General features: G+C 46.7%; 12 protein-coding genes, 1 long non-coding RNA gene, 1 other non-coding gene and 4 pseudogenes across 92 annotated transcripts; 11 read left to right on the forward strand and 7 right to left on the reverse strand.

Moving 5' to 3' along the window:
* Window positions 1-5,218: 5,218 nt before the first annotated feature.
* On the reverse strand, window positions 5,219-25,773 carry LOC135966394 (uncharacterized). Its single transcript, XM_065525216.2, has 4 exons — window positions 25,594-25,773; window positions 15,261-15,554; window positions 9,777-10,225; window positions 5,219-5,514 (listed from the first exon to the last, which is right to left on the reverse strand). Exons 1-4 carry the CDS (start codon window positions 25,771-25,773, stop codon window positions 5,460-5,462), a joined length of 978 nt encoding a protein of 325 aa, XP_065381288.1. The 3' UTR covers window positions 5,219-5,459.
* SPATS2 (spermatogenesis associated serine rich 2) lies at window positions 9,986-179,487 on the forward strand. Of its 6 annotated transcripts, none has more exons than XR_012420217.1 (15): window positions 9,986-10,303; window positions 14,296-14,358; window positions 100,463-100,730; window positions 134,230-134,309; window positions 141,521-141,629; window positions 142,731-142,780; window positions 147,316-147,577; window positions 149,346-149,522; window positions 152,512-152,647; window positions 165,039-165,082; window positions 166,408-166,466; window positions 171,163-171,272; window positions 175,304-175,406; window positions 177,228-177,442; window positions 178,493-179,487. XR_012420217.1 is itself a non-coding variant. In XM_015430882.4 (15 exons), exons 4-15 carry the CDS (start codon window positions 100,706-100,708, stop codon window positions 178,799-178,801), a joined length of 1,635 nt encoding a protein of 544 aa, XP_015286368.2. In that variant the 5' UTR covers window positions 9,986-10,303; window positions 14,296-14,358; window positions 23,197-23,281; window positions 100,463-100,705; the 3' UTR covers window positions 178,802-179,487. The 6 variants fall into 6 exon arrangements, 4 of the variants coding, with proteins under 4 accessions (XP_015286368.2, XP_005570823.2, XP_015286367.2 ...); XM_015430882.4 differs by lacking the exon at window positions 165,039-165,082 and adding an exon at window positions 23,197-23,281; XM_005570766.5 differs by lacking the exon at window positions 165,039-165,082 and adding an exon at window positions 121,840-121,934.
* On the forward strand, window positions 25,923-26,962 carry LOC107126697 (FGFR1 oncogene partner 2 homolog; annotated as a pseudogene).
* Window positions 179,488-192,242: 12,755 nt separating the features above from the next.
* Window positions 192,243-212,080, forward strand: KCNH3 (potassium voltage-gated channel subfamily H member 3). 4 transcript variants are annotated; one of them, XM_005570772.4, is made up of 15 exons: window positions 192,243-192,688; window positions 194,087-194,320; window positions 194,819-194,953; window positions 196,219-196,352; window positions 196,786-197,029; window positions 197,429-197,586; window positions 197,686-197,893; window positions 202,948-203,226; window positions 203,520-203,719; window positions 204,162-204,411; window positions 208,420-208,637; window positions 209,394-209,725; window positions 210,143-210,249; window positions 210,922-211,031; window positions 211,125-212,080. In XM_005570772.4, exons 1-15 carry the CDS (start codon window positions 192,613-192,615, stop codon window positions 211,722-211,724), a joined length of 3,285 nt encoding a protein of 1,094 aa, XP_005570829.1. In that variant the 5' UTR covers window positions 192,243-192,612; the 3' UTR covers window positions 211,725-212,080. The 4 variants fall into 4 exon arrangements, with proteins under 4 accessions (XP_005570829.1, XP_005570830.1, XP_065380237.1 ...); XM_005570773.4 differs by having other exon boundaries at window positions 210,955-211,031; XM_065524165.1 differs by having other exon boundaries at window positions 194,091-194,320; window positions 210,955-211,031.
* On the reverse strand, window positions 212,074-222,045 carry MCRS1 (microspherule protein 1). 14 transcript variants are annotated; one of them, XR_012420222.1, is made up of 15 exons: window positions 221,961-222,045; window positions 220,641-220,760; window positions 219,997-220,135; window positions 219,449-219,587; window positions 218,646-218,804; window positions 218,423-218,499; window positions 217,418-217,526; window positions 216,983-217,121; window positions 213,960-214,030; window positions 213,604-213,632; window positions 213,394-213,486; window positions 213,214-213,296; window positions 212,974-213,061; window positions 212,602-212,729; window positions 212,074-212,510 (listed from the first exon to the last, which is right to left on the reverse strand). XR_012420222.1 is itself a non-coding variant. In XM_074006791.1 (15 exons), the coding sequence occupies exons 2-15, from the start codon at window positions 220,648-220,650 to the stop codon at window positions 212,424-212,426; spliced, it is 1,356 nt and encodes a 451-aa protein (XP_073862892.1). In that variant the 5' UTR covers window positions 220,651-220,760; window positions 221,961-222,045; the 3' UTR covers window positions 212,074-212,423. The 14 variants fall into 14 exon arrangements, 7 of the variants coding, with proteins under 7 accessions (XP_073862892.1, XP_005570825.1, XP_045221116.1 ...); XR_012420221.1 differs by having other exon boundaries at window positions 218,390-218,499; XR_012420220.1 differs by having other exon boundaries at window positions 220,311-220,760.
* Window positions 222,046-240,227: 18,182 nt separating this feature from the next.
* LOC123567510 (uncharacterized) lies at window positions 240,228-262,283 on the forward strand. Its single transcript, XR_006690477.2, has 3 exons — window positions 240,228-240,405; window positions 248,022-248,155; window positions 261,752-262,283. It is a non-coding gene; the product is annotated as an uncharacterized lncRNA (long non-coding RNA).
* Window positions 243,705-263,167, reverse strand: FAM186B (family with sequence similarity 186 member B). The gene is made up of 7 exons (XM_015430886.3): window positions 262,931-263,167; window positions 261,871-262,096; window positions 260,752-260,934; window positions 257,036-258,704; window positions 256,324-256,516; window positions 244,638-244,807; window positions 243,705-243,938 (listed from the first exon to the last, which is right to left on the reverse strand). The coding sequence occupies exons 1-7, from the start codon at window positions 263,024-263,026 to the stop codon at window positions 243,791-243,793; spliced, it is 2,685 nt and encodes an 894-aa protein (XP_015286372.1). The 5' UTR covers window positions 263,027-263,167; the 3' UTR covers window positions 243,705-243,790.
* Window positions 249,719-249,828, forward strand: LOC123567738 (U6 spliceosomal RNA). The gene has a single exon (XR_006690845.1). It is a non-coding gene; the product is annotated as a U6 spliceosomal RNA (small nuclear RNA).
* LOC135966287 (Parkinson disease protein 7 homolog) lies at window positions 249,777-253,380 on the forward strand (annotated as a pseudogene).
* An 11,535-nt stretch (window positions 263,168-274,702) lies between the features above and the next one.
* LOC141408057 (HIG1 domain family member 1A, mitochondrial pseudogene) lies at window positions 274,703-275,358 on the forward strand (annotated as a pseudogene).
* A 4,120-nt stretch (window positions 275,359-279,478) lies between these two features.
* On the forward strand, window positions 279,479-301,014 carry PRPF40B (pre-mRNA processing factor 40 homolog B). Of its 30 annotated transcripts, none has more exons than XR_012420233.1 (27): window positions 279,479-279,649; window positions 286,899-286,979; window positions 287,200-287,217; window positions 287,758-287,901; window positions 288,217-288,282; window positions 288,953-288,980; window positions 289,218-289,243; window positions 289,376-289,486; window positions 289,796-289,916; window positions 290,006-290,030; window positions 290,255-290,461; window positions 290,701-290,824; window positions 290,906-290,970; window positions 291,468-291,632; window positions 291,735-291,843; window positions 292,210-292,360; window positions 293,083-293,216; window positions 293,676-293,951; window positions 294,113-294,204; window positions 298,253-298,369; window positions 298,581-298,718; window positions 298,926-299,021; window positions 299,274-299,363; window positions 299,570-299,744; window positions 300,041-300,102; window positions 300,211-300,354; window positions 300,450-301,014. XR_012420233.1 is itself a non-coding variant. In XM_045365191.3 (27 exons), the coding sequence occupies exons 1-27, from the start codon at window positions 279,647-279,649 to the stop codon at window positions 300,540-300,542; spliced, it is 2,700 nt and encodes an 899-aa protein (XP_045221126.2). In that variant the 5' UTR covers window positions 279,479-279,646; the 3' UTR covers window positions 300,543-301,014. The 30 variants fall into 30 exon arrangements, 23 of the variants coding, with proteins under 23 accessions (XP_045221126.2, XP_045221127.2, XP_045221130.2 ...); XM_045365191.3 differs by having other exon boundaries at window positions 293,837-293,951; XM_045365192.3 differs by having other exon boundaries at window positions 293,837-293,951; window positions 299,277-299,363.
* Window positions 301,015-301,278: 264 nt separating this feature from the next.
* Window positions 301,279-363,801, reverse strand: FMNL3 (formin like 3). Of its 16 annotated transcripts, none has more exons than XR_012420227.1 (28): window positions 363,401-363,801; window positions 324,622-324,705; window positions 322,273-322,353; window positions 321,977-322,053; window positions 318,154-318,237; window positions 314,609-314,761; window positions 313,246-313,354; window positions 312,987-313,063; window positions 312,566-312,659; window positions 311,081-311,155; window positions 310,375-310,485; window positions 309,909-310,055; window positions 309,450-309,551; window positions 308,159-308,438; window positions 307,616-307,684; window positions 307,402-307,526; window positions 306,907-307,109; window positions 305,944-306,178; window positions 305,723-305,791; window positions 305,512-305,592; window positions 305,291-305,420; window positions 304,454-304,614; window positions 304,020-304,121; window positions 303,590-303,682; window positions 303,207-303,330; window positions 302,959-303,073; window positions 301,648-302,246; window positions 301,279-301,446 (listed from the first exon to the last, which is right to left on the reverse strand). XR_012420227.1 is itself a non-coding variant. In XM_045365185.3 (27 exons), the coding sequence occupies exons 1-26, from the start codon at window positions 363,524-363,526 to the stop codon at window positions 302,982-302,984; spliced, it is 3,084 nt and encodes a 1,027-aa protein (XP_045221120.1). In that variant the 5' UTR covers window positions 363,527-363,801; the 3' UTR covers window positions 301,279-302,246; window positions 302,959-302,981. The 16 variants fall into 16 exon arrangements, 11 of the variants coding, with proteins under 11 accessions (XP_045221120.1, XP_015286375.2, XP_045221121.1 ...); XR_010579395.2 differs by having other exon boundaries at window positions 309,909-310,058; XR_012420228.1 differs by lacking the exon at window positions 314,609-314,761 and having other exon boundaries at window positions 309,909-310,058.
* Window positions 363,802-374,995: 11,194 nt separating this feature from the next.
* Window positions 374,996-375,519, forward strand: LOC123567511 (large ribosomal subunit protein uL15-like). The gene has a single exon (XM_045365201.2). It carries the CDS (start codon window positions 375,019-375,021, stop codon window positions 375,463-375,465), a length of 447 nt encoding a protein of 148 aa, XP_045221136.1. The 5' UTR covers window positions 374,996-375,018; the 3' UTR covers window positions 375,466-375,519.
* Window positions 375,520-390,524: 15,005 nt separating this feature from the next.
* TMBIM6 (transmembrane BAX inhibitor motif containing 6) lies at window positions 390,525-414,847 on the forward strand. Of its 12 annotated transcripts, XM_065524177.1 has the most exons (12): window positions 390,525-390,579; window positions 391,425-391,575; window positions 392,380-392,528; window positions 402,741-402,826; window positions 403,245-403,353; window positions 405,824-405,944; window positions 408,142-408,190; window positions 408,302-408,399; window positions 408,605-408,684; window positions 409,155-409,255; window positions 411,648-411,723; window positions 412,818-414,847. In XM_065524177.1, the coding sequence occupies exons 4-12, from the start codon at window positions 402,771-402,773 to the stop codon at window positions 412,839-412,841; spliced, it is 714 nt and encodes a 237-aa protein (XP_065380249.1). In that variant the 5' UTR covers window positions 390,525-390,579; window positions 391,425-391,575; window positions 392,380-392,528; window positions 402,741-402,770; the 3' UTR covers window positions 412,842-414,847. The 12 variants fall into 12 exon arrangements, with proteins under 12 accessions (XP_065380249.1, XP_065380247.1, XP_073862907.1 ...); XM_065524175.1 differs by lacking the exon at window positions 392,380-392,528 and having other exon boundaries at window positions 390,525-391,252; window positions 391,406-391,586; XM_074006806.1 differs by lacking the exon at window positions 392,380-392,528 and having other exon boundaries at window positions 390,525-391,252; window positions 391,406-391,575.
* Window positions 414,848-443,284: 28,437 nt separating this feature from the next.
* NCKAP5L (NCK associated protein 5 like) lies at window positions 443,285-482,002 on the reverse strand. 3 transcript variants are annotated; one of them, XM_005570788.5, is made up of 13 exons: window positions 481,912-482,002; window positions 458,535-458,596; window positions 456,474-456,602; window positions 455,659-455,727; window positions 455,520-455,558; window positions 454,378-454,497; window positions 450,512-450,625; window positions 446,861-449,490; window positions 445,839-446,001; window positions 445,459-445,540; window positions 444,789-445,097; window positions 444,569-444,711; window positions 443,285-444,171 (listed from the first exon to the last, which is right to left on the reverse strand). In XM_005570788.5, exons 3-13 carry the CDS (start codon window positions 456,594-456,596, stop codon window positions 443,959-443,961), a joined length of 4,005 nt encoding a protein of 1,334 aa, XP_005570845.1. In that variant the 5' UTR covers window positions 456,597-456,602; window positions 458,535-458,596; window positions 481,912-482,002; the 3' UTR covers window positions 443,285-443,958. The 3 variants fall into 3 exon arrangements, with proteins under 3 accessions (XP_005570845.1, XP_005570844.1, XP_015286378.1); XM_005570787.5 differs by having other exon boundaries at window positions 456,474-456,632; XM_015430892.4 differs by lacking the exon at window positions 450,512-450,625 and having other exon boundaries at window positions 456,474-456,632.
* Window positions 482,003-489,746: 7,744 nt separating this feature from the next.
* Window positions 489,747-497,384, reverse strand: BCDIN3D (BCDIN3 domain containing RNA methyltransferase). The gene is made up of 2 exons (XM_045365206.2): window positions 497,132-497,384; window positions 489,747-493,008 (listed from the first exon to the last, which is right to left on the reverse strand). Exons 1-2 carry the CDS (start codon window positions 497,372-497,374, stop codon window positions 492,379-492,381), a joined length of 873 nt encoding a protein of 290 aa, XP_045221141.1. The 5' UTR covers window positions 497,375-497,384; the 3' UTR covers window positions 489,747-492,378.
* An 11,209-nt stretch (window positions 497,385-508,593) lies between these two features.
* Window positions 508,594-508,996, forward strand: LOC102139868 (large ribosomal subunit protein eL33 pseudogene; annotated as a pseudogene).
* Window positions 508,997-512,375: 3,379 nt separating this feature from the next.
* Window positions 512,376-546,743, reverse strand: FAIM2 (Fas apoptotic inhibitory molecule 2). The gene is made up of 12 exons (XM_005570790.5): window positions 546,621-546,743; window positions 543,996-544,188; window positions 540,881-540,984; window positions 540,415-540,479; window positions 539,927-539,980; window positions 533,981-534,031; window positions 533,613-533,652; window positions 533,047-533,084; window positions 532,404-532,491; window positions 531,991-532,086; window positions 530,303-530,356; window positions 512,376-516,092 (listed from the first exon to the last, which is right to left on the reverse strand). Exons 1-12 carry the CDS (start codon window positions 546,633-546,635, stop codon window positions 515,943-515,945), a joined length of 948 nt encoding a protein of 315 aa, XP_005570847.1. The 5' UTR covers window positions 546,636-546,743; the 3' UTR covers window positions 512,376-515,942.
* Window positions 546,744-570,185: the final 23,442 nt, after the last annotated feature.

Consider the following 570,185-nt stretch of genomic DNA (forward strand, 5'->3'; position numbering starts at 1 on the left):
AGATCTTTTCCTAGGCACTGTGTCTTAGAGCTATGTTTGCATCTACTCTAGGACCCAGGAGGCTTTTGAGGACTCACTGGCTTTAGTACTCTATGTCTTAGTTTTCTTTTCTCTTGAACAATGGGGTGGTCCTAACAAGCTTGGAGAGGTGTGGTTTGTTGTAGTCTTAGCTAGGAACTGCAGATGGCGCTACAAGGCTGTCACAGGGTGAAATATGTCCCTCGCCTGCTCCCTTCACTTAAAAAAAATGTGGTAGTGACACCTCCATAGCAGGTTCATTACCTGAGTTCAGTCCTCTCCTTTTGCTGAGAAGGAGCAAGCAACTGTGAAGTTGGATTTGGGGTGTTATTCAAGGCAAGCTCCAACTGAAGCATACTCTTCAGCTGTCATTTAATCTCCTAGGGGAATCTAGAGCTGTCTATTTCATGTTAGAACTTTGAACACACATCTCATGCCACTGCTTTGGCTTTTGAAGTTCATACCCTGAGAAGGTGATTTAAATTTTTTTTTCTTTTGCTTCATGTTCCCTGCAGTCTTTCTGTTAGTCACCTCAAGGGATTGAAAGTTGTTCAACTGTTTTGTTTTGTTTTTGCTAAGATGAGTTTTGAGCAGTAAGAGTAAAAAATTTATGTAGGGTTCTAGCAAAAGATACTTCATTTCGGCCGGGTGCGGTGGCTCAAGCCTGTAATCCCAGCACTTTGGGAGGCCGAGACGGGCGGATCACGAGGTCAGGAGATCGAGATCAGCCTGGCTAACACGGCGAAACCCCGTCTCTACTAAAAAAATACAAAAAACTAGCTGGGCGAGGTGGTGGGCACTTGTAGTCCCAGCTACTTGGGAGGCTGAGGCAGGAGAATGTCGTAAACCCGGTAGGCGGAGCCTGCAGTGAGCTGAGATCCGGCCACTGTACTCCAGCCTGGGCAACAGAGCGAGACTCCGTCTCAAAAAAAAAAAAAAAAAAAAAGATACTTCATTTAAATAATTTGTTCTCTCTTTTCTTTCTCATTCTTCTTTTTCCCCACCTCTCATTCACCCTTTCCATAGTCCATCTGGTTATTTGCAAACTATTAGGACTCTAAGCAAGGATCTTGGACTTTCTGGGTTTAACCCTTACTGACAAGTTTCAACAGAATAAAGCAGTGCCCTGTATGGGAAACTTGGAAGGAATCTTTTTTTTTTTTTTTTTTGAGACGGAGTTTCACTCTTGTTGCCCAGGCTGGAATGCAGTGGCGCCATCTCGGCTCACTGAAACCTCTGCCTCCCAGGTTCAAGCGATTCTCCTGCCTCAGCCTCCTGAGTAGCTGGGATTACAGGCATGCACCACCACACCCAGCTAATTTTGTATTTTTAGTAGAGACGGGGTTTCTCCACGTTGGTCAGGCTGGTCTCAAACTATCGACCTCAGGTGATCTGCCTGCCTTAGCCTCCCAAAGTGTTGGGATTACAGGCATGAGCCACCACTCCCAGCCCAGAAGGGAATTTTTTAACCCATTCTGTGCCAGACCTCAGTCCCAATTCTGGGTTGAGAAAGGTTGTGGGGAACATCTTCTGCTGGGCAGTGACTGAGTCAGCATGTGAATCTGGCTTTGCAAGCAACACCTAAAAGGGCATTTTTCCTAGCATCAATAGCTCAGGCATCTTTCAGGTGAATTAGTACCAGAAAAGGAATGGGAGCTGGGCATGATGACGGGCAGAGGCAGGGGGATCACTTGAGCCCGGGAGTTTGAGACTATAGTGAGTTATGATTCTGCCACTGTACTCCAACCTAGGCAACAGAGCAAGGCCCTGCCTCTAATAAATAAATAAGAAACTTATTAATCCGTCTCAAGAGTAGGAAAAAAAAGCCCAGGCATAGTGGCTGATGCCTATAATCCTAGCACTTTGGGAGGTTGAGGCAGGAGGATCACTTGAACCCAGCGGTGAGGACTGCTTGAGTTTGAGACCAGCCTGGGCAACATAGGGAGACCCCATCTCCACGAAAAAAAAAAAAAATTAGGTAGGTCTGGTGGCTTACACCTGTAGTCCAAGTTACTGGGAAGGCTGCAGTGGGAGGACCAGTTGAGCCTTGGAGCTGGAGGCTGCAGTAATGATCCCACCACTGCACTCCAACCTGGTCAGTGGAGAACCCTGGTCTCTTAAAAAAAAAAAAAAAAAAGAGATGGGGCTTGGTGCCAGTGGCTCACGCCTGTAATCCCAGCACTTTGGGAGGCTGAGGCAGGTGGATCACAAGGTCAAGAGATCGAGACCATCCTGGCCAACATGTGAAACCCCATCTCTACTAAAGCTTCAAAAAAATTACCTGGGCATTGTGGCGCACCTGTAGTCCCAGCTACTCAGGAGGCTGAGGCAAGAGAATCACTTGAACCCGAGAGGCAGAGGTTGCTGTGAGCTGAGATCGCGCCACTGTACTCCAGCCTGGGCAACAGTGAGAGACTCTGTCTCAAAAAAAAAAAAAAAGGGTCGGGCGCGGTGGCTCAAGCCTGTAATCCCAGCACTTTGGGAGGCCGAGACGGGCGGATCACGAGGTCAGGAGATCGAGACCATCCTGGCTAACATGGTGAAACCCCATCTCTACTAAAAAATACAAAAAACTAGCCGGGCGAGGTGGCGGGCGCCTGTAGTCCCAGCTACTCGGGAGGCTGAGGCAGGAGAATGGTCTAAACCCGGGAGGCGGAGCTTGCAGTGAGCTGAGATCCGGCCACTGCACCCCAGCCTGGGCGACAGAGCAAGACTCTGTCTCAAAAAAAAAAAAAAAAAAAGGAATGAGAAGGGTTTGTGGGACATACAAACATCTTCGGTTCAGGTGTTTCCCAGTCACATATCTGAGGGCCATTGAGGCTTGTTTTACTCCCCCACCCCTCCTTCCATATCCTTACTCACTTAAAATGTGGTTTCTCTTGCTTTTTTCTCCCTTTCCCTCCCATAACCCACAGGAGAGAGTGTACGTTTGATATTCAGTAAATTTGATATTCAGTGCCTGCAAACTCACTTCATCTTAGCAGTTGATTTTCTTGCACAGCCAAGACAACCGATCATTTCAGACCCATCTCCCTTCAGGCTCTAATTCTTCTCATCAATGTGTTTCTTGTTTTGATATTTTTGCCTTTGGCTGATGTTGTTCTTCTTTTCTATAATATTTTTCCTCTCTGCTAAATCCTTTTTTTTTTTGAGATGGAGTTTTGCTCTTGACCAGGCTGGAGTGCAGTAGTATGATCTTGGCTCACTGCAACCTCTGCCTCCCAGGTTCAAATGATTCTCATGCCTCAGCCTCCTGAGTGGCTGGGATTATAGGCACCTGCCACCACGCAAGGCTAGTATATTTGTATTTTTAGTAGAGACAGGATTTCATCATGTTGGCCAGGCTGGTCTCGAACTTCTGACCTCAGGTGACCCACTGGCCTTGGCCTCCCAAAGTGCTGGGATTACAGGCATTAACCACCACGCCCAGCCTTGCTAATACAAATCTTTACACTTCTTTTACGACCTAGCTTAAGGTTTATCCCTAAATGATGGCTTCACTGATTAATTCCATCTCCAGTAATCTTCGCCTTTTGAATTCCTTCTGTATTCCCATCTAGTTTGTACTGTTCTATCAATAAGTTTCTTGCATGTTGCCATATAAATTGTTCTCTGTCTCATGTTTGCAAGTCTTCTCTTCTTAATTATACCAAAGTTGCTTGAGGGCAAAGGACTGTGTCTTCTCCTAATGTAAATAGCAGGACATTTATTAAATGTGCAACCTAGGTAAATTATTGAACAATTTTGAGCTTCAGTTTCCTCATTTGTTACATGAGGCAATGATGCCTGCACCACACAATGTTGAGACAATCAAATAAAACAATATGTAGAGAGTACTTTATGAAGTATAAAACATTTGACAGAAGTGAAGCATATTAATTTTTTAAAATGATGACAGAATCTACAAATGAAAGATAATTTAAAAACTTAATAAAAGAACTTAGAGTATAGCAATATCAGTTACATATCTTACACATAGGACAAATTCACTAAATATCAAATTCAAGTCTTAATGAACCTGCAAGGCTTACATTGAACTGAATGTTTCAGATCTGAGCTTTGGTTCCAGCATTGCCAATAATTTTGTGATGTAACACTTCAACCTTTGATAGTTTAAGGCCTTTCCTAGCTTTAAATATCTGATACACAAGTGAAAATTTGCATATGTTAGCCTTGTCTTTGGGCCTCAGTTTTGTTAACTGTAAAATGGGAAATGCTGACCTAATCAAACCATTTTAATTGAACTTTATACAATGGATGTTCAAAGACACATTAATTCTGCAAAAAAGTCTTAGGGGTGGGGATGGGAGTGGGAAGAACTTCCTTGGGGAAAGCTGCACACTATATAGCCTGCTCACTTCAATATGAACAAAGCATGGTACCATATTAAATATTCTGGGAAGTAAATAAGCCAGTTTAACTTGATTTTAACCTGTGCTTCCCAAACTTATTTGGACATGGAATAGTTTTCTCAGATAACATGATTTTGGTATCCCATGAAACGAATTTTCTGAGACACACTGTGGACTGCTAACATGAATATTCTTAGGTACTAGGGTTAGTATAGGCAAAAGGAAAAGTACAGTCCTATGAGCTGTTCTCTACTGGTTTTTGTGCCTGTTGTCACTTGCAGCTTCAGTCAACGGAGACTTTAAAACATTATGTTTCTTAATTACAGTCATTGGTTGTCAAGTCTCCAAGATAATAAGTTAAATTTCTCTGCCTCTCAGGTTACAGTTGGCCTCTTTTTCTTCCTAATAAAAACATGGAATCTGGCAATCAATCACTTAAGATACAAAATATCAATTCAAACCAAGCAAAAGCATTAAAGTTCTGAAGTCAAGGATCTATTTGAAAACATATCAAATTAGGTCAGGTTAATACCTGCAGAATATATCTGCCAAGGTGAAGCTTATGTCATGATTTCTCTCTAATTCTAGTTCTGGCACTTGATCATTAAGTAACCTGGGATAAATTAATTTTGTAAGGCTGAACAGAGACTAATGGATCTTATTTCAAAATGATCTTTTTCTTTTTTAACCCTTAACATCTATGCTAAACATTTAAGAAATTTGGTTATTTTTGTGTTTTCTTTAGAGTAGGTCACAAATATTATATTTTGCATTTATTGCAGCATTTATTTTCCTCCAAAATAATTTATACATGCACTTTGAACAATTTGCAATTATTTCAAGGCAGGTGACAATAACTTTGTTTTATTGTGAAGTAAAACACACACAGTAGGCCGAGCACAGTGGCTCATGCCTGTAATCCCAGCACTGAGGGAGGCCGAGGCAAATGGATCACCTGAGGTCGGGAGTTCGGGATCAGCCTGACCAACATGGAGAAACCCTGTCTCTACTGAAAATACAAACTTAGCCGGGCGGGTGGTGCATGCCTGTAATCTCAGCTACTCGGGAGGCTGAAGCAGGGGAATCTCTTCAACATGGGAGGCGGAGGTTGCGGTGAGCCGACATCGCGCCACTGCACTCCAGCCTGGACAACAAGAGTGAAACTCTGTCTCAAAAAAAATACATAAATAAACATGCACAGTAGAAAATATATGTGTATTATAAAGAACAAAAATAGGCCGGGCCTGGTCACGCCTGTAATCCCAGCACTTTGGGAGGCTGAGGCAGGTGGATCATCTAAGGTCAGGAGTTCGAGACCAGCCTTGTCAACATGGTATAAACCTCATCTCTACTAAAAATACAAAAATTAGCTGGGCATGGTGGCAGGCACCTGTAATCCCAGCTACTCAGTATGTTGAGAGAGGACGATTGCTTGAACCTGGGAGGCGGATGTTGCAGTGAGCTGAGACTGGGTCATTGCACTCCAGCGTGGGCGGTGAGAACAAAACTCCATCTTAAAAACAACAACAACAAAATTAATATTTGTAACCCAGGTCAAAAAATATTTTTTGAAACATTTGTTCAATGTCCCTTTAGAGAGGTTGAGTGCTGCATGGAGAAAGGGCAAAGGTGGGCCATGAGTTGCAAGACCCCTTTTGTAAATCCCACTCAGCAAGACATATGCTAAAGCAACCTGATCTTCTTGGAGGATATTTTTTTTTTTTTTTTTTTTTTTTTTTGAGACGGAGTCTCGCTCTGCCGCCCAGGCTGGAGTGCAGTGGCCGGATCTCAGCTCACTGCAAGCTCCGCCTCCCAGGTTCACGCCATTCTCCTGCCTCAGCCTCCCAAGTAGCTGGGACTACAGGCGCCCGCCACCTCGTCCGGCTAGTTTTTTGTATTTTTTAGTAGAGACGGGGTTTCACTGTGTTAGCCAGGATGGTCTCGATCTCCTGACCTCGTGATCCGCCCGTCTCGGCCTCCCAAAGTGCTGGGATTACAGGCTTGAGCCACCGCGCCCGGCTGGAGGATATTTTTTGAGTAAAATCCTTGTGAGGGGGCCGGGCGCGGTGGCTCAAGCCTGTAATCCAGCACTTTGGGAGGCCGAGACGGGCGGATCACGAGGTCAGGAGATCGAGACCATCCTGGTGAACACGGTGAAACCCAGTCTCTTCTAAAAAAGTACAAAAAAACTACCCGGGCCAAGTGGCAGGCGCCTGTAGTCCCAGCTACTCGGGAGGCTGAGGCAGGAGAATGGCATAAACCCGGGAGGCGGAGCTTGCAGTGAGCTAAGATTCGGCCACTGCACTCCCGCCTGGGCGACAGAGCGAGACTCCGTCTCAAAAAAAAAAAAAAAAAAAATTCCTTGTGAGGAGGTCATGTGTACTACCACACCCAGAACTTTCCCTTGAACGAGACTTGTTAAATACAATATTCTCCATCTTGCTAGATTTCCAGTGATGTTTTAACAGCTCTCATACCCTAGGTTGCTCTTCAATCTACCTTCCTTCTCTTGGAGAAGGCTGTCCACATACACAAAGTCTCTCCTAGCCGAGTGTGGTGGCTCACACCTGTAATCCCAGTGCTTTGGGAAGCCCAGGAGGGAGGATCATTTGAGGCCAGGAGTTCAAGACCAGCCTGGGCAATGTGGTGAGACACCCATCTCTACAACAAATTAAAAAATTAGCTGGGCATGGTGGCCAGAGCCTTAGTCCTAGCTACTCAGGAGGCTGACAGGGGAGGATCCCTTGAGCCCAGGGATTCAAGGTTACAGTGAGCTATGATTGTACCACCATACTCAAGCCTGGGCAACAGAGTGAGACCCTGTCTCCAAAACAAACAAAAAAGTCTCTCCTATTAGATCAGGGAATTTCTCAGCATCATGAGGCATCATGTCTTCCCCACAACATACTATAATATTACTAAGAATGGGAACTTTTTTTATTTGATAAGGTCTCACTCTGTTGTCCAGGCTGGAGTGCAGTGGTGTGATCACAACTCACTGCAGCCTTGACTTCCTGGGCTCAAGGAATCCTCCTACCTCAGCTTCCTGGGCAGCTGGGACAACATGCACAAGCCACCTCAGCTAGCTAATTTATTTTTATTTTTTGTAGAGACAGGGTCTCCCTGTGTTGCCCAGGGTAATCTCAAACCCCTGGGCTCAAGTGATCCACCTCAGCCTCTCAAAGTTTTGGGATTACAGACATGAGCCACCGAACCTGGCCAACAATGGGGACTTCATTTTCCATCCAAAAAACTTGTATTGGCTTTGCAGCAGCAAGAGGCCCTATAATGAAGGCCTTTCCTGAACTGAGTGACTTTTGGTGAGTGAAACCAGTCTTTGTGGAATAGGATGCAAGGCTTGCATCCCATACCTCATGATGAAGTTCTCCATTTACCAGGGTCATATCATCCCGTTCCCACTCTGTATGGGAAGGAAGGGGAATTGTGGAAGAATTAGTCACTTGTTCTTTTCTTTTCCTAAACCACTTTGTACTTTTCTGCTTCAACACTATGTTATTATAGTCATTTAATAACTTAAATTTGCTTGTAGAGATGGGGGATCTTGTTATGTTGCCCAGGCTGGTCTCAAACTCCTGGGCTCACGCAGTCCTCCCACCCTGGCCTCTCAAAATGTTGGGATTACAGGCATGAGCCGCTGCAACTGGCCTATTTAATAACTTTATCCTCTTTTGTAACTGGATACTCTCCTTGGGGTAATGATATTGTTTTATTCTTCTTTGTAAATGACTGAATACCTAGAACAATACCCACTATCAAGTAAGTGCCAGTTTAGTGAATGAAAAGAAAGCAGACATTTGGATAATTTGCTTCTATTTGAACTTTTGAATGAAGACGCAATAGTAAGGAACATACAGTCCAGTGCCCTACCTAGCTGGATTACTTAAGTCTTCTGCTTATCCAGATCAGTAAATTATATGGTTGGAGTAGATGAGACACTATTAACCAGAGGTCATTGGACTCCAGGGGATTTTTGAGCCCTTACCTCAAGCAAAGTTAAAAACCACAAGGATCAGATGGCTTGGCAAACCTCTACTATACTACTCAGTCACTAGAGTAGGATACCCTGTCATTGCAATAACATACGTGGAAACCAAAATGACATGTGCCTGTGGTGTCTAGCTACACACTAACACACACTCTCCAGCTTGTTGGTGCCTTTTCAGAGCCCCTTTGCTTGGCCCCAAAAGGTAAGATGGGAACAGATTCTAATAAATCTTTTTTTTTTTTTTTTTTTTTTTGAGATGGAGGGTGGAGTGCAATGGCGCAATCCTGGCTCACTGCAACCTCCGCCTCCTGAGTTCAGGTGATTCTCCTGCCTCAGCCTCCCGACTAGCTGAGATTACAGGCGTGTGCCACCACATCCGGCTAATTTTTGTATTTTTAGTAGAGACGGGTTTCACTATGTTAGCCAGGCTGGTCTCGAACTCCTGACCTCAAGTGATCCGCCCGCCTCGGCCTCCCAAAGTGCTGGGATTACAGACTTGAGCCACCTCGCCCAGCCCCAGATTCTAATGAATCTTTTCAATGCTGATTGTCTAAATCCCTCTGGCCCCTCTTAATAGACCCTGACCAGTCGACAGTGAGGTGAGTGCTTCATGCACGCAGAATGGTGCACAAATACTAGTTAGTTCCAGCACCAGGGAGGTTGGGAGTCTGGCGTCGAAGACAGAGTATTTAACAGAAAAGAGTCCAAGGGCGGCGAGACAGACCAACGTTGCGTAGAGGGGCTATGCTGACAGCTGAGTAGATTAGAAACCCGACTGACGAGGAACTGACTTGGGGAGCGTGCCAGGCGAACATCGCCAGGGCAGAGAACCCCCATCAGCTCCCGAGGTCATTCTTCCCGCGCCCCCACCGGCCTCCGCGCACTCTCCGGAGGCAGAGCGACCGCTCTGCCCGGAGGCTCCAGCGTTTCCCGCCGTTGGAGACTCTGAAATTGCCTTTTGGAACAAAACTTGGGTCGGAAAGGAGGCGAAGGGAAAGCGGTGTGAAGTCCTCGGTGCGGAAGAGTGAGCGGTGCCGTAGGGGGTAGCCCGAGGGGAAGCTTCCCGACCCGGACATTGAGCCGAAGCCGAGCGCTCGACTCCCCTCGCTGCGCCTGCGTTCGGCCACCTCCGGGAGAGTTTCGGCTCTTTCCGTCAGTTCAGCTCGGGCCCTCTATTCCCGGCGCTCGTCGGGCCCCTACCAGTTGCCGCCGGGTACGAGCTGTTCTGCACGCGGACGCGAGCTCGAGTCCCACCCGTTTTCCCCTTGCATCTAGTTTGTCCCCGACCCCCTCCCAGAGTCTCTTCCCTTCCGCGGTAATTTCCAGTCTCCGGTGGCGCGCGAGCCTGCGGACGGTGCGAGACGCGAGGGACCGGGTCCCGAGAAGAGCGGTAACCCTACCGGTCGGAGCCCGCCTCTCGTCGCCCGGCGCCTCTCCTCGATCCCCTCGGTCTCCGGTGCGAGGGCCGTCTCGCCGCTCCAGCCGCGCTCGCGCACCCGTTGGCTGCCACAGCCTCGAGCTTGGCGCGCCGGGTTCGCGCCGGCGCGAGTACGCGCCCTGAGCTCTGGCTGGCTGGCTGGCGCGCACGCGCCCGAGAGGGCTCCGGGGCGGGGCGAGCCGCTGCCCCGGCTAGGATCGGGGTGATCTGCTGGAGCTCCGGCCGCAGCCTTGATTCCCGGCCTGCAGAACGGCCCTGGAGAGAAGCGGGGAGGCGGCGGTGGGGGCGGGGCGGCGTCCGGCTCTGAGAGAACTGGGGGAGGAGCGCGGCGGCGACGGCGGCGACGGCGGCGGCGGCGGCGGCGGCGGCGGCTCTAGAGGGAGAGGTGAAGGAGGCGGAGGATCTCTTTTCCTGTTCTCAGACCCGGGAGCGTCTGGGACGCGGAGCCCGGAGCTGGGGCGACAAGGCGATTGTGTGGGCCCCGGCTAGGTGAGACTGGGGGTGCTGGGTGGCGGGGTTGGCGGGGGCTCAGAGGGGCACCGAGGTGCGGGGAGCGGGTTGAAGGAGGAAAAGGGGGGAGGGGGTAGTTGTTGGGGCCGGGGGACGGGAAGGAGGGGAATGTGAGCCCTTAGAGATTCGAAGTGCCCAGAAGGTGGAAGATTCCTGGGGTATGTGGGGGCGGGCGAGACACCCGTGTCCGAGTTGGGGAGTTTCCAGAGGGATAGGCCGGGGAAACAATGGAGTGGGGGGGGGGGGACTCTGGCGTGAGCGTGTGTGGGGTATTGGATTTTAAGAAACAACGAGCGAGATAGAAAAGAATGAAAGAATAGGATCATTTGGGATGAGAAGTACAATGAATTGGGAATGCATTGGGGATGCGTAAGGTCACCTCCGTGGGTGTCCGAGGTCCTTAGGATTCGGGGGCAATAATGAGATTTGAAAATAAGGGATAGAAGGGCGTTCTTGGAATTGAAGGGGGAGACGGAATGGAAAATAAGGCGGAGAGGCAGAGACATAAAATAGATGGGGTTAGGACTTGGATTAAAACAGAAAGGTAGATTCAGTCAGTTTTGGACTAGAGTGATATTTTTCTCATAATTCATCCAGAATGATTGGGTTCTTTTAGAAAGTGGATCTTTCTCAAGCTTGTCCTCTGCTAAGAAGTACAAACCATTCTTTAAATAATTTGATTATCACTTGTCCATTTTATTGATAAAACATGCCTGTGATAGTTACTTCCCCTCTGTTTAGCAGGCTACTACTGTACGTAATGTACCTATGGTTGATGAAGCAGGAGAGGACAGATCACCAAAAATATCTTGCTTTGAGTTAGGTCAGTGATAATGCAGAGTTCAGTGTTTTGCAGAGAACCAAAAGCTTGCTTGTTTTCAGTTTGACCAAAAGGTGATGGATAAAATTAAGTTATCTGTACTTTGTTAGAATTGCAATTTCTCCCTGAGAAATGTTCATGTACCATCTGCTACTGGTTTTATGTTTGTGGGAGAGAGTTGGGGTTCTGCCTTAAATTATTTCTTGATGTTAACTTCAGATAATCAGGCTGCCTCATACCTTCCAGTTTCAATTAAGGTGATTTGGGAATATTGTGGAAAAGTATCTCTGGGATTATGATCTTTGCATTTCCTTAATACTTGGATTTCCAGACCAAATTTGTGATGGTACTAGATAGAAAATTGCTGATTTTGAAATTGTAATGACTGTTGTGTGCTCATAAATAGTCCATGTTAAGCCTTTTATTTGTTGGGCATTACATTTTGCTGACTCATCTAAGATTTTTGGACATTCATCAGTTTATATTTCTCAGCTAGGTCTTGGATGGTAGCATTTAGGTTACTTTATAAAGGTCCAAAATATGATTTAAATTGTCACTTTTCTTAGATGTTATGAAAATTGAACAAAGCAAGAAGTGAGTGCAGTGTTCTCATTAGTGACAATGTGCCTCTTTTTTTTTTTTTGAGATGGAGTCTTGCTCTGTTGCCCAGGCTAGAGTGCAGTGGCGTGATCTTGGCTCACTGCAACCTCTTTCTCCTGGGTTCAAGCGACCCCAGCCTCCTGAGTAGCTGGGATTACAGGTGCCCACCCCCGCGCCTGGCTAATTTTTGTATTCTTAGTAGAGACAGGGTTTCACCATCTTGGCCAGGCTGGTCTCGAACTTCTGACCTTGTGATCCATCTGCCTTGGCCTCACAAAGTGTTGGGATTACAGGCGTGAGCCGCTGCGCCCGGCCTCTTTTTTAACTGACCTCTTTCAGTGGGCTAGTCAAGGTGCTAAGATTTTTTTGTATGTATTATCTCATTTAATCCTCACAATTATTTCATATTTTGTAAATTAAGAGGTTAAATAATTTACTGAGGTCACAGAGCTAGTAAATAACAAAGCTTGATTCAGACCTAGGTGTATCGGATGCCTTTTTTAAAATCTTCACTGCCTGCTTGCTCTTTCTGCTTCACCCCCATCTTGGTTATAGTAAAGCAGCATGAACTGGTTGAAACTTGGGTCTGATAACTGTGATTTAGATGAAGATTGTTAGTAGGCTGTAGCCTACTCTGTAGAGTTCATTGAAAGTTTACTGCTCCTGTGATTTAACAAAGCTCTGAGATTCTGATAAATAGGGCTAAAAACATCTTTTTGCTAAGGATTTGTCTTGCGACCACACTTAGTTTTCTGTTTAGTCTTGTACTGCTGAGGTACTGTGCATACGTGGCACTCTTACTTGTAGAAGTCAAGACAGCCAGTTGTGGAGCCAAAACCAATTAACTCTGAAAAGCAATTGAAAACTGCTCAGTACTCAGGTGCCCTCCAAACACCTGTTGAGCCCACAATTGGTACTAGCATTACCTCTAAATATAGATATGATCCTCTTAGAAACCAGGAGTGAAACAGCTAGAACTGAGCGAAACAGCTGGGGGCTGAGGGAGGAGCCACAGGTTATAGCCAAAACATGAGCATAGCTCCTGGAGGCTAATCAGGCTAAGACAGGAGGGAATTTTCATTTGTTGAGCATTTATGTATTCAGGCACTGAACTCAGCGCACATTTTTACCTTATCAGTTAGTTGTAAGTATTATCCTCATTTTTCAGATGAGGCTCAGAAGGACTAAAAGTAACTTACACAAAGTCACTTTATAATGGCAGTGAAGAAAGTTTGTGTATACTATTCTAAAAATTGCTGCTTTCAGTTTTCCATTTTAGGGTCACCATATTAAAGCTGGGAACTAAAAGTCAGTCTTTCAGATCTACCTGGCTTCTCTTATGTGTGTAACTGATTATTTCAGTCTTGCTGCTTTCATTGGAAACTGGAAGGAAAAGCTTGTATTTTTTGGATGTAATTGTTAGGAAGTACAGTCCATTCATTATATTACCAAATGAGCTGTAGAATATAATTCAGCTTCCTCAGTTGCTTAGTGTATATCTGCAGCAACATGAAAATAGCATGTCCATCCCTTCTCTTCTGGGATCTTCACTTTTTTTTTTTTTTTTTTTTTTTTGAGACGGAGTCTCGCTCTGTCGCCCAGGCTGGAGTGCATGCAGTGGCGCAATCTCGGCTCACTGCAAGCTCTGCCTCCTGGGTTCATGCCATTCTCCGGCCTCAGCCTCCCGAGTAGCTGGGACTACAGGCGCCCGCCGCGCGCCCGGCTAATTTTTTCTATTTTTTTTAGTAGAGACGGGGTTTCACCATGGTCTCGATCTCCTGACCTTGTGATCCGCCCGCCTCGGCCTCCCAAAGTGCTGGGATTACAGGCGTGAGCCACCGCGCCCGGCCGGGGGGATCTTCACTTTCAACAAAGTCATCTAGACTCTGGAGGATGATAGTGAAGCTTGCCTGTTACAGATTCTTCCACTTTTCTCAATATGTTTTTGCCACAAATGTTTGATGGTTGTTCTTGGTTATTTATTTATTTTTTAGGGACAGGATCTCGCTATGTTGCCCAGTTTTGCCTCAAACTCCTGGGCTTAAACGATCTTCCCGCCTCAGATTCTGGAGTAGCTGGTATTTGCTAGTTTGTTTACTCCCCCAATCCCCCTCCCACCTGCCCAGAAAGGATCTCACTCTGTCACCCAGGCTAGAGTGCAGTGGTACAATCATGGCTCACTGTTTGACCACGCCCAGCTAACTTTTGTATTTTTTTGTAGAGTCAGGGTTTCGCTGTGTTGCCCAGGCTGGTCCCCAACTCCTGGGCTCAAGCAAATCCACCCTCCTTGGCCTCCCAAAGTGTTGGGATTATAGCATGAGCCACCTCACCTCGCCTTTTTGTTTACTTAAAAAAAATTGTTGTGGTAAACTATACATAGCAGAACATTTATCATTTTAACCATTTTTAAGTGTATGGATCAGTAGCATTAAGTACATTCACATTGCTGTGCAACCATCACCACCATCCATCTTGGGAACTTTTTTATTTTCCCAGACTGAAGCTCTGCACCTATTAGGCAATAACTCCTTGTTTCTCTTTCTCTACCCAGCTGCTGGCCACCGATATTCTACTTTCTGTCTCTATGAATGTGACTACCCTGGGTACCTCATATGTAAGTGGAATCATACAATATTTACTTTTTTGTGTCTGGTGTGTACCACTTAGAATTCAGAATTCATCCATGTTGTAGCATATGTCAGAATCTCATTCCTTTTTAAGGCTGAATAATATTCCATCATATGTACATACCACATTTTGTTTATCCATTCATTCTCAATGGACATTTGGGTTGCTTCTACCTTTTGGCTGTTGTGAATAATGGTGCTGTGAATTTTGGTGTACGAATCCACTTGTTCGAGTCCCTCTGTATTGGTCCATTCTCACATTGCTGTAAAAAAATACCTGAGACTGGGTAATTTATAAAGAAAAGAGGTTGAATTGGCTTATGGTTCTGCGGGCTGTAAGGGAAACATAGCAGGTTCTGGGGAGGCCTCAGGAAACTTATGATCATGGCAGGAGGCAAAGGGAAAGCAGGCATGTCTAGGTGGCTGGAGCAGGAGGAAGAGAGAGAGGTGGGGGAAGTGCTACACACATTTAAACAACTAGATCTTGTGAAAACAACCCTAGGGGGCTGGCACTAACCCATTCATGAGAAACCATCCCAATGTTCCAGTCACCTCCCACTAGGCCCCACCTTCAACACTGGGGTTACAGTTTGACATGAGATTTGGTGGGGACACAGATCCAAACTATATCACCCTCCTTTCATTTTTTTTTTCTTCGATTTACACAGAAGTAGAATTGCTGGATCCTATGGTAATTCTATGTTTAGTATTTTGAGTAGGCTTGGTTACTTTTATTTTTTATTTTTATTTATTTTATTTTATTTTTCCTTATTTGCTTTATAACATGTTTGGGTAAATTTATTTCAAAAATATCATTTTCTGGAGATACTTTCTCAGGTCCGTATTTTGACTCCAAATCTGAATACCATCTGCTTGTTTCTTTCCTTACAACAATCCAGGGCTCTTTCTCTTGCTCTAGTAACGTAATCACATCTGGCTTAGAAATGGAACTTCCCAGTGAGATCAGGTGGCTGTAGTTCTCCAACATCACATTCCTGTACAAGGTCCTCTGATCAGGCTGCAGGCACTCCCACTCCTCCTGAGAGAAGTCAATGGCCACATCCCTGAATGTCACTGATCCATGGACCATGTTTCTAGAATTACAAAATTTGGTCAATCTTCCTCGGGCTTCTTCTCCTTGACTTAAGTGTGCAGCAATAACGCTCTCATCCTCCTGGTCCTTCTTTTGGATAATGGTACGACCAACTATGTCGTCAACCCCCGGAGGCCGGAAGTGGAACCGTTGTATTTTTTATTTATTTTTTTGGAGACAGTCTTGTTCTGTCACCCAGGCTGGAGTGCAGTGGCACGATCTCAGTTCACTGCAGCCTCCACCTCCTGGGTTTAAGCGATTTTCCTGCCTCAGCCTCCAATTAGCTGAGACTACAGGCATGCACCACCACACCTGGCTAATTTTTGTAGTTTCAGTAGAGATGAAGTTTCGCCATTTTGACCAGGCTGATTTCGAACTTTCATTCTGATTACTTGTTACCTGAAATCTTAACATTTAAGCAAGACTAAGTAGAATTATATTCAATTTTTATATGATTACATTTTTCATTGGGCAGTGAAAATGAGAACACATCATCCTTTCACACTGTACTGGCTAATTATTTCCATTGTGAAATAGCCCCAAGTATATTATTAACCTTCTTGGCAGCTGAAGTTTCTGATGCCTGAAATGTGTATCTACTGAATGGTGTTAGTTACGATCAGGCCAGTATTGATAGCATAGTTATAATATTTCTATGTATAATATGATCAGGCCAATATTGATAGTATAGTTATTTCTATGTATATTTCCAATATTATTCTTTTAACTTATTAAAATAGGGAAGCTGTATGAGATGTTAGTTAAAAGCACAAGCCATTGAGTACACAAATCTGGATTTGAGTCTACTCCCCTACCTACTCCCTTGGACAAGTCATTTAATTTCTCTGAGTTTATGTTTCTGTATCAGTAAAATGGATGCAGTAGTAATCCCTACTATAGGGTTGTCATGGTTATTGGATTTTGTTTATTTATTTTTTGAGACAGAGTCTTGCTCTTGACACCCAGGCTGGAGCGCAATGGCACGATCTCAGCTCACTGCCACCTCCAGCTCCAGAGTTCAAGCGATTCCCCTGCCTCAGCCTCCCGAGTAGCTGGGATTATAGGTGCTCGCCACCACGCCTGGCTAATTTTTGTATTTTTAGTAGAGATGGGGTTTCACCATGTTGGCCAGGCTGGTCTCAAACTCCTGACTTTGTGATCCACCCGCCTCGGCCTCCCTAAGTGCTGGGATATTTATTTTGAATTAATCTTTATTTTATTTTATTTTTGTTTATTCTTCTTTTGAGACGGAGTCTCACTCTGTCACCCAGGCTGGAGTGCAGTGGCTCGATCTCGCAACCTCCACCTCCCAGTTGCAAGCGATTCTCCTGCCTCAGCCTTCTGAGTAGCTGAGACTACAGGCACGTGCCTCCATGACCGGCTAATTTTTTGTATTTTTTAGTAGAGACGGGTTTCACCGTTTTAGCCAGTATGATCTCTATCTCCTGACCTCATGATCTGCCTGCCATTGCCTCCCCAAGTGCTGGGATTACAGGCGTGAGCCACCGCGCCTGGCCAGTTTTATTTTTTTTTGAGACAGGGTCTAGCCCTGTCACCTAGGCTAGAGTGCAGTGGCATGATCATGGCTTAATGCAGCCTCGACCTTCTGGGGTCAAGCAATCCTCTTGCCTCTGTCTCCCAAGTAGCTGGGACTACAAGTAGATGCCATCATGCCTGGCTAATTTTAAAATTTTTTGTAGAGACAGGATCTTGCTGTGTTGCACAGGCTGGTCTTGAACTCCTGGGCTCAGCTATCCTCCGGCTTCAGCCTCCCAAAGTGCTGGGATTACAGGCATGAGCCTCTCTGCCCATCAGATTTTATTTTATTTTATTTTATTTTTTTTGAGATGGAGTCTCCCTCTGTCAACCAGGCTGGCGTGCAGTGGCAGGATCTCGGCTCACTTCAACCTCCGCCTCCCGGGTTCAAGCGATTCTCCTGCCTCAGATTCCTGAGTAGCTGGGGTTACAGGCATGCGCTACCAGGCCTGGCTAATTTTTTAAAATGTTCTTAGTAGAGACAGGGTTTCACCATGTTGGTCAGGCTGGTCTTGAACTCCTGACCTCATGATCTGCACACCTCGGCCTCCTAAAGTGCTGGGATTACAGGCGTGAGCCCCTGCGCCTGGCTCCAGATTTTATGTTTGAGTTGAAATTCATATAACATAAAATTAACCGGCCAGGCATTGGTGACTCACGCCTGTAATCCCAGCACTTTGGGAGGCCAAGGCAGGTGGATTACGAGGTCAGGAGATTGAGACCATCCTGGCTAACACGGTGAAACCCTGTTTCTCCTAAAAATACAAAAAAAAATTAGCCGGGTCTGGTGGTGGGCGCCTATAGTCCCAGTTACTCAGGAGGTTGAGGCAGGAGAATGGCATGAACCCGGGAGGCGGAGGTTGCAATGAGCCTAGATCGTACCACTGCACTCCAGCCTGGGCGACAGAGCGAGACTCCATCTCAAAACAAAACAAAACAAAAATTAACTGTTTTGTGCCTACAACCATCACCTCTATCTAGTTCAAAAAAATTTTTTTTTTTTTTTTTTTTTTTTTTGAGACAGAGTCTCACTCTATTGCCCAGGCTGGACTGCAGTGGCACGATCTCTGCTCACTGCAATCTCCACCTCCCGGGCTCAAGTGATTCTCCTGTCTGAGCCTCCCAAGTAGCTGGGACTACAGGCATACGCCACCACACCTGGCTAATTTTTGTATTTTTAGTAGAGATGGGGTTTCAGCATATAGGTCAGGCTGGTCTTGAACTCCTGACCTCAGGTGATCTGCCGTCCTTGGCCTCCCAAAGTGCTGGGATTTATAGGCATGATCTACCACGCCTGGCCGGTTTCAGAACTTTTTCATCGCCCCCAAAGGAGACCCTATATTCGTTAAATATTTACTCTTTATTTCCTCCTCTCATTTCTGGCAACCACCGATTTGCTTTCTGTCTATGTGGATGTACCTATTCTGTATATTTCATATAAATGGAATCACACAATGTATGACCTTTTATTTCTGGCTTTTCTGACATAGCATAATATTGAGGTTTAACCACTGGTCTCATGTATCAGAACCTCATTCCTCTCTCTCTCTTTTTTTTGAGACAAAATCTCACTCTGTTGACCAGGCTGGAGTGTAGTGGTGTGATTACAGCTATCTGCAGCCTCAAACTCAAGTGAACCTCCCACCTCAGCCTCCCAAAGTGCTGGGATTACACGCGTAAAACACCATGCCTGACCGAGAACCACATTCCTCTTTATGGCTAAATACTACTCCGTTGTTTGGATATACTACTCTGCCCGCAATGCCTTCCAAGTCATTTAAAAAAATCTGTTTATCGGCCGAGCACAGTGGCTTACACCTGTAATCTCAGCACTTTGGGAGGCCGAGGCGGGTGGATCACCTGAGGTCAGGAGTTTGAGATCAGCCTGGCCAACATGGTAAAACCCTACCTCTATTAAAAATACAAAAATTAGCCAGGCATGGTGGCATGCGCCTGTAATCCCAGCTATTCGGGAAGCTGAGACAGGAGAATCACTTGAACCTGGGAGGCAGAGGTTGCAGTGAGCCAAGATGGCACCAACCTGGGAGACAGAGCAAGACTCTGCCTCAAAAAAAAAAAAAAATTTGTTTGTCTATTGATGGTTAGTTGTATCTTTTCCACCTTTGCCTATTGTGAATAAGGTTACTCTGAATATTCATGTATAGTATTTGTTTGAATACCTGTTTTGAGTTCTTTTGTGTCTATACCTAAAAGTGGAATTGCTGGGTCATATAGTAATTCTTTTTTTTTTTCCCTCAAAAGCTGGTGTCATAGTGTACATATAGTAATTCTATATTTAACTTTTTGACAAACCACCATACAGTTTTCCATAACGGCTGTACCATTTTAAATTCCTACCAGCAACGTATGAGGATTCTGATTTCTCCACATCCTTGTCAATATTTGTTGTTGTTGTTGTTTTTAATTTTAGCCATCCTGGTAGATGTGAAGTGGTATCTCATGCTTTTTATTTGCATTTCTCTAATGACTAGTGATGTTGAACATCTTTTCATGTGCTTGTTGGCCATTTGTATATCTTCTTGGAGAAATGTCTATTAAGTCCTTTGCCCATTTTCAAATTAGATTGTCTTTTTGTTGAGTTATGACTATTGAATTTTAATTGCTGTAAAACACTCCATGAGTACATGTAGCATGCACTCAATAACTATTAGCTAATACTATAGTTGTAATTATTTTTGCCACATGTGGCTTGAATTGGAAGGAAATTTTGCCTAGTTTTTCCAAGTAGGAGTGGAGAGGCAACAAAACCTATGTTTATGGTCAATAAAGATTTGACTCTGTCAGTGTTGATACTTTGCTTTTAATTGATGCTCTCAAATCAATAAATTAGAAACATGTATACATAAAATCAGTTTATCTTTGGCAGAAATCAGTATATTATCAATGTTTAATTAATTCCTAAGAATTAATGGCAATAGTGACTCTAGTTTTAGCTGAGATTTAGATCATCTTTCTTCATTCTGGCCTGTTATGAGACATTTGCTATAATTGCCACAATGAGAATTTTTTGAAAACTGGGTCACAGAAGCCTACTTTTTACAATTAATAGTATGCGATTTATGTATTATCATTGTTTTATGCTTATTGCATCTTGGTTTTATGGGGTGTTCAAAAGAAGATAGATGAGAATAGGCGATCCAAAGTAATTATTTAGAATTTTATCCTCCAGTCAGGATTGAACCATCTTGAACTGATGAATATATTCTTCCAGGTTTATAGGTAGACATGCCATTTCATTATATCATGATTTGGAGTCAGACAGTAGCTTTTAAGCAGAACAAACAGCCATATGTAAGTCTAAATTTGGTTATTTTCTTTGAATAAGCAGTGGAAACTGTATGCATTCAGAAACTGGTGATTATTCAGATATCTTCTGAAGGTCCTCTCTCCCTGTGCTCCGCAGCTTTGTCCTGAACTCTCCTGTCTCTCGCGGTGCCTCTGTGCCTTTACCTATTCTGTGAACTCTGCCTGCAGTGCCTTCCAAGTCAGTTGGTGACTCCTCAAACATCACTGAAGTCTTTCGGGTGGATGCAAATGCTGCTTTTAGCCATTAAAATGTGTTACATACTTTCACAATAGTTCTTGTCCTAGTGTAGTTTTAAAAATGCACTTAAAAATTTTTAAAGCAGTGCATGCATGCAGTAAACAAAATTGGACAGTACAGAAATAAATGGTGAAGACAGTCTCCCAGTTTTCTTCCCCATGGATAGCACTTTCCCTTTTGTATCCTTCGAAAAATATTTTGTGCTGATACAAGAATTTTTGTACTGTATGAAGTGCTTATTCATCTTATCTTTCACTTCAGGGTAATTTATGAATAATGAAAAAATTCAAGCAATATAGAAATGTAGAGTGTGTGAAGCAAAAGTTCCCCTTTACCTTGATCCCTAACACTAGCCCTTTCCAAATAACACTGTCCTAATTAACATTACTCTCTCCAGAAGTAACCTCTGTTATAAGCCTTGTGTGTGCCTTCAGATTGTTCTGCTTACACTTATGCCTATTTAAAAGTGTATGTTTTCGTATTTTTTTTGTTTGTTTGAGACAGTTTCGCTCTTGTTGCCCAGCTGGAGTGCAATGGCGCGATCTCAGCTCACCGCAACCTCCACTTCCCAGGTTCAAGCAATTCTCCTGCCTCACCCTCCCAAGTAGCTGGGATTACAGGCATGTGCCACCATGCTCAGCTAATTTTGTATTTTTAGTAGAGTCAGGGTTTCTCCATGTTGGTCAGGCTGGTCTGGAACTCCCGACCTCAGGTGATTTGCCTGCCTCAGCCTCTCAAAGTGCTAGGATTACAGGTGTGACCCACCACGCCAAGCCCATTCATTTCTTTAATAAAGTTTTACTGAGTGCCTACTATGAGCCAGGTACATAAGAGTAAGCATGAAAATTCTTGCCTGAATGCAGCTTATATTCTAGTGGAGAGGGCAGATATTAAGTGAAGGAGTGAACTGTTTAGTGTTTCACGGGGTAATAAATGGTATTTCCAAGAAAAAAAAAAAAAACCACCCCACCAAAGGAGGGGGAGACTGTGTGAGCATGTAAGTATATAAATGTGTGTGTTTGTGTGTGTGATAGAGACGGAGAGAGATACAGATTCAGATGTAGTGAGGGGAGGCCTTGTTGAGAAACTAATATTTGAGGAAAGATCTAAAAGTTGTCTTTGATTCCCTTTTCTTCCTCATACCTCACATCAAATATATCTCCAATTCCTGTTGATTTAATCTTCAAAATATATCTGCAACCCACCCATCAAGTAGGTGGATTGAATTGGCAGTGGGAGTTTGTGAAGATTTTCTTCTGATTGTTTTAATATTCTCAGTGAATTAGGAAATAAAGTGCTCAGCCCAGAGTGAGGATGAGGAGGGTGATGGAGGTTTGTGTAAAGAGGAAAAGGTGTGAAATTGTTTAGGAGAATGGGAGAATGGCTGCAGCAGGGAAATATTGTATGATTGCCAGGGAACATTGAGAGCCTCTTGAGGTTCGCAGTTACAATTTTGTTTTTGTTTTTTTTTTTTGAGACAGAGTCTTGCTCTGTCTCCCAGGCTGGAGTGCAGTGGTGCGATCTCACTGCAACCTCTGCCTCCCAGGTTCAAGTGATTCTTGTGCCTCAGCCTCCCAAGTAACTGGAATTGCAGGTGCATGCCATCATGCCTGGCTAATTTTTGTATTTTTTTTTTTTTAGTAGAGTTGGGGTTTCACCATGTTGGCCAGGCTGGTCTCAAACTCCTGACCGCAAGTGATCCGCCTGCCTCGGTCCCCCAAAGTGCTGGGATTACAGGTGTGAGCCACCATGCCCAGCCTGTGGTTATTTATTTATTCCGCTCTGTCTCCCAGACTGGAGTGCAGTGGCGCAATCTTGGCTCACTGCAACCTCCACCTCCTTGGTTCAAGCCATTCTCCTGCCTCAGCCTCCCAGTAGCTTGGATTACAGGCACGCACCATCATGCCCAACTAATTTTTGTATTTTTAGTAGAGATGGGGTTTCACTGGGCCAGGCTGGTCTCAAACTCCTGACCTCAGGTGTTCTGCCTGCCTTGGCCTCCCAAAGTGCTGGGATTATAGGTGTGAGCTACCATGCCTGGCCTTTGTGGTTATAAATTTAAAGTGAAATCAGTCAGTATGGTTTATTTCCTCCAGCTGTATTCAGCTGCAGGGGTGTAAATTTGGAGTGGATTTAACCAGGGAGGGGTTTTGCCAATATAGCCGAACAAAGCAGGAGAAGGGCAAGGGATAGAGGGTACCTGTGTATGCAAGGTAGTGGTATAACATACTGTGGAATTCAAACCAGTTAAGGAGGGGAGGACATGAAGTGGCTAAGAGATGGTGAAAAGATGGGAGAAGCAGTGGATGGAAGGTCCTGGTGGGATCAGAAGCTGCTGGAGTTTGGGTATGTGAGAGACTGAACCATGAAGATAGTGGGTCATTGTTGGACAGTGGGAGATAATTGATATTGTGAAAGCATGATCATGGGCTGAGGGGGTGAAGGACAAGATCAGTGGAGGTGAGAAATGTAAAGAACTGAGACAAGGAATTCAGAGAGATAGGGTATGGAAAGATTATCTTTGTGAAATCACTGAGAGTTAAGATAGTAGTATAGAAAGTCACAGTAAGCCAGGTAATGCGTAATAGGATTTTCATAGGATATTCAATGTAATGTTTTGTGTTTTTTTAGGGAATAAGGAGGGAGACAGATTTGGAAACATCTGTGAGGAGCAAGGAGGACATTTACCTCACCCCCAGGTCCAGTGGTATGAGAGGTATGGGGAAGGTAACTTATACCACTTTAGGGCCTCAGAGGCCAGTGTGGCCCCAGAGGAAAACCAGCTTTTAATTAGAGCAAGAAGTTGAAGGGAATATTCAGAGAAGTTGCTGAAAATGTAGGGAACAGTAGAAGCGTTTCAAAATTTGGAGAGGTGGGTGACACATGGAGACAGAGCTAGAGATATGCAGAACAGTGTGGGGATTAGAATGTGGGAGATGAGGCTGGGCGTGGTGGCTCATGCCTGTAATCCCAGCACTTTGGGAGGCTGAGGTGGGTGGATCGCCTGAGGTCAGGAGTTTGGGACCAGCCTGATCAACTTGGTGAAAACCCATCTCTACTAAAAATACAAAAATTGGCTAGGCGCGGTGATGTGCTCCTGTAATCCCAGCTACTCAGGAGGCTGAAGCAGGAGAATCGCTTCAACCTGGGAGGTTGAGGTTGCAGTGAGCTGAGACTGCGCCACTGCACACTCTAGCCTGGGCAACAGAACTAGACTGTGTCTCAAAATAATAATAATAATAATAATAATGTGGGAGATGAGAGATGTGGGAGTCTGGGGCTTCTTTGATGGACAGCATAAGCAGAGATAAAGAACCTGAAGAGATTAGGCCTGGTGGAGAGCAGGCAGGCACTGGAGGTGAGGGTGGGAGTGTTGGGAGGGAGCAGGGGAGTTCTTACCTAGATCCCCTGCTGACACACCTGTTCATGATGGAGAGGAGTATCTCACTCCAGGTGTAAGTGGTTCTCTTTTGATAAATCCTGTGGGCTCTCTCTTTATGATCACATATTAATGCCTTTTGCTTTTAAGTATTTATTTTTTTTGAGGTAGGGTCTTGCTATGTTATAACCCAGCCTGGCTTCAAACTTATGGGCTCAAGCAATCATCCTGCCTCAGCCTACTGGGTAGCTGGAACTACAGTCGTGCACCACTGTGCCTGGCTTTTTCACTTTAAGTCTTTTTGTCTGTGTTACTAATATTAATGAATGAATACCAATAAGATTTTTTGTTTTTTTGTGGTTTTTTTTGAGATGGAGTCTTGCTCATCGCCCAGGCTGGAGTGCAGTGGCGCGATCTCGGCTCACTGCAAGCTCCGCCTCCTGGGTTCATGCCATTCTCCTGTCTCAGCCTCCCGAGTAGCTGGGACTACAGGCGCCCGCCACCGCGCCCAGCTAATTTTTTGTATTTTTAGCAGAGACGGGGTTTCACGGTGTTAGCCAAGATGGTCTCCATCTCCTGACCTTGTGATCTGCCCGCCTCGGCCTCCCAAACTGTTGGGATTACAGGCGTGAGCCACCGCGCCCGGCCAGATTTTTTGATTAATGTTTGTGTAGCACATTTTTTTAAAACCATCTTTTAAATTGTCAGCCCTCTGACTTGGTAAGCTGTACATAGTTGTATTTCAAAAATCTGATTGTCTTGATGAATATAATCTTTTCATATTTAATGTGATTACTGATAGTTTAGACTTATTTCTGCTGTTTTCATTTATACATGTTTTTTGAACCACACTTTTTTTTTTTTTTTAATATATATTTTTTCCCCTGACAGGGTCTCTCTCTGTTGCCCTGGCTGGAGTGCAGTGGTGCAATCATGGCTTACTGCAGCCTCAAACTCCTGGGCTCAATCTATCCTCCTGCCTCAGCCTTCTGAGCAATTGGGACTACAGGCATGTGCCACCATGCTGGACTAATTTTTGTATTCTTTGTAGATACGGGGTTTTGCCATGTTACTCAGGCTGGTCTTGAACTTCTGGCCTCAAGTGATCCACCTGCCTCAGCCTCCCAAAGTGCCAGGATTACAGGCATGAGCCACTGTGCCTAGCCTTGAACCACACTTTTTTTTTTCTTTTTCCTTTTTTTTTTTTTAGAGACTCTTTTTTTTTTTAGGTCACACTCTCTTGCCCAGGCTGGAGTGCAGTGGTATAATCCTAGCTCACTTCAGCCTCAACCTCCCAGGCTCAAGTGATCCTCCCTCTTCAGCTGTACCACTAGGCCCAACTAATTTAAATTTTTTTTTGTAGAGATGGAGTCTCACTATGTTGGCCAGGCTGGTCTTGAACTCCTGGTCTCAAGCAGTCTTCTCACATTGGCCTCCGAAAGTGTTGGGCTTACAGGTGTGAGCCACGGTGACCACACTTCTTATTTGCATTCTGTTGTATATATGGAGTTCTTTTTTCTTCTGATTTTTAAGTTGAACATTCTATTTCTCTGTTTAGTAGTTAACTGTTAAATTTTTAACATGCATGCTTACTGAAGTCCAAGATTAATATCTTTGCCTTCCTGAATAATTCAGGAACCTCAGAATACTTTTAAGTTGGAAGGGCCCTGCTTCGCCGTCTTGCGCAAAGCTGCTAGTGGTCGGCTCTGCCCACCATAACGGGAGGAAGGAATTCTCGCAAGGCTGGAGTCCTCCGGGCACGCCAGTCGGAGGCGGTTGGCAGAGTGTCTCCCCAATCCGGTGATGGGGCTGAACGCTACTGGCTTCATGGCCACCCCTCCGCTGCCTCCATCTGGTTCAGCGTCTGTTTGCTGAGGAGGCGGACTAGGGGCGCGGAGTCTGTTCCCTTGGGTGCATAGGTCCGGGTTGATAGAGGCTTTGAGTCCTCATCACCACAGCTGACGGCTCCGAGGGACTAAGCAGGATATATCTTTAGAAATGAGTTGCACAATTGATAAGGCACTTGCTGATGCTAAAACTCTTGTTGAAAGATTAAGAGATCACAACGATGCAGCAGAGTCTCTGATTGAGCAAACCACAGCTCTCAACAAGCGAGTAGAAGCCATGAAGCAGTATCAGGAAGAAATTCAAGAACTTAATGAAGTCAGAAGACATCTGCCATGGTCCACATTAGTTATGGGAATCCAGCAATAAAGCAGACATATCAGAGAATTGCAACAAGAAACAAAAGAATTGCGTACATCCCTGGAAGAACATCAGGCAGCCTTGGAACTTATAATGAGCAAGTATAGACAACAATTTTTTTTTTTTTGAGGCGGAGTCTCGCTCTGTTGCTCAGGCTGGAGTGCAGAGGCGCAGTCTCGGCTCACTGCAAGCTCTGCCTCTCGGGTTCACCGAGTAGCTGGGACTACAGGCCCCTGCCACCACACCCAGCTAATTTTTGTATTTTTTAGTAGAGACGGGGTTTCACCTTGTTAGCCAGGATGGTCTCGATCTCCTGACCTCGTGAGCCACCGCGCCTGGCCGATAACAAATGTTTAGATTGCTACTGGCTAGCAAAAAAGATGATCCAGGAATAATAATGAAGTTAACAAGAGCAGCACTTCAAGGAACTACAAGCACATGTTGACCAGATAACTGAAGTGGCAGCAGTAATGAAGAAAGCCATTGAAATTGACCAGCAACAGGGTTGCAAGGAACAAGAACTAATATTTCAACTTGAACAAGAAAACAAAGGCTTGAGAGAGATCCTTCAAATAACTCGAGAATCATTTTTGAGCCTAAGGAAAGATGATGTGTCGGAAAGTACTTTGTCAGCATTAGTGACCAACAGTGACTTGAGTCTGAGGAAGAGCTGAAGAGCTTCTGAGTCTGTGAGCTTCTTACATGGCTCCAAATGGTCAAATAAGTGAATGCATGAATGAATGAACAGAAAATTCAATCCTTTATTTTTTTCTCTTTAAATATGTACAGTGCACTGGCTATGAGATAGCAACAAAGATGCATAGTTAATGGTCATAGACTTTATTCCAAAACATAATTGGAAAATAGAAACTGAGCCATTGCCAATTGGTAAAGAAATGAAAGGTTTTCACAGTGACTACTGAATACACCAAGACTACTGAATACACCAACTTTTGGCCATGCTGCTGGCTTTCTGGGTGATTAATTAGGTAAACTTGAATATTCCCAATAAATGTTTGAGATTCATAAAATTATACCAATTTAAAAATACAAAGTTTTGCCACTGTTTTGTGAACGGAAGATTTGCATGCTATCTTTCATCCTTATTTGGTGTCAAAGTTAATACGAAGTTTATGTACCATGAGACTTCAGCTTTAGTGATTGCCTACTTTTACATTTAAATTTTTGTGAAAGAAAACTCAGTTTTAAAGCCTATAAGAATGTGTTATATGTACCATAAACAAAAGTGATAATTTAATTTTAGCAATTTACCATAACTGATACATAGCTAACAATTCTCCATAACTTAGTTTAAGTATAAGAAATTCCATTTCAGGAATGAAAAAGAATACTACTTTTTTTTTTTTTTTTTCTGAGGCAGAGTCTCGCTCCGTCGCCCAGGCTGGAGTGCAGTGGCCAGATCTCAGCTCACTGCAAGCTCCGCCTCCCGAGTTTATGCCATTCTCCTGCCTCAGCCTCCCGAGTAGCTGGGACTATAGGCGCCCGCCACCTCACCCGGCTAGTTTTTTGTGTTTTTTTGGTAGAGACAGGGTTTCACCATGTTAGTCAGGATGTTCTCGATCTCCTGACCTCGTGATCCGCCCATCTCAGCCTCCCAAAGTGCTGGGATTACAGGCTTGAGCCACCGCGCCCGGCCAGGAATACTACTTTCTAAGAAAACTTATAGTAGACATATTTAGTAGGTTGAACTACTTTGAAAGAGTAAGTTTTGGTTTGAAGTCAATAATGAAGATGAGATTTGTTTTTCTCCTCTCTGGCTGATTTTTAAGGATATTATGTAGTTCATTTAATTAACAGTTGAAATGTGTGATATGGCAAAATAGGTATGGTAATTTCAAAGTGAATTGGGAATTCCTCTGGCTCATAGAACCCTTTTAAATTAAACTTAAAAAACAAAAGAATTCTGGATCTGTTTTTAAGCTCCATCTGGTCCTCATAGCCTGTAAGATTTTTCTTAAAACCTTTCAGCTGAAAGTGGGGATAGAGGTGGGGTAATCTGTGGATTTAGAAGTATTTGTTTTCTGTTGTCTTTTAAAATGTCAAATATGCTGGGCGCGGTGGCTCACTCCTGTAATCCCAGCACTTTGGGAGGCTGAGGTGGGTGGATCATGAGGTCAGGAGTTTGAGACCAGCCTGGCCAACGTGGTGAAACCCCGTCTCTACTAAAAATACAAAAATTAGTGGGGTGTGGAGGCGCGTGCCTGTAATCCCAGCTACTCAGGAGGATGCGGCAGGAGCATCACTTGAACCCGGGAGGCGGAGGTTGCAGTGAGCCGAGATTGTGCCATTGCACTTCAGCCTGGGCAACAGGGCTAGACTCTGTCTCAAAAAATATATACATTAAAAAAAAAAAAAAGTCAAATATATAGTATGTAAATTTTTAAAAAGCCACCAGTTATAGAAATGTGCTTTAACGGCCGGGCGCGGTGGCTCACGCCTGTAATCCCAGCACTTTGGGAGGCCGAGATGGGCGGATCACGAGGTCAGGAGATCGAGACCATCCTGGCTAACACAGTGAAACCCCGTCTCTACTAAAAAATACAAAAAACTAGCTGGGCGAGGTGGCAGGCGCCTGTAGTCCCAGCTACTCGGGAGGCTGAGGCAGGAGAATGGCGTGAACCCGGGAGGCGGAGCTTGCAGTGAGCTGAGATCCGGCCACTGCACTCCAGCCTGGGCGACAGAGCGAGACTCCGTCTCAAAAAAAAAAAAAAAAAAAAAAAGAAATGTGCTTTAACATCAGTTGAAACGTAAATTTTCTTATGTCATGGTCATTGTAGTAAAAAGGGATAAAAGAAGAGTGTCAAACATGATGAAATATATCATATGCATTTATATTGAATACATATTAAAGACAGAAAATTCTACTTTGAGTATATAATTTGTTAAATATTACTTTATATAGTAATTTTTATGTATAATTTCATATACTGGTAAAATTCAAAACCACTTTACACTTCAGAATTTTTCTTTTTATTTATTTATTTATTTATTTTATTTATTTTTTTAAGAGACGGAGTCTCGCTCTGTCGCCCAGGCTGGAATGCAGTGGCGGGATCTCGGCTCACTGCAAGCTCCGCCTCCCTGGTTCGCATCATTCATTCTCCTGACTCAGCCTCCTGAGCAACTGGGACTACAGGAGCCCGCCATCACATCCGGCTAATTTTTTTGTATTTTTTTTAGTAGAGACAAGGTTTCACCGTGTTAGCCAGGATGGTCTTGATCTCCTGACCTTGTGATCCACCCACCTCGGCCTCCCAAAGTGCTGAGATTACATGTGTGAGCCACCCTGCCCGGCCAGAATTTTTCTATCTTAAGTTTGGGCTGAGTGAGTTGGATGAGACTGATTGAATAGAAAAGGGCTAATGGCCCAAACATTACATAGATTTCTTTTCTCAGTCAGAGGCCTTATTTGGTATTTTATAAATGACAGTTTTATTTTTAAACTTTTTTATTGTTTTTGGGAAAATATCCCTTATTTAATGACACATTCATTCAGATACTTTATCCCTGGTAAGAAAGAAAGGAAATAAACTACACAATTGAGATTAAGTCTGAGGCAGTTAATTGAGGCAGCTCTACTATAAAAGATTACTTGATAAATAACTATTTTTGTAAACAAGTTGGTTTAACTTATTCTTGGTCTTTTTGCTTGGATATGAATATAAGATCATGATATTTAAGGTCTTGATGTTATTTAGTGACACTTTTCCATACTGTTATTATTATTATTATTATTTTTGGTTGTTGTTAAACAGAACCTTAAGTTTATGTCTGAGGTAGGTACTGCATAGGAACCTATTTTATTATTAAAGATGAGTGATTAAAAAAACGAATGCTTTAAGTTATATTCCTTCTGTATGCTTCAATCTTACTTAATTTTTTGGTAGTTTAGTTCCACCTTAAACCGTGCTTACTGTGAAATATTTAAGGCTGGGGTTGGTGGCTCACACCTGTAATCCCAGCACTTTGGGAGGTGGAGGCAGGTGGATCACCTGAGGTTAGGAGTTTGAGACCAGCCTGGCCAACATGGCGAAACCCCGTCTCTACTAAAAATACAAAAATTAGCTGGGCGTGGTGGTGGGGGCCTGTACTCCCAGCTACTCAGGAGGCTGAGGCAGGAGAATTACTTGAACCCAGGAGGTGGAGGTTGCGGTGAGCCGAGATCATGCCACTGCACTCCAGCCTGGGCAATAGAGTGAGACTCTGTCTCAAAAAAAAAAAAAAAAATGTGTATATATATTTCAAATCCACAGATAAAAATAGAGAGTAGGGCGGGCATGGTGGCTCACGCCTGTAATCCCAGCACTTTCGGAGGCTGAGGTGGGTGGATCACCTGAGGTCAGGAGTTTGAGACCAGCCTGGCCAACATGGTGAAACCCCGTCTTTACTAAAAATACAAAAATGAGCCAGGTGTGGTGGCAGGCGCCTGAAATCCCAGCTACTTGGGAGGCTGAGGCAGGAGAATTGCTTGAACCTAGGGGGCGGAGGTTGTGGTGAGCAGAGATCACGCCACTTCACTACTCCAGCCTGCGCAAAACTGTGAAACTCTGTCCAAAAAAAAAAAAAAAAAGAGAGTAATATAGTAACATCTGTGTACTCACAGTGCTTTTTTTTTTTTTTTTTTTTTTTTTTTTTTGAGACGGAGTCTCGCTCTGTCGCCCAGGCTGGAGTGCAGTGGCCGGATCTCAGCTCACTGCAAGCTCCGCCTCCCGGGTTCGGGCCATTCTCCTGTCTCAGCCTCCTGAGTAGCTGGGACTACAGGCGCCCGCCACCTCGCCCGGCTAGTTTTTTGTATTTTTTAGTAGAGACGGGGTTTCACCGTGTTAGCCAGGATGGTCTCGATCTCCTGACCTAGTGATCCGCCCGTCTCGGCCTCCCAAAGTGCTGGGATTACAGGCTTGAGCCACCGTGCCCGGCCACTCACAGTGCTTTGTCTCATCTTAATTATGCCAATTGGCTTCATATCTTTTTTTTGTTTGTTTGTTTTTGTTTGTTTGTTTTTTTGAGACGGAGTCTCGCTCTGTCGCCCAGGCTGGAGTGCAATGGCGCGATCTCGGCTCACTGCAAGCTCCGCCTCCTGGGTTTACGCCATTCTCCTGCCTCAGCCTCCTGAGTAGCTGGGACTACAGGCGCCCGCCACCGCGCCCGGCTAACTTTTGTATTTTTAGTAGAGACGGGGTTTCACCGTGGTCTCGATCTCCTGACCTTGTGATCCGCCCGCCTCGGCCTCCCAAAGTGCTGGGATTACAGGCGTGAGCCACCGCGCCCGGCCCATATCTTTTTTTTTAATTGTGGACATTTTCAACAATAAAAATGGAAAAAATAATATAATTGACTCTCATGTAGACTCGTCTAGCTTCAGTGATTATTAACATTTTTTCCATTCTTAGTTTCCTCTATTCTTCCCACTCACTACTTTTGATGAGTATTGTCAACATTATCCATCCTTTTCTAAAATTCTCCATCAGCCTTTTATCCAGTGATTTTAGCAGCTATTGATGATTGTTGACTAGATCCATTCTTATTTTAAGGCATACAAAATAGGGATTTTTTTTCCAATTATTTTATTCTGTATTTATTAGGTAGAATTTTTCTATAAAGACTTTTTCCTTCATTAACTTTTTGATTACTTTGAAATATGGTTTGTACAGGAAAGGCAGAATTATTTATCTTTGTATTTAGAATAATGAAATGACTTAGTGCCCCACTAACCTCCAAAAGTGACTAATGTGTTTTGTTTGTTTTAGAGTGTGATTATAAATTAATGGATATTTATGTATTTAATATATTTCAGGCACCATAGACATTATTCTTATTGATGTTCATATTGTCTCATCGTAGGTCAGTGAAAACCCATTTAATTTGGCTCCTTTGTCTTTTTGATGTGACCCCAGTAGTCTTTGATAGCTTTCCTGTTTTATGCGACAAGAAAACTGAGGCTCATCTGTTTATTTCCTTTCAATAGCAGGCCACTGTTCCCCGCTATTTTTATGTTTATTTTTGTAGAGACAGGGTCTCCCTATGTTGCCCAGGCTGGTGGTGTTGAAATCCTGCACTCAAGTGATCTTCCTGCCTCAAGTGATGTTACTGTCTCAGATTACAGGCATGAGCCACTGCTCTGGCCAGCCCTCCAACTTGTTTTTCAAAGTCTTTTTTGCTATTCCAAGACTTTTGCATTTTCATATGGATTTTAGAACTAGTTTGCTGGACTGGGCATAGTGGCCCACCCCTGTAATCCCAGCACTTTGGGAGGCTGTAGTGGGCAGATTGCTTGAGCCCATGTTGCCTGGGCAACATGGCGAAACCCTGTCTTTACCAAAAATACAAAAATTAGCCCGGCTTCATGATGTGCACCTGCAGTCGCGGCTACTCGGGAGGCTGAGGTGGGATGGATCACTTGAGTTTAGGAGGCAGAGGTTGCATTGAGCTGAGATCAAGCCACTACACTCCTGTCTGGGGGACAGAGCAAGACTTTGTCTCCAAAAAAAAAAAAAAATAGAGAACTAGTTTGCTGGATTCTGCAAAAAGTCTTCTGGGATTTTGATTGAGATTGCATTAAATCTATTGAATCAGTTTGGGGAGAATTGGCATGCTGACAATATTGAGTCTTCTAACCTGTGAACAGGTAGATATATAACTCCTTTTATTTAGGTCTTTAATCTCTCTCCATGATGTGTAGTCTTCAGTGTTTAGATCTTTCACATCTTTTTTTTTTTCAGATTTATCTTTACAGATTTTATATTTGGTGCTTTGTATTTGTAGTTTTCATTGGTGATTGTTTGTTGCTAGTATATAAAAATACAGGCCGGGCGCGGTGGCTTACGCCTATAATCCCAGCACTTTGGGAGGCCGAGGCGGGTGGATCACGAGGTCAGGAGATCGAGACCATGGTGAAACCCCGTCTCTACTAAAAATACAAAAAAATTAGCTGGGCGCAGTGGTGGGTGCCTGTAGTCCCAGCTACTCGGGAGGCTGAGGCAGGAGAATGGTGTGAACCCGGGAGGCGGAGCTTGCAGTGAGCCGAGATCGCACCACTGCACTGCAGCCTGGGCTAGAGAGCAAGACTCCGTCTCAAAAAAAAAAAAAAAAAAAAATAGATTTTTCTATATTAACATTATATTCTGCAACCTTGCTAAACTCATTTACTATTATTTTTTAGATTTCATCAGATAGTTTTTTCACAGATGATCATGTCATCTATGAATAAAGACAACTTTAAGGCCGGGTGCGGTGCCTGACACCTGTAATCCCAGCAGTTTGGGAGGCTGAGGCGGGCGGATCACCTGAGGTCAGGAGTTCGAAACCAGCCTGGCCAACATGGTGAAACCCTGTCTCTACTAAAAATACAAAAAAAAAAAAATTAGCTGGGTTTGGTGGCAGAGGCCTGTAATCCCAGCTACTCAGGAGGCTGAGGCAGGAGAATCCCTTGAACTTGGGAGGTGGAGGTTGCAGTGAGCCAAGATCGCACCACCGTACTCCAGCCCAGGTGATAGAGCGAGACTCTGTCTCGGGCCAAAAAAAAAAAAAAAAGGGACAGTTTTACTTCTTTTTCTTTTTAATCTGGATTCCTTTTACTTCTTAATTTAAAAATTTTTAAATTTAAAATATTTTTTATTTACAGAGATGGAGTCTTACTGTGTTCCTCAGGCTAGTCTCAACACTCCTGTCTTGGCCTCCCAAAGTGCTGGGATTATAGGTGTGAGCTACTGTGCCCAGCCTTCTTTTCTTTTTTTTGCCTGATTGCTCTGGCTGGAACCTCCAATACAATGTTGAAGAGAAGCAGTGAAAGTAAATATCCTTGTGTTGTTCCTATCTTAGAGACACTACAACCTTGTTTTTCAGATTTTTTTTTTTTTTTGAGATAGAGTGGATGGAATGCAATGTCATGATCTTGGCTCACTGCAACCTCCTCCTCCCTGGTTCAAGCAATTCTCCTGCCTCAGCCTCCCAAGTAGCTGGGATTAAGGCGCCTGTCACCATGCCCAGCTAATTTTTTTGTATTTTTATTAGAGACGGGGTTTCATCATGTTGATCAGGCTGGTCTTGAACTCCTGACTTCAGGTGATACACCCGCCTCAGCCTCCCAAAGTGCTGGGATTACAGGTATGAGCCACCATGCCTGACCCAGATTGTTATTTTACTTTTTTTTGGTGGTAAGAATACTTCACGTGAAATCTACCCTTCTAACAAATCTTTTGTTGTACATACTGTAATATTAACTATAAGGACAATCTTTTACAGCAGACCTGTAGAACTTAATCAGCTTGCTGAATAGCAACTCTTCGTTTCCCCCTCTCCCCAGCCCCTGGCAACTACCATGCTACTTTCTGCATCTGTGTGTTTGAGTATTTTATATACCTCTGTAAGTGGTATCATGTATTATTTGTCCTGTGACTGGCTTCTTTCACTTAGCATAATGCTTCACGGTTCATCCATGTTGTCACATGTGGCAAGATTTCCTTTTTAAAGGCTTAATAATGTTCCATTGTATGTGTATACTACATTTTATTGTTAATTCATCCGTTGATGTACATTTAGGTTGTTTCTACATCTTGGCCATTGTGAATAATGCTACAGTAAACATGTGTCCCTCAAGATCCTGATTTCAGTTCTTTTGGATAAATATCCAGAAGTGAGATTAGCGGATCATGTCATACATTTTCCATAGCAACTACACCGTTTTACGTTCCCATCAACACTGTACAAGGGTTTTAGCATCTCCTTGTCTTCATCGTATTCTTTTTCTTGGGGTGCTGTCTTTCATTGCTGATTTCCTCATGGGAGGTTTGTTTGTCTGTCTGTGTATGTGTGTGTATTTTCTTTAACTCTGAACTTGAGTCCTATGTACTTCAGATTGTGGAAGCTTCCCTACTGCATAGTTTCTCCTTTGCTTCTACTGTGGTACTATTTCATTCTTTAGTTCTGAATCTTATTTATGATAAAGTGTCAGCTTGGGTCCCTCTACCACATGTGTAGTATGAATTTAGATCTCACATCTGTGAATGGTACAGGACTAGGATCCAGTTTCTTCCAGGTAACTTTTTCCATTCCTAGTCCCAAATGCAAGACTTTCTCTTCTCCTAGCTAGTGAGCTGTTTCTACTTCTCATTTCATGGATGGAGCAGTCCTTTTTGTTTCTTAATTTATGCTCAGTTCCATTTTGTTTTGGGCTGAGTACATGGCCTGTGGCCTAAACTCTTCTGTAACTCCTAGCCCTTTAGGCATCTGTCTGATTCAGGTATTCGTGTGTATCATTTGGCTTCCACTCTGGACTTCAGCTCTGTAATAGCCTTTTAAATGAGCTTCTCTGATTCCACTCTTGTACCCCTAATAATCCATTCCCAACACAGTGATCATTTATTTTATTTACATTTTAGTGCCTATGTTGTTAGCTTCATCTGGCACCATTCCTACCCTCTGGTTACTCTGGCCATTTATTTCCCTAATGTCTGGTGTTCCCACTCACTTCAGGGCCTTTGTACTTGCTATTCCCTCTGTCTGGAATGTTCTTCACTGCCACCACCCCTTCCCTTGTCATTACCTTCTCATTTTTAGGCTCTGACCTCAGTTATCACTTCCTGAGAGAAGTCTTTGCTGACTCCTCACTTCGTTTCAGGTTTCTCTCTCCCTGTGGATATCACCGCATCCTAAACTTTATTTTCATGGCATGTATCATAGTTTTTTATTAGAATGTAAACTGTCTGAGGGTAGGAACTTTGTCTTGCTTGTCACTGTATTTCCTGTCCTGAGAAGAGTGCTTATACAAGTAGGTATTAAAATGATGTTGAGTGGGTGCATGTATTTGAGCAGTTTCCTCCATTAGACTGTAAGCTAGGAGAGTGCAAGACATTTCCGTTTTGCTCACTAATATATTCCCCAGTGCCTAGTATAGAACCTGGCATATTATAAGCGCTCAATAAATATTTACTGGCCGGCTGGATGCTTTGGCTCACTCCTGTAATGCCACAGCTTTGGGAGGCTAAGATGGGAGGATCCCTTAAGGCCAGGAGTTTGAGACCAACCTGGGTAACATAACAAGACCCTATCTCTACAAAAAATAAAAAAAGCTAGCTGGGTATGGTAGTGTGTGCCTGTTGTCTTAACTACTTGGAAGGCTGGCGTGGGAAGACCACTTGAGCCCAGGAGTTTGAGGCTTCAGTGAGCTATGATGATGTCATTGCATTCCAGCTTGAGCGGCAGAGTGAGACTCCTAGCTCTTAAAAAAAAAAAAAAAAAAAAAAAAAAAAAAGGGGCCAGGCGTGGTGGCTCAAGCCTGTAATCCCAGCACTTTGGGAGGCCGAGATGGGCGGATCATGAAGTCAGGAGATCGAGATCGAGACCATCCTGGCTAACCTGGTGAAACCCCGTCTCTACTAAAAAATACAAAAAACTAGCCGGGCGAGGTGGTGGGCGCCTGTATTCCCAGCTACTCGGGAGGCTGAGGCAGGAGAATGGCATAAACCCGGCAGGCGGAGCTTGCAGTGAGCTGAGATCTGGCCACTGCACTCCAGCCTGGGCGACAGAGCAAGGCTCTGTCTCAAAAAAATAAATAAATAAATAAATTGGCCGAGCATGATGGCCCACATCTGGAGTCCCAGCACTTTGGGAGGCCGAGGTGGGCAGATCATTTGAGCTCAGGAATTTGAGACCAGCCTGGGCAACATGGCAAAACCCCATCTCTACAAAAAATACAAATATTAGTGGTGTGAGCCTGTGGTCCCAGCTACTCAGGAGGCTGAGGTATGAGGATTGTTTGGGCCAGGGAGGTGCAGATTGCAGTGAGATCAAGCCACTGCACTCCAGCCTGGGAGACAGAGGGAGACTCTGTCTCATAAAAAAAAAAAAATTTGATGGCCGACTGAATGAATGAATGAATAAGCAATTTTAAATGAGGATGGGGGCCAGACTAGGGCCAGTTCATAAAGAATTTTATTTGTAATGCTAAGAAGCTTGAATTTGAACTTTAGATAAGGGGGTTTTAAGCAGGAGAATGCCATGAACAGGCTTACATTCAATGTAGAAGGATCCCCTCAGCAGCTATGTGGAGACTGGTTGGAACGTTACAGAATATTGGTGTACTCCAGGGAAGATTGAAGTCCTAATAGAAGGAAGGTGGAATGGAAAAGATAAATTCAAGAGAATTTAGAAATAGGCAGGATTGGATTGGATGAAGATGGGAGAATAAGGGGAAGAACGTGTGTCACTTCCTGGGTTTCTTGTCTGGGAGACTAAGTAGTGCCACCCACATGGGCACTGTAGGAAGAAGGACAGGCTTGGGAGTGGATGAACTTAGTTGAGATGTGTTAAATTTTTAAACATGAGAAATATGGAAAATTTAATTGATGGTATATTTACTTGGATTATGGATATTCTTTTTTTTCCCCTCACACACTTAATCCTTTATATGTAAATATAGAAATCCCGCCCACCCCCATGTTTTCCAGAAAATGATTTGAGTTAAATAGCTCTTTTACTAGGAACATGTTCAGTTTGAGTCTCCTGTGGGATATCCAGGTGGAGATGTACATTAGGTAATAGGGAGCTCGGTTGAAAAGGTCTGTTTCTGTATTATTTCCTACAATTTCAATGAAAACAGCCTGACAATTTTGACTTTTTCTATCTTAGGCTGTTTTAGCATGCCTTGTCTCCAGTACTTGCAAAGCTGCCCTAGATTTTTCTTCCTTTTGTTTTTGTCCTTCCTCTTTATTTTGCCTTTGCCAGACTCAAGGGCTTCTCACCTTCTGACCCCTGCATTTCCCCCATGTCCACATACGTCTTAGTGTCTTTTTTTCTAATTTTTTTCTCAAAGAGCATATAATTCTTTTTTTTCCTTTGGTTTTCAGGGTTCATTTTCATCAAAGTTATATGTGAATATGGTTTATAGAATCAAATAGTTTTGTAAAGCTTGTTTTAAAAAAGCAGCACCCCCCTTTATTTCCCTTTTCTCAGAAGCACTTTTAGCTTTTTTAGTTTGTATTTTTGTTACCTCCATTTCTGTAATAACATGCTTATATTGCTATTTCTAATTTCATCAGTTATAAGACACACCATTACTTGATGTACTACTAGAAAAGGGAAATAAGCCCAAGATGGACAGTCTATTAAGGGCCATGCATAAAGCTGGGAAACTACATGAGAATGGAAATGAGATGTAAACCCACCTTACAGAAAGGCATAGCAAGGCAGCTTGTGTCTCAACTTTGATGGTATGTAGGAGGGCTAAAAACTTTCATGGGAATTTAAACTGGTTCTAGGTCTGAATTCACACTCCCTATGTGGTACAACAAAATTTAAGCAGAGATTCTAATTAAAAGTTGTTTCAGATTGGTAGTGCCTCAGGTGCTTGAAAGAAACAAATAGCAATTATACGATGTCATTAATTGTGCTTGGTTTTCAGAGATGTTAAAATATGAAAAAAATATGGTACCATGTACCAGGCACTGTTCTTACTGCTTGAGATAAACTGTGAACAAAACAGATCTTCTCTGTCTTCTTTGAGTTTATATTCTGGAGAGGGGAATGTTTAGACAAAATAAGAATATACATGGTATACTAGATGTTGCAGATATCTAAGTAAGATGACTAAAAATTGACCATCAGATTTAGTAATTTGGAAGTTGTTTGCTGATCTTGACAGGAGAGGCTTTGGTAGGTTAGTCAGGAAGCAAAAGCCTCTTGGGGTGATTTTGAGAGAGAATGGGAAGACGGGAATTGGAGACAGTTACAGCTTCTTGGAGTGTTGCTGTCAAGGAGAGCAGAGAAACGGGTAAGTAGCTGGAGAGGAAACTGGGGTTATGGCTTATCTTTTTCAATGAGATAATTAAGAGTGTGTTTCTACAGTGCTGATGAGAATGCACCAGTAGAGAGGGAAATATTGCTGATGCAGGAGGGAGAAGGGGGAATGACTTGGCAATAGGGTTTGGAGTCTAGCGTTCAAGTGGAGGAGTTGGCTGTAGGTAAGAGCAGTCAGTTCATCTACAGTGAATAACAGGAGAGAGGACAGGGCAAATGGTGGGCCGCCTTCTTTCACTGAGCAACTGGAAGGAAGGACAGCAGCTAGGAGTGAGCATGGGCGAGAAAGTGTTCATTGATAGCTTGAGGAAAGAGAAAATGGCATAAAATGTACCAAATAGAGGAGTGGGAGAATGAATGGATAAGGCAAAAGTTTTGATTGTCATGCTGAGCTAAGAGATTTGAAGTTAGCTGTTGTGAATTTTATGTGAGAACTGTTTAGTATGAATGTATTTATTTTTATTATTTCATTTTAATTTTGAGGTAGGATCTTGCTTTGTCAGCCAGGCTTGAGTACTGTGGTGCATAGCTCACTGCATCCTTCAACCTCCCAGGCTGAAGCGATTCTCCCACCTCAGCCTCCCAAGTAGCTGGGACCACAGGCATGTGCCACTAATTTTTTGATTTTTTTTTTTTTTTTTTGTAGAGACAAGGTCTTACTATGTTGCCCAGGCTGGTCTCAAACTCCTGGGATAAAGCTATCCTCCTGTCTGACCCTCCCAAGTAGCTGGAACTACAGCCAAGTACCGCCATGCCTGGCTAATTTTAAAATTTTTTGTAGAGACAAGGTCTCCCTACGTTGACCAGGCTAGTCTCAAACTACTGGGCTCACGTAATCCTCCTGCCTCTGCCTCCCACAGTGCTGGGATTACAGGCACGAGCCACTGCATCTGGCTCTTTTTTTCCTTTTTAAAGCCACATTTACCTACATGGTGTAGGCATAGAGTAGATGGACAGCTTTTTGTTTTTAACATATTATTCAGGAAGATTTTAAACATACAAAAGTAAATAGAGCCCTCATGTACTCATCACCCAGTTTCAACAAACATTTACTCACTCCTAATCTTGTTTTATTTGTACCCTCAACCATTTCTACCTTCCCATATTATTTTGAAGCAATCCCAAACATCATATTTTGTGCTTAAATATTTCATGTTTCTCTAAAAGAGATGGACTCTTACCAAAAAGTACCATTACCATACTAAAAGATTTAACAATTCCTTGATATCAAATATCCTGTTAGTTTCTTTTTCTTTTCTTTTTTAGTTTTTATTTTAAAATTTAATTTATTTTTCAGACAGGGTCTTACTCTGTCACCCAGACTGGAGTGCAGTGGTGCGATGTCAGCTCACTGCAACCTCTGCCTCCCAGACTCAAGCGATTCTTCTGCCTCAGCCTCCTGAGTAGCTGGGATTACAGCCATGTACCACACTGCCCGGCTAATTTTTTTGTATTTTTAGTAGAGACGGGGTTTCGCCATGTTGGCCAAGCTAGTCTTAAACTCCTGACCTCAAATGATCCACCTGCTTGGCCTCGTTTTTGTTTTATTGATTGATTGATTGATTGATTGACTGACAGGGTCTCACTCTGTTGCCCAGGCTGGAGTGCAGTGGTGCAAACATGGCTCACCACAGCCTTGACCTCTTGGGCTCAGTTGATCCTTCTTCCTCAGTCTCCCAAGTAGCTGGGAGTATAGGCATGCACCACCATGCCCAGCTATTAGTTTTCTAATTTCCAGTTGCCTCCTGAATGTCCTAAATGGTTTCGTTTTTCTTGACAGGGGTTGTATTTAATCAGGGTTGGTGTTTCGCCAGGCAGGTATGATGAAATGAGAGTAGGGGTCATGAGACTTGAGGTGTATACAAGGGAATGATAATAGTGATGGACTTTGAACTTGACGCTTAGGAGGAAAATGAGGATGTAAGAGGGGAATGGGATCAACGGCTTGTAAATCCTGGTGGAGTCAAAGGATTGTTGGAGTTAGGGTGCTAGAGGGAGCAATCTGAAAAGATACAGAATGGTGATTGGAGAGTAGAGCAGCTGAAGTGGAGATTGTGGGGGGCTCTAATTATTGTAATGACAAGGTCTAGGATATTGACTGTGGGAGTGAGTGGAAAGTAGGGTAAAGGACAAGATTGTCGCAGGAGAGATGGTAAAGGAACTGAGAGGTCTGAGCATCAGAACAGTCACCTACGTGAACATTGAAATCTCCTGGAATAATGATAGCCCAGTGAGCCAGGAACTGAAGTCTTCAAGGCTTAAGGCTTGAGAAGTGACCTAGGCATATCCAGATGAATGTAAAGAAGAAGGGGGTAGTGGTGATATGGTTTGACAGGAGGCTTTTTTCAGGAAGGAAGGGGGAATAATCTGGAAACAGAACCTAGGTACAAGGTAAATAACCTTACCTCTTCTAACCCCTAGGCCCTCTGGTATTAGGGTGTGAGAGAGAAAACACTACGGATAGGACTGTAGAGAGAACAGTGGCTTTAGAGCAATTAGATTTCATTTAGAGCAAAATGGTGAAGGGATCATTTAGACAAGAGGTTTAAGATACAGGGGATTTAGTTGATGTGTTCCAGGGGATATGGTGCAAAGATTTTGGGAATTGAGGAGGAGTGGAGAAAGGGGAGGCCCGTCGTTAGAGGGGGTGAAAGTTTGAGGATTCAGAATGACCTTAGAGTCCTGGGAGTTTTGTGGTGAGTGATGTAAAGAGGGACACATCATGATGACATTAGTCCTGATGTCTCAAGGCAAATTGTAGTGTAAGCACATGAAGGACAGAGGTAGTGAAGAAGCTGCAGAGTGGAAGTTCCCTTTACTTCTGGCAGTGCAGGTGTAGGGAAAAGCGGAGGAGCTGGAGCTCTGTTACTTCTTATTTACTCCTGGGGCCAAAGTGGTCAAAAGTAAAAAGCTGTTATTTCAGTGATTCAAAAACTGGAATTCTTGCTGGGCATGGTGGCTCACGCCTGTAATCCCAGCATTTTGGGAGGCCGAGGTGGGCGGATCACCCGAGGTCAGGAGTTCGAGACCAGCCTGGACAACATGGTGAAATCTCGCCTCTACTAAAAATACAAGAGTTAGCCGGGCGTGGTGGCGGGTGCTTGTAGTCCCAATTGCTCGGGAGGCTGAGGTATGAGAATCCCTTGAATCAGGGAGGCGGAGGTTGCAGTGAGCCAAGATCATGCCACTGTCTACACATACACACACACACACACACACACACACACACACACACACACACACACACACAAAACTGGAATTCTCTGTTATGGCTTATTGATTTTCTATTCCCTGTTGTTTCCTGCCCGTAGTACCCTATTCTTAAATATCCTGGAAACTGGGTGCTGGGGAAACGACAGCAAGATTACAGTAAGGAATTGGGGGCCTCAGCTCAAGGGTTGGAAAGGGAAGGGAGGGAAGAAGTTTCAAAGAGAATTAGCTTTAGATTCCTTAAATCTGGCCAAAGAAAAAGAGAGAGTTAGAAGAGGGAAGTTTGACCTGTGTTCTGGAAGGGGAGAGTAAAGTACTGTTTGGAAATAGGGAACCTGCCTAAGGATCTGTGTCCTGACAGGTTCCAGAAAGAGCTGTTGCTGGATGTGAGACTTGACTTCTGCTAGATTCATTCGTTCCAGTGGATATTTACTAGTGCCTGCTGTGTGCCAGGCACTGGGCTAGATGCTAGGGGTATAATGTTGAGCAAGAGACAAGTTCCTGCTTACATGGATTTACAATCTTGCAGGGAAGACAATTAAACCAGAAATTACAATTTAATGTGGTGAATGCTATGATAGAAATTGTCAGCGTCCTTTGGAAGCCTCTAGTGAAAGCATCAGATTAGTCTTAAATGGGGTAGGGAGGGGAAGAGTGCAGGTTCTGGAGTTAGTGACTTTAAAAAAATTTTTTTTGTTTTTTTAAGAAATAAGATCTTGCTCTGTTGCCTAGACTGGGGTGTAGTTGTGTGATCTTAGCTCACTGCAGCCTTGAACTCCTGGGCTGAAGTGATCCTCCCGCCTCAGTCTCCCAAGTAGCTGGGACCACAGGTGCATGCCACCATGTCCAGCTAATTTTTTGTAGAGACAGGGTCTTGCTATGTTGCCTAATCTGATCTCCAGCTCCTGGCCTCAGGTGATCCTCCTTCCTTGGTTTCCCAAAGTGCTGGGATTATAAGCGTGAGCCACTGTGCCCTGCTTAGAGTAGTCACGTTTATATAGAGACTTGAAAGATGAGCAGAAATTAGCCCGTCAAAGAGAATGGGGAGAATAGTTACGTGTCAAGCAGCCAAATGTATGCTGTCTTTGCCCCTCCAACTGCCAAACCTTATTTTCGCAGGGGAACAGAGAACAGAGTCATCTGTTCTGATCACTGTCTTCATCCCCAGCATTCCTATATACCAGGGGTTGGTAAACTACTGTTCACGGACAGGTCAGATCTGGCCTGCTGCCTGTCATTGTATGGCCTGCAAGCTAAGAATGGTTCTTATACTTTTAAGTGGTTGAAAGAATAAAAAGAAGAATATTTTGTGACACATGAAAATTATATTAAATTCAAGTATCAGTGTCCCTGAAAAATACTTGTGTTGGAACACAGCCATGCTCATTTTTTTTCTTTTTCTTTTTTTTTTTTGTATTGTCTATGGCTGCTTTCACACTGCAGCAGCAGGTTTGAGTGGTTGCAATACAGATTGTATGGCTTGCAAAGCCTAAAATATTTGGTATCTTGCTCTTTACAGAAAAAGTGTGATGGCACCTGGTTTAACCCATCATTATTATTTCATTGTATCGTATCTGTATGAGGATTATCATTAGCTATCATTCATTTCCTATGTGCTAGATGCTTTACATGTTTATATATAATCTTTTTAATAATTGTCCAGAGATGTTGGTAACATGCCTAAAATTACGTACTTAAATTTTGACACAGTTTCAAAATTTAAACCCAGATGTCTGAATTCAACATCTGTATTCATTTTACTGATGACATTGTGTTATAATTGTTCATATGTCCATCTCTCAAGAAGAGACTTGAGCTTGGGCTGGGCGCGGTGGCTCACGCTTGAATTCCCAGCACTTTGGGAGGCTGAGCCGGGTGGATCGCCTGAGTTCAGGAGTTCCAGACCAGCCTGGCCGATGTGGCAAAACCCCGTCTCTACTAAAAATACAAAAATTAGCTGGGCATGGTGACCCATGCCTGTAATCCCAGCTACTTGGGAGGCTGAGGCAGGAGAATCACTTGAACTCGGGAGATAGAGGTTGCAGTGAGCTGAGGTTGCAGTGAGCTGAGATTGCACCACTGCACCCCAGCCTGGATGAGAGAGTGAGACTGTCTCAAAAAAAGGAGAGACTTGAGCTTGAATGATAGCTTGCTTTTTCTTAAACAGCTACCATTTTTAGTACAGGATGAGTCCAAGTAAATGTTTATTAGACAACTTTCATGTATATAATTTCATCTACCTTCTAACAAACCTGTGAGGATAACACATATATAAATTTTTCAGGTAATTGACATTTACTCTTTTGCATACAATTTCTTCCATTTTAAATAACAATACTTTAAAATATGACATTTGCAAATTACATTAAATGTAACTAAAGATATTTGGAAAAATTTTGTGCTGTCAGAACAATGCCTTTGGTTTGGGAGGCCAAGGCGGGTGGACCACTTGAGGTCAGGAGTTCAAGACCAGCCTGGCCAACATGGTGAAACCCTGTCTATACTAAAAATACAAAAATTAGCTGGTCATGGTGGTGCATGCTGGTAATCCCAGCTACTTGGGAGGCTGAGGCAGGAGGATTGCTTGAATTCGGGAGGATACTGACATATATGTACAGTTGTTTGTGTAATACCTATAGTAAATAATAATCTTGGAATGCTAGATCTTTCTAGTTTTTGTCAACTTTTTTTTTTTTTTTTTTAAGACAGGGTCTCTTGCTCTGTCATCTAGGCTGGAGTGCAGCAGTGCAATCACAGCTCACTGTAGCCTTGACCTCCCAAGCTCAAGTAAACCTCCCACTTCAGCCTCCCAAGTAGCTGGGACTGTAGGTGTGCACCACCACACCTGACTAATTTTTTTTTAGTCTTTGTAGAGATGGAGTCTCACTATGGTGCCTACTCTGATGTTGAATTCCTGGCTTCAAGCTATCCTCCCACCTTGGCCTTCCAAAGTGCTGAGATTACAGGTGTGAGCCACCGCACCAGCCTAGTTTTTGTCAGCTTTTTATGCTTGCTTTTCTGTGTATTCCTTTGTCAGCTGTCAGTGATAGCTGCTTCCCCCCCCCCCCCCCATTTTAAATTTGCTACTTCTATCTTTTGGTGGATTCAGGAACTAGAATTATAACTCTATCAAAATTGTGTATAAAGTAAGAGTTCCAAGATCAAGGCAGATTTGGTTAAAAAAAAAAAAGTAAGAATTAGTCTTGATACTATCACCTGTGAATAAAGTGAAAGTGAGGTGTTCTTGTTCTTAAGGATTTTATAACACAGTTGGAGAGAGCAAACATATACTGGGAACAATCATAATGTAAAATAATATTAACACCAAACTTGTATATCCCACTGGCCACTTAGCATCTCTATGTGCATGTCTAATCGTGGATATAATAGGCATCTCAAACTTCATGTGAATCCCCATGCCTCTTTCATGGTCATCTCTATTTCAGTAAATAGACTATCCTTCCAGTTACTTGGGACAAAAACCTTGGAATCATCCTTGATGCCTCTCTCCCTGTACATATCACATTTCATCTTGTTTTACTTTGAGAATACATACTGAACCTTACCACCCTCTCTGCTACTACCACTCAGATTCAAACTGCTGTCCTCTCTTTCCTGGATTGTTGCATTAGTCTTCTGATTGAGTTCTTTCTCTTTCTGTCCTTGTCTTTGTGCAGTCTTTTCTCAACAGACCTCCAGAATGATCCCCTTAAAATGAAGTCAAATGAGGTTGTCACTTCTTTGCTCAAGATCTTCCAGTGGTTTTCCATTTTAGAGTAAAAGCCAAAGTTGTGACAGTGGACTGAAAGGTTGTACAAAGTCTGACTTCAGTTTACTCCTCTGGCCTGATTTCCTGTGACTCTCCACTGCTCATGTTCTTTTAGCCACAGTGACATCCTTGCTGTTTTTCTAAGATGCCAGGTTGTTTCTTCTTCAGAACATTTGTGCTTGCTGTTGCCTCTCCTAGAATGCTTTTCCCATGCAGGTAGTATGGCTTTTCCTCTTCCTTACTTCAGCGGTTGGGCTCAAATGTCACCATATTGGTGAGGCCCTGGCTCTATATCACCTTTACCCTGCTTCATTTTCTCTGTAGCACTTATCTAGATCTGATAGGCTCTGTGTGTATTTTATTTATTCAAATTTTAATTAAAAAATGTTTTATTGCTGTCTCCCCATAGGCTAAGACAGGGGTTGCCAAGCCAAAAATGGCCTGCTGCCTCTTTTTGTAAATAAAGTTTAATTAGGACACAGCCATGCTCATTCATTAACATATTGTCAGTACAGCTTTTGCATTGCAACAGCAGAGTTGAGTACTGTGACAGACTGTATGGCCAGCAAAGCCTAAAATATTTGTTGTGTGGCCCTTGACAGAGTTTGTGGGCTCCTTGGCTAGCAGCATGTTTGACACATAGCAGACGATTGATTGAATGAAAACAAAGTCAGTGTTAAATGGTAGGTTACAGACTGTAAAATGCTATATGAGTTAATATCTAAAAAGTTACTTGTTATTAGACTTTAAAATCAAGGATAATTTGGGAATACGTCAGCCGTAATACTTTGTGCAAGCTGAGGTTCTTGAATGTATTAGTCATTACTACCTGATAGCAGAGATATGCCAGCTTTTCTAAGGCCACACCTAATTTGGAGATGATAGTATTCCTTTTTTTTTTTTTTTTTTGAGACAGAGTCTCACTCTTGTCACCCAGACTGGAGTGCAGTGTCGCAATCTCGGCTCGCTGCAGCCTCCACCTCCTGGGCTCCAGTGATTCTCCTCCCGCAGCCTCCCAAGTAGCTGGGATTACAGGCACCTACCACCATGCCTAGCTAATTTTTGTATTTTTAGTAGAGACAGGGTTTTGCCATGTTGGCCAGGCTAGTCTCGAAATCCTGAGCTCAAGTGATTTGCCTGTCTTGGCCTCCCAAAGTGCTGAGATTACAGGTGTGAGCCACTGCGCCTGGCCTTTTTTTTTTTTTTTTTTTTTTTTTTTTTTTTTTTTTTGAGATGGAGTCTTGCTCTGTCGCTCAAGCTGGAGTGCAGTGGTGCAATCTTGGCTCACTGCAACCTCCGCCTCCTGGCTTCAAGTGATTCTCCTGCCTCAGCCTCCTGAGTAGCCAAGACTATAGGCACGCAACACCAGGCCCAGCTAATTTTTGTATTTTTAGTAGAGATGGGGTATCGCCATGTTGGCCAGGCTGGTCTCGAACTACTGACCTCAGGTGATCCACCCGCTTCAGCTTTCCAAAGTCCTGGGATTACAGGTGTGAGCCACCGCGCCCGGCCAAGAGATGATAGTATTCTAAAGGCACAAGATTCCTTTACATGTTATTTTCTGTAATAATGCTACAGAAGGTATCCTAAATAATTAATAAATGGTATTTGCTGGTTGCATCCTGTGAAAATCATGAACCTAAATAATTGCATACAGGTTTCAATCAACTATGCTAAAGGTTGGACAGATGGAATAATAATATTAATAGTACATTTGACCTTGGAATACATTTTTGGATTACAGATGAATTAACCTGGTATTTCAGGTACTTCTAATAGTGTTTCAGGCAGGCTCATAGAATCAAACGGCAGAAAACCAGCTGTGAAGAATCTGGGAAATGGTGCTGCTTCTGGCATCCTGTCTCTATCCAAATCTTATCTTTTTAAAAGCTGCATTTAGAGGATAAATAGTATCACCATCATGCAAAGTGGAAAGGTGGAGAATATGTTGGAAGTATTTTAGTTATTTTTTATTTTTTATTTTTTTGAGATGGAGTCTTGCTCTGTTACCCAGGCTGGAGTACAGTGGCGCGATCTCAGCACACTGCAAACTCTGCCTCCCGGGTTCATGCCATTCTCCTGCCTCAGCCTCCTAGTAGCTGGGACTACAGGTGCCCGCCACCATGCCTGGCTAATTTTTTGTATTTTTAGTAGAGATGGGGTTTCACTGTGTTAGCCAGGATGTTCTCAATCTCCTGACCGCCTCGGCCTCCCAAAGTGCTGGAATTACAGGTGTGAGCCACTGTGCCCGGACTTTTTTTTTTTTTTTGAGATGGAGTCTTCTCCATGTTGCCCAGGCTGGAGTGCAGTGGCGCAGTGTTGGCTAACTGCAACTTCTGCCTCCTAGGTTCAAGTGATTCTCCTGCCTCAACTTCCCTAGTAGTTGGGATTACAGGCATGCTCCATGACACCTGGCTAATTTTTGTATTTTTAGTAGACATGGGGTTTGACCCTGTTGGCCAAGCTGCTCTTGAACTCCTGACATCAAGTGATCCACCTTCCTTGGCCTCCCTAAGTGGTAGGATTACAGGCGTGAGCCACCAGGCCCGGCCGTATCTTAATTTTAAAAGACCTTTACTGATAGCTGAGTTGAATGTAGAGAAGAAATCTTAAATCTTCTTGTTGAAGTATATACTGTGTGTATAGAAAACGAATACAATTTAAGCAAATGGTGAAGAATTGTAGAATCAGGGCTGGAATAAGTTTTGTTCAATACATTTTTTTTTTTTTATTGATTTTGTCGTTGTTGTTGTTGCTGTTTTTGAGATGGAGTCCCACTCTGTAGCCCAGGCTGGAGTGCAATGGCGCAGTCTTGGCTCACTGCAGCTTCTGCCTCCCGGGCTCAAGCAATTCTCCTGCCTCAGCCTCCCGAGTAGCTGGGATTACAGGCGTGTGCCAGCACACCTGGCTAATTTTTGTATTTTTAGTAGAGATGGGGTTTCACCATGTTGGCCATGCTGGTCTTGAACTCCTGACCTCAAGTGATCTGCCCACCTCGGCCTCCCAAAGTTCTGGGATTACAGGTGTGAGCCACTGCGCCCAGCCTGTTCAATACATGTTTGATGGCTGCACACCATGTATCTGAAAAAAAGTTGAATATACCCTAGCCACTTTGTTAGGCACTGGGATGCAGAATGAGTAAGAGAGAGAGGATCCTCGCCCTCAGCATACTTACCATCTAATCTTTTTCCCTGACTCCTACCTGACCTCATTTTGTGTTGTATAATGGAAAATAAAGCTTGAGAAATCAAGAAACTTGTCCAAAGTTACATAGCTAGTTACTGATAGACTCTAACTAAGTGCAAGTTTCTTACATAAGAGATAAAAGCAGACCATCTATTCATTTATGCAAAGTTTTGAGTGCTCACTGATATATTTATTCCTCTATTAGATGCTGGGGAATATAGTGGTAAGCAAAACACCCATATCTCTTTGATGTAGAGCTTAAAAGGAATTTTTTTTTTTTTTAAACCAGCATTTTCTCCACTATGTTATATGTAGTTTCTAATCTTTTCTCTCATGGGAGGGTTAGGTGCTGTCAAATATCCATTCTTTAATGTGACTGAGTTCAGTGAGTTTTAGTGTGTTCCTGACACTTTTAGTTTTATCAAAGGACTTTTGAATGAGGAAGGAGGAATTAGGTAGTTGTGGGTTCTCTGTGGGAGGTGACATTTACTTATTTCAAAATTTGTATAGGGACTAAACTTTTGCCCTACGAGCAAGCGAGAACATTTTCTCTCCCCTTAGATGGGATGACTCTGCTATCAGGACCCAGAGCCCATACTGATATTTAAAATCAGCCACATTATGGGTTAAATAGATGTTTGCATGCTGACCTTCTCTTTCCTGTTAGCTACCAATCTAATGTAGTAATAGAGAAGTTTATTGATGTTAGCATACTCAGTCCTCTTGCCATGTAATGCCCTTGGTCATCTCAGGAAACATCAAAGAGAACACACCAGCAAGAAGGCTCCTACCAGATGTGCCGCTCAACTTGGACTTCCAAGCCTCCATAACTCAAATACTAGCTTATCTTGATGAATATGCATGTTTTACTGAGACTATGAGAAGAGACTTTACTGAAATGTGAAATGAAGCATGTGCCATATCTACCATGAGTAAATAAATATTTTTGGTCCCTAAAAAAAAAAAAAAAAAGAAAAGCTTATTAAAATAGTTTTCTTCATAGAGTAGACTTGGGTATCTGCATGATTCAGTATTCAAAGAATCATATCTAAAGCAGAATACATACTTTATTCTTTAAAATTTCTTCTCAAACTAATTATGATTATGTTTTTTTTTCCTCTTGGTACTTGCTTAAAAAAATCAAACATTTGACAGTCTAGGAAAAAGTGAAAAAAGGTTAATTAAACCACTGCTAAATAATTTAGGATGTGTCTAGTTGAAAGTGCTCACACAATGGAGAAAGTAATTATTATTTCAGAGGTAAGTTACCTTGACCTCAGGCCTCCTTGCTATTCTTTCACCGTACCTTCTGCCATTCTGCTGGGGCCAATTAGTTCTTGGCTCAGCTGTTTTAGTTTCTCTACAGAAGTTGGGCTTAACCATGTTTATAATATGTGAAAATCAAATTCCATTTTTTTCTTCTAAGAGAGCTAGAACATTAAATTCCCTGCCAGTGATCTAAAACACTTTGAATTGTACATCTTCACATGCAAAAGGTTTATTTTCTCCAAACTTACAGCATTTAAAGATGATGAGGCCTTAGAAATAGTGGTTATTATATGTTAGTGATGATTATTTTAGTTCTGCAGATACAACTGCATTTTAAAACACTATAAATTAGTGTTATATTGCAGAGGAGGTAGCATGACCATCAGTCTCAAATTACCTAATAATTTTTATTTTATTTTTGAGATGGAGTCCCTCTCTGTTGCCCCGATTGGAGTGCAGTAGTGCCATCTTGACTCGCTGCAACCTCTGCCTCCTGGGTTCAAGCGATTCTCCTGCCTCAGGCTCCCGAGTAGCTGGGATTATAGGTATGCACCACCACGCCCAGCTAATTTTTGTGTTTTTAGTAGAGATGGGTTTCACCATGTTGGCCAGGCTGGTCTTGAACTCCTGATTCTTGACCTTAGTTGATTGGCCTGCCTTGGCCTCCTAAAGTGCTGAGATTACAGGCGTGAGCTACTGTGCCAGGTCAAATTATCTAATAATGTAAAAAATAATCATAAAATAAATGTTAGAAGGCAGTAAACCATTGATTGTGTGTGTGTGTAAATAATTAGAAGTTGTTTCAGGCTGGGCATGGTGGCTCATGGCTGTAATCCCAGCACTTTGGGAGGCTGAGGTAGAAGAATCGCTTGAAGCCAGGAGTTTGAGACTTCAGTGAGCCATGATCACAACACACTGTACTAAGTCTGGGCAACAGAGTGAGACCCTCATTCTAAAAAAAAAAAAAATTCAAATAATATTTGAAGTTAGATAATAATATTTAAAGTTAGATTCAAATAACATTTAGATTGGCATAAATCTTGAAATTTCTAATAATTTTGTTACATCGTAATTGAATAAATGTTAAACCAATTATAAAAATATCTTTTGCCATGGTCAAATCAAACATTTCATCTGGGGAAAGAAGAAGGAACTGAGTAAGCATAAAGCTAGTATTTGATGTTAATTGATTGGTAATATAGAAAGGCAGGCTAAGTTTGAACTTCCAGAGTCTCAGGCTGGCATCTCCAGGCATGTTGTTACAGTTATCTAATACTAAGGAACAAAATAACTCCAAACTTAGTGCACAAAACCCTCATGGTTTTGGAGGTTGACTGGGCTCAGCTAAGTGGTTCTTGTTCAAATTCTGTCATGCAGTTGTAATCAGATGGTGATTGAGCCTAGAGATACCTTGATGGCTTCCTTCTGTACTTACATATCTGACAGGAGCAGGGAAGTTCAAATAGGCAGGGGATGGAACAACTAGGGCCCGTTGGACATCTCTCTGTATTTTCATGTAGTCACTCCAGCATAGGGATTTTATGGTAGCCAGACTACTGTAACTTTTTAATTTTAATTTTATTTATTTGTTTGTTTATTTATTTTTCATAGAGACAGGGTCTTGCTGTGTAGCTCAGGCTGGCCTGGAACTCCTGGGCTCAAGTGATCCTCCTGCCTCAGCCTCTGAAAGTGCTGGGATTATAGGTGTGAGCCACCCTATCTTGCCAACATGTCATATTCCAAGGATACCTCAGTGTGCTCTTTGGTCACAAATTATTTTCATTCTTCCCACTTGCAGAATACACTCACCCCTTCTCAAGGCCCCCAGAATCTCACCTAATATACTTCAGCATTAGTCTCAGGTTTGAGGTCCAGGATCTTGCTATCTAAATCAGATCCAGGTGTAAATAAGGCTACTCAGATATGGTTCCTTGGGTGTAGTTCCTTGAGTACCATTGCTTTCACTCTGAAGACCTGTGAACTAAACAGACAGGGAATCTCCCCTGCATTCCCAGCCTACCCAATATGCAACACTGGACAAGCAGAAGATAACCACTATATTCACTCCTGTTTAAAAACACAGGAAAATGGGAGGAACACAGTCATGGGTCCACAGCAATTCCGAAATCCAACCAGGTATGTATTACCAGTTCCGTAACATTATTGGAGGGATCAGCCCTACTGCCTAGAAATGATCCTCCATAGCTCTTGGTCTGCCTTTTGAATTCTTCCTTTTCCATAAAATGTACTGTGTTGAAATAGAGTACTTTTCTTGGCTTCTTTCCTGCACATAGAAGTTTGGGTGTCCAGAAGCCTCTTTTCATTTTGTATGGTCTCTGTCCCTTTTAGTCCAAGGTGACAGTGTTTCTGAACATAAAATTCTCTTTAAAACTTAGTAGATTTTCTGTGACTCTTATGGGAAGGGAGTTTTAATGTATTAGATAAAAGCCACACTTACACATTGATAGAACATGTAGAACTTAGGTTTCCTCTATGGCTTTTGTGGGACAACACCTTTAGAATTCTTAGAAGGCCTTTGGTTTGAAACACTATGAGGTACCACCTTAAATGTCTTTGACTTCTGAACTAGAAGTAGGCAAACAAAGGCCATTGAACTAAGACTTGTTTTTACATTTTCAAAGGGTTTAAAAAAAAAAAGTTCAATAGAGACTGTCTGTATATGGCCCTAAGCCTAAAATATTTATCTGGCCCTTTGCAGAAAATGTTTGCTGACTCTTGGTCTAAATAAAGTTTTAATCTTAATGCCAATTTTCCCTGGTCTGCTTTGGATTTGATCTTTGCCCAGAAGGCTTTTTTTTTTTTTCTTTTTTTTTTTTTGAGATGGGGTCTTCCTCTGTCTCAAAGGCTGGAGTGCGGTGGTGTGATCATAGCTCACTGCAACCTTGAACTTCTTAGCTCAAGTGACCCTCCCACCTCAGCCTCCTGAGTAGTTAGGACTGTAGGCACATGCCTGGCTAATTTTTAAATTTTTGGTAGAGACAGAGTCTCACTATGTTGCCCAGGCTGGTCTTGAACTCCTGGCCTCAAGTGATCCTCCTACCTTGGCCCTGCAAAGTGCTGGGATTTTAGACATGAGTCACTGTTCCTAGCCCAGGGAGCATTTCTTTCTTTTTCTTTTTCTTTTTTTTTTTTGAGGCAGAATTTCACTCATGTTACCCAGGCTGGAGTGCAGTGATGCGATCTCGGCTCACTACAACTTCCATCTCCTGGATTCAAGTGATTCTCCTGCCTCAGCCTCCTGAGTAGAGGCACGTGCCACACTGCCCAACTAATTTTTGTATTTTTTTAGTGGAGATGGCGTTTCACCATCTTGGCCAGGCTGGTCTTGAACTCCTGACCTCCTGATCTGCCCACCTCAGCCTCCCAAAGTGCTGGGATTACAGGCTAATTTTGTATTTTTAGTAGAGATGGGGTTTCACCATATTGGTCAGGCTGGTCTCAAACTCCTGACCTCAGGTGATCCACCAGCCTCAGCCTCCCAAATTGCTGGGATTACAGGCGTGAGCCACGATGCCTGGTATGGGGCATTTCTTAATTTGAGAAATGTTTGCTATATGGGAAGGCTGCGAATAAGAAACAGTTTAATTTTTGGACCTAGCAACTCTTGGCTCCTTATATTTCTTCTATATTCTGCTTGGAAATTGTGTAATTTCTTCTTGAGCTTCTCTCTCTCTATCTGCACTTTCTGATACACAGCTAAAAGAAACCAGTTGATACTTGATTTTTTTTTTTTTTTGAGATGGAGTCTTGCTCTGTCGCCCAGGCTGGAGTGCAGTGGCCGGATCTCAGCTCACTGCAAGCTCCGCCTCCCGGGTTTACGCCATTCTCCTGCCTCAGCCTCCCGGGTAGCTGGGACTACAGGCGCCCGCAACCTCGCCTGGCTAGTTTTTTGTATTTTTTAGTAGACAGGGTTTCACTGTGTTAGCCAAGATGGTCTCGATCTGACCTCATGATCCACCCGTCTTGGCCTCCCAAAGTGCTGGGATTACAGGCTTGAGCCACCGCGCCCAGCTCCAATACTTGATATTTTACCTGGAAATCTCCTTATCCAGTTTATTAGTCATTAATTATATTTTTCGTTTTCCACATTACTGCAGATGACAGCTTTGCTAAACTTTTTCTGTGGTTACCCAATAAAATTCTTCAGCTTCCGATAACACTTTTTGCATTACTTTTAAGCCAAGGGCCTGCAACCTTTTTCTGTAAAGGGCCAGATAGTAAATATTTTAGGCTTTTTGGGCCATACGATCTTTGGCATACTTAGACAATATGTAAACTAATAGCTATGGCTGTGTTCCAATAAAACTTTATTTACAAAAACAGGCGGCAGGTTGAATTTCACCTACAGACTGTAATTTGCTGATCTCTGTTTTAAGTCTTTAGGACAGCCTCCTTGAGGCCTTTGTTAACATTTTTCTCAAGACCCTGCAGGCCTTGGCTTACACTCTCAAGGCCCTTTTTGCTTTCCTTTGCTGCTCAGTGTTAAGACCAAACATTTTACTTTTTTTTTTTTTTTAATGGCAGAACAAAAAAATCTACTCCCTGTACCAAAATCTGTTTTGGTTATCTATTGATGTGTAACACATCCCGAATTTAACAGTGTAAAACAAAATTCCATTTTATTTTTTATGGTTCTGATGTTTGGGCTTGACTAGGCAGATCTTTCTTTTTTTTTTTTTTTTTTTTTTTTTTTTGAGACGGAGTCTCGCTCTGTCACCCAGGCTGGAGTGCAGTGGCCGGATCTCAGCTCACTGCAAGCTCCGCCTCCCGGGTTCACGCCATTCTCCTGCCTCAGCCTCCCGAGTAGCTGGGACTACAGGCGCCTGCCACCTCGCCCGGCTAAGTTTTTGTATTTTTAGTAGAGACGGGGTTTCACCGTGTTAGCCAGGATGGTCTCGATCTCCCGACCTCATGATCCGCCCATCTCGGCCTCCCAAAGTGCTGGGATTACAGGCTTGAGCCACCGCGCCCGGCCGACTAGGCAGATCTTTCTTAGGGTTTCTCTTGAAGCAGTCAGGTCATAGCTGGGATTGAAATCATTTAGAAGCCTTCCTCACCAGTGTCTCTTTACGCGGTTGTAGATGGATGGTAGCTGGGCCTGGAGTCATTATCTCAGAGGGTTCCTCATTCATATATCTGGTGGCTGGGCTGGGAAGCCTTAACAGCTGGTGTTCCCAGACATCTAACTCTGTGAGGCTTACTAGATATCTTATATGGTGATTTAGGACTTCGAAGTTGCCTGAGAGAGCACCTGGCAGAAGTTTTATCACCTTTCATTTTATTTTATTTTATTTTGAGATGGAGTCTTGCTCAGTTGCTCAGGCTGGAGTGCAGTGGTGTGATCTCAGCTCACTGCAGCCTCCACCTCCCGAGTTCAAGCAGTTCTCCTGCCTCAGCCTCCCAGTAGCTGGGATTACAGGCGCCCATGACCACGCCCAACTAATTTTTTTGAATTTTTAGTAGAAGCAGGGTTTCACTATATTGGCCAGGCTGGTCATGAACCCCTGACCTCAAATGATTTGCCTGCCTCAGCCTCCCAAAGTATTGGGATTACAGGCATGAGCCTTTGTGCCTGGCGTTTATCACCTTTATGACCTAGGTTGCTTCTGAAGTTGCTCAGTGCCCCTTCTGTTGCATTCCCTTCATGAGAAGAATGAGACTCTACCTTCTGATGGGAGAAGGATGAAAGAATTTGCAAACGTATTTTAAAACACCAAACACCCCACACATACACCTATCAACAAGTTTTGGAAGCTAGAAATACAGCGGGTCAGGCTTTTCTCTTCCCTTTTTCACTAGGCAGGGAGATGAAAGATGGCCTCTCTTCTTTTAAACGTTCAAGAACTGGTTTGTCAAGAGCTGTGGAAGAAGACTTCCCAGTAATAAAAACCTCTTTTCTTCAGTAGGGACAGGACTTGGGAGCTTTGGACTGACATTCAATTTCCTGTCTTTCGTTTGTATCAGAGTAGACTTAATGACGCTTCTCTCTCCAAAGAGGAAACAAAAAGAAATTAAAATCTCTGTATTAAAATTTTTACCATTTAGGGATTAGCTGAATCCATAAGTAATATCTTTGCAAGGGTTAAAGAATATGTGTGCCTGTTTGTCATTCACACTTTCAGTTGAGTTAGTTTAGCTAACTTTCTTAATTCTTGTAGGGATACTCCTAAGGGAAATTTTGAAAAGGGGTTAGGTGATGGAAATAATTTAGAATGTAGAGACTGTAAAGCAGGTTAGAAGAGTCTTTGAACAGCATTAAGGCACTGTCTCTAGAACTACTGTACTGCCTGACCCCATCTGAAAAGGCTTTGCTCACCTTGTGTAGTGATCTGGCTCTGGAGGTAAAATATTCAGAAAAGGTGATTTATGATATGTGTTTGTAGAGGCTGTTGTGTTTTGTGTTGTTTCCATTTTGTTTTTTTCCTCCCGTTTTGCTGTTTCTTTCTCTTTCTGGGTTTGTACATCCTGAGAGATTCAACCCATCTTCTCTGATGACCTAAAAGAAGACAGTAGCCTAGCAAATAGAAAGTTGTTGCAGAAATAGCTGTCTGCTATATTACAACACTTCTGGGAAGAAGAAATGCCTGAACGTAATCATTAACCTGTTTTATTTTTCTTGGTATCCAGATCTATACATTGTTGAATTGGGATAGAGGGAAAAAGTGTATTCGCATGTATGTATTTATGTATTTAGAGACCGTATTTGTGTATTCAGAGACCCTGTCTTGTTCTGTTGCCCAGGCAGTAGTGCAGTGGCATGATTTTGGCTCACTGCAACCTCCGCCTTCCGGGCTTTTGCCATTCTCCCACTTCAGCCTCCTGAGTAACTGAGACTACAGACACATGCCACCATGCCGGGCTAATTTTTGTGTTTTTCTGTAGAGATGGGGTTTCACCGTGTAGCTTTCATTTGAAATGACTCAGTTTTTTGTTTTTTTTTTGAGGCAGGGTCTTACTCTGTTTCTTAGGCCAGAGTGCAGTGGTGCAATGCCTCAACCTCCTGTGCTCAAGGGATCCTCCTGCCTTAGCCTCCTAAGTAGCTAGGACAGCCTCCTAAGTAGCTAGGACTACAGGTGTGTGCCACCATGCCTGGCTAATTTTTAATTTAATTTTAATTTAATTTAATTTTTTTTAGACAGAGTTCCGCTCTTGTCACCCAGGCTGGAGTGCAATGGTGTGATCTCAGCTCACCACTGTCTCTGCCTCCCAGGTTCAAGGGATTCTCTGGCCTTAGCCTCCCGAGTAGCTGGGATTACAGGTGCCTGCCACCACGCCCAACTAAGTTTTGTATTTTTAGTGGAGACGGGGTTTTGCCATGTTGGCCATTCTGGTCTCAAACTACTGACCTCAGGTTGTCTGCCTGCCTCAGCCTCCCAAAGTGCTGGGATTACAGGCATGAGCCACTGCACCTGGCCTAATTTTTTATTTTTATTTTTTTGTAGAGGCAAGTCTCACTATGTTGCCCAGGCTGGTCTTAAACTTCTGGCCTCAAGTGAGCCATCTACCTCAGCCACCCAAAGTGTTGGGATTACAGGTGTGAGCTACTGTGGCCAGCTGACTAAATTACTTTTACTTGGTATTTGAAAAATACTTTTACAAAGCTTTGGTAGAATTCCTGCAAACACATGCTAATTTGTGGTGCTATAAGAACCACAAGAAGAATCAGAAAACCAAGTCTTGAAATGAGTTACATTATAGGAAAACAGACAGTAGGTACTTACAGATCTTGAACTACTGTAAATCAGAAGACTTCACTGCAATACGTTAACTTCAGTTGCAATTTGGCAGAAGTTTTGAGATTAACATTTATACCTTTTCAGTTGTCTTATTTGTTTTATCTGCATTCTTTTTCCCTCCACCTGACACATACTCCTGTTCCCCTCCCAAGGTTCCCAAGTGGTTTGGAGGGAGTAGGGGTGGGGAGAAAAAAGAGTTAACTTTTTATGCTTTTAAGTCTCCTAGTATTACTTAACTAATTTCAGCTAGATGAAAGCTTATCTTTTAGAATATTTAATGCATGATATGTTACATGCATTACACATTCATTTTAAGACTTATAGTAGCATGGATTTATGAATGACAGGGATAGCAAATTATTTCCAATCTAAATTGCTCTATTCATTTTTGGGCAAAATAATTACTTGCTAGAGCAATATTTTTCTGACATGTTACAAGCCTGGGAGTGGTTTGGAAGGCTTTGAATGAATGCTGAGTATAAAGATTTTTGGTACAACTTGATTTTACTGCTTCATTCCAGAGACTGCCAGTGGATTAGTTTGATCCTGTGTGAGGAAAAAAGCTGTTTGTGAAACCAGTAATTCCATAGAGACTAGTGGTATTAGAGATAATTTTAAATTTGGGGCTCAGCCAGAATGTCTGAGCATTGATATGCCCTTTCCTTTCTGTATTAATGAATTTAAAATACATTGTTGATTTAATGTTTAGTTTGTACATGGATTTCTGGTTTGGGCTTCTTTAAACTCTGTGTGAATATTAGAATCCAGTGAATTTGTTAAAAAATACTTGCTCATTCTATCCTTTCATATGACATATACTAGTAGAAGACAGCTATTATTTTGAAAGCAGCAGATGTATTTAACATTCTTAATGATTGCACAGATGTGTACCAGCACAAGTATTTTGAATCAGAAAAAGCATTTGTCAAATGTAGATTTTTAGTTCATTATGAAAACATATCGTCTGTTTTATTGGTGCAATTAACAAAAGTAGTTTAGACAAAAGATTGAAAGCATTTCTGAAATGATGAAGCTTCTGTTCTTGAGACAGTCCTTTACTTACACTATGCATCAAGGAAAAGCAGCTGGAAGTACCATTTCAAACAATTCTTTTGTGAGTTATGGGCCCTTAATGAATGACCAGCTTCAACAATGACTATGCTTCTTAGAGTCCTAAAATTTTGGAACTGAGAAGAGACAAGGCACAAGTTTTGTTTGGTCTTCATTAAGCATGTAGATGGGTAGAAAAGGATGTTTCTTTCCCTTGAGCTTTGAGCTTTTGCATTAAAATTTTTTTTATTTTCCAGGTCATCTACCACATGTTATATTTATTAAGGGATTAAAAAAAAAAAAAAAAAGTCAGGGCTGGGCGCAGTGGCTCAAGCCTGTAATCCCAGCACTTTGGGAGGCCGAGATGGGCGGATCACGAGGTCAGGAGATTGAGACCATCCTGGCTAACACGGCGAAACCCCGTCTCTACTAAAGAAAATACAAAAAAACTAGCCGGGCGAGGTGGCAGGCGCTTGTAGTCCCAGCTACTCGGGAGGCTGAGGCAGGAGAATGGCGTGAACCCGGGAGGCGGAGCTTGCAGTGAGCTGAGATCCGGCCACTGCACTCCAGCCTGGGCGACAGAGCGAGACTCCGTCTCAAAAAAAAAAACCAAAAAACAGTCAAAAATCCTGATTTTCATACAGGTATAAAATGAGGGCCGGGTACAGTAGTTCATGCCTGTAATCCCAGCACTTTGGGAGGCTGAGGTGGGCAGATCATGAGGTCAGGAGTTCGAGACCAGCCTGGCCAAGATGGTGAAACCCTGTCTCTACTAAAAATACAAAAGTTAGCTGGGCATGGTGGCATGTGCCTGTAATCCCAGCTACACGGGAGGCTGAGGCAGGAGAATCGCTTGAACCCAGGAGGCGGAGGTTGTGGTGAGCAGAGATCACACCACTCACTCCAGCCTGGGCAACAGAGCAAGACTTTGTCTCAAAAACAAACCAAAAAACAAAAAACAACCTTTGCACTGCTACCACTTATCTACAATTTACAGTTATAAAATAGCTCAAAGACCATGAGGGATACAAATCCTATAGAATGAGATAACCAGGAAGGGTACACATTACACAGTGCCTCGTTTCCATTGAAGATGCGTAATTCTGGTCCATTTTAAAGTCTGAAAGGTTTTCTCCTACATCATAAAAAGGTGAAGTAAACAGATCTGTATTATGATTTTTGGCAATCATCCAATGTCTGTTAGTTTTAGGGCCTATTCATTTAAATAAAGTCAGTTTTGAAAACAAAAGAAAAGTTATTCTTAGGTGGATATTTTCTGATATTTAGATTGACAATAGATACTTCCTCAGATTAGTGTTGAATTTGGACTATGTACAGCTACCTAAACTGTAGCTTCAAATAGTTGGGTAGCAAGTCCTGTAAGCCTACCCAGTGCCGAATATTTTGTAAAGAACAATAATGATAATTTAAAGGGAGGTAAAACTTGTCTGCCCTATATTAGTCCTTAAATGTACATATAAATTCGTTGCAATTCAAGCAACTTCCTAATGTTAAATGCTTTTTACCTGGGTGATTGAACTCAGGGAGCAGAGGGCACAGAGTTGGCATTATCTACTCTAATTTCATGCTGTGTGATTTTAACTGGGCCTTTGCTGCTTTATGATCTTTTTATTCCTCTCATATTTATTCTCTAGCACATTCCTGATGTTGATATAGCAGAAGGAAATATAATTTGTAGTTTCATGGAGCTAGGTTTGAATCATCACCTCACCACTTACCAGCTCTTTGGTCTTGGGAAACTCTCAGACCTCAAGTTCTTCAGTTAAATGAATGATAAGTACTTCACAGAATTACATGACATGTATGTAGTGGATGTTACAGTGGCTGGCACTTAGTAAGCAGTAAATGTTAGTTTCCTATCTGTTCCTCTCAAGCCCTCAAGCTTTCCTGCTTTCTTTCCTCCTGTTTCCATAACTAAAAAGTTGGAGTCATTTCGTATGACCTCCTTAATCTTCCCTCTAGTTCTTTTTGTCTTTTTGTTTGTTTCAGAAGTATGTTTCCTTTACCTAACAGAGTTTTTGTGAAGATTTTTGATAATGCATGTGAAATTGCATTATTAGCATAGTTCCTGGCCTATAGTAGGCATTAAATAAAGATTAGGGTTGGGCGTGGTGGTTCATGCCTGTAATCCCAGCACTTTGGGAGGCCAAGGTGGGCAAACCACTTGAACTTGAGCTCAGGAGTTTGAGATCAGCCTGGGCAACATTGTGAAACCCCATCGCTACAAAAGATACAAAAACTAGCTGCATGTGGTGGCGTGTGCCTGTAGTCCCAGCTACTCAGGAGGCTTAGGTAGGAGGATCGTTTGAGCCCAGGAGACGGAGGTTACAGTGAGCCAAGACTGTGCCATGACACTCCAGCCTGGGAAACAGAACCAGACCCTGTTGAAAAAAAAAAAAAAAAAAAATTGGCCGGGCGCGGTGGCTCAAGCCTGTAATCCCAGCACTTTGGGAGGCCGAGACGGGCGGATCACGAGGTCGGGAGATCGAGACCATCCTGGCTAACACGGTGAAACCCCGTCTGTACTAAAAAAAAATACAAAAAACTAGCCGGGCGAGGTGGTGGGCGCCTGTAGTCCCAGCTACCCGGGAGGCTGAGGCAGGAGAATGGCGTAAACCCGGCAGGCGGAGCTTGCAGTGAGCTGAGATCCGGCCACTGCACTCCAGCCTGGGTGACAGAGAGAGACTCTGTCTCAAAAAAAAAAAAAAAATTATTTAATTGACTGTGAATGTAAGATTATTTTGGTCTTTGATTACCTTTCTGTGTTGTTCGTCCCTTATTTTCCACTTCGATAGGTATTACCTTTCTCTGTAGTATGTTTGTTTCCTCATCCCTTTTCAAAGAAAAAAGTCTTCCCTATTTGGGGGAAACCCCTTTTGCTTTGCCTTGCTAGCACTCTGGTTAATACTCTTTTTTTTTTAATTTTTTTTATTTTTTAAGATGAAGTCTCACTCTGTTGCCCAGGCTGGAATGCAGTGGCACGATCTTGGCTCACTGCAACGTCTGCCTCCTGGGTTCAAGCGATTCTCCTGCCTCAGCCTCCCGAGTAGCCAGGACTACAGGCACGCATCACCACACCGGCTAATTTTTGTAGTTTTTAGTAGCGACAGGGTTTCCCCATGTTGGCCAAGCTGGTCTCAAACTCCTGACCTCAGGTGATCCTCCTGCCTTGACCTCCCACAGTGCTAGGATTACAGGCGTGAGCCACCACGCCTAGCCTAATACTCTATTTTTAAAAATCTCTTTATTGTCAAACAGTTGAATAGTTAAGTGGCTTGGTCCCCACTTTTCCACCACCTGCTGTCATATTAAAGCCTCCTTACATTCTGATATACCATAATTCTTCTGTGAAACTGAAAGAGCATCCTCCTCCCACCCAAGCTCTCACAAAGCTTAGAAAGTTGTAAGCATTCAATGAATATTAGTTGAATAATGAATGAAATGAGAAGCTTCAAAGTTCTATCACTGAGAGTCCTCTAATGCTTTCAATCAGTTGATTTAAAGAAACCCTGTAAGAAACTGTTGTACCCAAATTCCACCTAAATGGATGTTCTTGTGTAACATGAATTTTATTGTTTTTTTCTGAGAATTATATCAGAGTCAGGGAAGGCATTTTAAATATTACGTTACAGAGAAAAGTTTGAGGGCAAATTTATTAGTAAAAATCTCTTGTCTTTTCTATTAAGAGAACTCAGGCCAGGTGCAGTGGCTCACTCCTGTAATCTCAGCACTTTGGGAGGCCAAGATGGGCAGATCACTTGAGGTTAGGAGTTCGAGACCAGCCTGGCCAACATGGCAAAACCCCATCTCTACTAAAAATACAAAAATTAGCCAGGCATGGTGGTACGCGCCTGTAATCCCAGCTGCTTGGGAGGCTGAGGCAGGAGAGTCACTTGAACCTGAGAGGTGGAGGTTGCTGTGAGCTGAGATCCTGCCACTGCACGCCAGCCTGGGCAACAGAGCGAGACTCTGTCTCAAAAAAAAAAAAAGAGAGAGAGAAACTCAGACCATTGTTTTTCTAATTCACTGATACTCAGAACCTTTGTTCTTGAGCCCCATGTAGTCCGTTCAGCAGCCATCTTCTTCTGAGACATCTGTGATATTAACCAGAACATACCTGAATAGGGAACCATGCTGCCCTTTTGATTAATGAGAATAGTTAACGTGGCCCCAGAGGCATATGCTTTTAAGCACAACAGTCTCAACTTTGGTCAGTTTGATTTATCTTTTGTCATTATAATAGGTAGACTTATTGACAGTTAATATTTTTGTTTTATCTGTCTAGTAGATTGTATTAGTTTGCCAGAAGTTATTAGGGCAAACTTTCTTTGATTATAGTTCTCTTATCTGTTATTATTAGATCTTATATGGTGTTTACTGTTAATTGGAAAAGTTGATTAAAGCAGGAAATAAAAAATGATATATACATACATACCATAGCATTTTTTGTTTGTTTTATTCGTTTGAGATGGAGTTTCGCTCTTTTGCCCAGGCTGGAGTGAAGTGGCGAGATCTCAGGTCACTGCAACCTCTGCCCCTCTAGGTTCAAACGATTCTCCTGCCTCAGCCTCCCAAGTAGCTGGGAATACAGGCACCTACCACCACGCCCGGCTAATTTTTGTACTTTTAGTAGAGACGGTTTCACCATGTTGGCCAGGATGGTCTGGAACTCCTGACCTCAGGTGATCCACCCCACTTGGCCTCCCAAAGTGCTGGGATTACAGGTGTGAGCCACCGTGCCCGGCCCATAGTGTTTTATTTTAGCTTAAAACAAATGTACATTTATTCACCAGTCTTTGATGTATTTAGTATGAGTTTGCTGATTAGAATTCTTCATATTTTTGGCATTAATTACACCCTGTAGTACATGCTTGCAACTTCTATTTACGGTTTTTTAAAGCAGAGTGAGAACTCTTAGGGACTTGAAGCAATGAGTACAAACCCTTTTTTTAGATTTTTAATTTCCCTCCCAACTTGTATATGTGTCTCACCCACATTTAAATTGAGGACAGTTTTAAAAATAATTTGTATTGGTTTAGTCTTCTAGAGCCTTCAATTTAGTTTTCAAAGAAATAATTTTTCTTATAGTTTACTGATATATTTACTTTTTTTCTCTTTTCTTTTTTGTAGACAGGGTCTCAGTCTGTCACAGAGGCTGAAGTGCAGTGGTGCTATCACTGCTCAGGTGATCCTCCCACCTTAGCCTCCCGAGTAGCTGGGACTACAGGCGTGTGCCATCATGCCTGGCTAATTTTTAAATTTTTTATAGAGACGGGGTATTGCTATGTTGCCCAGGCTCGTCTCGAACTCCTGGGATCAAGCGATCCACCTACCTTGCCCTCCGGAAGTGCTGGGATTACAGGCATGAGCCACCATGTCCGGCCATGTGTTAACATTTCTGTCTTTTTTGAGACAGAGTCTTGCTCTGTTGCCCAGGCTGGAGTGCGGTGGCACAATCTCAGCTCACTACAACCTCTGCCTCCCAGGTTCAAGCAATTCTCCTGCCTCAGTCTCCCGAGTAGTTGGGATTACGGGCACATGCCACCATATCCAGCTAATTTTTTTGTATTTTTAGTAGAGATGGGGGTTTCACCACATTGGCCAGGCTGGTCTTGAACTCCTGACCTCAAGCGATCTGCCTGCCTTGGCCTCCCAAAGTGTTGGGATTACAGGTGTCAGCCACCGTGCCTAGCCAGTATTAATATTTCATGACAATTATGTAATTGTAATTATGGGCACAACTGGTGTTAAATAGGTTTGAGAACAACAAATAGATTAGACTCTTAGTAAGTATCACATAATGGGAAGAGAAAAGCCTGAGTGTATGCCAGTGTTGCCTGTTAGCCTACCAGTGTTCAGTTAGGGGTGTCAGTCAGTGCATGCTAAGGGTAATGGACAGCATCGATTAAACCATGAAGGTAAGAGGTAAAAGGACATCTTTAGTTTTTTTCTTTGTTTTTGGTAAACCTTTTTTTTTTTTTTTTTGGGGGGGATGTGTAATACACATAAAATGCAAAATCCTTAAGGGTACAATGTAATGAATTTTTACATTGAACACAGCCATGTAACCACTATTCAGATCATGATAATAGAACATTACCGGGATCCTAGAAGCCTCCCTGTGCTCTGACCCAGATTCTCTCCCTGACCAGTATTCTGATTTATATCACAAGACCAGTATTCTGACTTATGTGACAATAGATGAGATTTGTTCGATTATGAGGTTCATATAAATGGAAACATGCAGCATGCACTCTTTTGCACCTGACATTCTTTGCTTAGCATTGCTTTTGAAATTCATCCTTGTTGTATCATCAGTAGCTCCTTTTTCATTGCTGTATCATATTCTTTTCTGTGAATGTGTTATAATTTATCCATTCTGTAGTTGATTGATGTTTACGTTTGTTTCTAGTTTTTGGACTTGTAGATAATGCTGCTATAAACATTCTTGTACATGTCTTTTGGTACACATTATAAATGCATTTTTGTTGGGTATTAGGATTGGACTGCTGGGTCATAGGGTTTGCTTATGTTTAGCTTTAGTAGATTTTGCTAAACAGATTTTTATACTCCCACTAGCGATATGTAAGAATCAATTACTTCACATCCTCCTATGGCAAACAATAAAGGTTGTTTTTTTTTTTTTTGAGACGGAGTCTCACTCTGTCACCCAGGCTAGAGTGCAGTGGCGCGATCTCCGCTCATTGCAAGCTCTGCCACCTCCCGGGTTCATGCCATTCTCCTACCTCAGCCTCCTGAGAAGCTGGGACTACAGGCGCCCGCCACCACGCCCGGCTAATTTTCTTGTATTTTTTTAGTAGAGACGGGGTTTCACCGTGTTTGCCAGGGTGGTCTCAATCTCCTGACCTCGTGTAATCCCAAAGGCTGGGTTTACAGGCGTGAGCCACTGCGCCTGGCCGATAAAGTTTTTTAAAAGGTAAGGCTGGTCTCATTCCTGGGCTCAAGCAATCTGCCTGCCTCAGCCTCCCAAAGTAAACTTTTCAAAAACTAGTTATCAAATATATGTGTGTCTAAATAATATATTGTTTTAGCATTAGTTGTATTTTTTATGAAAATAAAAGGGTCTTATGCTGTATGTAATCTGGAATTTTCTTTTCTACTTCACATTATTGCTAAGATTCATCTATATCATTGCATATAGTTGACACATTTTTGCAGCAGTACAGTCATTTAGTGAATACATCACAGTTTATTCTCTTGTTGATGACATTTGGGTTGTTTCCATTTTCTTACTGTTACAAATACTACATGTTTTCTAATGTACCATGAGCAAGAGTTTCTCTAGTACTTGAATTTCTGGATCATAGGATTGACAGGTGTGCTACTTTACAAAATAATGCTGTATTCTAAAGAAGTTGTACCAGTTTACATTCCTACCAGAAATAAATAAGAAATGAAACCCTTTCTGTTATGAGAGAATTTTAAATTTTGACCTCAGTTTCTTTTAGAGATACAGGACTATGTCAGTTTTTCTTTTTTGTGAGTCTGTTTGGTAACTTGTTTTTCATGAAATTTATTACCTGAATTTTCAAATGTATTGGCATAAGGTCATTTGTATTTTTGACTTGTAATTTTAATGTCTGTGAGATCTATACTAGCTCTTTAAAAAAACATTCCTGATATTGCTATTCTTTGCTTTTTTTACCCCTTGATCAGTATTTCTAGAGTCTTCTTGCTGGGTCAAGAAATGAACTTTTTCTTTCATATTTTTTTTTCTTATTGCATTAATTAAAAAAAATTTCAGTAGAATGCATATAACATGAAGTTTACAGTTTTAACCATTTTGAAGTGGTGTTAATATACTCACATTCTTGTGCATCCATCTCCACAACTTTTCTCATTTTCCCAAACCAAAACTGTACCCATTCATCAATAACTCTCATTCCCTCTTCCCCCTAGCCTCTGGCTGCTACCAATCTACTTTTGGTAAAATCTGACTAGTCTAGGTACCTCATATAAATGGAATGATACAGTATTTGTTTGGTTGTGACTGGCCTAGTTCACTTAGCATAATATCCTCAAGGTTCATCCATGTTATAGCACCTGTCAGAATTTTCTTACTATTAAAGGCTGAATAATATTCCATCTTTCATAATTTTTTATCATCAGTATTGGCACATAATTTATGTTAAATAACAGTTGATTAGTTAATAATTTTGTAAGTTAACAAGGTTTTTAGAAATTGCTTTTTCTGTATGCTTGGAATCTCCCTTTATGGGTTAGAATCAGTGAATATAGTTATTCTTAATTGCCTTGTTTTGTTTTTGCTTAATAGCTGCCCCCAATCCCTTGAGCTGCTTGCTGAGGACCGGAGTTTTATGTGTGTGTGTAAAGAAGGGGGTGGGAATAAAATGATCAGCATTGTTTAAATCCGTTATGAAGAGTCATACAGCTGAGGATAATTTGGCTCAGTTGGGTTTGGGTTAGAGCCACCTGTGTGAGGAGGAAGGCGCAGACAGCTCTAACTACCGAACTAGCAGTGAAATAGGAGGAGACAAACATGTGTTCCAGCTCTGCTCCTTTTGAGCTCCCTCTACTCCCACATCTACAGCTGCTGCTGATGACTAATGTTAAGCAATTTGGAGGGCCTTGTGTCTTTTAATAGTAGTAAAGAGGAGTTGTGGTATCATATGGCTTCTGATTTTCTACTTAGAATGTCTTTTAAATTTCCAGAAATTCTATGTTGTTCTAATTTGAAGTTTCTATTTTTTATAAAAAGAATTAATTGGTTTTTCAAAATGAAAACTTCATTTTTTCAAAATAAAATGTATGGTGATCAAGTCTTATAATTATGGGAGAGTTTTTAGATTAAAGTAGAAAATTGGTGCCAGTGAGTAAAGACACTTGAGAAAGCAGACTTAGGGAAAGGCCTCATATTCACCATTTTGACCTGAGGAAATGCCCTTTTTTGTTCCTTTTTTTGAGTCTTACTCTGTTACTCAGACTGGAATGCAGTGGTGTGATCTTGGCTCACTGCAACCTCCGCCTCCCGGGTTCAAGCGATTCTCTTGCCTCAGCCTCCCTAGCAGCTAGGGTTACAGGCATGTGCCACCATACCCAGCTAATTTTTTTTTTTTTTTAGTAGAGACGGGGTTTTACCACGTTGGCCAGGCTGGTCTCGAACTCCTGACCTCAAGTGATCCACCAGCCTTCACCTCCCAAAGTGCTGGGATTTCAAGTGTGAGACACTGTGCCTGGCGTAGAATTTAGGTCTTTCTCCTCTTCTTCTTCTTCTTCTTCTTCTTCTTTTTCTTCTTTCTTCTTTCTTCTTTCTTTTCTTCTTTCTTCTTTCTTCTTCTTTTTTTTTTTTTTTTTGAGACAGAGTCTTGCTCTGTCGCCCAGGCTGGAGTGCAGTGGCGTGATCTCAGCTCACTGCAACCTCCGCCTCCTGGGTTCAAGTGATTCTCCTGCCTCAGCCTCCTGAGTGTCTCTTCGAGACCAGCCTGGCCCACATGGTGAAACCTGTCTCTACTAAAAATACAAAAATTAGCTAGGCCTTTGGGAGGCCAAGGCAGGAGGATCACTTGAGCTCAGCAGTTTGATACCAGCCTGGGCAACATATGAAACCCTGTGTCTACAAAAAATACAAGAATTAGCTAGGTGTGGTGGTATGCACCTGTAGTACCAGCTATTCGTTTGAGGATCGTTTGAACCTGGGTGGTTGAAGGTACAGTGAGCCTGGGCAACAAAACAAGACCTTGTCAAAAAAAAACCAAAGAAATTGTCTTCCTGGGTCAAATAATATATACATTTTAAATTTTGACAACTACTGCTTAGTTGTCTTCCAAAGATATTATCTAAATTTACATTCTCACTTAGATAAGAGGGGCCTGTTTGTCCATACCTCAGTACCTGTGTGTTTTGTCATCGTTTTGGATTTTTGCAAAAATGATGATAAAACACACAGGTGGCTGGGCGTGGTGGCTCATGCCTGTACTCCCAGCACTTGGGGAGGGTGAGGCAGGCAGATCACGGGTTCAGGAGTTTGAGACCAGCCTGGCTAACATAGTGAAACCCTGTCTCTACTAAAAATACAAAAACTAGCTGGGTGTGGTGGCAGGTGCCTGTAGTCCCAGCTAAGCGGGATGCTGAGGCAGAAGAATTGCTTGAACCCGGGAGGCAGAGATTGCAGTGAGCTGAGATGGCACCACTGCACTCCAGCCTGGGCGACAGAGTGAGACTCCATTTAAAATTAAAAAAAAGAAAAAAAAATACACACACACACACACACACACATATAAAAGTTCAGGAGTGTTAAGTATATTCACGTTGTGTAACAGATCTCCCAAAGTTTTTTTATCTTTGCAAAACTGAAATTCCATACCCATTAAACAACCACCCAGCCCGTGGCCCACCATTCTACTTTCTGTTTCTGTGAGTTTGACTACTTTACTTCATGTAAGTGGAATCATACAGTTTTTGTCTTTTGCAACTGGCCAATTTCACTTAGTGTATTGTCCTCAAGGTTCATCCATATTGTAGCATGTGACAGGATTTCCTTTTTTTAAAGGCTGAATAATATTCTCTTGTATGTATATACCACATTTTGTTTATCTATTCATCCTTTGATAGACACAGGTTGCTTTCACCTCTTTTCTGAGTAGTGCTACCATGAACATGAGTACACAAATATCTCTTTGATATTCGACTTTGAGATCTTTTGAATATGTATCCAGAGTTGGGAGTCCTGGATCGTGTGGTAGTTCTAATTTTAATTTTTTGAGAAGCTTTATACTGTTTTCCATAGTGGCCATACCATTTTACATTCTTGCCATCAGTACACAAAGGTTCCAATTTTTCCACATCTTTACTAATACTTATTTTGTTTTCTGTTTTTGCTTTGTTTTATTTTGGGTAGCAGCCATCCTAGTGGGTACAAGGTGTTAACTCATTGTATTTTGTTTTGTTTGAGACGGAGTCTCTCTGTCACACAGGCTGGAGTGCAGTTGCGTGATCTCAGCTCACTGCAACCTGCGCCTCCCAGGTTCAAGCGATTCTCCTGCCTCAGGCTCCCGAGTAGCTGGGATTACAGGCATGCGCCACCACGCCTGGTTAATTTTTGTATTTTTAGTAGAGACAGGGTTTCACCATGTTGGCCAGGCTGGTCTCGAACTCCTGACCTCAAGTGATCTGCTGGCCTCAGCCTCCCAAAGTGCTGGGATTACAGGTGTAAGCCATTTAAACCTGACCCTGGTTTTATTTTGCTTTTTTGAAGAGCACATGAGCTCCTGGTCATTGTGGTTTTGATTTGCATTTCTCTAATTATGAGCATCTTTTCACATGTTTGGTGACCATTTATTTATCTTCTCTGGAGAAATGCCTGTTTAACTCCTTTGCCTATTGTAAAGTTGGGTTTTTGTTTTTGTTGTTGTGGATTTGCAGGAGTTCTTCATAAATTCTGGATATTAATCCTTTGTAAGATATATGACTTGCAAGTATTTTCTGCCATTTCATTGGTTGCCTTTTTACTCGGTTGATTGCGTAGAAGTTTTAAGTTTAATGTAATCTCATTTGTCTATTATTGCTTTTTTGCATGCACTTTTGCTGTCATATCCAATAAATTGCCAAATCCTGCCTAATGAAGCTTTTCCCATTTTCTTCTAGGAGTTTTATAGTTTTAGGTCTTACATTTGGTTCCTTATTTGTTTTTGAGTTAATTTTTGTATATGGTGTAAGGTAAGGGTCCAGCTTCATTCTTTTGCATGTAGATATCCAGTTTTCCCAGTGTCATTTGTTGAAGAGACTGTCCTTTTCTCATCTAATGGTCTTGGCCCCTTCGTTGAAGATCTTTTGACCCTATATGTGAAGGTTTATTTCTGGGTTCTCTATTCTATTCCATTAGTCTAGATAGTCTTTATGACAGTACTACACTGTTTTGATCACTATAGCTTTGTAATATGTTTTGAAATCAAGAAGTGTGAGGTCTCCAACTCCTTGTTTTTCTTTTTCAAGATTGTTTTGGCTATTTGGGATCTATTACTGAAGTTTAAAGATATACGTAACATAATATTTATCGTTTTAACCATTTGTATGTTGATGCCAAATTACTGGTATTAAATACATTCACAGTGTTGTGTAACCATCACCACTGTCTAACCCAAAACTTTTCATCACCCCAACAAAAACTTTTTACCCATTAAACAATAACTCCTTCCCCCGCCCAGCCCTTGGTAACCCTATTCTGCTTTTTGTCTCCCTTGCTCATCTCCTTTTAATACATGTTCCCATTCCAATAAATATAAAACTTTAGGCCCTCTTTTGTTGTGATTTGAAATGAAAAATAAGTATAAAGAACAATGAGAGTAATAAGTTGAGAACTACACGTGTCTGTTCTCTCATTTCTCTACATTGAGAGTCATTGAGCTGTACCCTCTGGTTCAGGGGTCATAGTTAATACTAGGGATGTGGTCTGTGACCATATACTTTTTTAGAGCAAGGCTAACTTGAATATGGAATCGGGTTCATTGGTTTTATTAGCTTTAAGCCCTAGCTCAGTGGGTACTAATCCCAGACTAACAGTTTCAAATCTTGTTTTATCATTTGGTAAGCATCAACAAATTCGTATAAAAACACGGATTTAATAATTTTTATTTTCTTTTAATACATCCAGCCATTATTATTTACTAGTATCCCCACATTTCAGATTTTAATTTAATACAGTATGGTATTTAATTAATACAATATAGTATTACATACATTTGTTCCCATTTGGGAAAATGGTTAACTGAATGTTTTTTGTTTGTTTGTTTTTGTTTTTTTTGAGATGGAATCTTATTCTGTCACCCAGGCTGGAGTGCAGTGGTGTGATCTTGGCTCACTGCCAGCTCCTCCCAGGTTCACGCCATTCTCCTGCCTCAGCTTCCCGAGTAGCTGGGACTACAGGCGCCTGCCACCACACCTGGCTAATTTTTTGTATTTTCAGTAGAGACGGGCTTTCACTGTGTTAGCCAGGATGGTCTTAAACTCCTGACCTCATGATCTGCCTGCCTCAGCCTTCCAAAGTGCTGGGATTACAGGCGTGAGCCACTGTGCCCAGCCTTTTTTTTTTTTTTTTTTTTTTTTTTTTTAAGATAAGGTCTTGCTCTTGTCACCCGGGCCAGAGCACCATGGTATAATCCCAGCTCATTGCAGTTTCTGTCTCCTGGCCTCAAGCAGTCTTCCTGCCTCAGCCTCCTCCTGAGTAGCTGGGACTACATGCACATGCCAGCGCGCCTGGCTAATTTTTGTATTTTTAGTAGGGATGGGGTTTTGCCTTATTGGCCAGGCTGGTCTAGAACTCCTGAGCTCAAGTGATCCACCTGCCTCAGCCTCCAAAAGTGCTAGGATAACAGGTGTGAGCCACTGTGCCTGGCTACTGAATGGTTTCTTATGTACAAATGACTAGTCAAGAATATACTTTGAAGTTTTCCCCGTTTTTACATAAAAAAATTAAAAAGCTTTCAAGTTGTTTTTGTACAGTAAAATGTACAAATCTTAAGGGTATACCTCAATGAATTTTTACATATGTTGCATCCATGTAATTACCACCCAGATCAAGATGTAGAACATTTCCCCACCAAGACAGTTCCCTGATGTCTTTTCTCAGAGGAACACTGTCCCTCCAGAGGTAATCAATATTCTAACTTCTATCACTGATATTATTTTTGCCTGTTCTTGTACTTGATATAAACAGAATCATATAATATGTACTCTTTGGGTCTGACTTCTTCGCTTAACAATGCCTATGAGATATATCTATGTTGTATGTAGCAGTGTTTCTTTTTTCGGTGTTTCGTTTTTATTAGTAGTTTTCCATTATATCAATATACCACAATTAGTCTTAGGTTTCCAGATTGGGCTACTATGAATAAAGCTTCTGTTAATATTCTTATTTGTAGCCATATGTACTTACTTCTTTTGGATGTATGCCTAGGAGTGAAGTTGCCATGTCATAAGATGGGCATATATTTAAATTTATTAGCACATTCCCGATAGTTTTCCAAAGTTATTTTTCCATTTTACATTCCCATGAGCAATATTTGAGAATTCTAGTTGGTCCACGTCCTGACCAAACTTGGGATTGTCTATTTTTAAAAAATTTTAGCCATTCCTGTGTTTTTAATTTTTATTTTGCATCTTGCCGATGAGCAATAATGTTAAGTCTCTTCTTAAAATAAATTTTAAGTATAACATATACAGCAAAATGCACACATTTAAGTGAATGGCTTAATGAATTATTTATTACCTTGTCATATAACCCTCATGATCAGGAGTACTCTTCATTCATTCAATCAGTCAGCTAATTTACTGCCTATCTGCTATGTGCCAGGTATAGTTCTAGGCCCAGGGATACAAGAATTATCAAGAAAATCAAAGGCTCTGTCCTCATGGAGTCCAAGTTCTTATCCTCAAGTTTATATCCTATTGAGGGAGATGGACAATAAATAAATACGGAATATAATGCTAGATGGTAACAGTTGTAGAAAAAATATTGTTGTAGAAAAACACAGGGTAAAGGAATAAGAGTGGCAGGGACTGCTGTATGTAGGATGGTTAGAGAAGGAATCTCTGAGGAGATGACATTTGAACAAAGAGAGACAATGATTCATGTGAATCTAGGAAAAGAGCATTCCAGGCAGACAGAATGGCAGGTTCAAAGGCCTTGAAGTGGTAGGTGCTTGGCTTGCTGGAGGCATGGCAGGGATTAGCTGAAGTGCATTGAGCAAGGGGTGATGATGGGGGAGGAAGTTGTCAGTTCCAGGGGCCAGGTCAGGTAGCTTGTTGGTCATGGGGAGCACTGAAGGGTTTTGAGTAGAGGAGTGTCATGATCTGAATTGTTTTTTCTTAAACAGCTGGCTTCTGTGTGGAAAATAGACTACATTAACAGGAGAAGCAGGGAACTCAGGAAGCTATTATAATAGTACAAGCTGTAAAAATCACGATGGCTTGGACTAGAGTGGTAACAGTGGAATGGCGAAAAGCAGTTGGATTTGGAGAATAGTTAGAACTTGCTGATCATTTGGTTGTGGTATCTGAGGAAAATAGAGGAGTCAAGGATAATTATAGGGCTTTTGGCTTGAGCAATTGGGTGAGTGGTTGGTACCATATACTGAGAAGGCAAAGACTTGGGAAAGTGTATGCTTTGGGGGTGATGAATAAAATCAAGAGTTCAGGTTTGGAGACATTCAGCTGAAACTCCTTCCCACCTTAGCAGTCATCCCTCCTGTTCAGGTATCCACTGATGCTGGGAATGTGCATTATTTGTTTCTTTTTCTTACTACTGCCAGGAACACCTGGCCTCTTTGCCCTTCCCTGTGTCTTTATGCTGACATCATTTTCCTGAGATTCCATTTTCATTTCTTTGCTACAAAAGCAGAGAGGAGTTTCCACTTACGTTTTAGAAGTTTCATCAGGTTAAGTTCCTAATACCCCAAGTTAAATTTAGAGTATGTTTATGCAGCAATAGGTTTCTAACTTTTGGACATAATTTCAAACTTACTGAAAAGTTACAAAAATAATACAAAGAACTCTCTGATATGCTTTCTTTAGCACCAAATGTTAACATCTTGCCACGTTTGCTTTATCGTTCTTTCTCTCTATATTCATATTATTGTTGTTTCCTGAGCCATTTGAGAGAGTAAGCTGTAGACTTCGTGTTCCTCTATCCCTAAATATTGCAGCATATATTTCCTAATCACAAAGTCATTCTCTAACATAAACCCGAAGAGTCAAAGTCCAGAAACTGAAATAAATGTTGATGTAATAGTGTATTTCCTGATGTACAGCCCCTTATTTCCATCTGGCCAGTTGTCCCATTCATGTCCCTTACAGCAGCCTTTTTTCTCCCACTCTTAAGATCTAATCCAGGACCATGCATTATATTTAGTTATCATGTCTTCAGTCTCTAATCTGGAGCAGTTCTTCAATTTTTCTTTGAATTTCATGGCATTAATATTTTTCTTTTCTTTTCTTTTCTCTTTCTCTCTTTCTTTCTTTCTGTCTGTCTTTTTTTTTTTTTTTTTTTTTTTTTTTTGAGATGGAGTCTCACTCTGTCACCAGGCTGGAGTGCAGTAAGTGGTACGATCTTGGCTCACTGCAACCTCCACCTCCTGAGTTCAAGCGATTCTCCTGCCTCAGCCTCCCGAGTAGCTGGGACTACAGGTGCGTGCCACCACAGCCAGCTAATTTTTGTATTTTTAGTAGAGACGGGGTTTCACCATGTTGGCCAGGATGGTCTTGATCTCTTGACCTTCTGATTCACCTGCCTTGGACTCCCAAAGTGCTGGGATTACAGGTGTGAGCCACTGTGCCTGGCCGATATTTTTTAATAAATATAGGCCAGTTATTTTGCAGATTGTCCTTCAATTTGTTTGGTGTTTCCTTATGATTAGATTCATATTATGCAGTTTTGGCAGGAATACTATTGTAAATGATGTTGTGTCTTTCTCAGTTAAGTATTTCAGGAGCCACGTGATGTTCATTTGCCTTATTAATAGTGCTGATAACTTTGGTCACTTGGTTAAGGTGGTTTTTGCTAGTTTTCTCCGCTATAAAGTTTCCCCCTTCTCAAATACATTTTGTTTTTCAAAAAATTTATTTCACCACTGCTTAGATGGTGTTTACTATGTACCAAGCACTATTCTAAGTGCATTATAGATATTAATTTCTTTAAATAGTGTAATAAATGATCATTGTTTTCTAATTGGGCTACAGTGTATCTTATACCTTTCTATTTCCTCCTTACTGCCACATTCCTGGCTCAAACCCTCTTCAACTCTGGCTTGGATTAGTACTTATTTCTAAGTAATAGTACCTCTTTCCTGAGTTAATTGTTCTAATTTTTTTTTTTTTTTTTTTTTGAGACGGAGTCTCGCTCTGTCGCCCAGGCTGGAGTGCAGTGGCCGGATCTCAGCTCACTGCAAGCTCCACCTCCTGGGTTTACGCCATTCTCCTGCCTCAGCCTCCTGGGTAGCTGGGACTACAGGCGCCCGCCACCTCGCCCGGCTAGTTTTTTGTATTTTTTAGTAGAGACGGGGTTTCACCGTGTTGGCCAGGATGGTCTCAATCTCCTGACCTCGTGATCCGCCCGTCTCGGCTTCCCAAAGTGCTGGGATTATAGGCTTGAGCCACCGTGCCCGGCCCAGTTGTTCTAATTTTTTAAATCTGCTATTCATCAAATTGCACTTGTATTCTCAAGTACTGTAGTCCATCAATATCTCTTCTCGTTCAGACCTTCAATCTTTATTTCTCCTTGTTGGTTTCTGCCCTCTTTCCTAAAAACATGTTCCTTCAATCCTAAAAATAGCTTCTTATTTTCTCCTTAAGTAGACTATCTTCCCCCTCTTTTAGAAAGAGAAGTAGATATGTTCTTTTCTTCTGCTTCTTTATTAGTCCACTTAACAGCAATCTGACTTTCTTTCACAACTCTACTGAATCTCTTTGCCAATTTCCTTTCAAAATCCAGTTACCTTTTTTCTTTCATAGTTGAGATTTTATTGGTTGTACTGAAGATCACATTCAGTTGTCCACAATCTTAACGTATGTACAGAAAATCTAAAAAGCCATGTGTTACAATTCTGTTTCAAACAGTTATTTGCAGTCACTTAAAATTTGGAGGCAAATTTTCCTTAAGAGGATATCAAGTTCCAGTATCTTCAGATTTTGATAAGCCTTTGATTACAGGCGTCAGCCACTGCACCCAGCCATATACCATTACTTTTTGTATATTGGTTTAATTATTAGAACTTGCTGAACTAACGTTCTAGTCCTTAGCGGTATTTTTGGTGTGTGTGTATATGTGTTTGGATTCCTTAGGATTTTCTGTATATGGGTCATGTTATCTTTGAATAAAGACATTTTACTTCTTCCTTTCCAATTGTGATGCCTTAACTTCTTTTCTTTCTTCCATATTGCACTGACAAGATCTTTCAGTATGTTGTTGAAAACAAGTGGTGAGGGCGTGCATTCTCGTTTTTTCTGATCTAAGGAAGAAAATATTTTGTCTTTTACTATAAAGTATGATATTAGTTGTAGGTTTTTCATAGATGGCCTTTATAAAGGTAAGAACATTTTCCCTTTTTTAAAAACCATGAATGGGTATGGGTGTGTGAAAATGCTTTTTCTGTATCTATTGAGATGATCATGTGACTTTTATCATTTATTTGATTTATACTGTGTGTTACATTAATTGATTTTTGCATGTTAAGCCAATCTTCCATTCCTGGATAAGTCTCACTTGGTCATGATATTACAATTGTTTTCTATGTTGCTGAATTTGACTTGCATATTTATATATATTTTTTCTTTCATTTTTTCTTTTTTTGATACAGCATCTCACTTTGTCACCCAGGCTGGAGTGCAATGGCATGATCTCGGGTCACTGCAGCCTCAACCCCCCCAGGTTCAAGTGATCCTACTCCCTCAGACTCCCAAGTAGCTGGGACTACAGGCGTGTGCTGCCACGCCTGGCTAATTTTTTAAAATGTTTTTTGTAGAAACGAAGTTTCACTGTGTTGCCCAGGCTGGTCAAGACTCCTGAGCTCAAGTGATCCGCCTGCCTCGGCCTCCCAAAGTGCTAGGATTATAGACAGGCGTGAGCCATTGTGCCTGGCCTGGCTTGCTAATATTTTGTTAATGATGTATTTCTCCTATATTTATGAGGAATATTGAACTGTGGTTGTGTTTTTTGGTTTTTTTTTTTTGTTTTTTTGTTTTTTTCGAGACAGAGTCACACTCTGTAGCCCAAGCTGGAGTGCATTGATGCAGTCTCAGCCCACTGCAACCTCTGCCTCCCGGACTCAAGTGGTTCTTATGCCTCAGCCCCCTGAGTAGCTGGGACTGCAGGCACATGCCACCACACCCCGCTAATTTTTGTATTTTTAGTAGAAATGGGGTTTCACCATGTTGCCCAAGGTGGTCTCGAACTCCTGAGCTCAGGTGATCTGCTCGCCTTGGCCTCCCAAAGTGCTGGGATTACAGGCATAAGCCACCACACTCAGCCTGATCTGTAGTTTTCTAGTGATGTCTTTGTGTGGTTGCAGTATCAGACAAACATGGGTTGTTTTAGTTTTCTGTTGCTGCTGTAACAAATTACCACAAACAATGATTTAAAGCAACGTGCATGTCTCATCTCAGTTTCTGTAGGAATGATGTTGGGCACAATGTGGCTCAGATGGTTCTCTACACGGTCGAAACCAAGGCAAGGTTTTGTTCCTTTCAGGAAGCTCTAGTGAAGAATTCATTTTCAGGCCCAGTCAGGTTGTTGGCAGGATGCAGTTCCATGTGACTGTAGGACTGAGGTTCCGTTCCTTCCTGGCTGTTGACCTGGGATTCTTCTCAGCTTCTAGAGGCTGTCTGCATTTCCTAGCCTCCTGGCCCCCTTCAAAGCCAGTTACAGCAAATTAGGTTCCTCTTGCTTCAAATCTCTCTTTCCCCTTTGCCACACCTCCGTGATGCATCTTTCTTAGCTCTAACCAGAGAAATTTCTCCCCTCTTAAGGGCTCATGCGATTAGATTGGGCCCATCCAGATAATCCAGACTAATCTCCTTATTTTAAGGTCTGTGATATTAATTATATCTGCAAAGTCCCTTCATAGCAGTACATAGATTATGTTTGATTGAATAATGAGGGGACAGGAATCTTGGGGAGATATCTTTAGAATTCTGCCTACTACATAGGCCTCATAGAATTAATTAGGGAATGTTCTTCTATTTTCTTTTTTTTGTGTGAGACATAGTCTCACTCTGTCACCCAGGCTGGAGTGCAATGACACGATGTTGGCTCACTGCAACCTCCACCTCCCAATTTCAAGCAATTCTCCTGCTTCAGCCTCCCAAGTAGCTAGGATTACAAGTGCCTGCCACCATGCCCAGCTAAGTTTTTGTATTTTTAGTAGAGACGGGGTTTTGCCATGTTGGCTAGGCTGGTCTCGAACTCCTGATTCAGGTGATCCACCTGCCTGGGCCTCCCAAAGTGCTGGGATTACAGGCATGAACCACTGCACCCGGACTGTTCTTCTATTTTCTTTTCCTTTGTTTTTGAGACAGAGTCTTGCTCTGTCCCCAGGTTGGAGTGCAGTAGCGCAATCTCAGCTCACGGCAACCTCCGCCTCCTGGGTTCAAGCGATTCTCTTCCCTCAGCCTCCTGAGTAGCTGGGACTACAGGTGTACACCACCATGCCTGGCTAATTTTTGCATTTTTAGTAGAGACGGAGTTTCACCATGTTGGCCAGCATGGTCTCAATCTCTTGACCTCGTGATCCCCCCACCTCGGCTTCCCAAAGTGCTGGGATTACAGGTGTGAGCCACTGCACCCAGCTTGTTCTTCTATTTTCTAAAAGAGTTTGTGGAGAATTCTTTTATTTCTTCTTTAAATATTTGATAAGACACTATCTGGCCTTGTGCTTTTTTTATGTGTGTAGGGGAAGGATTTTAGATTATTAATTCAATTTCTTGATATCCTACCTTTTTTAAGTCAGTCTTGGTAAGGGATGTTTTTCTAGGAATTTGTTCATTTCATCAGAATTGTCAAATTTGTGGACATAAAGTTGTTCATAGCATTTCTTCATAATCCCTTGGAATTTTTGTAGGGTCTGTAATGATGTCCTTTCTTTTATTCCTGATTTTGGTAAATTGTGTCTTTTTTATTCTGGTCATCCTATCTATAGATAAAAAGAACCAACTTTTGGTTTTATTGCTTTTCTCTAGTGTTTTTCTGTATACTCTTCAATTGATTGTGGTCTAATCTGTAGTATTTCCTACCTTCTGATTGCTTGGGATTTAGTTGGCTTGTCTTTTTCTAATTTCTGAAATTGGAAACTGAAGCTATAGATTGAAGACCTTTCTTCTTTTCTGCTATAGATGTTTTAAGTACCAATTTAGCTATATCCCATAAATTTTGATGTGTTATGTTTTTATTTTCTTTCAGTTCAAAATATTTTCCTTTTGAATTTTTTTTTTCTTTGATTCATGGGTTGTTTAGAACTGTTGTTTATTTGTGACCAGCCCGGGCAACATGGCAAAACCCCATCTTTGCAAAAAATACAAAACTTTTCTGGGTGTGGTAGTGCCCACCTGTAGTCCCAACTACTTGGGAGGCTTAGGTGAGAGGATCAGTGAATCATGATCGTGCTGCTGCTGCACTCCACCCTGGGCAACAGTGAGACCCTGTCTCAAAAAAAAAAAAAAAGAAAAGAAAAAGAAAAAAAAAGTATGTTCGTTATTTTGAAATGTTTAGAGATTTCCCATACTTCTCTCTGCTCTTCATTTTTATTTAATTCTGTTGTTGTTGTTGAACCTACTTTGTATGATTTCAATCATTTTAAAATTGAGAATTTCTTATGCTCTATCATATAATTTAACAAGCTTTCTCTATAAAGGGCCATATAATAAATATTTTGGCTTTATGTGCCATATGGTCTGTGTTGCGGCTATTCATTTCTGCTGTTGTAGTGCTGAAGCCTCCATATACAATACATAAACCAATGGAAATGCCTGTGTTAGCATAAAACTTTATTTATAAAAACAGACAGTAGAGCTGACTTTGGCCCTTGGGGATATAGTCTGTCCTTGAGGATGTTCTGGTTGTGCTTGAAGAGAATATATATTATTTTCTTGTTGGATGGAAGAGTATTACTGATTTTCTGTCTGTGGTTTTTTTTTTTTTTTTTTTTCTGAGACGGAGTCTCGCTCTGCTGCCCAAGCTGGAGTGCAGTGGCACCATCTCAGCTCAGTGCAATCTCTGCCTCACAGGTTCAAGCGATTCTCCTGCCTCAGCCTCCTGAGTAGCTGGGGTTACAGGCACGTGCCACTACACCTGGCTAATTTCTGTATTTTTAGTAGAGATGGGGTTTCACCGTGTTGGTTAGGCTGGTCTCGAACTCCTGACCTCATGATCCGCCTGCCTCAGCCTCCCAAAGTGCTGGGATTACAGGCGTGAGCCACCGCACCCGGCCCAGTCTGGGTTTTTAATCAGTGTATTAGTTTGTTCCCACACTGCAAATAAAGACATATCCGAGACTGGGTAATTTATAAAGGAAAGAGGTTTGACTCACAGTTCCACATGGCTGGGGAGGCCTCACATTCATGACGGAAGGTGAATGAGGAGCAAAGTCATATCTTACATGAAAGGAGGCAAGAAAGCTTGTGCAGGGGAACTCCCATGTATAAAACCATCAGATCTCTTGAGACTTATTCACTACGGTGAGAACAGTATGGGGGAAACTGCCCCATGATTCAGTTATCTCCACCTGGCCCCACCCTTGACACATGGGGATTATTACAATTCAAGGTGAGATTTGGGTGGGGACACAGCCAAACCATATCAGTTTCTGAGAGTGGGATACTTAAGTCTTTATCATTGTTGAACTCTTTATTCTTTCTGCCAATTTTTGCTGCATGTATTTTAGGTCTTATTGTTTGGTGGATATATATTTATAATTGTTCTATGTTTCTGATGTCATGACTCTCTTATAATGATTTCTCTCTGTCTCTAATAATACTATTTTATCTGATACTAAGCCCTTTTATTATTGGTTTGCATGATATATCTTTTTTCATTCTTTAACTCTCAGTCTCTCTGTGTTTGAATCTATAGTGTTTTTGGTAGATGGCATACAGTTGGATCTTGTTTTTCCAGCCACTCTAACAATTTCTGTCTTTTGAGTTTAGTCTTTTTTTGATATGGAGTTTCACTCTTGTTGCCCAGGCTGGAGTGTAATAGTGTGATCTCGGCTCTCCGCAACCTCTGCCTCCTGGGTTCAAGCGATTCTCCTGCCTCAGCCTCCTGAGTAACTGGGATTACAGGCATGCATCGCCATGCCTGGCTAATTTTTGTATTTTTAGTAGAGACAGGGTTTCTCCATGTTGGTCAGGCTGGTCTCGAACTCCTGACCTCAGGTGATCCACCTGCCTTGGCCTCCCAAAGTGCTGAAATTACAGGTGCAACCTACTGTGTTGGCCTGTTTTTTTTTTTTTTTTTTTTTTTTTTTTTTTGAGACGGAGTCTTGCTCTGTCGCCCAGGCTGGAGTGCAATGGCCGCATCTCAGCTCACTGCAAGCTCCGCCTCCCGGGTTCACGCCATTCTCCTGCCTCAGCCTCCCGAGTAGCTGGGACTACAGGCGCCCGCCACCTCGCCCGGCTAGTTTTTTGTATTTTTTTAAGTAGAGACGAGGTTTCACCGGGTTAGCCAGGATGGTCTCGATCTCCTGACCTCGTGATCCACCCGTCTCGGCCTCCCAAAGTGCTGGGATTACAGGCTTGAGCCACCGCGCCCGGCCCTTTTTTTTTTTTTTTTTTTGAGATGGAGTCTCACTCTGTTGCTCAGGCTAGAGTGCAGTTACACCATCTCGGCTCACTGGAACCTCCGCCTCCTGGACTCAAGTGATTCTCCTGCCTCTGCCTCCCGAGTAACTGGGATTACAGGCACCTGCCTCTGTGCCCAGCTAATATTTTTTATATTTTTAGTAGAGATGGGATTCTACCATGTTGGCTAGGCTTGTCTCTAACTCCTGACCTCAGGTGATCCACCTGCCTCAGCCTCCCAAAGTGCTGGGGTTACAGGCGTGAGCCACTGTGCCCGGCCAGGTATTTGTTTATTTGTATATCTCTTGGCTTTTTCTGTTTGCTTGTACCTCTTTTATTGCCTTATTTTATGTTTAATAGTTTTTTTTAAGTGTATGGTTATTTTGTTGCTTTTGTCTTTTGTTTTTACTATTTTTGAGTTGTTTTCTTAGTACTTGCTCTGGTCCTTATAATAAGCATCTTAACTTATAGGCCAATTTAACTAAGTTAATGCTAATTTAATTCTGTAATTTCTTTCCCCTTTTATGCAATTGTTTTCATGTTTATTATATCTATATTTGCTATAAACCCAATAATTCAGTATTGTTATTAATCTTGTATTACATAAAACAGTAATAATTACTTAAATTCTTTTAAAAATTTAAGAGAAGGAAGTTAAAAATATATATACTTTAGTTAAATTATTTTCAGTAGAAACAGACTCGTGCTATGTTGCCCAGGCTGGCCTTGGCCTCCTAAACTGTTGGGATTATAGGTGTGAGCCATTGCACCTGTCCAAAAATACATATTTTATATTTACCTACGTATTTGCTTTTCCTAGTGCTCTTTGTTTCTTTGGGTACAGTCAGGTTACCATCTGTTTCTTTGGGTACAGTCAGGTTACCTTTCAACTTGAGAGACTTCCTTTGGAATTTCTTGTAAGTCAGGTTTGCAAGCAATGGATTCTCTGTAAGTCTTTGAAATGTCTTTATTTCACCTTCATTTTTGAAAGATAGCTTTGCTGGATATGAAATTCTTGGTTGCTAGTTTTTTTCTTTTAGCACTTTGAATGTCATTTCCTGCCTTCTGGCTTCTTTTGCTTCTGATGAGAAGTCAGCTGTTAATGTTGTTGCCTCCCTGTACATGATGAAGTATTATTTTCATTTTTGTTCTTGCTGCTTTCAAGATTTTCTGGTTTTGGCTTTAATCAGTTTCACTATGATATGTCTAGATGTGGATCTCTTTGTGTGTATTGCAGCTACAGTTCATGGAGCTTCCTGACTCTGTAAATACATTTTTTAAAAATCAAGTTGTAAATTGTTTTTGGTCACTATTTTTGTCCTCTTTCACATCACTTCTTCTGGGGCTTCTAATTTGTGTATGGTGGTATATTTGAATTGCTCCACACACTTCTGAGACTGTTTTACTTTTTAAAAAATTTTTACTTTTTGTTTGTTTGTTTAAGAGATAGGATCTTGCTTTGTTTCCCAGACTCATGGCTGATTGCAACCTTGACCTTCTGAGCTCAAGCCCTCCTCCTACCTTAGCCTCCCAAGTAGCTGGGGCTACAGGCTTGCACCACCACACCTGGCCAATTTTTAATTTCTTACAGAGACAGTGTCTCGCTGTGTTGCCTAGGCTAGTCTTATACTCCTGGCCTCAAGTGATACTCTAGCCTGGCCTCCCAAAATGCTGGAGTTACAGGCATGAGCCACTGCACCCGGCTTGTATTTCTTCATTGTTTTTTCTCTCGTTTCTTCAAGTTAGATAATTTCTATTGTCCTTTCTTCAAGTTTTCTGATTTTTTTCTTCTACTCCAGTATTCATTTTCAGAATTTTGATTTGGTTGTCTTTTTTTATTTTCCAAATTTATTTGTGCCCTGTTTATATCATGGTTCTCTTTATTTTTTACTTTTTTACTATGGTTCTCTTTAAAAATAATTTCTATCTCTTCATTAAGATTTTCTTTTTGTTTGAGGCATTGTTCTCATATTTTTTTAGTCCTTTAAAGAAATTTGGAGTCTGTCTGCAAAGTGTCGCATTTGGGCCTCCTCAGGGGCATTTCCAACTCCATGTTGTTTTTTCTCATGTGTTTGGGTCACATTTTCCTGCATTTTTGAATGTCTCATAACTTTTTGTTGAAACTGGACATTTTACCTACTATATTGTAGCAACTTTGATTTCTGGTTTTTTCCTCCTGAGGGTTGTCATTGCTTTATTGTTTTTATTTTTTAAGTAACTTTCCTGGACTAAATCTGTGGAATCTTTTTCTCACTGTGGTATGTGGCTGCAGGTTGCTAATGTCTCTGCTCAGTTTTTATATATTTTTTAAAAATTATTTTTAAAAATCAGTTTGGGCTGGGCACAGTGCCTCAGGCCTGTAATCCTAATACTTTGGGAGGTCAGGGCGGGAGGATTGCTTGAGGCCAAGGGTTTAAGACCAGCCTGGGCAACATAGTAAGACCCTGTCTCTGCAAAAAATAAAAGAAGTTAGCTGGGTATGGTGGTATGTGCCTGTAGTTGCAGCCACCTAGCAGGCTGAGACAGAAGAATTGCTTGAGCCCAGAAGTTTGAGGTTGCAGTGAGTTATGACTGTGCCACTGCCTGGGCAACAGAGCAAGACCCTGGCTCTAAAAAAGACAAAATCCAAGCACAGGACACAGAATTGCAGCAAATGGCATTCTTTTTTTTTTGAGATGGAGTCTTGCTCTGTCACCCAGGCTGGAGTACAGTGGCACGATCTCGGCTCAGTGCAAGCAAGCCGGGTTCACACCATTCTTCTGCCTCAGCCTCCTGAGTAGCTGGGAATACAGGCACCCACCACCACGCCTGACTATTTTTTTTTGTATTTTTAGTGGAGATGGGCTTTCACCGTGTTAGCCAGGATGGTCTCGATCTACTGACCTCGTGATCCACCCACTTCGGCCTCCCAAAGTACGGGGATTACAGGCGTAAGCCACTGCACCCAGCCACTAAGTAGCTAACCAGATATTAGAACGTCCACCCTTCTTTGTGACACCTGAGCTCACAAGTGAACTCTGCTTCCAAGTACTCCTGCAGAGTATACCACAAGCCTGTCTGTATTCTCAAGCCATCCACTTCAGTTCATGTGACCACACTTACATGTCAGCAACAGAAGACAGCACACATCATATAGCATTTATAGTAGTTGTCAGAGATGTAGGGGAAATACAAGTATTGGTTCACTTAATACATTCAACTAATGTGGGCTATCTAAGAACAAAACTCACTTAAAGTTTTCCAACAGATGTAGATGTTCTTTGAATACAAAAAACATTCATAAATCATTTGCTATTATTGCTCTCTGCATACCCTCTCACCAAAGCCTCAGAATTGAGAGACACATAACACCAAGTTAAAAAATATCCATTATGGGTCAGGCATGGTGACTCAAGCATATAATCCTAGCACTTTGGGAGGCTGAGGCAGGAGGATTGCTTGAGCCTAGGAGTTGGAGACTAGACTGTGCAACATGAAGTGAATCCCTGTCTCTACAAAAGATAAAAAAAATTAGCCAGGCGTGGTGGTGCAACTCAGGAGGCTGAGGTGGGAGGATCATCTGAGCCTAGGAGGTAGAGTTTGCAGTGAGCCAAGATCACACCGCTGCACTCCAGCTTGGGTGACAGAGTGAGGCTCTGTCTTAAAAAAAAAAGAAAAAGTCTGTTCCGCACCACCAAATTTTGTCATGTGCTCTTACCTCTCCTCGTTCATGCTAGCCTTTCATGTCTCAGCACCACCATCAATCACACATGAAGTTTCAAAAGTACACACAGCCTTTACCCTTGCCTTCGTAGCATTGATGAGATTTCATAAACTAAAGGATCTGCTCAGTTTTTACTGTTTTTGTTTTTTTTAATTAAAAAAAAAACTTTAAAGTCTGGCTTGCTGAAATTACATCTGTATCTATTATCCTACTGGTCAGTTAGCGATTGGTTAAAGGTTGTACTAAAACACCATGAGCCAGTAAAGCTTGCACCCTCTGCCTATAGATCTTTGTGTGTTGGTGACTGCCTTCAAAGCTCATAATTTTTACTTTCCACTGGGCCTTTCTGAGTCTTTGCTGCTGCTATGTGTACGCTTATGGTCAGCCAGAGGTGTGTGGTTAGTTTGGACTTTCTCCAATATCTGCATCATGAATGTGTGGAACATTTACCAAGGTCCCCTGTAGTCTTTGTTTTCTGACACAGGGTCTCGCTCTGTTGCTTAGGCTAGAGTTCAGTGGCACAGTCATGGCTCACTGCAGCCTCAACTTCCCAAGCTCAAGCAGTGCTCCCACTTTAGACTTCTGAGTAGCTGGGACCACAGGTGTGTGCTACCATCCCTGGCTAATTTTTTAATTTTATTTTTTGTTGAGGTGGGATCTTACTCTGTTGCCAGGCTATGTTTGTTTGTTTGTTTGTGACTGGGTCTTGTTCTGTTGCCTAGGCTGATGTGCAGTGGCACAGTCATGGCTCACTGCAGCCTCGACCTCCTGGGCTCAAGCCATCCTCCCACCTCACCCTCCTGAGTAGCTGGGAGTACAGGCACACATCCCCATGCCCAGCTAATTTTTTTTACTTTTTGTAGAGACACAGTCTTGCTATGATGCCCCGGCTGGTCTTGATCTCCTGGGCTAAAGCAGTCCCCCCACCTTGGCCTCCCAAAGTGCTGGGACTACAGGCATGAGCCATAGTGCCCAGGTCCCTTAGTCTTGTTTCTGGATTTCCCTTTTAAATTTCTATCCAATCTCCTGTTCTGTTGCTTGCACCAGCCATGACAGCAACCTCAGGCTAGCTGAGCCCTTGGTCTTGCTTGTTTGCCACCAAGAAAGCGAACTGTTACTGCCTGTGGGCATGGGGTTTTTCTGTGCTTTGCTTCACAAGTCAGCCCCCTCTGTCAGTGAAGCTGCTGGTTTTCATGGCTTTCCCTACCTTGGTAGAACTACCTTTCCCACTCACTTAGGGGTATGTCATGGGAGCAGCCGTAGACTGCCGCTGTTCTTACCGCAGGTTCAGTAGGTTTCTTGTGAATAACCACAGAGAAGATAACATTTGATAAAAGACCTGAAGGAGATTGAGGAAGTATTCCATGTAGATAACTGTGGGAAATAACATTCCTGGCAGAGGGAACACCTTCAGGGCCCTAAGGTGAGAGCGTATCTAGAGTGTAAAAGGGATGATAAAGAGGCTCCAGTGTGGCTCCAGTGGAGTAAAGGTAAAGGAAGGACATCAGAACAGACAAGACCGCTTAGGCCACTGTAAGGACTGGCTTTTATTTTAAATGAAATGGGGAGCTTCCCGAGAGCTTTCAGCAGCAGAATTGGGACATATGCTGTCTTATAATTTTAATAGCAGCCATAGTGAAATAGAAGTGAGAATGGCAGAATAGAAGACTCAGGATGAGAGATTCTCATGATTTCGACAAGGGTAGTAGCAGTGGAGGTGGTGAGAAGTGGTTCAACTCTGGATGTATTTTAAAGGTGGAACAGATGGGATTCTTCTGATGGATTGGAGGTGGTAGGGAATGAACAGATTCAGGTCTTTATTGAAAGGGAAATTTCCTGTTTATTATCTGTAAATGATTTTTCTGTTCCCTTTATTGAGTCCTATAATTTTTTTTTTTTTTTTTTTTTTTTTTTTTTTTGAGATGAAGTCTTGCTCTGTCACCTGGCTGGAGTGCAGTAGTGTAATCTCAGCTCACTGCAACCTCCACCTCCCGGGTTCAAGCGATTCTCCTGCCTCAGCTTCCCGAGTAACTGGGACTGCAGGCACGTGCCACCACGCCCGGATAATTTTTTGTATTTTTAGTAGAGACGGGTTTCACCATGTTAGCCAGGATGATCTCAATCTCCTGACCTCGTGATCCGCCAACCCTGGCCTCCCAAAGTGCTAGGATTACAGGCGTGAGCCACTGCGCCTGGCCAAGTCCTATAATATCTAAGTCCTTGTATTGATTCCAGTTATTCTTAGATTGGATCATTTTTTGTTCCCTAATGTTCTATTATAATTGCTTTTCTCTGTTTTTTTCTTCTGAAGGGTTTGTTTCATTCCATTCATTCTATTTTCATCTGTGTCTATTCTGTTTCTTGCTATTTCTGACTTATTGGATCCATAATTTTTTCCAGTTTTTCTTTAACTTTGCAATCAGATTTATTTTTCTTCTATTTTTATCGTTTATTTTATAGTTTTTTTTATTTTTATACTTTAAGTTCTAGGGCACATGTGCACAACGTGCAGGTTTGTTACATATGTATACTTGTGCCATGTTGGTGTGCTGCACCCATCAACTCGTCAGCACCCATCAACTCATCATTTACATCAGGTATAACTCCCGATGCCATCCCTCCCCCGACCCCCCTCCCCATAATAGGCCCCGGTGTGTGATGCTCCCCTTCCAGAGTCCAGGTGATCTCATTGTTCAGTTCCCACCTATGAGTGAGAACATGTGGTGTTTGGTTTTCTGTTCTTGTGATAGTTTGCTGAGAATGATGGTTTCCAGCTGCATCCGTGTCCCTACAAAGGACATGAATTCATCCTTTTTTATGGCTGCATAGTATTCCATGGTGTATATATGCCACATTTTCTTCCCCCTTTCTTTTTTTTTTTTTTTTTTTTTTTTTGAGACGGAGTCTCGCTCTGTCGCCCAGGCTGGAGTGCAGTGGCTGGATCTCAGGATCTCAGCTCACTGCAAGCTCCGCCTCCCGGGTTCACGCCATTCTCCTGCCTCAGCCTCCCGAGTGGCTGGGACTACAGGCGCCTGCCACCTCGCCCGGCTAGTTTTTTTTTTTTTTTTTTGGTATTTTTAAGTAGAGACAGGGTTTCACCGGGTTAGCCAGGATGGTCTCGATCTCCTGACCTCGTGATCCGCCCATCTCGGCCTCCCAAAGTGCTGGGATTACAGGCTTGAGCCACCGCGCCCAGCTGTGCCACATTTTCTTAATCCAGTCTGTCACTGATGGACATTTGGGTTGATTCCAAGTCTTTGCTATTGTGAATAGTGCTGCAATAAACATACATGTGCATGTGTCTTTATAACAGCATGATTTATAATCCTTTGGGTATATACCCAGTAATGGGATGGCTGGGTCATATGGTATTTCTAGTTCTAGATCCTTGAGGAATCGCCATATTGTTTTCCACAATGGTTGAACCAGTTTACAATCCCACCAACAGTGTAAAAGTGTTCCTATTTCTTTTTTTTTTTTTGAGACGGAGCCTCGCTCTGTCGCCCAGGCTGGAGTGCAGTGGCGGGATCTCGGCTCACTGCAAGCTCCGCCTCCCGGGTTCACACCATTCTCCTGCCTCAGCCTCCCGAGTAGCTGGGACTACAGGAGCCCGCCACCGTGCCCGGCTAATTTTTTGTATTTTTAGTAGAGACGGGGTTTCACCGTGTTAGCCAGGATGGTCTCGATCTCCTGACCTCGTGATCCGCCCGCCTCGGCCTCCCAAAGTGCTGGGATTACAGGCGTGAGCCACCGAGTCCGGCCAAGTGTTCCTATTTCTCCACATCCTCACCAGCACCTGTTGTTTCCTGACTTTTTAATGATTGCCATTCTAACTGGTGTGAGGTGGTATCTCATTGTGGTTTTGATTTGCATTTCTCTGATGACCAGTGATGACGAGCATTTTTTCACATGTCTGTGGGCTGTATGCATATCTTCTTTTGAGAAATGTCTGTTCATATCCTTTGCCCACTTTTTGATGGGGTTGTTTGTTTTTTTCTCGTAAATTTGTTTGAGTTCTTTGTAGGTTGTGGATATTAGCCCTTTGTCAGATGAGTAGATTGCAAAAATTTTCTCCCATTCTGTAGGTTGCCTGTTCACTCTGATGGTAGTTTCTTTTGCTGTGCAGAAGCTCTTTAGTTTAATTAGATCCCATTTGTCAATTTTGGCTTTTGTTGCCATTGCTTTTGATGTTTTAGACGTGAAGTCCTTGCCCATGCCTATGTCCTGAATGGTATTCCCTAGGTTTTCTTCTAGGGTTTTTATGGTTTTAGGTCTAACATTTAAGTCTCTCATCCATCTTGAATTAATTTTCATATAAGGAGTAAGGAAAGGATCCAGTTTCAGCTTTCTACTCACGGCTAGCCAATTTTCCCAGCACCATTTATTAAATAGGGAATCCTTTCCCCATTTCTTGTTTTTCTCAGGTTTGTCAAAGATCAGATGGCTGTAGATGTGTGGTATTGTTTCTGAGGGCTCTGTTCTGTTCCATTGGTCTATATCTCTGTTTTGGTACCAGTTCCATGCTGTTTTGGTTACTGTAGCCTTGTAGTATAGTTTGAAGTCAGGTAGCGTGATGCCTCCAGCTTTGTTCTTTTGACTTAGGATTGTCTTGGCAATGTGGGCTGTTTTGTAGTTCCATATGAACTTTAAAGCAGTTTTTTCCAATTCTGTGAAGAAAGTCATTGGTAGCTTGATGGGGATGGCATTGAATCTATAAATTACCTTGGGCAGTATGGCCATTTTCACAATATTGATTCTTCCTATCCATGAACATGGTATGTTCTTCAATTTGTTTGTGTCCTCTTTTATTTCACTGAGCAGTGGTTTGTAGTTCTCCTTGAAGAGGTCCTTTACATCCCTTGTAAGTTGGATTCCTAGGTATTTTATTCTCTTTGAAGCAATTGTGAATGGGAGTTCATTCATGATTTGGCTCTCTGTTTGTTACTGGTGTATAAGAATGCTTGTGATTTTTGCACATTAATTTTGTATCCTGAGACTTTGCTGAAGTTGCTTATCAGCTTAAGGAGATTTTGGGCTGAGACAATGGGGTTTTCTAAATATACAATCATGTCATCTGCAAACAGGGACAATTTGACTTCTTTTCCTAACTGAATACCCTTTATTTCTTTCTCTTGCCTGATTGCCCTAGCCAGAACTTCCAACACTATGTTGAATAGGAGTGGTGAGAGAGGGCATCCCTGTCTTGTGCCAGTTTTCAAAGGGAATGCTTCCAGTTTTTGCCCATTCAGTATGATATTGGCTGTGGGTTTGTCATAAATAGCGCTTATTATTTTGAGATACATTCCATCAATACCAAATTTATTGAGAGTTTTTAGCATGAAAGGTTGAATTTTATCAAAGGCCTTTTCTGCATCTATTGAGATAATCATGTGGTTTTTGTCTTTGGTTCTGCTTATATGCTGGATTACGTTTATTGATTTGCGTATGTTGAACCAGCCTTGCATCCCAGGGATGAAGCCCATTTGATCATGGTGGATAAGCTTTTTGATGTGCTGCTGGATTCGGCTTGCCAGTATTTTACTGAGGATTTTTGCATCGATGTTCATCAGGGATATTGGTCTAAAATTCTCTTTTTTTGTTGTGTCTCTGCCAGGCTTTGGTATCAGGATGATGTTGGCCTCATGAAATGAGTTAGGGAGGATTCCCTCTTTTTCTATTGATTGGAATAGTTTCAGAAGGAATGGTACCAGCTCCTCCTTGTACTTGTGGTAGAATTCAGCTGTGAATCCGTCTGGTCCTGGACTTTTTTTGGTTGGTAGGCTATTAATGATTGCCTCAATTTCAGAGCCTGCTATTGGTCTATTCAGGGATTCCACTTCTTCCTGGTTTATTCTTGGGAGAGTGTAAGTGTCCAGGAAATTATCCATTTCTTCTAGGTTTTCTAGTTTATTTGCGTAGAGGTGTTTATAGTATTCTCTGATGGTAGTTTGTATTTCTGTGGGGTCGGTGGTAATATCCCCTTCATCATTTTTTATTGTGTCTATTTGATTCTTCTCTCTTTTCTTCTTTATTAGTCTTGCTAGTGGTCTATCAATTTTGTTGATCTTTTCAAAAAACCAGCTCCTGGATTCATTGATTTTTTGGAGGGTTTTTTGTGTCTCTATCTCCTTCAGTTCTGCTCTGATCTTAGTTATTTTTTGCCTTCTGCTAGCTTTTGAATGTGTTTGCTCTTGCTTCTCTAGTTCTTTTAATTGTGATGTTAGAGTGTCAATTTTAGATCTTTCCTGCTTTCTCTTGTGGGCATTTAGTGCTATAAATTTCCCTCTACACACTGCTTTAAATGTGTCCCAGAGATTCTGGTAAGTTGTATCTTTGTTCTCATTGGTTTCAAAGAACATCTTTATTTCTGCCTTCATTTCGTTATGTACCTAGTAGTCATTCAGGATCAGGTTGTTCAGTTTCCATGTAGTTGAGCGGTTTTGATTGAGTTTCTTAGTCCTGAGTTCTAGTTTGATTGCACTGTGGTCTGAGAGACAGTTTGTTATACCTTCTGTTCTTTTTTTTTTTTTTTTTTTTTTTTTGAGACGGAGTCTCGCTGTGTCTCCCAGGCTGGAGTGCAGTGGCGTGATCTCGGCTCACTGCAAGCTCCGCCTCCCGGGTTCACGCCATTCTCCTGCCTCAGCCTCCCAAGTAGCTGAGACTACAGGCGCCCGCCACCACGCCCGGCTAGTTTTTTTTTTTTTTTTTTGTATTTTTAGTAGAGACGGGGTTTCACCATGTTAGCCAGGATAGTCTCGATCTCCTGACCTCGTGATCCACCCGCCTCGGCCTCCCAAAGTGCTGGGATTACAGGCTTGAGCCACCGCGCCCGGCCATACCTTCTGTTCTTTTACATTTGCTGAGGAGTGCTTTACTTCCAACTATGTGGTCAATTTTGGAATAAGTGCAATGTGGTGCTGAGAAGAATGTATATTCTGTTGATTTGGGATGGAGACTTCTGTAGATGTCTATTAGGTCCGCTTGGTGCAGAGTTGAGTTCAATTCCTGGATATCCTTGTTAACGTTCTGTCTCGTTGATCTGTCTAATGTTGACAGTGGGGTGTTGAAGTCTCCCATTATTATTGTATGGGAGTCTAAGTCTCTTTGTAAGTCTCTAAGGACTTGCTTTATGAATCTGGGTGCTCCTGTATTAGGCACATACACATTTAGGATAGTTAGCTCTTCCTGTTGAATTGATTCCTTTACCATTATGTAATGGCCTTCTTTGTCTCTTTTGATCTTTGATGGTTTAAAGTCTGTTTTATCAGAGACTAGGATTGCAACCCCTGCTTATTTTTGTTCTCCATTTGCTTGGTAGATCTTCCTCCATCCCTGTATTTCGAGCCTATGTGTGTCTCTGCATGTGAGATGGGTCTCCTGAATACAGCAAACTGATGGGTCTTGACTCTTTATCCAGTTTGCCAGTCTGTGTCTTTTAATTGGACCATTTAGTCCATTTACATTTAAGGTTAATATTGTTATGTGTGAACTTGATCCTGTCATTGTGATATTAGCTGGTTATTTTGCTCGTTAGTTGATGCAGTTTCTTCCTAGCATCGATGGTCTTTACATTTTGGCATGTTTTTGCAATGGCTGGTACCGGTTGTTCCTTTCCATGTTTAGTGCTTCCTTCAGGATCTCTTGTAGGGCAGGCCTGGTGGTGACAAAATCTCTAAGCATTTGCTTGTCTGTAAAGGATTTTGTTTCTCCTTCATTGATGAAACTTAGTTTGGCTGGATATGAAATTCTGGGTTGAAAATTCTTTTGTTTAAGAATGTTGAATATTGGCCCCCACTCTCTTCTGGCTTGTAGAGTTTCTGCCAAGAGATCTGCTGTTAGTCTGATGGGCTTCCCTTTGTGGGTAACCCGACCTTTCTCTCTGGCTGCCCTTAACATTTTTTCCTTCATTTCAACTTTAGTGAATCTGACAATTATGTGTCTTGGAGTTGCTCTTCTCAAGGAGTATCTTTGTGGCGTTCTTTGTATTTCCTGAATTTGAATGTTGGCCTGCCTTACTAGGTTGGGGAAGTTCTCCTGGATGATATCCTGAAGAGTGTTTTCCAACTTGGTTCCATTTTCCTCCTCACTCTCAGGCACACCAATCAGATGTAGATTTGGTCTTTTCACATAATCCCATATTTCTTGGAGGCTTTGTTCATGTCTCTTTTTTTTTGAGACGGAGTCTCGCTCTGTCGCCCAGGTTGGAGTGCAGTGGCGCGATCTCGGCTCACTGCAAGCTCCGCCTCCCAGGTTTACGCCATTCTCCTGCCTCAGCCTCCCGAGTAGCTGGGACTACAGGCGCCTGCCACCTCGCCCGGCTAGTTTTTTTTTTGTATTTTTGTAGAGACGGGGTTTCACTGTGTTAGCCAGGATGGTCTCGATCTCCTGACCTCGTGATCTGCCCGTCTCGGCTTCCCAAAGTGCTGGGATTACAGGCTTGAGCCACCGCGCCCGGCCTGTTCATTTCTTTTTCCTTTTTTTTCTCTAGACTTCTCGCTTCATTTCATTCATTTGATCTTCAATCAGTGATACTCTTTCTTCCAGTTGATTGAGTCGGAAGCTTGTGCATTTGTCACATATTTCTTGTGTCATGGTTTTTATCTCTGTCAGTTCGTTTATGGCCTTCTCTGCATTGATTATTCTAGTTATCCATTCTTCCATTCTTTTTTCAAGATTTTTAGTTTCTTTGCGTTGGGTATGTAGTTCCTCCTTTAGCTCTGAGAAGTTTGATCGACTGAAGCCTTCTCCTCTCAACTCGTCAAAGTCATTCTCCATCCAGATTTGATCCGTTGCTGGTGATGAGCTGCGTTCCTTTGGAGGGGGAGGTGCGCTCTGATTTTTTGAATTTCCAGCTTTTCTGCCCTGCTTTTTCCCCATCTTTGTGGTTTTATCTGCCTTTGGTCTTTGATACTGGTGACGTACTGATGGGATTTTGGTGTGGGTGTCCTTTCTGTTTGTTAGTTTTCCTTCTAACAGTCAGGACACTCAGCTGTAGGTCTGTTGGAGATTGCTTGAGGTCCACTCCAGACCCTGTTTGCCTGGGTATCAGCAGCAGAGGCTGCAGAAGATAAAATATTGCTAAACAGCGAGTGCTGCTGTCTGATTCTTGCTCTGGAAGCTTCGTCTCAGGGGTGTACCCCGCCATGTGAGGTGTGAGGTGTCAGTCTGCACCTAGTGGAGGATGTCTCCCAGTTAAGCTACTCAGGGGTCAGGGACCCACTTGAGCAGGCAGTCTGTCCGTTCTCAGATCTCAACCTCCATGCTGGGAGATCCACTGCTCTCTTCAAAGCTGTCAGGCAGAGTCATTAACATCTGCAGAGGTTTCTGCTGCTTTTTGTTAACTATGCCCTGTCCCCAGAGGTAGAGTCTACAGAGACAGGCAGGCCTCCCTGAGCTGTGGTGGGCTCCACCCAGTTCGAGCTTCTGCGCGGCTTTGTTTACCTACTGAAGCCTCAGCAATGGTGGGCACCCCTCCCCCAGCCTCGCTGCCGCCTTGCAGTTAGATCTCAGACTGCTGTGCTAGCAATGAGGGAGGCTCCGTGGGCATGGAACCCTCCGGGCCAGGTGTGGGATATAATCTCCTGGTGTGCCGTTTGCTAAGACTCTTGGTAAAGCACAGTATTAGGGTGGGAGTTACCCGATTTTCCAGGTGTTGTGTGTCTCAGTTTCCCTTGGCTAGGAAAAGGGATTCCCTTCCCCTTTGTACTTCCCAGGTGAGGCGATGCCTCGCCCTGCTTCAGCTCTCGCTGGTCGGGCTGCACAAGCTGACCAGCACCAATTGTCCAGCACTTCCCAGTGAGATGAACCCGGTACCTCAGTTGAAAATGCAGAAATCACCCATCTTCTGTGTCGCTCACTCTGGGAGCTGGAGGCTGGAGCTGTTCCTATTTGGCCATCTTGCTCCCGACCTATAGTTTTTTTTTAAATTCAACTTGAATTCACATTCTCATTTGAAATATTCAAGTAAGTATTCAAGGAGGAACCTACTTTTGGTTTGAGGGCTTATATTGTTTTCCAGATTGGGTTCTTCATCTGTTGCATGGAAATTTCTTCTCTCATTGTATTTCTCTTTTTTTATAGTAGGTTTGATAGTTGCTATGTCATTTTTGTTTATCTTCTTCATGTTACATGTGGATAGCTCTGTTTACACCTTTTTGTTTGTAGCTACAGAGTATAGATGAAATATCCTTGATATGTTTCTAGTCTTCTTTGGGACCTATCTCACGCACCCCTGCTCATCCACTATGGTTAGTTGTCGATTGTTGCTTTCATCCTCTTTTCATTTTTCTTTTTCTTTTTCTTTTCTTTTTTTGACATGGAGTTTTGCTCTTGTTGCCCAGGCTGGAATGCAGTGGTGTGATCTTGGCTCACTGCAACCTCCACCTCCCAGGTCCAAGCAATTCTCCTTCTTCAGCCTCCCGAGTAGCTGGGATTACAGGCATGCACCACCATGCCCAGCTAATTTTGTGTTTTTAGTAGAGGTGGGGTTTCACCATGTTGGTCAGACTGGTCTACCTCAGGTGATCCACCTGCTTCGGCCTCCCAAAGTGCTGGGATTACAGGCGTGGGCCACCATGCCTGGCCTCATCCTCTTTAACCTGAGGACATGTGCTGTTGAGAAGCTTGCCACTGAAGGGTTCAGTTATTTTTGGCAGATCTGAGTTCTGTTCTTTTTTCTAAAATCTTTTTAAGTGTGCTATATCCAGGGGTATATTCCATGTATTTCCGTAGGCTTTGGCTGGTTCTCTCAACTTGGCTCAGTGTTCTGGAAGATGGTAAGTTTCAAATACTCACACTGCTTTTCCTGAGGTCCCACTGTGGTTTGTAGAAGTTCTTAATCTTGATGAAATATTTTTAAAACTTTCACAGAATTGCCTCTTGACTCTTCAGTCTCCTCTTTTCAAATTGGAAAATATTTCTTATAAGCGTACTCTCCTTTCCTTCTTGCATTTCATTTTGTAAACGTTTTTCCAGTCAGGTGTCCAGGTATAAGAGTTCTATCATCCTATGCTTTAAAAAATTATTATTTTTCGTCCGGGCTCAGTGGCTTATGCCTGTAATCCCAGCACTTTGGGAGGCCGAGGCAGGTGGATCACGAGGTCAGGAGATCGAAACCATCCTGGCTAACACGGTGAAACCCCATCTCTACTAAAAATACAAAAAATTAGCCGGGCGCAGTGGCGGGCACCTGTAGTCCCAGCTACTCAGGAGGCTGAGGCAGGAGGATGGCGTGAACCCTTAGGTGAAGCTTGCAGTGAGCCGAGATCGCGCCACTGCAGTCTAGCCTGGGCCAAAGAGCGAGACTCCGTCTCAAAAAAAAAAAAAAAATTTCAGCTAGACATGATGGCTCATGCCTGTAGTCTCACACTTTAGGAGGCCGAGGCAGATGGATTACTGGAGGTCAGGACTTCAGGACCAGCCTGGCCAACATGGCGAAACCCTGTCTCTACTAAAAATACAAAAAGTAGTCGGGTATGGTGGCAGGTGCCTGTAGTCCCAGCTCGTTGGGAGGCTGAGACAGGATTCGCTTGAACCCAGGAGGCGAAGGTTGCAGTGAGCCAAGATGGCACCATTGCACTCTAGCCTGGGCAACAAGAGCATGACTCTGTCTCTAGAGAAAAAAAAAAAAAAAAATTGGCCATGCGCAGTGGCTCACGCCTGTAATCCTAGCACTTTGGGAGGCTGAGGCGGGCAGATCACTTGAGGTCAGGAGTTCAAGGCCAGCCTGGCCAACATGGTGAGCCCCCATCTCTACTAAAAATACAAAAATTAGCTGGGCGTGGTGGCGGATGCCTATAATCCCACCTACTCAGGAGGCTGAGGCAGGAGAATCACTTGAACCCGAGAGGTGGAGGTTGCAGGTTCCATCTCTTTATTTATTTATTTATTTATTTATTTTAATTGTTAGCTCATCTCTGCTGGCAGGAACTTATGGTTTTTTTTTACCCAGGAATCTTGGGCATGTATATTTAAAATGTTTACTAATATAGAAAAACAACATTTGTATATTTGTAATTTAAAGGAGCTTCCTGCAGTATGGACTAATCTCATTTTGATGTTTCAGTTTTCCATGTTAAAATTCCTTTGCACTTCCCTCCTTTCATGTGAAAAAACATTTTAAATGGTTTGTTTTCAAGGCATGATAAATCTAAGTACTGGCAGCTGGCCTGCAAATGTAACAAACCACACAGCTCATGCGCCTAGGAGGTCACACTAAGTGAAGCGAATGTTGAGGAGGGATCTGCCCATAAAAGGGAAGAAAGTTTCGTTATTGAGAAATCAAAACTTAAGAGGGGAAGGGAATGGGGTATAACCTTATAAGGGGGATAATAAACTTTGGCAACGTCTGGGAAGATTGTCACCCCACAGTACTTAACCACTGAGGAACTGGCGGAGGGACTTGTACGCTAAGAGATAAATTACCTGTTGTGACTGTCCCAGTGTGCTTGCCCACCTAACACCTGATCTTGCAAGACCATTATTATTATTATTTACTTATTTATTTTTTTGAGATGGAGTTTCGCTCTTGTCGCCCAGGCTGGAGTGCAATGGCGCGATCTTGGCTCACCACAACCTCCGCCTCCTGGGTTCAAGAGATTCTCCTGCCTCAGCCTCCTGAGTAGCTGGGATTATAGGCATGTACCACTACGCCCAGCTAATTTTGTATTTTTGGTAGACACGGGGTTTCTCCATGTTGGTCAGGCTGGTCTTGCACTCCCAACCTCAGGTGATCTGCCTGCCTCAGCCTCCCAAAGTGCTGGGCTTACAGGCATGAGCCACTGTACCTGGCTAGACCATTATTAAAAAGTCTCACATTTGCTGTTTTTCGAGCCTCTAAGTCCATTCTTTGGGTTTGTACGGTGAGTGTGTTTCTCAACATTTCACATCCCACCCCCATATATTTTTTACAGCTGTATTTGAGCTGGGAAACCTGAGAAGAGGTTAGATATAAGAAATTCTAGGCCGGGCGGGGTGGCTCAAGCCTGTAATCCCAGCACTTTGGGAGGCCGAGACGGGCAGATCATGAGGTCAGGAGATCGAGACCATCCTGGCTAACACGGTGAAACCCCGTGTCTACTAAAAAAATACAAAAAACTAGCTGGGCGAGCTGGTGGGCACCTATAGTCCCAGCTACTCGGGAGGCTGAGGCAGGAGAATGGCGTAAACCTGGGAGGCGGAGCTTACAGTGAGCTGAGATCCGGCCACTGCATTCCAGCCTGGGTGACAGAGCGAGACTCCGTCTCAAAAAAAAAAAAAAAAAAAAGAAAAGAAATTCTAGGGTCACACCTGTAATCCCAGCACTTTCAGAGGCCAAGGCAGGCAGATCACGAGGTCAGGAGCTTGAGACCAGCCTGGTCAAGAGACCAGCCTAGCTAATATGGTGAAACATCATCTCTACTAAAAAAAAAAAAAAAAAAAAATACAAAAAATTAGCCAGGTGTGGTGGTGGGTGCCTGTAATCCCAGCTACTCAGGACGCTGAGGCAGGAGAATCGCTTGAACCCGGGAGGCGGAGGTTGCAGTGAGCCGAGATCACACCATTGCACTCCAGCCTGGGCAACAAGAGCGAAACTCCGTCTCAAACAAAAAACAAAACAAAAAGAAATTCTAGAGGAAGAGAATAGACCCTTGATTTGGATGGGAAGATCAGATGGCTCGTGCCTATAATCCCAGAACTCTGGGAGGCCAAAGCAGATGGATCACGAGGTGAAGAGATAAGAGACCATCCTGATCAATATGGTGAAACCCCATCTCTACTAAAAATACAAAAATTAGCTGGGCGTGGTGTCGCACGCCTGTAGTCCCAGCTACTCGGGAGGCTGAGGCAGGAGAATCACTTGAACCTGGGAGGCAGAGGTTGCAGTGAGACAAGATCACGCCACTGTACTCCAGCCTGGCGACAGAGCAAGACTTCATCTCAAAAAAAAAAAAAAGAAAGATCTTGGGGAGTGGTAAGAGGTAACATTTTAGTTTGCGAAGCAGAGATGGGGATATTTCAGATGGATACAAAAGATAAGAAGACTAAGAGAACATACTTTCTCAACTAAGGGGATAATCTGATTCTAAGATTAAGTTTTCTTAAGAAAAATTCTGCTTTTCAGCAGCTACATTGTTTCTATATTACTTAAAACTAGTTTTGTACAGAGAAATACAAAAGAAACCTTGTGGATATCTCAGAAATTTTGTACAGATAGTCATTACTGTAATAGTATATGTGTGTGTTTTTCCCTCCAGAATCTCCCTGGAAAAGAAGACATGAATATCTGCAATGATACTTCCTGATAAGAAGTCGATACAAGAAAAGGAAAGGAAATTGACAGCTAGTGAGCAGAATTTCCAACAGCAGGATTTCGTATTTTTTGCTTCCAACTATACACTTCCATTGCCCACTTTTAAATCAGAGATACCTACACTCAAAATTCAGACAAGGCAAAAGGATACTTTTCTTGTATATTTTTTGAGATTGAAGAAACAGCAATGTCCAGGAAACAGAGCCAGAAGGGTAAGATACATGTGGGCATAAATTGTTAAAAGCATAGTTGTAATGATCCCCATTTATAGCTGTATATTTAAAAACTGTCCTAATGTGTTTTGAATGGTTTTACAAGTATATATGGATATTAGATTACAGCTTTGTGTATTACCAGTCTGAGAATTAATTCATATAACAATAGCTTTTCTACTCACACAAACTTATCAAATTGTGATATACTTACTATCTTGAAGATGCATTTTTGAATACTGAACATATATTACGGAGATGTGGTAAGAGGGCTAGCTTGTTGCAGGATGTTCTATGTTGTTTGAGTTGACATTTTTCTAGAGAAAGGCAGTGGAGCAAGAGTAAATGCTTCTGGTTTTTGTTTCCTTCTTTAGCTTTCCTTCCAGGATTGTTCCTCTAGCTTCTTATCTAAAGTGAAATACAGGGTGCAAAGAGTCAGGAAATAGAAGGGTAGTTATAATGGAGGGAAGGACAACAAAGATTCTGCAAAACCTTTTTCTACTTTTCTAGAAAGCTGCAAAAATTTAAAGGGACAAAGTGAACAATAGCACTAGAACTATTGTACGTAACTGGTATGTATTGATTAAAAGAATGATCATAGATATCCTGGCATTTTCCCCTCATTCAATTTAATTTCCAGTTCAAAGTTAATGTTCTTTAATTCAAAACAAAGCTTCATAGATCCAGGTCTCACATGTTAAATATGAAGAAAATGCTTTTAAAGCTGATTTTGACTTGGTAATTCAAAAACCTCATAAGAAAGTAAATAAACCAGATTTGTGGTTTCGAAAGTTGTAGTTTCATTGTGTAGTAAATCTATAGGAAGAATCTGAGCTCTAGGGAATGCTTAGATTACTAAAGCTGAACTGTTCTGTGGAATGAAATTTACCAACGGAAAAGTTTTTTTTTTATAACCCAAGTTTGTTTTTTCTTAGTTGTTATAATTCAGTTTGTTTTTTTCCCAGTTATGCTTGAAACATTGAGCATCTGTTTTTGCCCTGCAAATGAGAAATAGTATAGTAAAAATAGGTTCTGGAAAAGTTGAGCATTTAATTTTTCCTAAAAAAAGTTAACTTCAGCAAATTGCTTTGACCTTTTTAAAATGAGAGAGTCTTTATTTCATGTCTGTGTTTTGCCAGAGCTGTAAAAAAAGTATCATCGTGAAGCAGGATATTTCCCTGACCCCTTTGCAGGAGTCTCTCCTTTGCTCAGCCTGCCTCTCTCAACTCCTCATGGGAAGGAGAGTGTGGGTGAACAAGGCAGGAACTGGAGGGCTTAAGTGCTGCAACCAGCTGGCTGCTGTGGCAGCGTCCAGGCTGTGGGGTGCCTGTGACTCCCAAGGCTCCAGAGGGCATGTTATAGTGTTCTTTTCGCTCTGCCATCTGTGGACGGCTTAAGTGTTAACAGCTCAGTGGGCCCTTTGCCCCGTTGTGTGGGGTGGGTGCCCTCTGCCAGCAAGGGCAAAGGGCCAGTGTGACAGCCTTTTGTATCAGCACTTGTGGCTCCTGAGCTCTTGTCTGGCATCCAGGAAAAATGAGGTCACACGAATGAATTGAAGGATGGTAAATGCAGGAGATTTTATTGCTGATGAAAGTGGCTTTTAGCAGGAAGGGGAGCTGAAAAGGGGCTGGTGGGGTGGGGGTAGGTAATCTTTCCCTGAAGTCCAGCTGTCTCCAGCTAAATTTTTCTCCAAAGTTACACCATCAAGCTGTCCCTCTAAAGTCAACCCGCTTCTCTCCAACATCCTGACGTCCAGCTGGTTCTCTCTGCTGGCTGAGTCTGGGGTCTTTATAGGCACAGAATGGGGCAAGGCAGGGCCATGGGTGGTTTAGGAGAACATTCAAACAGGAAAACAGGGATATAAGTTCTCACTTTGGGCCGAGGTTTCAGGCATTTTGGCTTGAGGGTGGGGTTTTCACCAGTGACCCACCCTTTTCTGCCTAGAATTTCTTTGCCTCCTGTCCCCATCAGTTGCTTTTTGTAACTGGTATCTAATTACTATAAAATGAATTTAAATATTACTATAAAATGAATTTAAATTTTAGACTATAACATAGACACTAAGTGCTTACCAGTTTTGGTTGAACTTAGCCTAGATTTACACTTAATTGGAAACAAAGTAAAGCTTACATGTTGTTGGGACTTTCTCTGAAACAAATCTATTCATGTAATTCATTTGCATGTCTGATATTTGGTCCCATGAAATATATAATATTACAATATTCCATTTATTCATTTATATGTTTAAAGTTTCATTGCTTTGGGTTTTAGTAGTCTAATCTGTAAATATACTGACTTTATCTACTTGATTATACTACATTAAAAAGAAGGGTCGGCCAGGTGCGGTGGCTCACGTCTGTAATTCCAGCACTTTGGGAGGCCAAGGTAGGTGGATCACAAGGTCAGGAGTTCAAGACCAGCCTGGCCAAGATGGTGAAACCCCATCTCTACTAAAAATAAAAAAATTAGCTGGGCGTGGTGGCACACGCCTGTAGTCCCAGCTACTCGGGAGGCTAAGGCAGGAGAATCCCCTGAACCCAGGAGGCGGAGGTTGCAGTGAGCTGAGATCACACCACTGCACTCTAGCCTGGGTGACAGAGCGAGACTCTATCTCAAAAAAAAAAAAAGGGTCTATGGTAGTCATTGTTCTTGGTGGTATTTCATTTGTAGACTCTTATTTTATAATGAGTTATGCTTTTATTCAGCAATAGACCATGTTTTCATATTTTCCTTTTGTCAGTAATACTTGTAAATTCCTTATTTAATGAAATACTTAGTGGAGTTAAACTTTAACAGCTTAAATTAAATTAAGTCAGTTTCAGTTAAAACTATTGATTACTCCAAGCCTATTAGCCAATATCTAGCAGAAGTCAGAGCTGTGCTTCTTAAGAGTGTGGTCTGTAGACCCTATTCCTGTCTGTGAACTGGAGAAGTATATAGAAATGAAGTGTGTTTAAGAACTCTTTGATAGTGATTTGACAGTGTGGCAACATCTCAGCCCTTTTAAAAACAGTTTTATTGAGGTATAATTTAAATACCTTAAAATGTGCCCAAGTGTATAATTTGATTATTTTTAGTAAATTTATGGAGTTGTGCACCATCACCAAAATCTTGTTTTAAAACACTTTCTGACTGGGTATGGTAGCTAAAGCCTATAATCTCAGCACTTAGGGAGGCTGAGGCAGGAGAATGACTTGAAGCCAGAAGTTCGAGATCAGCCTGGACAACATAGTAAGACTCTGTCTTAACCGGGCATGGTGGCTCACGCCTGTAATCCCAGCACTTTGGGAGGCCAAGGCGGACGGATCACCTGAGTTTGGGAGTTCCAGTCTAGCCTGACCAACATGGAGAAACCCCATCTCTGCTTAAAAAAAAAAAAAAAATTAGTTGGGTATAGTGGCACATGCCTGTAATCCCAGCTACTCAGGAGGCTAAGGCAGGGGAATCGCTTGAACCAGGAGGTGGAGGTTGCGGTGAGCCGAGATCACCCTCCAGCCTGGGCAACAAGAGCAAAACTCCATCTCAAAAAAAAAAAAAAGACTCTGTTTCTACAAAAAATAAAAAAAATAACCAATTATAGCAGCACATGCCTGTTATAGTCCCAGCTATTTGGGAGGCTGAGGTGGGAAGATGACTTGAGCCCAGGAATTTGAGGCTGCAGTGAGCTGTGATCACTACACTCTAGCTTGGGTGACAGAGCGGGACCATGTCTCTTAAGAAAACAAAAACAAAACCTTCTTTTCCTTATCCCCCAGTATTCTCTTGTTTGTGATCAATTCCTGCTCCCTACCCCAGCCACAAGCAAACATTGATCTTCTGTCACTTTATTTTTGCGTTTTCTAGAAATTTCATATACACATATTAGTGCAATATAGTTTTTATGTCTGGCTTCTTTTCACTTAGTGTAATGTTTTTAAGATTCTTCCATATTGTTGAATGTGTCAGTAGTTTGCCCCTTTTTACTACTGAGTAGTATTGTTATAACACATTTATCCATTTACCAGTTGCTATTCATTTTGGATTGTAGTTTGTGCTGTTATAAATGATTGTCAGTTATGTACATTTGCTTACAAGTCTTTATGTGGACATATGTTTGCATTTCTCTTGTGGAGATACTTAGGAGTGGACTTCTTTAACTTTGTAAGAAACTTCAAGACTGTTTTCCAAGGTGGCGATATACAGTTTTACAATCCCACCAGCAATGTATCAGGATTTCATATTTTCCATATCCTCACCAACACTCGGTATGGTCAGTCTTTTTTTTTTATTATAGCTATCTTAATAGATGTATAATGGTATCTCATTGTGGTTTTGATTTGTACTTCCCTAATGAAATGATGTTGACCATCTTTTCATGTGATTTTTAGCCATTTATGTATTTTTTTGGTGAAATGTCTGTTCAATCTTGATCCGTTTGAAAATTTTGGAGTCTTATTATTGAATTCTAAGAGTTCTTTGTATATTCTGAATACAAGTTCTGTATCAGGTACATGCTTTGCAAGTATATTCTCCCATTCCATGGCTTGTCTTTTAATTTTCTTAATGGGCTGGGCACGGTTTCTCATGCCTGTAATCCCAGCACTTCGGGAGGCCGAGGCAGGTGGATCACTTGAGGTCAGGAGTTCAAGACCAGCTGGCCAACCTGGTGAAACCCCATCTCTACTAAAAATACAAAAATTAGCTGGGTATGGTGGCAGGCGTCTGTAATCCCAGCTACTCAGGAGGCTGAGGCAGGAAAATCACTTGAACGCGGGAGGTGGAGGTTGCAGTGAACCGAGATCCTGCTGTTGCACGCCAGCCTGGGCGACAGAGTGAGACTCCGTCTCAAAAAAAAAATTCTTAATGATGTCTTTTAAAGAGTGGAAGTTTTAAATTTTGATGAAACCCGATTTATCTTTTTTTTTTTTTCCTGTCATAGATTGGGTTTTGGTATCATGTCTGAGAATTCTCTGCCTAACTCAAAGTCAGAAAGACTTTTTCCCAGTTTTATAGTTTTATCTCGTATATTTTAAAGTCTGTGATCCTGTTTGAGTTAGGTTTTTTTGTTTGTTTGTTTTGCTTTTAAATGGAGTCTCCCTCTGTTACCCAGGCTGGAGTTCAGTGACGCAATCTCAGCTCACTGCAACCTCTGCCTCCCAGGTTCAAGCAGTTCTCTGCTTCAGCCGCCTGAGTAGCTGGGATTACAGGCACCCGCCACCAAGCCTGGCTAATTTTTGTATTTTTAGTAGAGACAGGGTTTCACCATCTTGGCCAGGCTGGTCTCGAACTTCTGACCTCGTGATCCGCCTGCCTCAGCCTCCCAAAGTGCTGGGATTACAGGCGTGAGCCACCACGCCCGGCTGAGTTAGTTTTTATATGAGGTGTAAGAGTCTTTGCATATGGATATCCAGTTGTTAGAACATGTTTTGTTGGCGAGGCTGTCCTTTCCTCCATTGAATTGCCCTGACGCCTTTGTTGAAAATCAGTAGACCATGTGAAGATTTATTTCTGGACTCTCTTCTGTTACATTGATACATATATCTGTCTTTATGCTAGTACACTGTATTGATTAGTATGGCTTTATAGTAAATATAGTTTAATAAGTAAGGAAGATACATCCTCCAGTGATTTTTCCCTCCAGAATTTTTTGGGCTATTTTGGTTTCTTTACATTTACATATAAAATTTAGAATCAGATTATCAGTTCTTACAAGAATATCTGCTTGGAATCTGATAGAGAGTGCACTGAATCAGTAGGCCAGTTTGTGTAGAACTGTCAGCTTAACACTATGGAGGCTTTCAGTCCATGAACTTACTACTATATCTCTGCATTTATTTAGATCTTAATTTCTCTCAGCAGTGGTTTACAGATTTAAATGTGCAACTCTTGCATTTTTTTCTTAAGTTTATTGCTAAATAATTTATTCTTTTTTTTTTTTTTTTAATGGAGTCTCACTCTATCATCCAGGCTGGAGTGCAGCGGCACAATCTTGGCTGACTGCAGCCTCTGCCTCCCAGGTTCAGAAGATTCTCCTGCCTCAACCTCCTGAAAGCTGGGACTACAGGCCCACACCACCATGCCCAGCTAATTTTTTTTTTTTTTTTTTTTTTTTTTTTTTTTTTTTTTTAGTAGAGACAGGGTTTCACCATGTTGGTCAGGCTGGTCTCAAACTCCTGACTTCAAGTGATCTGCCCACCTCAGCCTTCCAAAGTGCTAAGATTATAGGCGTGAGCCACCATGCCCAGCTGTATTTCCAAAGGGTAGTTTTGCTGCATATAAAAATCATCAGCTAGGTGTGGCAGCACCTGCTGAAGGTGGGCGGATTGCTTGAACCTGGGAGGCAAAGGTTGCAGTTAGCCAAGATCGCACCACTGCACTCCAGCCTGGGCGACAGAGCGAAACTCCATTTCAAAAAAAAAAAAAAAAAAAAAATTTTTTTCATTGATAAATTTTTGTTTCAGTACGTAGAATATGCCATTCCACACGATATGTCATATTGTTCCCCTGTTGTAATGAGTCATTCTTCTCCTGTTGCTGTCAATATTTTCCTTTGTTTTAGCAGTTTGGCTATGATACATCTTAGTATGGATCTCTTGGGAATTTCCTCAAATGTTGGCCATTATTTCTCCAAAAAAATATTTCTCTTTCCTCTCCTTGGGATTCTATTACACATATATAAGTAAGCTTGATGTTTCCCTACCAGGTGACTGAGGCTCTGTTCCTTTTTTCCCAGTGTTTTTTTTTTTTTCCCTGCTCTTTAGATTGTTTAATTTCTGTTGATCTCTTTTCAAGTTTACTGTTCCTTCTCCTGTTTCGGATCTGCTGTTAAGTCTGTCTAGTGAATTTTTCTTCTGGTATTGTATTTTCAATTAGAATTTCCCTTCATTTCTTGCCAGGCACAGTGGCTTATGCCTGTAATCCCAGCACTTTGGGAGGCCGAGGTGGGCGGATCACTTGAGATCAGGAGTTCAAGACCAGCCTGGCCAACATGGTGAAACCGTCTCTACTAAAAATACAAAAATTAGCCAGTTGTGATGGCACAAACCTGTAGTCCCTGCTACTTGGGAGGCTGAGGCAAGAGAATCACTTGAACCTGGGAGGCAGGGGTTGCAGTGAGCCAAGATTCACATCACTGCACTCCAACCTAGGCAATACTCCATCTCAAAAAAAAAAAAAAAGGAATTTTCCTTCTTTTTTTTTTTTTTTACAGTTTCCTTTTTGAGGTTCCCAATTTGTTGAGTCATTGCAATTATATTTTCCTTTAATTATTTGAAATAATTTGATATACTTTTCTGTACTTCTTTGAACATATTTATATTAGTTGTTTTGAAGTCTTAGTAAGTCCATCAACTGGACCCTCTCAAGAATCAGTTTTCTAAGGCCGGGCACTGTGGCTCACTCCTATAATCCCAGCACTTTGGGAGGCCAAGACAGGCAGATCATGAGGTCAGGAGTTCGAGACCAGCCTGAACAACATGGTGAAACTCCGTCTCTACTAAAAATACAAAAATTAACCGGGCATGGTGGTGTGCACCTGTCATCCCAGCTACTCAGGAGGCTGAGACAGGAGAATGTCTTGAATCCAGGAGGCACAGGTTACAGTGAGCCGACATCATGCCACTGCACTCCAGCCTGGGTAACAGAGTGAGACTCCGTCTCAAAAAAAAAAAAAAAAAATCAATTTATATTTATTGATATTTGGGGTTTTTAATATGTATGAGTCACTCTTTCCTTCTTCCTTCATTCCCTCCCTCCCTTACTTTTTCTTTCATTTAGGTAATGTATTGTGCTAACTCTGGATTCTCATTTTATTTTCTGAGAGTATTTGAAAAAAAAATAATTTTCTGGACTTAAGAATCTTCCTCCTCCAAGTGTACAGCCAGTAATACATCTGTGCTTAAAAAAAAAAAAATCTAGTTTTTACTTTTTAGCCTGGCTTCTTGGGGTTGCCTCTGTGTCTGCAGTGCTAGTGATCAGCAAGTTATTTGGACAGAGGTTTTGCTCTGACACCTCAAGCCGGTAAGGCTTTCATCCTCTGCTGATTGATCTATGTAGGCTGAGGAGTACATTCAAAGTTCAGACCATTCTCAAGTCTGCTTTGACTTTTACTTTCCTATAGCTTCTCTTGGGTCTCCTTTATGCATTTATCTAGTTTTCTGTTTAGCTAGGGATGGTAGAGAGCTTATCTAGCTTTTCTGTGGCCTGTTCATTTATAGGATTTCCCTTTTAAATTTCCTACTTGTTTATCACTCACCCAACCAAGACCCCAACTTCAGGCTAGTAAAACTGCAAGTTTTCTGTTTATTTCCTGCTGAGTTCTTGCTTTAGCTGACAGAGCTGTGGGGTTTCAAGTCCTTTTCAATCAAGTTAGCCCTGTTGTCAGTAAAGCTGCTGATTGTCATGGCTGGCCCAGCCCTGGTAAAGTTAACTGTTCTCGAGGAAGCTGGAGATGGGGAATGGGAGCAGCCCTACTCTAGGCAAAGAAAGACACGGACTTCACTGTTCTTACTTAAAGCTTTAGCAGTTTCCCAATAATTTGTTTTCTGCCTTTGGTTGATTTCCAGAGCCCTGAAATGGTTGCTTTACACATTTTTTTGTTTGTTTGTTTTTGAGACAGGGTCTCTGTCACCCAGGCTGGAGTGCAGTGGCGGCACGATCATGGTTCACTGCAACCTCTGCCTCCCAGGCTCAGATGATCCTCCCACCTCAGCCTCCCGAGTAGCGGGGACCACAGGTGTGAGCCGCCATCCCCAGCTAATTTTTAAAAAATTTTTTGTAGAGACTGGGGTGTTGCCATATTGCCCATTTTGGTCCTGAACTCCTAGGCTTAAGTAATCCACCAGCCTTGGCCTCCCAAAATGTTGGGATTATAGACTTGAGCCACTGTGCCTGCCCTTGTTTTATGCTTGTGTTTTAAGGAGAGGACTTGGCTACCTCTTTACACGACCATAATCCTCAAGCTTCATTTTATTGTAGATTACAAAATCATTGGTTTTCAAAGCATTAGAAATTAAAACAACAAAATAACAGCTAGTTCTTTACCCTAGATAGTTTGAATAACACTGAGTTAAATAATGGCAATAGTGGACAGGTCTTTAGACTGTAAATGGCCTGCTTGTTCATATGGCTTACTAGTTAATTAAGTAAAAAATATTTTGCCAAAAATCTCCTGTGGGCCTTATCCTTGGGTTATATATACTGTTTGTCAAGCAACCAGATGTCAAAAATCATGAGATAAATACAAGAAACTTTGAAAAGAACCCACGGCAAATACTTGAGAACCTGTTATATTTATGATATTAATTTATAGGAGGATAGATACGCATAACTTTTTTGTTGTCTTGCACTGTCGCCCAGGCTGGAGTGCAGTGGCGCGATCTCAACTCACTGCAAGCCCCGCCTCCCAGGTTCACACCATTCTCCTGCCTCAGCCTCCCGAGTAGCTGGGACTACAGGTACCCACCACCACGCCCAGCTAATTTTTTGTATTTTTAGTAGAGACAGGGTTTCACCATGTTAGCCAGGATGGTCTCGATCTCCTGACCTCGTGATCCATCCACCTCGGCCTCCCAAAGTGCTGGGATTACAGGCGTGAGCCACCGCGCCCATCCCAGATATGTATAACTTTTTATATTTTCCTTACTGATCTCTGAGTCTAGCACTGATTAGAAGAAAGCAGACTTGGGGGGTAATCCAAGGTTGGAAGTGGGCTTGTTTGTGATTCCCACAGATTGCTGATGCACTTTACATTGTTCCTAATTTCCTCTGAAGACAGCCTCTAGAGATTAGAGAAGGATGAGATCAAGCCATTATAACTTTTTTTATATTTTTGGGAGTCCTGATTTTGTCAGATGATATTTTTCTCCCATATCTGACTATGTATCAGAATCATCCTGAACATTTAAAACATCTTTTTGCGTCTCTTTCTCTGGGGATGGTATACTAGACTCTTTTTAACAGTCAAGATTGCTAGTATTGTTCTAGACACAAAATCGTATTTGCCCATCAATGTCTAATTATATTTATCAAGTTACAGTGCAAGTAGTTTACTTTGTCAACTTCATCTGGCATTTTTAGTTACCTCTCCTCTTTTGTCCCTTGCCAGACTATTCAGCTACAAAACACTTCCACACTTGATATTTAAACCTCTGAAATAATGAAATAGCTGATTTGAGTTTCATAGTTGATCATGTAACAATGTCCTGTATTACTGTGCTATTGCTTAATTCTTTCTCTACTTTTTGTCGATTATAGAGCTACTTAAATATTTCCCTCCTTTCCCCCCCGCTTCCTCTTCCTATTTAAAAATCTTTGGGGGTAAAAAGAAATGTCCATTTGGTTTTCCCCCTTTTTAATCATCATTAGGGTGAATCCTTATGTGTTGCATGATATCTTTCCTTCATTCACTTCATAATGGCATAGATGCTATTGAGATCTCACCTTGAAAGTAAATGACTTCCGGCTGGGCGCGGTGGCTCACGCCTGTAATCTCAGCACTTTGGGAGGCCGAGGCGGGAAGATCACCTGAGGTCAGGAGTTTGAGACCAGCCTGGCTAACATGGTGAAACTCTGTCTCTACTAAAAATACAAAAAAAATTAGCCGGGTGTGGTGGTGTGTGCCTGTAATCCCAGCTACTTGGGAGGCTGAGCAGGAGAATCTCTTGAACCTGGGAGGCAGAGGTTGCAGTGAGCCGAGATGGCGCCACTGTACTCTAGCCTGGGCAACAACAGTGAAAACTCCGTGTCAAAAAAACAAAAAAAAAAAGTAAATGACTTACGATTAGAATTTTCTTTTTTCTTTTCTTTTTTTTTTTTTTTTGAGACGGAGTCTCACTCTGTCACCCAGGCTGGAGTGCAGTGGCGCCATCTTGGCTCACTGCAAGCTCCGCCTCCCAGGTTCACACCATTCTCCTGCCTCAGCCTCTCGAGTAGCTGGGACTACAGGCACCCGCTACCATGCCCGGCTAATTTTTTAATATTTTTTTAGTAGAGACGGGAGTTCACCGTGTTAGCCAGAATGGTCTCGATCTCCTGACCTCGTGATCTGCTCACCTCAGCCCCCAAAGTGCTGGGATTGCAGGCGTGAGCCTCCATATCCAGCCTCTTCCTCTCCCCTCCCCTCCCTTCCCCTCCCCTCCCCTCTCCTCTCTTCTTTTTCTCTCTCCTGTCTTCTCCTCCTTTTTCTTCTCTTCTCTCTTTTTTCTTTCTTTTTTCTCTTTCATTCTTTTCTCTTTCTTTCCTTTTCTTTTTCTTTTTTTCTTTTCTTTTTTTTTTTTTTTCCAAAATGGAGTCTTGCTCTGTTGCCCAGGCTGGAGTGCAGTGGCACGATCTTGGCTCACTGCAACCTCCACCTCCCAGGTTCAAGCAATTCTCCTGCCTAAACCTCCTGAGTAGCTAGGATTACAGGTGCCCACCACCATGCCTGGCTAATTTTTGTATTTTTAGTAGAGACAGGGTTTCACCATGTTGGCCAGACTGGTCTCGAACTCCTGACCTCAGGCAATCTACCTGCCTCGACCTCCCAAAGTGCTGGGGTTACCGGCGTGAACCACCACGCTGGCCTTTTTTTTTTTTTTTTTTTTGAGAGAGTCTCCCTCTGTCACCAAGGCTGGAGTGCAGTGGTGTGATCTGTGCATACTGCAACCTCTGCCTCTGGGGCTCAGGCCATTCTCCCACCTCACCCCCTCAAGTAGCTGGGACTACAGACACGCGTCATCGTGCCTGGCTAATTTTTCTATTTTTTGTGGAGACGGGGTTTCACCATGTTGCCCAGGCTGGCCTCGAACTCCTTGGCTTACGTGATCCACCTGCCTCGGCCTCCCAACGTGCTGGGATTACAGGTGTGAACCACCACACCATGTCTAGAATTTTTTTTCTTGCTGTGTAATTTTGCTGAGCTATAGAACTTTTGAGAACTTTAGTAATGTGGTATAATTATTTTTAATAGATGTGTTTGAAAGTAACCATAAGTCCACTTCTTTCTTCTTTTGTAAGTTCTATAAACATTTGATTTACCTGAAGGGGTACTTAATAATAAAAATCTTTACAAAGTAAAATAAGGCTGGTTACAGTGGCTTACACCTGTAATCTGAGCACCTCTGGGAGGCTGAGGCCGGAGTATGTATCACTTGAGATTAGGAGTTTGAGACTAGCCTGAGCAACATAGTGAGACCCCATCTCTACAAATAAATAAAATAAATTAGCAGCCAGGCATGGTGGTTCACGCCTGTCATGCCAGCACTTTGGAAGACCGAGGCAGGCAGATCACTTGAGGTCAGGAGTTTGAGACCAGCCTGGCCAACGTGGTGAAACCCTGTCTCTACCAAAAATTACAAAAATTAGCTGGGTGTGGTGGCAGGCACCTATAATCCCAGCTCCTTGAGAGGCTGAGGCAGGAGAATCACTTGAACCCGGGAGGTGGAGGTTGCAGTGAGCCGAAATTGCACCACTGCGTTCTATCCTGGGCAACAGAGTGAGACTCTGTCTCAAAAAAGAAAAAAAGAAAAAAAATAGCCAGGCATGGTGGTGTGTGCCTGTACTCCCAGATATTTGGGAGGTTGAGGCAGGAGAATCACTCAGGCCTGGGAGTTTGAGGCCACAGTGAGCTGTGATCCTGCCACTGCACTACGGGCTGGGTGACAGAGCAAGACCCTGTCTCTAACAAAAAAAAAAAAAAAAAAAGGCAGAAAAAACAAAGTAAAATAAAACTTTTCATAGCTAAGAAATACGGGCCAGGTACAGTGGCTCACATCTGTAATTCCAGCACTTTAGGAAGCTGAGGCGGGCGGATCACTTGAGGTCAGGAGTTCAAGACCAGTCCAGCCAACATGGTGAAACCCCATCTCTACTAAAAACACAAATTAGCTGAGCGTGGTGCTGTATGCCCGTAATCCCAGCTACTTGGGAGACTGAGGCAGGAGAATTGCTTGAACCCAGGAAGGAGAGGTTGCAGTGAGCTAAGGTCATGCCACTGCACTCCAGCTTGGGCAAGAGTGAGATTCTGTCTCCAAAAAAAAAAAAAAGAAAAGACAAAAGGAAAAAACATGGCAATGCAACTTTCTCTCCCTGAAAAATGTTTGATTTTTCATTCATCTCATTCAAAAAGGTTGAACTGTACTTTTTTGACAACTCAAAGACAAGATTTTATTCTGGCTACTCAAGTTGTTTCTCTTTTTTTTTTTTTTTTTGGAGATGGAGTTTCACTTTTGTTGCCCATGTTGGAGTGTAATGGCGCAGTCTTGGCTCACTGCAACCTCCACCTCCCAGGTTCAAGCGATTCTCCTGTCTCAGCCTCCCAAGTAGCTGGGATTACAGGCATCTACCACCATGCCCGGCTAATTTTTGTATTTTTAGTAGAGACGGGGTTTCATCATGTTGGCCAGGCTGGTCTTGAACTCCTGACCTCAGGAGATCCTCCCGCCTCAGCCTCCCAAAGTGCTGGAATTACAGGCATGAGCCACCACGCCTGACCCCGTTTCTCATTTTTAGGAGTAATTTTTTTTTTTTTTTTTTTTGAGACGGAGTCTCGCTCTGTCCCCCAGGCTGGAGTGCAGTGGCCGGATCTCAGCTCACTGCAAGCTCCACCTCCCGGGTTCACGCCATTCTCCTGCCTCAGTCTCCCGAGTAGCTGGGACTACAGGCGCCCGCCACCGCTCCCGGCTAATTTTTGTATTTTTTTAGTAGAGACGGAGTTTCACGTGTTAGCCAGGATGGTCTCAATCTCCTGACCTCGTGATCCACCCACCTCGGCCTCCCAAAGTGCTGGGATTACAGGCTTGAGCCACCGCGCCCGGCCGAGTAATTTTTTTCTATGTGAAATAGACTGGTTTTATTGATAGTGCTAGAGATGTTTTTGAGCCTTTTATTCACTTCCACCTGAAGTATTTACATTATTTATATACCATTTTAAGTCTATTATTTTCTCTAAAAGTTAAATTCCAAACTAAGTTGTAAATTTTATTTGTGGTTTTGGTACAAATTAAAACAATAATAGAGATCAGGGAAAGAAAAATATAACTTAGGAGCAGCTCACCAGCTGGTAAATCAACTGCATTTGCTTTTCGTGTACCTTCTAGTTCTTATCTGTTAGCAAGACTTCTTAAATTCTGCTTAGTGATAATCATGCCATAAGATCATCTCCTTCAGTTACCTTTTTTTGAGTGTGTCCCACCTAGTACAGTTAGTTGTATATAATCTTGAGGAGCAATCGGAAGAGACTTGCGACATACCATCATTAGCCTGTTAGCCTTGTTCCAGTGTTTTGTTGCTTACCCATCAAAACTTTAAACTTACATTCAGCATATTTGTTTCTGCCTTAATTTAAGCTCATACTTCTTTTGTAGCTTCAGGGGAATAAAGAACAATTGTTTGACATCCTCTTTTTAAAAAACTTTGAGGGTAAATAAGAAAGGCAATGTGAACATGAGTAGTGGTATAAAACACTGTTAGAACCAGACAAACTCAATTTTTAAATTCCATCTCTGTCACTAGCTATGTAGGCTGTCCTAGCAAGCTAGGAAATCTCTTTACTGCTCTAGGTCTCCTCTTCCTTTCCTGTAAAATGGCAAGATCACAGAAGACTTGTGTGTAGGAATATCAAGAGCATTAACTGAGATAATTCATGTAGAGCTGCTTCACAGTGTCTAGCAGAATGAAGCACTCATTAATGCCAGCTGCTGTTATGGTGGTCTGTTTAGCCTTTTTCAACTTGAGACCATTTATAATTCCTGTAACTCAGTAGTTCTCACCTGTTAGCCCCAATGTTCCCTTTTTATTTTTATTTTTTTTTATTATTATCTTTTGAGACAGAGCCTTGCTCTATCAACCAGGCTGGAGGGCAGTGGCACAGTCAGCTCACTGCAGCCTCAAACATTTGAGCTCAAGCGATCATCCTACCCTTAACCTCTTGAGTAGCTGAGACCATAGGATAGCACCTGGCTACTTTTTTTAAAAATTGTGTTGTAGAGACAGGATCTCACTGTGTTGCCTAAGCGGGTCTCAAGTTTTAGGTTTCAAGTGCTCTTCCTGGCTTGGCCTCCCAGAGTGCTTGGATTACAGGTGCGAGCCACTGTGCCTGGCCAAAATTTGTATTTTAAACATTTTTAAGTGTATGGCTCAGTGGCATTAGTACATTCCCATTGTTGTACAACCATTACTGCCATTCATGTCCAGAACTCTTTTCATATTATAAAACTGAAACTCTATACCCATTAAACAGTAACTTACCATTCCCTCCCAGTTGTTGGCAACCACCATTCTACCTACTGTCTTTGTGAATTTGACTACTCTAGGTAACACATATTTAAGTGAGATTAGACTGGGTGCAGTGGCTCACACCTGTAATCCCAGTACTTTGGGAGGGTAATTTGAGCCCAGGAGTTTGAAACCAGCCTGGGCAACACAGTGAGATCCCATCTCTACAAAAAAAATTTTAAAATTACCCAGGGCATGGTGGGGTGTGCCTTTAGTCCACGCTTCTTGGGAGGTGGGAGGATCACTTAAACCCAGGAGGTTGAGTCTGTAGTGAGCCAAGTTTGCGCCAATGCACTCCAGCCTGGGCGACAGAGCAAGACTCTCTGTCTCAAAACCGCCCCCCCCCCCAAACAAAAATTTATTATTGAAAAGTTTAAAATTATAAAAAGTAGAAGAGTATGAGGAACTCCTATATACCTGTAACTCAGGTTCAATAATTAGCTACATATGACCTTTTTTTTTTTTGTCTGTGTTTCCACCCACCTCTGATGGTTTATTTCGAAGCAACTTTCTCCCACTATCTTAAGGAAAGACTTTTAAAATAAAACATAAAATGTACTAACCAGAATTGAAAAGAATTAATGTCAGTACATTATTACATATAGAATTAAGAACACCTGTTCATCAAAAGGCACAATTAAGAGAATGAAAAGGCAAGTTACAGAATGGGAGAAGAAACTTGGATTATATTTAACAGATAGAGAAATACAACAAATCAATAAGAAACAGACAACTCCCCTTTCCAGAAACTGGGCAAGAATAGGCATGTCAGGAAAGAGAATATCCAAATGGCTAATAATATATATAGGCACTCAGTCTCTTTAGAAGTAAGTGAAATGCAAATTGAAACCCTAATGAGATAACTATAATACTGATCTCATACCAGAATCACTAAAATTGAAAAGAATAACAGCGCCAGGCGTGGTGTCTCACGGCTTTAATCCCAGCACTTTGGGAGGCTGAGGTGGTCAGATCCTTTGAGCTCAGGAGTTTGAGACCAGCCTGAGCAACACGGCGAAACCCCGTCTCTACGAAAAGTAAAAAATTAGCCAGGCATGGTGGCGTATGCCTGTAATCCCACTGTAATCTCAGCTACTGAGGAGGCTTAGGCTGGAGGATTGCTTGAGCCCGGGTAGTTGAGGCAGTGAGCCGTGACACTGCACACAGCCTGGGCGACAGAGTGAGACCCTGTCTCAAAAAAAAATAATAATAATAATAATAATAATGAAAGCAAAGAGTTTATGGGGAACAATAGAAACTTGGTGGGGCATGGTGGCTTACGCATATAATCCCAGCACTTTGGAAGGCCGAGACAGGCAAATCACCTGAGTTCAGGAGTTTGAAACCAGTCTAGCCATCATGGCAAAAAACTCGTCTCTACTGAAAATACAAAAATTATCTGGGCGTAGTAACACACGCTTGTAATCCCAGCTTCTCAGGAGGCTGAGACAGTAGAATCACTTGAGCCCAGGAGGTGGAGGTTGCAGTGAACCGAGATCACACCACTGTACTCCATCCAGCCTGAGCAACAGAGCAAGACTGTCTCACACACACATACAAACACACAAAAAATCTCAAATACTGCTAGGGAGAATCTAAATTGGTACAGCGTCTTTGAAAAACTGTTTGACAGTATATACTGAAGTTGAAGCTACACATATCATATTTAGTTCTATTTTTGTATATATTCAACAGAAGTGCATTCCTAGGTACACCATAACACTTGTACAAGAATATTGAAAACAGCATTGTTTGTATTGTCCCAAAACTGGAAGCAACCCGGTTGCCCATCACTAGCAGAATAGATAAGTAAATAATGGCATAGTCATACTGTGAAATATTATTCAGAGATGAAAATGAATAAACTGTGTTTACTTGTAAGAACCTAATATGAGTCTTATAACATGACGTTGAGCAAAAATCCAAATGCACACCAAAAATAAAATGCATACAGGGTTATTCCTTTTATAGATAATGGTAAGACTAAACCATAATATTTAGGGATGTATGCTTAAGTGGTATGAATTATAAAGAAAGGAAGTGGAAGTCCAGAGAGCGATTACCTTTCGTGAGTGGGAGATGGAGAGGGGGCATGATGAAGACTTCTAAGTACTAGCAGTGTTTTATTTCTTCACCTGGGTAGTAGTACTTGGGTATTTGCTTTGTGATAAATTATCAGACCATAATCCTTTATGTATTTGCACCATACATGTGTTGTATATCAGCATAACTTTTAAGAGGACATTTCATTTGCCCAGAACAGGCTTAAACAAGCGTGTTACTTAAGTAGAGTGTCTCTTATCTTCACAGGTTTAACACTTAAAGCTGCCTTGTGATAATTTTAACAATTATTTGGAGACAGGAATATTTATGATTGAAGTTGATTATTGACTTCTAAGTCAGTTTAAGAAAAAAGAATCTGACAGGTTTAATTATCATTCACATGAAGGTTAATGAGTGAAGAGTGACAGATTTTGCAGTGCTGTAGTGTTATGAGAAAGGTCGTGGTTTAGTTGGAGACAGAAGCATGCGATTAGGATTGACCTATTCATTTCTGTACTTTGAAGCAAGGTAGATGGGTGGAGAGGGAAAGCATTCACTATTTTACAGTTCCAGAAGGAACATCCAAAGCAAAGTCTTTTATAACAACAAACAACTTCTCTCAGATCTAAACTGGAATTAGTACTATTACGTATGAAATGAAACACAGAGTTAAAATAAGAAATCATTTCCCATTCCTCACTGTCCAGATTCTTACTAGCTATTCTGTACTGATCTTAGTTAACTGGAAGTTTGAGTTTTAATACCTGGTTGTCCATCACTGGCAGAATAGATAAATAAATAATGTCATAATCATACAATGAAATATTATTCAGTGATTGTGTTAGTCCGTTTGTTTTCCTGCTGCTGATAAAGACATAACCGAAACTGGGCAATTTACAAAAGAAAGAGGTTTATTGGATTTACAGTGCCACGTGATTGGGGAGGCCTCGCAATCATGGCGGAAGGCAAGGAGGAGCAAGTCACATCTTATGTGTATCTCTTTTTGCAGCAGGCAATGAGAGAGTTTTTGCAGAGAAACTCCCGTTTTTGAAATCATCAGATCTCATGAGACCCATTCACTATCACAAGAGCAGCATGGGAAAGACCCGCCCCCGTGATCCAGTCATCTCCCACTGGCTGTCTCCCACAGCACGTGGGAATTATGGGAGCTACAAGATGAGATTTGGGTGGGGATGCAGTATGAAAATGAATAAACTGCCTTTACTTCAAGAACATAACATGAGTCTTACAACATGATGTTGAGCAAAAATCCGAATGCATGCCAAAAATAAAATGCAGGGTTATTCCTTTATAGATAAAGGTAAAACTAAACTATAATATTTAGGGATATATGCTTAAGTTGTATGAATTATAACGAAAGGAAGCATTAAAGATACTTTAATTTTTTGACTTACATAATTGAATTTCTTTGAGTATTCTTGTTGCTACAAAAAAAAATTACAACTGAATTTCTTTACTGGTATACTGGTAGAATTCTTGTTGTTGTTGTTGTTGTTCTTGCTCTGTAGCCCAGGCTGGAGTGCCGTGGCGCAATCTCGGCTCACTGCAACCTCCACCTCCCTGGTTCAAGCAATTCCTCTGCCTCAGCCTCCCAAGTAGCTGGGATTACAGGTGCATGTCACCAAACCTGGCTAGTTTTTTTTGTATTTTTAGTAGAGACGGGGTTTCACCATTTTGGCTACACGAGTCTCGAGCTGCTGACCTCAGGCAATCCACCCGCCTTGGCCTCCCAAAGTGCTGGGATTACAGATGTGAGCCACCACGCCCGGCCTGGTAGACTTCTTAAGAATCTGAAAGAGAGGAAGAGGAAGGAATTTTTTAAAAATTGCATTTCATTTCATATGTAGGAAAACGAATTCCAGACTAATGAGAGATGTCCTGGAGACCGAAGAGTGGGCATTAAAGTCAATATCATTGCCTCCTGGCTGTTCTCTAGAGTATAGTACTAATGATACGGAAGTCAGGGAGGGAAGTTCTGGGAAGGGAAGGGCCGTGGTCCCATTAAATGATATTGAAGGGCGGAAGGGCGTGGTCCATGGCTAGGGCTCCATCCCAGGCCTAGGACCTAGGTGAGGATAGGCATTTTTGTTTTCCTGGCCAAATGTTGCATTTCCCAAGACCACCCTGGCCTGCCACGCCCCCATCCTGTGCCTATAAAAAATCAGAGACCCTAGCAGGAAGACACACAGGTGGCTGGACCTGGAGAGGAGCATATCAGGGGAGGAACACATAGGCTGCTGTAGGTAGAGAGGAATGCATCGACAGCCACCAGCACGCCAGCAGGTCACCAACTGGCAGAATGACGTGGAATTTGGCTGGGGCAGTAGGAGGAGAGCCTGGGCCACCTAGTGGCCTAACTCCAGGGAAAAACCATCTCCCTTCTGGCTCCCCCATCTGCTGAGAGCTACTTCCACTGAATAAAACCTTGCACTTATTCTCCAAGCCCATGTGTAATCTGATTCTTCTGGTACAACAAGGCAAGAAACCCCAGGATACAGAAATCCCTCTGTCCTTGTGATAAGACGGGTCTAATTGACACAACATGGGCCACCAGGTCGCTAAACCAAAAGAGCATCCTGTAACACACACCCACTGGGGCTTCAGCTGTAAACTTTCACCCCTAGACACTGCCCGTCCGTATGCTTCCCTAGAGGTTTGAGCAGCAGGGCACTAAAGAAGTGAGCCACACCCCCATTGCACGCCCTGCAATGGGGGGCAAGGGAACTTTTCCTGTTGCACTAAGGTTTGTGAAAGGTGGACTGACTTGGAGGAATTGACAGGAATCAGAACAAACCTTTTAAACAGTGAGACCCTCAATAGTTCTTGGAACTTAGCTGGGTCCAGTGGCTCATGCCTGTAATCCCAGCACTTTGGGAGGTCGAGGCAGGCAGATCGCCTGAGGTCAAGAGTTCAAAACCAGCTTGCCCAACATGATGAAACCTCGTTTCTACTAAAAACACAAAATTAGCCAGGCATGATGGCACATGCCTGTCATCCCAGCTACTTGGGAGGGTGAAGCAGGAGAATCATTTGAACGTGGGAGGCGGAGGTTGCAGTGAGCCAAGATCACCATTGCACTCCAGCCTGGGCAACAAGAGTGAAACTCCTCAAAAAAATAAAATAAAAGGCCGGGCGCGGTGGCTCAAGCCTGTAATCCCAGCACTTTGGGAGGCCGAGACGGGCGGATCACGAGGTCAGGAGTTCGAGACCATCCTGGCTAACACGGTGAAACCCCGTCTCTACTAAAAAATACAAAAAACTAGCCGGGCGAGGTGGCGGGCACCTGTAGTCCCGGCTACTCGGGAGGCTGAGGCAGGAGAATGGCGTAAAAACCCGGGAGGCAGAGCTTGCAGTGAGCTGAGATCCGGCCACTGCACTCCAGCCTGGGCGACACAGCGAGACTCCGTCTCAAAAAAAAAAAAAAAATAATAAAATAAAATAAAATAAATAATAATAATAATAATAATAATTCTTGGAATTTAACAATTAAAAGCTTATTCTGTTGCCCTGAAAACTCAGGAAATCTGTGAGGGAGAGTAAGGTAGGATTTAATTGCTTGTCTACCTCCTTCCCATAAAAACCCTGATGTTTCCATCAAGCTCTACCTGGAAAAGTCAGAACTCATTCTAGAAGTTTGTAAACTTCCTGGTTTAAGTGCTTTGTCTCATAAGAAGAGGCACAGCATCCTTCAGAATATAGTTGAAATGGCACCCAAAGGAGCAAAGTAAGGAAAAAATTTCATCAGCTGTTGAGACTATAGACAAATGAAAGCAGAAATAACAGGAAGATAAAAGGCTGCTTTCTTGCATTGCAGCAGATTGACTGGTAATTGGACAAGCGTGGATTTCTTCTGAACCTGTGAGTTGCAGTAGTCACCTGATAGAAGAATGATTGATGAACCGTCAGTTGGTATGCTTACAACCTACTGAGAGGATATGTGTAGTCTGGCCATTGGCAACAAAGATGGCGTTATTCTTAAATAAGTTATAAAGAATAAGATATGTATAAAAGTGTTAGCATTTCAAAAGGCTACAATAACACACTATGGTAGTATTAATTAAAGCAGACTAGAAGTCCTACAAAATGGCATTTTAACATATTTTTCTAAATTTCCCTGATTTGCTCTGATTTGGTTCCCTTCCAAACTTGATTCCCTATTATTTACTCATTCTCTTTTTCATAAATATTTTATTTCCTACCAAAACTGCCAAGACCAACTCGGTCGGGGAGACCCTAACCCAGCAGTGCTAGAGGAATTAAAGACACACACACAGAAATATAGAGGTGTGAAATGGGAAATCAGGGGTATCACAGTCTTCAGAGCTGAGAGCCTGAACAGAGGTTTACCCACGTATTTATTAACAGCAAGCCAGTCATTAGCATTGTTTCTGTAGATATTAGATTAACTAGAAGTATCCCTTATGGGAAACGAAGGGATGGGCCGAAATCAAGGGATGGGTTGGGCTAGTTATCTGCAGCAGGAGCATGTCCTTAAGGCACAGATTTCCCATGCTATTGTTTGTGGTTTAAGAACGCCTTTAAACGGTTTTCCTTGCCCTCATTCCCGTAACCCACAACCTTCCAGCGTGGGCGTTATGGCCATCGTGAACATGTCACAGTGCTGCAGAGATTTTGTTTATGGCCAGATATTTTTTGGGGGGAGGGGCCTGTTCCCAACGTGTCCCCCTTTGATTTTTAAAGGGATAAAAAGCAAAGGCAGCTTTGTCATGGTGAGCTACTTCTCGCAGGAGTCAGGATCTGCATCTGCAGACTATACAAAGACAACACACATTAAAAGCACAATCATCATTGAAATGAGAGCTTACAAGTGTTTTTATCTATTTTAATGGGTTACTAGCTACTAATCTGTCTGCAGCTCCTTTAAGCACTCCAGTTCCTGGCATTAAGGTCAGGTGTGCCTGGGATGTTTTAAATATTTGTTTTTTTAATTTTGCAATATCCAAAAACAAAGTTTGCAGAGTGTCCTTCTAGATGCTTTTTTATTCTTTCCCAAATTTTGATATTATTAAGAGCTATTAATAGTTTCCACAAATCCTTATGTTTAGCTCCTACAATGGGCCATATCATTTGAGGTTGAAGTGCCACTATACCACCATGGTTCCAGATAATAGGAACTTTTGCCATACTTCTTATCATTTCTACCATCTTATCGTTTTGTTCAGACCATCTGAACACAGTGTGGCCATGGCATGCAGACTGAGAGGTGCAATCAAGCTAAATATCCCCTTAGAGGACCAATTAATAATGATTCCATAGGAATCGTGCAGCATGATTTTTTGGGCCTGTTCTGCAATGCAATCTTCCTAAACAAGTATGTTCATTTTTTCTAACTGCGTCCAATCCTGTTTACAAATAGGTTTTTGAGGGTGGTATGCCTCAATTATTGGAGCAGATTTATTATGGTAAATACTGAGATCAGAAAGCATGTGTAACTGTGTCGTAGAGTGATTACATCCAGGCATTATTGCCAGCCAAGATTGATAAATATGCCCAATAGGTATAATTGTTCTCTGTGTCAGCCCTTGTTGAAGGAATACTCACGGCAATGGTGATCACCGCTATCGTAGCTACCATTAAATTACTCATTGTGACTGGTTGTGCCGCTTTCCTCAGGTTTTCTTCCACCATCTGTGACAGCTTCTTGATCTGTCCTCAGGTGGGTGGCTGTGTTCAACAGGTGTTGCTTGTGACAGCTGGGGGGGTCCTCAGCATCAGTCTTGACATGGCTGCAACTGGGGGGTCCTTGGGATCCTCCTGGAATCTCTTTCTCAGCATCTGGCTCATGATAAGGTTTCAAATATCTTGATGGTATCCAAATCAGCTGTTCATTTTGACCTGGAGAAACACAAGCATAACCTCTACCCCAAGTTGTTATTTTACCGATTTCCCAACTTTTTGTTATCCGATCTCTCCATCAAACCAGTTGTTCTGTGTCTGTCTTTGTAGCTGGTATCTGTAGATGCTCTTCAGCTGCTGATAACATCTGGCCTTTGGGCAGGCTCAAAAAATTTAAAGTTAATAATGCTAGATTCAACTGTTTATGGGCTGTCCCATAATCCCTGTTTCTCCCCCTTTTTTGTTTTTGTTATCAGTTGTTCATCTGTGTGAAATCGTAACTGAGCATTTTCAATTAACTGTGTGGAATGAACCATGTATGAAGAATCAGAAATCACATTAATAGGCATATCAAAAACAGTCAGTACTTCAATTACAGCTACAGTCTTCGCTTTTTGTAGGGCGTCTGGAAAACTTTACTTTTCAATCCAGAATAAGAAGCTTTTTATAAAAGCTTGCTGTATTTGTGCTTTCGTGAGAGGGATAATAATTTTTCCAGGATCATATCTATGTAATTTGACGATCCGAGTTCTCCCAGTTCCTATCACAGTAGAAATTTGATCTAAATAAGGAGTTAGAGGCCGGGCGCAGTGGCTCAAGCCTGTAATCCCAGCACTTTGGGAGGCCGAGACGGGCGGATCACGAGGTCAGGAGATCGAGACCATCCTGGCTAACACGGTGAAACCCCGTCTCTACTAAAAAATACGAAAAAACTAGCCGGGCAAGGTGGCGGGCGCCTGTAGTCCCAGCTACTCGGGAGGCTGAGGCAGGAGAATGGCGTAAACCCGAGAGGCAGAGCTTGCAGTGAGCTGAGATCCGGCCACTGCACTCCAGCTTGGGCGACAGAGTCAGACTCTGTCTCAAAAAAAAAAAAAAAAAAGGAGTTAGAGTCCATGAATTAGTATATGGAAGAAAAAGCCACTCTACTAAGTCCTGTTCTTGGACAATAACACCAGTAGGTGAATGCTGAGTTGAAAAAATTAGCAAATCTAGAGTCTTCTCTCGATCTAGTCTATTTATTTGAGCTTTATGGACTTGATTGTCACAGTTAAAACAAACTCCAGGAAATGGAGTATTTCCTTTATCCACTCTCAGTCCTGCCATTGCCTGTGCTAGCAGAGTAGCCTTATGCAGATTACCTCCGATACCATCACAGGCCTTGATATAATCAACTAAATGTGCTTTCCCTCCGATAGGTCACAGAACAGCCTGGCAATTGGGATTAGCATTGTTGAAAGCTAATAACTGCAGCACTATATCCTGCAATCACTTTTTAAAGAGACTCCTGTAACCGAGCTATAAAATCCACATATGGTTCTTTTGGTCCCTGTTTTATAGCACTAAAGGAAGGGTATTGTTCTCCACATGAAGTGATTTTTTTCCCAAACTCTAATGCACACTCCTCTAAGCTATTCTATGGCATCATCCTGCATGACTACTTGTGCATCTAAACCAGCCCAGCCGCCAACCCTCAAAAGTTGGTCTGCAGTTTTATTTGAGGTTGGGCCTGGGCATTGCGAGCAGCCTGAATGGAAGCTTCATCTGCCCACCAAGTTTTAAATGGTAAGAACTGAGCAGGAGTTAGACAAGCTCGAGTAAGAGCATCCCGGTCAGTAGGAATCATCTGACTGGAAACAGCAACATTCTTTAACAGTCCCATTACAAAAGGAGAACCTGGTCCATACTGATTTATAGCTTGTTTAAATTATTTGAGTAATTTAAAAGGAAATGACTCAAATGTAGCTATATTTCCCTGTTGATCTGGGGGGTGTATTCTAACAGGGAATTACCGTTTCTAAATTACCCTCTCGTCTAGCTTGCTGAATTCCTGCCTGAATAGAACTAAGAGGAATCGCTTGAGGGGCTGCTCAAACAGTCACTGGGGCAACTACTTTTCGCCCAGTGTCCTCTGGAAAAGAAAGATCTGGAGGGTCTTTTTCTTCAAAATAATAATGAGGGGGTGCAGAAGGGTAAGGATGAAACTCTCCCTCCTTTGCCGCTTTAGCTTTAGCTGGCAAACAAACCTGCTCTGTAACCTCTTCTGTTACTTCATTATGCTCTCCTTCCTCCTCATCGTCAGTGTGAAAAAGTTCCAAGGTGGAACGAACCATACCCCACACTTGTCCCATTGTTACCCTGATGCTTCCGAGCTCCCCTTCTTACTCATCACGGGGTTTGCTTTAAGAGTACTCGGGTGTCCTCCAGCTAGTTCCACGTTCTTTAACCATCACTCTGGCGACTCTTTGACCTGGATTCAAGCCCACACGATGGACACCACTTGCTGAGACCAGCTCGGTCGGGGAGACCCTAACCCAGTGGTGCTAGAGGAATTAAAGACACACACACAGAAATATAGAAGTGTGAAGTGGGAAATCAGGGGTCTCACAGCCTTCAGAGCTGAGAGCCCCGAACAGATTTACCCACGTATTTATTAACAGCAAGCCAGTCATTAGCATTGTTTCTATAGATATTAGATTAACTAAAAGTATCCCTTATGGGAAACGAAGGGATGGGCTGAAATAAAGGGATGGGTTGGGCTAGTTATCTGTAGCAGGAGCATGTCCTTAAGGCACAGATCACTTATGCTCTTGTTTGTGGTTTAAGAACGCCTTTAAGTGGTTTTCCGCCCTGGGCAGGCCAGTTGTTCCTTGCCCTCATTCCCGTAAACCCACAACCTTCCAGCGTGGGCGTTATGGCCATCATGAACATGTCACAGTGCTGCAGAGATTTTATTTATGGCCAGTTTTTGGGGCCAGTTTATGGCCAGATTTTGGGGGACCTGTCCCCCCAAAAAAAGTCATATTTCCTCCAATAAGTGGTAAGTTCACAGATTTACCACCCAGGAAATTAAAGTTAGTGGTATCTTTAGTTTTTGGTTTTTGTGGTTTTGTCTTTTTTATTTTTTTTATTTTTTTTTTATTTTTGAGACAGGGTCTTGCTCTGTTGCCCAGGCTGGAGTGCAGTGGCATACTCATAGCTCCCTGCAACCTCAGACTCCTGGGTTCAAGCAATGCTCTTGCCTCAGCCTCCCAAGTATGCATGCCACCATGCCTAGCTACTTTTAAAATTTTGTATAGAAATGGGGTCTAGCTGTGTTGCCCAGGCAGGTCTCAAGCTCCTGGCCTCAGGTGATACTCCTATCTTGGCGTCCGAAGGTGCTGGGATTACAGGTGTGAGCCACCACACTCAGCCAACATCTTTAGTCGTGAAGTTCTCAATAGGCCTTAACTACTAATTCTTGTGACAATAATTTCCTTTTCTTTGCACTTATATTTGTACAATATAACCCCGGTCCCCACATTTGCCATTAGTGCACATGAAGAAACTGAACTCCACTTGTAATTTTATTGGTGACTTACATGTGGATTATTCTCAAACTTGGCTTGAGACAAAGCAGTTCCAGGCAATTGGTCACTTTGCTTTATGGTCCAGTATTGGCTGTCTTCAGTCTGAAGGAGAACTTCAGGTTATTTAATTGTTCATGAGATACCATTTCTGTAAGAGTTGGCACTTACATAGGCTCTGCTCTTGAGTTTACTTTTTACTTTTTAGGAGAAAGTTGATACCATTAGAGAAAATATGTCAAATAATAATCATACTTGTCGGGTTATCTAGACTTCTGGGCTTTACCTGTATTTCACTGGATCTTACCTCTTCTGGTCTTTCTTTGGCCATGGTGAAATTGTTACGGGATCTTTGGGGTGTCACTTTTCTGGCCAGAAACCTCTGTGGCCAGTGATGCCTTTGCCTGAGTTCTTGTCCTGCATCCAGGAAGAATGACGTATGCAAAGAAGTGGAAGGTGAACAAGATGAAGAGGAGCTTTATTGAGTGTTACAACAGCTCAGCGGAGACCCACAGTGGGTACCTCCTCTCTGTAGGCAGGTCGTCTCCTACAGAGTGTTCAGCTCTCAGCAGAGAGGAGGCCCTGTAGAGGATGGTTCCTCTCTGTCAGCAGGTCGTCCCATTGTCTCTGCAGCTCTCAGCGGAGAATGTGGCTCTTCTCTGCAGCAGGTTGTCCCCGTCCTCTCTCCATCCCTGCCCCGCTCTGGCTGAGCCAGGGACTTTTGTCGACCTCAGAGAGGAGAAAGTGTGTGCCAGTTGGTCCGTGGGTGGCCATGGGTGGGCCTGGAAAGGCACCACAAGTCCCTACCCGAGTATGCTGGACTAGCAGCCTGGCCCCGAGCCTTCAGAAGGCCCTCCCTGACCTGAAGGTGGGGCCTAACCAGGGACCCGTTCCCTTCTGCCCAGGAACCTGCTTGTCTCCTGCTGCCATTCATAGCACCCTGGCTCAGCCAACTTGGCTGAGACTGGAGCAGGCGCAGACAGCAGAGAGAAGCCAGACAGCAGGAGCAGGCACTTCCTAGCCTGTGAGGGCAGGGAGGCCTTCCGATGGCCTCAAGAGTACAGGGATGCCTGAGTGTGCAGCTATGGTTTGGGCAGCTGCAGCTGGGAGATGGGGTCTCTTGCCTGCTTCATGGAGCGGGAGGTCTGAGTCTACAGCCAGTTTTGGCAGTGGCACCTGGGGAGTTCCTGCCCCAACTCAGAAGAGGTAGGGCTCCTGCTCCCCCACCCCCACCCCCGTCCCTGCCCACTTTCAGGCTCCACTGAGTGTGTATCCCTGGTGGCCTAGTGGCGCCTCCTTGCTGAAGCCAGTGTGATGGCAGCAGCAGGCCATCTGGAGTGGCTGCTGCCATCAAAATGTGAATAATATTGTTACTCAACTTGCTTTATGTATGTGTAAGGCATATCAGTAGATTATAGCAAGAATCTGAAATCCTTAGAAGAAAGACTATATCTCAAGATACTGTTAAAATAATGGCAATTTGAGAACTAGTATATTTGATGAGTTACACAGCACTAGTGTAAAGCCTAAAACCTGGACTCACTTTGATTCTACAGTAGGATTTACTGTGTGACTTTGGACAAGGAGTAGTACCATGACTGATTTTCTCATCAATATAAGATTAAGAGAAGATATTCTGAGAGGGATTATAATTCCATTTTTCTCCTCGCTTGTCAGAGGGAATAATTTGCCATTATGTTAACAAAAGAAAGATACAAGCAATCCAAAACTCTTAAGTTTTTGGTTATTGAATTCGGATACAAATTCAGTAGCCCCCATGAGAATCCTTAGACTTGGGTTCCACCACCTCAGGCTCAGCTATTTCTATGTCATTCTCAGTGCCTAAAAACAAGTTTTGCCTAATTTTTGAAGCCAGCAAAAACAATAACAAAACCCATAGTATTTACAAATACGTCATTTGTACTGTAAATAACATACTTTTTCTAAAATATACCTACACTTGTCTCTGTAGTGAGCAGCCTAGAATTTGAGCACAAGCACAGGGTTTTCTATGATAGAAATAATCTGCTCATGAATAATTGTATCAAATTCACTTCAGTGCGTCTAAGAGCCTTACTGTGTGTTCATGTTAGCTCTGCCAAACCTCTTTAGATAGGACCCGAGGTGGTGAGCTTTTAATAATTTTCACTCCACAATAGTGTTATTGTGAAGGTCTAACGTATGTGTTTAGTATCACAGTTTGATAAATCAACGCATTGTTGTTATATTGAGATGGTTATTCATTTTTTTACCAGTCTCTTGCACTAGACTGTAAAACTCTAAGAGGGCATGTGTCTTGTTCACTGTTGCATCCTAGTGTATCTCAATGCCTGCAGCAGTACGTGGATATACAAAACACCTCTTAGAGACCTTGGTGACGTTTCTTTTGTATGTATACCAAGAAGCAGAATTGCTGGATCATATGGTAGTTCTATGTTTTATCTTTTAAGGAACCAACATGTGGTTTTTATTGGGGCTGTACCATTTTGCATTTCCACTAGCAGTGCTCCTGAATTCCAATTTTTCCACATTCTTGCCACATGTGTTGTTTTCTGTTTTTTTTTTTTTTTTTTTAATAAATAAATATGTACCTTGGGTATAAATATAATCAGAACTTTAAACCAAATTCTAAAACATTTAGTACAGTATGATCTACAGGTTAAAATATAAACTAACAGCAGAATGACACTGTGTTTTAAAGCTTGTCAAGACACCTGTTCAAGTTTGATTTAATACATGGAATAATCAGGCTCAGCTATTTCTATGTCATTCTCAGTGCCTAGAAACAACTTTTGCCTAATTTTTGAAGCCAGCAAAAACAATAAGAAAACCCGTAGTATTTACAAATATGTCATTTGTACTGTAAATAACATACTTTTTCTAAAATATACCTGAATGTGTGCTATTTGAAATAATTCCAACCAGCCTGACCAACATGGTGAAACCCTGACTCTACTAAAAATACAAAAATTAGCTGAGCATGGTAGTGCATGCCTGTAATCCCAGCTACTCAGCAGGCTGAGGCAGGAGAATGGCTTGAACCTGGGAGGTGGAGGTTGTAGTGAGCCGAGATCACACCATTGTACTCCCAGCCTGGGCAACAGAGCGAGACTCAGTCTCCAAAAAAAAAAAAAAAAAAAAAAAGTAATTCCAAAAAAAAATTCTGAAATGGTTCCTGATGTGAGTGAAATAAATAACAAAGCTCAAGCTCAAGGCTTCCTCTTTTTTTTTTTTTTTTTTTTTTTGAGGTGGAGTCTTGCTCTGTCGCCCAGGTTGGGGTGCAGTGGCGCATTCTCGGCTCACTGCAACCTCTGCCTCCTGGGTTGAAGCAGTTCTCTTGCTTCAGCCTCCCTGGTAGCTGGAATTACAGGTGTGTGCCACCATGCCCGGCTAATTTTTGTATTTTTAGTAGAGATGGGGTTTCACCTTGTTCACTGGTCTCGAACTCCTGACCTCCAGTTATCTACCTGCCTCAGCCTCCCAAAGTGCTGGGATTACAGGTATGAGCCACTGCACCCAGCCTAGACTTCCTCATATTCTTTATGAATCTTGCCTGAGAATTTTTTTTTTTTTACCTGAATACCCAGGATGAGAGAATTTTTTTTTTTTTTTTTTTTTTTTTTTTTTTTTTTGAGACGGAGTCTCACTCAGTTGCCCAGGCTGGAGTGCAGTGGCGTGATCTCGGCTCACTGCAAGCCCCGCCTCCCAGGTTCACACCATTCTCCTGCCTCAGCCTCCTGAGTAGTTGGGACTGCAGGCACCCGCCACCATGCCCAGCTAACTTTTTTGTATTTTCAGTAGAGATGGGGTTTCACCGTGTTAGCCAGGATGGTCTTGATCTCCTGACCTCATGATCTGCCCGTTTCGGCCTCCCATAGTGCTGGGATTACAGGCGTGAGCCACCGCGCCTGGCCAGATTAGAGAATATTTAACAGCACTTTTTCCTTAAAAATGTATTTCTGATAGAATACATGCTCTTGTATCACAGCTAGGTATTAATAAAAAGATGAAATCCTGCCTTATTTCCTACCAATAGAATCAGGTAAATCTTAAGCTTTCTTTTCATGAAAAAATAAGAGTTTAAAAATCACTATTGCTGATAGGAATTAAAAATTACTTTCTATATAATACTAAGAGACATTTAGGCTCCAGTTGATTAAAGTAAGGTTTTGAATCTACTTGAGGTGTTGGTTTAAGTTTAAAAAGGCAATATCAGCTAGTGAGTAGACAAATTAAGATGTTAGATTATTGCTTTCTCTTTTTGGTGACCTCGTGTCATAGAATATAAATGCAAAATTGTCATTTGTGCCCTCCTGACCTGTATAGACCATCTCAGTGCCTCCTATGCCCCTGGTTTAAGTAAGTAATGGCCAGTGCTGGCCATTGGGCAACACTGGCAGGAAATTCAGAGGAAGGGAGGAGAGTGAGGTAGGAACATTTATTCCTCTAATCTTTCTCTGACAGGTAGCTGTGGGCTTGAGTGTGTCCTTTGGCCCTCTGTATACCAGATGAAACAAAAATAAAAGGGCCCTTTCTGTCTTTGGCTCCTGTAACTGCTCCCTCCTCACACTCAAGTCTCAATTAGCAATGCACATTGCTTAAAAGCCAGCAAAACGAGGCCGGGTGCGGTGGCTCAAGCCTGTAATCCCAGCACTTTGGGAGGCCGAGACGGGCGGATCACAAGGTCAGGAGATCGAGACCATCCTGGCTAACACGGTGAAACCCCGTCTCTACTAAAAATACAAAAAAACTAGCCGGGCGAGGTGGCGGGCGCCTGTAGTCCCAGCTACTCGGGAGGCTGAGGCAGGAGAATGGCGTAAACCCGGGAGGCGGAGCTTGCAGTGAGCTGAGATCCGGCCACTGCACTCCAGCCTGGGCGACAGAGCGAGACTTCGTCTCAAAAAAAAAAAAAAAAAGCCAGCAAAACGATAACAAGAGGTACAGCCCTATCTTGGGTGGTTTCCCTACTCTCTGCTAGCACATTTGAAAATAGTCCTGTATTAATAGTACTCTATTAAGATTGCCCAGTTTGAGTATGCCATTTGCTTCCTGTTTGGGATCCTGACTGAAATAGCCGCTTTATGTATTTTTAATCATTATCCTAACAGTATTCCAGATAAATCCTAATTATACTAATTTGTTTCGGCCAGTAATTGAGTGTTTGCAGAACTACCCTTTGGTTTTTGTTTGTTTGTTTCTTGAGGCAGGATCTCTCTCTGTCACCCAGGCTGGAGTACAGTGGTGCATTCACGACTCATTGCAGCCTCAACCTCCCAGGCTACAGCTGTCTTCCCACCTCAGCCTCCGAATTAGCTGGGACTATAGGAACGTGCCACCATGTCTGGCTAATTTTTTTCCTTTTTGTAGAGGCAGGGTTTCACCATATTACCCAGGCTGCTCTCAAACTTCTGGGCTCAAGCGATCCACTTGCCTTGGCCTCCCAAAATGTTGGGATTAGAGGTGTGAACCACCATACCCAGCCTACCCTTTGTCTTCCTTGCAGTTTGTGTCATCTAGTATGTTGTTAAAGGAAAACAAAACAAAACAAAACAAAAAACAGAGCTAGATGAGCATAAGAGGCTAGTAATAGAACGCAAAATGCTGTTTTATGTTCCCTCTTTTCCCTAAAAGAGATTGGTGGTTTGATTGACTAATAAGTGGATTATTGATGTCCTCTGTATCATCCCACTGCTCATTACTCTTTGAGGGAGGATACATTAAAACATTCGAGTTATGTCATTTAGCTGATCTATAGGAATTCTGAGAAGGTTCTAAATAGTGCTTTGGTTTTATAAGATCTTTGTTTTTGTAGACTGTATCTCTTTTCAATTAATAAAGATAATTGGGAGTTAACCATATTTATAGTCATCCAGAAAACTCAAGCTTAAATACTGAGTTTGTATAAGTGTTACCTGATTTTTTCATTTGAGTAACAGTCTAGAAATGGCCAGTATTAACAAAAGTTCAATCTAAATTAATTCAAGGTTTAAGATTAAGCCGTGAAAGAATCTTTAATTGAAACATATCTGTAATAACAGCAAAATAATTTGGAAAGTGTACTAGAGTATTACCGTGGTTTTTTTGTACCCCTTTTCTCAACATTTTTCCTTTTACTTGCCTTGTTGAAATTCTAACTCCTAAGCTACTTCCAAGTACAGTGCAGAGATCAGTAATATTGTTATCACCTGGGAGTAAAAATCTCCTGCCACAGGCCAGGCTGCTGAATCACAACCTACATTTTAGCATAAGATTCCCTAGGTGGTAATTATGCACATCAGAATTTGAAAAGCACTCTAACCATCTCCTGAGATTGTATCTTACTGGGTTAAAACAAAGCTGTTGAGTATTAAAGCTGAAGTAATTTATTGATCACATAGTCAGAGGTAAAGAAACTGATTAAATTTGCACATAGCCTTTTTCTTTGTAAGTACAGAGAAACCAGAATCTTTTTTTGTAATCAATCATATTGAACTGAGTTTTTCTATGATCTACAACTTGGATACCTTGCTTCATCAAGCTTTATATTAGGGACACACACATGAATGTATTCATGGGTTTATAGTCTACAAACATAACACGTATGGTTCCATCTAGAAGAGGAAATTACTTTGTGTTATTAATGCTACAGAAGCTTCCATCCCACTCACATTTTCCGATTCTTTAGGGTTAAATTTTACCATGGGGAGCTATTTACTTGCAACATTTTTAGAGGACCTTAAGGTGGGATAATTAACAACAATATCAAGGATTACAGGACAGTCTAATATAGTTGATGTATTTAGTGTTTACCTCAAACTGTGACAGTTTTTATTAAAATTAAAATTTTGTATTATAAGTTTAATTCAGAAGGCAGTTAAAGTTATCTATGTAACAGAATTTGCCAAATAGCAACTAAGCTGTTAATTGTTTTATGGGACAAAAGCAGCCAGTCTTGGCCCTTCTGTCTTAGGGATGGATTACATTTGAATCATGTTGAATATATTTTTCCTTTCTTATTCTTTCAGATTCATCAGGATTCATTTTTGATTTGCAGTCCAATACTGTACTGGCCCAGGGAGGGGCTTTTGAGAACATGAAAGAGAAGGTAAGACTAGTCACTATGGATAGTAAACTTGACTGTCATAGGAAAAGTTAGGTACTAATATGACTAGTGGCTACCACAAACTCATTATGAGAGTGAAATATTTTTTTTCTTTTTTTGAGAAGGAGTCTCGCTCTGTCACCCAGGCTGGAGGGCAGTGGTGCGATCTCGGCTCACTGCAAGCTCCCCCTCCCGGGTTCACGCCATTCTCCTGCCTCAGCCTCCGGAGTAGCTGGGACTACAGGTGCCCGCCACCACGCCCGGCTGATTTTTTTTTGTATTTTTAGTAGAGACGGGGTTTCACCGTGTTAGCCAGGATGGTCTCGATCTCCTGACCTTGTGTTCCGCCCACCTTGGCCTCCCAAAGTGCTGGGACTACAGGCGTGAGCCACCGTGCCTGGCCAAGAGTGAAATTTTAAGAATAAAACAATGCCACTATATATCAGAGAGTGATGGCCATAAATAGGTTCTGATTGCACAGAACCTATTAACAGAACCTATTAAATGCAAACATTTTCTTTGCCTATCTCCATGTATATTAACTCTAAATTCTCTTGAAGATATTCAGTATTAATTAGTTTATTAATATTTATATGCCTGAGTGTATCTCATTTGGCAACACTTCTTAAGGAACAATCTGAATAGGATCTTCCCAAGTACTTGAAGAGCATTCTTAAGTCCAGGAGGCTTCAGAGCCAAGACAAGAAATAGGTCTTTTGTGGGTTTTTTTGAGACAGAGTCCAACCCAGGTTGGAGTGCAGTGGCATGATCTCAGCTCACTGCAATCTCCGCCTCCTGGGTTCAAGTGATTCTTGTGCCTCAGCCTCCTGAGTAGCTGGGATTACAGGGGTGCACCACCATGCCCAGCTAATTTTTGTATTTGTAGTGGAGACAAGGTTCTCCATGTTGGCCAGGGTGGTCGCGAACTCCTGGCCTCAAGTAATCCACCCACCTCAGCCTCCTAGAGTGCTGGGATAGCCACCACACCCGGCCAGAAGTAGATCTTCTAAGGAGCATTCTTTTGGAAAGAAAACGAAGTGGTTTTAGTAATGTAACCCTCAACAAGCTATATTGAGAAAAACATAAAACAAAAGCTTTATGTGCTTTCTGTCTTTTTTTTTTTTTTTTGAGACAGAGTCTTGCTTTGTTGCTACAGTGACGCAATCTCAGCTCCCTTTAGCCTCTGCCTCCTGGGTTCAAGTGATTCTCATGTCCCAGCCTCCTGAGTAGCTGGAACTACAGGCATGTGCCACCATGCCTGGCTAATTTTTTTATTTTTAGTAGAGACGGGGTTTTGCCATGTTGGCCAGGCTGGTCTCAAACTCCTGACCTCAAGCAATCTGCCCGCCTTGGCCTCCCAAAGTGCTGGGATTATAGGCATGAGCAACCACACCCGGCCTCTCTGTCTTATTTTTTTAAAAATTTGTTGACTATGGAGTCCTGTACAGTGGTTGAGTACTATACATAATCGTATTTTTAAATTATCAGAACCTTACCTTTATCGTAGAGTCTGTAAGTTTGATGGGGTTTTTTTTGTTTCGTTTTGTTTTGTTTTTTATGAGACGGAGTTTCACTCTGTCACCCAGGCTGGAGTGCAGTGGCATGATCTCAGCTCACTGCAACCTCTGCCTCCCAGGTTCAAGTGATTCTCCTGCCTCAGCCTCCCATGTAGCTGGGGCTACAGGCACGTGCCACCACGCCTGGCTAAGTTTTTATATTTTTAATAGAGGGGGCGTCTCACCATGTTAGCCAGGATGGTCTCAATCTCCTGACCTCGTGATCCACCTGCCTCGGCCTCCCAAAGTGCTGGGATTACAGGCCTGAGCCACCACTCCCGGCAGAGTCTGTTAAGTTTTGCCTACACTTCCATTTTTTAGGGATCATTACTATGATTGATACATATGAAGTTGCTCATCTCAAAAATGTATTAGCCTTCGTTGAATTACAGATTGTATACCTTCTCACTTGTATGGTTTTTTTATTTTTGTTTTTATTTTTATTTCTTGAAACAGAGTCTCCCTCTGTCGCCCAGGCTTGAGTGCAATGGCGCAATCTCGGCTCACTGCAACCTCCGCCTCCCAGGTTCAAACAATTCTCCTGCCTCAGCGCCCCCGACCTGAAGACATTTTAAAATATAAAATACCTAGAAATAGCCGGGTGCAGTGGCTCACGCCTGTAGTCCCACCACTTTGGGAGGCCGAGGTGGGCAGATTACCTGAGGTCGGGAGTTTGAGACCAACCTGACCAACATGGAGAAGCCCCGTCTCTACTAAAAATACAAAAAAAGAAATTAGCTGAGCATGGTGGCGCATGCCTGTAATCCCAGCTACTTACGAGGCTGAGGCAGGAGAATTGCTTGAATCCAGGAAGTGGAGGTTGCCGTGAGCCGAGATCATGCCATTGCACTGCAGCCTGGGCAGCAAGAGTAAAACTCCGTCTCAAAAAAAAAAAAAACCTAGAAATATGGGATGAAAGATAATATACATCATTTTGAATGTATAGCTGAATATAAGAAGTAAGGGAAATCCCTAGAGGGTACTAAAAACCAGAATAGTGAGCTTGAACTGTTAATAGGTAACTGTGGCATGTTTTGCCAGTCTCAGTAACACAAGGGTTTTACCACATAGTGCCATTAAGCCCAGTAATGCCAGCACTTTTGGGAGGCTAAGGTGGGAGGATCCCTTGATCTCAGGAGTTTGAAATCAGCCTAGGCAACATAGTGAGACCTCATCTTTACAAAAAATAAAAATAGCCACATGTGGTGGCACATGCCTGTGGTCCCAGCTACTCAGGAGGCTGAGGCGGGAGGATTGCTTGAGCCTGGGAGGTCGAGGCTGTAGTGAGCCGAGATCACAACACTGCACTCCAGCCTGGGTGACAGCAAGACTGTCTCAAACAAAACCAAAAAACCCAAACAAAAAGATTGGAACTGAGGTCTTATGTAAGCTTGCCATTTTAAAAATATTTCACCTTCAGGGAAAGGGTAAACTAGAATAAATCTGCCCACTGACTTTTTTTTTTAATGGAGGCAGAGGTTGGAGGCGGAGGTCTGTCGGGGTTGGAGTATAGTGGTGAGATCTTGGCTCACTGCAACCTCTGCCTCCCAGGTTCAAGCAATTCTGTCGCAGCCTCCCAGGTAGCCGGGATTAGAGATGTGCACCACCACGCCTGGCTAATTTTTGTATTTTTAGTAGAGACAGGGTTTCACCATGTTGGACAGGCTGATCTTGAACTCCTGACCTCACTCGAGTGATCTGCTTGCCTCAGCCTCCCAGAGTGCTGGGATTACAAGCATGAGCCACCGCGCCTGGCCCCACTGACTTTTGAACACAATGTTCTTACTATGTGGGTTTAGAGAGATACATTTAAAGGGTAAAAAGAATTGTAAATCTTAAATTTTATCCAATGGTTTTTTTTTGTTTTTTGTTTTTTTTTTGTTTTTTGGTTTTTTTTTTTGAGACGGAGTCTCGCTCTGTCGCCCAGGCTGGAGTGCAGTGGCCGGATCTCAGCTCACTGCAAGCTCTGCCTCCTGGGTTTGCGCCATTCTCCTGCCTCAGCCTCCTGAGTAGCTGGGACTACAGGCGCCCGCCACCTCGCCCGGCTATTCCAATGGTTTTATCATTAGTAATATAATGGTAATATTATATTGTAGGGTTGTTATTATTTTGAGTATTATAAAATAAAGCAAATTATAAAATAATGTTTTTAGGAACTAGAACTTTTGGTTAAGAGAGAAGAGATACATGTTTAAAATAAGATGAGAAAAGATCTTTTAATAGTACATTTGAATTGAAGATGTCAATGTGAGCTCATTATTTGACAAAAAAAAATCTCCTAGATTGATCCACGAAAGTGTCTAAAAACAATGACTCCACAATAGTGATAAGCACACCTAGCTCCTAGATACTGATTTGTCTTTTTTTTTTTTTTTTTTTGAGACGGAATCAGAGTCTCACTCTGTCACCTAAGCTGGAGTTCAGTGGCATGATCTCGACTCAGTGCAAGCTCCGCCTCCCAGGTTCACACCACTCTCCTCCCTCAGCCTCCCGAGTAGCTGAGACTACAGGTGTCCGCCACCACACCTGGCTAATTTGTTTGTATTTTTAGGAGAGACGGGGTTTCACAGTGTTAGCCAGGATGGTCTTGATCTTCTGACCTTGTGATCCACCCACCTCGGCATCTGCCCACCTCTGCTGCCCAAATTGTTGGGATTACAGGTGTGAGCCACTGCTCCTGGCCGCTCCTAGATACTGGTTTCTAACTACCATTCCTCATTAAAAGGAACCAGAGCTTCTTTGAGAAATAATTAATTTTGCATTCTGCAGTAAGACAAGAAATAAAAATTGTAAGAATTGGAAAGGCATGGCCGGGCACGGTGGCTCAAGGCTGTAACCCCAGCACTTTGGGAGGCCGAGACGGGTGGATCACAAGGTCAGGAGATCGAGACCATCCTGGCTAACATGCTGAAACCCCATCTCTACTAAAAAAAAATACAAAAAACTAGCCGGGCGAGGTGACGGGCGTCTGTAGTCCCAGCTACTCGGGAGGCTGAGGCAGGAGAATGGCGTGAACCCGGGAGGCGGAGCTTGCAGTGAGCTGAGATCCGGCCACTGCACTCCAGCCTGGGCGACACAGCAAGACTCCGTCTCAAAAAAAAAAAAGAATTGGAAAGGCAGAAAAAAACTGCTGTTATTTGGCTGGGGCAGTGACTCATGCCTGTGATCCCAGCACTTTGGGAGGCTGAGGCAGGACGATCACTTGAGGCCAGGAGTTCAAGACCAGCCTGGGCAACATAAGGGGACCCCCATCTCTACAAAAAATATTTATAGCCAGGCCTGGTGGCACCTGCCTGTAGTCCCAGCTATTCAGGAGGCTGAGGTGGGAGCATCGCTTGAGCCCAGAAGTTAAGTATTGCAGTGAGCTATGAATGCACTACTGCACTGCAGCCTGAGTGACACAGTGAGACCCTGTCTCAAAAAACAAATGAAACCCCTTCTGTTATCTATAGGCAATACAGTTATCTACATAGAAAATCCAAGAAAGCAACAAATTAATAGGACTAATAAGAGTTCATCAAGGTTGCTGGATATAAAATGGATATATAAACATGAAAACAAAATATACAATTATTGTAAATTTTGTATGCGTGTGTATGTGTGTGTGTGTATTTTTTTCTTTCTTTTTTTTTTTGAGACTGAGTTTTGCTCTTTCGCCCAGGTAGGAGTGCAGTGGCACAATCTTGGCTCATGGCAACCTCTGCCTTCTGGTTTCAAGCAGTTCTCCTGCCTCAGCCTCCAGAATAGCTGGGATTACAGGTGTGCGCCACCACACCCAGCTAACTTTTGTATTTTTAGTAGAGACGGGGTTTCACCATGTTTACCAGGCTGATCTCGAACTCCTGACCTCATGGTCCACCCGCCTGGGTCTCCCAAAGTGCTGGGATTACAGGCATGAGCCACTGCACCTGGACCTTTTTTTATTTTTATTTTTTTTTATTTTTATTTTTATTTTTTGAGATGGAATCTCGCTGTGTGGCCCAGGCTGGAGTGCAGTGGCCCGATCTCGGCTCACTGCAAGCTCCACCTCTCGGGTTCATGCCATTCTCCTGCCTCAGCCTCCGAGTAGCTGGGACTACAGGCGCCCGCCACCACGCACAGCTAGTTTTTTGTATTTTTAGTAGAGACGGGGTTTCACCGTGTTAGCCAGGATGGTCTCGATCTCCTGACCTCGTGATCCACCCACCTCAGCCTCCCAAAGTGCTGGGATTACAGGCTTGAGCCACCGCGCCGGGCCTTTTTTTTTTTTTAAATTGAGATGGAGTCTTTCTCTGTTGCCTAGGCTGGAGTGCAATGGCGCGATCTCGGCTCACTGCAACCTCCACCTCCCAGGTTCAAGCGATTCTCCTGCCTCAACCTCCTGAGTATCTGGGATTACAGGCGTGCGCCGCCATGCCCAGCTAATTTTTGTAGAGACAGGGTTTTTCCGTGTTGGTCAGGCTGGTCTTGAACTCCTGATCTTGTGATCTGCTCACCTCAGCCTCCCCAAAGTGCTGGGATTACAGACATTAGCCACCGTGCCCAGCCATATATTTTTAGTCTCAAAAAATATGAAATACAGGCCAGGTATGGTGGCTCAAGGCCTGTAATCCCAGCACTTTAGGAGGCAGAGGCAGGTAGATCACTTGAGGCCAAGAGTTTGAGACCAGCCTGGCCAACAGCAAAACCCCATCTCTACTAAAAATACAAAAATTAACTGGGCATGATGGTGCATGCCTGTAATCCTGGCTACTCAGGAGGCTGGGGCGCAAGAATCGCTTGAACCTGGGAGCTGGAGGTTGCAGATAGCTGAGATCATGCCACTGCACTCCAGCCTGGGTGACAGAGTGAGACTGTCTCAAAATAAATAAATAAGAGATGCATTTATCAACATGGAAAAAATCTAAAAAAATAATGCTATGTGCAAAATATAAATTGAAGATAAATACATACGATATATGATATAATATTTTTATGTATTTATGTAATGCAAAATAATAGTGTATATTACCTATGGATATATGCACATATCATAAAAATGCCAAAGCACTTATGGAAATAATACCAAGTTCAGGGTAGAAATCTCTAGTGAGACGAAGAAGGGAAATAGGACTTACTAGGTGTTCATGGGGGCTTCAATTATATTTATTTTGTTTTAGTAAACTCAGTGTCATGGAGTGCGTGTTAATTATGTTTTATATGCCTGAAATAGTTTATAATTTAAATTGTTTGTATAAATTATCTTTATTTTACAATTAAACGATACAAGGTAAAATATATTTCAAAAAATCTTACACAAAAATATAAGTTGTTTTTGTTGCTAGTTCATTTAACTTTCCACCTTTCTCTACAGTATGCTAAAAATGAGGAAATGTTGATGCTACATTAATACCTGATACCGAAATTAAACCACCTTTTCTTTATATGAAATCTAGCATATAACTTCTATTTCTAGCAATGTTCTGCATTTCTAAGTTTTGAAATTAATTTTTCACATGCTGGTATCAGTCATCTATTAATAATTCCCAGTGAGATGGTTGTATGTACTGTCGCTGATGCTAAAGAGTGATACATATTGTTTAAAATGAAATATCACTCTTTTCGTTATTCTCTGTATAGGCCTCAGCTGCCTAGTGACCTACTAATGTTAGAATTAAACGACCCCGCCATCTTTTCCAGATAAATGCGGTACGTGCAATAGTTCCCAATAAGAGCAACAATGAAATCATCCTGGTTTTGCAGCACTTTGATAACTGTGTGGACAAAACAGTACAAGCATTCATGGAAGGTAATCCTGACTTAGTTTTAAAAATAAATTTATATTTGTTCAAATAGAATTTGCTTCAGACTTTTATAACACTCAGCAATCCAGTAATTCATAGATGATATAGCAGACCCCATGAAAACATAACATACCATGACATTTGACAATACCTCTTTCAGCCCTAGAAGCTGAAATAAGCTATGTGGTGTCTATAGTAAGAGGCAAGCTGAGAAAATTCCATTGTTTTGCGCTAAATGTTCTCTAATGGCATTTAAGAGGAAATCATGTGGCCGGTGGTATAAGGGACTTGATTGGAGTTGGGTTAAATAAGAATTTAAGAGACTCTTAAAAACAAAGTAGTGATTCAGTGGCTCACCAACAGATGGCAAATTCAAGGACTCAGTATTGTCTTGAGGATTCTAATATTATTAGTTTGGCTGTGGCAAGTGACTCAAATGTGTGGGTTTGAATTTCCTTATCTAATATGTAGAAGAATGGCAGGCTTAGTCAACCCTTCAGATTTATAGCATTGAGAAGTGTTTTATAAAATTCCTTCCATGTAACCTGTTGGAGAAAAACTATCTAAAGCTATGTGTCTTTGAATAACAATATCAGGTCAGGTCTCCCTGTTTTTATTTTCCTGAGTCTGCCAGCATAGGATACACAGGTTTGAATACTATAAGGTTTTTCTTTATTTTCATCTTCTTAAAAAATAATGTTAGTGTTTGGGTAATGTGCAGCTGTCTCCAAAACTATATAGCCAAGGTGGTGTGTAACTGGAGGGGAAAGGATGGCACACTTGGCTAAAACCAGTGTGCCATCCCCTTTGTATTTGGTCTAAGATGTATAGATAAGAAAATCTTCAAAATGGCGCAGCTACATTAGTCTCTTCTTAGAAGAACTTACTGAGGAAATTACTTGGAGAGGAGGTTCTAAGTAGGCAGGTATTCCAAAAGGGAAGCATGGCATGATTATCTCATTATATTACTCTAGACCCGATCCTTAATTTTTCCTGTTAGGAGCTTTGTAAATTCTCCAGCAATTACAAAATGGGAGGACACTGACTCCTGCTTGACTACTGTGTGTGTGGTAGGAGACAAAATCTGTAACTGGTTTCTCTTACAGGTAGTGCCAGTGAAGTACTCAAAGAATGGACAGTAACAGGCAAGAAAAAGGTAAAATGAATTACATTTAAAAACATGATGTTTATATTATTTTTTTAAATTTAGGCTCTGCAAAAATATTTGAAAGAAAAGGTTTACATACATATCTTCAGTTTACCTGGTTAAAAAACATCTTTGGCCAGGTGCAGTGGCTCACACCTGTAATCCCAGCACTTTGGGAGGCCAAAGCAGGTGGATCACTTGAGGTCAGGGGTTCAAGACCAGCCTGGCCAACATGATGAAGCCCCATCTCTACTAAAAACTAGAAAAAATTAGGTGTGGTGGCACGTGCCTGTAATCCCAGTTACTCAGGAGGGCGAGGCAGGAGAATAACTTGAACCCAGGAGGCATGTAACCTGTTGGAGAAAAGCTATCTAAAGCTATTGCGTCTTTGAATAACAACATCATGTTAGGTCTCCCTGTTTTTATTTTCCTGAGTCTGCCAGCATAGGATACACAGGTTTGAATACTGTAAGGTTTTTCTTTATCTTCATCTTTTAAAAAAATAATGTTAGTGTTTGGGTAATGTGCAGCTGTCTCCAAAACAATATAACCAAGTTGCAGTGAGCTGAGATCGGGCCACTGCACTCCAGCCTGGGTGACAGTGAGACTCCATCTCAAAAAAAAAAAAAAAAAAAATATATATATATATATATATATATATATAATTTGACATTGAAACATAGCTGTGTCTCACAGAGTACCACACAGTCCTCTCCATGTGATTTAAGGCAGGAAACAGAATGACTTTGCTGTGGTGCAGTTACTAGTCAGGGGTGAAAAAGAGAGCAAATCAAGGAAAGCAAGAGAAAGCAATCTAATTGAGTGGTTTTCAACCATATTCATATCATAAATCAGTTAAAACAGTTCAGATTTTTGGTCAGAAAACTGGGTTGTAGTCCTGATATTAATGAACTTTGACATAAAGCTATTAGGTGCTGGCCAAGCACAGTGGCTCATGCCTGTAATCCCAGCACTTTGGGAGGCTGAGGTGGGAGGATAACTTGAGCCCAGGAGTTCAAGACCAGCCTGGGCAACATGATGAGACCCGATCTCAAAAAAAAAAAAGAAAAAAAAACTATTAGGTGCCTTGCAGAGGGGTCCAATGTTCCACTTTGGGAGGTAGAAGGCACTCAGGCTATGGGGTCAGTCAGAACTGGATTCCTACCCTGTTCCACTGTCTACTGGCATTGTGACTGATACTGCTTAACATTTATGTGCCTTAGTTTGCTCATCTCTAAAATAGGAAGATAGCTCTAATAAATACAAGTACATAATACAATGCCTAACATATTAGTTCTCGTTCCTTTCTCCTTATTTACTTAAAATCAGATGCTTTTCCCAAAGGATACCAGCTGGTCTCAAAATTCTTCCCACAGCTGTGCACCATAAAGGTAACCCCTTTAGGAAATGCTTGAAGTATGGATTTTAATCAAGTATCTCTGTGAAATCTGTTTGGGGTGTTCTTTTCTTTATTAAGTCAGTGCTGGAGTTCTGAAATGCTTTCTTGATGACTCTTATATCACTTTTTAGGAGTCCTGTCAGGTCTTGAACAAAAACCAGGCTTGGCCTCAGTGACCCTTGAGAATTTTTTCCAAGGGTTACCTAATACTGCACAGATTCTCCTGAAGCTCATCATACCTGTAGTTTTGAATATTTGTTTAGCTTCTTTGCGCTGCTTTCAACCTACATAGATAACTGTGAGTGTCCTGGAAAACACCAGTTTCGTTTTTTTTTTTGTTTTGTTGAGATGGAGTTTTGCTCTGTCGCCCAGGCTGGAGTGCAGTGGTGCGATCTCGGCTCGCGGCAGCCTCCGCCTCCTGGGTTCAAGCAATTCTCATGCCTCAGCCTCCTACGTAGGTCAGGACTATAGGTGTGTGCCACCACGCCTGGCTAATATTTGTATTTTTTTAGTAGAGACAGGGTTTCACCATTTTGTCTGGGCAGGTGTCGAAGCCTGACCCCAAGTGATCTGCCCACCTCAGCCTCCCAAAGTGCTGGAATTACAGGCATGAGTCACCGCACCCAGCCAACACCAGTTTCTTAATTTATTAGCCCAGGATTATAAGTTATTAGTGATATAAGATGTGCATGGAGCTGGAAGAGGATGTGTGTTAAGAGACACAGACATTCCTTAAAATTTGGAGAAAGAAATATGGCTTCAGTTTAGCAGTCCCAAATGCATAAATCCAGTCCAGTCCACTTAACTGTTGGGATTAGTCCAATAGGATGTGACTCTGAGTGGGATAGTTATGATATACATGACCCAATGATATGAAAACTTAGCCAGTTCACATGGGGGAAAGTAAGAAGAAAGATGAGACCGAGCAGGGTGGCTCACACCTGTAATCCCAACATTTTGGGAAGTCGAGGCGGGTGGATCACTGGAGGTCAGGAGTTTGAAACCAGCCTGGCCAACATGGTGAAACCCCATCTCTACTAAAAATACAAAAAAATTAGCTGGGCGTGGTGGCACATGCCTGTAATCCCAGCTACTCAGGAGGCCGAGGCAGGAGAACCACTCGAACCTGGGAGGCAGAGGTTGCAGTAAGCCGAGATTGCGCCATTGCACTCCAGCCTGGGTGACAAGAGTGAAACTCCGTCTCAAAAAAAAAAAGGAAAGAAAAAGAAAGATGAGAGCTGTTAAGGAGAAAAGTTTTATCTAGAGTTCAGTCATGTTTCTGCTAGAGAGGGCCACAGAAAAGACTTGGGGAATATTGATTCAATTATTATCAGCCTAACCTTAGGAATAGAATTAGGTGTTGCCAGTGGAGCTACAAGTTTGACAAAACAAAAGGTAAAGGACTTTTGTTTATTTTAACTTTACTATTTGCCTATGTAATATACTCACGTGGCTCAAAATTCAAAACTACAAGAGTTAATACGCTGAAACATATATATGTATATATTTTTTTGAGATGGAGTGTCGCTCTGTTGCCCAGGCTGGAGTGCAGTGGTATGAGCTCAGCTCACTGCACCCTCCACCTCCCAGGTTTAAGCAATTCTCCTGCCTCAGCCTCCCGAATAGATGGGATTACAGGCATGTGCCACCACATCTGACTGATTTTTGCATATTTTATTAGAGATGGGGTTTCATCATGTTGGCCAGGCTAGTCTCGAACTCCTGACCTCAGGTGATTCGCCTGTCTTGGCCTCCCAAAGTGTTGGGATTACAGGCGTGAGCCACTGCACCCAGCCAAGACACTGAAACACTTTATCCCTTCCCTGTTCCCTAGCCATTTGGTTCTCCACCCCCAAGGCAAACAGTATTTTCAATTTCTTATAAATCTTTCAAGATATTTTATGCATATATAAGTAAATAAGACTATTCTCCTCTTTGCCTGCTTCCTTTTTTCTTTTTTCTTTTTTTTTTTTTTTTTTTGGTTGAGATGGAGTCTTGCTCTGTCGCCCAGGCTGGAGTGCTGTGGCTGGATCTCAGCTCACTGCAAGCTCCGCCTCCCAGATTCACGCCATTCTCCTACCTCAGCCTCCGGAGTAGCTGGGACTACAGGCGCCCGCCACCTCGCCCGGCTAGTTTTTTGTATTTTTTTTTTTAGTAGAGACGGGGTTTCACTGTGTTCGCCAGGATGGTCTCGATCTCCTGACCTCGTGATCCGCCCGTCTCGGCCTCCCAAAGTGCTGGGATTACAGGCTTGAGCCACCGCGCCCGGCCCCTTTTTTCATGTAATATATCTCGGAGCTTATTCCATGGCTCAATATATAAAGAGCTTTCTTGTTTTTATGGATACATAGTCATCCTACTGCTTGGATGTGCCACAATTTATTTAAGCAGTCCCCTATTGACCAACATTTGGGTTGTTTCTAATCCTGTGTGTTAATAGTGATGTTGCAATGAATAACCTTGTGTATATATAGAAATCACTTTGCATATGTGTTATTCTCATCTTGAATAAATTCCTAGAAGTAGAATTGCTAGTCAAAGAGTATGTGCATTTGTAATTTTGATAAGCATTACTAAATTGTCTTGGAGAGTATCACCTTACACTCCATACATGAAAATGGCTGTTTCTCTATACCATCAACCTTATCAGTTCTACAGTGTTAACATACTTTTTGACCTTTACTAAACTAATAGATGAAAAATGATCATTGCAGTGCAGTTTTAATTTGTATATCTCTTATTAGACTGAGGTTGCATATCATTCCATATGCTTACAGCTTATACTATTTTTTTCTATGGGATTATTTTGCTTTTTCTGAGAACTCTATATATTTAGCTTTTTGAATATAAGCTGCACATTTTTTTTTTGCATTTTGTAATTTATCTTCTGATTTTGTTTAAGGTGGGTTTCGTCGTGAATAAATGTTTTATATTTATGTGTTTGAGTTTATCTAAAGTATAGGATTTTACATAGTAAAATTTTATTTTAGGCAATAGTTCAGCATATGTGAAAATGTTAAATTTCTGAAAGAACATACAAGAAATTGGTAACATTGGTTACCTTTGGGTAGCTAGAGTTACCTCTCTAGGTTGTGGGGGAATCTGTTTTTTTTTCTTCTCTTTTTCAAATTCTTAATAACTTCAGAACAAAAAGAAGAAAAACAAACCGAAACCTGCCGCACAGCCAAGTAACAGCATCCCAGATTCCAGCAAATCAGTTTCCATTCAAGAGGAACAGTCTGCACCTTCCTCAGAGAAAGGTGGTATGAATGGCTACCATGTCAATGGTGCCATCAATGACAGTGAGTCTATGGACTCACTCAGTGAAGGTTTGGAGACACTTTCAGTAGATGCCAGAGAATTGGAGGATCCCGAGTCTGCCATGCTAGATACGCCGGATAGAATGGGTGAGTTTATTAACAGAGTTTGAAAAAGTTGTGTTCAGTTGAAAAACAGGGGTCTCCTCGTTGAGAAAATGATCAATTAAATCTAGTCTTTTTTTTTAATCCAGTGCTGGCTGATTAGTCTTTTTACTTTTTAGTTTTTGTTACTTTTAGTGTGAGTCACATTTTATAATTATCAAAGGCCTAGAAAAAATACCATTATTTTTTTTTTTTTTTTTTTGAGACAGAATCTCGCTCTGTCGCCCAGGCTGAAGTGCAGTGGCGTGATTTTAGCTCACTGCAAGCTCCGCCTCCCAGGTTCACGCCATTCTCCTGCCTCAGCCTCCCGAGTAGCTGGGACTACAGGCGCCCGCCACTTCGCCTGGCTAATCTTTTGTATTTTTTTAGTAGAGATGGGGTTTCACTATGTTAGCCAGGATGGTCTTGATCTCCTGACCGCGTGATCCGCCCACCTCAGCCTTCCAAAGTGCTGGGATTACAGGTGTGAGCCACCACGCCCAGCTGAAAAAATACAATTCTTGTTCCATTATATTTTAACTCTTGAACCTTAGTGTTCCATTATTGGAACACTAAGCATGTGGGAATTATTCATATCCTGCTGCTCAAAGTCATCATCAAGATCTGATTTTTCCACTCATGCAAAAATTCAAAAAATTGCAGCTTCTGGCATAAGTGAGTTAATAGCAGAGAAATACCTCAGTATTTAGAGACTACGGAAGGTGACTTTGTTTTTAAAAAATTGTGGACTTATTAAGAAAGATGATGATGTTGATATTATTCTAAGACCCAACACAATGAAAAATATATAATAATGATAATTCCAGCTTTTGTGAGAGCTAGGCTGTTGGTTTTTATAGTCTCACATTTGTTTTCTAGTGAAGAATTAAGATTAGTGTTAGTTGTAAATTCACATATCTTGTACCTTTCTTTGTTAACCATTTTTTTGAGGGTTAGTAAGATACTGGAAATTTCTCTTTTTAAAAATTACTTGTTAATCCAGTTCCCCTGCCCTGCTGCTCCTGGCTTTAGTAGTGTAATGCCAATGTAAGATTTATGCTGTGCTGTTTAGGTGTTCTTTTATTGATTAGTATACACACATACACAAGAGTTAGAGAAAAACATTGCACTGACTCAAACCAACAATAGCCAGTGGTTTCCATTTTTTTCTGAACTAGCTTCCCTCTCATTTCCTAACTCTTCCTAACTTATTACACTTCTATCCCCTAGAACGTTATTTTTTGTTTGTTTGTTTTGAGATACCCAGTCTCTCTATGTTGCCCAAGCTGGTCTTAAACTCCTGGGCTCAAGTGATCCTCCTGCGTCAGCTTCCTGAATAACTGGGATTACTGGTGTGAGCCACCATGCCTGGCCCATAAAGCTTTTAAAATTCTTCTTTCCTTGAGAGAGTGTAAAACTTTTTTTCTTAACATGGAGTCTTGCAGAATTTGGTGATACTGACCTTCTTTGATTCCTTGTGCCAGAGTTACAGAGAAACTACCAAGCTACAAAGAAGCCGGAGAGCCACAGGGATTGAGCTCCCTATCTAAAGATGTGTTGCCACAGACTCTTCTCTTCATTTCGAACTTAAGGCTAAGCCAGAAGCTGCCAGCTGATTCTGATCTTTATTCTAGCGTATCAGTTGATATTGTTTACAGTCTTTTAAGAGGCATGGTTTTGCCTCAAACATTTTTACCTGTTTTCTTTGTGTACTTAAGAATGATTGGTTTACTCCTAAATTGTGCTCTAAATTACTGTGCTCTTTCTTGGACAGGATCCATGCTGCAGAATGGTGTCTCTGATTTTGAGACCAAGTCTTTGACTACGCACTGTATTCAGAATTCTCAACAACCCAGGAATGCTGCCAAATCTCTCTCAAGACCTACCACAGAAATTCAGTTTTCAACTATGGGGATGGAAGATGTTCCCCTCTCCACCAATAAAAAGCTAAGTAAGTCAGAGACCCACCTGTGAGAGAAAATCTGTGTTTTTGGCTAAAGAGGGCAAATTATCTCTGTTCCCATAAATAAGGTTTCAGAAGGGCATCAGTTAATACTTTTTCCATTTTGCTGACAGTGACTGACTACTCAGCCCTTCCCCTACCTTTGTGTACACAGTTGGAATCTGAATAGTAGTTTAAATGCCATACAATCTAATTATGACGACCCGTTTTGTAAATTAAAGTCAAACTCTACTGCCAGGATGACTTATCTGCTAATGTTAACCTGTTTCTTTATTTGCTTTATTGCAACATTTTTGTGCTATTTCTGTCATTTTTATCTCCTGGTTGACGCAACAAGTAAAAGCTCTACATTCTCTGACATTGACTTTTTTTAAATCCCCCTGAGACTGAGTCTTGCTCCATAGCCCAGGCTGGAGTGCAGTGGTCCGATCTCACTGCAGTTCTGCCGGGTTCATGTCATTCTCCTCCCTCAGCCTCCCGAGTAGTTGGGACTACAGGCCAGTGCCACCATGCCTGGCTAATTTGTTTGTATTTTTAGTAGAGACGGGGTTTCACCGTGTTAGCCAGGATGGTTTCAATCTCCTGACCTCATGATCTGCCTGCCTCGGCCTCCCAAAGTGCTGGGATTATAGGCATGAGCCACTGCACCCAGCCGACAGTGACATTTTAAAGAAATATTTTCACTCCTCTTCATAACTTCGTGCTCTTACTGAGCTAGAGTCCTCTGACAGACTCTAGCTTTAAGTAAGATCATTTTCTCTTAAGTACGTGGCATTGACTGGTGGTAGCTCTTTGCTAAAAAAAAAACTACAATAATCACTTAAATAAACAGCCAATAATTCAGCAAACAGAGATAATAGATTGTGTTTCCTATATCTGAGTTTCATACATCTAATCATGGTGGTCCACTCCACTAAACAGATGAAACAGAAATGTAAAGGACACTTGTAATCAGTAGCTCTTTATGGAATTATTTATTGCACATGAGCCAAATTTTAATTAGGTAAACTCCCCTTTTTCATTGTTCTAGTAGCCCTCAGCCTGCTGCAGATGAGCAAGTTTGAGACTATCCAATCAAGCAAAAATGAAAAAGTATATATATATATATATATATATATATGCATAAGGCTTGAAAGCTTTTAGGTAGATTCTTTAAAAAAAGTCAAGTTGAGATGAGGAAGAATTTAAATTAAAAAATTGAAAATACATATCCTGGCATAGTTACAAACTTTTTAGATCCATGTTTCCAGCAATCAATTATATATGTAATTTGGGGTTTGGTGAATATAGAAAGGTAAATAGAACTTTTGGAAATTGGTTAAAATGTGTTGAGTAGGTAAATGCAGTCCATCCTTTTCTACAAAGCTGGCTTCCTCATATATACAGTGCTTCGAAGTGTACTATATCGAGAGAACATTTTAATTTTGTAATGTCCACATGGTGAATTATATTCTATTAAATCCTGTAACTTAGGGAGTTTTGAAAATTTGGTGCCTTTTTTAAAGTCTCTTTTCTCTGTGTGTTTCATTTCATTTTGGATAGTTGGTAAAATTGCTGTCTTCGACTGTATTCGTCTTTTGTTAACAGTGTCTATTCTGCTGTTAATTTTATGCAGCATATTTCTCATCTTGGACATTGTTTTATTTGTCTCTAGAAGTTCAGTTGGAGTCTTTTAAGATATCTTCCATGTCTCTCCTTACCATGCTTATGCTTTCCTTTACCTTCTTGAACATATAGTATCTAATTATAATAGCTGTTTGATGTCCTTTTCTACTCAATTCTATCATCTGTGTCATTTCTGCATCTGCCTCTGTGATTGATTTTTCTCTTCCTTATAGGTAATATTTTTCTGTTTCTTTTAAGTTTTTTTAGGTGGGACTAGAGCAGCCTTTAGTCTAGAGCGAATTTTTTTTTTTTTTTTTTTTTTTTTTTTTTTTTTTTTTTTTTGAGACGGAGTCTCACGCTGTTGCCCAGGCTGGAGTGCAGTGGCGCGATCTCGGCTCACTGCAAGCTCCGCCTCCCGGGTTCACGCCATTCTCCTGCCTCAGCCTCCCGAGTAGCTGGGACTACAGGCGCCCACAACCGCACCCGGCTAATTTTTTGTATTTTTAGTAGAGACGGGGTTTCACCGTGGTCTGGATCTCCTGACCTTGTGATCCGCCCGCCTCGGCCTCCCAAAGTGCTGGGATTACAGGCTTGAGCCACCGCGCCCGGCCAGTCTAGAGCTAATTTTGCCCTGTTGCTGAGGCAGTATCCTTCCAACTACTCTGCCTGCCATGTATTGTGAGGTTTTTCCACTCTGGCTGGTGTGAGCACAAACTGTCCCTGGCCTGGTGAGCTCTGGGGATTGTTCTGCCTAGTCTTTTTTTTTTTTTTTTTTTTTTTTGCCTGTTCTCTTTCCAGTCTTGGGTGGTTTCTTTATCCTCATAGACTGATCCACACTCAGAATCCTCTGTGCATCTCTGTGCAGCTCTCTCATGTGTGTAGCTCTTTCCTCACCAGTACTCTGCCCTAGAATTTCAGCCATCTTGGCCTCTCCAAATTCCCAACTTCGTCCCTTCAATTCAGGGAGTCCACCAGGCTCAGTTTAGGATTTCTCCTCCCTGCATTGTAGCCTAGAAACTATTGAGGCAGTAAGTTGGAGCAATCACAGGCCTTACTTCATTTGTTTCTGTTGTCTCAGGGGAAAAGTACTAGCTGTTACACATTGTCTGAAAACCATTGTTTCATATATTTTGTCTTTGTATGTTTTTAGTTGTTTAAGATAGAAGGACAAATCCAATTCTTATTATTCCATCTTGACCAGGATCCTTTTTTCCCCAAAAATCTATAAAAACATGTTTTTCTCATTGGGGAGGGTGGTTATTTAGGAAAGATTCTTAGTCTACATGACATTTGGCTTAGGTGTTCAGATACAACTTTCAAGTTACCTATATTATTATTCTTTTTTTAAAATCTTTGGGTTTTTTTCCCCAAGGTTCCAATATTGAAAAATCTGTAAAAGACCTCCAGCGCTGCACAGTGTCTCTTGCACGGTATCGAGTTGTAGTTAAAGAAGAGATGGATGCTTCCATTAAGAAAATGAAACAAGCCTTTGCTGAATTGGAGAGCTGGTAAGTTAAGCTGCATTTGATATCAGTAGCATAAAAGCGATCATATATAAATATAAAGATGGTCAGCCATTCCCCAAGTTCTTCCATTCATGACTAACTACATAGTGGGAGACACTTATAAATCCTATGGTATATTTAGCTTTCTGCATTGTTCTGTTTCTCTTGGTCACAGTGTAAGAATAGTACAGATAACTCACAATGCTCTAGAAATGAGCCAGAGTTTAATATTGTTTGGAAAGGGACACATAATTATAGAGTAGATCATGTACTCTAAAGTCTCCTTTTAAACCAAGATCCTATAACAAATGACATGATGTTTTTGAACAAAATTATAAAGTAGAAAAAAATCTGTCTTTGCTTTCCTACCTTCCTCCATCCTTTTTAATGTATGCCACTCCAATAAAGTGCCTTTTTATTAATTATTATTATTTTTTGAGACAGGGTCTTGCTCTGTCTGTCACCCAGGCTGGAATGCTATGGCACAATCACATCTCACTGTAGCCTCAGCTTTCTGGGCTCCAGCAATCCTCTCATCTCAGCCTCCCAAGTAGCTGGTACTACAGGCATGTGCTACCACACCTGGCTCTTTTTTTAATTTTAAAATATTTTGTAGAGATGTGGTCTTACTGTATTGCCCAGGCCAATCTTCAACTCCTGGGCTCAAGTGATCTGCCTGCCTTGGCCTCCCAAAGTGCTGGGATTACAGGTGTGAGCCACTGCACCCGGCCTTCCTTTTATTAATTATTGATTTGTTTTTTATTTCATGTTTTTCAAACTGTGTTCTATAGAATACTCACCTTTTTTTAATTTTGTTTTTGAAGTAGAGTCTCAGTCTGTTGGCCAGGCTCTAGTGCAGTGGTATAGTCTCGGCTCACTGCAACCTCTGTCTCCCAGGTTCAAGTGATTCTCATGTGTCAGCCTCCCGAGTAGCTGGGATTACAGCTGTGCGCCACCATGCCCGGCTAAATTTCGTATTTTTAATAGAGATGGGGTTTTGTCACATTGGCCAGGCTGGTCTCGAACTCCTGACCTCAGGTGATCCACTGGCTTTGGCCTCCCAAAGTGTTGGGATTATAAGCATGAGCCACCATGCCTGGCCTAGAATATTCATTTCTTAAAATATATTAATAAGTGTTTTCAAATGAAATAATGCCTCCAAAAAGTTAAATCATCTACTTAAATAAAATAAGTATTTACTTACATTAAATAAAACTTACTTTGGGGCTATATAACTCATCTAGTAGTCTACCCACGCCTTGTCCTGAACTCTAAGTTTCACTTTTCAGGTTTTATGGCTAGGAATTTAATGTCATGTCTTCTGTTTTTCTTTGTTTGAGACAGGGTCTGACTCTGTCACCCAGGCTGGAGTGCAGTGGCACAATCATGGCTCACTGCAACCTCCACCTCCTGGGCTCAAGCCATCCTCCCACCCTCAGCCTCCCAAGTAGCTGGGACTACAAGCATGTACCATCACACTTGGCTAATTTTTGAATTTTTTGTAGAGATGGGGTTTCGCCATATTGCCCAGGCTGGTCTCCAATTCCTGGGCTCAAGCAATCCTCTCGTCTCAGCCTCCCAAAGTGCTGGGATTACAGCCATGAGCCACTGTGCCTGGCTGTCTTCTTTTTTGACACATATTTTTGCTCCTGCCAGATTACTCATTGTCTCAAAACTTAACATTCACATTTCCTTTTCCATCTACTAGTTAATGCCACTTTCCCAGCCTGATAATGCTCTTCTATTCCTCTGTATTTATCTAAATCCCACCATTTCTCCAAACTCTCCTTAAATTAAGGTCAAACTTCTGGAAATTCTTCTAGGTAACTGATTTTTCCCCTTTCTGAACTTCTAGGAGGAAGCACCATGCCCTTTGCACTGCATTCTTGTCATGTAAGATAATTGTTGGCTTATTTAGAAAATAAAGAGCTGGCTGGGCATGGTGGCTCACACCTGAATCCCAGCACTTTAGGAGGCCAAGGCAGGCGGATCACAAGGTCAGGAGTTCAAGACCAACCTGGCCAACATGGTGAAACCCTATCTCTACTAAACATTCAAAAATTAGCCAGGCGTGGTGGCATGCACCTGTAATCCCAGCTACTCAGGAGGCTGAAGCAGGAGAATTACTTGAACCCAGGAGGTGGAGGTTGCAGTGAGCTGAGATCGCACCATTGCACTCCAGCCTGGGCGATATGGCGAGACTATCTCAAAAAGAAAAGAAGAAAGAACGAGCTGAGTGTAGTAGGTCATCACAACTTTGCTTTGATAAGCCTCTGGTCTCCACGATTGTTCAGCTTACTGATTCCTTAGTCACAGGATCTGATTCCATTCAGAACAAGCTTGAACCAGGAAACACAGTTCCAGGAGAGAGATTTGTGAGTTCCTGCTGACTTGGAACCCAGCCAGGAGGAGCCTCCTTCAATAAATGACAAATGAAATGGTTTCCTACCTGGGAACTGTGTATTTAGGATTGATTAGCTGACGTAACAACCGGGTCAATTTAACTTGAGGAAAGACATTACCTGCCCTTTCCTGCTAGTATAAAGCCCTTTGCTCTGGTTGATTGAGTTTATAAACCACCTTATTTCAATGTTCCTTGTAGCCACTACTTCAAGACATAATTGGCAAGTGACTAACTCCATTTGGCACCAAAGCAGAGCTTGGAGTTAGTGTCACTTAGAAAGCCATTTCTGTGTTGGTTATAGCATAAAAGAAAAGCAAAGAGTTCTAACAGATTTGCAGCAGTAAAAGTACATTACCCCTGACAGGGCACTAGGGAAATTATACAGATAACTCCTCTCACTTTGATGCCGAATAAAAACTGATACACCTATAGAAAGGTAAACTCAGAAGCTTTCTAATGTATAAAACTTAAAATTTCTTCTTATTGGTGACTTAGCAAGAATCATCTCTAGACCCAAGTTTACTTTTCTTGTTAATTAATAATATTTGTCTGCTTTTCATTGTTGGAGCTGTTAGTTGACTTAAGTTTAAGGATCTTAAGGAGGTAAGATACGGAGTGGAACATGAAGCTAGAATGTATAAACTCCTTTGGAAGATTGTTATATAATGTGTTGATGAAAAATGCCAACAGGATACACACTCAGCTTCTCTTTTAAATAAAAAGTTTCAGTTTGGCCGGGCGCGGTGGCTCAAGCCTGTAATCCCAGCACTTAGGGAGGCCGAGACGGGCGGATCACGAGGTCAGGAGATCGAGACCATCCTGGCTAACACGGTGAAACACCGTCTCTACTAAAAAAATACAAAAAACTAGCTGGGCGTGGTGGCGGGCGCCTGTAGTCCCAGCTACTCGGAAGGCTGAGGCAGGAGAATGGTGTGAACCCGGGAGGCAGGGCTTGCAATGAGTGGAGATCGCACCACTGCACTCCAGCCTGGGCAACAGAGCGATACTCCGTCTCAAAAAAAAAAAAAAAAAAGAAGTTTCAATTTTATGAAAGTCAAAAGATATTTTTTAAAAGGAGAACTAGGTAAGAGAAAAAGATTGTCAAGAAATTTGAGATTATACATCACATAAAGTCATATAGGTTTATGGTTAAGATTTTGAAATTGTTCCTGATTCCTCATTGATCTTAGAAAAGTTATGTCCTTTTATTGGCGTTTCTTGTCTTTCTTTTCTTTTCTTTTTTTTTTTTTTTTAAGACAGCGTCTCTGGCGCCTATACTGGAGTGTAGTAGCACCATCACGTCTCACTACAGCCTCGACCTCCCCAGGCTCAAGGGATCCTCCCACCTCAGCCTCTTGAGTAGCTGGACTACAAGGCGGGTACAAACATGCCCAGCTAATTTTTGTATCTTCTGTAGAGATGGAGTTTTGCCACATTGCCCAGGCTGGTTTTGAGCTCCTGGGCTCAAGCATCCTCCTGCTTCAGCCTCCCAAAGTGCTGGGATTACAGGTGTGAGCCACCTTGCCCAGCCTAGAGCTTTTTTTTTTTTTTTTTTTTTTTTAATGTTAAGCTTAGTCTTACCAAAGGCTTTTAAGTCCTTACATTTAAAGGCCACATATAGATGCTGAAAACTTAGGAATCATTTTATGAACCAAACTACCTCCAAAATGTTATCTCCAAAAATATCTAAAATGCTTAGAAATAAAGGAATGTGCTAATGCAATATGTATTATCAAAGATGTACATAGCACTGTAGTTCTAAATCATTCTTTGGTTTTTGAAGCTTAGTACATTGATGTCTTGTTTCTGCTAGTGCTTGATGCCATGGTTCTTGATTTTTTTAATTTAAAATTTAACTCTAACCATCTGTGAAAATAATTACAGGTTGAGTATCCCTTATCTGAAATGCTTAGGACCAGAAATGTTTTAGGTTATTTTTATTTTTTTTCAGATTTTGGAATGTCTGTAGAAACTAGTTGAGCATCCCTAATTTAAAAATTCAAAATCCAAACTGCTCCAGTGAGTATTTTCTTATAGTGTCATGTCGGTGCTCAAAAAAGTACAGATTTTGAAGCATTTTGGATTTTTGGATTAGAAATGCTCAACCTGTAATAACATATGAAGAATATTTTACTGAACATGTTCAGTTATATTATTGGATTTTTTTAATCCTGATTTCTTTTCCACAAAGTGGGTATTGTTAATTCTGTTTTACTGAAAATAAATGTATGTCTTAGGTTAAGCAATTTGCCTAACATAAGTTTCAGATCCAATATTTGAATGTATATATTCAGACTCATTAACCTATGATTTTCATTTCATACCTCATTGATGGCTCACTTCTCCCACTAAAACTTGGCAAGGCTAGAGACTGTTGGTACATATCATATTACAGACAGTCCCCTACTTATGATGGTTCAACTTAACAATTTTCTGACTTTATGATGGTATGAAAGTGATACACATTCAGTAGAAAGCGTACTTTAGGGGCCGGGCGCGGTGGTTCACGCCTGTAATCCCAGCACTTTGGGAGGCCGAGGCGGGCGGATCACAAGGTCAGGAGATCGAGACCACGGTGAAACCCCGTCTCTACTAAAAATACAAAAAATTAGCCGGGCGCGGTTGTGGGCGCCTGTAGTCCCAGCTACTCGGGAGGCTGAGGCAGGAGAATGGCGTGAACCCAGGAGGCGGAGCTTGCAGTGAGCCGAGATCGCGCCACTGCACTCCAGCCTGGGCGACAGAGCGAGACTCCGTCTCAAAAAAAAAAAAAAAAAAAGAAAGCGTACTTTATATACCCATACAACCATTTTGTTTTTCACTTTCAGTGTAGTGTTTAATAAATTACATCAGATATTCAACACTTCATTATAAAATAGGTGTTGTGTTAGATGACTTTGCCCAACTGCAGGCTAATATAAATGTTCTGAGCATGTTTGAGGGAGGCTAGGCTAAGCTTTGATGTTAAATAGGTTCGGTATATTAAATGCATTATCAACTGAAGATATTTTCAATTTGCACATGCCTATAATCCCAGCACTTTAGGAGGCTGTATTCGTCTGTTCTCATGCTGCTAATAAAGACACACTCGATACTGGATAATTTATCAAGGAAGGAGGTTTAATTGACTCACAGTTACAGCTGGCTGGGAAGGCCTCACAATCTTGGCTGAAGGCAGAGGAAGAGCAAAGTCACGTCTTACATGGCGGCAGCCAAGAGAGCTTGTGCAGGGGAACTCTCATTTATAAAACCATCAGATCTTTTGAGACTTACTACCACAAGAACAGAATAGGGGAAACCACCCCTGTAATTCAGTTATCTTCACTTGGCCCCACCCTTGACATTTGGGGATTATTACAATTGAAGGTGAGATTTGGGTGGGGACACAGCCAAACCATATCAGAGGCCAAGGCAGGAGGATTACTTGAATCCAGGAGTTCAAGACCAGCCTCGGCAACATAATGAGATCCTGTCTCTACATAAAGTAACAAAATTAGCTGGGCACAATGACATGTGCCCATAGTCCAGCTACTCAAGAGGATCGCTTGAGCCCAGGAAGTGGAGGCTGCAGTGGGCCATGATCATGCCACTGTACTCCCACCCTGGGTGACAGAGCAAGACCCTGTCTCTTAAAAAAAAAAAAAAAAAAAATTTCAATTTACAGTGGGTTTATTGGGACATAACCCCATTGTAAGCCGAGGAGCATCTGTATTATTTCCTCTTCAGCTTAAAGGCTGTGTAACAGAGAAACCCCAATGTAGGAGAATTTAGGGACTAAGGAACTTAGTCATTATGAAACAGGTTAGAATGAGAAGGACCAGGATTTAGGCTGAGCCTATGAAAGTATTTTTTAAGTTCAATAAAGTCAAACTATATGAATACTCCATCTGAATATCCAATATTCTTTTGATTTTGTGATTCAGAAGGTCCAAATCACTATTATTCCTAAGTCACAACTTGTAGTGCCTTGTGATTCTAGTTATTCTTCAGGTCAGATCATAGTAGTGGGAAAGGTTTTAAGATTGAAGGTGCAGTTAATTAGAAAATATTTCTTGGGGGAAATGAATCATTATCAAGCCATATAAAAAGTATTTACACTGGCAGAAAGGTTGGGGTGGAACACTGCATTTCGGAGATACGAGCAGAGACATAGAAGGGACACGTAGGGACCACATGCAGTCTAGCTGTTGCTATGGGGCAATAGTGAAATTAGCAAGGGATGAAGTCAGAGGCTGAGGTATAATGAGAGCATTTGATGGAAGGATCTGAATTTTGTTTTTCCTTTTTTTAAAGATTTCATTATTCCCTCTTATTTTTACTATTGCCCATAATTATAATTGTTTTATTAAAGATAAGTAAAACTGAAAATTCTACCACCTTAACACATAAGTAATTTTTATTTTCTGCATTCCCTTGTGTTCTTTATGTATATTCATACATATTCTTGAATAGTTGTAATCGTAGTGAGAGTGTAATTTCAATGTGTACTTTTCACTTAAAATTAGTTTGATTCACTTCATGACTTACACTGTGTTAGTGTATGTACATGTTTATTTAATAATTTCTGTACAATGAATCTGGAAGGTATAATGATTTACCGGTTAATACAAGTGCATTTTACTAAAGAGATGTTCTGCCAAAACTGAGAAATAAAGATGAATACAGGAATTAACATAATAATTGCCGCCGCTATTTACTGAACTCACTTACTGAGCTTTTATTGTATGTCAGAAGCTTTTATGTACAGTGCTTCTAATCTGCATAACATTATCAGTTGTGGTATTACGCTCATGTTATAAGTGAGAAAGATGGGCACAAAAATATTTTACCCAAAGATACTTTTCTACTACACCATTCTTTTGTTTTCTGTGTCTTTTTTTTTTTTTTTTTTTTTTTTGAGACGGAGTCTCGCTCTGTCGCCCAGGCTGGAGTGCAGTGGCCGGATCTCAGCTCACTGCAAGCTCCACCTCCCGAGTTTACGCCATTCTCCTGCCTCAGCCTCCCGAGTAGCTGGGACTACAGGCGCCCACCACCTCGCCCGGCTAGTTTTTTGTATTTTTTTTAGTAGAGACTGGGTTTCACCGTGTTAGCCAGGATGGTCTCGATCTCCTGACCTCGTGATCCGCCCGTCTCGGCCTCCCAAAGTGCTGGGATTACAGGCTTGAGCCACCGCGCCTGGCCTGTTTTCTGTGTCTTAACAGGTATTCCTGTTTGCTTTATTCTGCAGTGTTTACCTTCCTACTCCACACGTTTTCACCTTTTTCTGGTTTCTGGAACTTTTAGACATTGGTGTCATAATTCCAGTTTCTTTCCTTTTTTTTTTTTTTTTTTTTTTGGGAGACTGAGTCTCATTCTGTCTCCCAGGCCGGAATGTAGTGGTCCAGTGTCTGTTCACTGCTACCTCTGCCTCCTGGGATCAAGCGATTCTCCTGCCGCAGCCTCCCGAGTAGCTGGGATTACAGGCATGTGCCACTACACCTGGCTAATTTTTGTATTTTTAGTAGAGACGGGGTTTCCCCATGTTGGCCAGGCTGGTCTCGAACTCCTGACCTCAGGTGATTCGCCTGCCTGGCCTCTCAAAGTACTGGAATTACAGACATGAGCCACCGTGCCCAGCCAAAATCAGTTTCAAATGAGGATCTGGTCAGCCACTCACTAAGGGGGCTTAACACTCGAGCCATTTTTATCTCGTTTTGTTTTAATTTTTATGTTTTTGGAGAGACAAGATCCCACTGTGTTACCCAATCTGGTCTCGACCTCCTGGGCTCAAGTGATCCTCCCACCTCGACCTCCCCAAGTGCTGGGATAGCAGGCATGAGCCACTGTGCCTAGCCCTGGCTCAGCCATTTTTTTTTTTTTAAACCAACTGAAAACGAGGCCAGGCACGGTGGCTCACACCTGTAATCTCAGCACTTTGGGAGGCCAAGGCTGGTGGATCACCTAAGGTCAGGAGTTTGAGACCAGCCTGACCAGCAAGGTGAAACCCCATCTCTACTAAAAATACAAAAATTAGCTGGGTGTGGTGGCATGCGCCTGTAGTCCCAGCTACTTAGAAGGCTGAGATAGGAGAATTGCTTGAACCCGGGACACAGAGGTTGCAGTGAGCCGAGATCATGCCACTGCACTCTGGCCTGGGCAACAGAGTGAGACTTTATCTAAAAATTAAAAACAACAACAACAACAACTTGAACAACATACTCCTTAGCAATACAGGTTGTTACTGGTTCTTTTTCCTTACACAGATTGTAAAATATCATCATTGAGTCACATGAGCTCCTGGATTAGCTTATAACTAAGGTGCTTTTGACCATTGGAAAAGAACAGAAAGAAAGATTATTCCATTGAAAGCTTGTCATATGAGAACTGTGGCTTATGTTCACATTCTAACTTTTTTTTTTTTTTTTTTTTTGAGACAGAGTCTTGCTCTGTCACCGAGGTTGGAGTGCAGTGGCATGATCTCAGCTCACTGCAACCCCTGCCTCCTGGGTTCAAGTGATTTTCCTGCCTCAGTCTCCCAAGCAGCTGAGATTACAGGCATGTGCCACATTTTTGTACTTTTAATAAAGAGACAGTTTCATCATATTGGCCAGGCTATTCTCGAACTCCCAGCCTCAAGTGATCTGCCAGCCTCAGCCTCCCAAAGTGCTGTGATTATAGATGTGAGCCACCGCTCCTGGCCTCTTGGGGAGGCTGAGGTGGGTGGATTGCTTGAGGTCAGGAGTTCGAGACCAGCCTGGGCAACATGATGAAACCTATCTCTACTAAAAATACAAAAATTAGCCAGGCATGAGTGGTGCACACTTGTAATCCCAGCTTCTCGGGAGACTGAGGCACCAGAATCGCTTGAACCCTGGAGGTGGAGGTTGCAGTGAGCTGAGATCACATCACTGCACTCCAGCCTGGGAGACAGAGCGAGACTCAAAAAAACAAAAAAAAAAAAAAAAGAAAGGAAGGAAAAATAAATACTACTGGCAATTCTCTTTTTTGGTTATTTTATATGGAAAGAGGAAAACGTCTTCAAAGAAAAAAAAGGTGTCTGCATTGGCTTTGCTTGAATTTTTGCTTGGTTGGTTAGTAGAATTAGAATGAACAGGTTTTAAGGCCACGCATAGTGACTTATACCTATAATCTCAGCACTTTGGGAGGCCAAGGCGAGAGAATCACTTGAAATCAGGAGTTCAAGACCAGCCTGGACAACATAGTAAGACCCCTATCTCTACAATTTTTTTTTTTTTTAATTAGCCAGGTGTGGTAGCACACACCTTTAATCCCAGCTACTCGGGCTGAGCACGAGGATTGCTTGAGCCCAGGAGGTCAAGGATGCAGTGAGCTATGATTACGCCACTGCATTCCAACCTGAGTGACAGAGCAAGACCCTGTCTTAAAAAAAAAAAAAAAAAAAAAGTCCAGGTACAGCGGCTCACGCCTGTAATCCTAGCACTTTGGGAGGCTGATGTGGATGGATCACTTGAGGTCAGGAGTTCGAGACCAGCCTGGGCAACCCATCTCTACAAAAAATACAAAAATTAGCTGGGCATGGTAGCTCGTGCCTGTAGTCCCAACTACTTAGAGGGCTAAGGCGGGAGGATTGCTTCAGCAAGGAGGCGGAGGTTGGCAGTGAGTCTTGATGGTGCCACTGTACTCCAGTCTGGGCGACAGTGAGACCCTGTCTCAAAAAAAAAAAAAAAAAAAAAAAATTCTAGATTTTGAGCAAATAAAATTGAGTACAAATGTTTTCTGACAATATTATTGAATGGTTTCGAGTAATATCCCTTGAAATAATTGACCTGTGGAATTGTCAGAGTTGCGTTTCCACTTTAATATTGTTTTTCCAATGCAACAGTCATAAACAAATAATGATCAGTTTTTTGGTACTAGTGAATTATTGAAGGCAAGAGCTAGAATCTCTAACTGCATGTTAGGTATCTGTATATTAATTAGAAGACTTGCTTCAAATGATGCACACAATATGTGTTAGCGATGTGAATGGTGATACTTCAGTAACAACTATTCTGAGCAACTAAATTATGCAAAAACTTTAGAATAAATTGACTGGGTGCCGTGGCTCATGCCTGTAATCCCAGGCCAGCAGATCACTTGAAGCCAGGAGTTTGAGACCAACCTGGCAACATGCCAAAAACCCATGTCTACTAAAAATATAAAAATTAGCTGGGCGTAGTGCCATGTGCCCATAGTCCCAGCTACTCAGGAGGCTGAGGCAGGAGAATCGCTTGAACCCAGGAAGCGGAGGTTGCCATGAGCCGAGATCATGCCATTGCACTCCAGAGCGAGACTCCATCTCAAAACAAAAAACAAAAAAAAAACAAAACAAAAAAACCCCACAGCTTTAGAATAAGTCGAGCAAATGTGAACATGGTAAGGAAGTCCCAAAAAGGAAGGAAGGAAATATAGAACATTTAGTTACCAGTCTTTTTCTTTACTAGCAGGGAGCAGTCATCCAAATCTGTCTTTCATAATTGAAGAAAGGATATGGAAATTCTCAACACTGAATAAGGTCCAGGCTTAATAAAAACTAGTATTTTTCCAAATAGGGTCCCAGCAATATTTAGCTGAATTTCATTTGCAATTTTAGAATCCAGTCTACCAGATGCTTGGTGCTTATTATGGCATATTTCCATTCAAGAAAGCCTTGAGAGAGGCTTAGTACCCTGAGGTATTGGAGTGAGCAAGGTAATAGAGAGTCTGAATGAGCCTTTCATCACTCTCTGGGAGGACTCATTGCTTGCCGTTCTGGCATCTAAAAACCATTACCTCACACCACAGGTACTTTTGAACCTCTTGGCCACAGATACATACTGGGACCATTGTTTAGCTCAGAAACAGATGGAAAACTTTAGCTTAAGTTTCTGTGTTAAAAGTTGTGTTACAATAGATTAATTGTTTTTAATTGTAAAAAATGCCTATGTTGTTATCCTTATACCTAACCTACTTTTCACTTTGAACTCTTCCCACCTTCTCCATTTACTTTGTGATGCCAACATTTCACTAACTTTTCATTATGAGAACTTTCAGATATATAGAAAAGTTGAAAGGATGGTACAATGGCAGTGTATTTGCTGTGTGTGTATATAATATTTTGGTGGAACCACTTGGAAGTTGCAGATGTAGATGATATGTCACCCCTAAATGCTTTAGCATAAATAACCTAAAACTAGGTCATTCTTCTATACAACCATAATCCCATTATATAATTTACTTTTTTGATGTGCTTTTAATAAGAAATTTACTATTAAATTTTGACATTTATTCGTTTTTGTATTTTAAAGGTGTGAAAATTTTAATGTAAAATTATAAACGCTGATCATCCTTTTCTCTGAGAAACATATCAGCATCAGTTAACTAGTAGATTATTTTGTTTAACGCTGGGCTGACATCACAGTACCTTTCACTAGGTGTTATCAATAGATGGCAGCATGACAAAAAGAAACAAGTTCTTACTGCTTTTCATTGTTTTTTGGCAATATATGTGTTTTAAGCTAATATATGTGTTTTAATTTTAATTTTTGTGGGTACGTGGTAGATGGATATATTATAAGCTAGTATTTTTTTAATGGAGAGGTTATATGGTTGTCCATGCACTGTCCTATGAATTTCTTGTGATCACCACTGAGTTAATCAAAAAACAAAGTTTATTTAAATGAACACCAGTAATTCTCACAGGGAAAAAAAAAATGCCGTCACAACGTACTAGCACAAATTGCCATAAAAAAGTCTGATTGTAGGATGCAGAGCTTGCTAAAAGTGTCATCTGACATTCTACTTCTCATAATAAAGATTGTAAGCTACAAAAGGCTTACTTGTTTGCTGTAGTCTTTTAATAAATATTTTACAAGCTTTGTCAGAGACAAAGGATTTGTCATCTGATGGACACAGTGTCTGCATCTTAAGGTGATTTGGCAACAGAAGAGAGGTAATGTCAAACTGTAGGCCTGGCAGCTCCTGTCTCAGTTGTGCTTTTGTTTTGTCTTTTAGGTATTCCAATGCTGCTAGAGTTCTTGGAGCAAAATATTGCCAAGGTTTGGGAAATGCTTTCTTAGCAAAGTATTGCTACCCCACATTAATTGTATCTTCTCTCCAGTTTGATGCTTTTGGATTAATATGCCAACCAAATTTGTTTAGTTACAAGTCTGTTTATTAACATCATGCATAACGATTATCAAATCTATGTTTTCTGGCACTTCCCTATAAAAGATTTGCTCCTTGAGGAAATGACCCTGCCTTAGACATTTTTGTACATCTCACACCATAGTCTCCACATTAACTACTTTGTGCTAACATAACTATGTATTGAGCTAAATTGAATTAGAGAGTGACAGAGAAAGAGAGTATGTGTGTATATGATTAACAACCAGAAACAAGAGTGGAACTTTTATTTACCCTGTAGTTATATTTTCCTTCAAAAGGAGAAAGCAGAATGAACTCCAAATTTGAAGAAAGTTGGAATCTTCCATGTTTGTGCAGGCATTAAAATTCTAGATTTTTTTTCTTTTTGCCACCACAAAGCAAAACCGATATGGTAAGGAAAATTATTTGCATCCAGAGGTTGAATACTAGGGTAACCTGCTGTCTCCTTATACATTGAAGGCTGTGGGCTCTTTTATAACGACATGGAAAAGCTTTATGTGCCTATAAACCATTTACATTTGCAGTGGAAAAAATTCTAATTGATTATTTAATGTTCTTTTTCTGTAAAAAGCCTACCAGAAATCTGTAATTCTATTCCTTCCTCATTACTGTTTTATGTTTCTCAGAAACTAGCACACTATATGTCTTATCTTTTGACTACTTTGCATTCTAAGTACTAAAATGTAAGTGGACTTGGTGCAACCATGGTCAGCTGTTGAAGATATACAAGTCCTAATCATGGATAAATTTACTATGCCCTAATGGGGATATTGCTTGGTAAAAATTAATTACATGCAAAGCCATCAAATTTTATAGACCAAAATATAAATATAAAAAGTATGTGAGTACATACATGGTTAAGTAAGTAATTTCCACATGGACTTTTGCTTTAGCACAGCTTACTAAAAAATGTGTTTTGTAGCTTGCTACTGCCATCTGCTGGTTCTCAACTCTTAGACTTCTAGCGATTGGTGTACTGCAAAGTACCAATTTTGCAATATAAAAGGGAATTGGGTCTATTTATTTTATTTTTGGGAAAATCTTAAAATATTCTTTGAGAGTAAGACATCAGGATTTTTATGTGGTCCATACAGTATTATTTTTTAGTATGCTTTTAGCAAACAAACTTACCAGTCTTTCTCTACTATTAATAATATGCTAATTTTGTATTTGAGTTTCTCATCAAACCTTTTATTCCTTTGTCATCTTTTCCTAGTTTAATGGATCGAGAAGTGGCGTTGCTTGCTGAAATGGACAAAGTGAAAGCTGAAGCAAGTAAGATGATTGATCTTTAATTATAACTATTACCTTCATAAATAGTAGGTTCCTACTTCCCCACCCTCATAACAAAAGCTCCATATAAATATCATAATAAGAGTTTGTATATTTAAATAATCTTAAGCAGTTGCATTGTACTGGCATATGAATCCTTTCAGGTGAAAAAACTTTAAAGAGCCTGTTTTAAAAATATTTCCAAATCTTAATATTTTGAATGCAGAGTTCAATGTATAAAAGACTACATCATGGTATCTGCCACCAGGTTTTTATTTTGTTTCTTCCTCCAGTGTTTAAGCAATTCCACTGGGATTTTTTCTACTCAGAAAAAAACCTTTAGCATAATCAGAGAAGACTTTATTAGGTTGCCTACGATTGAATGTATATGCTCCTATCATTACCTATCTCAGAACTTTCTTTGTTTTTTCAGTTTATAGAACAGTCTTCACTCAGTATCTGTTATCAATGGTAGGGGAAAAGTTAGTGAATTGAGGGTTCAAGAGACTGGGTTTCTTGAAAGCTTACTAAAATAGATTCTGGAGGAATGAAGTCTAACTTTGGTGATTTGTGGGATTTTGTACAGAAAAAACAGATATCTATTTTTTGATCATTTCTGTTAAGTGTTAGGTTAAACATACACAGCTACACGAAGAAAAGGGAGTACCAACTGCAACTTGTACAATGGCATTGATTTGGGGCATTTCGGTGGCAGGTTTTATCTTCCTGCATTAAATGCCAGATTTATTATTAGGAAAGTTGTTGATTTTAACCCACCCTCAAACTGATAAGAATAGAAATGTTGGGCTAGGTTGAGATCATGACTCACAGTTAAATCACTTGTGTGTGTGGTCACGGGCCAGAGGATGCAGCTTTGAAGCACTGAAATGACTTCAGTTTGGGTCCATTTTAACTTGAAAATTTGAGAATGTAGCAGAGATGCCTTCCACTGTTTTTCAGAGGTGAGATTTCGTTTACATTGAGCAATATATTTTGAGTTTCTAATTTGACATTTCAGTCCATTATTTTATCTGTACATTCTCTTTTTGAAAATGGAAATTCAGATAAACTAAAACCATTAAGAAGACATATTTCTTACTTTTGAGAAGAAGGTCCTTTAAGGCCAGGCATGATGGCTCACACATATAATCCCAGCACTTTGAGCGGATCACCTGAGCCCAGGAGTTTGAGACCAGCCTAGGCAACATAGTGAGATCTTGTCTCTATGAAAAATAAGAAATTAGACTGGGCGCAGTGGCTCACGCCTGTAATTCTAGCACTTTCGGAGGCCGAGGTGGGCAGATCATGAGGTCAGGAGATCGAGGCCATCCTGGCTGACATGATGAAACCCTGTCTCTACTAAAAATACAAAAATTAGCTGGGCATGGTGGGGCATGCCTGTAGTCCCAGCTACTCGGGAGGCTGAGGCAGGAGAATCGCTTGAACCCAGGAGGCAGAGGTTGCATTGAGCTGAGATCGCACCACTGCACTTCAGCCTGGCAACAGAACGAGATTCCATCTCAAAAAAAAAAAAATTAACCAGGCATGGTGGCATGTGTTATATGGCTATATGTAGTCCCATTTACTTGAGAGGCTGAGGTGGGAGGATCGCTTGAGCCCAGGAGGTCGAGGCTGCAGTGAGCTGTGATTGCACCACTGTACTCCAGCCTGGGCAATAGAGCAAGACCCTGTCTTGATATAAAGAAAAAGAAGGTGCTTTTAAAAATATTAATACATCTTTTATATTATAGAAAATTTTGGCTGGGCGCAGTGGCTCACTCCTGTAATCCCAGCACTTTGGGAGGCCGAGGCGGGCTGCTCATGAGGTCAAGAGATCGAGACCATCCTGGCCAACATGATGAAACTCCATCTCTACTAAAAATACAAAAATTAGCTGGGCGTGGTGGCATGGCCTGTAATCCCAGCTACTCGGGAGGCTGAGGCAGGAAAATCACTTGAACTCAGGGGGCGGAGGTTGTAGTGAGCCGAGATCGTGCCACTGCACTCCAGCGTGGTGACAGAGCAAGACTCCATCTCAAAACAAAACAAAACAAAAAATTTCAAATAGGCTAATGTAACAAACTCCCATCACTCAGCTTCAACCAATTATCAAGTTGTACCCAATCTTATTTTATCAAATTCAGAGCTCAGAGTTTTACTTAACTTCATCAGTTTTATATCTTTAGCTCTTTTCTCCCTGAAAATCCTGGTTCTTAATGACATGATTTAATTACTCATTTACCAATGCTATTAAGAGTTGCTTTTAGTTTTTTACATATTATAATTTTATTAAGTAATTGATGGGTTTGTAGTATTTCAGTCTTTTCCAATGTTGTATAATTAGGTCCTGTGAGTTATCTGTTATGTGTAGAAAGCTTTTTATTTACCTCATTTTCGCCATTTTGAGAGCTATAATTTTGTCATAGAATCACTGAATGCTAGAGCTGAGAGAAACTGAAGTTGATACAAATGGCAAATAGGTTTTATCTTGGGAGCTAAACCAATAGATCATTTGTAACTGTTGGGCTTTGGTGTTAAGAAACTTTTGTAGGCATGCTCCTGACTCCTGAGAAAGTGGGCCCTGACTGATTAGTGTAACTTGGGTCTAGGCAGCCCATGTGTGCATCTTTGTGGCAGGCAGTTGGGCTGAGTAAACTTGCTAAATACATCCAGGTCTCTGTAATACCTGGTGTAACTCTTTAAAATTTCTGTTTTTTTCTGACATGAATTTGGCTAATTCCTCAGTATGTTACAGGATTCTGTGTATATCAGTTAGGGATTCAGTTTGACTACATGGAACAGAGTGGCCTAAATAAATGTGAGTGTCCTTTTTTCTCAGGAAATGAAAAGTACAGAGGTAAGCAACCCAGAGCTGGCAGGACATTTCCAATATGACATTAGGGACCCAGGTTCTTCTATCCTTCTGCGCAACCATTCTGAGAGTATGCTTATGGTCAAAAGACAACTCCCTAGGCTCCAGTCAAGAAGGAGTAAAATGTTACATGCTAAGACTCCTTTAAAACACTCTCCTGTAAACCCTGCCCTTTGAGTTCTGCTTATATCTCAATGGTGAAACTGTATCACATGACCATTTCATCTGTAGCAAAGCCAGAAAATACAGATTTTTTTTACCTAATTTTGTTGGTACCCAACAACATTGGATTTCTGATAGCCCTGAATGTTCTTGAATATAGTTGGAAAGACTGTGTTCTATCAACTAACGGTCTTTGCTACAGTCCTCCCCTACCCAGTATCCCTCTTTTTTCCAAAATGAGAATATGTTCACGACCTCCTCAGTAGCAATACCTCCAAAGTCTCGTCTAGTTAGTTAATATTCAGCTGAAAGGCTAGGTCTTCAGAGTAATTTCAGATCTTCCAAGGATGGGATCTCATAAATTAAAAGAAAGGCTAAATGCCCCCTTCTCCAATATTACACAGTTGGAGAAAGAAAAGGATGATTATAGTAAAAATTCCCACTTGGAAGAGCAATGATCAAATCTTGCTGGTGGGAAGGAATAGCAGAGTCCCTTCCCTGGTAGTAGAGAACGTTCCTTGGGTGGTTTATCTGCTTCCAGGGAGGATTTCTTTGGTTCAGTTTCCACTGTAGCCCCTGTCTCTCTGGGAGATTTTTATTGTCTGTTCTCTGCCATGACCAAGTTGTATCCAAGTTGTATATCAGAAAGCATGCCATAGAAGGTGGTTCTTAAAAGGGTGTAACAATTAAATACCCATCACTAGGGAACTCGGTAAATAATTGTGGTATATCCCCATACTCATTGGCTGTTAAACAGAATGAAGGTGATCCAGATGTAGTAATAGGGAATAAACTTAAAAATATATTAAGTAAAAATAGCTAAGGTAAAGGAAAGACCATGTGTATGATATACTTCCATTTGTGAGAAGGGAAAAAGGAGAGATACATATGTATACATGTTGTGTGCACATAGACAATATTTGGAAGTGTACGTAAGAAATGGTGAACAGTGACGGCCGGGCGCAGTGGCTCAAGCCTGTAATCCCAGCACTTTGGGAGGCCGAGATGGGCGGATCACAAGGTCAGGAGATCGAGACCATCCTGGCTAACATGGTGAAACCCCGTCTCTACTAAAAATACAAAAAAAAACTAGCCGGGCGAGGTGGCGGGCGCCTGTAGTCCCAGCTACTCGGGAGGCTGAGGCAGGAGAATGGCGTAAACCCGGGAAGGGGAGCTTGCAGTGAGCTGAGATCCAGCCACTGCACTCCAGCCTGGGCGACAGAGCGAGACTCCGTCTCAAAAAAAAAAAAAAAGAAATGGTGAACAGTGGTTTCCTCTGGAGAGGAGACCACAAAATCAGAAATAAGAGAGATGCTCTTTTCATTTTATACTCAACTTACTCTAGATGAATATTTTTTATTATGTGTGCATATTTCCTTTTTAATTTATATGCATCTTGATAAAATTTTTTTGACTGGAAGGAGAAATAACAAATGATTTATGAGTGTTTGTGATTTATAAAAAAATGTTTACTACTTAACTGCCTTCAGAGACCCAATGGAAGGTAGAGACCGGACTTCTGATATTTTCATTATTTTCATTTTCTGGATGGATGGGCAACTAAGCCTTTGGCTGACCAAATACCTACTGCAAGGCTTATATTTCTAGTTCTTCTTTATCCTATTTAGCAGTAACATAAGGTTCACACTCACTTTTTCTCTACAGTGGAAATTTTGCTCAGCCGACAAAAGAAGGCTGAACTTCTAAAGAAGATGACTCATGTGGCTGTTCAAATGTCAGAGCAGCAATTGGTTGAGCTCAGAGCCGATATCAAGGTAAAACTTTCTGCTTTCTGCCTTTCTTCTTATCCTCAGGGGCTAAAGTAAGAACTTTTCATAATTCATGGCCATATCTAATATATTAAACTCATGATCTTCCTTTCCCAAACCTGGCCCTCTTCCAGGTCCCTTTCTCTGTAAGTGGTATTGTCATCTACCTAGTTATCCCAGCTGGAAACCTTAGAAAATTTATCCATTTCCCACCTTAAATCTATCAGCACACCCCATCCATTTGACTAAATCTCAGATCTGACCTTATTTCTTCATCTCCACCACCACCATTATGATCAAATTACCACCATCTCTTGCCTGGACTTCTGTAAGAGCCTTTTAACTGATTGTGTTCATCCATTCTGTCTCTGCCCCACCTGCCCCACCCTCCATGTAGGTTCCCCACACTACAGCATTCTGCTTCAAACTTTCTGTTGCTTTTAGGATAAATACTATAATCCTTAATCCGGTATGAAGGACTGTGTAGTCTTGCTCTGCCATTACCCTCAGTTCATACCATCCCCCCCGGTCCTCTGCCCTCAAGCAGAGAGCAGAGGCTGGAGGCTTCTACACTCCACAGACACACACGCTTTTCCATCTGTCCAAACGCTCTTCTCCCGGCCGCCAACCATAGTTACCACTCTTTTTTTTTTTCTTTTTGGGAGACAAAGTCTCGCTCTGTCACCCAGGCTGGAGTGCAATGGTGTGATCTCGGCTCACCGTAACCTCTGCCTCCCGGATTCAAGTGATTCTCCTGCCTCAGCCTCCCGAGTAGCTGGGATTACAGGCATGCACCAACATGTCTAGCTAATTTTTGTATTTTTAGTAGAGATGGGGTTTCTCCATGTTGGTCAGGCTGGTCTCAAACTCCCAACCTCAGGTGGTCTGCCTGCCTCAGCCTCCCAAAGTGCTAGGATTACAGGCATGAGCCACCACACCCGGCGGCTAATTTTTATATTTTTAGTAGAGATGGGGTTTCATGATGTTGGCCAGGCTGGTCTCAAACTCCTGACCTCAGGTGATCCACCTGCCTCGGCCTCTCAAAATGCTGAGATTACAGGCGTGAGCCACTGTGAACAGCCCAGTTACCACTCTTGACCTCCTCATCCTTCCTGACTTCCCCATCATATCTCCCCATTCTATGCTTTCAGAGCACAGTTAGGATTTTATGTGCATTTGCTTAATTTGTCTTCCCCACTAGATAGTGAACTTCACAGTGAGCTCCTGTCTCTCCAAGTGCCTAGCACAGCACCTTGGTATGTAGTTGGTCTTCTGTAAATAGTTGGTTGGCCAATTCTGATTGTATAGAGAAAAATTATCTTTGAGATATTTGTTGTAATCTTTTTACAAAAATCACTCAGGTTCAATATGTATACCTTTTAATTCTTTTTTGTTTTTTTTGAGACAGAGTCTCGCTCTGTCATCCAGGCTGGAGTGAAGTGGCGCTGTCCCCGCTCACTGCAACCTTTACCTCCCAGGTTCAAGTGATTCTTGTGCCTCAGCCTCCCAAGTAGCTGGAATTACAGGCATGTGCCACCACGCCCTGCTAATTTTTGTATTTTAGTAGAGACAGGGTCTCACCATGTTGGCCAGGTTGGTCTCGAACCCCTGACCCCAAGTGATCCACTCGCCTTGGCCCCCCAGAGTGCTGGGATTACCGCACTTGGCCAAATTCTTATGTAAAGAACAGTATTTCTGAGACTAAGCATGTGAACCTGAGGGAAATTGGGATATTCATGGATAGTTGTGGTCATTGGCATTCTAAATAATTGTTTATAAACTGGAAACTGCAAGCTGTGACAAAGGGAGTTGGCCTTCTCCACACCTGTGCCCTTTACCTCTTCTCTTTCTGAACACATAAGATTTATTGTCACACTGAGAGAACACTTGCTGTACAACAGTCTCTATAAAATAAAAACAGAGGTGGAATATCATCCAGGACCTTATAGGGATCCTTGCTATCATCTGACCCAGTGTTAGACCTGTGAAGTATTGTTCTCTCGCTGCCTCCCCTTCAACTCTATTGGGGTGAACTATCCAAATCATGCAAATGTTCAGTTACCATTTTCTATTTAACTAAAACTATATGATTAAATTTTATAGAAAGGCCTCCTCACATTGATGCCAGTCAGTCTCATTCAACTCTTGGGGAGAAGCCGGAAACCCCTTTGGAATTAGATGAGAATTCTGGCTCTCACAAGCTTCATCTGTTCCTCTTCCCACATGGCTGAAAAGCTGCTGGAAATATTTCTGCAGGCTGACTAAGGATCTGTTTCTCTCCACTTTTTCAGTGTACTGAAGTGGGTGCTGTGCAATTTAAATGTCTTATTTCCAGATCATTTTATTTCCGTCATTCCTATTATGTCTTTGACTCAACAAACCCTAGAATTTGTTTCAGAATTAATCTCAGACTGATATTACATGTCTGAAGGCTTTGTAACAAGAGGTTCGTGTGCTTTCCTAAGCCGCAACATACTCTGAAGTTTGAGGAATTCAAGGCTGGAAGGTCATTTTTCTCTCTCCTTTCCCTTTCAGTGCTGCTGGTTGCTTCCCGAGAATTCTGATGCAGAGCAGTATTAGGCCACCCCCAGTTAAGAGGAGTGTCCTGAAGGGTTCAGTTCTTCCAAATTATATGTAGGCCTTTCACTTTTCTTTTTTATCTCCTTTTCATCGGAAAAAAAAAAATGATTGCAGGCTACTTTAGACATTGTTTAATGAAATAGACCCCCAGAAGCACTTTATTCCTGACATGTTTCTAGTCCCACGATTTTTATAGCATGGTTAGTTTTTGACTCAAGGGGTTGGTTACTTCTCAGCTCAGTCTGCTTAAAAGGATTAAATTACTTGCAGCATAAACTTCTCATTTGCAAAGTTCACTTTTCACACGAATGATTTTCCATCTCAAGAAATTGTTCCTATTTCAAGGACTAAGAAATCCTACTTTATTATAAAGAGATTAAGTGGGTTTCCTAAGGAAGTTCCTATTAACACCAAACCATCTATCTAAATGGTATCATTGTAGCACCTTGTAAACATTTTTGCTGCCTCTGTTTCTGTATAAAATGGAAAGAAGTGGAGAATAGCCAAAAGTAGAAAGATGGCCCTCTACTATAAAATCTTCCTCCTCTTTTCTTTCTTTCTTTTTTTTTTTTTGTTTTTTTTGTTTTTTGAGACGGAGTCTCGCTCTGTAGCCCAGACTGGAGTGCAGTGGCCGGATCTCGACTCACTGCAAACTCCGCCTCCCAGGTTCACGCCTTTCTCCTGCCTCAGCCTCCCGAGTAGCTGGGACTACAGGCACCCGCCACCTCGCCCAGCTAGTTTTTTTGTGTTGTTTTGGTAGAGATGGGGTTTCACCGTGTTAGCCAGGATGGTCTCGATCTCCTGACCTCATGATCCGCCCATCTCAGCCTCCCAAAGTGCTGGGATTACAGGCTTGAGCCACCGCGCCCGGCCCTTTTTTCTTTCTTTACATTTTCTCTTGATTATATCGAATGGGCTTTGGCCATCACGTAGCATTTCATAAACTTACAGACTTGCCTTTGGGCTCTTGAGAAATTGAATAGATTTATTCGATCACCCAGCGTTGGTCATGTGATGGCCATTTAATAAACTTTGAAGCAGTAAAAAGACAATTAAAAATGATTGTTTTGGCCGGGCGCGGTGGCTCAAGCCTGTAATCCCAGCACTTTGGGAGGCCGAGACGGGTGGATCACGAGGTCAGGAGATCGAGACCATCCTGGTGAACACAGTGAAACCCCGTCTCTACTAAAACTACAAAAAACTAGCCGGGCGAGGTGGCGGGCGCCTGTAGTCCCAGCTACTCGGGAGGCTGAGGCAGGAGAATGGCGTGAACCCGGGAGGCAGAGCTTGCAGTGAGCTGAGATCAGGCCACTGCACTCCAGCCTGGGCGACAGAGCGAGACTCCGTCTCAAAAAAAAAAAAAAAAAAAAAAAAGATTGTTTTATCTGTATAGTAAGTTATGGGTTCCATGGATGATGTTTGTCTAACCTGGAGGCCTTTCTTTGCCCTTTCTCCAGCACTTTGTTAGTGAACGTAAATATGATGAGGATCTGGGACGAGTAGCCCGGTTCACCTGTGATGTAGAGACCCTAAAGAAGAGCATTGATTCATTTGGACAAGGTGAGATGGTGAGAGGGTCTGGGCACTACAGTTGGTGATTATTAATAAGAGACTGACATGCTGATTGTCTTCGTCCCGATTCCTCATTAGTGCCTCTTGTTTGCTTGCTTTTGTGAAAAGTAACTCTGGGATGCTTATGAAGTCCATGGGTCCAGATACTTTGAACTCTGAGGACAAGTATTTGCCAGCTCCTTAAATGTGAAAGACTGTTTTTTCATGCTGAATTGAGAGGTGCATGATATGTGGTATAAAGAGCATGGGCCCTTCCGTCAGACCAAGTTTGGATCCCTGCCTCTATAGTAACCTCATTTTACTCCTCTCCAAAATGCAGATAACAGGCCAGGCGCGGAGGCTTACATGTGTAATCTCAACAAATTGGAAGGCTGAGGCCAGAGAATCGCTTTAGCCCAGGAGTTCAAGACCACCCTGGGCAACATAGCGAGGTTCCCATCTCTTCAAAAAATTAAAAAGAAAAAATTAGCCAGGTGTGGTGGCACATGCTTGTAGTCCTAGCTACTCAGGAGGTGGGGTGGGGGTGGGTAAGAGGGAGAAGATAGTTTGAGCCAGGAGTTTGAGGTTCCAATGAGCTATGATTGCCACTGCACTCCAGCCTGGGCACCGGAGGAAGACTGTGTCTCTAAATAGGAGAAAACAATACTTGTCTTGCCTAGAACATAATAGACCCTTAAATAATAGCATTAAAGGGTAAGGGAGTACCTGTGAGGTGAGAGTTTCTAGTGACCTGTTTGTCAAACCCTGAACTTTAGCTTCTTTGTTCTTTCTGTCTAGTATAAAAGTGAAATATTGCCAGGCGCGGTGGCTCACGCCTGTAATCCCAGCACTTTGGGAGGCTGAGGTGGGCACATCACGAGGTCAGGAGATCGAGACCATCCTGGCTAACACGGTGAAACCCCATCTCTACTAAAAAATACAAAAAATTAGCCAGGCGAGGTGGTGGGTGCCTGTAGTCCCAGCTAATCAAGAGGCTGAGGCAGTAGAATGGCATGAACTCGGGAGGCGGAGCTTGCAGTGAGCCGAGATCGCACCACTGCACTCCAGCCTGGGCGAGAGAGCGAGACTCCATCTCCAAAAAAAAAAAAAAAGTGAAATATTTAACCTGTGGCAACAATTATAAACTCATTGTTAGTCCAGGCTTAAAGCCAAGAAAAAAAATCTAGAGAGTGGTTTTAAACCATTGGAATTCTAACACAATTTGAACTGAAAATATTAATATTTGTTCAGTTAAATAGGTACTTTGAATTTGGGATTAATTTTGCAGAAAGAAATTTGGCAATATACGTGTTTGTTGTAAAGATTAGTGCTATTCATATTTAACTGATCTTGATTATTTATACCTTGTATCATTCAAAATTCTTTAAAAAATTTAGTAAAGATTGTATGTATGTACCTTTTTCTTTCTTTGCCAAGACTGTACTTTAGAATGTTTCTTGCATAGGAAACTGAACATATGGTCTATACTATTGTTCCCAGGTTTAGTCAGCTGCTAGAGCCATAGCCAGGAGTTTAGGTAGTACCAGATCCAATCCCAAGAAGTCATTAGTTGGTGGGGAATGGGTAACTTTGATGTTAAACTCTTCTCTTGTTTAAGAATTCCTTTACAAAGCAGTGGGGCTTTGGAGGAAGTGGAGGAAGAGGGCAGAAGGGAGATTTTTCTTCCTGTTACCAGTTTTAGAGGTTTTTCTTTACTTGAATAGACAGTTCTTTATCTTAAATTGCTCATTGTGAAATTGAGAAAGTAGAAACCTTACCCATTGTGCTGTTCCATCATATGATCATATATTCCTCATATTTCTGTTCCAGTGTCTCATCCAAAGAACAGCTATTCAACCAGATCCCGATGTAGCTCAGTTACATCTGTGTCCTTGAGTAGCCCAAGTGATGCCTCTGCTGCTTCCTCTTCCACCTGTGCCTCTCCTCCCAGCCTTACAAGTGCTAACAAGAAAAACTTTGCACCGCGAGAGACTCCTGCAGCCATAGCAAACTCCAGTGGCCAGCCCTACCAGCCACTTCGAGAGGTAACCTAGCTTCTACGCTGAGCGTGTTAGGAAGAAAACCCTCCAGACTGTCAAAGCTTAAAAGCTGAGAGCTCAGTATATTATCTTCCTTTCTTTATTCCCATTCCACGCCTGTTTTGAAACCCTCCAACCCGAGTTAGTTCCTGAGAAAGCATTAGATACGTATGTTCCAAACTGCCAGCCAGTTTAGATTTCCTGTTGCCAAGAACTGCTGACTTTCTTGTGTTGGCAGCGATCCCTGCTGTTGTAGATAGTATTGCCTGGTAATTAGTCACACTGGGAGTCGTGCACCCGTCTCAAGGTAGACAGGCACCACAAGTGGCAGTTTCACCAGTGTGCATCTGAAAGCAGCAACTCCCTAGAAGGACAATGTGGAATTTACAGGGAAAGAGAGAGTGACCTGGTGGGGATGGGGGGAAAACACTAGAAAGCTGAGGAGTAATCCCATAGGTTCTTCTCCTGTTTGAAGAATAAACACAAGAGCAATCCAAGGCAGTACCATCAGTAATTCTTCAGAACTGGTATGACGTTTGGAATTGGAGGACAAAAATAAAATCCCATACCATAAGCTTTCCGGATTATATTTTGAAAGATGTGCTGAATGCCACAGCAGCAAGCTTTAATCTATAGTCATGACATTTAGTAAAGCAGGCCATAGTGATGTTTACTTTATTATTCCAAATGTTTATTATCTTTACCAATGGCCTTTTATCTGAAGAGTTCAGACATAATATAATATACTTGTCCAGTTGAGGACTTGTAACAACCCACAGAATGTTCTTTCTTCCTTATCTTTCTTCTTGCATCCAGCTAAAGAAAAGTAAATTCTTCAGTGGAGAAGAGCCTAGGCATGAAGAGCAGGGAAAGATGGATTAGTTCTGAAGTAGTGGCTAGGTTGGATCGGCTGACAGAATTCTTTGAGTCTTGAGAGATAAACTGAGTCCCAAGCATGGAATACCACAATTCTGCTTTCAGAATACTCTTGTAAAGTGAACGAATGGGGTACCATAATGCTAGAGCACCTTGAACATTGTATTCTTTTATCTTTAGGTATTGCCAGGGAACAGACGAGGACAAGGCTACAGGCCACAAGGCCAAAAGTCCAATGACCCCATGAACCAAGGGCGGCATGACAGTATGGGTCGTTACAGAAACAGCTCGTGGTCTTCATCTGGTTCCAGGTATCAGAGTGCTCCATCTCAGGCACCAGGAAACACCAGTGAAAGAGGCCAAACTCACTCTGCAGGGACCAAAGGAACTGGAGTCAGCATGGAGCCAAGCCCTCCCATGCCTTCATTCAAAAAGGGGCTCCCCCAGCGCAAACCCAGGACCTCTCAGACTGAAGCCGTGAACTCTTGAGAGAAATTCCAGTTGGCCTCTCTCCTCTCTCCACACAATTCAACTTGATAACTGGACTTTAGGAAACTTAGATTTAATAACAAAAAGAAGTTTATGCGTATTGCTTTTTGTGCCATTCTAAATATTGTTGGTTTCTTGTCTCCTTATTTCCTCTTTACCATTTTTGGAGGGGAAGCTATTTTTTTTCCTTGATCTTTCCCAGTGATATGGATTAAATCTGGTTGGTCATTTCCACCAGGAATCAGAGGCAGCTGTTACCAGGTTTCGGCCTTCCAGTTGACCCCTCCACTGTCCAGGCTGTCTCAGGAGGAGGTGAATCAGAGCTAGTCTGTCACCTTTCCAATCTAAGCAGAAGCCACAGGTGCCTGACAGGTTCCCTTCAACCATTTGACCAAGAGAGGCAATGAGGGGATCATATGCTGCACTGGATTTGCCAGAGAAGGGAAAGTTTAATTAGTGAAAAGGAAAGAACACTAGGAAACATTTGAGAACCTGCCTCTATCCCAGAACGTGCCTGAGATTTGACACTCAAATCAGTGTTTAGTCTTCTGCTTGGCACCATAGCTTAACCTGCAGTTTCTTCAAAATGCCTAATGCCTTGTTTCCTATTACCTTAGATTGCAAACCAGTCTAGGGAAGTCTATGGGAAAATAGCATTTAATTAAAGTTAAAAAAAAAAAAAAAAAGATTGGGTGCGGTGGCTCACGCCTGTAATCCCAGCACTTTGGGAGGCCAAGGCGAGTGGATCACTAGGTCAGGAGTTCAAGACCAGCCTGGCCAACATGGTGAAACCCCGTCTCTAATAAAAATACAAAAATTACCTGGGCATGGTGGCGTGCGCCTGTAATCCCAGCTACTCAGGAGGCTGAGGCAGGAGAATCGCTTGAACCCAGGAGGCGGAGGTTGCAGTGAGCCAAGATTGTGCCACTGCACTCCAGCTTGGGTAACAGAGCGAGACTCAGTCCCCCCCAAAAAAACAAACTTTTTTTCTGTTTGAATGTTTGGAGACTTTTTTTGTTCTCTCCCTTTCCTGAACCCTATTCTGATCCTGAACCAAATTTATAGCAATATAATTAGTGTTAATCTAAGGCATTACTCATCAAAAAATTGCTGCAATCAATCTTTATAGTTGAATAAATAAAAACAGCTGCATAAATATTCCCACATTTGTTTCATAGGAGCAAGTGGTTTCATTTCATTATGTTTTTCTTTGGGCCTCATGGGGGTAGAAGTCACTCAGCTTGTTCCAGGATTAGATGAGGGTATCTGATTCCCAAGTCATTTGTCTGCCACCGCTGTGTAGCTTCAGAACCAGATTAAAATGTGAAAGCCTGGATGAGCAAATGCAGTTGTTCCTAGTGAGAAAGGATCATAGGATAGGGAATGGTGACTTTCCAAAGGAGAACTTAACCACTTTAGGAAAACCACAGCTCTCCAGGCTCTCCCAGGTAACCAAAGGTTATAATGGCACTGCTCTTCCCAACTCCCTGTCCCTTGACTGAGTACTGAACGTAATTGAGCTCTTGCATGTAGCAGGTGGCATGGGTGCCAGACCCTTCCACCCCGCACTCACCCCCAGCATCTGTGATTTAATCACAGCAGATCTTTTCTTTCTCTGGCATGTGTTCTCCCAAGTCTGAAGCCCAGACTGTAAGTGGCAGTCGTGCAGAACGTAGCTGCCTCAGGGCTTCCCTTGCCTCCTTGGCTGAAGCTGAGCTGCCAGGGTTCAGGTTGGTTGAACACATTCAGAGAGAGAGAGAGAGTGTGTGTGTATCTGTCTGTCTTTCGGTAAAGAAAACAGTAGTCAAGGAGTTCTGGGAAAGCCATTTTCCAAGAACACCTCATTTTGGGGAATTTGTCCAACAACACCAACAGCCTGCTGGGTGTCAGGAAAAAACCCTGCATTTCTGATTAATTGCTTACCTATACTTTATCAGAAATCCAGAGATTGAAGTGACCTTGAAGGATTATGAGGTCTGTCCCTGTATCCAGGCAAGACTATACTTAACTGCCCAGACAGATGGGACAAGGCATGTTTATCAAAAATGCCTTGAAGTTAAAATCTCCTCATAGAAAAATATTTGAAAATTTTTCATGACCACAAAAAGTTTGAAAATTATGAATTAAAAAAGTTTTTATTACAAAAGTAGTATTTAAAATATCAACACAGAAATATAAAAGAAAAAAGTTTTCCATCTTTCCACTTCTCAGGGGTAATGATTGTTAATTTGGCATATATCCTTCTACGCCTTTTTTGTTTTTAGAAATGGGGTCTTACTGTGTTGCCTAGGCTGGAGTGCAGTAGCTATTCACGGACATGATTAGAGGGGACTGCAGCCTCAAACTCTTGGGCTTAAGCAATCCTCCTGCCTCAGCCTCCTGAGTAGCTGGACTGCAGGTGTGCTCCATCACTCCTCGTTAGACTGTTTTTTTGTTTTTTGTCTTTTGTTTTGAGACGGAGTCTCGCTCTGTCGCCCAGGCTGGAGTGCAGTGGCCAGATCTCAGCTCACTGCAAGCTCCGCCTCCTGGGTTTACGCCATTCTCCTGCCTCAGCCTCCCAAGTAGCTGGGACTACAGGCGCCCGCCACCTCGCCCAGCTAGTTTTTTTGTATTTTTTAGTAGAGACGGGGTTTCACCGTGTTAGCCAGGATGGTCTCGATCTCCTGACCTCGTGATCTGCCCGTCTCAGCCTCCCAAAGTGCTGGGATTACAGGCTTGAGCCACCGCGCCCAGCCGGTTAGACTGTTTTTTTGTTTGTTTGTTTGTTTGTTTTGAGACGGAGTCTTGCTCTGTGGCCCAGGCTGGAGTGCAGTGGCCGGATCTCAGCTCACTGCAAGCTCCGCCTCCTGGGTTCACGCCATTCTCCTGCCTCAGCCTCCCGAGTAGCTGGGACTACAGGCGCCCGCCATCTCGCCCGGCTAGTTTTTTGTATTTTTTTAGTAGAGACGGGGTTTCACCGGGTTAGCCAGGATGGTCTCGATCTCCTGACCTCGTGATCCGCCCATCTCAGCCTCCCAAAGTGCTGGGATTACAGGCTTGAGCCACCGTGCCCGGCCTAGACTGTTTTTAAGGCGTGTATGTGCATATACACATGGGTATATGGGTTTTTTATTATTTTTATAAAAAGATTATACTGAGCTGGGTGCGGTGGCTCATGCCTGTAATCCCAGCACTTTCGGAGGCAGAGGTGGGCGGATCACCTGAGGTCAGGAGTTCAAGACTAGTCTGACCAACATGGAGAAACCCCATCTCTACTAACAATACAAAATTAGCTGGGTGTGGTAGTGCATGCCTATAATCCCAACTACTCAGGAGGCTGAGGCAGGAGAATCACGTGAACCTGGGAGGCGGAGGTTGTGGTGAGCCGAGATCATGCCATTGCATAGCAGCCTGGGCAACAAGAGCAAAATTCTGGCTTGGCCAGACGCAGTGGCTCATTCCTGTAATCCCAGCACTTTGGGAGGCCGAGGCAGGTAAATCGTGAGGTCAGGAGATCAAGATCATCCTGGCTAACATGGTGAAACCCCATCTCTACTAAAAATACAGAAATTAGCCAGGCGTGGTGCGTGCCTGTAACCCCAGCTACTCAAGAGGCTGAGGCAGGAGAATCACTTGAACCAGGGAGTCGGAGGTTCCAGTGAGTCGAGATTGTGCTACTGCACTCTAGCCTGGCGACAGAATGAGACTCCGTCTCAAAAACAAAACAAAACAAAAAAAAAACTCTGTCTCGAAAAAAAGATTATACTGTGTATATTCTGTATTTTTTTAATAATATGTGTAAACTATAATTCACTTAGGATCTCATGCTGTAGATCCTTTCCTAAATTTGCCAGTTTGACTCTTCTTCAAAGAGAAGTTAGGCTTATCCTAAATTTGAATTGTATAACCCATTCCTCATTGCCCATAGGGGTTCTAGACTTCCCAAAAGAAGGAAGATTCATGCCCTGGGCAGTTACCACTGGTGCTCCAAGAGGCCTTACCTAACCATTGTTTGTCCTTGTCTTTCCATTTCCCCTTACAGACAAATGTCTCACCCTCCCCAACTTAGAGACAGGACTGCGATTTTAAGTTGTTTAGCTCTGTCAGTTATGTGACACTTGAGAGGCAAAATGCAAATTAGCATGGCTTCATTATGAACGTCATATATTTCCTATGCCCCTAATTTATGGCCATTTAAAAAATGTACTTTTAGGCCGGGCGCGGTGGCTCAAGCCTGTAATCCCAGCACTTTGGGAGGCCGAGACGGGCGGATCACGAGGTCAGGCGATCGAGACCATCCTGGCTAACACGGTGAAACCCCGTCTCTACTAAAAAATACAAAAAAATTAGCCGGGCGTGGTAGCGGGCGCCTGTAGTCCCAGCTACTCGGGAGGCTGAGGCAGGAGAATGGCGTGAACCCAGGAGGCGGAGCTTGTAGTGAGCCGAGATCGCGCCACTGCACTCCAGCCTGGGTGACAGAGCAAGACTCTGTCTCAAAAAAAAAAAAAACAAGCAAAAAAAGGGGGTACATAATAGAAATTTAGAAGTCTTCTCTACCTTGTCTCACTCCCCAGAAGAAATCATTAGTAAGTTTCTTACATGTCTTTCCAGAAATTTTCTTTTTTTTTTTTTTGAGACGGAGTCTCGCTCTGTCGCCCAGGCTGGAGTGCAGTGGCCTGATCTCAGCTCACTGCAAGCTCCGCCTCCCGGGTTCACGCCATTCTCCTGCCTCAGCCTCCCGAGTAGCTGGGACTACAGGCGCCCGCCACCTCGCCCGGCTAGTTTTTTTTTGTAGTTTTAGTAGAGACGGGGTTTCACTGTGTTCACCAGGATGGTCTCGATCTCCTGACCTCGTGATCCACCTGTCTCGGCCTCCCAAAGTGCTGGGATTACAGGCTTGAGCCACCGCGACCGGCCCCCAGAAATTTTCTAAACCCAAACATGGAAGTACCTTTTCTTCTTTCTTTTGCATAAATGGGATTCATACTGTGCATACCCTTATACAAGCTGCTTTTTTCGCTTGTCCTCACTTTTTGTAACTCATTTTTTTGTTTTGTTTTAAGAAAAATCAAGTATATTTCTATATACTGACATGGACGGAGATCTACGAGGTATAGACCTCTGTTCTGTGACTTTATAGTATTCCATTGTATAAGTTTGTTATTATTAACCAGTCCCTAATGATGGTTTTCAGTTTTTTGCTGTTACAAGTACTGCTACAGTGAGCAATCCATAATGCATATATCATTCCTCACTTGTGAGAATATCCCTGTAGGATAAATTCCTAGGAGTGGAATTACTGGGTCGTATAGTTGTTGATAAAGTATTATTTTGATAAAGTTGCACAGATTCACACATGCAACTTATTTATTTAGAGATATGGATTCTCTCTGTCACCCAGGCTGGACTGCAGTGGTGGGATCATAGCTCTCTGTAGCCTCAAACTCCTGGGCTCAAGGGATCCTCCTGCCTCAGCCTTCCAAGTAGCTGTGTCTACAGGTGCATGCCACCACACCTAATTTTTTAATTTTTTTGTGGCGATATGGTCTTGCTTTGTTGTCCCGGCTAGTCTCAAACTTTTAGCTTCAAGCAGTCCTCCCACCTTGGCCTGCCAAAGTGCTGGGACTACAGGTGTGAGCCACTACACCCAGCCATCAGGTTTACATTTTCTGCCAGTGTTTGGCAATGCTTTGTACAGTTGCTGAGCCAGAAGCTAAGGAGAGAAACAATCCCTGACTTCACATAGCTGATAGACCAGTTGATGCAACTGAGAATACCAATAAATAATACAAGGAAATAGTGTTGCTTGAAAGTGCCATACTGTCTTCGAGGTGGAGGGAGCACAGCCAAAGGTCTGGGTCCCATGCTTGAGCCAGAACTATACCAGCATATAATCAGGCAGTTGTGCAGTGGTGTATGGAGATAGTGACCTTCTGTTATATTTCAGAATCCCAAACCAGGGTACAGTCTTGTGAGTATGAATGTATGTATGGGAGGGAATAGGATAAACTAGTTGAAGTCAAGAATGACCTGGAAAATTCGGGATGCATGTCACTCATCTTTATACTAACCTGTTCTCTTGGAGAAGGTCAGTAGAATAATGACTTGTTGACCCTGAAAATTCCACCATCTGACCTAAGAAAATGAAGTTTTGTCTTGCCTGATTTATAGGTTTCATCCCACCTTCTGGTCCCATTTGGTAAGGATTGTATCCTTATGGCAGCACATTTCTTGGAAGAAACAGGTGTACATGCTGGGAGGCTACCAACTGATACAAGGAACTATTTTATCACTAGTTTAACCAATGAGTTCAAAGTACTGGCCCACAATGCTGGTAGCCAGAACAACATACTAAATATACTATAAAATCAAGTTTTTCTGGTTGTTGTAGCCACTTGGGCACATTTTCTCACCTTCAAACATTGAGGTGCCTACTGTGTGCTAGGCACTCTGCTGAGTTCTGAGCCAGAAACTATTCTAGCTCATTCTTTTTTTTTTTTTTTCTTTATCTATATTTTTTGAGACAGGGTCTCACTCTGTCACCCAGGCTGGAGTACAGTGGGGCCATCTCAGTTCACTGCAACCTCTGCCTTCCTGGTTGAAGCACTTCTCTTGCCTCAGCCTCCCGAGGAGCTGGGATTACAGGTGTGGGCCACCACACCCAGCTAATTTTTATATTTTTAGTAGAGACGGGGTTTCACCATGTTGGCCAGGCTAATCTCAAACTCCTGGCCTCAAGTGATTTGCCCACCTCAGCCTCCCAAAGTGCTAGGATTACAGGCATGGGCCACCAGGCCCAGCCCTAGCTCATTCTTCAACCACTTTGCAGGTAAAGGGAGTAGAGCTCGTCCTTAAACCCTTGGGAGCCCTGCCTGTTGACCAGGCAGTGTGGTAGAGTATAAAGACTCAACCTGGATTTTAATTCTGGCTTCACAGCTTGGTAACTGTGTGACCGACTGCCCTTGGACAGATAACAGCTTTGAATCTCTTTCTGAACTGTGAAGTGGGACAATGGCAATGACTTTAGAAGACATCTAGCCAGGTGCTACAGAACAGTACCCTGGGCGTCTAGGCTAACCCATGACAAGTTGAATGTTTAGCCCCTTTCCTTTTCTGTCTCTCCTGCTTTGTTAAAAAGTAGACTTTGTTAAAAAGAAGACCTCCCCTATCTCCAGCCAGACAGACCTTATTAACTACAAAAATACTAAAAATCCAGCTATCCTATTCCTTCTGTAAAATTTTTTCCTGAGTGCATGCCCCTCCAGCATGGTGAGCCCTGTGCCCCTCTTGTCTGTCTGCCACACTGGTCAGAAAATACACCCCTACCCCAGTTTCAGAGCTATGTGGATGGGGCAGGCAGATGCTGATGGAGCTGACCTCAGCTAACACAGTAACCATTGCAGCAGCACACAGGTGGAGCTGGGGTCAGGGTTTCCCTGGGGAAAGTCAAGGAACATTATTTCCATACGTGTGATGAGGCAGTTTTATTACCTGCCTTGATACTCAGTTCCAAGGAGGAAACTCTATCCAAAAAAGATGTTTCTGGGTGAAGAAACTCACCCACCAGCACAACTATTCTCCTGCCTGCCCCTTCACTGCTGTCAAAACAGCAGGAACAAATACCACGCACTCCAATTCCTTAGGGAAAAGTCAGGTCTCCTTTTTATGTCTCTTCAACTTAACCGAGTTAGGCTTTCTCTGTAACTTGATTTCAAACACACCTGTTTTCTGGTGCTGCTAGAACACATGAATTGAGAGGATGAGATTTCTCAGGAGGCCAGGCATACACTCCCTTGCCAGCTCCAGCAGGGCTGTGTCGGCCACCTTCCTATGGGGCCTGCAGTTAACTGCAGTGTCTCACCTGGCGTGGAGTCCAGGTATTATTCACAGTGGGCACTCACAACAGGTCACTGACCAACTGTCAGAAATAACCATGCAGTTTCCCTTTTCATAGGCTGTTTACCAAAAGAGAAGACGAAGTGGCCCCACAGCATGGCATAGTCCTGAATTGCTGTCAAGTCTTGGTTCAGATCGGATTCTTTTTCTTACTAGCCAAGCAATATGGGCCTGTATCTTTATCTGTGGATAAACACAACAATGTGCCTCCCCGGATTCCCTTTTTTGAAAGTTGATTGTGGGCCGGGCGCGGTGGCTCATGCCTGTAATCCCAGCACTTTGGGAGGCCGAGGCAGGCGGATCAGCTGAGGTCGGGAGTTCGAGGCCAGCCTGGCCAACATGGTGAAACCCCGTCTCTACTAAAAATAAAAAAATTAGCTGGGTGTGGTGGCACCCGCCTGTAATCCCACCTACTCGGGAGGCTGAGGCAGGAGATGGAGGTTGCAATGAGCCGAGATCGTGCCATTCAACTCCAACTTGGGTCACAAGAGCAAGACTCCATCTCAAAAAAAAAAAAAAAAAAAAAAAAAGGTTGATTGTGGTCTGTTCGCACTCTAGCCAGAGTCTTCCACTAAAAGAAAAGGAATCGCCTAGAATGAGACAGACAAGGTGCGGCCAAGTGCTAGAGGCCTCAAAGAATTCCAAAATGTTTTATTTTGGTGGGGATGGGGAACCCTCAGGCTTCATCCTGAGCTCATTTCCCTGGTCCTAGCACCGAGGGCCAGGGATTTGTTGTTGTTCTGTCGCCCAGGCTGGAGTGCAGTAGCATGATCTCAGTTTCCTGCAACCTCCGCCTCCTGGGTTCAAGCGACTCTCCTGCCTCAGCCTCCCGAGTAGCTGGGATTACAGGCGTGTGCCACCATGCCCTGTTAATTTTTGTATTTTTAGTAGAGATGGGGTTTCATCACATTGGCCAGGTTGGTCTTGAACACCTGACCTCAAGTGATCCACCCGCCTCGGCCTCCCAAAGTGTTGGGATTACAGACATGAGCCACTGCACCCGGCCAGGCCAGGGCTTTTCAAAAATAACAGCTGGCTCAGGTTCATTTCACAAATCAAAAGACCTGATACTCTGCAAGATAAAGTACCCTCTGCCCACCCTGGGTCTCCCAGCTGGCCAGTGGCAGAGCTAGATTGGAACCCCAACTAGTCTGACTTGAAAGCCCAAGATTTTCCCACCATACAACACAACCTTAGAAGCGGAGCCTGGCCATGCTGGCTGAGAGCCAGGCTCAGAGAACAGGCCTGGGGACCTCCAGAGAAGAAGGTGGAGAGAGTGGGAAGAGGCAGGGAAGGGGAGGGGCCCCTGGGCTCTGTTCCTCGACAGCCGCCTGTTCCCACTCCCTGAACACAGTGTCTGACTCCACCTGCGCTTTGTGGTTGCGGAGTGGGGGGACTTTTTCCATCCTTTGTGTCTTGAGCGGTTTTTTCCTTGCTTTGAGCTTCCCTACTCTCTCTCCGTGTTCCTTTTTGTAGCTAATACTCCCACAGGCCTCCCACGGCCAGCTCCAAAATGCAGCCTCCTGAGTTTCTTCTTGTTGACAGAGGCTTTAAGCATCTCTGAACAGGGATCCTCCTCAACGTTCCCCTCCCTATGACTCCCCACCACGGTCAAATGAGTCAAGAGCTGGCGGAAGGGGAGAGGAAAAGGAGTTACAGTGAGGAGGACTATGGTGCTCATCTCCCAGGGCCCTGCTCAATTTTCAACTCCCCAATCCCTGTCTTACTCTCTCCTAAATGTGGGTCTCTGCCCTTTGTGCATATGGGTTGGGGGCTGGAGGAAAGATGGAAGGAAAAGATAGGGAATTAAAAGAATAAAAGAGGACCGGGCAAGGTGGCTCACGCCTGTAATCCTAGCACTTTGGGAGGCCGAGGCAGGTGGATCACCTGAGGTCAGGAGTTCGAGACCAGCCTGGCCACCCTGGTGAAACCTCGTCTCTACTAAAAATACAAAAACTAGCTGGGCATCCTGGCGAGCACCTATAGTCACAGCTACTCGGGAGGCTGAGGCAGGAGAATCACTTGAACCCAGGACGCAGAGGTTGCAGTGAGCGAGATCATGCCATTGCACTCCAGCCCGGGCAACAGAGTGAGACTGCGTTCAAAAAAAAAAAAAAAAAAAAAAACAAGGAATAAAAGAAAAAACAATTTTTTAAAAAAAAGAATAGAAAGAAAAAAAGAGGGAATTAGTGACTAACAGCTGGGGGAATTCATACAAACAAAAGACTGGTCTGGCAGGAAGATCTGAGGGACTGGGTAAACGTGAAGAGAGAGGACAGTGGGCTAAGATCCTGTGCCTGATCACACTCATTCAAAACAGGCCAGATAAAGGAAAGGGTCGGTAGCGGCACCCCCGCTCAGTACGCATTCACATGAGTTCTTTGAGGGGCAATGGGGGAAGGAGTTTAAAGGCCCAAACAGGCCTTTGACTTTTCTCTCTGCAATAAGAATGATAATAACATTCCATAAATATTACTGTATTTTCTTCTCCTGGAAGTGGGAACCAGGGCAGCAAAGGGTGACATGGGCATTATGCCTGGAGCTGCTGGAGGAGGCAGTGCACCTCAGACTAGGGATTTGACCTCTTTGCCTCAAGTTTTTCGTCTGTGAATTGGCAGTTATAGCCAATAACTAGCTCATAACGTTATTATGAAGATTAACTGGATAATCCAAGTAAAGCACTTTGCACAGTGCCTGGCACAAAGTTAATGCTCAATAAGTGTAAGCTGCTGTAATCCTCAGGGGCACCCCACACATTCCATCTTGCCCTGCTCACCCCAACCCAAGGTGTCTGGTTTGGCTTAATGCCCAAAACCAGCCCTGGCAGGTGAGCTGGAAGCCTGAAAGTCTAAACACTTAGGCCTTACAGGGATAAGTGTAAGGCCACCCAGACATGCTACACAAGCCCAGATGACCAGTCCTCTGAGTGCCCATACAGTTAGGCAGAGAGGCAGACCCAACGACCTAGGACTGGGATACTGTCAGGGTTCTAACCCTGGCTGTGTCATTTACCAACTCTGTTACCTTGAGCAAGTCTCTCTCTTCCTCCTCCTCCTCCTCCTCCCCCTCCTTCTCCTCCTCCACTTCTCCTCCTCCTACTACTACTACAACTCCTCTCCCCTTCCCCCTCCCCCTCCCTCCCTCCTCCTCCTCCTCCTCTTCTCCTCTTCCTCCTCCTCCTCCTGCTCCTCCTCCTTCTTCTTCTTCTTCTTCTTCCTTTTCCTCTTCCTCTTCCTCTTCTTCTTCTTCCTCTTCTTCTTCTTCCTCTTCTCTTCCTCCTCTCTCTCTCTCTTTCTCTGTCTCTCTCTCAGCTCTGGTTCCTCCTTTGTGAAATGGAGCATAAGGAGCACCCACCCCGGCTGTTTCACACAGCTCCCAGGAGACTCAAAATCAGATAACAAACATTTACACGTTGCAGGTGTCACACACTGTTCTAGGTCCCCTACACATACTCACTCATTGAATCCTCATTAGGACCCTCTGATGTTATTATTAGCATCCTCATTTTACAGATGAGAAAACTGAGTCAGAGAAGGGTTAATAACTTGCCTTTAAAAATCACACAGACAGGCCAGGAGTGGTGGCTCACGCCTGTAATCCCAGCACTTTGGGAGGCCGAGGCGGGCGGATCACCTGAAGTCAGGAGTTCAAGACCAGCCTGGCCAACATGATGAAACCCGATCCCTACTAAAAATACAAAAATTAGCCAGGCATGGTGGTGCACGCCTGTAGTCCCAACTACTCAGGAGGCTGAGGCAGGAGAATTGCTTGAACTTGGGAGGCATAGGTTGCAGTGAGCAAAGATAGCTCCAATGCACTCCAGCCTGGGCAAAGGCTCCGTCTCAAAAAAAAAATAAACAAATAAAAAATCATACAGACCAAAATTTAAAAAAAAAATTTTTTTTTAAATCACAGGGACAGCAAGTGGCAGACCTGGTTCCCAAGTGGGTGGGTGATTTCAACTGTGGCCTTATCCTGTCTCAAAGTGAACTGACTCCTAAAATGTCTTTCTTTTTAGTAGACGGCTGGGCCGCTGCCTGGAGAGGAAGCCTTGAGCGGCTGGGGGAGGGGATTACTTTACAGCCAGGATCCATCCAAGGCTGGGGATGGGATGGGAGCAGGATCTGCTAAGACCCTAAGTGACCCTTAGTGACCCTAAGGAGGATTCCTTAAGGTCACTCCTCCTCCTGGGGACCAGATTCCAGGCTTCTCAGGACTGGAGAAGGGGGAACGCGTCTTCCCTTCCCAAAGCGCCAGCTCGTTTAGATACAGGTGCCTGGGGCTTTGGCCCTTGTCGCTGACGAGGGGTAGGTGGAACGGGGAACACTCCTTTCTTTCCGATACTGGTGACTGTGAGTGCGTCTCGAAGGATGGGGGTGCTGAGCCTACCGCTTCGCTCGTTAGGGAACAAATTGCTGTTTTGGCCCCGGCGGCTCCTCTGGGCGCGGGCGGCAGCCGCGCTCTCTGGCAAATCGTGGGAGGGAGGAGGAGCGGTGCTGGCAGGCAAGTCCGGGGGACCGTCGCAGCGCGGGAGGCCAAGAAGCGACGGCCGCCCCGGGCCCGGCTCCGCCCCGCCGGGAAGGGGCTCCCTGCAGCCGCCCCCGGGCAGCTCCCCGCACGGCGCCGCGAGGAGCTCTCCAGGACTGAGCTGGGTGAGGCGCGGGGCTCGGCCTTCCTCGCTCCCCCGGTGCCAGGACCCGCATGCACAAGTTTCGGAAGTTTTATGCAGTGTCTGACCCCTGTCGGTCCCCTGTATTTACCACCCAATCCTCTAGCGCGCTTAGGAGAGGCAAGAGGTGACAAAAGCCAGAGGGAAATGGAGGGGCAGGACAAAGGGTCTGGCGTTCCCCTCCCCACCACACACCCTTTCCACCCACGGGGTCACACGGAGGACGTCTGACCCTTACTCCTAGGGCTACCCACCCTCTGGTTTCCCGGCAGCTCCTGCTTGCGGGGGCACTTCATAAGAGCAGCTGGATCCATTTTCCAGAGAGTCAAGTTGAGGATGAGAAAGTCTCGAGGGCCGGACAGCTGTGCGCGCAGAACCCCCGCCCCATCTGCTTTTAGATTTCCCGGGTGTGGCTGGAGCCCCTCTAGAGCGCCGGCCTTCGCTGGCCGCCGGGCCTTCACCTGCGCCTGTCGCCCTGTCCCCTTGCCCACTGCATTTTCCTCGGGAAGAGCATCTTCCACAGCATGCGCCCCCCACCCCACACGCCCCGAGCCCTTCTCCCATTCCGCCGGGGGAGAAGCGGCTGCTAGGAGGCTCTCGGAGAGCCCCCGGACTGCGGAGAAAGACGCCTCCCCTCTGCAGCTGAGGCCGAGTCAGCGGGAGGGGGCCGGCCGTTCGCCAGTGGTTCTCCGAGGGACTGGCGGGGAGGCCCGCAGGGTAGGATCAGGGCGGTCGCCGCCTCCCCGCCCCCACCGAGGTCCCGAAGGGAGGGGAGCCCTCGGCGGGAGGCCTGTCCCTTTAAGGAGGCGGCCCTGGCTGGGTGTGCCCCGTCTCCATGGTTACCCCGGTGCAGGCGGCGGGCGCGGGAGGGAGGGAGGGAAGCTGCAGCTTCTCCCCGACAGACGGAGGGAGCTGCCGAGAGCCGGCGCCGAGCGAAGCCCGAGCGGAAGCCCACCCGCAGCCGACACGCGAGCCGCTGTCGCGGAGGGAGGTGCTGAGATCGCCGCGGCTGCGGGGCCTGGAGCCCGGGATTCGTGGGCGGCGAGGGTGCGAGGGGTCGCGCGCCATGCTCCGGGTCCCGACGGCGCGGACGCCCCCTCGCGCGCCCGCGGCCGGCGCGACCCGAGATCCCGGTCTGGGCATTGCCCCCCGACGGCTGCGCTAGGGAGCGCGGGGCCCGGCGGGGGGCGGCCGAGCTGGGCGCCCTCCCCCGGCGCGGAGTCCCCGCACCCCGGAGGGATGGGGCCGGCAGCCGCGGGCGCCTAAGATGCCGGCCATGCGGGGCCTCCTGGCGCCGCAGAACACCTTCCTGGACACCATCGCTACGCGCTTCGACGGCACGCGTGAGTCCGACCCTCGCCCACTAGCACCCGGGCCGCCGGACCCTCGCCAGGGCTCCCGCCTGCCCTGAACCCCCAGCAGCCCAGCTTGGCGCCCGCCAGTTCTCACCCTCTACTCCCTACCCGCCCCTCTTGAGGCTGGGGCCATCGTCTCCTGCTAGGAGCCGTTTCCCCGAAGGTTCGGGGTCAACACTGCTTCAGGCGAGGCAACAGGACCAGAAGTCCCTGGGTGTGGGTCCTGGGATGCTCTCTGTTAGCTGGGTCTCGAACCCGAACCTGGTCAGTCTGACCCGTCCCACCCCTGCGTCTGGCGCTGTCGCAGCAACTACCCTCAGACTGGCGGGGTAAGGCGAGGCGGGTGAGCAGTGCTCGGGGACAGCTGAGAGGGCTCAAAAAACAGATTTAGAAAAGAGATTTGCAAACGGAGATAGAGTAGGCGGGACTCGGGAGAGCATGGTGTGTCCAAGCCCCGTGTCTCATAGCCTGAACCCCCTAGACTTGGGAAGGCCATCTAGCCCCAAGAAGATGGTCTGGGGACTCCCATCAGGACTGGCGAAGTTTGGAGAAGGCGCCCCAAGCTCTGGATCCCCGGTTCCGGGGGCTCTGAGCACAGGGGAAGTGGTGAAAGCCCCTCCCCCCTCCTCTCCCTTACATCCCCCGTGGGGCTTCCCAGCTCTCTGCCTAGGTCCTCCTTGGTCTCCGGTTCCTGATAGGGGGTGGGAGCCCAGCACTGAGCTCTCCCCCCTCTGGGCTCCTCCATCTGCTTTGCCAGTTTGCTTGGCTCCTGCAGCCTGCTGATTCAGTGCCCCCTACTCCCCAATACATTCCTGGCTCCTGGCTCCCGAGCTCAGTCACCATTCTTACACCCCCATTCTTGATCACATTCACTAATTCCTGAGCCAGGTCAGGCAGCTAGGGCTAAAACACAGACAGCAGGATGTATGGTGGTCTGGGGTTGCCTCCCAGTCTAGGTGTGTCCCAGTGGGAGAAGCCAGACAGCCAACCTGGGTACCTGGCTTGTGGGTGAGCCTGGCAGAAGTAGAGGTGGGGCTGAGGCTGGCGCAGAGCTGGCAGTGCAGTCCTTGTTAGGGAATCCCCAATCCCAGCCCTTACCCCACATTGCTCAGGACACCCTCCAGAGGGCACAGTGCCCGTACAGCGTTTCATTCACTGACCTCAGTTCACACGTACTGATCCTTGAATGTACTCACACCTGCTGCAGGGCACTGACAAACAGGTGACACACACTAATTGCCATTCATAAACAGCCCGGCCCTAACACACACAGGATTCCTGGGGTTTGAAAAACCCACTATTTGGTTGCAGGTATTTGGGAAAGGAGGGGTGGTAGGCCTCCTGCCCCTTCACCCCACGCCTCCTCTGAGAGGTGCTCTCTTGCAGACAGTAACTTCGTGCTGGGCAACGCCCAGGTGGCGGGGCTCTTCCCCGTGGTCTACTGCTCTGATGGCTTCTGTGACCTCACGGGCTTCTCCCGGGCTGAGGTCATGCAGCGGGGCTGTGCCTGCTCCTTCCTTTATGGGCCAGACACCAGTGAGCTCGTCCGCCAACAGATCCGAAAGGCCCTGGACGAGCACAAGGAGTTCAAGGCTGAGCTGATCCTGTACCGGAAGAGCGGTGAGGGGCCACCTGGCCAGCCTGCCTCACCTTTGCAGTCTTACCCAGCCTGGCACCAGCCCCATCCACTGTCCCTCCTCCTTTCTGTTGCCATCTTCTCCATCTCCCCATCTCATCCCATCTTTCCATCCCCGCATCCAACCCCTCTTGCTCCATCTGACCTCTTGCCCGTGGCTCCCCATCTCTACCTGCCTCACCCTAGACTCAGCCTGCATTCAGTTCCAACCTTGGGTTTCCCGCATCCAACAGAAAAACATCCGCATTTCGGCAGGGCAGATCTACCGCGGGACAGGTCTGGCTGTCATGTTTGCTCTCCTTTGCCTCCGCCCCCCAATTCCATCAAGCCCTGCCCTCAGTGAAACTGGACTGCCAGCCCCTCCCCCAGGAAACCACTGGATCCTGCCTGTGTCTTGCCCAGGATGTCAGTGGAGCCAGGGCCTCTGTCACCTCAGGCAGTGCCAAGAATGGGAGGTGGGCTGAGTTTGTTTTTGTGCCCAGGGCTCCCGTTCTGGTGTCTCCTGGATGTGATACCCATAAAGAATGAGAAAGGGGAGGTGGCTCTCTTCCTAGTCTCTCACAAGGACATCAGTGAAACCAAGAACCGAGGGGGCCCTGACAGATGGAAGGAGACAGGTAGGTGCATATAGGTGCTGTGGTTGGGGTGTTGGGTGCTGCAGGCCTGGGCGGGGCCTTGGCACCCAGTCTGAGTATGGGGGTCCCCCATGCCTCCTGTATTCATTTCACTCCCACTCGGGCTGCCTGAGAGGCCTGTGCTGCTCTCATCTCCACGTGATTCCTCGGTATGGGAATATTTTTTCCAAATAGACAGATTGAGACAAAGTTAGAGTTTTTTGTTTTGTTTTGTTTTGTTTTTTTGAGACGAAGTCTCACCCTGTTGCCCAGGCTGGAATGCAGTGGTGCGATCTGGGCTCACTGCAACCTCCGCCTCCTGGGTTCAAGCAATTCTCCTGCCCCAGCCTCCCAAGTAGCTGGGATTACAGGCACGCGCCACTACGCCCAGCTAATTTTTGTATTTTTAGTAGAGACAGGGTTTCACTATATTGGTCAGGCTGGTCTCAAACTCTTGACCTCGTGATCCACCTGCCTTGGCCACCCAAAGTGCTGGGATTACAGACGTGAGCCACCCCGCCCAGCCGACAAAGTTAGAGTTTTTAAATCAACTTTATTAAGAAACTGAAAGCAAACAAACCCCACTGTACCCGTGAAACATTACTTTCTGACCAGTTAATAAGGTTGAGCACAGACCCACTAGGTTCCTCTTCCCTACAGCAAACCTGACTAGGGGTGGAGCTCTGGGCAAAGCCTGCTTTTAAGTTCTTTGAGTCTTCCCCCTCTCGTGTCCTCCAAGGCTGGGGCAGGCCTTTGGGCAGGTTACAAAACTGTCAAGGCCTCTTTGCCATTTGGGGATGCTGGGGGTGCTCTCCATTCCCACTCCCATACTGCCAGTGCTGGGTCTGCCTCTCCATGATGTCAGCCTTCATTGTCACCCTCTGGTCCCTGCACTAGCTCCTGGCTCCTGCTGTAAGTTCCCACACCTCTGCTGATGGCCTCCTGCTAGTTCTCCACCCTGACCCTGTGAGGTACCTCCTCGCTTCCTGTCCCAGGCCTTTCCCCATAGAGATCCTCTGGTCCAAACCTCCTCTTCCTGGAAGCAGACCCCAGAGGTAGTGTCTGTAAGCACTCCTAGGACTGCCCATTGCTGGGCTGGGCAAGCGAACCCAGGAAGTGAGGAATACCTGAGCCCTCAACTCTAAACAGTCTAAGTGGTCAATGAGCCAGACCAGTCTATGGGCCAGCAACTGTGTCCTACACCTGACCCGGAGCTAGGGCATGTGGGCACACACCCATCATATTCATGGGCCCCTCTGCTTTTGCAGGTAGTGGCCGGCGCCGATATGGCCGGGCACGATCCAAAGGCTTCAATGCCAACCGGCGGCGGAGCCGGGCTGTGCTCTACCACCTGTCCGGGCACCTGCAGAAGCAGCCCAAGGGCAAGCACAAGCTCAATAAGGTGGGCTGAGCCCTGGGAGGTGTGGGAGAGGGGAGCGGCAGACACAGGAGATGGGGAAGGGGACTTGATCTACCTCAGAGAGAATGTCCTAGGGGCCACCTAGGCCTTGCCAGCACTTTGGGGGTTGGGACTGAAGGATCACATGCCTGATCCATCAAAGGTACAGAAGAAAGTCCTGGCCTGGGAGGCAGGTGGGCCTTGGTTCAATCCTGGCTCCTCCCCTAAGCAGCTGTGTGGCTGCAGCTAAGTCACTTAACTTGCCTGATCTTTAGTTTTCTGATCTATAAAATGGAGACGCTAATGTCATCTCGAAGCAGACGTTGCTTCGAGAACGCAGGGAGAGAAAGGAGGTGGATGTGGGTCCCAGACTCTATCCAAACTCAGCTTGTGCCAATATTCTTTTCTCTGCCTGGACCTGCCATGCTTCACTCAGGGGGTGTTTGGGGAGAAGCCAAACTTGCCTGAGTACAAAGTAGCTGCCATCCGGAAGTCGCCTTTCATCCTGTTGCACTGTGGGGCGCTGAGGGCCACCTGGGATGGCTTCATCCTGCTCGCCACGCTCTATGTGGCTGTCACCGTGCCCTACAGCGTGTGTGTGAGCACAGCACGGGAGCCCAGTGCCGCCCGCGGCCCACCCAGCGTCTGTGACCTGGCTGTGGAGGTCCTCTTCATCCTTGGTGCGTGCACTCTGCCCCTTCCACCCCACCCTCTGCTGGCACCCTGGGGCTTTGCTGGGGATAGTCCACGTGGCTTCTAGGGCCCTACAGTGCGCCCCTCGCCCTCTCTCATTTGTAACCTGTGAGCTTTGAAATCAGACCTAGGTTCCAAACATCTGCCACTTACAAGTTATATGACCCTGAGCTGGTCAAAGCCTCTCTGAGCCTCCATAAAATAGATTCCCCCTTTGTAAAATAGGCAAAATGATGTCTACCTGTTACAGTTACTGTGAGAACTAAGTCAGATGATATATGGAAAGGGCCGGGGACAGTGTCAGCTACTGAGAAGGTAAGCAGGTGTCCAGGCAAGAGTGGCTGCCCCCCAGCCCCAGTGCTGACTCCCACCTGGATTCCCCACAGACATTGTGCTGAATTTCCGTACCACATTCGTGTCCAAGTCGGGCCAGGTGGTGTTTGCCCCAAAGTCCATTTGCCTCCACTACGTCACCACCTGGTTCCTGCTGGATGTCATCGCAGCGCTGCCCTTTGACCTGCTGCATGCCTTCAAGGTCAACGTGGTCAGTGTGGCTGGGCTGGCTGGGTGGGTGGACTTGGCCAGGGGACAGGCAGGGCCAGCCTGGCTGACCTCCCTCCCTCCCTCCCTCCCCGCATCTTAGTACTTCGGGGCCCACCTGCTGAAGACGGTGCGCCTGCTGCGCCTGCTGCGCCTGCTTCCGCGGCTGGACCGGTACTCGCAGTACAGCGCCGTGGTGCTGACACTGCTCATGGCCGTGTTTGCCCTGCTTGCGCACTGGGTTGCCTGCGTCTGGTTTTACATTGGTCAGCGGGAGATCGAGAGCAGCGAATCCGAGCTGCCTGAGATTGGTACTGGAGGCTCCCTCTGCATGTGGTGGGGAGGGAGTTGTGCAAACGTGTCAGAGGAGTGTGAGCACAAGTGTGGGTGCTGTGTCAGGGACCTGTGCAAGTCTGCATGTGTGCAAATCAGAGAAGAGGGTGTGCAGGTGTGAGTATGACAACCACCACCATGTGACAGGCCTGTTCTCCAGCAGCTGGGCCTTGTGGAGAAAGCCCAAGGAATCTCAGTCGCCCATCCAAGGCCTCCTGGGACCACATTCCTTAAACCCCTGCCCCGTTGGGAAGGCCAAGCAGGGAGCCACTGCCCTCCAGGGTTTCTCTGATACCCAGCACTCTCCACCCCTTCCCCTGCATCCTCTTTGAAGCTTGATCCCAATACCTTGGCTTCCAAAGCCCCTGCCTTCTCTTGTCACCTCCAGTCCACATTGCTCCTGTCATCTCCAGTCCACATTTCTCCCTGCTGCATCTCTGCTCTCCCCCAGCCTAAAAAGCAGCCTTTCTGCGTCCCCAGCATCTTCACTCTCCTTCATGTCACCTCTCTTCCTTCCACAGCTCCTCCCTCTGCTCACCACCCACTCACATCTTAACTCCTGCTGGGAGGGCTTCCACCCCCACCTCTGCACCCAAAATGTCACCCGGAAGGTCACAGTGACCTTCTGGGGCCAAACCCTCATCCTCCTCGAAGTTCCTGTATCTGCCAACCACAGTTCCTCTCAGCTGTGGGTGATGCAGCTCTTGGCTGGCCTCCTCCCAGCTCCTCCAAGTTCCAGGGTCTCCAGACCTTTCCTCACAGCTCTCCCGCTTCACCTTGCTTTCCCTCGGCCATTCCACTGACACCACTGAGTGAACATCTCAACTTCCCCCTTTAGCCAAACCATTCCATTCTAGCTGTTTTTAACTCTCACTGTGCCTCAGGTCCAAAATCAAGCCTGACTTCTTCCTCCCCAGCCTTCCAGCCCTCTCTCATCTTCCAGGTAACTGACATTTAGCCGGGTTTCCAGGTGCAGGTGGCCTCTTATGACTGTCTGCTCCTTGTTGGAGTCACCAGGTGTCCAGGTCAGCCTTAGAAACCAGGTCTGACCAGTTCTCTGGGAACTACAAGGCTCCTGTGAATCCTCTCTCCCTCTCAAGCTCACGGGAGGCCTGTGTGTGTCACAGAGGGCCCACTTGAAATTTCCCCCGAGTGCTCTCACTGCTGAGCTGGTGGAAACCAGGACACTCCAGGCAGTGACAGCTCCTTGGTGCCTGCCATTCCCAGAGGAAGCCTGTGGTAGCAGCTGCTCTGGGGTCAGATGACCACACGGCAAACACAGTCAGAGGGCCGGGAGACAGACAATGGTGAAACAAAGCCTGTCTCCACCACCCAGCCCCGAAGTGAGCTGAGACACCAAATCCCCAGGTCCACTCCCGCCCCCTGAAATGGGACCCAGATACCCTTGGTCTTCTGTCCATGAGGCTCCTCTCTTCCAACCACCTCACAGGGGTTGCTGATCTGACACTAAGAACACCTCTAGCTCCCAAGAGTCTCTGGGCCCCACAGGGTGGGCAAGGGTGGGTCGACCCTTGCAGATACACATGGTATTCTTTCACCCTTGACCCCTGAGTTCCAGGGTGGTTTCGTTCCATTTGGAGCCAGTACTAGTCTACATTTAGATACTTTACAAGTTCTTCACATCATCATCTCCTCTTTCTCCAGGGATTCTGCCCCCTAACGGGGTTGGCACCAAACCCAGACCTCTCCAAGTCCAGCCCAGGCAGGAGAGCTTCTTGTAGGGGGAGGTGAGGCTGAGGTGGGTGGGTGGGTGGCTCCTTCTCCGTGCTTCCTTGACTGGGTTTCCTTTTCCACTGTCCATGATGTGGACAGAGTTCTTTCCCCAGATTCCCACTAGCCCAGTGGAGGTGGGCTGGATTTTCACAAGACTGTGCCGAGTATTGAGGGAGAGAACTCAGGGCACTCCTCAGTGTGTGAGCCCCCAGCCTCCGGGACAGCTCCTGCTGGCCTGACCCCGCCCTGCTGGAGGCACCATCCTGGCCCCAGCTTCAGGGGCTGCTGATGTCCCATGGCCAACACTTAGAGATCAGAGGCCTCCCTGCTACCCTGTCCTGTGTCCTGCTGCTTCTCCCCACCTTCCCTATTCTGGGCATCTGGCTTTGGGTGACTTCACCCTCAGAGGCCAACTAAACAGTGATTGTGAAGAGTTTTGTGTACTCCATTGCTTTTTTTTTTTTTTTTTTTTTGAGACAGAGTCTCACTTTGTCACCCAGGCTGGAGTGCAACAGCGCAATCTCGGCTCACTACTACCTCCGCCTCCTGTGTTCAAGCAATTCTTCTGCCTCAGCCTCCCGAGTAGCTGGGATTACAGTCATGCGCCACCATGCCCGGCTAATTTTTGTATTTTTAGTAGAGACGGGGTTTCACCACGCTGGTCAGGCTGGTGTCGAACTCCTGAGCTTGTGATCCGCCCACCTCAGCCTCCCAAAGTACTGGCATTACAGGCATGAGCCACTGCGCCCAACCACGTACTCCATTGCATTATTATAGCACACCTCAGATAACGGGAAGGTGAACCCCCACCTTGGTGCAGGTCTTAGTACATCCCCCTAAATTCCTTAGCCTGGAATGTAATGCCCTCACTGTTAACCCCACATTCTAGCCAAACTGAGCTATTTGCCTGTACTTGTCTTAAAATATCAATCTCCAGGTTTGGCTCGTGCCTGTCCCTCCACCAGGAATGACCCCCTCGGTTTCTTTGTATCAAAACCCTAACTACCCTTTGGAACCAGGAACAAATGTCCCTTCTTCCAGAAGCCTTCTAGCCCTAGCCCATGGCACTTGGTTCGAGCCCCCCTTCCTTCCTGCTGTGTGGCACCTCTGAGATGTAGCTCTGGCCCTATGTCATCTGCCCTTCTGAACTGGAGCCCTCAGGGAGCTCCTGTGGGGCCCCTAGCTCCTGGCACACTGTGCGAGGTTGCTGAATGAATGAGTGGGTGGATGACAAATGTGTCGGGGCCACAGGGACCCATATGCCTAAAGTGTTAGGGAGAGTCTGGAGTAGGGGGTCTGTGCTGAGGTGGGAGGAGCAGAGCACAGGTGGAGAGGTGGGGTCCCACTGCAGCCTGTGACCCCAAGCCACAGCCACACATTTCTAGATCAGCCAATCTGCCCTGTCTCTCTTGCACCCCATGGCCCTCAGCTCTGCCAGGACCTCTGTGGACCTTGGGACCCCCCACCCAACACCCTAGAGCTCCTGCAACCCTCCAGCTAGGCTCAAGAGTGACTCCCAGCGCACAGGCTTGGGAGAGACCTCAGTGCACAGCCCTACTCCGTGCCAAGGCCAGGTGGAGAATGTTGGGCTAAGGAGAAATCCAGCCTCTACTCTGTGGCCCAGTCTGGCCTGTGCCTGTGTGTGTGTGACTGTGTGTGTGTGTGACTGTGTGTGTGTGTGTGTGACTGTGTGTGTGACTGTGTGTGTGTGCGTGTGTGACTGTGTGTGTGTGTGACTGTGTGTGTGACTGTGTGTGTGCGTGTGTGACTGTGTGTGCGTGTGTGACTGTGTGTGTGTGACTGTGTGTGTGTGTGACTGTGTGTGTGTGACTGTGTGTGTGACTGTGTGTGTGCGTGTGTGACTGTGTGTGTGACTGTGTGTGTGACTGTGTGTGTGTGACTGTGTGTGACTGTGTGCGTGTGTGACTGTGTGTGTGTGTGACTGTGTGTGACTGTGTGTGTGTGCGTGTGTGACTGTGTGTGTGTGTGACTGTGTGTGTGACTGTGTGTGTGTGCGTGTGTGACTGTGTGTGTGTGACTGTGTGTGTGACTGTGTGTGCGTGTGTGACTGTGTGTGTGTGACTGTGTGTGACTGTGTGTGTGCGTGTGTGACTGTGTGTGTGTGTGTGTGTGACTGTGTGTGCGTGTGACTGTGTGTGCGACTGTGTGTGCGACTGTGTGTGTGACTGTGTGTGTGCGTGTGTGACTGTGCGTGTGTGACTGTGCGCGTGTGTGTGACTGTGTGCGTGCGCGTGTGACTGTGTGTGTGATTGTGTGTGTGAGACTGTGTGTGACTGTGTGTGACTGTGTGTGTGTGTGACTGTGTGTGTGACTGTGTGTGTGACTGTGTGTGTGTGACTGTGTGTGTGACTGTGTGTGCGTGTGACTGTGTGTGTGCGTGTGTGACTGTGCGCGTGTGACTGTGTGTGTGTGACTGTGTGTGTGACTGTGTGTGTGTGACTGTGTGTGTGTGTGTGACTGTGTGTGTGTGTGTGACTGTGTGTGTGTGTGTGCATGTGCACGCACCTGTGTGAATGTATTCACCTGTGTGCTCTTGTCCACGAAAGTGTGTCTCCACCCCCCGCCTAAGTGACAGCGTGTAGGCACCAGTGTACCTTTGTCCCTCTTCCAAGTGTGCACAGGCCTTTTCAGTGTGAGTGGCTATGGCGAGGTGCCTGTAAGGGGCACACATGTGTCCTTTGTCTTCTTGACTGTGTGGGACACACACATAGCCTTAACCGTGTGTGTGCATGTCCATGCAGGCGTACTTGGGACCTGTGTGTGAGGCTGAGTGGTTTGTGTGGCTGTGTGGCTGTGGGGAGGGATGAGGCTGAATGGGGAGGGGAGGGAGGGCCTTCTGGAGCAGATGGGCTCAGAGAAATGCAGGAAGAGGAGTCCTGGTGGGCAGGTGGAGGTGAGGGTGGAGGTGGCCTCACCATCCATCTTTGGGGTTGAGGCTGTGGTTGAATGCAGTGAGCACCCCAGACCTTTTGCCCACGCCAGCCAGGCCCTCCGACTGGGCCCGTTACCTGGGATGGGTGCCAGGCATGGGGGAAGGGGTGTGATTTCCCTTGTGTCATCCCCAGTGCCAACAGGAGCTGGCGGGGGAAATGGCAGACTCTTCTGAGGGTTGAGGGGGTGGAGAGGGGCGTGCTAGGCTGGCAGTGAAGGGGCAAAGTGGCGGGAAGCCATGGGGCTCGGTCTGTGTCTGAGTGTCCCCACCCCCAGGGTCCCGCATCCTCGCCCACAGTGTAGCCGAGTCTTCCTGCCGGCTCAGTCCCTTCTGTTCCCTCCTCAGGCTGGCTGCAGGAGCTGGCCCGCCGACTGGAGACCCCCTACTACCTGGTGGGCCGGAGACCAGCCGGAGGGAACAGCTCTGGCCAGAGTGACAACTGCAGCAGCAGCAGCGAGGCCAACGGGACCGGGCTGGAGCTGCTAGGCGGCCCGTCGCTGCGCAGCGCCTACATCACCTCCCTCTACTTCGCACTCAGCAGCCTCACCAGCGTGGGCTTCGGCAACGTGTCCGCCAACACGGACACTGAGAAGATCTTCTCCATCTGCACCATGCTCATCGGCGGTGAGCCCGGTCGCGCGCGTCTTCCCGGGTTCACTCCCAGACTTCTGCCCGCAGGCGGCGCCGTCCCACTCCCCGGAGGGCCTGAGGCCGGGGGCTCTTCCGCTTTAGGTGGCCGTGGAACTCCGGGCCGGGGATGGGGAAGACTCGGGGGCCGGGGGTGGGGGAGACCCCGCCCCGCACAGCGGCCCTCGGGCCTTGCCTAGGAGCGTGCGGGGCCGGAGACAGATGAGCCTAGCGTGGTGTCAGGCCGGGCCAGGTCCCCAAGGTGACCCCCTCTCACCACCTTCCCCCAGCCCTGATGCACGCGGTGGTGTTCGGGAACGTGACGGCCATCATCCAGCGCATGTACGCCCGCCGCTTTCTGTACCACAGCCGCACGCGCGACCTGCGCGACTACATCCGCATCCACCGTATCCCCAAGCCCCTCAAGCAGCGCATGCTGGAGTACTTCCAGGCCACCTGGGCGGTGAACAATGGCATCGACACCACCGAGGTGCGGCCTCCAGGGCTGGGCCTGCTAGCCTTTGCTCCCTCAAGGGGTTTGCAATGGCCTAGAATTATCAGGAGTGAGGGAGGATGAAGAATGCAGAATTTTGGCCTCTGTGCCTCCCTTCTCTCTTGGGGGGGACAGCGGCATGGGACAGAGGGCAGCTAAGAAGGCTTGGAAGGCCCTCTGAACCCCAGTTAGGTCTGGGGGCTTGTACTCACTGAGATGGGAAGCTGGGCTGCTCGGGGGGCTAAAGTGATTGAGAGGGAGGTGGAGGAAGCCCCTCGCTGCCCACCCTGTGTGGAGCTTGGAGTTGTGAGAGACGCCTCAGGTCCCTCCCATGCCTCCCCTGTTCCTGAGGCCTGCTAGGGTGGAAAGGGGCTGACTGGAGGCCACCTCCTCTTCTGCCACTCCCAACCCCCCCACCCCTGCACCTGCTTGCCCGCAGCTGCTGCAGAGCCTCCCTGACGAGCTGCGCGCAGACATCGCCATGCACCTGCACAAGGAGGTCCTGCAGCTGCCGCTGTTTGAGGCAGCCAGCCGCGGCTGCCTGCGGGCACTGTCTCTGGCCCTGCGGCCCGCCTTCTGCACGCCGGGCGAGTACCTCATCCACCAAGGCGATGCCCTGCAGGCCCTCTACTTTGTCTGCTCTGGCTCCATGGAGGTGCTCAAGGGTGGCACCGTGCTCGCCATCCTAGGTTTGTGAGGGTGGCAGAGAGGGCATGGGGGCACGTGTGTGTGAGACCATGGCCCTGATCTGTGGAAAACCTGGAGAGGGGACCTCCACAAGGCCACTGAGAGAGAAACAGCCAGGGTGGAGTCAGGAGTAGTTATGGAGTCCTGGTCAAAGCTCAGAGAAGCCCCACTGACTGCAAGGTGGCAGCATAAGGAGGTGGATATGATATCGCAGGTGTGCCTGGGGCCGAGCGAGTGGAGAGCCAGCCTTTGAAAGGAGCCAGTCTATGGGGAACAGAGGGGAGCTGCCCCTCCTTCAAGAGGAAAATCAGAAGCTGGGGATGGAAGTGCTGGGGAGAGTGTCAGGCAGGGCCAAAAATGGGAGGAACAGAAGCTGTCCTTGTGGTCCCCCAGGAACGGTGAGATGTGACTTTCCTGGGGCAGATCACAGAGCAGGCCCAGAGCCCAGATGGGTGACAGAGCTCAGTCTCCAAATAGTCAGGGAGACTTGTTCTGGTGAAATGGTACCTACAGTGTATATACTTCACTTCTTGGCAAAAGAAGGAGGTGAAAAAGAAAATCAGTTCCCTAGATGCAGACAAAGAAATTGCAGGTGTGGAATGGACACAATAGTAGTGCTGATCACAGGGGCTCACAGTGTGACTAGCCCTGTCCCAGTTCCTCACATGCTTTGTCTCACTCCAACCTCACAAAACCCATTATTCCTATTTTGCATAGCAGGAGACCAAGGTCAGAGAAGTTAATGAACAGCTAGGAATTGGCCAGCCAGGGTTAGAGCCCCATCCACCTGGCGCCAAGTCTCATGCTTCTTCCACGGGGCTCCCAGGTGCTCTGGGGGGAATTGGGACTGGCAGGGAGGAAGCCATCATTAGGAGGGTTGGACCTGCACCCTAGGATTTGGGAAAGCACATTCCATCTCTCAGGGAAACATAGGGCTGTGTCTGTGAAAAGCCACTAAAGGACCGGGCGCAGTGGCTCACGCCTGTAATTCCAGCACTTTGGGAGGCCGAGGCAGGCAGATCACTTGAGGTCAGGAGTTCAAGACCAGCCTGGCCAACATGGTGAAATCCTGTGTCTACTAAAAATACAAAAATTAGCTGGGCGTGGTGGTGGACACCTGTAATCCAAGCTACTTGGGAGGCTGAGGCAGGAGAATCACCTAAACTCAGGAGGCAGAGATTGCACTCCAGCCTGGGCAACAAGCACAACTCCGTCTCCAAAAAAAAAAAAAAAAAGAAAAGAAAAAGAAAAGAAAAAGAAAAGCCACTAAAGGGGAGCAGAGCTCTGTGGCTGCAAGAGACTACCATGGTGACCCTAGAGGGTGAGGAACATGAGACCGGTGTGGGTAGTCAAAGGACTTGTACATGTGGGGAGGTGGTGACCTGACCACTGCTAACCACATCGAATCCTCAGGCAGCCAAGGCACGTGTAGATTCACTGTCGGGACTGCTGAAGCCCTGGGGCTGAGGTCTGTCATTCATCTGGCAATCCACAATCAAGATGAGAAGAAGGAAAGGGCCAAGAAGGTGGGGCAGTGTCACCAGACGCAGCTACTGTGTGTCCATCCTTGCTCCCTTGAGGACGATGACCTTCCAGCTGGAAACAAGAGGAAAAAAATGCCATCGGGGTCTTAGACCCCGAGAGTGGGGACAGGTTGTTCATACCCTTTGTTTTACGTCTTTCGTGAGTCCAGCTTTTGGGCCTACATGCGATTTATGCCAACATGAGAAAATGGAGTTATGCCAGTCAAGTGTAGCTGGCAATCCTTGGAGAGATTCCGAAGGGCACAAGGACAGATTTTCACCACTGTAGACTGGTGAATCCAAAGCAGGATTGATGAGTGGATTACAAAACAGATGGTTTTCAGCCTGGAGCCAAGGGAGTTGTGTGGCTGGGAGCTGGCACAGGTCCTCTCAGAGCATGCCTTTGCTGGTGCCAGGCACCACGTCTCAGAATAGCCACGTTCAGTGTGCAGTATTCAGTGCCACAAGAATGGCCACAGCCTGTGCCCTGGGCCTTTGCCTCCACAATGTCCCTAGCACCAGGACTTATGCCACCGTTGATCTATCCTGTCACTGCTTATATGTTTTGGGTGAACTACTTCCCTGTTGACTTGGAGGCTCTGGATGCCCTGGTGAATGAATGCCTGATTCCCCGACCCCAATCATGGTCGGGTTCTCTGCTTTGCCTTCATACCCTCTCCTCACCTACCTTTTTACTCGAACGTCCAAGTGCATCCTGCCTGCTCCTGGCAGCTCTGTGTTCTGGCGCCTGCTTCTGTTGATGAACTGATGGAAGCTAAGCATATGCAAAGTCCATTGTGAGGAAGGAAGTAGTTTGATGAGCTGCACCTGGCGGGTAGTCTATGGTCCTGAGACTCTGCCCTCGGTCCTGTCCTGTTTCTCATTTTCTCTCACCTCTTGGATGAAGACAAGAAGCACGTGCTTATCCTATTTCAGACGACACAAATGAAAAGAGAGCACATTCCCCAGATGATCACCATTGAGATCCAAACAGCTCTCAAAATGACCCAGAAGGATGGCCTGAAACCAAGAAAATCAAGTGTTAAACTATACTTAAGTTGGGGTGCATTCTATACTTAAGTTGCAGCAAAAGTCCAGAAACATGTAGAGGAGACGTAAGCTCAGTGTGTGCTGCTGGCGGTGTGAGATAGTCCATAGCGGGGCCATCCTTTTTGAAACACTTTCTAACAGTCTGAACTGCCTGGCGGTGGTTGAGCTGCCTTGAGGGTAGTGAGTGCTCTGCCCAAGCCCGGACTGCGTGCCTATCCCTGTTGGAAATGATTTTTTTTTTTTTTTTTTTTTTTGAGACTAGGTCTCACTGTCGCCCAGGCTGGAGTGCAGTGGTGCGATCTCGGCTCACTGCAGCCTCGACCTCCTGGGCTCAAGTGATCCTTCCACCTCAGTCTCCAGAATAGCTGGGATTGCAGGTGCACATCACCACACCAAGCTAAATTTTTGTTGTTGTTGTTGTTGTTGTAGAGATGGGGTTTTGCCATGTTGCCCAGGCTGGTCTCAAACTCCTGAGCTCAAGAGATCCTCCTGCCTTGGCCTCCCAAAGTGCTTGGAGCCATTGTGCCTGGCAGGAATGATTTATAGGGGGTTCTATCTGGGAGGGAAAGGAAGAAAATGATTTCTTTTTGGTTGTCTTTGTGTGAGGCACTTTATCTACATTAACTCTAATTTAGCCTCAACATGTCCCTGAACAGACACACCCTATTTCATTGATTCTAAGACACATCTCACCCACCGAACCCCATGTGACATCTCTGAGATTACATCGCAGACTCTCATTGATGCCATTTAATAATTGCTGTCAGCCAGGTGGCAGTCTTAACCTGGCTGTGGGAAAACCTCCATTGACCCCTTCTGGTGAGATCAAGAATATTCCCTAGACTCAGTTAAATGCAGCATCTCTTGTGGAGCAGAGACAGCTGGGGCTCAGGAAGGTGAGCCTGGCTGCCTGACATTTTTCCCTGTGCCACACAGGGCTCTAATTTGCTGGTTCCAAACACTGATTCCTGGACAAGCTGCAGCTGAATCACCTGTGGGACTTAAAAACAATCAGACTGTGGGGTCTCCCGTAGATACTGTGATGCTGTAGGTAGAGATGGGGCCTGGGTGTTTGTTCTGACTTTTCCACGGGATTCTAATCAACAGAGCCAGCTGTGAACCACTAGAACTGAAGACAGTTCAGTCTGTCTCAGGGCTAAAATTCAGGTTTTCCGGCACAGTGGTTTTGATCCTGAATGTGTTTGAGGGCCTGGGTCACAGAGCTCTTTACCCCAAGCCCTTGTGGGAGCCAGTGAAACAGGCCGCAGGCGTTAGGCCGTGTCCCAGGCCTCTTTGCCCCTCTCTGTGCTGGCTTCAAGGCTTCAGCTGCCGAGGCCTAGCCCAGCCCTGAAGGGAATTTCAGCAACCTGCAGCCCCATCTTCTCACCTCATGGCTGAAGCTCTCAGGGCTTACTGACCTCTGCTTCCTCTCCCCAGGGAAGGGTGACCTGATCGGCTGTGAGCTGCCCCGGAGGGAGCAGGTGGTAAAGGCCAACGCCGATGTGAAGGGGCTGACGTACTGCGTCCTGCAGTGTCTGCAGCTGGCTGGCCTGCACGACAGCCTTGCGCTCTACCCCGAGTTTGCCCCGCGCTTCAGCCGTGGCCTCCGAGGGGAGCTCAGCTACAACCTGGGTGCTGGGGGAGGCTCTGCAGAGGTGAGTGTGCTGAGTACGTGCTTGGAGGGGCTGGGGGGTGCCAGGGAGCCTGGTGAGGTGGGCAGAGGCTGCGGATGGTGGAGAGCTGTGTGTAAAGTGTGGCCTGGTATGAAAGCCCCCACCTCGGGCAGGGGTCTACACCCTGTCTGCCCTTCCACACCCATGCGCCCAGCCCAGCATGCGCAGCCACCCCTGCCAGCTCTCCTTGGCCTGTCTGAGGCAGCCTTATCCCGTCCAGAGGAATCTTAGTAAAGGAAGATGAATGCACTGGTGCTGGCACAGGAAGGGGTGGCTCCTGGGGGTCAGGGGCTGAGCAGGGCAGGGACAGGCACCAGCCCTCCAGGTTGCTTCTGAAGAGAGCCTGGTGGCCCCCTCTGCTTTTTCATGGTGAAACAGGACTGTTCTGAGCGGCTTTTGAATTGTCCTGGATTGTCACTAATTCCAAACCAGTTTTTAGTGCTGCATTATCTTGGATAGTTTAATTAGGCTGAGGGACCTGGTAAAGGGGTGGTGGTTTCCGTATTTGGCTAGAATTTCGAGAGGTAGTTAACACCTCCAGGGCTTGGTGGCTTTAGATAGATTTTAGATTAGGATAGTATCATCTATAGGACCTTCAGTGAGAATAGACGTTGGCTATTCTAACAAAGATGGCTCATCCCTTCCAGGGAGATGAAGCCTTGGTAGAGGAGGTGAGTGGCCATATGGTCACACAATAGTGACCATCCATGCCGATTCTCTGTCCCCCACTATCCCTAGGTGGACACCAGCTCCCTGAGCGGCGACAATACCCTTATGTCCACGCTGGAGGAGAAGGAGACAGATGGGGAGCAGGGCCCCACAGTCTCCCCAGCCCCAGCTGATGAGCCCTCCAGCCCCCTGCTGTCCCCTGGTTGCACCTCCTCATCCTCGGCTGCCAAGCTGCTATCCCCACGTCGAACAGCACCCCGGCCTCGTCTAGGTGGCAGAGGGAGACCAGGCAGGGCAGGGGCTTTGAAGGCTGAGGCTGGCCCCTCTGCTCCCCCACGGGCCCTAGAGGGGCTACGGCTGCCCCCCATGCCATGGAATGTGCCCCCAGATCTGAGCCCCAGGTAAGCAGACCCTAGGCCCCCATGGCAGAGATGGTGGTGATGAGGCTGAGGCCCTGGGCAGGTGCACCCTACCCTAGGTGCCCATCTAACCATCTTAATTCCCGCTAGCCTATGTGGGCCAAGCCTGCCTCCTCCAGGAAGCCTCTGTGCTCCTCCTTTCTCCTGCTGTCCCACTCCACTGTGTGGCGTGTGGCACACGCTGCTCTGAACTCTCGCATCTCATGCTGCTCAAGCTTGGCCTCCCAGCTAAACCTCAAGCTCCTAGGGGAAGGGACCCCATGTTAGCTTTCTCCTGGGCTCCTGGTCAGTTCCACGCTCCTGTGGCCTGTGTGTGTGGACGCTGGGGCATCCCATCCCATACGACCCCACAGTGGCTGCCTGTCCATTGATTTGTTGTCGTGGTGCCTGGGTTCACAGGGTAGTAGATGGCATTGAAGACGGCTGTGGCTCGGACCAGCCCAAGTTCTCTTTCCGCATGGGCCAGTCTGGCCCGGAATGTAGCAGCAGCCCCTCCCCTGGACCAGGTACCAGGGCCCCGGGATGGTCTAGGTTGGTGGGCGGCCCCTTTGCCTTGTGAACCTCAAGCACTGCTGGCCTCTGTGCCACCAGTGTTAAAGTAACTGGCAGACTGCCTGGAGGCCATCTCACCCCACTACCCCTCTGTGCCGTGCGGGCAGGGGAGTTTGGTGGTGAAGACCAGCACTTTGATTTTGATGTAGCCAGGAACTGGGTTTATGTCCTTGCTCTGTCAGTTTTCTAGCAGTGTGAATTTGGCTTCTCTGGCCCCAGCTTCCTGTCTGCAAAAAAATGGGTTGATGTTTATATTATATAATGTAACTTAAAGCCTTAGCACAATGTCTGGCTAACTGCGGGGATAGAGGGCTGGGGAACCAGGGGTGAAAGTGGCTCCAGGCCAGGGAAGTGAACAAGGTAACGAGCTCCTAGAAATGTCCATTTGCCTGGAGGACAGAGCAAGTGACAGGCACAAAGAACAACTTTTTGAGGGGAAGGAGAGCGCTAGGCAGTGTGGCTGAGGGCTGCTGGGCGGTGTTTTCCCTGCCCATGGAAGTTTGGGCAAAATTCAGCACCTTGGGCAAGGCCAGAAGAGATGATCCTAGGAGTCAGGTCCTGCCAGGTCAATGTGGTCTAACTGCGGCAAGGCCTAGACCCTCCCACTGCCTGTCTCCTCTTACCAGCCCCAGCTGATAACCCCATCCTACTACCCACAGAGAGTGGCCTGCTCACTGTCCCCCATGGGCCCAGCGAGGCAAGGAACACAGACACACTGGACAAGCTTCGGCAGGCGGTAGGTGAGGGGGAAGGTGGAGGTGAGGGGGGTGCCGGGGCAGGCACTCCATGGCTGACTCCATTCTGACCTCACCTCCTCCCTCCCCCGAAGGTGATGGAGCTGTCAGAACAGGTGCTGCAGATGCGGGAAGGACTACAGTCACTTCGCCAGGCTGTGCAGCTTGTCCTGGCACCCCATAGGGAGGGTCCATGCCCTCGGGCCTCAGGAGAGGGGCCATGCCCAGCCAGCACCTCCGGGCTTCTGCAGCCTCTGTGTGTGGACACTGGGGCATCCTCCTACTGCCTGCAGCCCCCAGCTGGCTCTGTCTTGAGTGGGACTTGGCCCCACCCTCGTCCGGGGCCTCCTCCCCTCATGGCACCCTGGCCCTGGGGTCCCCCAGCATCTCAGAGCTCCCCCTGGCCTCGAGCCACAGCTTTCTGGACCTCCACCTCAGACTCGGAGCCCCCTGCCTCAGGAGACCTCTGCTCTGAGCCCAGCACCCCTGCCTCACCTCCTCCTTCTGAGGAAGGGGCTAGGACTGGGCCCCCAGAGCCTGTGAGCCAGGCTGAGGCGACCAGCACTGGAGAGCCCCCGCCAGTGTCAGGGGGCCTGGCCTTGCCCTGGGACCCCCACAGCCTGGAGATGGTGCTTATTGGCTGCCACGGCTCTGGCACAGTCCAGTGGACCCAGGAAGAAGGCACAGGGGTCTGAGTACCAGCCCTAGAACTCAGTGTTGCCAGGCGTGCTGCCATCTGCTGTTCAGCCCAACCTCAGAGTGAAGACAGGGTGGCGGCCACCCCATGGACTCCATGTGGCCCGCTGGCTCAGGGCAGGGAGCCTGGAAGCAAAGGAGGGCCTGGCTCCTGACTCTCAGAGAGGGTGGGCTGGGGCCCTGGGGCAGGCCCCTCCTCAGCCTGCTCCTCCGACCTCCCGGTCTCCCTCTGCAGGCTGGGGGCAGAGACCTGAGGACAAGGAAGGGCTTTGCCATCCCCTGCATGTGCCCCTGCCTCTACCTGTCCCAAATTTTTATATTAAAAAAAGTAATAATAAAAGAAACTACTTTGGAACCTGTTGCTTTTTATTTACAAAAGAAAAACAATAAAGGAAGAGTCTGAGGCTAATCTGCTGGAGACACGGGAGTGAAGGTGGCAATGTGGGGTAGGGTTGTTTTTAAAGAGAGGAAGAGCGGGAGGGGCTCTGGCTCTAGGGAAGCCCGAGGTTCTCAGCCTCTGCTGGCTTCACAACGGCCAGACCTATCCTCCCTCAAAGGCTCAAATTAATGGCCCGCAGCTGAGCCTCCCACTGCCCAATCTGGGCAGGTTTTTCCAGGAGCTTGAGTTCCCAGCTCAAGGGGGCTGGAGTGGCAGGCGAAACAGGCCGGAGAGGGCCCACGAGTCCTGCCACCACTCCTCACTGTGGTGTGATCTTGGCAGCCTCGGCCCGGATGAGGGCAATGAGGTCCTGGTTGATGAGGAAGACGAATCGCAGGCTGGCGATCTGGGTGGGAGACAGAGGTGGGGTCAGGCTTGTGTACTGGCTCACCATGCCTAGGTCTCATCCTGGCCTTCCTGCCTCCTCCCCAGCTCACCTCCACCACAGAGTTGTTGCTGAGGCGCCATTTGGAGCCACACAGCACTGGCCGTCCATCGATGTAGATGGGCCGTCGACCCTCATTGGCAATGAAGAAATCACCGTTGTTCTTCAGCTTGATGACACCTGTGGAAGCAGAAAGGAAAAAGGGATGATGGGATTGGGAGGGATTGATGGGATGAGGAAAGGCCAGAGAGCACCAGGAACCTCCATGGACCAGCTCTGCTTCCTGCAGACACCAAGGAACCCCTGCCTCAGGTAGTTCACGAGGGTCCCCATGGACATCAAGCCCCAGGGCTAGAAAGGACAGCGAGAGGCTGGGAGGGACATCCTCACACTGCTTCCTGCTGGGGCAGCAGGTGGGGGATACCTTGTTTCCGGGAGATCTTCCAGGCTGGACCCTCCAGAGACAGGTCCACATCAATCTGGTTATCCTTGGTTGCTCTGCCCAGGGTGATCTGGGGAAATGGGGCAGGTGAGGGCTGGGACCTGAAGAATTGGGGGAGTAGGTCTATGCAGGCCAGAGAAAGATGAGAAACCAAGGACTACACAGAGAAAGGCACTGACAGAGGAAGCACGTGTAGGAAGGGTAGGGATGGGCCTGCCTCACCTCGCGTGAGCGCATCAGGTACCGCACCATGCGGCCCCGCAGCACTGCCAGTGTCTGGTTGTCGAAGTCCGGAGAGCTCATGCCTAGGGGAAGAGGGGGTTTGGAAGAGCCTACCCGAGGGCCAGAATGGAAGACAGGGAACCAGGGCAAGGTTGCCTTCTGGTGCCCGGGCCTCCTCACCTGTGATGCTGTCCACTAGCACCTGCCACTTATGCAGTTCCTGTTCCAGCTGCCGAATCTCTCGCTTCTGGCGCCGGTCAGCCACCATCAGCTCTGGGGTGAGGTGAGGTGGTAAGGAGGGACGCTCTGAGGCCACCAGCACCTTGTACTGCTCCTCTTGATACTGGCAGGAGCTTCCATCCCCTCACTGCCCCATCAGGCCACACTTACCATGTTCCAGGACCTCATCTCGCATGTCCCTGAGGGACAAGAAGAGAAGAAAAATTTAGGTCCACTTTCAGCTCGCCTGCTACTTGGCTCATTAGGGCATTCCAGAGCCCCTTTAGCCAAGTGGCCTGGAAGGCGGTATTATTAGGCCTTGGCCCAGCCTCCTTCTCTGGGGTTGGGCTGGGGATAAGGGTAAAGCAGCGGAGCCTAAGAAGGCCCCAGTGGGAGGGGAGGGGGCTCAGCCAGAGGGGCCAAGCACCAACAGGAGCCCAAGGGCTGGGGTTGGGCAGCCTGGGGCGCTCTACCTGACAGGAGGGACTCGGCTCTCTCAACCCCTTCCTGTGTCTCCAACCACTCACTTGAGCTTACTGTCATCAATCAGGTCCTCCGCATCAGAGAAGTTCAGCACTTGGTCCCCTTTGGGCAGCGGCTGCACTGAACAAAGGACAGAGGAAGCGTGAGCACCAAGGGTCCTGCTGAACCCCATGATGCTGAGCGGACCACTAAGCCAAGTACAGCTGCAGACTGCACCGGGTGGAGAGCCCAGCACCAGCAAGGGCGCCCATACCAGATTAGGCTGGGCTCTAATTTGGCACAAAGCATCTTTAGGCTTAGCTGAGCGTAGAGGTGGTTCTAGAAAGGGAAAGAAATTAAAATTGACCTTTTGTATGGGCTTCTCGGTGTGCAAAGGGCTTTGATTACACAGCCTTGAACTAAGCAGGGGAGGCACTATCATTAGCTATTAGCTACATTTTACAGATGAGGAAACAGACACAGGAGCGGGGTTAAACTATGTGACCCTAGTTTGGGATGGAGCCAGGATTTAAATCCTGCTCTCTCGATTCGAAATCTCAACCTCTCCTTCCATCACACCATATGATCTCCAGCATTTCTTGCCACGCTGTGAGGGGCTGGGAGGCACCTGCCAGCCAAGTTCCACTGAGAAAGTATGTGCTGGTGGGTGCCGCCCCACCTTAAGCCAATGTCTCTTGATCTGGGGTCATGACCTGCTAATGGGTCATGAAGTTAGTTTCATTTTTTTCAAAAAATGAAATGGAATAGGATAGTGAGCATCAGAGCCCATCAGATATGCTCAGGATAAATACTATTTCATGAAACTCTTTGGTTTTTTTTTCTGGCCAAAATGTGAAAGGAAGTGTGTGCCCACAGACCTAGCTACTCGGAGCATGAGGCAAGATCTCTTGAGCTGAGAATTCAAGTCCAGCTGAGCAACATGGCAAGACCCTGTCTCTTAAAAAAAAAAAAAAAAAAAAAAATTGGCCGGGCGCGGTGGCTCAAGCCTGTAATCCCAGCACTTTGGGAGGCCGAGACAGGCGGATCACGAGGTCAGGAGATCGAGACCATCCTGGCTAACACGGTGAAACCCCGTCTCTACTAAAAAATACAAAAAACTAGCTGGGCGAGGTGGCGGGCACCCGTAGTCCCAGCTACTAGTGAGGCTGAGGCAGGAGAATGGCGTAAACTCAGGAGGTGGAGCTTGCAGTGAGCTGAGATCCGGCCACTGCATTCCAGCCTGGGCAGCAGAGCGAGACTCCGTCTCAAAAAAAAAAAAAAAAAATTAAAGGGATTAAGGCTCCCCAAATCTGAAAACCTCTGCCTTTAGGCCAGCTGTTCCCAGGACTGAAGGGTGTGCTCTGTAGCAGCTAGTGGCCATGCAACTGTCAACTGAATAAGTGAGGGGGGAGTGTGTGGGGGGCCACAGATGCTCCTCTTCCTCCCGCCGAGGTGAGACCGTACGAGGGGAACTGAGGCAGTCACTCCATCAAGTCCCTCCCCACCAGAGTTGCCTCAAGTTCCACGAATCTCATGTTCAGCTGACTTGACAGCTAAGCAATGTGTCCCGCCTGTTCCTAGGGTCTCCTAGCTCTCAATGGCAAAGGATAAATCAAATCCCCATATACAAAACTCTTGAAGGAAGGAATAAAACTTTCACGATAAGCCTTTTAGTTAACAAATAAATTCGCACAAAATAACTTTCTTTTCTTTTTTTTTTTGAGACAGAGTCTCACTCTGTCATCCAAGCTGGAGTGCAGTGGCGTGATCTTGGCTCACTGCAACCTCTGCCTCCCGGGTTCAGCAATTCTCCTGCCTCAGCTTCCTGAGTAGCTGGAATTACAGGTGTGCGCCACCAGGCCTGGCTAATTTTTGTATTTTTAGTAGAGGTGGGGTTGCACCATGTTGGTCAGGCTGGTCTGGATCTCCTGACCTCGTGATCCACTCACCTCGGCCTCCCAAAGTGCTGGGATTACAGGCATGAGTCACCGCGCCCGGCAAAACTTTCAAAATAGTGACAAAGGAACTAGCTTTAGCAGTAAAAAGAAAAGTTATCCAGTCAGTATCTGTTCTCTCTGTGGGCATTCTGTGATATCTGAGTCTGAGGAAGAGGCAGAATTTTGGAAGCCGCAGGAATAAAGAGGGCTGCCCCCTGGCCCACTAAAATCAGAAGTCCTTAGGAATGGAAGATACGGCCTCCCTCTGATGAGATTTCCTAAAATGCTCCTGCAGGAATACTTTTTCCTAAGCAGAAGCTGCAGGACCCTGGTAGTAAGGTGATGGGTACCAAAGAAGTTTCATGTTTGAACTGTGTGAAAAACTATGTAGAGGGCAACTGGCAGTACTTTTAGAAAGTGAGAATGTACTTGTACTATGGAAATCAGAACCTGAATTACAGACCTCATTGGGGAGTTCCTCCAGTTTAATCACACTGTTTTCTTACCCCCTGTCACTGGGAGAGGGAGTGCTGTGCTGCTGGGGCAAGAGGAAGCAGGGAGCAGTGTGGCCCTTGGGGAAAGGGAGACAGATGGACTGGGTGTGAAGTCCCAGCGGGGATTTATGAATGGCCTGAGGGCAGCTTGACAGCACTGACAGCCTAGTGGGAAGAGAAGAGGAAGAAGGAAGACAGAATGAAGAACGGAGAGAGGCAAAGAGCAGAAAAGCTCAGAAAAAGTGGTTATTACCTCTAGGGTGGAAAACAAAGTGAAGGGTGGGCAGGGAAGAGGACTTTCTCATTTTGCTCATGTTTGAATGTTATCCATAACAATTAATGTGTTATTTATGTGAGGATAAAGTGTGTCATGAACAAACAAAAGACAAGAAGTGGTAGATAACTCTGCTATTTGGACCTTTTGCCCAAGATTCCAGGCAATGTTGGCTACTCTTATGATGATGCTGAAGACCATCCCAGCCACTTTCTCTGGAAAAGAGTAGGTTTTGTTGCAATGTGAGGTGAACAAGACACTGGGGGTCACTGAGGAATCTGTTACAGGGCACTTGAAGGCAGCTGTGTCGAGTACTTCAGACACACACACACACACACATGCACGTGCACACACCCCCATTCTGCCAGCTCCTGGGGCGTTACCTGTCTGGTCCTCCAGCAGGTAATACTGCTTCATGAGCTGCCAGTGGGCCTGCAGGGCCTTCGCGGTACGGGCCAGGTAGAAGGCATCGGGGTGTCTATGCAGCAGGTCCTGGAAGGTCTCTAAGGTGGGCTGGCTGGTCTGGAGGGCAGGAAACATTCTCTAGCCATCTGGGCTTTTTCACACATGCCTCTGCCTTACCATCTCTACCTCCCACCTCAGCACCCCCCAGGAGCTGGAAGAAGCAAACTAGTCACCCAGGGAGTCAGGCTTGGCTCTTCCTAAGGCCCCTGTCACAAAGGCCCCTGCCGACGTGCATGCGTGTGCATGTGCACACATCCAGACAGTGGGTGGGGAGCTCTCCACATCAGTGGTTTTCTAGGTGGTCCAGCTCTCCCTGCGCCCTGATCCTCCACTTTCCCAGCCCTCAGCCTTACCGATCCCACTTTGCTCAACAGCTGCTCCTCAGCCTTGCTAAACAGGGCCTTGCTCTGGATGGCTGCAATAGCCTCTGGGTGCAGCTGCCTCATGGCCTGACAGGCCAACCTGGACACAGAAAGATACAGAGGGGAGGGCTGAAGGAAAGGTGTTTAGCAATCTGTGGTTCCTACTATTTCCCCCAAAGCTACAGGCTTTTGAGATCCAGAACCTAGAGGCCAGGCCCTCAGTAGAAAGGGCCTAAGGCTTAGCAGATAACCTGTGGCTTCACAGGTTTGTCAAGTGAATGAATAGCCAACTCACAAAACGGAGGCCCCTATGTCCCCTTCACACCCAGTCCTTCCTGACGCTGAGCCTCGGACCAGCTGCTGCTCCCTCCAAGTTCTTCCTCCTTACTTGGCCAAAGTTGTCACCCCCTAGCCACTGCCTACCACCACCTCTTTCCAAGCTGAGCCCAGTCCATTTCCTATCAGAACTGCAGCTACAACTTAAGTGGTGCCAGGGTCTGTGGAGATGATGGGTGTTAAGCATCCAACCAAGCCCTGAAGACATTAAGTGACTGAGGAGGAGGAAATGTGTGCTGCATGTGTACATGAGTTTATTTGGAAGCCTGTGGCTACTGGAGCTAGAAGGGGGCTTGGTGTTCTTCTATTAGGAGGATGAAACTGTAGGAGGTCAATGTGGGAAGGTTGGAAGTGACCTGCCCAAAGCCACAACACACACAGTGCACTCCGGGCACTCATTTTAGTCTTCTCCCCCATGCTATTCCCTCTGCCTTCAGACTCCCTTGCCTGGAGGCAGGAAGAAACTTCTCTTTGAAACCTCTCAGGCCTCAGTATCACCCGCAAGGAGCCTCCAGGAGTCCTGACTCCCAGACCCCTCCTGGGGCCCTGGTACAACTCCCTCTGCTCCAGGACCCAAATTCTGGTGTCCCCAGTACCTCCCCACTGCTGGAACCAGCTCCCACTCACTTGGAGATGACAGGATCATAGAGCAGGGCGTACCAGCGCTCCTGGACTTCCCGAAGGGTGAAGCGGCAGCTGAACTTCACGCCCAGGTGGACGGAGGTCAGGTCGTTGGTCTGCAAGGCCCCAGAGGGATTTGCTCCAGCCTTGGAGCTGGGAAGAACCCTTCTTTGCCACCCACAGGGCCCTGCTGGGCTAATTTTGGGGTGCGAACTGGAGGCTGGGGGGAAGGGAGACACTAAGCCTATGGTAGGGGCACTACCTGCAACACAGCATTTATGAGCAGGAGGTCATCTGCAGGCTTCCAGCGGCCCAGATCCTTGGTCACCTGAAGTGGCTGTTTACTCTTCTTCACACGCTTGGTGAGTCCAGGGGCTGGGGCTGGGCTGGGTGGCACAGGAGTGCTGGGGGCTTTGGATACCTGGGCAGAGAACAGGAATAAACCGAGCTCAAAACCAGCATCCAGTCAGCTGGCGCTTCATGACTAGAGTTTCACATACTCCGTGGCAGCGGCAGCGGCAGCGGCAGCCCCAGCCCCAGCCTCAGCACCAACTCCAGCCCACAAAAGGAAGTACAGGAAAGGAGCTCAGCTTTCAAATACCCACCCCCTCCCACCAAGTTACTTCTATATAGTCCTTGACCATATGGGGTCTTCTCTTTGCTGGCGGTACCCCCGACCCCAGAGTGAAAGGTGGGTGGGGAGGATACCGGGAAATCACTCTTGCTGGTGCAGTGTCTAGGGCCAGAGCAATGCCACCTGGGGGTTATTTTTACACTCTGCAGTGCTGGGAACAGGCTGTCTGCTCCCAGAATAGATGCATGCTCCATGCCTCCCACACGGAATGTGATACAGGATGCAATAGCAGGGTTGGGGGTGGGGGCTGCAACAAAAAATGGGGAGTAGAGAGAGGTGGGTTCCCAGGAGAGAGGCATCTGAGATGAGGGCTAGGGCAGCTTGGTCCTCTCACCAGCCTGCTCTGCAGGGCTCCTGGCAGCTGGCAAAGGTTCTGGGGAAACATGAAATCTGGCACTACCTCCCATCCCCTAAGTCTCCCAATTCCTCACCTTCTTCTTCTCACTGGAGGAGGGTTCACTCCCTGAACAGCGCCCTGGTTCCACCCCACTGGCCCCCTTCGCCCGGGTAGAAGACTTTGCCAGGCTGCTCTCTACCAGCTCATCATCAAACTTCTTCCTCTTGATGAACCTGTAAAGGGCCTGCCCAGTGAACACTCCTTACCCCACCCTGGTACCCATTCACACACACCCAGCCCATAAAAAAGAGCAGGTGCCCAGTAAGGTGCTAACTGCTCCAGCCTGCTTTCACTTTACGCCACAGTCCAGCTCAGCGGCCATGGAACTGCTACACTTCAGCCCTCTGAGATGACAGGGGATCACACCACAAAGACTTCACGTCAGAGACCTAAGATCTCCCTCCCCTGCCCTCAGTCCCACAGGGAAGGGTTTAGCAGGGACAGGAAAAGCATAAGGCTCTGCCAATATAAGGCCCCAGGGGGGCTCACGCAGCCATTCCCAACAGAGGTGGAGGCATGTGGCACTTAACGCCATAGACCTTCTACCCTTTCCCAGTTCCTGGCCCTCCGAACCTTTACTACCTGGAAGAGCTTCTCCGTTTAGGGATGGTGCCCAAGGCCTGGGAGGAGGCTCGCTTCTGCCCTGCCAGTGACTCCTCATCCTCTGAGCGGCTGGCAGTACCTGATGCCATCAGGGATGAATCTAGCAGCCCCTGAGAATCTACAAAGAGAGAAATGGTGGATTCAGGCCTCCTCAGATCCTAGAGCCTCTGCAAATGGGACCCCTCCCCAGCCCCCTTGCCCTGCCAGCCCTCTTGGCCCCTCCCCTGCCTCCTTGACACTTGAGGTTTTAAGGTAGAGTTCCTTGGCCATCCAGATCCCATCTGGGCTCAGACCTGGCCCAGACCTTCCACGCTGGGCAGTTCCCCCGGTGCCACGTGTCATGTCGTGCAGCACATGGTGCTCAGGTCAGACTGGTGATGCCGACACGCTGGGCTCTGGGCATAACTGCTCCCTCTGCCATCAAAATGCAGCCATGCTAAAGAGCAGCAGCTCAACAGCAAGTCAGTCAATTGTGGCTCTGCCGACAGGTACATGGGTGGTGCTGGCCCAGGGGGAGGTGGCAAGGCCTAGCCAGGACCGAAAGACACACGTGCCAGGCACAGGGTGGAATCAGCAGACCTTGGCGCCCGAGCATTTGGGGAGCTGTCCCGGCCTCATACTACCTTTGTCCATCCTCTTACAGTCCCAAAGCCACTGGTTCCAAACCACAGGGCTAGGAGGAAGGATCCCACAGGCTCATCCAAGGATTCTGACCAGGTGAGCTTAAAGGCTGAGAGGAGATTCTGCAAAGGAGAAATGAGGCTCCCTGAGGCTCAGATTTCCAACTGGCCAGCCTCACTTCCTTATACTGGCTCAAGTCCCCCAGGGTCCCTTAAGCTAGGGAAGATACAAGGAGAGGAAAGAGGTATAAGGCCCCACTCTGCCAATAATAATCTTAGACATTAATCTTGTGAAGGTCACTGGCACCTTTCAGAGTATGATAACAGCTATGGACTCCAGAAAAGTGTGCAAACACATATTATTTTAGAGGGTTCATGGACCCTCTAATTCTACTGATATCTCCTAGGTTAAGCGCCTTGACTATAAACTAGCAAGAGACAGGGGATTCCTCGTCCACTTTTTCTTTACTTCAGCTGTCCACTCAGCTCAGCAGCACCAGCCTTCCCCTCCCAGGCCAAAGCAGGAAAAAAAGAAAGGGAGACAAAACTCCAAACAGTCCATCTCGTTGGTTTTTTTTTTTTTTCACTTGGGGTTTTTACTGAAGATTTAAAAGTGGTATTTGCATGAGATACCATCTCGTTAAAACCAAAAATCACTGTTTGGGAAGTGCGTGATTATCAACCTCCCTGCGCCCCAACAACCCCTGGAGAACCCAGGTACTGGACTTTCTCGGGGCGTTCCTCTCGTGAGTTCCCACTTCTTCTAACCAGGGTGGCTCTTAGCTCAGTGTTCTAGCTCTGCCCCCAGGTGAGCCTGTCGCTCTCCGCTCCATAGGCTACGACTGAGAATCTTGACATCTGAGGAGAGGGCGAAGGGGCCCCAGCTTGCCGGCAAACTGAGGTAGGGTCTGTGCCCGCTTCCCTGGCCTTCCGCCCCTCGTTCTCCCACGAGTGCACACCCAAGGTGGGGGATTGGTCCAGGTCTGTCTCAAGAACTCGGGGTAAGAGCACTGATAAAGTCACCTCTGCAACTCAAAGCAGAGCACCAAGTAGCCTTGGTTTTGAGACCCACAGGCTGGTGGCTGGAGAGGTGGGGGTAAACTCGCAAGCCCAGTCTCACCCCGCGAGCTCCATGACTTTGCGCATGCGTAACACCTCGAGCCAGATTCTAACCCGGTCCGGCCCACGCATGCGCAGCTTTTCGGGGCGCCACCGGGGCGTGGCCCCAAACTTTGGGGGGGTCGTCCCCGTCGGCACTCTGGAAAACTCCATTTCACCCCCAACTCCTCTAAGAACCCTCAGAGGCGAACCGCGAGGTCTCACCATTCCTAGACTGCCAGATCCAACAATTTCTCCGCGGCGACGGTAGCAGCCGCAGGGCCAAAGCCGGCTTCCGTGAGGTACGTCTACTTCCGGTTTACGAACCAGAGGCTGGCAACCTCTTCCGGTTCGTCTTGGCAACGTGTATGAAGGGGGCGTGACCAGGGGCGTGGCCATTTTACCGAAGGTTTAAATATTTTACTAACAGCGGAAAGTAAAGGCTTTCCTAGTTGGGACAGCGTGTGGGGAAACGTTAGGGATTATAGGCACCGAGGAGGTAGCCTGGCTTGAGGGGCCAGTTAAAGGGAAAGGCGAGACTTAGGGCGAGACCCAGCGGGGCTAATTGAGGCGACGCGGGAAGAGCGGGACCGCGGCCTGGATTTCGACTTCCAAATTCACGCGAGGTATAGGAGTCTGAGGGTTGCACAGGACGTTATGCATTGTTTGACTCCTCCAGCGCCTTTAGAGAAACTTCTATCAGGCTCGCCTGCTAGCACTAGTCGGGGAGATAATGTAACCAGGGAGATGTGGCGGACAGAAAGTGCAGGGAGTCTCTGAGGAGCGGATGGAGGATCGTGGGTCGCTTTACTAAGCAGAAAAAGACTCTGCGAGAAGGAGTGGTGTCCGCTTGGTCCCGTCAGCCGGACCCACCTGGACGGCTGGGGCCACTTGTGGTCGCCGGGAGGTAAGAGAGAAAACCAATGGAAGCACCTTCAGAGGAGAGTGCCTTGGAAGGAATCTTGGGATGGGAGAACGAGCCTGTCGGAAAAATTGGGAATTTGGGGCTGTCAGAGATGCCCTGGAAAACTAGAAAGACTGTTCTCTAAAAGAGGAGTTCTTTTTGTTTTATGCTCCCTTTGCGACGTACTCAAGTGTAGCAGTTATAAAGAGACATACTTCAGCTCGGAATAAGAAAGATTCAGTTCCAAAACTGCCCATCAGAAGTGTCAAGCACACATCACATGGACATTGCCAGAGAATTCAAGTGTCCCAAATGAGAGACTGGCCCTTTTGGCCCTGACAGTATACGATGGTCCTCTGCTTCAAGAGTACCCACCTCATTTACTGTTCTGTGGGCTTGCTTAATGAGTACGTGCTTATTTTAACTCTCATGAAAGATTGTGAGTTTTATTTTTTAACAGGCACTTGATTAAATATGTTATGTAAACATGTGAAAATATCAGAAAACCAGTGAATTTTTTTTTTTTTTTTTTTTTTGAGACAGAATGTCGCTTCATAGCCCAGGCTGGAGTGCAGTGGCACAATCTCGGCTCGCTGCAAGCTCTGCCTCCCGAGTCTCGGTTCAAGCAGTTCTCCTGCCTCAGCCTCCCAAGTAGCTAGGATTACAGGCACGCGCTACCATGCTCAGCTAATTTTTGGGTTTTTTTGTAGAGACAGGTTTTTACCCTGTTGGCCAGCCTGGTCTTGAACTCCTGACCTCGTGATCAGCCTGCCTCAGCCTCCCAAAGTGCTGGTATTACAGGCGTGAGCCACAGCACCCGGCCTGAAATAATTTTTTTTTTTTTTTTTTTTTTGAGACGGAGTCTCGCTCTGTCGCCCAGGCTGGAGTGCAGTGGCGCGATCTCGGCTCACTGCAAGCTCCGCCTCCCGGGTTCACGCCATTCTCCTGCTTCAGCCTCCCGAGTAGCTGGGACTACAGGCGCCCACAACCGCGCCCGGCTAATTTTTTGTATTTTTAGTAGAGACGGGGTTTCACCGTGGTCTCGATCTCCTGACCTTGTGATCCGCCCGCCTCGGCCTCCCAAAGTGCTGGGATTACAGGCGTGAGCCACCGCGCCCGGCCTGAAATAATTTTTATAAAAAGTGATTACATCGAACATTAATAATATTAATATTATTAAATATAAAGGCCGGGCGCGGTGGCTCAAGCCTGTAATCCCAGCACTTTGGGAGGCCGAGACGGGCGGATCACGAGGTCAGGAGATCGAGACCATCCTGGCTAACACGGTGAAACCCCGTCTCTACTAAAAAATACAAAAAACTAGCTGGGCGAGGTGGCGGGCACCGATAGTCCCAGCTACTCGGGAGGCTGAGGTAGGAGAATGGCGTGAACCCGGGAGGCGGAGCTTGCAGTGAGCTGAGATCCGGCCACTGCACTCCAGCCTGGGCAACAGAGCAAGACTCCGTCTCAAAAAAAAAAAAAATTATTAAATATATATTAAATGATAACTATTAAAAACATACAGAGGAAAAGACAGTTGAAGGAAATGCACCAGAATGTTCACATATGTCCAAGTGTTAGTAGTAGTAATTTTTTAAAAAATTATTTTCCGGCCGGGCGCAGTGGCTCACGCCTGTAATCCCAGCACTTTGGGAGGCCGAGGCGGGAGGATCACGAGGTCAGGAGATCGAGACCACCCTGGCTAACACGGTGAAACCCCGTCTCTACTAAAAATACAAAAAATTAGCCGGGTGTGCTGGCGGGCGCCAGTAGTCCCAGCTACTCGGGAGGCTGTGGCAGGAGAATGGCGTGAACCCAGGAGGTGGAGCTTGCAGTGAGCCGAGATTGCGCCTCTGCACTCCAGTCTGGGTGACAGAGCGAGACTCCGCCCCCCTCCCAAAAAAAAAAACAAACAAAAAAAATTATTTTCCAACTTTTTTTTTTTTTTTTTTTTTTTTTGAGACGGAGTCTCGCTCTGCCGCCCAGGCTGGAGTGCAGTGGCCGGATCTCAGCTCACTGCAGGCTCCGCCTCCCGGGTTCACGCAATTCTCCTGCCTCAGCCTCCCGAGTAGCTGGGACTACAGGCACCCGCCACCTCGCCCGGCTAGTTTTTTGTATTTTTTAGTAGAGACGGGGTTTCACCGTGTCAGCCAGGATGGTCTCGATCTCCTGACCTCGTGATCCGCCCGTCTCGGCCTCCCAAAGTGCTGGGATTACAGGCTTGAGCCACCGCGCCCAGCCTCCAACTTTTTTATACATGGTTTTTAAATTTTATTTTTTTGAGACAGAGCCTTCCTCTGTCGCCCAGGCTGGAGTGCAGTGGCACGATCTCGGCTCGCTGCAACTTACACCTCCCGGGTTCAAGCGATTCTCCTGATTCAGCCTCCCGAGTAGCTGGATTGCAGGCATGTGCCACCATGCCTGGATACTTTTTGTGTTTTTAGAGAGGGGGTTTCACTATGTTGGCCAGGGTGGTCTCAAACTCCTGACCTCAAATGTTCCACCCACCTCAGCCTCCAAAAGTGTTGGGATTACAGGCGTGAGCCACTGCGCCCGGCCATATTTTACAATGAAAAAAAAAAAAAAAAAGGTTCTACACAACTTCTTTTTATTGGTTGATTAATTTTGAGGCAGTCTCGCTCTGTCACTCAGGCTGGAGTACAGTGGTACAGTCTTGGCTCACTGCAACCTCCACCTCCTGGGTTCAATTGATTCTCCTGCCTCAGCCTTACAAGTAGCTGGGATTACAGGTGCCCACCATCACGCCTGGCTAAATTTTGTATTTTTAGTAGAGACAGGATTTCGCCATGTTGACCAGGCTCATCTTGAACTCCTGGCCTCAAATGATCCACCCGCCTCAGCCTCTCAAAGTGCTGGATTACAGGCGTGAGCCACTGCGCTGAGCCACAACTTCTTGAGTGAGAAAGGAGAAAGGAAAACTCTTGGCTTCCAGCTGCCTGAGGTAATTCCTTCCCCCAAGGTGTCACGAGGGAAAGGTGGTGGTCACCATCATCTCCTTTTTGGTGCCTGGAAACTCAAACTTCCCCTCTGGTCCTCAGTCCTCCCTACTACTGGAGAAAAAGAAACCTGGGCACCCTTGTGGTGTGGATGCAGCGATTTCTAAAGGGCAGCTTTCTGCTCAAGATTGTGAGTTTTCTGTTTACACAGTGTGGTAGACTATACTAGCTATAGTTAGTTATATATAGTATAGTATCTATACTAGATGAAAAGTCTCAGGATGGTCTTCTATGAAGAGGTGATGACTGAGCTGAGATTTGATAGTCAATAGGTGACCAGTCATGCAATGAGGTGGGGTACACTGACCCCATCAGAGGGGGTAGCTGTGGTTCCAAAACTGGAAGGAGTTTGGTGAGTCTGAGGAACAGGAAGGAGCCTGGTGTGGCTGGAGCAGGGCGATCAATAAAAAGAGGGAAAGAGTTGAGAACAGAGAAGTCATCAGAGGGCAGCCCATGCCAGCCCATGTAGTTCTCAGTATGGATTTTGGTCTTTATTCTTAGTTCATTGCAAAGCTCTTAAAGGATCACAAGCAAGGGCATCCTATGATACGATTTAAGTTTGAAAATGATCCCTCTGGCTGCTTGTGAAGAATAGATTGCAGGGGGCAAAAGAGGAAGCAGAGAGATCAGGTAAAAGGGTATTGCAGTGATCTAGGTGAGAGGTAAACCCAGGTGGTAAACCCAGGTGGGCATGTGGGGGTGGTGAAGATGGACAGGAACTGTGACTGTGTTACATTTTGGAAATAAAACTCCAAGGAGTTGCTGATGGATTGGATATGGGATATGAGAGAAAAGGAAGAATCAAGGATGGAACTGAGATTTTTGACCTAAGAACCTGGGTGGATGGTAGAACCCCCTGCTTCAGAATATATCCAGAATGTGACCCTACCTTAGCAGTTTTCCATGGTCTGCTGGTCCAACTCCCCATTATCCATTATCTGTTACCTGGAATGCAGCAAGAGTTCCCTAACTGGTCTCCCAGCTTTCATCCTTACTGCCCTTCTTTAGTTTATTCACAGCAGCTGGGGTATTCCTATTACACTGGCAATCTACTCACATCCTGCTTCTGTTCAAAGTCCTCCATCTGCCTCAGGATAAAAGCTCATGGCCCAGCCCCTGTTGCTTCTCTGACTTCACCTCCTGCTCTTCTCACTTGCTCTTTCAAAAATTTCAGTCCTTATCCCCTGTGCACTGTACCTCTTCTTGGCTTTCTCCTTAGCCCTTCTCCTTAGCCCTTATTATCTTCTAATGTATGATGTAGTTTACTTATTTTTTTCTGTTTACTGTAAGTTTTCCAGTAGTGGAATGTAAGCTTTAGGAAGGCAGGGTTTTTGTCTCTTTTGTTCACTGCTATAGCAGGTGCTTAATAAATATTTATTCAGGAAGTATCTTACGTAAATTGACTGCAGAGGAGAAGTCTGTGGGAGGAGCAGGTTTGTACAGGGGCAGAAACAAAAAGTTCTGTTTTAGACATGTTAAGTTTGAGGTGCCTGTAAGGCATCTTGGTGGTGCTGTAGAGAGGTGGGCACATTAGTTGGGTCAGGGAAGAGGCCTGGAGTGGAGATATCCACTGGGGAATCATCATCAGGAAGATCTAGATGTGGATGCGTAGAGAGAGAGTGTGCATAAGAGAATGAGGAGGGCCCAAGACCATTTCTTGGGGCATGCCAACATTTAGGGCAAGGCAGAGGAGGAGGGGCAAAAAAATTAACCAAAAGAAGAATGTGGATAAAGAGAAAAGCTAGCAATGGCACCCATCATCCAGCTTCCAGTTAACTCTCCCTGGCTCTAGAACAGTGGTCCCCAAGCATTTTAGCACAGGGACTGGTTTTGTGGAAGACAGTTTTTCCACAGATGGGGGGTTGGGGAACATGGTTTCAGGATGAAACTATTCCATCTCAGATCATCAGGCATTAGATTCTCATAAGGAGCGTGTGACCTAGATCACTCGCGTGTGTAGTTCACAACAGGGTTCTCCCTCCTATGAGAATCTAATGCCACCGCTGATCTGACAGGCAGAGGAGCACAGAGCTGAGGTGGTAATGCTCACTTGTCTGCTGCTCACCTCTTGCTGTGCAGCCCAGTTCCTAACAGGCCACAGACTAGTACATGTTGGGGACCCCTGCTCTAGAGTAGTCTTTCATAGGCACTCTTTCCCCGGGGTTGATGTGGTTTACAATGGAGGCCACATTCAGGTTCCTTCTGGATCTTTGCTCAGGGCCCCAGGCTCCATCTTCTGGGGGATTAGAACACAGTGGTTAAGAACATAGGCTCTGGCCGGGCGCGGTGGCTCACGCCTGTAATCCCAGCACTTTGGGAGGCCGAGACGGGCGGATCACGAGGTCAGGAGATCGAGACCATCCTGGCTAACACGGTGAAACCCCATCTCTACTAAAAAAATACAAAAAATTAGCCGGTCGTGGTGGTGGGTGCCTGTAGTCCCAGCTACTTGGGAGGCTGAGGCGGGAGAATGGCATGAACCCGGGAGGCAGAGCTTGCAGTGAGCCGAGATCGTGCCACTGCACTCCACCCTGGGCAACAAAGCAAGACTCCATCTCAAAAAAAAAAAAAAAAAAAAAAAGAACATAGGCTCTGGCCAGGCCTGGGAGCTCACGCCTGTAATCCCAGCACTGTGGGAGGCCGAGGCAGGCAGATCACTTGACCTCAGGAGTTCGAGACCAGGCTGGGCAACATGGCAAAACTCCTTCTCTACTAAAAATACAAAAATTAGCCGGGTATGGTGACACACATCTGTGGTTCCAGCTATTTGGGAGGCTGAGGTAGGAGGACCGCTTGAGCCTGTAGAGGTCAAGGCTACAGTGAGCCATGATCGCACCACTGCACTCCAGCCTGGGGGACAAAGTGAGACCCTGTCTCAAAAAAAAAAAAAAAAAAAAACCTCCAAAAATATGGGCTCTGCGAGTACGTAGAACTAAACAGTCAAAAACAACATAGGCTCTGGAGTCATAGTACGTGGTTTGAAACTGCCTCTATCACCTATCAGCTTATGACTTTGAGCAAGTTACATTATTGTGCCTCAGTTTCATCATCCGTGGGGAAATAATAGTCCCCACTTCATTAGGATGGTTGTGAGGAGTAAATCACTTACTACTGAAACAAACAGGTGGTGTATAGCAAGTGTTCAAAAAATGTTAGCTGTTGTTACTGCTCTTAGGGCTTAGGTCTGAGTGCCTCCTGCCAGGTGGTCTGACTCTAGGACCCAGACTTTGATAGCACAGCCCCTCCCCACTCTTGTCCACTAGAGCAGGACTAGTTGCTCTCTTACCTAGGGCTGCTACCTCCTGGGACCCAGCCAGAGGACACAGGATCTTGCTGCTGTTGGCTCAAGTACTTTATCTTCCTAGGGAGTCAAATCAAATAAAGCTGTTGATCAATACTAAGTTACCTTGGGATTCGCAATGCAATTTAAGTCAGCATACACTGTACTTGAGATCTGTATACTGTGTTTTTTGTTTGTTTGTTTGTTTGTTTGTTTCTGTAAGGGAAGAGAAACTATCTGCAAAGGAAGATTCTCAAACACAGATTGAAACCCTCTGATATATCGACCCCCTAGGTTAGAAAATCACAGATAAAACTGTATGAAACCTCCAGCTTCTGTAACATGATAAAATAAACACATTTTACTCCAAAAGCCAGAATCATGCTTACTGAAGAAATCTGGATTATTCTCATTAATTAGGTGTGTTACAAGGATGGCCCCTATGATTCTTTTTATTTAATTTTCCTTTGGAAGTACTGGCCTACGTAATTAAAGAAGAGAAAAGAAATGAGATATAAAAACTAGAAGAGTTAAAATATTTATGATATGATAGCCTACATGAAAAATCCAAGGATATCAACTGAAAAATTAATACAAATAAGATATTTTAGGCAAATGGGTAGAAATAAGTATTTTTTAAAAACTGCCTGTTTGACAATATAAGAGAATAGATTGTATTGTTTGCAACAGCAACAACACAGTAAACCAAGCGCAACAAATGTGCTAGATCTAGGTACCTGCATTAATCTGTTTTCACACTGCTATAAAGATAATACCAGAGACTGGTAATTTATAAAGAAAAGAGGTTTAATTGACTCACAGCTCCTCATGGCTGGGGAGGCCTCAGGAAACTTACATTCATGGCAGAAGGGGAGGGGAAGCAAGCAACTTCTTCACAAGGTGAAGAGAGAATGAGTGTGAAGGAGGAACATTTACATAACCATCAGACCTCGTGAAAAGTCACTATTACGAGAACAGCATGGGGGAAACTGCCCCCATGATCCAATCACCTCCCACCAGGTCCCTCCCTGGACATGTGGGGATTATGGGGATTACCATTCAAGATGAGATTTGGGTGGGGACACAGAGCCACACCATATCAGTACCCAAAACTAAAATGCCACCAAAGGAAGTCTGAATAAATGGGAAGGCATATTCTATTTTTGGGTGGAAAGACTCACTATTATAAAGATGTCAGCTCTCCATAAATTAATCCATAAATTTAACACAGATCTAATAAAAATACCAACAGAGTACACAACCTGAATATAAATTCATATGGAAATTTTTGCATCAGGGATAACCATGTTGCTTCAGTAGCATCCCCAGAATGAAAAACAACCAACCAAAACAAAACAAAAAGAATAGCCACGAGAACATTTTGAAAAGTAAGGTTAATGAGAGGAGAAGCGCTATACCACATATTAAAACAATAGTTAAAATAGTAAAATCCAGAGAATACTAGCACACACATAAGCATTTTGATCAAGAGAACATAATAGGCCGGGGGTGGTGGTTCATGCCTATAATCCCAGCACCATGGGAGGCCGAGTTGGGCAGATAACCTGAGGCCAGGAGTTCAAGACCAGCCTGGACAACATGGTGAAACCCTGTCCCTACTAAAAATACAAAAATTAGCCTGGCATGGTGGTGTGCACCTGTAATCCCAGCTACTCAGAAGGCTGAGGCAGGATAATCACTTGAACCTGGGAGGTGGAGGTTACAGTGAACTGAGATCACACCACTGCCCCTCCACCCTGCGTGATAGACTGAGACTCCATTTCAAAAATAAATAAATAAAAAATAACATAATAGTCCAGAAATAGACTTCAGGCATTAAAAAGTTTAGTAAATGATAAAGATGGCGTTGTCTGTCAGTAGGGAAAAATGGATGATACAGTAAGTAGCAATGAGACAATTGTGTAGTCACTTGGAGAAAAATAATGTGGTATCTCGGCCGGGCGCAGTGGCTCAAGCCTGTAATCCCAGCACTTTGGGAGGCCGAGACGGGCGGATCACGAGGTCAAGAGATCGAGACCATCCTGGCTAACACGGTGAAACCCCGTCTCTACTAAAAAATACAAAAAACTAGCCGGGCGAGGTGGCGGCGCCTGTAGTCCCAGCTACTCGGGAGGCTGAGGCAGGAGAATGGCGTGAACCCGGGAGGCGGAGCTTGCAGTGAGCCGAGATCGCGCCACTGCACTCCAGCCTGGGCGACAGAGCGAGACTCCGCCAAAAAAATAAAAAATAAAATAATAATAATAATAATAATGTGGTATCTCTTTTCAGTTCTTTTTTTGTTTTTTGAGACAGAGTCTCGCTCTGTCACCCAGGCTGGAGTGTAGTGGTGTGATCTCCACTCACTGCAAGCTCCGCCTCCCAGGTTCATGCCATTCTCCTGCCTCAGCCTCCCGTGTAGCTGGGACTACAGGTGCCTGCCACCGCGCCTAGCTAATTTTTGTGTTTTTAGTACAGACGGGATTTCACCGTGTTAGCCAGGGTGGTCTTGATCTCCTGACCTCGTGATCTGCCCATCTCAGCCTCCCAAAGTGCTGAGATTACAGGCGTGAGCCACCGCACCCGGCCCTCTTTTCAGTTCTTACACTAAAATAAATCCATATGAAACAATTATGTTTAAGTAAATGTAAAAGGCCAGGCTTGGTGGCTCATGCCTGTAACCCCAGCACTTTGGGAGGCCGAGGCAGGCAGATCACTCAAGGTCAGGAGTTTGAGACCAGCCTGGCCAACATAGTGAAACCCCGTCTCTACTAAACATACAAAAAATTAACCAGGTGGGTACCTGTAATCCCAGCTACTCGGGAGGCTGAGGCAGGAGGATGGCTTGAACTTGGGAGACAGAGGTTTCAGTGAGCTGAGATTGTACAACTGCACTCCAGCCTGGATGACAGAGTGAGGCTCCATTTCCAAATAAATAAATATAAAAGAGTAAAACCACAAATTTATAATATCGCTGTAGAGAAAGTATTTTCCAGAATGGCACACATTTTCTCTTAGCTTAAAAAAAAGACAAATTATGTCAACATAAAAATCTATAACTTCTACAGAGCAAAAAACATAAACAAAGACAAATGGCAAAGTAGGGAAAATATTTGCAACCCATATCATAGTCAGAGGGGCTAATTTGCTTAATATGTAAAAAATCTCTACAAATCAATATGAAAAATAACAAATTCAATAAGAAAATGGGATGGTTAATGGAAAGATAAATGTCTCTTAAACATGAAAAAATACTCAGCCTCACTCACAAGACAATTGAAACCACATTTAGTATAATTTTTCACCCACAGATTGGCAAAAAATCTAGATGTTGGACACTTAGCCTTGGCATGGTTGTAGGGTAATACGCACTCTTGTGTTGTGGTTAGAACTGTAATTCATTAAGACTTGTCAGAATTACAAATGCGTAGAGTTTCTGATCCAGTGTACTTTCACATATGCAAAATAAATTACATATAAAATTATCAGCCATGTGTGGTGGCTCACATCTGTAATCCTAGCACTTAGGGAGGCCAAGGTGGTAGGATTGCTTGAGCCCAGGAGTTCAAGACCAGCCTGAGCAAAGTGGCGAGACCTCGCCTCTACAAAAAAAAAAAAATGAAAATTAAAAAATTAGCTGGGTGCTGTAGTCCCAGCCACTTGGGAGGCTGAGGTGGGAGGATCTCTTGAGCCCAGGAGTTCAAGGCAGCAGTGAGCTATGATCACGCCACTGCACTCCAGCATGGGACAAAGGGAGACCACCTCTCTTAAAAAGAAAAAAAAAAAAAGAAAACAGTTATCAACTGGAGCATTGTTCATACTAGCAAGTTTAGCAAAAACCAGCTCACACATCTGTCACTAGAGGACTAATTAAATAAATCATTGCACATGCGTACAATAGAATATCATATAACCAGGCTGAAGAGCTGTCACAAAAATCTTTATAGGCCATGATTGAACTTTATCCTAAAAAGAATGAAGAGCCATTAATGAATTTTTAAGCAGAAGTGTGGAATCAGACCTGCATCTTAGATGTCTCTGGCTTAGTATGGAGCATAGATTGAAAGAGTAAAACAGAAGCCAGGGAGATTAGTTGGTGGCCCGATTTAGGGTAGTCACTGAGGGGAAGACACAAAAGATGTAGACGATGACAGGGCTTCGTGAGAGATTGCATGAATGGGTGCAGGAGCTCAGGCACCTGTGATGCCCGTTTCAGGCTTTGGCAGTGGATGAGGCTGGCAGATACACAATGAGACCAGAGGCACAAGTGGAGCCACAGGGGTTGGGGGTGAGAAGGAAATGTGATGAGTTTCATTTGCATTGATCAAGTTGGAAGGGCCAGTGGGCAGCCAGTTGGAATGTGCAGTTGAGCGTTTGCGTATACAGCTCTATGACTCAGAGGAGAGATTGGAACTGGGGATGGATTTGGGAATCTTCATTGTACAGCTGATATTTGAGTCAACAGGGCAATCTGAAGTCATCTTGGGATGTCCTATGGCATGAGAGGAGAGTCCAGGCACTGGAGCAGCCCCTAGGGAACACAGGCAGAAGAGAATGAAAATCTGCAGGAGCTGGAGGAGTGTGGGGAACGTGGGTGGGAAACCAAGAATAGCATCATATCACAGACCTTAAGGAAGAGTGTGCTTGGGTTTTACTGGTGTCTGTCTCTCCCTTGATTTAAAATCCTCCACGTAAACTGGGTTTTATTTTTCTTTGTTTTCTCCCCATCTGTCTTACCCACCTTCAATGGAGCACGAAGTTTTGTGTATAATAACTATGTCTGTGGACAAGCAAGGGCATGAGTGAGTGACTACAGTTGTAACTGGTTCTTTACATGACTGTCGCGCACACCTCCACAACTGCTGCTCTCCTTGTTCTCCCTGTCTCCATTCTCTAAATTCTCCACGCTGCCATCAGTGACTCTCCACTGCCTACAGAGGAGCATCCTCTGGTTGGCCTTCAAGCCCATCCACATCCAGTCCCAGCTGGTCTTATCTCGTACAATACATGGTGTGGAACTACAGCCACACTGGCCGCCTGCTGCCACATGAACATGCTCTGTGCTTACAGTGTCGTCTTCCCTTGGATTTGCTGCCCCCCTGCCCCCTGCCATAGTTCCACCCATCCTTCCACATTTCATGGAGATCCCACTCAGCCCCAAAGGCCTCCCCAGACCTTCACTGCCGTGGATGTCTTCCCCGTTCTCCGTTGCACTTTGTCTTGCGTTCCCACACTAGCTCCCTACCGATTACTACTCTTTCTCCACACTGGAGTGTGAGGGGAGTCTGTCCCAATGTCGCCATTCCCCCATGGCTTGCCTCTCCACCTTTTAAGTCTCTACTCAAGCATCACCCCGCGAGGCTTGCCATGACCCCTCTTTTCAGCGCCAACTCCAGCACTTGGCACAGTACAATTGCTGAAGGAGTGGTGGGTGGATTGTGAGTCCTTGAGAGTTCAGGACAATACTTGAATGTATTTCTTTTTTTTTTTTTTTTGAGACGGAGTCTTGCTGTGTGGCCCAGGCTGGAGTGCAGTGGCACGATCTCGGCTCACTGCAAGCTCCGCCTCCCGGGTTCACGCTATTCTCCCGCCTCAGCCTCCGAGTAGCTGGGACTACAGGCGCCAGCCACCTCGCCCGGCTAGTTTTTTTATATTTTTAGTAGAGACGGGGTTTCACCATGTTAGCCAGGATGGTCTCGATCTCCTGACCTTGTGATCCACCCGCCTCAGCCTCCCAAAGTGCTGGGATTACAGGCTTGAGCCACCGCGCCCGGCCGCTTGAATGTATTTCTGTAACTGTGCCAGTGCTTTGCATCCAGTCAGCACCCTGTGTTTGCAGTAGGCTCCTGGGAAATGAGTTTTACTCACTTCCGTGCCCCTGCTGCCTAATACAGATCATGGCAGCACAGTAGGTGCTCAATAAATGTTTAAGGAATCAATAAATGAAAACTTACTCATTTAATTGCCCCCAGGAGCCTCCAGAGAGGCCACTGGCTGTGCAAACTCACTGGTTTGTGTGTGCTTCCTGCCAGCGCTGACAGGCTGCCTTATGGACCGGTGACAAGCTGTGTCCTGTAAACCTGGCTGTGCTGAGGGATGGTGACATGCAGCTCACAGAAGGCACTAGGGCTGTCATGGTAGCTAAGCATTTAATACAACGCTTGTGGCGCTCCAGGCAGAAACACAGCCCGGAAGAAGCCTCAGAAGCAGGCAAGGAGGAGTGGGAGCACTTACTCCTTAGGGAAAGCTTGACTTGGTTTCTACTGTGTTCATGGCCCTTCGAGGATCCGGGTAGAGGGGAAGCTACACCTGTGAGAGCAACTGGGCATCCTTCTTAAAGAGTTTCAGGTCTAGTGGGGTTGAGGACAGGCTCACCAATAATCCCAGAACAAAGGCAAGATGGACCAATGCTGGAAGAGATAGCCGGGCGAGGTGGCGGGCGCCTGTAGTCCCAGCTACTCGGGAGGCTGAGGCAGGAGAATGGCGTGAACCCGGAGGTGGAGCTTGCAGTGAGCCAAGATCGTACTGCTGCACTCCTGCCTGGGTTATAGCGAGACTCTGTCTCAAAAAAAAAAAAAAAAAAGATGGACCAATGCTGGAAGAGATCCACACACAAAGGCAGGAGAGCCCCCAGGAGAAGGGGAGGCTTAGGGAGGATTAGTGGAAGCTTCATGGTGGAAGGGCCATCTGAGCTCATTAACTAAGCATTTTTTTTTTTTTTCTTTTGAGACGGAGTCTCACTCTTGTCTCTCTGGCTGGAGTGCAATGATGTGATCTCAGCTCACTTGAATCTCTGCTTCCCAAGTTCAAGCGATTCTCCTGCCTCAGCCTCCCGAGCATCTGGGATTACAGGTGCCTGCCACTATGCCCGACTAATTTTTGTGTTTTTTTAGTAGAGACAGAGTTTCACCATGTTGACCAAGCTGGTCTCAAACTCGACCTCAGGTGATCCACCCACTGCGGCCTCCCAAAGTGCTAGGATTATAGCCACCACGTCTGGCCTTCATGACTAGGCTTTCTGAATAGGATAGAGATTGAAACAGCTTCCAGCTGGTCTCCCTGCTCCCTGCTCCCAGTCTGTGCTCATGGTTGCAGCCAGAGGATGCTCTTGAATTGAAGGACAGATGATGTCACTTCTCTGCTCAGAATTCTGCAATGGCTCCCATTGCATTCCAGGTGAACAGAGGTCTTTACGGTGGCCTACAAGGCCTTGTGTGATCTGCCTCCCAGTGGCCTCTGCAGTGTGACTCCTCCCACCCTCCCACTCACCCACATCAGCTACCCCGGGCACCTTGCTGTCCCCTGAGTGTGCCAGGCAGGCTCTCACCTCAGCCTCCTCTCCCTGCCCAGCACCCCCTTCCCCCAGCTCACCTCCTCACTAGCTTCAGGTCTTCACTCTAACATCCTGCCGTGCCCTCTCTACTTTAAATGGTAACACCCACTCCCCTGCATTCTGCTGCCTTATCCCTCTTGAAATTTGTGTTTCTCCGTGGCACCTTTTATGCTCTGACATAACTGTGCATTTTACTAATTTATTTTTGTTTCTTGTCTTTTCCCCCCATAGAATACAAGCTTTGTGAAAGCACGTTTTTTTTTTGTTTGTTTGTTTGTTTGTTTGTTTTTGAGATGGAGTCTCGCTCAGTCGCCCAGGCTGGAGTGCAGTGGCATGATCTTGGCTCACGCAACCTCCGCTGCCCGGGTTCATGTCATTCTCCTGCCTCAGCCTGCTGATTAGCTGGGACTACAGGCGCCTGCCATCATGCCTGGCTAATTTTTTGCATTTTTAGTGGAGATGGGGTTTCACCATGTTAGCCAGGATGGTCTCGATTTCCTGATCTCATGATCCGCCCACCTCGGCCTCCCAAAGTGCTGGGATTACAGACGAGCCACCGCACCCGGCCATGAAAGCACTTTTTAAAAATTTGTTTTACTCACTACAGTATCCCTAACACCTAGAACATTGCCTCATGTTAGGTGTCCAATAGGTACTTGTTGAATGAATGAATGAAAGTAAATGAATCAATGGGGCCATGCTAAATGCTTGAGGAAGTCCATGGGAAGGGCCTCCTGGCAGAGCTCCTAAAAACGACTGCCCAAAGGGTCATTTGCAGGGATAGATCTCTGCCATACAGAGCAGAGGACCTGCTGGGGGTAGGCGGTCAAGTATGGAGGAAGGGGCCCCAGGCCAAGGGAGAGCAGACTCCACCACCATGAGTCCTCCGCAGGATCCCCGTGTCCACAGCATGGGTGAGGAATGCCTCAAGTCTTGTCCTCCCTCTGCCGCACTTGCTGTCCACGTTCCACCTGCACCTTCTCAGGAACCCCACCAGCTTCCCTCGTGTCCCTCTTTATGCAGTTCCCTCCCTTCTAATTCCCATCCCCTCTCCAGGCCAGCTGAGGCCCTTAGACAAGCACTTTGCTGCCTCCTTGTGGCTTCTGCAGGAAAGGTTCCTCCTCTCTTCCAGAGAATGAGGACACGGTGCACCTAACAGACAGCCTGGGGGTGATGAGAGAGGAAACCTGAATCTTCTTGACCAGTGGCGGCCTGAATCATTGGCAGCTGCCCGCTCACAGCACTGCTGCCTGTGGCAGTGAACATCTCTGTGGCAGCACCCTGACTGGTGCACCAGCTGGACTCAGGCTTTGGTCGCTCCAGGCTGCTCAGCTCCCGGGAAAGAATGTGCGGCAGCAGTCAGACCCCAGGGCCTGCCTCAAGGGTCACTGAGGTCGGTGACTAGTGTATCCAGCCTCCACCTGCTCAGCTTCCTCCCAGCTCAGAGACAATAAATAGTGTTTGAGGGGCTGATGAAGTCACTAACCAGCGGAGGGCCTCCCCAGGGTGTGCAGAGAGCAGGGCCGGAGTGTGACAAAAGAGCCAGGGCCAGGGTATGGAGGACTGGGATATTACATCCCAGCCAATTGTTTTTTGCAGATAACAGATACCTGCCTAAGCTAATTGCCCCCAAATGGAGGAATATTTTAGAAGGCTCCTGGGTTATCTTGTGGACCCATAACTCACAAGACTGCCTGAGAAGACTACTTTATTTCTTACTCTACTGGGTAACTTTTACTTTCTGGCTGCTTTCAAGTTCTTCTCTCATCTTTGGTTTCAGGTTTGACTATGATATGCTGAAGTATGTTTTTCTTTGTATTTATCCTGCTTCGGTTCTCTGAGCTCCTTGGATCTGTGGCTTCTTGTCTTTAATTTTGGAAATTCTCGGTGATTATCTCTTCAAATAGCTCTTTAAATATTTCTTCTCCCTTTTCCTTCTGGGACTTTGATCACATGTGTGTGAAACCATTGGTATTATCCCACACATCTTGTATGTTTGGTTTGGGGTTTGCTGGTTTGTTTTTACTCTGTCTGTGTTATAGTTGGCTAATTTCTATTGATCTTGCCTCAAATTCACAAATTTGTTTTTGCCTTTCTTTTGTCTAGTTGGCTGATAAACCTGCCAAAGGATTTCTATATCTCTGACGTTAAGAATTTCTTTTTTTTTTTGAGATGGAGTCTCACTGTGTCACCAGGCTGGAGTGCAGTGGCACAATCTCGGCTTACTGCAACCTCCACCTCCCAGGTTCAAGCAATTTTCCTACCTCAGCCTCCCAAGTAGCTGGGACTACAGGCATGCACCACCATACCCAGCTAAATTTTGTGTTTTTAGTAGAGACGGGGTTTCACCATGTTGGCCAGGATGGTCTCGATCTCTTGACCTCGTGATCCGCCCCCCTCAGCCTCCCAAAAGTGTTGGGATTACAGGCATGAGCCACTGCACCCAGCGGTTTAATTTCTGGTATCTTCAAGTTTCCATTTCTTTTGTACAATTTTCTACTCTCTACTCAAATTCCGCATCTGTTCCTGCATGTTGCCCACCTGTTAGACAAAGTCCTCACTTGATAGTTACAGCATCCCAGCCATGCACATCTTCTTTTCTTGAGAAGATGACTCCTCTGATCACAGAGTCATATTCATCTGTTTTCTGACTTTTCAGACCATGCATGGCTTTCCCCTCCCTGGCTCTATGGCTGGGTTGTTTTTGAAGGGTTTTTCTCCCTTCCACTGTATGCCTCTTTGCAGTTAGTCAAGGCTAGAGTAGACCCTTCTCCCATGTCCCCTTCCACATTTGTTTTGGTTCCTCATCTGAGGCTGTGGGCCATGCAAGCAGAGCTACGGCCAGTCCTCGAATATGGCTTGAAGCAATGCTCAGAGAAATACTCCTTCCCATGCCTTGTCTTCCCTGAATTTTTTTGGGGTAGAAGCAATACATTGACCAGAAATGTCAACTTTGCTCTGAAAAAAAAAAAAATGAGGCTCCTGTATAGTAGCAACGAACCTGATCACTAGAAAAATACCACACACACACACACACGTATATACACATCTACACATATATACACATGCATACACACATACACACACATTTATACACATATATATTTATACATGCACACACGTACCTATACACACATACACATATATACATACACACCCATACACATGCACACACATATACACATGTGCAAATACATACATAAATACACCCACACATACATAAATACATACACACATACATACACAAACATGTATACATACATATATACACAAAGATACACACACATATATATTTGTCTTCCAACCCTCTTGGCTTCACAGCTTGACCCGTGCAGGCTTTCTTTGCCTTTAAGAAGATGAAATTGTTACCAAAGCAGGAGAAGAATGTCAGACACTCTGCGTGCTCGCCAGAGAGCTCGCTAGAGGACATGCAGAAGGTCAAAGTCCTCCATGACCACAGCAAGTTCAGCCACCAGGCCCCTTAAGCACAGTGCCAAGAGCCTGTGAAAACATGAAACCTTTGAAAATATTATGGGTGCCAAAATGTAAAAACAAAGAATGTATGAATATGTATGAAATCTTTATAAAACATAATATTTTCAGTTTCATTCACTGTCAAATTTAATATTCGAAATAGTCTCATTACATTTATAAAACTTGTTCGATTTCTTCTCTGTGCATGCTGATTGCTGAGATGTCACTCACAGCTAAGTACACATTAAATAACTTATTCATAGCAAGTTAATTTCTAAAGCAAGGTTATAAAAATGCTTTCCAATTATTTAGAGCAATACATTTAGTGTGAGGGCATTTTAAGATGTTAAGTATCATTGGGGTGAGGCCTCCAGAAAAGAAAGCGCCTGGGACCCGAGAGGCTGGAAACAGCCCAGGGCCGGCCCAGCTGTGCTGTGCATGTGACCTGCATCATACCACTCCCCTTCCTCCCACACCAGGCATCCTCGCGATATCTTAAGCTGTGATTCAGAAAACAAATCCTACTCCTGGCATCATCCACAGAACCGGCTGTTCACATCCCACATCCTGCTCAGCTTTCCGGAGTCTCAGTCTTAGGCTGGAAGCAAGGATGGGTGCCATTCCTGAGGAAGAGAACCGCTGGACATGGGTTCTCTGAGGATAGGGTAATTTCCTATTTGTATGTGTGGTCCCTAGGCCAAGGGTGCTGGTGAGTGGAGAAGGATGGGGCGGGGGAGACTGAGTGGGGACCAGGCAGGTAGCTGTGTGTCAGGTGGAGGGTGCGTAGGTGCTCATGAGCTGATTGAACTAACCGAATTAGTGTCTCAACTGAACTGACAGACGCTTGCCAGAGATGGCCTCCTTAGCCCACACCATCTATATTTGAACCTCATGTCTCCATTTCTTCCACCTTTGTCCTCACTCAGAGACATGCTCACCTTTGCCTCCCACCTTATGACACCTGGCTCTGGTCTGTATTTGGTATCTCCTTTTGTTCTCACCTTCTGAGCTTTCATGCAAATCACTGGCATGTCAGTGATGTATCTGTCCATATTTTGATTAAATGAAGAGTTACTGACACCTACTAAGTGCCAAGTGCCACTCACAGCTATCTCAGCATGTTTGCTCCCAAAGTACACAGACAACACTCAAAGGGTTCTAAAACTGAGTTGAGGAGGTGTGGGTTTCAGCAATGAGACAGAATTTTAAAATAAACCAACCTCTATTTTGTTAAAAACGTAGAGTTTGGGGACTGCAGGAGGGAAACAGTGTTTCTCAAAGTTCTAGGAGTACTCAGCAACACCCAGAGGGTTTCTTTAAAAGCACCAGCTGGGAACCTGCATTTCAACCAAGTTCTCTGTGGGTTTCCGTCCCTCGGAAGGTTGAGAATCACCAGCTAAGGGATGCAGTGGAGACTGGGGCTGTCTTGATCCTTCTGGCTTATTTGGGTTCCAGGGAGTGACTCGCTTGACTTTTTTTGAACAAGCTAAGCGGATTCATTTGTAGGTTCCTGGCATTCCTTCCTTTGGTTCGCTGAGGCACTGCAAGAGTTAATAGAGTTACAGGTTGGGGAGCAACTGAGACAAGGCCCAGGCTATGTGAGTGCCATCCAGCACCTGAGCACTTCCCAGAGCCAAGTCCAGAGCTGGGCCCAGACTCAGCCTGGACACAGAACTGCTCAACACAAAGTCATGATCCGCCCACCTCGGCCTCCCAAAGTGCTGGGATTACAGGCGTGAGCCACCATGCCCGACCTGTACCAGTGTGTTTTTAGCTGTGCAGGAACAGACCCTGAGCAAGGGGAGGGCAGAGCACTCAAGAGTCAAGGCTAAGATTCTCCAGCTACAGAAAGCATTTGGGGTCTGCAGACACACACAGCTCTCCCACCTGTCAGACAGAGAACCCCGGGGACATGCTTGTAAGACAAAGCTGAAAAAAATCTCAGAGAAGGGGGGCTGCTGGGTTTTGAGGGATGCAGTCTTCTAGCATCTCAAACCATGGAGGGAAGATGAGCAACCCTCCCTCACATGCCGAGAGGACACCCCAGTGGGCCTGGAGACAAACAGGCTGTCAGTGCCAGGCAGACCAGGAGAATGGGGCATGAGGTTGGGCCTAGTTATGAACCCATATGGGGCTGTGAGCTGGACAGCATGGCCAGGGGAGCTGGCGAGGTCAGCAGGACCACAAAGAGGCGAGTGACCTGGCACTGCGCAGCAGGTGGATGTGAGGACTCATGGTGGGCCAGGAGCAGGCGGCCCAAGAAAAGGTGCACTTCAGGGAGTGGAGCAGTGTCCAGGAGGGCGCTCCCAAAGGAGGCAGCACAGCCACCACCCTGAGGTAGCAGCAGCCTGGGCAGGGACAGAGAACTTTTGTTAGAGACCAGCAGATCCTCATGCCAAAATAGTGGACCCCAAGACAATGCAGGGAGCCCCCACACTGAGACATCAGGAGCAGCCTGACACGCAGGGAGGTGGTGGCAGCCTGGGATGTGGGTAAAGAAGACGGCACAGCAGGATCTGCCTCTGTACCTGGTGGTGAGATCAACACAGTAAACAGGTACAGGGTTGAAAGCAGGGAGAAAATTGTCTTCATCTAAATTCGCTTAGAAAGGGGAAGCTGTCTTTGCTGGGAACAATATTTTGATAAGTGCCTTAAGCCTGAAACTGGGATCCCAGTGGAGGCCTGGGTGTGGGTGGAACAGCTCTGCTTGAGACATGAAGGAATTTTAGAATTGTGCATGTTTTACCAGAGAGAGAGGCGGGGAAAGAGGGAAGAAAGGAGGCTGCTGCTTAGTGCTGTTCAACATGATTCCTGTTCCTCACTGTCCCTCTGTATTTTCAGCAAGTTACTGACGTCGTGAGTGTATGGGCTCAAGTGGCGTGCGTACCTCTGATACTTATGTGCACATATCTCCATGTGTGGGAAGAACAAAGGGGCTGGCCTGAGACTCAGAAGCTGGGCAGAGCACAGGCAGGGAAGGGATGTGGAGAGGAGAGACCCCCACGATGGGGAGGGCTTTGGGTAAGTTTAACCGAATCTCTGCCAGGCCAGGCCCCAGTTGACTTATGGGTTACAGTGTTCTATCACAGTGTTGTTTTGGTTATTCTCCATTCTGTTTGCTGTATCTAAATCAACAACCAACAGCAACACACATGCACATCCCCCTTGGAAACCCTCCAGGAACTGGAAACCAGGTTTCTGCACTGGGTGGACTGGAATGCTGGGACTCTCAGGCCCATTTCAGAGCGCAGGTGCGGCCAGGGACTGGCCCTCTTTGATGCCGCTATGCCTCCCTGTCTCACTGAGGTCTCTAGTTGGAGGATGGGGGCAGCACCAGCATCTTCTGGCTCTTGGCTCTGGTTAGGTCTAGACTGGAGGCATCAGGAGCCTCTCCCGATTGGGGATCTGTAACTGACGCAGGGCCAGGGTCACAGGAGGCAGATGGGATGGCTCATGTAGAGAGGGTCCTTAAAAGAGCCTTGAGCCTTCAGTAGTGACATCTACAAGCCCAGAGAGGCAAAGGAGAGCTAAGCCTTTTCTAACCAGAAAAGCCTCTTGTTGGCCCCTGGAGTCCTGCCTCTGTCCCCCCAGCCAGCTGTTCTTTCCAGGGACTGTTCTTGAAGGTAGTAAGGAAAGGAAGTGACAGATAGGCCCAGGCCCAAGGCTCAGGTTTCTCAGGCAGTCCAGGGGCTCCCTCATCTATCCCTCCCTACACCTGGCTCCCCCGAGAACCACCCCCAGGGCTAGGGTGAGATGGGGCTCTTCAGAATTCATGTGCAGCTCAGGAGGCCAGTGTGAAGGAAAAGCCCCCTGGTGGCCTCTGAGACACTAAGGAAACCCTTCACTAGAACTGAAGTGCTGTTGGCACAGGGACTCTGCTTACATCCGCCTAGCAGAGGAACCAGGTTAGCCTCTCTCTGTCTGGTGTGGGATAGTAAATGAGGTCATTGTTAAAGCCTGGAGAAAGATTTATTGGGGAGAATCCACATTGACCATCAGCCTCGCACCTTACTGGGCCTTCAGGAAGTTCAGGCTTTTGTGGTAGGAGGACTACACGTCCAGTGTCAACAGCCGGGGAATATCTGGGTGTCCCCTCAGCTGGTCCCAGGGAAGGCTGGCAGGGGTCTTTTTTTCTATTGCGTAACTGGAGGAGACCACCTCGGTCTTCCAGACGGCCTCCATCTGCTTCCCCTGTTGGCTGGGAGTGGGGGGTTTGGAGAATGTGAAAAGCAACAAAGAGAGATTGAGATGCAAGAGACTCTCCAGAGCCACCAGGCCCAAGTAGGCTTTGTCTCCTTCCTTTCTCAAATCGAGTGTGTCACTGTCCTCCTCGTCTCCCCTCCAACACTGAGTCTGAATCTCACTTCCCTGGGGCTCCTCTGGCGGAGGAGCTGCTGAAAGAGGTTCCCAGGGTGGCCCTTGTCCTTTAAGGAACAGGCCCTGGGCAGAAGCCCTGATCTAGGCCATGCAAGGGTAGGTGTGGACCAGGGTCCTTTTAGCTGCCCAGAGGTTCACAGTGTCTCCAGAGCCTGCAGGTCACATGGTAGGGAGGTTCAGGTTTGTTTACAGGACAGACCAATGGCAGATGCCAAATCGATGCTCAGGGTAGAAAAGTTGTAAGTTTTCAGGTGTGGTCCTCAGAGTCTTTCTGTTGCATAGTTTGAAATGCACGGGTCAGGCTAGCCCCTGAAGCCCACACACTATGACACACACCCCACCTCTGGGTCCGTGGCCAGCACTGGGGAGGGCAGCTGAGAAGACAGGCACTTTGCAACTTGTAGGGTGATTTTGGCCTGTTGGTGCCCTCACTTCACAGCCCACCTCCCCAGGCTGGTCACTCCTGCTGCCTACCTCTTCACCCATACAGCTGCTGCCCCCTCAGCTTCCCGGCACCTACCGGGCCATCTGCAGGGGCGCACATTCCCGGTGCCTGGACTGAAAGGGCTGCTTACAGGTGGGGCCACTGGGGTGGATGTGCCGGGGTGAGGCTGCAGGCAACTTGCATTTCTTCGGCTTTGGTGAGGTGACCTCAGGGATGTTCAGGTGAACGTTCCACTCCAGCTGGAGCTAGAGGAACCAGCAGAGAGGCATCAGGGAAACAGGAAGTTATCTCCTCTCTAGGTTGGGAGGAGGCTTTGCCTGCCTGTCTGTGCCCCTGCTGGACTCAGGGCTGAGTGGAGAGGGTAAGGTAGAGGGAATCCCTTCAGTTAGAAACCCTGGGACCACAAGGTATCAGACCTTTGCTGGAAACTCCTTGAATTCTTTTTTGCTGTGTCAGTTCCTGTTTCTCCTTTGTTGTGAGGAAGCTGGATAATGGACAAAACAGCAAGGAAGAAAATAAAACCAGAGCAGCTGGAACTAGAGCAGCTCCAGGCAGGGTTCACAGCAGGGGGCCAGGTTGTGCCTGGACTGCACTGGGTATCTTTTTGTCCAGCCCCAGCCCTGGCACGGGTTGAGAAGCTGGGGGAACCTTCACAGCCACTCAAAGAATTGTCATGTCCCTTTCCTTCTCAATCCCAAAACAAACAGCAAGTCAAGATGCGTCTAGGAGATTATCTGGACTTGTATAAGGTGATACGAAACCTCCATGGCCAAGGCTCTTCTAGCTGCTTGATGCCAGCCCTCATACCAATGCCTCAGCATGCTGCCTCCCCTAGACTCAGGCCACTGCTGCTCAAGACTCAGGGGCAGGTGGTACCTCCTGACCCAACCCTGGGGCAGGTCCCAGCTGGCTCTGACTCATAACTGTGGGATCCTCCAGTCCCTCCAAGCTGCCCCTAGGGACCACGTCGGCACTTGCTGCTTTTCTGCCCCTGGCAGTCTGAGCCTCAGGTCTAGAGCTGAGGGCTGCTCATCCCAAAGCCAGTGTTGCAAATGAAGGAGTCTGGCAGGGAAAGATCCCATACTCATGGGTGGTGCAGAGAGCTATTCCTGCCATATGAAAGATGAATATGGATATAAACTCAATACTTGTATAATGGGGACAAAATTATTAATAGTCCCAAAGGGTATGAATTCTAATTTGCTGGGTTAGTTCCTGTTTTACATCTGTTGTAGAGAATCTAGAAACAGGCAAAACATCAGTGAAAAAAAATTAAAAGAAGACAAAGGAGTTAAATCTATATCTGTACCTATATCTATGTATCTATAATAAAGAGTCAAGGCCGGGCGCGGTGGCTTACTCCTATAATCCCAGCACTTTGGGAAGCCAAGTCAGGCAGATCACAAGGTCAAGAGATTCAGATCATCCTGGCCAACATGGTGAAACCCTGTCTCTACTAAAAATACAAAAATTAGCTGGGTGTGGTGGCGCACGTCTGTAGTCCCAGCTACTCGGGAGGCTGAGGCAGGAAAATTGCTTGAACCCAGGAAATGGAGGTTGCAGTGAGCCAAGATCGCGCCACTGCACTCCAGCCTGGCAGCAGAGCGAGACTCTGTCTCAAAAAAAAAAAAAAAAAAAAGTCAAAAGAGGAGAATATAGGAGTCTTTTATTCCATTATTCCCAAGTTTTAGCTATTATCTCTTTGGCCTTTTTTTTTTTTTTAAATTCTATATTATTTTGCATTTATTTTAAATATCAGAAGTTTCAAGGATTCCAATATAAGTTTTCCTTTTTTTAGTAATTCAGTATATAGACAATTATTGGTATACACATGGTTCCATTATCCCTCAGTGGTGTATGGCCCATAGATTAGTAATCATTTATCTAGACAAAGAGAAAAGGAAGTTCGGGTGTCAGAGACAGTGTGTTGGAATTTAAAGAGGTTTTCTGGATGTGAGAGAATGGGAGAGGAGAGGAAAAAATAAAAGAAAATTTCATTATTGTGAATTATAAGCTGGACCCACTTTAGTGATTATGAGTGACCCAATTAAAGATTGGGGTTGGCCGGGTGCGGTGGCTCACGCCTGTAATCCCAGCACTTTGGGAGGCCGAGGCAGGTGGATCACAAGGTCAGGAGATCGAAACCATCCTGGCTAACCCAGTGAAACCCCGTCTCTACTAAAAATACAAAAAAATTAGCAGGGCGTGGTGGTGAGCGCCTGTAGTCCCAGCTACTCGGGAGGCTGAGGCAGGAGAATGGCGTGAATCCGGGAGGTGGAGCTTGCAGTGAGCCAAGATCAGACCACTGCACTCCAGCCTGGGCAATAGAGCAAGACTCTGTCTCAAAAAAAAAAAAAAGATTGGGGTTACTTTTTTATTATTTTTGGTGGGTGAGTGAGCATTATATCTCTGAATGGGATACAATGGATACAATGGCATAACGAGATCACATAACGTCTTGGGATTTATTTGGGTTGTACTTGATGTATGAATGTTAAAACCAGGTCTATACATTTTAGATGGTTACTTTATTGAATTCTGCCAACGTAAAGTGGGGTGGTGGGGAGGGGGTGAAAGAGTAAGGTTTCTCCTAGTGTTAGTTTTCAGAGGAAAAACGTGAGGTCTCAGCAAGGACATGGAAAAGATGAGGATAGGCTCCAAGTGTAGAGATTAAGAGAGTGAGTTGGCCTAAACCAATGGTTTAGGTTCTGTTGGCCTAAACCAATGGTTCCTAACCCATAGGGCATGGTCCCCTGAGGGGCAATGGATTTTTTGCCAGGAGCCCAAGAGTGTAAGTACATACTCAAAATTGTACAAAAATTGAATAAATAAAAAGTAAAACTAAGTATATAGGAATTCTTGGAACTTTTAACATTTAAAATGGGTCTTAATAGTATGGGATTTTATTTGAGGAGATAAACTAGTGATAAAGGAATAACAAGGACTAGTTTACTATTCTCCCGTAAACAACTAGTAGGCCAAACAAAATATATGAAAAAATGATATATACCCATTCAGACAACAGGCATTGCAGGTCAATGATCCCCAAAAGGAATGAAACAAATGAGACAATGTCCAGGCCCCAGCACAGGGCAGGGAACCCAAACAGAGGCCAGCAGCCTTGCTGAGATGAGGAGACAGCGTTTGGGGATCAGGGAAGCCAAGGTGACTAGAATTTGAAAACTAGAGTACTAGAGAGGAGGAAACCACACGGCAAGAAATCTCCAAAGCTCTGCAGAGGCGTCCCATTAAGTCTCTGTGCACGCCTGCGAGGAAACTACCAAGGCCAGGGGAAGAATCACTGGGCAAGAACAGACAAAACCATCCTCAGAGTTCATATATCCCTGGGACGAGTTTGTGTTCACATCTGTAAAATACTGAAAGAAAAAACTGCCCAACTGGAATTCTACATCCAGCAAAAACATCTTTCAAAACTGAAAACTGAATAAACCTTTTCAGACACCAAAGCTGAGAGGATTCATCACCAGCAGATGAGCAGTGTGAGAAATGTTAAAGGAATCCTTGAGGCAGAAGGAAAATGATACTCAAAATACATTTGGATCTACACAAAAGAGTAAAGAGCACTGGAAATGGTAAGTGTGGGGGTAAATCGATTATTCTTTTCCCTTTGCTTAAGGGAAAAGTAATAACAATGTACTGTTGTCCCTTGCTATCCATGGAGTATTGGCTCCAGGACTCCTCACAGGCACCAAAATCTGTGGATGCTCACATACTTATATATGTATAAATATATATTTATATATTTTTATATATATATATATATAAATATATATATATATATATAAATATATATTTATATTATAAAATGGTGCAGTGTTTGCATTTCACCCACCCACATCCTCCTGTATATATTAAATTATCTCCAGATTACTTATAATACCTAATACAATATAAATGCTATCTTTAGACTGTTTAGGGAATAACAAGAAAAAAAAGTCTGTTCGTGTTCAGCACAGACACATTCATCCATTTTTTTCTCCAAATCTTTTTCATCTGTGGTTGGTTGAATCCACAGATGCAGAACCCATAGATACAGAGGGCCAACTATATTAGGGAATTTATAAGTTACATAGGGGCAAAATGTATGACAACAGTAGGACAAAGGCCAGGAGGGAAGAAATAGATGTATACTGTTGTAAGGTTCTTACACATGAAATAATATTATTTGAAAGTAGACTATGATAAGTTAAAGATTTATATTGTAAACCCTAGAGCACAGTGGCTCACGCCTATAATCCCAGCACTTTGGGAGGCCGAGGTGGGCAGATTACAGGTCAGGAGTTCAAGGCCAGCCTGACCAACATGGTGAAATCCAGTCTCTACTAATAATACAAAAATTAGCCAGGTGTGGTGGTGCGCACCTGTAATTGCCGATACTGAGGAGGCTGAGGCAGGAGAATCGCTTGAACCTGGGAGGCGGAGGTTGCAGTGAGCTGAGATCATGCCACTGCACTCTAGCCTGGGCAACAGAGTGAGACTCTGTTTCAAAAAAATAATAATAAAAACAAAATAACAAGACAGGCTGGGCATGGTGGCTCACGCCTGTAATCCCAGCACCTTAGGAGGCTGAGGTGGGTGGATCACATGAGGCCAGGAGTTCGAGACCAGCCTGGCCAACATGGCAAAACCCTGTGTCTACTAAAAATACAAAAAAAATTAGCCGGGCACTGTGGCAGGCACCTGTAATTCCAGCTACTCAGGAGACTGAGGCATGAGAATCGCTTGAATCCAGGAGGCAGAGTTACGGTGAGCCGAGATCACACCACTGCACTGCAGCCTGGGAGAGAGAGTGAGACTCTGTCTCAAAAAATAAAAATAAAAAATAACAAAAATAACAAAACAAAGAGGTATGGCTAATATGTAATATGTCAGGAGTGGAGATAAGATGAATTTACTTGAAAAGCTCAATTACTCCACAAGAAGGCAGGAAAAGAGGGAAAAAAAACCAAAGGACAGATGAGACAAATAGAAATGAAGAGCAAATTATATATTTAAACCCAACTGTGTTGATAATCACATCAAATATAAATAGCCTAAAACCACCAAATAAAAGGCAAAGATTGACAGATTGCATAAAAAAGCAAGACCCAACTATAAAATATCAATTAAAAACCCAATTTAAATATAGAGACATGGTGCTCACTTCGGTAGCACATATACTAAAATTAGAATAATACAGAGAAGACTACTAGCATGGCCTTGGTACGAGGATGACACACAAATTCATGAAGCGTTCCAATAAATAAATAATATATAGACATAGGTTAACAGTGAAAGAGTGGAAGAAGGTATACCATGCAAATAGTAAAAAGTATTTAAAAAGCTGCAGTGACTATATCAATATTGTACACTGACGAGCAAGGAATATAATTAGAAACAAAGGGCTGGGTGTGGGTGGCTCATGCCTGTAATCCCAGCACTTTGGGAGGCCTAGGTGGGTGGATCCCCTGAGGTCGAGAATTGGAGACCAGCCTGGCCAACATGGCGAACCCCATCTCTACTAAAAATATAAAAATCAGCCAGGTGTGGTGGCAGGCGCCTGTAATCCCAGCTACTCGGGAGGCTGAGGCACAAGAATCCCTTGAACCTGAGAGGTGGAATTTGCAGTGAGCCAACCAAGATGGCGCCACTGCGTTGCCTGGGTGACAGAGCGAGACTACATCTCAAAAAAAAAAAAAAAAAAAAAAAAGAAAGAAAAGAAACAAAGAGAGCTATTTCATAAGGATAAAAGTCCAAATTTTGGGCCAGGTAGAGTGATTCATGCTGTAACCCCAACACTTTGGGAGGTCAAGGTGGCAGGATCGCTTGAGGGCAAGATTTGGAGACCAGCCTGGGCAACATAGTGAGACCTCATCTCTATTAAAATAAATAGTAAAGGTCAAATTTTCAAGAGTACATAAACAATCTTAAATGTGTATGCACCTAGTTACAGAGCTTCAGAATATTTGAATAATAAACCTATAAAACTGAAATAAATAGACGTAACTGGAGAGATACAGCATGCTCATGAATTGAAAGAATAAATATTATTAAGATGCCATTTCTCATTGCTGGGTAGGTAGGAAATTGGTGGGTTGTGGAGTTTGTGGTGGGTACTTGGACGAAAACTAGAAAGACACTCAGAGTAAAAAGGAGCTCACAATGACATCCAGGACATTCAACCCCCAAAGCAGCAGCTAATGATATATATCTGTGGAGAATGTCATGCAGAAAATGAAATAAAATCCAGGGATCCAATCAGATGCAGAGAATGTGGATACAGAATAATATTCAAGAAAAGGACTGAAAGATTGGTGGGTTTTGTAGGCCGGGCGTGGTGGCTCACGCCTGTAATCCCAGCACTTTGGGAGGCCGAGGTGGGCGGATCACAAGGTCAGGAGATCGAGACCATGGTGAAACCCCGTCTCTACTAAAAATAGAAAAAATTAGCCGGGCGCAGGGGCGGGCGCCTGTAGTCCCAGCTACTCGGGAGGCTGAGGCAGGAGAATGGCGTGACCCGGGAGGCGGAGCTTGCAGTGAGCCGAGATTGCGCCACTGCACTCCAGCCTGGGCGACAGAGTGAGACTCCGTCTCAAAAAAAAAAAAAAAAAAAAAAAAAAAAAAAAAAAGATTGGTGGGTTTTGATGCTCAGAAAAACCTGGGAATTCAGAGGAATGTCTTCACTTACACCTGAATTTCCCTTTTAATGTTTCTCATTGTTGTATAGCTTTGGGTTTTGCATACAGTAGTTCCCCCTTATCCTTGGGGGATGCATTTCAAGAACCCTGGTGGATGCCTGAAACCTCAGTACCAAACCCTTTATACACGTTTTTTCCTATATATGCTTAACTATGATAAAGTTTAATATTTAAATTAGGCAGAGTAAGAGATTAATAACAAAATAGAACAATGTTAACAATATACTGTAATAAAAGTTATGTGAATGTGGTTGGTCTCTCTTGCTCTCAAAATATCTTACATAGGCCAGGCATGGTGGCTTACACCTGTAATCCCGGCATTTTGGGAGGCCAAGGCGGGCAGATCACCAGAGATCAGGAGTTCGAGACCAGCCTGGCCAACATGGTGAAACCCCATCTCTACTAAAAATACAAAAATTAGCCGTGTGTGGTGGCACATGCCTGTAATCCCAGCTACTTGGGAGGCTGAGGCAAGAGAATCGCTTGACCCCAGGAGGCGGACGTTTCAGTGAGCTAAGATCATGCCACTGCATTGCAGCCTGGGCGACAGAGCAAGACTCCCAAGCACTTTGGGAGGCCAAGGCAGGCAGATCACTTGAGGTCAGGAGTTAGACACCAGCCTGGCCAACATGGTGAAACCCTGTCTCTACTAAAAATACAAAAAGTAGCCAGGCATGGTGGCGGGTGCCTGTAATCCCAGCTACTCAGGAGGGTGTGGCACGAGAATTGCCTGAACCCGGGAGGTGGAGGTTGCAGTGAGCCAAGATGGCACCACTGCACTCCAGCCTGGGCAACACAGCAAGACTGTCTCAAAAAAAAAAAAAAAAAAGGAATGCCGCAGACTGAAAGATAATATCCATGAAATACAGATCTGGTGTAGAACTTGCATACCAGATATAGGTATGCAAGTATTTGATATAGGTATCAAATATAGGATGAACTTTACAACCCAATAATACGCTTTACCAAAGGAGATAAATGGATGACAAATAAGCACATGAAAATATGCTCACATTATTGTTAGGAAAATTCACATTGTATAAATTAAAGTCAGTATAAAATAGTTCTACAAATCAATACATGAAAACATAACCTGATTTATTTTTATTTTATTTTTTTTTTGAGATGGAGTCTCGCTCTGTCGCCCAGGCTGGAGTGCAGTGGCATGATCTCGGGTCACTGCAAGCTCCGCCTCCTGGGTTCACACCACTCTCCTGCCTCAGCCTCCCGAGTAGCTGGGACTACAGACACTTGCTACCACGCCCGGCTAATTTTTTTGTATTTTTAATAGAGACGGGGTTTCACCGTGTTAGCCAGGCTGGTCTTGATCTCCTGACCTCATGATTCGCCCTCCTCGGCCTCCCAAAGTGCTGGGATTACAGGCGTGAGCCACCGCGCCCGACTCCTGATTTTTAAATCATTATTATTTTGAGTTTTTGGCTGAAGAAGCAGAGGAAATGGAGACGGTCATCCTGTAGATGTCATGAGGCGAGCTGGGATTAAGGTCACCATTGCGGGTCTGGCTGGAAAAGACCCAGTACAGTGTAGCCATGATGTTGTCATTTGCCCTGATACCAGTCTTGAAGATGCAAAAAAAGGGGGACCATATGACATAGTGGTTCTACTAGGAGGTAATCTGGGTGCACAGAATTTATTTGAGTCTGCTGCTGTGAAGGAGATACTAAAGGAACAGGAAAACCAGAAGTACCTTATAGCCGCCATCTGTACAGGTCCTACTGCTCTGGTGGGTCATGAAATAAGTTTTGGAAGTAAAGTCACAACACTCCCGCTTGCTAAGGACAAAATGATGAATGGAGGTCACTACACCTACTCTGAGAATCGTGTGGAAAAGGACAGCCTGAAATTCTTACAAGCTGAGGGCCTGGGACCAGCTTTGAGTTTGTGCTTACAATTGTTGAAGCCCTGAGTGGCAAGGAGATGGCAGCTTAAGTGAAGGCTCCACTCGTTCTTAAAGACTAGAGCAGCGAAATGTGATGATCACTTAGAGAAATAGGCCATTAGGAATCCATTTTCACTGTTCGCTCTGGACAAAACAATGGTAGGTTAATATGTTCAGAAGCCACCGTCATAACTGCTTTTACTGAAGTATAGTCGTGAAGTCACAACTACACAGAGATTTCTCAACCTACAACTTGTGTCTGCACATTTCTAAGCCTTGTTTGCAGAATAAACAGGGCATTTAGCAAACTAAAAATAATAAAATAGGCAGAGCAGGAGTTCAAGACCCACCTGGGCAAAATAGTGAGACCCCGTCTCAAAAAAAAAAAAAAAAAAAAAAAAAAAACAAGCAGGGGCAAAGGACCTCAATTGACATTTATCCAAAAAAGACATGGGGTACTCTGGGCCACTCTGCCTATGGGACAGCCCTGCTCTGTCTATGGAGCAGGCATTCTGTTGCATGCTGTTGCTCTAATACACTTGCTGTCTTTAAAAAAAAAAAAAAAAAACAGCCGGGTGTGGTGGCTCACTCCTGTAATCCCAGCAACTTGGGAGGCTGAGGCGGGCAGATCACGAGGTCAGGAGATCGAAACCATCCTGGCTAACATGGTGAAACCCCGTCTCTACTAAAAAATAGAAAAAATTAGCCAGGCATGGTGGTGGGCACCTGTAGTCCTAGCTACTTAGGAGGCTGAGGCAGGAAAATGGCGTGAACCTAGGAGGCGGAGCTTGCAGTGAGTCAAGATCATGCCATTGCACTCCAGCCTGGGCGACTGAGCAAGACTCTGTCTCAAAAAAAAAAAAAAAAGGACACAAAAATGGCCAACAAGTATATGAAAAGGTGCTCAACATCATTCATCATCAGGGAAATGCAAATCAAAACCACAATGAGCTATCACCCCACACCTGCTAGAAGGGCTATTATCAAAAAGACAGGAGATAATAAGGTCATGGCAAGGGTGTGAAGAAAAGGGAATCCTGTACACTATTCATAGGAAGGTAGATTAGTACAGCCATTGTAGAAAACAGTATGGAGGCTCCTAAAAAAATTAAAAATGAAATTACTATGACCCAGGGATTCTCTTCTGGGTATATACCCAAAGGAACAGAATTGCCACCTTGAAGAGATATCTAGACTCCCATGTCCATTGCAGTATTACTCACAGTAGCCAAGATATGGAAACAACCAAGGTGCCCATCAGTGGACAAATGAAAGAAATTCTGGTATATACAGTCATGTGCTGCATAACAATATTTCAGTAAATGATGGACCACATATACGACCATGGTCTCATAAGATTATAATACCATATCTTTACTGTCCCTTTTCTATGTTTAGATACACAAATATTCACCATTGTGTTCTGACTGCCTACAGAATAGTCAGAATTATAATTATAATTCAGAATAGTCACATGCTGCACAGGTTTGTAGCCTAGCAGCAATAGGCTACGCCATATAGTCTAGGTGTGTAGCAGGTTATCCCAGCTAGGTTTGTGGAAGTATACCCTATGATGTTCACACAACAAAAAATTGCCTAACAACACATTTCCCATAACACAACCCCATCATTAAGTGATGCATAACTGTATATACAGTGGAATATTATTCAGCCTTAAAAAAGGAGGAGATCCTGCCATTTGCCACAATATGGTTGGCCCCAGAGGACATTATGCTAAGTGAAGTATGCCATGCATAGAAGGAAAAATATCACATGATCTCACTTGTATGTGAAATCTAAAAAAAACCAAAAGGCCAAATTGAGGAGACAGAAAATAAAACTGGTTACCAGAATTGGAGTGGGGATGGGAGGAAATGGGGTGACATAGACCAAAGGATACACAGTAGCAAATGCATAGGATTAAAAAACTGAAAGCTCTATGTGTTGGATTATAGTTAATAGTGTATTGTAGTCAGGATTTTTGCCAAATGGGTAGATTACTACTGCCCTTGCCAGAGGAGAGATAAAAATGGCAACTATGTGAGATGATGGATATGTTAATTTGTTTCACTATGGTAACCATTTTGCTATATATGTATCTTAATAATGTCATGTTGTAAACCTTAAATATATACAGTAAAACTTATTTTAAATAAATAAATGTATAAATAATAAAAATTGTGGCCGGGTGCAGTGGCTCATGCCTATAATCCTAGCATTTTGGGAGGCCAAGGCGGGTGGATCACTTGACGTCAGGTGTTCAAAACCAGCCTGGCCAACATGGTGAAACCCTGTCTGTATTAGAAATGCAAAAATTATCCAGGTGTGGTGGTGGGTGCCTGTAATCCCAGCTATGTGGGAGACTGAGTCAGGAGAATCGCTTGAACCTGGGAGGTGGAGGTTGCCGTGAGGTGAGAATGCGCCACCGCACTCCAGCCTGAGCAAAAGAGTGAGATGCTGTCTCAAAACAAACAAATAAACAAACACATTTGGAGGGATTATGAGGGAAAATGGATTCTAAGCTAGATTTCCACATCCAGGCAAACAGTCAATTAAGAGTGAGGACAGATATTAAGTAAAGACATTTTCAGACAACCAGGGTCTCAATGACTTAACCATGCAACCATTGTCAGAAAGTGAGTGGAGGAGGGACTCTACTAAAACAAGGAAGTGAACCAAGGAAGAAGAGATCTGGAATCTGGAAAGCCAAGGAGCTGATTCAGGGAGAAGCAAAGCGAGTCCCTGCAAGACAGTGAAGATGATGGCTGTGCACCAAGCCTGGAGAGCCACCAGATTGACAGGAGCAGGGCATGGAGAACCACAGGGGAGGGAGAATCACAGCCCAGAGCCAGGACTGCAAGATCCAGCTGCCCTTCTTTTCCGGAAGAAATCTTCTCTTCCACAGCTCTTTTTGAAGAGATGTCTCTCTCTCTCTGGGTTGCTCTCCCCAGAAACAGATTGGAAAGCCGCCCTCCCCCATGCTCAGGCCACCGCCTGCCTTCACCTCTCACTGGTGCAGAGGCCTTATCCTGCCTTCTCTTTTCCCTTCTGCCCCTGGTCCCGCAGTCGCAGCCACATCCCCACAGGTTCATTTCGGGGCCCCAAGCCGACTGACTGTGCTGACCCCAGGAGGCAGAGCGGGAGGTGGGGGTGGGAGGCCCACCTTGGGGAACATGGTCACCATGCTGCTCAGGCACTCTCGGCGCTTCTCCTCCAGTCTCTTCTGCTTGTCCGTCCAGGCCTGCAGCCTGAGGCTCTGCAGGTGGTCAATGTTTTCCAGGAAGATGTAGAGGTTCTGGGCCTTGTAGGAAGCCTCCGTTTCTTTCATGATTTGTACGTGGTTGATTGCTTCTTGCCTGGGAAGAGAGGAGAAGCGATTTAGGGGGTGGAGAGGCCTCCTCTATCCCCCAAGTCTGTTAACCAGAGATGACTTTGTTTTCTTTAATTCCTTAGAGCAAAAAGAGAAGTGGAGGCTGGTAAGAGCTGGGGAAAATGGGGCAGAGAAAAGTGGGAGGTGGTATCAGGTGAGGAGCCTCAGGGCTGGGATGAAACAGAAAGAGAAAGGAAAGACGGGAGCACATTAGGCGGATTACGGACAGGGCCATGGGAAGAGAGGAAGAGAGAAGGAAGTGGCTTAGAGGAAAAGCCCACTACAGGGAGAGCAGTGGTCAGTGCCCTTCTTCCCACACCTTCAGGGGTTGCCCAAGGCCCCAGGCCAGACTTGCTTTCCTGGATCCCACTCAGGAGACCCTGTCCAGGCCTGGGGTGGCTCTCCCCATCGCCCCTTGCCCTGTGTTCCTTCTCTCCCACTGGGTTTAGGCTCTGCCCACATATAGCAGCAGGTGGGTGCCAGGTGGGTTCCAGGGAGGACCTACCGGAGGCTCTGGAGGCGTCTATAGAAGATGTACTTATGGCACAGGTACTGCAGCCTGAGCGCGCCCAGCTCCATGGTGGTGGTGGTGAGCTCCAGTGCTTTGCTGCGCAGGTAGTGGGGCAGCCTCAACTCAGACTCCTCACTCAGGAGCTTCAGGTTCTTCCTCTGGGCCTCCATGTCCATGTGGTACACCTTCTCCTTAAGAGTAGCAGGTGATATCTGCAAAGAGGGCTGAGTCAGCCTTCGAATGGATGTCCCAGTGACAGGAAAGGAGGCAGATTTCTTGGGCTTTGTGGGAACTCGGCGGGTCCGTGGTCTGTAGGTAAACTCCACTGAACTCATAGGTCTCTGCTTTCCCAGGGCAGGCTGCTGGGTACTAGGAGACATGGGCAAGTGTGGCCTCCTGCTTTGGTGAGCAGATTGGGTCCGGCTTGGGGCAGGCACTAACGATAGCTCTGCCTTCTGTAAGTCCCTCCATCGACTGGCGGGTGTGAAAATCCTCCTCTCCACGTCCTCCCCTAGCTGCTCCGGCTCTCTCCCTAGGCTCTCCTGCTCCTTTTCTAGCTGGACCCATCTCTGCTGCTGCTCCCTGGCCAGGTCTTCCAGCTTCCACTGCCGCAGCTTCTCCTGGTGCTCCTGCTCCAGCAGGGCCCACTTCTTCTGCCGCTGCTGCCACATCTCCTCCTCCTCCAGCCACAGCTGCCTCCGTGTCTCCCAGCCGAATCCCTTCTCCCAGGGCTTCTCTTGGCTCTCAGAGGTCACCTGCCTGGAGCTCTCTAGAGACAGCTGTTTGCTACAGTGGAACTTAATTTGGAGTCCTCCCTTTTCCTGGAAGTAGTCCTCCTGGTCTTCGTCTTTGTGGCCTGAGCTTTCTGCCACGGGTCTTTCCCATTTCTTAGGAAACCTGCGATCTACTGAGGGCAGAAGTACAGGCTCAAGGCTCTTGGTGTCCTTGCTGCTGAACACATCTGCGACCCTCGAGTGCACAGTCATGGTGGAAAGTGGCTGGTGCCCTGCAGCTGTAGCACCACTGTCCCACACCATGGCCATGGTACCTGGGGGAAGTGGCGAGAACAACTGCTCCTTCTTCATGGGTTCCTGTTGGCTTTCCTCCGTGACTGTTTCTTTCCTTGGAAGGGTCTCTCTCTCAGAGGGACCCGGGGAGTCAACAGAAACCTCAGCCGGGTCTTCTGCCTGACCTGTAGCAGCCTGAGCCTTCTTCAGCTGGAACTCCAAGGCCTGCTTCGTCAGGAGAAGGTCATGGTACCGTCCCCCTAAGATCTCTACCTGCTTCAGCAGAGCATCCTTCCTGCTCTCAAGGACCTGCACGAACTGCTGGAAGTGCAGCCTCTGGCTGCTGAGCTCTTCGGTCGCCTGCATTTGCAGGTACCTGTATTTGGTCTCCAGGCTCCTGTTCTCCTTGTGTTGGAGGATCAAGGCCTTGTTGAGGTTCTCCACCACAGTGGCCATGTACCTGATGGCCCTGACCTCCCCCTTGCTGAACATGGTAGAGTCCAGGAGCTCCTGCAGCATGGACGTCACCTCTGAGGCCTTTGTGTTCATGGTATGCTGGTCCTGGAGCATCTGTTCTGGGCTCAGTGGCTGAGGATGGGATGGAGATGTCTGTGGGCTTCTTCCCTGCCAGCCCTGCCAGAAGGTGCGTTTGGACACTGGGAGAAGTGGAGAGAAAAAAGTCAACGATCTCTCATGGGTCCCAAGGATTGCATTGATTCTCCAAACCCTGCAGGGCCAAAATGGCAACCCCCTTAGGGATTTGGCAAGAGGATGGAGCTGGGGCTGTATGTGGGACCAGGGATGGTGTTGACAGGGCAGACCTCTGCTGGGTGCAGAGCTTGCCCAGAGCCCAGCCTCAGGGTCTGCCAGCTCCACAGCACCTGCAGAGCCCAGAGGGGCCTGACGTAGGCAAGCCAGCACAGCTCACTGCAGCATCCTCCTGGTCTTCCATGTTCTCCTGGGGTAGAGTTATTTTTCTAATCATGCCACTTCCCAGCCTCAGTATATGTATTTGCCTCCTATTATCAGCTACCCAAACCCCTTACACCCATTTAGGAAGCCTGGTTTCCCTTTCCCGTTAGCACTGGACTGTGCTTGTGAAGAATTTATCACATGGTCCTCCAACTGTTCACATGTTTTTTTTTTTTTAATAACTAATGTCTTTTTCCATTTGGGGGATCCCTTTGATACTCTAAGGAAAGCAGCAGACCCTCTCTCCCCAGGAAAATGCACTACACACAGATTGTGCCTGTCATTAGCAGATCTCAATTTCTCAAAGGCTGGGTCACGGTGGTCATTGTACCCCCTTGGACCTACTATGTATAGAGCTGGTGGAGTGATTATCTTGGAGCATCCATTCATCGGCCTATTTAATAAACATCACTGGTGGAAAAAACAATGCTAACTTCAGATGAGGGGTAGAGGAAATACAAAAATTAAGGGATACTGAAATTGGGCTAGCATCTAGCTAGTATTGTCAGAGAGGCCATGTGGCCTAGTGGTCCAGAGCTTAGATTCTGCAATAAGGTAACTTGGGTTTGAAGCCTATCTTTCCGATTTGCCTTGGGCAATTTTCTTAACTTCTCAGTGTCTCAGTTTCCCAATGTGCAAAATGGGGATAATCATAGAATCTATGTCATAGGACTTAGATCATGCATGTTTAATGCCAGGTGCAGTAACAGGTACCTAGTTATAAGTGCTCAATAAATCATCCCTAAAAAGAAATAAAGATGCAGTCTTTACCATTCATAAGTTTATAATCTAGCAAGGGTCTAAGTATACAATAAGTGTATTTGAAGACAGAGTATGGTACAGATTGCAGAACAGATTGTTTCCTTATCCACTTTTCCCTGCCTTCTCCCTCCTGCTGACCTTACTTGATTGATAATGAGGCTGGCCATGAAGAACAATGGTAAATGTTGATGGTTAACTATTGTTAATTAAGCCCTGAGCATGTTCCAAGCGTGGTGTCAGACACCTCACACTGTGTGGAAGCCTCCCCACAAACCTGGAGCTAGGCAGTACCCTCCTCTGTTTATATGTGAGGAAACTGAGGCTCAGAGAGATGAAGTCCTTGCCCAAAGTGATACAACCAGAAATGACAGAGATGCAATTCAAACTCTAGAGTGAGATTAAGAAGGCAGAAAACCTGTGTGTGGGGCCACAGGCTTTCCTTGTGTTCCCTTCTCTTCTCTGAGCTTCAATGTTCTCATCTACAAAATGTAAGAGTTCAACAATCTCAGGTTCCCCTAATGTTGATGGGAGTAAAAAGCCAAGGTTCAGCTATTTGCTGATGGACCACCTCTGCAGCAGCCTCCGGCTGAGCCTCCCAAACCTTCCTGGCTCTGTTGCTGGGTTTGGAGTGAGGAGAGGATGATCCGCAGCCTCTAGTTGCTAACTCTAGCCCTCCTGGCCTCCCAGCTTTGTTCCTCAGAACCTACATAAGGCCTCAGCTCCAGTAAGCACGCCAGAGACCTGTCTCCACATCACACTTCCCTTAGCACTGAAGGACAGCTCAGAGCTGCTCAGTGCTCGACCTGGGCTCAACCCCCAGCCCCTCACCACTGCCCATCCATCTCAAATCAAGCTTCTGTGATGGAGGAGAATCAGAAAGACCCCAGGCCCAGCCTCTGACTTCTTCCCCTGCCATGGCATCCACCCCATCCTCACCTAGCTCCCTGGCCAGGTGCTCCTAGAACCTACCTTGTGACCTTTTCTTTTGTCCTTCAATGAGAGTGGAGCAAAGGGCAGTGAGTGACTCAATGCCTCTTTTGGTGGCAATGAGGGAGAGTGGTAACATTTTCTCCGTCACTTCAATCCATTCGTCCAGGGCTGCTTCTTCCTCTTCACTCTTCCTGGCCCCGATCTCATAGGTCAGAGTGTCACCTGGAGAAGGGATGGGAGGTGCAGGCTGAAAGCAGTCTGTCCTCCAGGGGGACACAGACCTAGCCCTATAGAACAGGGGTTACAGTGACTGTGAAGTCACATTGATTTTACCTCTTACTAGCTATGTGATGTTGGACAAGTCGCTTATCCCTCTGAGCCTCAGTTTCCTTCCCTATAAAAGAACTGGGTGAAGATTAAATGAGATAATACCTGTGGAACAATTAACATGAGGCCTGCCGTGTAGAAATTCACAATGGACATTAAATAGTATTGTTGTCTGTACAGCAGGGAGGTATCTGACTTGTTGTTGCTCTATGCCCATTGCCTGGTCCAACATCTGGACAACTGAATTAATTAAGCAGAGTTAACTGCTCTCTCAGTCTTGAAGGAAGCTGAGGGACCACTGAACTGAGAGCTTCCAAGCATGGGGTAGTAAGCGGGCGGCAGGGCATATCCTGATACCATCTTCTTCCAACACTGGAGCATCCAGCACACAGCACACAGGTCCTGTGATGAGATGACTCTGACCTGAGTGGGGGGTAGCACCTAGCTTTAGGGTTTAATGCAGCTGACCCACACCCAAATGGCTGTACTAGTTGCTCACACAGCTGGCATCAGGGCTCATGCAGTAAAGGTCATTCAGTGCTTTGAATATCACCCAGGGGTGCTCTATAAAATAGCTAATGTGGGTTTGAATTTAGTTTCTATCCTGCTCAAAAAATGAGATGTCATAATGGACCCGTGACTTAGGCTTCATCATATATTCAGCTAATGTCGTGATCTGTGATGTTTGGACACTTCTGTGTCTGCCCCTTAGGAGCACGGAGGTGATGTGCTGTGACAGGAGTGGTGGAATGCTTCACTGGAGAAGGGGATGTGTCCTGTGCTGTCCCTGTGCTCGCCAGAGGAGGCACGGTGCCCAGCCCGCAAACTCACCCCAGTCACCTAGCCAGCGGAGAATGTCATACAGGTGCTTCTCCTTCATCTTAGCATCTTTGGAGAAGGAGGCAATTTTGTCCAGCAAGATGAATCTCTTCTTGCCCTTTGGATCTGTCTGGTGAGATTTGGCGTTTTCTTTTAAATCATATCCTAATTCTTCCTGGAAGCGGTTGATGACACAATTGACATTGTCCAAAATGTCTAAGAGCTGGGTAGAAATATCCTATAGAGAAGCAGCAGATTGCCGTGTTAGGGCTGTGGACTTCAGCCAGAAGCCACATGCTAGCAGCGTGACCTTGGACAAGTCGCTTAGCCTCTTTGGGTCTCAGTTTTCTTATATTTAAAGTGGGAATCATTATAGTACTTATGTCACAGGGTTTCTGTAAGGATTAAATGAATTAAATATTTTAAAGTGCTTTTAATAGTACCTGGCACATCATACAAAAGTGTTAGCTTTTATTATCATTGTGATTATTAAGAAGGTCAAGAAAGGATAGAGTACCAAAACCCCACAGCAAACATTTCTTTAGAATTTCAGAGGTTGCTGGGGGTTTCTGGATGTCTTTCCTTACAAGGATCCACAGGCAACAGAAGCTTGGAAACGTGAGGCCCCAGGAAGCTCTAGGATCATAGGCTCAAGTAAAAAATGTACTAAAGCCTCATGTATAGGGTGATTTGAGCCTTTGGCCATTTCCCCAACCCCCATGAACTTCCTGGGCTCAGCTTGGGGGATTCTGGAGGGTTACCAATAACAGATTCTGGGTCCTTTCTCCTGCCCTGTAGGACGTACCACAATGTGCCTCAGGGCTATCCTCAAGCTTCCTGCCCCCCTCCCGGCCCCAGCCCTGCCTCAGGCGGGTGGTTGCTTTCAGCTCACCCTGTAGAGGCCAAGTTTAGGAGAGAGATAATTTATACTAATCTGTCTGCAGACCTGGGTTGCTGAATATCCCAGGACCTCTGAGGACCCAGAGCTTGAATCTCGCTCAAACCTGGGATCAGTCCCCAACCTCCACATCAGATCCCAATATAAGGGTGATTCCTTCATCTCAGGGGCTACCTCTTGAGCCCGAGTTAGCTGGGCAGCCTCAATCCTCAAGATGATGGCTTTCACTGATGTGGGAGTCACCAACTGTGGAGGGTCATCCTTCTCCATTTTGGATCACTCTGTCAGTCACAAAACATCCTGTGTCTCTGGTCCACAGACCTGGACACACAATGTTGCCTGCTTTGGAGGTTAAGGGCACCAGGGTGTCTCTTGGGTACCCTCTGCCCAGGCACAACTCCTCTGGTAACTGCCAAATGCCAGGTTCCAACCGATCCTCTTTTCCCCAGTGACATCATCAGTTTGATTAGAAGAATTAGGAGATTAGACTCCCCACTATTGAGCTTTTTGTCTATTACCTAACATATATTTACTTGACTTGTTGCTTTTTTTTTTGAAACGGAGTCTCCCTTCCCTCTGTAGCCCAGGCTGGAGTGCAGCGGTGTGATCTCGGCTCACTGCAACCTCTACTTCCTGGGTTCAAGTGATTCTCCTGCCTCAGCCTCCTGAGTAGCTGGGATTATGGGTGCACGCCACCAAAACCAGCTAATTTTTTTTTGTCTTTTTAGTAGACACAGGGTTTCACTGTGTTAGCCAGGATGATCTCGATCTCCTGACCTCGTGATCCACCCACCTTGGCCTCCCAAAGTGCTGGGATTACAGGTGTGAGCCACTGCGCCCAGCTTTTTTTTTTTTTTTTTTTTTTTGAGACTGAGTCTGGCTCTGTTGCCCAGGCTGGAGTGCAGTGGCTGGATCTCAGCTCACTGCAAGCTCTGCCTCCCGGGTTTACGCCATTCTCCTGCCTCAGCCTCCGGAGTCGCTAGGACCACAGGTGCCTGCCACCTCGCCCGGCTAGTTTTTTGTATTTTTTAGTAGAGACAGGGTTTCACCGTGTTAGCCAGGATGGTCTCGATCTCCTGACCTAGTGATCCACCCGTCTCAGCCTCCCAAAGTGCTGGGATGACAGGCTTGAGCCACCGCGCCCGGCTCAATTTGTTGCTTTTTAAAAGTTACTAAATGTTATGCTCCCAAACAAAACACTAATGTCTAAAAATAAGAAAAGCTATTAGCAAAAGTTATTTTCCTAAAGAAAATATTTTAAATTTCTAAAAATTAGAGCCAATCAATAACCAAACGGAGGCCAGGCTCAGTGGCTCACGCCTGTAATCCCAACAATTTGGGAGGCCAAGTTGGGAGGATCACTTGAGCCCAGGAGTTTGAGACCAGCCTGGGCAACATGGTGAGAGCCTATCTCTACAAAAAAACTTAAAAAATAGCCAGGCATGGTGGCACATGCCTGGGATCCCCGCTACTTGAGAGGCTGAGGCAGGAGGATCACCTGAGCCCAGGAGGTCAAGGCTGCAGTGAGCCATGTTCACGCCACTACACCCCAGCCTAGGTGATAGATACCCTGACACACACACACACACACACACACACACACACACACACACACACCACACACAGAGGGAGGGACATCCCATGATGCTAAAGATGTCAATTAATAAGGGGGACGTAATTCTAAATGTATATATACCTAATAACATTGCTTCAAAATACATGAAGCAAAAAGCTTCCAGAACTGAAAGAAGGAATAGGTAAATCCAAAATTATAGTTGGAGATTCCAGTACTTCTCTTGCAGGAGTTGATAGAAATAGCAAAAAATAAGTAAAGTATAGAGGTTTTGAAAAATACTATCAACCAACTTGACTCCATTGACAGTCATAGAACACTTCACCCAACAATAGGACATATATTATTCCCTATGCATATGGAACAATGATCATATAAACCATAATTTGGGCCATAAAACAATTATGAATTAACCTAAGAAGGCTAAAATAATACAAAATATGTTCTCTGACCACTATGGAATTAAACTATAAATCAGTAATTGAGAGATCTTAGGAAAATTCCCAAATATTTTACAAATTAAGCAACATACTTTCATATAACCCTGAGTCAAAAAAGAAATCACAGGGAAAGTTATGAAATACTTTGAACCGGCCGGGCGCGGTGGCTCAAGCCTGTAATCCCAGCACTTTGGGAGGCCGAGACGGGCGGATCACGAGGTCAGGAGATCGAGACCATCCTGGCTAACACGGTGAAACCCCGTCTCTACTAAAAAAAAATACAAAAAAAACTAGCCGGGCGAGGTGGCAGGTGCCTGTAGTCCCAGCTACTCGGGAGGCTGAGGCAGGAGAATGGCGTGAACCCGGGAGGCGGAGCTTGCAGTGAGCTGAGATCTGGCCACTGCACTCCAGCCTGGGCGACAGAGCGACACTCTGTCTCAAAAAAAAAAAAAAAAAAAAAAAAAAGAAATACTTTGAACCGAGTAAAAATAGAAACATACCAAAATTTTGAGGATGCTGCCAAATCAGTGCTTAGAGGAAAAAACTAGAAAAGGAAGAACAAAAAAACCAAAAATAAGCAGAAGAAAGGAAATAATAAGGATAAGAATAGAGACCAATAGAAAACAAACAAAAATAGAAGAAAATCAGTGCAACTAAAATCTGATGTTTTGAAAAGATTCATGCAATTGATAAAATTCTAGCCATATTTACCAGGAAGAAAAGAGAGAAGACAAGCTACCAATATGAAGAATAAGAGACTACAGGCTCTACAGTGGGAATAATAGGAGAGAGCATTATGAAAAACCTTTATGCCAATAAAGTTGGTAAATTAGATGAAATGGTCAGATCCTTTAACATACACAACCTATCAATGCTCACTAAAGAAAAAAAAAGCTCTGAATATCCATAAATCTACTAAAGAAATTGGATTCATAATATAAAAAACCTTTCCCTCAAAGAAAACTCCAGCCCCAGATAGTTTAATTAGTGAGTTCTGCCAAACATTTAAGAAAAAAAAGATATGATTCTATAAAAACTCTTTCAAAAAATTGAATAGTAAAGAACACTTCTCAAATCATTTTATAATTTTATGAGGTTAGCATTATCTTTTTTTTTTTTTTTTTTTTCCTGAGACGGCCTCTCACTCCGTTGCCGAGGCCAGAGTGCAGTGGCACAATCTCGGCTCACTGCCTCCTGGATTCAAGCGATTCTCCCACCTCAGCCTCCCGAGCAGCTGGGACTGCAGGTGTGTGCCACCATGCCCAGCTGATTTTTGTATTTTTAGTAGAGATGGGGTTTCACCATGTTCATCAGGTTGCTTTCAAACTCCTGACCCCAGGTGATTCACTCACCTTGGCCTCCCAAATTGCTGGGATTACAGGCTCACGTGAGCCACCGCACCCAGCTGAGGTTAGCATTATCTTGATACCAAAACCAGAAAAACATGACAAGAAAAAAAAGTACTACAGCTCAATATCCAATATTGCTCACAAATATAGACATAAAAGAAAATTAATTGATTGAGAGGCTGAAACAAGAGAATTTCTTGAATCCAGTAGCTGAAGTCTAGCCTGGGCAACTTAGCAAGACTTCATACCTTAAAAAAAACAAAAAAACAAAAAAGTTGGTCGGGCATGGTGGCTCACACCTGTAATCCCAGCACTTTGGGAGGCTGAGGCGGGTGGATCACTTGAGGTCAGGAGTTCAAGACAAGCCTGCCTAACATGGTGAAACCTTGTCTCTACTAAAATTACAAAAATTAGCTGGGCGTGGTGGTGTGCACCTGTAATACCAGCTACTCAGGAGGCTGAGGCAGGAGAATTGCTTAACCCCGGGAGGCTGAGGTTGTGGTGAGCTGTGGTCCCACCACTGTGCTCCAGCCTGGATGACTAAGCAAGACTTTGTTTCAAAATAAAAAAATGCAAATACAAAAATTAGCCAGGCGTGGTAGCATGCATCTGTAGTCCCAGGTATTCAGGAGACTGGGGCATGAGAATCACTTGAACCTGGGAGGCAGAGGTTGCAGTGAATTGAGACTGCACTGCTGCACTCCGGCATGGGCAACCGAGCAAGACTGTGTCTCAAAAAAAAAAAAAAAAAAAAAACCATAAAAATGTAGAGACAGGGTTTCACCACGTTGCCCAGGCTGTTCTCAAACTCCTGGGCTCAAAGAATCCACCCGTCTCAGCCTTCTAAACTGCTGGGATTACAGGTGTGAGCCATGGTGCCCAGCCCTCAGCATTTTTTTTTTTTTTTTTTTTTGAGACAGTCTTGATCTGTTGACCAGGCTAGAGTGCAGTGGTGTGATCTCGGCTCACTGCAACCTCCACCTCCCAGATTCAAGCAATTCTCCTGCTTCAGTCTCCCAAGTAGCTGGGACTATAGGCACCTGCCACCACGCCCAGCTAATTTTTGCATTTTTTGTAGAGATGGAGTTTCAACATGTTGGCCAGGCTGGTCTCGGACTCCTGACCTCAAATGATCCACCCACCTTGGCCTCTCAAAGTGCTGGGATTACAGGTGTGAGCCACCGCGCCCGACCCATTTGCATTCTTAAAGAAAAGTAATTCCAACCAAGAATTTCATATCCTGCCAAACTAAACTTCATAATTGGGCCGGGCGCAGTGGCTCATGTCTGTAATCCCAGCACTTTACCGTCCCGGCCAACATGGTGAAACTATGTCTCTACTAAAAATACAAAAATTAGCTGAGCGTAGTGGCGTGCACCTGTAGTCCCAGCTACTTGGGAGGCTGAGGCAGGAGAATCGCTTGAACTTGGGAGGCAGAGGTTGCAGCGACCTGAGATTGTGCCACTGCACTCCAGCATGATGACAGAGTGAAACTCCATCTCAAAATAAATAAATAAAATAAATAAACTTCATAATTGAAGGAGAAATAAAAGCTTTTCCAGACAAGCAAGTGCTAAGGGAATTTATTACCACTAAACTAGCCTTACAAGAGATCCTTAAGGGAGTTCTAAACATGGAAATAAAAGAACAATACCTGCTACCACAAAAATACACTTAAGTGCATAGCTGACAGATTCTATAAAGCAACTGCATAATAGAAACTACAAAGCAACCAGCTAATAACTTCATGATAGGATCAAAACCTCACATATCAATATTAACCTTGAATGTAAACAGTCTAAATGGCCCACTTAAAAGGCACAGAGCTGCAAGTTGGATGAAAAAAGCAAGACTTGCCTGTCTGCTGTCTTCAAGAGGCCCATGTCACACATAATGATACCAACAGGCTCAACATAAAGGGTTGGAGAAAGATCACACAAATGGAAAACAAAAAAGAGCAAGGGTCACTATTCTTAGATAAAACAGACTTTAATCCAACAAAGTCTTTTTTTTTTTTTTTTAAAGGACAAAGAACGGCATCACATAATGATAAAGGAAGCTTGTCCAACCTGTGACCCATGGGCTGCATGCGGCCCAGGACAGCTTTGAATGCAGCCCAACACAAATTCATAAACTGTCTTAGAACATTATGAGGTTTTTTAATGATTTTTTTTTTTTTTTAGCTCATCAGCTATTGTTAGTGTTAGCGCATTTTCTGTTTGAGCCAAGACAATTCTTCTTCCAGTGTGCTCCAGGGAAGCCAAAAGATTGGACGTCCCTTTCAGATAAAGGATTCAATTCAACAAGAAGACTTAACTATTCTAAATATATATGCACCCAACATTGGAGCACCTAGATTCATAAAACAAGTATTTCTAGACCTACAAAAAGACATAGACAACCACACAATAATATTGGGAGACTTTAACACCCCAATGACAGCATTAGACAGATCATCAAGGCAAAATACTAACAAAAAAATTCAGGACTTAAATTCGACACTTGACCAATTGGCCCTAATAGACATTTACAGAATACTCCAACCATCAACCTCAGAATATACATTCTTCTCATCTGAACACAGTACGCACTCCAAGATCAACCACATACTTGGCCATAAAGCAAGTCTCAATAAACTCAAAAAAATCAAAATCATACCAACCATATTCTCAGACCACAGTGGAATAAAAATAGAAATCAAAACAAGAAGATCTTCAAAACCACACAATTACATAGAAATTAAACAACTTACTCCTGAATGACTTTTGGGTAAGCCATAAAATTAAGGCAGAAATCAAAATATTCTTTGAAATAAATGAAAACATTCCAAGAGGAATGTTTATAGCACTAAATGCCTACCTCAAAAAGTTAGATCTCGGCCAGGTGTGGTGGCTCACGCCTGTAATCCCAGCACTTTGGGAGGCCCAGGTGGGTGGATCACGAGGTCAGGAGATCAAGACCATCTTGGCTAATATGGTGAAACCCCGTCTCAAAAAAAAAAAAAAAAAAAAAAAAAAATTAGATCTCAAATTGGTTGGGTGCAGTGGCTCATGCCTGTAATCCCAGAACTTTGGGAGGCCAAGGCGGGCGGATCACTTGAACTTAAGAGTTCAGACCAGCCTAGGCAACATGGAAAAACCCCATCTCTACAAAAAATACAAAACTTAGCGAGGCATGGTGGCATGTACCTGTAGTTCCAGCTACTTGGGAGGCTGAGGCGGGAGGATCACTGAGTCCAGGGAGGTCAAGGCTGCAGTGAGCTGTGATCACGCCACTGCACTGCAGAATGGGTGACAGAGTGAGACCTTGTCTTGAAAAACCAAAAAACAAAACAAAAAACCAAAATAAAACAGAACTGGCCGGGTGTGGTGGCTCACACCCATAATCCTAGCACTTTGGGAGGCCCTGGTGGGTGGATCACCTGAGGTCAGGAGTTCAAAACCAGCCTGGCCAACATGGTGAAACCCCGTCTCTACTAAAAATAGAAAACATTAGCCAGACATGGCAGCGGGTGGCTATAATCCCAGCTACTTGGGAGGCTGAGGCAGGAGAATCACTTGAACCTGGGAGGTGGAGGTTGCAGTGAGCCGAGATTGTGCCATTGCACTCCAGCCTGGGCAACAAGGGTAAAACTCTGTCTCAAAAAATAAAAAAATTAAAAAACAAAACAAAACAGAACTACCATTCAACCCAGCAATCCCATTACTGGGTATATACCCAAAAGAAAATAAATCGTTTTACCAAAAAGACACCTGCACTCATATCCACCACAGTGCCATTCACAATAGCAGAAACATGGAATCAACTCAATTCCATGATATGACCATCAACAGTGTTTGGGATAAAGAAAATGTGGTCCATACACACCATGGAATACTAGATAGCCATAAAAAAGAATGAAACAATGTCCTTTGCAACAACATGGATGCAGCTGGAGGCCATTATCCTAAGCAAATTAATGCAAGAATAGAAAACCAAATACCACGTGTTCTCACTTATAAGTGGGAGCTAAACATTGGATACTTATGGCCAGAAAGATGGCAACAAAAGACACTGGAGCGTACTGGAAGCGGCAGGGAGAAAAGGAGGAAAGGGCTGAAAAACTATTGGGCATTATGCTCAGTTTCTGGGTGATGGGATCAATCATGCCCCCAACTGCAACATTCACGCAATATACCCATGCAGCAAACCTGCACACAGACCCCCAGAGTCTGAAGTAAAAGTTGTGGGAGCTAAGCTATGAGGACACAAAGGCATAACAATGATACAGCGGACTTTGGGGACTCAGGGAAAGAGTAGGGGAGGGTGAGGGATAAAAGACTACACATTGGGTACAGTGTACACTGCTCGGGTGATGGGTGCACTTAAATCTCAGAAATCACCACTAAAGAACTTACTTATATAACCAAACACGATCTGTTTCCCAAAAACGTATTGAAATTTTTAAAAATTAAAAAAAATTAGGATCACAATTACAAATGGAAAAAAAAAAGCTGAAATTATTTAAAAACAACAACAAAAGAAAATGAATTGAAAGGTACTGACTAGAATAAAAAGTATTTGCAAACATGTATTTGATAAAGGAGTTGTATCCAGAATATATAAAGAGCTACTATAACTCAACAAGAAGACAAACAACCCAAGATTCAAATACACACATCACGAAAGAAGTTATACAAATGGGTTGGGCACAATGGCTCAGGCCTGTAATCCCAGTACTTTGGGAGGCTGACGTGGGTGGATCATGAGGTCAGGAGTTTGAGACCAGCCTGACGAATATGGTGAAACTCCATCTCTACTAAAAATACAATAATTAGCTGGGTGTGGTGGCATGCGCCTGTAGTTCCAGCTACTTGGGAGGCTGAGGCAGGAGGATCACTTGAGTCCAGGGAAGTCAAGACTGCAGTGAGCTGTGATCGTACCACTGCACTCCAGCCCAGGTGACAGAGCAAGACTGTCTCAAGAAAAAAAAAAAAAAAGAAAATATACAAATGACGAATAAGCACGTAAGAAGATTCTCAACTTACTAGTCATTGCATTAGGGAAATGCAAGTTAAAACCATGAGATCCCAACTCTGATAAGAATGAGTCAGATGATAAAAAGTGTGACAATACCAAGTGTTGAGGAAGATGTTGGGAAAGTGAAACTCCCATATGGTGTATTGCCGGTGGGAATGTACAGCCACTTTGGAAAAGAGTTTGGCAGGTTTTTTTTTTTTTTGAGATGGAGTCTCGCTCTGTTGCCCAGGCTGGAGTGCAGTGGCACGATCTCAGCTCACTGCAAGCTCCGCCTCCTGGGTTCATGCCATGCTCCTGCCTCAGCCTCCCAAGTAGCTGGGACTACAGGCGCCTGCCACCACGCCTGGCTAATTTTTTTGTATTTTTAGTAGAGACGGGGTTTCACCGTGTGTTAGCCAGGATGGTCTTGATCTTCTGACCTCGCAATCCGCCTGCCTCGGCCTCCCAAAGTGCTGGGATTATAGGCGTGAGCCACTGCACCTGGCTGGCAGGTTTTTTAAATTTAAATTTTAATTTTTTGAGATGTAGTCTCGCTCTTGTCGCACAGGCTGGAGTGCAGTGGCACGATCTCAGCTCACTGCAACCTCTGCCTCCCAGGTTCAAGTGATTCTCCTTCCTCAGCCTCCTGAGTAGCTGGGATTACAGGCATGCACCACCATACCTGGCTAATTTTTGTATTTTTAGTAGAGACGGGTTTCACCATGTTGGCTAGGCTAGTCTCGAACTCCTGACCTCAGATGATTCACCTGCCTCGGCCTCCCAAAGTGCTGGGATTACAGGCGTGAGCCACTGTACCCGGCCAGCAGGTTTTTAAAAAAATATGCATTAGCATATAGCCCAGCAATCCCACTCCTAAGCATTTAAATATTTATTATAAAACATATGTCCACACATAAAGCTATACAGAAGTATTGATAAACCTGAAAACAACCCAAACACAACAGTCCATCAACTGGCGAATGGATAAACAAATTGTAGTATGTCCGTGTGATGAAATATACCACTTCACATGACAAAGGAATGAACTACTGACACATGCAATGACATGGAAAATTTCAAAAGCATTATACTAATGAAAGAAGACAGACACAAACTCCTACAAACTATATAATTCCACTTATATGAAATTCTAGGAAGGCAAAACAATAGTGATAGAAACCAGATCAGTAGATGCCAGAAGCCAGGTTAGGAGAGAGGAGACTGACAGCAAAAGGGCACAAAGGTGTTTGAGTAAAGGAATGATGATGGTGATGGTCACATGACTGGATACATCTGTGAAAATTCATTGTATTGTACATTTAAAATTGCTGAATTGTATTATATGTAAATTATACCTCAATAAAGTTGATTTTTTTAAAATGCAATGTTTTGTAATGCTCGAGACTGTGGAGGGATTGTGGGTAGCCAGGGCAAAGGGCTAGCAATTAGGAAGGTACTGGAAGGTGTTAGGAAATAACTCTTCCTCCTTTGTCAGTGGTGAGTCTCCTTTATTTGCATACCCTTTTCCCCTGAGACTGGGATGCTCCCTTTGTAGACATTAGTCCTTCTTAGTCCCTCTCACGTGAGCAGATTGCTGGCCTGTTACAATACCTTCACCACAGTACAAAGGCCATAGTTTGGTGATCACTAGCCCGGGAGAGATGTTTACAAACTTTAAGACAAACAAACAAACAAACAAAAAATCACCCAACCCCTTCTCAAGCAAAGCTTTATGCAGACCCTCACTAACCAAAACAAAAGCTATATTTTGGCCAGACATGGTGGCTAACGCCTATAATCGCAGCACTTTGGGAGGCCAGGACAGGCAGACAGCTTGAGCCCAGAAGTTTGAGACCAGCCTGGGCAAAATGGTGAAACCCCATCTCTACAAAAAATACAAAAATTAGGCAGTGTGGTAATACATGCCTGTAGACCCAGCTACTCAGGAGGCTGAGGTGGAAGGATCACCTGAGCCTGGAGGCAGAGGCTACAAGTGAGCCGAGGCCACACCACTGCACTTTAGCCTGGGTCTCAAAATGAGACCCTGTCTCAAAAAAAAGCAATATTTTATTAGTACACATTTACATTATAAGCTTAATTTCATGATATCTTTCTATTATAAAGTCATTTAATGTCAACAAGCCTATTTTCATGAACCCAAAAATTTGATATTCATATGTATATTTTTAAACTACTGTTTTAAAACCAGTTAAAATATACTTAAAGTTTCTGGTTAAAAAATGGTAGATTGAACATGATCATCCAAATTTGTCCACTGAAAACCCATGTAGCAAAGGGATTTTTAAAGGCATAAATCCATAAGGACAGGGAAACGGGAGAAGAGACAAGAGCAAAATATTTTCAGAAGTGGAAACCAGATGGATGAGAGGTTACTCACTTACACTAGAGAAGGATAGATCCTAAGGCAGTGGCAGAACTATATGGCAAACGGAATTGGTTGTGCCAGACCAGAGATGGGCAGTCTCCTCTGTCTGACCACCCTGAGAAGGAAAACCTAGGAATGCTGACACCAGAAGTTCCCAGCCAGATCACTGTGCAAAGAAGCTCATGACTGAACGGGCGCGGTGGCTCATGCCTGTAATCCCAGCACTTTGGGAGGCTGAGGTGGGCAGATCACCAGGTCAGGGGATCGAGACCATCCTGGCCAACATGGTGAAACCCTGTCTCTACTAAAAATACAAAAATTAGCTGGGCGTGGTGGCACGTGCCTGTAATCCCAGCTACTCGAGAAGCTGAGACAGGAGAATTGCTTGAACCGGGGAGGCGGAAGTTGCAGTGAGCTAAGATCGCGCCATTGCACTCCAGCCTGGCAACAGAACGAGATTCCGTCTGAAAAAAATAAAAATAAAAAAAGAAGCTCATGACTGACAAGCCCATCCATCTACCACCTGAACAGAGAACAAATGCTTCCAGTCAGCTTTTAGGTGACCGACCCATCCTTAAGTGTGAGCAGACAACCAAGGTTTCTAAGACCTCCAAGAAAAGAATCTAATATAGAAGACAGAGACCAAAACAACAGAAAAAGAAATTTGGAGCAGCGATTATGCAGAGAAACAAAAATGACAGAACTATCAGTAACAGCTTCTGAGATAAGATAACCCTGAAATAAAATATGCTATAAAAAGAACAATTCAGATAATAAAAATAAAGTGAAAGTGATTAAAACCTTTAAAAGATGGAAAAACTCAGAAGAAGAATAGGAAGATAAAGTGGAGGAAATCTCCCAGAAAATGAAGTAAAAAAGATGCAAAGCTAGAGAGAAAAATAAGAAATTAGAAAGACCAGTTCAACAGGTCCATCATCCAAGTAATAGGAGATCAAAAAGAAAGAATAGAGAAAATAGGAAGAAATCACCAATAGGATAATTCAAGATTATTCCCCAAAAGTGAGGGGCACTGAGTGCCCAGCACAATGGAAGATAGTAGCCACTCACCAAGACATATCACTGCAATTTCAGAACACTGGAAACAAGTTCAGAGAGGGGGGAAGTCACCTAGAAAGGACAAGGAATTAAAAGGCTTCAGACTTCTCATTCTGCACAGAAGTGTCAGAAGCTAGAAGACCATGTACCGATGCCTTCATAATTCTGAAGGAATTCAGTACCCAGCCAAACAACCAAATCCAAGGGTCACAGTTGAAAAATGACAACAGCAAACATGCAAAATTCCACAATAATTTACTCTTCCCTTTCTCAGGAAGCTTCTGGATGATGGTCTCCTCCAAAAAGCAGGAGTATTACAAATCAAGAAAAACACGGGCACAGGTGCGGATCAGAAGCGTGAGGGGGTTTTCTCGCTCTAGGGAGATTATTCAAGCAATCACTGTGTCAACAGACACAAATGTTTCCCTTTCTTCATATGATGAAGATCAGGGATCCAAACTTATTTGAAAAGCTAAAGAGGCACCATTCATCCCCACTGGAATGGCAGGTTTTGCAGCAATTGTTGCATATGGATTATACAAATTGAAGAGCAGAGGAAATACTAAAATGTTGCATCATCTGATCCACATGTGTGTGGCAGCCCAAGGCTTTGTTGAAGGAGCAATGACTGTTGGTATGGGCTATTATTCCATGTATCGGGAATTCTGGGCAAAACCTACACCTTAGAAGAGATGCTATCTTGGTCTTGTTGGAGGAGTTTGCTTTAGTTAGACATCTTTTTTTTTTTGAGATGGAGTCTCGCTCTGTTGCCCAGACTGGAGTACAGTGGCACAATCTCGCTCACTGCAACCTCTACCTCCCGAGTTCAAGCGATTCTCCTGCCTCAGCCTCCTGAGTAGCTGGGATTACAGGTGCTCGCCACCACGCCCAGCTAATTTTTGTATTTTTTTTTTTTGTTGAGATGGAGTCTCGCTCTGTCGCCCAGGCTGGAGTGCAGTGGCCAGATCTCAGCTCACTGCAAGCTCCGCCTCCCGGGTTCCTGCCATTCTCCTCCCTCAGCCTCTCGAGTCGCTGGGACCACAGGCGCCGCCACCTCGCCCGGCTAATTTTTTTGTGTTTTTAGTAGAGACGGGGTTTCGCCGTGTTAGCCAGGATGGTCTCGATCTCCTGACCTTGTGATCCGCCCGTCTCGGCCTCCCAAAGTGCTGGGATTACAGGCTTGAGCCACCGCGCCCGGCCTGTATTTTTTTTTTTAGTAGAGACAGGGTTTCACCACATTGGCCAGGTTGGTCTCATACTCCTAACCTCAGGTGATCCACCCACCTCGGCCTCCCAAAGTGCTGGGATTACAGGCATGAGCCACCGCGCCCACATCTCATTATTGAAGCTACATATTAATGCTGAAAATAAACTATTCGAGTGGGTTCAGCTGATAACACGGCATTGTGAATACTGGCCTCCTTTCTTGCAGGCTTGATTTGCCTGGTGACTGAATTACTAGTGACTAGTTTACTAACTAGGTCATTCAGGAGAGCCAAATTAATACAAAAGAAACATGTCATCTAAATGATGGTGTTGAAATGTCCACCTTCTTAAACTGTTAAGATAAAATTAGTTCTAAAGAAGATAGCAAACCAACCCTGAAGTACTCCCAGTTTGCTCTAGAATCTTGCATGTTTTGGATGTTATATGAGTCCTATTTGCCCCAGTTAATTTAACTTTTTTCTGCCTGTCTTGTGGACTGGCTGGCTCTTTTAGAACTCTGTCAAAAAGGTGCATGGAATATAACTTGTAAAACCTCCCACAGCTGAAAGTATATATGTGTATATGTTTAAATCAAATCTAGAAAGCTTCCGATAGAGCTGCACAGTCATAGTATTTATTGAAGAATCATAACTGTAAACATGAGAATAACTTATGGATTCTAGTTTAGTTCTTTTGTAACTGTAGATATCTATATTTGCTGCTGTAATATAAGAATAATTTTTAAATGTCATCTTGAAACAGAAACATGTATTTCAAGCACTCATGCAAAGGTAACTGAAGAATACTTTTTAAATGTGTACATTATTTTCTCCATAAGAATTGTAAACGTTAAACTAAACATATTAACTATAATGGAATTGATTAATGATTTATAAGCAAGCTGGTTTGAACAGACATTATACACATGCTTTTCTATACTACAGAATGCCATTACACTTGTTAAATTCTCTTGTCTAGCCTGAATTTACATTCCATGCTGACAACATGGTATATGTATTGTTATAAAAATAAGTGACCATGTCAAAAAAAAAAAAAAGAAAAGAAAAACATAGAATATGGCAAATAAAAATCCCACAGAAGTGTGAGGCAGCCAGGCAAAGTGACTCACGCCTGTAATCCCAACACTTTGCCAGGTCGAGGCAGGCAGATCACTTGAGCTCACGAGTTCAAGTCCAGCGTGGCTAGCATGGTGAAACCCTGTCTCTACTAAAAATACAAAAGTTAGCCGGATGTGGTGGTGCACGCCTGTAGTCCCAGCTACTTGGGAGGCTGAAGCAGGAGGATAGCTTGAACCTGGGAGGCAGAGGTTCAGTGGGCTACTTCACTCCAGCCTGGGCAACAAGAGCGAGACTCTGTCTCAAAACAAAACAAAACAAAATAAAACAAAACAAAACAACAACAAAAGAATGAGGCAAAGAACATGCCCAGGAGAAAAGATTTGCCAGGTTGCCAGATATGCAGCAAGGTTAGGGGATGAACAGTCAGATTGGAGAAGGTCAGCAGTCTCCAGCAGTGATGTCTCCAAGAAGATGAAATGGAGAGAATTCTCTGCTATATCTAGATATTCTGAGAGGAAATTTAAACAACTGGGGGAAGAATTTGAGGTAGATTTTCTGAGAAATACATAGAAAATAAATGATTTTTAAAAACAAGATTATTAATTCCAGGAAAAATAAAAATTTGGGCAGGAAGAAACGCAAGGCCTCCCTGGGGAGGACAGACGCAAGGAAGAAGCTGGGCAGGGAATTCCAGGGTCCCAGGTATTCAGAATATAGTCTGTTCCTGGGCAAGTGTACTTTGCATGGGCAAATCCCCTCGGACCCCTCGCCCTGTGGGGAGGGCTGCAGCTGGAGGAAGGCCGGAGATGTGAAAGTAAATGCCAGAAGAAACAGCTATAAGAGGTGAAAACGTTGCCTCTAGAGAGGGGAAGACGATGGGGGCAGGGCTCTGATGTTTGTCTAACAAATCTGGTACAATTATTTGTTTCTATATGTGTGTACATGTTCTAAGAAATATTTCATTAAAGAAAATAACATTTTAAAAATAAAAATGCAATTCATAAAAGTTCACGGAACCTCTGGACCACTTCTGCTATACTTAGAGATCTCAATAATAGTTTGAAAATCTCGGCCGGGCGCGGTGGCTCAAGCCTGTAATCCCAGCACTTTGGGAGGCCGAGGCGGGCGGATCACAAGGTCAGGAGATCGAGACCACAGTGAAACCCCGTCTCTACTAAAAATACAAAAAAATTAGCCGGGCGCGGTGGCGGGCGCCTGTAGTCCCAGCTACTCAGGAGGCTGAGGCAGGAGAATGGCGGGAACCCGGGAGGCGGAGCTTGCAGTGAGCCGAGATCGCGCCACTGCACTCCAGCCTGGGCAACAGCGTGAGACTCCGTCTCAAAAAAAAAAAAAAAGAAAAAAGAAAATCTCCCCATCTGCGCGGGCGTCGCGGCAGTCCCCGGGGGAAGATGGGAGAAATCGAGAGGCGGCGGGAGTCCGTCCCCCTCCCCCTGCCCGCCCCCTCCGTTACCCTCTCTCGGGCGCCAGTCCCCGCACCCCCACAAAAAAGTCTGAAAACCGCAGGACCCAGCCTGGGCAGTATAGGGAGACCTCCTCTCCAAAAAATTACAAAATTAGCTGGGCTTGGTGGCACACGCCTGTAGTCCCAGCTACTCGGAGGCTGAGGGAGGAGGACCAGTTGAGACCAGGAGGCTGAGGCTGCAGTGAGCCCTGATTGTGCCGCTGCACTCCAGCCTGGGTGACAGATCAATTCCCTGCCTCAAATAAGAAAACCGCAGAGCTGGGCCTTCATTTGAGGCCATGTGGGTATCGTTTTGATTAAATCATAAAGCAGTTTTCTCTCTACAGCAGCCCACAAGGGTGAATCCCATTTCCTTTTCCTCCCAGGTGTCACCTCTAACTCAGGACTTCTCCGTGTCAGGAGTTTTTCTACCTCTCCCGAGTTATCTGGATCTCAGGAACCTAGCACAGCATCACGCGAGTCTTGGCTCAGGTTGAGGGGGGAATAAAGGGAACAGGAAGCCCCTTTTGCGGGGCTTTGCAGGCTGGCGGTCAGCGCCTCTCTGCACCCGTGTGCCTGTGGCCCGTCACTCTCCAGCCCCAAGGCCTTCAGCGCATTCGCCGCACAGCTCCAGGTTACAGTTTCCTCGGCCGCACAGCACAGCATGTACCTCACATTTTTAACTTCTATCAAAGAGTGGGCCCTGCTCTCATGAGTTCGGCGCTCAGTGGGAGCCAGGTCCCAAAAGTGAACTTCAGGGTCACGCGAGAAGCACTTGTACGCCCCACAAGGGCATGATTTCGGGTATTTGTCTGCTTTTTTTTTTTTTCCAAGCTGCTGTGTGCTCAGTCCCTGAGACAGTCCCTGCCACCTCACAGGTGCTCAACAAATAGTTCTGGAGTTAATTAACTTAAAAGTACTGTAAAAGAACTACAGCAAATTACATTCGTTGTGCAACGCAAAGGCACCCTACACACGGCGTGAACGCTTGGGCTCCCGGAGCGACGGCAAAGCCAGGACGCAGGCAGCGGGGAGAGGCAGAGGCGCCGGCCCCTGACCGTCAGTCAGAGGCGGGAGCAGGCGTGCCCCGCCCCCCGGGGGGCGGACCTGGAACTCGGCGGCGCGGGGGCGGGGCCTGGTTCTCCGTGCCGGGGGGCGGGGCCGGGACCGAACACACCGGGCCGGTTGGGGGCCCCGCTCGCCGGCGGGAGCCACCGGAGCCCCGGCCACGAAGGGGTGCGACCCCCTGCCGACCCCGCCCTCCCGGCTGCAGCCCGGCCAATCAGAGCAGCTCTTACTGGCGGGTGGGCTGAGCCGGCCCAGCTGCTCGGAGGCTCTGGCATGGTAACATCCCCGCGCGGGGGTGGAGGGGCTCGGGGCGGTCCCACAGCGCCCCCTGCGGCCTGGGCCGTGGCCGAGGGGGCGGGGAGGCCACTGGGGATATCTGGGACCCCGGGGAGGGCATGGGGGGCCAAGGGTGAGGGAAGAGAGCCCGGGAGGGGGATGGGGGCGGGGACTGGGGGCGAAGGGGCGGGGGAGGCCATGATGGAGCCTGGCCGGGGGCGAAAGGGGCGAGAGTGGCGGGACGGGGTGAGGAGTGGGAAGGGGAGAGGTGGGGGTAGGTTCGCGGAGAAAGATCTGGAAAGAAGAGGGGGCGGAGATGAGGGGACCAGGGTACAGGTGGGGACCAGTTTCCCCTCCTGGGATATTTGGCGTGCGACATGCCCCTCCCCCAGCCCCAGCGCCCGTTTCCTTTGGAAGCCTGGGTGCTCCTCAGACCACTTGGGACTCCTTGCTTCACCTTCCCGCATTTGCAAGAGCTTGTCTCCTGAGGCGAAGAGGGGGCCTCTGAGGAAAGGGGCTCCCAGCCCTGGCCATCAACAAACTAACGACTCTGTGTGACCTTGGGCAAGTCACTACCTTTCTTTGGGCCTCAGATTTCCCATCAATTTTTTAAAAAAGGAAATGCATGAAAATTAAATCCCAGATCTCTTCCAGGGTCTTAATGAAGAGGTTTTTGAGGAGGAAGTTTAGGAGAATGGGTTTGGTAGGGAAGCAAAGGAAAGGATGAAGATGGAGGCGAGGCCTTGGGCTGGGGCGGGAGAAATCCCCACGGGTGCGGGGGGGATGGTAGACAGAAGGCCTGCCGGGCTGGGGCGGGCTAGCCATATCCTGTTGGAGGGATGGAAGAACTCTAAGGAGAGGAGGAGGTTGAAACCTAACTCTGCAATGATGGAGACCAAAAGAACCATTTGCTTCTTCAGAGGGAGAGTGATGAGATGGCAGGATCAGAAAGAAGTAATAGGGGCCGGGCGCGGTGGCTCATACCTATAATCCCGGCACTTTGGGAGGTCAAGGTGGGCGGATCACCTGAGGTTGGGAGTTTGAGACCAGCCTGACCAACATGGAGAAACCCCTTCTCTACTAAAAATACAAAATTAGCCGGGCGTGGTGGCACATGCCTGTAATTCCAGCAACTTTGGAGGCTGAGGCGGAAGAATCGCTTGAACCCGGGAGGCAGAGGTTGCGGTGAGCTGAGATCGCGCCATTGCACTCCAGTCTGGGCAGCAAGAGCAAAGCTCTGTCTGGGGGGGGGGGGGGGGAAAAACAACAACAGGAATACTTTCTAATAAGGCAGATCTTTGGGGAGCAAGAGGAAGAGTAGGGCTGGTCCAGGAAAGTTGGAAACTAGGATGGTCTGAAACGGAAGGGCAGATGCTGTTTGGGGCAGCTGAAGAAGGACGGCAGGTAGATCACAGGATAACCAGCTGGTCTCTCAGCCTTTTCTTTTTTGATGATGGCTGCCACTTTCTGAGAGATGTGCCTCCCAGCCTTCATCTTCCAACACATATCACTTCAGGGAGTGGGATTGAGTCAGACCAAGTGGACCTTGGGAACACCTGGCTCGCTGAGGATTTCTGGATTGTATAAGGATTGGGGTTAAAAAAGAAAAAAGGAAAATGTATCTCAATGTAAGACGTATCATCTGTGGCGCCATCATCCTTGCTGGGAGGCAGCTTTGTGAACTGGTTGAAAGCACAGGCTTTGGGGTCAGACTGCTTGGATTCCAAACCTGCCTCTCCCATTTAATGTCTTGGAACCTTGGTCAGGTTACTTAATCTCTGAACCTCATTTTCTTTATCTGTAAAATGGGAGTAATAACCTCTAAGATGGTTGCCAGGATTAAATGAGTGTTTGGCACAGTGTCTGGCTCATAATAAGTGCTCAGTAAATATTAGCTATTATCGTTCCCTTTTTCTGTTCTTTTCCTTTTGTCTCTCCATTCTTGTCCTTTTCTCCTTTTGTTCTTCTGAGTGCTCAGTTCTGAGATGCCCTTTAGATGTGAAGTCTCAGAAATGTTGATTGCATCTTTAGTGGTGGGGAAGGGGTGGCCCCTCACTGGCCCCGGTGAACGTATGATCAGATGATCAAGTGTCTCTTCATCATCTCTCAGCCCACAAATGTGTTTTTGTTCCAGGGAAGACACGGGATCTGCTTCTCTTTCAGCAACCATTTCTATATCCTTCCCTGTCACTAGTTATTTCTTCATATTCTCACCCAGAAATAAAATAAGACCCAAAGTTTTATGGCACCGCAGCAGGTAGGAGAGGAACGGGGTGTTGCAGGAAAGTAGGGACGCAACACTGGAAGCTCAGGAAAGGAAGGCCTTTGGAAGTTCCATAGTAGTTTATGTTTATTCCATTGTTCTGTCCTCTGGGGAACTGTCCAGAATAGGCCAGTGTCTGAATCCTGGCCAGAGGTCTTCATCCCAAGTTGAAGATGACTGTATACCGTTAGCTTTATTAGGTTTTCCCATGCCAACATTTCATTCCAGTTTCTTTTTTCCAAGCCACAAAGACCTCTGTCAAGCTACCTCTTTCTGTCATAGCCTATAGTCAGATAATTTATACAGATGTACATACACACACGTGTACTCGCTGTTTTCAAAATGCATTTTAGGATATTCCAGTATGCAAAAATCTAATAAGGTTAGAGATGAGACTGCATTTGATCACAGCACTTTGTGTGCAGGGCCCTGACTAAACACTTGGGGGAGGTATAAAAGGAGAAAACTCAATCCCTGAATGTAGGGAAATCCCCATGTGAGTGGGAGACAAGCAGTCCCACATGAAACACCCAGCAAACATTCACAGAGTAGCATGTCACTCTGCAAAGTAGTGCATCATTTATCCTGAAGGGACACAGGTAGGAGTGTGTGTATGTGTGTGGGATAGTCATAAGGGTAACCTGGAGGAGGTGAATATTGGATCATCTTGAACAAAGCATGAGACTGTAGAATAAAAGAAATGTGTTTCACCTGAGGGTAATCTAACAATTCTGTGCAAAAAGAGGAGGAGGGAAGCCATTGAGTCAGGATGAGCAAAGGAGAGTGTGGGGTGGCCTTCGTTGCAAGGCTTTGACTGTTAGATGAAAGATTTTGTAGGGTAGGCAATTGGGAACCCTGTAAGTTATCAATAACATGTTGAGTCGTTGGTGATTTAACCACTTAGGTTGCAGGGGATATACTAGATTGCAAACAGACCTGCTTCATGTGGTAGGAGTTTTTTTTGTTTTGTTTTGTTTTGTTTTTTTGAGACGGAGTCTCGCTCTGTCACCCAGGCTGGAGTGCAGTGGCCGGACCTCAGCTCACTGCAAGCTCCGCCTCCCGGGCTCACGCCATTCTCCTGCCTCAGCCTCCCGAGTAGCTGGGACTACAGGTGCCCGCCACCTCGCCCAGCTAGTTTTTTGTATTTTTTAGTAGAGACGGGGTTTCACCGGGTTAGCCAGGATGGTCTCGATCTTCTGACCTTGTGATCCACCCGTCTCGGCCTCCCAAAGAGCTGGTATTACAGGCTTGAGCCACTGCGCCCGGCCAGGAGTTTTGCTTTTAAGGGAGTAGGGCCAGAGGGCAGATTGGATCCATTCCTGGTTCTGTCCCTAACCAGCAGTGGCTCCTTGGACAGATTATTCCCTGAAAAAGGAGGATACCTGGGGTGACTGCCAGGGTCTCCTCCAGTTCTGACATTCTATGTTCCCTGAATAACTACTAGACCTAACTTACCAGTGGCCCCCTACTGTTTTGTAGGACTTGCCAAGACCATTTAGTCATTAAATTAACAAATATTTATTAGCACCTACTTAGAGGGTGGTAAGGAAAACACAGTGGGAACTGGATATGAGGTGAGCAAAAACAGATGAAGTCCCTGCCCTTCAGTGTTTTCAGTCTAGTAGGGGCCACGGATATTATATTTCAATAATTCTGAGACTCATATTTGAACATTTGTCAAGTCAGGATGCATCTTTAAATTGACAGGATATTATAATTTGATTGGCAGCATTTGTTTTTTATTCATGCCAAATAGAATAATAATATAATCAGGATTGTACAAATAACTATAAAATCTTATTGGATACTTGCTGAAGGAGAAGGTATATGGTGTTGTACAAGTATATAAAAGAGGGCTCTGACTAGTTCAGGGAGTTGGGAAAAGCTTTCATGAAGAAATGATTGGTAGATGTGAAGTGTATGTAGGCAAGGTGTGTGGGGTTGGCCGGGCCAACCTGGTTTTCTCAGGCAAAGGTGGATGCCTGAGGTGGGAGAGCTGAGAGAAGGTGAGTAGGGCTGGAGCTGAGACCCAGGAGCTCAGCATGGGGGAGGCTGGCAATGTAGCTGGGTAGCAGACGCCCTCATAGCCTCACTGGGCAGGGGGTTTACTAGTTACCCTAAGAGCAGTGGGAAGCCATTGAAGAGTTTTAAGCAGGGGGCTAACAGTCGGAGGTGCACTTTGAAGAGCTTGTTATGGCTGCCGATTGGAGTGGATGTGGGGAAAACAGTTGGGAGGCCACTGCAATTAGATGAAAAAAGATGGTGGCTTGGACAAGATGGGGGTGGAAAAGGAAATGGAGAGAAATGGATAGATTCAAGAAATCTTGAGGAGGTAAAGTTAACAAGACTTGGTGATTTATTGGCAAGGAAGAAGGAGTTGTAGAGAGTGACTCATGGGTTTCCATTTGGACAACTGATTGGTGCGGTGCCAGTCTCTGAGACAGGCTTCCCTGGAGCCTGGTAGGACCCAAAGATGTTAGAGAGGCTCCTGAGGCAGCTTGAGATAGGAAAGTGTGACACAGAAAATTGTATTTCCACCACTATTGATTAGTTTCTGACTTCCCATGCTGAGGAAAGCGTCAAGGGCAAGAGCAGGTCTGAATACAGAACTAAAGCAGTTGAGCACTTAGAAAAGGTGAGTCACATTGGAGTAGTTTAGCTCATACCCTTTTCTTCTTAGGACAAGGTGAAGGATAGTTTTTTTTGTTGTTGTTTTGTTTTTTTGAAAGAGTCTCACTCTGTCACCCAGGCTGGAGTGCAGTGGTGCAATCTCAGCTCAGTGCAACCTCCGCCTCCCGGGTTCAAGCAATTCTCGTGCCTCAGCCTCCCCAGTAGCTGAGACTACAGGCATGTGCGACCACACCTGGCTAATTTTTGTATTTTTAGTAGAGGTTTCACCATGTTGGCCAAGCTGGTCTCGAACTCCTGACCTCAGGTGATCCGCCTGCTTGGGCTCCCAAACTGTTGGTATTACAGGTGTGAGCCACCGCACCAGGCCAGGAACAGATTTTTTTTTTTTTTTTTTTTTTTTTGAGACGAAACCTCGCTCTATCATCCAGGCTGGAGTTGGAGTGCAGTGGCACGATCTCGGCTCACTGCAAGCTCTGCCTCCCGGGTTCACGCCATTCTCCCACCTCTCCCGAGTAGCTGGGGCTACAGGCGCCTGCCACCATGCCTGGCTAATTTTGTTTTGGTATTTTTAGTAGAGATGGGGTTTCACCACGTTAGCCAGGATGGCCTCGATCTCCTGACCTCGTCATCTGCCCGCCTTTGCCTCCCAAAGTGCTGGGATTACAGGCGTGAGCCTCCGCATCTGGCCAGGAACAGATATTTTAAAGGCAGACATGAAAGGGCATTTTTAAATGCTGAGCATTCTCAGCATAGGGGAAATTGGCAGCAGTGAGGTACCTTCTGTTTAGCCAGATACCACCTTTCCCTGGAATTCCTCCCTATCACCCACTAACTTTCAGGCAAAGAGGCAGAAGGGCTGGGCCCTTTAGCTCCATCTCCAAGCCTCGGTTCACTTACATGAGTTTGTTTGTTTGTTTGTTTTTGAATAGGCAATACAGTCATATGGCTGCGTATTCAAAAGATACAAAAGCCATACAGGGAAAAGTCTCCCCTTTACCTCTGTCCCTTTCTACCATTTCTTGTGTGTCATCTTTTGTCTCTGATTTTTATACAAATGATAAAAGTTTGCTGCACCTTGCTTTTTTTCCCACTTGTTAATATATCTTAGAGATCATATTGAGACAATAAGCTGCTTCATTCTTGTTTATAATTGTTTAGTATTGTATTTTATGTATGTGTATAATTTCATAGCCCTTTACTGGTGGCTATTCATGTTGATTCCAATCTTTTGTTTTTACAAATAATACTGAAATGAAAACCTTAAACATACAGCATTTTGGCCATGTAGGGCTATGCCTATAAAATGAATTTTTAGAATTAGAAGGTTCTATATAGAGGTTTGTTCCATTTGTTCTTCATTCATTCAATATTTGCTGAATACCTATTATGTGCCAGATGCTGGTAGGTACCAGGAATCCAGCTTCCAACAAGTCAGATATGATCCCTGTCTTCATGGAATGTTATTACACTCTTGTTGGGGAAAACATATCCAGGCAAACATAATAATTACAAAATTGTATACATAAGGAAACTAAAAAGGGGATCAGATAGAGAAATAGGAAGGAGCTATGTTAGAGTCAGGAAGTCGTTTTAAAATAAGTGATACTTAAGCTGAGAACTAAAGAATGGGATGCGGACAGCCATTCGGGGTAGGACAGGGCAACCTAAGCTGTTCAAAGCCTACATCCACAGGGAGATAATTCAGGATTTGTAGAGGAGGGGATGGACACCAAAAAGGGGATAGAGGTAAAGTCAAAGAGATGAAGTTGGCAATTCGATGTGGAAGATGTCAAAGAAAGTAGGTGGCTAAGGATGAGGTCCATTAGGGCAGGAAACTGGTCATGAAGAGATGAGAATTAGGGAGACAAGCATTTAAAAGAATAGCGACTATTTGTGTTGAGAGAGCTTTGGAATCAATCTCTGTAAATGGGCTAATTAAGGTAGGGAAACCAGAAAAGAGGTGACTCCCTCCCTAGATACTTTGGGAATAGAAGAGACCTCTAAGTTATTTGAGAGAGGCACAGCCTTGCCGACAGGCAGGAGAATGGGTTAGAATCCTTGGGTAGAGCCAGTCTTTGCCTGTAGTGAAGCCTCCTTCATCTTTTCTGTTGCTTTGGCAAAATGGAAACTTTCAAAATAAAGATGACATTCAAGGGACTCAGCCAGCTGGCTCTGAGCTGGCACGAGAGAGCAAACCTACCAAGGGCTCAGGGCTTGGGGTGGGCAGGAAATCGGGCTTGAAGACCCTCCTGAACTTTGTGCTCCTTTTTCATCCTCACCACTTCTGCTTCCCTTCTGCAAAAAGCCCATCTCTGTGCCCATCCTGGGTCCTATGACTTTTCTCTCCCTCAACAGTCGGTTCCCGATTCTGGTCCCCGGCCCCCAGCAGCGCCTGCCCCCTTCCCACCGGGGCCCCCCATGATGCCACCACCCTTCGTAAGTTTTATGTCTTTCCCTGGGCTTGGCTTTTCCAGCCTGCACCCCCAGCTCCCCAGCCCCTAGCCACTGCTGCATCACCAGCACAGTTTTCCTGTAATGCCCCTTTTGCTGCCCTTGGAAGAGGGATGGTTTTACTTGGGCATTGGGGTGGGGAGAGCTGTTGTGAAGCTCTCAGTACATAACATTGACAATTCCCCCTTTGTCTTTTTGACCTTAGGACACACTGGGGCTGGAGGTAGGAGAAGTGGAAGGGAAAAGACCCCATTAATGTGAGGGCAGGGTGGGACTATCTATCTCTTTCACTACTCCTTACCTGTGCTCTTTAAATATGCCACAGAATTCGGGCTGGAATGGCATTGGTGGTCATGAGTTGGAGAGAAAGGGATGGGAGGCAGGGGACTGGGGTACTTGGGTACCTGGATACCTGCCTTCTGCCCCTTCATCTGAGAGGCCTCTTTGGGGGAGAATTGCTGAAGAGGTGGAGCCTTCCAGTCTCAGTCTGGTGCTGTTAAACTTCCCTTATTATTCCTTTCCTTTCCCATTATAATTAAGAAGCTGTGCGCTTGCCTGTTAGACCCCAGTTATCAGTCTTTCTCAGTGGTGAGGAGGGAGGCAGTTTCATGCCTTGTGCTTCTCAAACTAAAGCCTTGGAATTGCCTCAGAGGAGGGTGGAGGGTCAGGGAGGGAGGCGGTGGATATTTCCTGACAGGTCCTCTCTTCCTCTGACAAGGCGATGTCTTCCCTGCTCAGTGTCTGTTCCTTTTCTCATTTCCAGATGCCCCCTCCAGGGATCCCCCCACCCTTTCCTCCGATGGGGCTACCCCCCATGAGTCAGAGACCACCAGCTATCCCCCCCATGCCACCTGGCATCCTGCCCCCAATGCTTCCACCAATGGGGGCGCCACCACCACTCACACAGGTAATTGTTTCTCCTCCCCTGGGGCCTCAGAAAACCCTGTCACTTTAGCTGGGGGTGGAGATAAGAGTGGGCATGTGGGCCTCAGAAACTGGGGAAGGAAGGGAGCTTTGGGGCAGATCCATGTGGACTTGTCTGCTGAATGACTGAGACAACTCTCAGGCAAGGTGAGAGGCCAGAAGCTGGGGATTGCCTGAGGAAGTGCCCAAGTGAGGGACATGGCTCCAGTGAGATCTCTCAGGACCCTTTGAGGTGCCCTGTCCCTCCTGTTCCAGCCCTTACCTTGGTGGTTGGTTTCTGTCTTCTTTGTATCCTTAGATACCAGGAATGGTACCTCCGATGATGCCAGGAATGCTGATGCCAGCGGTGCCTGTCACCGCAGCGGTAAGCGCTAGGGGCCAGCAGGTAGCAGGCTCTGCCCTGCAGTCCCGTGAGTCTGACTTGGAATACAGGGCTACAACCTCCATTCTTTCCCTCTTCTCATCGCATCCACCCAGGTCCCCAGCAGCACTCCCCACACTCAAATCCTCCTCGCCAGCCATGTATTCAGCTCTTGTAGTTTCCCACTCATCCCCAAAGGCATATACATTCTCTTGTTACTCCCATGCCTTGTCCAGCTCCCTTAAGGAGCACACTTATTTTCACAGAGCCACACACTGTGGACACATGAATACAGTTCTTCACATCCTCTTTGTCCCCAGAAGAGTCAGTAGCACCTGGGGATCTTGCTGTGCCTTCTTATGCTATTGCTCAGTGTAGCAGAGTCTGGGTAGGATACAGAATTTGGCATCCACTGTGAAGGAATGTGCCTTGGGAGTTGTCTCAACCAAATACTCTCACTTGAGGAGAACGAAGAATGGAGCTGCTGTGTGATTCTCCCCTGGGATCCCAGAGCCATGGCCCTAAAGGGTGGGGGAAGCCTGTTAGGGAGCAGACATCTCTAGGAGCAGGACACATGGATTCTGGCCTGGCCTGCTTCTCCATCCCCCATGGCCTGGGTCCTGGGGGCCACTGGGCTTGGCCCCAACCCTTCCCCCTCCTCTTTCTTCGGCAGACGGCTCCGGGTGCAGACACCGCCAGCTGTGAGTCTTCTGGGGGCCTGCTCCCCCCAGGCTCGGAGGTTGGGGGGCATAGGGGAGAGGGGACCGTGGACTGGAGCCCACCCTGGATCATGCCTGTTGGGATGCCAGGGAGCCTGGGATATTGATGGGACCAGGGGAATATTTACTGGGGATGGAATACGGGAGGCATAGGTGGGGATAAGATGGAGGTTGGAGCAAGGACTTAGTATGTATCCTGTGGCTTTTTTTTTTTTCTAGCTGCTGTGGCTGGGACAGGCCCTCCGGTGAGTTCTTCCAGCTCGGGGGTCTCTGGGTAGAAAGCCTGAGAGTCGGGGACTGATGGTTACATCTTTGGGGTGAGGAGAGGCTTTGGAAAAGGGGCCTTGACTACCATTCTGTGCCCCCCCCCCACCCAGAGGGCCCTATGGAGTGAGCATGTGGCCCCAGATGGGCGCATCTACTACTACAATGCTGACGACAAGCAGTCCGTGTGGGAGAAGCCCAGCGTGCTCAAGTCCAAGGCAGAGGTCCTGAGCTGGGCTTTCTGGCCCTTCCTTTCAGCTGCCCTGACCCTTCCAAGTCTTTGGCCTTCCCTTAGTCTCTAACCATACTCATGATGGTTCCTCTGATCCCAAGGTCCAAGGTCCCTGACCACTCCCCACCCTCCCTGGAAATATCTCCATAGGATCTCAAGAAGTCCACCTTCCCCAGTTTGAGCCAGGCCAGGTGGTAGCTAAAGGTTCCTGTGTCCTCTACTCACTGGGTCTCCTTAGCTCCCCTGACTGGCTGGAGAGCATGCCCAGCCCACTGATGGCTCCTATCCCATCCTCTTGCAGCTGCTCCTGTCGCAATGTCCCTGGAAAGAGTACAAGTCAGACACAGGCAAACCTTACTACTATAACAACCAGAGTAAAGAGTCTCGCTGGACCCGGCCCAAGGATCTGGATGACCTAGAGGGTGAGACGTCCTACGAGTGGGCCGGGTCAGGAGTTCTGGAGGTTCTCTGTTGCCCCTGTGACTGACTGTGTTATCTTTTCCCATCGCAGTTCTAGTCAAACAAGAGGCTGCAGGGTGAGTGACTTGCCCAACTATCCATTTATAGTTGGGGCACCTGGAGTGTGGGAATAGACTCTCTCGATATGATTTCTACACTGTGGGAGGAAGAGCCAGTTTTGTCTCCTTGTGGAGTCATCCCCTCTGGCCCCAGTCTTTCCCAGGATAGAGAGACCAGCCAGCCCCTGAACTCCTCCATTCCTGCTCTCCTCCTGGACACTGCCCTTCTGGCTCATCTGCAGGAAACAGCAGCAGCAGCTGCCACAGACACTTCAGCCACAGCCGCCTCAGCCACAGCCTGACCCCCCACCTGCACCTCCTGGCCCCACCCCAGTGCCCACAGGCCTCCTGGAACCTGAGCCAGGTGGGAGTGAAGATTGTGATGTGTCGGAGGCCACCCAGCCCCTGGAACAGGGGTTCCTGCAGCAGCTGGAGGAGGGCCCCAGCAGGTGAGGGCTGCCCCCCATGGCATTCCCGATGTTGGCCTCAGACTCCCAGCGTGGTTCAACCCTTGTCCTCTGCTGGGCCTCTCTCTCAGGAGGGGTTTGAAGATCTGGGTGTGACCTCTGAAGGGCAGAAAAAGGCTGCCCTGAGGAACAAGGAGGAGATGATAGGTTGCCAAGAGTTCAGGGCACTGAAAGCTGTGAGGGCTGGGGGACCCTGTGGCTGAGTCCCCTGTGCCCTCCAGTTCTGGACAGCATCAGCCACAGCAGGAGGAGGAAGAATCAAAGCCAGAACCAGAGAGGTCTGGCCTCAGTTGGAGCAACCGGGAGAAGGCAAAGCAGGCATTCAAGGAACTGCTGAGGGACAAGGTGCTGGAGTGGGCTCCCAGGGAAGGTTTGGAGGGGGCTGGAGCAGGGCAGGCCCCATGACTCCCACCTGCTTCATTCCAGGCTGTCCCCTCCAACGCCTCATGGGAACAGGCCATGAAGATGGTGGTCACCGACCCCCGTTACAGGTAGGCCTGGGCAGAGGGAGCCAGGCCCTGTTCACGAGAGCTGCTATGCTAGGGACTTCCTAAGAAACCCCAGCTCAACACTCAGCCCTAAGGGAACCAGAGTCAGGACAATGATAGATTGGGCTCGGGAGCAAGGGGAAGAAAAGCTGGAGGGCCTCCAGGAGAAGGAAAGGAAAGGTATCTGACACAACACATTCAATAAATGCTTATTGGATTGAATCAAACTGAATTGAATTAATTGGGGAATGAGGGTGCTGGATAGGGTGACTTGAGAACCCCAAAGCAAAAGGGCCCAGTATTTGCAGTGTCTTGGAGCTGTATCTCTTCCCCTCACTTCCTGTCACCCCTACTTCTCCGTGAATGGTGTTCAGATCCCAGACATCTGTGCCCTTGAAGCCGCTGCACCCTGTAGTGTCTCATGACCCTCCAGTGTGGGCTGTGCAGGGTGGTTCAGGGTGACTTCTCTATCCCCATCCCACTCCTACCCTTTATCCCAGTGCCTTGCCCAAACTGAGTGAGAAAAAGCAGGCATTCAATGCCTACAAGGCGCAGCGGGAGAAGGAGGAGAAGGAGGAGGCCCGTCTAAGGGCCAAGGAGGCCAAGCAGACCCTGCAGCATTTCCTGGAGCAGCATGAACGCATGACCTCCACCACCCGCTACCGGTCAGGGGGCCAGGCTGGACTGGGGGCTTGGGAACCCTGAGAACACAGAGGTCCAGGGTCTCTGTTCTCTGTCTACCTACTCACAGCTCATATGCTCTACAGGCGGGCAGAACAGACCTTTGGAGACCTGGAGGTCTGGGCTGTGGTCCCTGAGAGGGATCGAAAAGAGGTTTATGATGATGTCCTCTTCTTCCTGGCCAAGAAGGAGAAGGTAATGGTCGCTGGGCAGGATCCATCAGCCCATCTTATCCTGGACTTTCCTTGTCTTTGCTTTGTTATGGACCCTAGCCATTTACTTCTCCACTTCCCCAGTGTCCCAGCTTCTGACTTGGAAGCTGGCATGGGACTTGCACATCCCATTTCTGCTCTGGGCCTATAGTCCTGGGTGTAGTGAGGAGAAGTCTCTGAGAGATGGGTCTGTAACCTGTACTCCCTCCCCTTCCCTGAGACATGAAAGTCTTGAGTATGGCCTCCTTCCTAGGGTTCCCTAGCTACCTTTCCCCAGGTCCTCCTCTTCCCAGGCCTACTTGGGTAGCTCTGGCCTGCCCTGCCTCACCCTGATCCTGTGGCTCCCCAGGAACAGGCCAAGCAACTCCGGCGCCGCAATATCCAGGCCCTAAAGAGCATTCTGGATGGGATGAGTAGTGTCAACTTCCAAACCACGTGGTCCCAGGCCCAGCAGTACCTCATGGATAACCCCAGCTTTGCTCAGGACCATCAGCTGCAGAGTAAGCCTGGGCCTCCAATCCCAGCTATCCCTTTCCCTTACTGGACCTGGGACCCCAGAGTCTGCCTCACCCCACTCACCTGTACCTCCTGCCCTCCCGGACACCCTAGGAGTACTCAACACTCACCCAGTCCTTGTACTTCTCTGGACTCTGGGGATACCAGAATGTTTCAGGACACCCCTGCCTCTGGGGTCCACTGTTGGGCTAGACATTGTGTGTCCTTGGAGGAGGAGCTCTAGGATAGGAATCTTAAGTCCTAGAGATGTCAGTGATGATGGTTTTAGCTCATGTGAATATGGTCTTAAAGCATCATAGCACTACAGGCCTCAAGTGGTCACATGTTACAATAGACTGTTGTTGGCCTGTAGTCACTGATGATACTGAAATTCACTTTCTAAAATTGCATCAAAGCCTGATTGATTCCCAGTTCCCTAAGATGTGAAACGTCAGATCCCAAGACAACTGGTTTCATGTTATGGCTTCTAATAACTGAATTCACAAGAGCTGAATACTTGCTCATTTATTCTTAGACAATTAATGATTCCCTCTTAAGAACCACCATTCCAGTGGCTGCTCCCACAGAGCCCTCTCCAGGCCCTTCCCCCACCACCCTGGGTATCCCTAGCACCTGTAGGACAGCATCGTTGAAACATTAGGGGTGCTGGGGTCTGAGAGGGTGTCCTCCTGGTACAGTGCCCGCTGAACCTCCTGCCTGTCTTTAGACATGGACAAGGAAGATGCACTGATCTGTTTTGAGGAGCACATTCGAGCTTTGGAGAGGGAAGAGGAGGAGGAACGGGAGCGGGCCCGGCTTCGGGAGCGACGCCAACAACGCAAGAATCGGGAGGCCTTCCAGGTATCTTTGCCATCCTTTCTAGATCAGAGCTCGGCTCTGCCCTAGAGCACCTCTTCACCCATTCCCTGCCCCTTTCTGGATAGGCTGCCTGTTCTTTATGTGCCTAGCCTGTCCAAGCTCCATGAGACCTCTCTCTGCCTGCAGTCTGTTTCTGCTGTACCCCCTCAATTCTGGACTGTGCTCTTCTAGGGAGACTAGATGTATGCACCACCCAGAAACTGCCAGCAGAGAGCACCCTACAGGCACGACTTGGCAGCTAGGCCATGTTTATTTCCCTTGGTGGGGCGCCAGACAGGCAGAGTTTATTCCCCCACCTTGCGGGTGGTAGTGGGGGTGGTAGTGCTACGGGTTACTGCAGGCAGGTTTCTGTTTCTTTGCCTCCCGGGAATGGCTTGTTCTCACATTTTTGTTCTGTCCCTCTCTGTGTATTTACATTCTCTCCTTTTGCATTGTTCTCAGCCTTCCATCTGCATCTCTTCATCTCTGCCTCTCTTTCCTGCATCTCCTCAATCTTGATTGTCCCTGCCTCTTCCTCTGCCATTCCCTCTCTTCCCCCTCATTCTGTGGCTCTGCCTCCCTCCTTGTCTCACTCTCCCTATAACTGGCCTCTCCCTGCTCAGACCTTCCTGGATGAGCTGCATGAGACAGGGCAGCTGCACTCTATGTCCACCTGGATGGAGCTATATCCAGCAGTCAGCACTGATGTCCGTTTTGCCAACATGCTGGGCCAGCCGGGTAAGGCAGCCAGGCTAGGCAGCCAGGCTCCCCCTTCTCTGGCCTGGCTTCCTGCCCTGCCAGCCTCTCTGTACCCCCTACTCCCTGGTCCTGTCCTCGGCGCAGCCCCCAGGCCTTGGGAAGCTGCCGCCCGCCAGGCCCCCCTCCCTCCCTCTTTGCAGGCTCCACGCCTCTGGACTTGTTCAAGTTCTATGTGGAGGAGTTGAAGGCACGATTCCATGATGAAAAGAAGATCATTAAGGACATCCTTAAGGTGAGGGAGGCTGGGGTTATGGATGGATACAGGATGGACGCAGGGCACACTCCCTGCAGAGGACTCCCTGATAAGTCCTGTTTTGCAGGAGCAATACAGCTTGGTTCAGCAGATACCTACTGTGATCCTTTACTGTGCACTAGGGATACAGTAATGAATACACAATTTCTACCCACAGGAGTTCATGGTCTAATAGGAAGATATACATGAGAACTCTTATACAAAGGGGCAAGTGTTACTACAGAGACAGGAATCTGAAGAACTAACATTTGAACTGCACATTTAGAAATCAGTAGGTGGAAGAGGTTGGAGTGTACCCAGGGTCCTAAGAGCAAAGGCAAGGGGGTGGAAAGGGCATGCCAGGTCTGAGGAGGAAGAAGCATAGCTAATTGTAAACTGGTAGCACACAGATTGTTCTGGCCTGTACAGTGTTTTTTAAAAAATTTGGAATTTGTTGATAACATTTTAAAACCAGGAAACGTCACATAAAAAATCTGAATCTTTAGCTTCTCTTGTCAGTATGGATTATCTAGCAGCATTGAGCTGGATTTGCAAGGCATTCTGCAGACTCAAGCTGAGATGCCACTTTAGAAAGGGCAAGTCATCCTTCTCACCATTCCTTAGTGCCTTCTTGATACTGTCATAAGTGTCAGCTGCCATTTACCATCATTCATGGCCTGTTGCTTTTCTTCTACTGGAGAAGAGAAATAGTTCTCAATATTTACATCTTATCAAAAGTGGAAAAGTGAGTGAGTGATGGACTAAACTTGTGTTCCAAAAGAAAAAACAAAGAGAAAGCATATTTCTTTATGGAAGTGAAGATTCTAATGCATTTGAGGAGATAATACAGTACAGTGGTTAGGAGCAGGACTGGAGGCAGACTGTCTACAGTAAAAGTCTAGCTTAACTGCTTGCTAGTTGTGTGACCTTGCACAGGTCACTTGACCTTTCTGACCCTGTTTCCTCATCTAAAAAATGGTGAGTGTTCTACCAGAGTACACCTAATTACAGAGATTAAATGGTACCTGGGTTGAAAGGGATCTGGAAATAAAGCTAGAAATGTCTCACTGCACATCTATTTCTTTGAAGTATTGTTTTGCCTTACAAATTCACGTAGGTGTTGCATTTTAACACCATATTACCTCTCTATTTAATATAAATTTAATATTTTAAATTACTTACCATTAGGTAAGATATATCATACTGTCCTGAGGTATCCTCTTTCTCTGGAACCATATGCCCCAGTTTGGAAGTAGAGCCCTGCATGTAAAGTGCCTTGAATGCCAAAATAAGAAATTTGGATTTTTCTCTCGTAATAAGGAACCAGGGAATGATCAGATTAGATGGTGTATAGTAGAACCTTTCAGTCTAGAGTATGTCCTTATGTCCTTAGGGAAGGTTGTGGTGGTAGGTAGAGCAGTTCTTGAAGCCTCAAAATACTAAAACTGATAGTGGTAATTCAAATAGTCATATTCTTCTCACTTATCCCCAGACCTCTCTCCTACTGTTGGGGCTACTTGGTACAAAAGTCCAAGAAGCACTAGCTGCTAGGAGCTGGGTTAGAGGGATGGAAGAGGGTCAGTAGGGAGAAAAGTCAGTAGGCTGTGCAGGACTCTCGGTAGGAGGTGATCCTAGCCAGGGCAGTGGGGACAGCAGAAGAAAAGAGCAGGCTATAGCACTCCAGCTGTGCTTCTGAGACACTCTGGGTTTCTGTATAGGTGCCTTGAGACAAGCAAGGGTTGGGGTTGAGTATGGGGGGATTTTGTGCTGCTTCCTGTTTTCAAGTGAAGCAGCTTGAATCTTTTTTATGCATAGAGGTTCTACATAAGATTTCTATGTTAATAAACTGTTTCTGCTGTTTAAAAAAAAAAGGGGGGAGAATTTAAAACCAGTGGGATAGAGTCACTAAGTAGAACTGACAGATTTTGTGAAATGGAGGGAAAAGAAGGAATCAGAGGTGTCAGGGAAGTGGATGATGGCACCACTGATAAGGATAAAACAAGAAGAGCAAGGCTGTAGAAAATAGGAATTCTATTTGGGGAATTACTCTCAAAGCAAATATCATATTTTAAAACAAAATAATCATATAAAGTAGAAATGCCTTATCCTGGGATAGCTAAATTTTATTGGACAATTAACTTTTAGCCAGAGTGGCTGATTGATAGGCCTGTAGGGGCCTATCCTGAGTCCTGTCTCTCCACACCACCTGAGAAAGCAGCTTTTTTAGACAGTTCCCTTCCTCTTTCCCCATTTGGGTTCCTGCCTATGGAGGGCAGATGAGCCGAGTCCCTCTTGCTTTCCACAGCCAGGCAGACCATAATGGTGCCTCTCATCCCATAGGATAATGCAAAGAGCCCTGGACTTAGAACACGCAGACAGATCTGGGTCAGGGAGATCCATGGAGGGTGCTCATGAGAAATATATTCTCTTGAGATCTGTTGAATTTGAAGTGTCTGAAATATCCAGTCTAGGATGAGTTTGAAAATCAGGAGAGATGAAGGATGAGATTGCTAGGGAGTACAAATTGGGTAGTGAAAGAGGACTAAGTGCTATTCTCAGGAACATGCATATGCAAGAGAAGTAATAAGAGGTGAGAGAGGAGTCGACCTGGAGAGGGGAGTGTTGAAGAAGTAATTGGTAGAGGCACTGAGGACCAGATGAGTGAGGAGCAAGAAGGAGGCCTTGGATTTGGCTAGCAGACGCAAGCAACCTTTGGGAGAGTAGTGTCATGGAGGCGGCATGGGGACGACACATTTTAGAGTCAGATAACTCCTGGTTGCTTATTGGCTCTGAGATCTCCGTAAGTTCCATGTCTCTGAGCCTGTTTGCTCACCTGTAAATCGGGTAATTCATAGGTAAGGTTGTGAGAATTAAATAACATTTGTAAAGTATCTAATAGGTTCTCAATAAATGTTTATTCCTTTTCCTTTCTGCTGCATTTCAAGAGGTTTTGAAACAAAGGAAAACAGCAGAGGTAGTTAGCTTGATGAAGGGGACAGCATGGTGGAAAGGATGTTCCTTGATGGAAGGAGCCAGTGACGAGGGTGACTTGGAGCTTTCAATTCCCTGAGAATGAATGCTGTGTTGATAAGGACTGGGGCAGGGTTGAGGAAGTACCCTTGGAAAGAAGCAATGCGAGGAACACACCTCTGCCATCAGCAGAAAGGCCAGGGGAGGTGAGAGCTATGTGGAGGGAGAGGAAGGGAATCTGTCCTGTGCTTAACTGACGTGAGAGCCAGACTTTAAACTTTAGTGGCTTCCTTTACCACTCATGTCATCTTGGGCCAACTGAGATCACTTTTCTAAGCCTCTGCTTCACTGGAATGTTGTGAGGCCTAAATGAGAAGCACAGAGCCTGGTCTGTGGAGATATTTTTAGTATTGGTGGGGAGCTGCACACTTCGTGGCCTCCATTTCTCCCATGGACTAAGTTACCTGGGTTGGTGTGGTGCTTGAAAGCACAGACTTTGGGGATAGAGAGACCCAGGGTAGGGTTCTTGCCTAGCCATACATCAGCTGTGAGACCTTGGGCAAGTGCTTGGTTTCTCCTTCTGTGTAAAATTAGGATACTAGGACCTATTCTTAAATGTAGAACCAAGAGGATTAAATGAGATAATGTGTGAAACACTCATCGTGGTACCTGGTACATAGTAAGCACTCAATAAGTAGAGCCAAAGGGTAGGGGTCAGCAAATGTTGATTGAGAATGCATGGAAGCTCTACTGAGCAGCAGGAGGGCCCAGCTGGGGCCAGAGCTTTCAGCCAAAGGAACAAAAGTTAATTTTGAGAAACTCATGCATTAATCAGCAGTTGGGAGACATCTCCCAACCCCTTCAGCTCCGTGTGACATCCAAACCAAGGCTAGGCATGGGGGCTTAATTGTCAAGTGATGAGGACTTGGATAACTTGGTTTCTAATGCATATCACAGTCCTGTGGATCTCTTCTGGAGGCAAGGGCCTTCTTGACCATCTGTAGTGTGACCACTCTGCCTGCCAGCTTTGGCCTCAAGGCACGTGGTACCCCTGCTTCATGTATTGCTGTGCCCACAGGACCGGGGCTTCTGTGTGGAGGTGAACACGGCCTTTGAGGACTTCGCCCACGTCATAAGCTTTGACAAGAGGGCTGCCGCACTGGACGCAGGCAACATCAAGCTGACCTTCAATAGTGTGAGGGGCTGGGCAGGGCATGGGGCTCAGTTCTGTAATTCATCCCAGTGCCTTGTTCCATTCCTTCTCACTCACTGTCCGACTATATTCCCAATTCAGGGGATGGTGGTAGAAGCCCAGACCCTAACTTTCCACCTCCTAAGGTATGCCTGAGTGGGACCCGGCATCCACCCTCCTGGGTGACCCTGTTCCATGTCCCTTCTTTTCTCAGCTGCTGGAGAAAGCAGAGGCACGGGAGAGGGAGCGGGAGAAGGAGGAGGCACGCAGGATGCGGCGCAGGGAAGCTGCCTTTCGAAGCATGCTGAGGCAGGCTGTGCCTGCTCTGGAGCTAGGCACTGCCTGGGAAGAGGTCAGGAGCGTAGCCTGGCCCCAAACACCCCTCAAGCCTGAGGGCAGCGGTGCTTCACCACTGAGGGCCCACCCCAGTCACGTCACAGCCCTGGGCCAGCTCCAGTTCCCTTCCTTTCTCTGCCCCAGCCCTGCCCTGTGCTCATGGCGGTGTCCAGGCCAGGCTGAGTGGGGCCTAGTCTGATCAGCAGTGCTCTCCTCGTTCAAGGTCCGTGAGCGTTTTGTGTGTGACTCAGCCTTTGAGCAGATTACCCTGGAGTCGGAGCGGATCCGGCTCTTCCGGGAGTTCCTACAGGTGCTGGAGGTGAGGCAGGCTTGTCCTCTGGATCTGCCCCAGGCCCTTGAACTCCTTAGACCAGTTCAACAGAGACCTCAGTGGCCTCCCTCTTACCCTTAGGGCACTCCTGGCCAGCTAAGGAAGGGGAGGCCTGAAGGATCCCTGGGATAGGCAGAAGGCTCTAGCCTGAGAAAGGGAGGCAAAGCCAGATTTTAGGAGGTAGAGTCCTTCCTGGGGCTAAGTCTGGTGCCGTCCTCACCCTTCTTCCTCTGCCTCTAGCAGACTGAATGCCAGCACCTCCACACCAAAGGCCGAAAGCATGGCAGGAAAGGCAAGAAGCACCATCGCAAGCGTTCCCACTCACCCTCAGTGAGTAAGCGGGTAGAAGGGACGTGGGGGAAGCTGGGTTGTTTTGGGGAAATAAACACTTTTGGTTTCCCCTTACATTATCTCCATTGGAGGGAAATTTGAGGATTCCTTTGGCCCTGGATCCTCCTCCTCTCTCGAATTCCCAGATGAGGGCTTCTGGAGGGCAGATAACCTCTGTACTGATACGTATCTGCTGATCTGCCCAGGGCTCTGAGTCAGAAGAAGAGGAGCTGCCCCCACCATCTCTCCGGCCCCCCAAGCGGAGGCGGCGGAACCCCTCAGAGTCAGGCTCTGAGCCCTCTTCCTCACTTGATTCAGTTGAAAGTGGGGGTGCTGCCCTTGGAGGACGGGGCTCCCCTTCCTCCCATCTTCTTGGAGCAGGTAAGCAGTTGCTATGAGCCTAGAAGCTGGAGAACTGTTGTCCCAGACTGAGAGGATGCCCTCCGCAAGCCCCAGCTCCTTTGAGGGTAGACTGGATTGGGAGGGCTGCACCTGTGGGAGTAGAAAGAACTTCCTCTACCTGTCCAGGCAAGAAGCTGGAGAAGGAAAACCGGACTTGAAATTCCTCAGAGCATGAGGTTCCTGCCTGTGAAGAATGAACACAGGGGCTAGAACAAAGAAAAAGAAGAGCCTTCCTTTCTCCTGTTGGGACTTAGTAGGGATTTTTCTATCTCCAGATCATGGCCTTCGGAAAGCCAAGAAACCAAAAAAGAAAACTAAGAAGAGAAGACACAAGTCGGTGAGTGAAGGAACTTCTACCTAAGCCCCTGCTATTTTGTGAGCTCTGTTCTACCTGACTCCCAGACTATCCACAGGAACTGAGGAGGTGGGCTCTGGACTCTTACAGAACAGTCCTGAGAGTGAGACAGACCCTGAGGAGAAAGCTGGCAAGGAGAGCGATGAGAAAGAACAAGAACAGGACAAGGACAGGGAGCTCCGGCAGGCAGAGCTCCCTAACCGTTCCCCAGGCTTTGGAATCAAGAAGGAGAAGGTGAGAGGCAGGGGCCCTAGGCCAGTCAGCACGCTGGTCAAGCCTCCACGGCCCTCAGTGCCGGCTAAGGGTGAGCTGTGCCTTTGCTCCAACAGACAGGCTGGGACACGTCAGAAAGTGAGCTGAGTGAGGGTGAGCTGGAGAGGCGGCGGCGGACACTCCTACAGCAGCTGGACGATCACCAGTGACCCGATGAGCTGTTCTCTGCCTCGGGTCTGTGTGAGGCCGTGGCTCCTGGGCCACCCTCACCATCTGCCTCAGACTTCTTCCTTAGTCTGGTCTGTGTCCACTTTTTCTAAAGTAACCCCACCCCCAGCACACCATTGTTGGCACCTCTCAAGGTTGCTGTTGGTGTTCAAGGTTCCCCTACTCCCTGGACTAGTGCAGTCCTTGCCCTCAGCCCCAGACCAGAGATGGGTGGTATGTGCCATGTGGGGTGGGTGATGCCAATAGATAAAAGTGTGAGAGAAGGGGTCTCCAGGGAAGAGTGACAGGTTGGTGGACACAGCCTGGGTGGCAGAGGGCAGGGTCGTCACCCTCTAGCATCAGTGCCTGCTCCTGCCTGCCCTGGTCCTGAGGCTCCACCACTTCTTCCTCCACCCAGGACCTAATGTACGTGTGTTTTGTTTTTGTTTTTTAAATAACAATATTTATAACATGGCCAGTGACTCTTTTCCATGTGCTACTGGGGCAGGCTGGGGACTGGACACATGCCCAGCAGAGGGCACTAGTGTCTCACAGCAGGCCTGCTTCCCTTTGTGTGGCTAGAGCCCACCCAGCCAGTTCTCCTTTCCCCAGAGTTCTGATCTCATCTCCGAAAAAGATGCAGTGCCCCAAAGATTTCTTTTCTGTCCCTATGGCCCAGGTCGGGCTAAGTGGACACCCTAAACCCCTAAGCTCAGAAACAGGAGACAAAGTGAGGCCTGGTGCATCAAGCCTTTGTTGAGAGAGGGAGAGTCTGAGGTTTATGTACAAGAGGAAAAGGAGGTGGTACATGTACAAAAAAGTGGGCCCCCACATTCCCTTCCAGGGGCAGAGGAGAAACAGGAAGGTGAGCAAATAGTCAGCCAAGACCACCATGCTCCTTGTCCCCTGCCAAAAAACAAACAAACAAAAAAACGTAGCTGAGGAAAGAAGGTGAAGAGTTGGCCCACCCTTTCTCCAGCCATCTGCAGAGAGGGGTTGGTGCAGAGAAAACCTCTGCTTTTCTGCCCACCTTGACAAGGACAGTGTGAGCCTAGAATGAAATGGGCAGAGAAATAAGGGCAGTGAGTCTAACATCTTTCCTCTTACCCTTATCACTAGGGCACAGCTGGCACGGCCCATGCTTCAGAGGGCCTTGCTCCTGGTAAGAGATGAACTGAGACTGGCAGGGTCCCAGGGCTCCCTAAGCCTAGATACGTCTAGACCAGAGCTGACCATGGGCCTGCAAAAAGGAAGGGAAAAAAAAAGAAAGGACAGTTGCTCTCTCCTCTCATCCCTCGGGGCTCTAGTGGGAGAGAGATCTACATGCCCTGTTTAGGCTAAAGCTGGAAATGGTTTTTCCCAGCCTTGAGCTGACCCTTGGTGACCCTTCAGGAAACGAAGTCAAAGACCTTGGGGGCAAAGTGCAGTACTGGAGGCACCAGGGACCTACAGACCTAGTGCCCATAGTGGCACAAGTAGAAAGATCCAGCCTTAAGAGCTGGGGTGGATATAGTTGAGAGCAACACAGCCCTCTCCTGGGCCCTTGGCCAATTCCAGGTCCACTGGTTGGACTTGTAGGACTCTGAGGGTTGAAGTGCTTCTGCCTCCAAGAGGGTCTCAGTGGGGGCCTGGAGCCCGAGGGGGACCACTGGGTGGCGCAGCACTCCTGGCTTGGTGGCGAACAACCATAGGCTGGCAGTGGAGGCCTGTAGGGGAAGACAGAGACCTGTGAACAGGATGGTAGGCTGAGCCAGGACAGTGCCCTCAAGAGCAGCCCCACAGGTAGGGCCAGGGAGGAGCCAGTGGTGAGGCAGATAAACAGGAGGCTTAGAGGCTTGAGGGGTACCCAGCTGGGGAGATTGCTGGGCTTTGCATTTCAGTGGATCAGGTTGGGGGTGACTAGAGGCCACTGGGCAGTGGACAGAGACAAGGTAGATGCATTCAGAAAGAGCCAGAAGGAAAAGACTCCAGGCTGACTGGACATCAGGAAACAGATCAAGGGACATCTGATACCTCCTGGTCAGAAGCTACTACCAGAGCTCTTATAAGAGAACCGAACCCTAGGGAAAGGTTCCTTAGGCCTGGGAATGGACCCTCAACCTCAGCCTCAAAGATCAGAACTGTAGGCCTGGTCCTGCCTGCTCTGGCCTGTCCTCAACACTGACCTGGCGACTCCCTACCCACTGGGTCTTAGTAGAAGCCAGGACAGCATTAGTGGGAGAGACCACTTCCCTAAGGACACATGCAGGGGATATGCCACACTTCTCAGAGCATGGGGCATGCAAGAAGTATGTGTCCCCATCGCTGGGAGGCTGCCAGAGGATGATTGCAAATCATGCAGGAAAGGAGGTGCCTGTGGTCTCCAGCAGGAATCTTGGGAGATGGGCATGCAGAGGGGGCAGCTGCGGTGCCCAGTACCTGTCGGGCCCCAGCCTTGGGGGCTAACAGTTTGACTCATCATGGTGGGCTGCATCACAGAAGAAGCGTGAGCCCCGCTTGGCAGTACGGGCCGTGAAAGGGACACTCTTCAGCACTGTGGCCCAGGAGAGAGACACAGTGGTCAGGCCTCATGGGGTGTGGGATGGGAGGAGAGCCCAAAGGAGTTAGGTTGAGCTTTGGGAGCTGGGTGCAATGGCCAGGCCCCAGGGAGTGAAAAAGGGCCCCACCTGTGATGATGTCCTCGATGGTACCATCCTTCCCCTCATAAACAGGCCGGTGTTCCTTGGCCTGGCGCCGCCTCAACTCTGCTATTAACTCCTGCTGTTGCCACTTGTTCCGCTGGGATGGGGTCTAGGGCCAAGAATGTGGAGGGGGAAGGAAGTCATCACTGACCTAATGTGGGACTGGTTCCTGCCCCAAGGTGCAGTCTGAGGATGCCACTGCTTGTGCACTGCTAGGAATCCCCAAAGGCCCTCCCTCCATCCCTCTGGATGCCAGCCCTCTGGGTGGTCTGTCCACTCCAAGTTTTCATCTCCCCTAGCCTTCTGACCCCCAGCCCCCACTCTTTTGCCTTGTCGTCTTCCAGGCCCCAGCTCTTGGTCCCACCCACCTTGGCATCCAGTTTCTTGGCTTCCTGAGCCAGCTGCTTCTCCCGCATTACCTCCTCCTGCTTCTTGCGGGCTTCATTCTCTTGTTCTGCTTCCTAAGAGCCATGGAAGATGGGTGGGGGCTGGGGGTGAGGCTCACAGGCTGTGAGGGGAGGGGCTCACACTGAGGTGGAGAGTGGGTGGCAGTGAGACCCGCTAACTCCAGGTGGCCACCCTCTGGAGGGGCACTTCCTGCCCCAAACAATGACAGGAAGGTCCTGGGCCCCACCCTGCCCACCAGTTCACAGCTAAGAGGCCTTTCGCCAGCTTGCATCGCTCCCTTCCCAGGACTCAAAGGAGGAGTCGGAAAAGGCCCATACTTTAAACCCAGGCTTCTCTCCTTCAGCCAGTTTTCTCTCAACCAAACTTCTTTAAAAGCTATCTGCAGCTTACCTTGTAAGAACGAATGAATCGGACAAATACTGGGAAGAATACAGAAGGAGGTGTAGTCTTGGGACTCTCACCAAAGTAGCGCACAACTGCATTGTAGGCCTCCTGGGGAAGGGGTGGGCAGAACGGGTCACTGGCGGGAAGGGGCAGCCCAGCTCCCACACCGTGGACGAGTGGCCTGCGGAAAGCAGAGCCCAGGGCCAAAGGGAGGAAAACCAACCACCCAGGCCCCTGTGAGCTGGAGAGAACCTGGGGCTCCCAAAGCTCCCAATAACCAGTCTCCAGAGGCAGCTGCCTGCCACTCCCAAAGCGCGCTCTCCCCCCTACATATAGACAGCCAGCTGCTTGATTTAAAAGAAAAAATAGAACTAGGGCCACCTAGAGGGGCCTGGAGCCTTGGCCCTGGTTGCTCCCACCCGCCTGTACCCTGTGCTTGCCTCAGCTGTCTTGGCATCCCGCTGGAGCTTGTCTAGTTTGCCTTCATTGGTACTGAGGAAGTTCCGGAGGACACTGTTGTCATGGATGCTGCACTCACGCCGAATCAGCTCCATGCCCCGGCCCAGCTCCTTCACGTCCAGCAGCACGTTCTCCAGGGACACTGGTCACCAAAAGCCTGGCTGAGGATGCCTAGGGCCTGGCACGCCCACCTCCCAGCCTAGAGCTATATCAAACTCTGGCCCTCCCCCTCAGCATGGGCTCATTCAGGTTCACATATCTGTGTGGACATAAGGAAGTACACACCAAGCTAGCTGATCCCTCACAGGGGGAGGGAATGGAATGGAAACTGAGCTTGTGACCCCAAAGAACACAGTAGCAAACAAAAGCAGGCAAGCCACAGAGACTGCTGGTCTCCACAATGAAACTGCCTCAGGCCTGCCCTAGTGTTCATGGGTGGGGCAGAAATAACAGCTACCTCATGTCTATAGAGGGCTTTATGATTTTTTCTAAGCACATCACATACATCATACACAAATGCAAGATCTCTGGGGCCAGCTTGAGGGAGTTGGGAGTAAAGAGTCACTGCTCCCCTTCCTGTTCCTGCTCCCACTGTACCTAGCTGGGAAGAGCTGGGATGGGCCAGGCCTGGCGCCTGGAGGAAGGCTCCCTCTGGAGTGGCCCCTGCTTAAGGCTCCAGCGGAAAGCTTTGAAGTGGTCAAAAAGAAGATAACAAAAGCCAGAAACAAATGGACCCAAGTGTTCCCTCTCCTCATAGCTTCCTGGGATTGTCCTGGGCTGGATGTGAGGGCAGGCCCACCCAGCCAGGCTCTCCTCACCTGCTGCAGCCTTCTCAACAAAGTGCAGCTCATGCCAGAAGTTAGCCAGGTCTGGGTATTTCTCCTTCACTGTCAAGGCGATGAAATGAAGCAGTGTCATCTTCCGGTCAGTGGACTTGGTATCCAACAGCTAGGAGAGGGGGTCAGGGCAGTGCATAAAAGCTAAGCACACTGGCTCCACAACTGCTGCCCCCCAGGCTTCCTGGCCCTCACCATCTTACCAGATCCAGGCTCTGGAGCTTGAAGCCATACACAGCTCCCCGCTTGCTGCTGTTCATGTAGTTCCCCAGTGCAAGTATGATCTGTCCAAAGAATGCATGGGAGGCAGGTCAGGCTCAGGTCCTGAGGGCTCCTTCTTCCTCTCTGTATAGCCCCAGGCTCCCACCTAGGACCCGAGAACCCCAAGCACCCCTGTTCACAACCTCTTCCCACCTCCAACATCTGCTTCAGCTTCTGTGAAGACTTGACGGAAGCGGACGCCGCAATGATGGCATTGAGTTGCTGTAGGACAATATGAACACTGAAGTAACCCCAGGCTGAGATGCGGTAAAGACAGGGAGGGGTCAGAAGGACTGGAAGGGCAGGGGAGGTGACTAGCAGATGGAGGGTGGAGGGACAGCTGTCCAGGACCATGAGTTGGGTGGGGGCTGTACCGGTGTGAGCATCTGCAGGTTATCCTGGAAATTCCCCAGGAAGGCCATGCCAGCCATTCGCTGGGTCAGCCGTTCCACCTTGCTGAAGAGCAGCATGAAGCGATCCTCAGCCGCCAACTCCTCCAGGGGCTGCCGCTCACGCTCATATTGCCGCAGCAGCTTTACCTCAGCCTCTGTGGGCAGGAAGCGCATCAGGCACTCCACGAAGTCCACAGGTAGTGTCTGCAAGTCAAACCTGTGGAGGAGGAAGGGACCACGTCAGTTCTCCCATCTCTCCACGTTTTCCCTCATCCCTTTTATTTTCCAAGCTCCTAGAAGGACTGGACAGGGGACTGTACACAGAACACAGCCAAAGGCAAAGGACCCATTGCCTCATCTGTCACAGCACCAGCAATGATCCTAGGGGAACATTCCATGCTCCTGTTTAATAAGCCCTTTAATGTACTCCCTCTGTACCTAGGGTGAAGTCCAAACACCTGAGCATGGCTTATGAGGCCCAGCCTGCAAGACTTCTGACTGACTCTCTACCTTCTCCTGCTCCTCTCCCTACACTAAAGCCAGATTCCATTTTTAGTACCCAAGGCACTATGCTTTTCCCTCCAGGCCCTGAACTGGACTAACTCCTATCTTTTCTTCAGGTCCCAGTTGAGACATTACCTCCTGTGGGAAGGCTTCCCTCATTCATCACCAAGCTCAGCTACATGAACCTCCATATTCTCCCAAAGCTGCCTGTATACTTCTACCATCTTGGTGGTATCACTCAGTGTTACTGCACTGTTCCCAAAAGACTGAGAGCTCCTTGGGTGAAGGTCTGGGCTGAACTGCCAGCACAGATGCAGTAAATTCTGGCCAAGCCAAGCCAGTGGATGATTAGGGGGATAGGAGGGAGTTCTGTCAGATGACCTGGAATCTAGGGAAACCCAGGCTCCTGGGTGGAGAACCCCAGGTCAGTGGGAGCCTCACGTGTGAATGGCCCTGCAGATCTCCTCAGCCGAGCGGCCAGCCTTGCGTAGGGTGATGGCCAGGTTCTTGGCACGATTGGCTTCCAACAGAGTCACCTTGCTGGCAGCTTTTTGCGCTGTCTTGTTCTTGGAGCAGATAAGGTCAAGGGCAGGGCCCTGCGCTTTCGTCTTGAATAATTCTTCAAACTTATCCAGATCCAGGTCCTGGCAGGAATAGATGAGCAGGGAAAATGCTGTAGCCTCATACTAGTGGAGGACCTCCTGACAGCCCACCCAGCGTTGGCCCAGAGCTCTGTCACTCTGGAATATTTCCTGAATACAAACACAAATAAAGTGTTGACACAACTAGAAATATATATACACTCAAGAATGAAGGGTTCGTGGAGCTGAGCCTGGCCTCACCCTGTCTGATGGCTTTTCTAAGACCAGATCTCCTCAAAAGGCAACCAGGTCCCTCGCCCTCAACCTTACCCCTCTGGACCCCAGGCCCTGTTACCTCCAAGATCTTCTCATCATCAAGTTCGCTGAAGACAGTGCCACTGATCTGGTTGGGTTTCAGTGCTGTCCAGTTGAAGACAGGCAGCCGGAACTTGGTCTTGATAGGTTTCTTAATTCGAATGGCTAATTTGGAAGGAGGATCAGTGACACAGGGGCCAAGGACACACACCCCTGGTCCCACCAGCCCTGCCCAGAGCCTTGAGGACACTCACCTGACAGGCCCACTGTCAACACCACAGAGGGTGCAGCACCAGGGAGAGGTGGGGCTGGGGGACACTTGTCTGGGGAAAGAAGATACAGTGATCCAGGGGTCAAGAGACTCTTCATAGGCTTCCCTCCCCTTTGCCTGCCCCACCTTCTCTGAGAGTTTAAAAAAAAAACAACTCTCAGAGAAGGAGCCTACATGAACTCTGCTCAAGCTGCTCCCAGAAATTCTAACTCTGACAGGGCAGTTGTTGCTGGTCTCTGACCCAGTTTCTACGGCTATAGTCTAAGCCTCTCCTTGGCTGTCTTCAAAGGAATTGGGAGCAACATCTTTATGACCCTTAAAACAGGTCTACATCTGCTTTTGGGCATCCCTGTGCTGATAACTTGAGCTCCTCTCAGATTCCAGCCCTCCCTCACCCGGATTTTATATCCCCCTAGTCCTCAGATGATGCCATTTTCCCAGTTTCTCCCTGAGGAAGACACTGCTGACTACAGTTTTGGTCCCCACAAAGAGGCTGCCCCTGCTGGTTCCCAGGGGTGGTGGTTACCTGGTAATGGGGGAGGTGGAGGGGGCAAGGGCGGAGCTGGTGGTGGAGGAAGAGGCAGGACCTCCTCAGGGGGTGTGGCTGGAGCCAGAAGATCCAGGTTGGAGGGTGGCATGCCCTCACTCAGCTCTGCAGGGCCTACTCTGGCCAGGGCCTCACTGCCCACAGACTCCAGGCCCCGGACACTTGGCTCCAAATGGCATCGACGCTGAAAGGCCTCCTCCTTCTCTTTAATGAGCCTTCGCAGGGTATGCACCTGGTGGCTTGTGTTCTCGTATGTCTCCTGACAGGCAGACAGCACCATTAAGGGAAAAGTGGGCTGAAGGAATAGTCATTGCCCCTAGAGTGAGAATTCCTACCCAGGGTTCTCTTAACTAGGGTCTCTGTGAGTGTACTCAGAGGCTCAGAGTGGCAGAAGCCCAGGTGGGGGATTGGGGAAGCTGGAAGGCAGCAAAACAAAAGAGGCAAGCAGAAGCTGCCTCCTCCCTCTGCTGGCACCCTCAGGTGTCCTCTCTGCTCCAGCCAATTCTCACTGCATGGACCTCTCAAAGCCCAGGGAAAAAGGTTGCCCCTGTGAAACTCTCCTTAATCTACCACCGGTCTAAAATAGCTGCTCTCTCCATAGCCCTTTGGGCCTCATTTTGCTTTACTTTCACTTGACCTTGTATAATGGCTCAATTGGAAGCCCCCTATAAACAAGACCCTGTTTTAACCACCTCTGTATTCTCCATAGCTCCCAATACAATGCTTAGCAGAAGCTGGGCAGATACATATTGAGCTCAACACAGCCAGCATATATTCTTCTGGAAGAGAAGGTAGGATGGGGACATGACTATAATGAACAAAAAGTCAGGTGAGAATACAGGAGAGAATGAAATATGAAGAGCACCTGCCCTGCTAATTTAGGATACCTGGTGGACATCCTAATACACGGAGCACCTGGTCCCTCTGCCTGTGCTCACTAAGCATGGCTTGGGGAGGAACATGGGGGTAGACGGGAGAAAAATCAATGGGATAGGCTGGTAGAAGGAGGCTGGGTTGGAACTCCAGAATACTCTGGGTGCCCCAGCTGCTCCCACCCTCTTATGTGTGTGTCTGGCTCACACTGGCTTCAGCTTTCCTCTCTAACTAGAAACATGGGGTGAAATCATCAGCCCACCCAGACCTGAGTACCTCAAGGGTGAATCAAGATCTAAATCCTAAAGAACTTGATATGACTCAGGGAAAAAAAGCAAAACCCCAAGGCCCTGGAGCCCAGGATCAGTCAGGGACCACCTTCCCAGAGTACTTGTACCTTGATGCTCTCTAGTTCCTTCTCCCGCTGCAGCAGCTGCTTCTCTAGCTCTGCCACCCGCATCATGTTTTCATTCTCTAGGTCCAGAAGCTTCTCTGTGAGCTGCACAACAGGAAGGGCAGGTTCTGTGCTGGCCCTAAAGCCTGGGCACTCAGCACAGCCTGAACCCTAGTCAAGACCTGAGTCCAACCCCTCAACACAAGGGATAACAGATACAAGACAAAGGCCACATTCTGACTGTCTCAAGACCAATGCCACCTCATGCCCAGCCCTGGAGGTCAGTGTGTGTTCCAATTAGTGGATGATCCAGTGGCTCAGACCTGAGTATGCTCTTGAGAGCCCTGGTGGGTTCTAAAGCCTCCCTGGGACTCAATCTGGAGGCAATGGGTCAGCTTAGGATTCCTGGTAACTTGAGCTTCCATCAACAGTGGCTCTGGCAGGCAAAGAAAGACCACCTACATGGGACACATGCTCCTCCAACTCTTCCACCTTCTCCAGGGCTACATTCTTGGTCTCAGCATCCTCCAACAAACCCCCGACGTCAAACACGTTGTCTAGATATGCCTGAATCTGCACCTGTAGCTTCTCGCTCTCCGTGTGCCTTGACTTCTGGGGGAAGAGCAGAGAGTAGTAGTAGTTGTAGGAGCAGGCAGATCATCAGGGGAACTTTCTGAGAAAGACTTAGTCCTCGTCCCCCTTCGCCACCACTTCCCAAAGAGTTCCTGCTGCAGGCCATGTCAGATTCTCGCCCCATGGAGTGGCCTGACTGGGGAGTTATCTGCAGAGGTCCTGAGTCCCAGGCCACAGAAGACAGGCAGGGTCCCAAGAGCATCAAGGACTAGGCACTTATAAAAGAAAAATCATTTGTGATATGGCTAAACGGATCCCAACGAACCTCACCTTACAAGGACCCCAACCAGCTCACCTGCAGGAACTCCTCTAGCCCCAGCTTGGTAAACTCATACTGCAGGTGGACCCGGAAGTTCATGTCCTCCACCGAGTGCACCACGATGTTGATGAACTGCATGCAGGCCACCTGAAGAAGAGGAGGCCCAGAGAAGCAGCAACAAGAAGGGCAAATGAGAGCCAAGAGACCAGGAAGATAGGTGGCTGTTAGAATATCATCATCATGTGGATAATTACAAGGAGTCAATTAAAGAGTTAAGCCTTTATGGGGGCAATAAGAGCATTTTAATTTTTAAAAAGTCATTTAATATTCAGTGTATAAAGACAAGTAAATTACATGAAAAACAGATGTAAGTGAAGATATAGCTCTCTGATTTCCTTTGTACATCAGCAGGTATTCCTCAAGGAAACCTTACCTAGCCGAAAACCCTGCATTGAGGGGAAGAGAAGCTAGAGGAAGAGCTTAGGAAAGGGAGGGCAGCTCAAAAAGGATCCAATTCAAGGACAAAAAGGCCACAGAAAAGAGGAAAAGGAGATAGATCCGATATAGACAAATGATGTCCTGAAGTTTCTAAGAGCTCTCTGGGGTGGGCAGGTGGACAAGAAGCATTTGCTGAATAGAATCATTCTGGGCTCTACATGGAATATCAAGATACGCTGTTGGCCTCACCCCTGTTGTCAAGGAACACACAGCCCTGGTGCTGGACCCAGGCCCAGTTCCTCACCATGAAGTCAATGTTGCTGTCCTCATTCCGGAAATATTCCATCAGCTTCTCAAAGCGGTGCAGCTCCTTGCATACCTGAATGAGCAAACTTTCTCAGTGAAAGGATCTGCTCTGTGCAGAACCCAAGCCCCTATGCTCTGGCTCCCAGGAACATCATGGCAAAGGACTGGTTCAGACCAAGCTTAACCACAACTCTATATATGAAATAGGGCATTCTGGACACTATAAAAGAAAACCTGGGGCTGGGCGCGGTGGCTCATGCCTATAACCCCAGCACTTTGCGAGGCCAAGATGGACAGATCACCTGAGGTGAGGAGTTCAAGAACAGCCTGGGCAACATGGTGAAACCCCATCTCTACTAAAAATACAAAAATTAGCCGGGCATGGTGGCATATGCCTGTAGTCCCAGCTACTTGGGAGGCAGAGGCAGGAGAATCGCTTGAACCCGGGAGGTGGAAGCTGCGGCGAGCTGAGATTGTGCCACTGAACTCCAGCCTGGCCACAGAGTGAGACTCCATCTCAAAAAAGAAAGAAAACTGGGACCTACAATCTGGCTCTGGGTCTATGGTCCCCCACCAAATTGCTGAGGGAATTCAGTAAAGCCTGTGCCCTTAAGCTGGGCTTTGAGTGCCTCTGGGGATAGGTCAAGAAGAAACACAGGGATGTGATGCTGCCAAGTTACTAAAAGGAGGAGGGAAAGAAGGAGGAAGGTAGGAAGGCCATGGCTAAGACAGGAGGCTGCAGTCCTAGTGGGGATGCAGAGGAAGGGCCAGTGTACAGGAAAGCCCTCTCTGAGAGGGGTCTAGAGGCTCCTCTGAGCCTCTGGGCCTCAAGGAGGAAGAGCCATTTCCTGGCTTGAACAATGGATGCTAGGGAAGAGGTCCAAAGAAGAGGAAGGGGTGGGACCACCAGCTGTGGCTGGATGTCGAAGAATCCTGTGTTCAAGTAGATAGGGGTTTCAGAGGCAGGCCCAGGAGCTGGGGCAAATGCCACAAAGGAGTTCCTTCTCTCCTCACCAGTAACAGCCAACAACCTAGGAGACATCCTTGCTTACCTTCTCCTCCCATTTCAAACATATGTGCTTTGGGTTCTATCAATGGTTCACCGTATCAGATTCCCATCTGGGGTGTCACTTAAGTACATATACTCAGGCCTCTAATGGGTCTGAACTAGAGCATGGGAATCTGTACTTTTAACAAGCTCCTTAGGTGATCTGGATGCAGGGCCCAAGTAGAACCATTAGACTATAGCCCTCAGCTAGCTGAGGGTATCTTTAGCTGGCCAATCAGGAGGTTTCTTGGCCCGAAGATCTAGTAAGACTAAAGTTCTGGTATTAAAAACAGTGGGAGTTCAGGAGAGAGGTTGCTTAGCCAAGCACTGGAATGTTAAAAAGCATTGCAGATCACAGGAAATGGTGCTTACCTACCTGGCTCCCTGCCTTCTCCCCTGCAAACACACACACACACGCAAAGCCAAAAGACTGACCTCTTTGAAATTGTCAAAGGCAGCAAGGATGATTTCGTGACCTCCTCGCACCAAACACACAGCTGCCAGAAGCTCTAAGACAAGGGCTTTGGTCCTAAGGGGTGAAGAAGGAAGATTAACACCCTAGCTCCCCATCCTGACAACTACACAGCTCACTTCCCTGGCTGGGTAAGTCCTTTTGGAGAGTGGAGAAAGCCTCAGTGGTGAGGAGAGAGGGTGGGAGAAAGCGGGCTTGCTCCTTTACTAAGCTGTATAGACTAGAGGAGAGCCAGGGATACTTCTCCTCCAGCAGAGGTGAGGGGGTCCAAACAAAGGCTCTGACAGGACTCCAAGGCTAGGCAGGACTTGTCAGGAATACATGGAATACAGATATCCAGAGCCCTGAACAGAGTGAGGAGGAAAGGGGAGGGAAGGAACTCACCTTGGATTCTTGTTATTGAGGCTAAGTGCAATCTCATTGACAGCATGGGGGTGGGACATGACCAGGTTGAATCCATACTACAAGAGAAAGGACAGAAGGAGGAGACCTTGATGGTGGGAAAGAGTGAGCCCAGCAGATCTCCTTGACCATAGGCCCACCAGCAAACCTGTCTTTTATAAGCTGGTGCCCTCCTAGCTCTCCTGGTTTTGCAGATGAGGCAGAAGAGGTAGAGCACCCACGACTAGTGCTTCCCCCTTACCTGATAATTCATGATGGCTCTGAGACAAAGGATACAGACGTGGACGTCATCCTTCTGGCTCACTAGGCGGGAGTTCTTCAGGGCCCTCCGCCCAGGGAGAGTGCTATACCTGGGGAGATGGGCCAGGCAGTCAGGTGGGAGCTGAGGCTGCCAGTGAAGCATCTAGGGGCACTCACCATCACCCAGAGAGCAGGCTGCTCCTTAGCAGTGGCAAAAAATAGGGAATAGCACCTTGTACTAACAGCCAAGAGGGACAGCGTGCAGGAGGTAGAGTGTCCAGCCTGTTTTCACCTGCTTAAGTAGGCCTTTATCAGCAACTACTCAGGATCCCGGCTTTATAACCAGTGCCCCAAACCTAGAGATCCTTCAAAATACAAGTAGTAGTTGTGTAGGCCTTCCTAGTCCCTGAGATGGGTCCAGAGACACAGTCATCTGAGCATTCCCTCCACCCACTTCCAGTTGCTGCACCTTCTGCACAATCTGTGAGACAAGAGCATCGTGGTTCCCATCCCACTTCTGTATCACAGAAAAGGCAGAGCCGACCCCCAAAGGCTTTAGTGGGGCCACAGGGCTATGTCTGGCTTTGCACTACCCCTCCACCCTCTCAGTGATATTTCATGGAAAAGGGAGGAGACACTGTCTGCTCATGCATGACAAGAATAATCAACAGTATCCAAGGGACACAACCCAAAGGAGACTAGGAGAAAAGCATGGCCACAGGAGAGATAGAAACCAAGGAAAGGGCCATTGGACCCAAAGGGAAGCCTCCCAGAGTAGGAAGGGGCTCTGAGAAGTCATCCAGTCCATCCGCCTACCACCAGGCAGGACAGCTTTTTAGACACCGCAGACAGACAGATGAGCACGTTGCACCCTTAGAGAGAAAAGGTCTGAAGGAAGAGGTGAAGGGAATGCGAGGGGCAGCCAGGTTGGGTGGGAGCTGGTCTCCAAGCAGCTGAAGGGGCAGAGTGAAGAACTACAGGGAAACAGAATGAGGGTAGGAGCTGGATCACCCAGTGAAGGCCATGGACCTGTATGAGATGTGCCCTGCTCAAGAGACCCAGGAGGAATGGCAGAGTGTGAGTGAGGAATGAAGGGGCCCCCCAGAGAGGGGTTAGGAGTGGGGAGAGCTGGAACCCCATGTGGGGTGAGTGCAGCTGAGACCATGTACTTACCCAGGACAGACCGCTGGGCAGAGTCAAGGAGACAGAGAGGACAGACCAGAGACAGACTGGCAGGCAGAGGGCAAGAGAGCTGAGCCTGGAAGCAAGAGTGGAGGGAGGAGCATGAGCACTCACCGCTGAACCTGAGACCTGCACTGAAAGGTAGGGTGGGAGGCAGGCGGGCAGAGCAAGAGCACACATACCGGAGCACAGACTGGCGCGCAGAGCGAGCGAGGCTGTTGGTGAAGGGGGCCGACAGAGCGCTGGGTGGCTGCAGGTCCTCGATGGACCTGCTCCAGGACCGGAGTTTGTCAAATGCACCATCGTCACCACTCTCCAGACCCTCAAAGTCAAACCTGGAGCATGAAAGGACACACGTGCGCACACACAGGCACATACGCGGGAGAAATTCAGTGCCAAGGCCCCCTGCGAGCCTACCCCCACCCTTCAGGCCTCCAGGGCAACAAGAAGCAGGGGTAGCAAGGAGAAAAAGCAGAACTGGGCAGCAGAGACCTGATCCTAGCTGGAAGAGCCACTAACACAGAACAGTGGCAGAAGAAGCACAGGCAGCAACCAGGAGGGGAGTCTAAGGAGATGGGAAGCTGATGGAGGCCAACTCCTTTGCTCCCCACTGGCCAGGAAACTCCAGGAGGAGTGTCCTCCCCATGGGCCACTCAGGAGCTGGTAGTCTTTCTGCACTCTCAGCTTAGATGGAACATCTCTAGGAAGCTGTGGCCCCCCATGAAGAATCTGCCCCATAGAGGGAATGGTGGGGAATGGGCGAACTGCAGGTCTTGCTAGTTGGCAAATGCCAGCACCCAAAGGGTCTTTCAGTGCCTTGAAGGAGTCCAGTTGATTGTGGATGGCAGGACTGAATGGAAAGGAAAGGGGGTTCTGCCAAACCCAGAGTGGGACAGTCCTTTATTGTTTGGAGGAGCACCACTGCCCCATCTTAGCACTGGGCTTTAATGACCAGGTTCTCTATGGTTTTGGCTACTTGAGGTTTCTAGGTTTTTCAGGTATACAGGCTCCCTGGGCTTCAGTTGCCCTGGGGAAAGAAATTATAAGTTGAGATTGTAGACCAGGGTCCTGTAGTCTAGCCTCTGCAGGAGTTGAATGGTTTGTCACTTCCTGATCCTGGAACCAGATGTCTTCCACCATCAGCAATTATTATTTTTTTTTTTTAAGAGAAAGGGTTTCACTCTGTGGCCCAGGATGGAATGCAGTGGCACAGTCGTGGCTCACTGTAACCTCTAACTCCTGGGCTTAAGCAATCCTCCCGCCTCAGCCTCCCGAGTAGCTGGGACTATAGGTGCGTGCCACCATGCCTGACTAATTTTTTAAGATTTTCTTGTAGAGATGGAGTCTTGCTATGTTGTGCAGGCTGGTCTTAAAACTCCTGGGCTCAAGCAATCTCTCATCTTGGCCTCCCAAAGCTCTGGGATTACATGTGAGCCACTGTGCCCAGTCAACCATCTGCAGTTTGTCAGTGTGGCCAGGACAAGGAAGACGGCCAAGATCACAAACTCACAGAGACTCCTCTCTTATACATCCTCACTTCAGGATATACCCCTCTGAGAAACTGTCCCTCTCCTTCTTGTCCTCTTCCTCCATGTAGGTCATTAAAGACTAAGGGAGCATCTCCTACAGGTTCTTCTCCCCCAAGAAGCATTCTGCTCAGATATGGGGTCAAAGGCACAGAGGTTGAGGCTTTCTGGAATAGGAAGGGATATCTACAGATGTCAGAATATTCCAAAGGAAGTGGGAGCAGGCTTTAGTGTCCTCATGATCAGGAGGTGTTTAATGGGGCTCTCAAGTAGACATCAGAGGAATCTCCTGACAGGGAAACAGCTTGCTGACTCCATCAGCAACAACACTGTATCCTCTTGTACTGGTATATGCAGTTTACAAACAAGTATCTTCACTCAAACTCTATTTGGCCTCACCCTTTCCCTCTCATTCCTTCCCAAAACACACACTCTCTCCCCCACACAGAGTCCTTCTTTTTTAAAAACAGAGTCAAAGGTACTGCCATGGACACTACAATACTGAGGTTCCAGGGTACTCTTGGTTTAGGGTGGCTGGAATTTGTTTGCTTTTCAAGTAAGAGAGATAGGCTTATTTGGAAAAATGAGCTACATTTTTTATTATGAAAGCTCTGAATTTTTAAAGAAAAATTATTTCACCAAATGTTTTTCATTTCTTTCTATAAAAAGAATTTTTTTAAGAGAGAGGACAATCACACGAGGTATGACTTCTGCTGAGACAAGAATGAAAGTGGGCCACTCTTGCCTTTAACAGAGGATAACCTGGAAAAGGTGAGAGAGGCACTGAACGTAGAAGAAGCATCAGTTCAAATTCCTAAGGAGATGACTCTGAAGACCTGCTGGAAAAAGAAGAATGGCCAAGGGGGCAAGGACAGTAGTTAGAAAAGTGGAAGCTGGTTGGGAGCAGTGGCTCACACCTACAATCCCAGCACTTTGGAAGGCCGAGGCAAGCTGGATCGCTTGAGCCCAGGAGTTCAAGGCCAGCCTGGGCAGCATGGTGAAACCCCATCCCTACTAAAAACACACAAAAAGTTAGCTAAGCATGGTGGTGTACACCTGTGGTCCCAGCTACTCAGCAGGACTGAGGCAGGACTGAGGCAGGACTGAGGCAGGAGGACTGCTTGAGCACAGGAAGTCAAGCCTGCAGTGAGCCGAGATTGTGCCACTGCACTCCAGCCTGGGCAACTGAGCAAGACCCTGTCTCAAAAAAATGTTAGGGCTGAGTCCTAGGATGGAGGAGTTTCCTGGGACGCTGGGGAAAACTAGGGACAGTCATGGGCAAACCGGGAAGACTGGTCTCCCTAATGCTGACCTGTCCTAGGTATAAGTCTAAATGTGTTGGTCATTATGTTTATTATGTAATTCCATATATTCAGGTAATTGTGGTAGGGTATGCCACTTTAAATAATAATAATGAAATTAACAGTAGATCTGCTACCACAATACAGACCTAGTATGTTCCAAACAATACTAAGTGTTTTAACACGTCATCATCTAATTTTCACAACAACCCTGGAATGTGGATCTCCTTTCATAGAAGAAGATTAAAAACTTGCTTTGGAGTCACACAGATAGTAAATAACAGAACTGAGACCCAAACTCAGCTTTGTCTGACTCAAGAGCTCTCATTCCTTCCACTATACCAGGCCACCTTTTCTGTGCTAACTCACTCTGGCTGCCTCCAAGCCCCCATGCCTGCTAGAAAAAGACTCCTGAATACTTCATTTTTCTATCCAGGTCAAAAGGTCATGCTCACTGTTCCTGGGTTCTTCAACAATGACCTGGAGTAATAACCCTCTCACGTCTGGAAACCCAAAGTTGCTTCTGGAAGACTCAACTCTGCAAAGATGAATGGATCCCACCAAGGCATCTCTACCAGAAGCCAGGACATTTCCCTGGATTGCTCACAGCTTGGCATTTGGATGCCTTGGCTTCTGATTCCAAGCTCCCTTTCCATCTCTCTCTCCTATTCTCCAAAATGCATCTTATCTTCTACTCCAGCCTAGTACCATTCTTCACTGATCCCCAGACATCTCTGGGCTTGCCTGCCTACTTCCACACCACTGCTTGGGCTACTCCCTCCTGTCCAGGATTCCCATTTCCATCTTCATTGTTGAACTCTCACCCTTCCTTATCAAAGCAGAACAGAACTATGTCCTCCCCCAACTGGTCCCCAACCTTAGCCCCGGGGTGGTACTCACATGACAGAACACTGGGCAAAGGACAGGTAATCCACCAGCACATCCAGGCCTTTGTTTTCATCATTCAGAAACTCCCGCACCCACCTGCAGATAAAGGAAACACAGTGGAAGGGGTCTGCTAAAGTGGGTCAAGGATCAGGAGGGTGACATGCCTCTGATCCAACACCTCCTCCTCCTGGAACCCAGCACCAGGCTAGGAAAATTCTGAAGATCAAAACCCATGACAGACCCATCCACGGTCATGGACTTCCCCTAGGCAGGGAAGCCAGGGATGGGGAAAGTACAGGCCCTTCTAATACCACTTGCTTTATCACGAAGGTGCTTTAGACGAACAAGCTCTCAAGTACTCCCTCTTTAAGGGCCAGACCCTGGCTCAATTATTTTCTGCATCCCTCCACATGTCCTTGCTCAGTGTTTGTTGGAAGAATTTAGGAAGTATCAAGAGCATTTACCACAGGCCCGTGTGCAGAGTTGTGCTTGACCGAAGCCAGCAAGTCTCCAACCTGACTGAAGCCTGTCAAGACACCAGCAGGAAGAGTCAAGGAGAGCTCTGGAACAGAAGTATCCTGGGCCAAAGCACTCTCTACCAAGTTTAAGGAGAGGAGTTTTGGAAAGCAGTGAGCAAACAGAGATGTATAGGAGTTCTGTATTTAGTCATGTTGAGTTTGTCAGAACCTGAAAAAGCATGGGGGTGATCAGGAACCCGAGGAACTCCAGGATGTCTATGACCACTCTGAGTCAACCTGAGGACGTGGGCACCCCCTCAGCCAGGGAGGTAGACAACAAAGCACCTAGGGACCATATCCCAGGGCATTATTTTCCCTTCTGCTTTCAGTCATTTTGGGCTGAGATATTCCTGGAATGAAAGTCAAGGGCAAATCTAGGGAACTGTTATATGACAGGTTCATTCCATAGCAGAAACATAAAACGCTCAGGATGAAACCCTAATCTAGAGTGCTCTACTCCTTCAGAATTTCTGGGGGTCTTTATAGGAAAGCTCTGCCCAAACTGCCGTGCGGGGCCTCTTCTCCCCAACAGCTGGAAAACCAGCGCCATGTTGGCCAGCCACACCCCAAGCTACGGAGAGACTCTGGAGCTACAACACCAGGCCCAGCTGAGATTTGGCAGCAGGCTCTGGCTGAAGCTGACTGACACCGGAGCTGCCTGAAGTTAGCTTCCTCTCTGGGGGCCAACAGGCCTCCCGTTTCCTGTCTGTCTGCTCTCCAGCTCCCCACCCCCTTCTCATTTCCTGTCTGAGTCTATACTGCTATTTCGGGATCTTGACACTTTGAGGAGAGGTTAAAGGGTGCTTAGGCAAGGCACAGAAACCAATACAAACCAGGGAAAGAGGAGCTGGAGAGGCTCCGGAATCCCACTTCCCAGCCTGTCCCTCTCCAGAACCTGAGTTCCCATCTGCTGCTCCTGCACACCCAACTTCTGCAAGCCCTGGGGCTGATCAGGCTGTGACCAAAGCAGGATCCTCCTCTCCCCACCTTGTCCTGGGTTCCTTCCACCCTGAAGCACCCAAAATCTGACAAACGCTTCCCGGAAATCCAGGAAGGATCCTTCCACATAACTCTACCCAGAGAAGCTGCAGTTCAGATGGCAGGCATGCCTAAAATGCCAGGCACTGAGCTATTCCCTGGGAACAAAGGACCACGTCCAGGACCTCTAACTTGTGTGCCAACTACCAAGAGGCCCCAGGCCTGGGAACCACGCTGCTTTGGACCTAGCTCCTGGCCAGCAGCCAGAGGAGCAGGCATCAGGTAGAGGAGGCAGGCAGCAGGGACTGTCATAAACTGCTCTGTGGCCTTCTCCCAATGAAAGCACACCCCCATCCTCAGATGACTACAGCAAGACTTAATCAAGAAAACAAGGCTGGGTACTAGTGGCTCCACTTTGGGATTCTTAAAGAGGATCACTTGAGCCTAGGAGTTCAAGACCAGCCTAGGCAACAAGGCTAGACTCTGTCTCTACTAAAAAAAAAAATTTTTTTAATGGACAGGCAGGCCAGGCACAGTGGCTCACATCTATAATCTCAGCACTTTGGAAGGCCAAAACAGGCAGATCACTTGAGCCCACGAGTTTGAGACCAGCCTGGCCAACATGGCAAAACCCTGTCTCTACTAAACATACAAACATTAGCTGGGTGTGGTGGCACACGCCTGTAGTCCCAGTTATTCAGGAGGCAAAGGCAGAATGGCTTGAGCCTGGGAGGCAGAGGTTGCTGTGAGCCGAGATCACGCCTGGGCGACAGAGCTAGACTCCGTCTCAAAATATAAATAAATAAATACATAAAATAAAATGGGCAGGCATGGGTGTGTGCCTGTGTTCCCAGCTACTTGGGAGGCTGGGATAGGAGGATCACTTGAGCCCTGGAAGCTGAAGCTTCTGTGAGTCATGATCACGTCACTGTACTTCATCCTGGGCAACAGAGCAAGACCCTGTCTTTAAAAACAAACAAAAAGAAGACAGAAGGGCTGAGAGTGACAGAAGGGACTATGGAGGAATGCAGAGTGGTAGGTGGCTTCGGGTGGCAGGTAGCACTCAGGGTTGCCACTGGTGTCATTCTTGCCCTCACACACAAGGGTACTAAGCAGCCCCTGCCACTTTGTCCTTCCATGAAGGATTCACCAAACAAAGGAAGAGGCTTGGCCACACCTTTCTCAGTGGCTTGGCTTTCAATGTCTGATTCACAGATGAGTTACAGAAGCCATACTTGGGCCACCAGAGCACAGTTACTGAGGCCAGGAACCATCCCTTTCCTGTTCTCTCCTGTGCTGTTTCCCTTGTGATTGCTGCTACAACTGGCTACACACACAGGTGTCCTCTCCCTCTAAAGAACCCCGGGAAGGCTTGCCCTGGGGGTGGATGAGGGCTGCTGCTACGACAGGAGGGGAAAGGCTGATGATGTCATTTGGCTGTCTCTACCCCACTGTCAGGAAGCCTGGGTACCCCGCCCCCACCCGGGCCTCCACTGCTCACTCATAAGCACTGGACATTTGTGCCAGGCCCTCCATCAGGTCTGTAACCCCGCCTGCAGTTCTACATCACATGTCCCTCACTGTCCTTTTGCATGAGCACACATACGCACACATATACACACTTTCTCTCTCTCTCTCTCACTTTCATGTATCTTTGCTGATTACAGTTTCGTAACACTGAGGCCAATACCCTCTTTCACTGTACCTCACACATTAGCCTTTTGCTTGTTCAGCAATTCCTGGTTTCCCACTCAGGGACCGGAAAAAAAAAGACTCACACAGTTCCTAAGGGCCCTGTCAATGGGTTGGGAGCACCACGGTCTGTGAATATAGAAAACATTCAGCTCCTGGCCCCCATTGCCTTACATCTTTCCTGGTGCTTAAGGAAGCTTCTTCTGCTCATGAACTAAGATTATCTTCTCCCAGGCACCAAAAAGTCCAAATAGTCACAGAACGGGAAGTAGGTCTCAGCTACCCAATACAGTATGTTCCCCCCACCCTCAGCCTTCTCTGGGCCTCGCTTGGCCCAGCACCAGGCCACAGGCAGACTCCAGTCTCAACTGCTGTGGGAATGTCTTCCACTCAAAGCCACAGGCGGAGGACCCCAGGAGAGGCCTCAAGCTTGCCAGAAACATCTAGTCAGCAGCTGGCAGAGCTGAGGGGGCAGAAAAATCAGAAAAGAAACAGTCCAAAGCTCTGGGGAGCCAGAAGCCATTCAAGGGGCAACTCTGCCTCATGGCAGGGAAGATGAACAGCATCCCCAGAGGACAGCAGATCCTGTGTGCCCAGCCAACAGCCTGGGGCCAGGTGAAGAGGCTACTGTGGCCAATCCAACTCACCCAATGTGGTTGGTGCGAAGAGAGATCTCCAGCTCCCTTAGTACTTTGGTTGACTCCTGCACCCTCCTCCTGAACTTCTGTAAAAAAGGGTAGAGAAGGAGAAGAATACAAGAGGGCAGTTATAGATTTTCCCTCCATTACTGGCCAGCCATTCCAGGCCCCTGGCCACAGAACCCTGAAATCCAGCTCCCAAGGCTCAGAAACAGATGTCCAATATCCAAGTCAAAGGGTTTGCCCCCAAACCCCACAGGACTATAAAGGCTGGCAAGACGGGGCCTCTCTGCCTCATACTTCACCTTCCGAGTTACGCTGGGGTCCAAGAAGCTCTGGAGTTTCTGAATGTAAGTGTGGGGAGGATTCTTCACCTGGAATCGTTCCTGTAAGGGAAACATGCATATGCGTATCCACAAAGACAACCAGAGACCTGAGGAGGGCACTGAGGAAGAAGAGCACTCATAGTGTTCAGTGTGAGGGGACTCAGCCTCTTCAAGTTGTCACCTGGCTCTAGACATCACCTAAACTTGAGGTTACCTTCCTTGACTTATCCCCAGGTGTTGCCATCTGTTGCCATCTCCTCCGCCTCCAATTAGTGCTCCCTGAGCCTAAAATGTTTTTCTATGTCAAAAAGTATTTTTAAAGTGTGCTGCTTGCTACAAAGATATTGAGGATTACAGAGTTGTGAATAGCACCCAAAACAAAGACATAATTGATTGGGCTTAGGAGGCCAAGGCAGGAAGACTGCTTGAGGCCAGGAGTTTCAGAATAGTCTGGATAACATAGAAAGACTCTGTCTCTACAAAAAAACTTTAAAAAATTAGCCAGGCATGGTGGTTACCACATGCCTGTAGCCCTGGCTACTTAGGCTGAGGTGGGAGGATCCCTTGAGCCCAGGAGTTTGAGGCTACAGTAAGATATGATCATGCCATTGCACTCTAGCCTGGGCAACAGAGTGTGATCCCTCTCTAAGAAAAGAAAGAAAAAAAAGATATGATTGGGAAATGCTGTTCACTGCCTGGCCAACTAATGGATATGGGTTAGGAATGCCAAGGGGAGAGGAGCTTGGCCTTGTAGAATCCAACTTTCTCAGCAATGAACTCTGCGGTTGGGACTGGAATGGTTTTGCTGAGCTGACACAGCTCAGGGCTGCAAACACTGCTCCTTGCCCAGACCCCAGCAATCCAAAGCAACCTCAAATACTGAAGGCTGCGTTCAGCAAGGTCATCCCTCGATTCCCTTCTACATAGAGCCTGGGACCACGACCTACTTTGGCCCAACCCCTTCATCTGACCCAAAAAGAAACTCAGGGAGTACCCCTTGGCATTCTGGTCCTATTAGGGCTGCCACCACCAAGATATCTGAAGAGCTGGATATCTGAAGAGTGGAGGGGCTGAAAAATGTCCAGGAGAATGATATAATGTTAGAGAATAGGACCTAAAAACAAATAGAAGAAAAAAACGAAAGGTCTGAGAAACAGCTGAAATTGACCTAGAAAAGACTGAGAGATCATCAATTAAAGAACCTCAATACCAAAGGGTTACTATTCTCCAAACCCCAAGCAGGTGCTAACCAACTCCTCTTAATGCAGAACACAAGGAAATTGACCTTTGGTGGAGAAGGGACTTGGACTAAGATCCCTGAAGCATACTCCTAGCTTATGTCAAGCAGCATGACCTGGGGAGGCGGTGGAACAGAACAGTTAGCACAGACTTGGCATCTGCTTGCCGGAGCTCAGCCCTGGCTTCATCACTTACTAGCATTAGGCAAGTTACTGAGCCTTGGGTTCTTCATTTGTAAAATGCCAACACTGCCTTCCTCAGAGGGTTCTGTGACGACTAAATGAGGTATTTCAGTGTGTTGAGTACTTGGTCCATAACAAGCACTCAATAAACATTACCTATTATTATTTCACCCAGAGCCTGAAAAGAAATAATAAAACTGCACATGGCAAAGTGCTGGGTAAACACACTACCCACACTGCCAGATACTTCCATCTCTACCAAGATGTAAAAAGGTAAAAGGTAACTCTCCCAGCCCTGCATACAGGCCTGTCTGAGTTCACAGACTTGTGACTCATGATCTTCAAATGCATGCAAGGGAAAGAGCCAGGTCATATGTGTTAGAAGATTCTCAACTCTGAGCAAAGTAATGATTTCTATTCTCTTCTAGCTTTCAACACAGTTCATGTAGGGAGAGTTTTCAGACCTTGACTCTTCTGAGATTTTGGAACAAAAGACTAGAGCCTGGGGCTTCTCATTCCTAGAGGCCCCGAGATAATGAGAAAGACCCTGCTATTTGCCAGGGCTAAGACAGAGTGAGAGATCAACAGTCCTTTGAGCACCCTGCCAGGCATAGCCCTGAACCTGCACAGCCAATCCTATACCCCTGATCTATACAAACCCCCTTATACTATTGCCCATTGGAAGAAATCAAGACAGCTCTTTGTGGGAGCTAGAGGAGAACTTGGCCTGCTAGCTCTGTCTCTGTTACGAGAATCTTCTTGGAAAAGAAAGTGAACACAGATGAGGCCAAGCTTAGGCCAGGGTTCCTCAAGGGACCCAGAGCTGCACTCAATGTCTCTGGCCCCACAGCCTTACCTAGCCCAAGGCACAACTCCCCACCTCCCTCCTCTTTCCGAAACCCCATACCTGGTCACAGATCAAATCCCACTTCTTCTCATTGTCATACTGCCGCAGAAGCCGGGCCTTGTCTGGAGGCAGGTTCATGGAGCTCTGAGGAGAGAACCTGAGTCAACAAGGCTGAAACCTCCCCTCATCTGGAAAAGAGAAAGACTAGACCGCCCACACCTTTCTGCTACTGGGCCCTCAGACTTCACCCTGACACTCCATCGCTGATAAGGCAAGCTTGGAAAAGTGGAGCAGTCCTCCAGCCTCCCCTTCATATTTAGTTGAGTTTGGTTGAGCAATGTTTTCCAAACCTCTGGTCGTAGAATCAGTTTAATGAGTCAAAATTAACTCTATTTTAAATGAAAACGAGCAGATTAAAATAGAAGATACCAGAATTCATTGCAAATAGGAAGTATAAATAATGCTTTGTGAAGCTTTAGTTTCTTTTATATTTTATGTATATACACAAATGTGTCATATACATACATCATACCATAAAATGTGATGGGAACATGAGACGGGTCAAAAAATTTGAAAAGCCACCAGGTTAAAGCAGCAATTTTTTTCAGTTTGCTTTTCCCCCACAACCTGAGAGACAGGTAACTTGCCTACAACACCCACTCCCATGGGTGAATCCTGAGCCACCCACAACCTATGTAGATGCTATAACTGTGACCCTCTTGCCCATATCAGCATACAAGTGAATGAGAAGAACATTAGCATGAAGATAACTGCTTAAATTTTTTTAGGAAAAAAATATTTAGGCAAAAATTCACAAAAGTACCAGACTTTAATTGTTAGTAGCAAATTACTAATGACACATCTCCCAATTAATTAAGACACCGCAAAGCACCCTAACCCCTTGGCAAGCCACTCTAATATAGGCTATTTGAAGGACAGCCCAGGAATCATTTTATTTTGTTCACCACTGTTTGGTGACTGAATAAGGTATGAGAGAATGAGTAGGTGAAGCCTAAGGACTTCATCCATGGACTAGCCCTACCCATGCTAGAGGCTACGTTCCCTACCTTTATCCCCATTCAGCCAAACCTTTCTTCTCATCAGTCTGGCTGTCTTTGTTCCAGGTCACAGCCCTTACCTCTAAAGGCAGTCTGGGCCAGATGCAGTAGCTCATACCTGTAATCACAGCACTTTGGGAGGCCAAGGCAGGCAGATCACTTGGGGCCAGGAGTTCAAGACCAACCTGGCCAACATAGCAAAATCCCGTCTCTACCAAAAATACAAAAATTAGCTGGGCGCAGTAGTGCACACCTGTAATCCCAGCTACTCAGGTTGCCAAGGCACAAGAATTGCTTGAACCTAGGAGGTGGAGGCTGCAGTGAGCCAAGATCACGCCACTGCACTCCAGCCTAAGCAACAGAGAAATATTCCATCTCAAAGAAAACAAAACACACAAACAAAAAAGACTAAAGGCAGTCTGACACTTTAATCAGATCACTGTACCTGCTCCCTGGTAATCTTGAATCAAATATGATCCCCTACCCGAGGTGTTGCAGCTGCATGATAACCCATGTGACTTCCCACAAATTCAGCTTCTTCCCGAGCATAGTGCCAGCCACCTAGAAGGCTGCCTCTCATCCTTCTCTCCTTTAGCTACTGTCCAAGTTCAGCTCTAACTCTCTGGTAACCCAAGCATGACCACTTCATTTACCTCTGCCCAGTTCTTGGCATTCTCATCCCTGGGGACATGAACTGTGTGCATCCAGGGTCCCTGAGGAGTCACATAGGCCCTGCATTATTCCAGAAGAAGCAAACAAATCCTAGAAGGAGGTCCTCCAACTTTTGATGGAATCAAAAGAAAATCCTTAAACATTTATTCTGTCACACTATCTATTTATTATAAACATAACGCAGATATACTCTTAAATCAGCTGTATACTCATCTAGCCCCTAAAGTGCTATGTCTATTCTTACCATCTCCAGCTCCCAACATGCATCTAGTGGGGGCAGTAAGGTGATAATAAACCATGTGTAAGAGGTCCCAGGTCTGAGCTACAAGCCCAGCTACTAGCTGGAAATGAGGTCACTATGGCTCAAAAAGGAAGTAGGGTTGAAGTCTTCGGTTGGAATTTATTTATTTATTTATTTTTTTTTTGAGACGGAGTCTTGCTCTGTTGCCCAGGCTGGAGTGCAGTGGCGCGATCTCAGCTCACTGCAAGCTCTGCCTCCCGGGTTCCCGCCATTCTCCTGCCTCAGCCTCCTGAGTAGCTGGGACCACAGGCGCCGCCACCTCGCCCGGCTACTTTTTTTGTGTTTTTAGTAGAGACGGGGTTTCGCCGTGTTAGCCAGGATGGTCTCGATCTCCTGACCTTGTGATCCGCCCGTCTCGGCCTCCCAAAGTGCTGGGATTACAGGCGTGAGCCACCGCGCCCGGCCAAGGAATTTATACATGGAAGAATTTATAAAGTGGGGCAGGTGAGAGAAGAAAGTGGGGCAGGTGAGAGAAACAAAGAAGGGGAAGAGAGCCCCACATCACACCTCTCCCTATGGTTCCTGCTGCCCCATGCATCTGCCTGAACTTCCACAGGAAAGTGAGGCTGAGTCCTCCTCACAGTCTATGTAGTATGGATGGCAAGATGGTCAAACACAAGCCTGGAATGTTCTCTCTGAAACTACTTTGTTAAGGGTCAATCTCAGCATATCCGTGTGGACAGCAGGATAGGAGCAAGAGGCCTCAACAAAACAAGGACTCAAAGGTCAACCCAGAGCAGGTCTCCTAACTCAGCCTAACTGGGGCCAGGCTGCTGCCAGCTGAACTCAAGACAGAACTGAGCAGAAACAGTCCTCAGGACTGGTCCTGGCTCTGTGCATATCCTAAACACATCGCTGCCATCTGACCATTTCTCCTAAGTCTGTGCCATGAAAATAGTTCTGTTGTCTCCCCTGGAAGAAAGCTGCTGGAATGGGGGAGGGGGCAGCCTGGCACTGCTGTGGCAGACATCACATCCTGTCTATGCCAACTTCCTCCCTCAGCCACCCACTGTCACCTGCTGTGGCTTACACTTCTCCACCAGGTGAACTGAGGAGGAAACACTTGGTCCCCTCGGTTTGAAAAACTGGGCAAAGTCACTCCCTTGGGTAGTCCCAGCCTAAGAGCATGGAAGAGGCACAGCAGAGACCCGGTCAAACTCTAGATCCCCAGGAAGGAGTGACCCCGAATTATGGAAACAGGTGGTAGAGGCATGAATCTGCTCTGACCACAGCCACATCCTCCTGTCTAGAGCTTTGGGTGGCACTTTCTTGACAGTGGTCTCAGACTTCTCTGCTTCTTCTGGGCTGAAGTGTGATGGGGAAGGAGATGGGTAAGGGGAATTTCCCCAAGCTCCAGCATTCTCAGAAGAAACGGGTTACTGGCTGCCAGTGGGAGCCACCTGCCAAGGGGGCATAAACCAGAGCCTGGCCCGGACAGTTGTCTTCCTGCTAGACAAGGGCATCAGGGCTTTTGCCTCCACCTGATAATGTGTGTGAGTCTGGCAGGGCTCCAATGTCCTGAGGAAGCCACTCTGCCCTTAGGAATGACAACTTCCTGAGTTCCGGGGACAGCAAAGGAGCAAACTTGACACAGTTCCGGTCTCAGTCAAAAGGGTTTGTTTCCTTGATATTTTTTATTCAGTGGTTCCAGAGACTGTAGGCTCCAAGAAGGCAGAAGCTGAGTTAAGTTCTTGCTAACTCCTCATTGAGACCCTTGCTGAGCAGAAAGGATGCAGTGGCTGTCTTGGAAAGGAGAGGGCACTAAATGTGGGTGAAGTCAGAGGGCCCAAGATCAACTTTGGGCTCTTCAGAGTTATGGAGCCTTGGTGAACGCATCCATAAACTGGAGATAATCTCACTACTTCACAGGGTTTTAACTGAGGATTAAATGATAAATATTTTATGTCTGTATGTGTCTGGAACACTGTGGGTGTTCAACACAGTCCCCACCCCACTTCCTCCTGAAAATCTTGTGTAATGTTCTGATGTCTGAGGGACCTGCCCTTTTGCTTCTAGGCTGTCTCTCTCTCTCTGCCTCCATCCCACCTTCAGCAATTGCTTCTCAACATTCTGCCTACAGAGCAATCCATTAGCCTTTCACTGATAACTGCTCTGGCTTCCTCTAAGACTAGGTGCCAATTTAAATATCATTATCCTGAGGGGTGGGGGACATGGCAAGAGACTCCAAGGAAGAAGTAAGGGAGGTAAGTCACAGCCAAAACAGTTACAATAGGAGATGTGAGGAAAAGTGGAAGATGAATTCAAACTGAAAGCAACTCTGGGAGTGATTCCTAAATCACAGGGAACCAGCAAAACATCTAATAATAAAAACCTATAACGGGAAGAAGCCTAAAGGCATGGAGCTGGTGCTTCTCCAGCAAGGCTCCTCTGGTTTTACTGCCAGTTTGAGGCCAGGCAAATCTCCCTGCACACTGAGGTGCATGTGAGCAAGGGCCCGGTTCCTCCAGCAAGGTTTCCTAACTCTCCACCTGACCCCTGACAGCCCCAGTCAAGCCAAGGAGGAGGGAGGCAGTTCTGGTGGCAGAGGTTCCCTTCCCTTTCCCGATCTGCACCCTCAGCCCAGTGAGCCCCTCCTCGTTTCCTTCCCACTGCAGGGGAAGGGAAATGCCGGTCGGGTTTGGAGTTTCCTTCAATGCTGTGAGCTCTGCTCTGGGACTCGCCCCTACTCTGACAGTTTTCTTGAGCCAGGCCTGGGGAAAACCCAACAAACAGAAATAGGAACCACCAAAAATTCCCAACTGTTTTTGTTGGTCCCAATCATGATATATCTTAGGAACAGAGACCAAAATGGCACAGCTTCGAGAGACAGGGAGAGAGACGTTTGTAACGTTCCTGAGAAAGAAACTGGAGGCTTTAGGGAAGCTCCAGCAGGGACTGTTTGTTTTGAGAAAATACAGAAAGTGAGAGGTAGTTTTATTAATGTTTTCCCTCTTGAACCACCTCCCACCAGGTTTCCTATGGCTGTCTTCTCCAAGTATGGTAGCCTCAGCCCCCATGCTCAGCCCATGGGGACAGGGAGTCCTGAGAAACTGAATCTGAAACTGCCCCACAGATTAAATGAATGCCGTCCTGGGCACCACACACTTCTCAACGTGCTGCTGAGCCCCTGACCGCAGGTCCAAGTCCTCCCTGGCATCCACAAATCAGCCCATTGAGCAGATGAGCAGAGATGGAAAGTGGCAAGAGGACACAAAATTTGGAAGTCCAGAAGACTGCTGAAGGAGGAGCTGTAACACTGTGCTCCCACCCCATGTTCCCATGTTCCCACTAGGATCCCCCTCACAAACCAACAGATCTGCCCCAAGCCAATGGCAAAGCAGGCAACACAAGGCACAAAGGCCCATTACTAGCTGCCAAAAGGACAGAGTGTAAGGAACGGCCTCCACATGTCTCTACTGGTGGGCAGTAGGCACAGCTGTGGCCAGTTGGGCACTGCTCCCAAAGGGCGAGAACCCAAGGAGGTGGGAGGTACCAGCTCCTGCTGCCTTGGCCCCTTGGCGGCCACAGCCAGTCCTGCCGCAGTAGCAGCTCCCAGACAATGAGAGTTATTTTCAGCCAGCGCTTTAACACAAGCCAGCTGGCTAGTGTGCAGGGCGGGAGTCCTCCTCCACCCAGCCCGCCCAGACGGCAGGCCAGCCGGGCCAGCCCATTGCCTACGCCGCCGCCGCCGCCGCCGCCGCTGCTGCTGCTGCTGCTGCTGCCGCCGCCGCCGCCTCCATGTCACTGTTTGTTTATCTCATTGTTCCAGCACAGCTCCTTCTAACTCCCCACAAAACTGCAATCCTTTGTAAAAGAGAATCAAAAAAATCAGAGAGTTTGATCAAAGGTCCAAGAGCTAAAATTTTAAAAGGTCCAGACATGAGAAGCACGGCAGCCCCTCCAAACACCCACACTTTTCCCCAGCATTGTGACTGGCTGGGGTAGCACAGGGAAGGAAATGGAACAGATGGATGGTCAGATCTCACTGCAGCTCTCACAGACCAAGGCCAAGCCTGGCTTCGCCGCCAACCTGGGGAGACAAAGCTCAAGACTGCTCTCCTTGCCTTGACTCCCTCCCATCCTCCTCTCCAGAGCCCAGGTCTGGAGAAGATAACTTGAGACACACAGCCTGAAATGGGCTGAGTCAACTGTGAAAGGTTCTGGGCAAAGATCTATATCCTGTGGCAGAAAGGAAATCACAGAACAGTCAATGACACTTGGCTGGAAGGACAGGCAACCCCCTGCCCTGCCTTGATAGAGTAGGGGCAAACACTTCAGCTGTACCACCCCACCACCACACCAAAGTACTCAAGAACAGAAAAGGTGGAAGGCAGCAGTTACCTCCCTGGACTCTAGGCTTCCAGCCCTGGTCCTGCCCAACTCTACAGTCTCCCGAGGGCAGTTCCCCATTACTGCTCATCTCCCTCCTTATGTCATCCCACACGCAGGAGCATGTGAGTATAATACAAGTCTAGCCACACACAGCTTTCTCTAGGCCCCAGCTGCCCTATTAGACATCTGAACAAACTGCTTAGGTACCACATGACAAAAGGCATAAGAAAAGTGGGTGCTCCTTAAGTGTCTGTAGTAGCTTAGATCTGGCTTGCTGTTTTTGTTTAATTGAAACTACCACTTTGGGGATGAGCTGCCAGGGAAAAGCCAGCTCTCACAGGCTCGGAACCATGTCTGGAGAACGTGCTTCTGTGGTCACTGAGGACTCTGTAACCAGAAATGACTTGCTGAGCAGTTACGGGCCAAGTCCCTGAGCAGCCTGGAAGAAAAAGAAATGGATTCACCAGATGTCTCTGGTTGAGCTCTGCAGTTCACACCAGGGAAGTTGGATAAAGGAGAGGTCCTAAAAGACCAGCATCATTCAAACAAAGAGATGGCTTTTTCTAAATACAATTATACCCCCGGGGCCTCTTCTTCACCCTAGAGAATTCCTCCACTGGATCCTGAGAAGGCAAAGGAAATTGGCCATGTCCCCAAAGTTGGTAAAGCCTCAAACTCTTCCCTTTGCCACACTGTTGGCCTCATACCTGACATCAGATAACCTCTGCAGGTAACCCTGAGGCCCCCAAACCCTGATTAAGGCCACCCTTTCTGGCCTGCCCAGTCAAAAAATACATAATCTCCAATAGGAGCTTCTGTCAGCGCTTCCCAACTGAGCACCCAGGCCCTAGTAAAAAACTACTGCCACAGCAACTTGATCTGTCTATTGGCTCCTCGGCCCCTCCTCGTGGTTAGCCAGACCCACACACTCCCCAGTTACGCAGAATGGAAACTATTCCGCTGGGGGCAGCTTATTTTCCAAAGCCAAGGAGTCTTGGGGCAAAGCCTCGCATTCTCCCTGCAGCCAACCAAACGACCTCCCTCTCTTCATGAGGTTCTGTCCTCCCACCTGGGGAGCCCAATGGGCAGTGCTACCTCTCAGAGGACACAGTATTTCTGGGGTCACATTTCCTCTCTCCCCATACCAACAGGCCCAGTGAGTCTCCCTCCCAAGGTCTCTCATCTATACTTCCCCTTCTGTTCCCACTGTCACCACCTGGATAGGCCGTTATTGTTCACTCGCCGCCCTCTGGGATAAGCTTCTAGCTGGCATCCCTACTTCCAGTACTTTCCTCCCTGCCATCCTGCACATGAATGAAACTTTCAAACTTCTAAGCACATAAATCATGTTTCTCCTTGGTTCAGAAATCTTTTTTGACTCCTTACCATTTATATGAGAAAACCTGAGCTCCTTGGCCTATTGCTGTTAGCATCTTGAGCTTCTGAGGTAAGATTCTCTCCAGGCTGGCCCCAGCTTCTCTGACCAGCCTCATCCTCTCCCACTCTGTGGAATCTCTCTCTCCGGGGACAGCCACTCTTCCCACTCCTTAACCCTAGGATTTGCTTGTTATTGATGTTTCCCCAATCTTCTGACTCCCTACCTACTACTTACTACCTGACTTAAAATCCAGCAGCTCTGACTACCCAACCTAAAATAATCAGCCCCTCTCTTGAGCTCCAAGCATAATATTTAAAGAACAAAATGGCAGAGACCTGCCTGTTATCCCCTGACCTCTTCTCCTCCTCTTCCTTAGTAGTGAACCTCCAATGTTGAGTTGGACACTTGACAGCCTAGAATTGATACATTTCTCAGCTTCCCTTGCATTTAGGTATGGCTTGCATTTAGGTATTTAGGTATGGCTTCCCTTGCATTTAGGTATGGCTATGTGACCATGTGGGATGTAAACAGAAGTCGTGTGCACAACTTCTGAGAAGTGTCACTAAAGGGAGGGAATATACCCTTCTTTTCTCCTTTCTGCTTCTAGCTAGTTGGAATACAAACAGTGGCTGAACCTTCAACAACTATTTTAGACCATGAAGTGACTTTGGAAATGAAATCCACATGGATGAAATAACAAGAGAGAAAATACCAGGACACTGATACCATGGACCTTTAGCACAAATTGAATGTTTCATAGTGGGGGTTTTTTTGCACATGTTTTCTCTATTCACAACTAGAAAGAACATAAACTCCTTAAGGGAAGGGGCCATGTCTTACCCTTCTTTGAATCATGTGCAGGTGCTTAATAAGTAAGTGATTGATCCTGCTCCTACCACTCCCACCACCAAGTCCCTTACTCAGTCTCCTGGCTAACTGGGTAAAGGGAGGATCCTTTAACTTTTTACCACTGTCCTTACTATTTCTGGGCTCTCTTATCTATAATCTGTCTTATGTTCTATAGCCCAAATCACTTTATATATTGCTTTCCCCTCAGCAAACTCCTACTTTTCATTCTGAGTTTCAACTCTGTCTTCAGTTTATGCCATAATCTAAGCCACTTCCCTGCTCTTCTCTTTAACCAGACTCATCTTCTTATAACCTGCTAGAACACAGGCTTCTAAGCACAGGAATCATCATCAGCTTGTTTAGCACTATAATAGGTGAGCAATAAAGATTGGGCAAATCGAATTTCTCCATTCACATGTTCCTTCATATATTCATTCATATATCCCTAAGTTGTTTACTCCATTGTACCCCAGAGACACTACCTCCTTTTGAATTGCCAGCCATGCTTCTCCTCCAATTCACAACAGGTGAAATCTACCATCTCTAGCAAATCCTTCATAAATGAGAGAGTAACATCCACTCTCCCAACAGTGTCTCTGCACATTTACTAATTATTTTAAAATGTGTTCATGGAATTGTGACTTATGGTTAAAGTTTCTTCACCTTTTCTTGGACAATCAATATATATGTTTATCATAAATCTCAGTGACACTCCTAGAGGCACATATACAATGTAGTGGTTAAAGCACTAACTGTGAAGCCACACTGCCTGGGTTTGAATACTGGCTTCACCACTTACTAGCTGTGTGGCTTTGGGAGAGTTATTTAACCTCTGCAAGCCTCAGTTTCCTTACCTGTAAAATGGAGGTACTTACCCCATAGTGTTGCTGTGATTATTAAATAAGTTAATATATGTAAATAATTTAAATCAGAACCTATATAGTAAATGTCACACATAATACTAGCTATGTTTTTTTGGTTTGGTTTTTTATTCAACATTTAGCTGGGAAACAACTCTATGCCAAGCACAAGCTAGAATTTGGCAGTATCAAAATAAACAGAGTATGGTCACTACATTCAGAAAGTTTATATCCTGAGGAAAGACAGACATGCAAATCAGGGGTCAGTATAGACAGCGTTGCTGTGAAAGAGGCACATACAGTACTGTGGGATCCCAAGGAGGTAACATCTAATTAGACTGTGGAGTCAAGTAAGGCATAAGGCTTCCTGAAAGAAATGTCACAGGATTTATTTTATTTTATTTTATTTATTTTGAGACAGAGTCACGCTCTGTCGCCCAGACTGGAGTGCAGTGGTGCGATCTCGGCTCACTGCAAGCTCCGCCTTCCGGGTTCACGCCATTCTCCTGCCTTAGCCTCCCGAGTAGCTGGGACTACAGGTGCTCACCACCATGCCCGGCTAATTTTTTGTATTTTTAGTAGAGATGGGGTTTCACAGTGTTAGCCAGGACGGTCTCGATCTCCTGACCTTGTGATATGCCCGCCTTGGCCTCCCAAAGTGCTGGGATTACAGGTGTGAGCCACCGCACCTGGCCTATTTTTTTTTTTTTTTTGAGACAGAGTCTCACTCTGTTGCCCAGGCTGGAGTGCAGTGGTGTGATCTTGGCTTATCACAACCTCTGCCTTCTGGGTTCAAGTGATTCTCCTGCCTCAGCCTCCTGAGGAGCTGGGACTACGGGCACGCCACAATGCCCAGCTAATTTTTATATTTTTAGTGGAGATGGGGTTTCACTATGTTGGCCAGTCTGGTCTCAAGCTCCTGACCTCGTGATCCACTCACTTCAGCCTCCCAAAGTGCTGGGATTACAGGCGTGAGCCACTGCACCCGGCAATTTTTTTTTTTTTTTTTTTTTTGAGACAAGGTCTCACTTTGTCATCCAGGTTGAAGTGCAGTGGCACAATCTTGGCTCACTGCAGCCTCGACCTCCCAGGTTCAAGCGATCCTCCTGCCTCAGCCCCTCAAGTAGCTGGGACTACAGGTACTCAACACCACACCTGGTTAATTTTTGGTTTTTTAGTAGAGACAAGGTTTTGCCACGTTGGCCAGGCTGGTCTCGAACTCCTGGACTCAAGCGATCCACCCACCTCGGCCTCCCAAAGTTTTAAGATTACAGGCATGAGCCACAGCGCCCCACCTAGAGTTAGTCTTAAACATCAAGCGGGAAGGAATCAGAAAAAGGCAAGAGCAGAAGGGAAGATGGTGATATTCTAGGCAAGGAGACAGTATTCGCAAATACATGGCAACACAAAACACCATTACAAATCCAGGAGTCTGTAAGTGATTTACTACAAAGGCATGAAAGTATGTATGAAGAAATTACAGCAGGCAGAAAAGTCAGGTGATAAAGGATATGATGAGTTAAGTAAGTAGGTGGCATAAGTAGGATAATAATAATAACACTACTAAAATGAAAACAGTAATAATGAAAAAAGCTAACATTTATTGACAGAGCTGTGATAAGCACTCTATATGAATTATCTCATCTAATTCTCAAAACGATGATATAAAGTCCTATGAAGTAGGGACTATCATTATCCCTATTTTACAAGCAAGGAAACAAAGGCCTAGAAAGGCCATGGAACTTGCCCCACATCACAAAGCAAGCATATGGTGGAGCTGGGATTTGAACCCAGGTCTGACCCAAAGTCTGAGCTTTTAACTCCTCACAATGTCTCCTCTGAGACAATTAATTGTATTAGCCCTTGCACTTTTCCAAATTGTATGCATCCTTCAGGACCAATCAGTACCATTTCAACTTTCCTCATGGAACCTCTCCCAAACCACCCAGATCTCTGTGCATCCTTCCTCTGAATTTCTGTGGGTTTTCTGCTCTAACCTCCCATTAGCACTCATATTCAATCATTCTTTGAACAGCATTTGTGTCTTTTTTTTTTTGAGACAGGGTCTCACTCCATCACCCAGGCTGGAGTGCAGTGGCAAGATCTAGGCTCACTGCAGCCTCGACCTCTTGGGCTCAGGTGATATAGCTTCCCCAGTAGCTGGGACTGCAGGCACTCACCATCATGCCTGTGTAAATTTATTTTGGTAGAGACGGGTTTCACCACGTTGCCCACGCTGGTCTCGAACTCCCAGGCTCACGCAATCCACCCACTTTGACTTCCCAAAGTGTTGGGATTACAGGCGTAGGCCACCACACCCAGTAACATTCATGTCTTCTATGTACCATGCATTGTGCCAACTGGGGGACCTGTTTTGCCTTGTGATAACTCTTGTATTTACAAAGAAGGGGGAACCTGAAGCTTATAAACATCTACTCTGGGCCAGGATGGTGCCAGACCCTTCAATTACAAGATTTCATGGAAAAGTCAATTCTCTCTTATTGTTATTCATTTTTCACATTTTATATTATTTCCTGAACTAGACTATAAGCTCCTTGAGGATTTTGCCTTGAATACACTTGTTCCTAGACAAGTAGGCCTGGCACACAGAAAAAGCTTAATAGATACTGTGGGCTGCCCAAAGGGACAGCAGAGGCCATTTTGGGGGGCAGAACCCAGTACACCGGCCTAGGGCCCAGCTCTGGCTTTCCATGAATCTCATGACACATCTAACAGCTTATTATAAAGCCATAAAACTTAATGAATCCCTTCCTACTTGTGGGAGAGGCATGACCCCTGCTTTATAGAAAGATAAACTGACGTTTGGCACAGGCACACATCTGTCACAAGTTCTATCAGCCAGGGAGAGGCTCTACAAGTCCTGCCTCTCCTTGCTTTCAAATGGAGGTACATCCTCAGTGCCTCAGTGCTTCTATCCTCTTTTGGGAGGAATCATAATGACCTCAGTCTGCTCTAGATCCATGAGCTGTCCTCCCAATGTTGTCCCCTCTCACGCTTTGAAGGCCAGAACTTGACATAGAGGTCTAGGCTACCCACAGCCCAATGCTATTTTTGAGTTGTTCCAGCTTTTTTACAACTCGTTTGATTGTCCAGCTAGTAGTAAAAAACACCTCTTTGGACTTAGCCTTTGAGAGTTCCCTCCCCACGACCCAAATATTCTCTGCTTCTTGGAAATGTCTGGTGTCCTAAGTGTTATATTCACTCAGGGAACAGGGATGAAAAACATTACTGCGCATCTCTTATATGCCAGGCACTTTTCTCACATTCTCTCACTTACTATTCTCAATAACCACTGGAGGTAAATATTATACCTGTTTAACTGATTGAGGGAATTAAGAATTTGAGACCAACTGGCTCAAGGTTACACAGAAAGTAGCAGGACCCAAATTCAAACCCAGATATGTGACCTCCAACAAACAGGCTTTTCTACCATGTTTGCCCATCTCCTTACAAAGAAAACCTCTTTTTCTAACTTGAGAAGGTCCAACTTGATTTATCTGACTGGCTTTGGTTGATCATTACACAATGCCTCCCTATTCTGCACAACCTAATGAAACCAGCTTAACCAAGTATGTGTGCTGAACATCTGAAGTTCAAGGCTTCACAGAGGAAGACAGAGACTGTGCACAGCACAGAGACAAGGAATCGGTCATCTTGGACACAACCTGGTGACAAATCCCTTACATCTGAGTAGCATTTTAAACTTTCCAGAACAGCACAGGCTTTGGAATCAGGGATGACCTGGATTTGAATCCTGTTACTTTTCATGAGACAGTCGGAAAGTTCTCGTTCTGCTGCCCAGGCTGGAGTGCAGTGGTGCGATTATAGCTCCCTGCAGTCCCAAACTCATGTGCTCAAGTGATCCTCCCACCTTAGCCTCCAAGTAGCTAGGACTACAGGCATGTGCCACCATGCTTGGCTAATTTTTTTTTTTTTTCACTTTTTGTAGAGATGGGGCTTTGCTATGTTGCCCAGGCTGATCTTGAACTCCTGACCTCAAGCAATCCTCCCACTTTGTCCTCCCAAAGTGCTAGAATTACAAGTGTGACCCACTGTGCCCAACCAGGGCAAGCTATGACATTTCTTTGAACTTCAGTGTCTTCATCTACAAAATATGGATAATATCCACCTCTTATACAGAATAAAAGGGATTTTGCACAGTACCTGGCACAGGAGAAAGACTCTGTAAGTGGTAACTGGAATGACCTACTCCAGGAGTCACATTTGACTCAAGTTAGCTTTTAAGTACATATGCAAAATACAATTTCATACTTTTATTTATTTTTGTGTGGGTGTGTGTGTGAGAGATAGAGTCTCGCTCTGTCGCACAGGCTGGAGTGCAGTGGTGCGATCTCCGCTCACTGCAAGCTCCGTCTCCCGGGTTCACGCCATTCTCCTGCCTCAGCCTCCCAAGTAGCTGGAACTACAGGCGGCCCCCACCACACCCAACTAAGTTTTTGTATTTTTAGTAGATATGGGGTTTCACTGTGTTAGCCAGGATGGTCTCGATCTCCTGACTTCGTGATCTGCCCACCTCGGCCTCCCAAAGTGCTGGGATTACAGGCGTGAGCCACCGCGCCTGGCCCTCATACTATTTTTTTAGAGACAGAGTATACCAGCATGACCACAACTCACTGTAACCTTGAACTCCTGGACTGACACAATCCTTCCATGTCAGCCTCCCAAGTAGCTGAGACTACAGGTGTGTGCCATCATGGCTATTTTAATTTTTTATTTTGGTTGAGACAAGGTCTTGCTATGTTGCCCAGGCTGGTCTTGAACTCCTGGTCTCAACTGATCCTCCTGCCTTGGCCTCCTGAAACAGTGAAATCACAGGTATGAGCCACTCTGCCCAGCCTAATTTCATAGTACTTTAAAATGTATAAAAGAGTATATATGTATAGTTGAATAGTATAGGTTAAACATACGTAAAGTACAATTCCCTCATCTCATGTGATCTAATAATTTTGTAGGTAAGAGCAGTTGCACCCTTGCCCCTTCAAAAGATAAAATCAAGAAACCAATAGCCACCCAGGGGATTCACAGGAAAACCGAGACCAGAACTTAGTGAAACAAAGTCAAGTCACTAAGCTGCTCTGCTATTTGAGCAGCTGAGTGATCTGGGACAATTCTAACCTTCTGGGGCCACGGTTTTGTTATCGATGGAGAGATATAGGAGAGATTTTGCCAGGTTATCTCTAGTGTTCCCGCCTCAAATCAGATTCCTCACTTCCTCAACTGTCTCCTAACTTCCTTGGGTCCACTTCTGCCACAAATCTGTTTTCGGCCCCCGCAACTAACTACTCTTCTCAACAACTGTGCTTCTCTCCTTGTGACATTACGTAAGTCCTAGGAGTTGTCCCTCCCCATCACTGAAGGGCTGTGCTGTGAGACTGGAGAAAAGCTCACATTTTTATTGAGAGTAGGCATAGATGACTCTCAAATATGTATTTTCATCCCAGACTTCTCCTTTGAGATTCAGCTTTAAATATTCAACTCCCATTAGACATTCCACCCAGACTTCCACAGTCTTTGCAACCTCATGTGTCTCAAAGTGGCCTCATCACTTTTCCTTCTAACGTATTTCTTCTACTGTGTTCCCTTGTTAGAGTCGTTAACTCTAATCTAGCAAGCTAGAAATCTGGGTGCCATCCTCAATGCCTCCCTTCTCCCTCATCTCTATCCTCACAATGTAAAATCTAATCAGCCGTCAAAAATCGAAATAAAATCTAATCAGTCATTAAAATTTAACTGTTTATTAATAGTTAACATTTACCTGACTGTCCCATCATCTCCATTGTGCAAACTTGTCCCAGTTTAGGCTCCCATCATCACCACCACAGAGTAAAGGCCTTCCACTCAGCTGCCCACCTCCAATTCTGGTCCCTCCCGTGGTTGCCAGACTGACCTACCCACAACTCCCAATCTGACTATGAAACACATGAAGTACAGTCTCTTCCACATGGCATTCAAAACCCTCCTTACCACTTTAGCCCTGCCTACCATGAGTCTCTGCCTTACACTTCACACTTCAACGGCACTGAGCAGCTCTGTGAGGGTTCTCTGAACACATCATGCTGTCTCGATTTAATGCCTCTGCTCATGCTGTCCTCTCTACCTGGAATGCTTTCTTTCCCAAACTTCTGTCCTACTCCTAAATACCCTTTCAGCCAGCAGAGATTTCCTTCTCTGGGCAATATTCCCCAAGCCCACCTCTCAACTGTGCTCTCCCGATGCTTCCTGCATCTCTACAGAATTGCACTTAGACAGCTGTATGTTATAATTACATGTTTAATGTGTTTGTCTCCCTCTCCAGACTGAACTCCTGGGGGCAGGATGACTGTCTTAGTCACCTTTCTCTAGCTCTTAACAGAATTCTAAGCACTTGTTGAGTGAATGAGTACTAGGCTGCACTTGGTGAGTCTTTGAGGGCTACTATCTTGCCCCCTCTCTGTCTCTAGGCAGGCAAAATGACACCTTAACCATTCTCAGTTAACCACCTCAGAGGCCCTCCTGAGTGCTGATGTGACTCTTTAGCTGCCCTGCCACAGAATAAGGCTCTCTCTGCCCTCTTGCCTCCAATACAATCAGAAGCAGCTGGTAGGGCTTTTGTACTCCTACGACACCAACTTGACATTGCCCTGGATCTGTGGGCAACAAGCACTAGATACTTTCTTTACAATTCTTGGAAAGAATCAACTGAGAAGCCAAATGCTACTGGACACTGTCTAGCTGGTTATCCTCCAGCTTCTGAGATGATGCTCAAAACTTTTAACAAGGATATTCTAGGGAAATGAAAGATTAATGCTTTGGGACGCCACCGGGAGCTGTTGCCCCATAAATGCACAAGAGATTCTTAATTCCTTAGTCAGTTACCATGCCAGCAATAATTAAACAAGTCCAAAGGGAGCAATTAATAGCTGCTATTGGACCATCAATCTGGAACTCATGCCAGATGCCATCAGAAAATAATCTGCAGACATGAGCACTTCACGAGGGAGCAGATTCACCAAGTGCCCTGCCTGCCAAGGGCCTGAGGATAATGAGTGCTTATGTGATGTTGATTCTGCTGAGTGGCAAGTAAAAACAAAATAACCACAACCACAAACGAGAAGTCTGTCCAAAGTAAGGGGCCCAAGCATACTCTGGACACAGAAGGGGTCCAAACAAAGATGCTCTTTCCTGGTTAGATATCTCTGGCCCATCCATTCTAGAACATTGTCTGGGCCTCACTTCAGGGCTGGCATTGAAGGAAGGGGAGTATGTGATCTCCAGTCTACAAAATGAGCCCATATAAAAGCAACTCTACCACCCCAGAGTTCAATAAAATCCCAGGAGCACAGGTCTCAACCTCAGCTGGTGTATGATGGTTTTAACCTTGGTAAATGCCCCCAGTTCAGAAGGCTTTTAAAATAAGGTCCAGGCCAGGAGCAGTGGCTCATGCCTGTAATCCCAACACTCTGGGAGGCTGAGGCAGGCAGATCACTTGAGCCCAGAAGATCGAGACCAGCCTAAGCAACATGGTGATACCCCTAGCTGGGCGTGGTGGCGCTGCCTGTAGTCCCAGCTACTTGGCAGGCTGAGGCAGGAAGATCACCTGAACCCAGGAGGTGGAGGTTGCAGTGAGCCAAGATAGTGCCACTGGACTCCAGACTGGGTGACAGAGCAAGACCCTGTCTCAAAAAAAAAAAAAAAATAAATAAATAATAATAAAATAATAATAATAAGGTCCCTCCACAGCTGCACAAGAGACAAAATGTGCTAAAGTGCAGGCCAACAAAAGTCAAGAATTACCCCAGTACCTGGAGGTCCCTAAAGCCTGTGGAAAGGTCATGACTAGGCCAACATTATTAAGTAGAAAACAAAGGTGACTAGTACATGCCATTCAGTGACTTTACAACTTCGAGGTACCGAGAAACAGTCTCTACCCTTCAACAATAATTCTTATTTCTTAAATATTTTTGTTAGGCTCCTCAATATCAGATCTCTGATTCAAGAGGTTAATGACCTTCAAATAATATTTCTATTTAAGGCTGGGTGTGGTGGCTCACACCTGTAATCCCAGCACTCTGGGAGGACAAGGCAGGCAGATCACTTGAGGTCAGGAGTTTGAGACCAGCCTGGCCAACATGCTGAAACCCCGTCTCTACTAAAAATACAAAAATTAGCCAGGCATGGTGGCGGGCGCCTGAAATCCCAGCAACTTGGGAGGCTGAGACACAAGAATCACTTGAACCTGGGAGGTGGAGGTTGCAGTGAGCTGAGATTGCGCCACTGCGCTCCACCCTGCGCGACACAGCGAGACTCAGTCTCAAAATTACATAAATAAATAAATAAATAAATAAATAAATAAATAAATAAATAAATAAAAATTCTATTTAAAATGTTTTGGTTTTTTGTGGGGGAGGGTTTGAGACAGGGTCTCACTTTGTCACCCAGGCTTGAGTGCAGTGGCATGATCATAGCGTACTGCAGCCTCAATATCTTGGGCCCAAGCGATCCTCCCGCCTCAGCCTTCCAAAGTGCTGGGATTACAGGCATGAGCCACTGTGTCCAGCCTTCTACTTAAAATGTATTGAGCATCCTGGCCGGGCAGAGTGGCTCACACCTGTAATTCCAGCACTTTGGGAGGCCGAGGCAGGTGGATCATGAGGTCAGGAGATGAAGACCATCCTGGCTAACACGGTGAAACCCTGTCTCTACTAAAAATACAAAAAAATTAGGCGTGGTGGCGGGTGCCTGTAGTCCCAGTTACTAGGGAGGCCGAGGAAGGAGAATGGAGTGAACCTGGGAGGAGCTTGCATTGAGCAGAGATTGCACCACTGCACTCCAGCCTGGGCGACAGAGCAAGACTCTGTCTCAAAACAAAACAAAAAAGTATTGAGCACCCTTTATGCCAGTCACTGAGCCCCAAAACTCTTACAAAAGGCCGGGCTGAGCACCTAGACATGGGCAGAAAGAATCCATCCCTACACTCCTTGCAGCTGCTTCCCAGACCAGACTTCGTATTTCTCTTCAAGACCAGAACACGCAGAGTGACTTCAGGAAATCTTGAGAATCAGACTTGAGAAGCCTAGGAAAGACAAGTATCTCTTTACAGTTAATCAGCACCCTGCCCAGCCCTGCAGACAGTTCTGACAACTGGAGCCAGGAAGAAGCAACCACAGGCTCTGGCTGGGGCCCACCTGGGGCTAGGAACCAGTTGGACCCCCAGATGAGTACTGACTCTGATCCCCACCCAGACTGGCTGCAGTGCCATAGGGAGCCCCTTCCTCGGAGACATACTCAGGCACTGGGATCCAAAGTTCATGGAAAGTTTCACCTTCTCTTATAGCTCAACCCCCAAAACTGCCTGATAATCTTACCATCTTATCTGAATATCTTCCCCATTACTTTTTTTTTTTTCTTTTCTGAGACGGAGTCTCGCTCTGTCACCAGGCTGGAGTGCAGTGGCGCGATCTCGGCCCACTGCAACCTCCGCCTCCCAGGTTCAAGCGATTCTCCTGCCTCAGCCTCCAGAGTAGCTGGGACTACAGGCACCCACCACCACGCCCGGTTAATTTTTGTATTTTTGGCCGGGCGCGGTGGCTCACGCCTGTAATCCCAGCGCTTTGGGAGGCCGAGGCGGGCGGATCACAAGGTCAGGAGATCGAGACCACGGTGAAACCCGGTCTCTACTAAAAATACAAAAAATTAGCCGGGCGCGGTTGTGGGCGCCTGTAGTCCCAGCTACTCGGGAGGCTGAGGCAGGAGAATGGCGTGAACCCGGGAGGCGGAGCTTGCAGTGAGCCGAGATCGCGCCACTGCACTCCAGCCTGGGCGACAGAGCGAGACTCCGTCTCAAAAAAAAAAAAAAAAAAAAAAAAAAAAAAAAATTTTGTATTTTTAGTAGAGACGAGGTTTCACCATGTTGGCCAGGATGACCTTGATCTCTTGACCTCGTGATCCACCCGCCTTGGCCTCCCAAAGTGGCATTACAGGCATGAGCCACCACGCCTGGCCTCTCTCTTATTTTTTAAGAGACGGGGTTGCCCAGGCTGGACTCAACCTCTGGAACTCAGAGGATCCTCCTGCCTCAGCCTCCCAAGCAGCTGGGACTACAGGCACATGCCACCACACCCGGCTATAACACCCAATGACCATCTATCTCTTTATCTTACCTTCTTTTTCTTCATGGTACTTCTTGCTACTTAACATTATATTATATACCTGTAAATTTGTTTACTGTTCTTCCCAACAGCAATGCAAATGCTATGAGACTGGTTTGTCTTTTTTGTTCCCTGTGGTATCACTAATGTCTAAAATACGGAGTAAACACTCAATAAATAGTTGTTGAATGAATAAATAAGTGATCATGCAAACATTTTAAAACTCTGCTTCCATCCTAGTGGTGCTACATGAGAAGCAAGACTGAATAATGCCTACTTCCCAGAAAGCCCTATCAACCTGTTGTTGAATCCTAACATCTCCTCCAAATATCTCCCTAAAGTCCTCCACATCTCCTTCCCAGGCCCACAAACCCTAACCCACCCCAGAGCAAGTATTAAAGAGAGAAAATGGAGCAGCACCCAGGGAGGAGACACATTTTTCCTCCAGTTAAGTACAGTCTAGAACCTCTGCAAATTAAAAGCTCCCTCTTCACTGAATCCACTCAGCTATAGTTATAGGTCACACTTTTTATTTTTATAACCAGCCAACCCATCAAATTATAGGCTCCAGCCACTGGTAGGCACGCCAAACACTGGGGCCAGCTTAGCCTAGAAGAGGCACTGCTCCTTCTGGCTTGTGAGGGGGTGCAGGAGTGAGGGCTGAGCACCAGTCAAACCTGAAAGGGCAGAAGGCACCATCACCCCTGGGGACAGTCTAGCGATGAGCCTGGATCTCACTCAGGCCAACCTGCTGCCCATAAGGGAGACAGATTCCAGGATTCTCCACACAGCAAACAAGAGAACTCTTAACCTTATAAAGCACACCTAGAAGTTTCCCTACAATTAATTTCCAAACTCCTTACCAAGGCCAACAAGGTCCCACATGATCTGGGCCCTGCTCACCTTTCTTATACCTTCTCGGACTCTCCTCAGCATCCTTGTCTACCAGTCTGGCCTTCTTTCAGTTCCTCAAATGTGCGAAGTTCTTTTCCACCCAGGGCTTTGCAAAAGTTGTTCTCTTTCTAAAAAACCCATCCCCCAGATCTTTATATATGGCTATGATGATGGCTTGTGGTAAGTGGATCTGTAAGAATGAACCAAAGAAACTGCTAAGTCCATTACAACAGACCAGGCAAGAGCTGAGGATCAACTACAGTAGTGGTAGTATGGATAGAGAGAAGGTGAGAGGGACAGCAGCCCAGACTAACTCCAAGTGCTTGGCCTGGATGATTAGCTGGAAGAGTGCCATTCCCCCCAAAATACAATGTATAAGAAAACACTAGCAGGTATAAAGTGGCTCACAAACACTGGACACTGTTACTATGCAATGAAATATATTTATTGAGCATCTACTATGAACAAGGCATTGTTAATAAAAAAAATTATTTAGTACAAGACAAATTTTACCCTAAAGAAAGGCAAAAATGGGCTGGGCGTGGTGGCTCATGCCTGTAATCTCAAGCACTTTGGGAGGCTAGGGTGCGAGGATCACTTGAGCTCAGGAATTCAATGCTGCAGTGAGCTATGATCACACTACTGCACTCCAGCCTGGGCAATAAAGAAAGATCCTATCTCAAAAAATAATTTTTTTAAAAGGAAAGCAAGACAGATTTGGCAACGAAAAGAATTAGTTCAAAACTTGATGACTAGAAATGGAAGCTTCTACATTTGAAGACTTCTGCAGTTCAAGGGTAACACATGGGGGATCATTTTCTATCCCGTTTCACTTAAATCAAATTATTCTGATTCTCTAACCTATGAGGATTGAGCATTTATTTCTCATATATTTCAATCATTCAACTTTTAATAAGCAAACTCATGAATGGCCAGAGACCACTTACCAACTATTCTCTATTCCCTGTTGAAACCCTGGGCAGGAAAGTCCCTTTTCTAACAATCAAGAAATGTTCAGGCTAGGGACGATGGCTCATGTCTATAATGCCAGCACTTTGAGAAGCTGAGGAAGGCAGACATGGCTTGAGCCCAGGAGTTCAAGACCAGCTTGGGCAACACAGCAAGATCCCATCTCTACAAAAAAGTAAGAAGCACAACTGTAGTCCCAGCTACTAAGGAGGATGAAATGGAGGATGGCTTGAGCCTATGAGTTGGAGGCCACAGTGAGCCATGACCACACTACTGCACTTCAACCTGGGTGACAGAGCAAGCCCGTTTCAAAAAAATAAGAAATGTTCAGACAAAACTCAGTGTGTACTGGCCATCTGTCCTGATCCAAGCTCACATCTGTCTATAACTAAACTCCTCTATTCCAGCAGCAGGGCTCCTGGCTGCCCTTCATATAGCTGCTTCATTCCTCCTCCATAATCCCCTCCCATACGGCTCTGCCCTGCAACAATCTCCTCTTTCCTGATCTACAGTTGCTAAAGGCCTGACTAAAGCCCCTGTCCTCCTTAAAGCACTGCCTAATTAGCACTCCTATACCACGCTGATCCACCCTTAGCTCTCCAATCTTTCTGTGTTTATAGCTGTGTGGCACCCTATCACCTCATGATCTCACTTGGTCTTCACAAAACATGTGATTGGGCAAGACAAACAGTATTCCCACATTATAGATAAATAGCTGTGGCACATAGAGTCTCATAGACAACCTGAAGACATGCACTTGCTTTAATTCTCTTGTTCAAAATACAGTTTTAAGTACGTACATATTTTGTCTCTCCAACTTAGATAGCAAGCATTATCTTCTATTTCTTTGGTATACCCCAAAGCACTAGGCAAAGTGCTGTGTATACAGCAGGCACCTATGACATATTTACTTAATAAATCATGAAAGAAAAGAAAATGGAATGAACATTTAGAATAGACCCAAGACTTCCCAACCTAAAGCCTTCTTTGTTACACTCTTAACAACCTGTTCTTTGCCTTCCAAGAATATATCATAATTAAATATTTATTTAATATCTGTCTTTTCCTTTAAACTCTATGAGGGCAAAGGAATTCTTGATTTTTTCACCACTATATACCTAGTGATATCAGGAGCACATAGTAAAATTAAAATTAAAAATAAAAATCTTCTCGAATAGCAAATGTCCTAGCGGGATGGCTAAGATTCAAACCCAAATCTGGCTGACTCTAAAGCTCAAATCTTTCCACCACACCCCTTAGCAAAGGAGAACTTGTTTGGTAAACTTTCCCCTATATTCTGCCACAATCCACTCAATCCACTCCAAAGCAGTATAACAGCAAAGGAGAATCAACCCTGCAAAAAGGAAACTATAGTTAAGAAAGTGGGGCTGGGCGCAGTGCCTCATGCCTATAATCCTAGCACTTTGGGAGGCCATGGCAGGAGTGCAAGACCAGCCTGTGCAACAATGAGAGCCTGTCTGAACAACAGCAACAAAAAAACTGGGCTTTGGCATCAGGCTGCTTGGATTCAAATCCCAACTTTGCCACCTACTAGTGTGTGATCCTAGGTGAGTTATTTAACCTACCTGGACCTCAGTTTCCTCTTCTATAAAATGGAGATTAACAACAACTACTTCACAGAGTTGTGATGATTAAATGAGATAATGTGTGTAAAGTGTTTTGCATGGTGCTTGGTATACCATCATCACACATAAATGTTAGCTATTAAAATTATTAGCTATCCTTATTCCTAGGAGGCAAGAATCTAGAGAAAATTATTGTCACGGTGGTCATAGCTGCTGAACTGACTTGACTTTGAGAAGCTGAGATGCAGCACAGCCTAGAGCTCAGGTTTATTCTCTTTGCTGACTTCAAGGGCTATGGCTCTGCCAAGGCTGGAGATATAGCTTTCACTGGCCTGAAAATGAAAGAGGCTAAAAATATATAGCCTGCCTGTGTCTGGGGGACCAGGATCATGCCTACATTAAAGAATTCAAAATATAGCTTCAGGGCAAAAGAGCATCTCTTAGGATTCTTTTTACTCTGGAAATAGTGCCAAGCTCAGCACAGGGCACAGGGCAGTGGCCAGTTGCTGACCCTACTGGTGCCCTTTCTCTCTCTCGCATTTTTCTTTTGGCTTAGTGCAAAAAGTAAGAGAGGAGCTTTTTTTTTTTTTTCCCATTAAAAGTTGGGTCTGGCCAGGTGCGGTGGCTCATGCCTATAATCTCAGCACTTTGGTAGGCCAAGGCGGGTGGATCACTTGAGGTCAGTAGTTTGAGACCAGCCTGGCAACATGGCGAACCCCATCTCTACTAAAAATACAAAAATTAGCTGGGCGTGGTGGTGCACGTCTGTAGTCCTAGCTACTCAGAAGGCTGAGGCTGGAGAATTGCTTGAACCTGAGAGGCAGAGGTTGCAGTGAACCCAAGATCGCACCACTACACTCCAGCCTGGCTGACAGAGCAAGACTCCATCTCAAAAAAAAAAAAAAAAAAAGTTGGGTCTGGCTGGGCACAGTGGTTCATGCCTGTAATCTCAACACTTTCGGAGGCCAAGGCAGGCCGATTGCTTGAGCCCATGAGTTCAAGAACAGCCTGGGCAACATAGCGAGACCCTGTCTATTCAAAAAATACAAAAATTAGCCAGGCATGGTGGTGCACACCTGTAGTCCCAGCTACTTGGGAGGACTGATTGAGCCTGGGAAGTTGAGACTGTGATCACACTACTACACACTGAGCTGTCTCCAAAAAAAAACTTCAGTCCACCCCCTCCCCACCCCATTTTTATTCCTTTTCCCTTAAAGGAGGAATACACAAGTAGATAATGTAAAAGAAAAAACTCCAACCAACTCAAAGCTTACAGAATAAAAAATCAGTCACTATTCAGCCTCCAAACCCACTGAATCATCTCCATAGTTCACCAGTTCATAGGTTGGTCTTTATTTTTCTAGGCCTTTTTTCTATGTATTTATATACAACCACATGTGGTTTTTATAAAGCACTATATATACAGTCTTCTAATTGCCTTTTTATATTATATTTACACACACATATATATCTTGGAGATTCTCATTTGCCACAACCATTTATTGAGTGCCTACCCTGTGCCAGGTGTTTGGCTGTACAGTGATAAGCAAACATAATGTCCCCACCCTCATGAGTCAACAATCTGGGAGATGGATAATGAACAAGTAATCAAATAATTGTAAAATGGAAAAAGAATGAATAGGATGCTAACTAAGACAAAGAATAGTAAGTGGGGAAGATTTGAGAGGTGGCATTTTTAAAAACTGAGAGCTAAAGTATAAACTAGAATGAGTCATTTTAATATCCAGGCAAAGGGTATCCCAGGAGAGGAAACAGCTTGTGCAAAGATCCTGAGATAGAAAAGCGTTTGTCCTGAATGAAAGAGGGCTAATGTGGAACTTCATAAACAAGAGGGCAATAAGGTTAAAAAGGTCAGCAGGTGTCAAATGATGCAGTCCTAAGGGTCCGTGTCAGGAGTTTGCATTTTTCCTTTTAGTATAATAGAAAGGGAAGCCATTAAAGGTTTTTAGGTCAGTGAATGATGCTATTTAATTTATATTTTAAATTTGGATGCTTTGTGGAGAATGGATGGGAAGATAGAGATAGGGATAAGAGAGGAAAATGGAAAGCCAGTTGGTTGGCTGCAATATAAGTAAGAGCTGATCTTGGCTTAGACCAGGGCAGTGGCAGTAAAGAGAAAAGGGACAGGCAGATTACATATACATACAGAGATAAACAGTTTTTTTTCTTTTTCACTTTTTTTGAGATAGTCTCACTCTGTCACCCAGGCTGGAGTACAGTGGCGCCATCTCGGCTCATTGCAGCCTCTACCTCCCAGGTTCAAGTGGTTTTCATGCCTCAGCCTCCCCAGTAGCTGGACTACAAGCATGTGCCACTACACCCAGGTAATTTTTTAGCAGAAACAGAGTTTTGTCACGTTGGCCAGGCTGGTCTTGAACTTCTGGGTTCAAGTGATCCACCCGCCTCAGCCTCCCAATCTTGTTTTGTTTTGTTTGAGACGGAGTTTCGCTCTTGTTGCCCAGGCTGGAATGCAATGGCGCAATCTCGGCTCACTGCAACCTCTGCCTCCTGGGTTCAAGCAATTTTCCTGCCTCAGCTTCCAGAGTAGCTGAGATTACAGGCATGCACCACACCTGGCTAATTTTGTGTTTTTAGTAGAGGTGGGGTTTCTCCATGTTAGTCAGGCTGGTCTCAAACTCCCGACCTCAGATGATCCGCCCACCTCCGCCTCCCCAAGTGCTGGGATTACAGGCGTGAGCCACCTACAATCTTATTTTTTTTAAAGACAGGGTCTCATTCAGAGGCCCAGACCAGAGTGCAGTGGCACAATCATGGTTCACTGCAACCTCAAACTCTTGGGCTCAGGCAATCCTCAGGGATTAGACTACAGGAACATGCCACCACACCCAGCTAGTTTTTATTTTTTGTAGAGATAGGGTCTCACTATGTTGCCCAGGCTAGTCTCAAACTCCTGGCCTCAAGTGATCCTCCAGCCTCAGCCTCCAAAGTGCTGGAATTACAAGCATGAGCCACCGTACCCAGCCTATTTTTGGAGATGAAATCAGCAAGACTTACTCATAAAGTGGGTATGGAGAAAGGGAAAGAAAAAATTAAAAATAACTCCCAGGATTTGCCCTGAGTAGGTGAATGGGAGAGCAGTAAATTTAAGCAAGAAATGGACAATCAGGCTCTTCCCCATTCCTTTTTTTACGTTAAACAATGTAGCCCTGAGTATTCCTTACATGCACCTTCCGTCACGTGTAAACTGTTCTGCAGAATGGTTTCCTAAAAGTGAGGTGGGGGAGTTAGAGAACATGTGCATTTTAAATGGATAGACCCTGTAAGATGCCTCCTAAAATGTCTGTACCGAATTACTCTGCCATTAATATTGACCACGGACATTGTTGGTCTTCAAAATTTCACCAGATAATTAGTATATCAGGCCGAGCACGGTGGCTCACGCCTGCAATCCCAGCACTTTGGGAAGCCAAAGCAGGTGGATCACCAGGTCAGGAGTTCCACGACTAGCCTGGCCAAGATGGTGAAACCCCGTCTCTACTAAAAACTACAAAAAAGGCCGGGCACGGTGGCTCAAGCCTGTAATCCCAGCACTTTGGGAGGCCGAGATGGGCGGATCACAAGGTCAGGAGATCGAGACCATCCTGGCTAACACGGTGAAACCCTGTCTCTACTAAAAAATACAAAAAAACTAGCCAGGCGAGGTGGCGGGCGCCTGTAGTCCCAGCTACTCGGGAGGCTGAGGCAGGAGAATGGTGTGGACCCGGGAGGCAGAGCTTGCAGTGAGCTGAGATCCGGACACTGCACTCCAGCCCGGGCGACAGACCGAGACTCCGTCTCAAAAAAAAAAAAAAAACTACAAAAAATTAGCCAGCTGCAGTGGCAGGCACCTGTAATCCCAGCTACTCGAGAGGCTGAGGCAGGAGAATTGCTTGAACCCAGGCAGTAGAAGTTGCAGTGAGCCGAGACTGCGCCATTGCACTCCAGCCTGGGCAACAAGAGTGAAACTCGGTCTCAAAAAAAAAAAAAGTATATCCTCTAAATTTTCATCTCCTTGATTTCCAGTGAAGTTAAAAAAAATTTTCTATTCTTTAACTTTTAATTATATAACTAATACATAAATGAATTATCCTTGCCAAAAAAAAAAAGTAAACATTATAGCTAGGCATGGTAGTACACTCCTGTAGTACCAGCTACTCCAAAGGCTGAGGTGGGAGGGCCCAAGGGTTTGAGTCCAGCTTGGGGAACAAAACAAAACACTGTCTCTAAAAAATATACAAATAAAAATTTCAGATGTAAACATTATAGATAAAGCTAAATTCCTTTTGAATCTGTTCTTCCTATCATGGTTCCTCCCCTACCCCCAAATCCCAGAGGTAACTAACTAGTGTTATCGGTTTTATCTGTACCCTTACAGATTTTTTTATGAATTTAAAATCTATATATAGAAAATAAATGATTAAGCATATTTTAGAAGTTGTTTTTCCAACAGTTCTTTTAGCGTGAATAAAAAAACATAACCAAAAATATTTTCCTTAAGGCCTAAGTGACAATTAAGCTGAGACCATCCCCGCTTAGTTAACCCCTCTGAGTGCTAGCTTCATATTGCCTGTAAAAAAACACTGCAGTGAAATACTGCCTCACAGAGTTGTTGTTAAGTTAAATGAGATAACACATGTTAAAGTACGCAGCATACATTTAACAAATGTTAACTGTCTTTCCTTAATCTCTACAAGTTAAATCCAGGCATTTGGTGAGGACCAGAAACTGAGCCATTCCTGAAGAGATGAGATGAGGGACTCTACCCAGAAAAAAGAGTGTTGTTTTAAAAAAGATTTTTTTTCATAAGTCCCCCAAAAGATGTAAATTTTCCTACAAAGATTCTGTTATGAAATATCCGAGCAGTCAAAAAAGGTACAGGTCATTTTTTTTTTTTTTTTTTTTGTAAGGTAGAAGAGAGGATTTAAGCATTGCTAGAGAAATAAATGTTCCATCCTTCTCCCAGGCACACGCTGGGAAGCCCACTACCCAGATATTCCCCAAGGACCTCAGGCCTGCAGGAAAGAGTTGCTGCTTTAGGCAGGTAGTACCTCCAAACACAGGATATTACCTAACCTTTGGCCGTTACTGCAAGAGGCCACTGGGTTTCTGGGATTTGTCCAAGTATAGTTGTCTCTTGGTATCCGAAGGGGATTGGTTCCAGGACCTCTCTAGAATAACAAAATCCCCAGATGCTCAAGTCTCTGATATAAAATTGTATAGTAATTGCATATAACCTACACACATCCTGCTGTATACTTTAAATCACCTCTAAACTATTTATAATACCCAATACAATTAAGTGCTATGTAAATACAGTTGTCCCTCAGTATACGCGGGGAATTGGTTCCAGGACCCGACCAAATGGCTCCAAGCCTGGTCCTGGAACCAAAATCTGAGCATACTCAAATTCCACAGGCCCCATAGAACCCATTTGTATGCAAAAGTCTGCCCTCCTTATAAGGTTTTCAATTCTTACCACTCAATTCTCATTTGACTGAAAAATCTGTGTATAAGCACACCCACATAATTCAAGGCCTTGTTGTTTAAGGCTCACCTACAGTTGTTATACTCTTTTGTTTACAGAATAATTACAAGAAAAAAAGGCTACATGATCAGTACATGCACAATTTTTTCAAATATCTTCTATCTGAAGTTGGTTGAATCCACAGATACAGAACCCACAGATAAGGAGGGCCAGCTGTACATCCTGTTATCTCCACCTGGATTTTCCCAAAGGTTGAGGGCTAGGGCCCTAGTTCAAAGGGGTAGACCCCACCACAAAGGATCCTTAATCAAAGTTAAATCAAACTGTCCAAGGGCCTGAATATCTCCCTTTGAATGGGAATCACCCAAGTTTCAATAAGCTCTCTTTGTTGGAACCACCAAGAGCGGCATTATTTTATCTGAACCAATAACCAGGGCTCCTTCTTACCAAAGATCAAGAGTACTAACTGTATCAAGGAGTTCCCGCAGTAGAGTTTCCTCATCCAGCTATCACTTCCCATTCCTCCAGGCTGGAAGCCAGGGCTTCCTTAGCAAATCCAAAAATGGGCTTTAAAACTCCCAAAGTACTACATGTGTTCATATATACATGGGAGGGGGAGGGGGAAATAGGGACCACAGGTTTAACTGGATTTCCAAAGGAATCTGTTACCCAAAAGATTCAGAACTACTGTTGAGAGATGTCTCAAACATATTCCCAACTTATAAAAACTTTTACTCTGGCCTGAGTAACTGACCAGGGGGTGAGTGTAGTATGTACACCCCAAACTGCCCCTTGATGAGTTTTACGGTAGAGCCCACAGTACAGAGGAATCAGGTATTAAACTGACAGGCAGAGGCAATAAAAAGAGGTCCACCTCTTTCCTAAAGGTGTGCCAGGAAATCAGAAAACCAAGAAAGCGCGACATACCATGGCTCTGTCTTTCCTTTTACTGCTCTTGAAGCTTCATCCTCAATTGGCACACAGGACAAAAGAGGTACAGATAAGTGGAAGGCAAATCTCAGCAGGGATGCCAACCACATTTTGGGCAGGATCCTTCTTCATTGTGTGGGACTGACCCAAACATGACCCAAACACAGAGGGATGGTTAACAGCCTTGGCCCTCAGGTAGAAAGCCTAGCACTCCCAGTCAGTATGATAATCAAAACATCCTCAAGTGCTTCCAAAAACTCCCTCCTGGGACAATACCTCCCTCAGTTGAAAGCTACTTTAACTTATGGAATTCTGAGAGGAGATAAAGTGGGTAAAGTATATACAATAAATATTTTTAGCACCTTTATAGGTTACAAAGTATGTTCACTATGTTGTCTCCTGTAAGCATCCTCAAAAATCTGTAGGATAGGTATTATCCTCACACATGTCATAAACGATGAAATTGACTCAGAAAAGTTACAGGATTTGCCTAAGGTGCAGCTAAAAAAAAAAAGACTATAAAGCTGGATCAGAACCTAAGTCTTCTGATTCTAAAACCAATGGTCTACTGCTTCCTTCCAGAACAAAATTTTTTTTAAGATTTCATGGGAAACACTAGGGGGATCTATTGACTGGCTTCCCAGCTTCTGTGCAAAAACAAGAGCAGAAACTGCTCTAAGCTGTAGGTAGTTCTTAAAACCAAATATCCATCTCCTAAAGTACCCAACGATCAGGCAACTTTCTTAGGCACCGAACAATTAAAAGAGGACTATGATATTCTCCATTCTGAATTTGAGTAGAAATGAGCAAACAGGGGAGAAAGAAAGTACATATCTTCCCTGTTATTGTGTATAAGGGACCCAGAGGTAAGATCACCAGCCCCAACTCCAGCTTTGGCCGTAACTCTGGGTGAGGGTGGGAAGGTGGTAAAAGAGATGGGGGTGGGGTATGAGGATAAGAATTAAACCATCACTAATATATAAGAGCCTAAACTTGTCCTCTACTGGCAAAATCTGCCATGTAAATAATTCTGCTAGCCCCTCGTGGTTCTGGACATTATTGAGAACATCTTTGAAGGACCTCAAAATACTTTATAAACTAATTAGAGTATGCGTAATAGTAAAGCTGAAGGAGGGGAGATACTGCACCCCACCCAAAAACAAAAAACAAAACAAAACACCCTATCCATGCCCTCCCCTACCCAACACACAAACCCCAACCCACAACTTTGTTGTGAGGTGATGGAAGACAGAAAGGGTAAGAGAACCTGGAAAGAGGAAGATTCTAAAAGAGGAAAAGAGAGGGGGAGAAGAAAGTGGGAGGCAAAGACAACAAGAGTATCTCCAGGACACAGAGGGAGCTTGACACTTCTACACCTTTCTTGGGGGACTGACTCACTCTCCATGTGGAACGAAAACAAGATACAAAGACATAACTTTGCCCAGAGAGGCAAAAGAGAGAGACTGGAAATGGAATGCAGGAATTCCAGCTGCCCAGCTCAGTTCTATTCTGGAATCCACTTCACTTCTTCATGAATGACAACCTTAAATCCCTGAAGTTCTCACCTGCTGCTATTCAGAAGTACCCAGCAAGAAGGAGGAGAGGGGGAGCCTGTGTGCTGACAGGACCCTCCCCTACTCTATCTTCAAAGTAAAAGGTCCTCCCCGTTCTTTAAAGTCATTTCCGAACCGCGATGAACCCCCAGCCTTTCCCTGGCACTGCTATTGCTCGGCTCAGACGTGGGAGAAATGTTTCCCCAGAATGGAAGTGAATGGTCTGGCAGACCAGATGACACGCTGACTTCAGGCAGCCAGCACTGCTGTCCCATGGGCTTACTACAGTCACTTCTGGGGCACATACTTTGATGCTGACCACAGAACCAGGACCCTGGCTCTGCCCAGCCTCCCCAAGCAACCTCAGGGGCAGAGGAGGATCTGTGGTCTCATTTCCTCCCCACTTTGGCTTCTTTTTTCACTTCACTGAAGATTAGTTATTTCCACCAAGACCAGTTCCTGTTCTCACCAGCTGTAGCAGTTGTTTCCCCACAGACAGAATTATGAAGCACTGGTGTGGCTGCCACCTGGACTGTCCCAGCTGCAGAACACAGACCCAGTGAGTCCTGAGAAAGGGCTTTTTTATCCTAAAGTAGCAGGAAGAAAATAAGGGGCAGGAAGCAATTCTAAGAACTCCACAGTGGATACACTGGTGTCCATTTTATTATTTTAACTTTACATAATAGTTACAATGGTTTCATATGTGAAAAATATTTTATAATGAAAAAGCATAGGAAATGTATGCATTTATTACATTGACATATGTATATAATAAATCTCCAACAGAGAGCAAAGAGCGCAAATAAAAGATGGCCAAAACACTTGCAATGAACTGTTCAAAGAACTGCAAAGTAAAACAAGATACCATGTCTAATTAATCAAACTGGCAAAGGCTTTAAAAACATTAATCCACTCAGTAATGGTTGGCTTACAGAGAAAGGTAGACACACATATACTAAGAGTGGAAAAGGTAACTGATAAAACTTTTTCAGAAGATATGTCTCAAAGGCCTTTAAAAACCATATACCCTTTGGCCCAATAATTCCACTTCTAGCAATTTATCCTAAAGAAATAATCAGAGATGGACACAAATATTTATGCACAGGATGTTCAACACAGCATTATTTGTAACAGCAAAAAAAAAAAAAAAAAAAAAAAAGATTTTAAAAGGGTAAGATAGGCTGCACACAGAGGCTCATGCCTATAATCTCAAAACTTTGGGAGGCCGAGGCTGGTGGATCGCATGAGGTCAGGAGTTCAAGATCAGCCTGGCCAACATGGCAAAACCCTGTCTCTACTAAAAATACAAAAAATAGCCAGGTGTGGTGGCACGTACCTGTAATCCCAATTACTCAGGAAGTTCAGGCAGAACTGCTTGAACCCAGGAGGCAGAGGTTGCAGTAAGCCAAGATTGCACCACTACACTCCAACCTGGGTGACAGAGCAAGACTCCATCTCAAAAAAAGAAAAAAAAAAAGCAACATAAGGCAGTGATAAAATATTACAGAGTACTATGCAGTAATGAAATCATGATACTGGGCCGGGCACAGTGGCTCATGCCTGTAATCCCAGCACTTTGGGAGGCCAAAGTGGGTAGATCTAAGGTCAGGAGTTTGAGACCAGCCTGGCCAACATGGTGAAACCCCATCTCTACTAAAAATACAAAAAAATTACCCAGGCATGGTGGTGGGCATCTGTAATCCCAGCTACTTGGGAAGCTGAAGCAGGAGAATTGCTTGAACCCAGGAGGCGGAGGTTGCAGTGAGCCGAGATCGGGCCATTGCACTCCAGCCTGAGCAACAGAGTGAGACTCCATCTCAAAAAAACAAACAAACAAACAAACAAAAAAACATGATACTGAAGAATATGTAAGCAAATGAGAAAATGCTTAAAATAGTCAATGAAAAAATCAGTTTACAAAACAATATACACAGTATGGTCCCAATTGTTAAAAAATATATATACATGTACATCAAAGTATTAGTAGTAGATGGTGAGATTACAGGTTTTATTGTCTTCTTTATACTTTTCAGTAAGTTCCAATTTTACCTATTAAACATGTATTATTTTCATAATCAGGAGAAAAGAAGCTATTCTCAATCCTCTTCCATCCTTTTAAAAACACTTTCATACATTATTCCCTCTTTTAAAAACTATTTGGAAATAAAAACCATTATATCCTACAATCTAGCAAGTTTTGAGTTTCTATCCCAAGGAAAACTCTAAATATTGAAAACACTTTGTATGCCAAGATGTTCATCACAGCATTGTTTATGATGGCAAACAGAAGCAAAAAACCTAAATGTCTAAGAAAAGGTGTATAGGTAAGCAAACAAAGGTACATTCACTTGATGGACCATCATACAAGCATTTAAATGTTTACAGGCCAGGCTCGGTGGCTCTTGCCTGTAATCCCAGCACTTTGGGAGGCCGAGGTGGGCAGATCACCTGAGGTCAGGAGTTTGAGACCAGCCTGGCCAACATGGTGAAACCCCGTCTCTACTAAAAATACAAAAATTAGCCAGTCGTGGTGGCAGGTGCCTGGAATCCCACCTACTTGGGAGGCTGAGGCAGAAGAATCGCTTGAACCCAGGAGGCAGAGGTTGCTGTAAGCAGAGATAGTACCACTGCACTCCAGCCTGGGTGACAGAGTAAGACTATCTCAAAAACAAAACAAAACAAAACACATACAATTACTAACCTGGGAAAACTAATGAAATAACAAAAGCAAAAAACAAACAAACAAACAAACAGGATAAAAAACATATATACCGGCAGGGCATGGTGGCTCATGCCTAAAATCCCAATACTTTGGGTGACTGAGGTGGGAGAATCACTTAAGTCTAGGAGTTTGAAACCAATGTGGGCAACAAAGCAAGACCCCATCTCTACAAAAAATGAAAAAATTAGCCAGGCATGGTGGTGCATGCCTGTGGTCCAGCTACTCAGGAGGCTGAGGCAGGAGGCTTGCTCGAGTCTGGGAGTTCAAAGCTGCAGTGAGGCGCAGTGAGCCGTGATCATGTCACTACACTCCACCATGGGTGACAGAGCGAGACTCTGTCTTAAATAAATAAATCAAGTATCAAAACATTGTATAAAACTCTATGCAGAGAAAAAAATATAAAGGTTTTAAAGCACATCAGCTGCATTTGGTAAATGAACTAAGAAAATATTTGCATTTGGTAAAGAAACTAGAGAAAATATGGATGTTTTTCTTTAACCTAAATCTTTAGTCTTTTCTTCTTTCTGAATTGTCCCATACTTTCTTTAGAGAATAAGTATTACTTTAAGAGGAAAAAAACAAAAAATGCTGAATCTCCCTCTGGGCAATGAAAACATTCCCAAATGACAGAGTCCACTCTATCAGTCCCTTCCCAACATGCAGGCTTCCCCCAGACTAAAGCAGGGTCATATCAGGAGGTCAAGGGAACAAGACTCCTCTCTGTGGCCTAGGGTCTTCTCTGTGGGGTCTCTGAACAAGAAGAAGGTTCCTCTGACCAGCTGCTGTCAAAGGCCCTTTCCCCGCCCCCTCCCAAGTTCTATTCCAGCCTGAACTAATTCACCACAATCCTGAGGGCTGGGAAAAAAATTTCCACCATGGCGATTTGGAACCTGATATTTAGTCCGTTTTTCCCAGCCCCTTTCTGTGTCAAAGGAGGCCCCTCAAAGCCTCTTAGACAACTAGCACCCAGGCCAACTTAGCTCCCACATCAATGCTACATTTACAGAAAAACCCCCAAGTTGTCAGTCATCACCAGGGAAATGTGAGAGGAGGAACTGCAGCAGGGATAGCCCCTGTCACACAACCCTACCCTCATGCCCTGAAAGCCTCCTCCTGAGGGATATGCAGGGCTTTTTCTGGCATCAGAACTTTGAGACTCCATTTCAAATCTGTACTAAATCAACAAAGAGAAAAATCAGAGTACAATCACAACAAAGACAGAGAGCTATCCTTTCAAAGACCTTAGAGCCCTCTGCCTCCTTTCTCTAGGGAAAATCCAGTACTGGCCAGAATACTAGCTTCTGAGCAACTGAGTTTGGGTAGTAATCTAGTTTGGACCAAAACACAGACTTGGACTGTATCAGACCAGAGATTGGCTCTCATTCTGGTATTCATAAAGATGAACTCCATTAATTGCCCCAACCCCAAACTTCTCAATACCCAACAGAATGGGAAGTGCTGCTCAGATAGGGGGTAAGGAAGGATGCCAAGAAGCAGTGTAACACAGCAGCTTCACAACCTTTTTCACATCGAGGCACACCTAGAAAATAATACTGTTTGTACAGTACATGGGGTAGAAGCTGATCCCATCCAGAGGGAACTGACTGGGAACTTTAGCTGCCCCTAGGAATAAGGGGAAATCAGTATCCCAGCACACCTGTGACCCATCTGCAACACACCAGTAGGGAAGCCCTGAATTAAGGCACTGGGCTGGGTTAGGATTCTTGGAATCAATGTCCTCATCAAATCTTCTCATAGCCGTCATCTCAAGCTCTTCAACTTGGGCTGACAGATCATATGTCTGGAACAGAAAGCTGGGAGCCTGTGGTCTTGACTCAGCACTGATACAACTTCCCCAGCGGAGGATACTCTTCAGGGGGTTTTCCACAGACACACTGGGGCTGAGGAAGCCCTCCAGCTTACAGCAGCAGCCATATTCTGAGACTGGATATACACAACAGGGTAATTGGTTTTATCAGATTTTTAAACTTTAAAACCCCTTTTTGGGAACACAAGTGATCTCAGATCTGAGTCACTGCTGAGACGTACAAACTTAAAAGCTACCCATTTACTAAGCATATAGTAGATGCCAGACTCTGCTAAGTATTTGACTTCCAATTTCATTAAATCCACACAACAACCTCATGTGGCAAATGCTATTATTATCCCCATGTATAAGAGGAGACTGGGACTCAGATTAAGTAGCTTGCTTGAGGTCAAACACTCTTCTAACCGAAGACTATGGATGAAACAGTATTTGAATCCACTCTGATTTGAAAGTCCGTATGCTTAACCAGGACACCACTATGTCACCTCAACAAACCTCCCAAATAGCTTTTTAAAAAAACCAAACCAGTTATAATGAAGCTGACAATCCGGGAAAGAAAAAGGTGATAAAGGAACAACTTATCTGACTGTTTCAAGCCAACAACAAAAATAAGCTAATCTGGCCAGGCACCGTGGCTCATGCCTGTAATCCCAGCACTTTGGGAGGCCAAGGCGGGTGGATCGCCTGAGGTCAGGAGTTTGAGACCAGCCTGGCCAACATAGCAAAACCCCATCTCTACTAAAAATACAAAAATTAGCCAGGCATAGTGGCACGCGCCTGTAATCTCAGCTACTGGGGAGGCTGAAGCAGAATTGCTTGAACCTGGGAGGCGGAGTTTGCAGTGAGCTGAGATCGTGCTGCTGCACTCCAGCCTGGGTGACAGAGTCAGACTCCATCTCAAAAAAAAAAAAAAAAAAAAAAAGCTAATCTATATTGAGTACTTACTGAGTACTTACTACATTGAGCACCTTATATACAGGGGCTCACCTAATTCTCACAATCTCACCAGAACAAGATTACCTCCACTTTACAGATGAAGAAAAAGTCTAGGCTCAGAGAAGTTAAGATACTTGCTAAGCCAGAGTCCTTGCTTTTTCAACTACACTATGCTTCTCCTGACTGTTCAGGAAATACATTTGAGCCTGTACCTGGGTCAAACATCTAACTCACAGTCAGTACTATTCCCAAAGCATGGTAGAAAAGGTACCTTTCAGAACAGTGGACACAGGGACACTTAAGGGCCCCCAGAGAAGAACTCAAATCCCCAAGAAGGGATAATTTCCCTGTATTGGAAAACTGAAGTGAAATCTCATCTCCTGAGACAACTAACTAGCTCTGGCCTGCCCTGTTCCAACCCTTCATCAGCAGCAGCTCAGGCACACAAAAACAAGACCAAAATAAAAGGCACGAGAAAACAAATCAAAATTTTATACAGAAAAGCAGGCAGGCAAGTGGGTGGTCCAGTCCCCCGTTTGACCTGGGTTCTCCTGGTGCTCTGGTTAACTAGGACACCACGTGCATTTTGTGAATATTAAGCCATTCGTTTGCTAACTAAACAAATTGGTCAACCAAGGGCCAATGAGAACATGATGGATTCTGGTTCTGAGCTCTCACAAAAAATGGCTTGGCAGTGCCTACCTAAGGCAGCCTTCCACCCAATCCACCTCACCCCATCCCTTTCTCCCCAATTTCTATAGCTAACTTGTGTCAGCTTGCTGGGGGTTTTCACACCCCCACTGGAGTGCAGATCCCCTCCCACTCTTTTCCCCAACAGTTGGGCTCTTGTTCTCAAGGCCACTAAGTCCGTCTCTTCCTCAGCCTGTGAGATGGTCACAGCACATTGGTAATCACTGACTCACCCGATCCCCCTGAGGAGGCTGGGGGAAATGCAGAGGGCCACAGGATGTATGGCCCACATCCCTTTGGCCCTTTGCAGAGCTGGCAGGCAGAGAGGTGCCAGCGACACCACTTCCCCTTGGAACACTGTAGACCCTCTTTGAGCCAGCTCTGGTACCAGTGGGCTGATGTCAGGCTCTCTACCCTCGAAGAGGCCAAGATCTCTAGACAGCTCCACTGTTGCCAATAGATCTAATCTCCTTATTCCAAGGCAGATGAAATCCAATAAGGCTGCTAAGTCCACAACTTATCCCTCCTCACGGGCAGAGGCAAAGGCAAAGTCGGCCCTTCAGGCCATACCAACAATAACGCCAGAATTATTACTGCTTCTCAGATAACTATTTGGGGAACTGAGAACTATTTCCCCAAGTTTCTCAAAGATTAACCCGGTTTACCAATGTTTTTGCTCTGCAAAACTTCATTTTCAGCGGCAACATTTTCTCTGGCTTCTTCCCAGTGATACCAGCTCAGAACCTCTCGCTTCATAGAGCCACTGACATCAATGTCCAATTCCCATACCAAAGAAGAATCCCAAAGTCAGCTCTAAAAATCCATTTACACAGACCGTTTGAAATCTACAGAAAGACTAAAAAGCACAGGCTAAACAACACAAACCAGTCACGGTGGCTTAACATGAAAAGGGGGGGAGGAGGCGGGATGGTTTGTGTATTGTTTCACTTGGAAAAATACCCCAGTGAAATGGTTTATCCACATGTTCAGCCTTTTAGGCAAATCCACTATAACTTAGCAGGATGCCTGCAGGCCGTTCTGAAAATAAGCAGAATGGCACACTCCTTATTCCACCCCTTCAGGAGCTGCCAGCCCCTTCCCTATCCCCCTCTCCCCCCAAACATCTGGTCTGGGCTGGGAGCGGGACCCACTCCCTGGGAAGCCTCCATGTTCGCAGGAGAGGCGGTGTCCTCACTCAGGGAAGCCTGCTAAGAACCCGGCCGCGCTTCTGAATTCCCCCCACCGTGAGAGGCTCCTGGCTGAGAATGCTAGGGACAGGGAGCCTGGCGAGGAAGCAGGGAGACTGCAGAAGGGCAGCAGAAGGGGGAGGAAGAAGGAGGGAGAAGCCTGGTTCCCAGGACGGTCCCGAGCTGGGGACTTCTCCTAAGCGTCCAGCGGTGGAGGCGTCGGTCCCGAGATCCCCCACGGGACTGTCCGGGCCGGCCAGCAGCTGCTCAGAGGTTCCTGGGAAGAAACTGGAGGCTGAGATCCGTCCGGGACCCCGACTGAAAGGGTGGGCGGGACGGGGGCTCAGGACAAAGTCCCAGCTCGGGCGTCGGGACCTGAGGGGCGGTAGGCGGGGGAAGGGGCTGGGCTCAGCTCTCACCAGCACCAGGGCGAACCTTTCCTCCAGCTCACAGGGCTCAGGCATCGGCATCTTGCCGGGCGGCAGCAGCAAAGGGACAGAGGGCGGCTCTCCCGGGCCCCCCTCGGCGCTCTCCAGGTTGCCCATCGCTGCGGGGCCCCCTCAGGGGCCTCGGCCCCCCACCTCCACGCCCCGGAGCTTTCGGCTCTGCGGCTCCGACCAGGCTCCTCCTTCAGCGCCGGCTCCCCTAGTCCCGACTCCTCGGCCCCGTCGGGGTCGCCGGTGGTTCCCTGGAGTCCCTCAGGAGGCGGCGCGCGGCGAGGGCGAAGGCAGCGTAGCGGACAGCCGCACCGAAGCGAGGGGGACGGAGGCAGCCGGCTCTTGCTCACACCCGCCGCCTCGCCGCGCTCGGCTAGCCGCCCGGGCGCTGCCCCTCCCCGCCCCCCGCGCTCTTTCCCTTCCCCCCCACCCAACGTCGCTTCCTCCCACCCACTCCCGGCCGGGACTCGGGCTTCCCCCGCGAGCGCCGACTGCAGCCAGCCCGCCGCGCGCCCCATTCATGCAGGCCCCGCCTCCCTCCCAGAGGCCTCCCAGGCGACCCGGCCCGACCCGCCTGCGCCCGATTGACGGCCGCTTCTGCCAATCACAGGTCCTCCCGCCCTTGACGGCCTCGTGCAGGGCGCCGAGCGCTCCCTGGCGGCCTCAGCCGGGATCGAATCACCGCGGTTCCCAGAGGTTCCCAGAGGCGCTGGCCTGGACACCCCGGGAATGGGCCGTACCTTTTCACAAGGAACTCATGATGTATACAAGTAAGTAAAATATTATACAAGGCATGGCGTACAAAACTACAAGGGAAGTAGAAACAAGCAGGATACTCAGAAGAGGGAGAGAGACAGTATCCGTTAAGAGTCGGGGTGAGGGGCCGGGCGCGGTGGCTCAAGCCTGTAATCCCAGCACTTTGGGAGGCCGAGACGGGCGGATCACGAGGTCAGGAGATCGAGACCATCCTGGCTAACACGGTGACCCCGTCTCTACTTAAAAAATACAAAAAACTAGCCAGGCGAGGTGGCGGCGCCTGTAGTCCCAGCTACTCGGGAGGCTGAGGCAGAAGAGTGGCGTAAACTCGGGAGGCGGAGCTTGCAGTGAGCTGAGATCCGGCCACGGCACTCCAGCCTTGGCTACAGAGCGAGACTCCGTCTCAAAAAAAAAAAAAAAAAAAAAGAGTCGGGGTGAGGGAGATCATGGTTGGACCAGGCATTGAGGGATGAGGAAGCCCTTGCCCGACAGAGGCAAGGGAAAAGACATTTAGGAGGAGAGGAGCTTAACCATGGTCACAGGCTTATCTGGCTGCGTGTGAAAATGGAGAGGCGGGAGAAGAACGCTGTTCTGGGCTCAGTCGGCGGGTGGGTCGTTGATGATGCGGTGGACATTTGTTGTCTAGCCGCCATCTTCTTCCAGTGATAGCATCCCCTTTTCTTTTAGGAAACCACCTCTCCCCTCTTCTCAGTCTAAATGGAGCTGAACTTTATCCCCGGTTCCGAAGGGCCCCAAGACCCAGGCCCAGTCAGTTACAACATTTTCCTCCTCTACTCTTAGACACTGTTTTAGGGATTGTCACTTGACCCAAACCCAGACAATATGATATATCCAAGGCTTTCTCTGTAACAATCAGGAAAGAGGCACTCACTCTCTCTCCGTTTAGGCTGCAAAATTGTTAGAATGTAAACCTGCAGCCGCTGGTGGTCTCTTATCATCACCTGTAACACATCAAGCCTGCTTGAGAATGAAGCCAATGCAGAGGAAAGGCTACGAGACAGAAGAAAATTCTAATGACATGCCAAAAACCTGGATCTAACCATGCCTGAAGTTATCACCTAGATTTTTCATTGATTTATTCAACAAACATTTATTTGAAAAAGCTTATTCTATGCCAGATACTATTCTGGGCATTGAAGATACATCTGCAAACAGCATATACATTGTGTCTTCTTAGAATTCACAATCTGTGTAGAAGGAAAGATAGACAATAAACTAGATGAGTAAAATGTATAGATGTTAGTGATCAGTGGTATTAAAAATAAAACTGAAAGGGGATAGAGATGGAAGAGGCATTAAGATTTTAAATAGAGTTGCTTACTTGGGAGGCTGAGGCAGGAGGGTCAATTGAACCTAGGAGGTTGAGGCTGTAGTGAGCCATGTTCATGCCACTCCACTCTAGCCTGGGTGACAGGGTGACTCTGTCTCAATAAATAAGTAAATAAAGCTGCTGCTTGTCACAGGCATGATGGCTTCCAGGTTAGTTTTCAGAGCTGGAGTGCCAGCCACATAGGCCTGAGGGCTTACAGTCCCAATGGGGTGGTTGCAGCATGCTTCATGGCATCTGGAGGTGGTGTTCCTACTGATGACGAGCAGATGACTGGGCTGGAGAGGGAGGTCATGATAGCCATGTATGAGACTGGACCCATACAATATACTACCCCAAAAGGCAGCTTCAGGCACCAGGGAATACCCTAACAGCTCCCTCCATCACCAAGAGAATAGCGAGCTGCATCTGTGAAGAGGACAACAGTGCTGTCAACTGGTTCTGGCTGCACAAAGGCGAGACCCAGCGATGCTCTAAGTGTGAACCCATTACAAGCTGATGCCCCACCAGTTGGCCCAGTGAGCCCTGGCAGTAATTGCTCAAAAATGTGCTGTAAAGTATCTTCTCTCCAATAAAGACTAGCCATTGCATTGGCTCCTTCTTCCCCTCCCTCATAATAAATTTTTTAAATAGGATGATCAAGGAAGGACTCACTAATAAGATAGCATTTGGGTAAAGATCTGAAGAATGTAAGGAAATAAGCTATATGACTATCTAGCGAAGAATTATCCAGACAAAGGGAATGGCAAGTGCATACTATGCCTGATGTATTAGAAGAACAGCAAAGATGCCAGTGTAGCTGGAGTGCAATGAGCAAGGAAAAGAGTAGTGAAAGATGAAGTCAGAAAGGTAACCAGAAGCCATGTTGTGTAGGATATTGTAGGTTATTGTGTGAGGACTTTGGTTTTCTCTAAGTAGGATAGGTAGCCATTGGAGGATTTTGAGCAGAGGAGTGATATGATCTAACATGTTTTCTAACAGGGATCACTCTGGCTCTTGCATTGAAAACAAACCAACTGAAGTATGCACAGGGAGACTAGTTAGCAGGCTAATCCAATCATTTGGGTGAGAGATAGTTTGCACCAGGGTGGTAGCTGTACCAGTGGAAAGAAATGGTCAGATTCCTTATAGACTTTAAAGTAAAGCTGATGGAATTTCTTGATAGTTTGAATGTGGAGGGTGAATGAAAGATAACTGCAAAGTATTTGACTTGAGCAACAAAGACGGTGGAGTTTTCACTAATTGAAATGGGGAAAATGAGGCCGGGCGCGGTGGCTCAAGCCTGTAATCCCAGCACTTTGGGAGGCCGAGACAGGCGGATCACGAGGTCAGGAGATCGAGACCATCCTGGCTAACACGGTGAAACCCCGTCTCTACTAAAAAATACAAAAAACTAGCCGGGTGCGGTGGCGGGCGCCTGTAGTCCCAGCTACTCGGGAGGCTGAGGCAGGAGAATGGCGTGAACCCGGGAGGCGGAGCTTGCAGTGAGCTGAGATCCGGCCACTGCACTCCAGCCTGGGTGGCAGAGCAAGACTCCATCTCAAAAAAAAAAAAAAAAAAAAGAAATGGGGAAAATGATAGGAGGCGTAGGTTTGGTGAGGGGAATTGGAAAGGGAAGGTCAGGAACAAGTTTGGGCCATGTTGAGTTTGATTTGCCTTTCGAACATCCAAGTAAAGATAACCACTAAGCAATTGGATATATATGAGTTTGCTTTTCAGACTCATCTATGTCTTATTGCAATTGCACCCCACTGGGACTGCAAGCCCTCAAAGCCTACATGGCCAGCGTTCCAGCTCTGCAAAGTAACCTTGAAGCCATCATGCCTGCGACGAGCAGCAGCTCTACTTATTAATTAATTTCTGCAATTTGGCAATGTAAATTTGGAAATCATCATCATATAGATGCTATTAAAGCTAGTAAATTATTTTTCTAACTCACTCTGCATTGGGTTCCTGTTGTTTACAACCAAGAGGTAGAAACTAGAGGTAGAAATGGTCTTTCCAAACCATTGAAACCCTTTTCTGTGAAGCTCAGCCTCTTCTAATCAGTGAAAAAATTAATCAGTTCACATCTTATCCCCTTTCTTCCTCTCTTATTTCTTAGCCTAAATACGTGCTTTCCCAACTGCTATAGCAGACTCGTCTAAGCAGAGGTGTTATACCAAGACTGTAGACTTCCACTAGACAAAAATTGAGAATTCAAGAAGGGAATAATTCATCAGTCATTTATCATGGATGCACAAGGAACATATAGCAAAAAGAAAAAACTTGATAGGACAGCGAATAGCAGTGTATTCACCTTTGTGTGGTCTCTTGATCCCTAGCCTTTTAATTCTGTTTTTGCTTACCTCAAGCATAACCACCTGATTTATATACTCTAGGGTCTTTGGGGGTCTGCTAGATTACTGCTTTCATTGTTAACTCCCTGTTCACCCACCTTCAAATGCTTACTTTCTATAGGATAAAACTAAAACTCCTTACTCTGATATTCGAGGGTCTGTATTATCTCCAAACTCTAATGTATTCTAATCAAATCAGCCCTTTGCTTCAGCTGGAAAGGTCCATCTCCAAACATTAGTTGCTCATTCTTATGTCTAGCTTTGCTCTTTGTGGTAGACAGAATAATGGCTCCCAAAGTATCCATATCCTAATCCCCAGAACCTGTGTATATGTTATCTTATGTGGCAAAAGGGACTTTGCAAATGTGATTAAGTTACAGATCTAGAGATAAGAGGATTATCCAGATGATCTCAATGTGATCACAAGAGTCTGTATAAGAGGAAAGGCCAAAATGAGGGAGGGGGATGTGATGACAGAAGTAGGGGTCAGGGTGAGGTGGGGCCATGAGCCAAGGAATGCAGTAGCTTCTAGAAACTGAAAAAAGTCAAGGAAACAGATTCTCCTTTCAATTCTCTATAAGGAACATGACCCTGTCAACACTTTAATTTGAGCCCTGTTAGACCTAATTTCAGACTTCTGATCTCTAGAACTATAAAATCGTAAATCTGTGTTGTTTTTAGCCACCATTTGTGATAATTTGTTAGAGAAGCAACAGAAAACTAACACATTCTTGCTGCGTCCCTGATCTGGATTTCTTCTTCCTTCTACTCCATCTATCCAAATCCTACCCAGGCTTAATACAATCGTTAGGTTTATTGGGTGCTTATGTACAAAACATCTGACTAGATACCAGTAGATAAAGAATGAATGCAAGATAAAAAGATGAACAAGAGACCTGCTGCCAACTTCAAAAGAGCTCCAAGTCTGCAGCAGGGGAGGCAAGGTAGAGAGAAGGAGTATGGACCCAGTTTGAAGGAACCACATAAGATCATTGGTATTATATTGGTGGGTGCCAAGTTTCAAATCCCATCCTGGAGTTTTCCCAAATTCAAATGATCATGACTCTTGTTTCCTCTACTTTTCATTTAGAACTTATAGATATGCAACTCTTGGTTCCTTTACTTCCTTGTTGTTTAATTTTTTTTTTTTTTTTTTGACAGAGTCTCACTCCGTTGCCCAGGCTGGAGTACAGTGGTGCAATCTTGGCTCACTGCAGCCTCCACCTCTGGGTTCAAGTGATTCTCCATCCTCAGCCCCCCGAGTAGCTGGGATTACAGGTGTGTACCACCACATCCAGCTAATTTGTGTATTTTTAGTAGAGACTGGGTTTCACCAATGTTGGCCAGGCTGGTCTCCAACTCCTGGTGATCCACCTGTGTAGGCCTCCCTAAGCTGTTTAATTTTTTGTATATGTCTTGTCTGGTCTGTGGAGCTTATTTGTTTATTTAAACATATATATACATATATATATCCAGTACCTCTTTTGTTTCAGGTACTAAGGAAGATCCATCTATGAATAGGTGTCTTTCTTCCCTGTGCTTACAACCTAGTAGGAATCTAAAAGCCTCTCAAACTAATGTTTACAAAACTAATGTTGTCATAGAGGGACATGCAAAGTGCTACTGAGAGAACTGGGGAGTGGATAACACTTGAGCCAGTGCTTACGGGCAAATAGATGTGCCAAATGGAAAAGAGAGAACAGTGTGATGAGAAGGTGATGGAAAGAAGGATGATCAGGAAGGAGAAAAGGCATTCCAGAAGGGGGAACGATACAGGTGAAAATGGATTGTTTGAGCAATAGTAAGAAATTCAGTGAAGCTGAAGAGTAGGGTGTGTAGCAGGAAGAGAGGAGATAAATCTAGAAAGACAGGTCAGATCAAGTTCAGAAAGAGCCCTATGCTAAGGTAAGAAGTTTGTCCTTTTTTTTTTTTTTTTTTTTTGAGACAGGGTCTTGCTCTGTCACCCAGGCTGGAGTGCAGTGGCGTAATCTCTGCTCACTGCAACCTCAACCTCCTAGCTGAAGTGATCCTCCCACCTCAGCTTTCCTAGTACCTGTGACTACAGGTGTGTGCCATTATGCCCAGCTAATTTTTGTATTTTTTTGTAGAGATGGGGTTTCACCATATTGCTCAGGCTGGTCTCAAGCTCCTGGGCTCAAATGATCCTCCTGCCTCAGCCTCCCAAAGTGTTGGGATTATAGGCACAAGCTACCATGCCCGGTTGAGTTTGTCCTTTATTATGTAGATAGTAGCGTGTCCTAGACAGTTTTTAAGTAAGATCTATGGAAAAATTTCTTTAGGAGCACTTGAAAATATAGAGGGTCGGCCGGGTGCGGTGGCTCAAGCCTGTAATCCCAGCACTTTGGGAGGCCGAGGCGGGTGGATCACGAGGTCAGGAGATCGAGACTATCCTGGCTAACATGGTGAAACCCCGTCTCTACTAAAAATACAAAAAACTAGCCGGGCGTGGTGGCGGGCGCCTGTAGTCTCAGCTACTTGGGAGGCTGAGGCGGGAGAATGGCGTGAACCCGGGAGGCGGAGCTTGCAGTGAGCCGTGAGAGATCACGCCACTGCACTCCAGCCTGGGAGACACAGCGAGACTCCGTCTCAAAAAAAAAAAAAAAAAAAAAAAAAGAAAATATAGAGGGTCTACAGAAATGACATAGAGAAGATAGAAGCCTGAACCAAATCAGAGCAGGGGGATGAACCGAAGTAAAGCTGGGGAAGGAGATATACCTGAGATACAATCAACCAGACTTCATTGCTTATTACATAATAATACTGACTGGTGGGGCTGGGTATGGTGGCTCACGCCTATAATCCCAGCACTTTGAGAGGCAGAGGCAGGCAGATTGCTTAAGGCCAGGAGTTCGAGACCAGCCTGGCCAAAATGCTGAAACTCCGTCTTTACTAAAAATAAAAAAAATTAGCCAGGTGTGGTGGCGCACACCTGTAATCCCAGCTACTTGGGAGGCTGTGGCAGGAGACTCACTTGAACCCAAGAGGGGAAGGTTGCAGTGAGCTGGGATTGTGCCATTGCACTCCAGCCTGCACAACAGAGTGAGACTCGGTCTCAAGAAACAAAAACAAAAACAAAAAAAAAAATTTGACCCAGCAATCCCATTACTGAGTATATACCCAAAGGATTATAAGTCATTCTACTATAAAGATACAGGCACACGTATGTTTATTGTGTGCACACTGATCATTTGCAATAGCAAAGACTTGGAACCAACCCAAATGCCCATCAGTGATAGCCTGTATAAAGAAAATGTGGCACATATACACCATGGAATACTATGCAGCCATAAAGATGAGTTCATGTCCTTCCCAGGGACATGGATGAAGCTGAAAACCATCATTCTCAGCAAACTAATACAAGAACAGAAAACCAAACACCGCATGTTCTCACTCGTAAGTGGGAGTTGAACAATGAGAACACTTGGACACAGGGAGGAGAACATCACACACCGGGGCCTGTCTGGGGGTGGGGGGTTAGGGGAGGGATAGCATTAGGAGAAACACCCAATGTAGATGATGGATTGATGGGTGAGCAAACCACCATGGTACGTATATACCTATGTGACAAACCTGTACGTTCTGCACATGTACCCCGGAACTTAAAGTATAATTTTAAAAAAAAAGTGACTGGTATTACTATAGTGTTTTACAATTTTCAACATTTTTTCACATCCATTATCTAATTAGATCTTTACAACACTATACAATGGAGATATTGTCATTATCCTTATCTTATAGATGAGAAGGCAGATTTTAAAAAGTGAAGTCATATGAACAAGATCACCTAGTGAGTAAGTGGTATCCCTGGCTCTGAACCCAGGCTTTGTTTCAGAATCCCATGCCATCTGATTATCTAACGAGAACTGAGGAAGTAAAGAAGACTGAAGAGTTTAGGACAGGTTAAGGATGCCCTACCTTTAGTCTCTAGGGAAGCTCTTAGGTCAACTGCTTCCCTCTCCTTACTGATAGCACTTTCAAACTCCAGCCTCCACCCCTGTCCTACCCATCGAAGAAGCTTCTACATTGTCCCTACCTCCTAGTCTAGCGCCTAGTCTTTAGAAACACACACCTCCTCTCCCCATCTCTTTCCTAGGAAGGTGTGGGAGAAGTGTGAACACAGATATTTAAGAGTTTTACTTAATAATTTGCCCTAGCAAATTATTACAGGCGTTGGCTTACACCTGTAATCTCAGCACTTTGGGAGGCTGAGGAGGGAGGATGACTTGAGCCTAGGAGTTTGAGACCACCTTGGGCAACATGGAGAAACCCCATCTCTACAAAAAATACAAAAATGAGCTGGGCACAGTGGCATGCACCTGTGGTCCCAGCTACTTAAGAGGCTGAGGTGGGAGGATCACTTGAGCCTGGGAGGTCTAGGCTGCAGTGAGCCATGACTGCACCACTGCACTCCAGCCTGGGGGACAGCAGAGATCCTGTCTCAAAAAACAGTAATAAAATAAAATAGAATGCTCTTCCCCTTCTTTGCTGGCCAATTCCTACTCATCTGTTAAAATCAAGCTTAGAGGTTACCTCTTTGATGACATCCTACCAAGTCTGATTGAGAACATCTCTGTGAGCATATAGTATTCTAACATATCTCTATCATCATACCATGAAATCATCAGGTCATGTAAGCTCCTTCAGGGAAGATAGGTATTCTTGATATCTAGCTATAGCACCCACTCCATGTCTGTTACATGCTTGTTGAACAAATGAATGCATTTCCACAATCCCGTTTTTCCCACGATAGAAGATGTTTTGTTCTTTTTTTTTTTTTTTTTTGAGACAGAGTTACTCTGTGGCACAGGCTGGAGTGCAGTGGCATGATCTCAGCTCACTGCAACCTCCACTTCTGGGGTTCAAGCGATTCTCATGCTTCAGCCTCCTGAGTAGCTGGGATTACAGGCACATGCCACCAGGCCTGGCTAATTTTTGTATTTGTTTTTAGTAGAGATGGAGTTTCACGATGTTGGCCAGGCTGGTCTCAAACTCCTGGCCTCAAGTGAACCGCCCACCTTGATCTCCCAAAGTGCTGGGATTATAGGAATGAGCCACTGTGCCCAGCTGAAGATGTTGGATTCTTTATCATTCCTCCCAGATACATCCTGACTGCATGTATCACTCAGGATAGTTGGAGGGGATTTGGTGCAGAAAACAGAAACCCCTGCAACTATCTTAGGGATACAAAGAATTAAGTGCTTACAAAATCCTTCAGAAAGTCTAGAGGAGCGGCCGGGCACGGTGGCTCATGCCTGTAATCCCAGCACTTTGGGAGGCCGAGGCAGGTGGATCACGAGGCCAAGAGATGGAGATCATCCTGGCCAACATGATGAAACCCTGTCTCTACTAAAAATACAAAATTTAGCTGGGTATGGTGGTGCACGCCTGTAGTCCCAGCTACTCGGGAGGCTGAGGCAGGAGAACCTCTTGAACCCGAGAGGCAGGGGTTTCAGTGAGCCGAGATCATGCCACTGCACTCCAGCCTGGTGACAGAGCAAGACTCCGTCTCAAAAAAAAAAAAAAAAGAAAAAGAAAGAAAGTCTAGAGGAGCTAGCTTTGGGTTGAAACTCCAAGAATAACCACCGGAACATGGTAAGGGAAGCTGCTACCTCTACCACTGTCAGGGAGGGTGAAGCACCTGAAAGTCTCCACTAATTGGGTTTAAGAATAAGGGGCTGCAGCTGTGATCCAGGGAGCTGGCAGCTGTATCAGGACATTGCCACTGCTACACTCTGATGCAACCACCTCTCAATATTTGCAAAGCTAGAGACCTAACAGTATCACTGCAATAGAAACATGACACTTCTCTACAACCTTGCTTGGCCAGGAGAAATAGTCAAAGTAGCAGGGTGATGGCCTTTGTCTCACTTCTACATTCTATTATATATATTTTTTGAGACAGAGCCTCACTCTGTCATCTAGGCTGGAGTGCAGTGGCGCAATCACAGCTCACTACAGCTTTGAACTCCTGGGCTCACGCAATCCTCCCACCTCAGCCTCCCAAGTAGCTGGGACTACAGACATGTACCACCACACTGGCTAATTTAAAAAAAAAAAAAAAGTTTGTAATACAGGGTCCCATTGTGTTGTGCAGGCTGGTTTCAAACTCCTGGGCTCAAGCAACCATTCTGCCTCAGCCTCCCAAATTACTAGAATTACAGGTATGAGCCCAGCCTCACTTCTGCATTGGAAATCTCACCCAAGTACATGTGATTGGCTGTAAGGCATTCTGAGACATATAATCCTTAGCTTTTTAGCCTCTTCAGGAAAGTATGCTAAAAGGAGATGAAAATGGATGCTGAATGCTAACCAATCATATCTACCACATTGCTTGTCTGAAAATCCACCCAACTGTCTTACCATCCACAACTGAATCTCTTCCTCTACACCTACACCCCTTGCCCAGTACCTGCCCCAGTGGCTGGTTTAGTCTCTGATTCTTGCCCTTAGTCAGCTCCTTCAGGCTACAGTTTGATATTTTCTGCAACTTGGTTTAGGCAAAATGTCTTAGCTATGATTCCAGAAGCACAATCCGTAAAAGAGCAATTGATATATTGGACTCTATCAGAATTAAAAATTAATACTATTTGAAAACTACTGTTAGGAGAACTAAAAACAAATCGCAAGCTAGGACCAGGAGGAAATATTGCAAATCACCTATCTGACAAAGGATTTGTATCCAGAGTATATAATGAACTCTCAAAACCTGGCTGGGCACAATGGCTCACGCCTGTAATCCCACCACTTTGGTGAGGCTAAGGCAGGCGAATCACTTGAGGTCAGGAGTTCGAGACTGGCCTGGCCAACATGATGAAACCTCGTCTCTACTAAAAAATTCAAAAATTAGCTGGGGGTGGTGGTGCACGCCTGTAATCCCAGCTACTCGGGAGACTGAGGTGGGAGAATCACTTGAACCTGGGAAGTGGAGGTTGCAGTGAGCTGAGATTGCACCAATGCACTCCAACCTGAGTGACAGAATGAGACTCCATCTCAAAAAAGAAAAAGAAAACAAACACCCAACTCAATAGCAGCAGGTATTAAGCAGCCTCTGCAAAAAAGAAAAGAAAAAAAGAAAAAGAAAAGAATAAACAAAGAGCTCAATTAAAAATGGGTGCTTTTTCGTCTGGGCTGCCAACATGCCATCCAGACCGAGGAAGACCCGGAAATTACGGGGCCACGTGAGCCACGGCCACGGCCGCATAGGCAAGCACCGGAAGCACCCCGGAGGCTGCGGTAATGCTGGTGGTCTGCATCACCACCGGATCAACTTCGACAAATACCACCCAGGCTACTTTGGGAAAGTTGGTATGAGGCATTACCACTTAAAGAGGAACCAGAGCTTCTGCCCAACTGTCAACCTTGACAAATTGTGGACTTTGGTCAGTGAACAGACACGGGTGAATGCTGCTAAAAACAAGACTGGGGCTGCTCCCATTATTGATGTGGTGCGATCCGGCTACTACAAAGTTCTGGGAAAAGGAAAGCTCCCAAAGCAGCCTGTCATCGTGAAGGCCAAATTCTTCAGCAGAAGAGCTGAGGAGAAGATTAAGGGTGTTGGGGGGGCCTGTGGCCTGGTGGCTTGAGGTCACATGGAGGGAGATTCATTAAATGCTGACTACTTAAAAAAAAAAAAAAAAGGGTAAGAAAAAAAAAAAATTCGGCCAGACACAGTGGCTCATGCCTATAATCTTGGCACTCTGAGAGGCCAAGGCTGGAGAATTGCTTGAGTTGCTTAAGTCCAGGAGTTGAGGACCAGACTGGGCAAAAATGGAATCCCATCTCTATAAAAAAATTAAAAATAAAGTTAGCCAGGTCCATGGCACACACCTGTAGTCCCAGCTACTCAGGAGGCTGAGGTGGGAGGATCACTTGAGTCCAGGAGTTTGAGACTGCAGTGAGCCATGATTGTACCACTTTACTCTAGCCTGGACAACAAAGTGAGACCCAGTCTCAAAAAATGATAGCAATTTTTCAAAAATTAAGTCTAAAATAAAGGCTGGGCATGGTGGCTCACGCCTGTAATCCCAGCACTTTGTGAGGCCGAGGCGGGTGGATCACGAGGTCAGGAGTTCGAGACCAGCCTGGCCAACATGGTGAAACCCCGTCTCTACTAAAAATATGAAAAATTAGCTGGGCGTGGTGGCGGGTGCCTGTAGTCCCAGCTACTTGGGAGGCTGAGGCAGAAGAATCGCTTGAACCTGGGAGGCGGAAGTTGCAGTGAGCCGAGATCGCACCATTGCACTCCAGACCGGGAGACAGTACGAGACAGCATCTCAAAAAATAAATAATAATAATAATTTTTAGCAGAGACAAGAGTTGCCAAGGTGGTCTCGAACTCCTGGCCTCAAGTGATCTCCCTGCCTGGGCCTCCTAAAGCTCTGAGTTTAAAGATATGAGCCGGCCGGGCGCGGTGGCTCAAGCCTGTAATCCCAGCACTTTGGGAGGCCGAGACGGGCGGATCACGAGGTCAGGAGATCGAGACCATCCTGGCTAACACGATGAAACCCCGTCTCTACTAAAAAATACAAAAAACTAGCCGGGCGCGGTGGCGGGCGCCTGTAGTCCCAGCTACTCGGGAGGCTGAGGCAGGAGAATGGCGTAAACCTGGGAGGCGGAGCTTGCAGTGAGCTGAGATCCGGCCACTGCACTCCAGCCTGGGCGACAGAGCGAGACTCCGTCTCAAAAAAAAAAAAAAAAAAAAAAAAAAAAGATATGAGCCACTGTGTAGGCCTAGAGCATTTTTCATATACGTATTTGCCACCCGTACATCTTTTTTTTTTTTTTGAGATGGAGTCTCACTCTATCGCCCAGGCTGGAGTGCAGTGGCATGATCTCAGCTCACTGCAACCTCTGCCTTCCGGGTTCAAGGATTCTCTTGCCTCAGACTCCTGAGTATTTGGGATTATAGGCACGTGCTACCACGCCCGGCTAATTTTTGTATTTTTAGTAGAGACTGGGTTTCACCATGTTGGTCAGGCTGGTCTCAATCTCCTGACCTCGTGATCTGCCCGCCTCACCTCCCAAAGTGCTGGGATTACAGGCATCAGCCACCACGCCTGTCCACCATCTGTACATCATCTTTGGTAAGGTGTCTGTTAAGGTATTTGGCCCATTTTAAATTTTTTATTTTATCTTCTTTCAGATCAAGTAAACAAAATGGCCCATTTTTTAAAAATAGGGTAGTTTGTTTCCGTATTGTCGAGTTTTAAGAGTTTTTTGTTTATTTTGGTTAATAGTACTTATGTCTTTAGCAAATATTTTCTCCCAGTCTGTAGCTTAATTTTTCGTTCTCTTGACAGTGTCTTTTGCAAAACAGAAAATTTTCGTTTTAATGAAGTCAACCTTTATCAATTATTTCTTTCATAGGATTATACCTTTGGTGTTATATCTAAAAAGGAATCACCAAACCCAATGCCATCTACATTTTCTCCTATGTTATCTTCTAGGAGTTTTATACTTTTGAGCATTTATACCCTTTGCCCACTTTTATGTTTGTTTTTTTTTTTCTTATTGATTTGTAGAAAGAACACTGTTTCAGGCCAGGCATGGTGGCTCACACCTGTAATCCCAGCACTTTGGGAGGCTGAGATGGGCGGATCACTTGAGGTCAGGAGTTCAAGACCAGCCTGGCCAACATAGTGAAACCCCGTCTCTACTAAAAATACAAACAACAACAACAACAACAACAAAACAGCCGGGTGCAATAGCTCACACCTGTAATCCCAGCATTTTGGGAGGCTGAGGCAGGTGGATCACCTGAGGTCAGGAGTTCAAGACCAGCCTGGCCAACATGGTGAAACCCTGTCTCTACTAAAAATTAAAAAAAAAAAAAAAAAATAGCCGGGCATGGTGGTGGGCGCCTATAATCCCAGCTACTTAGGAGGCTGAGGCAGGGAGAATCACTTGAACCTGGGAGGTGGAGGTTGCAGTGAGCAGAGAGTGTGCCACTGCACTCCAGCCCAGGCAACAGAACAAGACTCTGTCTCAAAACAAAAATAAATTAGCTGGGCACGTGGCATGTGCCTCTAATTTCAGCTACTCAGGAGGCTGAGGGAGGAGAATTGCTTGAACCCTATAGGGGGAGGCTGCAGTGAAGTGAACTGAGATCGGGCCACTGCACTCCAGCCTGGGCGACAGAGTGAGACTCTGTCTCAAAAAACAAACAAACAAACAAAAACACTAAGAACATGAATAGACAATTCTCAAAAGAAGATACACAAATGGCCAAAAAAAAATATAAAAATTGTTCAACATAGGCCGGGCGCGGTGGCTCAAGCCTGTAATCCCAGCACTTTGGGAGGCCGAGACGGGCGGATCACGAGGTCAGGAGATCGAGACCATCCTGGCTAACATGGTGAAACCCCGTCTCTACTAAAAAATACAAAAAAAACTAGCTGGGCGAGGTGGCGGGCGCCTGTAGTCCCAGCTACACAGGAGGCTGAGGCAGGAGAATGGCGTAAAACTGGGAGGCGGAACTTGCAGTGAGCTGAGATCCGGCCACTGCACTCCAGCCTGGGCGACAGAGCAAGACTCCGTCTCAAAAAAAAAAAAAAAAAAAAATTGTTCAACATCACTAATTATCAGGGAAATGCAAATCAAAACCACTGATTATCAGGGAAATGCAAATCAAATCCACTAATTATCAGGGAAATGCGATACCACCTTACTCCTGCAAGAATGGCCATAATCAAAAAATCAAAAATAACAGATTTGGCATGGATGTGGTAAAATGGGAACACTTTTACATTGTTGGTTGAATACAACCACTATGGAAAACAGTGTGGAGAGTCCTTAAAGTGCTAAAAGTAGATCCATCATTTGATCCAGCAAACCCACTCCTGGGTGTCTACTCAGATGAAGTCATTATATGAAAAAGATACTGACACATACATGTTTATGGCAGCACAATTTGCAATTGCAAAAATATGGAACCAGACCAAATGCCCATCGATCAATGAGTGGAAAAAGAAAATAATACACACACACACACACCATGGAATACTACTCAGCCATAAAAAGGAACTAAATAATTGTATTTGTAGCAACCTGGATGGAATTGGAGACCATTATTCTAAGTGAAGTAACTCAGGAATGGAAAATCAAACATCGTTATATTCTCCCTCATAAGTGGGAGCTAAGCTTTGAGGATACAAAGGCAGAAGAATGACACAGTTGGACTTTGTGGACTCGGGAAAGGGTAGGACAGAGGTGAGGGATAAAAGACTATACAGTGGTTACAATGTACACTGCTCTAGTGATGGGTGTACCAAAATCTCAGAAATCACCACTAAAAAACTTATTCATGTAACCAAATACCACCTATTCCCCCAAAACCTATTGAAATAAAAAAATAAATACAATTTTTAAAAAAGATAGTACACTGTTTCAATATCTTTGCGACCCCAAACTTGGTGGCATAAAACAACCACCATTTTATTTGGCTCATAGATTTTACGCAACAGGAATTTGGACTGGGCACAGCAGGGTATCAGCTGGAGGGACTCAGATGACCAGAATAATCTGGAGTCTCTTTCATTCACATGTGTAGCATCTGGGCTAGGATGACTCAAAAGCTGGGTTTAGTTGGGATTGTTGACCTGAGCACCTAAAGATGGCCTCTTCAAGTGGCTTGGGCTCACAAGTTCATGGCTGGGTTCTAAGAGGAAGTATCCTAAGAACAAGCATGTTCCAAGAGACTTAGGCAGAAACTGAATAGCTTTTTATGACACAACCATGGAAGTCACACAGCATCACTTATTCTGTAGTCTGTTCATTGAAACAGCCACAAATTACCCACCTTCATGGAGAGAGGATATGGACTCAACTTCTCAATGAAATCTATGTCAAAGCATTGAAGATCATGTTTAAAAAACCATCTTGTGGGGGCCGGGCACGGTGGCTCAAGCCTGTAATCCCAGCACTTTGGGAGGCCGAGAAGGGTGGATCACGAGGTCAGGAGATCGAGACCATCCTGGCTAACACGGTGAAACCCCGTCTCTACTAAAAAATACAAAAAAAAAAAAACTAGCCGGGCGAGGTGGTGGGCGCCTGTAGTCCCAGCTACTCGGGAGGCTGAGGCCGGAGAATGGCGTGAACCCGGGAGGCGGAGCTTGCAGTGAGCTGAGATCTGGCCACTGCACTCCAGCCTGGGCGACAGAGCGAGACTCTGTCTCGGGAAAAAAAAAATAAATAAATAAATAACCATCTTGTTTGCCTGAGGTCAGGAGTTCGAGACAAGCCTGGCCAACATGGTGAAACCCCGTCTTGCCAGGCGCAGTGGCTCATGCCTGTAATCCCAGCACTTTGGGAGGCCAAGGCGGGCGGATCACGAGGTCAGGAGATCGAGACCATCCTGGCTAATACGGTGAAACTCCGTCTCTACTAAAAAAATACAAAAAAAAATTAGCCGGACTTGGTGGCGGGCGCCTGTAGTCCCAGCTACTCCGGAGGCTGAGGCAGGAGAATGGTGTGAACCCAAGAAGCAGAGCTTGCAGTGAGCCGAGATGGCGCCACTGCACTCCAGCCTGGGTGACAGAGCAAGACTCCGCCTCAAAAAAAAAAAAAAAAAAAAAAAAGGAACCCCGTCTCTACTGAAAATACAAAAATTAGCCAGGCATGGTGGCGGGCACCTGTAATCCCGGCTACTCGGGAGGCTGAAGCAGGGGAATCACTGGAACCTGGGAGGCAGAGGTTGCAGTAAGCCAAGATCGCACCACTGCACTCCAACCTGGGTGACAGAGTAAGACTCTGTCTCAAAAAAAAAAAAAAAAAAAAGAAAGACAATAACAAATGTTGGCAAGGATTTGGATGGAGAAAGAATAATCCACATACTGTTAGAGGGAATGTATGTAAATTGGTATAGCCACTATAGAGAACAGTATGGAGATTCCTTAAAAAAATTAAAATAGAGCTACCCCATATGACCCAACAATTTGAAATCTGTTTTGTATGATATAAGTATAGCTACTACTGCTGGCTTATACATCCAAAAGAAAAGAAATCAGTGTATTGAAGAGATATCTGCACTCCCATATTTATTGCAGCACTATTCACAATAGCCAAGATATGGAATCAACTTAAGTGTCCATCAATAGACGAGTGAAAAAAGAAAATGTGGTAGTAATACACAATGTAATATTATCACATCATAAAAAGAACGAAATTTTACTATTTGCAACAACATGGATGGAACTAGAGGACATTATGTAAAATGAAATAAACCAGACACAGAAAGACAAAAAATAAATAAATAAATAAAACCATCTCAAATGTGGCTTCTAATTCTACTGCTGAGAGAGTAACCAGGACTGGGAACAATTGAGGTACAGCATTTTATATGCATAGTCAAAAGATGTTTATTATCTGTAGGACATTGTTTAGAAATTTGCTCTACTATTTAATTTGTGATAAATGATTAGTAAACATGTTTATCAAGTGTAAAACTCATAGAATGACAAAAACAAAACAAAAAACAAAACAAAAAAACCTACCTCAAAGTTTTAATTTCCAGAAGTATGCTTTCCCCCATTTGGGGGAAGCATTAGCCTTCCAAGTATTTTATTTTTTCCATTTGAAAAATCAGTGTAAAAAATGGCAGTTGATGGCAACTCCATCCTTCTAGGTGCTCAAGTGGTGGCTTCAAATATTTTCTTAGATTCTTTGATATCCCACCTTCAAAAGGTATAGTCTAATTCCCTTCCCTTCGAAAGTAGACAAAACTCAGTAATGGAAACAGGGCCAGTCTTACAGCGTGTGGGTCCCCAGGCAAATTTTTTTTTATGAGATCCCATCTATATAAATGATTTGATTTAAACTGTATTACATTCTTAGATATGACACATAAAGCTCAAGCAGCACAGATTTTATCAAGCAACCAAAGAAAATGGATAAATTGGATTTCATCAATATTAAAAATGTTCTGGCTGGGCTCAGTGGCTCACGCCTGTAATCCCAGCACTTTGGGAGGCCAAGATGAGGGGATCACAAGGTCAGGAGTTCGAGGCTAGCCTGGTCAATATGGCGAAACCCTGACTGTATTAAAAATACAAAACAAAGGCTGGGCACAGTGGCTCACGCCTGTAATCCCAGCACTTTGGGAGGCCGAGGTGGGTGGATCATGGGGTCAGGAGATCGAGACCATCCTGGCGAACACGGTGAAACCCCATTTCTACTAAAAATACAAAAAAAAAATTAGGCGTGATGGTGGGCGCCTGCAGTCCCAGCTACTTGGGAGGCTGAGGCAGGAGAATTGCTTGAACCTGGGAGGCGGAGGTTGCAGTGAGCCAAGATTGCGCCACTGCACTCCAGCCTGGGTGACAGAGCAAGACTCCATCTCGGGGGAAAAAAAAAAAAAAAAAAAAAGGGCCAGGCCCAGTGGCTCACGCCTGTAATCCCACCACTTTGGGTGGCTGAGGCAGGCGGATCACGAGGTTGGGAGATCAAGACCATCCTGGCTAACACGTGAAACCTTGCCTCTACTAAAAATGCAAAAAATTAGCTGGGCATGGTGGCTCGTGCCTGTAGTCCCAGCTACACAGGAGGCTAAGGCAGGAGAATAGCTTGAACCCAGGAGGTGGAGGTTGCAGTGAGCCGAGATTGTGCCACTGCACTCCAGCCTGGGCAACAGAGTGAGACTCTGTCTCAAAAATAAATAAATAAATAAAAGTTCTCATTTCAAAGAATCACTAAGAAGAACTTAAAAAACATCCCATGGAATGGGAGAAAAATATTTGCAAGCTATATATCTGGTAAGTATCCAGAATATATAAAGAACTCTTAATATCTCAATAATAAAAAGACAACCCAAGTAAAAAATAATGGGCAAAAGTCTTGAATAGACATTTCTCCAAAGAAAATATACAATGGCCAATAAGATACTCAACATCGGCCGGGCGCGGAGGCTAACGCCTGTAATCCCAGCACTTTGGGAGGCTGAGACGGGTGAATCACGAGGTCAGGAGATCAAGACCATCCTGGCTAACACGGTGAAACCCCGTCTCTACTAAAAATACAAAAAAAATTAGCCAGGCGTAGTGGCGGGCGCCTGTAGTCCCAGCTACTCGGGAGGCTGAGGCAGGAGAATGGCGTGAACCCAGGAGGCGGAGCTTGCAGTGAGCCGAGATCGCGCCACGGGCACTCCAGCCTGGGCAACTGAGCAAGACTCTGTCTCAAAAAAAAAAAAAAGATACTCAATATCATTAGTCATTAGGGAAATGCAAAGCAAAAACACAGTGACATATCACTTCATATCTAATAAGATAGCTATAAACAAAACCATGGGTAATAAGGAATGTTGGCAAGGATGTAGAGAAATTAGTGACCAGAAACTGCTGATGAGAACATAAAATGGTACAGCAACTTTGGAAAACAGGTTGGCAATTCCTCAAAAAGTTAAATCTAAACTTATCATATGGCCAGGCACGGTGGCTCATGCCTGTAACCCCAGCACTTTGGGAGGCGAGGCAGGCAGATCACCTGAGTTCGGGAGTTTGAGACCAGCCTGGCCAACATGGCAAAACCCCGTCTCTACTAAAAATACAAAAAAATTAGCTGGGCCTGGTGGCAGGCGTCTGTAATCCTGGCTACTTGGGAGGCTGAGGCAGGAGAATTGCTTGAACCCAGGAGGCAGAAGTTGCAGTGAGCCGAGATTGCACCATTGCACTTCAGCCTTGGCGACAGTGAGACTCTGTCTCAAAAATAAAATAAAATAAAGTTACCATATGATCCAGCAACTCTACTCCTAGGTATATATCCAAAATAAATGAAAGCATATGTCCACACAAAAATTTGTACATGAATGCTCATAGCAGCATTATTCATAAAAGCCAAAAAGTGGAAATAACCCAAATATCCATCATTGGACATTTAAAGTGAGTGGACAAACTAAATGTAGTATAGTCATACAATGGAATATGATTCAGCCATAAAAAGGAATGAAATACTGATACATGCTACAACATAGATGAACTTTAAAATATTATGCTAAGTTAAAGAAGTCAGATACCAAAAGCTACATATTGTATGATTCTATGAAATTTCCAGGATAGGCAAATCTAGAGACAGAAAGGAAATTAGTAATTGTTGGGGTTGTGGAGAAAGAGAGAAGGAAATTAACCCTGCTAATGAATGGAGGGATTTTTTTGGAGTGTAATAAAAACGTTTTGAGGGCTGGGCATGGTGGCTCATGCCTGTAATCCCAGAATTTTGGGACATCAAGGCTAGAGGATTGATTGAGTCCAGGAGTTCAAGACCAGCATAGGCAACATAGTGAGACCCTGTCTCTACAAAATTAAAAAAAATGTATTTTAATTAGCCAGGTATGGTGGTGCACACCTGTAGTCCCAGCTACTTGGGAGGCTGAGGTGGGAGGATTGCTTGAGCCCAGGAGGTCAAGGCTGCAGTAAGCCATTATTGTACCACTGTACTCTAACCTGGGCAACAGAGCGACTCCCTGTCTCAAATATTTTAATGTTAAAAATATTTTTAAAATGAAAATAAGGTTCTGGAATTAGTGGTGATTGCACAATCTTGGGAATATTCTAAAAATGACTAAAACGTACACTTTAAAAGGGTGAATTTCACATTGGGAGGCTGAAACAGGAGGATCACTTGAGTCCAGGAGTTGGAGACCAGCCTGGGCAACATGGCGAGATCCCATCTCTACAGAAAAAAAAAAAAAAATTTGTTTTGTTTTGTTTTTGAGATGGAGTCTTGCTCTGTCGCCAGGCTGGAGTGCAGTGGCACCATCTCGGCTCATTGCAACCTCTGACTCCCTGGTTCAAACGATCCTCCTGCCTCAGCCTCCCAAGTAGTTGGGATTACAGGCACACTCCACCACGCCCAGCTAATTTTTGTATTTTTAGTAGAGATGGGGTTTTGCCATGTTGGCCAGGATGGTCTCGATCTCCTGACCTCGTGATCCATTCGTCTCAGCCTCCCAAAGTGCTGGGATTACAAGTGTGAGCCACTGCGCCTGGCCAAAAAAAAAAATGTTTTAAATTGCAAGGCATGGTGGTACACACCTGTGGTTCCTGCTACTCGGGAGGCTGTGGCAGGAGGATTGCTAGAGCCCAGGAGTTCAAGGCTGCAGTGAGCCATGTTTGCACCACTGCACTCCAGCCTGGGTGACAGAGCAAGACCCTACCTCAATTAAAAAAATAATTGGGCCGGTAATTTATAATAATTAAACAATAAATGGTAATTTTTTTTTTTTTTTTTTTTCTGAGACAGACTCTCACTCTGTCACCCAGGCTGGGTGTAGAGTAGCACAATCTTGGCTTATTGCAATCTCCACCTACTGGGTTCAAGTGATTCTGGTGCCTCAGCCATCTGAGTAACAGGGATTACAGGTGTGTGCCACCATGCCCAGCTAATTGTTGTATTTTTAGTAGAGATGGGGTTTCACTACATTTTCCAGGCTGGTCTCAAACTGCTGGCCTCAAGTTATCCACTCACCTTGGCCTCCCAAAGTGCTGGGATTACAGGTGTGAGCCAATACACCTGGCCTAATTGGTAAATTTTATGATACGTGAATTATGTCTCAATTTTTAAATTTATTACAAATACATTTTAAATATTTTAAATGTATTAAAAAATTATAAATGTAAACAAAAGTTTATGAGGCTATGTGAAGCATAATGACATATAGCAAAATGATATATCAATGAAGACTTAGAATAATGGGTAGAAAAGAGGTATCAGCTTATTGTCCATATCAGAGCATATGATGATTCTTCATAGTGTGCAGGTACCACCTTTTCTTGTTCAGGTCCAAAAATCATGTTCTTCATGTTCTTTATTGTCAAATGTGCCATTCCTGGCTAATTTTATATCTCCCACCAAGAGAAAAAGGTAGTAACTCTGTTATTATAATTCCATGGGTCTTTGGAACCTGTTTGTATTGAAACAATATAGACATTTTTGTTTCTGGAGTTCCTTAATACTCTTGGTTACAACATTACTCATGATACATTATTCATGATGTTGTCCATGACTCTCTCAAAAATTATTATTGTGTTTTCTTTTAAATTTTTTATTTTATTTCACGTTATTTTATTACTGTGTTTTCTTGATTATGATCACAAATGCAAGTCTTATCCAGAGAATGCCCAAAAATGTGAACAATAATTTGTTTTATGGTCATGTTAAATTTTCACTCAGAATTTTATGTAATAAACATAGAGCATCACTTCTTCTAACCCTATCTTCTTTTGCACACTTTAAACCATAATTACAACATTCCTAGACTATCAGTTATTTGAATGTTGACCACATCCCTATCTTTTGGACACCATCAACAACAGGGAAGATGTGTGAAGGGCCCACAGGTGCAGCAAGAGGAGTGATCCCATTCCTGCATGCCTCATTTGGCATGACTTAAGACAAACATGGAGGGAGCATTGCATCACCACATCAGTCAGAAGCAAAAGAAGACATCGGTTGGAAAGGGCTCTTTGGCACTGTGTAGCAACAATACCAAAATCATTCATCTTGGAGGAGAAAGGTTATACTACCCCGGGAGGACTGCCTGACACCTGTCATGGAATCTTCTGTGGGGGTGGGGTAACTACCCTGGGTGCGAGTGATGGGGCAGAAGGGAGATGGCATGCGGTCATACGTGGAATAAAAGATGTCTGCTACCACCCTGTAGTCCTCAGTAGCTGTGGACCACCAGCAGTTCCACAGTCAGAACACTGACAAGGGAGGGCCAGCACAAGGTCCCCAACACATGGCTCATGACTGAGGGTTGTCCCTCTGAGTTCAGAGACCTGAACTCATCTTGAGTTTGATACCAAATAAGCATGTCAACACTATTCTGGAGACCCAATTTCACACTATTTTATGAAAGAACTGTGCTGGCCAGCAAGAGAGACTGACTGACTTACCTGCAAGGTGCTCTCAAATTCTTGTTTTCTTTTTTGTAGAGATGGCATCTCGCTTTGTTGCCCAGGCTGGTCTTGAACTCCTGGCTTTGAGGGATCCTCCAACCTCGGCCTCCCAAAGTGCTAGGATTACAGGCATGAGCCACCATGCCTTGCCTCAAAGATAACATAATAAATGATTATTGTTTTAAGCCACTGAGTTTTGTAGTGCTCTGTTACAAAACAGTAGATAAATAATACATATGACTAAAAACCTAGGTGTCATCCTTGACTCCTCTTTCTCTTACATCCCACATCCAATCTGCCAGCAAATTATATTGGTTTTACCTTCAATATATATCCAGAATCTACTTCCCACCACCTCCACCACTACCACTTTAGTGTGAACCTTCTAACTGTACTGCTTCTATGCTTGAATCTCCACAATTTATTTTCAAACAGCAGCCAGTGTTACTGTAAGACGGTAAGTCATATAATGTTAGTCCTCTGCTAAAAACCCTGCAGTGGTTACCTATTTTCCTTAGAAAAAAAAGCCAAGGTCCTAAGTCTTTCAAGCCCCTACATGATCTGCTCCCACTACACTACTTCTCTGACTGCATCTCCTGTCCTTCTGCCCTAATTTATACCACTGCAGCGGCACTGGCCTTCCTACTGTTCTTCATCTGTGCCAGGCATGTTTCTACTTAAGGCTTTTGCCCTTACTGTTCCTCTGTCTGAAATACTCTTTCCTTGGATCCTGCATTGCACAATCCCTCCCTCATCTCCTCCAAGTTATTGCTCAAGTCTTACTTCCCAATGAAGCCTACCACCTCTGTAATTTCTACACGTTCATCTCTTTGAACCTTTTTTTCTTTCTTTTTTTTTTTTGAGACAGTCTCACTTTGTCACCCAGGCTGGCGAGATCTCGGCTCACTGCAACCTCCACCTCCTGGAATCAAGTGATGCTCATGCCTCAGCCTCTGGAGTAGCTGGGATTATAGGCTCGTGCCGCCACACCTGGCTAATTTTTGTATTTTTAGTAGAGATGGGGTTTCACCATGTTGCCCAGGCTGGCCTTGAACTCCTGACCTCAGGTGATCCACCTGCCTCAGCCTCCATCTCTCTGAACTTCCAATACTAATTATCCCACTCTATTCTACAGCACTTATACTCTAACAATACTACACAATTTACTTATTATGCTTATTATTTAGTTTTTCTCCCTCTGTTAGAATTTAAGCTCTATGAGGGCAGTGATTTTTGTATTTTGTTCACTGATATACCCACATATGCATAAAGCAGGCACGTCGTAGGTGCTCAATAAATGAATAACCTATGTCACTAAAAACTGTGCAGGCAGAACTCTTAGCAAGTTCTTGTTCTAGGCACATAATTTAAGCCTGACAAAAGGTCAATTGAACCTTAAGTATGGCATGAAAACAGAGCTGCAGCACCTGAAAGGGCCACACTGGTACAAACGTAAAAATCTTGGGGACAGGCGTGGTGGCTCACGTCTGTAATCCCAACACTTTGGGAAGCCATGGCAGGTGGATCACCTGAGGTCAGGAGTTCAAGTCCAGCCTGGCCAACATGGTAAAACCCTGTCTCTATTAAAAATTTAAAAAATTAGCCGGGTGTGGTGGCATGCACCTGTAATTCCAGCAACTTGGGAGGCTGAGGCAGGAGAATCGCTTGAACCCGGGAGGCGGAGTTTGCAGTGATTGCGCCATTGCACTCCAGCCTGGGCGGCAACTCTGTCTCAAAAGAAAAAAAAAAAAGTGGCTATATGATCAGGCCAGGCACGGGGGCTCATGCCTGTAATCCCAGCACTTTGGGAGGCCAAGGTGGGTGGATCACTTGAGCTCAGGAGTTCAAGACCAGCCTGGGCTACCTAGTGAAACCCTGTCTCTACCCAAAAAAAAAAAAAAAAAAAAAAAATTAGCCAGGCACGGTGGCATGCATCTGTAGTCCCAGCTACTTAGGAGGCTATAGTGGGAGAATCACTTGAACCCAGGAGGTGGAGGTTGCAGCAAGCCAAGATTGTGCCACTGCACTCCAGCCTGGGTGACAGAACAAGACCCTGTCTCAGAAAAAAGAAAAAAAAAAAAAGAGTGGATATATGCTCTGTGGAGCCTGAAACGTATACAATTGTGGGGCTCTAAAATTATGTAATAAATTCAATATTTATTTAGAGTAAATAAACATGTAATAAAGAATTAAATGATGTCATAAAGTCAACATTTAGAATGAGAAGAATCATTGTAGATTTTGAAATACTGACAAAAACCACAGACATCACAAAGTCCAAAAAATAATAATAACTGCCTAGCAACTGCTATAAGTCTTCACCCATCTTGCATTTTTTAGTTGCATACTCTTTGCAACTAAATGACCATTTTATGCCATTTTTATAGAGATGTTAGAAAGCTAAATTAGTCAAAAATAGATTTTAAATAATTGATAGTCTCGAAACTTTGTAGTATCAGCTTTCCAACTCCTTACTATAATGTCTTGCACAGGTGGTGCTTCTCGCTGAGGAAAGCCCTGGGGAGAATTCCAGCCCTTTGACCTCCCTTGGCTTGGTCTCCAAAGGGGCTGCTAAGACAGCTCCGTCTGGTGGTCACTGCCCTCGTCCCCTAGCCCACCCACCCTAGTCCACCCTCAACTGCCACTTGGCCTGAGAGAGTGACCTCCATGCTGGGGACCAAGGGTCCGATGAAGAACTGGTAATACTTTTTTTTTTTTTTCCATTCCGGTGGAATGAGGTTCAGAGTATATATTAGGTTGTACTATAGCAAAAATTAGATTGTATTACAGACAATTAACTTTTTTGGTTTTTTTGAGACGGGGTCTCGCTCTGTCTCCCAGGCTATAGAGCAGTGGCGCCGTCTCGGCTCACTGCAACCTCCACCTCCTGGGTTCAAGCGATTCTCCTGCCTTAGCCTCCCGAGTTGCTGGGATTACAGGCACGCGCCACCATGCCCGGCTAATTTTTTAAATTTTTAATAGAGACGGGGTTTTACCATGTTGGCCACATTGGTCTCGAATTTCTGGCCTCAAGTGATCTGCCCACCTCAGCCTCCCAAAGTGCTGGGATTACAGGCGTAAGCCACCAATCCTGGCCGAAAATTAACTTCTATTAATTGCATACCTGGGTTTGCGTACTGAGAATCATACCCTGGATATTTGTATTCCTTACTGAAAAGAACTGTTCTATCTTTCCAGAAAGTGGTTTCCTAAATTCTGGCTTTCCTCCTGTTCTCCTGGAATCTTGCTATTTCCTTCTCGCATACTCTAGAGAAGTGCTTTCAAAGGTGCTCTGAAGCTTACGCTTCACTGGTTTCACAGTAAATCGCCCCCTGTGAGGGCGCTTTTTTTTAATGTGTTCTCTGAATCGCTTTCCCAGTTTAACACTGCATGACAAGACTATAAAGCCAGAATCCCGAAACTGCGGCGCTACCCCTTCACAAGTCGTGGGGCTGTCCGGGGGGTAGCCTGCCCATTTTCACTTTCTCCACTAGAGGAAGCAGCGCACCGTGACCCTGGCTTACTACGGTAAGAAGGAGGAGACTTTTTGCTTCGACGGCGGTTGGTGGCCAGAGTCTTGATCGACAAGCTCAGGCCTCTGAACTAAGCAGCCGTTGTTTTTGCAAGTACAGCCAATGGAAAGGCAGAAGTGCGGTCAACGGCCAATGAGGACTGGTTTTAGGCGGACCACAGGGCGGGGCTTCCCTCGAGAGGCGGACGCCGGATAAAGGATCGGGAGCGGACGTGGGCGAGTCAGAGCACATCCGGTGTTAGAAGCGCCTGTAGGCCTTGGAGAGGCTAGTTAGGAAGGTACGTCTGGAGTTAGTACTGGGTGAACTGGGAGTGAGAAATGGAAAGGGAGTTAGCAGTTACTGTCTGAGCAAGAGTGGGAGTAGCTTCCGTCTGCGGACAGGTGGCACCTGAAGGAACGAGGCCCTGCTCGGAGACCAGACTCGGGAAAACTGGGCGGAGAGGGAAGCTAGGGAACTAGTGCTGCGCATGCGCAACAGTGCTGAAGCGGGGGGTGGGGCGGAGGCGAGTCTGCGGGGTTTTGTGGGGGCCGTCGAGGCCCCTGTTCTGCCCCAGAGCGCTGGCGAAGGACCATTCTCAGCCCGCCTTTTCCTTTCTCCCGCTCCTCCTCCTCCACTAAGTGTAGACGCAGGGCCCCTTGGCCCAGCTTCGATCGCTCGAATTCAGAGCACGTCCTTCCGAGGTGAAGGAACGCGAAACCCCACCCAACCGATTGCTGTTTGGCTGCTGGCGGGTCCTCGGGTCGGGCTGACCCTGGGTGAGCGGCCCGGAGCCGAGTCTCGAGGTGGGGCCTGGCGGGCGGGTGATGTCACACTCTCTGTGACACGCGAGGCTCCTTAGTTACTTCTTAGCCAACGGCAGAGGCGGGAGGCGAGAGGAGGCTGGGGCTGGGGCTGCCTTCCCAGGCCCACGAAGAGGCCCCGCTCTGTTCGGATTGGTTACCTTTGGGCAGGTGAGGTGGCTTTGGTTTGTTTGATCTTGAGCTTTTGTGGGCGTCTAAGTCTGCTCAGGAAGGGCGTCTTTGGGCAGTTTTTATCTTGGGCCTATTTGCTGCATCTGTGGTAACAGATAGGCTTTGGTATCTTTGTATATTTACTAAGTATAGAATTACTATCCCGTGCCAGCCTGGGCTGCTTGGGGTCATCAGCCTTTCGTTGACCACCCCCACAACAAAAATCACTATGAACTTGAGACTCTGTTCCAGCAATTTGTGAATGTGTAACCCAGTAGAAGGGCTGACTGTGCTTGAAACAGACAAGGATTTTAAGGTCAAAGGTAAATAAATGGTAAATGGACTTTTCTAGTTACTTACTGATATTTACAGTTTTTCTTTTGTATGTGTGGTTTAAGAATTTAATTCTGGAACGATATCGGAATTGCACAAACACATTTTTTATGGCCTGTGCATACACTTTTTTTCCCTGTAATTATTGTATTTACACTCTTTGGTGTTTTCTTATCCCTTTTTGTTGTCTAATATTTTTTGTTCTGGCCTAAATATGTTGACGTTTAGATTGTCTGCCGCTTTCCTCCAGTAGGGACAGAATAGTTGAACCCTTGGGAAATACAATCTGTACTTTGGATCCAGAGTTTCCTTCTTCCGTTATTCATCTGGTTGTGGAAACATGGCTTAGTACCTTCCTTCTTTTTTTTTTTTTTTTTTTTTTGAGGCGGAGCCTCACTGTTGCCCAGGCTAGAGAGCAGTGGCACAATCATGGCTCACTTGAACCTTGACCTCCCCTGCCTTAGGTGATCCTCCCACCCCAGCCTCCTGAGTAGCTAGGACCACAGGTGGACGTCACCAACTCCAGCTAATTTTTGTATTTTTTGTGGAGTTGGGGTTACACCATGTTGCCCAGGATGACCAACTCCTGTACTCAAGCGATTTATTTATTGTTATTACTATTATTATGGTTTTTTGAGACATCTCACTTCCTTACCCAAGCTGGAGTGCAGTGGTGCAATCTCAGCTCACTGCAGCCTCCGCCTCCCGGGTTTTTGCAATTCTCATGCCTCAGCCTCCTAAGTAGCTGAGATTACAGGCTTACCACCACGCCCAGCTAATTTTTGTATTTTTAGTAGAGACGGGCTTTTGCCATGTTGTCCAGCCTGGTCTCGAACTCCTGACCTCAAGTGATTCGCCCGCCTCGACCTCCCAAAATGCTAGGATTACAAGTGTAATCCTTTCCTAAAGAATAAGAGTCATCTCTCCTAAAGAATAAGAAAAGGTAAAATTAATCCAGATACTTAGCATTTTCAAGTTATTTCCCTGATTAAAGATATACTTCATGCTCTTTATACAAACGCTGAAAATACAGAAAAAATGTCATAAGAATCAATGTATGTTTTGGGAGTTTTTTGTTTTAAAGATTTGTCTTCACCTATGGCTGAAACTTACTTTTGAAAGCTTATATAAATGAAAACTTATTTTTCTACTGTAGGATGGAATAGTAAAAAGAGCACTAGACTATAGTGGTCAGAAGACCCCAAATCTGGTTCTGACTCTGCTATTTAACTTTCTGATGTTGGTCAAATCAATACTAATGTTTGTTTTAGTAGTTTACGTTGATTTCACATAGATTTTCTTATTGGCATTCAGTGGAGCAGGTACTAATCATCATTATCTTACAGATGAGGAAGCTGAGATAACCTTAGGTAAAATGATTTTTCCTAGGTTATGTGGTAGAAAGTGGCAGCACTTGTGACACCAAATCCTGTCCTCTTGCCACTATTGCATTGCCTTTTTGAACTTAAAAAAGATGTATATTTAAAGTGGGCCTAATCTTGCCCTTTCTTCGTGGGTTGATGTGTGAGGATTAAAAGGCATATGTATATAAGAGCACCTTAAAAGTTCTAAATTTTATATAAATGTAGTCAGGAGTATTAGTATAGAAGGTACTACTGCTGGCCTGACGAGTTTCATTTTATTTCGTGAACTACCCAAGGGTATTAATTTCCTTTAGGGAAACCATTGAATATTCTGATGCTCTAACTTCTAATGTTTTTTCCTTTACTACTTTGACCTGGTTGTAGAATCTGGTAGAAGTGTCTTCTGCCACTCTGTTTTGTTCCCCCAGAGTTTCTAACCAAACTGCATGCAGCCCTTCGTAGTTTTTATACACATTTTGTTTTCCAAAGATGGTGTTCGAGACCAAGGAGAAGCCTGTCTCCTTGACTTTAAGGTTACTTGAGTGACCCCTTGAGGTAGGTTCCACTCTGAGCCAGCTGGGGAATGTTGACTTAAGGTTACAGCACTCTTGATCTGATAATAGGTTCTAAATTTGCTCTAGAGACTCTGTAGTGCTTATATCTTGGGGATAGCTGAGCTGAACCAGATGCAGACTCTGCCCTCAGGGTGAGAAGTTTCTGCACAATTAACTGGAATCCAAAACACTTGAAAAAGGAGCTTCAAGAGTGAGGGTGAAGTGGGTGTGCTGTTTGTCCTAATCTGTGTGTGCTCCCATTTGGGCTAAATATGGTGTTATTGGGGAGGGATTACTGGTTTATACTGGAAGAAGATTATTTAGGATTTTGGGGCCTTCTTAGGATTCAGTATCTGTCAAACAGTTGTTAATAGAGAAGGAGATGCAGTAGTGTCAGAGTTTGGTACAAAAAATAATTTGTTGAAGGCAGTAGACATTTCATCTCCAGTTACCGGTTTGGGTTTGAGGCAGCGCCCTAGAGAGATGGATTCAGTATTAGCTAATCCAGGGATTTGGGTCCAAGTTAAGGGAGAGGCTGGGACATCTAGGGTGTCCATCTGGGAAGATCAAATCTCAGCCCTAGTTGAATGAAACACAATTCCTTGGATTGTTCCAAAACTGAACTGACCTACCTCCTGGGAGTGGCAGGGAAAGCACCAAGCTATTAAGCATTTACTTCATCAAATCCTTTACCATATCAGATTATCACTTAGTGGCTATTAGGCTGTCTCAAAATGCCCATGGCCCTGTGGGAGAAGAGCGATAGTATAAATGTGCTAGAGGAAAGGTATGCCATTTAAACAAAAGTACAGACAGACCCCAATTTATGATGATTTGACTTAAAGATTTTTTACTTTATAATGATACGAAAGTTCTACTTGTTTGTTAGAAACTGTACTTCAGGCTGGGCACAGTGGCTCATGCCTGTAATCCCAGTACTTTGGGAGGCCGAGGTGGGCAGATCAGTTGAGGTCAGGAGTTCAAGACCAGCCTGGCCAACATGGCAAAACCCTGTCTCTACTTAAAATACAAAAATTAGCTGGGCGTGGTGGCACACGCCTGTAATCCCAGCTACTTGGGAGGCTAAGGCATGATAATCGCTTGAATCCGGGAGGCGGAGGTTGCAGTGAGCTGAGATCATACCACTGCACTCCAGCCTGGGCGACCAAGCGAGACTGTCTCAAAAAAATTAAAAAAAAAAAAAAAAGAAACTGTCCTTCAAATTTTGAATTTCCTTCTTTTCCCAGACTAGGGATATCTGGTATGATGCTTTTACATGAGATATTCAACACTTTATTATAAAGTAGGCTTTGTGTTAGATAGTTTTGCCCAACTTCAGACTAATGTAAGCGTTCTGGGCACATTTAAGGTAAGGTAGGCTAGGCTTAAGCTATAATGTTTGGTAGGTTATGTGTAGTAAATGCATAAATTACGATATTTTCATTTTACAATGGGATTATTGGGATGTAACTTCATTGTAAATCGAGCATCTGTACTTTTAACTAGTAATGAGATTTTTCAAGTGCCTTTACATTTCAGTTTATAATTTTCTTTTTTCTTTTTTCTTTTTTTTTTGAGATGGAGTCTCACTCTGTCACCCAGGCTGGAGTGCAATAGTGCCATCTTGGTTCACTGCAACTTCCGCCTCCCAGGTTCAAGCCGTTCTCCTGCCTCAGCCTCCCAAGTAGCTGGGATTACAGGCGCCCCCCGCCACGCCCGGCTTATTTTTGTATTTTTAGTAGAGATGGGGTTTCACTATGTTGGCTAGGCTGGCCTCGAACTCCTGACCTTGTGATCCTCCCGCCTTGGCCTCCCAAAGTGCTGGGATTACAGGTGTGAGGCACCGTGCCCAGCCTATAATTTTCTTACCACCATCCACCTCCGAAGTTATTACTATTATTATTATTATTATTATTATTTTTTTTTTTTTTGGAGACAGGGTCTCACTCCCTTACCCAGGCTGGAGTGCAGTGGCACAGTCTTGGCTCACTGCAGCCTCCACCTCCTGAGTTCATGCAATTCTCTGGTCTCAGCCTCCTGAGTAGCTGGAATTATACAGGCATGTGCCACCACACCCAACTAATTTTTGTATTTTTAGTAGAGATGGGCTTTCGCTGTGTTGGCTAGGCTGGTCTTGAACTCCTGACCTCATGCAATTTGCCTGCCTCCACCTCCCAAAGTGCTGGAATTATAGGTGTGAACTACCACACCTGGCCCCTCCAAATTAATTTTACTTAATATTGGGGTAAATATTAAGCCTTCAGGATACAGCTACCTGTGAGTTAATGGTTGAGTAATTTTTTAAAAAGTTAATTTACATGACATGTAAATTAGCCTGGGATAAATGTATTCTAAAACTAGACTTTTTTTTTCTTTCCTTTTTTTTTTTTTTTTTTTTTGAGACAGAGTCTTAATCTGTCACCCAGGCTGGAGTATAGTGGCGCGATCCCGGCTCACTGCAACCACAGCCTCCTGGGTTCAAGCGATTCTCGTCCTCCAGCCTCCCGAATAGCTGGGACTACAGACATGCATCACTACACCTGGCTGTTTATTGTGTTTTTAGTAGAGACAGGGTTTCACCATGTTGGCCAGGCTGCTCTTGAACTCCTAACCTCAAGTGATTCGCCTGCCTCAGTCTCCCAAAATGCTAGGATTACAGGCTAAAACTAGACTTTTAAAAGAGAGAATAATCTACTGAAGACATTGTAGTAATGAGTACACCAGTAATAACAACGTTAGTACACCAGTAATAACAATGGCTACCATGTATTGAACTCATCCTGTGTACAAAGAGCTATTTTAAGAACTTTATTTGTATTATCTCACCTAATCTTCAACCTTATGAAGTAAGGAATGTTATGTATTAGTGTTTTACAAATGGTAGGCGAAACTGAAGTATAGTGAGGTTATGTGCCAGAAGCTTGCTGCATGTCCCACTGCTAAGGAAATAACTAGGATTCATAAGTAGCAGACACTCTCAACCACTATGCAGGGGACATGGTTATACAGTGTATGAACATTACTCAGTAGTAAAAACTAATGAATGGAAAACTTTCTTGGCCAAAAACACAGAAGAAGAAAAGGAAGAGGAGGAAGAACTACTGAAAAATTACTAACAGTTCTTCCCCCTCCTTTTGTTTTTTTGAGACTGAGGCTGGCTGTCTGCCAAACTCTGCCTCCTGGGTTGAAACGATTTTCCTTTCCCAGCCTCCTGAGTAGCTGGGATTACAGGTGTCCACCACCATGCCAGGCTAATTTTTGTATTTTCTTTTTTTTTTTTTTGAGACGGAGTCTCGCTCTGTAGCCCAGGCTAGAGTGCAGTGGCCGGATCTCAGCTCACTGCAAGCTCCGCCTCCCGGGTTCACGCCATTCTCCGGCCTCAGCCACCCGAGTAGCTGGGACTACAGGCGCCCGCCACCTTGCCTGGCTAGTTTTTTGTATATCTTAGTAGAGACGGGGTTTCACCGTGTTAGCCAGGATGGTCTCGATCTCCTGACCTCGTGATCCACCCGTCTCGGCCTCCCAAAGTGCTGGGATTACAGGCTTGAGCCACCGCGCCCGGCCTAATTTTTGTATTTTCTTAGTAGAGACTGGGTTTTATTTGGCCAGGCTGGTCTCGAACTCCTGACCTCAGGTGATCCACCCATTTAGGTGTCCCAAAGTGCTGGGATTACAGGCACGAGCCACCGTGCCCAGCCCTTTCCCCTCTTTTAAACCATGTGAGATTTTTCTTCTAAGTATCAGTTTGGTCCTTTCTAGATATGTGGGAACAAGGTTCAGGATGGTTGAATTAATACAACAGGAAACAAGAACCATGTAATTGACAAACTAATTTTTTTTTTTTTAATTTTATAAAACAGTTTTGCTGTGTTGCCCAGGCTGGGGTGCAGTGACATTTTTGCTCTGTTACCAGGCTGGAGTGAAGTGACGTGATGATGGCTCGCTGCAGCCTAAAATTCCTGGGCTCAAGTAATTCTCCTTCCTCAGTCTCCCAAGTAGTTGGGACAATAGGCGCACACTACCACACCAAGCCAATTTTTTAATTTTTTGCAGAGATGAGGTCTTGCTGTGTTGTCCAGGGTGGTCTGGAACTCCTGGGCTCAAGCGACCCTCCCACCTTGGCTTCCCAAAGTGCTGGGCTCACAGGTGGGAGACACTGCCTGGCCTAATTTTTTTTTTTTTCTTTGGAAGTGAACATAACCTTGAGATTTTATTGCCTTCATAATAAAACATAAACATATTTAATTAAATGTATGAACAGTGTTTCTTTGACTTGCTGTTTTAATGTTGCTGTACACACTGAGGCTATGTCTGTCCTGCCTCCAGCATGCGTAGAATGCATACTAAACTGAATCCATGATAGTTTTGTTTTGCATAGCTTTTGGCTACTTCAGCATGTTTCATATTGACTGTAGTTCCTAGGTGTGTGGGAATAGGATTGAAGAGAATGGGTGGGTGGGTGTGTGTGTGTGTGTGTGTGTGTGTGTGTGTGTGTGTGTGTGTGTGTTTTCTTTTAGAGACATAGTCTCGCACTGTCTCCTGTGCTGGAGTGCAATGGCGTGATCTCAGTTCATTGCAACCTCCGCTTCCCTGGCTCAAGCGATTCTCCTGCCTCAGCCTCCCGAGTAACTGGGACTACAGGTGCCCGCCACCACACCCAGCTAATTTTTGTGTTTTTTTGTTTTGTTTTGTTTTGTTTTTTTTGAGAAGGAGTCTCACTCTGTCGCCCAGGCTGGAGTGCAGTGACTTGATCTCAGCTCACTGCAAGCTCCGCCTCCCAAGTTCACGCCATTCTCCTGGGAGGCTGGCTCAGCCTCCCGAGTAGCTGGGACTATAGGCGCCTGCCACCACGCCCGGCTAATTTTTTTTTTTTTTTTTTTTTTTAGTAGAGACGGGGTTTCACCGTGTTAGCCAGGATGATCTCGATCTCCTGACCTTGTGATCCGCCCGTCTCGGCCTCCCAAAGTGCTGGGAGGAGCACAGGTGTGAGCCACCGCACAGGCCTGGTTTTTTGTTTGTTTGTTTGTTTTTTAAATTTAAGGCTGGACCCTTGATAATAGTCTTTCATTTTAGGACAAGGGTAAGGGAGATACCTAGAACAAAACAACAAGGCATTTAACATGACCTAGGTGTCCACTGCTAAGAATACCTGTCTCCTACCAGCCCCTGCTGTCCCTCCTTTCCCAAGGAGAAGCAGACCACAGGAATATCTAACTCAAAATAATTATGTTTACGTGAGTTTTTTCTTGGGAGAGCTGTGTATTAAACTCTTAGCTTTTTGTTTTTGCATGGCTCTGGCAGAGGAGGCTGATCATGGATACCACAGAATGACACTTCAGCAAAACTTTAGCAGACACTTCAGCAAAACTTTAGCAGTATGTACATGACATGTTGACAGCTTCAGGTTTTCCTCTCCTGGGATGAAGGCATAACAGGAGGCTCTGAATACAATGAGAGGAATTTGGTTATGATTAACACCTGAACATTTACTTCTCATTACAAGTGCAGTATAGGCAAAATTTCCACAACTCCAGGAGGCACTACCCACACTGTATTCTATGTAAATAACCCCTCTTTATTTTAGGGTTGAATTAGTAAGTAATAGGCTTAGAGGTGTGAAAGGACTGCTGTATTGAATTTTTTAGCAGCTTGTAATTTACTTTTTTTCTTTATTGTGGTAAAATATACATAACATTTTAGTGTGTTTTTTTAAAAACAAAGATTTTCATTTATCTGTGGGTTCATCTGGGAAGTTAGTGAGTTACTTGGTTAATGGTGTTGAATGTAGTACTTCAAACCCTGTTAAGAGATGATTGCTCCTAGGATGGAAAATACTTGATATGAGAGCTGCTATTTTTGAGTTAAGTGCAACTTAATCTCGTTTGGCTGAGTTTGCATATTGGCCATTGAAATGTAGGTATCTTTTCTGAGCTTCACTAGTTGAAGCTAAGATTGAAACTTGGTAAGTTTATTTTATCTGGCAAAACTTGTCAGAACAGTTTGATCTCATTATTTATCTGTATATTCTTGTCTGTTTGGAACAGATCTGGAGCAAACTATCACATTTCTTTGATTCTAAGACCTATGTATTCCCTCTCATGTTTTAATGTTTTTGAAATTGTCATCAGTACATTGTATCATAAACATTAAATGTATACAGATGCTCCTCAAGACAGGGCTGCATCTGGAAAATCCCCATTGTAATTTGAAAATACCCTAAGTTGAAAATGTTGAAAATATTGTAAGTCGAAAATGTAAGTCCTTTTCTTTTTGTAAGTCATTTTTGTTTGTTTTTTGAAATGGAGTCTCGCTTTGTTGCCCAGGCTGGAGTACAGTAGTGTGATCTCGGCTTACTGCAACCTCCGCCTCTCGGATTCAAGCGATTTTCCTGCCTCAGCCTCCCAATTAGCTGGGACTACAGGGGCATGCCACCATGCCCAGCTAATTTTTGTATTTTTAATAGAGATAGGGTTTTGCTGTGTTGGCCAGACTGGTCTCAAACTCCTGACGTCAAAGTGATCTACCTGTCTCAGCCTCCCAAAGTACTGGAATTACTGTGGGAGGTGTGAGCCACCGTGCCCAACCTGTAAGTCATTTTTGAGTTAATGAACTTTTAATTTACAATGGGTGTATCCAGATGTAACCCATCGCAAATCAAGGAGTGTACTGAATGAGTATCAATTTCTCCCAGTGATAGGTCAACCCTGGTAAGTCAGGGACCATCTGTGCTTTACCAGGTTTCTTTTTTTCTCCATAAAGCTATTAAAATTGCTGTGCACTTTTGCATCTACAATATTTGGTAGTTACATATTTTGCTTAAATTTTGAAATAGTGATATTGAAAAACAGAAGCTTTGGTTATTTTTTAATGATTTCAAACCACAAGCTTCTATTAAAGTGAAATTGCTATTTCACATCCGCGCCCCCGCCCCAACCAACACAGCCTTTGATGGTTTTGGATTTTCCATCAACAGTTGTTAAGAGAGAACCAGAAAGAGGCAGTCAGTACCCCTTGGGAAATGTCAGAGAGGTATCTGAGAAAGGGGAGTTTCTGCCATTCTCCCCTCGAACAGATTCCACTGAGCAGAGTCTGGTTGCCTGAGTGTTGCCACTTTCTTAGAATCCCCTGGGTGTTTGAGGATCCACCCCTTCCACCCCCCACCCTTCTTTAATTCTTGTAATTGGAAGCAAGAGGTTCTTTAGCGTTGCTGTTGTGAATACTGAGAAACTTGGCTCTGAAGGTTGCTTCAGTATTGTTGTAAGTGCCGTCTAGGGATGTCATTAGGGATGTTAATGGGAAACCTTAAACAAAGACACTTTCCAGGTGATGAATTCTGCCATGCTGTAAGTGTGCTCTCTAGAGGACATATTCATATTCATCTTGGTTTTGGAAGGCTGTGGGTGGCCTTGTAACAACCTGCAATAATTGCACCATCTAGATCAAGAGGGCCCAGATCCCTGTAACTCAGAGGAGAGAGCAACAACCTTAGTAGGTTCTGCAGCTTCTCACTGTATCTGTCCTTAAGAACTGAACTAACAAAAGTTCTGAGGTGAGTAGTGATGTTGATGAGAGAAGGAAAGGAGAAATCAGAGAAGGCAAGCCAGCCATTGTGAATATTTCATTTGTGGGAGAGAGCCTCAGGAAGCAAATGATGTTTATATCTTTCCACTGGCCCAGGATTCCTTAGGAAATTTGTTTGGGGACTGTAACTTTTATTACCTGGATGAATTGTTCTGAGTGTTGCTCTAGGTGCTCATTAGAGTGCTTCATTCAGTAGGTGGCCTTTCACACAACTTATCTTTTGTGTTTGAATCCCTTCCTCCCTGCCCCTCCTTTTCTGGTAGATTTAAAGTGGATGGGCATTAAGGCCCTGATAAGACTTTGGAGGATTTAGATTTAGAAAAGATGAAAGATCTTGACTCAATCTTTAGCACTGTAGATTGAACATGTTTACTTAGGATTGCATGTGAAATGGGGGAGGGAGCAAAACTTAAGAACTTGACTTTATGGTATTGATATGATCTAACCTGGATATAATTCAGTTTAAAAATGCTGTTTTTGACATTGAGACACTTGGCAAAAATCTGAATAAGGTCTGTAGATTAGAAATAATATTGCATCGGCATTAATATCCTGATTTTGATCATTGCTTTCAGGATATACACACTGAAGTATTTAGGAGCACTGTGTCTTCGTGGTTAGGGAAAAATATTTTTACATCTCTCTATATATTGCTATATAGAGAGGGGATGAAGCAAATATGGTGAAATATTAGCATTTAGGAAATCTGGGTGAAGGTTGTACAGGAATTCTTGGTACTGTTCCAGCCTTTCTGTAGGAAAGGTTCTGAAACTGTCAAAAAATACCCCCCAAAAATTCTCCTTTCTGCATAAATTCCTTTTTTATGGAGGTAGAAACCTTTCTTTTTATTAAAATTGTGAATCCTTTTCAGTTCAGTTCTTAAATGTATTAGGTGAGAAATTTTGATATGCATATATTTAAAATGGAAGTCTTAGTGCCAGACCCAGCTTTATATAGTCTTGTTTTGTTTTGTTTTTGAGGCAGAGTCTTGCCTTGTTACCCAGGCTGGAGTGCAGTGGCGCATCTTGGCTCACTGCAATCTCCACCTCCCGGGTTCAAGCAATTCTTCTGTCTTAGCCTCCCGAGTAGCTGGGATTGCAGGTATGCACCAACATACCCGGCTAATTTTTTGTATTTTCAGTAGAGACAGGGTTTCATCATGTTGGTCAGGCAAGTCTCGAACTCCTGACCTCAGGTGATCCGCCCCAGCCTCTCAGAAGTGCTGGGATTACAGGCGTGAGCCACCATGCCCAACCGAGGGAATTCTTTAGCATCTTGAAACAATGACAAAATTGCTTTATGTGCCAATGTCTAGGTGCTTTTAACTAGATTGTTAATTGAGAATCTCTCTTACAAACTTTCTGCCTTTTAAAGGGGCAAATTGCCTTCTGAAAGAATAGAAATCAAATGGTAGTAACAAAATAGTTTGGGGGAGAAGAGGATGCATTCAATTCCTCTGTCCTCTTTAAAATGGTTGGCTATGATTGCAAATAACATTGTAGGACACATAAAAATAAAAATGGTTGTGTTAGGGCTGTAGAATTTTAGGCAAGTTTTCATCTTTCTGAACTTATATGTTGCTTTTTTTTTTTTTTAAATAAGCTGTTCGTGTGACTCCGTGTGACTTAATAACTCTAACCTTTCTTTATTCTACAGAGTAGAGACTGTTGCACAGACTCTGGAACCATGAACATATTTGATCGAAAGATCAACTTTGATGCGCTTTTTAAATTTTCTCATATGTAAGTGTTTTGACGTTAACTGGTTTTGTACAGCATTTCTTGTCATATCTCTTTTTCCCTTTTCCGCGTTTATAACTTTTGTGTGTATAAGCTAATAAATTGGCCAGAATCCAGAGGACCTGATGAAAATGTCCAGATTCTACAGGTTGCTGTGTGGTTATTGGAAAGGCATTTTTTCTAGTTTGGGTACTGATTATTCATAATCTTGGGCATTTGGTCTTCCTCAGCATTTAAGATTCTGTTAACCTATTTTCAAAATATTATTTTTTATTATAATATGCTTTCCTAAAAGTATTTCAGACTATTTGTAACAGAACTTTTACATATTCCCAGAAAGGAAAAGAGATAAGTGATTCTTCTTAGCTTAAATATGAGATTGGTCTGGTAGTGATTGCTCTTACTCACATTCTTTTCTTAGAACCCCCTCAACGCAGCAGCACCTGAAGAAGGTCTATGCAAGTTTTGCCCTTTGTATGTTTGTGGCGGCTGCAGGGTCCTATGTCCATGTGGTCACTCATTTCATTCAGGTAAGAACGATTTTCTCTCCTGGTTGCTGTGGTACAAATTACATTAGGAAGAAACCAGCTCAGCAAGGTGGTCCAGGGACCCTGTTCCTCTCTTTAATCTTTATCAGTAGTTTAGGATTTAAACTCAGCCATTAAATCAGGACATGTAAAGCCATTTTAATTTTCTGGCAACCGTGCCCCCTCTAGATACTGAAAACAGAATGCCTTAACCTTGGCACTGAATGGTGTGCTGCTGACGTACAAGACCCCCACCCACTGAGTAGACGCGTGACGTGCATGCTGGGATTCTTTTGCACAGAAGCCTTTTTTATCTTTTCCACCATTCTTCCTTTGCAAAACTCTGATTGTGTGATTAACTATCAGGAAAGGCAGGATTGAGATCTTTTTAAGGAATCAACCCCTTTTATTTTCTGATAACTGTTGCCTGCATGGTTGGGTAAAAACCTTCAACAATTTGTTTTCCTGTATTGAGAGAGAATTTGGGTTTGGTCAACAGGAGTAGAAGGTACAGTTTGAGGAATAACCAGAAAGTTTGAAGACTCCTAACATAGTCTTGTCCCTTTGTAGAATATTCCTTTTAGCATAAATGTAGAGGTGGGCCTCTGTTGGCATTTGCCACTGCTGAGAACTATCTTTATGTTCAGGCATCTCCTGGCAGGGATTGTGTGAAAAATTACTGTAGACACTCAAAAGATAGGGCTTTGATCGCTTGAGTTTTAGGCAAGGTTAGCCCTTAAATAAAGTAGTAAAATGCAATCAATCCTTGTTATTCACAGATTCTATATTTGTGAATTCACCTACTCATTAAAATTTGTAACCCCAAAATCAATACTCATGGCACTTTTTGCAGACAGGCACAGAGTGGTGGAAAAGTTGAGTCACCCTGCTGTGCAGTGTTTTCAGCTGAGGTTGAACAAGACAGTGTTCTGCCTCCTTGTTTCAATTCTCATATTGTAAACAAATGTTCTTTTCATGATCATTTAGTGCCACTTTCTTTGTATTTTTGTGCTTTTAATTGGTGATTTTGCTGGGTTTCTTTGAGTGGAGGTCTTGGTGTGTTGTCCTGACTGGTCTCAAACTACTGGGCTCAAGTGATCTCGCACCTTAGCCTCCCAAGTAGCTGGGATTACAAGCACATACCACCATGCTTGGCTTAATTTTGCTGTTCAGAATGCAAACAGCATAGTGCTGAAGTGCTGTCTAGTATTCCTGAGTGCAGAAAGACCGTAATGTGCCTTATGAAGAAAATGTGTCTATTAGATAAGCTTCATTCCGCCATGAGTTGTACTGCTGTTGTGACTGTGAGTTCAATGTTAAGGGATAAAAAATAATGTCAAATGAGGTGTCCTTAAACAGAAACACACATAAAACAAGGTATCTATTGATCATTTGATGAAAATGTTTTGACCTTAGGCTTGCAGGAACCTACCTACCTTTTATTTCCCTCAGGAACAAGGGCTTACTAATTCATTGTCCACTGTGACTTTATAACATAAACACTGTGAATAATGAGAATAAACTTCTTCCTTTAAAGGAAGGAAGGAACTTCAGTGTCTACATCCATTCTTAATGATTTCTCTTTTTTCTAATGCCTGTAGCTTGTCCCACTTGCGTTTTTAAAAAAAGAAACACTTTTTTCTTACTACAAAGCTAATATGCGTTCATTTTAGAAAATTCAGAAAACAGACTAGCAATGAGAAGGAAGTATTTTAAAAACTTCCATAATCCCATCATCCAGAAATAACTACTGTTAGCATTTTAGTACTTTACAGTCTTCTGTATATGTATGTGTCTTGGTGTTTTGGTTTTGGGGGGTTTGTTTGTTTGTTTTTGTTTTTTTGAGACTCTTGTTGCCCAGGCTGGAGTGCAATGGCACGATCTTGGCTCACTGCAACCTCCACCTCCGCGGGTTCAAGCAATTCTCCTGCCTCAACCTCCCGAGTAGCTGGGGTTACAGGCATGCGCCACCACGCCCGGCTGATTTTGTATTTTTAGTAGAGACCAGATTTCTCCATGTTGGTCAGGCTGGTCTCGAACTCCTGACCTCAGGTGATTCGCCCACATTGGCCTCCTAAAGTGCTGGGATTACAGGCGTGAGCCACCATGTTTTTTTTAAGTGATCAAAAAGGGATCATTTCTATTTCTTCTACAGATGGAATCTACTTTAAGCACTTGTCACGTTGATTCATCCTTTCTGTTTTTTGGGCAGGACTCACTCATAGTTGGACTTGGTTGTACTGTAGTTGAAGCCAGAAGAGCCTCTAGTATCCACCATGGTCCTGACTCTGTGCTTCAGGGCTTCTGGGTTCTCTCCTCAGCCTCATCCCTGAGAAAACACTACTTTTTCTCCTGCTTCCAGGTTATAAGCAAATGTTAGGAAGTTCAGATGAGTATTTGAACCCAATAAAGATGTCTTGCAAAATAAATTTGAAACTTTCAAGTGTTTAATGACTGATTCTGACTCTGACAGGCTGGCCTGCTGTCTGCCTTGGGCTCCCTGATATTGATGATTTGGCTGATGGCAACACCTCATAGCCATGAAACTGAGCAGAAAAGACTGGGACTTCTTGCTGGATTTGCTTTCCTTACAGGTACATTAAGGGATTTGTCTAATTTTGAGGGGTGAACTATATTTTCAGTATCTCTAAGCTCTCCACTCCTTTTTTTTTTGAGACAGTCTCCCTCTGTCACCCAGGCTAGAGAGTGCAGTGGTGTGATCTCGCCTCACTGCAACCTCCGCCTCCCGGGTTCAAGTGATTCTTCTGCCTCAGCCTCCCAAGTAACTGGGATTACAGGCATGTGCCACCACACCTGGCTAATTTTTGTGTTTTTAGTAGAGACAGGGTTTCACCATGTTGGCCAGGATGGTCTTGATCTCCTGACCTCATGATCTGCTTGCCTCGGCCTCCCAAAGTGCTGGGATTACAGACGTGAGCCACCACACCCAGCCTTTATTTATTTATTTATTTATTTTGAGACTGAGTTTCACTCTTGTTGCCCAGACTGGAGTGCGGTGGCGCGATCTTGGCTCACTGCAACCTCCACCTCTGGGATTCAAGCGATTCTCTTGCCTCAGCCTCCTGAGTAGCTGGGATTACAGGTACCCACTACCACACTCGGCTAATTTTTTATATTTTTAGTAGAGATGGGGTTTCACTGTGTTGGCCAGGCTGATCTCGAACCTCTGACCTCACGATCCGCCCACCTCGGCCTCCCAAAGTGCTGGGATTACAGGCATGAGCCACTGCCCCGGCCCTAATTCTGTATTTTAGTAGAGACAGGGTTTCACCCTGTTAGTCAGACTGGTCTCGAACTCCTGACCTCAGTAATCCACCTGCCTCAGCCTCCCAGAGTGCTGGGATTACAGACATGAGCCACTGTGCCTGGCCTTCCTGGCCTGCTTTCTAATTTCACATAGGTTCATTTTGTTTCCCCATCTATTAGGGGAAACTCTTTGTGAGTAACCACTATGACTCTACTTTTGTGTCCAAAAATAGCCATTGTGTACCTGAATGAATGAGGTTCAAGAGCTTAGGTGGCATAACCTATTAATAGTAGACATAGAACTTTTAATAAACTAGACCTGAGAATCTGACTTAGTTGCACCCACACTGGCAGTTATCTTCTGTTCTGAGTCTTACAGACAGTGCATTAAAGCTATACATTGAGATCCATTGTGCAGGACACTTTGCTGATTCTCAAAAAAAAAAAAAAAGACACAGCTCTTGTAGAATTGTCATAAAGGAAGCAAGACTCAAGCTATGTAATAAAAATACTTGCAAAACAACATTTGAATTAGAACAGCTTGTTCTGAGTGATAGTGTAATATATGTAGTGTTGGAGAAATTTTAGAAAGGAAGAGATTTAGGGATTAAGATTTTTGCATCAGGGCAAGCTAATTTTTCAAGGCATTAAGGGGTGGAATTATCAGAAGGGAAGAGGAAAGTAATTAGAATGAAAGAAATGTTGAAGCTGGAACAGGTTGCCCTCCCGTTAGCAGGTGTCCACCTACAGAACCAGTCTGGCCTTTGCTACAAAGGGGAGTCGGTCCTCCATGACAATAAGGTTGCTGGCCACAAGGCACTGTTTTGCTCTTTATCCTTTTTTTCTAATTCCTGATCTGGCCTATATTACCATCTCACATCACTCTAGCTCTGAAATGTTTGACATGCCTACTTTATTTTCTTCTAATTTCTGTTCCCTCCCTGAGGTCATTCATGATTTTCAGCTAAAAGCACAATTTTGCAGCTATTTCTATTTAAAAAAAAAAAAAAACAAAAACAAAAAAACACAGTCAAGTATACGTTTATTTTTTTATTTTTGTTTTTTTTTTTTTTTTGAGACGGAGTCTCGCTCTGTCGCCCAGGCTGGAGTGCAGTGTCCGGATCTCAGCTCACTGCAAGCTCCGCCTCCCGGGTTTACACCATTCTCCTGCCTCAGCCTCCCGAGTAGCTGGTACTACAGGCGCCCGCCACCTCGCCCGGCTAGTTTTTTTGTATTTTTTAGTAGAGACGGGGTTTCACTGTGTTAGCCAGGATGATCTCGAGCTCCTGACCTCGTGATCCGCCCGTCTCGGCCTCCCAAAGTGCTGGGATTACAGGCTTGAGCCACGGCGCCCAGCCAAGTATACATTTTATTGAAAACAATTACAGAGGGGAGAGAGATTTAACTCTTTAGTCCACGTTTGTTAAGAGCATAAGTATGCCTATACTTTGGGATCAGCTTTTGGATGAGGATCCTATTCAAGAATTGATGGTAATACTGTTTTCTGGGTTTTTTGTTTTCTAGGAGTTGGCCTGGGCCCTGCCCTGGAATTTTGTATTGCTGTCAACCCCAGGTAACTCTTTTGGTCATGTCTAATGTGCTTTTATCTTTATGAATATACTTTCATATATATATACCTTCATAATATGTATACCCTTAATCTAATGGTCTTTTTCTCTAACAGCATCCTTCCCACCGCTTTCATGGGCACAGCAATGATCTTCACCTGCTTCACCCTCAGTGCACTCTATGCCAGGCGCCGTAGCTACCTCTTTCTGGGAGGTAAGTGTGAACTGGCAAACAGGGAATGGGGGCTCCTCTTTAGCCAGAATTCTCACTAGTACTCCTTCCTTACCCCTAACTCCTTTGCGACTATTGAATTGAGATTAAAAACCTTCATTCTGGGGAAAGTTAAGGAATGGCTTTAATGGGATTGCTTTACTTTGCTTTGGCTTTTCTCAAGACAGCTTTTTGCTGTGTCTTATAGGTATCTTGATGTCAGCCCTGAGCCTGTTGCTTTTGTCTTCCGTGGGGAATGTTTTCTTTGGATCCATTTGGCTTTTCCAGGTAAGACTTTGCCTAGAACTTGCTAGCAGCCATTTGCCTCACACTTCTTTTCTTTTCTCTTTCTTTCTTTCCTTTTCTTTCCACTTCTTTCTGTACTACTTTGGGCAGTGCTCTCTAAGCCTTCCCATTATCCTTCATAGGATGGAGCCTTCTGCCACAAGTGAAAACAGGCTGCACAAGGTTAGGCATTGCTAAGAGAGAATGGTTTGCTCAGACACCATTTTTGTAAGGCCAGTCTGGCAGTGGCTGCTTGTTAAAATGATTGAAACTCTTCCAGTGACCAGTGCAGTGTTGTGCCTAGGGAAGTAATGTGGTCTTCCCTAGGCTGCAGTTCTCATGAATGGTAATGTTCATAGGGTTCACATTTGATGTACGTTCAAGTGGCCATGAGCCAGAAAGTATGACTGTTTTTTTTTTTTTTTTCACTGCAACTTCTGCTATATAGTAACTTCATCTCGTACATTTGTTAGGCAAACCTGTATGTGGGACTGGTGGTCATGTGTGGCTTTGTCCTTTTTGATACTCAACTCATTATTGAAAAGGCCGAAAATGGAGATCAAGATTATATCTGGTGAGTGTGGCAACTAGTCTTTAACAAGCATGAAGGTTGAGGCATACCGTTCCACAGCTGAACTTAGGTTGGCATTGGCTGAACATAGGTGGCCAAGCTTTGGGAGTGTATGTGGTAGGAAACCCACGGTTTTGGAACTGTGTACCGTAATCTTCCTCAATTCCTGAAAGACTTCACATTTTTTTAAAATCTGGCCTAATAGGCCTGGTGTGGTGGCTCACACCTATAATCCCAGCACTTTGGGAGGCTGAGGCAGCTGGATCGCTTGAGCTCAGACATTTGAGACCAGCCTGGGCAACATGGCGAAATCCCATCTCTACTAAAAATATTAAAAAATAAACTGGGCGTAGTGGCACATGTATATAATCCCAGCTACTCAGGATGCTGAGGCACAAGAATCATTTGAACCTAGGAGGTGGAGGTTGAAGTGAGCCAAGATTGCGCCACTGCACTCCAGCCTGGCAACAGAGCAAGACCCTGTCTCAAAAAAAAAAAAAAAAAAAGTGTGGGGACCAGGCGCAGTGGCTCACGCCTATAATCCCAGCACTTTGGGAGACTGAGGTGGGCAGATCACAAGATCAGGAGATCAAGACCACCCTGGCTAACACAGTGAAACCCCGTCTCTACTGAAAATACAAAAAATTAGCCAGGTGTGGTGGCGGGGTGCCTGTAGTCGCAGCTACTCAGGAGGCTGAGACAGGAGAATGGTGTGAACCTGGGAGGCCAAGGTTGCAGTGAGTGGAGATCACACCACTGCTCTCCAGCCTGGACGACAGAGCGAGACTCTGTCTCAAAAAAAAAAAAGTGTTGGAGGGTGGCTGATATATTTATATATCCATAGTGGCTGCCTCCAGACAGACATGAGGGAGATCTTTATCCTTTTCCTTTCTATACTTCTGTATTCTTTAAACAATGAGCAGAAGATACACTCTGTTTTTAGAGGCAGGGTCTCGCTCTGTTGCCTAGGCAGTAAGTAGTGTGGTGCTGTGAACACAGCTCTCTGCAGCCTGAATTTCCTGTGCTCAAGCAGTCCTTCTGCCTCAGCCTCTTGAGTATCTGGGACAACAGGCACATGTGACCATGCCAGGGTAATTTATTTTTTGTAGAGATGGGGTCTTACCATATTGCCCAGATTGGTCTCAAGCATTCCTCCTGCCTTGGTCTCCCAAGGTGTTGGGATTACAGGCTTGAGCCACCATACCCAGCTACTTTTTTTTTTTTTTTTTTTTTTTTAGACAGAGTCTTGCTTTGTCACCCAGGCTGGAGTGCAGTGGCACAATCTCACCTCACTGCAACCTCTGCCTCCTGGGTTCAAGCAATTCTCGTGCCTCAGCCTCCCTAGTAGCTGGGATTACAAGTGCTCTCCACCACGTCCAGCTAATTTTTGTAATTTTAGTAGAGATGAGGTTTTGCCATGTTGTCCCTTGAGGACATGGTCTCAAACTCTTGGCCTCAAGCAATCTGCCTTCCTCAGCCTCCCACAGTGGTGGGATTACAGGCATGGGCCACCATGCCCAGCTCACTTTTTTTTTTTTTTGAAACAGTTTCGCTCTTGTTGCCTAGGCTGGAGTGCAGTGTGCGATCTTGGCTCACTGCAACCGTTGCCTCCTGGGTTCAGGTGATTCTCCTGCCTCAGCCTCCTGAGTAGCTGGGATTACAGGCATGCGCCACCATGCCTGGCTAATTTTGTGTTTTTGGTAGAGATGGAGTTTCTCCATGTTGGTCAGGCTGGTCTCGAACTCCATACTCTGGTGATCCACCCACTTCGGCCTACCAAAGTGCTGGGATTACAGGTGTGAGCCACTGCACCTGGCACTTTTTTCTTTTTTAATGTAGTGATTCTCTCAAAGTCTCATGACTATAATTAGTGGTAGTTAAAGGTTCAGACTTGGACCTCTGCAAAGTCCAAAGCTCTTGAGACAAGGCTTGCTCTGTCACCCAGGCTACAGTAGGAGAGGCACTGTCATGGCTCACTGCAGACTCAGTCTCCCTCGGTTCAGGTGTTCCTCCCACCTCAGCCTCCTCAGTAGCTGGGATTGCAGGCGCATGCCAGCATGCCCTGCTAATTTTTGTAGAGACGGGATTTTGCTGTGTTACCCAGCTTAGTGTCGAACTCCTGGGCTCAAGCAATCCACCTCCCTCAGCCTCCCAAGATGTTGGGATTACAGGCATGAGCCACTGTGCCCGGCCCAGTCTCTTTTCTGTATGCTGCATGACTTCGATGAGTCTGAAAGGATCTCAGACACCCAAGTTTTACTTCCTTAGTTGGGGGTAAAGTGTGGGAGAAGCTGGCTCGTGGGGGTGGGAGTGGGGTTTATATTCTGCATCTTTATGAGCTTGTGGATAAAAAAAAGTCTGAAGTACAAATCCTAATCTGGTTCTTGCCTTTCAGGCACTGCATTGATCTCTTCTTAGATTTTGTTACTCTCTTCAGAAAACTCATGATGATCCTGGCCATGAATGAAAAGGTTTGTTAGCCCTGTCACCCAAAGATGAGAGAATAATGGCTTCTGAGCTTAGCATGTGTGTATACTTCAGATTTGAAAACTTGCTCACACACTGTGTTAGGTCCAGGGTAACTGTAAGCAGGCCACTGAGTAAGAGGTAAACTATAAGTCTTTAGTTGTTAGAGAAAAAGCAACAAGTGAAAAAAAAAATTTTTTTAACTAATTCCTGAGCTTAGCATAAAAGGGAAAAAAGCTTCAGTGGGCAGTAAACACAACCTACTATATGAATAATTTAAAGGCTATATAGTTGTGACTCAGAAAGGTATTGTGGAGGACACTGCAAATTTCAGAAGTAGACTAATATTATCCATTTGTTAGTCTTTGTTTTTTTTCCAAGGAAGCATTCTATATGGGGCTAATGAGTATCCAACATAGTCTAGTTCAGCAGTGGGGGAAACAACTGAAATGAGCTTTTCTTTACAGGCCTTATGGAGCTTAGAGATAGCACAGTGGTAGTGGGAGCAGCTGACCAGATAGGGTTGCTGGCTCTGTCTGGGCTGTGCCATGGTTGGACTGAGCACTACGCAGATGTGCTAGTTTCAGAACGAGCAACCCAATTTTTATTCCTTTATACATTGGGCTTCCACCCAAGATTGAATGAAGAATTCTGCTGGACCAAATTATTTCTGAATGTCAGTTTATGCCAAAGAGTCATGCTCACTTTGCAGAGGGGAGCACTTCTCAGGCCTAATGGATGGTTGGTGGTCTTGGTCTCTAGTTTCACTCTTTTAGGATAGAGCGCCATCTGCAGTCTTCACTGTTGGGATCTGAGCTGTGGTGGCTGTGAGTAGCCTAGAACGGTCAGGCAGCCCACCTAGGCACTCCTGGGGTTGGGGTGGGGACATCTGCCTAACCTTTATTTTCGGTTGGTCTGTTGGCAACTTTGGGAACCACCAGTAAGACGTGGTTAAGATTGAGTTTTTGCTGAGCCAAGGAAGCATTTCTCATTTCTTATGTCTGGCTCACTTCTAGTCCCTAAGTACATGCTCACTCAAGAGTTTCAGCTTGAATGTCAAATGTCAAAAATTAATTGGGTGATTTTTCTCTATTTCTAGGATAAGAAGAAAGAGAAGAAATGAAGTGACCATCCAGCCTTTCCCAATTTGACTTCCTCTCCTTCCACCCCTCATTTCCTTTTTGCACACATTACAGGTGGTGTGTTCTGTGATAATGAAAAGCATCAGAAAAGCTTTTGTACTTTGTGGTTTCCTCTATTTTGAATTTTTTGATCAAAAAACTGATTAGCAGAATATAGTTTGGAGTTTGGCTTCATCTTCCTGGTCCTCACTCCCTTTTTTGTCAACCCCATCTGTAGCCTCTTCCTCTACTTAGGCAGTCGACCCGCTGTGATGAGGAGTGGGACCAGCAGAGGGCGCTAACTTCAGAAGTCGCTTTCCCACCAGTGGACCTGAACTGTTCGGTAGCGCCACCCGGCCCTTCCTTCCTCATCGCTGTTTGGTATGCGCACAGTTCCTGTGGGACTGGGCCATGAGTTTTCCATTGGAAAGAAATTCAGTGGTCCCATTGTTAACTTAGCCTCATATCTGAACTGTCAGGCCCTACAAAGAACATGGAGAGCCTCTTCTGGTGGATGCTTTGCTTCCTCTGAGCTGCCCATGCTGGTCTGGCAAACACACCTTTCTGCTTTGCCTTCACAAAAGTAATGTGTTCCCTTTCCCATCCCTTGCCTGATCCTCAGGGAGTCAGCCTGCTTCCATCCATGGGTGGGAAGACTTCAGCACAAAGGGAAGACTAATTCTTGTCAGGCATTTTTTAAAAGACTGATTATGTGTATCAAGGTACAGCATCGTAGGGTTCCCCTAAACTTGCCCTGTTTTTGTTTTTTTAGTTGGTTATCCCCTTACTGAGTGGCCTCTACTAAGTGGCTGTGATTAAATGTCTGAGCAAGGATAGGGAAGGGGAATGGTTGAGCCTCTGGAGCTCATTGTAACCAATCCTGCCAGACCTGTTTGGGGCAGCAGGGAACAAACCTAGATAAGGACCTGTTTGGGGCGGTGGGGAGCAAAATCTCCTTTACCAACCAAGCAGTTCCTTGTTCACATCAACAGAATGGGGCTGTGATAACTTAGGAGGCAGCAATCCAATAGTCCTTCAGTGCATTTTAGTCTGTCCCCAACCGACCATCAGTAGGTAGTGTCAAGCCAGAGACTCAGGGCAGTAGATAAATGTTCATTTTACTGATGCACTTTAGTTTTTGGTCTGTTACCTGTTTTCCAGAAATTTGTGGCCTTTTAGGCGGGAGTTAGGTGACCAAACCAGTGACAGCCCCAATCCCTGCAGTTTTGTGGCTTCCAGTGTGGGTGGACAGTCCTGATGGGGATCTCCAGCTCCTTCATTGTGGGCTGCCACAGACAGCTGCCCACAGAAGGGCCAGTGTTGGGAGTGGTTGTGGCTCTGAGCTGCTCTACAGAGCCTCAGTGTAAGGGGATTGAGCCATTGAAAGCTCATTACCAATAGGACATAATTTTTGGCTCTCTATTCACAACCAGTGCACAGATTGACACGGTGGCTTCAGGTTCACAGTGCACTGTGTTACTGTGCTATCCCATGAAACCATTTCTTCCCAAGTTGTGTTTATTCCTGAAGTGACACGCCACCCGGAAAGGCTCACTTTGACTGAGGATGCTGTCCTCTGATGTAGCTGCTGCCTCCAGCCTCTGGCTAGAGAACTTACTAAAGGGACTTCCTTCCTGTTAAACCCCTGTTAACAACTCTCCATAAATTTGGTGATTCTCTGCCAGGTCTAAAAATTTGAGTTACATCTCCTGAAGCCAAACTCCACCTTCTGTGCTTTTTTGCTTCGGATAATGGAGTTTTTCTTTTAGAAACAGTGCCAAGAATGACAAGATATTAAAAAACAAAAAAAACACTACTTTTAAAGAAAATGCCTAACAGATTTTTAATACAGTTATCTCTAATTACCACTTTATTTTCTAGTTCCTTGATTTTCACCTCAGGCTGCATTCTAACTCATACTGTGAAGACAAAGGTGTTTTTGATTCAGAAATATATGAAATCTACGTAGTCTTAATTTGTAAAAAATAAAGAAAATTCCTTAACCTTTCCTGGTGTTTGTGTTAAATTCAAGGGTACAGCTGGTCATGGAACTTGTGATACTGCCAGGTTTGCTAGTGGAGGCTGGGAGTGGGACACAATTGAGTTTGTGTCATAAGTATGAATGGTGACAAAGACCCCCACTTAGACCTGCCACTCTGTAGCCCCAACATGCCACAAATGTTGAGAATTTTCTCTGTCAAATATGTAGGCCAGTTTTGTTTCCAGTCCTCTCCACCCGCTGCCACCTTTGCTGTATGTTGTTTGTGGTGGTATGTGCATTTGGTTCAGATGTGCAGCCAAGCTTTGGAATTTGAGGATGCATAATGGGAAAAAAGGCAAATGATACCCACTAATTCTGCAAGTATTTTGTTGACCCACTGCTGCCAGGCTGTATTTTAAGTGCATTAGTTAATAAAAGTATAAAAGTTGGCCAGTCATGGTGGCTCACACCTGTAATCACAGCACTTTGGGAGGACAAGGTGGGCAGATCTCCTGAGGTCAGGAGTTAAAGACCAGCCTGGCCAACATGATGAAACCCCATCTCTACTAAATACACCAAAAAAAATAGTGGTTGGCACCTGTAAACCCAGCTACTTGGGAGGCTGAGGCAGGAGAATTACTTGAACCTGGGGAGGTGAAGGTTGCAGTGAGCTGAGATGCACCACTGTATTCCAGCCTGGGTGGCAGACTTTGTCTCCAAAAAAAGTTGGCCAGGTGCGGTGGCTCACGCCTGTAATCCCAGCATTTTGGGAGATCGAGGTGGGTGGATCACCTGAGGTCAGGAGTTTTGAGACCAGCCTGGCCAATATGGTGAAACCCCGTCTCAACTAAAAATACACACACAAAAAAACCCGGCGTGGTGGCGGGCGCCTTTACTGCCAGCTACTCGGGAGGCTGAGGCAGGGGAATCGCTTGTGCCTGGGAGGCAGAGATTGCAGTGAGCCGAGATTGTGCCATTGCACTCCAGCCTGAGCGAGACTCCATCTCAAAAAGTCCTTGTCCTCATAGTTTAGATAGGAGATTATCAACTGGGACTTGGGTTACAATCAGGTTGCTCAATTCTGTGTGTGTGTGTGTATTTTGATTTTTGAAGACAGGGTCATGGTCTTGCCCTGTCACCCAGGCTGTAGTGCAGTGATGCGATCATGGCTCACAGCAACCTCAGTCACCTGAGCTCAAGTGATCCACCTCAGCCTCCCGAGTAGCTGGGACCACAGGTGCATGCCACTGCACCCAGCTAATTTAGTTTTTGTAGAGATGGGATCTACAACTCCTGTTCCTCAAACGATGCACCTTGGTCTCCCAAAGTGCCGGGATTATAGGCTTGAGTCACCGTGCCCAGCCTAGTTGCTCAATTTTACCATGCTTGTTCTCGGCATATTCATTGTAGACCCAGGCCTTTATGTTAGAATTTGACCATTCTGACTGGTTCATGTAAGTTACTCCCAGTTGACCTGTTTGGACTCCACATGTGCCCGTGCCAACTAAGGATAGCCATTTTCCTTAAGCTTGGGAAATAATTTCTTAAGCATCTTTTCTCTCTTGCTGACTTTGAGACACTCTCAAAGACTGGTCTTAAAGACTCTTTAAAGCCCCCATTTTATCCTTGCTGGGGGAGAAGTACAAGGTGCAACACGTTTTGAGTGTTTACAAGCTCAGGCAGTGTACAAAGTGCCTTAGATGGATTGCTTAACATCCCCAATAATTTAAGAAGATGGTGTATTTACTACATAACCGCCAGTTATTTCCAAGGTCATGCCGGCAAGCAGTGACTGGCAGATGTGTGTCCAGAAGGAATCTAGGCACACTGTCTCCAGAGCCCCTACCCTTCACTGTTTACCCATGTAAGCAGCATTAAGGTTAGTCCTGCTGCGCTGGAGTCACCTTTTCCACCCTGACCTGCATCCTGGCTATGGCTCTGGCCAAAGGTGGAAAGGGAAATTGTGAAGGGGTTTGAACAAAATCTCCCCACCCCAAATCTTTGAACCAAAGAAACGTAGAAGAGTGAGCGACCTTTTTAGTCTTTTTTCCCCCAGCCAGCCTACTAATTACCAATTAAATGGAAGAGGATAACAAACAGCAGCTCTTCCCATGTATAGCAGACCTGCAGGCCAAAACTAGACCAAGGAAGACCCTAGTGGGTGGCAAAAGTGGAAGGTCCTCTGGGTTGAAAGAAGAAACAGTATGGGTTTGTTGTTGTTGTTGTTGTTGTTGTTGTTGTTTTGAGATGGAATCTCACTTTGTGGTCCAGGAAGGAGTGCAGTGGCGCGATCTTGGCTCACTGCAACCTCCACCTCCTGGGTTCAAGCAATTCTGCCTCAGCCTGTCCAGTAGCTGAGATTACAGTGCATGCCACCAGGCCCAGCTAATTTTTCATATTTTTAGTAGAAAGGGGGTTTCCCCATGTTACTCAGGCTGGTCTCGAACTCCTGACCTCAAGTGATCTCCCCTCAAGTGATCTGCCCACTTGGGCCTCCCAAAGTGCTGGGATTACTTACAGGCGTGAGCCACCGCGCCCGGCCAAGAAACAGTATGTTCTTTCTAAGCATGGTGAGCAAATGAGGGGATCCATTATGTTCAAGCTGGGGATAAAGATGTAGAAGACAGTTCCTGCTTTGTAGTCCTTCACCACTGAGCGGCGCTGGAGAGCCACATGTGAACATTACGTGTGACTAGGAGTTAAGCGTAGTACGTCGTAGTACGTCATGAGACAACAGCAGGAGAGACAGCCTGGTCTGATGGGTCAGAGAAAGTGTTTTGGAGATGACACCTCAGCTAAGTCTAAATCTCAAAGTTTGAGTCAAAATGAGGCAAGTGAAGAGATGAAGAAAGGCAGTGGGAATGGATGTTTCTGATCAAGGGATTAGCAGGAGAAAAGACAGGGGTACGCTCCAGCACGGGGAGTGCAAGGAAGGAGCTGCAAAAACAGATTTTGCTGACTAGGAAACTTGGAGGAAACTAGTAGGAAATGGAGGGGGTAAGTCAACAGTTACTGAAGACCTGGTATGAGGCGCTGTTGCATCCAACCGCTGATGAAGCTGGGCACAGTGGCTCACACCTGTAATCCCAACAACATGGGAGACCCCAGGCGGGTGAATCACCTGAGGTCGGGAGTTTGAGACCAGCCTGACCAACATGGAGAAACCTAAAAATACAAAATTAGCCAGGCAAGGTGGTGCATGCCTGTAATCCCAGCTACTCCGGAGGCTGAAGCAGGAAAATCGCTTGAACCCGGGACGTGGAGATTGTGGTGAGCTGTGATCGCGCCATTGCACTCCAGTCTGGGCAACAAGAGCACAACTCTGTCTCAAAACAAAAACAAAAACAAAAACAAAAAAAACCTTTGATAATGAAGGTAGGTAATGATTATATAAGAAGGGACACTAGGCCGGGCGTGGTGGCTCACGCCTGTAATCCCAGCACTTTGGGAGGCCGAGGCGGGTGGATCATGAGGTCAGGCAATCGAGACCATCCTGGCTAACGCAGTGAAACCCCGTCTCTACTAAAAAATACAAAAAATTAGCCAGGAGTGGTGGTGGGCGCTTGTAGTTCCAGCTACTCGGGAGGCTGAGGCAGGAGAATGGCGTGAACCCGGGAGGCAGAGATTGCAGTAAGCGGAGATTGCGCCACTGTACTCCAGCCTGGGCAACAGGGCAAGACTCCTCAAAAAACAAACAAATAAATAAAAAGAAAAAATAAAAAGAAGGGCCACTAATGCTGGGCACAGCGGCTCAAGCCTGTCATCCCAGCATTTTGGGAGGCAGAGGGGGGCGGATCACAAGGTCCAGAGTTCAAGACTAGCCTCACCAACCTGGTGAAACCCCATCTACTAAAAATACAAAAATTAGCTGGGCGTGGTGGCGCGCCCCTGTAATCCCAGCTACTCAGGAGGCTGAGGCAGGAGGACTGCTTCGACCCGGGAGGCAGAGGTTGCAGTGAGCTGAGATCGTGCCACTGCACTCTAGTCTAGGCGACACAGTGAGACTTTGTCTTAAAAAAAAAAAAAAAAAAAAAAGGTCACTAACATCATATTGAGACAGACAACCTGACATCACATACCTCCTGATGGAGTAAACACTACCAATGAAGTGTGGGTTTTTTGTTTTTGTTTTTTTGAGATGTCCCACTCTGTTGTCCAGGCTGGAGTGCAGTGGCACGATCTTGGCTCACTGCAGCCTCTGCCTCCCAGGTTCAAGTGATTCTCCTGCCTCAGCCTCCCGAGTAGCTGAGATTACAGGCACCTGCCACCACACCCAGCTAATTTTTTTATTTTTAATAGAGATGGGGTTTCACCATATTGGCCAGGCTGGTCTTGAACTCCTGACCTCAAGTGATCCGCCCACCTTGGCCTCCCAACGTGCTGGGATTTACAGTCGTGAGCCACTGCACCCAGCCTACTAATGAAGTTTTCTTAACAAAAAAGAAAAAAAATTGAATCTGGCCTGGGCACAGTGGCTCACGCCTGTAAGTCCAGCACTTTGGGAGGCTGAAGTGGGTGAATTGCTTGAGTCCAGGAGTTCGAGACCAGCCTGGGCAACATGGCGAAACCCCATCTCTACAAAAAAAAAAAATACAAAAATACAAAAATACACCTGTGGTCTCAGCTACTTGGGAGGCTGAGGTGGGAGAATCAGTTGAGCCTGGGAGGTTGAGGCTGCAGGGAGCCATAAACGCATTGCTGCACTCCAGCCTGGGGGAAAAATTGAATCTGAATCATATTAAGTTCTATGTGAGGTAATAATACATACATCAGTTCACTAGATTTCATCATGCCACAATGTGTATACACTTCAAAAGATGTTGGACACATACATGGTTTTATCTGTCAATTAATAATAGAAAGAAAAATTTAAGTTCAAACAACTGGTTTCTTTTTTCAAAAAATATGGCAAAGAACAAATCCAAAAAGAGAGGGAAGGAAACCTAGATATTAAGAGACTTATAAGCCATATCAAGAAAATGCAGTCAATGATGTGATCTTGTTTGAATCCTGATTCAAATAAACCAAGTGTAGCAGGGTGCAGTGGCTCACGCCTGTAATCCCAGCACTTTGGGTGACTGACTGAGGCCGGTGGATCACTTGAGGTCAGGAGTTCGAGATAAGCCAGATCAACACGGTGAAACTCTGTCTCTACTAAAAATACAAAAATTAGCTGGGCATGGTGTTGGGCACCTGTAATCCTAGCTACTCAGGAGGCAGAGGTGGGAGAATCGCTTGAACCTGGGAGGGGGAGGTTGTAGTGAGCTGAGATTGCACCACTGCACTCCAGCCTGGGCGACAAAGTGAGACTTCGTCTCAAACAAAAACAAAAATAAACAAAAAACCTAAGTGTGAAAGGAAAAGAAAAAGGGAGACAATTTGAGCAATTTGAACCCCGATTTACATTCTCCAAGATGGCCCCCAAGGATCCTCACCTCGGTGTGTCCTGGTAGAGTTTTCCACATTGAGGCAGGCTGGCACGCATGACCAAAAGAACACTGCAGAAGCGTGTGTGTCTTCTGAGGCCAGATCTTCAGAGGAATTGCAGCTTCCTCCTTGGCTCCTTGGATCACTTGCTCTGAGTGAAACTAAGTACAGGTTCTGAGGCCATTCAAGCCGCCTTGTGTGGAGAGCCTCAAAGTGAAGACTGGAGCCCCCTGCCCACAGCCAGCACCAACTTGGCAGCCAATGGGAAGGAGCCACCATGAAAGCAGATCCTCCAGTTTCAAACTTTCAGGTGACTACTGTAGTTTCATGAGACACTGAGCCGGAACTGCCTCACCAATCTACCAACCTGTTTCTGAATGCCTGGCCCACAGAAACTGTGAGCAATTTATTGTTGTTTTAAACCACTGTGTTATACAGCAATAGATAACAACTGAAACACTGACTACATGATAAAGAAATATTATTAATGCATAATGCTAATAATGTTATGATTGCATTCTTCAAAAGTTATCTTTTAAAGATGCATACTGGCCGGGCGTGGTGGCTCACGCCTGCAATCCCAGCACTTTGGGAGGCCGAGGCGGGCAGATCACCTGAAGTCAGGAGTTCGAGACCAGCCTGGCCAACATGGTGAAACCTGGTCTGTACTAAAAATACAAAAATGAGCCAGGCATGGTGGTGGGCGCCTGTAGTCCCAGCTACTCGGGAGGCTGAGGCAGGAGAATCACTTGAACCTGGAAGCAGTGGTTGCAGTGAGCCGAGATCTTGCCACTGCACTCCAGACTGGGCGACAGAGCGAGACTCCATCTCAAAAATAAAAATAAAAAATAAAAATTAAAGATGCATACTGAAATATGTATGGATGAATTACTATGAGGTCTAAGATATGCATCAAAATACTCAGTTGGGCTTGTGGAGCGCCTGGAGTGAGGGTGCTGGATCCCACCCGTGAGATTTAGGATTGTTAAAATGAGTCTTCGGAAGCAAACCCCTAGTGACTTCTTAAAGCAAATCATCGGACAACCAATTGTGGTAAAATTAAATTCTAGAGTGGATTATCGAGGGGTCCTGGCTTGCCTGGATGGCTACATGAATATAGCCTTGGCATAGACAGAAGAATGTATAAATGGACAACTGAAGGCTAAGTATGGGAGGCTGGGTACAATAGCTCATGCCTGTAATTCCAGCACTTTGGGAGGCTGAGTTGGGCAGATCACCTGAGGTCAGGAGTTTGAGACCAGCCTGGCCAACATGGTGAAACCCCTTCTGTACTAAAAAAAAAAAAAAAAAAAAGGTACAAAAATGGCCAGGCGCAGTGGTACACACCTGTAGTCCCAGCTATTCAGGAAGCTGAGGCAGGAGAATTGCTTGAACCCGGGAGTGGAGACTGCGGTGAGCTGAGATCACAATACTGCACTCCAGCCTTGGTGACAGAGTAAGACTCTGTCTCAAAAAATAATAATAATAAATAAAAAAAAGAATGAGTACGGGCTACATTTATCCAAGAAAAGTACATCAGTACGCAGAACAGAAAGATGTGAAGGCACCAAGACGGCCATACTTTTTATAGTTGGATATATTTTTATTATTTGTTTCTAATTTTTGCTTCTTTGTGATATACTTCATCCTGTTTTTTATAACAGTTGGTGATTTTTCACTGACATTTAAAATAAATGTATACAATTAATTGTGAAGTGTTCTTTCACATTTAAGTTTCAGTCATTTTCTTTTACCACTGTGTCAGTGTACAAAATGCTAAAATAATTTTTTAAAAAGACAAAAAAAATACTCAATTGAATCGTGGCAGGGAGCGAAAGAAGTAGAAGGTATAGATAATATGAATGGTCATGAGTTTATATCGGTTGTGGCTAGGCAATGGACATTCATTGTACGATTCTCTCTCCTTTGGTGTTTGAAATGTTCTGTCATGGAAAACTAAAGAAATAAAAAAGGTATAATGGTCCAGGCAAGAGAAAACATGATGTGAAGTAGAGCAGTAGTCATAAGGACAGGAGACAATGGACTAAAATATTCTGGAGGTAAAATCTCCAGGCCTTAGTGATTAATTAGACATGGGGAAGTGAGAAAGACAGGAGATCAAGGATGATTCTCAGGGAGTCGGGATGGTCCTACCAGCTACTTGCTGACTGTGCAAGCTTGGGAGAGTTACTCAGCCTTTCTGTGTCTCATTTTCCCATGTGTAAAATGGAAGTAATAACAGTACTTCCTGTATAGAACTATTGTGAGAATTAAATTAATAAAATACAGTCATGTGCCATATGATGATGTTTTGGTCAATGACACACTGCTTATATGATGGTGATCCTATGCTCATGCCTGTAATCCCAGCACTTTGGGAGGCTGAGGCAGGCAGATCACGAGGTCAGGAGTTCAAGACCAGCCTTACCAACATAGTGAAACCCCGTCTCTACTAATAATACAAAAATTAGCTGGGCGTGGTGGCACACACCTGTAGTCCCAGCTACTTGGGAGGCTGAGGCAGGAGAATAGCTAGAACCCCGGAGGCAGAGGCTGTAGTGAGGTGAGTTGAGATCATGTCACAGCACTCCAGCCTGGGCAACAGAGCGAGACTCTGTCTAAAAAAAAAAAAATTATGATGCTATATTTTTACTGTAGCTTTTCTGTTTGGATACACAAATGCTTATCATGGTGTTACTATAATTGCCTATAGTATTCAGTATAGTCAGATGCCGTACAGGTTTGTAGCCTAGGAGCAATAGGCTATACCATAGAGCTTAAATGTGTAGTAGGCTAAACCATCTAGGTTTGTGTAAGTGTATTTTACCATATTCACACAATGACAAGATCCCTGTCTTACTGTATGTAAACAATTTAGAAGCGTGTTCGGCCCATAATAAAACTTCTAAATGTGAGTTCTTCCACTGGGGAGGCCCAGCACTGCGGGTGAGATGGTAGTTATGGCTCTGACATGCTGAGATTGCAGTGGTGTGGGACACCCTTGCAGATGCCAGGGGACATTGGGATATGAATCTAAAGCTAAGGGAAGAAGTTAGGAATAGACGTATGGATGACTTGGCACTTTTTTCCTTTTTTTTTTTTTTTTTTTTTGAGTCAGAGTCTCATTCTGTTGCTCTGGTTGGAGTGCAGTGGTGCGATCTCAGCTCACTGCAACCTCTGCCTCCTGGGTTCAAGCAATTCTCCTGCCTCAGCCTCCTGCGTAGTTAGATTACAGGTACCCGCCACCACGCCCGGCTAATTTTTTGTACTTTTTTTTTTTTTTTTTTTTTTTTTAGTAGAGATGGTGTTTCACCATGTTGGCCACGCTGGTCTCGAACTCCTGACTTCAGATGATCCACCTGCCTTGATCTCCCAAAGTACTGAAATTACAGGCATGACGAACCACGCCCAGCCTGACTTGGCACATTCTTAACCATAAAAATGTCAGCTCCTTGAACTTCACTACTTCACCAAAGAAGATACACAAATGGCAAATTGCACATGAAAATATGTTTAAAGTTTAAAAATTAGTTGGGTGCGGTGGCATGCACTTGTAGTTCCAGCTACTCAGGAGGCTGAGTTGGGAGGATCACTTGAGCCCAGGAGGCTGAGCTGCAGGGAGCTGTGATTGCCCTACTGCACCCTTGCCTGGACCACACAGCAAGACCCTGTCTCAAAAAAAAAAAAAAGAAAAGAAAAAAAGTTGTTCAACATTATTAGACATTAAGGAAACGCAAATTAAAGCAACAATCAAATACTACTACACACCTACTAGAATGGCTAAAATTTTTTTGAAGTGATAATGAGAGGTGACAACGTGCTAGCAGCCCTCCTTCTCGGCGCCTCTTCGGCCTCGGCGTCCACTCTGGGGGCGCTTGAGGAGCCCTTCAGCCCGCCACGGCACTGTGGGAGCCCCTCTCTGGGCTGGACGAGGCCAGAGCCGCCTCCCTCTGCTTGCGGGGAAGTGTGGAGGGGAGACGTGCGGGCGGGAACCGGGGCTGCGCGCAGCGCTCGCAGGCCAGCGCGAGTGCCGGCGGGCGCGGGCTCGGACTCAGCGGGCCCCGCACACGGAGCGGCCGGCCGGCACCGCCGGCCCAGGGCAGTGAGGGGCTTAGCACCTGGGCCAGCAGCAGAAGAGGGTGCGTCGGGTCCCCCGGCAGTGCCGGCCCGCCGGCACTGCGCTCGAGTTCTCGCGGGGCCTCAGCTGCCTCCCCGCGGGGCAGGGCTCGGGACCTGCAGCCCGCCATGCCCCAACCCCCTCCCCTCCGCGGTGGGCTCCCGCGCGGCCCGAGCCTCCCCGACAAGCGCCGCCCCCTGCTCCGCGGCGCTCGGTCCCATCAACCGCCCGGGGGCTGAGGAGTATGGGTGCGCAGCGCGGGACTAGCAGGCAGGTCAGCCTGCAGCCCCAGTTAGGAATCCACCAGATGAAGCCAGTTGGGCTCCTGAGTCTAGTGGGAACTTGGAGAACCTTTATGTCTAGCTAAGGGATTGTAAATACACCAATCAGCACTCTGTGTCTAGCTCAGGGTTTGTAAATACACCAATCAGTACTCTATGTGTAGCTCAAGGTTTGTAAATAAACCAGTTGGTACTCTGTATCTAGCTAACCTAGTGGGGGACTCGGAGAACTTTTCTGTCTAGCTCTCTGTGTCTAGCTAGAGGATTGTAAATGCACCAATCAGCACTCTGTGTTTAGCTCAAGGTTTGTAAATACACCAATCTGTACTCTGTATCTAGCTAACCTAGTGGGGACTTGGAGAACTTTTCTGTCTAGCATTCTGTGTCTAGCTAAAGTATTATAAACGCACCAATCAGCACCCTGTCAAAACGGTTCAATCAGCTCTCTGTAAAATGGACCAATCAGCAGGATGTGGGTGGGGCCAGACAACAATAAAAGCAGGCTGCCAGCGCTCCCCAGCAGTAACCCGGTTGGGTCCTCTTTCCCACTGTGGTTGGTTTGTTCTTTTGCTCTTTACAATAAATCTTGCTGCTGCTCAATGTTTGGGTCCACGCTGCCTTTAAGAGCTGTAACACCGGGAAGGTCTGTAGCTTCACTCCTGTCAGTGAGTCCACGAACCCACCAGCAAGAAATTCCAAGCACAAACTACCGACACACCATCTGTAAGAACTGTAACACTCAACGCGAGGGTCTGCGGCTTCATTCTTGAAGTCAGCGAGACCAAGAACCCACCAATTCCGGACACAATAATACTGAGTGCTCCTGTGAATGTGGAGCAGCTGAATCTGTTGTATGTCGCTGGTGGTAAGGTAACATGGTACAGACTTTCTGGAAAACAATTTGGCAGGTTCTTTTAAAATTAAACATGTTAACCACACAACCCAGCAATTGTACTGCTGGGTATTTACCCTAGAGAAATAAAAATTTGTGTTCAGACAGAAACCTCTATATGAGGCCAGGCGTGGCATGTGTGTAATCCCAGCACTTTGGGAGGCCGAGGTGGGCGGGTCACTTGAGATCAGGAGTTTAAGACCAGCCTGGCCAACAGGGTGAAACCCTGTCTCTAATAAACGTAAAAATTAGCCGGATGTGGTGGTGGGTACCTGTAATCCCAGCTACTTGGGAGGCTGAGGCAGGAGAATCACTTGAACCCAGGAGGCGGAGGTTGCAGTGAGTCCAGATTGTGTCACTTCACTCCAGCCTGGGCGACAGAGTGAGATTCAGTCTAAAAAGAAAAAAAAAAAGAAACCTGTAAACAAGTTCAGAGAGGCTTTATTTTTAAGAGCCTACAACTAGAACAAACCCAAATATTCTTCAATATGTGAATGAACGAACAAACTGGTACATCCATACAATGGACTACTACTCTGCAATAAAAGGAATGAACCACAGACCCATACAACAACTTAGATGGATCTCAAAGGCTCCATCAGGAACCCAGGCACCTCACCTCTTAAGGAGTGTGTGGAAACTTATTCCGCAGTTCTCCATCTCCTCCGCCACTGCCTAGGTTTAGGCGCCACTGAATCTCACCTGGATGATTGTCCCAGCCTCCTCACCAGCCTTGGATTTCTGCAGTCCACCTGAGAGGTTTGCAGGCCTGAACTGCCACTCTGTGGCGAGAAGAGGAAATATGCAGAGTGCCATTCTTTCACCCTTTGTGAGCAATGCACCAAATCCTGACCGCAGTCTCCCCAACCCACTGCACTACTTATAGAAGGACTTTTCTACACTGAACTTTTCAATGGCTTATCTTTGCTCTTTAGGTAAAATCCAAACTTATCATACTTCCCAGGCTCTGGTTTACCTCTGTCCTCTCATCTTTCAGTGCGTCAGCCATGAGACTCATTTTTATGCTAGAATATTCCACTAGATCCCTTACTGTTACACTGATTGGTGTTTTTCGTTATCTGCCTAGAACTGTCACTCCACTCTCTCTACCCAGGTCAGTCGTGCCCACCCTGCAGATCTTAGGTTGTTTTGTGGGGTTTTTGTGTTGTATTTTTTTTTTTCAGACAGTCGCATTCTGTCACCCAGGCTAGAGTGCAGTGGTGCAATCTAGGCTCACTGCAACCTCTGCCTCCCGGGTTCAAGCAATTCTTCTGCCTCAGCCTCCTGAGTAGCTGGTATTACAGGCGCCCGCCACCACGCCTAATTTTTGTATTTTTAGTAGAGATGGAGTTTCACCATGTTGGCCAGGCTGGTCTCGAGCTGCTGACTTCAAGTGATCCACCCGCCTTGGCCTCCCAAAGTGCTGGGATTATAGGTGTGAGCCACCTCGCTCGGCCACAGGTCTTAGTTTTGATGTCGCCTCATCTAGGAAGTCTCCTCAGAGCCCTCAAGACTGTTAGAGAAGCCTTTTCTGGGGCTTTCCTCCATTACAGCACAGCTGGAGTAACCTGGGGGCTGTTGGCATCACCCACTGGAACTGGGAGCCACATTCACCTCTGAATTCCTGCTGTCTGGCTCAGCGTTTCACACCTACTTGGTGTGAAGGTTTGCAGATTAACAACACGGTTGGATGAGAAAATGAAGGCCTGAAAGTGGAGGCATGGCATGGGGAGGGAGGTCACCCAAAGTGCGTCCTGACTTCAGGAAGGCCAGGGTAGGAAAGGCAGACAAGGCTCACCATCCATCCTGCTCCCTTGCCAGTGCTCTGTACCTTGGGGCTGAGTGTAGGATAAGTGTCCCCAGCCCCCCATGCCAGGCTGTGGGAAGGACTGGCAGGGTTACTTCTGGGAGAAACAGATAAGGCCAGGGAAGAGTTTCTGTCTGTCAAGCCCATATATTTGTATTCTCTGTACTTTGTCCAAGACCTGCAGTGGGCTGGGGAGACTGGTCAGGATTTGGTGCATTGGTCACAAAGGGTGAAAGGAAGGTACTCTGGATATTTCCTCTTCCCACCACAGGGTGGCAGTTCAGGCCTGCAAACTTCTCGGATGGGTGCTGCCTCGGTTGCACCATCTGGTGGCTACATGTTTCACCATGTTGCACAGGCTGGTCTCTAACTCCTGGCCTCAAGTGATCCACTCACCTCAGCCTCCCAAAGTGCTGGGATTACAGGTGTGAACCACTGCATCTCGCCAACAATATGTATTTTTTTAAGTTGAAGGAATTGAAAACAACATATGTGGCAAACTTATATCTGTTATTAAAAAAAAAATTCCTGGGAACGCTCCTGCCTTAGAGATGGCCCCCAATGCTATCTTCTTGGCTTCCCGAGTCAGCGGGAAAAACCTGATTTCTTGATGGCATTTGCCACCTGACTGGGCCTGCCTGCTCACTCTCTCGCATGAACTGTTCTCTGCATTTATCAGACCTGTATCCAGGTGTCCTCTCCCTCCTCGTTCATGTCACTTGGGATGCCCCAGGGCTTCTGTGGCTGACCCTCCCCCACCCAGCTTCTTGGTCTACTGCGGGGACGCTCATCTGACCCAGCCCCATTTCATCATCTGCTCTCCTACTCTCAGGTCACAGCCACGTTATTCAGTTCTCACTTCCTCTGCCCCCTCCTCACCTACACTGGTTGCATTACAAGCCCAGTCCTGCTCCTTAATTCCTCCTCCACTTTATCTTGCTTCTTTTTTTTTTTTTTTTTTTTTTTTTGAGACGGAGTCTCACTCTGTCACTCATTTTGGAGTGCAATGGCTGGCATGATCTCAGCTCACTGCAACCTCCACCTCCCGGGTTCAAGTGATTCTCCTGCCTCAGCCTCTCGAGTAGCTGGGATTACAGGCGCCTGCCACCACACTTGGCTGATTTTTATATTTTTAGTAGAGATGGGGTTTTACATGTTGCACAGGCTGGTCTCAAACTTCTGGGCTCAAGTGATCCTCTTGCCTCGGCCTCCCAAAGTGCTAGGATTTCAGGCATGAGCCACAGCACCCGGCTTGTGTTGTGATTTTGAATGCAGACTCTGGGGCTAAGCTGTCTGGGCTTGTCTCACAGCTTTTCCATAGACAAGCTTTGACATTGGGAAAGTTACTTAAGTTCTCTGATCCTCACTTTCTCCTAGTAAAACACATAACAATAATACCTACCCAAAAACATGGTGGTGAGGATTAATGGACTTAATCTGTATAAAGTGCTTAGAACAGTGCCTGGCACATTGTAAATATTATATATGCGTTTGCGCCTAGATATTAGTATTACTCGAGCTAGAGGCTTTGGGTCACTCCACTTAGCCTCTCGCCAATTCCCTCATGGGCAAAGCCCGAGCTTGGATTAATCCCGCAATCTTCCTTCTCTAGTCCTAGAACCAGGCCTTTGCACCCTGCTGGGAGAAGCAGCAGCAACCACAGAAGTCGGACTTTCCTGCAGTCTGGTGCTAAGGAGATGCCTGGACTTCAGCCTCCACTGGGCTCCAACCTCTTTTGAAAACCCTTGATTTGTCCTTAGCCTGGCCCCTCTCCACTGTCTGCAGTGACCATCCCATATCCCCATCCACACGGTGTGAAATTAAAATGGTACAGAGATATAGAATGAAAGTGAGGGCCCCATATGGTAAACTGATAGACAATGGCCACCATATTTTGTAGCTCCTCCATCAATGTGTGATGACCCCTCATCTCACATACTCTAATCCTCAAACTGCTCTGCACATTCCCAAGTCTGTTCCCAACTCCTGAAGCCCTTCCACTGGGCCCTCTAGAATTCACAGCCTTGCATCCCTAAAACCCCCCCTCTGGATCTTCTCCCAGTGTTCCCTTTGCCTTCCCAGGCAGCAGGTTCTCGGCTCCCCCTGGAGGACACGGCCCTCCCTGCAATCCCCTCAGGTGGGTGTAGCTTTCCCTGCCTCACCTTTGTGCCTCAAGGCTCCCTCCTTGCTCTTCAGTGCTGTTTTCAGAACCTTCTTCCCTAAAATCCCTCGGCTCTGAGTCTCAGGTTGTTGGACGCTGCCTCCCTCTTTGCACGCACCTACCAATCCCTAGGCTACTTCCGTGTTTCTTGAAGGTTTCATTCCTACCTCACTGTCATTCTCCCTGACGTGATTTCTGCCCTAATTCTTAGAGATTTCCTTTTGTTTGTTTGGTTAGATTTTGGTTTGTTGTTGTTGTTGTTTTGAAACAGAGTTTTGGTCTTATATCCCAGGTTGCAGTCCAATGGCAGAATCTTGGCTCACTGCAACCTCCGTCCGCCTCCTGGGTTCAAGCAGTTCTCCTGCCTCAGCCTCCCAAAAAGCTGGGATTACAGGTGCACGCCACCATGCCCAGCTAATTTTTATATTTTTAGTAGAGATAAGGTTTCACCATGTTGGTCAGGCTGGTCTCGAACTCCTGACCTCAGGTAATCCACACGCCTTGGCCTCCCAAAGTGCTGGGATTACAGGCGTGAGCCACCGCACCGGCCTGTTGTTGCTTTTGAGACAGGGTCTCGCTCTATCTCCCAGGCTGGAGTGCAGCACTGTGATCTTGGCTCACTGCAGCTTCAACCGCCCAGGCTCAAGCAATCCTCCCATCTCAGCCTCCTGAGTAGTTGGGACTACAGGCATGTGCCACCACACCAGGCTGATTTTTGTGTTTTTTTGTAGAGACAGGATTTCACCATGTTGCCCAGGCTGGTCTTAAGCTTTTGGGCTCAAGTAATCCTCCCTCTCAGCTTCCAAAAGTGCTGGGATTCCAATCGTGAGCCACTGCACCAGGTCCTTAGAGATTTCAATATTCACGTAGATACATCTTCCCCATACCCTGGCCTCGCACGTCCATGATCTCCTCTCCTCCCATGACCTCTCATGGCCACACCCTGCTCCTTGTCATTACTGATAACTGCAACTCCTCTGTATTAGTTTGCTAGGGCTGTCATATCAAAGTACCACAGACTGGATGGCTTAGACAGCAGAAATATATTGTCACAGAAATGTAGCCTTCTTCTGGAGGATGGAAGTCCGAGATCAAGGTGATGTCAGTGTTGGTTCCTTCTGAGGCTGTGAGACAGAACCTGTCTGTGCCTCTCACCCAGCTTCTGGAGGTTGCTGGCAATGCTTGGGGTTCTTTGGCTCATGGATGCATCACCCTGACCTCTGCTTTCATCTTCACATGGTGATATGGTTTGGTCACGTCCCCACCCAAATTTCAACTTGAATTGTAGTTTCCATAATCCCCACGTGTTGTGGGAGAGACCCAGTGGGAGGTAATTTAATTATGGGAGTGGGTAGCCTCATGCTATTCTTGTGACAGTGAGTGAGTTCTCACGAGATCTGATGGTTTTATAAGGGGCATTCCCCCCTTTTGCTCAGCACTTCTCCTTCTACCGCCATGTGAAGAAGGACATGTTTGCTTCTGCTTCCACCATGATTGTAAGTTCCCTGAGGCCTCCCCAGCCATGCTTAACTGTGAGTCAATTAAACCTCTTTCCTTGATAAATTACCCAGTCTAGGGCATGTATTTATTAGCAGCATGAGAATGGACTAATATACATGGTGTCTTCCTGTGTGCTTGTCCATCTGGCTTCAAGTTCCTCCTTTTTATAAGGACACCAGTCAAAATAGGAGTAGGGCCCACCCGAATGACCTCATTTTAACTTGACCCTATTTCCAGATAAGGTCACATTCTGAGATACTGGGGGTAGGCCTCCACATCTTAGGGGGATAGGGACACAGTTCAACCCATAACACCCCATTCCCATTCCCACTCTCTCAACGTCATACAGCTCATCCCGTGACCACCACCTCATTTCTTCCCAACGTCTTTCCAACTCATGCCCACTAGTACTCTGCCTGCAAAATTCCTTTGATCCCACCAGGACCTACAATCTACCGTCCCTATTCCCCCATACTTCCCTCTTCTACTGTTCCTTTTTCCCTTTTTATCCAATTTGAAGACCACAGTCTCACCTGTAATCCCAGCTACTCAGGAGGCTGAGGCAGGAGGATCCCTTGAGCCCAGGAATTTGAGGCTGCAGTGAGCTGTGATCTCTCCACTGCACTTCAACCTGAGTGACAGAGCAAGACACTGACTCCCCCACCCCGCAAAAAAAATAGAATCACTCCCCTGCATACACCTTCAATTCCCTTGCTTCTTTCCCTCTCCTTTCTTGCACCCCTGACTAATTCAACTCACTGCATGGGAAGCATGGACTGGAGAAGAAAAACAATACATTAATGTTAATCAGTCTCCCTTTAAATTCCTAATTACCTAAGGTGGACCCTTCAAGCTGCCTGGTAATCCCTACTACATTTCCCAGTCCATTCACTCTTTTGAGCTCTTAGATGAATATTCATGTGTTCTCCTGTCTTCTCAAGCCTCCAACATCTTCTCCTGCCATCTTTCTTAGCTGATGATCTTGAACATTCCCTTGAGAAAATAAAAGCACCCAGGAGAGAACTCCTATAGTTAGACACCATCGCATATACCCAACTACCTGCTTCTGTGCCTTCCTCCTTCCTGTACCTATGAATGCTATTGAAAGCCACTTATGCACTGGAGTCCAACAATTCCCTCTTCTCTTTCCTGCCTCATCAGATTTTCTGTCTTCCTTTCTTTCCTTCCTTTCCCCCTTCCCTCTTCTCCCCTCCCCTCTCCTCTCCTTTCTTTTGAGGTGGAGTCTCACTCTGTTGCCAGGCTGGAGTGCAGTGGCACGATCTCGGCTCACTGCAACCTCTGCCTCCTGGGTTCAAGCGATTCTCCTGCCTCAGCCTCCCAAGTAGCTGGGACTACAGGCATGTGCCACCACGCCCATCTAATTTTTGTATTTTTAGTAGAGACGGGGTTTCACCATGTTGGCCAGGATGGTCTCAGTCTCTTGCCTTGTGATCTGCCCGCCTTGGCCTCCCAAACTGCTGGGATTACAGGCGTGAGCCACTGTACCCGGCCCCAGATTTTCTCTATTTATCATTCCAATAAGTATAAGAATATGCTTTATTTCTTTTTTTTTTTTTTTAATTTTTAGAGATAGGGGTCTCACTATGCAGCCCCGGCTGAACTTGACTTCTAGGCTCAAGCGATCCTCCTGTCTCAGTCTCCCAACTAGCTGGGACTACAAGCATGTGCCACTGGGCCTGTCTGGCTAACTTTTCCTATGTTGAAGAAACCCACCCTTAGAGCCTGGGAGCAGCAACACTCCAACAGCGATGAGCATACCCAGCCTCCAGATCTTTGTTTCTGAATACTCCCCACACAAATAAACAGAGCTCTTTGGAAAAATGCTTGATTCCAGTGCTGGGTTGGGGAAAATCCAAGATGAATCTCGAGCATGTTATGACAGAAAGTAAGTATCCTTGAAGAATGATGAGGATTTGTCAAAAAGACACAGAAGCCAGTTTGAAGGGGCTCCCACTGGCCAAATCATGGACAGTTTGAGCATTTGAGAATATAAACCACCAAACAAAATAATAAACCATAATTCTATACTGGTTTAAATAAATGAACACATAAAAAGTTAAATAAAAATTAAATATTTATATCGTTTCAGAGTACCTACCTACAGTGTAATTATTCATTATAAAGGGAAAAGTAGTAAATGTGTGATGGAGAGACCTACCAGACAGCAAGTAATGAAAATGAGCATTCGTTGTAATGAGACAAATCAATATCAACGTCTGTAATCTTCCAACATTTCAAGGTCCTGTAAGTTAGGAAGGACTGAGGAATTGTTCCAGATTGAAGGAGACTAAATAAACATGACAACTGAATGCAATGTGTGACTTTAACTAGAAAGGACATTATTCTGACAATTAGTGAAAGTTGACTGTGGTCTGAGGAGTAGATAAGTTTTTTATCAATATGAATTTCTGATTTTGATGGTGGTATGGTTTGGGGGAAGATAAGTTTCCTTGTTTGTAGTAAACAAACCTGAAGTGTTTGGGGTGATAAAACATCATGTTAGCAACCTACTCTTAAATAGTTTAGGCAAAAGATCGGGCGTGGTGGCGGGTGCCTGTAATCCCAGCTACTCAAGAGGCTGAGGTAGGAGAATCACTTGAACCCAAGCAAGCGGAGGTTTCAGTGAGCCGAGATCACGCCACTGCACTCCAGCCTAGGTGACAGAGTAAGACTCTGTTAAAAAAAATGAATAAATACAGGAGGCTGAGGCAGGAGAATGGCGTGAACCCGGGAGGCGGAGCTTGCAGTGAGCCGAGAGTGCGCTATTGCACTCCAGCCTGGGGGACAGAGCGAGACTCCGTCTCAAAAAAAATAGATAAATAAAATAAATAAATAAAGATAGTTTAGGAGAGGAAAAAAAAACTTTGTACTGTATTTGAAACATTTGTGTATGAAATAATTTCAAAAATAAAGACTTTAAAATATTAAAAGTCTAATTTCTTGACCCAATCTCCTCTCCCATTCTCTTCTACTCTACTTATTTTTCCCTAAAGAAGGTGTCTAGGCTGGGCGCAGTGGGTCACGCCTGTAATCCAAGCACTTTGGGAGGCTGAGGTGGATGAATCACCTGAGGTCAGGAGTTCAAGACCAGCCTGGCCAACATGGTGAAACCCCGTCTCTACTAAAAATACAAAAATTAGCCACACGTGGTGACACGTGCCTGTAATCCCAGTTACTCAGGAGGCTGAGGCACGACAATTGCTTGAACTCAGGAGGCGGAGGTTGCAGTGAGCTGAGATCGTGCCACTGCACTCCAGCCTGGGCAACAGAGCGAGGCTCCATCTCAAAAAACAAAAGAAAGAAAGAAAGAAAAAAAAAGACAGCATCTAGGGAAAACAAGATCAGGATGGCCTCAAACCTCGAATTCTTAAACTCAAGAGAGTCTCCCACTTCAGCTTCCTGAGTAGCTGGTGGGGGACTTATAGGCATGTGCCTTTTTCTTCCCTATATCTTAAAATAATTTTTTTTTTTTTGAGACAGAGTCTCACTCTGTTGCCCAGGCTGGAGTGCAGTGGCACTATCTCCGCTCGCTGCAACCTCTGCCTCCCGGGTTCACGCCGTTCTTCTGCCTCAGCCTCCTGAGTAGCTGGGACTACAGGCGCCTGCCACGACGCCCAGCTGATTTTTTATATTTTTAGTAACGGGGTTTTACCGTGTTAGCCAGGATGGTCTTGATCTCCTGACCTCGTGATCCGCCTGCCTCGGCCTCCCAAAGTGCTGGGATTATAGGCGTGAGCCACCGCACCTGGCCTAAGAATTTTCTATTTCTTAAATTATTTATTTTTATTTCTTTAGAGACAGGGTCTCGCTTTGTCGCCCATGCTGGAGAGTGCAGTGGTGCGATCATAGCTCACTGCTGCCTCGAATTCCTGGGCTCAATGATCCTCCCTCCTCAGCCTCCTGAGTAGCTGGGACTATAGGGATGGGCCACAATGCTAAAAAAGAGCTGTCTATACTCCAGTTCTTCCTTTCCCATTTGCTCTTGACCTACTCAAAACAGCTTTCACTTCCATCACTGTTCCTGTTAAGGTCACCAGTGACCTCTGTGCTGCTAAATCCAAATGGCAATTTTCTTTTTTTTTTTTCTTTGAGACAGGGTCTCACTCTGTCATCTACCCAGGAATGAAGTGGCACAATCATAGCTCCCTGCAGCCTCAACCTCCTGGGCTCAAGTGATCATCCTGCCTCAGCCTCCCAAAGCACTAGAACTAAAAGGTGCACGCCACCATGCCTGGCTCAAAAGGCAATTTTCAATCCTCTTTTTGCCTGCACATCAGCAGAAGTGACAGCTGATTATTTAATCTTTCTTGAAACATTTTCTTCACGTACATGCCAAGACCCCACATTCTCCCAGGATCACCCTGCAGCCTCCTTCACTGTTTCTTCCTCGTTTCCTCTGACCTCTAAAGAATGGAGTATGCTAGGGGTCAGGACCCAGACTTTCCTCTTCTCACTTCTTTGGTGATCTCATCCAGTCCTCTGGCTTTAAATAACATCCACATGCTGATGACTTACTAATTTATGTCTCCAGCCAGGCCTCTTTTCTAAACTCTGGACTTCTATAAGCAACTGCTTACTCCACATTTTCCCTTGGATGTTACCCAACAGGCATCTCAAATTTAACATGGCCAACACTTAACTCCTGACCTTCCTTCCCTCCCCCACATCTGCTCTAGCCAGTCTTCCCCATATCAGTGAATGGCACCCTTCCATTTGCTTCAAAACCCTTAGAGTTATCCTTGACTCTTCTTTCTTCACATCAATTACGTCAGCAAATCCTGTCATCCTGACTGTCTCCGCTTGGTCCAGGTCACCAGCGTCTCTCACTGGGATTCCTGAAGAGGCCTCTTTACTGACTCCTGCTTCTGTACCAGCTCTCTACAGTCTCTTCTCATCAGTCTCCACTGCTTCCCCATTTCACTTTGAGTGAAAGCCAAAGCAGTCCCGACACTGACACAAAACCCCACATGATCTCTTCTACCAAAATGGCTAACAAGAAGTTTGATAATAATGATGTGGAAGAAGTGGGGAGACAGTTCAACTTGTATGTGGCTCGTGGGAGTGCAACGTATGAAAGTCTATTACAAAATAAAGTTAAGGCCGTGTGCGGTGGCTCATGCCTCTAATTCCAACACTTCGGGAGGCCAAGGCGAATCACTTGAGCCCAGGAGTTCACGATCAGCCTGGGCAACATAGCAAAACCTGGCTCTACAAAAAATACAAAAGTTAACTGGGTGTGGTGGTACGTGCCTAGGTCCCAGCTCCTGGGGAGGCTGAGGTGGGATGGCCAATTGAACCTGGGAGCTGGAGGTTGCAGTGAGCTGAGATGGCACCACTGCATGCAAGCCTGGGTGACAGTGAGACCCTGTCTCAACAAACAAAAAACAAAAACCTAAGCATACTCTATGACTCAGCAATTCCATTTATAGAAATTTATTTATTTATTTTAGAGACAGGCTCTTACCCTGTTCCTCAGGCTGGAGTGCAGTGGTGGGATCATAGCTTGCTGTAGCCTCAAACTTCTGGGCTGGAGGGATCCTCCTGCCTCAGCCTCCCAAGTAGTAGGACTACAGGTGTGTGCCACCACATCTGGCTAATTTTTGTAGGTTTTGTAGAGATGGGGTCTCTGTTGCCCAGGCTGGTCTCAAACTCCTGGCCTCAAGCAGTTCTCTCTGCCTCAGCCTTTCAAAGTGCTAAAATTACCAGCATGAGCTACCATACCTGGAGAATATAGGAATTTACCTTATGGAAATATACAAGTGGCCAAAGACACATATGGAATGTTCACTGCAGTGTTGTCATGACAAAACAAATAAATAAGGTATGTCTATACAATGAAGTACAACGTACAAAAGCGGAGATTCATGGGTTTTGGAAAAATCTCCAAGATACATTATTGAGTGCTAAAGGGAAGATCAGTAACTACAAGATAATCTCGTTGTCTAATAAAAGGTAAACATAAATATGCTTGTATATATGTGGATTTTAAAAACATCTGAAAGGGGCCAGGAACAGCGGCTCATGCCTATAACCCCAACACTTTGGGAGGCCAAGACTGGCAGATCACATGAGGCCAGGAGTTTGAGACCAGCCTGGGCAACATGGTAAAACCCCCGTCTCTACTAAAAATACAAAAATTAGTTGGGTGTGGTGGTGCACATCTGTAATACCAGCTACTCAGGAGGCTGAGGCATGAGAATCACTTGAACCTGGGAGGCAGAGGTTGCATTGAGCCGAGATCCTGCCACTGCACTCTCAGCCTGGATGACAGAACGAGACTCTGTGTCAAAAATAAATAAATAAAAATAAATAAAAACATCTGAAAGGATAACCAATTAACTCAGGTTGCCTGTGGAATGAAACTGAGGGTGCAGTATGAAGGGAATTTTTCCTTTTTTCTGTTTTTTATTATTTTTAATTTTTACAGACAAGGCCTTGCTTTGTTGCCTAGGCTGAAATGTAGTGGGATTCTAATAGCTCACTACAGCCTCAAATTCCTGGGTTCATGCAATCATCCCACCTCAGCTTCCCAAGTAGGTAGGACTACAGGCTGACACGACCATGGCCAGCTAATTTTTTACTCTTTGTTTTTTGAGACAGGGTCTCACTCTGTTGCCCAGGCTGACTGCAGTGACACGATCATTGCTCACTGCAGCCTCCAATCACTCAGGCTCAAGCCATCCTCCCACCTCAGCCTCTTGAGTAGCTGGGATTACAGGTGTGCACTACCATGCCAGGGTAATTATTTATTTATTTATTTTTGAAACAGAGTCTTGCTCTGTTGCCCAGGCTGGAGTGCAGTGGTGCAATCTCGGCTCACTGCAACCTCCGCCTCCTGGGTTCAAGCGATTCTCTCACCTCTGCCTCCCAAGTAGCTGGGATTACAGGCCTGTGCCACCACACCTAGCTAATTTGTGTATTTTTAGTAGAGACAGGGTTTCACCATGTTGGCCAGGCTGATCTCAAATTCCTGACCTCAAGTGATCTGCCTACGTTGGCCTCTCAAAGTGCTGGGATTACAGGTGTGAGCCACACCCCCGGCCTAATTTTTTATTTTTTTGTAGAGACACGGTCTCACTGTGTAGCCCAGGCTGGTCTCAAACTCCTGGGTGCAAGTGATCTTCCTCCCTTGGCTTCCCGAAGTGCTGGGATTACAGGTGTGAGCCACCATGCCCAGCCCCTTTTTTTCCCCTAGTATAACATTCAATTTCTTTTCCTTTTTTTTTTTTTTTGAGACCAATACGGAGTCTCACTCTGTTGCCCAGGCTGGAGTGCAGTGGCGTGATCTTGGCTCACTGCAACCTCTGCCTCCAGGTTCAAGTGATTCTTCAGCCTCAGTCTCCTGAGTAGCTGGGATTACAGGCACGTGCCAACACGCCTGGCTAATTTTTTTTCTTTCTTTTTTTTTTGTATTTTTAGTAGAGACGGGGTTTTACCATGTTGGTCAGGGTGGTCTCAAACTCCTGACCTCGTGATCTGCCCACCTTGGCCTCCCAAAGTGCTGGGATTACAGGTGTGAGCCACCGCACGTGGCCTAATTTCTTTTCAATTATTTATTTATTTTTATTTTTTGAGGCAGAGTCTCGCTCAGTCACCAGGCTGGAGTGCAGTGGCATGATCTCAGCTCACTGCAACCTCCGCCTCCCGGGTTCAAGTGATTCTCCTGCCTCAGCCTCCCAAGTAGCTGGGACTAGAGGTGTGCATCACCATGCCCAGCTAATTTTTGTATTTTTAGTAGAGATGGGGTTTCACTGTGTTGGCCAGGATGGTCTTGATCTCCTGACCTCATGATCTGCCCACCTTGGCCTCCCAAAGTGCTAGGATTACAGGTGTGAGCCTCAGTGCGCAGCCTCTTTTCAATTTTTTTTTTTTTTTTTTGAGATGGAGTCTTGCTCTGTCATCCAGGCGGGAGTGCAGTGGTGCGGTCTCGGCTCACTGTCAGCTCCGTCTCCCGGGTTCACACCATTCTCCTGCCTCAGCCTCCCGAGTAGCTGGGATTACAGGCGCCCGCCACCACGCCCAGGTAACTTTTTCTATTTTTAGTAGAGATGAGGTTTCACCATGTTAGCCAGGGTGGTCTCGATCTCCTGACCTCGTGATCCGCCCGCCTCCGCCTCCCAAAGTGCTGGGATTACAGGAGGGAGCCACCACACCCGGCCTCTTTTCAATTTTTGACACATTATAATTGTATGCACTTATGGGATACAATGTGATGTTTCCATACATGGATACACTGTATAGTGATCAAATCAGGGTATTTAGGACAGCCATCTCATTATGCATTTATCGTTTTTTTGTGGTGAGAACATTCAAAACCCTTTCTTCTATTTTGTAATAACATACCATACCTTGTTAACCATCGTCACCCTACTGTGCAATAGAACACCAGAACTTATTCCTCCTATCTAGTTTTGTACCCTCAAACCACCTCTCCTCAACTTCCTCTCCTGCACTGGCTCCACAGCCTCTGGTAACCACTGATCTGCTCTATACTTCTGTAAGATTGACTTTTTCTTTTCCTTTCTTTTTTTTTTTTTTTTTTTTTTTTTGAGACGGAGTCTCGCTCTGTCACCCAGGCTGGAGTGCAGTGGCCAGATCTCAGCTCACTGCAAGCTCCGCCTCCCAGGTTCACGCCATTCTCCGGCCTCAGCCTCCCGAGTAGCTGGGACTACAGGCGCCCGCCACCTCGCCCGGCTAGTTTTTTGTATTTCTTAACAGAGACGGGGTTTCACCGTGTTAGCCAGGATGGTCTTGATCTCCTGACCTCGTGATCCGCCCGTCTCGGCCTCCCAAAGTGCTGGGATTACAGGCTTGAGCCACCGCGCCCGGCCTCTTTTTTTTTTTTTTTTTTTTAAAGATTCCATGTCTCAGTGAGATCATGTGGTATTTGTCTTTGTGTCTGACTTATTTCACTTAACATAATGTTCAGGTTCATATAATTTGTTTCAAATGACAGGATATCATTCTTTTTCATTGCTGAATAGTATTCTACTGTGTAGATATACCACATTTTATCCATTCATCCATTGCTGGCATTTAGGTTGACTTCAAGTCTTGGCTATTGTGAACAGTGCCTCCATTTACCCACTGGTGGGATTGCTGGATCATATAGTAGCTCTACTTTTAATTTTTTTGAGGAACCTCCACAGTTTTCCTTAATAGTGGTACTAATTTACATTCCCACCAACAGTGTATAAGGGTTCTATTTTCTCTACATCCTCACCAACACTTGTTTTGTCTTTTTGATAAGAGCTATTCTAACTAGAGTGAGATGGTATTTCATTGTGGTTTTGATTTGCATTTCCCTGATAATTAGTTATAACATTCAACTTCAATTCCTTTTTTAAAAACCATGAACGTATACTTTTTTTTTTTTTGAGACGGAGTCTCGCTCTGTCGCCCAGGCTGGAGTGCAGTGGCCAGATCTCAGCTCACTGCAAGCTCCGCCTCCCGGGTTCACGCCATTCTCCTGCCTCAGCCTCCCGAGTAGCTGGGACTACAGGCGCCCACCACGTCGCCTGGCTAGTTTTTTGTATTTTTTAGTAGAGACGGGGTTTCACCGTGTTAGCCAGGATTGTCTCGATCTCCTGACCTCGTGATCCACCCGTCTCGGCCTCCCAAAGTGCTGGGATTACAGGCTTACTCTTTTTTTTAAGATGGAGTTTTGCATTTGTTGCACAGGCTGGAGTGCAATGGTGCGATCTCGGCTCACTGCAACCTCTACCTCCCAAGTTCAAGCTATTCTCCTGTCTCAGTCTCCCAAGTAGCTGGGATTACAGGCATGCGCCATCACGCCCAGCTAATTTTGTATTTTTTAGTGGAGACGGGGTTTCTCCATGTTGATTAGGCTGGTCTCAAGCTCCCGACCTCAGGTGATCCACCCACCTTGGCCTCCTAAAGTGCTGGGATTACAGACATGAGCCAACGTACCTGGGGAACATACACTTCTATAATTTCTATGCCTTTAATAATTAAAAACCTTTTAAGGGGCCAGGCAGAGTGGCTCACGCCTGTAATCCCAGCACTTTGGGAGGCTGAGAAGGGTGGATCACGAGGTCAGGAGATCGAGACCATTCTGGCTAAGACGGTGAAACCCTGTCTCTGCTAAAAATACAAAAAATTAGCTGGGCGTGGTGGTGGGAGCCTGTAGTCCCAGCTACTCGGGAGGCTGAGGCAGGAGAATGGCGTGAACCTGGGAGGCAGAGCTTGCAGTGAGCCGAGATCGTGCTGCTGCACTCCAGCCTGGGTGACAGAATGAGATGCTGTCTCAAAAAAAAAAAAAAAAAAAAAAAAAAAAAAAAGTTAAAAAAAAAATTTTCCCAAGACCATAGAAATGCTCACCTTTATTTACTTCAAATTCATATAAATAAGTAAGTTATTTATATGCTTGAACTAACTCACATAGGATTATAGAATGAGGGTATATATCTAGAGTTTGCTGCAGAGAATGATTATTTCTCTTTTAAAACTTTTTTTGATAAAGAAAACAAAACAGGTTGGATGCAGTGGCTCACACTGTAATCCCAGAACTTGGAGAGGCCAGGGTGGGAGGATCTCTTGAGGCCAGGAGTTTGAGACAAGCTTGGGCAACATAGTGAGACCCCATCTCTAAAAAAAAAATTTTTTTTCTTAAAGAAAACAAAGCACACTATTTGTAGAAAATCTAGAAAAGGGTAAAGAAGAAAAAAGAAAAAAACCACTGGCTACCCAGAGAAAACCTGAGTTAACATTTTTGGGACATTTCCTGCAAAAGGCAAAGTGCCCAGTGAAATTGAACCTGAAGCCTTGTCATGATCTTTTGCTGATGCCTTGATGCCATTTTGGGGGATGGAGGAGGTGGCCTGGCAGTTTTGTCTTCCTTTGTTTGGAAAACCCAGCAGAATGGGTCTCGCACATTGGAAAGGCAAACATTCACCTGTTCTTGGAGGAAACAGTGAATTTACCCGAGTTCTGCAGGAAGATGTTGCAAACTGAGATATGCAGTGTTCTGCCCTAGTAAGGATCAAATGGTCTTTTAGTCAAACCTTTCTTTGAAGTGCAAGAAATTGATTCCCCAAGAGTGTCTTTAAACTCAACTGCACATCCTCCTCCACAGAATTATTTGAGATAAAATATTGGGTCTGTGTGGAGGGCACACAATTATGTGGGCTGTGGGGTGGCTCATCTGGGCCCAGGGTCCCTTAGCAGAATGCTGAGAGATTTAGGAAGTTTCCCACCATGGAACCGTTGGTAGGCAAGAGCTGCCTCCAGGCGCCAGGTGTAAATGATGCCACCTACCCTGCCCTGGTCAGTCAGCCCACATTGCCCTGGAAACCAAGGTGATGCCCTGCATTTGCAAACACCAGAGAATAGAGCCTGGCGGCAGATGGATCAGACCCTGGTGGCAAGAATGTGGTTGGACCCTCTGATCTCAGCTTGAAAGAGGTGGAGTCCTGCGTCAAACCCGCTATGCCAAACTCCTTCCCCAAAAGGAAATAGGAGAAATATCCTGCAGGCAAACAATTCTGTTCTAACTAGGAAATGAGGTAATCTACCAAGTTCAAGCAGAGAAGAGGGCTTGAAAAACCAAGAAATAAAAAGTGGGAAGGAGGTAGACCTCTCGAATTCCACCTGGCAAGAAGCAGAGATTTACAGCTTGGTAATACTATGCTTAAGCCCATAAAAGCAGAAGGGATAGGACAGTGGGATAGGAACCCGGAAGCAGAAGACAGAGGTAAGAAAATGGGATATCGACTTAAAAGAAAAACCCAGACATCTGACTTGATCCTCTCCGTCTTGTTCATTTCTTCAATGATGATATTAACTAAGAGAAGGAGTAGGAAGAGAATGCTGAGAAGAAAGTCTGGCTGATGGGACCAGCTCGTCTGGATTAACCTTCTAATCTTCTGTAGAGGAGGAAAACCAAGGTCTGGAGAAGAGATGCAACTCTGCTCAGAGTCTGCATGTCCCATCCCGCCTGGGACACGTGGGGCCTGAATGCATGTCCACAGCCATTTTCCCCAGCTCCTTCTCCAAGGGGCTGCCCAGCCTCACGCTCTGCCCAAGTCCTGGGCCAGGAGAATCTCTCTGAGCCCAGGCACCCTTCCAGGCCCTACCCTCCCAACCCTCTGTTACCTCCTGTGATGACTCCAGCCAGCTGCCCTGGTTGGGGGGCTGTGTCACAAGGGTGCCTGGGGTCCCTCAACCTGGCACCCATGCAGTATCCTCCGACCTGGCCTGCCTGAGTCCTCCCACACAACGAGCCGAGTCAGGGGCAGGGAGGGGGCCTCCACATTTTATTAGGGATACGGCAGAAGCAGAGGCAGGGAGCAGAGCAGCCGCATTTTAAACAACAGATAAATTAACCGCAGTGCGGGGCTGGGGGCTGGGCCAGACGCTTCAATATATAAAAACAACAACGAAAAAGACGGACGAATAGACCCCAAAGGCATGGGGCAGGGGAGGGCAGCACCATCCAGACAGCAGGGAGGACCAGGACAGAGAGAGAAGGCAACTTGTCCCCCAGCCCCCAAACTCCACAAGCACAGGGGCCTCCAGGAGGACCTTGCGAGGGCTTCGGGGCAGAGGAGCAGCCAGGTTGGGCAGAGATGGCACGGCTGGTGGGCAGGAAGCCCAGCACCACAAGATGGCTCAGCCTGAAGTAGGAGCTGGGGGGCTGTGACACAGTGGCCTTAAACCCCCAGTCCCTTCAAGGAAGAGCCTTACTCTGGGTGAGAGAAGGGACCAAGGGCGGGGTCTCTCCCTGAGCTGAGCATGGTCATCTCATCCGCAGTAGCAGTGGGTGGTGGGGTGTGCCAGGGACTCCCTTTTCACCTTCTTATCCACCTGCCTCCTTGGTCCCTTCAGGAAGGGCCCTGGCTCCAGGGGCATGAAGAGAGCCGATCCAGTCTGTGGTCCCCAAATCCAGCGGGGCCGTGGTGTGGCGCAGACCCTCAGCCCTGACTCCCACAGGAGGATAGCGAGTCGTAGAGCGAGTCACTGAGAGACTCCGAGGTCTCCAGCCCTGGGGGGCCCCCGCTGGCCACTCTGCCTTCCTCAGCCATGTCCGACGTGCTGGGGGTGCGGCTACCCCCAAAAGCTGGGCCCTGGGGCATAGGGGATGGGCGGCTGGACTCCTGGCTTCGCTTCCGGTCCACGGGCAGGGCCTGGGAAAGGAGGGGCAGCTCGGGAGGAAGCTCCTCTCCACCTTTTGGCCCAGCCTCAGAGGCACTGAGCTCTGAGGGGCGTCTGTGCACCCGATGGGGAGCTGCTCCAGAAGGGGCCCCCCAAGGTGGAGTGTACTTCAGAGGAAGCAGGCTGGAGGTACAACTGAGAACAGTCCTACAAGGTTCTGGGGAGGGACAGAAACCCTTTCCCCACGAGAGGAGTGCAACGAGGGCGGGGGGAGGGCCGCTCACAGGGCATCCCGGCAGTCCTCCTCCCAGAGGGTGCAGCGCTGAGACTGTGCGATATACAGGCCATACCTCACTGGAGAAACTGGTCTCCCCACATCACTCCCTCCTGCTCCCGAGTCCTTTCCCTTTCCCCTGCTGCAGTTCTCACCATGGGGGTCCTGGGCAGCCCCTCCAATTGTCGGGGTGGGCACATGAAAGGATCCGAGGAGCTGCCAGCTGCCCTAGTATTGGGGAAGGTCCAGTTCTTGGCCAGCTGGACAGGAGGGGTGGGGCCTGGGTCTTCACAGGGATCTGTCCAGGAACAAAGGGAAGGTGGATGGAGCTGCCTGGCTCTCAGGGGCATCCCACCCTCCCACCTGGACACTCACCATCAGGACAGGTCTCATGGCCCCGGTGGCCCGGAGCAGCAGGTAGCAGTGCAGGGAAGGCTGGCATGCTGGGGTGCCGCCCGCTCACCAGCAGCTCCTCTATGCCTGGCACTTCCCGCTCCAGTGTGTGGGCACGGCGGGGGACTTTGGTAAGGGGTGGGGGCCGAGCTGGGGGTACCCCGGGTGGGGGATCCAGCCGCGGTGGCTTGGTCTTAGGAAGATTCTTGCTGGGGGTCCCACTGCTACCATGGTCCGGGGGTGGGAAGGTCCCAATGCCACTGTCCAAGGTTCGAGTCAAGGAGCCACAGGCTGGGGAGGGGAAGGTCCATCAAGAGTGTGAGGCTGGGCTCAGTACCCGGCCTGCCTCCACTTCCCACCCAGCCCAGGCTCCACCCCTACTCAGGGCTCCTCCTGGCCCAACAGGCTAATTCCACAGCACCTGTCCACCATCCCCACCTGCCCTGGGCTTGGGGAAGGGGTGTAGGTGGGACAAGTACCCTGAGGGCAGGGAAGAATTTGTTCCTGTGTAGCTCCAGTGCCCACCTGGTGCTTGGCACCAAGATGGCACACAGAGCCTGGCACCTGCTGTGGGGACAGGAAGAAGTAAAGTGGGAAGAAGTGGGTAGAGGGGTTGGGGGCAGACCCATCCTCAGCCCCTGACCCTGCTGACCTGTGAAGTGTGAGGTGGGCACTGGCTCGGCCAGGCTGTCCTCCGAGGGCATCTCTTCCTGCCTCCCTGGCTCACTGCTCGGCTGTGTGGGGTACAGGAGACCTCAGTCCACTCCTCCCCACTCCACACCCCTCCCCATGCCTCTAGGGGGTGGGAATGTGGCTGTAAATGTATGGGAGTGTGAGGATTAGGGCCCTGGAGTATGGATCTGAGAACCTCTGCAGACTGGGAAGCCCCTCTCCCCTCTCCAGTCTCCCCTTAGAGACTGTGAGTGCATCCGGCACTCATGGTCTTGGGGAAGGGGAACCCTCTAGGGGGTAAGAGACCTGGCAGGGCCAGAGAGCCAGGCCCTCTATCCAGTCCCTGTCCCAAGAACTTACCTTTCCAGGAGGTTTTCCGCAGCCCTGAAGAGGGCCCACCAGGCCATTCCGGGGTCCACAGGCTGGCCAAGGGCTCTTGGGGTCAGAAGACACTGGCTGGAAATCCCCGTACTCAGGCTTGGGCTCCCGCCAGCTCTTGGGTGGCAGCTCCTTGCCATCCACCCTATGGGCAACAGCGCAGATGTAGGTGAGGGCGGCCTGGCCTACCCAGACATTCCAGCCTTGCACCCGCCAATGGTGCTGGGTTTAGGGAGGCACTTCCTGCCACCCACCCCTGGGGAAGGAGACATGTCGCTAGTGATTGCTCCCATTGCCTTCTTGACACTGGCAACAGGAAAGGACCCTGGGGAACCCAAGAGGAACAGAGGGCAGGGGAGAAGATGGGGGAACTCCCCCAAAGTCATCCAGAGTCAAGCCTAGAGACTGCTTGATGGTGATTCCAGGTAGACTAGCAGACCCGGTCACATCCTGGTCCAGGAACAACACACTCCACCTGCTCTAGCTGAACTTCTGAGCACACCTGCGGTCCAAACCACACCCCTGCCTGGGGCCCAATTCCCGCAGACTTTCTGCCTCATCTGGCCCAGACAGAGCAACCCCAAGATGGGTGGGTCCCTTCTTTAAACCACAGCTCCTGTTGTGGCAGGTGTCAAAGGGCAAGATGGGAAGAGGACTCCCCTTGTCCCTTTCCTGAAGGAGACCTTTATCAGCCCATAGGCAGGCTCTAGCCTTCACTTAACTATCACATGCAGGCTGCCTCATCTGGTATGGAGACCATCCAGGAAGATGCGGACTGTTAACTCTTCTCAAATGAGAAGCCAGAAACGAGGCCAAGCCCCTGATCTTTCCTCCAGGCCAAGTCACTGACCCCCCAGCTGCTTTGGTGGCCTTCTATCCCTTTTGAACTCTGGAAAGCCCCAGCTCCCAGGAACGGCAGGCCTAGTTCCAGACCCAGGTGTGCCCACAAAGGGAAAAGTGCCCCATGCCCACCAAGCACCTGTTGACTGATCTCAGGCCCTCACCTGTTTAGCAGCTGCTGCATGAAGGTGTCTGCACCTTGGTACATGCCAGCCAGTTGGCCCTGCACCTGCCCCAACCCCGTGCTGGGCCCTGGGGCTGGGCCACCAGGCCGTGGCCGGGCCCTGCTGCTTAGGTAGGCCTTTTCCTCTTCCAGTGCCCGACGCAGGTCTTCCGCCTTGGCCATCAGCTTGGAGATGTTGAGGCTCTCGGCCTCCAGCTTCCGGGATTCCATCTTGACTTCCCTCCTGAGCGGGGAGCCCCCGCCAGCCCCCTCCTTGCTCTTGGTGGCCTCTGTGCGGCGGTTCAGCGCTGGCAGCTTGCTCTTCTTAAGGCCAAACCAGCTGGCGATGCTGCTGGTGTTGCGGTGCTTGACCTCGGCACCAGGGGCTCGCTCCTGGCCCTGGAGCCGAAGCACATTCTCCTCGATGCCCTTCATCACCTTCTCCTCGATGGCTGAGTGTGGGGCCAGCCCCTCAGGGCCCTGGCTTGGGTCAGTGGGGCCAGGTACTAGGGGTGTGGGCTGGGCCGTGGTACTACCACAGTCTGCCCAGGGAGGGCCCTTCCCTTTGTCAGGTTTGGGGGACTCCTTGGTGACTGGGGGAGCCCCAGGTCGAGGCACCACCTTGGTGGGTGACTTGGAAGGGAGCTTGGTGGGGCTGCTGTGAGGGCTTTTATTGGGCTTGCCCAGGCTTGGGGCTGAGGTTGGCACTTTGGCAGGGGTACGGGGTACCTGGGGGCACAGGGCCCCTGCCAGCCGGCTCTTGGCCAGCTCCACTTTGGTGAGGCAGCTCCTTGGTGAGACAGGCTCCAGGTCCACCCTGGCCCCCATGGAGTGAGAGGAGTAGACTCGGGCCCCGGGATCCCCCATGAGTCCGGGTTCCTGCTGCTTCAGGCTGTTCGTGCCCAAGGCCACTGCCCCCCGTATCCCTCCCTTAGCTTCTAGCTGCTCTGGTGGCCTGTGGATGGGGGGCACCATGTCTCCAGCACTCTCCCCTGACTTCCCTGGTCCCCGGGTCTTTTCGGTGCCAGGCCTGGCTGGCACCCCATTCTTCTCTGGGCCCAGGGCCCCCTCAGGGCCTGTCTTCAGCTTCCCCAGGGCCGCCAGTCTGTCCCGCAGAGGTGTGCTGCCAGGATCCCCAGGTCGCCGCCCTGACCCCTGGCTGGGCTTCTTGGATGAGTTGCCTGGGGTCCTGCGGCCAGGATGGGGAGACTCCGAGCCTGCCTTGTCCAAACTCTTCTCCTGGGGGCTCCCATAGGGGTACGATTCTGGGAGGCAAGGGCTGGGGGGTACTCCAGGGCTTCTGAGGACCTCAGGGGCCTGTGGTACCTCCAGAGTTAGCTGTGGGTAGGTGGGCACCTGCAGTGGGGATGGAGGTGGCTCTGGGGAAGGCCCCCTAAAGGTGCTCCTAGAAAGGTCCAGGATGTTCTCATAGCAGGGAGACACCACTGGGCCTGGGGACAGCGTGGTGGACAAGGCTGACTGCGGGGGTCTGAGCTGTGCGGAGTCTGGGGTTGTGTAGCAGGGTGAAGGGCTGGTGGGCAGGCCTTGTGCCCCCTCTGGGGACAGCTCTCCTCCACCCAGACCCCTTCGGGCCAACAGTGGGGAGGGGCTGCCATCTGAGCCACTGTTCCGACAGGGGATTCGCGAGTTCCGGGGGAGCTGGGGACTGAGCTGTGGGCCTCCTGGGCTGGGGCTCTTCTCCGAGGCTGGAGGCAGCTTTAGAAACTTGAGACCCCTAGCTGGAGAGGGCAGAAGTGGTCCCTGGGCTTCCCCAGGAGAAGGGGGACCAATTTGGAGCTTGCTTTTCACCTGAGATGAGGAATGAGGGTGGCCAGGCCGAGAGCCCAGTGGGGCATCCCCAGCACCCATGAACATGCTAAGGAAGGGGAGGGGCCCCTGGCCCTCTGAGGTAGCACCGAAGCCTGGCCTGTGGGCCTCTGGGGTACCCCCACCCCAAGCTGACTTGGGGAGGCCTTTGGACTTGGACAGCTGTGGGGGCCCCTGGTCTGGGGAGGATGGCTGCCCAGGACCTGGGTGGTCCCCATTGAGTGGGCCTGCAGCCCCGGCCAGGAAGGCCTGTAGGTAAGACTCTGTGTCCTCAAGGAGCTGGCCCAGGTTCAACTGTCTGCGGGCCAGGGCACCGAGCAGGGTGTCGGGGCTGGGTGCCTCATTGGGGTCACCTGCCTCATCAGAAGAGGAGGAGGAGCTGCTGCCAGGGGCACGGTTTGGGCCAGAGCTGGTGCCCTGGGTCTGAGGAGGTCCCCTGCTAGGACCCCAGGGCTGCCCAGTACCCTCTGCCCCTCCTGGGCCCCCCAAGAGGCGCTCCCAGTGCAGGAGGCCTCCCAGGTTGCCAGGGCCTAGCAGCAGGCAGGGCGCCCAGGGCGAGGGTTCAGGCTGAGGCGGGCCACACAGCTCGCCGTTGATGGGCTCTGGGGAGCCAGGCCCCTGGCCTGGAGGCCGCCAGGGGGTGGCAGGTGAGCAGAGAAGCAAGGGGTCAGTCTCTTCCAGGGCTCTCAGCACCTCCAGAATCTGGGCCTTCTTCCGAAGGAACGGGGATAGGGCATCCAGCGCTGGGGGTGGGGCGGCTGGGGGGCCTGGGCCTCCTGGCCTCAGCTGCTGCTCCCAACACACCTTAGGGGAGAGATGATGGCATGAGGAGGAGACCACACGCAGCTGGGATCCAGTTCCAGGCCCAGGCCCTGGGCTGGCATAACAGGGAATGCCAGGAACAGAGCTGGCCTGGTTGTGTCTGTGTCCCCCAAAGGAATTCACAGCAACTGGGATATGATGGTTCCACTTCCTCAAGGGTTGCTGAGCCCTGGTTATCCCAATTCTTCTTCCTGGCACACTTGGGGTTGGGCAGGCATCCTACATTCTTTTCTTGGTTGTCCCAGCTCCTACTCCCCACAGCCATTTGAATCAGCAAGGCTGACCACCTACAACTCTGACCTCTGTGTGTCCCAGGGGAGGCAGGCCTGTCCATTTCTCAGGCCCAGAAAGAACACAGACTCCAGAAGGGAGTGTGATGTGGCCAAGTCCTAAGTCAGTCACTATAGGCAAACCGAGCCCTCCTCAGGGAACACAGCTGACCCCGCTGACCTCATCCCCAGCAGAAAGGGGCTGGGGGTGAGGCCATGCAAAGCCTTCCCTGCTGTCTCCTAGCCCTTTCTTGGGTGTAGCATAGTGTGGTATAGTGGGCAACCCATAGGCTCTGCAGTCAGCTGGTGTAGGCTCAAGTTCCAGTTCTACCTATCGACAGGGGCTTCAAGTTATTTGAGCGCTAAGCTGCTTCATTGTGTCATCTGTAAAATGGGATAATTATTATTGTTAACCTCACTAAAGAAGACAAATGAGATCCAGGGTGTTCTACACAGTGCCTGGCATGCAGTAAGAGCTCAGTAAGTGTTAACCATGCCTCTTAATGCATTACTAATGCATTTGTTCACAGGGCCAGTGGCTAGGGTTAGGGATCTGCTTTTCTTGGCACTGGGCTGATAGCAGAGGGCTCACACTTCCAGCCTGGACAAACGTTTGAGCACTGGGAAACAGCCCTTCCCCGGGGATTTGCTAGGAAACATCAGTGGAGTACTGACTGATGAGCCTCTAGCCAGTGGGGCCACGGACCACGGACCACAGTACCTAGGCCTCCTACCTCTCTCTGCCCAGCACAGTGCCCCAGAGGCAGCGGGGTGGCCGGTCCCTCAGTGGAGCTGAGGGAGGGGGAGGCTGGTGGCTCTGATGGCGGCTGGAGTGGAGTGAGTGGGATCTGCAGAGGGAGAGGCAGAGTTAGCACAGTAGCTGTCTGGCCCCAGCTCCCTACTCCCTCGCAAAGCCAGGCCTTCCCCTCTGAGTCCGCTCCTTCATGGAGGACTCCCAGACTCTCAGCCCCAAATGCAGCTCTTCCTGCTGCCCCACCCACTGGTAAGAGAAGCCTCAGGAGACCACAGCACAGGCAGATCTGGGGTCTCAGAGTGAGACTGGTCAGAGGGCTTTGGAGAAACATGAATGTCCTAGGCCCAGAGGGCCACGGCAGGTCTAACTCAGGGTGCCTTTCTCAGCTCCAGGCCTGCTTTACTTTTCTGTGGGGCTTCCTCTCCTCTCACAAAGAGAGTTACCGCAAAGGTCTCTTCCTGTTCTGACCACCTGGGATCTGAGGATCATAGGGACAGCTGAGATAAATGGTCTTTGATGATCTTAAAAAAGAGATGGCAGGGAGTTATAATATTTCTGTCTCCCCTACCTGGTCTCATGTGGAACATCTACTCCGAGGACTGAAAAGGTAGGATTTAATCATGGGCACTTCTCTCTGAGTCCCTGAGAATGCAATTTCCTTCTTCTGGGCATCTTGTGGCTAGATATAAGTCAGCTTTAACTCCTCCCTCTCCCTCATTCTTCACAGCCTTTAAACCCTGTCTCTGCAGCACCCCTCAGGCCCCCCTGCCCCACAACCTATGGCCAGCTGCAGCAGTGCCTCCAGCCCAGTTCTTCCTGACTCTGGCCTGCACTGTTCAGCATCTCAGTCAGTCTCCTTGACCTGGTTTGGTGGTCTTTTAATCTCCTATGCACAAGACAACCTAAAGCATCTTTTTTCTTTTTTCTTTAAACTATAAACTCTAACAATGAGATGAGTTTTTTTTTCTTTTTTCAGACAGGGTTTTGTCTCTGTCACTCAGGCTGGAATGCAGTGGCACGACTGTAGCTCACTGCAGCCTAGATCCCCTGGCTCAAGCAATCCTCCTGCCTCAGCCTCCCGAGTAGCTAGGACTACAGGCATGTGTCACCATGCCTGGCTAATTAAAAACAATTTTTTTTTTTTTTTTTTGTACAGATGGTGTCTTGCTATGTTGCCTAGGCTGGCCTTGAACTCCTAAGCCCAAGTCATTCTCCCGCTTCAGCCTCCCAAAATGTTGGGATTATAGGCATGAGCTACCTACCTCGCTTGGCCTCATTTTCTTTTCTAAAGCATTTTTGTACTCAAAAGCCTCCTATGCCTGCCCATTGCCCATGGAAACAAGTGTGAACTCCTCTGCAGGCATTCTGGGCCTGGCTGGCCAGCTCTTCCCGTGCCACCGTCTCCACCTTGCTCTCTCCCTCACCGTCCCTTCACACGTCCTTTGCTCCAGCCAAGCTGCACAGTTTGCTGCTCTCTGGGCTTCTCTACCCTGGGATCTTTGCTCATACTATTCTTTCCACAGGGAATCCCTCCTCCCCAGTCCCCATTCCACTCTTAAAATCTCCCATCCAGCCGGACATTAATGGCTCACGCCTGTAATCCCAATACTTTGGAAGGCCGAGGCAGGTGGGTCACCTGAGGTCAGGAGTTCGAGACCAGCCTGACCAACATGGAGAAACCCCATATCTACTAGAAATACAAAATTAGCTGGATGTGGTGGCGCATGCTTATAATCCCAGCTGCTCAGGAGGCTGAGGCAGGAGAATTGCTTGAACCTGGGAGGCGGAGGTTGAGATGAGCCGAGATTGTGCCATTGCACTCCAGCCTGGGCAACAAGAATGAAACTCTGTCTCAAAAAAAATCTCCCATCCATCCATTAAGGCCCAGTTCCAATGTCATTTCCATCCTTCTCTGATGGCCTCCCCTCACTGTCCCCTGGGTTCTTTGACAGCACTGTCATACTCTGCCTTGTGGCATGGTGTCTATACCTCCCTGAGCTCCCAACAGTCCCAGGCTCCTGGGGTCCTGTTGGCCTGCAGAGGCCTCGGCCCTTAGACAGGGCCTCGTGATGCAGTCCGATTCCATATGTGTCGTCAAAGGCACTGCTCACGGTAAGAGCCTAATTGGCATTTGTGCGAAGGAGCTTCCACCCTAGCAAAGCACAAGCTGGGAATCACATCATAAACAGCTACCACTGACTGACTATCTACTGTGGGCCAAGCGCAACATATCATCTCATTGAATCTTCACGTCAACTGCAATATGGGTATTTTTATCCCCATCCGTAAAGAAAAAACTCTAGTCTGTAAAGCTTAGTAATTTGCCCCAGGTCACACAGCTAAGAAGGAGCTAAGTTAGGGATCCAACCCATGTTTATCCAAGGCCAAGCTTCGTGCTCTTTCCATTATGTCATGTTACCTCTGGGGAAGATAAATCTATTGGCCCAAACCCCATGAGGTTCCAGAATTCATTTAGGTAAAAAGTAAATGATTTTTTTTTTGAGACGGAGTCTCGCTCTGTCGCCCAGGCTGGAGTGCAGTGGCCCGATCTCAGCTCACTGCAAGCTCCGCCTCCTGGGTTCACGCCATTCTCCCGCCTCAGCCTCCCGAGTAGCTGGGACCACAGGCGCCCGCCACCTCGCCCGGCTAATTTTTTGTATTTTTTAGTAGAGACGGGGTTTCACCGTGTTAGCCAGCATGGTCTCGATCTCCTGACCTCGTGATCCGCCCATCTCGGCCTCCCAAAGTGCTGGGATTACAGGCTTGAGCCACCGCGCCCGGCCAAAGTAAATGATTTAAGGACACTCAATCCCTCTGTTATCAGCAGTCATTGAGAAGAGTGTGCTGGGGTGGGCTGATTTGGTGTGGTTGGGCCGCCGGGGTTTCCAGGGTGAACCCTGCCACAGGGACAGATCTAGGGCAAGGAGAACTGCAGAGTCGCTGCTGTGGACTCTGACCCAGCTCTGTGCCAACCTGGTGAGACGGGGGCTCCAGAGTGGCCATGGTGACAAGGGGCCTCCTCTGCAAGGGCCAGGCTTCCAGTGAGTGGAGAGGCTGCCTGCTCAGGGGCTGGGGGCCAAGAGCTGCCTACTTTGCATCAGACAGACACAAACACGTCCAACCCCCTCCCTAATACACACACACACACACACACACACACACACACACACACACACACACACACAGAAAAGTGCTTCTCTTCTTGTCAAAGTGAGGGGAAGGGGCTGGCTAACTTCAGAAACAATCTGCTGCTCACCTCAGGCATCTGGAGCTGCTCCTGATCCTCCCATCCCCATGTCTCACCCCATCCTTGGGGGTTCCTCACACAGTAACCTCAAGCAATACCTTAACTCAGCCCAGGAGGCACTCTCAATAGCCTCCTGCTTCTCCTGGGGAAGGCAGGTGTCAGGGCTCCCAGCAGAGGTTGTGAACAGTTATCAGAACCAAAATGTCCTTCCTGACCTCTCCGTGACACCACACCCTAGGCTGCCTTACACCCAGCCCTACCCCTGCATCCGGCCAAGAAGAGGCTGTGTCAGTGGCCAAAGAGGCCTCTTGGACGCTTGAAATAATTGCATCTGCAGACTCCACCCATCTCCCCACATGAGGCAGGAGCAAGTGCAAAGCTCTGTCAACAAGAAGGGACACCCTCCCGCTGGTGAGGAGCACTGGGAGGAGGGAACAGCCAAATCCAGGGAACTTGGGTAGTTTCCATACCCCCAGAATGGAAAGGGGACAGCTGATGGCCTGCTTCCCTAGGTGCATGTGAGAAGACAGTGATGGGGCCAATGGAGCTGAGGAGGCAGGAGGCAGTGCGATGGGAGTGAAAGGAGCACAGGTGCCTACCTGGGGGAGTGAGCCTGTTGTGAGCTGAAGTTTCTGCTGAAACAGGGCACTCAGCATCTGGTTCTGCCGTTCCAGGTCAAACACCCTCTTCTTCAGCTTGATGCACTCTTCTCGCAGGTCCTGCCACCCACCCCAGGAGGTGCAGGAAGAAGAGGAGAGGACGGTGGGAGAGTGTCACAATGCTCTTCATCAGAGCAGCGGCATGCACAGATGCTATCTAAAAGGCCCCAGGACCCTTCTGGGCACACCCTTCTGCTGCAGCCTCCTTCTATGAGGAATCTGAGTCTGCTGATGTTGGTAGCTATAGCATCTTCTAGAGATGGTAAATTCTCTAAAGTTTATCACCCCTGGTGGGAGGTAAATCCTATTCTCTTTGTTACCTTTCTCATCCCTGGAATCGACCCCCCGACTCTTTTTTTTTTTTTTTTGAGATGGAGCCTCGCTCTGTCACCAGGCTGGAGTGCAGTGATGCAATCTCAGCTCATTGCAACCTCCACATCCCAGGTTCAAGTGAGTCTCCTGCCTCCGCCTTCCTACTAGCTGGGACTACAGGCACGCGCCACCATGCCCAGCTAATTTTTGTATTTTTAGTAGAGATGAGGTTTCACTATGTTGGCCAGGCTGGTCTTAATCTCTTGACCTTGTGATCTGCCCACCTCAGCCTCCCAAAGTGCTGGGATTACAGGCGTGAGCCACTACGCCTGGCCCTCTGCCTCTTAGAAACCACACATCAAAAAAGGGCCTATATAAGACAGAGTAAGGCCTTGGAGTCAAAGTGGCCCTGATGTCAAGAAGTTATCCACCATATGTGAGTAAATATTCAGATGCCATTTAGGCTGACAACATCAACACTGCTTTAAGGGCTATCACAACCTGGGAAAGACAGCTGGGGACAGGGTAAGGGAAGGAGTCACGCTCAAATCGGTGACCACTGCTCAGAGACCTGGCCTTACCTAGTCCCACCCCTGCCTCTAGGCAGAACGGTATGGACCTGCCCAAGGTGGAAAGATGGGGAATCACCGGAGGGCAATAGCCCATCTCCTCCAAGCCCTTAGTCTCCAGGAAGGGCCTCGTCTGCTGTGCCCAGGGCTTCTCCCCAGGGTGTCTGGGCTTGCGGGTGAGTGTCTCCTGTGGCTACTCACCTTCTGGTTCAGCAACGCCTGCACCACGTGGTTGGCAACCTGGGGACAGAAAGCCCCGAGGCAGAACCATCAGCTGACCCCAGCTTCTGCCAGGAGCAGATGAGCCACGTCCCCCCAGTCCCATTGCAGACTCACAGACCTCGTCCAGACAGCGCTCATAAGTCTCCCGCTGGTTTTCGTTGGCCTGGGCAAGTGCCGAGTTCTCTGCCTGCAGGAGTGAGGGAGGAAGAGGGCAAAAAGGTGGCTTTGGGGATTATTCTTCCCCCATGGCACATTCCTTTTGGGGAGGCAACTACAGGGGTGCTAACTACACCCCACTCCAGCTCTTGGCTGTGAGCAGATTCTCATATGAGGAATCCTGCAGAGGCCAAGGGCAGCAGGAGGGCAGGGCTGACATGGGATGGTTTTCTGTAAACCCTGACCTCAGTCAGTGGCACTGGGGGCCCTGGGGAGACACAGTGGCCAGGTAGACCTGAGGTGGGAGGTGCCCATAGTAACCCTCATTTCCCTGGGAGACGGGCAGAGGAGGCTGCAGGGAGGATGACAGGGTGTTAAGAATGTGGTGAGGGGTGTGGCCTGAGGATCCGCACCCTTGTCCCTCAACTCCTGAGCCCTGGGCCACCCAGCCTCTTCCTCCTGTGGCCTCTGCCCACCCCCTTTCCTAGAGCCTGCAGAGGCAAGAGAGGTAAGGAAGGGAAGCAGGGGTTAGGATGCTCATCCCTGTGCATGCTTCTTGTCCCCGAGCCATCACTGGGCTGGGGAGCAAAGAGCAAGGAAAGGGCTTCTCAGAGAAGCTTTGCAAAAGAATCTCCTGCTAGCCTCCCGCCTGGCAAAGCAGGCAGAGAGGAAGGTCCATGGCACCCACAAACCCGCAGGAAGCTCAGAGGGAGGGGCAGCCCCGCCTCCCCAGGGCTCTGGCTGGCACTGCTTCCCCCACCCTGCCCCATGCCGCACCTCCAGCTCCCGCAGTCGGTGCAGAAGCTCCTGGCAGGTGCCTGGCTCCATGCTGCCATCATCACTCTCTCCTGGTCTTGGGTTTCCAGGACCCCCAGCTGGCTGGTCCATGGCCTCAGACATCTGGCCCTGGGAACAAGGGAGAGAAGCCCCGGCAGGCTACTCCAGGGCACGAGAAGGAAGTGAGGAGGAAGAGGACAAAGATGAAACCCTTCAGTCTCCTTGGAGCTTAGGTCAGTGTGACCTATATGCATGACACTAACAACTCAGGGCCAGGCTGGGAATCTCCCAGTCACGGTCATGGGGCAGACACACAGATACTCTCCTTGTCTTAAGAACAGAGACCATTGTTTTAGAAAGCCCCACACTAGCACAAGAAACCTGACTTCTCCACTGGGACTGGCCTCAAGCTGGCGAGTCATTCAGCCTCCCTGGGTCTCAGTCCCTCTATTTGTGAAATAACACCAATATCCCCTAATCTCATTCAGTGTTTGCAAACAAAGATTAGGTCTGTGAAAGTGATTTTAAGATGTTAAAAAAAAACAAACTACTTAAGACACAAACTGTTATTACTCATAACACTAACAATAATTTAAACTAATAAGTAAGACAACTAGGATTTTGTCCTGGGCATTGGTGGTCTCCTGCCTGAAGCAGGAACATGCTTTAGGTAGTGGAGACAGTGGATAAAACCCTGGCTTTGTGGCCAAAAGCCTCTGCCTGGCTCTGCCTAGTATGAACTGGGTGAACATATGAAAATTGAGCTCATTCATTCACTTGGTCAACCAGATGATCCTCAGTTTCCCAGTTCTGAGAAATGGGCAGAAGAATTCTTCCTTCCTTACAGGGTCATTGTGAGAGTCAAATGTGATCACCTAGGGAACAACACCCTGAGAACATGATTCGGCACGTGTGGAGAATACGTTGAGCCTGGGGCCTAGCGCCTGGTGCCCTTAGCTCTAGTTCAGGCTCCAGTGCTCACTTGTTGGGTCATCCCAGGGCAAGGTCCCGCTCCCTGAGCCTCAGGCTCCTCCTAGACAGAGTGGGAAGTGCCCTCCACCCCTCCAGGGCTCTTCTTTCTAGCTCCAGCCTCACTAGGTACCCACTGCCCTGGCAGGAGCTAGGCCCCAGCAGATCAGGCTCTTTGTGCACACTGGTCTTTCTGCTGGGGTCTCTTGATACCACCTGCTCCTTTCCACTTGGCCATCTCCTCCCTATTCATCCTTCAGGGCTCCCAGGCGACGCTCCTGCAAGACTGTACACCAGCCTCTCCCACCAGACAGTCAACTCCATGAGGGCAGGAACACTGCATTTGCCTCCCCATCCAAACTCACATGCCTCCTGGTGGGATCCCTGGCATGTGGAGACAGACTGATGACTAGGCAAAGTTCATGACCACACCCAGCACGACCAGGGCTCAGACCTGTGTTGCACCACAGGATCCTCCCACCCCACAAAACATTTGCCATTGTTGCTAGCTTGAACTGACTAGTCTTCATCTTCCAATTGAGTTCCAATGTCTCTGCTAGAGAAAAATGCTGTTTTTTCTTTCACACAAATATTGTGAAGGTTTCCAGTAGATGGGCAACCCTTCCTATTATAAAAGGGTGGAACCTTGGTCCACCACTGACTACTCCTTGTGCCATTGAATCTCCCACAAAAGAAAAATGGGGTTGGGCGTGGTGGCTTATGCCTGTGACCTCAGCACTTTGGAAGGCCAAGGTGGGAGGATGGCTTAAGGCTAGGAGTTCAAGCCCAGCGGGGCAACATACTGAGACCGCATCTACCAAAAGAAAAAAAAAGAAGTGGGAGGATCCCTTGAGCCCTAGAGTTTGAGGCTGCAGTGAGCTATGATGGCCACTGTGCTCAAGCCTGGGCAACAAAGCGAGACCCTGTTTCAAAACAAAAATAAAAAGGGTTGGAGCTTTTGGACTATAGGAGAGAGGGGTCCTCAGCAGCTCACCACCCAGCCATCTGAGCACTTGCTCCCCTAATCCTCCACAGTGGAGCCCAGGGGTGCCTCTCCCACCCCCAGCATGCACAGGCCCCAAAGCCCCTCACCTGTCTCTGCCCCCTTACACAGGTGAGCACACTCACTCTAGCATCCAGAACGGTCACCTCACCTGTGGAAAAAAAAAAGATGATGTCAGCCACACACTTACTGGGCTCCTGCTATGCGCCAGGCACTGGGACATGGGATGAACAGCCAGAGAGAGCCCAGCCGCTATGAAGCTTCCATTCTATTGGGTGGGGCAGACAATGTACAGCGTTGGGTTGTGATAAGGCAGAGAGATGACAATTAAGCAGAGACTTGAATGAAGTCCAGATGAAATCCTGAATGGGAAAGCATTTGGGACAGCAGAAAGAGCCAGTGCAAAGGTCCCCAGCTCTCAGCCAGGAATCATCAGATAACAGAGGAGACTGAACAGTCATACCTGGTACTTTACCACCCGGTTCTACAACATACATTGTCTTGTCTCATGCTCAACAGTTAACCACAACAATGTTAAATGCTATTATCAGTGCCTGTGTTTCAGATGAGGAAGCCGAGGAACAGGAAGTTACACTTGCACACACTGTGTGCACCCAGTGTGATGAACAGCACAGGCACTTTCTTCTACACCATCCCATCCGGTTCTCCTAACAACCCTGGAAGGGGAGCACCCGCCTGTGGGAGGAGGCAGGCTCTGGGGCAGAGGATGTTGCCCAAGTCACATGGCTACTTCACAAAGCACACCAGACAGGCCTAGCTTTTCCCGCTCCTCTGCAAACACCCAAGCTGCACTGTAAGCTCCACAGTACAACAGACACTGAAGCTCCGTACAGCCCCAGTGCTCCCCAGAGGCTAGAAACTTGGGCTAGAAATCTGACACTAAAGAATCTCTTTTCTCTTTTTCTCACTTGTAAAACAGGGATAAGAACACTTAGCCCAAAGGATTGTTGGAGGACAAAATGAGATAATATTTGTAGAGTGTCTGGCACGAATTCCATAAATGGAGACTTTTCATATCATCACCTGCTGACACAGGCACAGCGCAAAGCTATGCGGTTGTTGTAGAGCCTGCTGCTACCTTGTCCGTTCACACAGAGGCCGACTCCGAGTCCCAGCGCCCTTACCCAGGGGTCTCAGCTACAGGGGTACCTGAAAATCTCAGAGTGCTCCCCGCCCACCCTGACCTCAGAAGCCTCCTCTCCAACTCCTCCCAGCCGGCTCTCCAGCCCCAGGGCCAGCCTCGCCTCCCCTCTTCTCTTCTGATACCCCAGAAAGAGAAGCAGCTGGATGTTTGGGGACTGGGATAACAGTGAAAGGGGAGAATGCTGCTTTGTGTGTGTGTGTGTGTGTGTGTGTGTGTGTGTGTGTGGACACAACAGTGGGAAGGGGACTTCTGAAAACACTTGGAGGAAAAGGAAGACCTGTTTAATACTGATTTTTAAATTTGTTTTAAGAGACAGGGTCTCACCTCACTGCCCAGGCTGGAGTTCAGTGGCACATTCATAGCTCATTGCATCCTTGGCCTCCTGGGCTCAAGTGACCTCCTGCCTTAGCCCCCCAAGTGGCTAGGATGAGAGGCATGAGTCACTGTGCCTGGCCTCTAATGCTTATTGTTAATACTCTATAACAATCTGAAGTTGTTTGTTATTTTAACGTCATAAAAATGTATCATATTTAACTTGGTTTGCTCATAACATTATCATGTTTATCATGTTTGATAGACTTAGAAATATACAGGCCTGGAAAAAAATGAAAAAAATTTAAGAATTATCCTCCTTCCCACAAATGTGGTGAAACCCAGACAATGTCTCAGGTCACCTCCAGCATCTGACCAGTGCCACCCTCACCCACAACTCTAGTCTCTGGGCCATTGTCCTCCCACAGCCTGGAGCAACCTGCCTGTAGGTTCCCAGCGTGTCCCTCAATCCCCTCACCATCTACTTCTCTAGTGAAAACTTCCACGGAAGAGAGGCTGGGGTGTGGCTGAGGTATGCTGTGGAGGAGGAGAAAAAAGTTGGGAGGGTGAGGGAAAGGAATGGGATGAAGAAGGCAGCATCCAGGGTCTGGAAAAGGATAATGCTAAGGACCGGGAAACCCTAAGGTTTGCGTTCTTCACAAGAAAGCAACAATGAAACAATGGGTGACAGTGGTTTAGTAGAGTATTTTTTCTCAAAATAATAAAAAAGCATCCAGGTTAGGAGCAAGGCCCAGCTGTGAGGACTGGCTGTGGATTCTCTATGTGTGCACACAGTGGTTTTCTGTGCTGAGGAGCATGGAGACCCCACACACTCCACAAAGCCAGGCACGGCCCCGATCCATAGCTGAGCTCCTGTGAATCCTAGGCCGGGAGGCCGGAGTCCCACTGCGAATGGGGGAGACCCTCTGATTTATAAGCCAGCCAGTGGCCACAGTTCTTCTTCTCAGTGTGCTCCAGCTGGAGCAGGGCTGGGACTCAGCCCCACTTTGGGAGAAACACTTTCTGGCCTCACAGCAAGGGGGTCTGGGGTCAGCCCAGGATGAGGGGCCTCCTCTGCATCTGCAGGGCCATGACAGTGGAGGGCAGGAAGCTGTGACGGAGAAGAGACCTGCAGGAAAGCTTGGTGGTGGGGAGGAGCACGGGCCGTGAGAGTCGGCTCAGAGTCTGAGTTCAAGATTTCTAAAGAAAACTTCCTGTGTCCTTATCCTTCTCTAGGGAAGGTCAAGATCCAGAGAGAGACCACCACCACCAGCTCCAAATCAAAGCCAAGTCAGGAATGTGGCCCTGTGGAGTCTGGGTTTTCTGCCTGCATCTCATGAGGGACGCCTACCCAGGGAGGCTTCGCAGTGGTGGTCCCTGCTGCCTCCCCAGAGGCTGAGCGCCAGCTTCTCCCTCAGGACCCATAGCTCCTGCTCACAACCCTGAGCTCAGCCTGGGGCAGGGAAAACCCCAGGCTTGGGGTTTTCGGAATGGCTCTGGTTTCAAACATTCCTCTGGTGGCCCCAACACATCTGGGACGTTGGGTCTGGACACACGGTGCCGGCCAGGCAGGGGCTGGGGACTCTAACTTGAACTGGAGGCTTCTCCCGCCGGAATTGCCAGCGGAGGCCCCTCCCTCCACAAAGGCCTGATTCAGAGGGAGGTGACCTCAGTGCAGGGGGAGGGAGAGAAGGAGCGGGGAGAAGAGCAGAGTCCTCTCTGGCTCGTCCTTCAGAGGGGGTGGGGAGGGGCAGTTTTCAGGCAGCCAGGGCTGAGGAAGAGGGAAACTTGCCAGGGGTCTCTGGGTAACCTGGGCGACTACCATCTCTTCAGCCAAGTCAGTCACAGAGGGCCCCAGCTCTCTCTTCCCCCTTAAAGCCAGGAGGGGACAGAGGCTTTCAGGGCCTCCAAAGAGATCTGACTGTCCTGGCCTTTCAGTTAGCCAGACCAGAGGGGGTCTGTAGCTCCCACCCCCTCTCCAGCAGGGCCCAGGCAAGACCCCTCCCTGAACAGAGACCAGGCATGGGAGGAAGGGGCTGGAGAGGCAGGCGGCAGCAAGCCTGTCCTCATTCCCTCACCCCGGCCCTCAGCCAAGGCCTCCTGGCCCCTGGTGAGCCCCTCACTCACCAGCTGTTCCCCCCAGAGTCCTCTAGGGAGAGAAGCCAGGGAGCAGGGGTGGGGGAGGGTGGGCAGCTGTAGGAAGGCAGAGATGGAGAGCTCACTTAATCACAGAATCACCCGTAACGCCAACCGCTTCCCTCTGCGCCCTCCCCAGCTGCTTTCTGGAATCCCTCTTATTCTCCCAGCCCTTTTACCAGTCACACCCAAGAATCCACTTGTAAACAGCAATTTCTGTCCCCACAGCAAACACCCTTTCCAGCCAAGATCAGCCCTGGGCTGCTGAGGAGTGTGGGGAGGGACAGGAGGACTGAGGCCTGGCTCCCAGGGCACTTCTAGCCTGAAAGGGGCCACTAAATCCCTGGCCCAAAGCATCTTTCAGCCCTGAGAATTCCAACTGGTCTCTTCCCGCTTCAGGGTAAGAGGGCAGACAAGAATTTCCTTCCCTCCTCCTGACAACTGGTACTGGAGACACAATAGCCCTTCTGAGAGGCATCTGTCTTGGAAGGGGCCCCCTGCATCCCCCCAACTTCCTTTTCACAGGCATTCTAAGCACCTCAACCACCATGGCGTGGGTTCTTCCAAACCGGCTGCAGGATAGGTCCTTGGCCCTTCCAGGAAGGGAAGAAGGAAGGGCAGTCGTGTTATGAGCCCCAAAGGCTTCCAGATTTCAACATCCCTCATCTCCCCTCCCTCAGAGCCCTCCTGCTCCCTGTCCACAGCATAATCCAGTAACAAAAATAGCAGCTGCTGGGGGTGGGGAGAGGGAAGGGGTGCCGACACAATGGGTTTATTTATAGGACCACACACCAGGGGCTCTGCAGCCAAGCAGCCCAGGCCCCACTCCCAAAAGTCCAGACTGTGCTGTCCTAGCCCAGCCGAGGGTACTGGAAACAGCCTCAGACCAGAAGGCAGAAGAGTCTAGCATTCAGTCCCAGTTCTAACTCTGCAAATAACTTACACGCTGTGTGACTAGGCAAATCATTCCGTCTCCCTGGGATGAGTTTCTTCACACCAAGTGGTTGTTGTTCTGCCACAGTGGTTCCCACAGTGGGGCCCAGGCACCCTGTGGCCCTCTCCAGGGGTCTGTAAGGTCAAAGCTGTTTTCCTAATACTACTAAGACACTATCTGCCTGTATTACTCCTATTCTCTCCTGAGTGTACAGTGGCATGTTCCAGATACTATGCTGTGTGATACCACAAAAGACTGAATACCGAAGCAGACAGGAGAGGCCAGCTTCCTTCTATTAAGTCAGACATGAGAGATTTGCAAAAATAGAGAACAATGACATTCTTATTATTTGTGTTTTTGGAACATATATAATTATATTTTTAAATAAAATGTTAACATGTGATGGGTTTATTGCTATTTTTAAACAAATTAATTAAATAACTGTAAGTATAACACATATAAACAAAAGTTCTTCGGGGTCTTCAAGTTTTAAGCATATAGAAGTGTCCTCAGACCAAAAAGTTGTTGTTTTTCTAGAACAGTGCTGTCCAGTAGAACTTTCTGTGATAATGAACATGCTTAGTCTCTACTATCCAACATGGAAGGTATCTATTAGCTACACGTGGCTGCTGAACACTTGAAATGTGGCTAGTCCAACTGAGGAACTGAATTTTACATTTAATTTTAGATAGCCACATGCAAGCTCAAGAAGCTCCCTGGGATTCCTTGACTTGTGCATTCTAGGACAATGCTTCTTTCCACAAGGTGTGGATGTTGGAAAGGGACTTCTGTCCCCAGGCTTGTACTTACGCTCTCTCTCACTCTCTTCCCCACCACAGAAGGCCAGCTCAGCTCCACTGTCAGTCCAGCCTGGCAATCCTGCCTGGCTCGAGTAAGAGAGCTACTCTCTCATTCTCTGCCATGAGTAGTACACACCCTGTCCACTCTCCTAAAACTTCTGGCCTACACCCTCCTGTTTCCCCAGAGGATTAAAGCCAGAAGGAAATCCCCTCACACATCCTGCCGCCACCATCCCAGCCCCCTCGGAACCCTCCCCACCTCCTCGTCCACTATTATAGCAGATGAGTTGCCCGCTCCCAGCCAAAGCTGGTACCGCTTGTCCCAGACTTACCCCATTTACGTCTTCAGTATCTACCTCCTGAATAGAGCTTTCCCATCTACCCTTTAAAACTTAAAATCTTTAAATCTTAAGAACAATCTTCTCGCTGGGCACAGTGGCTCACACCTGTAGTCCCAGCTACTTGGGAGGCTGAGGTGGGAGATCACTCGAGGGACTACCAGGCTGTGGCGAGTTATGACCCGGCTACTGCTGCACTCTAGCCTGGGCGACAGAGAGGGACCCTTTTTTTTCTCTTAAACAAACAAAACCAACAATCTTTGCTTGACATTTTCCCAGATACTGCCAAATTTCAAAAAATACTCTAGATACTTCAAAGCCAAACTTCTCAAAAAACACAAAAGAAAATCCCAAAGCCATTTTCTCATTCCTCCCTCAACCTGGTCCAACTTCAGTGGTAACCACCACGATGCTAAATCCAAACGATATTTTTCAGTCCTCATTGCCGTCGCAGGTATGAGACCTCTGTGACCACTTCCTCCTGGACTTTTTTTCTTTTACGGAGTCTTGCTCTGTCACCCAGGCTGGAGTGCAGTGGTGCAATTTCAGCTCACTGCAAGCACTGCCTCCCGGGTTCACGCCATTCTCCTGCCTTAGCCTCATGAGTAGCTGGGACTACAGGCATCCGCTATTTTTTTTGTATTTTTCTTAGTAGAGACGGGGTTTCACCGTGTTAGCCAGGATGGTCTCGATCTCCTGACCTTGCGATCCGCCCGCCTCGGCCTCCCAAAGTGCTGGGATTACAGGCGTGAACCACTGCGCCCGGCCACTGGACTTTTTTTTAAGCTTTGAGACACAGTCCCTGTCTCACACAATTCACCCACTTAAAATGTACAATTCAGTGGTTCTTGGTATACTCAGACATACGTGCAGTCATCACCATGGTTAATTTTAGAACACTTTTATTAGCTTTTTTTGTTCCTTTCCTTAATACTGCCCCCTCCCCACCCAGTCACAGGCAACCACTCATCTATTTTCTGTCTCTATGGATTTCCCTATTCTGGACATTTCATGTGAATTCAATCATATCATTGGTGCCTTTTACGACTGGCTTCTTTCACTTTGTGTGATGTTTTCAAGGTTCATCCACGTTGTTGCATGTTTCAGTACTCCATTCCTTTTGTTTTTTCTTCTTTTTTTTTTAGACAGAGTTTCACTCTTGTTACTCAGGCTGGAGTGCAATGCTGTGATCTCGGCTCACTGTAACCTCTGCCTCTCAGGTTCAAGCGATTCTCTTGCCTCAGCCTCCTGAGTAGCTGGGACTACAGGCACACGCCACTACGCCTGGCTAATTTTTGTATTTTTTAGTAGAGACGGGGTTTCACCATGTTGGCCAGGCTGATCTCGAACTCCTGACCTCAGGTGATCCTCCCGCCTTGGCCTCCCAAAGTGCTGGGATTACAGGCGTGAGCCACCACACCCAGCCTCCATTCCTTTTTATGGGTGAACAGTGCTCCACTGTATAGGCCAGCCACAGTTTATCCATCCATTCTACTGATGAACATTTGGCTTGTTTTCACTTTTTAGCTATTATGAATATTGCTATGAGCATTTATGTAGTTAGCCTTTGGCATCCCCAGGGGATTGGATCTAGGTCTCCTGCAAAAACCAAAATCTGAGGATGCTCAAGTCCCTTATATAAAAAAATGGTGCAGTATTTGCATATAACCTAAACACTTCCTCTGGTATACTTTACAAATCATCTCTAGGTTTCTTATCATACCTAAACAGTGTAAATGCTATGTAAATAGTTGTTAGACTATATATATCAACAATATGTATATTGTTTTAAGCTTTGTATTATTTTTATTTTATTTTATTTTTTATTTTTTTTTTTCTTCCAAATATTTTTGGCCCGCAGTTGGTTGGACCCTCCCCTGCAAATGTGGAGCACCAACTACACAAGTTTTTGTATAGATGTATGTTTTCCTTTCTCTTGGGTATATATACTTAGGAGTAGAATTGCTGGGTTATATAATAACTGCAGGTTTAATCATTTGAGGAACTGTCAGATTGTTGTCCAGAGCAGGTGTACCATTTTATAATCCCACCAGCAGTGTATGAGGGTTCTAATTTCTCCGTACGGTCACCATTTATTATTTGATCTGCTGATTCCAGCCACCCAGTAAGTATGAAGTGAGATTTTATTGTGGTTTGAGTTTGTATCTCCCTGATGACTAATGATGTTAAGCATCTTTGCATGTGCTTATTGGCCATTTGTATCTCTTCCTTGGAGAAATGTTTTTCAAATTTTTGCTGATTTTTAAACTGCGGATTGTGTCTTTTTATTATCTAGTTGTGAGAATTCTTTAAAAAAAAATTTTTTTTTTTTTTGAGATAGAGTCTTACTCTGTAGCCCAGGCTGGAATGCAGTGGCATGATCTCAGCTCACTGCCACCTCTGCATCCTGGGTTCAAGCGATTCTCCTGTCTCAGCCCCCCAAGTACCTGGGATTACAGGCATGCGCTACCACACCTGACTAATTTTTGTATTTTTAGTAGAGATGGGGTTTCACCATGTTGGCCAGGCTGGTCTCGAACTCCTAGCCTCAAGTGATCTGCCCGCCTCGGCCCCCCAAAGTGCTGGGATTACACGCGTGAGACACTGTTCCTGGCCTACATTTTTTTTTTTTTTTTTAAGAGACAAGATTTGGCTTGGCTCTGTAACTCAGGCTGGAGTGCAGTGCCACAGTCATAGCTTACTGTAACTTCAAACTCCTAGGCTCAAGTGGTCCTCCCGCTTCAGCCTCCCAAGTAATCAGGACTACCACAGCTGGCTAATTTTCAAATTTTTTGTAGAGACAGGGTCTTGCCATACTGCCCAGGCTGATCTTGAACTCCTCCTAGTGATCCTCCTGCCTTGGCCTCCCAAAGCACTGGGATTACAGGGATGAGCAACTTTGCCCAGCCTAGTTTTCAGAACTCTTTACATATTCTAGATACAAGTCCTTTTATATATATATGTGTGTGTCTGTGTATGTGTGTGTATATATATGTGTATATATATGCATATATATGTATATACATGATTTGAAAATATTTTCTTCCATTCTGTGGGCTGTCTTCTCACTTTCTTGAGGGTATCCACTTCTTCCTGGATGACTTTTCCCTTTCCTATTACATTCCCCTGCTCCTCCCACCCCTCTTCCACCTCTTCTTCTATGTGCCTATGTGTTACTTTATGTATAAATACATACTTAAAAAAATACATAGTAGCACATTCTCATGGTTCCACATCTTTCTTTAGCAGAACAATTTTTAGAAAATGAAACTATAGCCTTTATATGGATCTTATCAGTTTTTGTACCAATATTCTGTTCCAAGATCCAATCCAGGATTCCACAGGGTACTTGGTCACCCAGTCTCCTTAGCATTTACAATTCATGACAATCCCTCGACCTTTCTTTATCCTTCATCATCTTAACACTTCTGAAGCGACTAGTCAACATTTTGGAGAACGTCCTCCAGTTTGGGTTGTTTGATGTTCTCACTGATTATACTGAGGTTATATGTTTTGACAAGAATACCACGGAGGTGATATACCTTCCCCAGGGCATTATATCTGAGGACACACATGATACCAAGTTTTCTTGTTCCTGGTGATGTTTTAACCTCATCACTTGGTTAGGCAGTATCTATTAATTGGTTTCTCCATTGTAAAGTCACTGTTTTTCCTTTTGTAATTAATATTTTGGGGGGCAATACTTTGCGACTATGCAAATATCCTATTTCTCCTTAAATTTTCACCCGGCAATTTTTAACCAAAATCAGTGGATCTTGCTTGTAGCAATTACTATGGTGTTCTAAAACATAATTTTCAATTTCCTATCTTCCTTCTATATTTATTAATTGCAAGTTTTCTATAAGGAAGAACTGTCCCTTCATCCCATTTAATCATGTATTTATATTGGTATGGACGAACTGGATATATATTTTTTTAATTTAATTAAAAAAAAATTTTTTTTTTGAGACAGAGTCTTGCTCTGTCGCCCAGGCTGGAGTGCAGTGGCACAATCTCGGCTCACTGCAAGCTCCGCCTCCCCGGTTCACATCATTCTCCGGCCTCAGCCTCCTGAGTAGCTGGGACAACAAGCACCCACCACCACGCTTGGCTAATTGTTTTGTATTTTTAGCAGAGACGGGATTTCACCGTGTTAGCCAGGATGGTCTCGATCTCCTGACCTCGTGATCCACCCGCCTCGGCCTCCCAAAGTGCTGGGATTACAGGCGTGAGCCACCACGCCCGGCCTGGATATTTATTTAATCTTTGGGTTATAATCCAATACTATCATCACATTTCATTGCTCAAATTCCAGCTATGGCCATTGGCCATTGAGAATCTTTCAGGCTGGGTCCTCCTTCCAACATGCTTCCTTTTTTTTTTTTTCCTTTTTTTTTTAGACAAGTCTTGTCCTGTCGCCCAGGCTGGAGGGCAGTGGTGTGATCTCGGCTCAAGCGATTCTCATGCCTCAGCCTCCTGAGTAGCTGGGACCACAGGTGTGTGCCACTACACCTGGCTAATTTTTATGTTTTTAGTAGAGATGGGGTTTCACCATGTTGGCCAGGCTGGTCTCGAACTCCTGACCTCAAGTGCTCCACCCACCTGGGCCTCCCAAAGTGCTGGGATTACAGGCATAAGTCACCACACTCAGCCAGTGCTTCCTTTTTTTTTCTTTCTTTCTTTTTCAAGCACTCTCTTGCCGTAAGATGTTCCTGGCTTATCTTGTATTTTCCTTGCCACAACCACTTTTCCAAGGAGCTCCACCTTAGCAACCTTCTAAAACTATAAATCTGATTGTGTTCTTCCCACTTCAAATCTTCCCACGACCTCCTACTGCTTTTGGGACCGACCAAAGCCCTCAACACAACCCTCGAAGCCCTGCCTTTGTCTGGCCCCTGAGCAACTCTTTGGACAAGCTTTCTTGGACTCATGCAGCCTCACTGTTCTATCTTCTTCAAGTGCCTCCTGCAGGATCAGTATTTCCAAATGCAATGCAGCCTGTTCTTGAACATTCCATGTGAAGAGGAGGGGACTCCCCATACTGTTAAAAGGGGAGCTCCCCCAGGAGAGGCTCTTGCTTGTATTTCTGCACTCCCTGCCACACCCTCTGCCAGTGTACCACTCCTACCAACCAGACCAGGCCCTGAGCCACCCTGCCCCCTGCAGAACTGGTGATCTCCTTTCATTCTCGCCAGAAAAAAGGTTAGAAAGAAGGGACAGTAGACCATCCTGGCTAACACGGTGAAATCCCATCTCTACTTAAAAAATACAAAAAACTAGCCGGGCGAGGTGGCGGGCGCCTGTAGTCCCAGCTACTCGGGAGGCTGAGGCAGGAGAATGGTGTAAACTCGGAAGGCGGAGCTTGCAGTGAGCTGAGATCCGGCCCCTGCACTCCAGCCTGGGCGACAGAGCGAGACTCCGTCTCAAAAAAAAAAAAAAAAAAAAAAAAAAGAAAGAAAGAAGGGACAGCTAAGAACATACCTAGGCTCATCAGGTTCCCCGAAAGACCCCTAACTACCCTCCACCAAATGGCTATTAAGGCCCACAGGACAAACCATACTGAGGGGTGAGGAAGAGACATTTTCAGATTTGTCCCTGACCCTTTCAAAGTTCTCAACCCTCTCAAAAAAAGAAAAAAAAAAAGCCAGAAGCGGTGGCTCACACCTGTAATCCCAACACTTTGGGAGGCCAAGGTGGGCAGATTAAGAGGTCAGGAGTTTGAGTCCAGCCTGAACAACATGGTGAAACCCTGTCTTTACTAAAAATACAAACATTAGCCGGGCGTGGTGGCGAGCGCCTGTGATCCCAGCTACTTGGGAGGCTGAGGCAGGAGAATTGCTTGAACCCGGAAGGCAGAAGTTGTGATGAGCCAAAATCGCGCCACTGCACTCCAGCCTGGGTGAGTGACAGGGAGAGTCCGTCTCAAAAAAAAAAAAAAAAAAAAAAAAAAGTTCTCAACCCACTCTTAGGACTCAGTGACTCTCTCTGGCAAATAGTACTAACCTATTCATTCTACAGATATTTCTGGACTGACAAACTCACTAGGAAACGCATTGCCTGGGTATATAGCTGGGGGCAATTCAGAGAAGGGTCAGCTCTTGGGCTTCTGGGAGCTTTCAGTCTATAGGGGACATAAGACATGCAAGAAAAAAAATCAGCAGCCTTTCTATATGTTAACAATGAACTACCTAAAAAAGTACAAAATAATAAAATATTCCAGAATAAGTTTAACCAAGGAGATGAAGGATCTCTACACTAAAAACTATAAAACACTGATAAAAGAAATTGACATGAATAACTGGAAAGATGTCCCATGTCAGGGATTGGAATAATTAATATTTTTTAAATGTCCATAAATACCCAAAGCAATCTACAGATTCAATGCAATCCCTATCAAGTTATCAATTATATTTTTCAAAGAAATAGGAAAAAAATCCTAAAACTCATATGGAACCGTGAAAGACCCCAAATAGCCAAAGCAATATATCTGACAAAAGAATTACTTTGATAGAGTAAATAATAGAGGTTAAAATCCTCTTATTTCTGGAATATAGGAATTGAACCTACCCCTGAGAATCCAAAATTCTCCGTGCTACCTATCACACCACATCCTAGAGTAAAGCCAGGTAAATAAGCTTAGCAAAAGTTTGTTCTTGAGCAAAAGAACAAACTTGGAGACATCACAGTACCTGATTTGAAGAACCTACTACAAAGCTATAGTAATCAAAATAGCATGGTACTGGCATAAAAACAGACACTAGACGAATGGTTCAGAATAGAGAGACCAGAAATAAATCCACATGTTTACAGTTAATTAACCGCTGACAAAGATGCCAAGAACACACAACAGGGAAAGGACAGTCTCCTTAGTAATTAGTGTTGAGAAAACTGGATCTTCACATGCAGAAGAGTAAAATTAGATTAGACCCTCATCTCACACCGTATACAAAAATCAACTAAAAATCTATTAAAAACTTAAACCTGGCCGGTCGCAGTGCTCATGTCTATCATCCTAGCACTATGGGAGGCCAAGGCAGGCAGATCACTTGAGGTCAGAAGTTTGAGACCAGCCTGGGCAACGTGGTGAAACCTCCTCTCTACTAAAAATACAAAAATTAGCTGGGTGTGGTGGCGCATGCCTGTAATTCCAGCTACTTGGGAGGCAGAGGTACAGGAATCTCTTGAACCCAGGAGGTAATGGAGGTTGTAGTAAGCTGAAATCTCACTGCTGCACTCTGGCCTGGGTTACAGAGCAAGACTCTGTCTTGAAAAAAACAAAACAAAACCTTAAACCTGACCAGAAACTGTAAAACTACTAGAAGAAAATAAAATATAGGGGAAAGACTCCATGACATTGGTCTGGGCAATGACTTTTTGGATATGACCCCAAAAGCACAGGCAACAAAGGGGATTACATCAAACTAAAAAGCTTCTGCAGAGCAAAGGAAACAGCAGATTAAAGAGACAATCAACAAAATAGTAGAAAATATTTGTAAACCACACATCTCATTCACTCAGGCGGGAGTGCAGGCTGGTTGCAGTGGTACAATTATGGCTTACTGTAACCTCAAACTCCTGGGCTCAGCTGATCCTCTCACTTCAGCCTCCCGAGTAGCTGGGACTATAGGCATGCATCACCATGTCCAACTAATTTTTTGGATTTTTTTTTTTGTAGAGACAAGGTTTGACCATGTTGCCCAGGCTGGTCTCGAACTCCTGGGCTCAAGCAATCTGCCTGCCTCAGCCTCCCAAAGTGCTGGGATTATAGGCATGAGCCACCGTGCAGAGCCCGACATTTCTTAAAAGACATACAAATGGCCAGTGGGTATATGAAAAAATGCTCAATATCACAAATCATCAGGGAAATGTAAATTTAAACCACAATGAGATATTACTTCACACATTTAGAATATTATAAAAAAGACAAAATAATAAGTGTTGGCAAGGATGTGGAGAAAAGGGAACCCTTGTACACCATTGGAGGGAATATAAATTAGTATAGCCACTATGGTAAACAGTATGGAAGTTTCTAAAAAAACTTAAAATAGGCCAGACCAAGTGGCTCACACCTATAATCTTAACACTTTGGGAGGCCAAGGCAGGAGGATCACTTGAGGCCAGGAGTTCAAGACCAGCCTAGATAACACAACAAGACCCTGTATTAAAAAAAAAAAAAAAAGAAAGAAAAAAAAAAAGGCTGGGCGCGGTGGCTCACGCCTGTAATCCCAGCACTTTGGGAGGCCGAGGTGGGCGGATCTCAAAGTCAGGAGATTGAGACCATTCTGGCTACATGGTAAAACCCCATCTCTACTAAAACTACAAAAAATTAGCCGGGCATGGTGGCGGGCGCCTCTAGTCCCAGCTACTTGGGAGGCTGAGGCAGGAGAATTGCTTGAACCCTGGAGGCAGAGCTTGCAGTGAGCTGAGATTGCGCCATTGCACTCCAGCCTGGGCGACAGGGCAAGACTCCATCTCAAAAAAAAAAAAAAAAAAAATTAAAAACCGTTAAATGGAACTACCATTAAATCAGGATGTTAAAGAGATATCTGCACTCCCATGTTTATTCATTGTAGTCAAGATATGGAACCAACCTAAGTATCCATCAGTAGATGAATGGATAAGGAAAAGATGCTATATACACATAATAGGACACTATTCAGCCCTAAAAAAGGAGGAAATCCTGTCATTTGTAACAACATGGATGAATTTGGAGAACACTATGTTATGTGAAATAAGCCAGGCACAGAAAAATACCACATGATCTCACTTATATATGGATTCTAAAAAGTTGAATGCGTAGAAGCAGAGGATTGCTTGAGCCCAGGAGTTCAGGACCGGTCTGGGCAACATAGCAAGACTCTGCCTCAAGGGAAAAAAAGAAAACAGACATGTGGATAGATAGCTGTACTATGAAGGAAGTTTCATAAGAGGAGTCTGTTGAAGAACTTTAAAAATCAGGAAAGAAATATTGGAGTTTTTCAGAATTGGAGACATCAAGTGAACAGAAGGTAAAGACAGGTGGGGTTTACATACAATGAAAAGGGAAGGGTGTCATTCCACACAGAAGGAAGGGCAGAAACAGAAGTGAGGAGGCAGAAACCTCTGGGTGTATATGGAACCAGAATGACTCAGTGCTGCTGGATCTAAGGACATTTGAAGGTGATTGTTTCCTGCTCCCCGGCCCATGCCAACAACTAACTCCTCTCCTATCCCCTGGCAGAATTAGGGAGTTGCATCTTTTCAATATCCTGGGCATAACCAGAGACACATGCTGGGTCCCACAGGAAGAACCAAGGCAGAGAGGCTCCTGGAGGTGATGGCGAAGGTGATGGCAGAGCTGACCACTGACACATCAGCTATTAGTATTTTCTCCCAGGTCTGAGACAATAGGGCCTGGGAGGCTGCACCTGCAGGGGGAGGAGAGCTGGGCAGATACGCTTCCAGCTCCTAGTGCCCATCCCCTAAACTTTATCTCCTGGCTTTTTTTTTTTTTTTTCTTTTTTGAGATGGAGTTTTGCTCTGTCACCCAGGCTGGAAGGCAGTGGCGTGATCTTGGCTTACGGCAACCTCCACCTCCCAGGTTCAAGCGATTCTCCTGCTTCAGCTTCCCAAGTAGCTGGGACTACAGGCGTGTGCCACCACGCCTGGCTAATTTTTGTATTTTTAGTAGAGACCGTGTTTCACTGCGTTAGCCAGGATGATCTCGATCTCCTAACCTTGTGATCCACCCACCTCAGCCTCCCAAAGTGCTGGGATTACGGGCATGAGCAACTGCGCCCAGCCCCCCAATCTCCTGGCTTCTTTCTACAACAAGAATAGGCTCTGGCCAGCCAATATGCCTTCTGCATTCAAGCAACTCCAGTGCTCAGCTAGTGGGCACCATCCAGCCAGAGCCCAGAGGTGACACCCCAAGCTGCCAGCTCTGGGCTGGGAGGAGAAAACAGCTCTGGTTCGCCCACAAGCCCCCACTAGGCTCTGCTCTTGTTTGTGATCACAAACAGGAGGCAGGCTTTTGGGATTCTGCTCCTGAGATTCATGCAGCCAAACCACATGACCCTAGGTGAAGCTGGCACCCCACTGGGCCTCAGTTTCCTTCCTGTAAAATGGGGGTCAGCCCTCTGACTCCTCTCCCCTGCAGGGCACAGGAGAGAAGAATATCCCATCTAGAGAAGGACTGCAGCTGAGAAGCCAGGTCCCTTGTGCGGGATAGGGGTGGGGTAAGGAGCTCCGCAGGGCCTTCAGGGATAAACTGCTGGCTTTGATGCTGCCTTGCTCCTTCAAGGCCTGCAGGCTTCCCAGGAAAGCAGTGGGGGAGGAGAGAGGAAGGGGTGGCAAAGCCAAGAGTTTTAGCCTTCTTCTAGGCTGGAGGACAGGAAGTGAGGTGCTGTCTACAGAGGAAGTGAGAAGCAAACCCCCATCCCCACCCCCCAACTTCCCCTCAGCCTGGAGTGGAAAGAAAGGCTCCAGCTTCAGGAGCCTGCAGGCTCACAGCTGGGGAAATAGAAGGTGATGCAATGTGGGTAGGGTAAGAGGAATGATCAGCACCATCTGGAAGAGAAGAGGGTCTCCTGTCTTGGGCACAATAATACTCAAGGGACCCAGGACATCCCACAGACTGGGGGAGTGGGGAGAAGAGAAGCCACTCAAGCCAAGTTGAAAAAGCCAGTATTCCAGGCCACGTGGTACCCACATCTGCAGTCCTGGCCTGACTCCTGCTCCCAGCATGTGTGCCATGTCATGCGCCTCAGCACGGGCCACCCCCAGCACTAGGTGGGGCAAGCCCTCGGAGCACTTGCTCTTATAGCACGTGTCCTTTCTTTTTTTTTTTTTTTTTTTTTTTTTTGAGACGGAGTCTCGCTGTGTCGCCCAGGCTGGAGTGCAGTGGCCGGATCTCAGCTCACTGCAAGCTCCGCCTCCCGGGTTTTTACGCCATTCTCCTGCCTCAGCCTCCCGAGTAGCCGGGACTACAGGCGCCCGCCACCTCGCCCGGCTAGTTTTTCGTATTTTTTAGTAGAGACGGGGTTTCACCGTGTTAGCCAGGATGGTCTCGAACTCCTGACCTCGTGATCCGCCCGTCTCGGCCTCCCAAAGTGCTGGGATTACAGGCTTGAGCCACCGCGCCCGGCCATTAGCACGTGTCCTTTCTTTGCAACCCTTATCACGGCTATAATTATAAAACTGTTTAATTACTTGATTAACGTGGACTTTTTTGATCACCACTTATCCCTAGAGATCAGCACAGCACCTGGCACACAGTAAATTCTAAATAATCTGCTGGCTGAATAAATAGGCCGCTCATACAGCTTGAGAATTCCTCAGAGGCCAGTTTGGCCTGAATCCTGACATCTGAATGAAGTTCGGTATACAAAGGTGAATGAACACTGCTCATGACTTGGGGCCAACTGGAGAACCCTGGGATGAGTGGTCAAGGCCAGTGCTATGGTCTGAATGTTTGTATCCCCGCAAATCCACATGTTGAAATCCTAATACCCAAGGTAATGCTATCGCGGGGCAGCAGGGCAGTGGTGCTTTGGGACGTAAATAGGTCATGGAGGTGGAGCCCTCATGAAGGGGATTAGTGCTCTTATGAAAAGGGGCCTGGTGAGATTCCTCACCCCTTCCACCATGTGAGGACACAATAAGAAGCCTCTGTCCAGGAATCAGAAAGCTGGCCCTCACCAGACACCAAATCTGCCCTTGCCTTCACCTTGGACTTCCCAGCCTCTAGAGCTGTGAGAAATAAATTTCTGTTGTCTCTAAGCTGCCTAGCTTATGGTATGTTGTTATAGAAGCTCAAACAGACTAAGACAGCCAGAAACGGGAGAGCTGACATAGGTGGTAGGAGAAATCCAGGCACACCCAGGTACTGCTAATAGGTGAGGCAACAAATACAGTAGACTACGCTGTATTTTGGGTAAGAATGAAAAAAAAGAATATATATTTGTGTGTGTTTGGTATTGTGTAAGGAAACTCAAGGGATATATGATAAACTAATAAATGATTATGGGGGAAAAGGGGATGGAGGTGGGAGTGAGATTTTTTTTTTTTTTTTTTGAGACAGGGTCTTACTGTTGCCTAGGCTGGAATGCGGTAGCTCAATCTCTGCTCACTGCAACCTCTGCCTCCTGGGTTCAAGTGATCCTCCCACCTCAGCCTCCCCAGTAGCTGGGACTATAGGTGCACACCACCACGCCTGGCTAATTTTTATATTTTTTGGTAGAGACGAGGTTTCACCGTCTTAGTTAGGCTGGTCTCGAACTCCTAACCTCAAGTGACCCACCCACCTTGGCCTCCCACAGTGCTGGGCATGAGCCACAGTGCCCAGCAGAGATTTCAATTTTCAAATTATATTTATAAAACCTGGTGAAAAAAGAAAACAAAACTGCAAAAAATATTAGAAGTAATCAAACTATTCAACAAGTTGATTTCTAAAGCTCCTCCCAGCTGTGGCATCCACCCTCTTCCAGGCCCCTAGGACAAGGGAGCAGGTGAGGCGGCCAGTCAGATGAATGTGGGGGCTCCAACCCAGGGTTGCTGATGCCTTCACATCCTTTCTTCTCCAGCCATCTTGCCCTGGGTTAGCAGAGAGGCCCTCCTAACCCCAGGCTGTGGTGTGGGAATAGTAACACCACTCTTCAGAAGTTGGTCATGGGCACTTCTACCTGGGTAAGAGTTGGGTTTATTCTAGGTCGCTCAGAAGGGGGACAGTCTGGTCAGGGGCAGAGGCAGAGGGCAGGGGAAAGTTTGGGGCCAGTGGGGTAAATGGCTCCTGGAAGTGCCTGGTGCTGCTGTGGGCAGGTTCTGGGGGTGTCTGAACAGATCCTTGTACAGAAGGGCCGATTATAGCTCCCACATCAAGCCAGCTGGGAGTGAGGTAAATCAGCCCCTGGGAACTGCAACTGCTGAGAACCCCAGAGACACACCCTGGGAGTTCCAGGGCCCCTCACAGCCCTGCCTAGAAAAACCTTGACCACTGGCCTACCAGAGAGTCTATGGGCAGGGACAATTTCAGGCTGAACTACATGAGAGTGAGGAGGCATGCAGACCACAGGTTCTAAGCAGCACCTGTCACTCAAGCCCTGCAGGCAACAACAGGAGCAGCAGAATGGGGTCTTCTCTCCTTTAAGACATCTATACTTGAAAAAAAAAAAAAGCATAGTGAATACTGGAGAATTCCCAGAGTTCAAGGACCAGCATAAGGTACAGGGTGCTGTGTCTGACTGGGCTCTTCTCAGCAGCTGCTGGGTTTTAGAAATCGGTAATAACAGCAACAATAATTCACCTTAATAACAGCCTGGCCTCCTCTTTCATCTGCGTAACTCCCAGAGCTGGGAAAATGGTAATTATCGAGCAGGTGCCACACCCCAATGGTGATGCATAATTAATCCAGGAACACTGGCTGGGAAACTGAGGCCCAAGGAGAAGGATTTCCCCTCGCAGAGAGCTACAGACACAGGTGCCAAGGGCTGCTGGGCGGAGGGAGGTGAGGGTGCCAGTTCCACACCTGTAGTGTTTTGGGAAGGTGCTGAAGACAGGGGCACTCATTCCAGAGTCCTCCAGACTTGGGTTTGGGGAGAAGGTGAAGAAAGACCCAGATATGTGTCCCAAGCCCCCTCCTAGGCTGTGGCAGGGCCTGGTGAGTAGCCCTGGCTGGAAGTCAAGGCCTCTGTTCTTGAGCCCATGGCCTACCCTCCCAGAGTATCACAAAGCAGGCTGACAGCTGCCTCAGGCACCTCCACATCTCTACAGTATGCCCAGGTGCCACAGGGTAAGCGAGCGCAGCCCTCCGAACAGCCCCACGCCACAGGCATAGTCCATGAAGTGGGAGTGGGGAGCACCTTACAGCCAGGTAGGCAGATCAGATCAAGAAGAGTGAAGAAATGGGGGAGACTGCTTCTTGGGAACCCCAGCCCATCTCTGAAGCCCCCTTGCATCCTTGGTACTGATCCTAAAATAAAGAGATCCTTCCTACAGCAAGGCCTGTCTGGCCAGTGCTGTAGAAACCTGCCAGGGAGGTCCAGTTGGCGTATGCCCTCTAAGAGGGCAGAGGACGGTGGGCAAAGCATCCTAAGAGACCAAAGACCTTTTCCCACTGTGTCCACAGAGGGAACCTGTAGAGACTCAAACTAGAAGGGAAGGGTAAACAAAGATGGAGGCATTGCATATGCAGGTCCATCCACAGCCTGCTGCGTGCCTGGTACTGTGACAGATGCCAGGACAGAAAAAAATCTAAGTTCCCGAGAAACCACAAGAGCCAAGACAGGCAGCAACCAATGACCTTGTCCTCCAACCCTCCAGGTCAGTGTCTGGGGGAAAATATTATGGGTCTTGTTCTCAGGGATTTGAAGCTGTTTTTCCTCAGCATGTTACAAAGCTGACCAGAGCCCCTGGGCGGTCCTGCGATAACACTCTGACTCTCCGAGGGCCCAGCTTTCTGCTATCTCAGGTTCAAGAACTGGCCCTCTTTGCTTTAAATCCAGCCAGGCTACCTCATGCATAAAACATTAAGGCAGAATGGGACCATGTGAAACTACAGAGCAGAATCAGGAGGCCTGCCTCTGACACTCACCACCGCATGAATCACTTCCCGCTCTGGACTTCAGTTTCCCCATTTTTAACATGAGGGCGTTGGACTAGACTGTCTCTAGGATTCCTTCCAACCTATGCTCTGTGTTGTTTTGATGTAGTGGCAGATCCCAGATTGATTTACATAAATTTGCATGTTCAATCAGAAATCCCAAACTCCAAGTATAGAAAATCCAATCAGTCCATTAATGCAGCCAGACTGGGGCTCGGGGAACCTGCCAGGTTTGGGTGAGGGTTGTTGAAGGAGACGGTGGGAGCGGTGTTGAATTGGGGGAGGGGCTGAGAAGCAGGGGCTAGAAAGGGCACTTGTTTTGAGAGATGCAGCTCCGGTGACTCAGGCATGATGGGGTCAGGGACCCCACTTCGGCTGTCAAGCAAGGGCCCTTTCTCCTCCTGCTTCTAACGGGGCCTCTGGCTGGCCAGCCTCAGAGCCACACCCCAAGAGGGAACAGCAGCCTCTGCCTAGTAACAGCTGCATCCTTCAGTCTGACAGGGACTCCAGCATTAGCCACTTTCTGGGAAACTGACCTCCCTGGGAGCTTCCATTATCCATTCCAAGGGCTCACAGCAGTAAGGAAGGCTTCCTTGGGGTTTACCCTAAACACCTCCTGCTGCAGCTTCACCCTCATAGGCAGCAGGGCCCAGGGCAGAGGGCTTCCCAGGCCCAGGAGAGCCAGCAGAGGGAAAAGCAATGCAGGGAGAATGTGCCCCTACATGAGCAAACCCAGGGCTTCCTTAACCACCACCTCTCCTTCAACATTCCCCTTCAACTGGGAGACCGAGGATGAAAACAAACAAGAAGAACTTCAAGACCTCTTGGGCTGGAAAGCAAGTCCCAACCTGGAGAGCCCAACTCCTGACGAAGTCCTACCCCCAGGAGGGAAGGGGCTGGGAAAGGTGGGGTGGGTGCAGTTTCTCCTCACTGCTGCCACTGGCTGGTTTGGCAGGGCCTGGGAGGCTGGCTGGGCTGGATGAGGGCAGTGGGGAAGATTCCTTAGCCCCTTGCCTGGGACCTGGGGATGTGAGTACAGTAGTGAGGTGGGCAGGGCTGGGGATGGGATGGGCAAAAGCAGTGGGGCCCTCCTTGCCCTCCTCCTATAAGAGGGCGGGTGGGTGAGTGTGTTGTGCTCCCTGGCCCAGATCCTAAAACAAGTCCCAACAGCTGAGACGTAAACTGTCTCCTGGGAATCTGCTTACCCTGCTGGCCCTTGGCTGCCTCCTCCTCTCTCAGCTCCTCTTCAAAGGGCCAGGATGTCTCACCACAGGCGTGATGGGTGGGCCAAACCCAAGCCAGCAGGAGTTCATATCCCAAGGCACCAGGGGTGTGTGGGACAAGGTCTACTCTCAGGCATAGAATAAGGGAATCTGTTCTCTCTACGCAGGGTTCTAATCCTAAGTAATTGCAATTTAAAGCACACCCAACACTTTAGCTCCCTCTAAATGGGACCATTCTGCCAGAGGACCTTTCTCCCCTATAGATTCACCCATCAGTGAAACCATTCAATGTCAAAAAGTGGACGGGAATATTAGAGCTATCTAGTCCAACTACTGAATTTTAAAGATGGGGAAACTGAGCCCCAGAGAGCAAACTGTCTCGGCCAAGGTCATACAGCAAGCTAGGAAAAGTAGGGACCAGAGCTTCTGACTCTGTCTTTATTGATACCAGCTTGGTCCCCAAACACTTAGGTCTTCACCGGCCTATCATGAAGATCTTTCTTCCCTGCCAACCACGGCACCTGCCCCTCCAGGTCCTCACTCTTTTCCTGAGGGCCAGAGCTGGAGAAAGATGCCACCTCATGCACAGACCATAGCCTTTGAAAACAAGCTTGAACTTGGGAATATCTCCCCGGACAGGAATACACACGGTTTCTTTGGGATAGGAAACCCACTAACTCCAGGTTGTTTTTAGGAAGATGGGGGGACCAATTTGAGAAGTGAATTCCTGTCACACAAGGAGTCTCAGAGAGCCAGATGGCGTAATGTCTGCAAGGGAGGGTCTGCAACAAGGCAAATGGGCTATGTTCATTTTCCCCAAAAGTACTGACCATAAACCGGTTAGGCATTGACACCCTGTTTACCGCTCCCCAGGACCACCCCTGCCCGGGCTACTTCCTCTGGCTGACCACTGTGCTTAAGAAGGAGGACCCATGAAGGAGCGGGAGAAGTCGGAGGGAGGGATTGCCTCTACAGCCAGAGAACTCCTTAGCCCAAGATCCCTAGCTCCTCAGCAAGGCAGGCCTTTAAGAAGTAGCAGCTGGAGAGACTAGGTAGACTGGGCTGATCCAGCCCTGGGATGCCTGGAAAACTAGGCCTGTGGGAGGCGAGGGCCCTCTGTGCCCTTGGGGCCATGCCAGGACTGGAGACAACGCGGGGCCTTGGGCCCAGGACAAGGAGAGGGGAGCTAGGATCCGGGCAGCCGCTTTCTTAGTTGGGCTAAGCCAGGGGAGCGTCGGGCACAGATGAATTCTCTGCATTCTTCTGGCACCGCAGCCAGCACCCTGAGGGCCTTTTCTGCAGGCGCTGCCCTGTCCCTGCTCCCTGCCCAACCAACCCTCCTCCCTCCCTTAGCTTCTCTTCAGCTTGCAGCCCGCCAGGTCCTTCCTCCTTCCCGCAGCCCCTCAAAGCCTCTGAAGGGCTGTTCTCTAGGAGACCCGCTCTTTCCGCCTCTCCCCGCCTTCCTCAGGCCCTACCGCCCCAGGCCACGGGGACTGGAAGGAGTGCGAAAGGGAGCCCCAGGCTCGTCTCCGCGCCTGCGCTTTGGGGAGAGAGCCCCTCCCCCCGCAATAACCCGGCACCGCTAAGCGGCACCCGGACGGTGGGATGCGGGTTGGGTGGGGTGGGCAGCTGGGGCAAGGTCAGTGCTTTCAAAGAGGGAGGGGAGCCCGGCCCCCGGAACATCCCCCACTCCCGAAAGTTTCCCTTCCGGGGCCACTGAGTGTGCGCGAGGATGGCGCGGGGGGCGGGAGGGGGTGGGGTGGGGGTGCACAGAGTCTCAGCCGGACCCCCGAGGAGGGTGCAGCTGGAGGGAGGGACGGAGGGGCGGGCAGTATGGTTTGGGCAGGAAGCCGCGACGCCCTCTCCGACCCTGTACTGCCACGAGAGCCTTACCCTCTACACCCCACTTCCCCCGGCACGGAGCTACAGATCCCCCCCGCACTCGCCGCTCTTTCAATCTCAAGTAGACCCAGAACTCACCGAAATCAGGTGTTGAGCTGGGCCAGGGCAGGCCGGATCCGCCAGGTCCATGGCCGCGGCTGGGGGCGGGGGGCAGAGAAAGGGGGGTGCCGGAGCCGCCTCCTGATGTCAAGGCTTTAAAGGGGCCGGAGAGCCCCGCCCCTGGCTCTGACCCCGCCTCCCTCCCCCCTAGCAGCCAATCCACATTCACCCTGGATGCGCGCCCCTCCCAGCCCCCTCCAGATGTTCCCAGGACGCCAGCTAAGTCTGCCCGGCCGGCGCGCGCCGCTTCCGCTCTGGTGGGAAGGACCTCCCTTCCCCCTCTGTAGAAACACTTTCTCCAGGCCCGGCCGGGCTTGGTAAACCTCAGCCGTGCCTGGGTAGAGGACGCCGGGCTGGGCCGAGCGGGGGTGGAATGAGGGCGTCTAGAACAGAGAAAACTAAGTAGATGCGCGCGGACCCACAGGCATGCGCGTTTGCTTCTGTGGGGCTGGGCGTGCACGTGTATGTGTGGTTGTGAGCGTCGGTGTTTGTCATTTGCCTTCCTGCATACGTGTTGGGTGTAAATCCATAGGGAAAGTCTTGAGTGCCTCTTTGGCCTTAAATGCTCCCGCCTCTCTCTTCCTGATCCAGGATAGGGTCGTCCCCCCAGTAATCTGGAAAACAGTGATAGGAACAGGCTCCGCTCATCGACAAGCAGTGCTGGCCGTTTCCTCACTGGTTTGGGAGGGAAGGCTGAGCAGAAAAAGGATACAACCTTCTTCTCAACCACTTGCTATCTCGGTGGGCATAAGGAAAAGCAAACAGCCCATCCAGGCCCCTGCAGAGCCTCAGAGCTTTCAATATCATTCCCATTAGTCCTTAATTAAACACTTACTTGCCCTTGCCTAAATACCGTATAAACCTCACAACCTGCATTGTAGTGACTGCCCCAGAAATGTAGGTTCTCAACTGGGTTCTGCAGGGAAATACGAAGGAATCCCTAGGCACCGTCTCTGCCTACTTCATTAAAATTTCTTTTGTTGTGAGTATACAAAGGAGGCAGCTTAGAGTATCATATTAGTCCAATAAAGGAACATAAAAAGGGAATTTAGAGTGCTCAGATTGGCTAGGATTAGGAGTTCTTTTCTGAAGGAGGCTTATTTAAACACGGGATTTGAAGGGCAGAGAGAACTTGAGTAGGGTCCAGGCAGGGTAAAGGCCACAAGGAGACTCAGATAGGAAAGAACAAATTATCTGCATAGGACCGTGAGCAGATCACTGTGGTATGCTGGGAAGTGGGAGAAGTTAATGGAAGAGGTTTCCTACGGAGGAGAGCAGAATAAGGATACGGATGTGACAAGGCATAAGATAAGTCATTTTGGGTTCTTGAGCATAGAGGTAGCTTGATGAAAAGAGTGCCCAAGGACAGCTATTACTGGAACCTAAAAGATGTCTTGATGGTTACTCCCACCAACTTTTTCATTTTTTTTGCTTAAAAAATATTTTATTCTGGTTGGGCACCGTGGCTCACGCCTGTAATCCCAGCACTTTGGGAGGCCAAGGCAGGCGGATCACAAGGTCAGGAGATAGAAACCATCCTGGCCAACATGGTGAAACCCCCGTCTCTACTAAAAATACAAAAACTAGCCAGGTGTGGTGGCGCACACTTGTAATACCAGCTGCTTGGGAGGCTGAGGCAGGAGAATCACCTGAAATCAGAAGGCAGAGGTTGCAGTGAGCAGAGATTGTGCCACTGCACTCCAGCCTGGGTGACAGAGTGAGACTTTTTTCTTTTCTCTGAGATGGAGTCTCACTCTGTCCCAGGTTGGATGGAGTGCAGTGGCACAATCTCTGCTCACTGCAACCTCTGCCTTCTGATTTCAGGTGATTCTCCTGCCTCAGCCTCCCAAGCAGCTGGTATTACAAGTGTGCGCCACCACACCTGGCTAGTTTTTGTATTTTTAGTAGAGACGGGGGTTTCACCATGTTGGCCAGGATGGTTTCTATCTCCTGACCTCAGGTGATTTGCCCACCTTGGCCTCCCAAAGCGCTAGGATTACAGATATAAGCCACCGTGCCCAGCCCTTAAACTATTCTTAACATGCAATAAAATGCACACATCTTAGGTGCTTTGTTTGGTGAATTTCAAAATATAAACCTATGTAATTAACACCCAAAACAAGATACTGAACCACCACCCTAGAAAGTTCCCTCATGCCCCTTTATAGTTGATCACCCCACACCCACCACCACCCTTCCCTGGCAACTTCCTGAATTATAGCACCATAGATTTGTCTGCATTTGTATTTCACATATATGGAACTTTACAGTATGTACTTGTGTCTGTATGCTTTAGCTTAGTAATGTTTTTGAGATCCATCCATGTGTATCAGTAATCTGTTCTTTTTTATTGCTGAGTAATATTCCATCACATGAATATATCACAATGTGTTTATCCATTCTTCAATTGATGGATATTTGGTATTTCCAGTTGGGGTTATGGTGAATATGGCTGCTATTAACATTCTGGTGCAAATATTATCATAGACATGTTTTCATTTCTCCTTTTCACCTTATTTCTTGATGATAATGGCATCTTCAGAAGCCTACAGCATTGTGAATTCTTATTCAATCATCTAACATTTATTGAATAGGGATCAGTGGGCTAGTTCTGGGATTACAACACAAAGTAGACATGGTCCTTTCCTCAAAGGGCTTGAAAGTCCAATAAAACTCCATGTACCTGTTGTATTCCTAATATTGCCTTGTATTCCTAATTCTGCCTTGAGGTAGAAAACCTTAAAAGTCTGCCAGGCATTTCTAACTACTTTTGGATGTTTCCAAATAACTGAATTATTGGAAGTAAACAGAACATCAAGATGATAATTTACTTTTTTTTTTTTTTTTCTTTTTTGAGACAGAGTCTCACTCTGTCACCCAGGCTGGAATGCAGTGGCACAATCTCGGCTCACTGAAGTTCTGCCTCCCAAGAGGCAATTCTCTTGCCTCTTGCAATTCTCAAGCAATTCTTCTGCCTCAGCCTCCCAAGTAGCAGAGATTACAGGTGGGTGCCACCACATCCAGCTAATTTTTGTATTTTTAGTAGAAATGAGGTTTCACCAAGTTGTCCAGGCTGGTTTTGAACTACTGACCTCAAGTGATCTGCCCCCTTCAGCCTCCCAAAGTGCTGGGATTACAAGCGTGAGCCTCCGCGCCCAGCCAATATTTTACTTTTCATTTAGATGTTTACCCTTGTTTAGTAAATACAGCCAGAACATCTGTATTTGTCAGAGCAAGCACCTGTGCTCCTTCCTTAAAGGCTATTGTGCATGTGATAATTTTGGCATTCAGATTTTGGCAGATTCTCTATGCTTCACAAACCTTCATCCTCACTGACAGGGGTTGAAAGAAGTGTAACTACTATTGCTCCAAGATCCCTTTCAGTCTTTTGATGAGACTTAAGACTCTTTCATTCCTTAGTGCTATTATTTGCATAAATTAAAAATTACACAGAAGTCCCAAAGTTTGTTCTTCACTCTTATATCACTAATCATATATTGTTATTTACTTGAGTCGTCTGTGTAACAAAACAGGCTAGGCCTCTTAGGTCTCTGGTAGCTGCAAGCTGTTACTACTGGTTTAGTAACAAACCAGTTTGGTGGTATTGTCTAACTATGCATGTAGTGCTGATGCCTGATAGATGGATTGTCAGAGAGAACCACCCTGTCACTGCTAACATCAGTACTTTGAATGGGGTTCCCTGCTTTAATACTATGTGGTCATTCATTTAATGTTGGAGCATCTTCAATTCTCAGAGGTTGAAACTGTAGCCATTTAGCCATTGGCTGACAAACTGACTCTAGTTTAGAACTCCTGGCAACAGGAGATAGTCAGGTTGGTATCTAGCCTCTCAAAACATTTTTTCTTTTTTTTTTTTTTCTCTAGATTGGGTCTTGCTGTGTCACCCAGATTGGAGTGCAGTGGTGTGATCACAGCTCACTGCAGCCTTGACTTCTAGGCTCAAGTGAGCCCCCACCAACTAGCTGGGACTACAAGTGCACTCCACCATACCCAGCTAATTTTTTCATTTTTTGTAGAGACAGGGTCTCACTGTATGCTCAGGCTGGTCTTGAACTCCTGAGATCAAGCGATCCTCCCACTGTGGCCTCCCAAAGTGCTGGGATTATAGATGTGAGCTACCATGCCTGACCTCAAAACATTTTTATAATATGGCTGTTTTCCAGACAGATGAACTCTGAGTGCAATCTCAATGTCTTTCCTGATCAGTAATAGGAAGAAAGAAGCTGTTGTATAATGTTTGGTCCACTTGCTGTATAGGAATAGATCTTTACTGCTACATGTACATAATTCTCTACGGGACAGTCATGTTCCTTGGATTCTGACAGCATTGCCAGTATGTGCTTTGAAACCTCCTACCTGGCACAGATATGATGAATCTGCTCATATCCTTGAACCTCTTGTTCATCACTTTTCATCATTCGAACATCTTTATTGAATCTATATGCTAAGCACTGTACATAAAGTATTAGATAACTTGTACAGAGTTCATGTGGGGTATGATAAACAATGAGACTGGAAAGGTAAGCAGTGGGTAGACCATCCTTTATCCTAAGAGCAGTGTAGACTTTGAATGGTTTTAAGCAGGAGGGTAGCATAGTCAGATTTGCATTTTAGATCAGTGTGGTTGCAGTGTGGAGGATAGAGAGAGCAAGACTGAAGTCAGGGGGGCCAGGCAAGGTTTTTGTAGTACCTGAGGAGAAAAATGAGAAATGATGTGGTCTGGACTAGGAAAGTGATAGTGGTGATGGGGAGGATGTTGAAATCCCCAAGGGGCATCCAAGCAGAAACGTCTCTCCAACTCGTCAGAACTTCCCAACTGTGTGCCTCAGGAAGAGGTTAAGGTGGTGCTGCATATTGGGCTTCACAATTCTCAGGGCAGCACAAGCTTCCTGAGTCAGAGAGCAATCTTGGTTATGCCAGATTGCATCATCCAGCACATAAAACACCATCGTTTTCTATGTGTGTACTGACATGGAAAAGGTTGGGAAGCACTGCTGTAGGCTGTGGGATAAATAATTCTGAAGCTCAGGAGAGGAATTGGGATGATAGATAAGAGATTTGTGAGTCCTCAGAACATTGGTGGTTACTGAAGTCATGGAGTTGAGGAGATCATGCAAGTAGAGAAAAGAAAAGCTGGAGCAGAACCCCAAGGAACATCAACATTAGAGGGGGGTCTCCAGAGAAGGAGAAAGAAAACTGAATGAACATTGTCACCAGAACCCAAGAAAGGGATTTCCAAAAAAAAAGACCAAATACAGTCAGTCCTTCTTATTGGTGACTTCCACATCCATGCACTCAATCAACCTCAGATCAGAAAAATAAACAAACAAAAAAACTACATCTCTCTGAAGACTAGATCAGCAAAAAAAAAAAAAAAAAAAAAAAAACTACAGCAATAAAAATGCAAAATTTTAAAAATTTAGGCTGGGCGCAGTGGCTCACGCCTGTAATCCCAGCTCTTTAGGAGGCCGAGGCGGGTGGATCACGAGGTCAGGAGATTGAGACCATCCTGGCTAATACGGTGAAACACTGCCTCTACTAAAAATATAAAAAATTAGCGGGGCGAGGTGGTGGGCGCCTGTAGTCCCACTACTCAGGAGGCTGAGGCAGGAGAATGGCATGCACCCGGGAGGTGGAGCTTGCAGTGAGCCGAGGTCGCGCCACTGCACTCCAGCCTGGGCGACAGAGCGAGACTCCGTCTTAAAAAAAAAATTAGTTTAACTATTTGCATAGTATTTACATAATATTACATATTATAAGTAATCTAGAGATGATTTAAAATATATAGGGGAATACCCCTAGGTCATTTGCAAATACTACACCATTTTATGTAAGGGACTTAAGCATCCTTTGATTTTTGTATCCTTGTGGGTCCTGGAACCAATTCCCCATGAATAGGAAGAGATGATTTTTTTGGCTGAGTAGGGAGAGACATCCCTACTCTCTCCCTACTCTCTCCCCATTTTTTTGGCTCAGTAGGGAGAGACATCCCTACTGACTCTGGCCACTTGTCATTGGAGACTTTGATAAAACCAGATTTTATTTGTTTATTTAAACAAAGATGGGGTCTCACTCCATTGCCCAGGCTGTTCTCAAACTCCTGGGCTCAAGCAGTCCTCCCATCTTGGCCTTCCAAAATGCTGGGATTACAGGCGTGAGCCACCCCGCCCAACCTGGCAAAACCAGATTCTGAAGGATTGAGAAAAATGTACAAAGGAAGGAATGGAGACAGGAGGTGTTTAAAACTTTTTGGCTGGGCGCAGTGGCTCACACCTGTAATTCCAGCACTTTGGGGAGGACGAGGTGGGTGGATCACCTGAGGTCAGGAATTCAAGACCAGCCTGGCCAACATGGTGAAACCTGGTCTCTACTAAAAATAGAAAAACGAGCTGTGCGCAGTGGCACGTGCCTGTAATCCCAGCTACTCAGGAGGCTGAGGCAGAAGAATCACTTGAGCCTGGGAGGCGGAGGTTGCAGTGAGCCAATTGTGCCATTGCACTCCAGCCTGTGCAATAGAGTGAGACTGTCTCAAAAACAAAACAAAAACACAAACAACAACAACAAAAAACTTTTCTAAGATTTTGGCTATGCTGTGAAGGAAAAATTAGGCAGATAGATGGGTGGTACAGTGAGAGTTATTTTAGAAAACACTCGCTACTTTAAAAAATTATTCATTTAAGATTAGTTTGTATAAAAAGTAATATGTCCATATGTTTTAATAATCAAATAATACAGAAGCAATTATTTGCTGCATTTCTTACCCCCAGCAATGAGCCATTTTAACTTTTTGGCTGATTCTTCTATATGACTAAATATGCTTATACTGCCATTCCTTTTTTTTTTTTTTTTTTTGAGATAGAGTCTCACTCTGCTGTTCAGGCTGGAGTGCAGTGGCATGATCTCGGCTCACTGCAACCTTGCTTTTCAGGCTCAAGCAATCCTCCCACCTCGGCCTCCCGAGTAGCTAGGACTATAGGCGCATGCCACCATGTTCAGCTAATTTTTAAATTTTTAAATTTTTTTGTAGAGATGAAGTCTTATTGTATTACCCAGGCTGGTCTTTAACTCCTGGGCTCAAGTGATTCTCCCGCCTTGGCCTCCCAAAGTGTTGGGATTACAGATGTGAGCCACCGCACCCGACCTGAGGACCTCATTTTTATGGGCACTAATTACACATCCTTTTTGAAACCAACTGCCACAGACGTGAAATACAGTGGTTCCTCCCAACAGGTCAGGTAACTGCTCAGCCAATCTCTTACTAGGGAACAGGTCAGGTTCGGATGCTGAAGCATCTCCCAAAGCTTTTAGTTATTGAGGATTTCTTTTTTTAAGACAGTATCACTCTATTATCCAGGCTGGAGTGCAGTGGCATGATCTTGGCTCACTGCAACCTCAGCCTCCTGAGCTTAAGTGATCCTGCACCTCAGCCTCCCAAGTTACCAGACTACAGGTGCGTGCCACCACTCCCAGCTAATTTGTGTGTGTGTGTGTGTGTGTTGCAGATTCGGGGTTTTGCCATGTTGCCCAGGCTGGTCTCAAACTGCTGAGCTCAAGTGATCCACCTGCCTCAGCCTCCCAGTGTTGGGATTACAGGCGTGAGCCACTGCACCTGGGTATTTCTAAATTAGCCATGTTGGACAAAGCTCCTGTGTATCCTTCTGGTCACTGAGGTTATTTTCTGTTATCAAGGAGTTATCTGGGAAAGGTGCCACTTGGCTTTGTAAGCCAGTCTCACTGTAGTCAGAGTCCATGTATTAGTTTTGTAGTGTTGCTCTAAGAAATCACCAAAAAACTTAGTGGTTTAAAATACTGATTTATTCTCTTACAGCTCTGGAGATCAGAAATCTAAAATCAAGGTGTTGGCAGGGCTGTTCCTTCTGGAGGCTTCAGGGGAGAATACATTTCCTTGCTTTTGCTAACTTCTAAAAGCCACCTGCATTCCTTGACTTGTGGCCCTTCTTCACATCACTCCAACCTCTTGCTTTTGTCATTACATCTCCTACTGTGGTCAGCTCTCCCTCTGCCTCCCTATTATAAGAACACTGATGATTGCACTTAGGGTCTATTCTGATCATCCAGGTTAATCTACCGATCTCAAGATCCTCAATCTCATTTGCAAAGCCCCTTTTGCTATCTAAGGTAACATTCACTGGTTTCAGGGATTAGGTGGACATCTTGGGGAACCATTATTCATCCTACCATAGCGCCACGTATGTTTCTGTGCACTGCCTTGGTGGAGTGAGAGGAGAGAGCACCTAGCAGGGTTACAAGGTTTCAAAGTGTTCCTAAATTAAGATCTTGTGGGTAAACTCAGCTCTGTAACTACTGTGATAACTGAGACCATCATAAACCGGCCTCATTTCTATTAGCTCCATATCCCTCCCTGCCAACACTGCTTCCTTTAAAATGTTCTGTAGCACTGAGGCTGGACTCCTTATAACTTCATTATCCTGAAAAACAAGTTATTCGAGATAGTAAGATGCATGTTTTCTACAAGGTGAGATGTTTTTCTCATAAGCCTCTGGTCTAACAAGTGCAGTTGTGGTCTGCAGCATGCTCACACAGTGTAATAGCACCTTATTTTTCTTTATCACTCTATATTCTGCAAAATACCTTCACATCCTTAGGAAATTTGGGCATAGGAAAAGGAAAGTGGTGTTATTTCAGTTGTACAGATGAGTAAACTGTGGCTGAAAGGCAGAGAATGGATTGTAAGGTAGATGACTTTAATATAGGAACCCCCCACCAGGCACTGGACACATGGATGGAATGAAATGTACATGTAATTGATAGAATTTGCTGCTGGACTTTGTGAGCATTTAAATGTGGGGAATGTAAGTGAGAAAATCAACTGAGGTTTCTAGCTTAAGCAATGAATACTGTAATGAGCTTGCTTTTGAGATATGTTGAATCTGATGTACCTAAGAACTAAGGGATATAATGACAAAACAGGAAAAATGCTAGTCTGGGACTGTGGATGTAGGGCTACCAATATATTTGGGGACCATAAGCATGCAGGTAGTTGTTAAAGTCACAGGGAAGAACTCATACCAGGAAAAATACATAGAGGAGGGCTGAATGGAACCATAAGCACTCAAAGTATGGTCTACCTCTGCTTGCCTCAGAATCATCTGGGGGAGCTGTTAAAAACAGATGCCTCACTGTTAATGTACTTAATGTCACAAAAATTGTATACTTTTTTTTTTTTTTTTTTTGAGACGGAGTCTCGCTCTGTCGCCCAGGCTGGAGTGCAGTGGCCAGATCTCAGCTCACTGCAAGCTCTGCCTCCCGGGTTCCCGCCATTCTCCTGCCTCAGCCTCCCGAGTAGCTGGGACCACAGGCGCCGCCACCTCGCCCGGCTAATTTTTTGTGTTTTTTTTAGTAGAGACGGGCTTTCGCCGTGTTAGCCAGGATGGTCTCGATCTCCTGACCTTGTGATCCGCCCGTCTCGGCCTCCCAAAGTGCTGGGATTACAGGCTTGAGCCACCGCGCCCGGCCAAAAATTGTATACTTTTTAAAAAATTATTTATCTTTTAATTTTTAATCCAGTTTTGGATGGGATTTCCACATGTTCTGAAAAACTATACTTAAAAACGGTTAAAATGGTAAATTTTATGTATATATTACTATAATAGAAAAATGCACAAACAAAAAACAGAAAATAGATTCCTTTTTTTTTTTTTGAGACGGAGTCTCGCTCTGTCACCCAGGCTGGGGTGCGGTGGCCGGATCTCTGCTCACTGCAAGCTCCGCCTCCCGGGTTTACGCCATTCTCCTGGCTCAGCCTCCCGAGTAGCTGGGACTACGGGCGCTCGCCACCTCGCCCGGCTAGTTTTTTGTACTTTTTAGTAGAGACGGGGTTTCACCGTGTTAGCCAGGATGGTCTCGATCTCCTGACCTCGTGATCCACCCGTCTCGGCCTCCCAAAGTGCTGGGATTACAGGCTTGAGCCACCGCGCCCGGCAGAAAATAGATTCCTAAGCCACATTCCAAACCTGAATTACTAAGGTTTTGCCCAAAGTCAGGCCTAGCAAGTCCAGAAGCCTGAAGAAACCAGGTAAGATTCAGAGAGCCCAGGAACTGATATATTTTAAGACTAGCCTAGTTTTATCTTTATAAATAATCCCCCAAAGCAGCTCCCTCCATAACCCATAACTAGGACCACTTTTCCTAGGCCATCCCAATCCAGATACCCTAGCTCACCACTCCACAGATTCATTCTCCACAAGATTTGTTCCAAACAATGGGGAACAGATACCGATTCTTTGAATTATATGCCTTGGACATTTTACCAAAAGCTCCTGCCAGGTTTTGAGGCTGCCTGATTGTTAAGGAGTTAAGGAGAATGAACATAATTCTCAATATAAAACTCTTTCAGTATCTCTTTCTTGGTCTTCTTGCCCTCCCATCTCACTGCTTCTGGAATCATAATCTGTTCTTTTCTTTCCCTCTTTCTATCAGTGATTCAGGGATTGGATGAGTCTCTATGGTTTGTTTTGCCCTGAAGAACAGAAGGCTTCTGTCCCAACTGGTGTTGCCAAAGCAACATATTAATTCCATGCCATGATCCTGGGTCAAGATCTGCACAATCTGATTGGTCATATCACCTCGGATGGCAAGGGAGTGGAAGTGGTCAAAATCATGGAGTCCCAGCTTTCGGAGACGCCTTGCAGCTGCCCGGTAACACTTCCAGGGTTGGGGCTCCACAAGGAGGTAGTGGCAGAGGGAGGAAAGATGGGCCAGGAACTCCCACAGGCCATGGTCTCCGTGGTTCAGATGAATCCACATGGTTATTGACATACAGAAGCCAATGTCAAAAACTGAACGTCCAAATTGGCTTAAGAAAGAGCTCAAGAGAACCTTCCTTTTCCTTTGATTCATGAAGTCCAGGGTAATAAAGGTCAAGGCATCAGGAAAAGGACATTCTTTTTCGGCTCGCTTCACCAGGACTGGATCTATGTCACAGCAGAGGAGCCGGAGTTCTCTTGAGGCATCTGAGCAGGTCTCCCCGTCAGGTAGGGAGAGGAAGTGTTTGTATAGAGCCACACTTAGATCCTAGAGGAATCCAAAAGAGCTTTGTCACTACAGTTCTCAACCAATGAACAGAAGAGAAATCTATATCATTCTCCCACTGAGAATGCCACTTACCTCTGGCTGTACAGGATGTGAGGTTCCTAAACCATAACCTAAAGAGGTTGTGCAAAAAGTTTTCCACAGAATAGGCTCTCAGTGCCCTCCAGGGGTCACATGCTGTAATGCATCATCCCCATATTTTCCTGACACTGATGATAGATTGGGTTGTAGTTCAAAGTTATAGCCAAATGGATGCAGCAAAGGAGCCTACAGCAGTATTTCCCAGCTTAAGTAATATGCTGATAAACTCACTCTTTTTCTGGGTATCTCAAGACCCCAGGGAGGAGGAAAGGGGTCCAGAGGCATAACCAGTGTCTCTTATGAAGGAAGTGAGGAATACAGCAAACACCATCTTATAAAAACCTGCTTCTCAGACCTGTGGTGGGGGAAGTCTGGATTCCAAAGTCCTCATTTAGCCTTCACTACAGCTTCAATTTTACTGTCTTAGGATTCATCACCTCCTTCTGAGACATTCTGCTTCTATAACCATCATTGCTAAAAGTCACTGCTAACAACCTTCTAGACAAGTCTAATGATTTGTGATTTTTACCACATTAGCACCTTTTTACTCTTAAGTCACCATCTCCTTTCTCTAACTTTGAATTCCTTTTTTTTTTTGGAGACAAAGTCTGGTTCTGTCACCCAGGCTCGAGTGCAATGGCGTGATCTCGGTACACTGCAACCTCTGCCTCCCAGGTTCAAGCAATTCTCCTGCCTCAGCCTCCTAAGTAGCTGGGATTACAGGCACACATCACCACACCTGGCTAATTTTTGTTTTTAGTAGAGACCGGGTTTCGTCATGTTGGCCAGGCTGGTCTTTAACTGACCTCAAGTGATCCACCTGCCTTGGCCTCCCAAAGTGCTGGGACTATAGGAATGAACCACTGCACCTGGCCTCTTTGATTTCTATAACCATTATAACTAACTCAAATTTGTGTTTTTCCACATAGTATTTTCCAGGCATTTTTCTGTTTACTACTTTATTTGCTTGGTGTAACAAGCATGTGAGGAAAATATTTATTTATGCCTTTTGTGCAGGTGAAGAAAATGCACAATGGAAGCCACCCAGATGTCCAATGATAGTGGCATAGTCAAATCAATGTGGTATAATCATGAAGATAGAATACTAAGTAGCAGTTAAAAATGAAGACACAGGCTGGGCGCGGTGGCTCACGCCTGTAATCCCAGCACTTTGGGAGGCCGAGGGGGACGGATCACGAGGTCAGGAGATCGAGACCATCCTGGCTAACACGGTGAAACTCTGTCTCTACTAAAAATACAAAAAATTAGCCGGGCATGGTGGCGGGCGCCTGTAGTCCTAGCTACTCCGGAGGCTGAGGCAGGAGAATGGCGGGAACCCGGGAGGCGGAGCTTGCAGTGAGCCGAGATCGCGCCACTGCACTCCAGCCTGGGTGACAGAGCGAGACTCCATCTCAAAAAAAAAAAAAAAAAAAAAATGAAGACACACAGCTTGGTGCACAGCATGGACGATTTTCACAAATACATAATGTTGAGAAGAAAAAGCAAGCCGTAACAGAAAATATATGACAAGCATCCACTTACATGAAGCTCAAAAATGGGTGAAATTAAACTACATCATTCAGGGAAGAAAAACAGTACACTATAAAGAAAAGCAAGGAAACAATAGAAGGCTAGTTGTTACCTCTGGGTAGAGAATAGAGGTTTATGAACAGGAAAAGGAACTTTTGGGGAACTTGTAGGGTGCTGACAACGTTTATTCTTTTTTTTTTTTTTTTTTTGAGACAGGGTCTTACTCTGTTTCCCAGGCTGGAGAGTGCAGTGGCGTGATCACTGCAGCCTTGACTTCCCAGGCTCTAGAGATCCTCCTACTTCAGCCTCATGAGTAGCTGGAACCACAGGTGCACACCATGATGCCCAGTTAATTTTTGTATTTTTGGTAGGGATGAGAGTTTGCCATGTTGCCCAGGCTGATCTCGAACTCCTGAGCTCAAGCAATCCACCAGCATCAGCCTCTGAAAATGTTGGGATTACAGCCGTCAGCCACTGCGCCCAGCAGTTTTTTGGGTTTTCTGTTGTTGTTCTATTTGAGACAGGGTCTCACTTTGTCACCCAGGCTGGGGTATGTAGCACAATCAAGGCCCACTGCAGCCTTGACCTCCTGGGTTCAAGCGATCCTCCTCCCTCAGCCTCCCTAAGTATCTGGGACTACAGACGCCCACCACCACACCTGGCTAACTTTTTTAGAGATGGGGTTTTGCCATGTTGCCCAGGCTGGGGAAAGAGTTTTTTAAATTGAAAAAAAAAAAAGCACCCATAAATTATGGTACATCTATCCAATGAAACATTAGGATGCTGCTAAAAAAAGAATGCGGTTATATAATCTCAGAATTAAAAGCTACTAATAGTGTGTTACCATTTATAAAACTAAAAGGGGGGTATTTATACATAAATGCTGGTATACACACAGGACTGTGTGGGGGAAAAGGAGGATTTAGGGTTGGGAGTAGAGACTTTTTACTATTTACCCCTTTGTAGTTTGAATTTTTTTGTTTTATCAAGCGCAAGCATTTTTTTTCCCTTTTCTGACTACAAAGATCCAGAAGAGAAAGCATTTTTTAAAAAGTGCAAAACAGAAAGCTCCATAAACGTACAGCCAGGTTTGGGAACCACTACCCTAGTTAGCTGCCAACTATGTCTTTACCTCTCATGTGTATACTACTCTTAACTTTAAAATCTCTGGTGGTTTCCTAATGCCTTTAGTGAAATCCCAAGCCTTAACCTCAGTCTCTCTTTTCCACCGTTTTCACCCTCTGACTTCCTGTATCATCACAGAGAAGAAATTTTGCAGGGGACACCGGACATCAACCCATCTCCTCATTCCAGTCTTTAAGACTGTATCCAAATGTCCTCCTCCTACTTATCAACTGAGTCCCACAAGGTCTGCAATCGTCCCCCAAAGTCTCTTCTGTGAAAGGACAGCAACACAACAAAACTGTCCCCTGCACTCCAGATGCTGGACTGGAGCGATGGAGGGAGCAGAGAGAGGGTACTAACTTTTGAAGCATTTGCCATGGTAAGTTCAGACTGCCTGCTAGTGTAGGATATCCCAGTGGCTACAAACAGGTGTGGGAGAGACATTTCCTTATTTTGCATGTGGTTTGATTATAATCATTATATGCCTAAGAATAGTTTGCAGCAAGAAGAGTGGCAGTGCCACCCTTCTCCATTCCCTCGGGCAAAATGCTCTATTTGCTTCTCGATCCTCTCCACTGTACTTTGTCAACTCACTGTTTTTGTTTTGCTTTGTTTTTGTGATGGAGTGTCGCTCTGTCGCCCAGGCTGGAGTGCAGTGGGACCATCTCGGCTCACTCCAGGCTCCGCCTCCCGGGTTCACACCATTCTCCTGCCTCAGCCTCCCGAGTAGCTGGGACTACAGGCGCCCGCCACCACGTCACCTAATTTTTTGTATTTTTAGTAGAGACGGGGTTTCACTGTGTTAGCCAGGATGGTCTCCATCTCCTGACCTTGTGATCCGCCCGCCTCGGCCTCCCAAAGTGCTGGGATTACAGACGTGAGCCACCGCCCCGGCCTACTCACATTTTTTGAAATAAACATGCAGGTCCTAGGGTCTGTCCTGTACTGTATAGCACACGAGTCTCAATATCAGGCATGATTCTGTCACCCTTGGCTTTTCTCTCCCAGTAAACCAAACCTAACCCCGTGTTCCCAAACGTGTGTCTCTGGAAGCCCCCTCTCCCCAGCCAAAGCGCCAGGCACGCTGGACAGAGGCCACCCTAGATACAGGGACCGTCCCCACCTGGGGTCTGGCCCTTAAATAGAAGTGGGAACGTAGTCGACAAAGACTCCTCTCCAAGAGAGATTCCTAAGACAGATGGTGGAACCCTGGCGGGCAGGCATCAGCAGCACTGGCAAGGTCAACGCCACGCTTTATACTCGATTTGGGGAAGTTTTGATGGGTGTGAGCCCAGGCCAGAACCACAGTGGATGTGTAGGCAACCAACCGCTTGGTTCCGGATGCTCCAATCCCTCCCCTGTCACTCACCCCGGAGTTACACCCCACGTCGAGCCCCAGAATCGGCCCGTTCTCGGGACTCTGAGGAAAGAGCTGTCGAAGCAGCTCCGGGGGCAGGAGGCGGAGCCGTTGCTCCGGAGGGTGGAAGCGAGAATAATGAGGAAAATTTCCGAACGGGGCGGCGCCGGGTTCCAGAACTCGCGGTTCCTCTTCCGCTGCGGTCTCCTTAAGACTCCCTCCATCCAGTTCCGAGGGCACCGCCATTAGCCTCATCACCGCCTCTGGGCCCTGGCGGAACCGGAAGTCGGGACCTGCGATCGGCGGGGGCGGGGCGGTGCCAGCGCGCGTGCGCTGAACGGCGAGGGCGGGTGGATCGAATTCTGCGGTGAATCAAAAAGGCTGTCCCGACTTCCTCGCGCTGTGTGCCTGTAGCCGGCGAGCGCGTGGGGCTTGCCTTGTATTATTAAACCCTCATCACAACACTGGGAGGGGATTAGCAATATCATCCACGTTTTACAGGGATGAAACAAGCTCTGAGGGCTAAGTGTCTTGGCCAAACTGACATAGTTTGAAACTTGGGCTGCTTGACCCAGAGCAAGGATAATAGTTTGTTGGGATCTTGGAAATCAATTTTAGTCCGATTTCCTTTCTTTATAAATGCAAAAAGTGAGACCCGGAGAGAACTTACTTGTCTGGGGCCATACAGTGAATCTGTGACTAAAGAACTTCCACCCGGTTCAGGAAAGGGTAGCCAGGAGCTGCAGGTCACTTGCGAAGCCGGCCGACTCAGTCCTGTCCCCCAGGGGGAACAGGACCGCGCCTTAAGAGCCAGCACTTAAAGAGTGCTTACCGGGCACCAGACACCCTTCTAAGCTTAGTCAATCCTCTCACTAACCCCATGATTAAATGACCGTATTATTATTCTTTTTATATAGATGAGGACACTGGAGTACAACAAAGTAACTTGTCCAAGATCCTACAGTTAGAAATGATGGTACTAGGATTCGAACCCAGGTAGTTTGGATCCAGAGGATGTACTTGCAATGCTGTGTTATTCTCAACCTTGAGTCTCCTGTACTTACCATGGGCCTGGCACAAAGATGCTCAACAAATGTTGTTGAATGAAAACTCAATAGAGGATACAAGTAGGTGACTAAGGCCAGATCTGTTTGGGGAAAATTTAAATGGAAGGGAAAAAGGATGCAAACTGAAACAGACAGTGGAATGGAGTTGGGCAAGATGTGAGCTAGAGATTGGAAATAACAGAGCTGATAAGGAGAGGAACTGAAGGGTCAACCTAGGTAGCAGGTTCCAGTCAAAAGCCAGCATGGCCCAGAATATCCGTCAGGGTCAACCAAGCATCAACAGAGTTGTGCAGGAACTCCCACCCCCACCCCTGCACCTGGCCCACCCATCTTAAAGAGGTCTCCTGCTCCATGAGGCTGGCAGTTTGGTAAACTTCTTACAAGGCACTGAAGCATGACTCCTGCAAACAGTGCCGTCAGGAGTTAAAATAAGCACTGTTTTCCTCTCAGTTTTTACTTTCTATTTTCTTTTTCTTTTTTCCTTTTTTTGAGACAGAGTCTCACACCGTTGCCCCGGCTGGAGTGCAATGGCACGATCTCGGCTCACTGCAACCTTTGCCTCCCAGGTTCAAGTCAGGTGATAGTTATATGGGTGTTTGCCATAAAATTATTTCAACTTGTCTATGTGTTTGGAAACTTTCATAACAAAATATTGGAAAAAAGGAACATTTAATGCACAAAAAACCCTCTTGAAAATTAACAATATAATAGCAGAAATGAAACACTCCATAGAACAGTTGGAAAATAAGCTAGAGGCAATCTTCCACAAAGTAGAGCAAAAAAAGATGGAAAATGGAAAATATAGACAAAAGACAAGGTCCAGCCTAGGAGGTCTCACATAAGAGTTCCAGAAAGGGAAAGCAGAGAGAACTATCTAATTATCCATCAAGGAACTACTATCAAGGAAGCAATTCAGTAAAATTTCCTAGAACTGAAGGGCCCATCAAGTGTCAAGTATAATGGATGAAAATAGTTTCACAAATGACAAAACATGGTGAGTTTTCACAACACTGAGGACAGAGAGGAAATCCTCCTACATGTTTTCAGAAAGATGAAAAACAAAAAGACAGATTTCATACAAAGGATCAGGAATCACGACAGCAGTGGCTCTCTCACCAGTCACAGTGACAGCTGGAAGGCAATGGAACAATGCCTTGAATGTTCTGAAGGAAAATGATTTCTAATTTTCCCTTCTATACACAGCCACATGATTAATTTAGTGTGAAGACAGAATGAAGCCATTTCCAGACATGCAAGAAACCAAACGCATTGTCTTCTATGAGCTCTTTCTCAGGAAGCTACTGGAGAAAATCTTCCACCAAAATGAGGTAGAAAAACCAGAAGTGAAAGTGTATGAGTGTATGGAACCTAGAAAGCAGGTTTTTAACAGAGGAGAGTTGAAGGAAATCCCCAGGATGGAGATGGAAGGTTATTGAACAGCAGCTGGGCAGCAGATCTTCAGAGTGACCAATGCAGGCTACAGCAGTCAGAAGATTCCAAGAGAGAAGATGGCATCAACAAGATGAAATTGATAAAACATTTAATGGGCTGGGTGCAGTGGCTCACACCTGTAATCCTAGCACTTTGGTAGGCTGAGACAGGAGGATCACTTGAGGCCAGGAATTTGAGACCAGCCTGGTCAACATGGCGAAACCCCATCTCCACTAAAAGCATAAAAATTACCTGGGCCATCATGGCACGCACCTGTAATCCCAGCTACTCGGGAGGTTGAGGCACGAGAATTGCTTGAACCTTGGAGGCGGAGGTTGCAGTGAGCTGGGATTGCGCCACTGCACTCCAGCCTGGGGGACAGAGTAAGACCCTGTCTCAAAGAAAAAAACGAACAACAACAACAAACCATTTAATGTATCTGAATATATTCAGAGAATATTTACCCACTTAGGGAAGAGTTAAGAAGTTACTAATAGGCTGGGGGCAGTGGCTCAAGCCTGTAATCCCAGCACTTTGGGAGGCTGAGGCGGGCGGATCACCTGAGGTCAGGACCAGCCTGACCAACATGGAGAAACCCTGTCTCTACTAAAAATACAAAATCAGCCAGGCATGGTGGCACATGCCTGTAATCCCAGCTACTCGGGAGGTTGAGGCAGGAGAATCGCTTGAACCCGGGAGGCGGAGGTTGTGGTAAGCCAAGATCGTGCCATTTGCACTCCAGCCTGGGCAACAAGAGTGAAACTTCGTCTCAAAAAAAAAAAAAAAAAAAAAAGAAAGAAAGAAAGAAAGAAAGAAAGAAAGAAAGAAAGAAATTACTAATAAGGACATGAAAAAACTAATCAATTGAACATATAACTAACAACAATGATCAGCTCCCAGAAAAGCAAAATGTTGTGCAAGGAAGGAGAAGTAATCATTGTATACTACATAGTTCAGTGGTCAACAGGTTTACAGTCTTGATAATGTAAACATTGAATATTGATCAATCTGCAATCTTAGTTATAACCAAATCAGAAGGACAGGGTAGGAGTGGCAGGAGGTGGGAAGAATGTGTGTGTGTGTGTGTGTGTGTGTGTGTGTGTGTGTGTGTATGTGTGTGTGTGCGTGCATGCCCCTGATTTCCTTCTCTTTGTTTTTAATCCCTTCTGATTTTTTCTCTGACTGACCTTTTGTTTTCTTGTTCAAACTAATGTATTTCCAGCTTTCTAATGCACATATATTAGTTTTATAGTCAGAAACCAATACAGGTTATTACCAAGAAAAGGTTAGGGACCACATCTCTGCATCCTGTTTCCCTTCTTAACTCACCATGGACTTACATCTGTGAATCTTTCTCTATGTTTTTTGAGCCTACTTATGTTTTCAGCATGTGCCACTGCTTGGGCATAATGAATTCCACAAGGTCACCCTGCTGTGCAAAGCATTTCATAGAATCATGGAATCTTACATTTTCATTTATCATTGTTCAAACCCAAGGGATTCCTTGCACTCAAGAATTACACCAGGTGTGTTCAGGGCAGTGAGGCTGAGTAAAAGTCTGTGAAGACAGGTAGTGGATGGAGGACTGGAGTGTTTGGGGTTAGTGGTGGCAGAGGGGCTGATGAAGAAACAGGGAAGGAGAGGACTGGGAAGAGGATATGAAGAACCAAACCCTGCTGCAGACACCAAGGAAGGTGGACCGAACAACTGTGTCCTGCCCCTGCTGAAAGCCCCCAAAGGCTCCCCAGTGCCCACACAATAAAGTTTGAAGGTGTTAAATCAGAGCAGAGCTTCTTGAACTTGAATGCACAAAGGAATCACCTGAACCTCTTATTAAAATGTAGATTCTGGTTTGTTGTTTTTGTTGTTTGAGACAGAGTTTCGCTCTTGTTGCCTAGGCTGGAGTGCAATGGCACGATCTTGGCTCACCACAACCTCTGCCTCCCGAGTTCAAGCAATTCTCCTGCCTCAGCCTCCCGAGTAGCTGGGATTACAGGCATGCACCACCACACCCAACTAATTTTAGTAGAGACAGGGTTTCTCCTTGTTGGTCAGGCTGATCTCAAACTCCTGACCGCAGGTGATTCACTTGCCTTGGCATTCCAAAGTGCTGGGATTACAGGCATGAACCACTGCACCCGGCCTAAAATGTAGATTCTGGCTGGGCATGGAGGCTCATGCCTGTAATCCCAGCACTTTAGGAAGCTGAGGCAGGAGGACCCCTTGAATCCAAGAATTCAAGACCAGCCTGGGCAACATAGTGAGACCCTGTCTCCACAAAAAATTTTAAAAATTAGCCAAGCACGGAGGTGCATGCCTGTATTCCTAGCTACTCAGGAGGCTGAGGTGGGAGGATCACCTGGGCCATGATTACACCACTGCACTTCAGCCTGGGCAATAGAGTGAGACCCTGTCTCTAAATAACTAAATATGTGTAGATTCTGATTCAGAAGGCCTGTGGTGGGCCTGAGGGTCTGCATTTCTGACAAGCACACAGGTAATGCACTCTCTTTGAGCAGTGAGGCCTCAGAGGACTCAAAAACTCCTCTGAGACTGACTTCCTGTCTATTCCTTCATCTTCCCCTGCACTCCCCACCCCATCCCAACATCTCTGTTCCAGCCATACTGAACCACTCACAGTGCCCTGAGTGTGCTGGGTGGGAACTCCGTGTCCTCACATGTACTGTTCCCTGTGCCTGGAATCTACCCTCCATGCACAACTTCCACTTTCCTCAAGACCCAGCTTATGTGTGTCCTCTTTTGTGAAGACTTCACCAGCTACTCTCCTTCAAAGAGAGTGAATATTTTCCTTCCTCTATCTACATGAATGTCTGTTACTGCATTTGTCACACAATACTGCAATGTTTGATTTACTGTGAACTCATGGAAAAGAGTGACCACATCTAGCCTTTGTATCCCCAGCATCTGGCACGATGCCGGGCAGCTAAAGGAATGCTACCTTAATGGGTGGAGGCTCTTTACACATAAAGAAGGAACAGGTTCTCAGTAATGCACAGTTTTACTAAGGGAAGAAAAATAATTCTCAGGAAAGGACATCTGATGTCTCAAGTAGTTGATACATGGTGAGTATCACTAATTACCTGTATTCCTGCCATCATCCTTCCCTCCTTCTTTCTTCCTTCCCTCCTTTCCTTTATATCTGTTTATTTTTTGAGTTTCTCTTTACAGTATATTTTAATACCCAAGTTATAGAATTCTTTCAGTATAGAAAAATTAGTAAACCTAGATAAGCTACAAGAAAAGACCTATTCTTACCCAACCTCTGGAGATAATAATTAACCTTAAAATTTCAAAAAATTTGTAGGTACATAGTAGGTGAATGTATTTATGGGGTACATGAGATATTTTGATACAGGCTATAATGATCACATCAGAGTAAATGGAGTATCCATCAATTTAAGCATTCATCCTTTGTATTTCAAACAATCCAATTTTAATTATTTTTAAATGTACAATAAATTATTGTTTTAATTATTTGTAAGTGTACAATAAATTGTTGTCGACTATAGTCACCCTGTGGTGCTATCAAATACTAGACCTTGGTCATTCTAACTATATTTTTGTACTAATGAGTACCATCCCCATTTCCACATTCCCCACTACCCTTCCCAGCCTCTCATAATCATCCTTCTACTCTATATCTCTATGAGTTCAATTGTTTTAATTTTCAGCTCCCAGAAATAAGTGAGAACATGCAAAGTTTGTCTTTCTGTGCTTGGCTTATTTCCCTTAACATAATAACCTCCAGTTCCATCCATGTTGCTGCAAATGACAGGATCTCATTCTTTTTTACGGCTGAATGGTACTCCACTGTGTATATGTACCACATTTTCTTTATCCATTCATCTGTTGATGGACATTTACTTGGCTTCCAAATCTTTTTTTTTTTTTTAGACAGAGTCTTGCTTTGCTTTGTCGCCAGGTGGGAGTGCAGTGGTCCGATCTTGGCTCATTGCCTCCACCTCCTGAGTTCAAGCGATTCTCCTGGTTCAACCTCTCGAGTAGCTGGGACTACAGGCACGCATCACCATGCCTGGCTAATTTTTTGTATTTTAGTAGAGATGGGGTTTCACCATGTTGGTCAGGCTGGTCTGGAACTCCCGACCTCAGGTGATTAGCCTGCTTTGGCCTCCCAAAGTGCTGGGATTACAGGCGTGAGCCACTGCACCCGGCCCCAAATCTTGGCTATTATGAAAAGTGCTGCAATAAACATGGGAGTGCAGATACCTCTTTGATATAATGATATCCTTTCTTTTGGGTATATACCTAGTAGTGGGATTGGTGAATCATATGGTACCTCTATTTTTAGTTTTTTGAGGACCCTCCAGACTGTTCTCCATAGTGGTTGTAGTAATTTACATTCCCATCCACAGAGTATGAGGGTTCCCTTTTCTCTACATCCTCGCCAGCATGTGTTATTGCCTATCTTTCGGATGAAAGCCATTTTAACTAGGATGAGATGATATCTCATTGTAGTTTTTGATTTGTGTGTCTCTGGTGATCAATGATGTTGAGCGCCTTTTCATATACCTGTTTGCCATTGTGTGTTTTCTTTTGAGAAATGTCTATTCAGATCTTTTGTCCATTTTTAATTGGATTACTAGATTTTTTTCCTATTGAGTTATTTGAGCTCCTTATATATTCTGGTTATTAATCCCTTGTCAGATGGATAGTCTGCAACTATTTTTTTCTCCCATTCTGTGGGTTGTCTCTTCACTTTGGTCATTGTTTCATTTGCTGTGCAGAAGCTTTTTAACTTGATGTGATCCCATTTTTCCCATTTTTGCTTTGGTTGCCTGTGCTTGTGGGGTATTACTCAAGAAATCTTTGCCCAGCCCAATGTGCCGGGGGATTTCCCCAATGTTTTCTTTTAGTAGTTTCATAGTTTGAGTCTTAGATTTAAGACTTCAATCAATTTTGATTTGATTTTTGTATATGGTGAGAGATGGAGGCCATTTCATTGTTCTGCATATAGATATCCAGTTTCCCAGCACCATTTATTGAAGAGAATGTCCATTCCCTAATGTATGTTCTAGGCAACTTTGTTGAAAATGAGTTCACTGTAGATGTATGGATTTATTTCTGGGTTTTCTTTTCTGTTCCATTGGTCTATGTATCTGTTTTTATGCCAGTACCATGCTGTTTTGGTTACTATAGTGGCTCTGTAGTATAATTTGAAGTCAGATAATGTGATTCCTCCAGTTTTGTTTTTTGCTCAGGATAGCTTTGCCTGACTAACACTTTAATATATATCCATCTAGAGGTTTTCTCTATTCATAAATAAACATAAAATATGTGTGCATATATATATTTAGTCAACATTAAACTAATTAAGTAGTTTTAATATTACTCAAATATTACAACTGTGAGGATAGCCTCCTTTGGAGGTGCCATCAGAAACCTACATTTCAGAACATTTTTGAGGAATACAGGCCATTTAGTTTGCCGAATATCCTTCAGTTTGGTTTTTTTTCTTGTTATTGGTTGTTTTTTTTTTTTGAGACAGAGTCTTGCTTTGTTGCCCAGTGGTGTGATCTCAGCTCACTGCAACCTCCGCCTCCCGGGTTCAAGCAATTCTCATGTTTCAACCTCCCAAGGAGCTGGGACTGCAGGCGCGCGCCACCATGCCCAGCTAATTTTTGTATTTTTAGTAGAGATGGGGTTTCACCATGTTGACCAGGCTGGTCTCGAGCTCCTGACCTCGAGCTCCTGACCTCAAGTGATCCACCCGCCTCAGCCTCCCAAAATGCTGGTATTACAGGTGTGAGCCACTGCACCCACCCTCAATTTGGTTTTGTCTAATATTTCTTCATGATAAGACTCAGGCTTTGCTGCTGCTTTTCTTTTCTTTCTTTCTTTCTTTTTTTTTTTTTTCCTTTTTAGTCTCACTCTGTCGCCCAGGCTGGAGTGCAGTGGCATAGACTTGGCTCACTGCAGCCTTCACTGCCTGGGCTCAAGCAATCCTCCTGCTTTGGCCTCCCAAAGTGCTAGGATTACAGATGTGAGACATCCTGCCAGCTGGCTTTGCATTTTTTTGGCAGAAGTGTTATAAAGTATATTTTTGTCCTTCTCAGCACATCATATGAGAAAACACATAGTGTCAATTTGTGTCATTATTTGTGATTTATGATTAAGTTGGAACCTAACAGTTTTCTCTACTGTAGTGTTACCATTTTTTCCTTTGTAACTTTTTTTTTAGACAGGGTCTCGTTCTACCCAGGCTGGAGTGAAGTGGCACAATCTCGGCTCACTGCAACTTCTGCCTCCCAGGCTCCAATAATCCTCCCATCTCAGCCTCCCAAGTAGCTGGGACTACAGGCACGTGCTACTCAGCTAATTTTTGTATTTTTAATAGAGACAGGGTTTCGCCATGTTGCCTAGGCTGGTCTTGAATTCCTGGATTTCAGTCTTCCAAAGTGCTGGGATTACAGGTGTGAGCCACTGTGCCAGACCTCTCCTTTGTAATTTAAAAGTAATCTGTGAACAAAAAGCAATCTGTGCACATGAAAAGATACTAAGCATCACTACTCATTAGGGAATGCAAACCCAAACCATAATGAGGTACCAATTCACATCCACAAATAGGGCTACAATTTAAAAGACAGACATCAACAAATTGGCAAGGATGTGGGGAAATTGGAACTCTCATCCATTGCTGATGGGATATAAAATGGTGCAGCACCTTCGAAAAACAACTTGGCAGTTCCTCAAAAAGTTAAACATAGGTACCTATGACACAGCAATGCTTCTCCTAGTATACACCCGAAAGAACTGAAAACACATCCCCACAAAAATCAGGAATGTTTATAGCAGTATTACTCATATAGACAAGTGAAAACAAATGTCCATCGATTGATGAATGGATACATAAAATGTCGTATATCCATACAATAGAATATTATTTGGCAATAAAAAGGAATAAAGTGGCCAGGCACAGTGGCTCACACCTGTAATCCCAGCACTTTGAGAGACGGAGGTGGGTGGATTGCTTGAGTCCAGGAGTTCGAGAACAGCCTGGGTAACATGGTGAAACCCCGACTCTACAAAAAAATAAAAATACAAAATACAAAAATTAGGCTGGGTGCAGTGGCAGATGCCTATAATCCCAGCACTCTGAGAGGCTGAGGCGGGCAGATAGCTTGAGTCCCGGAGTTCAAGACCAGCCCGAACAACATGGCAAAACCCTGTCTCTACAAAAAACACAAAAATTAGCTGGGCATGGTGGTGCATGCCTGTAGTCCCAGCTACCCAAGAGGCTGAAGCGGAAGAATGGCTTGAGCTCAGGAGGTGGAGGTTGCAGTGAGTGAAGATTGTGCCACTGCACTCCAGCCTGAGTGACAGAGCCAGACCCTGTCTCAACACAAAAACAAAAACAAAAATTAGCTGGGCACGGTGGTGTGCACTTGTAGTCCCAGGTGCTCAGGAGGCTGAGGCAGGAGGATTGCTTGAGCCCAGGAGGTGGAGGTTGCAGTGAGCTGAGACTGCGCCACTGCACTCCAACCTGGGCGACAGAGTGAAACCTTATCTCCAAAAAGAAAACGGAATGAACTACTAATAAATGCTACAACTTAGAGAACACTGGAAAACATTATGCTAAGTGAAAGAAGCCAGTTACGGAAGACTTTATTGTATGATTCCATTTATGTGAAGTGTTCAAAATAGGTACATTTCTAGAAACAGAAAGTAGATTTGTGGTTGCCAGGGTATAGGGGAAGGAAGGGAATAGGGACTAATACTAATGGGAGAGAGAGACAAAAACATTCTAAAATTAGATTGTGCTGATAGCTGCACAGCCCTTTGAATATACTAAGAAAACATTGAATTGCACATTTTAAATGGTAAGTTTGGATTATATCTCAATAAAGCTGTTTAAACACAAAGAAAGGCCGGGCATGGTGGCTCACACCTGTAATCCCAGCACTTTGGGAGGCCGAGGCAAGTGGATCACCTGAGGTCAGGAGTTTGATACCAGCCTAACCATCATCGTGAAATCTCATCTCTACTAAAAACACAAAAATTAACTGGGCTTGGTGGCGGATGCCTGTAGTCCCAGCTATTCGGGAGGTTGAGATGGGAGAATTGCTTGAACCCGGGAGGTGGAGGTTGCAGTGAGCCGAGGTCGTGCCAGGGCACTCCAGCCTGGGCAACAGAGCGAGACTGAGTCTCAAAAAAACAAAAATAATAACAAAAAACATTCACACAAAGAAAAAATTCTGTGTGGAGGTAAGTTTAAACTATATCAATATTCCGTTTCCTATCAAACTTGCACCTAAAAGTTTTAACATTCACTGATGATTCTTGACTGAATCATTACTGTATTGCAAAATGGTGATTTTTCTATCATTGCTTCTTCATTTACTAGTTGGCATTTTACTATAAGGAAGAGCCATCAAATATATTTTTAAAAATAAAAAATAGGATTATACTCAACATTAATGCTTCATAATTTGCTAATTTAATATTACTCAGTCCTGTGATTCTGTATGTAAATATTTACCAATGTCATCATTTTTAGTGGCTGCTAAGTTTTTTGTTTTTTGAGATAGGGTCTTGCTCTGTCACCCAGGCTGGAGTGCAATGGCATGATCTCAGCTCACTGCAACCTCTGCCTCCTGGGTTCAAGCGATTCTCCTGCCTCAGCCTCCTGAGTAGCTGGGATTATGGGCATGTGCCACCAAGCCTGCATAATTTTTGTATTTTTTAGTAGAGACAGGGTCTCGCCATGTTGGCCAGGCTGGTCTCAAACTCCTGACCTCAGGTGATCCTCCTGTCTCAGCTTCTGAAAGTGCTGGGATTACAGGCGTGAGCCACTGCGCCCGGTCTCTATGAATCTTACTGGAGGATTATTCCTTTAGACAAAAATCACACTGATAAGTCTCTTTAAGATAAGGCCTTCTCTATCTTGGGTACCCCGTGAGGCTGTGGAGGAATAATATCCTTAAGATCCTTAGAAGATCTTTCTCTTCCTGCCATCTTGGATCCTGTGGAGGCCTGCTGGGAATAGGACTTCTAAAAGGAAATATGTCTGGAAGGCTGTGGTCCAAGGCCATTTTTGCTGGCTATAAGCAGAGTCTCTGGAACCAAAGGGAGCACACAGCAGTTCTTCTTAAAATTGAAGGTGGTTTATGCCTGAGATGAAACAGAATTCTATTTGGGCAAGAGATGTGCTTCTGTATACAAAGCAAAGGACACCACAGTGACTCCTGGTGGCAAACCAAACAAAACCAGAATAATCTGGGGAAAGGTAACTCCGGCCTACAGAAACAGTGGCAAGGTTCATGCCCAATTCCAAAGCAATCTTCCTCCCAAGCCCACTGGACACAGAATCTGAGTGATGCTGTACCCCTCAAGGGTTTAAACTGATGAAAAGTCAATAAATAAAAGTGGATTTGTGGGGGGAAAATATCCTTAGAAGTCCTACTGTTAACAGAGTAGGTCTGCAACAAATGCCTGTAGGATCCTTAGGACTACTTCTGCCTGTCTGAAGGATTCTGAGGCACCCGCTTAGGTCTTTCTGATGCTTAATGACTCTGCTTTTACAGTCACAGCTTTGGCTTCATGTTTACCCAGAGACGGTGTGTTCCTGACAGTGCTCTGGAGTTGATCTTTGCCCCGAGGCTTTTTTATTACTTTGACAATTCTTGCTTGGCTGGAAAGATTATCCTGGGCTTTTTATATCTCCTCCAAATTCTGCCTAAAAAACGGAATAATTCTTTCTTTAGCTTTTCTCTCACTATCTGTATCTTAGGATGCAAGGCTCAAAAAAGTCAAACATAACTTCCAACACTCTGCCTGAAAATCCTAGCCAGAGTCATCAGTTAATTAGACCTTTTTTATTTTTCACATTAGTACAGATGAAAGTTTCAGTCCACTGTCCACCACTACATCAGAGTCTCTGTTCCTCCAGATTCCAATAGTGTTTCCCTGAACTTTCCCTTGAGCCTTCGCCCGCAGTCTCCTCAAGGCCCTGCCAGCTTTCCCGCGCAGTCTCACTGAGGCTGTCAGGCGCCTCCCACACACGTTAGGTTCTGCTATGGCAGTGCCTCGCTTCCAGGTACCAAATCCTGTCCCAGGTGTCTGTTGCTGCACAGCAAATGACTTCAAGCTTAGTGGCATAAAACCACAACTATTTTATTATTCTCATGGATTCTGTGGATTAGGAATTCGGACAGGGCATGGAGGAGATGGATTTTCAATGCTCCATGAGGTCTTGGACCTCAACCAGGAAGACTCGGTGCACAGGAGCTGGAACAGCTGAAGTTGGAGAATTCACTTCCAAGATGGTTCTTCCTGCCTATAGCTGCCAGCCTGGCGGGCGTGGCTGGGAGGCTGGCTCAGCTGGGTCTCTTGGCTGGAGCACTACACATGGCCTCTCTGGCATGGCAGCCTCGGGAAATTGGACTTCTTACATGGTGGCTCAGGAGAAAAAGAAGCCAACAGAGGGGTACAGCAGTGATGCAGGACAGGCAAGGCTGGCTCCTTTTGGCAGGGTTTTCCCAGATAAAGCAAGCAGAGAGTGTGGAGAGGAGTGGAGGATGAGAAGCTGGGAAGAAAGCATCTTAGCCATCTATGCATGCGCGTGCACACACACACACACATACACACACACACACACACACACACACACAATCTGTAAGGGCAAACAGGTTTGCTGGGAGTAGCCAGACTCGAGTAAAGACAGATGGTGTAAGTGAGCTGGATGAGGTTGCTCAGCTCTGGAACTTCTCCAGTCTCACTGGAGGCTGGGTATTGTATGTGAAGACTGTCCCATGAGTGGGGGATACATACAGAGGCCACCATGGGGCAGTAGCAGCCAGAAGAGAATGAATGGTGTAAAGGGTTGAATAGTGGCCCCCTCAAGAGAGATATGCCCAAGTTCTGAACCTGTGAATGTGACCTTTTTGGAAATAGGATCTTTTCCCAAATAAAGATCTTAAGAAGAGATCATCCTAGATTAATGGTGAGCCTTAAATCCAGAGACAGGTATCCTTCTAGGAGGAAGGAGAGGGAATTTCAAGACACAGAGACACAGAGGAGAAGGCCATGTGAAGATGGAGGCAAAGACTGGAGGTGCCACTGCCAAGCAACACTGCAGATCGCCTGCAGCTGCCAGAGACTTGGAGAGAGCTTGCCACAGGCCCTCCCTCAGAGCCTCCAGCAGGAACCCACCCTGCTGACACCTTGATTTCAGGCTTCCAGCCTCCACAACTGTGGTGGAATGAATCACTGTTGTTTTGAGCCACCCAGTTTGTTGCAATTTGTACGGCAGTCCTAGGAAAGCTAACAGGCAGTCCAGGTAGGAATGGGTGGTGAGGCAGAAGGGATCTGGAGGCAGGGGGTGTCAAGGGGGCCCAGCGTGTACCCCAACCTAGACCACCCAGCTCTTCCATCACACCGGCCCCTGCCCCTCAATGTTTTGCACACTTTGAGGCCTGATCCAGGGATTTTCCCTTTCCCTGGTGCCACGGCTCAGCACTGCTTCCCCCTCGGGGCTGCATCTTCTCAGGACCCACGACTGCACGGTCTTGAGCCGCAGTGCCTGGTTTCTCTCTTGCACCACCGTTGGTATCTTCTCCCTCCCCTCTCTCTCACCGTCTGCGGAAGTGCTTTGTATACAGTGAGTGCTTAATAAAAGTCACTTTTCTCTCCTCAGAGTCCCCTAACTCTTGCCCCAGCCACTTTCCCTGCTCCAACTGAATCTGTGCCCTAACCTTGTCAGAGACAAGGATAACGTCCCCCATGGCTCCAGTGTGATGGCGTTCCCTCCCCTCCCACACAGCACCCCGGCCCCACGTTCCCCACAGGAGCTTGTGGGGTGATCATTAGCCCATGTGCCTCCTGACCTCACTCCCAGTCACTAATTTGTGTGTAAACTTGGACAAGTCGCTGCACCCTCTGCTCTTTAGTTTCCTCTCAGGTAAAATAAGAGGGTTGAAGGAGACACATTCACCCATGCATTCCTCCACTCGCTGTTGTTTACTAAGACTGTGAGCCATAACTCTGCCTTCAAGGAGCTCTGGTTCTATAGGGTTTTTGTTTTGTTTTGTTTCTTTGAGACGGAGTCTCACTCTGTCACCCAGGCTGGAGTGAAGTGGTGTGATCTCCGCTCACTGCAACCTCCGCCTCCCGGGTTCAAGCGATTCTCCTGCCTCAGCCTCCTGAGTAGCTGGGATTACAGGTGTGCACCACCACGCCCGGCTAATTTTTGTGTTTTTAGTAGAGACGGGGTTTCACCATGTTGGCCAGGCTGGTCTCGAACTCCTGACCTCAGGTGATCCACCCACCTCAGCCTCCTAAAGTGCTGGGATTACAGGCGTAAGCCACTGTGCCCAGCCAAGGTTCTGAGGTTTTAAAGCTGCCACTTTGGAGAATCTGTCCAGGTGCAATGCAGGCATTCCTTCCTTCTGTGTACCCTTTAGGAAGCAGATTTTGGCTCAGAATAAGAAAGACCCTTCTACCAGAAAGGCCCACAAATGGACAGGCTTCCACAGAAAGGGGTGAGCCCCCGGTCTGGAGGAGTCTCTGGGATTGCTTCCAACTCTGGGATCCTGAGATCCTCCGTAAAGGGTTTATTGAGCAGAAGAACCAATTTAACTCTGTTCCCATGAAAATAAACGTGGAGATTTACTTCAAACTCAGCAGCTCTGGTGAGAAGGCTCTCACACAGGTCCAGGTTAGACCCACACAGACTCCACGACCCTCTAAGGCAACTAGCATACAGCAGATGAAGGAAACGATTCAGGTGTCAGAATTGCTTTTATTTTTATCTCCAGTCAGTCACAGACCCCAGGAAGGTGAGGCCAGGGAAGGGAACAGGCACGGACACTGGGGAACTTGCAGGAGCTGAGGCCAGTGGACAACAGGAGTGTCTGGGGTATGGCAGCCGGGCTGTGTCCCTGGAGCTGTCTGCCATCAGGGACTCAGGAGAACGGCTCAGGGAGGGCTCGGGAGGGGGTACACTGTGTCCAAGAGATGCAACCATCGTTCGGCAAAAGTGAACAGTGGCGGCTGATGAGCAGATAGGTCTGGGTAGGTCTGAGGAGAGCTGGGGGCCAGATCCTGCCCCCAACCTCCAGCCACATGGGCCCTCGGTGACTCTCCCAAACCAGGCTCTGTGTTTCCTCAAGCAGCCACCGGAGGGCAGCAAAGTGCTTGTGCAAAATTCCAACCCGCCCAGGAGAGCAGCCAGGACACCTGGGACTTGGCCTCAGGCGGGCCAGGGAGGGAGGCACGGAGCCTGTTGGAAAATGGGTGTCTGTCCCATCCTGACTCCCTCGGGAGGAGGAGTAGGGAATGGAAGAACTAAGATTCCGGAGCTTCCCCAGGTGATAACAGAAGGAGCCATGCGTGTGCCCAGGAATGAGTCCCAGACTCGCACCCTGGCCCCCATCTGCAGCTTCCAGGAGAGGACTTCAAGGGGAGACCCCTCACCTCGTATTCCAGACGATCAGATTCCTGGCTGCCTCCAGCTTTACAAAATCCAGCCCACCCTTTCCTGGGCCCAGCCCCACCCAGTCCAAAAATGTGAGTGGCCTTCAGGCTCCCTTCCTCCTTTACAGCTTGCAACACCTGCTCAGCTGCGGTTTCCTTAATCCTGCATTCCTGTTCCCCCACCCTTCCTCCTTCTGACGCCTCTCCTGGTGTTTCAGGGATCCTCACTGCCTGTATTGGAGATGGAACACATAGTCTTTGGCCCTGACCCTGCTGCCCACACTGTGGTACCCGGGACGCCCCGCTCAGGACCCAGAGTAGGAGGCTGCAGCATCTTCTGCCTGGCCTCCCCAGCTCTGCAAAGAAGCCATTTCTCAAATGGCTGTGATGCGTGTGTGATGTTGTTTATAGCTGAGGACCTGTCCCTCCTCCCCCAAGCTTTTGGCACTCAGCCCTGAATAAGCTTTTAAATCCCCAGTTTTTCTGCAATAACTTATCCCAGGGAGAGGAGAACTTGGACAAGTAGATTCTAGGAAGCATGACCAAGGCTGTCTGACAGTGGCAGGAGAGTGGGGTGCTGGGACTAACCCCTCTGGAACTGAGGCCAGAGATGAGGAGAGGAAACTGAGTGGCTTGGAGGAGAGGAGGTGGAGGAGGGTGGGAACCAGGTGAGGAAGTCAGTGGAGAGAAGTGTTCTGGTGCCTCTCCCACCCTATCCTGGCTATGAACTTCCACGTGGCAGATAGAAAAACTGAATCCCAGACAGCAAGAAACCCTCCCCTAACACCAGGAGCCCGCTGGCGGTGAGGTTAGAACCAGAAACCAGAAATCTTGCCTCCCAGTTCATGTCCGGAGGATAGAAACCTCAGAGCACAAAACCTGGCGAGGGGTTTCAGGAGAGACGGGAGGCCGGGTGGCACTGAGGACAAGAAATCCCCAGGACATCAGGGCCTGACCACCCACCTCTCTGTGTTCTCATTCCAGCCCCCATCCAGGCCCATGGGCAAGAGTGATACCCTGTTTGTGTGAGGCAGCTGTGGGTCTGAACCCCAGGCCCACCACTCGCTAGCCATATGACCTGGGACTCATTACTGAGCCTTTCTGAGCACCTCGGCTTTTCCCTCTGTGACGGACATGAGCGGAGTGCTGTCTCTGGAGGATCACTGCGATGGATTAATTTAGACCAGCACACAGTGGGCATCTCACCCGTGCCCCCAATGCCTTTGCTGCACACACACCACCCGCCAGTTCTTGGCTCCTTTTCTCTTCAAATATCCAAGATGGAACAAAACTTCAAATGCTTCTGCAATATTTCTTGAAAGCTGGGAGTAGGAAGGGTGGGGAGGGATGGGGTTGGGAAGGAACAGCACACCTCGTCACCCTTCCCAGGGCAGACGGAGCTCCCAGCACAGGGGAGAGAGAAGAGGAGGAGGGCGAAGCCAAGGGAGGGTTCTGCTATCCACTCAGAGCTTTCCTGTCTCCACACAGTAACTTTCCACTGGCCTCGAGCTGGCCACTGCACATGCTGGCTGCACGCTCCCCCAGTGTGGCCTCCTGGTTCCCTCCCCACAGGCGCCCCCCTGGGGGTTGGAAGGCTGACGCACACCCTGCCTGAGATCCCAGCCGCCTGGAAGCTGATAAGCAGCCCTGGCCTCATTACATGGGACCAGCTGGAGGGACTGGCCCTGGCTGTTAGCATCAGCTGGATGGCTTCCAAATTGGAGAGATGCAGAGATAAGTGGGGGGGTGGCGGGGGGGCACGTAGGGACTCTGGGCTGAGTGAGCGGCCAGTGAAGCTAGAAGAGATGTGGACTCTGCCAACTACGAAGGCCTCAGGAGGCCTGGCTGGGGACAAGCCAGCAAACAGCAGCTGACAGGAAGGGTTTAGGAAATAAGAGGTGCAGAAGGGACTCCCACACAGCCTCGGGTTAGGGCTGGGACAGAGCAGGGACTCCTTCCAGATGGGGCTGGCCTGGCAGCTAGAGTGATTGCCTCCTCCCCCAGAACATCCAGCCGGAGGGCCCAAGCACACCTCACTCAGCCTCAGGCCTGTGGCAGTAGCCTGGTGGGTGGAGAGAAGCGAGTGAGAGGATGTGGATCTCGGTTCTGCAACCCCAAATGCCTCCCAGGTGGACGCGGGTCTGGGTGGATTGGCTCCCCGGCTCCCACTTCCCTGGGAGCCCCAGGACAGGCCCTCACTGAGGAGCAGGGCCCCCTGCTCTCACCTCCTGCCCCAACAGTGCTCTGTCATGACCTGGGAGGGCCGTTCACAGCGAGCAGCAGACAGCACAGGCTTCAAATCCCTAGAACAAGCTGCTGGTCCCAGAGCCAAGAGAAGATGGGCAGCCTGGGACAGCCATCCTGCCCACTCACTCCACCTGCCCAGCTACGTCCCCCACCCCCTTTCTTACAAAGTGTCAATGCCTGTCCTGCACGAGAAAGACAGGACGACACAGACTGGACGCAGGACCCAAGGCCACATGGTTGTGCAGCCCTAGGAGGAATTGTGGTGGGGGGTCAGGGCTCCGCTGGGCTTCCTGGGTCTCACTCCCGCATTTGAAATCCTGCTAGGCTTCTCCCCGCTGTCCCTTAGGCCCTCAAACCCAGAGGAGCCTTCAGCCTTGACTGTCCCAGTTTGGAAGATGTAATGGGGGGAACAGGGCGGCACAGGGATTGACATGGCCTCGGTTCCTCAGGGTCCCCATGGCGTATGTACAAGCGGCAGAGGGCTGGGCTGGGCTGGGGTAGACAGTGGCCTGGCCACAGCCTGGGTTGGCAGCTAGTTTTATATCTGGTCTTGTAGGAGCGCAGGGGAGGGACAGGGAACCAAGAGGGGTGCATTCTCTGGAGGACGGTGGGGTGGGGAGGGCTCCTCATTCCCGGTTAGTGCCAAAAAGCTGCAGGAAGAAGGTGAAGATATAGATGATGTCTAGGTAAATGTTGAGGGCTCCAAAAATATACTCCTCAGGGCTCAGCGAGTGGCGTCGGTTACCCATCAGCAACTGGGTGTCAAGTGCCAGGAACTGGGAGAAGTGAGGAGAGAGAGAGGGGTCAGAGGCCCAGGCAGTGTGACACTGACTATGGCAGCCCTGGTGCCCCCCTCAGCCCCACCCCCAATTTTATTACCCTCACCTGCTGCCTGGCTGCCCAGTGGCCCTCCTGAGACACCTTCTATCCCTAATTCTGTTCAGCAGCTATTTACTGAGCCTCTGCTATGTGCCAGGCACAGGGATACAGCAGAGAACAAGACAGCCAGGGTCCCTGTCCTCACAGAGCTTCGAGTCTAGAGGAATTGTTAGGATGATGAGTATAACAAGGTTCCAGGCAGCGGTGGGGCTGATAACAAGGAGCCTCACCTATGTGAGTGTGGCAGGGAGTTAGGGAAGGCTTCCTGGGGGAGGGGACCTTCAAGCTGAGGCCTAGACTTCTTGGCCATTCCCTCAGGACCCTGCTCTCAGAGGAAGGCGAATGCTTCAGGTACAAGCAGGGCCCAAGCACTTGTGCTGTACTGACATCAGCCCATCAGTGCTATACCGACATCCCCATCCAGTAAGAATCAGATTCTTCCTACAGGAAGTGAGGCCCAGAGACCTTAAATATTAGCCAAAGGTTACACAGCTGGAAAGTGGCAAAGCCAAGATTTGAACCCGAGCAGTCCAGCTCCAGAGCCCCAGGTGTAACCATTCTGCCCTGCTACTAACAGCACCTGGGGTTAATGCCTTTCCTCCCAGGAAGCAGGCTCTTCCCTGGGGACCTGCTTGGCCTAATGGACTAGGACCAGATTCCCTTTGAGACAGCACTGTGCCACCCCGCTGCCCCTGCCAGGTCTGCCCACTGTATACAGTGGCTCCTACCCCTCCCCACCTATCTTTCCTCTGGGCTCCAAGCCTAGGGAGCAGAACCCTTGAGAAGTAGAATATGAAATTTGGCAGGCGTGGTGCGCTTTTCTGGAGAAAGAGGCCAAAATGTCCACCAGAATCTCAAAGGTGATGAAGCACTGATCCACATAGGATTGGAATTGGGTTTTTTTTTTGTTTTGTTTTGTTTTGTTTTTTGAGACAGAGTTTCACTCTTGTTGCCCAGGCTAGAGTGCAATGGTGAGATCTTGGCTCGCTGCAACCTCCGCCTCCTGGGTTCAAGCGATTCTCCTGCCTCAGCCTCCCGAGGAGCTAGGATTGCCGGCATGCACCACCACACCCAGCTAATTTTGTATTTTTAGTAGAGACGGGGTTTCTCCATGTTGGCCAGGCTGGTCCCGAACTCCTGACCTCAGGTAATCTGCCTGCCTCGGCCTCCCAAAGTGCTGGGATTACAGGCGTGAGCCACCATGCCCGGCCCGGGATTGGAATTATTTTACATTGATTCACATTCTTGTTAACTGGGCTCTTCGGTCACTTGTGTATGAAAGGCATGTTCCCTGGGTCCTCTGAAACTCATTCATTATACAATAAATATGTATGGGGCGACAGCTGCATGACAGGGACTTGCTGAGAGTGGAAGAGACAAGAAACACAAAGCCATGCCTGCCTTGGGGAAGCTCACAGCGTCATGGGGGACACTTACAGGTCATTACAAGAAAATCCACGAAATGCACAATTAGGACTGTGAAGGAAGGAGCTACTGATTGGGCCAGAGGAAGGTGACCCAGGAGAGGTGGCATTTCACCTGAGGCTTAAGTAGGAGTTTGCTAGCTAGGAAGGCCTAGGGAAGCCTGGGAGGCCTGACTGGTGTTGTGTGAAGAGCGGAGAACTCGGCCAGGCAGGAACTATGGGAGAAGTAGATAGAGGAGGAAGGGGTTGGGGCCTGCCCTTGCAGCTTGCATTCTGCTCGGTAGGCAGGGGTCATGCCCAGTTCCCTTTCCTTCACCCGCCATGGACTCCTTGACTCCTAAGACCCAGACTTTAGAGTTGCTATAGATGCAGCCCTGTAGAATCTTAGTTGAATCCCAGCTCCGGTGCAATGCGCCCCCATGCCCAAGAGGCCAGGGCTCCAACAGGGAGCAATTCCAGCACACAGGACATTGAGGCAGGGCCACCCTCAAAGTTGGGGAGGTGGGGGCAATTATGAGCACAGGCTTGAAAGTCAGATCCACTTGGACTGCAGGCTCTGCTCTACCACTCATTAGCTGTAGGACCTGGCTGGGCAGAGCATTTAATCTCTTTGGGCCTGTGAGTCCCTATGTGTAAAAAGGAGATGAGCGTGCCTGCCTCCTGAGGTTGTTGTGAGAATGAGATAATGCATGCAAGGGGCCTGGCACGGTGCCTGACACATGGTAAGCACTTAATGAATGCTTGCTATTATATTAATGTGGTTTTGTTGTTATTATCTGCAGAAGGAGAGGTGCCCTCTTGAGGACGTGCACACACTGCTGATGAGACTCAGGTGTCTCTTGCGTCTCATCAGGGAGGCAGCACTGTTCCTTGGGGAGCTCAGTGGCCTTAACAGAGCGAAAATGGGGAGCCATGGCCAGAGCTGAGAGGAGCCCTGTGCAGGATGTGTCAGGCTCCTGAGCTCAGAGGCACTGAGGAAAGGGCACTCCAGACAGGAACAGGAGTTGAAATGCCTGGGTTTGAGACCCGGCTCCATTGCTCAGTAGCCAAGTCATCCACTTGACCTCAGTGTCCTCGTCTACAAAATGGGATAGTTGCAATGCCCACACCACGGTGTGGTTTTGAGGGTAGATTTATGACAGTGTATGTGGCATCCACTATTTGTATTTTTGAGTATGATTTCTCTCCATTCCGCTCTGCTCCTTCTGTGTTTGATTTGGATTCCCAAGCACATTTTCCTTCTGCAGAGAGAATGAGCAGGCAGAAGGCCCAGTGCAAAGGCTTTGGCCACTTGGCGGTCACAGCTGCCAGCATCAGTTCATAAACTGCTGACCTGCCTAATCCATCAGTAGCTTGCTTGGTTGATTTCTCAGAGCCTGGTCACTCCTAGGTGAGCTAATGAAATTGAGTCTCTTAACTTGGAAGGCTTGGATCTGTCCAGCTCTGGGGGTGGCCCTTCTGAGAAGCACCCATGCAGGAGACCCCCTAGAGCAGCCAGCTGGTTTTTCTCTTGGAGAGAGGAGGAATGAAATGATTTCAGCCCCAGCCCTTGGTCCATGCACACAGATGCTTATCTATGTGGTGTTCTCTGGGATGGCCTGCTTCAAATTTCAACCCCACTGCCCAGTATGACCCATCACTGCCACCTCATGCCTGGGAGTCAACCAAAGTCTTTTCATTCATTTATTCCCAACAATATTTGCTGAGCACCTGCTATGTTCCAGAGAACTTGCCCTCATAGAACTGACAGTCTAACGAGGGCAAAAGACATGATCAGAGAGATTCTGCATGGCAGTGCATTCATTTACAGGGGAAGTCATCTGCTGCTATCTCCTTGGAGATGGAAAGCATTGTTAACTAATGTCTTGGTTGAGAGCAGTTATCTTGGTTATAGTTAACATCTTAGTGGGTAGCTGGGATCTTGGCTGAGAGCTAGCAACCGAGTTGACTGCAAACCCCTAAAAGGAGGGCAGGTACTTGAGTTAGTGGCCAGCTGAACAGGAGACTCTGCAGGAGGAGCACTTGGGATGGGGCAGGAGGCCCCCAGGGACAAGGATGCTATTAAGTTACATCTGAAGAGTCTTTCCCTAGACCAACACTTGATCTCTCATCTCCCTCTCCCCATTTGCCCTGGGAGGTGGATGTCCTCATGGTCTTACACATGAGGAAAGGAGTCTGAGAGCTGAGTGATTTGCTGATGGCTGCTTCTCAAGTGTCGTCTCCTACACTGGAGGAGATGGGGGAGGAGTGGGCTTGCAGGGAGGGAGGGAGCATGTGCAGGGGGCAAACTTCCCCACCTCACCTTACTGGCCAGCGCTAAACCTCGCCGGGGCCCCCAGCCTCACATTTGGCCTGACCCTGCCGTATCTGGGGCCCAGGCTTATGTCTGTTGTCCTCCCTGAATGTGGCCCCAGAGGTGACACTGAGGGGCTCTGGGCAGTGCATGCCATGGAAAGGCCAGCTCAGAGCCACCCGCAGGCAGGCACTGAATACAAAAAGCTGGGGTTGCAATGTGTTGAATCAGCTTAAACAGTGACACGTGGACTGTGTCTGTCCTGCAGAAATGCCAGTGTGACGGCGCGTGGAGGCAACCCCCAGGCTGTTGTTTGCAGCATTGGTTCTAACAGTGAGATGCTGAAACAACCCAAACTCTACCAACACGGGGGTGGTTAAATAAACTCTGGGCAGCAGTGCTGAGGTGGAAACATCTGTGACAGACGCTACTGTGAGAAAAAAGCAAGTTGCGAAAAATCCGTATCGTATGATCCCATAAAACTATACATGTCAGAGGAGCCAACATAGCAAATATCTATGAAATGCACAAAGAAAGGTCTGGAAGGAGAGATAATTCAGGGTTCCTGCTGGGGAAAGAAGTGAGGGACACGATCAAAATGACATTTGCTTTTTTCTATATTTAAGATTTTCCAAAAGTGAAATATGTGAATAAATGTATTCACATATTATATAATTAGAAGTTTAAAATAGAAGGGTTAAAATAGCACAAAAGAAGAGTTCATGAACTCTTTCACTCAATTCTCACCATAAGCCTCTGCAGCAGGTGTCTCACTATCAGCTCCATCATTTGCTGAGGACACTGAGGCAGAGACAGTGTAAGTGACTTGCCCATGTCACACAGCCCAGGGACAGCTAGAGGGTGAGCTTGGGCTTTGGGGAGTCTTTGGAGAAGAGACTACCAGCCATATGTCCAGGTGCACCGGCTGGGCTGCAGGGGAGTGTGAGGGGGTGAGGGAGGGAAGAGAGACCATTGAGTGAAGATCTGGGGCCCATTTCTTGCCTGATACCAATAGAAGATATTTCTCTCCATTGACCTGGGTGTCAAAAATTTAGATGGCATAGACAACATTTGCACCCCCAGGAGGGCCACCAAAAGAACAGGGTCTGGCAGGCATTCGAATCAGAAAGCCTGGCCCAGGGTGAAAGGTGGGTAGTGTATGAAAGTGCATTAATGACACACGATTATCTATCAACTTTTTAAAAAGTAGGCCAGGTGCAGTGGTTCACGCCAGTAATCCCAGCACTCTGGGAGACCAAGGTGGGCAGATCGCCTGAGGGCAGGAGTTCGAGACTAGCCTGGCCAACATGAGGAAACCCCATCTCTACTAAAAATACAAAAATTAGCTGGGCGTGGTGGTGGGCACCTGTAATCCCAGCTACTTGGGAGGCTGAGGGAGGAGAATCGCTTGAACTCGGGGAGGTGGAGGTTGCAGTGAGCCAAGATCATGCCACTGCACTCCAGCCTGGGCAACAGAGTGAGACTCTGTCTCAAAAAAAAAAAAAAAAAGAAAGAAAGGAACCAGGAGACAAGGTAGGCTTCAATAGCCTGTCGCAGTAAGTGGAATAAAATATTTTGCATGAAAGAACCATATGTGGTCATACGAGAAAGGGCATGAGTCCAGTATAATACAGTGCTTAAGATCATAGGCTGGGGAGTCCCACAAACCTGGGTTCAAATCTTGGCTCAGACCTTAGGTAACTTACTAACAGGTAAGAGTTACTGATCACTGACCACACACCAGGCACTAAGTGCTTTACATATATGAATGCATCCAAATCACAGCCACCTATGAGGGAGTTACTGTTCTTGTCCCCATTTTACAGCTAAAGAAACTGAGGTACAAAGACATTACGTAACTTGGTGAGTCCACACAGCTAGAATGTGGCAGAGAAGGGCTTTGAGACTTATAGTGAATGATAACCTTGTCATTTAGATCACCAGATTTTGAAGCCAGGCTAAATCTGGTGACCTAAATGATAAGGTTATCATTTACCATAAGAGTAAAAGCTGTCATCGATTGAGAATTGCCATGTTCCAAGTGTGAGGAGGCTGTTTTCCCTTCATTTGTTACCCTATTCATCCATTACAACAGCCTGCTGAGACAGGTGGGTGAGCCCTATTTTAAAGACGAGGCCGGTGAGGCAGAGCGGTCAAGTCGTTTTGCCCAAGGTCACAGAATGGTAGGAGGAGCCTTGAATGTGACTTGGTGGGGGGGCACTGGCCAGCTGCAGAGCCCCCTCCCCACTCCACACACCTACTGGCCCTGCCAGTGCCTCTTCCTGGCTCTGCTCTGAAGAACCAGGTCCTGGATACGGAAGCAGAAGTTCCTTTCTGCCCCCAGGCAGGTGTGGAGCTGCCTCTGCCTCCCCTCCCTCAGTCCGCCACCCCAGGGCTTCTCCACCTCCTCCTGTCAGGTTTGAGCAGAGTGTGGGCTGGGGTATGAGTGCCTCAGGAGTGAGACAGGCAGGCCTCAGGAGGGGCCTGCACATTCTCCCCTGAAGGAGCAATCACTGATCAGTCCGCCCACCTCAGGAGGAACCCACGCCACTTCCAGGTTGTCTGGGTGAGGCGTGGGGAGGGGGTGCGAGGAGGCCTCAGGGTAGGCATTGGGACTGTTTCAGCGGCAGAGGGTGGGTGACCTAACAGAGAAGGTTCTCACTGGCTCCTTCAGCTTCACGTAATGCATTGAGGGAAAAGGGCCTCTAGGCTCTGAATGGAACGAAGATAATTCTAAAAGTCATGCCTCAGCCTTGGATTTGTGTGGCCATTTTAACTTTTCGAAGTGTTTTCCTAATTGTGAGGAAGGTAGAGCATATATTGCCGTCCCACTAGAAAAGCAGGGTGAGGGGTTGGGGTAGACGGGCGTATTTTTCTTAAATCCCTTCGACACTGTGGGTCTGGCCCAGACTGGTCATGGTGTGTGTATGTGTGCAAATGCGTGTGGGTATGTGTGTGCCTGTGTATATACTTGTGTATGTGTGTATGTATGTATATGTGTGCGTATGTGTATATATGTGTGTGTGAGTGTGAGTGTGCACGTGTGTGTGTGTATGTGTGTGCATGTGTGTGAGTGTATATATATAAGTGTATGTGGGTATATGTGTGTGTATATGTGTGCATGTGAGTGTATGCATGTGCATGTGTGTATATGTGCATGTGTGTATGTGTATATGTGTATGTCTACGTGCATGTAAGTGAATGTGTGTGCATGTGTATATGTGCATGTGTGCATGTGTATGAGTGTATATATGTGCATGTGTATATGCGCATGTGCGTGCATGTGAGCACGTGTGTGCATGTGTATATGTATATGTGTGCATATGAGTGTGTATATGAGTGTATGTATGTTCATGTGTATATATGTGCATATGTGCATGTGTGCATATGTGTGTGTGCATGTGAGTGCATATGTGCGCATGTGTATGTGTGCATGTGTATGTGTGCATGTGTGCATGAGTGCATATGTGTGCATGTGTGTATATGTGTATGTTTGTGTATGTGTGCATGTGAGTGTGTACGAGTGTATGTGCATGCGTATATATGTGCGTATGTGTGCATATGTGTACATACGAATGTGTGTGCATGTTTGTATGTGTGCGTGTGTTTGTGTGTATATGTGTGCATGAGTGTGCATGTGTATATGTGTGCAGGTGAGTGTATGTGTGTATATGTGTATGTGCATGTGTGTGTATATGTGCATGTATGTATGTGTGCATGTGAGTGTATGTGTGTGCATGTGTGTGTATAGGTGAGTGTATGTGCATGTGTGTATAGGTGCGTGTATTTGTGTGCATGTGTGTGCGTGTATATGTGTATGTCTGTGTGCATGAGTGCATGTGTGTGTATGTGTATATGTATGTGTGTATATGTGTGCATGTGTGCACATGTGTGTATGTGCATATGTGTATATGTATGTGCGCGCATGTGTGCATGTATGTACGCGTGTGTATGTACATGTGTGCATGTGCATATATGCGCGTGTATATGTGTGCAAGTGTGTGTATGAGTGTATGTGCATGTGTGTATATGTGTGCATGAGTGTATGTGTGTATATGTGTGCATGTGAGTGTATGTGTGTACGTGCATGTGTCTGTGCACATGTGTGTGAATGTGTGTGTATGTGCATATGTGTGTGCATGAGTGCATGTGTATATGTGTATGTGTATATGTGTGCATGTGTGTATGTATGTGCATGTGTGCATATGTGTGCATGTGACTATGTGTATATGCGAGTGTGTGTGTATGTGTGCATATATGTGAATGTGTATATGCGCATGTGTATGTGTGTCTATGTGTGCATGTGAATGTATGTGCATGCATGCGTGTCTGTGTGCCTGTGAGCACATGTGCGTGTGTATATGTGCATGTGTATGTTTGCCTGTGAGTGCATGTGTGTGTGCATGTGTATGTGCATGCATGTATATATGCATGTGTATGTGTGTATGTGCATGTGCGTATATGTGTATGTGTGTATAAGTATCCATGTGACTGTGTGTATGTGCATGTGGGTAGATGTGTGTATATGAGTGTGTATGTATGTGTGCATGTGGGTATGTGCGTGTGTATATGTGAGTTTATGTGAGAATGTGTATGTGCTGTGTGTATATGCGTGAATGTGAGTGTGTGTCTCTCTCTCTGGAAGTGCTGTCTTGGCTTCAGCACATGCTCAGCTTCAGCAGCAGATGCCTCAGGCAGTTCCCTGTCAGCTCTGAGGTCTCAGCCCTGCTTTCCTTCCAGAGACTGAGGACAGATAGCTCTATGTCTCTCCATAGTGGTCAACATCAGAACTGGAGGTCCAGCACCCCTACTGAGCATCTTCCTATCCCAGCTCTGTTCATCCAAATGCCATTAGGCTTGCAGCATTCAGTACTGACCATGCACAGTCTCCCTGCCCCCACCCACCCCAGCTCTGGGACACTGCAGTGACCTCCTAAATGGTCTCCCAGCCTCTGGTCTGTCCACTCAGCTTCTCACTAATCTTCCTTAAAGCACGACAACTGTGATGTTTCTTAGCAACTGTCAGTGGTTCCCAAGGTCCTCAAATCGGCCAGGCTGGGCAGGGAGTGAAGAGGTCTATTCCCACTGGGCCCATCACCTAATTTCTAATGTCCTATGCCTCATTCCTTCCCGAGGACTCTGGGACTTGGGCTCTCGATTTAGGGGGCTCAGAGACCTTAGCTTCCCCAAGGAAGGACCAACTCTGAGATGCGGCAACCTGTCTCAAGTCCCGTGGGCCCTGGAGTCTCAGCTGCGGCTAGAAGCCAGCTGTAGGCATGTGCCCCCACCTCATTCCCTGCCCCATCACGCCAGCCCGGCCTGACCCTCATGCTCCCTGTGTGACTTTCCATGAGTTTCTACAGAAAAGCACCCAAAGAGAGGGCACTAGGGGGAATGGGAGGATTCGGCCACTCTGAGGTCAGGGCTGTTCAGCTGGCTCACCCACTTCTACTGGCATATTTGGGTTCTGGCATCCAGTGAGGGGTCTGGGGTAGGGGTGAGGCCAAAAACCCAAGGCTCCCTGAGAATGTACTAAGGCTGACATGGGTGAGGCCTAGGAGGGGCCTGTTCCTCAAAGCTGGACCAGAGCCCTGAGAAACCTTGCCTCCCATCCCCTCAGGTGCTGCCCCCTCCACTGGGCGGCCCTGCCCTCAAAGATGGCAGAATCTCAAGGGAGGTGCTGATGTTTCTGGGAGAGAAACTGGATTCTCGAAGCTGGATTCTCACAGCGCTTCCAAAGCTCAGGTTGGTGGGAGTTGAGGGGCGGGTCTCCCTCGGGATCTGGGGCCTCCTCCTCCACTTCTTTTCACCCCACTCTCGCACAGTCTCCTCAAGGCGGCACACGTGGCAGGGACGCCTGCATGCAGTGTGTAGTGTGCAGCTCTGCTCGGCTGTAGGGCTGGGAGTGGCCCCCACTGTGCTGAGAATTCCCCAAAGGGTATGGTGGGAGATGGCAGGATGGGCAGATGAGAGACTAGGGGGTGCTGGGTGCTGGTTATGGGACACACTGGAGCTAGGGGACCACAGAGTCTGCAGTCCTGAGGGTCAGGACGAGGTCAGCATGTTCCTGAGTTCGAGTTAATGGGAGGGTAAAGGGATTTAGTTATGGGGCTGGGCCTCTGAGGGCCTTCATCTACCTGAAACTGAGAGGAGGGAAAGGGAATGAGTCTCAAAGCCCCTCTCATCAACATTCCCCTGCCCATGGGCCCCAGGGGAGCTGCAGATGAACATGGGCAGGGGATGGAGCCAGGGGAACTGGCCTGTGCTCTCCATTGTTGTTTCTATAACCTGCAGGATGATCCCGACCAGGGACCTTTGAAGTGTTGATCTCCTAATAAGATAATTGGCACTGCAGTTCCCCCTCTCCTGTGACTCACAGAAGACTGATGGGCAGTGCTGAATTCAACCACACAGCCTGTGGGTTCTCTGCCTTGCTCTGATTGTACCTCTGTGGGCCTGGCCCTGGCCCCTGCCACACCTCTTGGGGATCCGTTCATGCCACAAACATCTCCTGGGCACGTACTATGTACCAGTCCCTGTTCTGGGCATGGGGGCTGCAGTGATGAACAAGCCAGACTACAATCCCTGCCCTTAAGGAACTTAGATTCTGCTGGAGGGAGACAGACAATGAGCAATACATCAAGAAAAACAGACAGTGTGTCAGAATGAGATGCACTACAGAGAGAGGGAAATAGAGTAGGGAGGAAGAGGGAGGGACAGAGCTGCACACACTTGAAGGATGGGAGAGAGGACTATGAGCAGTCCCTAAGAACAGACAGAGGCAGGTGCAGAGGCCCTGGGTTTGGAGAGAGCCTGCCATGATCACGCAGCACGAGGCCAGTGTGGCTACAGCAGAGGAGAGTGGGGAGGTCAGAGAGGGCCTGCAGGCTGTGGGAAGCGATTGCGGGATGCTCAACAGAGGAACAAGGGTACCTAACACTCCAGCTGCTGTGCCCCGCATAGACACAGGGCATAGCGGCAGCCTGCAGGAGGCCATGGCAACAATCAACCCAGGCTGGAGGCTATGGGGGCTGGGACAGGGAGTAGCCATGAGGGTAGAGATAAGTTGTCAGATTCTGGATAGGATTAGGGGCCACAGCATTGATCTGGGGTGTGATGTGGGTGATGAGGAGAGGGGAGGAGTGGAAGGTGTCACCAAAGCATTTGTTCTGAGTTACAGGAAGATGGGGAAGGCTTTGGGAAAAGCAGGCATCCCGGGGAAGGGGCAGGAGCTTGGTTTTATACATGTGAAGTCCGAGGTGCCTATGAGCCTTCCTCATGCAGACCCTCATTAGGCAACCGGAAATTCTAGTCTGGAATTCAAGAGAGAGATCCAGGCTAGAGATGTAAATGTTAGAGTAATCATCATAAAATATCGCATTCGAAGCTTTGAGGCTGCCTGAGGCCCTGAGAGAGCAGGGTAGAAAGAGAAGAGTTGGCCCTTTGCAGGATCAAGAGGGCTGTAGAAAAGCCTGGGCGATTGGTGGCCTGGACACCAAGGGACGAAGATGCTTTGGGGAGGGTGGTGGAGGGAAGGAACGGTTGTATCCAATATTTCTGGGAGTCCATCAATATTAGGACTGAGTTTGGGTCCCTGGATTTAGCTACACGGAGGTCCCTGAAACCTGGATGAGAGTGTGTTTAAGAGGATCAAGAGAGAATGGTCGGGCACCGTGGTTCACGCCTGTTATCCCAGCACTTTGGGAGGCTGAGGAGGGTGGATCACGAGGTCAGGAGATCAAGACCATCCTGGCTAACACGGTGAAACCCCATCTCTACTAAAAATACAAAAAATTAGCTGGGCGTGGTGGTGGGTGCCTGTAGTCCCAGTTACTCGGGAGGCTGAGGCAGGAGAATCGCATGAACCCGGGAGGTAGAGCTTGCAGTGAGCTGAGATCGCGCCGCTGCACTCCAGCCTGGGCGACAGAGCAAGACTCCGTTTAAAAAAAAAAAAAAAAAAAAAAAAGACTCTGTGCCAGCCCCTTAACACCTAGGGCTTCAGATGTGGAAAGTGAGTCTTACAGCACCAGGGCTGCCTGCCCCCACTCCCTGGCCAGATTGTGGTGGAGATGCAGGGAGGTAACAGGTGCGAAAGTGCTTTGTAAAACATGAAGGGTAGAACAGAGGGTGGGGACTATTGCTATTATTTTAATAGCACTAGGGCTTATCAAACAAATTTAAGGGATTACTATTCACCCAGCCTTACTTGCATGCATGACTCCCTCGGGTGGTTCACACACTCACTGTGACCTGATCCACGGGAAGCCAAGTAAACTACCTGGCCGGCCCCCATGGGTGCTCCCTGCCTCCAACATCACCAGCCTGTCTGCCCTGGCTTGACCCCTCTTCTGTCCCCTGCAAATGCCTCCCTCTAGGGCCTCCAGGTGCTGTTGCCCAGACTAGCTCTCCCGAATGTGGCCCTCCTCTTTCTCTCCTAATCCAATTCCCCACCACATCCTTTGAAATCTCTCTTTAGGAAGTATTGCCTGGAGGGAAGAGCATGGTGCGGGGTCTGAGAAAAGTTAGTCTCTTCAGGTGACCAGGCTCCCAGTTTACCCAGGATTTAAGGGCTCCTCAAGAAGTGGGGCTTTCAGTGCTGAAACTGGGGAAGTCCTAGGTAGCCTGGAATAAGCTGACACTTTAGTCTTGATCAAGGCCACATCGACCCATTATCTTGCCGGGAAACCACGGACAAATAATTCCATTTCTCTGGAGTTCAGTTTTCTCATCTGTAAGAAGAGGGCTGGGAGTTTCACTAGATCCCAGCCCTCCAGTTCCAAGCCTGGAGGTCATTTATTCATTCTACAATACTGGCTGAGTGCTACTCTGCACCATGCACTGCACTCTCCCTGCTGACCAGGCATCTGGGCAGCCACGCTGCACATCACACACAGTATGTGCTCTATAAAGACCTGTGGAAAGGACACATGAATGAACCTGCCACACCCCCCCCTCAGGCTTGATCCCTATCCAAATCCCCCAAAACCCCTGCTCACTGCTCTCTCCCCATCCCGTCCCCCATTTCAGCCCCCCAGCCTGTCGCCCACAAGCCTCCGGAATCTGGACTAAGCTGCAACTCTGGCCACTTGTATTGAGCTGAACGTTCCAGCTAGGGAGGGGAGAGTCTGGTCACTGCTTCCATTGTCAATAAATGTTGACCTTGAATGCCTTCCCAAGAGGATGTCACCAGTACAAGCTTGCCCACCTGGGTGGGTCCTGGAACACGATCACATTCGGGTGCGTGGAGCCCACCTGAGCAGAAGGCAAGTGTTGGGCAGCTCCAGGCAGGCGTCTGTCCCTGGTCATCTCATCTCCTGGGCATCTGCTTCCAGCCACTCCCCACTTAGCCTCAGACCCCAAGGGGGACTCACACCAGACTGTCCAGGTTCCCAGATTGGCCCCGTCACTTCCTAGGATGCTGTGTGACCTTGGGCATGTTATTTGATATCTCTGAGCTTCAGTTTCCCCATCTTAATTAATTAATTTATTTATTTATTTATTTTGAGACAGAGTCTTGCTCTCTCACCCAGGCTGGAGTGCAGTGGTGCGATCTCAGCTCACCGCAAGCTCTGCCTCCTGGGTTCACGCCATTCTCCTGCCTCAGCCTCCTGAGTAGCTGGGACTACAGGCACCCGCCACCATGCCTGGTTACTTTTTTTGTATTTTTAGTAGAGACGGGGTTTCACTGTGTTAGCCAGGATGGTCTTGATCTCCTGACCTTGTGATCCGCCCTCCTCAGCCTCCCAAAGTGCAGGGATTACAGGCGTGAGCCACCATGACCAGCCTCCCCATCTTAATTTATTAACAGTAGAACCTATCTTATAGACTTAAGATGACGATTAAATGCATATGGAGAGCTGGCTGGGGGGAAGCAAGTGTTCAATAAATATTAGCTGTTACTGTTATCCCAACCATAATCATCATCATCAACATTTTCAGTTTTGTGAGAAGAGCAAAGAACATGCTCAATCTAACAGTGTCTCTCTCTCAGGGTGCTTAGAATCCCCCTCGCTCCAAGAAGTCTTCCCCAGTTGCCCCTAGGAGGGTAACTACTAACTTGGTCCACATGGCCAGGATGCACCCACTCTCCCGCTCCCGCAAGCACTGCTGCCCCTCCCCTGAAGGAAGGGGTGCCTCTTCCCAGCTCTGCCTTTGTCTACAGCTTCCAACCTGCTGTTACAATCTTCCCTCCTGCCCAGGTCAGCTGGTCTGTCCTGGAAACCAGGTTGAATTCCCCGAACAAACAAACGCAGCGCTGGACCTAGCCCTACCCGCAGGTGCTCCCAAGGATCCAGGGAGGAGGGCCGTGGGGAAGATGGGAGCAGAAGGGGACTGGGGTGATGGTCAGGATGCTGGGAAGGCGGCTGCCAAGGAGCCAGACCACACTCACCAATGTAAACACACCCGCTCCCAGTGCTGCATAGACTGCGTGGAGCCAGGGCACCTGCGGCAGAGGAAAAACAGACTTAGGGATGACAAGAAGGGGCAGCAGTCAGAGGGGCAGGGAGGAGGGCTCAGTCTAGAGAATGGAGGACGTGGGGTAGCCCCGCCCAGCGCTCCCTAAGGAGCCCCAGGACTGACAGTGGACCCTGATTCTCTGGGTGCCCAGGGTGGGTGAAGTGCGGCATGGGATAAGAGTGATCCTGGTGGGAACGGTGGGAGAACTCCCAGCCAGCCTGGTCCTTCTTCCCGCAGCACACAGCCCCGGGCTCAGGGCTGATGAAGATGACTCTCGGTGGGCCCTCCCTCTGGCCTGGGACTGCTTGAGGCTGCTCCCACCTCCCAGGGTGCGTTCATCCCTGTCCAGCATAGGATCTGTCTGTTCTTGTGTCAGGGCGCTCCTGGGCTGTGCCTTGGAGGCAAAGAACTCAGGAAGAAGGGGATAAAGACTTGACCTCAGGGGTGTGTGTGGGGGGCATCTGGAGTCTCTGCCAGCTGTGATGGTGGGCTTGCCTGCACAGGCTGGAACAGCACCTCCCTACCCTCTGCCCCCTGAGTCTCCCTCCAGGTCTGGAGCAGCCAACTGTGGGGAAAACTCTGCTGGAGGCACCGCGCTAGGGCCCTCCATGGGGCCCTCCTCCAGAAGACTCGGAAACAAAGGCATCCCATCAACCAGACCAGGATCAATAAAGGGTTCTTTGAAGTTCTGTGGCCCCTTCCTGTAACACTCCTCCCCATCCTAGACACACAGAGGGCCCCCAGGCCAGCTCTGGCCCCTCCCTTCGTCAACAGGATCCTGGGAAGAGCCAAGGAAATGCCAGCACCAATCCTGACATCCTGGAATGGACGCCAAGTGCCCAGAGGCTGGGGTTGGGCAGGATGGAGGTGGGGAGGGGGAAGTGAGGACTACTGCTCACAGCCCTGCTAGAAAAGGGCAGTGGGGGACCATGCACCATGTGTGGCTATAGGGGTGAGGGGTATAAGCACTGGGCCCCTAGCAGCAGTCCAACAGCTCATCTCTTGGGTTCCCAGGATTCAGATCTCAGGGCCTTTCTGCGATGCCCCCAATCTGCCCCTTCTCCACATGCAGGGGCCCGGGTGCCTGCAGAGTCTCAGTTTAATTCCCCAGGGCAGGCTGGACACCTCTAAAAGAGCCGAGATTTGGCCACCAGCTGGTGGACACTCTAAGGATGTGGGTATGCCCCACGGCCCCACCTCCCGCCTGCCTGGCCAGCTAGATTCTACCTCTTTGGACTTGGCTGATCCCACAGGAGCCCCCAGAAGACCCTTCCTCAGGCCCCTCTGGGTCTGGTGGGCCTCATGGAGCCCCAGTACTCCCTTCCCTGCCCAGGGTTTAAATGCTCCACACCCTACCCTCACACCACAGAGGAGGATGGGAAAAGTGAAGCCGGATGTGGCTTGTGGAGCCCGGCAGGTACCCAGGCCTGACAAGAAAAGCCTCCTTGTTTGCTTACACTGCCAGCACGCCTGTGACAGGTGCCAGGAGGGGCCGCACAGGATGGCAGGCTGTGGGGCTTGGCTCCTGGACTTCCCTGGTGGGCAGGGGAGGGAACGGCACCTTGGGCCAGTGGGGCCCCTCCCTCCCTGTGGGGCCTGCCGGGGGACCCAGAGACTCACATATTGGAAGGGTAGGAGGATGGCCAGGATGAGTCCGCTGAAGAAAAGAGTCATGAGAAGCACGAAGAGCACGCCCTGGCAGGAGGTGAAGTCGAACTGCGGGGACAGGATGGGGTCAGCTGCCAGAGCGGCCTGACCTTCCTGGGACCCCAACTACAGCCAAGCCTGTATGGGCCAAGCCTGTATGGGCATACAGGCATACAGGCATACAAGCATACAGCAGGCCACAGTCTTGTGCTCACTCCAAGAACCTGGCATTCCTTCCCCTCCTCGCCCTCACCAGGTTGTCTCCCTCTCCCCAGACCCAACTCACTCCCCAGCCCTGGGTCCCAGCTCTGAGGCCCCCCACCCTATCTGCCTTCCCCTGCTCAGCCTCAGGCCGGGGGTCCCTGCCTGCAAGCCCCAAAGCTGACCTTGGTCTGGAAGCTGAAGACGGTGACTGAGAGGCAGACAAGGGCTGTGATGCCCAGGCACAGCAGCACGGAGGTGGTGTTGTAGTAGCTGAGGACCGTCAGGCCGAGGGGTCAGCTCCCAGGCAGGGCGTGTGGTCTCCCCCACCCTCCTAGCAGGGCCCCCTCTTCTGCCAGGACCTGGTCTTGGGATCCCTGGCCCTAATCTGGTGCCCTTTCCCCAGATCCCTCTGTCTGCCTCCCCAGCCTTTCTGCTGGGCCCTGCCCCTCCCAACAGGCTTAGACTCAAAATCAAATTAGAAGGATCTTGAGGAGGTGGGAGTGGGAGTGGGGAGGGGTTTGTGCCGGACCCAGAGGTGGTTTACAAGTAACTGCAGGTCATGAGTCTGGGGGCTTGTAAGCTACAGTTTGGGAGGAGCCACCTTGCTCCCCTCCCCCTATCCACCAGGCCAGGTCTTGGGGTTGCTGTCCAGCTGAGTGCTCAAGGAGAGGACCCTAGGCCAAAGCCTCCTGCATTCCTGAGCCCCAGCCCCATCTACATGCTCCCAGGAAGTATGGCGTGTGGGGCAGCGCCCCTTGGGTGTGGCCAGTGCCTGGCTCCAAGCCTGGCCTACGGTCCTCCTCTCCTTCCACCTGCTCCCTTTACCTGGACAACATCCCAGTGAGGTAGGCCATGGACAGGGTCTGAAATGAGAAGCAAGGTAAAGGAATGCTCCAAACTCAGACTGCGGGGGCCCAGGCACCCTCAAGGTCCAGCCCAGGTCCCCGTCCCTTGCAGGTACCCCTCAACTCTTTGTCTCTGTCACCCCCACACATACTGACTTTCAGGAGTCAGGCCTGGCTAAGGAGTGTCCCCACTGCCAGCTTCAGGCTCTGTGCCAGCTGTGCCTTTCTTCTGCAGCCCTGCTCCCTGCTTCTAAGACCCTCCACTCTTCTTCATTACCATAGCTCTAGAATGCCTCAGGCAAACCCCTTAAAAAATTCACAATGAAAAAAGACAGCGGATGGGGAGTGGGGCGAGATTAAGCCCATTTGGAAAGAGAAGATGGAATGTGTTTGTGGAAGAAGTGGGGTGAAAACACCCCTGCCCCATGCCAGGGACCTCACATTGGACATCCCCAGCCCAGTCTTCCTGGTCCTCAGTCTACCCTGCTTCCCTTCTTTCTCCATCTCCACTCAGCATCTGTCCTCAGCACACCCCAGATCACTTACAAAGACGGTCAGGAGAATCAGGTTCCAGGGGAAATGCCTCCTGCAAGGCAAGCCACAGAGTTCAGGGGAGAGTGGGGGGTGGGGGCTGTGTCACTGCTGCAGTGAGGGGCTCTCTGACCAACCCCCTCCACACTCCTCAGAGCCTCTTCCTTCAGCCACATCCCCATTTGCTCCCTTCTCCATCCCCCTTCTCCCTACCTCAGAGGCACGAAGTAAAGGAGGGAGGGGCTGCCTGCTCGACAGAGGCCCAGAGAGGGATGAGGCCCTCTCAGGGGTGCACAGCTCACTGGTGGCAGGCAGGGCTGGGGCCAGAACTTTCATGATCCTGCTCATATTCCCACAAATTCTTCCTCAAGCCATTAGCATACCTGGGTCCAGAACAGCAAGCCAGGGTCAGGTAGGTTGCAAAGAACACAGCACTGTGAGAGACAGACGGATGGGTGAATCAGCCAGCCTCTCTTGGGCTCTGCCCGAGACCCCTTGCTTATGCCACTCTCTGCCACCCTCACCCACAGGGCAGCCAGGCGGGATGGGATGGGGAGGCCACGGTCATCCTAGAACCTAACAGTGGGCAGGGTGGTGGTCCAGTTCCAAAAGAGAGCAAAAGGATGGGACAAGCCTGCTTCTAGAAACAGGGAATCTTGGGTCACATGAGACAGCTGTTCCTGACCACTCAATCCAAAGTGGCCTCCTCAGACACTCTTGTTATTTTAAAAGCCCATATACAGCATTTTCCACGTGCTAGGCAGTTTAAAGTGTTTTATGAGTATCAATGAATGTAATCTCACATCTTTACTTTACAGCTGAGGCACGGGGAGGTCAGGCAACTTGTCCAAGGCCATCCAGCTACCATGCTGCAGAAGCAAGATGAGAACCCAGGCACTCTGGCTCCAGAGTCCCTGCTCATAACCACTGCCCCACATAGGCCCTTCTCAGCCCTTATCATTACCTGGAGAGATCTTGTTAGTTATTTTACTGTTGGTCTAGCCTATTAAATTGTAAACTCAGCAAGGGTAAGGCCCTCGTCTGTCCTGCCAGCACCTGGTACAATCAGGAAGTGGCACCTGTCGGATGAATTTTTATATCAGGTGGCCACGTCCAGTGAGAGGCTGGCAGGCAGCTTGAGGGCAATCCAGAGATAGGGATGGAGGACTGAGATTTTCTGAGTAGTGGAAGCAGAGGCCAGTCCAGGAGGTGGGAGATGATGGCTGGGGACTCAAGGGTGGAGCTTTCCCCTGCCTACCTAGGTTAGCGGTGCCACCAATGCGTAGTTTCCAACCCCCAATGGGCCTTGAACATGGCACTGCCATCCTTTCCGCATATCCTTCCTCAGTTCTCTCACCCACAATTTCAAGCTTCCTCCTCCATCCACAAACCTCCCAGGCCCCCTCACTCTTCCTGCACAGTCTGCCTCTGATGTTCCAGAAAGACTGGAAATGAGGTGAGCTCCCCTGGCTCCCTGCCTGCCACCTGCAAATATCATGTGGTGCTACTTGCCCTCCTGTCCCTCCTGTCTCTCCTCCCATCCCAGGCCAATCCTCCCATCCCTTTAATTGCCTGGGGATCTCCATTACTTAAATCTTTCCACTGGTACCTCTCCTCCCACACAAGCCTCCTCAGCTGTTTTCCATCTTTAACCAACACCTTCCCTGGCTCCAGCTACTGCCACTTCATCCTCTCTTGCAGCCAGGCTTCTTGAAAAAGTGGTCTCCACTCACCATGCCCCCTCCTCCATCTTCCCAACCCAACAAACACAGTTTCAGCACTACTCAACAGGAGCTGGCTTTGCCACATCACTAGGACCTTATTGAGTACAGTGGATACTTGTCAGTCCTTATCTTGCCTGGCTTCTCAACATCTGGTCACTATGATTGTTTCCCTAGTTCCTCATGACCCCTGGGTCCCTCCTACCTCCCTCACACTCCTCAGTTCCTCCAGGGTCTCTCTCAGTCTGCGTGGTTACCTCGATGTGGGGTCCTCTCCAGCTCTTCTTCCCCCATGCTCTCCCTAGGTGGGCTCACTCAACCACATGACTTGCTCACCCATATTTCTGATCTATATTTTCCTTTTCAACCCTAGTCTCTAATTTTCAACTACCAACTGGGCAGACATGACTATTCAGACACAAGTAATGCTCAACAGGTTAGAGGGGAACTCCCTCTCTCCCCTTCTTCGTCTCCTGCATTCCCTCCTGCAGAGAATGTCATGCATCCTCTAAGTCACCCAATCGGAGACCTCAGCATCATCCTTAACTCTCACTCTGCTACGCCCAATTAACCACCTGGACTTGTTGATTTTTCTACCCAGGCAGTTATCAAAGCTGCCCTCTTCCCTCCACCCACTACCACCCTTTGTGGTCAGGGCACCTCTCTCTCTCTCTGGCTTGGAGTATTGCAGGAGCCCCCCTGCCTTCCACCCTCCATGCTGCAGGCAGATCCAATCATGTGACTTCCCTGTATAAAATTCCCAAAGACCTGGCAATGCCCTGTCTGAGCAATCAGGCAATGCATTCCCACCCACCCCTCCAGCCCTTCTCTCACTGCACTCCGCCCCTCCACTACACCCCTCTCATCACAACCTGCTCTGCTGCCTGGAAACGTGCCTGCCACACTCTACTCCTGCTGGAAGGGACTGACTGGCAAGGACACCTGAGGCCTTGGTTAGGGGGCATCTTCTGTGCACCACAGGCATACCTCAACCAAAGCCTGAGCCGCCGCACCCTTCGGGCCAGCTCCTGTGACTTCTCACCCAGGTATAGCATCTGGGGGCCAGCCTGCAACTTATCAATGTTCTATTCCCACCATCTTACCCAGAGCTTGGTGCCTGGTAGATGCTCTTCAAATATTTCTGGATGAAATGCAAAACAAAACAAAACAAAACAAAAAACCCAAAAAACAACAGATGCAGGAGTTGAGACAAGCATATTGGATTTGGTGAGTAGGACCCCTTCAATTTAACCCTTTCCTGGTCTTCAGTGGTTTTCAAATAAGGAGGAACTGTTGTCACAGTGACTGGAGGGCTCTTCTGGTAGTTGGTGCCAGGGGTTGCTGAACATCCTGCTCCGTGCAGAATGGCAAAGCTATCCTGCCCAACTTAGGAAACACTCGGAACCTGCCCTCTTTCAGTCTCACTTGAGTCATTGGTCAGCCACCTCAGCAATAATGCTAATAATAATACCCTTGTCCATGTGGGTGTGGGTTCTATCTCCCCAGCCAGAGTGGAAGCTTCCTGAGGGCAAGAGCCCAGTCTCCTTTTCTCTCTGGTTCATAGCTCTCTAACTTTCAAGACAAGGGGTCCAGAGGAAGGGCAGAGGGGCCAAAGACCCTGTGATTGTGGTACAGCTTGGGAGCCTGACACCCTGAATTCACATCCCAGCTCTGCCACTACTGTTGTGTGACCTTGGACGATAGCCAAGACCCAGCTTCCACTTTAGCAAAACAGAAATACTGGTACCAACTCACTGGACTGTTGGGAGGACTGATGAGACAACACAGTTCAAGCGCTTCGCGTGGGCCTGGCACAGGGGTGGGACTCCCCACTAGAGTTATGATAATTAGAAGCTGGCTGATGGACAGCTTCCTGGAAAGGCTCTGACCCACCTCCACCCAGCTCTGGTCTCACACTTGTCCTCCTCTGCCTGGATTTCTCCTGGCCCACCAGCTTTCCACCACCGCAGACACGGTGGCTCAGTGGGCGCAATCAGACAGTAAGGTGAGAATCGATGGAGGGAGGCGACAAGGGCCTTGAGAAAGCTGGGCTGTGGGTCGGGGAGGGGGAGGCTGGCAGCCCAGGGGGCAGGGAATGAGTCACTTAAGAAGTCAGAGAGAGAGAGCCAATGATTTATGTATCAGAGCCCCAGCCCCAGGGCCTGGGCAGGAACCACAGTCTGTTTACAGAATGTCAGGACAGGGAAGTAAGGCTCAGGTGCAGGCCAGCATCCAAACCCAATGCCTTCCCCCAGCTTGTCCTGCTCTAAGACAAAGGAGGAAGCAGAGCACAGAGGGCAAGTACATGGGTTTCACCATCAGAAAGACCTGGATTTCTACCCTGGTTATGTTACTCTGAGCCTCACTTACCTCATCTGTAAAATGAGGATAATAGTAGTGTCTGCCTGGCAGGGCTATTGAAAGATCAAGTGAAAAATACATGTAAAGTGCTTAGCATGGTGCCCTCCATACAGAAAAAGAGCTGTCTGCTTCTCAGTGCTCCTATTGTTATTCTAAAAGGAAGAGACCCGGATGGAGTCCTCAGGGAGCACAGGATGTGTTGCAGGAGGTGAGACCCACCAGGACTCAGACACGAGGCCGACTTAGGGGGCAGGATGGAGAGAGTTGAGAGGTGTGAGGGGGCAGGGCAGGGCAGGACCCCAGGCAGGGTTTCTGGAGGAAAAGGGCAGCATCCCAGTGGTGAAACTTCCAAGCACCTTTCACACTTTGGGACACCCTATGAAAAGCGCCCAGTTCACGCCCACCTCACCTCCCACTTTCGCCAGCACCCACCCTGGTAGAAGCCAGAGAAAGCATCTCTGTTTTCTGCCCAGAGACGTTGAGGAGGAGGGACTCCAAATCTCACCATTCAGAGGTCAGATTCTCATACTCCACCCTCCCAATCCCCCCATCCCACCCAATGGAGTGCACTCTGCCCCCACTTCCTGGGCCTACTCACTCCTGGACTGTCTCCCTGCCACCACCTTCTCAGAGCATGGAATCCCACAGACCCTCCCCCAGAAGGCTCAGAGAGGGGCCTAAGAATCTCTTCCCAAGTTCTCAGGGGCCCAAAGCTGCCAGGACATGCTGACGTGCCAGAAGCCATGCCAACCTGCCACATGGGCTGGCCCAGGTGGTAGACTCTGGGGCCTCATTAGTTTTACCGTACAGTGCCTCCCAGGCCCCCGAGACACATGCCTCCCCACCTGCCTGCAGACAGGCCCTCTGCCCTCTGCTCTAGGAAAGACTCTGGAACCCCCAGAGGCCAGGCTAGGGTCCTTACCGTCAGCCTCTGGTGGGCCTCTGTGAACTCTAGGCCCATCTCTGAGGCTACTCTGGGCTCGACGTGGTCCACGGGGCTCTGGGCTTAGCCCACCTCCCCACCAGAGCCCTATCCAGGAACAGACTTGGGACAGCCACAGTGTGTAGGCTCCTTGGCCAGGCAGTCAGAGCCTTGACCCCACAAGGCCCCACTGCTCTCCAAGATGCCCGGAATTCCCCTGCATGGAGCCTTCCACCTCTCTGCCAGAGAAGTCCCAGTTTAGAAAATGCACCATGTGCATTCTCGCCCGATGCTTTTGCTTAAGCCACTTCTCTCCTGGGAATGCTGTCTCCAGTCTTCATGGCCCATCCTTTGGGGGGCGCCCCTGATGTGGGCTGTATGCGCTGGTGTACAGGCTCACTCCTTCCCTCCTCCCCTCTCCGAATGCTGCATCCGTTCATGCTACTTTGGGCCACCAATAACTTTCCCTGCAGAGGCCTCCTCTCCTGCAGCCCCTGTACAGGGCTGGGCTCACAGTGAGTGCAAGAGCAGTTCTGCTCTGAGCCCCAGGATGGTTCTGGTGTGGAGAGATCCAGGATGACTCCTTAATTACCCAGAAAGGAGGATCAGAATCATCTACACCTTCAAACCTCCTCTCCCAAGTTACCAGCTGGTTTCCTCAAAGAATATAGGACAAGCAGGAGGCAAGTGGCTCGAGGGCTGCAGGGAGCCTGCCAAGTAGACCGATTAAGAGCACAAGCCTTAACCGGAATTCTGGGTTTGAATCCCAGTTCTACCACTGACTAGCTGTGTGACCTTGGGCAAATTCCTCATTTCTCTGAACCTTAATTTTCTGAAGTAGTCATACCCAGTAGATGTGAGGACCGAATGCAATACTGTACATCAAGCACACAGAACAATGCCCAGCCCTTATTAAGCACTCTTTAAGTGGTAGCAATTATGATTAATATTTCATAAGCATTACTAACAACATTAATAAGAGTAGCAACATTATTATTAGTGTGGGCCAAAGTGTTCCAGCCTCACTGCCTCTTAGGACCGAGGTCTGGGTCTCTCCAGCTACAGCCCTGGCCCAACCCTTCCCAATTTGTGCAGGCAGCAGAACCTACCCCCATCTCTTTTGTGCTCCACCAGATTTAACACCCCAGATAGGTCCTTCTGGCCATGCTCTGAAGCCGGCAGAATGGGGCAGGGCTGGAAGGGATCTGTGAGAACAGTCCCTATGAGGCTGGGGGAAGCTATGGGCTCAGATTAGGTCAAGAAAGACAGAGATTCCCTCTTCTGGCCACTAAGCCTTCTCTGGAAGGGGACTGGGATATACTCACTAGGATGCCCAGTACCAGGCTGGGTTGGCCTGGACATAGTCTTTGACAGGGTCACTGCAGAGAAGAGAGAGGGGGAGAGAGAGTCAGAATGTACCCTAGGTCTCCATTTCTGGTTCAACATCTGCATCTGTCCCACACAGTTCACAGGACTTGAGAGGAAGCCGAAGGAATGCAGCCCCTGGAGGCTCGGGGAGTCCCAGCCCACAGTCCCTAGCTGGGACCTGCAAGTGCCTGCACATGCAGTTAGTGGTTCGGATCAGAAGGACTGCCACACAGACACCCAGAAGGCACCCCGGGTCCACCCCACGCTGGACAGACGACCCCTCGCCTGGTGCACTCTCTAAGGCTCTGTCCCAGCAGGAGGAGGCCCACTGCCCCACAGGCATCTCTCCAGGCAGCATTCCAGCAGGAGTCTGATCATGGGTTCCCCAGCTCCAGGCCTGGCCATAGCCACCCCTGGAAGGTGCTGGTCCATGCTGCCAACTCACCAGAAAGTAAAGAGAGCCACGACAGCCAAGGTCACCAGTAGCTGAATCAGCAGGATGGTGTAGACCTGGGGGTGGGAGGAGGTTCTACTCAGCTTGGGGAGCCCTGTTAGGGACCTGTCAGCCCCTCAGCGACTTGTTCACCTCTCCAGGTCCCCATCCTGTGCTCTCCACCCTCCTTCTTGGGGGTCATTGGAGTGAACCCAGGACAAGGTGAAAGGAAAGCAAAGATGCTGCAGAGCCAAGCACACCCCCTAGCATTGGGAGAAAAGAGGGGACAGTGTGTTTAGGTGTAGCAGGGGGCACTGGAGTGACACCTAAGGAAGCAATTCCTAGTGGGTGCTGTCAGCTGGGATCACAAGAGAAGCGGGTAGGGATGGCTTCTGCAGGCAGAGGGTTGGGCCAGGGGCCTCTACAGGGGCTCCCCCACTGAGCTTCCCAGTCCCAGAGGGCTAGAGAGGGGCATTACCTTTCTGATGAAGACTCGACGAACTTTCTGGTCGTCCCAGCTGAAAGTGGTGAAGAGCTCATGGTCTCCGGTGGGGAAACCGCTGTCATAGCTGGAGCTGCTGCCTGTGTGGCATGTGGAGGAGGAGGACATGAGGGTTCCCCCTACATGGAACTACTGTCCCCAACAGCCCCCATCTCAAAGCTGCCTCTTTGTCAGCCTGGCTCTCTGGACCCTGAAGTCTTCCTCTGCATCCCCATTATCAAACACCCAGCCTTGGCCCAGCCCAGCCCCACCCCAACCCCCAGATCTCTCTCCCTGGTCAATTCTCCCTTTTCCTGCTCTGAGTCCTGGGAAGAAACTGTCATCCCCTACTTCTCCCTCCACCCCGGCTGGGGCTCCCCAGGGACCAAGCTATGCCATACGAATGTGAACCTCCCATCTTCTTCACCCCACCCTCCTCCTTGGACATTCTGGCTCCCTTGCAGTCAAGGATCACAGAGGGCCAGCCACTCTCTCTGGGCCACCCAGCAGCAAAGATCCTGACCCTGGCTCATTCTTTTTGTTTCTGTTTTGTTTTGTTTTGTTTTTTTGAGATTGGGTCTCACTCCTGTCACTCAGGCTAGAGTGCAGTGGCATGAAACGGCTCACTGCAGCCTAGACTTCCCCTGGCTCAGGCAATCCTCCCACCTCAGCCTCCCGAGTAGCTGGGACTACAGGTGCACACCACCATGCTTGGCTAATTTTTCGTATTTTTAGTAGGGATGGGGTTTCACTATGTTGCCCAGGCTGGTCTCGAACTCCTGGGCTCAAGCAATCCACCTGCCTCGGCCTCCAAAAGTGCTGGGATTACAGGTATGAGCCACCGTGCCCAGCTCTGACTCTGGCTTGTGCTGAGGCCCTTGGGCTGGGAGCTGGGGACTGGTTGGCTGTGGTGGACTGCTGGTGCTCCAGCTGGAAATCAGGGCTTCAGCGGGGTGAGGGGATGGAGGGGAAATAAAGCCAGGACATGGGCAAGAAGTGGGAGTGAGGATGACCATTCCAGGCCTAGTCCCAGAACTGAGGCTTTCGGAAGAGCATGGACTCCACAGTCAAACAGACCCAGGGGTGGATCCCTCGCCTAGAACGTACTAGATGTGTGACCCTGATAAAGTTACTGGCCTTCCTGAGCCTCTTCTGATACTGGTTAGTGATACTCACCTCCTGGGGCCCAAATGAGATAAACATGAAAACCTCCAGGTCTGTGAAATGAAAGCCTTTGCTCTCTGGTGGGAACTACACTGCCCCCCTCCTTGTGTCCCTCATCATGGCCATTTCCAAGTCCTCCAATGTGTTCATTCTGTCCCTCCACTGTCACCACTAGGTGTCCATGATCTCCTTTGCCCCCAGCAGTAGCCTCTGACTTGGTCTTTCAAAGTTGACCACGGCATTGCCCTGCTTTGAGCTCTTCAATGGCTCCCCACTGCCCTTCACTCAAGTTCAAGTTTCTTAAGAAAGCCTCCACGGCCTCCCTGAGCAGCGCCCTCCAGCTCCACTACACATTCCTCCCCCCGACCCTGTTCTCAACCTGAGTATATATTTTCCACCACGTATTCTCTTGCCTGTGGGCCCCTGCACATTCTATTCTTTCAGCCTTAAACACTCATTTTCTTGCCTTTTCACCAGGCTAACTCATGCCTATCGTTTGGGACTCAGTGTGGATACCCCTCCTTCCAGGAAGCCTTCCCTGACTGTCAGGTGGCTTAGGTAAGGTGCCCAGGCACCTGTCACTGTGTTTGTGTCACTGTGCGGTAGTTGTCCAATCACTTGTCTATACAGTCAGCTCTCCGAGGACAGAGATCCCAGCAGGTCTTGCAAATCAGTGCATCCTCCGAAACAAACCCAGACACAGACCCTGTGCCCTGGCACACACTTAGTAAATGTCTGTCACAGCTGCCTTCCTGCCTCGACAGTTCCTTAGAAAACATACCTTAAAGCAGCAGTCCTAGCAGCCAGGATATGGGAAATGAGGAAGGGGGAGAGAGGTAGACCCACTGCAAACCTAAGGACCGGAGACCCTTGCCCTCTTGACCTTCACTTCTCCCTCGTGTCCTGGCTACATCCTCTGCCAAAGCCCACGTGGCCAGGCCACAGAGAGAAGGGAAAAAGAGAGGGAAAGTGGGCCAGCGGGTGTGTAGAGAGGGAAGGAGGACGCCCACAAACACCAGACCTTCATTGACCCTCCAGTAGGTCACGGTGGGGTGAGTCTTCAGGGGTCTGCGCCCAGGGGATTTGTAGTGGGAGGTGTAGACCATGGTGGCTACTCCCTGTGAGCAGAGGCTCTGTCTGGGGCATTGTCTCTGGGATCTCTTCTAGAATCCTGCTGGGGGTGGGGTGATAAAGTGGGGGAGGGGAAGGGGCTGCTGAGGACAGCCGAAGGGGCTGAGGAGGATTTCCTCAGAGCTTTTGGGAAGCTGTACGTTCCTGGCCCCAAGGTAAAGCTCCCACAGGCTGCTCGACCCAACAGAGCAGCTCCTACCCACTGAGATTCTCGGTCTGCAGGAATCTGGCATCCACCTGGGGGAGTGTGCCTGGCTGTGGGGGACACTGACGCTGGCAACCACACTCCCTCGCCGTGTCATGCCCCCCTGCCCCAGCACGGGCCTGGGGAAGGGAACACAGATGAGGAGAGTGATTGGTGAGGTGGATTCCCAGACCCCTATCCCCCAACAGCCCTGGGCCTCCATGGGGACCTGTCCCCACTGAGCCAGGCCCAGTGAAGGCTATGGCCAGTGGCAGTTTCATACGCCCCCTCCTTCTCTGTATCTCTTTCTTCTAGGAGGTCTTTCTTCACTAGCCCTTAGCTTTTCTCCCTCATCTGTCCCCTCCATTTACTCTAGCATGGTGACTTGAAAAAAAAAACGCCCTCTTCCCTATTGAGAGCACCCTGATGCAGACATTGTGTCTCTTTCCGTTTTCATGGAGTTGTCTCTGACCTACCCTCAGAACAGTTCTCCAAATCCTAAGCATCTAACAAGATAGCTTCATACAACCACACAGTGTACCTGTTTCTGGACAACTTCCTCCTACTCAGGTTTTCCCTCCGGGTCGACCCCCACCCCATGATGCTCCATTTTCCAGGAGCTGAAAGACTTACTGGGGTCCACATAAGCCCAGCTTGGGTGGAGAGGCACCGCCGTGGGGGCTGGGGAGAAGACCCCTGCCTTCATCCCCTCCCCAGATGTGGCTTCCTCATAGGAGGGTGGGGCTGAGGGCACTGCTGGAGTCTCCTTCTTCTCGTGCACCTGCTGCTGCCCCTCGGTCCCAGGAGCCTTGTTAGCCACGGAGAGCTGTGGAGTAGAGGCAGAGGGAGAGACAGTCGCCAGGGAAAGGGAGCCTTCCAAATCCTCCTCACCAACTCCTCAATTCCTGGAACTTTCACGGGTCCTTCCTTATCTGCACTCGGAAGCCAGGAGTGCAGACAAGAATGCCTCTATTTTATAGACAAGAGAACTAAGCTCCAGAGGGGTCAGAGCTAGCTGGGGCACACGGTGGAGCTGGGGTAGGAACAGAGGAAAAAGAAAATTCTTAGGAGTGCCCACCACTGGTTGTCACTGTCACTGTCCCTGGGGTAGGGGCAGGGCCTCTATGGTTCCAGAAAAGGGCCTGGCACGTAGTAGACTGTTACAAATAAAAGGTCCTGTCATTTAATCTTCCTGACACTTGCTAGTTGTATTTTGACCCCTGCTTTAAAATGAGAATGAGGATCAGAGAGGAAGAGCGATTCATCCTAGGTCACAGAGCTGCATGTGGGCCCACTGAGAGGCAGGGCCTAGGCACTATCCACTGGGATTGGTCTCCTTCTGTTGGGCTGGAAGTGATGCAAGGAGGATGGAGATTAGGGAGAGAAGGGCAACAGAAAGGGAAGAGGAGAGGGAGAAAACAGAAAAGAGGAAGGGCCTTCAGGATGGAGGAAGGGCAAGAGGATCCTGGCTGAAGGTCTGTTCTGGCCTCATCCTGTAGGAATCTCAGCCTCTCCCCTAAACCAGAACAGACTCACAGAGTGACCCAGTGGAAGGGGCCTCAGAAGACATCCAGTTGAGTCTCTTCCTTCACTGAACAGATGAGGAAACTGAGGCTCAAAGGGAAATGTCCCCATGGCAGTTTGGAAACGCGAGTCCATTTACACTCAGATGTGTCCCCTGCCCCCCCACCCGTGGACATGTTTAGCTTTGGTGGGAGGATTTGAGCTGGGAAGTGAATGAGGCAGCCAGAAAAGATTGGGGTGGAGGGGGTGGTGTGAAATTGAAACAGCAACAAAAGGTCCGGTTCTCAGAAAATGGGATTTAGGTGTGGTTCCCAGAAGATTGTGTTAGACCCAAAGGGCCACTGAGGAAGACTGCGGACTTCCTTCTTTGCAGGGGGTGTCTGGCTGAGGCAGCCTGGTGATGGGCACGCCAGAAGACTCCTGGTTCCATCCAGGCCCAAGGACCACGGAACTGGAGCGGTCTCCTCCGTCACCCAGCAAGCCTGTGAGTGAGCTGGGGACAAGGGGCAGAGGAGGCAGAGGTCCCCCTCACGCCAGGAAGGGAACAGCGCCACTAAAGGGCCTGGTGGAGGGGGGGTGGGGGTGGAAGGAGATTCAGCAGAAGGGGGGGGTTCTCCATGTTTACCAAACTGAACACTCCCCAGGCCTCCCACTCCCTCCCACTCCCCAGCCCCCATCATCACCCGGATCTGAAGGATCATGCCCACCAAAATCGAGTTCAGCCCCCACCCTGCCACTCCGCCCCTCAGAGCCTCCTGAACCCTAATGCCCAGCGCCCCCTACACACATACGGCACTCCCAAGTGAGGTGTGATCAATGGCAGGAGGTGGTATCATCCAATGACATCATTTGAGGCCCAAAGAGCTTGCACACAGGGAGAGGAGGGTCTGAGGGTCCAGGGAAGAATGCCATTGGCTCTGAAGCTCCTCTCAAAGAGAAGAAGGGGGAGTGTAGGGTAGGTCCTTGCCCTGTTTTCTCTGCCCAATCCTTAGCAACCCAAACAGAGGGCCAGAGGACCCTCCCCCTTAGCCCCAGGCCCTAGTGGTTGTACAATTCCACAGGCTATTGATGTTACATAAGCCTACTAGGCCAGCCAAGTCTCTGCCCCAGCCCCTCCCCTACAATTCAGGCCTAAAACTGGAGAAGAAGAGATGCTTCATCCGGACCCATCCATGCCTGGCCAGAACCAAAACAATTACAGCAACCCGATGCAGGGTTGTCATAGCAAGCCCCAAGCACAGGGATGGAGCCAAGATGCCCAGATGTGGAATAATGGCAGGGAGCGGGGTGGGGGTTGTTTCTGTGGAGGGTGGAAAAGATAAGCATAAAGTGGTTGGGTCTGGGATTGGAGGGCTGGGCCAGAGGGGGTTGCCCTATAGGCACTGCCCCTCAGGACTCACCCTGGCACACACATACCCATGTACACACATACAGTCACACCGGACGCCCGGGCTGACTCCTCACAGGGGGCCTGGGTATCCGGGAGGAGCCTTGTGATGCCAAAGCAGGGGTGGGAGGGAGACAGGGGAGGAGAGGCGCGCCTGCGGGCTGGAAGAGGCCCGGTCCATTCCTTGACACTGGCCTTTCGGTCCTCTGACTTCAGCAAGGACCACTGAGGACCTTCAACCTAGGGCCAGGGGAGGACGCTTTCGTGGTCCAGAGGGTTTGCTGAGGATGACAGGGATCCGGGAGCCGGAGGATGGAGGATGGTGCAGGCGGGGGAGATGACGGTACCTTTCCCTGGGTCATGGTGCCGTCTCTCGGGGAAGGGGTCTCTGAGGCCGGGGCGGCCGCTTGGGTAGCCGCAGCCTGCCTGCGTCTCTTCCTTCCTCCGCGTGGGTTCTAGCAACATCCACTGCAGCCGGGCCGGGCCGGCGCGTACCATCGGCGCGGGGGGAGGAGGGGGCCGGGCCTGGGAAGATGCTGCGGAGGACGCTGCGGATTTGCGAGCCCTGGAGGCGGCGATCGTGCACCGCCCCCTCCCGCCGCTCTCCCCACTGCGCCCCCCACCGCCGCCCTTAGCCCTCCCCCGGGATAAGAGAGCGTCGCGCTGCGGAGCAACCTCAGTGGATGGATCCGCGGGGGCTGAGCGGGCGGGGGACGCGGGAACTCCGTGACACCGACCAGCTGACACTGCCCGCGTGAAACCAGAGCCAGGCGTCAGGGCCTCATCTCTCCACCGTATCTGCACCTCTCTGCAGCTCCAGCTGCTTCTCTGCCTTTTCCCCCTCCCTCTTTGGATGCGGCCCTGATTTCTGTCTCCATCTCCACCTCTCCTCTCATCATCTATTTCATCATCCGCGGTGGAGGGGAAGGTCTGGAAGTCTCGCTTGTGCTACCCGCTGCTAACAGGGCCCCTGGGCCCTGCGCTTCTGTGGGTCTGGGGCAAGCCAATAGCCACCTCTCCTTGCTCCTTTTTCTCGCCTGTGAAATGCACACAGTAGGTCCCTCCCTGCCTTGGTTCACAGAAACATGGGGTGGGAGGACACCTCTTCTGTTTCCTTCAACCCTGCTGGGACATTTCATGGGGTCTTTCTGGAGACACCGCTAGTTCTGTCTCAAAGCCTCTACAACCCCTGCCAGAGCTCTCTTCCTGCCTCCACGCTTAGCTTCCATCACCCCGTCTCCATCTTCCCCACGTTCCATTCCTCTCATGCCAGAGCTCATTCTCCTCGCTTCCCCAGACGTGTCCTTGTGACCCAGCCATCATTAGGCCCCGTTTTCTGTAGCTGCCGCAGTGTCACTGTGGGGTTTGCAATCTCAAGAGCTGAGATCAAGTCCCAGTTTAGTCACCCACTGGCCACGTGGCCTTGGCAAGGCCCTTAACCTTTCTGAGCTGCAGCATCTCCTGAAAAAGGCTTAGAATAGCTCTGTCCATCCTAGACTGACTGTCAGACGCACAGGTTATGGCAGTAAAAGCACATAAAAGACCACGAAGTGCTGGAAGTATATGAGGTATTATTAACTGAGGAGTCTCCTACCAGAATGTCTTGGGTTGCCCCAGAGCGAGGACCCACAGATCTGCCTAAAAGAAGGATCTGAACCTGCTATGATGGGATGAGGAACTAAGACCTGGGACAGGTGGGGGTGGCCACTTACCTTCTGCTTCCCTCTCACTGCCCAGGGACCCACCTAAAGACTTTGAGAAAGCAGGGCCCGGTGGGCAGACAAATTATAAGCCTTTTTTTTTTTTTTTTTGAGACAGAGTCTTGCTCTGTTGCTCAGGCTGGAGTGCAGCGGCACAATCTCGGCTCACTACCACCTCTGTCTTCTGGGTTCAAGTGATTCTCCTGCCTCAGCCTCCCGAGTAGCTGGGATTACAGGCATGCACCACCACGCCCGGCTAATTTTTGTATTTTTAGTAGAGACAGGGTTTTACCATGTGAAATGCACTGGACCAGGCTGGTCTCCAACTCCTGACCTCAAGTGATCCGCCCACCTCAGCCTCCCAAAGGGCTGGGATTACAGACATGAACTACTACGCCTGGCCTAATTATCAAAGTCTTTATCCCATCCTTTTTTGCCCTTTGTCCCCCACTCCATAACCACCAATTTTGTACAAACACACTTAAGCCTGGGCCTCCGTGTCCAGAGGCTCTCTCAACTCTGCAAACCTGAGCTCTTCTTCCAGCAAGCTATGCCCTGGTCCCCAGCACTGCTCCTGGAGCTCTGGCCAGCTGGTTCAGGTTCTGGCCTTCCCTCCCTCTCTGCATCTGCATCCTGGAAGTGTTTTCCTTCTCCTGCTTGACAGCTTGAATGCCACCTCCTCCAGGAAGCCTCTTTCCCCGCGTTGGAGTTAGATGCTCCTCTTCTTAGTTCCCTAGCCTGTCACGTGGCACTGTGAAGTTTCTTTGACTGACTCCCTGTTACGCTCTAAGCTCCTGTAGCAGTTTTGGTGTGAGTTGGACTGAATACAGTGCCAGGTGTGTGGAATGCACTCCGTCAGTTGTAGTTATTAATATTTCCCAGACGTGGCACTACGCAGAGCCTGACTTTCATCAGCCTCAGCACTTTCATGTTTGTGAATCCCTCCTATTCCTTCTCTCGCATTCACTCTGCTCCAGCCACACAGGCCTCTCGGCCATTCCTTAGATGGGGCTAAGCATGCCCTTAGCTGAGGGCCTTTGCACTGGCTGTGTCTTGTTTGGAAATTCTGCAGATCACTGCATGGTTCCCTCCCTCACTAACTTCACTACTCTGCTCAGACATTGTCTCAGGGGTGGTCTTCCTGATCTTTAACAAAGTAGGAATGCCACCCACGTACCCCCATCCAGTACATTGGACAGTCCCTTTTTTCTGATTAAGCTTTATGTTTTCTGTGTCAATTGTCACCTCTGACATGTTTTTTGTTTGTTGGTTTGTTTGTTTAGTTCTCTCTCTCTCTCCCATGAGAATGTCAGCTACAGAAGAGGAGGAGTTTTGGGGTGTTGTGTCATTGCCCTACACCTGTGGGTTAAAATAGTGCCTGACATGGATGTAGTGGGTTGATAAGTATTTGGTTGAGTAAAATACAGCATTATACAAAATCCTTATATTCCTCAGACATGTTGACATTGTCAGTGCTATGATGTTTCTCAGATGTTGGACTCCATTACCTTGACATTGCTTATATGTCCCCCCAACTTTTTTTTTGGAGACAGGGTCTCTCTCTGTTGCCTAAGCTGGAGTGCAGTGGTATGATCATGATTTATTACAGTCTGAATTTCTGGGCTCAAGCGTCTTCCTGCCTCAGCCTCCCAAGTAACTAGGGTATATGTTCCCATGAGGTGGTCTTTGGACATTGGACATTACTAAAAAAAAATTTTGTTTTGAGGTGTAGTTTTGCTCTTGTTGCCCAGGCTGGAGTGCAGTGGCACAATCTCAGCTCACTGCAACCTCCGCCTCCCAGGTTCAAGCGATTCTCCTGCCTCAGCTTCCTGAGTAGCTGGGACTACAGGCGCACGCCACCACTCCTGGCTACTTTTTGTATTTTTGGTAGAGACAGAGTTTCACCACGTTGGCCAGTCTGGTCTTGAACTCCTGAACTCAGGTGATCTGCCCGCCTCAGCCTCCCAAAGTGCTGGGATTATAAGCCTGAGCCACCGTGCCCAGCCAACATTACTCAAATATTAAACATTCGTGTAACATTCCTCTGGGATCTGGTAATGGTTAGGTGTGGTAGTTGAAAGCCCAGGCTACAGAGTCAAGCCGCTGTGCTCCAGATCCCAGCTCCTCTATCTAAAAGCTGTATGAGAGATTGTGAGAGATGAGTTGTGAGAGTGGTGAGAATGACGAGAGGTAGGATTTTCAAGGCACTTAGAACAGAGCCAGGCATCTAACACATGCTCTATGCATGTTTGATAACCATAAGCACACAGTAAGCTCTTGGTGTTAGCTATTAGTGTTAGCCTTAAGTGTTCCACAAATATTGTTTAATGAAGTAATTTCCACCACATAAGGCAGCTCAGTTCCACAGTTACTCATTTGTTCATTCATGTGTCATGTCTGTCATCTCTGTCCCTGTTGACACATTTGGTAGAAGCCATTCTTCAAGGATGAGGTCCCTTCAGACTCACCCCAGGGCAAGAGGGGACGGGCAGTTCTGGGGTGGCTGAGGGCTGGGGGAAGAGTGCCTCAGGGGAATCAGAAACAGTAAGGGGCTCCCCAGGGGAGCTGGGGGACTTATTGGGGTAACATCCTCAAATCTCCAGCCCTATGATAGGCTTTATTCTGTTTGTACAAGGCGGGGTAGTAATGGGGAGTTTCAAGCTTTATTTTATTTTATTATTTATTTAATTTTTGACACAGAATCTCACTCTATCGCCCAGGCTGGAATTCAGTGGCATGATCATGGCTCACTTCAGCCTCAACCTCCCAGGCTCAAGCAATCCTCCCATCTCACCCTCCCAAGTAGCTGGGACTACAGGCCTGCACCACCATGCCTGGTTAATTTTATTTTTGGTAGAGACGGGATCTCACTATGTTGCCCAGGCTGGTCTCGAACTCCTGGGCTCAACTGATCCTTTTACCTCGCCCTCCCAATGGCTGGGATTATAGGAGTAAGCCACTGTGCCTGGCCTCAAGGTTTTATTGAACAAGGAAATGACATATTTAAAGTCATGATTCAGAAAGACCAACCAGGCCAGGCGTAGTGGCTCATGCTTGTAATCCCAGCATTTTGGGAAGCCGAGGTGGATGGATCACCTAAGGTCAGGAGTTCGAGACCAGCCTGATCAACATGGTGAAACCCCGTTTCTACTAAAAATCAAAAAAAAATTAGCTGGATGTGGTGGCACATGCCTGTAATCCCAGCTATTTGGGAGGCTGAGGCAGGAGAATCACTTGAACCTGGGAGGCAGAGGTTGCAGTGAGCCAAGATTGAGCCACAGCACTCCAGCCTGGGCAACAAGAGGGAAACTCAGTCTCAAAAAAAAAAAAAAGAAAAACCAACCTCTGTACTAATTTTTGCTATTATATTGTTTTCTATTTTTTCTTTTCTTTCTTTTCTTTCTTTTTTTTTTTTTTTTTTTTTTTTTTTTGAGGTGAACTCTCACTCTGTTACCCAGACTGGAGTGCAGTGGTACGATCTCCGCTGACTGCAATCTCTGTCTCCTGGGTTCAAGCGGTTCTCCTGTCTCAGCCTCCCAAGTTGCTGAGATTACAGGCACCCACCACCACGCCCAGCTAATTTTTGTATTTTTAGTAGAGACGGGGTTTCACCATGTTTGCCAGGCTGGTCTCAAACTCCTGACCTCAGGTGATCCACCTGCCTCGCTCGGCCTCCCAAAGTGCTGGGATTACAGGCGTGAGCCACCGCACCCGGTCTGATTTTTCTATTGTTAATAGACACAAGGTTTTGCCTTGTTTGCCATGCTGGTCATTATATTGTTTTCTTAAATCAGAAAAGAAGAAGATTTCATCTGTGAACATGTGGGAGGGATGGAGAGAGGAAGAGATTGAACGTGCAGGGGTAAGTGGAACTTCAATGATGGCTTTTGTGGAGGGTCAGAGCCCAGCTCTAGAGCAGGCTGCTTGGGTCCCAATCCTGGCCCTGCACAAGATGCTTGACTTCTCTGTGCCTCAGTTTCCTCATCTGTAAACTGAAGGTTGCGAGAATGAGGAGAGCTAGGATTTATAAGGCACTAGGAACAGAGCCAGCCATCTAACTCATGTTCTATGCATGTTTGATCACTAGAAAATAAGACAAGTGATCCAGGGGCAGAAAAAATGGAGAAAAGGGACAGCATGGGACAGGACCGACGGAACTTGGGAAGAGAGTAGAGGTGAGAGAAAGGCAGAAGGGACATCAGAAAGGGCAAAGGTGTGAAGACTGAGTCCCTGGGAGAATGGTCCCATTATGAAAAGGGAAAGGAGCTGAGGTGCTCGGGGGTCAGGTTGAGTTTGAGGGCCTGTAGGACATCCAGGTGGAGATGTCCTGTAGGCAGTCGGCCAGAGGTTCCTGGTGCCCAGGAGAGAGGTCTGGGCAAGGCCTCCTCCCTGTGCAGCCCCAGGAGGCACCATGTGCTGTGTTTAGAGGGAGGACCACATCCCTTCCCACCCTGGTGCCCAGCCCTGGGGCCCATGGAGTTGAACGCTGGGCTGGTGGTGGAGGTTTGGGACTCCTTAGCTCATTAGCAGGTGGACAGTGGCTGAACCCTGGAGTGAGTGAGCCCCCCGCTGCAGAGTGAGGCCAAGGAGAGAAGAAGGGGATGAGTGGATCCCAGGCAGCAGCTGGGGCGAGAGAAGATGGAAGAAAGTTCTGTCCTCCCTGTAGAATCCCCCTGCCATCGTCATCACGAGGCTGCTGTGAGCGTGGAGAGGCAAAGACCAGCCGGGAATATTTTCAGGGCTGCTCCGGCGGGGAGCGAAGATCTGGCTGCAGGCTTTGCCTCTCTCCTCCTTCCAGGCCCATGCTATGGCAGGCCTTCCCACTCCACACTCTGCTCTTGTTGCCAGCTCTGTCTGGGGCAAGTGTGGGTTGGCGGTGGGAAGGGGCAAATGTGTGGACGGAGGCGACTTCTCATTTTACAGACATGGAAGCACAAGGCCAAAGAGGTTGAGTGACTAACACAAGGTTACATGACACGTTGGGACCAACGCCAGTGAGAAGAATGCATTTGACCCCGTGTAGGCACGATCAGCTCGAGGGTTTCAGCGACAACACTGAGGGTGGAAGTTGGGGAGGAGCTGGGAGGGCCTCAGATCTCTTAGGTGGGTAGAATCAGAGCTATCCAGGCACCTCTCCCCAGATCCTCACCAATACCCCCTGACACACAGACCCACACACCCAGGCTGCACCACTGTCTGCCTCCCCAGAGTGTAGGTAAAGAGAGAACCTGTGCTTTTGAGGCCAGTGATGGGGGTGCAGAGGCAGGGGCTAGACAGGGCCCAGCTCACCCACAGCAAGAAGGTTCTCAGCGTGGGCTACAAGAGGCGAATAGGCCAGGCCAGCTCAGGCATCAGGCTGCTTGCTCCCTTCTGGGTATAGCTGGGCCTCAGCTGCGTCAGCTCTCCACACACTTCAAAGCCTGCCATCACCCTGCAGGCCCCTGGCTCCTACCCTTCTCACTGTTCTTCGCAGGGGTTCTTCCTGCCTGTCTCATCCCCAGCAGCCCCACAGCAAAGAACCTGACACTCCTGTGCTGACCAGCCAGAGGCTGGTTGCAAAACCCCTCTCTGCTGTGGTCCCACTCCTGCCTCCCGATGCCCCTCGCACTGTGCCTCTCCAGATACCGTCTCCAAAATGCAGGACGTGAAGCCCAAGCCTCTGGCAGGCATTGACATCCTGAGTCGCTGTGCTTTCCAGCGGCAGGAATTGCTGGGCCAGGTGTGAAACCACATTTCTGTCCCTCCTCGTCTCTGTCTCGCCTCCCCTGCTCCCCACACCTGGGCTTTGCTGAGAGTTGGGGCTGAGGCTGGAGCAATCCTCACTGAGCGCAAAAGAGCCAGGCTCCAGGCTTGTCATCCCAGCCTCACATTCCAAAACTCTCAGCCACATCAGCTCACTCCTCAGTAGGCCTGGTACAGGCCCTCTGCACATTAGAATAACACACCAAAAAATCAAGTTTTCAGGAAACTAGTGTTCTAGGCCAGGCTTAGCCCCTCTCTTGCAGCAGGCCCTTGAAAAGTCATTTCTTTCCCCAGGGTCTCACAGGTTCTGTTGCCATCGCATGTGCCGCTGTGCGTACATTTCCGTTTCTCTACCAGATGGAAAGTGCCTTAAATATATGGATTGTGTATCTTAGGCCTTCCTACTCCATATCTTGACCTGGTAGAGTTCAGTACTGAAGAATACAGGGTTTGGGGTCAGATCAATCTGGGTGCCAATTCTGACTCTCCCGGTTACTAGATGATACACCTTAGGTAAATCTGAGCCTCAGTTTCCTCATCTATACAATGGATACTCATTAACTGATTTACTTATTCACACAATATTTATGAGGGCCAGCTCCATGTCAAGCACTGATATGTGTACAACACTGATCACAACAGACACAAATCCCGGCCCTGTGGGGTTACTTCTTAGTGGAGACTATTGGTGCCTGACCCAGAGAGTGACTGAAAACTCAGTGAGATGGCATTTGGACAGGGCTCGGCACGGTGCCTGGCATACGACAGGCGTGACAAGTTAAAGCCATTATTGTGAACATCCATTCTGAACCAGAGAACCATTTGCTGAGAATTTACCGTGTGCCGGCACCATGCTAGGTGCTAGGGAGACAAAGATGTGGAACTCTCCTCCACACCCTCGAGGAACTTACAGTCGAATGCACCTACTGAATGTCAAATGGCACCATCCTTATCATTGTTCAGAAGCTTATAACCAGCACCAACTTGTATTACATGCAACAAAGAACCATAACATTCTAGAATGTCAGGTACAACAGAGACAGCTTTTGTCCCCCAATATCCTTCAGACAAAGCCATACATGATTGATGGTTATCAGCACTGTGCTTTCGGAGGATTCAGAAGAAGGAGAAGTTATATCTGATTGGGAGATCCAAAAGGATTGGCCTAAAGGAGAGGTGGCTTTTGAACTGCATCTTAAAGAAAAGGGTAGCCTTCGACAGACAAGAGACAGTGGTGTTGGGGGAGGAGAAGGAGGCCCTACAGGGGACCAGAACGGCGTGCAAATGAAGGCATGGAGGAAGAAAAACATGAGGTGCCAACTTGGAGTTGAATCCTAGGAGGAAGGTGGCCTAGCCCAGAGGGAGGTTGGAGGCTGATCTAGGCAAAGCAGCTGTATTCACAGGGACAGGAGGCAACTGCCCAAGAGGTGAGGTTTGAGGGACCCCCTTCCCAGCTGTCTACCCTTGGCCGAGACTATAACAGGCTCAATATTCCACCACTAAAAATTCATTTCCTTGGGTAAGCCTCTGGTAGGATACAGACCATCCCCAGAGGAATAACATGAAAGGATGGGTCTGGGCCAAGGAGGGAGTGATGGGGAAAAGACACTTGGGAACAGTGGAGAGCCAGGTGGGGCCAGGGGCCAGAGCCCTTGACATGCCAGGCCTCTTGCTTGACCCCAGCTGTCCAGTCTATCCATACTGACGGAGCACTGCTCGGCTGTGGGAGGCAGGACTGGGTCACTGGGAAGGGGTGGGCAGGTGTCGGTGCTGTGTCCATGAACTCCCCTTGCCTGGCCAGGGCTCCTCAGCCCTTCCTGCTGTGCCTGTTGGAGGTGGGCAGGGCCACGTCCACACAGCAATGCCATTTTTCAGTGCAGTTTGGCCCAGCAGCAGTGTGGGTCACTCTTTGTGTGCTTGGGTGGGGACCAGAATTCATTTATTCCACAAAGTGTTTCCAGCCCAGCCTGAGCGTCATGCAGTGAGCTAGGAGAGCAGAAGCAAGCAAGAGATCCCCTCCCCACCCTCCAGGAGCTCACGTTCTAGAGGGGGAAGCAGGTCTTAAGTAAATAGCCACATGCTGGAATGCAGAATCCCACATGGTGAGTCCCTCAAAGCAAAAGCCTAAGCTGCCTTGTGGAAGAATAACAGAGCAGTAATATAGATGGGTGGAGAAGCACGTCCGGGGGAGGCCTCCAGGAGCCCTGAATGATGAGGTGGGGTTGGTGAGGTGATGAGTGTTCTAAACAGAGGGAACCCCTGTGCAAAGGCTGTGAGATGGGGAAGTACGTGGGGCATCAGGCAGATCATGCCAGCCTTGTGGACAGGGGAGAGCTTTGGGAAGCCACAGAATAAGGGAGGTTGAAAGGGTGGGCACCCACTCCCATTGGCCATTTAATTAATTTATTTATTTTAATTTATTTATTTTGAGACAGCCTCACTCTGTCGCCCATGCTGGAGCTGGAGTGCAGTGGTACGATCTCAGCTCCGTGCAACCTCTGCCTCCTGGGTTCAAGTGATTCTTGTGCCTCATGCTCCTGAGTACCTAGGATTACAGGCATTCACCACCATGCCCAGCTAATTTTTGTATTTTTAGTAAAGACAGAGTTTCACCATGTTGCCCAGGCTGGTCTTGAACTCCTGACCTTAAGTGATCCACCTGCCTCAGCCTCCCAAAGTGCTGAGATTACAGGTGTGAGCCACCATGTCCAGCCCAGATTGGCCATTTTAGAATCCCCCCTGGCTGCAGGACAGAGAATAGACATGAGGAAGCTATCGCTGCCATTGTGGGAGAGGTGACGGTGGCCTGGGCTTACGCTGGGCAGTGAAGGTGGAGAAAATTCACAGATTCAGGGGCTATTTAAGGGAGGATCTGGTGAAGGGCTGTGTGGCGGTAGAAGGTGAGAGAGAGGAAGAGGTTTCCAGATTGAGTGGACATGAGGAAGACAGAGGAGGGTCCAGCCCATTCCTGGAGGGTTGCCACTGCTAGTGAGTGGCCTTGGCTCCTTCCCAAGCCCTCTCACTCTTGTTTGACTGGGCTGATAATGATAAGAATTGCTGACATTTATGGAGCATTTAACATGTGCTAGGTCCCAAGCTAAGAATGCTACATGGATTGTTTTGTTTAATCCTCCCAACAGTGGCAGGTCCTCTTTCTCATCTCCATTTTATAGACAGGAAACTGGGACTTAGAGAGGTTAAGTAACTTGCCCAAGGTTGCCCACAACTGGCAGGTGATGGGGCCAGCTGCCCAGCCCTGCAGTCAGCCCCCAGAGCCCAGCTCTCAGCCTCTATGCCGTCCAGCTTCAGAGACTTGGGGTCTCAGCCTGCCAGTGAGGTTAGATGAGGTTAATGGCAGCTCCTTCACTGAGCCGGGAGGCTCCCTGCACGGTGTGAGGTGTGACACGTCCAGGTACTTAACAAGCGCCACATTTTTTCCCTTTCTCCCCAGCCAAAGCTGTTTCACAAGCCAGCAGCCTCGTAAATATTTCAGCGGTGTCTGTGTAGTCGAGGCTGTGAAGCCTGTCCTCTACAGCACTTGTGACAGCGAGATCTGGGAGATGTCTCAGCGCCTGTTGCAAGTGTTTGATCAGTTGCATTTTCAAAAAGATCTTTCCCTGAGCAGCTGACAGTCTCTGGGGTGAGAGAGATTTGCAGACTTTTTCTGGAGAGAGGCCAGAGCATGAGCCGGCCCAGGGGCCCAGTTGGAGCCTTTTGGCTGTAGCTGGCCTCAGTCATTCAGTCCACAACACAGAGAGAGCCCCTACTGGGTGGCTGACCCTGTGCCGGGCCCCACCCTCAAGACACTGGAGAAGAGATAGGACAGGCCCAGGTTAAACTCAGTACCAGGCAGGCTGTGGAGTAAAGAAGGACCACAGCAGAGTAAAGCAATGCAGACCGAGGGGAGTTGGCATTTTAACTGGTCTTTGAAGACCACGTAAGGCTTTAAAAAATATGTATTAAACAAATTAATTTTTCCAATTATATATGGGCTGAGGCTGGGCCAAGGGTGTGGCCCATTAACCAATCAGAGAGCTAAGAGGTGGGGGGTCTGGGAAGCTCAAGGGTCCCGCCTGAGCTTCGTCCAGAAGTGAGTTCTGTCACTTCTGATTTGGGTTGGTAAAGAGCTTGTAGACACCACACCCTTGCTCTGCTGTCTCCTCCATTCTGAATGCCTTTCCTCCCCTTTCTTCAACTGCATCTGCCAAAATGTTATCCTTCAAAATGCTTAACCTGGCCGGGCGCGGTGGCTCAAGCCTGTAATCCCAGCACTTTGGGAGGCCGAGACGGGCGAATCACTAGGTCAGGAGATTGAGATCATCCTGGCTAACACGGTGAAACCCCGTCTCTACTAAAAAATACAAAAAACTAGCCGGGCGAGGTGGTGGGCGCTTGTAGTCCCAGCTACTCAGGAGGCTGAGGCAGGAGAACGGCGTAAACCCGGGAGGCGGAGCTTTCAGTGAGCTGAGATCCGGCCACTACACTCCAGCCGGGGCGACAGAGCCAGACTCCGTCTCAAAAAAAAAAAAAAAAATGGTTAAGCTACAAAATTTAGTGAACAAAGAAAGAAGTGTAACGCAGAGAAAAGACCAGAAGAAAACACCTATGTTTTCGCAATGGTTTTCTCTGGGTTTTGGAACTAGGTAGCTATTTTTTTTTTTTTACTTTTTCTTTTCCTTCCTTCCTTCCTTCCTTCTTTTCTTTTCTTTTCATGTAGTTAAGACATGTTCATATATATATATATTTTTTGACAGTGTTGCTCTGTCACCCAGGCTGGAGTGCAGTGGCTCAATCTCGACTCAGTGCAAGCTCCGCCTTGTGGGTTCACGCCATTCTCCTGCCTCCACCTCCGGAGTAGCTGGGACTACAGGCGCCCGCCACCACGCCCGGCTAATTTTTTGTATTTTTAGTAGAGATGGGGTTTCACCGTGTTAGCCAGGATGGTCTCGATCTCCTGACCTCATGATCTGCCCACCTCGGCCTCCCAAAGTGCTGGGATTACAGGCGTGAGCAACCATGCTCTGCTGACATGTTCATAATTTTAAAAAATTTAAAGAAACCTGGGCGCAGTGGCTCACACCTGTAATCCCAACACTTTGGGAGGCTGAGGTGGGCAGATCACGAGGTCAGGAGTTCGAGACCAGCCTGGTCAACATACTGAAACCCCATCTCTACTAAAAATACAAAAATTAGCTGGGTGTGGTGGCATGCACCTGTAATCCCAGCTACTTGGGAGGCTGAGGCAGGAGAATCATTTGAACCCAGGAGGCAGGGGTTGTGATGATCCAAGATCACACCACTGCACTCCAGCCTGGGCAAGAGAACAAGACTCTGTCTCAAAAAAAACATTTTTTTTTTTAAGAAAATGTAGAAAAGTAAAAAGAAGAGGGACTGGGCACAGTGGCTTAAGCCTGTAATCCCAGCACTTTGGGAGGCCAGGACAGGAGGATCACTGGAGCCCAGGAGTTTGAGACCAGCCTAGACAACACAGATAGGTCCCTGTCTGTACAAAAAATAAAACAAAAAATTAGCTAGGTGTGGTGGTACACGCCTGTAGTCCTAGTTACTCAGGAGGCTGAGGTGGGAAGATTGCTTGAGCCCAGGAGGTCGAGGCAGCAGTGAGCTATTACTGTGCCACTGCACTCCAGCCTGGGTGACAGAGGGAGATCCTTTCTCCAAAAAAAAAAAAGAAAGAAAGAAAAGAAAAAGAAAAGAAAAGAAAGAAGGAAGGAAGGAAAAGAAAAAGTAAAAAGAAAATAGTTATCTAGTTCCAAAACCCGGAGAAAACCATGGCGAAAACGTAGGTGTTTTCTTCTGGTCTTTTCTCTGTGTTACACTTCTTTCTTTGTTCACTAAATTTTGTAGCTTAAGCATTTTGAAGGATAACATTTTGGCAGATGCAGTTGAAGAAAGGGGAGGAAAGGCATTCAGAATGGAGGAGACAGCAGAGCAAGGGTGTGGGGTCTACAAGCTCTTTATGTACCCAAATCAGAAGTGACGGAACTCACTTCTGGACGAAGCTCAGGTGGGACCCTTGAGTTTCCCAGACCTCCCACCTCTTAGCTCTCTGATTGGTAAATGGGCCACACCCTTGGCCCAGCCTCAGCCCATTTTCCTGCCTAGCACCCCAGGCTGGAGTTATGGGCAGGGACACAAAGCCGCAGCCTCCCTTCCTCCTGGCAAATTCTCCCAGGGAGGTGGAGCCTGTTGCTTGGATAATGGAGTTGCGTTTCCAGCTCCGAAACTAGGTAAAGAGGACCAGATCCCAGAATTGATATTCCAGATCTGTTCTGTCCAATGTGGTAGCCACTAGCCAGGTGTGGTTAGTTAGCACTTAATATTCAGCTAGTCCAAGTTGAGATGTGCTATCAATGTGAAATGCACACTGGATTTCAAAGACAGTATGAAAAGCAGACACGAAATATCTTATTTATAATTTTTATATTGATTACATGTTGAAGTGATCACATTTTAGGTATATCGGGTTAAATAAAATGTTATTAAAATTAACTTTACCTGTTCTTTATGTATTTTCTTATGTGACAATTAAAATTATTTATTTATTTATTTATGGAGATGGCCTTGCTCTGTCACCTACGCTGGAGTGCACTGGCACGGTCACGGCTCACTGCAGCCTTGACCTCTCTGGCTCCAGTGATCCTCCTACTACAGCCTCCCGAGTGAGTAGTTGGGACTACAGGCATATGCCACCATGTCCAGCTAATTTTTTTTTTTTTTTTTTTTGTATTTTTTGTAGAAGCAGGATCTCTCCATGTTGCCCAGGCTGGTCTCGAACTCCTGGGCTCAAGTGACCTGCCCACCTCAGCCTCCCAAATTACTAGGATTACAGGCCTCAGCCACCACGCCCAGCCCAGAACAATTTAAATTATGTGTGTAACTCACATTTATGTCTCATGTTATTTTTCTTTCTGTTGAACTATGCTGATCTAGACTGAACCATTCCCCACTCTCCAGAGGGCAAACCCACAGGAAGATGTTATGGAGAGACTCAGATGGGGAGGGATTGTGACATGTGGGAAAAGGATCGATCCAGACCAGGCTGCAGACAGAAGGAATGTGAGGGGGCTGCACAACTAAGCCTGACCAGGCTCCTGGGAAGAGGGGCGCGTGAAGCAGGTATTTTCTCCTTCACCCTCATATTTCCCTGTTAATCCACTGTGAGCAACGTGAGGAAAATGAGACTGTGCTTTATTCATTGCCACGCCCTCAGGGCCAAGCGCAGGGCCTGCCATAGAGCGAGTGCTTGCGAACAGGCACTGAATTAATGAGTGAGTGAGAGATAGAAAGGGGACAGAATCCAGACAGCAAAGAACTGCTGAGATGGTGCCAGGCCTGCCTGGATGGTTCCAGGGTGCAGGGGGTTTGGAGACTTTTTGTTGCTGTTGTTGAGACAGAGTCTGGCTCTGTCACCCAGGCTGGAGTGCAGTGGCACGATCTCGGCTCACTGCAAGCTCCACCTCCCATTCTCGTGCCTCAGCCTCCCAAGTAGCTGGGACTACAGGCGCCTGCCACCATACTCGGCTAATTTTTTGTATTTTTTTTTTTTTAGTAGAGATGGGGTTTCACCGTGTTAGCCAGGAAGGTCTCGATCTCCTGACCTGTGATCTGCCCGCCTTGGCCTCCCAAAGTGCTGGGATTACAGGCATAAGCCACCACGCCCAGCTGGAGATTTTAATCCTTAAATCCTTTAGGCTATAATCTCCCAGAGAGCAGGGTGGCCACACTCTTTACCCACATGTGCACTTCCCAGTAGCTAGAGACAGCTGGGAACAGGCAGTGAGGACACCTGGGGTCATCACATCCAGGCTCCTGCCCCTCTGAGCCCCTTCAAAGGAGTAGATTCTTCTCCCTCCTACAAGCAGCCTTGGAGCTTCAGCCTGCTCCTTCCCCAGCACACACACACCCCCCCGAGGAGAAAGTTCAGTGGGTCTCTCCATACTCAGGCCAGGATGGTAAAGGCTGCCCAGGCAGCCCCGGGAAGGAGGTAAAACATGCAGCTGCCTCCACCTGGCCCGGTTCTGCCCGCACGTCAAGCTGGGGCCCTACCCTTGCCTAAGTCATGGGTCAGCAACTCTCAGGAAACCTTCCTCACACACGTTGACTCAAGGTGAGGTACTACAAGCAAGCTCCCACAGTCCTCACCCTTAGCAAGCCTCTTCTGGCCCAGCAGTGGGCAAGGTAGGGATGTGGCAGGAGGGAGAGGACCTGTGAATGCAAAAAAGACACCACAGTGGCTCATATGGATGCACGGTTAGCTCTGCACTCCAAGAGGCAGCCTATTGTACAACATAAGCACCAGGGCTCTGGAGTTCCTCCACCTGCTATGTGTGACCCTGGGCAAGTTAATCAGCTTCTTTTTTTTTTTTTTTTAAGAGATGGGGTCTTGCTTTGTTGCCCAGGCTGGAATGCAGTGGCATGATCATGACTCACTGCAGTCTTGACCAACCGGCCTCAAACAATCCTCCCTCCTCAGCTTCCCAAGTAGCTGGGACCACAGTATGCACCACTACACCTGGCTAGTTATTTTTATTTTAATTTTTTGTAAAGAGCAGGTCTCTCTACATGGGCCAGGCTGGTCTCAAACTCATGGGTTCAAGGGATCTTCCCACCTGGGCCTCCCAAAGTGCTAGGATTACAGGTGTGAGCCACCACACCCAGCCCGCCACTAACTTCTTTAGACCTTGGTTTCCTCAAAAATGGGCACAATACAAGTCTCCTGCCCATAGTGTGGTTCAGAGATTGACTGGAAGCAAATCAAGTTCTTGAAACAGTGCCTGGCACCCAGTGAGCATTGGGCATTGGCGATCACCATGAGACAGTTTAGTTCCCTTTGCAGTTGGGGAAACGAGGCTCCAAGAGGATCAATTCCTAGAAGCAGTTATAAAGACAAAACGGCTTTACATCATTCAGATTTTTCTTTAACTTTTTATTATGGAAGTTTTCCAACATATACAAAAGTGGAGAGAGTAATATAATAACCCCATGCGCTCATCACCCCACTTCAATGATTACCAACTCACGGCCAGTTGAGCTTCATCTCTAGCCCAGTCATACCCCCGGGTTCTTTTGAAGCAAATCTCAGACATCGCACCATCTCATCTGTAACTATTTCAGATGTGTCTCTAAGAGAAGAGGACTTTAACAAATAGCTACACTACTATTATTATGCCTAAAAAACTAACAATAATTTAATATTAAATACTTAGTCACTGTTCCAATTGTCCAGTTTTCTCATTTAAAAAATTGTTCAAATTAGGATCCAGATAAAGTCCATACACTGTATTGCAAATGATTAATGTTTCTTCAGTGTCTCTCTCTCTCTCTCTTTTATTTCTTTTCATGCCTAGCTAAATTTTTAAATTTTTTATAGAGACGAGGTCTTGCTATGTTGCCCAGGCTGATCTCAAACCCCTGGCCTCAAGCGATCCTCCCACCTTGGCCTCCCAAAGCACTGGGATTACAGGCACGAGCCACTGTGCCTTAAGTCTTATTTATTTATTTATTTATTTATTTATTTATTTTTGAGATAGGATCTCACTCTGTCACCTAGGCTGGAGTGCAGTGGCGTAATCTTGGCTCACTGCAACCTCTGCCTCCCAGGTTCAAGCAATTCTTGCGCCTCAGCCTCCTGAGTAGCTGGGATCACAGATGCGCACCAAACAAGTCCAGCTAATTTTTGTATTTTTAGTAGAGACGGGGTTTCATCATGTTTGCCAGGTTGGTCTCAAACTCCTGACATCATGTGATCTGCCTGCCTCAGGCTCCCAAAGTGCTGGGATCACAGGCGTGAGCCACCACGCATGGCCTTAAGTCTCTTTTAAATTATAGGTCTCCCTTTTTCTCTTTTTCCATCCTTACAATTTATTTGTTGAGGAAACCAGGTCATTTCTGCTGTAGAATTTCCCACAGTCTGGAGTTTGATTGCATCCCTAGATCTAGAGGCTTAAAAATCCTGTAGTTTTCAAAATAATGAGCGAGTTCCCTAGCATCTCTGAAAGTGATCATTAATTTTTATCATGAACTCATGGATTTACATATATTTGAAATGTTTCAACCCATTGCCATTATAGTTAGGGTATTTTGTTTTTCTTTTTTCTCTAGATGGTGTCTTGCTCTGTCATCCAGGCTGGATGGCGATGGTGTGATCTTGGCTCACTGCAACCTCTGCCTCCTGGGTTCAAGCGATTCTCCTGCCTCAGCCTCCTGAGTAGCTGAGATTACAGGCGCCTGCCACCATGCCCGGCTAACTTTTTGTATTTTTAGTAAAGACGGGGTTTCACCATGTTGCCCAGGCTAGTCTCGAACTCCTGACCTCATACTCTGTCCGCCTCGGCCTCCTGGAGTGCTGGGATTACAGGTGTGAGCCACTGTGCCCAGCCAGTTAGGGCATTTTTTAAAAATTGCTTTTCCAGCTTAAATTTAGGGAGTGAGGGTGATTTCAAGGGACAACATAGAAAAATGGACAGAACTCTGACTTTGGAGGCAAACAAGCCATGGGTGGAATCCTGGCTCCACCACTTACAAGCTGGATGGCTTTGGTCAAGTTACTTAACTTCTGTTTCCTTCTATTTCCCCACCCCCCAAATAGGGAAATGATTAATAATAGCTAACATTTCCTGAGTGCTTATTATCTTCCAGGCATTGTGCTCAGCGTCTTAAAGACATGATGGCAATTTAATCCTCCTATCAGTTCAGTGAAGCGGGAGTTGTTATTATTGTCCCCACTTTAGAGATGAGGAAGAAACTGAAGCACAGGCGGTTGAGCAATTTGTCCAAGGTCACACACCTAGAAAGGGGCGCGGCAGGGACCTGAACCAGGGGCGTCTGACTCCGCAGCCCACTGTCCTCTAGCGGTTGTTGTGGAGAAGAGAGAGGGCGATGATGATGCCCTCCTGCAGGCGCTGACAGATGGGAAGACCATGCCAGAAGGCGAGCAGGGCCCTCCCTGGCACCTCCTCTCAGGAATGGAGTACAGTCAAGCCTCGCGTGTGGAGGGTGCAACCCCTACTGCAGCTGCAGTCTCTCCCCTTCCCCAGACTCCCCCCTCACCTGCTGTGACCCACACCCTTGCATAAGAACACAGCTGTTCTTGGTGAGTTCTGTTTCCGTTGCCATTATGGTTCTCCTCCTAATTGTTTCATTAATCAGAAAGGGCTGATTGATGCTGGGAGGCCAAGGTGGGAGGATCGCTTGAGGCCAGGAGTTCAGCCTGGGCAACATAGTGAGACACCTCACTCCTCTCCCTGCCTCTACAAAAAATTAAATAAATACAATTAGCTGGGCATGGTGGCACGTGCCTATGGTTCCAGCTACCCAGGATGCTGAGGCGGGAGGATTGTTTGAGCCCAGGAGGTCAGAGCTGCAGTGAGCTGTATTCACACCACTGCACTCCAGCCTGGGTGACAGAGCAAAATCCTGTTGTAGTTGGGGGTGGGGGCGTGGGGGCAGGATGCAGGGAAAGAGAGAGAGAAGGAAGGAAGGAAGGAAGGAAGGAAGGAAGGAAGGAAGGAAGGAAGGAAGGAAGGAAGGAAGGAAGGAAGGAAGGAAGGAAGGAAGGATGGATGGAAGGAAAGAAGGGAGGGAGGGGGCGAAAGAGAGAGAGAAAGGGCTGACTGCAGGAAAGCTCCCCATCCCCATGCTTCTGCAGAATCAGCTAGCCTGGGTGGTCTTTGGGTCATCTTAGAGGGCAGAGATCCTGAGTGCAGCTGGGCAGAGTGAGGTACTGATAGGAACAGGGCAGCACTAACAGTTATCATTTACACCTCATGTGTGCCAGGAAGGGGCCAGGTCCCACATGATCTCAGTTCATCCTTACAACGTCCTGAAGGATGGTCTTGTTATCTTCTCCATTTTGCAGATGAGGAAACTGAGGCTAAGAGGGTAGAGAACTTTGCCTGAGGTCACTCAGCAGGTAGGTGGTGGAGCCAGGGGTGTAACCCAGGCTGCGGGCCTCCACATCAGATACAGACAGACCAGGAAGAAGGTGTTGCAGAGGTTGGTGATGCTGTGATTCTCTGGGTAGCAAAGGGAGGGGACATTCCCAGCAGAAGGAACGGTTTGTGTAAAGGTGTGGAGGTGTGATACGGTGTGGCCTGTTCAGGGTGGTGACTAACTGTGGCCGGAGTGAAGGGTGTGTAGAGAGGAGTGGCAGCAGATGAGGCAAGGGGCTGGGGACTGGGGCCAAGGTGAAAGAACTTCAGGTTCCAGGCCAAGGAAATGAACTTTGTCCTTGAGTGGGGAGTGGGGATGCCACAGGAGGCATTGACCAAGAGTGCAACCTTGGGTTTGTATGATGAGCCTCCAGCAATACCTTAGCAGGTGGGATCCTCATGTCCACCCCGGGTGCCAGCCCCATTTTACAGGCTGGGAAACAGAATGGTTATGAGACCGGCTCAGGCCACACAGCAATAGACAACTGGCCCCAAGCCAGTTCTCTCACTGTCACAGGACCTTGCTTCGAAACTCAGGTCATAGTGAGAGAGGCAGGGGCATCCTTCCATTCCTCACTTCTCCAGCCCTGTGCCTACTCAGCTCACTGGAGAACGTGAGATGAAGATCAACTGGACTGAGGCCCAAGCATATCTGCTCACCAAGAGTAAGACAGAAAACAATAAAAGCAAACATTCCAGGAGCTGCAGCTATGTGCTAGGCACTGGGCTGGGAGAAAACTAGACACAGAACAATAGCACCAGGCACTCTCTCTGACAATGAGTGTTCTGGACTGAGGGTCCCCCAGACTGGCCTAGGAGGTGCTGTCCAATCCGCCTGAAGAGGGGGAATGGGCTCCAAGTGGAGAGAACTGTGGGATTGCTGGCTCAGCCCCCAACTACGCAGTGGCCTTGGAGAGAACGGCCCTCTGGGAGCCTCGGCAAGCCAGTTGCTAAGAGGGGAGACTGCACCAGAGAAGGGATCTTTAATATCTGAAACCTTGGGGAGCTCCTCAAGCTGACTTGGGAGGTCTGGGGTAGGAACTCTGGTTGGGGTGTTTTGAGAAGTTCCACCGGCAGCTCGGAAAGCACACCTGGTTAGAAATAACTAGATGATCAAGGTCCTTCCAGATTCAGTTCAACAAATTTAACACAACACATGTTTACTGAGCACCCACCATCCAGGTGCCATTCTGCAGTGTCAGGATACATCAGTGAGCAAAATAACAAATAACTTCTAGAAGTTAGAGATGCTATGGACAGGGGAAAGCAGTGCTAGGCAAGGGGGTGAGGAGGGCAGGGATGGGGCAGTTCCAGGACTCAGCAGGATGTCTTTGTTGAGACAGGGCTCAACAAAGCAGGACTGGCTTTGTTGAGAAGGGGACTGGAAAGAGCAAGGGAGCCAACTGAGTGACATCTGGGGGAAAAGCGTTCCAAGCAGTTAACGGCAAGAGCAAAGGCCCTGATGGGGAGCACGCAGACAAGGTGGCCAGTGTGGCTGGAGTGGAGTGGCCAAGGGCTGGGGTGGGGTGAGGGACAGGGGCCAGCTGTGGAATGCTGCTCCTACGTGCTAGTGTTCTAAGACTCATTCAGTACTGCCCTGAGTATCTTGACTCTGAACCTGTCCCTGCCCTGACCCCTTCCCCAATCAACTTTAATTTTAGGGATCCACCCATCACAGTAAATGCCAGCACTGCTGATGCCAAAACCATGTTATTTGTGTAGGTATGCGTTTTGTATTTTACCGCCTTAATCCTGTCTTCAACCTCTCCTCTTCTGTCCCACCCAAGTATCTGCCCTTCCCTTCTTGACTCCTTCCAGAGGCCCTTGGCATTTGTGACCTGAAGGAAGAAGAGCAGGGCTGTGGAAAATATGTAACCAGTGTCACGCCCCTGTTCCCAAGAAAGTAGTGGCTTAGTAAAGATGGGACCCCCGTCAGTAACTCCTTGTGATTACTGGGCACCCACTCTGAGCTCCTCAGTGGAATCCAAAGGTTAATAAGACTGTCTCTAGCCATTGGGGCTCCCAGCCTGGAGTGAGGTGAGAGGAGTGGAGCCAACTGCAGAGGGAGACGAACACATACACAGAAGATTCAGACACACCTGCAATGTATTGTTGGGGATTCTCCAGCATTGGCATGATGGAGAGGGCAGAGAAGCATTTGACTGCCTCCCCCTAGGATTGCAGAGTTGGGCTGGCCACCATCCACCAGCCAGGGGACTCTGGGCACATCAGTTAACCTCTCCTCTCAGACCTTGAAAAGCACCAGTCTTAGTACATGTTTGTTAAATGAATGCACTTCAGTTTTTTTGCTTGTTGAATGCAGGTAATAATAATGATATTGCTGTAAGAGCTCCCATCCACTCCCAGTGAGCCCGCTGCCCCCCGCCCTCCTCAGCAGCGCCTGCTGTCCCCTCGCCACAATGTCATGTGCCACCTCTTCAAAGGAGGGATGTACCAGCTGGTGAATGTAACCTTGACTGCAAAGGGCGGCATGCAGCTGATGTAATGGTCGCTTAAGTGTTCACAAATGTAAGTCGCTACTATTATAAGTAGTGGATGATGGAGTGGCTGGGGTGCCATCTTTAGCAAATAAAAATACAGGACACACAGTTAAATTTGAATTTCAGATAAGAATTTCTTAGTATAAGTATGCCCTATGCAATATTTGGGACACATTTTATACTAAAAAAATCATTTGATATTTATCTGAAATTCAAATGTAACTGTGTGTCCTAGATTTTATCTGGCGGCCTTATTGATGGCGGCTTATCGACTGGCTGGGAATGACAGGGGTGTAGGCCAGGAAATGGCTCTGTGAAGGCTGCCTAGAACTGAATTGAACATGAGGATGAGTCAGTGTCAAGGCTCCCAGTGAGGCCGTCGGATCATTACTGCGTGATCGTCTTAAGCCTTTATTTGTTAGTGAATCCCTCAGACTCAGGCCTTCCTCCCTCCAGGCCTGAACACCCTGTCCTACCTGATCCTGCCTGGATGCTGGCCTCATCATTTGAAAATGAACCTAGCAGCAGTATTTACACCACTTATTGTGTGCCCACTGTGGGCCCGGCACCATGCCGATTGCTCTATGGATGTGAGCTAATGAAGCTGCATGGGTGGGATTCGAATGCAGGGTGGTGTGACCCCAAAGCCAAGATCTCTTTCTATTGGACCATGCTATGGCCTGATCAAAGACGTAAGCATCTAAGACATAGAAAGAGGGAGCAGAAGTGGACGTGGGGTATCCTGAAGTGGCCTCCTACTGTGTCCCAGGCACTGTTAGGATTCATTGAGTTGTCACAAAAATCCTGCGAAGTTCATTCGCAAGGACGCTCTGGAAGTTAAATACCTTGCCAGAGTCACACAGATTAAGTGGTGGAGCAGGGATTTGAACTGAGGTCTGTCTCACCGCAAAGCCTAAGTAATTTTGCCCCCCTTTGTGTGTATGCATCCTGGGATGATGTGTGCATGCGTGTGTGTGTGTGTGTATGCATGTGTCCGTGTGTGTTTGTGTGCATGTATGCATGCATGTGTGTGCGTGTGCGTGTATGCATGCGTGTGTGTGTGCATGTGTGCATGCATGTGTATGTTCCTACAGTCACATCCCACCTTGAGAGTGGCGCTTTCTGGTCCTACCCAGCCCTTCCTCTCTTGGGATGGGTCTAGGGCCTTGGAGGTGGTTAGACCCTAGTGGTGCTGGTACAGCGCTGGCTTTCTCAGCCTTTTTCAGGGGCCTGTGTCCTCTGCCTGCTGTCCTCCAATCAGTAGCTTCTCTTAGGTCTTGCCCTCCCCTGCCAGGGCTAAGGTCTGGTTGGTTCCCAGGCCCCTGAGCCTTGGACTGGGGAGCTGGGGGGTGAGGGGTGGTGGACGGTGGGAGAGGGTAGGACCGGCAAAGAAGAGACTGACAAATACCATGGATGCCTCGATTTTCAGTTCCTGCTCTCTCACTCCCGCACACTTGCTCTCTGCAATCTCTAGAATCAAACAGTATTCAAACTGGAAGAGGCCTTAGAAAACAACCAGTCTTCTCTCCTCATTGTACAGAGAGAGAAACAGAGGCCTAGGAAGCAGAAATGATGTGTTAAGATCACTCATCAAGCTGATGGTACAGAAGGGTTGGAGCCTCTGCTCCCTGCTCTACCTCTTTCCCTTACTCCACATCCATGCCTGTCTCTTCCCATGGGTCGGCATCCATCCTGGCACATTATAGCCAAAAGGAACCTTAAGCTAGGGAAAGTGCTCCGGAACTTTAGTGAAAGATTCAAACATGTCCATTCAACTCAATGGAGAAAATAGAATATTCAATCGATGGTGTTGGGATGCCTAGATTATTGTTGGAGAGGAATCATAAAAATTGGCCGGGCGCGGTGGCTCAAGCCTGTAATCCCAGCACTTTGGGAGGCCGAGGCGGGCGGATCACAAGGTCAGGAGATCGAGACCACAGTGAAACCCCGTCTCTACTAAAAATACAAAAAATTAGCCGGGCGCGGTGGCGGGCGCCTGTAGTCCCAGCTACTCAGGA

The sequence above is a fragment of the Macaca fascicularis genome, chromosome 11, assembly GCF_037993035.2.
Source record: "Macaca fascicularis isolate 582-1 chromosome 11, T2T-MFA8v1.1".
In the NCBI taxonomy this organism is placed as follows: Eukaryota; Metazoa; Chordata; class Mammalia; order Primates; family Cercopithecidae; genus Macaca; species Macaca fascicularis.

Coding starts and splice junctions, on each gene's coding strand:
- FMNL3 (XM_015430889.4), bottom strand. CDS start 363,526: ATGGGCAACCTGGAGAGCGCCGAGGGGGGCCCGGGAGAGCCGCCCTCT. Junction 312,660..312,986: donor CTCAATAACAAGAATCCAAG/GTGAGTTCCTTC, acceptor TTCACCCCTTAG/GACCAAAGCCCTTGTCTTAG. Junction 305,792..305,943: donor ACCTGCAGATGCTCACACCG/GTACAGCCCCCA, acceptor ATTGTCCTACAG/CAACTCAATGCCATCATTGC.
- MCRS1 (XM_015430888.4), bottom strand. CDS start 220,359: ATGACACGTGGCACCGGGGGAACTGCCCAGCGTGGAAGGTCTGGGCCA. Junction 219,588..219,996: donor AAACGGAGAAGCTCTTCCAG/GTAGTAAAGGTT, acceptor GGCCCTTTACAG/GTTCATCAAGAGGAAGAAGT. Junction 217,527..218,389: donor TATGATCCTGTCATCTCCAA/GTGAGTGGGAGC, acceptor TTCTGTGTCCAG/GTTGGCCTGTCAGGCCATGA.
- LOC135966394 (XM_065525216.2), bottom strand. CDS start 25,773: ATGAAGCCAGTAGCGTTCAGCCCCATCACCGGATTGGGGAGACACTCT. Junction 15,555..25,593: donor AGGGCCCTTCCAACTTAAAA/GTATTCTGAGGT, acceptor ATTATCCAAAAG/AAGGACCAGGAGGATGAGAG. Junction 10,226..15,260: donor AGAAAGAGCCCTGGATTGTT/GTAAGGAAAGAA, acceptor GTCTGAGAACAG/GAAAAGAGATCCTCCGCCTC.
- SPATS2 (XM_015430882.4), top strand. CDS start 100,706: ATGTCCAGGAAACAGAGCCAGAAGG. Junction 100,731..134,229: donor CAGGAAACAGAGCCAGAAGG/GTAAGATACATG, acceptor TTATTCTTTCAG/ATTCATCAGGATTCATTTTT. Junction 134,310..141,520: donor TTGAGAACATGAAAGAGAAG/GTAAGACTAGTC, acceptor CATCTTTTCCAG/ATAAATGCGGTACGTGCAAT.
- KCNH3 (XM_005570772.4), top strand. CDS start 192,613: ATGCCGGCCATGCGGGGCCTCCTGGCGCCGCAGAACACCTTCCTGGAC. Junction 197,030..197,428: donor GGAGGTCCTCTTCATCCTTG/GTGCGTGCACTC, acceptor GATTCCCCACAG/ACATTGTGCTGAATTTCCGT. Junction 203,227..203,519: donor CTGCACCATGCTCATCGGCG/GTGAGCCCGGTC, acceptor ACCTTCCCCCAG/CCCTGATGCACGCGGTGGTG.
- LOC123567511 (XM_045365201.2), top strand. CDS start 375,019: ATGCCATCCAGACCGAGGAAGACCCGGAAATTACGGGGCCACGTGAGC.
- TMBIM6 (XM_065524175.1), top strand. Junction 408,685..409,154: donor GATCCATTTGGCTTTTCCAG/GTAAGACTTTGC, acceptor TACATTTGTTAG/GCAAACCTGTATGTGGGACT. Junction 411,724..412,817: donor TCCTGGCCATGAATGAAAAG/GTTTGTTAGCCC, acceptor CTCTATTTCTAG/GATAAGAAGAAAGAGAAGAA.
- FAIM2 (XM_005570790.5), bottom strand. Junction 540,985..543,995: donor CTGGGCTTATGTGGACCCCA/GTAAGTCTTTCA, acceptor CATGCCACACAG/GCAGCAGCTCCAGCTATGAC. Junction 532,087..532,403: donor TCTTCAGCTTCCAGACCAAG/GTCAGCTTTGGG, acceptor CTGTCCCCGCAG/TTCGACTTCACCTCCTGCCA.
- PRPF40B (XM_065524167.2), top strand. CDS start 287,079: ATGCCCCTTTTGCTGCCCTTGGAAGAGGGATGGTTTTACTTGGGCATT. Junction 290,031..290,254: donor GTCAAACAAGAGGCTGCAGG/GTGAGTGACTTG, acceptor GCTCATCTGCAG/GAAACAGCAGCAGCAGCTGC. Junction 292,361..293,082: donor TCAGGACCATCAGCTGCAGA/GTAAGCCTGGGC, acceptor GCCTGTCTTTAG/ACATGGACAAGGAAGATGCA.
- NCKAP5L (XM_005570788.5), bottom strand. CDS start 456,596: ATGTCTGAGGCCATGGACCAGCCAGCTGGGGGTCCTGGAAACCCAAGA. Junction 446,002..446,860: donor ATGCAGCAGCTGCTAAACAG/GTGAGGGCCTGA, acceptor TGTTGCCCATAG/GGTGGATGGCAAGGAGCTGC. Junction 445,541..445,838: donor GCGGAAAACCTCCTGGAAAG/GTAAGTTCTTGG, acceptor TACCCCACACAG/CCGAGCAGTGAGCCAGGGAG.
- BCDIN3D (XM_045365206.2), bottom strand. CDS start 497,374: ATGAGGCTAATGGCGGTGCCCTCGGAACTGGATGGAGGGAGTCTTAAG. Junction 493,009..497,131: donor ACGTGGGGTGTAACTCCGGG/GTGAGTGACAGG, acceptor GGATTCCTCTAG/GATCTAAGTGTGGCTCTATA.
- FAM186B (XM_015430886.3), bottom strand. CDS start 263,026: ATGGAGAAGGATGACCCTCCACAGTTGGTGACTCCCACATCAGTGAAA. Junction 262,097..262,930: donor AGCTAACTCGGGCTCAAGAG/GTAGCCCCTGAG, acceptor GCTTCTCTATAG/GATATTTCTACCCAGCTCTT. Junction 256,517..257,035: donor AGACGCCTCCAGAGCCTCCG/GTAGGTCCTCCC, acceptor CTCTCTTCCCAG/GCAAGAAGCAATCAACCACG.